The sequence below is a fragment of the Macaca thibetana genome, chromosome 18 (genome assembly GCF_024542745.1).
Source record: "Macaca thibetana thibetana isolate TM-01 chromosome 18, ASM2454274v1, whole genome shotgun sequence".
Lineage (NCBI taxonomy): Eukaryota > Metazoa > Chordata > Mammalia > Primates > Cercopithecidae > Macaca > Macaca thibetana.
The window spans coordinates 46,487,281-46,946,358 of record NC_065595.1 but is presented as its reverse complement, the minus strand read 5'-3'; the positions used below and the strand labels follow the sequence as shown (position 1 = coordinate 46,946,358).

The 459,078-nt window shown below is 35.2% G+C and overlaps 1 protein-coding gene and 1 long non-coding RNA gene across 12 annotated transcripts; one reads left to right on the top strand and one right to left on the bottom strand.

The window, feature by feature from the left end:
* Window positions 1-70,429: 70,429 nt before the first annotated feature.
* NOL4 (nucleolar protein 4) lies at window positions 70,430-457,453 on the bottom strand. 11 transcript variants are annotated; one of them, XM_050767257.1, is made up of 11 exons: window positions 456,897-457,453; window positions 371,552-371,701; window positions 370,534-370,596; window positions 346,311-346,422; window positions 345,310-345,422; window positions 334,976-335,108; window positions 247,601-247,884; window positions 174,994-175,173; window positions 159,316-159,429; window positions 98,373-98,553; window positions 70,430-72,364 (listed from the first exon to the last, which is right to left on the bottom strand). In XM_050767257.1, the coding sequence occupies exons 1-11, from the start codon at window positions 457,158-457,160 to the stop codon at window positions 72,171-72,173; spliced, it is 1,788 nt and encodes a 595-aa protein (XP_050623214.1). In that variant the 5' UTR covers window positions 457,161-457,453; the 3' UTR covers window positions 70,430-72,170. The 11 variants fall into 11 exon arrangements, with proteins under 11 accessions (XP_050623214.1, XP_050623203.1, XP_050623206.1 ...); XM_050767246.1 differs by lacking the exon at window positions 370,534-370,596 and adding an exon at window positions 174,080-174,271; XM_050767249.1 differs by lacking the exons at window positions 370,534-370,596; window positions 456,897-457,453 and adding exons at window positions 174,080-174,271; window positions 455,930-456,598.
* Window positions 252,091-259,023, top strand: LOC126941068 (uncharacterized). The gene is made up of 3 exons (XR_007721080.1): window positions 252,091-252,264; window positions 254,354-254,451; window positions 258,226-259,023. It is a non-coding gene; the product is annotated as an uncharacterized LOC126941068 (long non-coding RNA).
* Window positions 457,454-459,078: the final 1,625 nt, after the last annotated feature.

Genomic DNA, 459,078 nt, shown 5'->3' with positions numbered 1-459,078 from the left:
ATGTTTATTTTTCTCATAGTTGAATATGCTAGTTTATATTAGAGAAATTAATTAGTTGAATATTATCTATCATATAAAACAATACTGTCTTACAGCATGCTAAATGATAAGTGATAGGATTAAACAGTAAGATAGTACATTGATACAGGGTGTTTATTACATTTCTGCTGCCACCCAGTGGCTGCTCCATCTGTTTTATATATATTGCTCATCTAGCTAATTGTCCAGTAAAGTTGCTCACAAAGAGCTCTCTTGTAGGTAGAATCAATTTGCTCTGAAGCAGCAGTGATTTTGCAGGTCTAGGAATGACCAGTTAAAGCGTGTCAAGTCAGAGAGAAATCTTTCCACAGAACAACACTAAGATGTTTTGGGTCCACATGACTAATCTGCTAACGGACATTATTTGTTCCACAGATTCTAGAATCTTTTTCTTGCTATAACAGGGTCCTTCTTAAGCTAATTTTTCATAAGTCCTGTGCAAAGGACAGTTGCCCCACAGTAGCAATCGCTAACACCTGCTTGCCGAATTAGATCCAATCACCTTTAACTCAGAGAAGACAAAAGCTGTGGATGAAGCCAAATTATAATAGTTGGACATCCCTCCGGACCAGCAAGAGAGGACAGCCAGATGCAGTTCATCAGGAGCACAGCCACACAAAGTCTTTCAGGTCTTCTAATTGCTGAGGCAAGGCCTCCAGAGTTTGATTTAAATGAAAATATATAAAACCATGAAGGAAAAATAAGAAAATACATATCTGAACAAGTTCCAATTCTAAGAAATTCTCCAATTTACTAAGATATTTTAGAAAACAAACCACATCTAGAAAACCAAATGAGAAATACAAAGATTAGCTATGTAAGTCAATGTTTGCATACATTTGCAAAAGCCTTGACATAAGAATGAAGAAGTACACACCCAAATATCATCAGTGGTGGTGGCATATGTGTGGGATAGACAGGAAAACTACCTTCCTGCTCCTCTCTAGTTTTTGAATTGTTACAGAGCATACACAACAATAAATATAATGTTTAAAGCCTATGAAATATGTATTGTGAGATAGAAGGAAAAGATAATTAAGCACTGGGCTAGTGGCTCCTTTTTGCATTCCTTTGGGTAGAAGGTAAAATCCCAACGACCTGGAATAGTCTTCAGGCCTCTATAGGGGACAGTTTTCCAAAAGAAGACATGAATTTCAGAAGGGATGAAGATTGAGATTCCTCAACACAAAACAAGACAATTTGAGGCCCAAAGAGCAACCAGGTCAGACAAATGTAAAACAGAGACGTCTTTTGCTTGAAAATACAACTCACAAAGTTGAAGCCAATCTTAAATCAAAATTTTGAAAAGCCACTGTCAAAAAGTAATTTTGGAGCTAAAGAAAATGAATACAAAAGCACTAGCATGAAACAATAGCAAATTTCAAATTCTGATTAAGCCATGGTTGTCTACTATGGTTGTTCTGAATGCAGAAGACTGGAAGACCCTTCAGTAATTGTGAAAATCACACTCATGAATGTTGCCTTATAGGTTATTAATTCTAAACTAGGGAAGCAGGCTTTGGAGGATTTGAAGGTAGGGCAAAGAAAGGTCAGTTATAAAGACTTGGATCTCAGGGTCATTCATTTCTGCAGAGATCTTTCTTTGGGACCAGCCTGTCATTTTAAGGTCATAGGGATAGGCATAATTTTCACTTTTTTGTGAAAAAACACTTTTTGTTTTTCCTTTGGTCACAGGACTCTTACCTTTATGTCACCCTTTTGGTATGGCTTGCTGTGTCAGATTTTGACTTTGGAAGATTGTTACCCTAATGGCAAATTGAGATCTGTCATTTATTTCTATCTCCTTAGAGAATTAGTGCCTTATAAACCTGAAAAGAATAAATTCTTGATTGCACTCTATTAATTTAGAAACATAGTGATTTATATTGTGTTAAGAATGTGTAAAATGACTTGATGCATGTTTGTTCTAATTATGCTTCTGAACTCATTAAAATCAATCAAAATTTTTCTTTGTAGTTTCAAAACAATAACAGTTGATATACATTTCTATTACTGATGAAACTGTAAATATTGAGTAAACAAGACAGGAAATACATTAAGACCCATTAAAGTATTTGTTTCTATGTCTTTATAAGATTAAGTGCCTGCTGACCACTGGTATACAGTAGGCTTCCCCATTCACTTCTCTCTCTTTCACTTTCCCTGCTTCATTTTTCTCTGTAAAATTTTAACCGTTAAATACAAAGCTTGAAGAATGACTTGGACAAATATTAAAACACAGTAATCATTTAAACAGCATAGATACGATACTTTTATATTTTTCAAATCTCAAAGTCAACATAATAAGTGATTGTTTCACTTTTTCTTAAGAAAGAAAAGGAGGAAAGAAGTGTTATTTTCCAATACAAATTATCTTCAAACAGTACTGAAATCCATTTGTAATGTATCCATATTACTATTATTTAATTTATATTGTGATATTCTTAAAAATATTTTTATTTAACTTTGTAAACAAATTCAAGTGTTAGCTCATTAAACTTTTGTATCTTATGTTTCCATTTTTAGTTCTTATTCGGTAATTATATATCTTATACTGTAATCAATTTTGTTAGTCTGGAACAAAGATTCTCAAGTATTAGTGTGCCAATAATTCATACAGATACTTGTCAAAAATGTAGATTCTGGGTATCCGCCATCAGAATTGGTATATCAGAATGGGACCCAAGAATCTACATATGTAATAGGCAACTCAGGTGATTCTGATATATATAGTCTAGAGATTTAAAGTATGTGATTGTCATCTGTCATTACAGTATCCTTACATGTAATATAACTGTAATAATCCCTTAAGAACTTAATATATCCTGGAGAGGAGTGGACAGTGAAAGCCCTATTATGAATGCCTCTAGAGAGGTGACCTTACATTGAGAAGAATAATTTATTCATTTTGTGGGAAAAAGATATGAGCTGGGACTCGGTAAACACATAAAATGAGCTCAGCGTCCAGTATAGCACAAAGGCAAATGCTATTTCTCCTTTCCTTTGCCTTTTTAATTTAGTGTCAGCTCCAGGGTTTCTATTTCTTCCATTTTACCTTTTACATTTATTTGACTGTTTTCCACATAGGCTATTTGAGTAGGGGGATAAAAGCAAGTTTTTGACAAATTAAAATCCACTCCATGAATTTTAATGTACTTACTAATTATACTTTATTAGCCTTTTCACTAAAGAGCATTTCACTTGAAAAGAAAATGTGTCCTGCTGGTTAAAATGAAGGCTTTTTGCTTTAATTTATTTTCTAACTATTTATCAGCCCTTATGCTGAATAAACTAGAGTTATGTAATTATTTATTTCTTCTTGCAAAAACCAGAAGGGTACATTTCTTGAAGGAAATTTCCATCACTGAACAAGTATATATTATTCTAAATATCTTGTAGTGTACTTGTTATATATACGTGAAATCAGATATTACAAATTTAATATGGAGTTAACTTTATTGCATTTCATTCATAGGATTAATCTATTTATATTCTTAATGTTCTTAAAGTAACTTCTGAATTTTCACACAGTTGATCACTAAAGATTTTGGCTAATTGTGTAACACTTGCCTTCATGAATATTTTGCTAATGTACAATTTTACAGTATTAAGTTTCTCTTCTGTAGCTTTCCTAATCATGCTGTGGAAATAAGTACTTATGGTTAGAATTTTAAAAGAGGATACTTCAGATATTGGATAAATAACTACTGCAATGTTAAAATGTGACTGTTGTAAAGTGAACTAATTACATTTTTTACCCTCTAGATTATCAAATAGTAATAAACCATAAAACATTAGATGACAGGTGAGGCCTTTAAGCTTTTGATCCACATCAACCAAAAGACCTTGGACAAAGCTCATGAAAGACACAGTAATATTTTTTTAATGTGGATAATTGAGTTTACTGTGTTCTCTTTTATTTCCTGAGTGTGGATCTTTCAATCATTACAGAAGTGAATTTGACTCATTTTTTTCACTATACATCTTACGTATTCTATGTCCATAATATGGTTCTGTCTGTACCATCCTCCTGAAATATACTGCCTGGGTTTCTCAGATCACCTGAAATTTACTATTTAACATATTTAAATGGATCTGTGATAAGTATAATGTAGCTTCTTTGAAAGAAAGACTGTTTTATTTTTGGTTAACTTCCTATGGTGCTTTGCACAGGTAAAGTTTAAATAATCTGGACTTTACAGTCTGGGATCAGAGGTTCAAGTAAGAGCTCTACCATTAGCAGCTTTGTGATTCTTAAGTCTCTGATTCTTAATTTCCTTGGTTAATTTGCACATACTCCATCTAAAAGTGCAAATAAAATGCTTCCTTATGTTCTAGCTAAAGCTCACTAACATGAGGGAAATTCAAAAATTAAATTTAGCCAAGTCTGGTAACCTCAGTCTGATCCAATAACTGTTACTTTTAAAGTAACACCCATATATATATATATATATATAAACTGTTCTCTCTATATAGTAATATAATCTATATGTAATATATAATATAAACTGGTCTAATAGATATTATATTCTAATATATATTCTAATATATGTTAGAACAGTTTATATTATATATAATACATATTAGAATATAATATCTATTAGACCAGTTTATATTATATGTATCTAATATATATATGATACATATATATTAACACAGTTTTAGATTTAAGTAAAATTGAAGAGATAATACAAAGAGCTCCCATATGTAGTTTTCCCTGTCATTAACAAATTGCATTAGTATGGTATATTTAGTATAATTAATGAAACAATATCGATGCATTATTTTTAATTAAAGTCCCTATTTTATTCAGATTTACTTAGTGTCACCTAATGTCTTTTTCTGTTCCAGGATCCCATCTGGGATATTACATTACTTTAGTAATCATATCTTCATAGGCTCCTGTTGCCTGTGGAGTTTCCAAGACTTTCTAGTTATTGATGACTGTAAGTTTTGAGGAGTACTTTTGAGGTATCTTCTCAGATGCATCTTTATTGGAATTTATCTGATGTCTTTTTCATGATTAGACTGCAGATATGGGGCTTTGGGAGGAAGGGAGATAAAGTGAAATCCTCATCACATCAACATGATTTGTCACTGCTGATACTGACATAGATTACCTGACTGAAGTGGTATTTATTAACAACAGGTTTCTCTACTGCAAAGTTACTCCTTTTTCCCCATTCCATCCTGTACTCTTTGAAAGGAGTATCACTAGACACATTCCACATTAAAGAGTGGGAATGTGCACTCCCTCTCCATAATAGTTTCTTAAGGCCACTGTAACATATTTCCACAAACTTTGTGGTTAAATGACAGAAATATATTTTCTCACAGTTCTGTAGACCAGAAGTCTGGAATTAAGGGGTCAGTGGAATCATGCTCAGAAAGTTCTAGGGAGAATCCATTTTTGTGTCTTCCACCTTCTGGTAGCTTCAGGCATTCCTTGGCTTGTTGCTGCAAAACTCTCTCTGCTGTTTTCAAAAGGCCCCTGTCAGTCTTTCCCTCTTCTTATAAGAACACTTGCTACTGGATTTGGGCCCACTTGGATAACCCAGGATGATTGCATGTTAAGATCCTTAACATCACTGCATCTGCAAAGACCCTTTTTCAAAATAAAGTCAAATTAACAGGTTCCAGGTAGACGTATCTTTTGGAGAGCCACGCTTCAATTCACTATATGTTCCTTGAGAACAGGGTATCTACATAAATTATTTCAAGACAGATTGTTTATCTTCCCCCTCATTTATTGATATATTTATTCAGTAATTCATTTATACCAGTATGGACTCATGGATATTTATCTTGTATTTTAAAGTATAATCCGATACTTCATTTTCTTGCTCAAATTGTTCTGCTTTTGGCCATTGGGATCTCCTTCAGTTAGCTCTTGTGTTTCTTTGGAATATCCACATCAATGTAGAGTGTTTGGGCAATTTTTAATTTCTTTTTTTTTTTTGGTCTTTAAAAAAATTTTTTAACACTTAACTTTCTGTAATAGCAACACAGGATACTCGAGGTTCATAGTGTATAATTCAAAGACTTTCTAGTTATTGATGACTAATTTTTGAGGAGTTACTTTTGAGGTATTTTCACAGATGCATCTTGTTCATCTTGTATAATTTCTGCCCTGGTTTTAAAATCAGCTGTTTATCCAAGGAGCCCTATTATTTTTAATTGGAAAATGGTATTAGAAACCAATGGTATTAGAAATCAACATCTGGGTACTAGATGGGTTTCTTGTTGTTGAGTTGTCCTTACTTCTTGGCCTTTTCAGTTGAGAGAATAAGGCAGTATATGTGGGTCTACTTATCTATGTTTACACACCTATTTATATAAGTAAGCATCTATGTCTCTAGGAAGTTAAACATGAATTCATAATGTCTTCAACTCTGATCCATTACTATATAGAGCTCATCCACCTGTCCTTACCTTGCTTATCTCCAAATTCCCACTCCATAGTGAGAAAGCTTGCTTCCACCATCCACCATCCATTTATTTAATTGTTCAAGATCAGTATAAATGTGTAGCAATATCAGGTCAACCTATACCACAATGGGAAATAATTTGTATCAACTATGGTACAGTACTAACGTGGAGTTCCTCTTGCTTTTAGTTTAATGAATTTCAGCCACTCCCAAAGTTACTGAAGTCAGCACATATTCCCACAACTCCCATCATTGAGATTATTTATAAATTTATATACAGATAGGTTCTCTTGATATGTCTGCATTCCACCCTGCAATCTCCTGGCCTCCTAAACAATTGTTTTTAAATTTGCCTATATTAGTGTTATCTTCTGTGCTGGAAAGTTCTTTGGGTTTTGACAAATACATAATGTCGTGTAACTACCATTATGGTATTATACAGAATAATTTCACTGCTCTAAATATATCCCGTACTTTACCTATTCGACCCTTCCTTCTCTCCCCAAACTCCTGGTGACTGCCAACGTGTTTACTGTCTCCAGAGTCTTTCCTTTTTCCAGATGTTGTATAATTGAAATAATAGAGTATGTAGACTTTCCAGAATGGCTTCTTTCACTTAGCTAGATACAGGGTCATCCATGTCTTCACTTAGCTTTGTAGCTCATTTATTTTTATCATTCAATAATATTCCATTGTTTGGAAGTACTACAGTCTATCAGTTTATCTACTGAAGATCATCTTGGGTGATTCAAGTTTTGGTAATTATGAATAAAGCTGCTATAAACATTCATGTTCAGGTTTTTTTGTAGGCCTAAATTTAAAATCAATTAGGTAAATACCTTGGGGCCTGATTATTGGGTTGTATGGTAAGACTGTGTTTAGCTTTATAAAAACTGCCAAACTGTATTCCAAGACAACTGTGACATTTTGCATTACCACTTGCAGAATGAGAATTCTTGTTGCTCTCCATCCTCACCAGTATTTAGCATAAAGTTGGGCCATTCTAACATTTGTAGTGGTATCTTATTGTTCTTTAAATTTGTAATTCTCTTATGACATTTTCTGTTGAGTATATTTTCCTGTGCTGCTTTGTGATTTGTATATTTCTTTGGCAAGTCCTTTATCTTTGGCCCATTTTTAAATTGAGTTGTTTGTTTTTTTATTGTTGAGGTTTGAAAGTTGTTTGTATATTTTGTAAAAGGTGAAAGATTTCTATTATCTGAAGAGAAACCAGGGTTGTTTGTATATTTTGGATATATATACTTTATCAAATTTGTATTTTGCAAATATTTTCTCCAAAACCATCACCTGTATTTTAATTATCTTGTAGTGCATTTTTACAAGCTAGAAAATTTTGATTTTAATAAAGTTTAGCATTTTTTTACTTTCATGGACTATGTTCCTGATGTTGTATCTGAAAACTTATATGCAAACCAAAGGTCACATAGATTTTCTTTTAAGTTTTTTTCTGGAAGTTTTATACTTTTATATTTTACATTTAGGCTTTGATTAATTTTAAGTTAATTTTTGTGAAAGAAATGGAGTCTATATCTAGTTTATTTTTGTACATGAACATCCAGTTGTTACAGTGCCACTGTCCTTTCTCTATTGACTTTCCTTTGCTCCTTTGTTGAAGACCATTGAAGATATTTGTGTTGGTAAATTTCTGGGCTCTTTATTTTGTTCTATTGATCAATGTGTCTCTTATTTTGCCAATACCATGCTGCCTTGATTGCTGCAATTTTACAGACAGTCTTAAAGTCAGGTCATATCAATCCTGTAATTTTGTTCTTCTTCCTCGGTGTTGTGTTGTTTCTTCAGGTTTTTTGTTTTGTTTTGTATTATTTTTTTGCCTTCCCATATAAACTTTAGAATTAGTTTGTCAATAGCTACAAAATAGTATGCTAAAATATTGACTGGGCTTGCATTGACTCTATAAATGAAGTTAAGAATTGATAACAATATTGAAACTTCTAATCCATGAACATGGGATAGCTCCATTTATGTAGTTTTTTATTTTTTAGAAGTCAGAGTTGTACAGTTATCTGCATATAGATAACGCTCATATTTTCTTAGATTTATACTTAAGTATTTCACTTTTTGTTCCTATTATGAATGATTTTTGTGTTTTTAATTTTTTAATTCTACATTTCAGTTGCTCATTGATGGTATATAAGAAAGCAGTCGGCTTTGTATGGTGACCTTGTATGCTAACTATGATATAGTTGTAGGTTTTTTGTAGAATTTTTTTTTTTTTTTTTTTTTTTTTTTTTTTTTTTTGAGACGGAGTCTTGCTCTGCCGCCCAGGCTGGGGTGCAGTGGCCGGATCTCAGCTCACTGCAAGCTCCGCCTCCCAGGTTTACGCCATTCTCCTGCCTCAGCCTCCTGAGTAGCTGGGACTACAGGCGCCCGCCACCTCACCCGGCTACTTTTTTGTATTTTTTAGTAGAGAGGGGTTTCACCGTGTTAGCCAGGATGGTCTCGATCTCCTGACCTCGTGATCCGCCCGTCTCGGCCTCCCAAAGTGCTGGGATTACAGGCTTGAGCCACCGCGCCCGGCCAGAATTTTCTTTTTAATAAAATTGAGGAAGTTGCCCCTTATTCCTGGTTTTCTTGAGTGTTTGTATTGTGAATATGTACTGGATTTTGTTAAGTGCTTTTTATGTATTAATGTGATTGTATGCTTTTTTTTTTCCTTTAGCCTACTGATATGGTGGATTATATTAATTAATTTTTAAATGTTGAACCAGACTTGTGTACCTGGGATAAATGCCACTTGATCTCTATGCATAGTTCTTTTTACATACTGTTGGATTAAATTTGCCATCATTTTCTTAAGGAACTTCCCATTTATGTTCATGAGAGATATTCATCTATAGTTTTCTTCTAATACTGTATTTATCTGATTTTGGTACTAGAATAATTCTGGGCTCATGAAATGAGAAAGTGTTTCCTCTGCTTTTATTTTCTGACAGATATTGTAGGGAATGGGAATTACTTCTTTAAGTGATTAGTAGAATTTAGCAGTAAAATCATCTGGGGCCTCATAATTTCTCTTTTAGATTCAAGTTCTAGTGGTTCAATTTCAGGTAATAGGAAGTGAGATAGAAAGGACTTTAAACTGAGATTTTATGTTAGCCTGGCTAGGCGTTGGGTTGAGCTTACTGTTTTCTAGAGTTATGGTGACTAGATGCTTAACATTTCCCTAAACTACAGTCCTTATTTTCTTTTTTCTCATGGTCTTTGGGTTTCCCTAAGAACTTTTTAAACACAGCCTGTGCTTCAACTCTAAACCACTGTTTTTATACTACAGCCTTGTTTATGTGGTGGTAAGAAGTCATGGAGAGGAAACATTCTATAATCTTATAATTAAAATCTCATTTTTTCTTGGGCCTGAGTCCCTGGACTATAACTTCTTAAGTGTTTCATAGATTTTTTTTTTCTTCCCCACTGCTTAGGTGAGACAGGAATTAGGTGGGTAGCATTGTTTAATTGTCCTCCTGTTTCCTAGGTAAGATAAGGCTCTGGTAAATTCTTTTCTCCAGGAAATTTGGCATTTATTATGGAGAATTTACTGAGAATATTTCAAAGTAACTACTTTTCTCTTTTCCCACTAGATACATGAAGTGTTTTTTGTTTGTTTGTTTGTTTGTTTGTTTTGGCTATTTTCAGTCATAATCTGGTCCCTCTTTGTACAATTTATGAAACTGTGGGTGCCCCGAAGACTCTGGCCCCCAGGAGTTTCTCACTTTGAAGCTAACCCAACTTCCAGCAGTGTTTAAAAATTACCATTTAAGTATCCCTGTAAGCTTCTGGTTCCAGTCACTTGTGCTTCACATAAGTAGACCTTGACTATGTTTTCCTGTGATGTCAGTCCTCTCATTGATCCAAGAAAATTCATTGATTTTTAGTTTGTTCAGCTTTGTTGCTGTTGTTGTTGTAGGACAGTAATCATGACTTACCGGTTTTTTAGATGTGGGAGCTAAATACAAAAATGCAGTTACATCCTCTTTTAAGTAACTGTCCCCATCTCAGATTTCCCTTCTCTGTCTCCTGTTCTTCTCTAAGATGACATCTGATAATCTGAGAGAAAGGGTACATGTGATCTTATGGTGGAGGTGTAGAAGCTATCCCTTCCATATGTCCCCAGGTTCCTGTTCTGCTCTTTGTCTTATTGGGTCTTTTCAGAGGTGTTGCTGGTTAACACTTGCTCAGCAAGTGTCCACAGCTGAGTCCATGAACTTTTCTCCCCTGGCTCTGATAGTTCCCTCTGCTTATCCAGCCTCACTTTGACCTGCTAAAACTGCAGTCCCCACAGTTATAGCAATGCATCCCATTTAATTTACCTCTGATCATCCTTTGTGTACCTCCTCACCAGGGTAGGGGCCATTCTGAGAGACAGGTCTCTCTCAGAGTCCCAACTAGTCAATAGTACAAAAGCCCCTTTACTTTTAACTCTGCTCTCAACAAATGTTTTCCTTTGGAATTTTAGCTCCAAAGGAAGGGAGGCCATGACAACCTTGTGTCTCCCCCAGCTGTTGAACTTAATTTCCTTCTTCATCTCACTAACCACTCAAGGCCAAGAAGGAAGGACTCCTTGCTCGTCCTCGTTTGCCATGGCTCCACTAAACATCATGGCCTCTTCTTTCCCATCCCCTTCATTTTTCATCCCCTTCCTTTTTCAGAGGCTATGATGGCAAAAACAGTGTGCAGAAACATGACTACATGCAGGGAATAAAATGCATTGATTTAATATTCTCAATGGATTCTCATCTTTACATATACAATATAAAATTGGTATATTAATACTTATCATAAGGGCTTTTCTAAAGATTGGGATAATATATATGTAAACCATGCGGAAAACTGTACTCATTGTACAAATGTGGTATTTTAATATATGATACTGCTAATCACTGTCCTGTAAGCTAACATTAATACTTTAATTCAGAGGGATATACTATGTAGATTTGAATAATAAACTTTTAGCAAGGAAGAAGCTGCCATCTTGAACTATGAAGATTCTTGGCTAATTTAACGATCAAGGAAAAAAAATGGTAGTAAATATGAGAAAATAATTTCAAAAAAATTTAGCTTATTACTCATTATAAAGTTCTTTGTTTTCCCTTAAAACATTAATATGGATGAACATATATGGTTATTTTATTTCTCTCTTGGAGAAGTATGCATTGGGCATCATTGGGGGCATCTCAAAATAAACCTAAGAGGAGAAACAAGAGATCCCAAATAGGAAACCCATAGCAATTTATTCATGATTTGTTTAATTATTCCAAAAGTAATCAAAGAAACAGTATGTTGTTTTGGGAATATTGTGAATTGCCCATCTGGTTCAGCTAAACTACAGAACTAGACTCATTTTTAACACAAACACACAGAACATATTCCTCAAGACCAAATCTGTAATGGATATTTCAGCAAAAATTTACTGTATCTGTCTGACACAGGCCTTGTGGTAGGTTTTGGAGATAAACAATTAATTAACAATGGTTGCTGTGCTCAAATATCCTTTAGTTTCAATGGGAAGATGACATCTAAATGGAAATTTCAAAATAATGTGACAAATGTTATGACGTAGGTAGCTATGAAAGCACAGAGAAGCATCTCTTAGTTCAGATTAGGGATTGAAAGAAGGCTTTTAGAAGAGCCATGCTGAATCTATACCTTGAATATTCATTGAGTAGGACTTATCCAAGCAAAATGAATAACGCTAAATATTTCAAGCAGAGGGGGGGTAGAAGATATATGAGTATGGCATAGACAGGAAATTTTAAGCAATGTATTGTTGCTGGAGCACAGAGTGTGAGTAGGGCATCGTGGCATGGTAGACACTGGAGGAGGTATATCGGGGCAGGTTATAGAGGGCCTCCTGTCCCACAAAAAGTGTTTGGGCTTCGTGCCATAGGTGATAGTGAGCCACTGAGGGAATTTTAGCAGGGCTGATATATGGTTAGTTTTATATTTTGTATAAACAACCCTAATGCCACTGTAGAGAACAAGGAGAACAAGGAAAGCCAGACACAGAGGTATTTGTGAGGAGACTATTGCAGTAGGTCAAGAAAGAGATGTTGAGAATCTGATCCATAAGGGCAGAGATGAAAGAAGATGGATTTTGGAGATGTATAAGAGCAAGAATAAAGAGGATTTGGGAATCCCCTTATGGTGTGTATAGCAGGGAGGGAATAGATAAATGACGGGGTAAAATTAGGATAACCCTAGTTTTCAATGTTGGGTGTATAACAGTACCTATATCTAAGTTAACAAGCAAAGGAAGAGAATACCATTAGGAAAACTCTGTAAAACTCAATTTGTGATATATTGACTTTGATATGCTAGTGAGACATCAAAATTGTAATTGTAGTAGGAAATTAAATAAATGATTCTGAAGCTTTGGGAAAAGATGTGAGCCAAAGATAAATATTAGAGTGTTATAAGCTTATACATGCTACTTCAACGACTGGAATTAAGGAGAGTGTTCAAGGATAGTGTGTAGAGAGAATGAAACAATGGACAGAGGACAGAACTCCAGGATAACCCTATATAATGGGACAAGATGCACAAGTGCATTCAACTGTGACTAAGAAACAATACTTGAGAGAGAAAAAGAGTAAGAGGAAATACAATGAAAGGCAAGCATCAACAGTATCGTGTGCAGCTAAAAGTGCTTATAAAATTCAGGGACTAAGGGATCCTGTGTATTTGAAATCATGGACTTCAGAACTTCCAAGGTATGTTGTGATGCTTAATAAATATGTTAAATAACTAAATGAGTAGAAAAATTAAGTACTGCAGTAATTCAGATTCTTTGAGGAGTCAGAGACCACCACACATGCAGTTAAAAAGAGAATTCGACTGGGCACGATGGCTCACACCTGTAATCCCAGCACTTTGGGAGGCCGAGGCAGGTGGATCACGAGGTCAGGTGTTCAAGACCAGCCTGGCCAATATAGTGAAACCTCGTCTCTACTAAAAATACAAAAATTAGGCAGGTGCAATGGTGCGCATCTGTAATCCCAGCTACTCGGGAGGCTGAGGCAGGAGAATTGCTTGAACCCGGGAGGTGGAGGTTGAAGTGAGCCGAGATCGTGCCACTGCACTCCAGCCTGGGCAATAGAGCAAGACTCCATCTAACAAAAAAAAAAAAAATTAAAACTGAGAAATTGGACACAATAAATACAGACAAAACTCAGAACACTAAGAAAGGTGAGGAGACAAAAAGCAATAAAGAAAGGGTGATGCAGAGTTAGGTTGTGTATTGTTTCTGTTTTGCTGTTTTTTATTTTAGAGTAGAAGAGACTTTCACATATGTGTGAATTGAATTTTCTTCAGCCAGGACAGAGAGACGTTAAAAATATAGGAAAGTGAGGAAAATACTGGAGGAGCAAAGAACTGGAGAAAGTGCCTTCAAATTGTACTGAGAACACTGGACTTTGAAGGGACTAGATTTGAGAAAAAGGAGTTGGGATAAGTGCAAATATGGACAGAATGTTGGGCCACAGTTAAATCAATCAGTTCCCCCACGGTAGGAAAAACATGATTTGCTGAGAGCGAGGGGGTTGGCCATTGAGTGTCTATGTACATTTTTCATAAATCTTGCTATTAAACCATTTAATTAGAAGTGCTACTGAATCAGTGCTTCAGAGCTCTGAGACTTTTTGCTCTCAAAGATACCCCAGATTGAAGCCTTGTATATGAATTGTCAGGCAGAAATATAAAAACAAGCAGTCGCAATATTGACTTTGCTTCCGATTAACAGCCCATAACATTAGAGGGAGGAAGAAAAATAGAATTATTTGGGGAAGCTCTTTGTCCATTGCTCCCTGGGCTGTATTGTATCATCTGTTTACTTTTCCTGGCTCTCCCACTATAGACCGTGTGTTATAGTGGGAAGAACCTGTGCTTTGGAGCCATAGAGACTGGGTTTCCTTTTACTTTTTCCGTTTAGTAGCTGAATGCCCTTGGGTAAATTATATCTCTGAGCCTCAGTATCCTCATTTATAAAATATAATTCATGAACCTACCATAAAGGCTTGGTGTAAGACACAAATGAGGTAACTCTGAACCTAGTGCTTGGAATTCAGCTATCAGTTCCCTTCCCAGACTGAACTTCTAAAAGGCCGGAAAAATCTTAGTCCCTGTTTCCCCAGTTCTTTGCACAGTCCTGGACATGCACACACAAACACACACCCCACATTTAGTAAAGGTTGGTTGATTATTCAAATAAATAAATGAAGAAAGTTCTACAACACATAGTAATTTATAATTAAAAAGAAAATCTTAATGAGAACACAATATATGCTAATATATGCTGATTCACTTGCGAAGCCATTTAGCAGTAGCTTTTCAGACTCCCGACCTCCTCCCATGCCCAGTATGGGAAACTTATACCAAAGGGCCTTTGGCACCTGCCAAAAAATAATTGGCCATTGCCTTCTTTTATGATTTTTGTATATTCTCTGGTAGAGTAGATAGTGTATAATGCAAAGAAGAAAAGCAAAGAAATGCAAAGAAGAAAAGATACAGTATAATGCAAAGAAGAAAAGCAAAACAGGTACAGTATGTCTCTCTAAATAAAAGTTGACTACTGTATTATGTCATTCTTGCATTGCTACAAATCCTTGAGACTGGGTAATTTATAAAGAAAAGATATTTAATTGGCTCATGGTTCTGCAGGCTTTACATGAAGCATGGTGCTGGCACTTACCAGCTTCTGGTGAAGGCTCAGGGAGCTTTCAGTCCTGGTGGAAGGTGAAGTGGGAGCAAGCACCGTCACATAGCGAAAGTAGGAGCAAGTGAGAGTTGGGGCTAGGGAAGGGGCCACATACTTTTAAATGACCAGCTTTCATGAGAACTCACTATTGGCAAGACAGCACCAGGCCATGAGGGATCCGCCCCTGTGATCCAAACACCTCCCATCAGGCCTCAGCTCTAGCATTGGCAATTACAATTCAACAAGAGATTTGGTTGGGGCCAAATATCTAAACTATTTAAACTATACATATGTCTGTCTCTTTTTCTGTGTAATTTTTGTCATCATGAATTTTCCTTCCTGTCCTACAAGATGATGCACAGTTCTCTGCTGGCTTTGTTTTAAAAGTTTCTCAAACCACTGTAAGTTAGGGCTTCCAAAATAAGCTGATTAAAATCTAGCTGTGTTAAAAGCTCCTGTTCATGGATTATCAGAAAACAGATGGGGTAGGAGGCCTTTCACATACAGAGGGATCCCTTTTCATAGCAATAGAAAGCACCAACCCTTGCAGAGAACAAACATTTTATGTATTGGCTTCCTTTTCCATAATCACAGCTGATTTATTTATCCTTTACGCACAGAGAAATCCGGTAGCTATACGGTCACCTGCTGAATGGTCGTTAACTGTGTTTTCCGTGCACAGAATGAGGCTGAACGGGAGAGACCATGGCATTACCTTGTAATGGCCATGTCTGGATCTGCTTCCCAATGTTTGGACACACAAGAGAAATCTGACAAAAACTGAAGTTTTGGGTTCCGATACCCTTTTTCTGCTCCCACTAAAGGAAGCTGGGTGGATTTGGCACCTACATGTAATTTTCCATAGCCCCTGCTCAGTCTGTCGCCTCAGTTTGTAGTTAATTAACCTGTTCATGAAATGTAAATGATAATAGACATTCTGTGTGCAACATAGGTGCTGGTGGAAGAGAGCTGTCAGTGTATAATACTTGCTCAGGAAGCCTCTCTCCCTTCAGGCTTGGCAGGAACATTTGAGCAATATGGGCTTTGGTGGGCAGGAGTGGCCAGCTGAAAACGTAAGGTGTTTTCCCCACCTAATAGGGGACTACTAGTAGGTTATTTAGGATTCCTCCAACCACTCTGTCTTGTGTGGCATCCAAGGGAGCGTTACCACATGGCCTTATTTTAGGAAATTTTCTTTCACTAGGTCATTATGACTCTGTTCTGTACAGGGAGAAAGTTGCTGCATCACTGTTCAAAGAGTTAGGATTTTGTAAGAAAATTTCTTTGAATCTTTTTAAAGATAATACTATGTTAGAAAAAGAGACAAACTGTAATTGATTTGTTTGGTTTTATTTTCTGTAGCTTAATTGGCCAGTACAGTATGAAACTGCGATATGCTGTTTTTTGGTATTTGGAGAACAAAATGACCTCTGTACATAAGAACATCATTTATTTTAAGATGTCTCACTATTTTGCCAGTCATCCCCCTTTTCTGCCTCTGAGACAAAAAGCTTAATGATCCTCTTTGGAATGCACTTATCCCCAAAACTCCTTTTCTTTACATAAGAGTTTTATTTATTTTAAATGTTCCTCTCCATCAACAAAAAATGATTATGCAATATTTCAATTTACTTTCTTTGGTATTGATGTTGACCACCTCAGAAATGTAAAACTGGCATTTCATTCTCCTGGAGTTTTTTTCTTTTTCCATATGATTGCTCTGATTTTTATCTGCAGACATTATATTAGTTGTTAACGACTAATTTTTGTTAATTTGATTTTTTTCTAGTCTCTGTTTTCTTTTCATTGTGATCAATATTTCCAGAATGAGAATGATAGTAGCTAGGAACTGCTGTGTATATACCTACTGTCTAAATGCCTAAATTCTCATTTAATCCTCACAACAACTATAAAGCACAGAATTGCTACTGCGCTTACTTCACACCCTGAAAGATGTTACACGTGGCCACTACACGGCAGAGCTGGGCTTCACAGCCGCACATGGCTAACAAAACCCCTGTCCTTCCCTCTGTGTTTTACTGAAGCGTTTCAAGTGTTTATGATTCTGTATTAAATATTTTTAAAACCAAACACTTTGGCCAAAAATAAAGATTCATCACAGTCATATCTACAATGACAAGTACATTTATATAAATCGCTACTAGGTAGAAAATATAAAAGCTAAACCATGAAATCAAATACAATAGCTTTACTTTTATTCTTGAATGTTAAAAGCTGTCTTTCGTCTACTAAAATCTATATTTCTTAGGAAACATTACTTTAGGAATGTATGAAGATATAACTATAAGAATATTGTCTGTACAAAATATTGAAGAAACCTAAATGGCTATCAGTAGAGGACTGTTGCTTAATACTGGTTTGGCAGTGCAAGAGTATTCTCTATATCAATGAAAAAGAACAAGAACTTATGTATTTTGATTTGGAAAGATGACTGTGAACCAAACGTATTACAGTGCAGTATGTGTTGAATTAATCAATTTTTTGAATAAAAATACATATGTAATTATATGTATATAGGGCTCTGCCTCTATAAGTATAGCAAAATATCCAATGGGGAATCGTATTAAATTGCATTCACCAAAATGTTAACAAGTAACTCTGGAGTCAAATCAGAGAGGCGTAGTGGTAATTTTGCTTTTTAATATAAATAATTAAAAAGGAACAATGAGATTAATGGGTATTTTAATATTTTTGTTTTAAAAATTAACTTTTATTAATTTGTTATCTGACCCTTTTCTTAATAAAGGTATTTCTCTGTGCTTAGACATGGATATTCTCTCTCTGTGGGCCATATATAATCTTCACATATACACCTTGTTCCCATTGAAACAACAAATCACCAGGTTAGAAAAAGTATACTTTCTTCAAAGCAAATGAAAGGCTGTGGATGTTTAAAAATCTAAAAGAACTAAACTTCAGAGGGATGAGTCTTTCTGAGAAACAGCTCAGGGACAGCTGATGTTTTCATACTTGGATCCAATTGTTGTGGGAGGCAGCAGGGCTGGTAGAGAATAGATTCCAAACAGTATTGGCTTGGAGAGAGGCAACCCGGCCACCTTTTAACAAGCCCATGGATTGGAATGCTGCAGGACCCTCAAAAACAAAGACAATTCTTTCTGTGAAGTAATTCTCTTACATAGGAATTTTAGTGAGTAACAGAACCTGAGTGTAGGCTGGGAAAGCAGAAAGAAAACTCAGATTCTCCAAGTCAATGTCTGCAGCCTTGTTATCTGTATTCCTACTGTCTTGAAGTCTCATAGTCCCACAGTCTCATGCTTTCACAGATGGGCAGTTCTGAGGTCCAGCAGTCTTGTGATTTGATCCCAGGGTCCCAGTCTAGGGAGAAGGTAACTTCAAACCATTCAAAGACAGACATGAGTTGAGTCTTACCAAAGTCATAACTGAACTCCCACCCAATTCAACTTCTGATGAGATCAAATATATCAATACTGAGGTGGTATACAAAGGTGGGGCTAAAGAGCAAGGACAGATTTACGAAACTCCCTGTTCTAATTCCAAAGCCCTCCTAGAGGAATCGAAACCACAGCCTCTGTCCGAATCAGCTCAATCATTGATTGAATCAAACCGAACAGCCTCTCACCCTAATTCAGCCTAGTGACCTAACACTGATAGAGGAAAGTGTATTCCTTACTTTTAGAAAGAAACAAATAATACACACATATTTTAGACATAGTATCCAATATACGACAGAAAATAATAAAGAGGGCAAAAAGGCAGGATGACTCATGGTTTAAAAGAAAATCATGCATTAGATACAAATGCACAGATGATGAAGATATAGGAATTATTAAACAAGATCTTTAAAATAGCTATAACACAAATAATAATAAATGTGTTAAAGAATCTACAGAAAAACATGATATAATGAGTGAAAAGATGGAGAGTTTCAGGAAATAAGTTGAAGCCCCAGAAAGGACCAAATGGAAGCCAAGAACTGAAACTGATTAATATAGTTTTTGCAATAACAACATTTAATTGGGGTGGGGGGGTAACACTGGACTGGACAGAGGAAGGATCATTAAAATTGAAAACAAGTTAATAGAAATGATACAAATTGAGAGACAAAGATTGAAAACATAAGAACATAACCATGGTAGGATAACACCAAATAGTTTAATATTCATATAATTGGAATACTAGGCAAAAGGAAAAAAAGAATGAAAAATAAAGCAATACTTGAAAAAATTGGATAACATTTAAATTAATTTAAAAAGAAAACAGTAAATCATGTGTTCAGAATAAATACAAAAAACAACCACCACAAAAACAAACATATCTAGGCACATCGTAATGATACTGCTGAAAAATCAACAATATAGAATTTTAGAATTTTTTTCTGGTGCTAATTCTATCTCAGCAAAAGTTAAAGCAGAAGAGAGAAATCACACAGTAATTTTAACAGGGAAAGTTTCATATTCATAATTATTATTTTTAACAGAGGACCAGAGAAATGAAGGTTGGACTAGGGAGATACAAAAAGAATTATTTTTACTTATCTCACTACATCTAGGGCAGAGAGAGTGGTCAAAAAAGAGACACCCATTCTCAAAGCCCAGCCCCAAACCTTTGTGGATGTGGCCAACTGTGGCTCACTGAATGGTAGAGAAGTCACTGAGATGCTGAACCAGTGGGACCTGATGGAAATCTATCCTCTGTGGTTTTGGGGTATGCTGTTCACAAACAAGTACTTACTATTGAATGTACTGCAAGGCCTCCTATTATTGCCAGGACAGACTGCTGACTGCTGGACACTGGAAAAGCCACATCATGCAGGCATGTAGAGAGAGGAGCACTGTCTTTTCAATACTTTCTATTGCCTAAACTTAACATTGTGTGTGTCAGCTGTAATAAGAAAAATATTAACAGATCCAGCTATGCTATCACAGAGCAGTCAAAGAAAGGTGAGTCTGGAACCAAGAGAGTCAATAAATTGATAAGTGGCGCAGGAGAAAATCGAAGTGAATTCTCATTTTGTATACAAAGTAGGGTACTCCATGACAGTGGACTGTGACAGTTTCCTCCTCTGGTGCCTTCCTCTGCTTGAAAACCCTTTGGTAACTTTAACTGGAGCAAATGGTTTGGAAATGTAAATGCTTGTTCATGCACAAAACTAAATACGTTAATAAACCAGAGAAGAGATAAAATGGAATCATAATAGTGCTGAATTAACTCAAAAATAAGCAGGAAAACAAGAAGTAGGGAATATTATGAATATTATATATAACATTATGCCAAAAAGCTTGACATCTTAAATGTAAATGTAGTCCACAAGTATTTGCATTTAAATGTTTCTGGCATCTTATTCACAGTAGCCATACAATTGATAACAACCTAAATGTCTTTTAACTGATGAATAAATGAACAACTTATGATACATTAACATGGTGAAACACTAGTCAGCAATAAGGATGAATGAATTACTGTACACAGAATCACGTGGATGACTCTCACAAACATTCTTGGACAAAACAGCCTGAAAAAAGTATATATGCTGTATGCTTCCATTTCTATGAATTTGTATAACAGATGAAATTAAATATAGTTTCTGAATTTAGATCAGTGGTTGCCCGCTGGACAAGAAAGGAGAAGTGAGGATTATTGGCGTGAGAGAACTTTCTCTTGTGGAACGAAAATATTGCATATCTTAAGATGGTAGTTATATAAGTATATACATTTGTTGAAATGCATTCAGCTGTATATTTAAAACCCATGCATTTTCTCATAGGTAAATTATACCTCATTGAACCTGACTAAATTTTTAATGCAACAATTATTTAGGCTCTGTTATATATAAGGCAAAAAGCCTTAACATAACATCATTTCATGGAACTTAGAAAAGTTCTTTCTTTTCCATGTAGATGTTGGCCTCCCCTATCAGTTATCTTTAAAAAAATATTTGAAACTGGTTTTGATTTAAGGAAGAGTAATATCTTTACAGAGATTTGTTCTTTTGTTGGTTTTGAAAATACGTAGCCTCAACTATGTTTAAGAGAATTGGCACATGCAGAGATGGACAATAAGCCTCGAGCATTCACTCTCATCCTTCTCAGATATTTCACACAGTAGTCTCTTGAATGTCAATTTATTTTCTTTGTACAGATGAAAACTTTGAAGCTCAGAAGGCTATATAATGTTCTCAGACTCACATACAAAGGCACAAAAACTCTGGGATTCAGGTGTAGTAATGCCCCCCTTTCATTTTTATGAATAACTAGTTTTCCTTGTATGATTCTATTTATATATCTCAAGCACTTGTCCATATATTATATATTTCAGGAACAGAGAGTGTACTCCTGCCCTACTCCTTCAGAAAACTCCCTAGAGTTAGGTATGTTTTAAATCCTACTTTATTGCTGATTATAGATAGATTTAGAGGATAGCAAGAAGCTCTTCAGTTTTTAATATACATAAGATTTTTTAAATGATATCAGCGACAATAACTTGAAAGACACCTCAATTTTCTAATTGTACACAAAACTATTTTAGCCTATTTGTTCTTTATTTTAAAATGTATACTTCCATAGGATAAAATAAAAGGGACATTACATAACACAAATAAAATATTTTAATGCTTATAAGCTCCAAAGACTCCTGAATCTTGATATAATCCAGATCATGATACTGGCATCTTCTTTCAACCTTAAAAAAATGTTTTTCTTGTGATATTGCTGCAGATGTTAAAAGAGAGGATGGAGGAAGAGGAAAAGTTGGAATGATTTTTGCTATTTTCTTAACATGTCATTTATATAATCTATAGATCTTGGCTAAAAGCATCTAATTGTTCTTTGGAAATTTGAGAGCCTGGATTCAATGAGCCACTAGAGATTTCCCCATCAACTTCTTAGTACATTTCTCTCAGTGTGTATATTTTGGTCTTTTAGCGGTGGGTATGACTCAAGAGATAGTCTAAAATGGAAAATTTACATTTTTATCATTTTTCTTCAATTATTAAGTATGAGGCACATAACTTATATGTTACTTTGTTTAAAACATATGAATATATAAGCTTGATATAGAAAATTGATCAGCTGCATCAAGAATGGTATAAAATATAGTTATTAGGTTTAATAACAACTTTGGAGAGTTGTTACATAATTCTTAGAAATGTTAAAGTGGAAAAAGAAATATACTTTGATTTTGCAGAAACACTCTAGCAAATCAATATTAATAAATAATTAACTTATTTCATTGGAAAAATTCCTCAACCTCAGACTAACTCACAATTGCATTATTCTTTTTGATCAAATGGTATAAACAAGCCATAGGCAAAACATTCTGTTGGCTTTAGGATTTGAAACAGATTTTTGATCGTTTGCCTGCAGGCCTATCCAATCTTTGTTCTACTGGGTTAAGAAATCAGTGTGCTTATGATGAAAATGAAAGAACCTAAAACATATTCGAGTACATTTTCACCCATGGTTCACAATATTCCATTTATCTCTCTCCATCTCAAGGCTCAGTTTATACTGTTTGCATGTTTTTCTTTGTTGAAAATATACTTTCTCTCTGATAAACCAAACCCTCTGTTGTATCACTTTTATAAACCAGCCAAGTCGCAAGAAGACTTGTTCTGGGAATTAAACAACACACAAATAAATGCATGCTAAAACCCAGTTGTATTAGCCCGTTCTCACCCTGCTAATAAAGACATACCAAAAACTGGGTAATTTATAAAGCAAAGGAGGTTTAAAGGATTCACAGTTCCATGTTGCTTGGGAGGCCTCACAATTATGGCAGAAGGCGAAGGAGGAGCAAAGGCACATCTTTCATGGTGGCAGGAAAGAGAGCATGTGTAGGGGAACTGCCCTTTATCAAACCATCACATTTCATGAGACTTATTCACTGTCAGGAGAACAGCATGGGAAAACCTGCCCCCATGATTCAATTACCTCCCACTGGGGCCCTCCCACAACATATAGAGATTATGGGAGCTACAATTCAAGATGAGATTTGGGTGGGGACACAGCCAAACCACATCACCAGTTAATTGTCATCTGATGTCATTGAGACTATTACGTCATTTGCTCTATAAAATCACCTTATAATTTGTCTTTCCCCACCTAGAAGTTGTGATATGCTTGTGTGTGTTCCAGTCAAATCCAATGCTTTATCCACTAGGAAGGACTTCTACAGTTTGTAGAAGTTATGAACAAGGGGGAGAATGGTCATGAATGCTCTGGGGCTGTATTTCTCCATTGCCCCTTGCGTCTCCATTTTTCTGGCCTATATTCCCTAAAGCCTGAACTGTGTTTCTTACTGTGCCTAGGAACTGATCCTGCTAAATAAGAACATCATATGTATGTATGTGGAGGGTGAGAAGGACTTTCCAGTGAGAGTCAGAGTTAAATTTGACTTCACTGTTGCTTGGCTGTTATAACTGAGTTTCCTGGTCTCAGTACACAGTAAGGAAATACCCATCCAAGGCCATGAAACACTGAAAATTATATTTTTGAAAAACCCAGCAGTTATATTGTATATAAAAATATTTTGTTTTATCTTCTCATTTTTTCTGTTCATGGAGGCTAAAAGGTTGGGTCTTTGGTCAGTAGTAGAAAGTTTATTTGCTCTAGTCCCATTCTTCATTGCGGGCCTCTAAAAAGGAATCACTGATAACACAGATTACGGGAAGTTAGAGCCAAGTCATCTTTTCTCATTAGCATTCTGAAAAGAAGACAGAGGAGGGAAAGAGAAAGAACTAGAATGAAGTGGCCATAAGAAAAATTTAACTCTTCAAATTTTCATATAAAGGGGCTGAATTCAATGCCCTCAAAAGGCAACTAAGGGGCAGATATTACATATCTGGGGGAAGGATCAATACTGAGGGACTACTGCTCATCTCCTAGGCCACTCGCATTAGGACAAGCTGTCTAAGTTACACGGGGGTCACCTGATTGGCCAATATTAAGGTCAGGATTTTGTTCCAGCAGGTGCAAAACCTGTTGTTTACTTAACAATGTTGGTAGCAGCAGCTGCTGCTGCTTGTGCTGTTTCAAAGCAATTAAAGAGTGTGCTGTTTTTGAGGAGGTTGCCAGGTGCTGGCTGCCCTGTGTGCTGTGACAGGCGGGGTGAAATTTCATGGAAACACCTGCCAGCCTCCAAGACAGACCTGTACTAACTGGCTATTATGTACATAGCATTTAATCTTTTGTGGGTTTAGCTGACAGAGCAGGAAGTATGGCTACACCGTCCTCCACCAAGGATTGAAGTGATACGATATGTAAGCACTTTCTTACTTGCCATTGTTGACAAGCATATTTTGAGTAATAAGAGAATTTTATGGCTTTACATTTATCACCTATGTTTGGAGAACATAGAAACACCTCAAATAGAAAAATAGTGTTATTTAAAGACATGTTAGTTATTAATTATCAATTACCAAACTGATTTATAAAACATTGCTATCAAACAATTTTCTCCCAATGCTGAAAAGCTTCTCACTGTCTTTCCCTTTATTAACAACTTTCTTCTTAGAATAGCTGACTTGGGAAAAATACCTTAATTCTCATACTAGAAATAAAATAAATAAAAAGAATCACCACAGCTTTTGACTTTATTTGTTTTGGGAAATATATATGTGACTTGGGACCTTTAGTTTCCTTTTCACAAGCAATAGAGAAGTCCTTGTGGAAGAAATAGAAACTTAAAAATTTTCTGAAGGTTAGATCACAACTTTCTTTTTGGTACAGTCATCCCAGATGAACTCAGGAGACACATATAGACTTCCTTTTAAAACATACTTGCCAAGCCTTAGCCATCTACCATGAAAATGCTTTACCATCAATTTTAGAATTATAGTAACTCAATGAATTCAAAAAAGAGGCCCAACGATGCTATCTTAAAGCTGTGTCCTATTTTTTTAAAAGTTTTTCACTGAAAATGTGCTTGATATTCTGGTCACAGACAAGGGAGCCATGCAGGGCTAACAGTTTGAAGTATTTGAAATGTATCTTCAACCTACCTACCCTGTATATACCCCTTTCTCCCATTTACTTTCCTCTATTAAAACTGCCCCCCCCCAGAAAGAAGTATAATAATTTATTCATACTAAAGCATCAATCTGTTACCACTCCCTAAAACATTTGCATTTTTCGGAGAAAATAATATATATTAATTCAAGGGTAAATATTTTTTTAAAAAAGAAGCATAATTCCAAAATGCTAAGGAGAGTGCAGAGAAAGGAGATATTTGGGAAGCAAAGGTATTTGTGGTTTGCATGCACATTATTCATAACTGGCCCGTTTGTATCAATCTCCTTGATGAAGTCAATATGTCTTGCCTTGGGAGAGACTGTGTGTTGCATAGAGGAGCAGTAACTTGAATCCCAGTTTGTCCAGTTGCCAGCTGAGTCAAGCTTCTTAAGCCTCCATTCCTTCATCTGTAAAGATAGAGGTAACAATATCAACACCTTCAACAGAAGGCTGTTGAGGGAATTTCAATTAAATGACAGTATATGAAAACATCCAGGATAGTACCTCTTACAAGTAAGGCACTAGAAAAAAACTGTGATATTTTTCCTTTGGTTAAATTCAAATATTTTTGGGCAGACCAAGTTCATTCTAGGACCAACCTTTGTTGGTTCACATTCACTGAGGTGGAAAATGGCCACATCTTGGCATTTATAGTTGTAGGTGACCACACAGAATATGATTTATTACTTTATGTGGAAAAGGCTTTTGTGTGAAACGTCTTTTATGCCCTCCTCCCCATCGTTCAAGGAAATAGTTCATAACCATCTGATTTAATGCTCATGAAACTCAAAGTTAGTTTTATTAACTATATCAAGCTTCATGTAACCTTCAGCTTCCCGTTTCATCAGGCACAAACCTTCGTTACTGTTCACCATTGTATTTAGGTAGCATTTTAAGACTGTCACAAAATAATTCAGAGGTTATTATACCTGAGGAAAAAAATGTGCTACTATTTCCAAGTTTCTGCTAGGGTTCTGCATTGCCTCTATCAAAAAATTGTAAACCATGTTGAGAAGCTGATTTTTTTAATCAGGAAAAGTACCAGGTGGCAAATACACATTTTATATAAAATAGAACTGACCTTTTGCGTTGCTGAACACAGAAAGAGAAGGATAAAAGGATATGGAGTTGAGGAAGATAGAATGCATACGGGAAAAGATAATTCTCTCCTCTCGCAGTCTGATGATATACCCCCTTAGGGGTACTATAAGGAGTTAATGTTATCAATATGGGATGGTTGATGTATGGAAAAAGCAGAACGGTGTTTTTATAAGAAATAACATAGCCAAATAAAAGTCATTTTCTTTGTAGGAGGTCAGAAGGAAAAAGAATAACAAACTAACTACATGGTGAGTAAAAATATTGTAAAGAAAATATAGAACATGTATGTCAAGAAAAATATTTAAAAATGCATTTAGAAGACTCCTACACTATATTCGCCAGTGCTGGGAACAATGGAGAAGTTGTTCCTTGTTTATTTTAGGTTTTAGAAAAACTCAAGGACGTGGGTTTGGCATATGTCTGGTTTTGATGATCATATTACAATTTGAGGGTTTTGCTTTGTTGTTTCATTGGTATCAGCCTCAGGTAAACAAGTATACTGGATGTGAACTGGATAATACAGTATACTTGATGGAAATAGGATATTGGATGGTTTAAAGGTAAGATTAAAAGGGCAGACTTGAGCCAAACGGTCTAGCTTTGATTTGTTTCAATTCCAGCTGTGTGCTCTGAGTGAGTTACTTACTTTTTCTGTTTATAGGTTTTGTCCTTACTAAAATGATATGAAATATTATACCTCCCAGCGTTACTGAAAAGATTAAATAGATAATGCAGGAAAACTCCCTAAAGCCTGGCTCTCAGTAAGTAAACTCTAATTACTATCTATTGCTGATAGCTATTAAGATTAGATTATTACTCATTTGTTTTCTTTTAGTGGGTAATTTTCTTTAAAGAAATGATTTCTTTAAAAATGTAGAACAGTTATTTTCTTTTTTCCCAAGACAGTCTTGCTCTGTCACCCAGGCTGGAGTGCAGTGGCGCGATCTCGGGTCACTGCAACCTCTGCCTCCCGGTTCAAGCCATTTTCCTGCCTCAGTCTCCCAAGTAGCTGGGATTACAAGTGCCCACCACTGCGCCCAACTAATTTTTGTATTTTTAGTAAAGATGGGGTTTCACCATGTTGGCCAGTCTGGTCTCGAACTTCTGACCTCATGATCTGCCCGCCTCAGCCTCCCAAAGTCCTGGGATTACAGGAGTGAGCCACTGTGCCCGGCCTTTCTTTCTTGCTTACTCTCTGAACTCCAAAATCCTGTATTTTTAGATATAAATTTGAAAACTTCATATTGCAAATGTATAATAGTTGTATCATGGTTGTTTTCTCTTCATGTACTAACCAATGAAGATGAAACCTAAATTTATATTTGAATATTAATATCTTAATGTTTGTGAACTTTCCATGTCAGGTAGTCAACAATAAAAAGAAATCAATGTTGAGAAAAGTGATTATAATAGCTAAAAGTCTGATAGTAGTAATGATTAAGAACATGTGTGTATGGGTGAAAAAGAACAGCTAATTAGACTAGATATAGTACATCTTCATAAGGAAATTACTATCCAAGTTATCTCAACTTTTTGATTTGCAGAAGAAAAAATTCAAGATTGTGACAAAAAAACACAGAGTGTGATTTTGTATATGACAGTGAAAACATTTTGCATTGAAATGGGATTGTGGTCTGCTAGAGGCACTATTATATTTTGTTTGTAATATATAGACCCAGGGCTCTGAGTGTTCTTCTAACAGAGTAGCCCACATAATTTATCTGTTGATACATAAGGATGGTCAGTTTATTTTCAGTTTAAATGAAAATTTTCCATTTCCTCTAACAAGTATATTCTGTATACTAAATTAAAAATACAATGTTTGCATGCCCTATGAAGTTTGAGTGTTCTCTTCCCAGGAGATGAACAAGAACTATTTAATGTCTCAAGAAAAACAAACACCAAACTAACTTGCAATTCCCACTGAGTATCTCCCGAAGATTAGTGTTCTGTTTGTAGTATTATGACTAAGACATAGCAAGAGACAGAGCCTTCATAAATTTAAATAGGACCTTTATCCTTTCCATCTTGTGTCTTAGCATGTACATTGCTTACTCTATGATCACTGAATGTAATATAAATATTATAACCTTGCAATCATAAAAATTTGAAATACCAAGGAATTGGAAAATAATATTCTTTCCTACCAAGCTTATAAAATACTTTTGTGACTTATAGTTTGCTTTAATTTTAACAACACTGGATCAAAATTTTAAGACTGTAATTTTATTCTACAAGATGTGAATATTAAACCCTTGTAAAACTTTAAATGTTATGCAATCACTCAAGTGCATAACCAACCATCTAAGAAAATCTCTCTCCTTCTTCTAGAGAAACCCAAAATATGGAATCAAAGCCAAGAGTTTACAACTTTGGATCACAAGGGAAGAGTTAGGAAGCTCCTCTTTAAGATTGTTAACTAATTCCAAAACAAGCCAATCTTTTTCAGACGTCAGATTCCCTCCTTGGTGAATCTTTCTGCATGAGGTTTATTGGGTGATATTTATGATTATACTGGATAAATATACACAGGAAAGAAAATCATGAGACTTTAAAAAGGGTGCTATAATGCTATTACAGAAATTACTTTTTCTAAGAGTTCAGGTTCTTGGGTAGCTGAACCATCATTTTGTCCACCTCTTCTATTTACTGCCCACAGATTCTTTAGTCCTGTCTATATCAACAAGTCAATCAAAATGAATTATAAAGGAGAAGAAGGTGTTCCTCACCTTACTTCAGTGTTGCAGTTTTGGAGCGTTGAGTTTCTTTGTTTCCCTGCTTAGTCCTCTCACTTTCTCCTTTTATCCTTCTTCCTTACTAGCTCCCTCTCCCCAGTTATATACTATTAACATATATAGAGTATAAGCATTTTAGGAGAGAGGAACAATGCCATTTAGTTTTATTGCATAAATAGTAAATACTTCTTGTAAAATAATCAAACAATACAAAAATAGGCAGAGTTGAACCTAATTTAAAAAAATTCTTTCTCCCCCAAACTGTAACTGTCCTCCTAAGAGGTAACGATCACTAAAAGTAAAGTTTGCTATGGAAACTTGTTGTTCTTTATGTATATTATATCCACATATATGCGAACATGCTCGTACCATTCACATGATTGCATGACTTGTTTTTTTTAAATGATACTTTAGTGATCTTTCCAAGTCTATATATATTATTTCACTTTCTTCATTTTGCGAGCTCAATACTATCACAAGGTATGGATATACATTTATTTGACAATATTTAAGGTAAAAGGTATAAAGAATAATGGTTATAAAATCACTGTCCAGTTTAAGAAATAGCATATTACCAACATTTTTGGAACTGTGTAACCCTCCCTGATTCCATCACAGTCCCGCCCTGTCCTCTTCCCTCCTCTATTAACTCCAATCCTGAATATGTAATGTATTATTCCTTTGCATTTCTTTATATTTTCTTTATATTTTTATTACATATTTATGCATCCTTAAACACAATATAATATTGATCTGACAGTTTCTAGCCTTTATATAAATAGTATCAAAATGAGTTTACTTTTTCTCTCAGAAAAATATTTATGATATTTATCATTATTGAGATAGAAAGTTCTAGTTCATTAATTTTTAAATTTACTAACGTAAAATAATTTATTATATAAGTATAACACAGATGTATTTATTCACATTGCTGGTAATGAACATTCATGGATTTTCAGCTTTTAAAACTAAAAATAATATGCTGAGAACTTCCAGTTTCTGTTCCAGCATGTGAAAGGTTTGGAAGTTGTCATTCTCATCTTCACAAAAGAAGATCAAATTGAAGACCCACAACTCTTCTTAGATTCATCAAAGAATTGAGGCCACAAAATCAATCACTGCCACCAAATATGGAATATCATAGCCCATTGGAGCAGAAATTTTGGTGCTGAAACATCCTCAGAAACAAGTATCAGGGTAGAAAAGTTAAACTGTAATTGATGAATTGCTGGAGATTTGATATTGACATATATTGAAAGTTAGAAACTCTAAGAGGGAGCCAGACTTAGTGGGGCGTCCTATGCTTTTGTGACTTTTACCTCCAAAAGCCCTTCCAGATTCTCAAAGTAAAGATTAAACAAATACTCTTGTGTTTATGGCAGGAGAAGGGGAAAATTTGCCATATTAAAATATGCCCAAAGCATTCTGTTCTTAGCAAAATCTTCCCTTGAAAGAAATTATTTTACCAAAGGCAAACTAACAGGATTTTTTTTCAGAGTCTAACTGACCAAGGGTAGGATAAATTCCTAACTCCAACCCCTCTAGACTTTCTGTCTCATATAAGGGGGCACAAAATTGAAAGCACTGGTTAAGGTTACAGACTAGGGGCACAAGTTCATTAAAAGACTGAGACTTAATTTTAACCCTGTAGAATAGTTCTGTGTTCCCTGTGCCTTTCCACCACATCAATAGCACTTCAGTATAATAACAGGAACAACAAGGAAGAACTGTATGTCTCAAACTTTATTTAAGAAGAAGTCTCTAGGGAAAAACCAAAGGCAATAGTGGAGACAGAAACAAGGACACCCATGAGAAATTTTAGCCTTTGACATCACAACTGCAGCAAACAGGAAGTATAGCCTGTTAGCCTGATCATCATAAAACCTAATGCTAAAGACCTATTTACTTGAGTTCATTTTACTCAATACATTATGTCTGGCTATCAATAAGAAAGCAATGTCAATGGAAATTTCAAAAACTAAACTGCAGAGATAAAAAAGAACGAAATAGAACAGAATATCCAAAAACCATGGGACAATTACAAAAAGTGTAAATACGTACAATGAGACTAACAGAAGGAGAAAAAAGAGAGGAAGAAATATTTGAAGCAATTTCTGAAATTTAAAAAAGTAATAGACAGCAAACCACAATCCAGATAGCTCAGAGCACAGAAGGATAAATGCAAAACAAACAAACAAAACCACCTACGAATATCACGTTCAAGCTGCAGAAAAACAATTAAGCCAGGTGCAGTGGAGACTGAGGTGGGCGGACCACTTGAGGCCAGGAATTTGAGACCAGTCTGGGCAACACAGCAGAATCCTGTCTCCACACAAAACAAACAAACAAACAAAACAAATAAACAGAAAATATTAACCTGGTGTGGTGGCATGTTTCTGTAGTCCCAGCTACGAGGGAGGCTGAGATGGGAGCACTACCTGAGCCCAGGGAGGTTGAGGCTGTAGTGACCGATCATCGCACCATTGCACTCTATCCTGGGTGACAAAGTGAGACACTGCCTAAAAAAAAAGAAAAAAAAAAGGACTGAAATATTTAAAGTGCTGAAATTAAAAAAAAAAAAAGAAAAAAAAAACCTACCAACCTATAGGTTATCCCTCAAAACTGAAGAAAGAAGGAATAAAGGATTTTTCAGACAAAAATTTCCCCGGGACTTTATTGCCAGTAAACCTGCCTTGCAAGAAATGTTTAGAAAGAATTTCTTTAGAAAAATAGAAAATGATATCTATAATATATATCATCTCAAATCCGCATAAAGATGGAAAGAATTTAGAGAAGAAATAGAGAAATAGAGTATTATATTTTTCTGATTCTTAGCTGATTTAAAAAGCCAATATTTTGCTCAAAATAATAGCAGTGATGTAGAGCTTATGGAGAAGCGAGATTAATGTCAATGATGTTATAAGATACAGGAAAGGGGATTGGGATGTTACTGTTTGAAGGAGGAGCTGGATTCATTGCAAGTGTATATTGCACACTCAAAGGCAATGACTAAAAATTTTTTTGAATAAATTATTTGGTATGCTAAGATGGGGAAAAATAGAATTACATAAAGTATCAGTTAATATCAGAAAGGGCAGAAAAAAGTAAAAGGCAACAACAACAACAAAAAATCCCACAAGGAACAAAGACAACAAATAGAAAACAATAAAAGCATGATAGATGTAAAACCAACTATATCCATAATCACTTTAAATATCAATGGTTTAAATATGCCAGTGAAAAGACAGAGACTGCCAGAGTGAATAAAGAAGATATAACTATAGGTTTTCTACAAGAAAACCACCTTAAATATAAACTCACAGGTAGATTAAAAGTAAAGTGGGTAGAGAAAGTTATATAATGCTAACACTGAAAGACAGCTGGAGTAACTATATTAATTTCAGATAAAGCAGACATCAGAGCAAGGAAATTTTCAGGGATAAAGAGAGGCATTACATAATGATAAAGTGGTCAGTACTTTAAAAGGCATAACAGTTTTTAATATGTATGTACCTAACAGTACGGTGTCAAAATATATGGGGCAAAAAATGATACAAGTGCAAGGAGAAATAGATCAATCCATTACTATATTTGGAGACCTTATCACCCCTCTATCAGAAATGGACAGATCAATCAGGCAGAAAATCAGTAAGGACATAGTTTAACTGAATAATATTAATTAACTGGATCTAATTGATATCTATAAAATATTTCATCCAGCAACAGAAAAACACCCATTCTTCTCAAGCTCACACATAACATTCGCCAAGATAGACCATATTCTGGTGCATAAAACACATCTTAACATATTTTAAAAACATATATCATATAAAGTATACACTCAGACCATTTGTTAGTCCTTTTTTGTCTTGCTACAACATAATATCTGAGGCTGAGTAATTTATAGGGAAAGGAGGTTTATTTAGCTAATGATTCTGGCCCCTGGCAAGTCCAAGAGGATGACGCCATCATGTGCACAGCTTCGGGTGAATGCCTTGTGCTGTATCACAATTTAGCAGAGAAGCAGAAAGGTGAACAGGTGTGTGCAAAGAGCCAGGGAACAAGGAGGCGGACCTGCTTTATAGCTACCTGTTCTTGTGGGTAGGTCGTCATAAAGTCATAAAACAAGTCCATTCCTGTGAGAACTAATCCAGCTTCAGGAGAGCAAAAACTGACTCACTACCCGGAGCGTGGCATCAATCTATTCATGCAGGACCTAAACACCTCTCACTAGGCTCCACCTGCCAGCATGCCAAGCTCCATGGCACTGTATCTCTAGGGTGACCGAGGAAAAAAAGAGAAGGTACAAATTCACAAATTTCTAATATTCAAAATAAAGGGAGGGGCATCACTACAAATCCCATGAACATTAAAATACTATGAACCACTCTAAGTCCGCAAATTTAATAACTTAGATGAAATAGACCAATTCCTTGAAATATACAATCTACCAAAAGTCACACAAGAAATAATCTCAATAAGTCTGTGTAAATTAAATAAATCAACTCTATACTTAATAACCTTCCAAAACAGAAAGCAACCAGGACCAAATGGATACCCTGGTGAATTCTGTCAAACACTTAGAGAACAAAGTATACCAATTTTCTACATTTTTTTCCAGCTAAAAGCAGAGGGAGTACTTACAACACATTCTATGAGTCCAACATTACCCTAATACCAAAATCAGAAAAAAAAATTACAAAAAGGAAAACTACAAACCAGTATCGTTCATGAACATTGATGCAAAAATGCTCAGCAAAGTAGTAGCAAACCAAATCTAATAATATATAAAAATATTTATACACCATGACCAAGTGGAATTTACTCCAGATATAGAGGGCTAGTCTAACATTTGAAAAAATCGGTTAATGTAATCCACCACATTAATATGCTAAAGAAAAAATATTATAATCATATCAACAGATGCAAAAAATGGACAACATCTAATATCCATTCAATATAAAAATTCTGAGCATATAAAACTGGAAGTAAACACCCTCACTTGACAATGAATACCTACAAAAACCTAAACGTCAGCTGTTTTTGGATGATGGGGTTCATGGTAAGGCAAGTGAAATTTGAGGTGGTTGCATTGCCAAACATCTTTTGCCATTAAAATATCCCAAGGATAAAGCTGATGTAATAGTTTGGGATGTCATAGCAAAAATATCATGAATTGCATAACTTATGAACAACAGAAATTTATTTCTCACAGTTCTGAGAACTGGGACATCCAGATCAAGGCTCCTGCAGATTTTGTGTCTGGTGAGGGCTCATTCCTTATAGACAGTGCCTTTCAGCTGGGTCCTCATACGGTGGAAGTAGTGAAGAAGCTTTCTTAGGTCTGTTATATAAGGGCATTAATCCCATTTATTTGGGCTCCGCCTTCATGATCTAATCACCACCCCTCAAAGACCCCACCTCATAACACCATCACCTTGGGGTCTAGGATTTCATCATGTGAATTTGGAAGAAAGGGGGACAAAGAATCAGACCATAACAGATGATGTTGTGTGGGACACCATGGCAATACATAATACGTTTAGTCACTTTACGTGCAAAGGTCTGGCAAGAGCATATTGGAAAGGAGAGGCAAATTCATGTCTAGAATATATATATTTATTCTCATGAGAAATGCAACCACTGCCAAAAGTGTTGCAAGGCAGGGGGAAATACCCTGATCTCTCTCTCCTTGCATCTCTCCATTTCTTCCTGTGACTGGCACTAGCCAAACCCACATGGAAGTCAGAAAGTAGAGCTACCAGTCTGCACAGAGCAATGCAGAGAAGGGGAACATGGTTCAGGAGGGGTGGAAAACAGAATAATTAAACATGTTCACATTCCTATAGTCTTCTACCTTCATAAAGAATATATGTTGCATTCTGAATCTGTTGATTCAGTTTCTAGTACTATATTGGGACAAATAAAACATTATTTCAAAGAGGAAAAGGGATCAGGCTTCCTGGGTATAAATTGTATGCCAGGCAAACCAAGGGAAAGAAACATGTCTTCCCTGATTGTTGTAGTAAACTGTCAACAAGCGTGTTGCCAACTGGAGCTGGCCATAATAAATACAAATAGATCCTTCATGTAAAGAAGTAGTTATCATGGACCCAATATGGTTATTGATACTTGTTGCCTCTTTCAGAATAACCAAGTGCTAGAAGTCAAGTGATTGCTGTGAATGGAAATGTGTTTTATTCACAATCAAATGAAGTGTGGTAGGCCCAAAGCCAGAGAATATTCTCTGATTAGACTCACTTAATTGCTCTAAATTTAGCTAGTTGAATTTTGTTAAGTATCATCATTTTCAATTTTTGAAATGGAGGCTTTGAGGTTTATCATAAAATCTCAGTTTTATTGCAGAGATATCATAAGGCTCTATAAATATTTTCACCAAAAGCATTCTTTTTTCTTTCAATACACTTAGCATATTGTGGATTCCCAGATTATGTTCTTATCAACAAGTTTCCCTGGCTGACAGAAATATTTGGAACCTTGAGAGGAAGTGGGAAAAGCAGTCACAAGTTGCCAGCAGTTCTTCTCTAGACAGAGGCTTCAACTCCCACTTTGGATAGACTTTTCTTTCTTGTTAAGAAATCCTAGGAATTATCCTTTTAGTTAAAGAAATATAAAACATACATCTATAGACTATGAGGCAGAATATCATTTCTGGCACAAGCATAATACAGTTATACATTTATCTTGGCAATATATCATTTAGTGTTGAACCGACACTGAGGAATAAAATGTTTTTGATGTTTATTAGTCAAGTCCCTATTTTCCATAACTCCTGCAGTCTTCTAAGGTGATTAAAAGCACCAAAAGCTTCATATTTTGAACTAATTTTAGACTTAGATAAAAGTTGGAAAATAGTACAGAATTCCTGTGTATCCTTCTAGCAGTTTTCTCTAATGTTAGTATCTTGTGTAATTATAGCACAGGTATCAAAATTAAGAAATGAACCTTGGTATAATAATGGGTAAGCTACAATCTCATTTGGACCTGGATTTACCAATTTCCTTATGAACATCCTTTTCCTTTTCCACTATCCAATCCAGAATCCAGAATCCAACATTGTGTTTTGTTGTTATGCCTACTTAGTTTTCTCCAATCTGACATTTTCTGAGTCTTTTCTCTATATGTTTGAAGAATATTGGTCTGTTTCTTAATAGAGTATACCTCAATTTGAGTTTGATGTGTTCTGATTATCAGATTGAGGTTACACATTTTTAGGAAGAGTATCACAGAAGTAATGTGACTTTCTCAGTGCCTCGTCACATCACAAGTCATATAAGGTTGATATACGTTATAAATGGTGATAATTAACCTTGGTCACTAGATGAAGGTTATGTCTGTCACATTTCCCACTTCCTAGTTTGCCACAATATCCTTTCTTCTTGAACTTTCAACCTATTATGGGATCTTGCCTATAATAATTACCATTGCTGTGTTACGTTAGTGATTGTCCATTTCTCTTATACTTTTTACATTTATCAACTGGCCTGCTAACGAACATTAATAGAGACTGAATGCTTAGCCATGGGCCATCAAGCTACCATGTGAGCTGAGCTGCCCACATAAACTGGGTATCATATGGTTACCAACCCTTGAAACTGGGCACATATAACAGCATTCTATCATCAAATCAAAGTGGTATATATGTAACTAGGCCAAAGCTGGCCCTGAAGACACATGTACATTAAAGAGTAGCACAAATACCCATGGTCCCCATCTCTGCAATGTGGCATTCTCTCTCCCATCCGGCCCCTATGGCCTCATGGACATTCCCTATGATCAGTTGACAGGTAGAGACAAGACTTGGGCCTTGTTTGTGGATGGTTCTGCATGATATGCAGGCATCACCTGAAGCTGGACAGCTGCAGCACTACAGCCCCTTTTGGGAACATCCCTGCAGGACAGTGGTGAAGGGAAATCCTCCTCATGAGCAGAAATTTGATCAGTGTCCCTGGTTATTCACTTCATTTGGAAAGAGAAATGGCCAGACATGTGACTAAATACTGATTAGTGGGCTGTGATCAATGGTGTGCCTGGATGGTCAGGGACTTGGGAGAAATATGATTAAAAAGTTAGTAACAAAGAACTCTGGGGGAGGGTTGTGTCAATTGACCTCTCTGAATGGGAAAAAAAAACATGAAGATATTTATGTGCCATGTGCAAGTTCAACAAAGGGTGACCTCAGCAAAGGATAATTTTAGTAATCAAGTTGATCAAATAGCCTATTGTGTGGATATTAGGCTTTTTCCCTCAGTAACTTTGCTATGGACCAATGGGCTCTTGAACAAAATAGCCATGATGGCAGGGATGGAGATTATGCATGGGCTCAGCAATATGGACTTCTACTCAACCAGGCTGACCTAGCTATAGCCACTGCTGAGTGCCCAGTCTACCAGCAGCACAGACCAACACTGAGTCCCCAGTATGACACCCTTCCCCAGCCAGCTACAAATCAACAGGTTGATTTCACTGGACTTCTACCATCATGGAAAGGGCAGTGTTTTATCCTTACTGAGATAGATACTTAGTCTGGATTTAGATTAGCCTTTCCTGCATAGTGTTTCTGCCCAAACCACCATTCATGGGACTTACAGAATGCCTTGTCCACCACCATGTTTTTCCCCATAGCATTGCTTCTATCAAGAAACTCACTCCACAGCAAAGGAAGTGTGGCAATGAACCCATGCTCGTGAAATTCACCGGTCTTACTGTGTTCCCCACCATCCTGAAGCAGCTGACTTAATAGAGGGCTGTAATTGCCTTTTGAAGACTGAGTTACAGTGTCAGTTAGGTGGCAATACCTTGCAGGGCTGGTGCAAGGTTCTTAAGAAGACTGTAGATGCTCTGAATCAGTGTCCAATATATGCTCTGAATCAGCATCTAATATATCAGCTTTCTCTGATAGCCAGGCTTCATGGATCCAGGAATTAAGGGGTGGAAATGACAATGGTACCACTCACTATTACCCCAGTGACCCCTAGGACCCACAGAGGGTAGTTAAATTTTTGCTTCCTGTTTCCAGAACTTTATGTTCTGCTGGTTTAAATGCCAGAGGCAAGAATGCCTTCACCAGAAGACACAACAGTGATTCCATTGAGTTGGAAGTTGAGACTGCCACCTGGCCACTTTGGAATCCTCATGCCTTTGAATCAACAGCCAAAGAAGGGAGTTACTGTGCTGGTTGGGATGATTGATCCTGACTACCAAGGAAAAATTGCACTGCTACTCCACAACCGAGATAATAAAAAGTTTGTTTGGAATACAGTGATCCCTTAGGACATCTCTTATTATTACCAGGCCCTGTGATTAAGGTCAATGGAAAAACTACAAAAATCTAATCAGCACTAACAATGGCCCAGACCCTTCAGATATAAAGGTGGTTATATCTGAAGGATCTCCCTACCAGGTAACAAACCAGAACCAGCTGAGCTACTTGCTGAAGATAAGGGAGTAAATAATGGGTAGTAGAAGAAGGTAGTTATAAATACAAGCTCTGGTCATGTGACCAGCTACAGAATTGAGGAGAGTAAATCATCATGAGTATTTCCTACATATTTTGCTACAAATATATATTTGTGTGTATATATTTATATGTACAAAGAGATACCTCTATCTAGTTATAGAGCAAAATCTATATATAGACATATGTATATAGATAGATACAGAGGTAGAGCAAAATATTTTATTTCCTGTTTCCTTATTATGTAACATGTGATGTATGAACTTTATGTTATAATATTTAAATATTGTCAATTTTACATAATAATATTTAAGTTACAGGATATCAAGGATAAGAAAGAGTAAACCACTCAAGGACATTGCTTCCTGTTTGGGGTAGGGTATTAGTGGGTTTTATGTAGTAAGTAGGATAGTCATACAATGCTAGGAGAAATTAGGACCTTGTTTGTGTCTTCATTTGAGGCTAAAGTATGGTTTAAGTAGATGTGTACGGGTGCCAAATTGACAAGGGGTAGACTTGGGGTGGTTATATTAATGTGTTAACTTGACTGGACCATGGGGTGGCCAGATATCTGATCAACATTATTTCTGGATGTGACTGTGAGAGTGTTTCTGAATGAGATTCGTATTTGAGTCCATAGACTGAGTGAAGCCAATTGCCCTCCCCTTATGGTGGGCATCATCCAACCTGTTGAAGGCCTGAATTGAACAACAAGTAGGATAAGGGATAATTTACTCTCTCTCTGTCTGTTTTCAAGCTGAGACATCGCTCTTCTGCACTTGGACTGGAACCTACACAATTGGCTGTCCTGGTTCTCAGCCCTTGGGACCACAAATGACTGGCAGTCCTGGGTGTCCAGCTTGCAGAGGGTAGATGATGCAACTTTTCAGCTTCCGGAATCAAATAAGCCTGTATCCTGTGGAGCTGATGACAGCCTAGGCTCAGTTCCTGAAGTCAGAAACGGAAAAGCTGGGGTATCAGAGATCTCTCTGATTTCTGCTTCCCAATTGAGCTCACAGGGAACAGTCTTGAGCCTTAGAGAAGGTGAAAAGTTTTAATTTTAGGTAAAAATTTTAAAAAATAAACCAAAAAGAGAAAACAAGAAAAGAACTTACAGGACTGTTTCCACCAAGGACATTTGGCATACATTTTGCTACTTCGGATTCTAGTAGACAACAATGCAGCTGGAGTTGATGAGAGGCCCAAACTCTCCCACTGCGTATAGAATGTAATGTGGCTCTGGGACAATAAAGAGTGAAAGAAAGGCAATGCCACACCAGGAACTCTGCATCTTTGGGTCAGCAAACCAGGCACCAAGCATGGACATGATGAGAATGAGAATGAGCACCTCTCTCGTGGACTTTGAAGGCAGCCAGCACAATGTGACTTAAAGTGGACAATGAGGAACTCTCCACCTCATTAAACACATTTGAAACATCCTCAGGCTCCCCTGGGAGTTGTCAGTGTGGTCCTGTAGTGAGGGAGGCATCAGCTTAGTGTCATCCTCATATGACCTCCTTCTCATACCCAGCAGCTGAGGAATCTGGTGAAACCTGGGTTAAACCTGGATAACCTGGGTTACTCTCCACTGCTAGAGACATTGGCTTCTCACTGGAGACCTTGATAGAAATATGTAATGATTAATTTTACATGTCAACTTGACTGAGTGTGTTTGTGAGTATGTTTCCCGAACAGATTAGCATTTGAATCAATAGACTATGTAAAGAAGATCTGCACTCACCAGTGTAGGTCAGCATCGTCCAATCCATTGAAGGCCTGTATAGAACAAAACTTTACCCTTTCTTTCTGAGCTAGGCCATTTGTCTTCTGCTCTCAGACATCGGCACACTTGGTTCTCAAACATTTGACTTGATCTGGGACTTACTTCTGTCTCTCCCCTTCCCCCTCCCCCATCTCACCTTCAGACTTGACTGAATTATACCACTGTTTTTTCTGGTTCTCCAACTTGCAGATGGCAAATCATGGGATTTCTCCACCTCTATAATTCCCATAATAAATTATAACATGAGTCAATTTCCAAAGTAAATTTCTGCACACACACACACACACATACACATAGATGTATGTCCTATTGGTTTTGTTTTTCTGAAAAATACGCCTAATGAAAAATGTGTGTGTGTGTGTGTGTGTGTTTAAATAAATTGTAAAGGCCAGGCTCAGGAATTAATTGAAGAACATTTTGAAAGTTTCTACTTTATATATATAAAAAATTTAAAAACACTCAACTTCCCAATTTATTTACATAAGCCATATCTCAATGACCTTTCATTTTCCGTGGTAGATATGTTTCCATACCTCAGATCTTTACACACAAAGCTTTTTGCTCTTTCTGTAACAGCATAATCTTTCTCTCCAGGATATGATAGTAAAGTTGTTATGAAGGTCATGTGACCTCACACAATTTGCATAGGCCAAGACTAAATATGGCCAAATGTCTTCATTACAATAAGTCAGAAAGTAAAGCTTTCATTAGTCATGTCTTGTGTAATTACAGGGAACAGAGAAATGATTGGCAACATAAATATGAGGCATGAGTGTTTTGTTTTTACTTTTTCAATCTGAACTTATTCCAACGAGAAAGCTATAACAAAAGCCTCAGATTCAAATATTCATGCGTCAGAAAGAAAAGCCCCCTTTCCGGCTGCTTTCCTAATAATGCATGTCAGCAGCAAGTGACTGCAGTTTAGCCTATTCTCCGAGGGCTGCTTTCATAAGCTTATGCTCTGAGTTGATAAGAATCAGCTGTTCGTCTCCTCTTCTGCCATTTTTCCCCTTTCCCCTACCAATATCCAAAGAAAAGAAGTGCAAGTTCCTTATCTGGCTGGATAAACTGAAGGCTCTTATGTTTCACTGGGGAGTACAGTACTGGGGAGGGATACATTGCTCTACTTTACAAAGTTAGTTCATTATAAAAGCCCATTTCAAATGTGTCACACTGGTTCTCATGGATGCCTGTGCCACTAAGGAATATAATTAATTTCAATCAGAAGGATGACACAGAGTAGCAACGATGATTTCCATTCTTTGACTTCCTTTCTGTTATAAAGTAACAACATGGTTCAAGTAACTATGTCTGGGACATTAACAAAGCCAAAATCTTGACTATTAGCAAGATGTAATGTTGAAAGTACTGGTTGCAAGCTCCCTGAAATAATGGAGAAATGACAAAATAGAAAGTTTAATAGAAAAGTATAATTAATGGTAAGAATAGAAGCAGTTTATATTTCTTGACTATTAATCAATGCCAAGGATGTATATTCAGTCTAGAATGTATAGCCCTCAATATCTGAAACTCACCCTACCTTTCACCCTACCTCACCCTACCCTACCACACCCTACCTTATTTCCCAAGAGATTTCCTTCCCCATAGCTAAATCTTCCATGCACAGGGTTCTTGTCAGCCTCGACTACTCATCTTTCCTACACTATTCAATATTTCTGGATGTCTTATATCGATTATGCCTCCTCCTTGCCTTCTTTTTCCTATTTTGTTAAATTTTTTTTTTATATATTAAGAACCATTTTTATGACAGTGAAGTCTTTCCCGTGAATTGCTTTCCCGAGAATTGCTTTCTCTTTCCTGTGTTCACCTATTACAGTTTGTTTATACTTCTAGTTTATTATTTAATATTCTTTTCTTCATATTAGTATTTCTTATTGTGGTAGAAAATGCTTCCCAGTTTCCATACTTACCTTCCTCCTCAGTGTTAAAATTTCTCAATTTTTAGGGGTCCATTTTCTGATTACTATTGCAGCTAGGAACAGCTTTGTGGCTAAGTTTTGTCAAAGGGAAAGAAGTAGAATTGGTGTGTGAAAGATCCAGAAAACGTGCGCCTTTTTCTTAAAAAGGAAGGAAGTGTACCCTCCTTCCCACACCCCCATTTTATTTTCTTTCTGCTGCTCAGGCTGGCACAGGAGTAAACCTACTAGGCTAGGAGAAGGGACCCTGTGATCTTAATTATTGCAGAACTCCCATACTTGTGTTAAACTTCATATACTTAAGAGAAAGTAATACATTTCAGTCTTATTTGATCCTCTGCTCTTTTGGGCTTTGCCATTTGCACTGAAATCTAATCCTAACAATTAAACACTTGTAAAAGCATATCTCTTTCCTGCTAAACTGTGAGACCTGGATGGTAAGTTTTATGACTTCTTTTGCACTTCCTGGCAACTAGCACAGTGCATGGCATACATCAGTTGCCAAAAGAATGTGCTAAAGAAAGGGACTTACAGTCCACACATATTGTACTGGTTATTTACCAAAGACAGTTCAGTTGTTCAGTTGTAAGTACAGCTCTTGGCACTGCATTAGGAGCATTTAGAATGTTTTTTTGTTTGTTTTTGTTTGTTTGTTTGTTTTGTTTTGTTTTTTTGAGACGGAGTCTTTCTCTTATCTCCCAGGCTATAGTGCAATGGCATGATCTCAGCTCACTGCAACCTCCGCCTCCCAGGTTCAAGTGAATCTCCTGCATCAGCCTCCTGAGTAGATGGGATTATAGGTATGTGCCACCACAGCTAACAAATTTTTGTGTTTTTAGTAGAGATGGGGTTTCACCATGTTGGCCAGGCTAGTCTCAAACTCCTGACCTCTGGTGATCCACCTGCCTTGGCCTCCCAAAGTGCTGGGATTACAGGCATGAGCCACTGTGCCCTGCCTTAAAGTCATTTTTAAAGAGATATAATATGTTTATTGAGGTATATGTGTTAGTTTATTTTATCAGTATACATTTGTTATTTTGGGGTGCTATAACAGAGAGAGGGATAGATTAGTAAAGAAACAAGTATGGCTGTACTCTCATGTAGAATGTAGTCTCGTGAGTGAGATTTTTATTAATTTAAAATTCCTGCAGAAAAAATATAAATTATTACTATAATAAGTGCAGTGAAGGTCAAGTATGTGAATCCTATTGGAATGCTGGAGATAGCATTGGCAGGCTTTCAAATCTATCTTGGGAACGAGAACCAAGCTTGGTGTTGGACTGGTTGAGATAAAGAAATGAAAAATACCTAAGATGGCATCTAGTTGCCAGGGTTGTGCAACTGTAATAATGGTGGTACTGTTCACCAGAAAATAAGAATGCTGAAGCTTGAGAAACAAAATTTTGAGTTAGCTCTATATGACGGTAATGGACACTGTGGGGATGAATGAAATAAGAAATAATTTAGGACCTGGTAGTGAATGATTTCATTAAAAACCAGGCCAAAAATGATTACTCTATAAAGGAGAAATAAGGGGAAAGAAGTGGCCAGGGGAATAAGAAGAAAAGACTTCCTAGAGGCCAAATAAAACAAGGGTCCAAAAGCAAGGAGGAAATAGTCACAAGCACCTAACCATTCAGCTGTCAAACAAGATGGAGACTTAAAAGCAATCTATTGGAATTTATATCATAGAAGACGTTTTTATCTTCAGCAATAACCATTTTGGTGAAGACAAGAGAGTGGAAGCCATATTAGAGTAGGTTAATAATTGAACAGAAAACAAGAAAATGGAGCAGAAAAGGAGAAAATGGTGCCTGTAAATATGGATACTTTTTTAAAGTGCTTTGCTCTACAAAGAGTGAGAGAAATAATAAAGTCATGGAAGTGCTGTGGAAATCAATAAAGGTTTTTTCCTTTTTCTCTTTATTTAACATAAGATGGCTTGAGCATGATACAAGGAAGGATTGCATATACAAAAATGGAATGATACAGATAATATAATTTTTCCAAGATAACAGGAGTAGATGAGATCCAAACTATAAGACAGAGGCTTAGATCTTAGTAGAATAGAGGTAATTTTTCCACAGGACGAATGATGATAGGATGTGAGTGGATACGTTTGTTATTAATTGAATCTGGCTACTAATATCTGGAGGTAATTGTGGCATAAATCAGATTAAAATTTATTTTTTTAATGTAAAATATGTTTGAAGATTGCTTACCCTTCTTAACTCATTTCTACCACTCTCCATGTCACCTCAAGGGCCTAGATAGCTTCTGACCCTGAAGCCATCAATTCCATGTTTCAGGCACCAAGAAAGAGGAGGAAAGTGAAGGAAAGAAGGAACAATTATCCAAAATTGATCAGCAACCTTTCAAAAAATGTATAGGGAGTCTTGGCCAATGGCTGCTACCTACATCTCACTGGGCAACTGTAACTCCAGGAAGAGTCTGGTAATTTGCCTCTGTGAATAGAATCATAGCTTTGCTATGAAGGATTGAGGACAAATCAAATGGACACCGGGCAGGCAATTCTTTCACAGTAGTTGCAGATAAGTTGTAGATGATTTCGTTTAGAAACATTTAAGAATATCATACAGCTGTGGTATGGAAACATCTTGAGACAGGAAGAGAGAATATATGAATGGGGGGAGCTGGATTTTTTTTTTTTTAAATTATGAGAAGGTTTAAAAATAGTCATTGTGAAGAATCGGAGAGTGAACTGATGATGGAAATTTCCTTCCTTGTAGTTTTTTGAGTCCCATTTCAGGCCGCCATGAATTTGTTGTGGGGCCAGTCTTTGACTGCATGTAACTTTCCGCACCAGATCTTGCCTTCATTGATCCAACCACAAAGAAATTATATAGATATATTCACCTAGGGCTGGGGCTTTGCCAAATAGCTAAGACAAAAAGACAGATGGATCAGTAAATTATATTATTAAGTTATTGGCAATAATTATTTAAATGATCACTGAAGGAGTTTCAGCTATATAAGCTAAAAAGGAAGAGTATGGAGGTTTAGGAAAATGAAAATGTTAAAGAACTGGAAATTCTTATGAGTTAAAATAATGGCTACAGTTTGATCAGCTGTACAAGAAAGCAATATCAGGTGACTAGAGTAAATAAACCTTCAAACATTGAGTGAAGGGGATTGAGTGAGGGAGAAGGACACTTGAACTTATGATTTTAGTGGTAAAGCACTGAGAGACGATGTCAACAGCCAGGCTGTGACCATGGATTTGGGAAGCTTCGCTGGAGAAGAGACACTTATTGGGCATGAGAGGTTCAAGAACCAGAGTGTCCTGAGCACCAAGAACATTAAGTGGGTAATCATGGTGATGTCAATATCACTGAAGATGATAGAATGTGAGGGTGTAGAGGAAGATGCAAAACTGGGTGTCTTAGTCTAAAATAAATAAGAAAACTGACCAAAAACCTTGATAGGTAACCATAGTGATGAGAGGGGTATGAAAGATCAGAGTGGAGTACTAGAGATCAGAGTGGGAAATTGTGTGTGTGTGTATGTGTTTAATTCTAACCCTAAAGTTCTAAATGTTCTAGAATAAGCAATTACAAACGTCATGCCTAAAAATTTCGTTTTTATTCTAAGCTTATGTGAAATAACTGTCATAGATAAAAACAAGAAGCAAAGATTTCTTGGAAATTATAATTTTTAAATTATGATGGTAATGAGAAGCACTGATTATAATTCTTCTCAGGGTAAGGAGTTGAAAATGAATTACAAAACTGAAGTTCTAATTTCCACTTTTCTCAGGTAGTCCTGTTTAGTCTCAGTTGGTTTGTGAATACAAGTACTGTAGTTCTGCTAATGAAAGTTTCTGTTGTAGTCTTTATAGTACAAGATAAGACTTTAGGACAGAAAAAGATTTGAAGATATTAACAATTTATATCATATTTGTTGCACATATTGTTCATTTATCATTTTTCCTTTTAATTTTTTATACTTTTTGGTGAAGAGAAATTTATAATTTTTACTAAGCCCATCTTTTTTTTTCTCTATCTTCTTCCATAGAGGGCCACATTTCAAAGTGCTTGTTCTGCCTATGCAGATTTCTCAGAGACCCTGTTCCAGCCCAAAGTCTGGTTAGCAGCAGCATGAATTCCCCCGTCATATGTGACCACAGCTGTGTTGGTAGGGATGAGCAGTAGACTAACAGACAACCAAACTTTGGCTGGCTCATGACAGGCTAGGGGAAACATTAGCCCCTTTTTGCCTGGGACAGCCCCATTCACAAATTGAGCATGCTTTTGCTCTCAAAATTGTCCTGGTTTACATGAGAAAATACATCACCCTCTGGATAAGTGTTACCGGCATCAAAAAATATGAGCGAAGTCATATGACCCCCTTTCTAGAAATTCAAAACAGATGTTTTGCAGGTCACTCGCAGGAACTTGAGCTCTTAGGTATGTTGTGTATAGAGGAAGCCCACTAAAGTTATTTGGGATTAGAACTACAAGGAAGCTGGTGCAGAGTAAGAAAAAAACAGCAGATGCACAGCAAGCACTAGGTGAGAATTTGTGTAACTGTTAGAGGGAGAGAGGTAGGACACAAGATTTGAGTGTGGAATTCTCAAGTATGAGAGGACAAATTATATTTCATTTCCTCTTCATGTATATATGTGATAATTTCCACAGTATACTGGAGCTTGCTGCTGCTTCTATATATAGGCTAATTAAATTTTTCCTCTGTATAAAAGTCTTAAGTAGAGAAGGACCCATCCCAATGGCAAATATTTTCTCCTAAAAATTGTATGCTTTGATTCCTCTTTAAGTACCTTTCTTAAATTCTGCAGAATTTGTTTGTTTCATCATGGGAGGAAAGAGTCTGCTTTATTTTTTTGTATATATATTTAACCAATTTTCTCAACCTCATCTATTAAATTATTTCTTAATTTATTTGTGATGAATCTTTGTTATTTGTGGCTATTACATATATTACTATTTCAGAGATTCATATATTTTATCTCATTAATCTATGTGTTGACTTTTTTTTGCCATTGCCACATTATAATTAATGAAAGATTGTGATCTGCATTGATATTTGATAGTGAAAATTTTTATTCCGTTTTTCCCCAACATTTATTTGTTCCTCTCACTTGTTTATTCAGCTGTGGTGACTTTTAAATAATTTTACCAGGTGACCAAAAAAAAAAAAAACTCAAAAAAATTTTTAATCTTAATTGCATTAATACTATAAATTAATTTGGAAGGATTTAACATTTTATAATATTGTCTTCCTCTGCCATAATGTGGCATATTCTTCCATTTGTTCAAGTATTAAAATAATCTCTTAGCAAAGCTGCACAGCCTTCTTCATAAGGGTTCTTTACATTTTCCTCTGAGGTGTTCTAAATGAATTAATGTTTTCTATTGATATCAAATAAATATTTTCCCTTTGTAGTCTTTAGTTCTTTATTGCTTGTATGCACAGAAGTTATTATTAATAATTAATAGTTGAGCCTTTTCCTTGTGCCTGTAGAGTTTACTGAGCTCTCTTTTTAATTCTTAGAGTCTTGGAATTTATTGTCATGGCTTCTCTGACTACAATAATTTATTACGTTTCCAATAATTATGCTTCTTAAGGTTATTTTCTTGTTCTTAGTTCATTGATTAAAACTTAAAACAATAGTAAGTAGTAATACTGAGATGTGGATGGGCATTATTCTCTTGCTGCTGATTTTGAGTTTAGTGCAACATTGCTCAATATGTGTTTTATGGAAGAACAGTCCCACAAGATAATTTGTGAAAATGAAATCTGAGGATTTCATAACTTTGTTAAACACTCTTCACTGTATTGACCCTCCTTGAAATCAGCTGTTTGCCTCCTCTATCTCCTCAAAAATCTTCATTAAAATATATTTTACTAGAAAGTGATTTTGTACTTGAATTCAGAGGGTTTAAACAATTTTTGTGGGGGAGATAGAAAAATGAGCTGATAGTGTACTCAAAGGAAGGGAGGATGAGCTCACAGGGGCAAACCAGGAGGCCCCTGTCACTTAGAGATGACACAACTGATGTTTTTTTTAAAACAGACATCCAAGTTGGAATGAGATGCCATGTTTTAGGAACCCTCAGTCTTTATTAATGATTATTTTACCCAGTTCCTCTTACATGGTTTGTGGCAGAGGGCACATGCAAAGAATGCAGGCATCACAATACATTCCCATAGGTCAACACATTAGGACTAAGATTTGTCTCTCTTTGCAAACCCTACTTTATTTGTTAATATAGCCTACTGGAAATTGAGGGGGATCTGGAATGATGGCTTAAGAATATACACAATGAATATATAATGGTACTGTACCAGTGCCTTTTTAGGTTGCCTATTAATTACCGAGGGATCTGAGCCTTTTCTCACTTCAATTTTTATAGCTTTTTACAACTTTATTTGTCCTTGCCCTCAAATAAGACTTTTAATAACCATTTCCCAGAAATAAAAAAAGTTTTCAGATCATGTAATTAAATGTTTTTTGAGGAAGAATGAAGTGTTTACTGTGGATAAGGAAATATTTTTCTTTTTGTAAATTAAAATATTTGATATTCATTCCATGTTTATTGGAAGAAAAAAGCAAACAGATCCTTCAACAGCTCTAGGAGAACCTGCAGGGGTTTTGTAATTGGGGAGCTTTGCAAGTAATCATCAGTTGATGGCAAGGACTGGAACAAATGATCCTTTGAAATAGATTCCAACTCTAGGATTATGTTTGTCTGTGAAATGATGAGTGTAAACCACATCACAATAATAATCCTTGTTATTTTGCTGGCAATTAATTAATGCTCTTCAAAGAGTGACAGGTACTATAATGACTATGTGACATAAGAAATGGTATCAAAGAATGACAAAGCCATAGTGACATTATTGCTCTTTCAGTGTGGTTCATAGACAATGAGGCAGCTATAAAAATAACTTCATCAGTGATTAAAGGGATAAATGCCATTTGGTTTACTGTAAGTGATTAGTATAATTTTTTCTGCAAATAAGTACACTTGGAACTATATTGATTCATTTATTTGTGTTACTTTATCTTATTTTATAAAAGGCTTTAAAGTAGTTCACAGAGATCCATAGAGTATAGCATGATAAAAATAAATGGAAAATCAAGGAAACAATGAGGTAAAGGGAAACTAAGTTTAAATAAAATGAATTCAGGATAGTGTGATTTAGTGCCCAAAGGCATGACATAAAGTGCTTTCTGGGGAACAATAAAAAGAGGGAAAAATCAATAGGTACACGAGTAATAGGATCCATAATTTATATTAAAAAATCAGTTCCTAAGGGATGCAAAATTATATCTGATACTGTAAACTGATGCCCATACATGCTGATAGAGAGGGCATGTTTTATTGTAAAGACCAAAGAACTAGAATGATATCATTAGAGTAAACATAGTAAAAAATTTCACAGGACTATCCTATGTTTAACTAACCGAAGTCCACATTTAAATACTAATCTCTTTTTGTGCAGTGCAGGTACCTTGTAACAGCATATTCCTGGTTCTCTTCTCTCAATCTTATGACACTCTTAGTATTCATTTCATTTATCCATATGTTGTGATCAATAACCTCATGCATTATTACTGTTATTATTTTAAACAGTTATCTTTTGATCTACTAAGAAATTAAAATATTTGACTTTCATGTATCTCTTCTCCAGTGCTCATCCTTTATTTAACTAGATCCAAGTTTCTGACCTATGCTGTTTTCCTCCTCCTTGAAGAATTACTTTTAACATTTCTTAAAGGGCCAGTCAGCTGGCAATGATTTCTCTCAGTTTTTGTTTTTGTTTTTCTATCTAAAACAGTCTTTATTTATCCTTCGATTTTGAAAGATAGTTTTGCTATACATATAATTATATGTTGGGATTTTTTTTCTGTAAAATCTTTCAATATTTTACTTCCCCTCTTCTTGCTTACATTTTTCTGACAAGTATACTTTATTATTCTTGTTCCCCTATAGATAAGGTTGTATTTTCCTCCTCTGGCTTATTTCAAGATTTTGTCTTTGTCTTTGTGTTTTCTTTTTACATTTTTAATATATATGCCTACCTGTAGTTTAAAAAAAAAAATTAGGCTGGGTGTGGTGGCTCACGCCTGTAATCCCAGCACTTTGGGAGGCCGAGGCAGGTGGATCACGAGGTCAGGAGATTGAGACCATACTGGCTAACACGGTGAAACCCCATCCCTACTAAAAATACCAAAAATTAGCCAGGCATGGTGACAGGTGCCTGTAGTCCCAGCTACTCAGGAGGCTGAGGGAGGAGAATGGAATGAACCCGGGAGGCAGAGCTTGCAGTGAGCCAAGACCGCACCACTGCACTCCAACCTGGGCGACAGAGCGAGACTCCATATAAATATATAAATATAAATATAAATATATATACACACACATATTTACCTCTTTGGTAAATCTGGGTTTTTTTATATGCTTGTATCAAGCTATGTGTATCTATGGTTCGGTTTCTGTCATAAATGTTGGAAAGTCTCAAGTCATTATTAATACAAATACTTTTTCTGCTTCATGTTATTTTTCCTCTCATTCTGATACTCCAATTATATGTATGTTATACCTTTTAAAACTGGTCCACATTTCCTACACTTTTTAAAAAATATTGTTTGTTCTTGTATTTTAGTTTTGGAAAATCATCTCATCTGTCCAATCTTCAAGTTCACTGTTTCTTTCCTCATCTGTGTCCAGTCTACTGATAAGCCTGTCAAAGACTTTTCCATTTTTCTTACAGTTTTTTGACATCTGGCATTAATTTTTATGCTTTTGTAGAGTTTCTACATCTCTGTTTACCTTATGCTTTTAGTCTTTCATATTGTTTTCTTTATCCATTAGAGCTGTTAACATATTGATCACAGTTATTCTAAACTCCCTGTCTGTAATCCCAGCACCTTGGGAGGCTGAGTTGGATGGATCACCTGAGGTCAGGAGTTCGAGACCATCCTGGCCAACATGGCGAAACCCCATCTCTACTAAAAATACAAAGATTAGCCGAATGCAGTGACGTGTGCCTGTAGTCCCAGCTACTTGCGAGTCTGAGGCTGGAGAATCACTTGAATCCAGGGGGTGGAGGTTGCAGTGAGCTGAGATTGCACCACTGCACTCCAGCCTGGGTGACAGAGTGAGACTCCATTTCAGAAAAAAGATAATAATAAACTCCTGTCTGATAGTTTGAACTATCAGACTATCTGATTTGTTCTCTGAGTTTTGTCCTGATGCTTGTTTTGTCTCTTCAGATTGTGTTTTCTCTTAGTGTTTTCCTTGCCTTGTAGTTTTTTGTTGAAAGCCAGACACATTTTGTTGGGTAGTAAGCACTGCCTTACTACATTTGGGTTACTATAACAAAAATGACATAGACTGGGTGGCTTAAAAAACAAAAGTTTACTTCGCACATTTCTGAAGATTGGGAAGTAAGAGATCAAAATGCCAGCTGATTTGATTCCTGGTGAGCGCCCTCTTCTTGATTTGCAGACAGGAACCTTCTTGCCATATCCTCACATGCTGGAGTGTAGTTATCTCACTTGTGTCTCTTTTTATAAGGGTGCTAATCTTATTCAAGAGCACTGCATCCTCATGGCCTAATTACCTCCCAAATGCACCACCTCCAAATACCATCACACTGAGGTTTAGGGCTTCAACATATTAACTCTGGAGGATACAAACATTCAGTCCATAGCATGAACTCAAGTGAATAGGCTTTTAGTGTGAGGATTTATTATTTGTTTAGAAGTTGGATCGCATTTAATGTTTGTTGTAACTGTGGATATCAGAAGCTTAAAACTCCTCTAGTATCTTTGCCTTTTTTTTTTCCTTGATGTGGGGTTTCATAAGTTCTCCTCCATTGAATAACAGTCTATCTGTTGTTTGTTTAGCTGCACTCTACTGTTGTACTGAAACCCTATTGGTAAGTTAGGTGGGAGAGGGGAACATTCTTTAATGTTAAGATTAAATCTTAGTCTTTTAGTGGTCCTTTGTCTCTGGGCTTTAATCTTCACAAAGCTGTATAGTGCCCCTCAACTCTTCTCCAGCTGTATAGTGTCCCCTCAACTCTTTAGTTGAGAGAGGAAGGATAAGGGTGTGAAATGGCAAGAATGTGCCTTCCCCAGTTGAGATAAGTCTCTGGTAAAGATTTTTCTCCTGAGGAGGAAACTGTTGTCATGAAGAACTCCCTGCTTATTTCACAATGGTCACCTTCCTTTTCTTCCTGCCTAAGACATCTGGGGATCTTGCGTGGATCTTCACCATGAGAGCTGAATGGGGCTACTGGAGAGAAAATACCTGAAGGTGGGCCCTCTCCTGAGTGTAACGCCTAAGATTTCTCACTGGTTCAGTCGTCCACATTTAGCTTTCAGAAAATTGTTGAAATTCCCATTTAAGCATTTCTACCAGTTTATGTGAATGGCTTCTGCTCCGGATAAGCAAGTCTTAGTGATGGCTTGTGTTTACCTCTCTCTTCAGGTTACTGGGTAGAAGTTAGCCTTGAGTTCTTTGATGTGTTCAAGGACAGTCGCTGATTTTCAGTTTGTCCAGCTTTTTCTTATTATACGTATGGAGGAGTGACTTCTAAGCTCTTTATACATTGTGGCTGAAACTGGAAGTCCTTGGCCTTGAATTTTATTTGTTTGGGCTTTTTAAAAAATTATTTTAAAACATTTTAACTGACAAAAGTTGTATATATTCAATGTGTACAACATGATGAGTTGATACATGTGTACACTGTGTAATGATTACCACAATCAAATTAATACATTCATTACCACCCATAGTTACCACTGTGTGAGTGTGGGTGTGTGTATCTGTGTAGGTATGTGGTGAGGTCACTTAAAATCTGCTCTCTTATCACATTTCAAGTGAACAACACAGTATTATTAACTTTTTTCTTACAAGTTTCACTTTTTAAATTAATTCTTGCTTTACCTCACTGGCCCTAAGGGGGCACTCCTTCTCTTTGATCACAGGGTCCAGGTATGGAAATAAGACAACTGGTATCCTTCCTTAATGGAGACTACTGGAGCTTTGAAACAAGAGTTTTCAGAAGACTTGAGCATAACACAGGGAAACAGTTATCACAGAAAGATTATGTGGTTTACAGGATACACATTATTTCATTAGAGCTTGGGGTTACCTAAGATGACCTCTTTGCCTAGCTTCTAATCTGCTTCTATGTGGTCCATGTTGTATTTCCCTGTAACCTTCTGGATCCCAGGAGGTCATTAAATGTGTGTGTGTGTGTGTGTGTGTGTGTGTGTGTGTGTGTGTGTGAGAGAGAGAGAGAGAGAGAGAGAGAGAGAGAGAGAGAGTCTTTTCACATGATGTTTTCCCTCAATGAGCAATTCATCCTTTTACCTTGCCTTTTCCCAAGATCTTAAGAGGTTGGACCTCCCAAAAAGGTAACAGTTTATCTTAAAGGAGCAGAAAATTAGGAAGAAATAAACTTTTATGCTTGCTGGGTAGTAGATACCCAGTAAGCATTTGCTTAATCAATGACTAAATGACTCTAAGTCTAGGAATTTGAAGTTGAGGAAAATAGATTCAAAGCAAGAAATGGATTGACTTTGAATGGTTTCTGATAATATCATTCTTTTAGAATACACAAGAAAAACTGGAGAAACAAAGAAAAAAAAGGCTAAGGAAATGGTTGAATGGTTGTTACCATCACTTGCCTTTCCTGAAAAAAGGAATGCAGATACTTTCGGACATTTGGAATTGAGGATTAAACTAAAGCTGTTTTTTTAACATAGTGGCCTAACTTATATGTTTACATCCAGCACCACCACCCTACACACTTTTTGACCTCCTCCAATTTGTCCTCCATTGCTCACTTTGGGTGAATTTTCCAAAATATAAATTTGATTATATAATTTTTGTGCTGAAAATCTCTAAATTCCTTTTACTTAAAATTGATCACATGTATTTATTTGGCATTAAAATCCAATTTATTATTTTGCCTCAATTTTTTTTTTGTTTGTTGTTTTGGTACATCACTAATCATTCTTCCTCAAATAATCTGTCCTTCAATAAAACTTCTTACCATTGTCAACCTAAACAATGCATTGCCTGTAGTGATAGTGTCTGTTTTCCTTGTTGAACTGCTTATATCTCTTAAAACTCAGCTTACTTTCTATGTAAATACTTTCTTGAAGAGTCCCAGACTTTCGAAGTTTCAGTTGTACTGTGCCATAACTATTTTATTACTTAATATTTTATAGTATAAAAATCAATTTATAAACTTTTGGCCAGGCTCGGTGGCTCATGCCTGTAATCTCAACACTTTGGGAGGCCGAGGCGGGCAGATCACTTGCGGTCAGGAGTTCAAGAGCAGGCTGGCCAGAGTGGTGAAACCCCATCTCTACTCAAAATACAAAAAAATTAGCCTAGTATGATGGCATGCACCTGTACTCCCAGCTCCTCAGGAGGCTGAGGCAGGATAATCACTTGAACCTGGGAGGCAGAGGTTGCATTGAGCCAAGATTGCACTGTTGTACTCCTGCCTGGACCACAGAGTGAGACTCCATCTCAAAAAAATAAATACAGGAATAAATAAAAATAAACAAATAAATAAATATGATATTATAAGTTTTTATTGCTTCCAATGGTTTCCCAATTACACAATATAAATAAAACCTAACCTACTGAGTGTTTGTGAGGATTAAGTGAATTGACCTTTAGACCAGTGTTGGATACAAAAGTACACACAGTAATGTTTGCTATGGTCAGGACCATGAGGATCATCACGGTGGTGATGATGATGTAGAGATGCAGACTTGAGGATATTGTTTGATCCATAAATAGTAGAGACACTTGAGGTTTGAGAGGGGAATCCAGGAGACAGGAGACAAAATTTAGTGAAGTTAGGAAGATTAAAAACACACTGTTGATAGTATAGGGAAAGATGAATTAAAACAAACAAACAAACAGGCACATCTGGTTAAAACTTTTAAGTATTTTGTTAGTAATTCTGTGCTGTAACTTCCCCTTGTCCCCATATTCCAAATGAGACTGTGAAGTATGATTACAATTAATCATACTGTAGAGATTACAATTAATCAGGTTGTAGAGATTTCCTCCTGGGTTGTGAGAAGAGGTACTGAGTCCTGCTTCAGTGTGGTGTAGGGAACAAATAACATTTACAAGTGGGGATTGCTGACTTTACATTGCAGACTGCCTCTTCTTCTAACAAATGAGTCCTGCGAGGCGTATCTTCTTTACAGCACTTACCATTCCAGCTTTCACCACTGAAGAGGGAAAAATAACAAGGATGATAAATAAAAATAAAAGTATCAGCCCCAGGACCAACTATACAGACACCTCCCCCACCCCTCAACACAACCACCAACCTTTGGCCAAAGGGACCCAAGGAAAACCTTAAAACTGAGTTCATGGCCATGAGACAGAATGGGAGGCCCAATACATCTTGTCATCGTCTCCCCTCTCCCCCTGACTAACATGAGGTTTTCTTCCCTAAAAGCTAAGCAGAAACCAGCCCTTTTCAAGAGATTCCACTGTGGATATCAACCAACTGCTTGGCTACTGCCCCTTCTTTTGCAGTTTTGGCAAAAGAAACTTGGTAAGAGACTACCAAGAAGAAACTTCTTCTTGATAAGAGACGACCAAGGAAGCAGTAGTTCTGAGCAGTCTTCAGAGGATGCACAGCGAAAACTTTCCTCTTCTGCTTCACTTTTTGACATCAGAGAGCCAAATACTCTACCCTTGGATCATGTGAACTCAGCCGTTTCTTGAACATTGGAACCACATGAGACACGAAGCCCAGTTGTACATTAGCATGTTTCTCCATTCATAAATATTCATGACTCCTTTTATAGATGATTGAATATGTATATTTGCCCACCCCATTCAGCATAAATCCCTGTCCTAGTTGGCTCAACCTCAGCATATCTGTTTCTGGCTTCTGGCCAGCGGCTACACTTCCCAGACTGTCAGAATGGCCACCCTGGGGGCTGCAACACTTTATGAGAATCAAAGCTCTCCTTTCCAAGTGTATGAACCTCACCATTTTTCAGTTGACAAAGAATATTAGAGTTTGTCTCTGAACCACCAAAAGTGAAGCCACTGCCATCCTAAGACTTGATTTTTCTTTTCTTTCCACTCCTAAACACATTTTTACCCTATGGGTATTCCTGACTGGCATTCTGAGCCACATTCGGTTTACTGATAGTCAACAGGGATAATGCATGCTTTTTTGCTTTCTTTCTAAATTGCTAATCCCATTGCCATCCCCACTCAATGTCTCTAATAAAACAGCCTTGTTCCCCCAACTTCTGATGCCTCTTTTATTACAACTCTTTATTAACTTACTTTTTCTGTCTCAGGTGCTTTCCCTTTGAAACTTGGGACACTTCCTTAAGGCTGATCTGAGAAAATAAAAGTAATGCTTTTTGTTATGCAGCCCAAACGTTCCCTCTCCAGCAATTAAGTACTCAAGGCAGAGGCCTTGATGAGTTATCTGCATTTATCTGGAGAAGGCACTCCCCAGGAGGTAAAGCTGGTCTTTGTTCCTCATTTGTGTTTGAGAGCTTAAGTCCTGGAGTTATCTATCTATTTCAACAACTTTTATCCACATTTCTCCCAGGAGGCTTCTAAGAGTCTCCAGCAAACCAGATCAACCTGTTCCGATGAACTTGCACTCTGCACTGATTTCCCTCTTGCACCTTTTTACTAGAATTGGGCTTTGCAGAAGAGAAGCTTGATTTCAAATTATTCCCAGCACAGTGCCAGTAGAGTATAGCTGCTCTCTGCTCCATTCCTTATCCATGTGAGTCTCAGTGAGCATGGAAACCTATCAACATATTTGACATGTTAACAGGTATCTCTTTATATGCATGTATTAAACTGTTAACACCTATATGTCATCCAAGAAGTCTCATAGGAAGACAAGATTTTTTTTTAAATTCTGGATTTTCATGCACATAGAAGATGTATATTCTAAGATGTGCTTTCTGAAATTGATGTGACCTAATTTAGGAGTATTTTATAAAGCAGAAAATTAAGTAATCTGGACTGAAATAATTGACCAAAGAGGACAAGTTCAGTTTAGTCCACCTAATAAATAATTTCATTCTTGTTCATTTCCTTAAAATAGTTCATCAGCTTATATTAATAAAAATGATACGAAACAGAGCAATGATAATAAATAAGTAAATTGAGGGAGAGAGAGAAAGAAGAAGCAGGTGTCTGGAATCAGTTACAGCAGAAGAATTGACATGTAGCTCTGAGCCTTGTGTCAACAGAGTCAGCTGCAGAAACAAATTTGGGTTGCAGCTGACATCTCTCAAAGGCTATGTGCCAGGTCTGGTTCCAAGGGACTTTTTACATATGAACTTCTTTTACTTTCACAATTGCCCTATGAGGCAGGTACTATTGACACCCACATTTTACAGATGAGGAAACTAAGACAAAGGAAGTTAACATAACTAGCTCAAGGTAACATGGTACGAGAGAGCTGGAATCTGAATTCAGGCAATGTGACTCTATAGTCTATGCTATTAACCATAATGGTTCTTCTTGCTATCTAATAAGAGTCCACCAATAGATAAAAGCTTTTCCTTGTCCTGATTCTAAGATAACCTTACTTGGTAGAACCTTGGACTGGGTAATGTAATGGAAACATGGAAATCAAAAATATGATGCTGGTTTTCCAAAAGAAATGATACATTCTTTACATGCAACTTCTTTTGTTACTCCTTTAAAGTTAGAGAGATAGCATTACCCTATAGTTTGGAGGCATAGACACTTTGTTTTGTGATGTTGGAACTTAGCACAGGGTCAGAATTTAAAGGTACTGGAAGATATCTCGGTTACCTGTCTTTTAGACGGTCTTGCTCATATTAGATGTTTTCAGCGAGATTTTGGAAGCGCCTCCTTCAAATCAGTGTATAGTTGGCTTATTTAGCTAATGCTTTAAAAGATGTTGTGCATATTGTTGATTAAATAAAAAATTATATACTGGTAGAGGACAGTATGCTGGTTTATAGGATGGTGTCCTTATCTAGGTAAGCACAGGGTAACGGGATACGGATAGCTTGCTTTATCTTGACATACACGTGAGGTTTGGTAGGATGAGCTGTGAAACTGGAAGGGACAAGGAGGCCAGAAGAAAACATTAAGGTCAGGTGTAACTAATCAGTCTTCTCTACAAAAGAAACTTCGTATCTTATACAATAGGCATTTTTAAAATCAGGGACTTTATATATTTTCTTAGTATCTTTATCATATTAGACATGACATTTACTCTATGAGTTAAACGTTAAAGATATTGCACTAAATATGAGTTAATACAAGTAAATATGAATATATGCTACCTCTAATTTTCAGAAGTTTAATTTTTAGAAGCTTAATTTAGATAGCCTTTCCAATTATATTCTTCAACAGAGTGCCAGATGATAAGAACTGAGGTGGAGAGTTAATTATTAAACAAATCACACTTTAAAATTACTTCTACATAAACAAAAGATTAATTTTGTTTTCAAAATGTGTCCTATATATAGGTTTGCTTTTCTCTTTATTTTACTGGTAGCCATCTTATACTCCACTTGCTTTACTGTTTATTTACTTTGGAAGTAGAAAGGAATGTGGGGCAGGGAAGAGCAGTTGCAACGTGTAATTTACTCCAGCAAAAAGAAACATTTTGTTTCTTGGTAAAAAAGCTTCAGTGCTCTTGCTAGTCCCTGTTTGTCATTACTCTCTCTTCCAGTAGGGGGCAGGATGTAGCAATCTGTGAACTCACACTTCTAAGGGGTTAAATGAGGAGCAGTATCATGTTCTTTTCGAGTTGCTGTTTAAGTGATTAAAAAGCTGTTGTTGTTGTTGTTTTTTTCGTGGTGTATATGATCCTGGTTTATTCCACTGAATCCCCTAAAGAGATATTGTGATAATTTTCAAAATGCTGCATTGCAACAAATCAACACCTACCCCAGTTCTTCTCTAGAGTGCTTCCAAGGATTTCAAAAAAGAATTTTCCATCGTTGGCAAATAAGCAAGACAAATTTTGCTATGCATTACAGTCTCTACTCAGATGTTGTATTTTAAGACAAGAAGACAATATAAACGTTTATTATTAACTAAGGAGCCACAGAGCAAATGCTTGCTGAACAGTGACACTTGTGCCTGGCACACTCCCAGCTCTTGGGCTACAGATGCAAACTGAAGAAAAACTCTGCCTGCAAGGATCCTGCATTCTACTGAGAGGAGAAAAACAATCCACAGAAATGGCCAAATAAATAAAATAATTTCAAGCACTTATAATTACTGGAATAAAAATGAAATAGGGTACACGATGATGGGGCAGCCAGATTATCAGGAAAGAATCTTTAGGGACTGAGAGTCAGTTCCCCAAATTGCATATGGGCTGCTTTCCCATAGCACATTTCTTTAGAGTCATGTTTTTATCTAAGAACAATTTTTCCCATTAAAAGTGTAACATGGTGATTATATCCCTAGCACAGCTCATAAAAGACTCGCAGTCAGAAAACAAACAAAATACTGTTTGAATTCTGGATGTCTGCTTTATTTTTTTATTTTTTTTGAGACAGAGTCTCGCTTTGTCACCCAGGCTGGAGTGCAGTGGCACCATCTTGGCTCACGGCAAGCTCCGCCTCCTGGGTTCACGCCGTTCTCCTGCCTCAGCCTCCGAGTAGATGGGACTACAGGCGCCCGCCACCACGCCCGGCTAATTTTTTTTTTTAATGTATTTTTAGTAGAGACGGGGTTTCACCGTGTTAGCCAGGATGGTCTCCATCTCCTGACCTCGTGATCCTCCCGCCTCGGCCTCCCAAAGTGCTAGGATTACAGGCGTGGGCCACCGCGCCCGGCTCTGGATGTCTGCTTTAAACAGATCCCTTGACCTGTCTAACACTCCTCCCCTGCATTATCATGATCATAACAACTGGGAAGGTTATTGAGAACAGTAAAGATAATGTACAAGGGACCCAAGTAAAGCACCTGGCATACAGTAGTGGTAGAGAGCTATAATCTATAATATAATCCTCTAGACAAACATTTTTCTGTAAAGGACTAGATAATAAATATTTTTGGTTTTGTGGACCATATTGTCTTTCTTGTATCTATGCTGTTATTGCGTGAAAACAACTATAACCAGCATGTAATGAATGAGCATGGTTGTGTTCCAATAAAACTTTATTTACAATAATGGGACGCAGACTAGATTTGGTCCACTGGCCTTAATTTGATGACCCTTGTTCAGAATATATGTATAGTTATGACTATATTGATAAAAGTATAAGTAATTAGAGTATGTTATAATGGAATTCAGCTCCCAAATGTAGCAATAACTGTGTGATAAAAAGCATTTACTGATCTTTTTCAATGTGCCAAAAATATGTCTCTACTCAGTCCAAGAGGTAGGAACACTCCCAACCACCCAGAGTTTTCTGTTATAAACCAGAAGACATTTACTGCCTGGGCCATCCTTTCCTCACAGGGTTGCTGCTAAGGGATAGGGTGGGGTCTCTGGGAAGACAGCTGGGTGATTTATTTGTGAGAAAAGTAGGAGTCATGGATCTAAGAGCTTCTCCGCAAAATAACTTTCTAGGAACATGTCTCAATTCTGGGCTCTCAGGCCATCACTTCATTTTTCCTCAAACATATCCACTTATTGGCCCATCTCTTCGCTTTCTCTGGTCCAGGTTAGAACTTCTAAGGCAATCAAGTTGCCTCAGCATCACCTGGGAGAGCTTAGCTTACTAAGATGAGAGATTGCTGTGCCCTAACTACACTATCATGCCCATCCCCCACCCCCACCTACCTCCTCTCTGATCTCAGATACAGCTGTGATGGCCCTCAGGCGTCTAAACTTTAACACATACCACCCTAGGTCCTCCAGCTGATACTGATAACTACTACTCCAGGATAAAGAATTCTTTGGCATCATGGGATGTAGATTAGCATAAAATGAGGAAGTGAGGGCTGCTTTGGGAGGCGGAGGTTGCACTGAGCTGAGATGGCACCACTGTGTTCCAGCCTGGGTGACAGAGCAAAATTCTGTCTCAAAAGAAAAAAAAAAGTGAGGGATCCTTCTCCTGAATGAGAAGCAAGAATCACCTGCCTTCACCAGGTAATTCTGCCACCATAGACACGTCTCATTGCCTGAACTATTTAGCTGGGCACCCAGAGAAGCACACGGGGGACGTGACAGTGATAAGAGAGGATGAGGAGAAAGAACTAGAAGCCCACAGAAAAAGCCTGTGGCCTGCTGGGCTGTCTTACCTTAATTTGTCCTTGAGACTTGACCCAGCCCATAGTGTCTGGCACAGTGCTAGGCGCTATCTATTAGTTGTGGCTGAAGAGTGGGGGTGTTTTATGCTAGTGAAGAGAGAAAGCTTAACTATTTTCACAACTAAGATATGCTTATACCACACACTTACAGCTGACATTTTGTGAGAAATACTGCTTTAGGATAAAGAATTGTTTAGGATCAGAGAGATATAGAATGGCATTAAAATGGCATAATTTTAGAATTAGAGAATAAACGAGATTTGGCATGTGTATTTATGTTCATGTTGAATTTGTTTTATTTTCTAATCATAAGTTGAAGCTGTATATAAATGTTAGGATTTTTCACTGATAAGCAATAAATTGTTAAGAGGAAGGATAGCCTGGAAGCTAAGTTCATCTGTAATATGAAAACAATGCTACCTCCCTCATAAACATGATAAAGGTGTAAGAAGTTCTACCTGCTAAAACAGCGTAGATACATAGCAGTGCACAAGGAATGCTAACTATTGTAAACCAGTAAGTGTCTGAGACAGGTGTCAATCAATTTAGAGGTTTCTTTTGCCAAGATTGAGGATACACCTGGGAAAAAAGAGATGCAAGTTACGGTGGGATCTGTGGCCTGTGCTCCAAAGAAGGTTTTGAGGACTTCAATATTTAAAGGGGAAAAAGCAGGCAGGAGGAGAAAGAGAAACAAACAGTTAATTATTCATCTATCACTAGCTCAGTAAATCTGCATTTTACGTATGATAAACTAAACATAGAGTAGAGGAAAAAGTCAAATATGCATCTGTCTCGGAGTGGGCTGAGGGATGATTTCTAGCCTTGTCTTTTCCCCATACCTGTGAAAATAAGGTGTGCATTTACACTGCCAGGATGAGGGAGGCTACCTCGGGCGATATGTGGCCTTCTGTCTTGCAGCTCTCTGTGTACGAACAAAACGAGGGCAGAGAGTTTTACATGGCTCCGTTTTGAAGCTGAACTTTTCCTTTTTGCTTGGTGAGTTTAGGGTCCCAAGATAGTGGTGTATGTGTGTGTGTGTATGTGTATACATATATATATATATTTATTTATTTATTTATTTATTTTGAGACAGAGTCTTGCTCTGTCATCAGGCTGGAGGGCAGTGGTGCGATCTTGGCTGACTGCAACCTCTGCCTCCTGGGTCCAGGCGATTCTCCTGCCTCAACCTCCAGAGTAGCTGGGATTACAGGCATATGCCACCACGCCCAGCTAATATTTTTTTATTTTTAGTGCAAATGGGGTTTCACCACGTTGGCCAGGATGGTCTCAATCTCTTGACCTCATGATCCGCCAGCCTTCGTCTCCCAACGTACTGGGATTACAGGCATGAGCCACCGCTCCTGGCCCTGAGATTTTATTTACCTTTCATGCTATTATGGACCAGGGCATCAGACTCTTACCTAGCACTCCTCTCTGGTAATGCAGAAAATGTAGTAAATCCTGCATTATCTCTACTTTTTCAGTTAAAACAGTGAAAAGAGGTAAGTTTTTATTGTCTTTGGTGGGAGCTCCTTATACAAATATGGAATGCATTGGGCGTGTGTTTGAAGAGTAACCAAATCATGGCCTCTATATATGGATGGCAAGAGCTAAAATCACATCTCCACCACTTACTAGTGTGCCACAATGGACAAGTGGTTAAGCTGTAGGTGCCTCAGTTATCTCATGGACAAAAATAATGAGAAAAAAACCCACATGGGATTTAAATGTGAAAGAAAATTTTAGTATTATAGTTTATATTTTTTTCAAATGTTCCTTTCTCCCATTGCTAAATGACCATGTCCAAAATAGTGAGCAGATTGCAAATTAGATCTGGTGCAAATTTTAAAATAAGCCTATGGCTTTGTTGTTTTTGGTGTACCTGGAGTCCCAATAGGGACCTCGTGTAAGCAACTTTTGGAGCATTTATGCATGTCCTCTGCTGCCTAGGAGTGCAAAGTAGGGCTCAAATGCATGTTCCTATCAAATACTGGAATAAGCTCATAAGTCTTTTGCCTTCATTTGGTTATACTGGCCAGTGGAGATAATTGTTCTTATTTTCTAAAATTAAACAATGTATCTGAGAGCTTCAAGTGGAAATGCAAAAAAGAAATAGCACTCTGGGAATCTATTTATTCAGTATGTACAGCAAAACCTTCTGCTTTTATATTTACTGCTTTTATATTTGAGAAAGAGCTTACTCTCATTTTACACATGGACAAACAGATCTAGTTCAGTGGCTGTTGGTATAGGGCCTGGTGCCAAAATACTCACTGGTGACTTACAGATCCTTCATAAACATAGATTTCTTTTCTATCTAATCTCCCACCTCTGACTCCAGAGAAGCATGGGGTTCTGCAAGTTAGAAGCATTTAATATATACTGGTTGAATGACTTTCTTAATGAATTTTTATTATGAAAAAGACAAAAAAAAAATCACAAACACAAAAACAAAACAAAAAACCTACAGGTGAAGGGGGAGAGAAAACCAAAAATTCCTAGGTTTAAAAATCTCCAACATTGTAAGTGTCAAAAAGTGAGTATCAGACATTAGTAGAAAAACATAGATAGCGTATGTTTGTGACATATAAAAGCAATAACTCTTAGAAATGCAATGTGAAACAATAAGGCCCAGATGGAGAAAAAACAGTACCTCCCTGTCTTCACAACAGGTCTCCCTAAGTAGAAAATTAATCAGGACTTGCCATTTTGTGTGTTCTCCGGCAAGAAAAGAAGGGCTAAAGAGTAAAGGTAGGAGGATGGTGGTACCCAGGGAAAATTTTCTACAAAAATAAACAGATCTCAGCTGGGACACCTCCCTTCCTGTCTCATCCTCTTTCTTTTCTCCTCTACTGTGACCCACCTCCCCACCACTCATCAACAACACAGGGGCCAGAATTCATGAGTTCAGCTTGTCTTATTGTATCTTCCTTCTGACAAGGAGGACAACAGGCAAAGCTACAGAGGGGGAAGGGTTAAAGGATTAGGAGAAATATATATTTGGGTCTTACTGCCTCTATCAAAAGCAAAGCTTCTAAGGGTCTACCCAGAGAAGGGGAATTTGGGAATCTGAAGGCTAATTCCCCTTCCGCAAATAAGATCCCACATAGTCCTGCCCAAGTGGAGTGAGTTCTGGACTAACAGCAAAATGGCAGAAGAATATCAGAGACTATAGCCCCAGACTCAGTGCCGGAAACACCTTCCATGCCTCTGCTCTCTGGGCATAGAACTCACATACCCAACACTTCAACTGCTAACCTGAAAAGGAAAGGTGTACATTTCAGACAGGGGGAAAAAGATGTCAAGGAGAGTTTAATCGTACCGCATTAGGACAAACAGTAAATTAAACAGAGCATGCCCCTTAAATATAAACAAAAGTTAAAGAAACAACATGACACGTTATAGGAAGAAAGGAAGGCAGACAGGGGAGAAGAGTTCACAAAAATTCAAAAAAAAGAAACTATACTTAAAGTATCTTCCAATAATACATTTTTTTCTTCAATAAATGCTGTGCTTGCTAAAATAAGCCACAAGAGCAGGGAAACACGTTTTCACCTCATTTGACAACCCTATATTATAATGATGTCACCTTATGGCAAATCTTTAATTGTAAGCATTCTTTCTCAAAGGGTTCCTAAAAACAGAGCAGTCTATTGTTGCACACATTTTCTATCCGCTACAGCAATGCAGGGTGGGTGCCTTATACACTATGCCAGCCCAAGACATAGTGGGGCCCCTCGGAAGACTGGAAGAAGAAAACTATCAGAGTTTCCTTAGTGGTGTAGGAGAAGGACTAGTTTGGCAATGAAGCTGCAACCTCATGATATGGTATTCACGTTGGCTTTTAGTTTAGTTTAGTTTGGTTTTACTAGTGAAATGACAGTTCCTCACGGGTAGTGTTTTCTTTGGAAGATGGGACAAGGTGAAACATTGCATCACTCACAGTGTACGCATCCCATGCAGACAGCAGAGTAGTGCTGGACCTTAGATCAGCAGGAATTCTACGGCGTGCCTCTGCCACTCCTAAAGCAATTATCCTCCTTTTGTTCATTAGTATTCAGCCTAGCTGCAGATACTGCCAACACCAAAGGTCAAATTCAAATTTCTATATATTATCTTAGAATTCAATCGGAAGTTGTACTCCTGACTGGTGCCTCCAATGTCATATTGGTACAGGATTTCTCACAGAAATTTTCCCCCGCCAGACTTAATTGGTGGATCCTTTCCAAAACCACTTATAGGCTAAGAACCTTTTCTCTCTCTCTCTCTCTATATATATATACTTATGAGCAGACTTGGATTGGTTCGCTTTTCTTGAGCCCTCAGGTGGTCGCAGTAATACGTGGCATTTTCTGACTTTTTCTGGCTCCCACCATATAATGCTTATAGCAGAAAGACCCTTCCTTCCTTCCATGTGAGTATGCTGCTCATGCAATCATTTTTGTTTTTTGTTTTCCCTTTTGGGATTTTCACTTTGGGTGATGGAAGGAAGGTTCTATGATGCAGTGTTACTTCGTCTTACTCCAGAAGTTTCTGCTCAGATCCATCATGCAATATTCTACAAAGGGACCAACCCACATTTGCCACTCCACTATTTAAAATATGTCTGTTCCTCTTCATCTTCTACAGGGCATATCTGGCCCCTTTATTCTTCTCCAGGAATCTCTTGTCTTCAAACTCTACCCTCCAGCAACACTAAACTTGAGTGACTGTGCACTTGTTATCCCTTGCCTCCTCTGTACCTCGCATTTTGTTGCTCCTGCAGTTGAAACATTCTTCGTTTGACACATGTTTCTCTCTTCTCCTATTCTCTCAAAGGATGCTCAACATTTGGCCAGGTATTCTCTAATGATCCAGTCTTTATAATGAGCTACACCCTCCCTTCACCCTTCTGCCCCCAAGACCGGGTCTGTGCCCTCCCCTGACCTCTCTGGCACAGTCCTATCATTGCGTGTTGTATTCTTACACTTCATCCTTTTGTATTATACCAACTGTACTTCTGTCCCTCTTTTCCATTAGATATTGACTCTTTGAAGCAGGAATTGTAATTTTTCTGTATCAGAGCACAATGCTCAGCACCTAGTAGGGAAAGAATACACAATGATTAAATGAATGAAAATTAAAATGAGCTAAGAGGTTTGCTTACTCTATGGGTTTGGCTCAGAGCAGATCTCTGAGTCCTTCCACCAGCAAAGGAAATAAGAATAAATAATCTATTGTGGAATTTCTGGCCACTGTATTATCACCTTGATGGAGTGCCTTAAATAAGTAGAAGACATTTCTCATGGGCAGCCCTATCTAATCCACTCCCCAATAAACAGAGAATATTAGAAGTTAAAACTTTCAAGGGAAAAAACTGGTACCATTCCACACTTTTAGTAACAGCATTTGGTCTGTGTGGTCTATGCTTTACTGTATTTTTTCTCTCATAGTATTAAAAGCGGTCCTGAAAATTATCTTTAATTTTCTCTTATTTCAGCCAATAGCCTTGAATGGGGAAAAAAACATAGTAAATGAGATGAAATACAATTTTTAATGTGCAAATAAAAAGGGTTTTAGCAAAGAAATCAAGGGAGAGATTTAATTTTTAAACTCACTTGATCATCCTAAATTCAGTAGATATGTTGTTGCCAAACACTCTCTTTTAAAAGAAATGTCATCTAATTACATCTAACATTAAATATATCTTTTAATTGTTCAGAGTAAATAAAATGCCACTGGTAATTACCACAAGTTTTATGAATGTGGTTGGATTGCTTTCTGAATTTAATTAAGCTTTGGATTCTCATGTACTCTTCTCTCCTAATGAGTTGGAGCCTTCTCAAACATACTTCAGGAAATCTCTTGGGCAGAAACACCTTCTAAGAACCAATGTGGAGGAAAGGGTCCAGAGGTATTTCTGCTTTATTTCCCTTGAAAGTTTTAGTTGCACTTTTATCATATTTGTTTATTACATTTAATTTGAATGAGAGACATTCAAGAAAAATACCATTAAAATAATTACCAAAGATCACACCCTTTATACAAAAGAAGAATTATAGGTGCAGCAGCTAACAATTATTCGTAAATGTTTGTGCTGCTGACTTAAGATATTTTCTACAAGTGAATGGAAAAATGCAACTGGGTACAGAGTGGTTTTTAAAAGAAAAAACGAGAAATTAATTACAGAAGTAAGCAAAATAATAGCTCCCCAGAGACAGTCACATCCTGATTATAGAACCTGTGAATATGTTGTGTTACATGTCAGATTATGGAATTAAGTTTGCAGATGGATTAAGGTTGCTAATTAACAAACCTTAGTAAAAGGAGAGTATGCTGTATTATTCAGGTGAGCCCAGTATACTTATAAGGATCCTTAAATGTTTTTGAAGAGGAAGAAAAGGGCAGAGTTATAGAGAGATTTGAATACATTATGTTCCTGGCTTTGAAGATGAGGGAAGAGGTCCCCAGTCAAGGAATATAAACAGCTTCCAGAAATTGGAGTAGGTAAGGAAATGGATTCTCCCCTAGAGCCTTCACAGAGGAGCAGAGGCCTGCCAACACATTGATTTTAGACCAGTGAAACACCTAACCTACGGTTGGTTATGTAATACATTTGTTGTTTGGGGTTTTGAAGCAACAGTAGAAAACTATTACAAGTACACTCCCATAATGTCACACTACACAATCACTAAAGTAATTTAAGAAGAATGCCTGATTTGGAAAATATGTATGGTATATAATTAGGTTATGATAAAAGACCACATATGGTAAAAAACAAACAGAAAAAAATATGTATATACATTTTAGATAAAATCGGAAAGATACGCTACAAAATGTTTCTCGTAATTCTCTATAGATGCTGACATTTAATTCTTCCTTTATTTTTATTTCTTATCTTTTTCTTGTACTTCCCAAGTTTCTTTTGTAATCAGAAAAAATTAAATGTTGAACATGACTGATGTTAAAACTGGAGATAGGTTACTTTATTAATAGCATTTTACGTCCTTACAGATTTTTTTTTTTTAAGAAAGAAGACAGCTAAAACTAATATAGTAAGTTTCTGTAGATTAGCTTGTGTTCAATTTACTTTACTGAATATCGGCATCCCAAACACACTTCAAAAGATATGATAACGTCTACCTACTTTATTTTTGAATTTTTTTCTATGAACTACATCTTAAAACATGGGCCACATGAAATTAGAAAATATTTTTGCCATAGAAAGTTTAATCTTTGAATGATATTTGTGTTCATGCTGTCAGGGTTAATGACAATAGCAGGATAGCACCTGTATAGTGTCTGGGGCAAAAATCTCAAGTGAATGAATTTTTCTATACGGGTTCAACTGGATAATCCCTTTTACTTTTCCTTACAGAATTCAATACTGGCCCCCATTGATAAAAAGTCACTGCCTTTCTCTTTCATGCTTTGTGTACTTGATTTTCATTAGTGGTGGGTTTTATGGTAGCTTTTAATATTTGTAAAGAACGTATCGCAAAGGAAATTACATCTTCTGTAGGAGAATAAAATTGTGTTTAGTCAAATAATTGGATAAGTCACGTGCATTTTTAAATAAATAAATATGATTAATCTGTACATACAAAACTTCTAAAATTCAGTGTAAAAGCTTGGTTCTAAGCGCAGAATTTAATTATTTAGTACCCGTGAAGGAGCAGATGACAGTGACCAAAAGGGTGGGCTCTGACATCAGGTATGCCTGGGTTCAAAGGACGGCTTCAGCTTTCACTGTCTTTGTGCTTTTGATTACTCATTTCCTCTTTTGGAGATGACTTTGTAGAATGGAGAGTGACTACGCTCATCTCAGGTTATTATGAGAAGTAGAGGAAGCAAAATGCATTTCCTTGGTAAATAGTCCTTAAATGGTGGCTGATACTATATCTTGAAGCCCTTTTCACTGAGTATAGTTATTTGTACTACACAATTTAAGATTCAGTGACTTTGTGCTTGCATGTCTATGGTTATTTCAAGGCACTTTTTAAAAGTATGATAAAATAATACATATGTGGCAAGAAACTGGTGTTGTATGATAAGCTAACTGGCAGAAGTGACAGAGGCTTCCGTTTTATCTCTGTGTTAATGATAGTTTCCTATTTTTTAATCACCTATTTTGAATGAGAGTATGAACCTTCACTCAGTTTCTCCAAAATGCTTTATAAAGAAATGTGATCTCTTTATTCTGCTGTGACAGAGGGTAAAAAAAGGACCAGGCTGTTTTTCAGGTACAAGTAAAGAAAAAAATGGACTTCATTTTGACCATTGTACTCTCCCAGGAATGATGAGAGTCCCAATATGCTCATTCTTTTGAACAAATGTGCGGAACACAGATTTTGGGTATTTTGACCTTGGTGAGTGAATGTGGGAGTCATAACTGAAGATGAAAATGAAATAGAAACAAGAGCACCTTGTTGGAATTTAGCTTCTTTACTCCCTTTGCTTCTTAACCATCAAGAATTTTTGACATATATGCTGAATTCAAGCCTGAGTGTTAATTTGCAAAATAGAAACCCTGTCCAAGCCTTTAAATACTATTATAGCAAAAGGAAAAGTATAAAATATGCACTTAAAACAAGCACGTGTTTCATCCAAGATGTTAAATCAGGAAGAACTAAAAAACAGGTTACTCCTGAAAAAAAAAGTAATAAAGTATACAAAAATATTCTCTAATCATATTTGAATAATCAGATGAAGCAGTCTTGGCTTCCTAATTTCCTTACCCATTCTTGGAATAAATCATTTACTAGAATGAATGTTGAGACCCTGGGGGATATTAGGATATTCTTGAGAAATAAATTTGAAGTGCCAATTTTGTGCTAAATGTAGGTAGAAAATAGCCTTTTAGATTTTAAAAGTAAATGGCTAAAAATTAAGCATTATATCCCTCAGAAAGTTTATAAGGTTTGACAATCATTGTTTTAACACAGAAATCTGTTTATTAAACCAAACAAAACAGAGAAAATTATACCAGCCCTCAATTTTTGAATTTTCATTTAAATAAGCAAACTCTAAATCCACATCTTAAAAGATGTTTGTGCAGCTATGTATTCCCAAAATACTCATATTTCAATAAGATTTTCACATTATATTCACCAACAGTATCACAAAAGTTTTTTTTGTTTGTTTTGTTTTGTTTTTTGTTTACGTAACTGTAAGGAACAGTAATTCTAGAAACACTAGAAGAAAAAAGCATAGCAATGTCCACAGTTACAAGAAAAAGTGCACATTACTCGGTCACAATCACAGTCATTACTTGAAAAACTATATGTAACAAGTAGATAAGAAATACCACTGATGCTTCAAACTCATGGTCAAAAACTGAATGACATAAATTTTACATGAAATAAGGCAAATTCAGGAATGCACAAAGAATTTGTAATCCAACCAAAGCTAAACAACAGAAAAAAGTTGTACAAGAAGCATGAACGAAAGTACTTCTCCCTAAATATTTTAAAAATAGGCTTGCCTCAGTGCACAAAGAAAACACCACTCATGTGTATCCCACACTATAAAATAAGAAACAACGATAAAATACGGGGAATAGGAGGGCACAGTTCATTGTAAGTTGCAGCTGCATCCGCTGAGAGTTCTTTACATTATTTTTAGCTAGAACTGAAAATTATACAAATCATATCAGGAGATGTAATGATCTTTTTGGAAACTATTTCTGAGGGAAATGAAAAGAAAACTACACACAAGAGTGCAAATTTTCAGATTGTCACTTGCAACCTCTTAACATTCAGTCATCTACATCCAGTTGCTGCTAGAGGGATGCCTGGAGACAGCAGCGGCAATCAGGAACGAGCAGCTCTAAGAAACCAAGGTGTGATTTTTTTTCAATGATATGTCTTGTCTTAACATTAAAAAAATTCTGGGATGAAAACTGCTATGATAAAGTTGCAGTGTTGAGTGGGGTTTTTGAGAACAGCATGAGTGCAGAAATGCAGGCTTTTCTTGGAAGTAGTTCCTGATGTGATGATTGAAAGAACGTAGGCAAGGGTTTTTCCAGCATCAAGTGTTATTTTTGTAGAAAGAATTTGGAAAGAGGAGAAGGCAAGGGATGTGGAAAAGGTACTTACAGTAGTTTCTCAAAACAGTTTTCTTTTAGGACCTATGAAAAAGTTACCAAAGTAAAAATGACAAGTTTGAATGAAAAACAAGTTTTCTTTTTATAAAAATTACATATATTTTTTTAAAATACAAGATCCTTTTCATTGTTGTTATATCCTGTAGCAACAAGAAATTTGGCTTTTTTTTTTTTTTTTTTGCCAGGTACTTCAGCTTTCAGTCCAATGAGTCAGTAGCAAATTCCACTAATATTTCAGCTGAATCTTGAACTACTGTTTTATACCACAAGCTTCTTCTGTTTTATCCTTGAATTAAGAACAGATAGCCTTTTATGCCCCTGATATTTATGCTGACACACTAAAACAAAAAGCAATAGGCTGGACATATTAAAGTATCTCAAGTACTTCAGAGGCCAGAGTTCCTTTGAAGCACCTTAACACATCACTTATGGATCAAGGACAATGTGGCATAATGGAAGTATTTCTCTTAAAAGACTGCAGTAAGACCAGAAGTATCTCTGTTGGGAAATCAAAATGTCATTAGTGGAAACTGCAAATTTAGACCTCAGTGAATATGGTGGTTGTCTGTCTCAGTTCTGTTGTAAAATGAGATTTTCCAGTTCATCTGCAGATCGCAATAAAAATGCAGCTGACTCTCGATATCCTGCAACAAGCTGTCTCACGGCATTGATTTCAGTTGGACTCAGCTGGGGTCTGGAGTTTGAGCTGCTGGAGGATCCTGAGCTAGTCGCCAATTGCCTCTTCATGCTGAGATCAGTGGGTCCTAGAAAGAAAATCATCACAAAATTAGACATAAATATTATTTGTTCTAGCATCTTGGATGTGAGCATTCAATAAATTATAGTTGAAGAATTCATGAATTCTTCCACGAGAAGCTAGTGATCTCTTTAATCAAATACATCTACTCTCAGAAAGATTAATGAGCAATGTAATGGTAACTGAGTGGCTTCTCTTTGGACTTCTCTCAGATGCCCGAATCAGCCTCTGGAAATCACCTCTTGCTGCGGAGAGATGGTGAAAACTTTCTTGGAACATGTGTGTTTTGAAAAATTCAATTTTAAATCTGTCTTCCATATGTTGTAGAAGCTTCTCATAGTAGCATAAAATGATGAGAATTACAAACATTTTTCATTTGTTACATTCATTAACAGATAGCTTAGACCCCATCAATTTGCAATTTAAAAAAAACTGTGATGTTAATGACTTTAGAGTACAAACTAGTCAACTTAGAAAAAAGGAAACTAAGGACTAAATGACTTCAGAAATATGTTTAGAGTTTAACAACATTTAAGTGGCACAATAAGGACTTCACTTAGGTATATTATTATTATTATTATTATTCCTTTCAGGCAGATGTTGTTTACCAGGCTGATTAGTATTAAAAGTGTTGACATATTACATTGGAATTTGTTTTAGAAGTGCAATAAGTAAGTGATTACTGCGAACAATACCACAGAGAACCTAGATATTTGGAATACTGACTTAAGTGTTTTTAATGCCGTCTCTGTATTTATTTGCACAAAACACATTCATGTGCCGAAACCTTCTTTTCCTACATATTTAAGCCATCTGGTGGGTATGCTTTTTGACAACATTTTGTAAATTTTTACTTAAAAATTATTTATAAAGGTATTTAAAATCTTTCATTCAGTCATTTGTGTTGGGAAGATACTTCTTTCAATTATTAAGTGTTCACTTTTATAGTTCTTAGCTGACATTATTTACTGTAATTATTAAAATTGCAGTATTAAATTTAAATCCTTGAATAAAACAGTACTAAGCACATAACTAAACATGTGCTCCAAAACTGTAATGATTCTATAACTTGAAAATGTTTTAACAGATTTTTCCAAACCATGTGTAAATTTTCAGATAATGGTATTCATTTCGTGAACTAAAACAAGAGATGTTATTTTATCCTTTTGGTTCTCCTTGAAGCATGATGGAGATAGGTCAAGACCCAACCCCCTCCACTCTCCACCTCCACAAAGGAGATGAGATGTCCCATGAGAGGGAAATAGCTTCACATGGAATTTAATTAGAGCAGAGATGAGACTAGCACACAAGAACTCTGACATCTGAGAGAAATGTATTTCCACTTCTGTAGTGGCCTTTCAAAGTTTTGATTTTTCTAGCAGGACTTAGCTTCCATTTGTTCTGCTATTTACAAAATCATGAGACTGACATGACAACCTGGAAGAGAGATGTGTGATGTCACATTTGCAAACAGAAGTTACTGAACCTGTATTGAGGAAAATCATTAACATCATTGAGTTTATTTGGAAAGTTCTGAGTGGATTAAAAAGGCATAACAGAAGTAGTGGTCTCCAGATGAACCCACTTTAAGTTTTGTTTTTCTTTATATTTAAGAGGCCCAGTACCAGGATAGATCTTTATAACAGATATTGAAAGGGTTTTCCTCTCAGCTGTGTAGTTATCTAGTATCTGGTTGGCTGACTATCATTATTTCATTACAAGGTGTAACATTTTGATGGTTTTTGCTGTCAATCCAAGTTGATTGACATCCTTAACTAGAAATGAGAAACAGTTGAGGCAAGGGCGCCAATTCTTTCTGAAGTGAGGGAGATTGATTTTATTCTACTCGGCAGTTTGTGAATTACACTCTACCACTGGCTCAATGTTCTAAGCTTCCAAACCAAGACCCAGCTTTCACTTTCCTTCAGACCTTTGTTAGCACAGGCATAGTCTAGAGAAAGCTCTGCCATTTAGAGGCTATTCACACCTCCAAGTTATTATTATTCTTTGTCTGGAAGACAGTTGACATCATTATCCTGGCTTCTTTCAGATCTGCAGGATCAGGATAGAGTGCATAAACCAAAACTATAAGTAGTCCTTTAGCTGAGTGTTTATTATTCATGTCTTCACTACTATGGGGTTGGGTGAGGAATCAAGCTAAAATAAAAATATTTGCAAATAAACAAGATATTTCACTAGTGACCAAATAGCCCTCACTGATTTGTCACTACCATTCATTTCTTCCTCATTGAGTGAATCCCATACTTGACTGGTTTGGCTTAATCAACCCCAACAATATGATCTGATTAGAATGCATATCAATTACAAGTAAAAATTCAAATTTTATAAAGATGCTAAATTTAGTGAAGTCTAGGAAAGTATTCTTGGAGACCTGCTTAAATCTCACAAAAGGCTACTGAGAAGCATGGTTCTGGAAAAGCTGGACCAGTTAACAAGAAAATGACCAAGGATAATGACACAAAAGATACTTCAAGAGAAATGATTTTGATATCCAAGGTTAAAGGCAAACACCAAGGCAACTTGCTAGGTCCACATTTATATAAGTGCGCACATTTTTACCAAAGTGATGCAAACCTGCTTTATGATCATTCTGAAAAGATAAATAAGAGATAAAAGGTATTTCATGTTAACATACAATGCTGTTTGAAAAATTAAGCTCCACATATCAAAACCAATTCTTTATTCATTTTTTTGAGGTTTGAGGGATATTTAAGTTACAAATAAATTTCAGTTAAATGAAAATGTGTATTTTCATTTTACTTCTTCATTTTCTTTTTCATTTTCTTTTTCAAATTATGAGCTGAACATTTCTCCCCTATTTATGGTGCATTTTTGGTTGTTGTTTTAAATAGACTTGTTTTTGTGATCATATTTTAGTGTCATTTATCCTTAGGTAGTAGGGCCCCTTAGGACAAAGTTTTGTTTTTAGCAGTGTAAATTCTCTTTGAAAGACTATGGCATACATTTATATTTATCAAAAATTAGACTGAAGGTAAGAATGCAAGGCCCATAAATGCAGGCACCCTTTGTGTCTCATTTACCATATCATTCTATGGAGCTGTGTTGGTGCCTGGCACAAAGGAAGCCTCAATAATAATCAGTGACTAATCAATGTTTGTATAATCAATAAATGAGAAGTGCCAGATTTTTCTACAGCCAGTACTTAAGAAATAGGAAATAAGTGATGTTATTAATAACACTAGTTGTGGTTAAAACAAAACTAGTTAGACATAAAACACAATGGTTTAATGTGACTTACTGAAGTAAAGTAACCTCTAATATATGGAAATATTATTATTACCATAAAAGTCATCTAAAATTGTAAAAATGTAATTGCTTGATTACAGTGATTTCCACATGAATCATTGCTGATAGAGAAAAATAAGTTATTGTCCATTTCCTAATTAATCATGTTTGTTTTGCCACTAAATATTACCACGGGTCCTGAGTTGAATATAAAATCATTCCTAGCTTTATACAACCTTCTTCTACATACCCTTCTTCAGCTAGGACCTCCAATCCCAAGTAATAGACTACGAAATGTCTGGATAACTGGCAATTAATTTAACAATTTTAAATAAGTGAAGAACATTTTAAATTCATTCTTTACTACAGGTGGTGGTGAAATTTTTAAACAAAGAACAAGGTAGTAAATATTTTAGTCATCTCAGGCCAAGAGGCAGAATTGCCGATATTAATAATATGTAGGTACTTACACAAAAAGAGAGAAACCAGATTTTTACAACATTCTCATGGACAAAATTCAAACTATAACAACAATTGAGTCTTTTTTAAAAAATAAGGTTTACTACGGAGGAGAGTAAAATTCTTTTTCTAGGAAGGGGCTTTTTTCTTAATTGAGCTTCACTGTTAATGTTCCCTTTCATCAAAATCAATTGCAAATGTTCATCTGTTAATGAAGATTTGTAGTGATATTTTATGTGTTTCATCTTTGAAAATGTCTTTTTGTGCAGATATGTATTTTCAAATACTTTTATCAGGTCACAACCATATTATTTTAATTGAGCATATTCATCACTTAAAAGTCATTATAGAATTCTATTAGATCCTTCTCCTGATAGTTACCTTTTATTAGGTCAATACATTGCAGATTAATTACTTCCAATTAAAGTTTAAACTGGAAGCTCCTCAACTGAACAGTGAAAAGGAATTTGAAATATGAGAATTTACTTTGCGTTTGCATCAATGTACTAAAATATTGCTGAGTCTGTGGTATGTGCTCAGAAAATATATTCACTGCAAATTTGCATGGGAATGGAGATTTTACTTCTTGTTTTAACTTCCTATAGGACAAGAAGTTTATAAGCAATTTGCTATTACTGTGATTCAAACAGTATTAGCCATCATCAAAATGACTTTACCACAGCATAAGCTTTGCATATAAGTACTGTTTTATCTTGTAATTTCAGATTGAATTCAACAAGAAACATTGCCAATTCTGCAGCAAAAACTAATTTCCAAAACCATTGAGTGTTTACTGATACTGTTTGAGGGCAGTTCTTACTCAGAAAAAATTTAACCTTAGCCCTGATCTGAAAAAAAAATTGTAATAAAATTTTACCAGGAAGCCATCAAACTGCTGTGTGGTAGGACAACTCAGTATATTCAGATTCTATTCTGACAAAATTTCACAGTAATGAACAGGGCTAACTGATGAGAACAAATGAAGTTTAAAGATGATACTACTGTTTTAACCATGAACGAAATACTGAAGTGTTTTCCACAATGCAACTGCTAATGGCTCTTTCAAGGAATAACCATATGCTTTATGTTTTAACAAACTTTGTAAGTATGTCCAAGTAACCCTCTTTGTGCTTCACACCTCTTAGAAAGTTCCACTTCAGATTGTATTGAATTACTTTTTTTGAAACTTTGAAAATATTCTCGCCTATAGGTGTTCCACACTCACTATTCATAGAGGCTGTTTGTCACTTCAAGCTTATCATTGACTCCTCCAGTAAGCAACAACAGGGTAGTATTAGTACCATCTCAAATCAAGAGGCAAGGAAAACTACTGGAAACTACAGTTACCTTGTTTGTTAGCTGACTATTTATATTACCAATATTTCAATTTCCTCAAACTTTCAAGCACTGTTCTTGCCATAATGCTAATAGTCTTGAGAAGGCTTATTTTTCTGGACACAATTCTTTAGCTGTTGCAGTAAAATGTGATTTAATAAACTTGCTATCAGTAAATGAAGTGATTTTCCCTGGTTGGCTAACAAATTTGCCACTTGAAAACTTTGTTTGTAGGCCATTTCATTTCTTATTTTTGTGATCAGATGTTTAATCAAGGTATTCATGATGATATTGTAGTACTTTTGCCAAAGAGAAAAAAATTCAACTATGAAACCTCAGGATCTTAGCTAAGTTAGCTAATATAGATAAAGTATCCATCCAGCACAATGCCTGGTTATAGTAGATATTCCATAAGTGGTAATTTCTTTCTCCAGATGACTGAATATTTATCAGTGGGCTAAAGATATCTAAAATATCACACTAAATATACATTGTTAGATTCAACATGCTAATGAGTTTCATTTATATTCACAAGTGTGATTACACTATAATTTGCCTTTCTAATACTGTTTTTGATGATAGAATTATAGTAGTATTATAAAATGAGCTGGAGTACTCTCTCTTCTTTTATCCCTTTTTCCTTTTAGAATTGTTTGTCTAAAGTGAAGACTACCTAGCCTTTGAAGCCTTGGTAAAAATTTGTAAAACCATCAGAGTCTGAAATTTTTTAATGGGCAGATTTTTATAATACTGATTCAATTTATATAATGGTTACAGGTTCATTTGGAATATCCATTTTTGAATTAATATTGGCCAATTATGCTTTTGTAAAACATGGTCTAATATCTCTAAACTTTCAAGTATAATCGCATAAAAATACTAATTTAATACTTTTTAATCTTTGTTTTTTAAAATTTCTATTATATTTCTTCTGTCTTTATTCATCTTGTCATATTTTTAAAAAATCCCTTTCAAGAATGTTGCTTTTGCCTTTGTTAGTCTTCCCTATTGCTGCTTTGATTTGTATTTAACCAATTTTTCACTTATTCTATTGTCTATGGGTTTTCTCTGTTTTAACTTCTCAGGTTAAATCATTAGTTCATTAACTTTCTATTTTTTCTAATGTGTATGCCAAAATGCTAAATTAGTTGTATTCCATAAATCCAGTTATGTAGCATTTTCATCTTTGATAATTATAAATATTTGTCCACACAATGCTATCTGCATGTTAATGATTCTTTGTTTTTTTCCATTTGCTTAGGTGGTCAACATATGTGAAAGAATATGTATTGTTAGATATCTGGGAGTCAGATTCTAGATATAGCTATTAGATTAAATTTTAATTATTTGTTTCAAATCCAAATGTTTTTCTTTTGTATCTTTTTTTGTTTGCTTTTTGTTTTTCTGAGAGACTTGTGTTAAAACTCCATGGCTATCATTATGACTTTCAATTTCCCCTTGCTATTTTGTTACTTTTTCATTTAATTTTGAGGCTTTGTTATTGGGGTACATGGTTGTATTAGTCCATTCTTACACTGCTATAAATATGTGAGGCCAGGCATGGTGGCTTATGCCTGTAATCCTAGCACTTTGGGAGGCCAAGGTGGATGGATTACTTGCGGTCAGGAGTACAAGATCAGCCTGGCCAACATAGTGAAACCTAGTCTCTACTAAAAATACAAAAATTAGCCTGGCATGGTGGTGGGCACCTGTAATCCCAGCTACTTTGGAGGCTGAGGCAGGAGAATGGCTTGAACCCTGGAGGCAGAGGTTGCAGTGGGCTGAGATCATGCCACTACACTCCAGCTTGGGGGACAGAGCGAGAATCCGTCTCAAAATAAATAAATAAATAAATAAATAAAATGAAAATACATACCCAAGACTAGATAATTTTAAAAAGGAAAGAGGTTTAACTGACTCACAGTTATGCATGGCTGGGGAGGCCTCAGGAAACTTATAATCATGGCAGAAGGAAAGCAGGCATATCTTACAAGGTGGCAGGCGAGAGAGCACATGTGAAGGTGGAACTGTCAAACACTTATAAAACTATCAGATCTTGTGAAAACTCACTACCATAAGAACAGCATAGGGGAAACAAACCCCATGATCCAATTGCCTCCCACCAGGTCCCTTCCAAAACATATGGGGATAATGGGAATTACAATTTGAAAGGAGATTTGGGTGGGGACACAGAGCCAAATCATATTCTGATCCTGCCTCCTCACCAATCTCACATCCTTTTTAAACATTTCAAAACCAATCATGCCTCCCTGACAGTCTCCCTAAAACTTAACTCATTCCAGCATTAACCCAAAAGTCCAAGTGCAAAGTCTCATCTGAGTCAAGGCAGTGCCCTTCTGTCTAGGAGTTTGTGCAAGTTAGTGATTGTGGTTTTTGCCATTACTTTTAATTACTTTTGTACCAACATAATAGTTACTTCCAAGATACAGTGGGGACACAGGCACTGGATAAATGCTTTCATTCCAAATGGGAGAAACTGGCCAAAACAAAAAGGCTACAGGTCCCATACAAGTCTGAAACCCAGTGGGGCAGTCATTAAATCTTAAAGCTCTGAAATGATCTCCTTTGACTCATGTCTAACATCCGGGGCATGCTGATGCACAGGATGGTCTCTCACGACCTTGGGCAGCTCCCTCATGGGCTGGCATTGAGTGACTGAGGCTTTTTCAGATACATGGTGCAATTTTTCAGTGGATCTACCATTCTGTGGTCTGGAGGATGGTGGCCCTCTTCTCGGCAGTGCCCCAGTGGGGACTCCATGTGGGGACTTCAATCCCACATTTCCCTTCCACACAGCCCTAGCAGAGGTTCTCCATGAGGGCTCCATCCCTGCAGCAGACTTCTGCCTGACCATCCAGGTGTTTCCATAAAGCCTCCAAAATCTAGACAGAGGTTCCCAAGCCTCAATTCTTGATTTCTGTACACCAGCAGGTGCATCAACATGTGGAAGTCACAAAGGCTTGGGGATTGCATCCTCTGAAGCAATGACTGAACCTTTACCTTAGCCCCTTTTAGTCACAGCTGGAGCTGGAGTGGCTGGGATGCAGGGCACCAAGTCCTGAGGCTGCAAGCACCAGCAGGGTCCTGGGCTTGGCCCAGGAAACCATTTATTCCTCCTAGACCTTCAGGCCTGTGATGGGAGCAACTGCTGCCAAGATCTCTGACATGCCCTGGAGACATTTTCCCCATTGTATTGGTATTGACATTCTGCTCCTCATCACTTATGCAAATTTCTGTAGGTGGCTTGAATTTCTCCCCAGAAATGGGTTTTTTCTTTTCTATCTCATTGTGAGACTGCAAAATGTTCTAACCTTTATGCTCTGTTTCTCTTTGAAACATAAGTTCTAATTTCAGATCATCTCTCTCAAGTCAAAGTTCCACAGATCTAGGGCAGTGACAAATTGTCACCAACATAGCAAGAGTGACCTTTGCTCCAGTTCCCAAGAAGTACCTCATCTCCACCTGAGACCACCTCAACCTGGACTTCATTGTCCACATTATTATCAGCACTTTGGTCAAAACCACTCAACAAGTCTCCAGGAATTTCCAAACTCTCCTACATCTCCCTGTTTTCCTCTGAGCCCTCCAAATTGTTCCAACCTCTGCCCCTTAACCAGTTCCAATGTTGCTTTCACATTTTCAGGTTATCTATATAGCAGTTCCGCATTGTCTGTGGTGCCAATTTTCTATATTAGTCTATTCTCACACGCTATAAAGAAATACTCTGAGACTGGGTAATTTATAAAGGAAAGAGGTTTAACTGACTCACAATTCTGCATGCCTGGGGAAACCTCAGGAAACTTACAATCACAGCAGAAGTGGAAGCTAACACATCTTATATGGTGGCAAGTGAGAGAGAGTGCATGAAGGAGGAACTGTGAAACACTAATAAAACCATCAGATCTCATGAGAACTCACTCACCTTCATGAGAACAGCATGAGGGAAACCATTCCCATGATTTAATCACCTACCAACATGTCCCTCCCTCGACATGTAGTGATTATGGGGATTACAATTTGAGAAGAGATTTGGGTGGGGAAACAGAGCCAAACCATATCAATAGTACCTAGACAATGGTTACCTTCTGATGAACAGTTACTCTCATTATTAGTTAATAAATATTTAATTCCCCCAAGCTTTTGTATTAAAGTCAATTACAGTGGTTTCTCAATATCCTTGGGGACTTGGGTCCAGGATACCAAAATCCAGGATACTCAAATCCTTTATATTAAATGATGCAGTATTTAGATATAACCTATGTGCATCTTCTGGTATGTTTAAAATCACCTCTCGATTACTTATAATACTGAATATATGCAAATGCTATATAAATATTTGTTATATTATATGTTTTCATTTGTATTATTTTTATGTTTACTTTTGATTTTTTTCCAATTTTTATTTATTTATTTATTTATTATTATTATACTTTAAGTTGTAGGGTACATGTGCATAACGTGCAGGTTTGTTACATATGTATACTTGTGCCTTGTTGGTGTGCTGCACCCATCAACTCGTCATTTACATCAGGTATAACTCCCAATGCAATCCCTCCCCTCTCCCCCCTCCCCATGATAGGCCCCGGTGTGTGATGTTCCCCTTCCTGAGTCCGAGTGATCTCATTGTTCAGTTCCCACCTATGAGTGAGAACATGCGGTGTTTGGTTTTCTGTTCTTATGATAGTTTGCTAAGAATGATGGTTTCCAGCTGCATCCATGTCCCTACAAAGGACACAAACTCATCCTTTTTTATGGCTGCATAGTATTCCATGGTGTATATGTGCCACATTTTCTTAATCCAATCTGTCACTGATGGACATTTGGGTTGATTCCAAGTCTTTGCTATTGTGAATAGTGCTGCAATAAACATACGTGTGCATGTGTCTTTGTAGCAGCATAATTTATAATCCTTTGGGTATATACCCAGTAATGGGATGGCTGGGTCATATGGTACATCTAGTTCTAGATCCTTGAGGAATCGCCATACTGTTTTCCATAATGGTTGAACTAGTTTACAATCCCACCAACAGTGTAAAAGTGTTCCTATTTCTCCACATCCTCTCCAGCACCTGTTTTTTCCTGACTTTTTAATGATCGCCATTCTAACTGGTGTGAGATGGTATCTCATTGTGGTTTTGATTTGCATTTCTCTGATGGCCAGTGATGATGAGCATTTTTTCATGTGTCTGTTGGCTGTATGAATGTCTTCTTTTGAGAAATGTCTGTTCATATCCTTTGCCCACTTTTTGATGGGGTTGTTTGTTTTTTTCTTGTAAATTTGTTTGAGTTCTTTGTAGGTTCTGGATATTAGCCCTTTGTCAGATGAGTAGATTGCAAAAATTTTCTCCCATTCTGTATGTTGCCTGTTCACTCTGATGGTAGTTTCTTTTGCTGTGCAGAAGCTCTTTAGTTTAATGAGATCCCATTTGTCAATTTTGGCTTTTGCTGCTGTTGCTTTTGGTGTTTTAGACATGAAGTCTTTGCCCATGCCTATGTCCTGAATGGTACTACCTAGGTTTTCCTCTAGGATTTTTATGGTATTAGGTCTAACATTTAAGTCTCTAATCCATCTTGAATTAATTTTCGTATAAGGAGTAAGGAAAGGATCCAGTTTCAGCTTTCTACCGAGTCTCTTTTCCAATATTTTTTATCTGCAGTTGGTTCAATCTGGAGATATGGAGCCCACTGACACAGAGAGACAGCTGTAATGTCATATACCCTCATATAAAAATTCTTTCAATACTTCTGCAAGATTGTATTTTATCTGGGTCACTGCTATCAAAAAAGAACTACATTTTATTTATGCATCCACCTGAGAATTTGTCCTTTAACAAATGGTGGATAACAACAGAAGCAAATATGAGATGTAAGTATAAGGTCTTGGAACTCTCCATCTTCAGATAACTTACCCTTTGATTAGAGAAAAGATTGATACTACAGTTTAGTGGTAACTATTTGTCTCTTCTGTAGTCTATGTCAAACCGAAGTCATTTTTAAACCAGTTAGGTGTAACTGTAACCCTAATATGCCTAATATGATTGTACATTCAAATACTTCACTCCTCTTGATGTCATTAAGTTTACACTTCTCTATGTAGTTAACACTGATTAATCAACATTAGGTTACCAATAAATAGTATACTTCTCTACAAAGTAACAAGTTGCTAAGATACATATTGTACACATACTTAAGAAAATACAAAAAGCAAGATATGTTTCAGTGTCAAGGCCAAGTAACTGTTTAAGGCATTATTCAAGGGAGAAAAGATAACCTTATAGATTGTACTCCCCCACCAAAATTATAAGACTTCTTTCTAGCAAAGCTAAGGATCAAACATTGACAGCAATTGCAGGTTAAATTAGATCTCCTTAATAATATATTCCTGGACTGATTTGAGGGCAATTTTGACTGTTTACTTAAAAGGTTAATTTTAGTTGAAGACTGTAAATATCAATCTCCCACACATTTAAAAAATTACTGCAAAACTCAAATCTCTTGGATCTGCTTTTTCTAAATTCTAAATTTTTACACCAATTAAAACATTTTAAAATCTTCTTTTCCCACTGTCTTGATCCATTTGTGTTTTATTTCATTTTTCTGATCTAAATTGACCTTGTTTAAAAAAAGAGAGAAAAATTTCTGTTGAACATCTCAGCACTTTTGTTTGTTATCTAAGGGGGTTTTCTACACAGTCAATTTAAAGAGAAGCAGTTATTTGCCACATTGGCCTTTCTAATCTTTCCTCTACTTTCATTTGCTAATTCCCAGTACTCAGCTATGTAAACTGCCTGAGTTTGCCCAGTAAATGACCTTTCTACTCAAGCTTCAAATTCAGTATTTTGTGGAGACCTAACTGATCCTTTGATAAATCACAGGATAACTTAAAGTGAGAATCAGTGTCCCAGCAGTTTTAAAAATTTGTGAAGGGAAAGACTCCTAGCATGCTTCTGTTTCCAGGCAATTTTTGGCTTCTGGGGAAAGATACAAATACTGCAGGAGAGAGAAGAGTTACTTTTTAACTTAAGCTGAACAAACATACTACATAAGGGCATAATGATTTATTATATCATTTGTTTATGTATATATTTACATACATGTATACATTTTCAAATAACAGGAAGCAATCCCTAAAACCAGAAAGAATAAAGCATCAATTTATTATTCTTCAGAGAGCCCATGAGGTCAAAAATATCACAATTGCTTAGACCATTGGGTTCTCCGGCCACTGCTAAAGAGAAGAGAATCTTATGATTTGCGCTCCCCCACCATTCATAATTTAACTTCATTTCTCCTGTTTCAACAAGCTGACAAATAAACTAGAAAAATAGTATTATTTACAGTTTACTTGTAAATACCAGGGGGTTAATCCTTTGCTTAAATTCACATAGCTTGGAAGTTTCTACATTAGGATTTGAACCGAGATTTTCCACTTGCTAATCTTACTATCTGATAGCTGTGTACTGCATAATTTTTTTCTGTATATTAAATGATATTTCATCAATTGGAGATTAAACTTGTGTTCAAGTTCAAACTCATTAGTAAATTTTTACTATTTTCTTGAGTTATCAGTGCTCTAACAAAGCTGGAACATTTAATTTACATCTTTAAAGAGTCTTCAAATATTTCTGGAAATAGATTGAATAAACACAAATGTACAGATAAATTTTACAACTGACAGTAAAAAATTGCAGCCTATTGATTTTCTGTTCCCTTAAAAGTGAAATAAAATAAATTTGTAAAATAATAAAACTGTAGTATTTCCTCAGGGCACTTTGGAGGTTCTCATCATGTCCCTTGCTTACCACAATACATACTAATCCCTAGAAATTCCTGGGAAGTTAAGACTGTAACATGTCACACACACACACACACACACAATTCCATATATATGATCAGGACTCACTGCAGCCTTGACCTTCAGGACTTGAGTGATCCTCCCACCTCAGCCTCCCGAGTATCTGGGACTACAGGCCACGCTACTACACCTGGGCACCTGGGGTTTTTTTTTTTTTTTTTCTTTCAGAGATGGGGATTTGCTATGTTGCCCAGGCTGGTCTTGAACATCTGGGCTCAAGCAAGCCACCTGCTTCAGTCTCCCAAAGTGCTAGGATTACAGGTGTGAGCCACTGAGCCCAGCCTGATTCAAATGTTAATCTCATACAGACATACCTCACAGACACATCTAGAAAAATGGTTGGTCATTTGTTGGGCATCTTATAGCCCAGTCAAGTTGACACATAAAATTAACCATCACATTTGTATACTCTATTTAGGAGAATTCCCTTACAATATCCCAAAGGGAAGGTATTCTAAATCACATTCAATATTTTGAGATAATTACTAAGACATGTTCACTATAACATAGATGCCTGTTATAACAATACAATATTTAATAGGAGTTGTGTTTTGTTCTGTATGCTTAATGGTCGTATGAAATATTTTAAATTCCTGTATTTCACACACACACACGCATGTGCATTTATCCCAGAGTGATTAAATTTGGTAGTTTATTCCACTCCTTTAAAAACAGGACAACGAAAATCTATAACAGAAACACTGATGCCCCATGAGGTAAGACACATGAATTAATGAAGAATTAGCTCCTCTGGAATTGAGTTTACTAGTAATTAACAATGAAATTGATAGCTGATAAGGATACTATATTAGTATTGTAAAAATCCAATACAACCCTCAGTTTAGTCATTACTATATTGGAAAATATTATTTTAGTAAAAATTTCTTAAGGTGCTGTGAAATAATTTGTCTCACTGTTTTAAAGTACAACATTAAAAAAATGGTCCTCTTTTTGGCAATTTGCTTCTTCCTATCACTATCAATAATCTTACAAATATGTAGGTACCTATGATATGTCATCTGTATTCACATATTTTAAATCCCTCAAATTTTAAAGTAGATAATAATTATAAAAATAATCTTATAGCACATAAGATATTTATATAGAATACTATAAATATAAGTTCATATTTATAAGTTATGTATTTATAGGACAAAGTACACCTGATATGATTTAAGTTTGACCCATTTGTTTTTAAACTTCTCAGAGACTGTTCTGTCTCACTTTTTGTCAAATGAGACTCAGCAAATTTTAATCAACTTACATATTAAGATTAAGTGTTTTATAGACAAGTAATTTTAATATTTGTTGCTTTGGAAGTGGCGATGAAATTGGGGTGGGTAGATCCTGCTACCTCTAGAGTATCCTTTTTGCTCTTAGAGTCTAATAATTTAAGGTAAGGAAGAGAAAAACAGGCTCTAACTTTATAAAAGAATAAATGATGGAAGTCTAGCAAATAGTAGACTATAATTAAGTTGAATCACTAAACTAAACCAAAGGTCAGCAAGCATGGATATTCTGCATATTAAAAAAATCACATTTAATCTACAATCATCCAAAACTACAAACATAAGATTTTTTTTATGTTATGAAACTGTGACTCATATGAAATATAGAGTATTTACACTGAAATAGCTACTTCTTTTATACTATTAGTCAGTAAGCCATGAAGGTAAAATTACAATTTTAAGGAATAGAAAATTTTAAGAATCTGTACTTAGATGTAGACCACGTGTGTCTGCTTTCTCTTAGTGATTTCTTATCTAATATTTACATTGCTTCGTCAAACAACCAGAGGTTTAAAATAAGGCACAATCATTTTCATGAACCTAGACAGCATATTTTCTTGAATATGATGAAAGGCAGGGTTGATGGATTTCCATTAATGTTAATGCCTGTCTCCTTATTTCTCACCTTTGTTATTCAGTTGCTTAGAAAGCAAATTAGTATTTTATTCAAATTTATTTTTAATTAGCATAAATTATATGTATTTATCATGAACAACATGAGGTTTGAAGTACACATACATCGTGGAATGGTTAAATCTAGCTAATTAACAAAAACATTACCTCACCTAGTTATAATTTTGTAGTGAGAACATTTTACATCTACTCACTTAGCAGTTTTCAAAAAGGGCATTATATTAAGTGAAATAAACCAGAAACAGAAAGACAGATGCTATATGATCTCATTCATATGTGGAATCCAAAGAATTTGCTCATATAGTGGAGAGTGGAATGGTGGTTGCCAGAGGCTGGGGTGAGTAGGGAATATTGGGGAGATGTTGGCAAAAGAGTGTAAGTTTACAGTTAGATTAGAGGAATAATCTACTTAAATCATAATCTACTGTATGGCATAGTTAATGCTGATATATTATATTCCTGAAAAAAACAAATTAATATTTTACAAGAAACAGAAGAAATCATGGGAGCAGACCATAGTCGGACAGAGTTTTGTATCGAGAATGGCTTTTAAAGGATGTAAACATGGAGAGCTGAGTATATTATAAATGTACAAAAGGTATGTCTGATTTGAAAAAACACAATGAAAATAAACATAGTATGACCTCTTTTACAATTATGGATAAACTGCTCATAAATATGCTTTCAGGAATAAAATGTAAAAGAAATTATTCTTGTAATATTGTCCCAAAGAACACAAAAGACGTAACAACATATATCACCAGAAATAGGCACCAACAACAACAAAAAAAATCCTAAATTCAGAAGACTGTACAAGCTACTTTTAGATCCATTCAGAACACACAGAGGATTATATTTCCTAATGGATTTAAATTATAAGAAGTAATTTGTTTCTCTCTGTGTCCATTTAGATATTGGCCAGAATGTTCGTCAATTACAGACTTAATTTTGTAATCAGTTTTAATTCTGAATTTTAGTGAGTAGATCAAATAACAACTCAGGAGGCAAAACTTGCACTGTGTGGACCCACATTTAATGTATCTACTTCCACTAGTTCTAGCAATTGTTCGTGGATGAAAAAAGCGTTTTCAGAAAAAGCATTTTTCAGTGAGTTGAGCCAAATGACATTTAAAAATTAACTTGTGCCTTGAAATCACAAAAGAAGATGTTAGCATAATAATTGTCATCATGCTCAAAGGCTGAAGATTTTATGAAGAGGGGAAAACGAAAGCACATTTAGCATGACTACACTATTGGAATGATTCAAGTAGACAGACCCAAGCTCTTTAGTGGAGGTAGGAAATGCTTGGTTCCTATTTCTGGAAGGTCCATCAGTACCCGAGCCCAAGAAAGGGTCATGTGGACAATGGCTAGCTCAATGTCCATATAAAGAGTGAGATTTCTGACTTCCTGAAAAAGCAGAACATTCTGAGTTCCCAGGAGAACCCCTTCCTAAGTGGCAGAGGGCTGGTGAGACCAATGATATTTAACCGGTTTGTTCAGATAGCTCCCCAGAGGATGTGTCAAAGTTCAAAGGAGGCTGTTTAAAGAAAACAACCCAAGTCAACCATAATGAGCCTATGTCACCTGGAAAGACCCTAAACAGTTTACTAGCAGACTCAAGAAGGAAGGTCCCAGGATACTTTTCATTCCTTCCCTTCAGTGAATAGGCACAATAAAAAATTCCCAAGAGGTTCTTAAGAGTATGTAAAGATCCATTTTACTGTACAGTTAGAGAATAGGCTTTTAGGAAGCTGCTGCCAGAAAAGCCTGATCAATGTTGAACTATAAAACCAATTACAAGTGCTGGATAGTTCAGGGAACACACAGGGTCACTCACCTCCCTTTTCAGAGCCTTTCTTGGAGGCTTTCTGCCCTGCAGTAAACCAGTGAAAGATGTGAGGGCTCAGCCAGATAAACTGAAAGATGCTTAATTATATTTGCAGATAATTTTTCACATAATTTTACTTTCAATTTTTCAGCAAATGATTAACATAATTTTAAATCATTAAAATTTACAAATAAGCATCATCTCTCTGAATCTATGTATCTCTATATATGTGTATAAATAATTCACAATCTCAATCAAATTATAGGTCATTATCATACTATTTGTGAAAAATCTGGAAACAAAGAATGAGCTCAGTGTCAAAAATGTGGTCATATTTAAAATAGCTTGAGTTTAAGCTTGCTTTCCTTAAACATCACACAGTTTCAAATTCTGTCACAATTAAATTCTTTTAAAATTTGTTTTGTTTCTAGTTTTTAAGTAATCCCAGCTTATGCCAACGTAGTTTTCAATGCCTACATTATAACTCACATTGGGATTAGTTCTTCTCAGAACCTTAACATGAGTGGATGGTATTTAAAAGCAGGCAGATTGAACTAAAAGCATTACTATTTAAGAATCAGCATTAAGTTTCTATAAGGTTGTTCACTGACCCCATTTATCTCATTGAGGAGTGAATGATATAAGACAAATGATTAAATACAAAGAACCTGATGGAATAAACACAGAAAAGGTATTCTGCAATGACAAAACGACCCAAAGGCCAATACAATAATGTGAATAAGGTGAGAAGAGTTGAGTTTGGAATCAGCCCTGTAAAACTGAAACTTCTGTGATGAATGGGAATGTTTCTCCGTGTTGTTACATCAGTAGCCTCTCACTATTTTGGCTGTTAAAAACTTGAAATGGATCCCGGTGGAGGAACTAAATTTTGAATTTTGTTTAATTTTAATTTCAATAGCCACATATGGATAATGGCTATAATGTTAGATGGCACAGGCCTAAATAAAATTATATTTTAAAGAAAGAGAAAACAATCAATATATGGATACAAATTAATAGAGTTTAAAATAGGAAAATAAGTCAGGTCATCAAGGAAACACAGATGGGAGAGCTTGAGCAAGCTGCACACTGGTGGAAAAAAATCCTAAATATAACACATTGTTTCTTTTATAAACAAAGTTTCACTGTGTGCTGCAGAATGTGCTTTGACAACTCAGGTTTCATTGGACCTTCTTGGAGATAAAATAACTGCATAATTCCAATTATGTTTACTTCAGTTAGATCACAGAGTCACTTTTCTTCATAGTATGTTACCACCACGCAGATCTTCCAATTGTGTAAAGGTCATACAAATTCATCATGGGGGATTGCTTAGCTTCCATGAATGACTTTTAGGCTATACTCTATAAAATTATTATCTACAAAGTTCTACATAATAGACTTTATGTGTTTTTCACATAACGGAAACATCCAGCTGGTCTCCAGGAGCAGGATGACAATGGTTCCCTCCCCATACATCTGCACTACATCTTTGCTTATGGTTAGTGAGCCAGAACAAGTTATTGAGAGTGTAAGCTAAAGGAGAAAAGCACACTTTCCTATGACCCTGCTTACTTATGTAAACATGTCTTTCCTGAACTAGGGGTTTAAGCTAAATAGATTTTGAAGCAGAATTTAGGTATTTCAAGATATTTCTCTGAAATGTTTGATATGAAACATTTCCCTTCTTCCAATATTGTGCTCTTCAGGGTATTAGGATAAAAACAGAACAAACTTTAAGAAGACATCCTTAACTCCAAGTGATTATCTCCATGGTCAATTGGATTTAGTCAAGATCCCTTAAGAGGCATAATATTTTACTGAAGCAATTTCTTTCACTCAGTCATTCATGTATCCATTTATTATGTATTGAACACTCATATAAGGCAGTTACCTACTAACACTTGGTGGTAAGACAGTTTTAAAAATGTCACCTTGCCTGCCCTTGTGCATAGTCTATAGTCTAGAAAGGAGCACATAACAGACAGGTTAAATAATATGAGATATGGTTAGAATATCATGGGAACACATTGGAGGAAAAGTTAGCCAGAAAATTAGCAAGGCAAACAGAAAAGGTATCATAGGGAACACAATAGCTGATATGAGGCAGGTGCAAGGGAGGGTATCTCTGCATGAGATAACCCCAGAGACAGGTAATAGTATGCATGGGGATGAAGAATTCATTTTATCAAATCAAATATTAGATTTATCTGAATGTCTAGATCATGATAGAGAACTGGATATAAAATCTGAAATTTAGGGGAAAGATTGGGGTCATTATGCATATTTGGGAGTATTTTCTAGTCAAAATTGTAAGTGCTATGAGTTCTATCTTGGTCATTGTGCAGAACATGAGTATTAAAGGGAAAAGTACAGGATGTTGAGAGAATCCCAGCATGAAGGGGCATGAGTAGAAAAGAAATTCTAGAAAGGTAGCAAGAGAAAAATTATCCGAGAAGCACAATATACCATGAGAATGAATGTATTTCAAGAATTTATGTATTTCAAAATATTTCTCTAAAATGTTTGATATGAAACATTTCCCTTTTTCCAATATTGTGCTCCTTAGGGTATTAAGAGAAAAAAAGAACACACTTAAAGAAGACATCCTTAACTCCTACTGACTATTCCCATACTCATTTGGATATAGTCAAGATCCTCTTGGGTGGACATTTCAACGTTCTAATCAATAGATTCAGATATGCTTAAGAAATCGAGTCAAATAAAGAACAAAAATCCATCTTTTTTTTGGCAATAAGTGAAGTCACTATAAACTTAGCCAGACCAGTTTCAGCAAAATGGTGGGGAGAAGTTGGTTATAGTGCAATGAAAAGTATAAGGGAGGTAAGAAGTAAAGGCAGTGAATTAATAAAAATGCTCCTTTGAACATTTCAGATGAAAAAATATGTTTCAGAATGCTGGTTTCTGGCACTATCAACATACACAGTCAGTCACACCACTGTAAACCAGTTCTAGTGTGATGGTGAATCTTATGGCCAAGTTTCCTTAGGCTCATAATTAAAGGACCTGAGCCAAGGAATCATTAAAGCCCAAACCCCAAATATTAATGAAGAGCAAGAAAGCTAATGAATGTAAAGAGCTGGGAAAACTAGAAATTGCTATACAAATGTTAGTGATTATGGTCATTATTACTACAATTTGGTCTTGATAGATTTTGGTCTGTATATCAGCCCAGTTTATAACAGAGTTGAAAAGTCTCCCCCCCATGGAGTTTGTAGAGCGGAAACATCAGTAGTTAACTTATGCATTATGCATATAATTTAGACTCAAGAGATCCAGTGAATAACTGCGGTGAACTACAATTGCCCTCTTTAGACAGCTCAATGTGAACTTCCTGATAGAAAGAAAGCAGTCCAAAGTCCTATGTAAATGGTGTGATAATAACAGGAGGATTGGCTGCTTGCTTGCCTCTCATTTCAGTTGGATAATTTGAATAAATTCTTTATACAGATTGTAACTGCTGTCATTTTGATAATACTCCAACTTGAAAATTTGGATTGTTGGGTACAGCCCCTTGCCAGCTCCAAACAAATGGAGGTTGGCTAATGATGGATTTGAAGGGCACCCTGGCATCATTGGTAGACAGAATATTTCCTTGCTATGAAGTCTCCAATCGGGCAAGATTTCCTATTGCTATTAAATAGGAGTTTATAAAACTCTAAAACTGCTGTAGACCCATAAACTGATGAGTGAACTGGAGACTTCTTTTTTCACACATAGAATCTCCAAGTTCAGTTTAATCAATCTCCTTGCCTCCAATCGTTCTGATTTATCTAAGATTAACCCTTCCCTCTTGCCATCCAAGGTACCTAATTATCTCTGTAGCCTTTTTCCTTTTGACATCATTCTATTTTTTTCTAAAGATTCACTTATTAAGCAAATATTATTGAGCACTTACTATATGTCTGACCTTACTTAGAGGGATATAACAGTGAACAAGATGAAGTTTCTGCTTTCAAGGAATGCATATCTATAATGGGAAATTGTCTTGAAAATATATCTCTCAATTCAATGAGATAGGTATTAAGACGCCTGCAGGGGAATGATCAATCTTCCAAAGAGCGGAAGGATGATGAGGTAGAATAGGAAAGTGTTTAATCAGAGTCCTAAAGGATTTTGACATATAGACAAGAAGAGGAAGAATATATCTCTTTTTGTTTTCTTGATGTCATTGATTCTGCCTTATCCAACTTTGCTTCTCTTAAAGTTACAAAGATTTGAACATGAGAACTCCAAAATATTTAAATCAAATTCAAATGCTGCTAAGGTATCCTCTTTTATTCTTCTCCCTACAAATTTGTCTTGAACATGATATAATCTGCATGGATGGTGTTATTTTAATTACGTTTGTTTTAAAGGTTCTAGAAACATCATTTTTCCCTTCAATCTTTGCACTCCTAATTCTACTGCCAACCTGCATCATACTTCACAACTTCTCCAGTGAGTGACTTGAATTCTGATTATTTTCATCTATTTTATAAATTAAATCATATGTAAGGTTATAATTCTACTTGATCTCTTAGAAGTTACTGCTCCCTTCCACATATTTCAGATCTCTACAAATCCTAAAATCAAGAATTCTCAAACTGAGATTAACTGAGATTAACAAGAATTCTCAAACTGAGCTCCCTTCCATATATTTCAGATCTCTACAAATCCTAAAATCAAGAATTCTCAAACTGAGATTAACTGGAGTTGTCATCCATCAGCTATGATGTTGGCATCTAACATAATGCTAATCTTCAGTTATGTCCTTTTTAGCTCTCAAGATTTATGCATAAGTATGTAGTTTCTTTCTCCAGAGCTCCAAAACTGTTACAGGGAATGACTATTTTGATGTCTCAAAGATGAAGAAATGATAGATATGATAATGCCATTTTAAAAAGTTAGACCATTTGGAATTTCCAGAATTTATGAAGAAAGTACCCAAATAAAGGATATTGTGGGCCCTATCAATTTAGCTGCCTTTCTGTGATTAAAACAAGCAAAAACTAAACAAACAAAAGTCAAAGAGCAGGAGACAATATCATTGTTACAGGTAGTATACATTTTGTGGGTGAAGAATACAAAACTGGTATTTAGAGCTGCTTTATAACAAGGGAAACATCACTTCTCTTGCTACCATTACATTGCTAGACTCCTTTCTCAAATGTACACTAGACAAATCTCTTTGGTTTGAGACTAAAGCTGTTGTTTGCCAAGATTAGTGTTTTGATCTTTGTTGCTGTTATTGCTGTTGCTTATTTAAATTCATCTACACTCAGACCAAAGTCATTGCTAAAAGAAATTCACATCATTTTTAATTTTCTGCATGCCATACTGACTAATCTGTGACTTTTGTTTCATTTGAAGTGAACACAGACAGCCTGAAGTGTTTGATGTTATTGGTTGCTGTGTTCTTAAGATATCATCATATAAGAACCAAAGCAGGAAGGTTGCTTGAGCCCAGGAGTTCAAGACCAGCTTGGGCAGCATAGTGAGATCCTGTCTCAAAAAATAATTTAAAAAAATCAAGTTAAAAATTAGGCAGGTATGGCAGTGAGCACTTGTAGTCCCAGCTACTCAGGAGACTGAGGTGGGAGCATTGCAGTTGCACCCCAGCCTAGGTGACAGAGGGAGACCTTGCCTTAAAAAAAAAAAAAAAGAGCCACTGCATGTATTAACTAAACAACTCCAAAATCATTATGCATGACCTTGAGCAAGTCACATAAATTTCCAGCCCTGTTTCTTTCTTTGCGGTCTTTACACAATGAAGTGGTTGCTATCAAATGATTTCTCATGTCCCTTTAGCCTCTGTCATTTTATGATAGGAAAGTTTTGGGGGAGAAACATACAGAAAAAGTAGACCTCAACATAGTACCACAGCATCTATACTCAAACTGTGCATTTATAAAACGTGCTTTTCTAAACACTTATATGGCTGCATACCTGAGATTTATACCAAATTTCCTATGTGGCTTTTAGGCACCACTGAAAAATATAATTGAGGAATGGATACCAATGCTGCGTGATTGTGTGTGTGTGTATGTGTATGTGTGTGCGCGCGCGCGCGTGCTGTCATACATGCTTCAGAGGATAAATTGAGGATACTGTGAGAGTGTATATCTATACCTCATCTAGACTTGGAGTTTTGGATTTAAAGAAAGAGCATGCAATAAATGAGGAGAGAGTGGCGGAGAAGCAGGTGAAAGAAAACTTCAGGTGGGTAGACCTTGAAGCTGGAAGAGCTGGCTCACATTCTTTCCCTAAGAACAATGAAAGCCCATAGAAAGTTTTAGATGGTGAAGTGATGTGATCAGATTGGCCTTTTTAAAAGAATTATTTTGGTTCCTCTATGGAGAATTGGTTGAAGGTCAGGAAGGACTTAGGGAGCCCTGCTCACTGACAATGCATAACAAAACTTTCTTTGGATTTACTATCAATTTTTACCCAGGATATTGGTAGCTGCCCCAAAGTGCTCTCTGTTCTTCTCAAAAAACTCTTTCAAAGTGTTCTCACTTGTGTATTATCCTTTTCCTTATTTGTATACGTTATCTTTCTTACCACTGGTAGCTCTCTGCCTTTAATGACAAAACAATGCTTTCCTCTGGCTTACTAAGTGAAATAAAAGTGCAAAGTGGGTCATGAAATGTTTGTAGTCCTACAGTACCATGTGCTTCGAAAAGTTCCAAGCTTAGGTTAATACTCTACTGTCAATGCCTTAAATTCTTAAGTTTTAAACAAGAGGCTTGATATTTTCATTTTGCATGGAGCCCCCAGAATTATTTAGCTAGATATGAAACATACTTCCAGCATTGTAAACTAAGTGATTTCCTAGAGTATAAACTCAGACTAATAATGCAATTTCTCCCAAAATATAAGCTCACCCAGCCTGATTAAAAATTTTAAATTCAAGTTGGCCGTGGTTTCCAAGCATTTCCAGGAAAAAAAAGATATATTTTGTGTTTTTTAAAAAACAAACAAACAAAAAAAACATCATCAGTTCCTACTGGTACTACCAATTCAAATACAAGATTACGGAGTTTTTGCTTAAATGTACTGATTTTACATCTGTGTCTACTTTGACCCCTGCTGAAAATGCTAGCTTTCACTGACACCCACATAACTAGCAATTTGCTTTTAACCACAATACATAGACAACAGTCCCCAAATAATAATATGATTACTGAAAAATACTTTAAGGTTTAATCACTGGCTTCAATCTTATGGAGTCAAATTATGATTTTTGGAATCACTTGGACAAGTTCCTCTATGTGAGGCTATGCCAACGACTCATTAAACAATTGAGTTTATTTGCATCATTTTTCTTTTAATTTGAAGAATTTTAAAAAACAGTTTAATAATTACATAAATGTATGTTGTTCCAAAGTTAAATATATAAAACAAAGTGTAAAAACCAAACATATTAGGAATATTCTAGCTTTTATTCCTGCCCCTTATACTGTTCTCTCCCCACTCCCACATCTACATAAACTTTTTAAAAAAAGTTATAGTTTATGCATCGAATTGTATAAATCCTTATTCCATGAATGTTGGCATTCTATAAGTACTTTTCACTACCTGAAGATCACTATATAATAGCATATAAAGGTATTTCCTGGATGGGCATGGTGGCTCACACCTGTAAACCCAGCAGTTTGGGAGGCCAAGGTGGGCAGATCACTTCAGCTCGGAGTTCAAGACCAGCCTGGGCAACATGGTAAAAACTTTGTCTCTGCTAAAAAAAAAATAAAAATACATTAGCCCAGCATGGTGGCAGGCACCTGTAAGTCCCATCTACTCCGCAGGCTGAGATGGGAGGATCACTTGAGCCTGGGAGGCAGAGGTAGCAGTGAGCCAAGGGCATATCACTGCACTCCAGCCTGGGCAACAGAGTAAAACTCTGTCCTAAAAATAGAAAAGATAGTTCCTATTACTATTTATACTCTTTTGTTTGGATGAGCTATAATTTAATCAGTAAGCCATATATTGCTGGGCACTTTTATTGGCAACCATTTTCTTTTGCATTTATAAATAACAGTGCAATAAATAGCCTTGAACATGTCTCTTTCTGTAACTTTGTCAGTGTGTCTTTGAAATAGATTCCTAAGAGAGAGATTGCTGGGTCAAATGGTAAATGTGCATTCAATTTTTTCTATTAATATATACTGTCAGATTCCACTCTAACTTTTTGCATTGAGCAAGGCATGATAGTACCTTTTTAACCACAGTCTTGTTAAAAAAATTCTGTTAAGCATTTGGATTTTTGCTAAACTGATGGGTAGAAACTGCATTTCTCTTATTAGGAGTGACTGGGGTTGAACAACTTTATAAATATTTAAAGAACATTTGCATTGTCTTTCTGTGAATTGTGTGTTTATTTTCTAGCATTTTAATCATATGATTTTGGGTATAGTTTTTCCTTTATTTTTAGAAGACCTTCATATATTGACCTGCTAACTCTTTGTGGTAGAGTTAGCTAATACATTTTCCAGTTATCTTTTTACTTTTTTATGGTGTTTTTTGTCATGCAAAAGGGGTCTGTGTGTGTGTGTGTGTGTGTGTGTGTCTGTGTGTGTTTGTAATGAAACTTTCCTCCTGGATTTAAAGTATAGTTAGGAAAGTTTTTCTTGCCACTCAATTATAAGAACATTATCCATGTATTTTTTTTCCTCATACATGCATGGATTTATATTATACAGTTAAATTTCTGACTCCTTTTGACTTCAACCTGGTATATAAGTTCAGAAAATTCCTAAAAATTTACCAACCAAGAGTCAGTACAGGCTGGCTCCAACACAACACTGCTGATAGAGCATGCCATTGACATTGACAGACTGTCTTCTGGAGACCCACGCGTCCTTTGCATGTGTTGTTTCATTTTGTATGTTCTTAGTTATGACTGTGTATGTTTCATGAAGTTGGAAAAGTTCCTGGTGCCTCAAATTTTCCAAGTCAAAAGCCTCTTTGAACATGGAAAGAATATGCATTACAGCATTGGTGGCAGAATGAATCACTATTTAGAAAAAAAGCTTTTGCTATTTCTCTAGTTGAGATTTTTTTTTTTTTTAGTATAAACAGCAATCATGCAATTGTATGAAGTGCTGCCACTTTCAGAGACAGCAACACAAGCGGGACAGACAGTAGAGAGACAATCATTATGTATTAAATGGCCTTGTTTTTATTAATAGCAGATTGGCACTGATTATTCTTATCACAGTCTATCCATTTTCTTCTCTCAAGTTTAAAAAATTTACCACCACCTCCCTTCACCAAAGAAAACAAACAAACAAACAAACAAACACTATCTATGATAAATACTCACCACTACTGGAAGCATCATTCAGATTTAGCAGACCCCCTCCGAGCCCTCTGTAACTATGGTAACTATAGGTCCCATTTCCGTTGATGTACAGCACATCCTGTGAGCCTGGAACAGCTGATGTTGAGTAAGTGGCCTGGGTCGCCTCTGGTTTACACTGTTTGTCAGCTGGAGCAGACTCATCCTGCAAGGACAGACAGCATTCCATTATTTATCACCTCATTGTGCTATTTCACCTTGAACAGGACTACTTTGTTGTCATCTAAATATCTGCATTGAATAAGAAAAAATATATAGTGAATGTTAAGTAAGCACAGATGCCCATTTTTAACATCTTCGCTAAAAACTAAAATAAGGAAAGCAAAATAACAATGTGGGCAGATTGGAGATGCAACAATTGACAGTTTTCAACTGAATATAAAATGACATGAAGAAAGTTACTCACAATAACCAAGAGGTGGAAGCAGCCTAAACATCTATTGACAAATAAATGAATAAAGAAAATATGGTACATACATACAATAGAGTACTATACAGTTTCAAAATGAAAGAAACCCCATCATACTACAGCATGGATGAACTTAAGGACATTGTGCTAAGTGATATAACCACAAAAAAAAACAAATATTGCATGATGCCACTTATGAAGTATCAGAAGTAATCAAAGACAAAGAAACATAAAGTAGAATGAGCGTTTTCAGCACTTGGGGAGGAGCTATTGCAGAGTCTTCTACAGGTATAGAGTTTCCGTCATGAAGGGATGGAGGTGGAGTAGTTCCGGGGCACTACTGCACAGCCATGTGCATTGGCTGACAATATTGTACTGCACACTTGGAAATTGTTGGAAGGGTAAATTTTATGTTAAAGTTGTTTAAAATAACTTGGCTAGGCTTTAAAATTTAAATGAAGAGATATTACAATGGAAAATAAATATTGAATAAAAGTTGGGTTCTTGAAATCTATTTTGCACCCTTTTATCTTCCTTTCTCTCCTTCTCTGTCATCTCTCTCTTCTTCTGTGTATGTGTGTGTGTCTTTCTCTTTTTATCATTTTATGTTTACAGCAAAATTTGAGTGCCGACTCCAAGCTGATTCCATTACATGCATTACAACAGACTGACAAGGACGTGAATTCATCCAAACCTTTCAGTTTTTTATTTGTTTGCTCATTTTTAAGCTATGCTAGTGTTCACAAAATTTTCTTCAGTCCTTCTAATCATGTCAAGTTGTGAGGAAATAAAATGTTCAAATTGCAATAAACTGTATATACTTTCAATAGCAACACAGATTGAATTCCCCTTCAGCTGTGAGTTTATAAGACTTAAAATATATACATATATGAATTCACTTTCTTCTGCATTCTTCATCTTTTTTTTTTTTTACTTTTTGTTGGGAAGTAAAGAATTAATAGAAAGAATTATAAAAAGATTTCTAGTGAGTTCTTCAGAGAGATTTTTGGCACAATCAGAAGTATTTGGCAGCTCTCAAATGTTGAGTATGTGGTTAATGGAACAAGTAACTTTTAAATATATTTTTTGTGGCCCCAAAGGGATGAAAATGAGGAAATATGAAATTAGTTTGCTCTATGGAAACAGCAGTACTGTTATATTGAAAATACTATGACCATTTATATTGTGAAATTATTGCCACGACTGTCAGCATAACACAGTTACGGTTTTACTCTTGTTCATCGAACTGAATCCACTATAACTGACCCATTCAACTCTGACCATTATACTCAGCTGCACACGTGAGACACATAATCTATAGGCTTTCAAATGTTTTCATTTATAGTAAGACTATAAAACAAACAGCAAACTATCTCAAAGTAAATTGAAGTAAAAATAAGGAAAAAAAAAGAAAATTGAAAGGAAAACACAGGACAATATTTTAAAAACTTGAATGTAGATATAAATTTATTTTCCAAGCATTACTTTTTTAATGCAAACATTAATTGACTGAAATTGGTGTATGAACTAGAATGTCTAATTGTAATTTAAACTCTTGTCATTTAAATCATAGAAATCCTAACACCCCTCAAGCACAGGCAACAAAAGCAAAAATGGACAAACAGGATCACATCAAGTTAAAAACCTTCTGCACAGCAAAGGATACAGTCAACAAAGTGAAGTGGCAACCCACAGAATGGGAGAAAATGTCTGCAAACTACCCATCTGACCAGGGCTTAATAACCAGAATATATAAAGAGCTCAAACAACTCTAGGGAAGAAGTCTAATAATCTAATTTAAAAATGAGCAAAAGATTTGAATAGACATTTCCGAAAAGAAGAAATACAGATGGAAAACAGGCATATGAAAAGGTGCTCCACCAACATGGCACATGTATACATATGTAACAAACCTGCACGTTGTGCACATGTACATTAGAACATAAAGTATAATAATAAAGAAAAAGTGCTCAACATCATTGATGAACAGACAAATATAAATCAAAACTACAGTGAGATAACTAAAAACTACAGTCTTACCTCACTTAAAATGACTTATATACAAAAGACAGGCAATAATAAATGCTGGTGAGGGTGTGGGGAAAAGGGAACCCTTGTACACTGTTGGTGGGAATGTAAATTAGTACAACCAATATGAAGAACAGTTTGGAGGTTCCCCAAAAATCTAAAAATTGCACTACCATCTGATCCAACAATCACACTGTGGGCTATCTATCCAAAAGAAAGAAAATCAATATATCAAAGATGTATCTGCACTCCTATGTTTGTTGCAACACTGTTTACAATAGCTTAGATTTGGAAGCAACCTCTGTCCATCAACAGATGAATGAATACAGAAAATGTGGTACATATACACAATGGATTGCTATTTGGCCATAAAAAAGAATGAGATTCAGTCATTTGCAACAACATGGATGAAACTGGAGATAATTATCTTCAGTGATAAACCAGACAGAGAAAGACAAACATTGCATATTCTCACTTATTTGTGGAACCTAAAAATCAAAACAGTTGAACTTATGGACATACAGAGTAGAAGGATAATTACCAGAGGCTAGGAAAGGTAGTGAGGGAATGGTGAGATGGGAGGTGGGGATGGTTAATGGGTAAAAACAAAAATTGAAAGAATAAATGGCTGAATGCGGTGGCTCATGCCTGTAATCCTGGCACTTTGGGAGGCCGAGGTGGGTGGATCACCTGAGGTCAGGAGTTCGAGACCATCCTGGCCAACATGGGAAAACCCCGTCTCTACTAAAAATACAAAAATTAGCCGGGTGTGGTGGTGGGCCCCTATAATCCCAGCTACTCAGGAGGCTGAGGCAGGAGAATCACTTGAACCTAGGAGGCAGAGGTTGCAGTAAGCCAAGATCATGCCACTGCACTTCAGCCTGGGTGACAGAGTGAGACTCCATCTCAATAAATAAACAAACAAACAAATAAATACATAACTATTAACTATTATTTGATAGTGCAACAGGGTGACTATAGTCAATAATAACTTATTTTATACTTTAAAATAACTCAAAGAGTGTAACTGAATTGTTTGTGACTCAAAGGATAAATGCTTGAGGGGACTGTTATTCCATTCTCCACAATATGCTTATTTCACATTGCATGCTTGTACCAAAACGTATTATGTACCTCATCTATCTATCTATCTATCTATCTATCTATCTATCTATCTATCTATCTATCTATCTATCCGTCCGTCTGTCTGTCTGTCTATCTCTACTACGTACCCACAAAAGTTAGAAATAAAAAAGATTTAAAAAAATAAATAAATCACAGAAATCTCTGGAAGAGTAAACTACTTTAGAATAGCATAATCCTAAAAGAAAATGTCTTAAAGAAGGAACCTTGAATCACATTTTGTTGGTATTAGATTTGGTAGTCAGCAAATTGCAGATTATTATTATATTTTAATTCTGAAAGTTATTCTTTGCTGTTAGAAAGTACCGAAGAAGGTGAGTTTTTTTTTTTTTTTAATTATACTTTAAGTTCTAGGGTACATGTGCACAAGGTGCAGGTTTGTTACACAGGAATACATGTGCCATGTTGGTTTGCTGCACCCATCAAGTCCTCATTTACATTAGGTATTTCTCCTAATGCTATCCCTCCCCCAGCCCCCCATGCACCAACAGGCACCGGTGTGTGATGTTCCCTGCCCTGTGTCCACGTGTTCTCATTGTTCAACTCCCACCTATGAGTGAGAATATGTGGTGTTTGGTTTTCTGTGCTTGTGATAGTTTGCTTGGAATGATGGTTTCCAGCTTCATCCATGTCCCTGCAAAAGACATGAACTCATTCTTTTTTATGCCTGCATAGTATTCCATGGTATATGTGTGCCACATATTCTTAATCCAGTCTATCACTGATGGACATTTGGGTTAGTTCCAAGTCTTTGCTATTGTGAATAGTACTGCAATAAACAGGCATGTGCATGTGCCTTTATAGTAGCATGATTTATAATGCTTTGGGTATATACCCAATAATGGGATTGCTGGGTCAAATGGTATTTCTAGTTCTAGATCCTTGAGGAGTCGCTGCACTGTCTTCTACAATGGTTGAACTAATTTACACTCCCCGAAACAGTGTAAAAGCATTCCTATTTATCCATATCCTCTCCAGCATCTACTGTTTCCTGACTTGTTAATGATAACCATTCTAACTGGTGTGAGATGGTATCTCATTGTGGTTTTGATTTGCATTTCTCTGATGGCCAGTGATGGATGATGAGCATTTTTTCATGTGTCTGTTGGCTGTATGAATGTCTTCTTTTGAGAAGTGTCTGTTCATATCCTTCACCCACTTTTTGATGGGGTTGTTTGTTTTTTTTCTTGTAAATTTGTTTAAGTTCTTTGTAGATTCTGGATATTAGCCCTTTATCAGATAGGTAGATTGGAAAGATTTTCCCCCATTCTATAGGTTGCCTGTTCACTCTGATTATAGTTTCTTTTGTTGTGCAGAAGCTCTTTAGTTTCATTAGATGCCATTTGTCTATTTTGGCTTTTGTTGCCATTGCTTTTGGCGTTTTAGTCATGAAGTTTTGCCCATGCCTATGTCCTCAGTGGTATTGCCTAGGTTTTCTTGAGGGTTTTTACAGTGTTAGGTCTTACATTTAAGTCTTTAATCCATCTTAAGTTAATTTTTGTATACAGTGTAAGGAAGGGATCCAGTTTCAACTTTCTACATGTGGCTATACAGTTTTCCCAGCACCATTTATTAAATAGGGCATACTTGCCCCACTGCTTGTTTTTGTCAGGTTTGTCAAAGATCAGATGGTTGTAGATGTGTGGTGTTATTTCTGAGGCCTCTGCTCTGTTTCATTGGTCTATATATCTGTTTTGGTATCAGTACCATGCTGTTTTGGTTACCGTAGCCTTGTAGTATAGTTTGAAGCCAGGTAGCCTGATCCCTCCAGCTTTGTTCTTTTTGTTTAGGATTGTCTTGGCTAAATACCAACAAGACAAAGCAGGAAAGATCTAAAATTGACACCCTAACATCACAATTAAAAGAGCTAGCAAAGCCAGAGCAAACAAATTCAAAAGCTAGCAGACGGCAAGAAATTACTAAGATAAGAGCAGAACTGAAGGAGATAGAGACACAAAAAACCTTCAAAAAATCAATCAATCCAGGAGCTGGTTTTTTGAAAAGATCAACAAAATTGATAGACTGCTAGCAAGACTAATAAAGAATAAAAGAGGGAAGAATCAAATAGATGCAATAGAAAATGATAAAGGGGATATCACCACTGATCCCACAGAAATACAAACTATTATCAGAGAATACTATAAACAACTCTATGCAAATAAACTTGAAAATCTAGATGAAATGGATAAATTCCAGGACACATACACCCTCCCAAGAGTAAACCAGGAAGAAGTTGAATCTCTGAATAGACCAATAAGAGGTTCTGAAATTGAGGTAGTAATTAATAGCCTACCAAACAAAAAAAGTCCAGGACCAGACGGATTCACAGCTGAATTCTACCAGAGGTACAAAGAGGAGCTGGTACCATTCCTTCTGAAACTATTTCAATCAACAGAAAAAGAGGGAAACCTCCCCAACTTATTTTATGAGGCTAGCGTCATCTGATACCAAAGCCTGGTAGAGGCACATCAAAGAAAGAGAATCTTAGGCCAATATCCCTGATGAACATCGATGTGAAAATCCTCAATAAAATACTGCCAAACTGAATCAAGCAGCACATCAAAAAGCTTATCCATCACAATCGAGTCAGCTTCATCCCTGGGATGCAAGGCTGGTTCAAAATATGCATATCAATCAATGTAATCCATCACATGAACAAATCCAACGACATAAACCACATGATTATCTCAATAGATGCAGAAAAGGCCTTTGACAAAATTCAACAGCCCTTCATGCTAAAAACTCTCAATAAACTAGGTATTAATGGAATGTATCTCAAAATAATAAGAGATATTTATGACAAACCCACAGCCAATATTGTACTGAATGGGCAAAAACTGAAAGCATTCCCTTTGAAAATCGGCACAAGACAAGGATGCCCTCTCACCACTCCTATTCAACATAGTTTTGGAAGTTCTGGCCAGGGCAATCAGGCAAAATAAAGAAATAAAGGGTATTAAATTAGGAAAAGAGGAAATCAAATTGTCTCTGTTTGCAGATGACATGATTGTATATTTAGAAAACCCCATCGTCTCAGCCCCAAATCTCCTTAAGCTGATAAGCAACTTCAGCAAAGTCTCAGGATACAAAACCAATGTGCAAACATCACAAGCATTTCTATACACCAATAATATACAAACAGCCAAATCATGAGTGAACTGTCATTCACAATTACTACAAAGAGAATAAAATACCTAGGAATCCAACTTACAAGGGATGTGAAGGACCTCTTCAAGGAGAACTACAACAAACCACTACTCAATGAAATAAAAGAGGACACAAACAAATGGAAGAACATTCCATGCTCATGGATAGGAAGAATCAATATCGTGAAAATGACCATACTGCCCAAGGTAATTTACAGATTCAATGCTATCCCTCCATCAAGCTACCAATGACTTTCTTCACAGATTTGGGGAAAAAAAACTACTTTAAAGTTCATATGGAACCAAAAAAAGGGTGAGTTTTATACTGTGGTTCTTATAAAACACAGTATTGGGCCAGCATCAAATTTACAGCTGATAATGAGAACTTTTTAAAATACATATTTCTATTTGATATATAGGCAAACAATATATGTTTCCTTTTGTACTTATGATGAACTTTTATATTATAGATAGTAAGGGAGTTTAACTTATTAGACATTAAAAATGATATTTCAAGAAATCTGTTGTTGCTGGAAGTGTGTGTGCTAATAAGCAGGTCAGAGGTAAATGATCACATTATTATAGTGCTATGGCAAACAAGAATTACTAATAAAGAAATAGTGGTAGAGAAACATAGGTATCATGAGGGTCTGGAACCCGATGGCATGTTACGATGACAGAGTGCGTGGGTGGAAAGTGGTCAAACCAAAAATTACTACACCTCACACACTGTCCATCAAACTTTCATAAAGGTACAATGAAAAATCTCCCATCTTGGAGAGCTAACCTTCCTGTCTGGAGAAAGAAATTTATATAATATAAAAAATATATATATATATATGATATGATTACTTATATATTCCTCCACTATAATAGGCATGTCATATTTGGGTTTAGCTTAATAAATGAGTAAATCTTGCCAAAAGATTAAGAGATGAACTTGTGATGTTCACATGGATTAATTTTTCTCATGCATACGACTATTTCCTGTAAGCAGTTGATTTCAAGCTGATGTCCATGGAACTATAAGGCTTCTGGGGGAAATGACTCAGTGTCTTCCTGAGTTTATGGGTGAAGGCATATAAATATGTTTTTATGTCCTCTTTAACCAGACTAGCAGCTCTGCTTTATTGTTTTACACTTATAAAATCACCACACATAAAGCATTATGAAAACTACCAAGGTGCAAAGTATTCTTTCTGCAAATACTTGTAGCTATGGAAACTCTGAAAGAAGACACAATCTTGGGGTCCTCGGGAAAAGGTGGCCTCAAACAGTCCCACCATTCCTGTAGTGGAAATAACTTGGGCAACATAAAACTTGAGTTTCTGGTTTTGGAAAAATGGTGGCTCTTCTGAAAAATACAAGTTGACTTCTTTGTATTTGGAAAATAACAATGAAATGTGCTTGCAGAAGAGTTTCTTATTGATGAGTAAAAAGGAGAAAGGGAGAAGGCATCATTGCCACAGTATTTTCTCTTTGACCTTTTGTATGGTAGAATTAATTCAAACTATGCGATATATTTTTTAAAAATTGCCTTCTTTCATTATTAACTGGTATTCCAAACCACAGTAACTGCACTAAGTAGGCAGATAATTTATTCCATTAATAATCAACACTGGCCTTGTAGGGATTCATTTATATTCAGACATGGATTTGCATTATTAGTGTTTTTGGCAGTCCACAATATGTTGAGAAATACAATAAATGAAACTCCCAATAAAATCTGGTCCATAGTGACTTCTGGGCAAAAGTTTAATAAAAAGTTAATTCATATTTTTATCTTGAATGATTATTATTGCTGTTTTTAAAGAAAGGTGTTTAATGACATAAAAATTAAATATCCCTGGAGTCATATTTTCCACTTGAAGAAAAATTTAATAATCATTAGTTCCAGGGCCAGCTGCAGTCACTCATGCCTGTAATCCCAATGCTTGGGAGGCTGAGGTGGAAGATCACTTGAAGCCAGGAGTTTGAGACTGCCCTGGGCAACAAAGCAAGACCCTGTCTCTGCAAAAAATTTTAAAAAGTTGGTTGGTAATGGTGGAATGTGCCTGTAGTCCTAGATACTCAGGAGGCTGAGGTGGAAGGATCACTTGGGTCCAAGAGTCTGATACTATAGTGAGCTATGATTGTGGTACTGCATTCTATCTTGGATGACAGAGTGAGACCATGTCTCTAAAAGTAAATAAATAATAAATAAATAAATGAAATAATCATCATTATGAGTTCCCAAAGTTCTCACAGCTGACAGCTTGCCTCCTGGGTTACCACAAAGATTGTTTTCACAAGAAGATAATATTATAATGCTACAAGGCTTCACATCCAGGCAATGAAACACATTTTATTCACCATAAGGTAAGTTTTTTTCTTTTTCTTCTTTTTTCTTTTTCTTCTTCTTCTTCTTCTCTTCTTCTCTTCTTCTTCTTCTTCTTCTTCCTCTTCCTCTTCTTCTTCTTCTTCTTCTTCTTCCTCTTCTTCTTCCTCTTCCTCTTCCTCTTCCTCTTCTTCTTCTTCTTCTTCTTCTTCTCCTCCTTCTCCTTCTTCTCCTTCTTCCTCTTCCTCTTCCTCTCCTTCTCCTTCTTCTCCCCTTCTTCTTCTTCTCCTTCTTCTCCTCCTCCTCCTCCTTCTTCCTCCTCTTCCTCTTCCTCTTCTTTCTTCCTCTTCCTCTCCTTCTCCTCCTCCTCATCCTCCTCTTCCTTCCTCTTCTTCTTCTCCTTCTCCTTCTTTTTTTTTCTTTCGTTTGAGATGGGGTCTTGTTCTGTCACCCAGGCTGGAGTGCAGTGGCACAATCATAGCTCACTGCAATCGCAGAGTCCTGGGCTCAAGTGATCCTCTTGCCTCAGCCTTGTGAGTAGTTGGGACCACAGGTGCACACTGCCCTACTGGCTAATTTTTTTCTTTTATTAGTTTTTGTAGAGACTGTCTCACGATGTTGCCCAGGTTGGTCTCAAACTCTTGACCTCAAGCTATCGTCCCACCTCAGCCTCCCAAAGTGCTGGAATTATAGGAAGGAGCCACTGCACCTATCCAGAAAATAATTTTATATCCTAGCTTTCATTAGACATATTTCAAATTTTTTATGTCATGAAAACAAAATTGAATCAATGAATGACCACAGACAATACACTAGATAATGCACAGAGTTGTTTTGATTAGATTTATTTGATTAATAATCTATAAGAGATTAAAGAAACACTTATGGTGACTTCTATAGTAAGTCTCTGGGCTTATCAATAAATATATTCTTGATGTGTATCAATATGTGTTTCATATATCCAAAAAAAGGGATTTATAAGAGGATTTGTGAGATTTACAGGTTAAGGGCAAGATTGAGAGTGGTTTAGAAGAGTATAGATGGCCTGCCATTGGCACACTGTTTGAGAAAACATGTTTGTACTCCTTTGTACTCTTGTCCTTAGAAACTGGACACAGACAAAATTTGAGTTTGCTAAACCTGATTTGGTCCCTGAGCCAACACACTGAATTCCTAAGTTACTCCAGATGCCTAAGAAATGCTTTACCTGTATTGCAATATCTTTGATAGACATGTTTTTTATAAAATGAAGTTTGATTGATTCTATTCAACTTTTTGACAATAGGTTTTAATAAAAATTGCATATAAAATGTTTCATTAACTTTTCTAAATCTTCCAAGAATTCCACTGTTTAGACTTTATATTCTCTGCCATCAAATGGATGTTTTTATGTTTTCAGTAACTTTCTCTGCCATTAAAGGCGACCAGAAAAGTTCAATAAAATTACTGCTATATTCAGTAATACATGTACCTTGTTTCTGTTTGCATTTTACCTGATATTCTTATAGCACTTTGAAGTGTACAAGGCATTTTGGCATTGAATTAAATTTTGAGAATATCATGCTATGTGGTCAGGGCAGGTATTAGTGATTTAAGGTAAAGAGCCTTAAATTGAACTTCTAAGAATATTACCACATAAAATAGTAAACACGTGGATAATGAAGGCCTCAATTTGCCTTTACTATCGCTAAGATTTTCTACTGGATTTCTCCTGCCCTTACATGCTCTTTGTAATCTATATGGAAAAGTATTTTTGTTGAAGTTACTGCTGTAAATGTCTCCTTTTCTCCATTAGTACAGATGGGGCAAGGGAGTGCAATTTGTTTCGTGTATAAACTACTGGAAAACAGCTCTACCTTCTAAAAGCTTCTCTTCTTTCATTTGATAGCAAGTGTTCCAGAACTAAGTAAATTGCTGAGTTACCAGGAAAATTCATAAAAATTCTGTGAGAACCAAAGCTCCCATTTAAAATGCTTTTCTGCTAAGAAAAACTGTCTGCACTCAAAGTGAATGTGATTATTATTTGGGATGTTACGAAGTGATTTTTGATGGCAGCAACAAAACACACTCAGATGCAGACATGCATACCCTCACATATACAACAACACACAGGAAATTTCTTTCATGTAGTTAGGAGCATTCTGTATAATGTTCTGTCCTTGCTGACCATACAAATGATTAAGTAAGCAACACAGAATTTTGTTCTTTACAAAGATGCTCCCAAACCCACTGAGACAGATAGTAAGTCAATTCATGTTTTGACTAAATCCAGAGAACCTAATGACAAGCTTTGAAATGACAAATACACCAGATTAAATTTGTTTCTGACTTGAGAAATCAAAGTCACAGCAGGATACCTATTACCAGGATTTTATCAAACTCTTCAAATAACAGGTTATTATTTTAACAAATTCTCTTTGTAGCAATATTTACTTACACATACCCATACTCATATGATTTTATAAACAACAAAGGTTTGATCTCACTTGTATGTGGAGCATACTAAAGTTGAAGTCAGAGAAGTAGAGAGCAGAATTATGGTTACCCAGCCTCTTAGCCAGTGTGGGGAGACATGGAATGGAGGGTTGTTGATCAAAGGGTGCGGAGTTTCAGATAGACAGGAGGAACAGGTTTTGTGCTCTATTGCACAGCAGGATGACTGTAGTCAATAATGATATGTACTTCAGAATAACTCAAAAAGTAAATTTCAAATGTCTCACCATAAAAAATGATAGGTAAGTGAAATGATGGATATGTCAATTAGCTTGATTTAATCATCATACACTTTGTACATATATCAAAACATCACATTGTACCCTATAAATTTTAAAATTATGGTACAGTATGTCAATCAAAATAATATGAATAAATTCTTTTTTTTTTATTATTATTTTTTGTTTTGAGGCAGAGTCTCGCTCTGTCGCCCAGGCTGGAGTGCAGTGGCCGGATCTCAGCTCACTGCAAGCTCCACCTCCCGGGTTTACACCATTCTCCTGCCTCAGCCTCCCGAGTAGCTGGGACTACAGGAGTTCGCCACCGCACCCGGCTAGTTTTTTGTATTTTTTAGTAGACACGGGGTTTCACCGGGTTAGCCAGGATGGTCTCGATCTCCTGACCTCGTGAACCACCCGTCTCGGCCTCCCAAAGTGCTGGGATTACAGGCTTGAGCCACCGCGCCCGGCCGAATAAATTCTTTAAAAATGTATTACTGTGAAAAATGCAAGCTTGAGAATGATTGGCTTAAAGAAAAATACAAAGTAAATACAGTAGTGATAATCCTTAACTAAATATATATGTATACATGACTGACAAGAAGTAACTAAATGCAATGCAAAGTCATCTACTCTAAAACTTTCCTGATCAACACAAAGCTTGTTTATTAAAAGCAAAAATAGAGACTCAGCATTTTTTAAATTGCAGGTTTAAATGTAACACTTCGCCATTTAGTTATTGACCAAAAAACTCCACATTTAAAATGTAAATGTATTTGTATAGGTTGGTAACATTCAATTTGGAGTTTGTTATTATGACCAAATCAAAAATTTTAAATATTTTCTGGAGTTTCAAAAATACAATTACAGATATAAGTTATTTGATCATTGGTTTTATATGCATATCATAGTATTTTTCACCTCAGAAACATCTTTTAATTTTAACAAAGGAAAAAGATGGTGTCTTTGTTTTTTTTTTTTTTTTTTTTTTTTTTTTTTTTTTTTTTTTTTTTTTTTTTTTTGAGACGGAGTCTCGCTCTGTCGCCCAGGCTGGAGTGCAGTGGCCGGCTCTCAGCTCACTGCAAGCTCCGCCTCCCGGGTTCGGGCCATTCTCCTGTCTCAGCCTCCTGAGTAGCTGGGACTACAGGCGCCCGCCACCTCGCCCGGCTAGTTTTTTGTATTTTTTAGTAGAGACGGGGTTTCACCGTGTTAGCCAGGATGGTCTCGATCTCCTGACCTCGTGATCCGCCCGTCTCGGCCTCCCAAAGTGCTGGGATTACAGGCTTGAGCCACCGCGCCCGGCCAAGATGGTGTCTTTAACATTAAGTCACATTACATTTTTGGAACAAGAAAAAAAAATAGCCATCTATGACAAACCCACAACCAATATTATACTAAATGGGAAAAAGCTGGAAGCATTTCTTTTGAAAACTGCTACAAGAATGCCCACTGTCACCACTTCTATTCAACATAGTATTGGAAGTCTTAAACAGAGCAATTAGGCAAGAGAAAAAAAATAAAGGCATCTGATTATGAAGAGAGAAATTCAAACTAACTCTGTTTGCAGATGACATAATTCTATACCTAGAAAACCTCATAGTCTCAGCCCAAAAGCTTGTACAGCTGATAAATAACTTCAGCAAAGTTTCAGGATACAGAATCATCGTACAAAACACTAGCATTCCTATACACCAACAGTCAAACCAAGAACCAAATCAGAAAGGCAAGCCCATTCACAATTGACTCAAAAAGAGTAAAATACCTACGAATACAACTAACTAGTGAGGTGAAAAATCTCTACAACAAGAATTGCAAAACACTTCTCACCAAAATCAGAGAAGGCACAAACAAATGGAAAAGCTTCTCATGCTCATGAATAGGAAGAATCAATATCATTAAAATGGCTCTACTGCCTAAAGCAACTTACAGATTCAATGCTATTCCTATCTAACTACCAATGACATTCTTCACATAACTAGAAAATAAATTATTTAAAAATTCATATGGAAACAAGGTAACCCTAAGAAAAAAGAAAAAAGCTGGAGGCATCTGGTTACTCAACTTCAAACTATACTACAAGGCTACAGTAACCAAAACATTATGACATGGGTACAAAAACAGGCACATAGACCACTGGAGCAAAATAGAGGGCCCCCAAATAAGGCAGCACATCTAGGACCATCTGATCTTCAACAGAGGTGACAAAAACAAGCAACAAGGAAAAGACTTCCTATTCAATAAATGATGCTGGGACAACTGGCTAGTCATATGCAGAAGACTGAAGCTGGATCATTTCCACAAAAATCAACTCAAGATGGATTCAAGATTTAAATGTAAAACCCAAAATTATAAAAGTCCTGGAAGACAACTTAAGCAATATAATCCTGGACGTCGCAACAAGCAAAGATTTCATGACAAAGACACCAAAAGCAATCACAACAAAAGCAAAAACTGACAAATGGGATATAATTAAACTTGAGAGCTTCTCCACTGCAAAAGAAACTATCAACAGAGTAAACAGACAACCTACAGAAAGGGAGAAAATATTTGCCAATTATGCATCTGACAAAAGTCTAATATCCAGCATCTATAAGGAACTTAAAATTTACAAGAGAAAAACAACCCCATTACAAAGTGGGCAAAGGACATGCACAGACACTTCTCAAAAGAAGACATACATGCGGCCAGTAAGCATATGAAAAAAAAAAAAAAGCTCAATATCACTGATCATTAGAGAAACGCAAATCAAAACCACAGTGAGATACCATCTCACATCAGTCAGAATGGCTATTATAAAAAGTCAAAAACAGATGCTGGTGAGGTTGTGGAGAAAAGGGAACACTTACACCTTGGTGGGAGTGTAAATTAGTTCAACCATTGTGGAAAGTAGTATGGTGATTCCTCAAAGAGCTAAAAGCAGAACTACTACTTGACCCAGCAATCCCATTACTGGGTATATACCAAGAGGCGTATCAATCATTCTACCATAAAGTTCATGCACGTGAATGTTCATTGCAGCAGTATTCATGATAGCAAAGACATGGAATCAACTTAAATGCCCATCAATGGAAGCTTGGATAAAGAAAATGTGGTACATATACACTATGGAATATTATGTAGCCATAAAAAAGAATGAGATCATGTCTTTTGTGGGACATGGAGGCAGCTGGAGACTATTATCTTTAGCAAACTAGCACAGGAGCAGAAAGCCAAATACCACATGTTCTCACTTATAAGCGGGAACTAAATGTTAAGAACTTAGGAACACAAAGAAGGAAACAGACACTGGGGTCTACTTGAGCGACAGGGTGGGAGGAGAAAGAGGAGCAGAAAAGATAACTATTGGGTACTGGGCTTACTATCTGAGTGACAAAATTTTATGTACAGCAAACTCCCATGACATGTGTTTGGCTGTGTAACAAACCTTCATATGTACCCCAAAACCTAAAATAAAAATTAAAAAATAATCTATCCTAACCATATCATCAATGTATGTATGTTTCTTTTTTTTCTTTCATTAAAAACACTACATTTAGGACAACTCAAAACATTTTTGAAACCATTCCATTGTTTATAATTGGGCTCTATTTATTTTTGAAAATCTTCTTTTTAAAATAGATTTTTCTTTGAGACAGGATCTCACTCCATCACTCAGGCTGGAGTGCTGTGGTATCATCACAGCTCACTGCAGCCTTGACTTCCTGGGTGATACTCCCACCTCAGCCTCCTGAATAGCTGGGATTACAGATATGCATCACTATACCCAACCAATATCTTTTTTTATTTTGTGTAGAGTCCAGGCCTCCCTATGCTGGCCAGGCTGGTCTCAAATTCCTGAGCTTAAGCAATCCTTCTGCCTTGGACCCACAAAGTGCTACAATTACAGGTCTGATCTGAGTCACTGTGCTCAGCCAAAAATATTTCCTGAATTATTTTTTTCTTAACCCCTTTTGACACAAAATTCTCTTTTGGTAAAATAGTTGCACTGTTTTAGCTGTTGATCACATGGCAGATGTGGTTTCAGTTACTATCTATATATAATAGTCACTCTCAAATTCTTACCCCTAGTCTCAGTTTTCTCCTCTGGGGCCTGTGCCTGAATTGTCTATTATTCAGTTTAAATTTTGATATTAAATTTATTTTCTCTTCCCTCCAGACAGTCCTTGAAAAAATTTTTAATTAAAAAACAAAACAACACCCATTATATCACCAGTATTCCTTGTTCTAGTTAATGCATCATGCCAAGAATTTTTCTTCTCTTAGCACCACTTCTTTCAGTCAAATAATTTCCAAGTCCTGTCAGTGACATGTTGAAAATGACAATTATTGTCATCTGAGAAGCATTTATTGTCAATGCATAACTTCAGAGCTTATCATCTCTCATTTGAATTATTGTGATAACACACCAATTCTGTTTCCTTTTTCATATTCACATCTTCTTAAGTTAATTTTTTATTCACTTATGTTAATTGATCTTTAAAAAGTTTTGTGACTTCTTTTCTTTTCCCGGAGAATAAAACCCAAAGTTCCTTGCATGCAAAGCTCTTCAGAGTTTGAAAACAATCTTGCCAGCCACATTTTCTGTCACCTGCCCTTATGCACTCTATACATCTAGTCAGACTATGACAGTGACAAGTAGGCTCAACATTACTGACTCAGTTTTGCCTGTAACCTCACAACACCCATCCCCACTCCACTGGTGTGCTATCTTTTAGGTTAAATGCTTTTGCTTATCTGTGCATTTAGGCCAAGTTAACCAGGGGAATAATTTCGTTTATTGTTTAAAGCAAAGATAATAATACTCCCTTCCTAAAACTAACCCCTGAGGAGATAAAGAGGGTGTACACACAAGTAACAATGTTGTGCTGAGAATTTGTGGGGGCACTGTGACCTGACCAAAACTGGAAAGGTTTCATGGCCTCCTAAGCCCCTCACTGGTGCCCAGATGTCTGCAGTCATCGGTCACCTCTTAATCTCAACCTTTCTTTTCACCCTGCTCTTAACATAATAGGAGTCTAAAATTTGTACTGACTTAAGATGGTTCTTTAGGATGTTAGTTCGCCATCTTTTCTGTTTGCTGACTTCCTGAAATAAAGTTGTCTACCTTCCTCCAACTCTTTGTCTCTCGATGCATTGGCTGTCATGCAGCAAGCAGAAATAGTTTGGACTCACAATTTGGGGAAGCCTGCAGCCAGGGAAAAGTTGCTCCTGGCCAGCTGGCCCCAGTTAAGGAATTCGTGGGTATGTCCCTATCAGCTGCTGGAGTTTTTTTCCTCCAGGGACCCCCACTAGTTCCCTTGGCAGTACTGGCTGTCTCTACGCATACTGCTGAAACAAGGTATTGAAAAATCTCTATGAGTGAATGGACTCAATTCAGAAGCAGGACAAGTTGCTCTGGTGTGTACAGCTGGCAACTCCCTTTTCCCTCTGGGCTCATTCTTTGAACCAGCCATTTTGTTTTACCTTGGGCTATCCTGTTGGAGAGGGGGAACAGTGTTGGACTTGTATCTGATTTGAGAACCAGTTCATTTGCATTTGTCTTTGTTTTTGTGGGCCCTGGGCTATATGTTTTAAAACATGAGAAAGTTCAAATGCATGCTAGGTTTTCTGGGATTACAGCTGGTACATATTATGGCCCATTTCTGCATACATTTTAAACTGATGGGCAAATTATAGCAAGAAAAATCAGAGATCAAATAGTTAACCTGCAACTACAGAGTTAAGTAGTGTCTTCTAAAACTCTCTATTAGTCCATTTTGCACTGCTATAAAGAAATACCTAAGTCTGGGTAATTTATAAAGAAAAGAGGTGTATTTGGCTAATGATTTTGCATGATTCTGGCTTCTGTAAAGCTTCTGGTGAGGTCTCAGAAAGCTTTCATTCATGGGGGAAGAAGGGGAAGCAGGTGTGTCACATGGTAAGAGAGACAGGAGAAGGTACAAGGCTCTTAAACAACCAGCTCTTGGGTGAACTAATAGACCCAAGAGAACTCATTCATTGTTGTGAGGACAACACTAAGCAATTCATGAGGGATCCGCCCCCACGACACAAACACCTCCCATTAGGCCCCAGCTCCAACACTGGGGATGACAATTCAACATGAGATATGGAGTGGACAAATATCCAAACCATATCACTTTCTATTTCTCTCTTTCCTTACTGCCTGCTTTGAATTTCCCATTATTAAGCTACTAGTGTTGAGATAAAACTCACTTTTTATATAGCACCACTAATTTGAGGTTACTTGGAAGTTGTGTTTTCTTATGCAGTTCAGCAAGTTCTAGCTAAAATGTAAACACTGAAAATTAATTTGAAACTGAAGGAAAAAAAGATAAAACAGGTTTTTTTTAAAAAAATTAAACCGCCATGAAAACTGTTTTACCCTTAAATTTGGTCTACAGCCTTCATCAGATTATCTACTAGGGAAAATAAAGTTTTGGCATATGGACAGGTCCCATTTTTTTCAGGAATAATTTGGATCCAGCTATCTTTTATAGGCCAGCGAAAGTACCAAATGTTAGCTACCAGACCACAGGGTGGCATTTATAGGTCAGTGAGTTTGTGATGGTATCTTATGGCTAGAATTTTAAGGCAAAACCTATTGGATCTTGGCTTGTGTGTGTATGTATCTGTTTAGATGTGTTTATGTGTATGCATGTGCTTTATGTGTTATGTCTAGTGTGCTACCAAATTGGTTTATAAGTAAATGAGTAGTCGTACATTAAATAAGTTCAAATATTTTTCAAGTTCATATGAATTTAGTAATCTTTGGTAGATAAAAATGGTTTCAAATTTATTACTAAAATACAATAGAAATGTCTTTGGAATTTTCACCACACATTTTTGAGTTTATTGATTATTTTATATTTGCATTTGATAGATATTTTAAGATATCAGGGTCATAAGACTATATCAGGTCATAAGACTATAAACCCAACCAAAAACACAATAATCTTTGTTTATGTGATTTTTTTTTTGACAAATATGACTAATACAAGATCGTTTGTTCAATGAAAACTGCTGAATCATCTGAGTTATTGGCAAAATGTTCATGAGTTTAACTTTAAGGTTCTTACTTAGATGAACCCTGATGTTCACAGGCTTTAAAAATGGTTAATAGGGAAATAACTTTAAATGATGACTGGTTTCGTTTAATATCTGAGTTAAGATGTAAGTTAGGTAAACTGTCATAATTGAAAGAATTGAGTACATGCAAATAGGATAAATAATTCTAGGAAACTTTGTGTAATTTAAAATCTTAGAATTACTTTGAATTGAAAAATAGATGCTCATTGGATATCTGAGTCATTTTCAATTAAGAAAGGATTTTGATATGGGGAAACATGTTTATAAAAATTTTGGAGTGTTTTCATCCATAACATACTAATATCTGACAGATTATTCAGGATTTCTTGCTTGCTAGTTTTTCACTATAATTTAAGGTTACTAAAAGTAAGAATTCTAGTTGACATAATAATTCTCTGTATAAAGCGTGTCAAGGTAAGATGTGGGCTTTGAAGAGAGAATAAATTATAAGAAATGTAAAGCTGTGTTACTACTGAGAAAAAATATATTTATGTGATAGGCAGATTATTTAGAAGTTGTTTATGAAATAAGGTAGAAAGGAACCAGTAAGTATAAGAGAGAAGTATGAAGAAGGCTATGAACATGAAGATGTATTTTCACTAGGAAAGTTTAAAAAGAGAATAACTGTGTGTAAGAAAGGATCTTACATGGTAAATTTTGGTCCTAAAGTAAAATGGCTAGTTATTGAGAAAAGAGGGAAGTATAGAACAAATCAGAAAGTCCAAGTATGCTGTAGATGATTTTATAAGTTGTAATAAGGTTTATGAAAAAATAATTTATAAAAATAATTTTGATGTGATTCAGTTAGCTATAATTAAAAGGGAATTATTTATAACAGTTATTCTACAATTGGTCCTCTATGCTAAAATAAGGTTTTCTTAAGGCACTGATTTACTCTTAATAAAATTACAAGAATTGTGATTTTTAATTCTATAACCTGTTTCTTTTTGAAAGTTTTTCAGATTCATATCTCAGAGGTTCAACTTTTGTTGTATCTCACTGCTTTCAGCTTTTTCTCCCATTGAGAAGGCCTAAGATGATAACGCTCCCCTTCAACTTTTTCATCCACTTCTATAACTTTTTTCCTCCAGTTTTAACTGTTGTAGACTAATGTGGAAATGTTTTATATAGAAAAGCAATGTTTTCCTTGAATATAACTTGATTTTGTACTCAGCTTTTCTTGATATGTCTGAATTTTTCCATGTAACCAAAGAACTTCCCATGCAGTCACTAAGAGTCATGTATTTCTATGATATACTAATAACCTGGAACACCTTTTCCTGTGTTTGATTGAATGTGAGTCTTTTTTCCATCAAGTTTGACTTCGAGTCCTGTTTTCCTCAAGTTTGACTTCCAGGTTATCTAAATGAGTTTCCCATAAGGAGAAGCAAACACATTGCAGGTTTTTCTTTGCCTTTTTCGTAACTGACTTAAAAAACAAAGTTTTTATATTTTATCAAAATAATCCCTGTTATATATTTATAGGTTTTTAATTACTTGGGCAAACTGAAATTTAAAAGGCTTAAAGTTTCTATATGTATGTAATTTTCTGTATTGATTTTAAAGCATTTTTTATTACACATTTGGTTAAATGAATAACTCTTATTCTGTTTTGTTCAAATATTGAGTCCTTTAACATCTTTGATAAACAACCTCAAAATAAAATCTTAAACTAAGTCTCAGACCTAGACTTATTAATGGAGACTTATCAAAGCTGTAAAATTAATCACTTAAAGGCTGCAGAATCTTTTTACAACTTCCAGTCAGGTGATAAAAGAGAGTTAATTGACTCACAATTCTGTATGGCTGGGGAGAACTCAGGAAACTTACGATCATGGTGAAAGGTGAATGGAAAGCAAGGCATGTCTGACATGGTGGCAGAAGAGAGTGCACAGGGGGAAACTTCCACTTTTTAAACCATCGGATCTTGTAAGAACTCCCTCACTATAATGAGAACAGCATGGGGGAAACTGCACCCATAATCCAATCACCTCCCACCAGGTCCTTCCCTTGACACATGGGGATTACAATTTGAGATGAAATTTTAGTGGGGACAGAGAGCCAAACCATATCAATACTTATCAGGTGCTGTTAAACAATCATTGCACTGTTAAGTTACAGGGTTTTGACTCCTGGGTACACATATCTCATCTAAAGAAGGCACTCCTGCCATTATCTGACACCAAACTCAAGTTAACAGGCTTCTATTCAAAGAAATTTGGATTAAATAATTTTATCTCTTTCTATATCCATGATGCTAGATAGTTTGAATGTTTAGCTACCTGTGAGCTTCCTTTTCCAGTCATTCTCATAACTATGACCTTTTTGCTTGAAACATTGCTAATACTTTATGTCTTGTTTTATCTTCAGAATTTAAAAACAATTCAATCCCACTAAGGCCAATCCATTTTGCACTGCAAATATGCTGCTGTTAAATTATACAACATCAACCACCCTCCCTCTATGCCCAGGGACCACTGCAGAAGAGAGGGGCACATGAAATTTTAAAGGGCCTGTTTTGAGAGCTAAAATTAGTTCAGATTCTCCAAATCAAAGATGAGTTCACAGATGCCCAAATGGCTGATGGTTCAACACACAAAACTTATAGATAAATTGATTTTATAATCTTGCATTTTGGCTTTTGGTTTTTGGCTGTTATGTTACTTAAAAAAGTTACAATGGTTAATGAGTATCTGCCCAATTCCATTCCCACAGATGCCTAGAATTATTAATTAGCTTTAAGTCATTTGGGTCTAATTTCTTTGCCACAGTAGGATAGCCACACTACCCCAGCAATAATATGGAAAAACAAAAAAGTTTGGCCATTGATGCTGTCTCTGGCATATTTTGACCAAAAAGAGGGTATGTGAATTGAAAAATTAAAATCCTATGTCCCTCACTAATTAAATGGACCTCCCTTGGCCAAGGGAGCCCCAGAAAAAAATCTTAAAAACTTAGTTCCCAGCCATTGGAGGTCAGACATATCATGTTATCCCTCCTCCCTTTTATGGTTTAGAGAAAATAACTCACCAACCTTAATGATCATTAGACTAACAGAACAAACTCTTCATGGCAATAAGATACCAAATCATAAACAGGACATAAAGCCATGCTAAGCAAGTGTTAAGTCTTCACCTGAAGGTAAACATGGACCAGATGTTACCTGTATGTTTTGTAAATATGCCTGTGTTAGGACTGCCTTTATAAATATTCATAGATTCTCCTATAACCTGTTAAATATGTATGTTTAGCCAACCTGATATCATATCCCCATAGGAGTCCCAGTACAACTGATAGTGGGGAAGAAACTTATTGACTTTCTCATTGATGCAGGGGCCACAAATTATGTAGTTAACACCCATCTATCCCTGATTCAAAGAAGACTATGATGGTTACATGAATGTAAAGGGAAGCTGTAACTCATTCCTTCCTGAAATCTTTAAGTTGTCAGCTTGGAGACCATAACTGACAGAAAAATTGAAAAGATAAACCACAGTCTAAAAAGAAACATCAAAATTTTCAAAGAATTAATTTAACTTGGAATAAGGCATTGCCAGTTGCCCTGCTGTAGATTAGAGTAGCTCCCTGAACTCTGCTCAAATTGCATCTCCTTGAAACATTATATGATAGGTCATTGCAAGTTTCAGCTGGAGAACCAACTGATGTTTTAAGAGATTTAGCAATTGCCAAATATGCTAACTGTAGGCACTGTACTAACTTCTGTTCATGACTTTGCTTCTAGCAGGATCATTCATCCCACAGATGTGGTCTCACATCCTTTTTGACCAGGAGGGGTCCTCCTAAAGACTTGGAAAGAGAAAGGACCTGAACACCAACTTGCTGCCCAGTGAATGGGACTGTTAGAGGCGCTGCTACCCACCCACTCATCAGTTAAACTTGATGGATTAAAGCCAAGGGTATATCATACTTGGGTCAGGTCACCCCACCATTCCAGAAACCAGAAAAACAGTGGGCATATGAGCCCTTGAAGGACCTAAAGTTACTCTTTCACAAAAGGATAAATGAAATAAAAATGTAAACCCTATGTGCCTTGCTTGTCCTTTGGGGATTTTCATATGTTTGGCAAGACAACTATTTAGTTAGGATTTCTCAGTCTGTTGCCACTTCCATTAACCCATCCCCCCACTGCTGAATTTGCCATCCTACACCTTGTTCAGTATATGAATTTCGAGTCCTTTTTTCATCAAGTTTGACTTCCAGGTTATCTCAATGAGTTTCCCATAAGGAGAAACAATCACATTGCAGGTTTTTCTTTGCATTTTTCATAATTGGCCTAAAAAACAAAGTTTTTACAAAAAGTTTTTACATTTTATCAAAATAATCCCTGTGTTATATGACGATTCTGATCCTATGACGATTGCTGTGTATAGGGTATATAGGCACAACTATAAGCTATATATCAGGAAGCATGCACCCAGAAGTTCCATGCTTCTTTCTTATTCAGCTTCTCATTAGACACTGCATGCAAAGTAATAGTGGGAACCCACAAGCCTACAAGAGGAATATTTCCTTAGCCAGGTCAAATGGTTTTATTCCACAGTCATCCCTCACCAACCCCATTCAACAAATAGTACCCAGATGGGAGACAACATCCTATTGTTCTCAATTCCACAAGATTTTGGAATGAACCTTTGAGAGTGGGGAAATTGTAGCAGTGAAAATGAGGCCTAGCATGACTAACTCCATTTTGCTCCTAAACTCATCACTCCTTTTGTGGTGATATCTTTTAGGTTAACTGCTTTTGCTTATTTCTACATGTAGGCCAAGCTAACTATGAGAGGAATTTGGTGTATAGTTTAAAGCAAATATGATAACAGTTCCTTACAAAAACTAACCCGGAAGATACAAATAGTGTACCTACACATAACAATGTAGTGTTGAGTATTTGTTGGAGAGTCATGACCTGACCAAGGATGGAGGTGTTTCATGGCCTCCCCAGAACAGACCCATGCTGGCACCCAGTTATCTGTGGTCATGGGTCACCTCTGGATTCCAACCCTTTCTTTTTTCCCCTTCCCTTAACATAAAAACAACCTGAAATGTTTACTGACTTAAGATGGTTAAGACATTAGTCCACCATGTTCTTACTTTGCTAGCTCTCTTAATAAAGTCACTGACCTTGTTCCAAATCTTTGCGGCTCAACTTACTGGCTGTCGTGTGGTGAGCATAAATAGTTTGGATTCAGATACAAGACTTTAAAACCAAACAATTCCTACTAGTGTCATAATCTGGACCATGTGAAATGACCAAAATATGTAGGTTTCTCATAATTAATGGATGTCGTATCCTCTGATAATTTGTCATTTAATTTTTAATGTAATTTGCAAATCTTTAATATACATATCTGTAGAATAACAAATTAATTTTTTTCTTTGAAGTACTTTAGAACTTTTAAAACACTATGGTGTGAAATTGAAAAATGTTATGTAGATAAAGCAGGCTTAGATATGGCTTTCACCAAAAGTAAAGGAGAAAAAAGATGATATTTTTCTTTTCCGCACCCTTAGTGTTCCAAATGAACAGAAAATACTGTTCTTTTTAACTCTCTAATCTATCCCCCAGACACTTTCACACACAAAAAGCAGGCTCTGTTTGTTAGAAATTCTTTTATCTCTTCTCTGGTATATAATTATCTTTATAAAAATGCAATAAAAGCAAATAGTAAAACATATTTTAGGAAAAAATAAAGAATAAAGACTTTCATTGTATATACATTAGTTCTTTAGTTTTCAGATTGCTATAAAAGACCTTGAAAGAGGCCAGGCACGGTGGCTTATGCCTGTAATCCCAGCACTTTGGGAGGCCAAGGCGGGCGGATCACGAGGTCAGGAGATTGAGACCTTCTGGCTAACACGGTGAAACCTCATGTCTACTAAAAATACAAAAAATTAGCCAGGCATTGTGGCGGGCGCCTGTAGTACCAGCTACTCAGGAGGCTGATGTGAACCTGGGAGGTGGAGCTTGCAGTGAGCCAAGATTATGCCACTGCACTCCAGCCAGGGCAACAGAGCGAGACTCTGTCTCAAAAAAGACCTTGAAAGAAATAATAATAAACAGTAAAGAAGGTAATCTTTACCAATATTTATCTTCAGGAGAAGATAAACGAAATCTAAAAAGATCAACACAGTTGTATTTTAACAATAAGGAATTTCTCCCAAAGCAATAATCTAAGGATAATATTTATGTTAGAGTCTATTACCTATAAAAATATTACAGCTATAGTAAAAATTCAGAACAAATATCTTTGTTGTTAAGCTTTTAGAAACACAATGGAGGTACTTTTTTTTAATAGGAGTTAACCGTTAGCTACTACATAATCCTATTAATGTGGTGATGTTGGAAGATCAAGGCTAGCATCTGCATAATGGCTGTCTAGAGGATGATGTTGGGCAGGGTGAAGAGCTGCATTATTTTATCTGCAATTTAATCAAATCTGTGACACATAAAGCAGCTTTATAAAGGGATTTAATTCATGTCTGATACTTAACAATTCTCTTTTGGTAATAAGACTACATATTTATTTTGCCTATATATAATAATATGTATACATTATTGGTCAATGCTAAAATAAACTCATAGGTGTTAAAGCTGTTTTGCCTGTAACATTTTATTTCAAATCAAATAAAAACAATACATGCCACTTTAAAAGACAAATTAAGGAAACAATCTGACTTTCTTTTCATTTGTTATCAACTTTCCCAGAGTGTAAGACAGGACCTACAATTCATGTTAAAATTGTGGTTAGATTTATTGTCACAAATGGTTCTATGGGCATGTCAGGAAAATTCAGTCCTGGTACTTCAAAAGTGTCTTCTCAGATACTATGCATTTTTCACAGAAGTCAATTACACAACATTGGTGTTCTTACTACTGACTTAAGAAAATTGGGCCCAACTAAGAAACAGAACTTTGAAAAATACAATTAATGTCTTACAAAAACCTAGCCATCACAGTAAATTTTCATCTTTTCATATTTCTTTTTGAGCAAGTAGATAAATTTGGACTAATGATGCTATTTCAACACTGACATTAGGATATAATCATAGATGGCTTTGAAATTAGAAACAGGTGTGCCAACATGGTTGGCTAAGCAGAATAAAGAACTATCCCTTCCTAATATCACTACATAATGGATTTCTTTGTAGCAACTTTTGATGAGCATTATGTTCAATCATATAGTAAATATAATTCCATCTGGATTATATATCTTGAAGGAGTCATAAAATTGAGATCTTAATTCCTACTTGTTGAGATTAAAGTTTACAGGTTATTGTAATTTAATTTAAACTTGGTGTAAAGATTGCCCATCTGCTTTGGTATTTCAAGCATATTAATTATGAAATAGTCAAACTAAGGTAATTAGAAAAGCCATCAATATGGTGATGCCTGAGTGATAATGCTCTTATATTAATGTGAAGTTAAATTTTAAGAGGAACATGCATAGATAACATGAAATTATCTAAAGATAAATAATCTAGTGATGGATTTAAAACAAACTGCATAAGCCAGAATATGTGTGGGTGTCATATGGTGTATACATGAGGAAAATACTATGCTTTTTGTTAATATTCCCTTGTTTAATAGTACTGCTTATATTACTTTCAATTTAGCCCTATAAAGTGTTCTGATTTATCATATTGACTATATAACAGGAAGATAAATATCACTGTTGGCATATTTCTTTACACATTAAATATAAAATTTATAATTTTATTTCATTAAGAAAAATTTATTTGTTATTTAAGAAGTTGTTAATTTTAGGTGTTCTCTACTGTAACTTCTCAAAAATATGCACATAGGCATCTATCAATGTTATTTAACACTACTTGAATTTGGAAAGTAGTGGTTTTATCTCCCTTAAGATATTGCAATATATTACTCCACCTCATGGTAAGTTTTGGTAGAAACGTATTTCTAAGCCTCTATTTTCCTTCCATTTTTATTCTCTAGGAGTCTTTTACTTTATCCGCATAATTTCCCTGCAAGATCTCATCTGTTGTTTATGACTTTATCTACCACTTCTTTACCAATGACTTCTAAATCAAAAATTGCAATTAAAAACTTTTCTTAAGTCCACATTTCCAAGTGGCTACTGGACATAACAACATGCATATCCCCAAATTACTTCCTAGGCATTATGTCCAAAACTGTGTACTTTAACTTCTCATGCAATCACTTCTCCAGCCATAATTTGCTGTTTCCTGAATTCCTGATTTTGATTAATGATGCTTTCATCTATCCAGTTTCCTGAGTTAGAGAATCATATTCAACAGTCCCCTTTCTTATTATCTCATGTCCATAACCCAGGACCAAGTCTTATACAGTCTAATTTTGCTTATGAATAAAAACTTAATATTCTGTTGGATGCCTTCTAGCTACTACGCCACACAGTCAGCTGGGTGCTGGGAATATATCAACAGAAAATAAAAAAGATCCCTGCCCTCATGGGATTTCATGCGGAGGAAGGATAGGCAAGAGGAGGGATACAATATATAAGAAATAAAAATTATTTCATGCAGTGATAACTATTAATAATGAAACAAAATTGGGTGATGTAAAGTAATGATTGGGGATGGGTGTTCAAGAGGGAAGGTCTTTCTGAGCAAAACATGTAAGCCAAAAAGCCATCAAAAGAATGATTTTTAAAAGGCAGTCATGTGAAGATATAAGGAAAGTGCATGTGTGTGTGTACATACGTGTGTGTCCACACTGCACAGAAATACATCTTACATTTGCTATGAAACTTTCCTTGTATCCAAAGATTTCTGACTATGCTCTTGAGGATTTGGTTTAATTGTGCCATGTAAGTATTCACATAATTTAGAATAGAACTTCTTTTAACAACATGAAATTACAACACTATTTTTTCTGGCACAATTAATATTCTTAATTTGTCACCCCAAATGCACTCTCTAAAACTGTTTCCTGGGGGTATACCCACTGTGAACTTAAGGAAGTTGGGCTTACTTGCTCTCTGGATGCTAGGGTTTCAGATCAGTGAAACAAACTGACAAGAGTTTAGTGGTTGAGAGATGATAGTGTGTGGCCTATTTATTTCCTGGTATCCTTTCCTGCCATGTTATGGTCAGAGTGTTTCCAGACCAGAATGTTGTGTTTCCCAACAGCAGAAGCTGGATCCTGACAGATCCCTCCCCCAGGGCCTCAGTTCCCTCCCATTGCTCCTCCTAGCTCTCAGTGGTGAGGGTTCCTCTCTCTTGCTAGTCCTGTGTGCTTCACCATCTCATCTTGATTTCCCTAACCCATCCCATGCCTATGTAAATAGTCTCTTTATTAGATACTCTTCAATTACTTATTTTGAATGTTAATTAATATCTCTCTCTTGCTGAGACCCAGGATGATGGTGTTGTTCACCATTGAACCAACTGGTGAGCAATGAGTATACCTTTCCAGATGTTTGTTCCTTCAGTATTAAAACTCATTTTGGGGGGTTTGGTGTGGTTTGCCTAGTATTCCGAGCCACTACTACTAGTTCTTCCCAAATTCTCTAACAAAAGTATACAAACCTCTGGGAATATTTTCCATGTTGTCAAATATATTAGGTGTTACGTCACTTAATATTTCCCTGCAAATCTGCCTCCTGGAGACTTCTTATTCCAATCTGGGAAGACTGTTCTCCAGGCCTGCCACAAAGCGTCATTCTTTAATCTCCTTTACCTTTGGTCTCTCTCTTCTAGGATCTAATTTGGGTGAATAGGAATTTTATTCAGAATTTTACAGGCTGTGTATCCATAACTTTTAGTGTTTGGGACAGTTTTTGCTGGTTGACATCTTTGGCTTTCCGATTCTTTATATGTGTGCCTCCCCCCTACCCTCACCCTCTGCAGTGTTTAAGATTTTGCCTTTATTTCATGTGTTCCAGAACTTTCACAATAATATGACTGCCATGGTCTTTTTTTTTTTTTTTTTTTTTTTTTTTTTTGCATTTACTGTCCTGGTAATTGTATGTGCTCGTTCAGTCTGGTAGTGCACATCCCTCATTTATGAGAAATGTTTTCTCTCTCTTTTTGTTTGGATAATTTCTTTCCCTCTGCTTTTTCTCCTTCTCTAACTCTCATTAGCCAGATGTTTACCCTCCTAAATTGGCCCTCTACAATATATTTTTTACCTTTCTACATTATTTTCTATTTTTGTCTATTTAAAAAGAAAACTCAGAGTGATTTAACAAATGATCTTCCACTTATTTAAAAACATTCTATCATACACAGTATATGTTTTGATATCCCAAGAGTTCTTCTTTGTTTATTGTTCTTTTTCATGCATTTGTTATTTACTTCAAGGATGAAATATGATTTTGCTTTATCTTTCTGAGGATATAAATTATGTTTTGCTTTAAAATTTCCTTTGATTCTATTTCTTGCTTTTGATATTTGAGTGCCAGGACTATAATTTCCCCCCTCTGGCTTCTTCATTTTGAGGGAACAATTCTAGTCTTTTTAGTGGAGGACATAATCAGACTGTCTCCATACTTGTGGCTAAAAACTGAAAAAAGGCCTGCAGCAGAGATGTATAGCTTTCAGTTTGAATAATTTAATTTCTTCTGCTCATTTTTAGCGTATTTTTCCACTGTTATTGTTTCTGGTATTCTGAGTTTAGACCTTTTTGCCTTTATTTCACTACAGAATGAACCCTTCATTTCCTCCTTGGGTAGGAAAAGAATGTCTCCTGGCAATACAGAATTGGGGATGGGTCCTGGCTCTAACAACTTGCTAGATACACTTCAGTCATTTCTCCTATTTTCATAATTGTATAAGTCAATTCTCTATAATACGTAGTGCCTTCAGTTCTTAGACTTTCCAGGGTCAACAGAGATTGAGTGGCTTCTCATTGGCATCACCCTATAGTCAGTTAGGGGGCAGATTCTCATTTTCCAAAAATGAGTTGGAATGTCTCATCCTTTCCTGAGTCCTTCCTCATTCTCAATCTTTTTGTAAATCTAAACTTTATATATTCATTATAGTCATTATAGTAGCATTTTGGAAGGAAGTACAGATAAATGAAAGGATTCAATTTTCCATATCAAAAGGCATACACACTTTAAAACTTTAATATATGAATGAAATTATTGGTAGGACAAATTTTGTAATATAATATAGGTAGAATTGGGATAGGTACCTTAAGTTTTTATTTGTACCTTTTAATTTCAGCTTCTTGATATTTGAAAGGCTTTTAAAATGTGAGATGGTAAACTCCATCTGAAAACTTTGATAGAAAAAGATAATCTAAAATATGCAAACAGAAAGATTGCATTTTTTCTACCATGATGGCAACATAAGTTGTTAAACCTTTTAAAATGAGTTAAAAGTGTTGAGAAATGACAAATGCTAAACTCACCCCATTTTCTTTGTGATGGAACTATTAAAAAGGTGGACCATTGTGGTTTTCTAGAAATAGAACAAATCATTTGACAAAATAAAGAAGTGTGTACTGAAATATAGTATCATTAGGATGGTTCACATCTCATGGAATGACCACATCCAAACACTGACAAATGGATTAATCTAACTAGAAAAAAGGTTTTGCATGGCATGTAATGGGCCTAATCTCTAACCCCTTTGTTACTCAATATTTAAATTAATGAGACAGATAACATATTGGTAGGGTACTGAACAATTGTGTGATAAGAAGAAACAGGGATATGAAGAGGGAAGGGGAAGACTAAACAACATGGAATGTTGATGGAAAGATAATTTGAACAATTTCATTACAGGCTGATATTTCACAAGACGAATTTAATAGGCCTAAAAGTATAGCCTAACACTTAAGTATAAAAGTTTACCTGTGCACACAAAGTGAAGAATAAATGTCCTAACTTTAGCACCCTTAAAAAATAGAGATATAATGAAATAAAACATTTATTAAATGCTTATTGAACACATATAATGAGCAAGATGCTGTAGTTTTGGTGAATAATAGAGAAAGAATACCTGCTTCTAGTGAGCTTTCATGTTAGCAGGGAAAACAGATAATACTTTTACAATTCATTATAATTAATTTTAATCTAACAAAAGAGTTATGATTGCATACAATGGGGACCTAATGCATAGATGAATTAGGCAAAATATATATAATGTCATCTTAGGTCACATGAATAAAAGTATATTATACCTAGTAGAAGACAGTAGTATTTATTGAGCATTTGCTCTGTGTCAGAAACTATGCTGATTGTCATATTACCTTAATCCATACAACATCCCTATGAATCAGACATTATTAAACTCTGATTTCACAGATTGAAAAACAAAGGAACAAAAGGCTGCCGAGTGACTTATTCAGGGTCACACAACTATGAGCACAGAAACTGAAATCTAAACCTGTGAACTTCCACTCCAGAGTTTGAAGACTTCACCACTCTGCTATACTGAGCAAGTCAAAGACTCCTTGGGTACCACACTATGAGACACATAATAAACTAAACCTGCGTGTGTGAAAAAACCAGGTTCCTGGAAGATCTCAAAACTTAATAGCGAACCCACATGAATAGGAGGTTTTCAACTAGTGAAAAGAAGACAAAGGGTAATAGTCATTCATTTATTCTATTATATTTATGTAATGCCCACTTTGTGCTTGGTAATGTCCCAGTGTAGACAATAAACATAGCACAAAATGTCTTCTCTCAGAGGTTTGTCTTCTAGTGCAGAAGTAAACAAACATTTATTTACAAAGTAAATATTTAAAATATGCCTTTTTATAGGACAGTAAATAGCATCAAAAAGAAACAAAAAGCACGAAAGGAGGACATAAAATCTGGGGGAGAACGCTTTGGTATTTTAAATGGGGTGGCCAGGAAAGACCACACTGAAAAGGTGGTTTCTGGGTAAAGAAGGAAGCGAAGGAGCAAGCCACGTGAATGCTGGGGTGGGTATAGCATTCTAAGTGAAAGGAACAAGTGCAAAGGCCCTGAAACAGGATCATAGCCACTGTGCCAAAACCCTACAAGGAAGCCTTTGTGGTAGGAGATTATAGGAGAGGAGGTGAGACAGGTGACACAAGGTCAGTCTAAGTGTAGCCTTCTAGAGCCTAGTAAAAACTCTGGTGCTTTCTCTGAACAGGATGGAAAACCACTGGAAGGTTTCACTCATATAATGACATAAACTGAAATGTTTTAACAAGATTATTCCGGCTGCATATAAAGAATAGACTAAATGAGGGATAAGAGCAAGAGGAAGAGGAGGACTGGATAGGAAGTCATTGTAATAATTCAGATGAGTCATGATGTTGGATTGGAAAAGGACAAAGGGTGGGAACAGCATGGGCAGGTTGAATTCCAGACATATTTTGAAGGTAGTGCCAAAGGATTGATGTGTGATGCGAAAAGAAGGGGGAAGACAATGGTAACCTCAAGGCTTCTGGCCAGGCCAACTGTAAGAATGAAGGACATTAACTGGGTTGGGGTTGATATTGTGAGGCCTGTTTTGTACACATTATGTTTACTCCATTTAACATTCATCAAAGAGTACATGCTGAGGAAGTGGTTGGATACATGGATCTGGAGTTCAGGGAGGAGTCCTGGCTGGGCATATCAGTTTGTGAGTCATCACATTACAGATGGTATTGAAAGTGGTGGGACTACAGGAGAAAAGAGAAGAGGTCTAAAGTCTGGAGCACTCTAAATTTTAGAATTAGAGGACAAGGAGAAACCAGCATAGGCAAGTGAGATGGAGCTGTGAGGAAGTAGGAAAAAAAATTGTATGTTGTTTTAAAAGTAAATTGCAGCATAAATTCTCAAGGAGGACAAAGTAATCAACTGTGACAAATGTCCCTGATAGTGCAAGTAAGACAAGAACTAAGAAACAGATCATTGGATCTAGAAATGTGGAAGTCATCAGTGGACTTTTAAGGAAATAACTTTGGCGATGGGGTGGTAACCTGACTTGGTTCAGGATGAAATCAAAGGAGAGAAATAGGCAATAGTCATTTAAGACGACATTTTTAAGGACTACTGTTGTAAAGGGAAAGAGAAATGCAGAAACTGAGGGAAGGTGTAGATAATATTTTATTTTTTTGCTTTTTGGTTTGTTTGTTTTATTTTGGTTGTGGTGGGAGAAGAATAGTATTACACATGCCGATGGGAAGAATCCAGTGTAAAGGGGAAAAGTGATCCAAGAGGAGACAGAGCAGGGAGAATTGCTGGAATAGACAAGAGGTGATGGGATGCAGTAAATAAGGAGAGAGACTGCTCTGCTAGAGGCATGAAGTGCTCACCCTTAATAAGAGTGGAGAAGGTGAGATATATGGCTTCTAATAATTTATTTAAATATATGAAGAACTGTCTTATGAAAGAGGAGATACATTTATTTTGTGTCGTGAAATAGTGTAGAATATAGCAAAAGGGTGACTATTACAGGACGACAGAAATAAAGAAATTTCAATAAAGGATGTTTGGAACCAGTAAGGCTCTCCTTGAAACGTAGTAAATTCTCTCTCCTGGGAACCAGGTAACAAAGTCAATTCCTCCTCGGTGCTTACCCTGAGTCATGCGCTAGGTTATATGCAATGTATACATGATTTCATTTAGCTTTCACACTTCTGCAAGATAAAATTGATTCCCAAATTGCAAAAGAGGAATCAAAGTCACATGGATTGAGTTTCAACACTATCCAGTACAGAGTAGCACAGCAGTGGGGGAGGCGTCTAAGTGACTCCCAAAGCTATGGTCTGTGTAACAACAGTAAGTGACTGCACTTTGAAGGTTAAGGATGCAGTAGAGTAAGTTTAACTATTTTCAGGGAGAGTGTAAGAGTGATAGAGTAAACATTTTTCAATTTTTTGAAATGTTATGCTTCTATTTTCTGATTGAGGAAAGTTAGTCTCAGTTTCCCGCCTTATTCCAGGCTCTGGAATGACTCTCTCTGTTTCATGAGTTCTAAATAAATGATTAAATTCATCGTGCATATCCCAGATAATGGCCTGTATATGGGAAGCAATGAATACTTATTACATTGAATTGAAGATGACAAGCAGGTAACTCTTCAGCCTCTAGGGCTGCAATTCTGGCCTTTCTCCATCAGGGACCGGCTGCTCATCAGGGAGCAATCTTTATTAGGCGTACTCTGTCAAAGTCATCCGGGAACTCTTTTATAGGTGGCCAGGATAGGTTGAAGGAAAATGGTATCCAAAGCAAATCTTACCCACTCAGTGAACCACAAGTATAAATTAATTTTGTTAGGCAATTAAGAAAGCAAACGGCAAAAATGAAAAAAAAAAAAATGTCTGATGACGTAGTTTTAATATCCATTGCTTACTTATTATAATGTAAAATCTGTGCAAATATTCAAATTAAACAGGTCCTATTTTCATATCTGTTTTGCTAGTAAACAAAAATTTGTATAATAATTGCTAAACATAAAGATTCTTTAGGCATGCCTAGTACTAAATGTATCTATTTTTAGGTATAACTTCAGATGCTTATAGGCAAACATTCAAACTTGTTTTTTAATCTTCTAAAATTTGCTATTTGTCCTAAAGTATAGCTTCAAGTAAAACTTTCAATTAGAGAGGATAGCGTGTTTTTATTCTAAAACAGTCATTAAACTAAAAGCAATCAAAGTGAAAAACAATGGAACTACATAGACTATTTTTAAATTCAGCATTATCTTTACTTGAAAACTTCTCTTTCACGGGATTTGTTCTGTTTGTTTTAACCCAGGCACTATGCAGAAGGCTGGATTTGCTGATAAGCAGGGTTTTTTTTTTCATTTTATTACAACTATCAGAAAGGTGATTAATAATTTTTAATTACCAGGAGCCTAGATTATGCAAATGAACTATAACTTTGTTTCCTCCTCCTTTGCCTTTTGTGAGCTCTTGCAAAAGAAATGATGGGCACAGTTGTGTGTGTAGATCTGTGAACTGTAGGCAAGTATGCTGTACTACTGGTTAGCAGCTTGTCCAGAGCTGCAGTAAAATTTTGAACCCAGTACTACCTCCTCCTTTTATCCTGTTGTGTTTGGATGGATGAAAGGGTACAGTTCTATCTGACCTCAGGAATCCATATAAATGGGGTAATATTTCTATAAAGCTTTTTGAATAGTGTACAATGCTATACAGGTAGGGTATATAAAACAAAATCCAACATGATTATCTTAAACTCTATAGAAGGCTAATTTTAATTAATTAATTAATTAATTAATTAATGTTTTAAGACAGGGTCTCACTGTTGCCCTTGTTGGAGTGCAGTGGTGCAATCGTATTCACTGCAAGCTTGAATTCCTGGGCTTAAAAATCCTTCCTCCTCAGTCTCCCCAGTAGCTGGGCCTACAGGTGCATGCCACTACGCCTAGTTAATTTTTATTTTTTATTTTTTATTTTAATGCTCAGTAGAGATGAGTTCTCGCTATTTTGCCCAGGCTGGTCTCAAACTCCTAGGTTTGTGAAATCCTTCCTTCTCAGCCTCACAAGGTGCTGGGATTATAGGCATGAGCCACTGCATCCAGCCAGAAGGCTAATTTTTAAATAAGAACCTTATTCTGAAATATACACCTTTTGGGGGTTGCTAACTGAAGCTGTCTTTTCCTTACTGGGTTTTCTCACTCCTGCCTCAACTGCTTTAAACACATTTTATGAACTGTGGGTCTTTAGAACACTTAATCCCAGGCATTCTTCATTTTACATGATTTTATTTTATTGTTGTCGTTGTACAAACATCTTATTCTAGTTTAGGGACTCTGGCCCCATTTTAAAATTAAACCTATCTTTGCTATGGCCAAACATGAATAATGTGTTTACCTATTAATATTTTGGGACCCAAAGGCTTATTTCCCCTCAGGACTTGTCAGGAATGACAGACAGCTCAGTTCAAAATGAATACTGATAGACTCATACCAAGAGGGGGAAAAATCTGCTCCATTGTTCCTCTTTCATGTTCTGCACTGAGCAAGGCTGCTGGTTTCAAAGCAGTTCACAGGAATCACACAAAATGTTGAAATTTTAAAAAAGAAGTACCTTAATTCAGTGGTTGGTTAAAGATGAGGTTCATAATTCAGCATGAGTTGGACTTACATTCATACACTCTTACTGGTGTATATTCATATATTTATTCATATGTTATTAATATATTCTTTCTGATATACATGTTATTTATAATAGAGCAAGTATCCTCTCAAGGGCAAAACCACACATTCACCCATGCTAAGATCTAGAGAAGGGAAGTATCAAATTTAAATAGCATTCTTATTCCTACTCTTTTAACATAATTTTCTATATACTAAAGAAACGTGTAAAGGAGGCAGTATCTGTGCATTTGTGCCCATTGGAAGAAGTAAAACATCTAAAGACTACCTTATTTTTCATCCAAATTATTTTTTGAAGAATCAGCAAAGTTTTAATTTTTAACACAAAAATTTTGGCATATATGTTTGGGTGATAAAACACTTGCCTAAAACTAGGTGAATCAAAAATCCTGTCAAACTCAACTTCCTCTACGGACCAACTGAAACTAAAGAGATCTGACTATTGAACAACAGGAAGTTATGAAGACAGTGCTAAATTCAAGAGCATTCAAATGTAACATTTTGCAACAACGTTCAGGCCAAATAAAACACTTTTGCCATTTACTACCCTATAGATAGATAGGTTAATAATATAGATAGATTAGTATCTATTAGTAATCTATATGGAGAGACTACTAATAAATAAATGATTAAATAAAATACCTTTTATTTTTATGTATTTTATTTTTGCAGAATACTGGAGCAGTGTTTTTTAGGACTTGTTGAAGTAAATCATTTATCTCAAATCAAGGGCAGATTGAATTATTTCTGGAAATACTTGTAAGACCTAATGAGCATGTCATCTTTGGGTTGGACCCTGTTGCCATTGCTATAGCACAGCCCCAGGCACTCTTAAGTTCCTTGATATAAAAGCATCCACAGCATTTTTTACACATCTGAGCTTCTAAGAACAAGGGACCCTGATGTGTCACAAAGACAAAGATGCATGCCCTTTCCTCCTCGTGAGTGGAGTGCTCAGGTAAAAACTGAGGGAAGGAATTTGAACCCAGGCAGCCCTGGTGTTTATCCCCTGAGCCTTGTACAGGGCTAGATCTGGGCTGCTGTTGGGCTTGCATTGATGCTAACTTGCATATAACTTTTCAGAAACCTTGCCTTGAGTGGTCACTTCCATAATGCATAAGTCACTGCTGAATATTTTAAGAGCTTTCATATTTAGAGGAAAGCAATAGGGTAAATAAACAAAAGACATGTATAGATTATTTTTAGTTTGACTTTAGAACAGAAGATATAATTTAAGGCTTGTTCAGCACTTTACAGCTATGAATGACAACACTTTTCAAGAAGCAGCTCCTTAGTAACTGGCTTCTTCAACATCATGAAGAAGTGCTTATTTGTAGTGTTATTACAGTGGGCTCCAATTAGAGGATATGTACAGGGTGTGTATGTGTGAATCACTGGGTAACAGCTTTGTCTCTAAGTAGACAAAGCCCTTTTAAATCTACATTGCATTCGCATCTTAAACTGAATAACCATGATTACAACTAAGCAAAATATTTAGGAACAATGATTAAAAGCATTTAAAAATAGATGGTGTGTGTGTGTATGTGTGAAAATGTTTACCTTTTTAACAATAATGACATAATGGACTACATATATTTTCTACATTCATGAAAAAGCAATCATGTACCTATTGGTTCATGTTTCATCTTATTCTTTCTAAATGACAACTCCAATACTTATGCTCTTCACATCTATCATTGATTTTAGATTGCTGTAACTTCTTCATATTTTGATATAAAATTTCATATTGTGTAAGAGTTTCTCTATAGTATGTATGAGGGACATACAGAGAGGGAAGATGAGACAGAGACAGAAGGAGAGAGAGGTCCATTATAGTCTCCGGATGGTAAAATTTGTAAAACTTAAAAATACAGGAAAAATGAATATATTGGCTCTACCTCAAATCTTTAAATAAATAAAACTCTAAAATAATATATAAGTAGTTTTCCCTCCCTTAAAGAGAGTTGATAGTAGTTACATATTTTGCATCTGTAAATACACTTTAAATTATGTGCCTTCAGTATTTCAGCTGGTAAATTCTTTTTAGGTATAGCTAATGAGCATAAAGCCATACATGCATTCTTCAAACAGTGCAATGTAAAAACTGAAGTTAGCGTATGTTATGGATTGAATTTGCCTACATGAAGGAACCAGCACTTGATGATTTGGAAAATGTTTCAGATAGCATGCTCTGAAAACAGGTGTGGCTGGCAACTGTATGCTAAAGAGATTAGGTATGTGATTTATGGGTCCAATCAACCATTTCAGTAGATTCCAGGAAGAGAGATGAGATTATTCAGGAAGCATGTGCAAAGAATCCTCATGTCTAATAGTGTAGATTACCTTGACATGCATAGGAGACTGACAAAGTTTTTGAAAATTTTATACCAGAAAAAATACTGTCAGCCCAGACTGAAAAGGGACAGAGATGGAATTGAATGGAACAAGAATGATTCCAAGGGCAAAGCAATGAGCCCAGAGGTTGAGGCCAGCCAGCTAGACATCATTGGCGAAGAGGTCATAGCCACTGCTGAGGCTGGCCAAGAGGAAGATGCGGCTGGCCAGGTGGGACAGGAAGACACATGGAGTCACAGATGATTATTCTCAGTCCTAGAAAACTAATGGAATTTACCCTGCTGAGTTTTAAACTTGCTTGAGAACTCTGATCCATTGTTTTCCTTCTCTTTTTTCCATTTTGGGATGGAAATGTCCATCCTATGCCTGTCCCACCATTGCCTTTTAGAAGCAGGTAACATGTTTTCTGGGTTTTACAGGTCTATAGATGGAGATAAATTTTGTCCCAGGATGGACCATATCCAGAGTCTTACCCATACTGGATTTAGATGATTTGAGGATAATATTTGGGACTTTCTGAGTTGAGTATTTTTAGAGGAGACTGGACTTATAGTTGATGCTGGATGAATCAAGATTTCTGGGGATGTTGGGATAGGTGAATATATTTTTCAAATTAGAAGGACACGAATTGTGGAGGGTGCAAAGAATATATTACTATGGGTTGAATTGTGTCCCTCCAAAGAGTATGTTGAAGTCCTAATCCCTGATACCTATCAATGTGATCTTAATTGAAAACAGAGACTTTGCAGGTATAATCTAATAAAGATGAGACAATACTGAATTAGGGTGGATGCTAATTCAAAATAACTTGTATTCTTTCAGGAAGAGGAGAAGAGACACAAATGGAAACAGGGATTGGAATTTTGTTGCCAAAAACCAAGGAATACCTGGGCTACCAGAAGCAGCAAAGAAGGATCCTCCATGAGGGGTTTTGAGGGAGCATGGCCCTTCCAATACTTTGATTTTGGACTTTTAACCTCCAGAATTGTGAGAGAGTAAGTTCCTGTTATTTTAAATCACTGAGTTTGTGCTACTTTGTGATGGCAGCCCTAGAAAGCCAGTACAGTCCATTGTAGTGAACACTGGTTTTCACTGGCTTTCCAGCATTCATCCCCTTTCCCCTTTTAGTAACTGTATCTGATCCTCCTACCCTACTCTCATTCCATGTGTTTTACAGAATTTACTCCACCAATGACTCCAAAACTAAATATGTGACCTACACACTTGCCATTTCTCTGGCCTCAGCAATTGCTTCAGGGATGAATATGTAACCCAATCATATGGGGAAGATGGAAGGCTGGAGCCGCTGCAGCTGTGTTGCTACTATGAGAGGATAACCTGTCTGACAATAGAAATAACAAAAATGGAGCAGAACCAAAAGATCTCTGAGAGAAGACCCATAATTATAAGACACTCAATCAACCATATGTAACCTTGGCCCTACTGTTAGAATTTTGAGTCACCCAAGATAATAAATTCCATTTTGCTTACACCATTTTTGACTACATTTTGTAACAGTTTCAAGAGATTCGTACATGTTAAATCTGCCTACTCTTGACACTGCCCTCGTTCAGTTGCTTTCAGCCATCATTGATACCAGATTATTCTCTCCTGGTTTACTTCTAAACTTAAAACTAAAGTTAAGCCTTTGGTCAGGTGTTTCACTGATAACTTCATGAATGAAATAATTTGATTATTATCTACATAAAGTTATTTTTTAGGAAAAATGTTAATCAGATTTCCCATTTCTAAATGTGTACTTATAGTTGCTTTCATTTCTAGTCTTGCAGTCTGCAGGCTGTATTACAGAGACCTCTAGTCACCTGCATCTCAATGGCCTGAAAGAGCAGACAAGTGTCTATAACTCTTTCCTGGGGGAAAAATATACAAGAGCATCTTTTCATATTATATATGGATTTAGATTAGATTGAATATACCCTCAATTTTGTGCTACTGAAACTAATATAGTTTACATTTTGAAATATATTCTTAAAGTTTAGTTTATATATTAACAAACTAATTTTTTAATGTTTACACATTCCTGCATCAAAATTGTGCTTCCAAATCTTTTAGAAAAATTTCCTAATTTTTGATTTGATTCATAACAGAAACAAAATGCACTTTTGATTCTAAATATCAAATTTAATTTATTAGGTATCCAGTGCAATTTATCATATATACATTCTTTTGTAATTATTGAAATTCCGTTTAAAAACTATAGAGTCAACATATTCATTTTCCACAAGCTTTCGGCATAAAAGCCATACTATTCATATTGTATATGTATTTTACATGTCAGCAGCACAATTTTCATACATTCAAGCAATTGAATGACAAAATACAATTTTAAAACTTCTCCTGTAAGTGGAAGTATATATTGATTGAGAAAGAAAGAATAAAACAAAGACTATCCTCATGGATTTGGATATACCAATCTTTTGTATTCCTTTCCTGATATCTATTTCATAATTTCATAAGGTCATGATCTAGAAACTGATTTAGAAATTCCATAAAGTCATTATTTTGAATACATAGATTCTCTGTTGATCATACATATTATTAAAACTTTTATTCTTTTTGTGTTTTCGGCAGAATTATCATAGATTATCTTACATCTTACTCATCACTGAAACAGAATTGTTTTTTGCTATTTTATACATATTAACAGTTTATCTGAGTGTTTAGATATTATGCATTATTAAGGATTGTAACTCATTATAAAAGATTATTTCATAATGATATATATCTTAATGTAGTCATTAAAACTTCAGTTTTGACAAAGCATTTCCACATTTATGCTATGTTTAGGTTACTAAAATAGAGGTAATTTTAAAAACATCAAATAATTACCTCAACAATGTGCCCAAAGTATTATTTACCATATTGACAAATACCTTCTTCTTTATGTGTACATAATGTATTATATGTGTTTACATCTTTTTATACATCACTTCAAATAGTCATCTTTTGTGTGTAATATATATAGAGGTATATGCATATCTTTACAAGCAAAAAGTAAGTAAGAACAAAAATTATTTACTGAGTATAGACAAAGTATATATAGTTTTTTAAAAAGCAACAGCCACTTTACAGAATCTAACCCTTTCTTTTGTCAGCAATACTGTTCAAAATATCTTCTCCCCCTGGAGCATTACTCTAGATACGCGGTATCTACTCTGGTGGATGGTGCAGCTAGTCCTCACGGGGCACATCATTATTGTTACCTATAAGCAGGGACTTCCCAAGAAATGAATACTTAAAAATTAGGTAAGAATCCAATAAAGGAGAAAGATGGCCACTACTAAGAAACCATATACATACTTGTATATTAATGTTCAAATATGTTGCATTTAGGACAGAACTTCCTCCAGTGTCTGCAGTAGCACTTGTATCAAGCTGCTCTATTCAGCCTGCTGCTATGACAACTATCCAGGGGCAAATGTCAGGTCAGCTCCCTGCAGCTGTGTCTTGGTATAATTGCTTTGTCAAAACTAATAGCTGCCTTCTTTTTCTCAGAACAGTGAAAGGCAACAGTAGTCAAAGAACTAAATGCTGAGACATTCTTTATCTGCTCCACTGCCTACACCCTTGGTTCTGACCATATTGTACTTGTGATTTTCCTTATTTGGTGCTAAAACTGTGTTTAATACGCTGTTGGACAATATTTTAAATTATGGCATTAATCCCAGTGAGGACCTCTCTACTGGGCCACCTATTACCATTCTCAGGCACCAGCATTCCTATTGTGTGGTAGGCTTCTCACTCAAAGCCTCTTCCCCTCCCTAAAAGTAAACTTTTTGTGATGCTACAAAAGAAGTTACATACGGATATTTATTACATACCTACCCTCATCCCAGTATGTAAATACACATATTTAGGGCTCACTGTGATAAAAAGGCAATGCTGTTTTATTCCTACAAAGTGATATCACATTGTCAAGTCAAACAATTGTTGAGTGCAAAAGACATCTGGAGGCCATTACAATGTTAGCGGGGAATATAATTAATTACTAAAATATGTAGTGCTGATAGTTGTTGCTGCAGAGAGAACTAGAAAAGGGACTTAATTTTGTGGACTAATAATTTGGTCTAGGAAGTTGTTCTTAGAGCAGGCGCACTTTGAGATGGGTCTACAAATAAACATAGGAGTGAAATTAAACTGAGAAACTGCCTGGATAAAGACACGCTAGTGGAAAGAGCTAGAACAGCTGTGCCACACTCAAACATATCTCAATCCCCCAAGTATCATTTACACAGAAAGAAAACAGGAGCAACAAGGAGTAAACACAAGGAGTAAACACATTTCTTACTTGTGTAAATTTCAGTCATAAATAATAATAGTGACAACGTATACCTGAGTTTTTGAAAAAATTAAATGAGAAATACATGTTAACGCAAATTTAAAATATACGATAACACACAAATATTAGTATGATTATGTATGATGTGCTATGCATACATGTCCTGATTTATTTTACAAATATAGTCAAAATGATACCTTGATAACTGAACAGTGAAGAACTTGGAATTGAAACCTGGATGTGGCTATTTGATAGTTTCAACAAAGTTTGTAAGTAGAATATACATTATCAAATAAATGGTAGTTGATAAAATTAATGTAAAGACCTATAGAAAGAATCTTGTATTTTAAAAAACTAGCTCAAATGTAGGATTCTGTAAAAAGATTTAAAGAAACCCATTTTTAATTGGACAGTTCCCTAGAAAGAAAATTTTCCTCACACATACGGAGGCTCAAAAAATCTTGACAGATTCATTGGACTTCTCAAATTTGCTTGATAGGCAATAATTAATGATATAAAAATGCAATTAAATTAAACTGATGTGACCTTCTGAGTTCTGCAACCAAAGTAATATTCAAATTCTTGCATGCTATGAATGTATGATGACATTAAGAGTTGAAATTTATGAAGCATTCTGATTTTCATTATCCAGAACATTACCCTGAAATCCAAAGGGAGCTAAATATTTTGCACTGTGTTGGTCTTTTTTCTCCTTTTTAAAGGGAAATTCTGTTTCCAGTGACATATGAAAAACACTTTGAAAAAAGAAAGGAAGGAAGGAAACAAGAAAGGAAGGAAAATCTATGCTGAAAGGAGAATTAACTTTTCCAGGCCTGTTTGTTTTATAAAATAAATTTGTTGAACTAAGTGGCCTGTAAAGTTCCCTGTAGCTATAACTTTTTTAATGAGTCTAATATGTCCTGTAATAAATAATTTTATAATTTGAATAATTTGAAAATAAAGGATCCTCTTTTGAAAAGTTGTATGTTATCAATTCTCAAGTATAACAACTTTGTGTACATGCCTACATATGGATTTAAGGCACCTCAGGCTCACTGTGGTGGTTCATGCCTGTAATCCCAGCACTTTGGGAGGCTGAGGTGGGCAGATCACGAGGTCAAGAGATTGAGACCATCCTGGCCAGCATGGTGAAACCCTGTCTGTCCTAATAATACAAAAATTAGCTGGGCGCGGTGACACGCACCTGTAGTCCCAGCTACTTTGGAGGCTGAGGCAAGAGAATCGCTTGAACCTGGGAGGCGGAGGTTGCAGCGAGCCGAGATCATGCCACTGCACTCCAAAATGGCGACAGAGCAAGACTCCGTCTCAAAAAAAAAAAAAAAAAAAAAAAAAAGACATCTCACTACTTTCAATTCTCTACTATATTTGTTATTTAAAGTCCTAAATCAAAGGCTACCTTTTTCCTCTGCCTTCTGAAAACAATCTCTTCCATGCTACATATGTAGCAAAGATAAAGAAATAACCAACATGAAAGACATTGTTAGAGCAAAAGGGTTTACTTCAGTTGCTGGGTTTTTAGATGGAAACAAGATTTTTGTTTGTTTGTTTGTTTGAGACGGAGTCTTGCTCTGTCGCCAGGCTGGAGGCCAGTGGCGTGATCTCGGCTCACTGCAACCTCTGACTCCCAGGTTCAAGCAATTCTCCTGCCTCAGTTTCCCGAGTACCTGGGATTACAGGCACCCACCACCACGCCCAGCTAATTTTTGTATTTTAGTAGAGATGGGATTTCACCATGTTGTCCAAGATGGTCTCAATCTCTTGATCTTGTCGTCCGCCCTCCTCGGCTTCCCAAAGTGCTGGGATTACAAGTGTGAGCCCCGGGCCTGGCCAAGAATTTTTTCCTCCAGAAACTTTTCGTTCACATTGAGCTACAGTATTTTATTACTTAAGTTTATAGTTACAGCTATAATCATTTTATGTACTTCGGCTCTCTGTCCTTTTTCCAGAAGTTAGAACCATGAGTTTTATTAAATGTCACTTACATTTTCATAGAGGAGTTGGGAACAAGAGATTAACCACAAACATGATGAAAAATGTGATTGATCTTGCCACGTTCTGGGAGTTTCCTGAGTGCCAGAATGTACTACTCTGTTTTCTTAGGTAACAAAACCAAGAAAATCTACAATAAACACCTGGAATGTAACTGGAGAAGTGGTTTGATCTTATTGCAGGACTTTCAATTAAACTGAGTTATCTAAAATGCTATTTTGATGATGTATTAAAGGCAAATCATTAAAAGGAACTTAAAAACAATCTGACTTGGGTTTTGGTCCACATTCCTATCATTTTTCTCCTGATGAAGCTCTAGGTAAGGGCTCATAGAAAATAGCTTTGCAAAACTCCTAAAGCAATGAGAGGGCGTCCTCTTTCCTCCTTGTATCTCATTAACAGGGTGTAAATAAGGGCAAGTACAGCCTGTCCTGCAGTCATCTAAGAGTCAGTGGACTGTTGACACTCCCCCAGATTTAAAAATACATTATTGACAAACGAAGAGGAAACTGATACCACAGCAAAGATTGGGTTTCTTCCTGAGGGTGGAAATTTGAGAAATGTATAAGGATTTATCCACTTCAGGAAAGTTGATCTTTTGTCATGAAATGAAGATACACTGATTATATTTTGGAAAGATTTTAACTAAAAATACAAGTTTTAAAAAAGTACAATAATTTTAAATCAGTAATCTCCAGACCTTTAGAAATTCCAGTTATGCAGAAACACTAATTCCCCAAAGTGCTAAGTAACTGAGGTAACAAGTATGCGTTCCTTGAAGCCACAAGTCTTACCATATGGACCACAGGAGACATGTCACACATGACACACTGCTTCCTTTAGGAAGCATAGCCCGATTTCCCAAGCTGTTATATTATCTAACTCCATAATGAATCTGTGACTCTAGTTCAGTTTCTCTAATAGACATATATTGTTGTTTCACAATAACTAATGGGTTTTAAAATGGATAGATTGAGGAGAAAGGACAGGGCAAGGAATGAACAAATTATGAGAAATAAATTATAAAAATGAATCCACATGGCATAAACGAAATAATGTCAGGTCTTCGTTTATCCACTAAGCCTAAAAAATAATTGGTTTAAAAATAACATTAACAAAGATGTTGTCTTCATGGAGATGCCAGTAAACCATATGTTTCCCTGTCTTTGGCACCAAAAATGTATCAACATCGTAGGCTAAATATTTCTGTCTTAATTCAAACCACCTACTTGTATCCTGCTGATTATTTCCTTGAAATTAACAACATCCTGAACCAAAGATGTACCTCAAGTATTTAAAAAATCAAATTTTCTATATAAATGTGGGAGAATGCTTAATGAAGCCAGAAAACCAAACAGTAACGTAGAATGAGTAATGGAAAGAAAAACATCAGAAATTGTGGCTCATTTCCAACTTCTTGAAAAAACCAGGGGTCACTCAGAAGAAATAAAGTTTCTCGGCTTCAGATTCTCCATCCATGAGAGAGGGAAGCCATCTACATTTCTCACAGTACTACTGAGGGATCAATACAATGATATTTGTACTTCACCACTCAGATGTATATTGATATATCATTACATAAATATGTGCACTAAGGAACAATTTCAAACAGAAGTACTCTTATTCTAAATCTTTTTAAAATGCATTGTTTGATGAAAATAATAATGTCTGTTTATGCAGACACCATTAAAAAAGCAGTCTTTAAGATAGGAAGAATAGAAATCTTGGTATGTACTTACATAAGCTAAAATTATAGGACTACGTTAAACTTGAATTCTTAATTAGCTGAGCTAATGTGGCATGGAATAATAGACATTCCCAAATCACTCATGTTTAGCTTAGAAATACCCTGTAACCATAAGATTATTTTGTAGCAGTTAATATTCATAATTGCGTTTTGGCTTATGCTCAGATTTAAATATCATTGCATTTAAATAGAAAACCGGAAACGAGAGGTGGATGGGAAAGTGACTCCCACAGTATCGGGACCTCACCTTTCCCACAGTCTCATCTATACCCCATTGTCTGTTTGCTTCTGAGACTTCCTAAAAATTGGGCATAGTCGTCTTCTTTACCACTCCTCTCTAGCATGTACTTAAGTCTACATAACTTCACAGGGCATAGAAGACCCCTGCACCTTTATGCCGAATCCTCTCTTCTTTGATTTCTTCACAGGAATCTCAAGTTTCCTCCACGAGAAACTGCTGTTTTTGATAGTCAAGGGTCTCTCTCATTTGGAAACACCTCATTTGTCTGGAATACCATCCTCTAGCTTTTCTGTGAATATCTTCATTTATTAAAAGGTCTGCCTTAACAGTGCCTCCTCTAGGAAGCCCTCCCGGATTCTTCAGGCAGAGTTAGCAATGCTTCCCTGGCTATCACAGCAATCTGATTACAGACTTGTAATTTCATTTACCATGCTAATTTCACTTATTTTTAACAGAATGTGAGTTGATTAAGGAAAGCCATTATGTCTTATGCATATTCATCTGCAGTATACAAACACCTGCTCAGTGGTGATATTGTCCGAATTAAGAATGTGATACTACAAAACACTAAACTAACTACAAGTAAATCTGGCACTTAGTACAAATTCTCAGTAAAAGTTATTCTTCCTCACTTGTTTTGTAGCTTCTTTACTGAGTAAAATATCTGCCATATGATGACTGCTTAATATATATTTGCTAAATAAACAAGCTATTTTAGGGCCTATTTAGAGGTATTTTTGTCCTATTAATCATATTCCTTGTTGATACAGATATATTAAATACTTAAGAAAATAACTAGAGCAGTTCAAAAGCCATGGAAAAATTAAAAGTTTGTAACTTCTGTCGTTAAAAACTTATCTTTCAAGAACTCAAATTAGAATTAATTCATATTTAAAATCCAGCCACATTGGTAAGCTAATACTGAAAGAATACAAGTTAGTAAGGCAATTATTTTGCTTAAATATACCGGAAGAATTCAGGTCAAATATTCTTTCACGTAGAGCAACTACAAAATTCCAGCAAAATTATTTTAACTATGTTACTAAATATGATATAATGTGCACAATGAACTCAAGTTTTTAAATTAGAGTGTTAAAAGTCCATTGTAGGCCGGGCGCGGTGGCTCAAGCCTGTAATCCCAGCGCTTTGGGAGGCCGAGACGGGCGGATCACGAGGTCAGGAGATCGAGACCATCCTGGCTAACACAGTGAAACCCCGTCTCTACTAAAAATACAAAAACTTAGCCGGGCGAGGTGGCAGGCACCTGTAGTCCCAGCTACTCGGGAGGCTGAGGCAGGAGAATGGCGTGAACCCGGGAGGCGGAGCTTGCAGTGAGCTGAGATCCGGCCACTGCACTCCAGCCTGGGTGACAGAGCGAGACTCCGTCTCAAAAAAAAAAAAAAAAAAAAAAAAAGTCCATTGTAGATATTTACTAGTGATGTCTATCTGTAAAACATTTATATATATATATATATATGAAATATATATATTTGCATTTCCTTCATTTTTATGTTTATAACATTTCTATGTTTACAAAAATATAGTAGAACATATATTATTTCAATATCTTATTGTTTACAAATGTTATTATAACCATTCCCAGAGTCTGTTCTGGACTCATAAAGGTAAGATGGTAAGTTTTCAGAAATGATAATTTTTGTAATCAAATTTCTCTGTGTTGATTTTCTAATTTGTTCACCACTTTGTGATCACGAATGTAAGGTTATATTTTGATATCCACTTGTGCTAGCTGTTTCCTACATAGGGAAACAGCCATGTTGCTTTGGAAGATTACACCTTACCAAACAGTACCAGGAACTTTAGAGACCATGTGAGTAGATAGATGGTTGAGTGTAAATCCGTCACTGAAACCAAAGAGCAAGTAAGTACACATTCTCCAATGTTGAGTAAACAACAAGTATATTTATAGGTTATTAAAATTGATAAAAGCACACATTTTTAAAGACTCTCCAGCCTGATATTTTTGTGCATTCTATTTGCAGCAAAATGTGGTATCTCTGTTGTGAATATCAAACAGAAATTTAATTTATGATAGCTTTTGAAATTAAAAATAATATAAATGTATATCAGGAGACACTTAAAATAGTTGAATGAAAAATAAAAGATGGAATGGTCCTTCAAGAATAAAACTGGAATTAGAAATCCTATGTGACTCAGTTTTTTAGTGGGGCATGATTATATGGCCATTGATACTTAATTGCGTTATCTTTGCTAATAATTCTCTTAAACCAAAAGCACCACATTAAGTAATTTTTATCTTATGCCACATCATTTTTAATTCTAGGCACTGGCAAATTAAGAAAAAAAGGAAAGGAAGAAAGGAAGGATGGAGGAAAAAATTATTTGACATAACAAATGCAAAGCCTACTGAAAATGTGAGGGTTTTGAGCCTCAAGTTCAGTCTCTTAAAAATGGGAATAACAGAGGCATAAGGATTCACTATCAAGGAATTAATCTGGAAATGTAGGATTCTTATCCCTCTTTTCAAATCTTAAACTACTCTGCCCATAGCAGTGCTTCTCAAAGTCAGTGATACTACCCCCTCAGGAACATTGGGGAACTCTATAGCAGGTGCCACTGACATTAAGTAGGTGGGGTGATGGGGACAAGTTTACTAGAAGCCCTGACATGTTCCAGGCAGTCCCATGTGACCAAGAATTGTATCTGTTCCCATGGGAATTTTTTAAAGTAGTGGTTGAGCACAGTGGCTCATGCCTGTCATCCTAGTACTTTGGGAGGCCGAAGTTGGAGAATCACTTGAGCCCAGGAGTTTGAGATCAACCTGGCCAACACAGCAAGACCCTGTCTCTAAACTGTCTTTTAATTAGCCAGGTGTGATGATGTGTGTTTGTAGTCCTAGTTACTTGGGCGGCTGATTCGGGAGGATTGCTTGTGCCCAAGAGTATGAGGCTACAGTGAGCTATGATCGTGCCACTGTTCTCCAGCCTGGGTGACACAGCAAGAATCTGTTTCTGAATAAAATTAAAAAGAAAAATAATAAAAATGAAAGTTTTGCTAGATATTGGTAAGAAGCCTTTTTAGAATTTTCTGAGCCTAAAACATAACCCTAGTTTGGTATAAATGCAAACTTTTTATGTGTGTATGATATATATATGATTTATATATATATAAAAATATATATATATTTAAATACATATATATATATTTAAAACTGCTTTTACATATACATTGAATTATTAAAGGAATACTACTACCATGCAAATCAAGAAAATACTGCACTATGCTTTGTTTAGAACTTTACCAGCAGTTTCTTACCATCTGGAAAGTTCCTGTCACTGATCACTGTGAGTTGTCACAACATATACATTGTCAGAGGACACTTTAGCTCTTGCATTCACGTTGATTTGCTGTATAGGTGCAAATAGTACCTGATGATTTTATTATATCTTCTAGTGCCATAGTATCCCCACATTTCCACATTGAAATACATATTATTTTATTACATATTACTTTCTTTAATGTATTATTTACATTAATATCAGGACATTATACATATTTTTAATTGTAGCCATATATAACTTATATTAATTATAAATTGCATTTCAGGTCTTAAGGTGGGACATTTCAAGGTAATTTTTGTAAAAATAATGCAATGTTTTTTAGGATTAGGAATTACTGGTTTTGCGTCAAAGATTCCTTAAAATTAAGACAAGCTTTTAATAGGCATATACCTATAAAATAAATTAAAATCCATCTTTTATAGGAAAAAAATAGAAAATAAGAACACACTACCTGTTTATTAAAACCTTTAAAAACCTTGCTGCTGTGTGACCCAGTAATTCTACTTCTCATAATTTATCCTAAAAAATAGGCAAGGCATCATTTTCATATGCAAATTATGATAAATAAGTAAAATTAGCACTTAATATTTTTTAAATGAGGTGGTGAAATTACTAGTAAAATTTCTTATTTATGTGTATTTCATTATTTCTCAATTATAAAAAAGCCTACATGATTGAGAAGAGTATTAAAAATGAAAATGTTTTTAAAGTATGATTTTAAGATCATGAGGATTGGATCAAAATGGGATCCCTATCCTGAGCAATTCTGTGACCTGGAGAAATTTATTCAACTTTTCTGAATCCAAATTTCTATACTTTTATAAAAATTATGGCAATTATAAAAGAAAGGCTTGCAAAACACTTCACATAGTCTCACATTCATAAATGTTTCTACTGCGCTGTTATTGGCATTATTATTAAAGAGGATGTCAAGACCCATTAGAATGAAATGACTTGTAAAATACTTTCTATCCCAGGTAGTTTTAAAGTACACATGTTACACAGGAGATAGAACATAGTCCAAGAACTACCCCTGATGGTCCAGACATACCTCAGAGATACTGCAAGTTCAGTTCTAGACCACTGCAATAAAACAAATATTGGATTCAAGCAAGTAACATGAACTTTTTGTTTTACCACTACATATAAAATTTATGTTTACCCTATACTGTAGTCTATTAAGTGTGCAATATCATTTCTCTAAAACAAAACCGATGTGCTTACCTTAAACAACAACAACATAAAAACATTATTGCTTAAAAATGTTAACAATCATCTGAGTCTCCTTGAGTCAAAATCTCTTTGCTGATGGAGGGTCTTGACTCGATATTGATGGCTGTTGAATGATTAAGGTGGTGGTTGTTGAAGCCTAGCGTGGTTATGACAATTTCTTAAATAAAGACAAGAATGAGGTTTGCCACACTGATAGATGCTCTTTATCATGAAATATTTCTCTAAAGTATACAATAATGTTAGATAGTATTTTGCCTATAGTAGAGCTTCTTTCAAAATGGGATGCAATTCCTGACACTGTTTAATCACCTTAGTTTATACAATATTTTTAAAGCTTTGTTTTTATTCAACAGAATTCACAGCATTTTGACCAGGAGTGGATTCTATCTCATAAACCACTTTTATGCTCAGCTATAGAAAGCAACTTTTCATCCACTGAAGATTTATCATGAGATTGCAGCAATTCAGTCACATCTTCAGGCTCTACTTCTAATTCTACTTCTCTTGCTATCCACCACATCTAAAGTTACCTCCTCTAGTAAAGTCTGGAACTCCTCAAAGTCACCCATGAGAGTTGGAATCAACTTCTTCCAAACTCCTGTTAGTTTTGCTATTTTGACCTCCTCCCATGAATCATGAATATTCTTAATGGCATCTAGAATCACCATTTCAAAAGGTTTTCAATTTACCTTTTCCTAATCCATCAGAGGAATCCCTAGTGATGGCAGCCATAGCCTTGGGAAATTTATTTCTGAAATATAAGACCTGAAAGTATGATTACTCCTTGATCCATAGGTTGCAGAATGGATGTTGGTTAGCAGGCATAAAAACAACATTAATCTCCTTGCACATCTCCATCAGAGCTCTTGGGTGACTAAGTGCATTGTCAACGAGCAGCAGTATTTTGAAAGGAATCTTTTTTTATTTCCTGAGCAGTAGGCCTCAACAGTGGGCTTAAAATATTCAGTTAACCATGCTGTAAACAGATGTGCCATCATCCAGGCCTTGTTGTTTCATTTATAGAACACAGGCAGAGTAGATTTTTGCAAAATTATTAAGGGCCCTAGGATTTTCAGAATGGTAAATGAAAACTGACTTGAACTTAGAGTCATCAGCTGCATTAACCCCTAAAAAGAGAGCAGCTGTCCTTTGAACTGTGAAGCCAGGCATTAAGTTCTTCTCTCTAGCTATAAAATACTAGGTAGCACCTTTTCCCAGTGATTCACTACAATGATGTAGTGATTTCATCTACATTGTAAGTCTTTATTGTTTTAGTGTAGCTACTTTCTTCAATTATCTTAGCTAGATCTTCTGGACAACTTGCTGCATTTTCTACCTCAGCAACTGCTGCTTCCCCTTCCATGTTTACGTTCTGGCAATGGCCACTTTCCTTACATCTCATGAACCAGTCTCTGCGGTAACAGCTTCCAATTTTTCTCCTGCAGCTTCTTCACCTCTCTCACTCTTCATAGAATTGAAGAGAGTTAGGGTCTTGCTCTGGATTAGGCTTTGATTTAAGGGAATGTGGCTGGTTTGATCATCTATAAGACCATGAAAACTTTCTCCATATCAGCAATAAGGCCGTTTTGCTTTCTTATCATTCTTGTGTTCACTGGCGTAGTGTTCACTGGGTCTCACTCTGTTGCCCAGGCTGGAGGCAGTGGCACAGTCATGGCTCACTGCAACCTCAGCCTCCTGGGCTAAAGCAATCCTCTCAACTCAGCCTCCCAAGTAGCTAGAACTACAGATGCACCATGCCTTGCTAATCTTTTAAAAAACTTTTTTGTAGAGATGGGGGTCTCACTATGTTGGCCAGGCTGGTCTGGAACTTCTGGGCTCAAACAATCCTCCCACCTTGGCTTCCCAAACTGCTGGGATTACATGTGTGAGCCACCACACTCAGCTGAGTAGAATTTTAATATTCTCCAAGAATATTAAATCTCCTTCACACTTAGAACTTGGCTGTTTGGTGCAAGCCCATCTCGACTTTTCAACATGTGTTCCTCACTAAGTTTAATCATTCTAGCTTTTGATTTAAAGTCAGATACATGAGACTCTTCTTTTCACTTGAATACTTAGTAGCCATCATAGGATTATCAATTGGTCTAATTTCAATATTACTGTGTTTCAGGGAATCAGAAAGGCTGAAGAGAGAGAGACAGGGGGATGGCTGGTGGGTGGGGTGGTCAAAATACACACATTTATTAAGTTCTTTGTCTTAATTTTGCATGGTTCATGGTGTCCCAAAATAAGTACTATAGCAACATCAAAGATTACTGACCACAGATCACTATAGCAGATATAATCATGATGAAAAATTTGAAATATTGTGAGAGTTACCAAAATGTGACATAGAGACACACAGTAACCACATGCTGTTGGAAAAATGGTGCTGACAGACTTGCTCACGAGATTGTCACAAACCTTCAACGTGTAATAACTGCAATATCTGTGAAGCACAACAAAGTGAAGTTCAATAAAATGAGGAATGCTTGCGCTTCATTTTTCCTATATAGTATATTTTCTTCTGTGAATGAAAGTGTCATGTTGAAGCACATTGAGAAACTCAAAGATAGAGGGATTTCCCCCTAACACATGTATATAAGAGAGAAAAATGCCAGGAGTAAAGTAAAAAGCTGACGATGATTGAGAATAAGTGTGAACTGGCAGGCCATAGAAATAAGTTTCAAGCCATATCTTGTTAATACCACAATGCCTAAATTTAAGAATAAAACTCTATTGAACGGTGTTGTTTTCAGTTAGGTATTTGTTAAAGTTTATAAATGTTATAAAAAGGACACAAAACTGCAGAATTAAATGTGAAAGAAAAGCTGTCTCTCATAAACTATGTCTTATTCATGGTGTGTTAGATAGTTTTTTTTTTTTTTTTAGGTCTGTATTAAAATTGCCCCCACGCTTATGTGGCTACATTTTCAACCTCTGCACCTGGAATTACATTTCTTTAATAATATTCCAACTCATTAGTACCCTAATAGAACAAGGAAAAATCATAAAGAGACACAGATGACAGTGAATTCACCTCTACTAAGGGAAAAGACAGTTGCAAGGAATTACTTAGAATATTTAGAGTTACTAAATATTTTTAGGTCCTGAGCCATTGGGTTCATGCTGGTTAACTAGCAGTGATTTTATTATTATTATTATTTTTTGGTAAGTTAGTGACGTATAAGTTTTCAGTACTTTATTTTTCTTCTTCCTGACCTTTTATTACACCACAGGTAAGTAATATGCCATTTCCCCTTCCCTCCACTGTGTTCTTTTCAACAGAGTCAAAGGTGTCACATCACAACCATTGGTTTCCCCTGTGCTTTGCTACTGCAAAATCTGTCACCCAGCATTCCTGCTTTGTCCTTCTAGGGCAGTAACTGCTGGGCTCCTGCTGGGGAAGCCCTTAACTGGTGGTTTTATATGATCTCTTCTATAGAACTACAAACTAATTTAACTGAAAGCACTAAGGGCAGAAAATATAACAAGGAAACCCTCACATTCTCCAGAAACTTTCTACCTTAATCAGTCATCAAGCCTGTTAATAAAATGTTTGTCATCCCTCAAAACCAGCAAAAATCATACACTGATAGGAGATAAATCACCAACAAATAACTGGTTCTAATCCCTCTTACTTTTTGCCTCTTTGTCTTCAAATGAAATGTAACCAATAACTATAAGATCTTTTTGTTTTTAAGGAAAAAGGAATAATTACTAAATAATAAAGATATAGAGAAAAGAATCCACAAATTTTGAGCTATGTCATAGAATTCTAAATGTGAAATCTCACTGCCCCTTTTGAATTGTCAAAGTGAAGAAGAATTTCCTAGATAACCTAAAAAGCACAGATTTTATGTTAAATAAAGAAAAATGCCATATATATATTCCAAACTGCATTGGGAATGGACTTTGTGAAATCTGATTCCTGATGAAGCAGTAGGCTCCTGTCCTTGCCACTGGCTTGCTTCAGGGCTGAGGCTGCATAATAACAAGCTTCCTCTGAATTTTGGAACAAAATGGACATATGGAATAAAGTATTTAACACATCCATACCACCTTTCATGTTCATAGCTCAAAGAGCTTTATCAAATCCAATTAATTCATCAAGCTTCATAAACTCTGGAAGACATACACAATTACATCTCTACATGTGGCTAACCACTGGCAGCAAGCAGCCAGACAAGTGGCTTAACAGAAAGCCAATTTTGAGTGTTCATGTTTTGAACATTTGTGCGCCTACAGAAAATTGGGGGCACAATGAAGAATCTCTGAGTCACTAGAAAATTCTAAGAATTTTGAGATGGGTTAAGAATGCACACAGGAAGACTGAGCTCCTTGCTAACACGCAAAAGAACTCTGATTCTCTCTAGTTGGGCAAAGGCGGGTTTGATTCAATTAATAGAGGGATCTCTGCCAATTACATGCTTTGGTAGGAAGTAGAATCACTTGGTAGAAGTTTCTGGGTGGCATGGCTAAGGAAATCTATAGAATTTATAGTAAGAAAAAGTAGTTTATATACTTTTGAGATACTAATTATAAACACTAAATTAGTGTTTACAGTGCATAAACAGCTCTCCAGATGAAGTGAAGCACTTTGGGAAGTTTGTAGCCTTTTTTAGGCTGATATCCAAGCAAACTCTAGATTGCTAGTTATGGGAAAGTACAAAATCTTTGTAAATAAAGTAAACCATTTTCCAGAAGAAAACTGCACTGCCAAAACCTTATCAGCAGAGGCACAAATGATACAAGTCCTAAATGTTGTTCTAGGCTATGGGTTTCCCTCCATGAACATAACACATGAAAATGCATTATAGGATTGTGAAAAGATCTCAGGCATCAGTTTTATCTAATATAAATGCATATTCTGGATTTCTTGTGCAGCTGGTGACCTTGCACAAATCATTTCACTTCTCTGGGCCTCAGTTTTCCTACATGTAAATGAGAGTTATAGTATCTTTTCTCATGGGGTTGTTGAGAATGGTAAATGAAACTGTATCTAGGAATTGCCCAATAAGTTTTTAGCAAATCTTAGAGTTTAATTTAAAAAAAAAATGATTTCTTCATTTTTCCCCACAATTCCATAATTTCTTTGAACCCTTCTGGGTTTGAAAATAATATTTTTTTCCCACCAACCGTGTAAAAGCATTGCTATTTCTCCACATCCTTTCCAGCACCTATTGTTTCCTGACTTTTTAATGATTGCCATTCTAACGGTTGTGAGATAATGGTTTTGATTTGCATTTCTCTAATGATCAGTGATGCTGAGCTTTTATTCATATGTTTGTTGGCCGTATTAATGTCTTCTTTTGAGAAGTGTCTGTTCATATCCTTTGCCCACTTTTTGATGTGGTTGTTTTTTTCTTGTAAATTCATTTAAGTTCCTTGTGGATTCTGGATATTAGCCCTCTGTCAGATGGATAGAATGCAAAAATGTTCTCTCATTCTGTAGGTTGCCTGTTCACTCTGACGATAGTTTCTTTTGCTGTGCAGAAGCTCTTTAGTTTAATTAGATGCCATTTGTCTATTTTGGCTTTTGTTGCCATTGTTTTTGGTGTTTTAGTCATGAAGTCTTTGCCCATGCCTATGTCCTGAATGGTACTGCCTAGGTTTTCTTCTAGGCTTTTTATGGTTTTAGGTCTTACGTTTAAGTCTCTAATCCATCTTGAGCAATTTTTGTATAAGGTGTTGTAAGGAAGGGGTCCAGTTTCAGCTTTCTGCATATGGCTAGCCAGTTTTCCCAACACCATTTATTAAACAGGGAATCCTTTCCTCATTGCTTGTTTTTGTCAGGTTTATCAAAGATCAGATAGTTGTTGATGTGTGGTATTATTTCTGAGGCCTCTGCTCTGTTCCATTGGTCTATACATCTGTTTTGGTACCAGTACCATGCTGTTTTGGTTACTGTAGCCTTGTAGTATACTTTGAAGTCAGGTAGCGTGATGCCTCTAGCTTTGTCCTTTTTGCTTAGGATTGTCTTAGCTATAAGGGCTCTTTTTTGGTTCCATATGAAGTTTAACGTAGTTTTCTCTAATTCTGTGAAGAAAGTCAATGGTAGCTTGATGGGGATAACACTGAATCTATAAATTACTTTGGGCAGTATGACCATTTTCATGATATTGATTCTTCCAATCCATGGGCATGGAGTGTTTTTCCATTTGTTTGTGTCCTCTCTTATTTCCTTGAGCAGTGGTTTGTAGTTCTCCTTGAAGAGGTCTTTCACATCCCTTGTAAGTTGTATTCCTATGTATTTTATTCTCTTTATAGCAATTGTGAATGGGAGTTCACTCATGATTTGGATATGTTTGTCTGTTATTGGTGTATAGGAATGCTTGTGATTTTTGCACATTGATTTTATATCCTGAGACTTTGCTAAAGTTGCTTATCAGCTTAAGGAGATTTCCGGCTGAGACGATGGGAGTTTCTGAATATACAATCATGTCATCTGCAAAGAGACAATTTGACTTCTTCTCTTCCTATTTAAATACCCTTTCTTTCTTTCTCTTGCCTGATTGCCCTGGCCAGAACTTCCAATACTGTGTTGCATAAAAGTGGTAAGAGAGGGCATCCTTGTCTTGTGCTGGTTTTCAAAAGGAATATTTCCAGTTTTTGCCCATTCAGAAGGATATGAACAGACACGTCTGAAAAGAAGACATTTACGCAGCCAATAAACATATGAAAAAAAGCTCATCATCACTGGTCATTAGAGAAATGCAAATTAAAACCACAATGAGATACCATCTCATGCCAGTTAGAATGGTGATCATTAAAAAGTCAGGAAACAATGGATGCCGGAGAAGATGTGAAGGAATAGGAATGTTTTCACACTGTTGCTGGGACTGTAAATCAGTTCAACCATTGTGGAAGACAGTGTGGCGATTCCTCAAGGATCTAGAGCTAGAAATACCATTTGACCCAGCAATCCCATTATTGGGTATATACCCAAAGGATTATAAATCATTCTACTATAAAGACACATCCACACGTATGTTTATTGCAGCACTACTCACAATAGCAAAGACTTGGAACCCATCAAATGCCCATCAATTACAGACTGGATAAAGAAAATGTGGCACATATACACCCTGGAATACTATGCAGCCATGTAAAATGATGAGTTCATGTCCTTTGCAGAGACATGGATGAAACTGGAAACCATCATTCTCAGCCAACTAACACAAGAACAGAAAACCAAACATGCGTGCTCTCACTCATAAGTGGGAGTTGAACAATGAGAACACATGGACACAGGAAGGGAATATCACACACCAGGGTCTGTTGGGGAGTGGGGGGCTAGGGGAGGGACAGCCTTAGGAGAAATACCTAATGTAGATGATGGGTTGAGGGGTGCAGCAAACCACCATGGCACATGTATACCCATGTAACCTGCATGTTCTGCACATACATCGCAGAACTTAAAGTACAAAAAAAAAAAAAAAAAGAAAAAGAAAAAAAAAACAGGGGGAAAAAAAGAAAACAGTATTTTTTTTAATGTGGAGATATTATTGGGTATCTTCCATTCCCAGAAACAGAGCCTTGCAATACATATATGAGGACATATAAAAAGGAGACAGTATGGGGAGCAGGGCCAAGGACCACTGGTCCTCATTCATTCTAGGCCCTACTCCTGAGGCAGGAGTAAGAAGTCCCATTTTTAATTATTTTTAGAAGTTTTTCTTCAGTGGATAGAAAGTCTATGAAGTAAATTTGAGCTCAATGTAAAGACCTTCAAAGACAATGATAAATCTCTGACAGTAGGAAAGAGTGTTAGTAAATAGCAGATCTTTAGTACAAGTGTGAGATTTGAGATACTAAAGCAAATAACAAATATATATTTAACAACATATAAACTTATGAAATATATAATGCTTTTATATGAATTGACTTATAAAATCCTCACAATAGCTCTATGAATTGATATCTGTATCTCCCATTTTACAGATTAGGCCCACAGTATTTAAGTGACTGGATCAAATATCACTTGATGACCAACTTTGGGGAATATTGTAGAGTGATATTATAGGTAGTATATAACATGAATAAGTCATTTAATTTTTATAACAACTCCACATATCATTAAAACTATACAGGGATATTCTAGAATGTAGACTAGGTGGGATATATAGCTAGACAACAACCAGGAGAGCCCTTTCAATCCCAGAATTCTACGATCCCAATTTCTAGAGCTAGCATCTGTTCTCAAATGGACTTTGACTTTGAAACTCCAATACCTTAGGTAGTGTCATTAATGCTTCTTTCTAGTTAACTGATATCAATCCAACGACAAAACAGCTAGACATCAAAGTCTTTTCTATACTGAATTTATTGATGCTTGCTATGCACCAGGCAAAATGCTAAGTACATAACATGAATCTGTCATTTAAAGTTCTCATAATGACTTCAAAGGATGGGTACTGTTAGTATTGCTGTCTTTCATATGGAGAAACCAAAGCACACAGAACTGGAATAGCTTGCTGAAGTTTGCACAATTAGAAAAGATAGAGATGAGATTCAAAACCAGATCTCTTTAGTTTCAGAATGCGCTCCCCTAATCACTATGCCAGATGGTATTATACATAGTGTTATAACTCATTGTATAAGATACATTTTATAGATATAACAATAATAAAACTCAACAGAGGGCACATATATATGAATCAATACTGGTGGCATGATTAGCACATTTTAAATTGACTTTTTACATGGTTTTTATCTGAGACTAATACTGTATTTTTCATTTAACTGAAGGCTTCATCTTTTGTGGCATTTAGAATTATTAGCACATGACATTTTAATAATAAACACATCAAATCAAAGCTGGCATCATTCTGAAACACGTTAAAGAATTCTAAGCCTGAAATGAAAAAACTTTTTTGCTTTTTTCTTTGAAGTCCACTAGCTTACTGTAGAATCAAAATTGAACTAACTTATTTTAGTCTTGACTCACCTCATCCTCAATTAGCGATATAAAACATATGATTCATTTGTTGTAAAAATAATTTGCAAATGAAAATGTGGCAAACTTTTATGCAGAATATTTAGTATATCACGTGACAATTTAGATTTTTACTACGGATACTTGAGAAAGGGGGTAGACAGAAAAAAGAGAAAGACATTTCTGGGATAAGAAAGAGAAACAGAAATATAGAGATAACCCAAGGGAAAGACTGAGGGAAACACCAGTGAGCAAAATACAAAAAGTACAAACATCTCCAATACACAGATGCCTTAGAAAAAAGATACTGAAATATGACATGCAATTGGCATAGAATAAATGATTAATTAATGAGAGAGTAAATCTAAGACATGAATTTTCATTATGTATATCCTCATTTTTTGACTTTCTACTCTTTCAAAGTTGTGTGGTACTGTCACCACTCTCGGCATCATGTATTGGCATGCGGTAGTAGACCAGAGGAAATTAAAGAGAGGTTGGTTCATTTTCATTCAAAATGAACACAATCAAGTCACTCTCATAAGTCATGAGGTAAATTTACAAAGGTGTTGGAAATGATCAGTTAGAACCTCTTAATAAGTAATTGATCTTTAAATTGGATACTAAATAGAATTATAACTCATTAGTTTTGCTATTCATTTTTGCCACAGAAACATTTTGTTCTTTGACCTTCATTCATCACAGGAACACACGTTTTCAATTTTAAATTCATATCATAAAGACACAAAAACTAGATATCTGTGTACTTTAAATCCATTCAAGAGCTTTTACTCTTCAACATTAATCAAATTAAATGAACTGCATTTGCTATAGCTGGTGTTCACCAGACCTCAAGATGCCTCAGTACCTGCTGTCTCTCCAGACGCATCCTCTTGGCGGCATTTCTACTCTCACTCTCACAAGCTGAAGCCAAGATACTCTCTGCAACTGCTGAAGTAAGGTGGGAAGGAATAGGTCGAGACTAAAAAAAAACAAAAAAAGAGAAAAGTATGAAAAAAATTATTAACAGTATCATTAACAGGCCAATGCTATTCTCAGAAGAGCTCTCAGGATCATCAACACGTGCAGGAGTATCCATTTATTTCAACTGAACTTATTTCAATAGAAAGAGGAAATGGAAATTGTAAAGATGAAAAATGAAAGCTAGTTAGAGATTAAAGCTATCGTTGCTACACAGATCCATCATTCATTCCCATAGATCCACTGTCACAAGTATCTAGCCTGGGCCATGAAGCTGGAGTTTGAACAGGCAGTGGCAAAACTGCTAACTGGATTTTGCAAATAAAACAAGGTCTTTAATTCTACTATAACATATGACATGCACAAAAAAACGAAACAAAAACAAGTGACAGGGCTGAAACAGAGTTTAAAAAAACCTAATAGACACTCAGACCATGTCAAACAATCTTAATATGAAATATTATGAATATTTACAGTCTAAATTGTGACCCAATTGATGTGATTAAAATGCTTTTAAATATAAATAAAAACTAAAAAGTCAGCCCTACAATGATTTTAATATATTAAAGGTTTAGTGCTTTAGATGTTAGATACGTTTGCCTATGTGTACATACATGTTTTGTTTTACTTATAAAAAATGAGCTGATAATTTCATAGATACATGTTGAAACCCATCTTCTATGTAGCCCATATAGAAAGTAATTAATTCTTCAACTAATTTCATAATTAACTGTAAATTGTTTGCAGCTCTCAATATCATTTGTGATAACCATAACAAATATTATGATTTTCATTCTTTTTTCCATAATTACATGCAAAGTCATCCAACTGAAAGATGAAATACTTAATGATATAGAACAGTTTTTTAAATTAAGATAAGCAAATGATAGATAAGAAATAACAAAACTAAACCAAATGAGGTAGTAAAATAATGTGAAATTGTGAAATTATGAAATAAATATATCTTTTGGGAATATAGCATATATAGTATATGCCACCTTAGGGTTTTCAAACCTCAGACTAAAATATGTGTGAATGCTATTTATTAGAAGCCTGAACTAATTGAGACCTTTTGAATTTTTTTCTAAAGGAATTGAAACATGGCTTTTTTATACATGACTCATTTTACCAACTCTGGTATGTACAGTGTGTCTCAGCAAATTGAACACAGGGCTTACATCTAAAATAACATTCTAGAACAGCTAAACTCAGACCACACCATTTTAACAGACACTCCATAGTTAAATTTGTACAGTGTAGACAGAGACCAGGCTCTGACCTTGGGTGAACTAGGAAGCAATTTCTGCAACTGCCTTAGCAGACTTCCTCACTACTTCCCCTCCAAAGTAGCCTCTGGAGGCAAAAGGTAGGAAAGGCATAGAGTACATTCTTCTCTGCTAACCCCATGGGACATCTCAAATGATGGTTTTACAACTTTGACAATAAAGCAGTAGGATATTTGGAATGTTATTTTTACAAAAAAGAAGAAAAGAGGTCCATTTGTGGCAGGAAAATAATGCAATGTCAGCATTTTGAGAAGGAAATTAGAAAGCCAGGACTGTGCATTTGTAATAGAAAAGAGGGTCAAATGAGGCAAACCTAAAATAAATTGTCATAAAGATGTAAGCATAATTTCAAAACTCACATTGCTTCTTCGTTTCATTCTCTACTTCACTGAGTATAAATAAAATATTGTAGTCCAAAGCCAAATAAATTAAGCTATAAAATCAGTCTCATTAAACAATGGTCACTCCCTGGCTCAAAAATGTAATCCAACTACATGGGAATTAGATACTCACTGATGCCTTTCTTGATTGAGCTAATTTTTGAGGAAAAGGTGTTATAGGAAAAATGGGAATAAGAACATTACATTATCAAAAAATAAAACAAATTATTTGATTGTAGTTAGCACTATTCAAATAGGAGCGAGAGTTTATACCTTTATAAACTATATTATTAGATCATTTGTTTCCATGGATGAAATTAAGGCAATCTAAATAAAATGTCAGCAACCTTCCTTTTCTTAATCCAATTATTGAGAGCCACATGGGATTCAGAAGACATATTTCAGTTCTTCATCACCTCGATTTTTCTCTTTTTTTTTTTTTTGCTAACACCATTAAAAATTAGGAATATATAAAGCTATAGAATTTTAATAAATTATATTGTATCAATAGGCACACAAGTAACTTAAATGCATAAAAGTTTGTTTAATAGGGAGAACATAATTATCCCTTCAATTAAAATTATTTCATAGCATTTTCTTTCAAATTCTTAATAATTTTTAAAAACAACTCTTACTACTCAACTTCTACTAAAGCAGTAAAAGTTGTTATGCCTAGTAATTTATGTAATTTCCTTTACAGAAAAGATGATAGCGAGAATTAGATCTTCCCTAGATGTGTGAAATCAGTTTTCTCAAAAACTAGAGTAATGTCCTGGCTAGATACATTTTAAGGTCATGTGATAACCTAATATTTAAAAATCAACTTCAAGATAAAGCAACCATGTACACACTATCCTATTGAGTGGAAAAAATAAGTAGAATCAAAGATGCATGATTCAATACTTCCCACAGATAAATAGTATAATTTCGAAAATAGATTTGTACTGAGTTTATTGTAGGATCATAAATTAACAACTCTCAATGGCCATAAAAGTCATCCAGTACAAGTTTCTTCTCAACTTTGAAGAACTGAAATGTAGGTAGATTAAGTAATTGCAAAAGGACAAACTGAACTAGATCCAGAACTCAGGTTTCATGGCTCCCAATTTTCAACTCTCACTTTCCTAAATTCTGTTCTATATTTAGTACTTTTACATAATTTGTCATTAATAAAACAAAAAATTATTTTAAAAATCCTTATATACAAACCATTGTTTTCAACTAAAAAAATAAGCAGAACAAAGGTAGCCATTTACATGAATGCATTATAATCATCCTTAACTCAAGCTCTTTGGAGAAAAAGGCAGAATAAATCATGAAATCTGTATTACAATCTAAAAATTATATTTGAAATGTATTTTTGCAGAGAAGGTACTATATCTCAATAATGTATACCTCCAAATAGAAATCTAATACCATCCTAATTTAATTTTTAGATAAATGTTAATAATATCTAACTCCTATTGAGGGCTTAGGACATTCAGCTATTAATACCAAAAGCTGAGATTTATTATCAAATTAAATCTCCTAAACACTCTTTGAGAAAAGTACTTATATTACTCATATTTTAGATAAACTACATTGAAGTTCTGAGAGATTATGCAACTTGCTCACAAGTATGCAGTGATGTATGTGGAAATACCTGAATTCAAATCTAAGTCTGATGATGAATTGTGAGTTATAATCCCTAGTAAACTACTATTCACATTTTACAACAAAGTCCCCAGTGAGTTTAAATAAATCTATAATTCTTAAATACTACACATTCCTGTAAGGGAATTCAATCGCAGCTAACCACACATGGCATTTAGCAAAGAATATATCAGGATCTCCCTAGCATCCTTCACTTAAATGGTTGAAGTTCTTTAATATATTGTCCTATAAATTCTATAAATTACAAAATGTACAATCTTCATTAATAGCACAAAGACAAAAATGTAACTTATCTAAGTTATGTCACAAATTCTTAACTGATTGAATCTGAATTCATATGATTGTAATGTTTATACAGCCAGAAGTGTCAATAATGCTATACATGAACCATAATAAAGCTTAATTTCATGCCCAAAATGAGAATACAGGAGCCAGGCAGAGAAGTTCTTTCCCTCCTGTGAGGTAATCATGCTAAAAATCTCTTTGCTTCTGATATTAATGAGTCAATAATAAATGCCAATACTCTCCAATACACACAGGCTCAAGTGTGCAGCATTTGGTTAAAAGATATTAAAGATGAAAGTTTAAAAAAATTTCTCTATAATTTGGCTTCTATCCACTTAACAACTCAAAAGTACTAATATCAAGACAGTGAGAAGGAAATTAATCAATTTTTCTCCTTATAAAAGGAATTATGTTACAGAGAAATTAAAAACTGTGTTTAGTATGTGCTCTGAGAATCACCTCCTGCTGAACTCTCCTTTCCATCATTACATTTGACAGCTGAGGGCTTATTCTAATGTCATCACAGTATTGTCTTTCTAAAACATAATTAGCAGCATGTTAGGGGATATGGTCATACATTTCACCAGGAATGAGACTGAAAATTCCCTCTTACATTTGTAAAAGTGGCCATAAAACACAAAGCTTCCATGTAATAATTGGGGATAGGAATATTTTGATGCAAAGACCAAATGCAATTAATTCAATAGATAACTTATGAAAATAACACCTCTTCTGGCTGAAGATAGCTCAGTAAATACATATACTATTTGATATCTATCTATCTCTCTATCTTAGAATATTTAAAATAATAGTTAACAATGGATATAATTATACACTTTACATGATCTATACCTGGATTGGGAATATTTATTACATATTTGTATGTACATATTACATACATTACTTCCCTGTATATAACATAATGGTACCTACCCTCATTAATTATCTCTTCATAATTAACTGACATTCTAACTGGGATCTGAGTTGATCTTTCTCTAGCACTGTTCTTATTGTAATAATTATCTATGCTCAAATCAATGGCAGTTGTGTCATTAAACAGATGGCTAAACCGTCACATGGAGATTTTGGAGTTTAAAAAGTCACATTTTAATTGGGGACTTAAGATGTAATTGCTGTTGGCACGATGTAACTGTGTCTTTTCTTATATATGTTGGTAAAATGTACCGTCACATCAACAAACTATTCCATTTTTGTGGGTCTTAAAACTCTACATGAAATAACTTTTAGAGTCCTCTGAACTTCAGCTGTACATTTAGGATGCCACAGGATTTTTGCAATTATTAAAAAGTACAAAGAAATTTAAGAATGTTAGGTTTTGGTGATGGGTTAATGTGGTGATGCTCTCACACTCCACAGTTTAAGTGAAGCTTAATCAAGTTATTAGTTAAGGCCAGACTGGGAGCAACTGTGACATCTACCCAAGGTTGTAAGTAGAATGAGTGCTTTGAAGACAATTAAACAATTCAGCAGTGAGAGTTTAGGTAATGTGCTGAATTAAGATTATTCCTCCTAATCTTGTTACTTTATAAAACACATTATTAAGAATTCTGTAATTTGGATGGTATGCACACATTATCTCCCCCAAGTGGCACATCTATACCTAAAGGCATAATCGTTCAGGTTATATACACATATAAAGTTTCATGTTCTAAGAGATCCCTTCTATTAAGCAGGTGGTTTCATTCTTATACATCAGTGGAATAGAGATAGTTTGCAACTAAGTCATACTGAACTGATTATTCTATCACCAGTTACTTGCTATGTGACCATTTTTGCAATTTAATCTGCATCTCAGTCATTCTGCTAGGTATTATTAATTTTATTCTTTTTTTTTTTTTTTTGAGACGGAGTCTCGCTCTGTCACCCAGGCTGGAATGCAGTGGCCGGATGTCAGCTCACTGCAAGCTCCGCCTCCTGGGTTCACGCCATTCTCCTGCCTCAGTCTCCCGAGTAGCTGGGACTACAGGCGCCCGCCACCTCGCCCGGCTAGTTTTTTGTATTTTTTAGTAGAGACGGGGTTTCACCGTGTTCGCCAGGATGGTCTCGATCTCCTGACCTCGTGATCCGCCCGTCTCGGCCTCCCAAACTGCTGGGATTACAGGCTTGAGCCACCGCGCCCGGCCAATTTTATTCTTATAAATGACAAAACTGAGGTTCAGTCAGAAAATTATAAATAAGGAAAATAATCTCCACATTATGCAGTAGTTTTTAGAAGTCCATGTGAAATGCACATAAAATCACTAGCATATTTTATAAGTACTTTTTAATCTAACAGGAACTGTGCCAGGTTTAGAGATCTGAAGATATCAGTATGGTCTCTGCCATCATATAGCTTACTTGACAAGTTGGTACAATGCCTAGCACATAGGTTATAACTTTATAATGTACACGGAAGTGCATTATTAAAAGTGGATTTAGTAAAGACAACCTTTTGTGAGCAATTCTGAAGCTCTAATATTATATAAACTTAAAATATTTTTCAAAAGCTTGGGTTAAACTCAGCTGGCAGAAAAAAACAAACTGATAAATGAATGCCTAAGGTTTTACTTTTTCCTAATTTCTGTGAATATGCATATGTTTTGCTGCAGAAATACTGATATATTTGTATATGTGATGTCTTTCTAGGCCCCATTATGGGTGTTATGCAACAAACCTGGTATGTACTCTGTGATTGTCCGGAGCTGCACGCCCCGGCCATAGCGAATAATAATTGAGGATTAAACGCCTGAGCTATATTCATTTCCACCCCACACCTTCTCCCTATCTTTGCCTTTTTTCCCCTGTACTAATACCTCATTAAAGATGGCGCTCTCCCTGCTTCTTCTTCACTCACTTTTCCCGTGCCCGGGAAAATTGTTCCTTAGTAGCGCAAGCGCAACATGACGTCCGACCGGAGAAACCGAAACTAACCTGGCCACACCCTCGGCAATGAGATCATTTCCGCCTTAGCCCAACCCCTTCCCTTCCAAGTGTATATAAGGCAGTGCATTACCGCCCTTAAACGAGACTTGATCAGAGCACTGTCTTGTCTCCTTTTCTCGTGTCTCTTGTTCCCCAAATTCCCACCCCCTCCTCCAGGGCCTGCTCTGATTATCCCGCGGGCCGGGATATGTGATGTCCCAAAATTGAAAAGTTCTGAATTCCAAACCATAGATAATCCAAGATTTCAGATAAACTGGTGAATGCAAACTAAAATAGTAGTTCAACTCTCCTTATTTCATTCCACATGGTTTTAATGGAAGTAATAAGGAAAGTTTCTTCCTCAATTAACCCTGGCCACCTGAGTTCATCCTGGGCAATCAGGGCACTCAACTACTTTGTTTCCAATGACTGATCCACGAAGGATAATCCAAATAGGGCCAAGCAAAGTTCTTTCCTGGGAACTGAGACCTGGAGTTGGAGGATTGCTCTTGGGTTGTGGGTTTTAAGAATGGAGGCCTAGAACTGCTGGTGGCAACGTTTCCAAACAGGTAGCAAGAAGTTGTCCAAGATGTAAATCAATACACAAGAGAAGCATAATTAAGAAAAAGGAGAGCAGCAAACCCCTGACATTGGAGCCCGTGGATCCACTATATGTAAATTCTTGAACTTTGTAGTTGTTTGAGAAAATTCTCTTGACTAAAAGGGGTTTGAAAGTGTGTTTTAACAGAAGTGGAATATAAGCCAATTAAAATTTGTCTAGGCTTTGATTAGAAATATTTCATTTATGAATTAATGATCTGTGACTTGGCCTTATTTTTAGAATATTATTGGCCATTAATAATGATCTTTTATGAAAACATGGGGAATTAATAAGTCCTCTAGCTGAAGACTTAGAAACACAGTTTAGTTAATATCAGCTGACACCTCTGATCAAGACACAGGATCAACTAAATTATCAACTGAAATAACATGCTTTCATTTTAACTATACGATCCTTTATTTTAAATATATAAAATATATTTTGTATATCCTATATACACTGTATATATTCTGAAAGTTGAGTGTCATATATACTTATAATTACTGTACATTATGATGTAGTTTTCCTAATTATTTATTTGTGAAACTAAAAGTGTATACCAATTCCATTCATATAATTAATATCACTAGCTATTACCACTAATTGCTAAATAGATTTAAATTTTTTAAATGTATCCTTTCTTGGCCTTTTGGTTAAGATCAAGTGTAAATTTTTTAACATTTTAATAGTTTAAAAATAGTTAAAATTAAACATTATATAACCATTTTCTTTTGTGAAAAAAACTCGCTAAAGATTTAAAATATATTATGCTACATTTTCAGTGAGTAGTAGTTTTTAAAATTAAAATACCAATTGCAAGATACTATGAAACTCGTATCACACAATAAAAATTATCTTATCTCTCAATTAATTTCTACCACAAAGAAGCACATTAGTAAATATCCATCCAGTCACTCAATCTTCCATTCAGTAATTTTAATTCAATTGAACTCAACATGAATTGGGCAACTTTCATGAGCAACTACTTGTATTATATAAGACATTGTGGGTGATACAGAGATGAACAAGTTAAGAAGCATAGTACTCAAGGAACATAATTTCTTCTTGAAGAGCTAAGGCCCATATATAGAGATAACAGCAATATAAGACAAGATAAAACTACAAAAGATGTACCACAAAGTACAATTTGCACATAGAAGAAAGAGAGATTTGAGGCTGCTGTTAGATAGCAGTGAGGATTAAACAGATAAAGACCTAGTTGATTTAGTCCTTCAAGTAGCTCAACAGATTGAGACAGTGCGGGTTTCCCAGGTAAAGGAACTGTGAAATTCAGTTTCAGATTAAATTGCATTTTATCATGTTTCTCACATGCAACAGGTACCATACTAGGCGTACCAGGTACTGTCCTAGGAGTTTTTACATTTGTTATTTCGAGTGCTTTTGGTTTTCATCTTTAGGATAAGAGCTATTATTTCCATTTTTCTTTTCCAGGGTGAGACCACAGCTCGGAGATAGAAAATCCACAAGCAGCAACTGGAAAAGCACAGACAAGAACCAAGGTTCACTGACTATCAAATCCAGGTGTTTTTCTTCAGACGCTCACCAATGCTGCCAATTTTTTTTTTATTATTTCCTTTTGGATTCAGTTTCCTTCTTCTTGGATTATAGAAGCATTCCTCTGGAATCAGTCAGGTTGTATGAGTAGTAGCCTCAGAAATTATCTTAAGTATTTCTTTCCCCCTCACTCTGAAAGTAGAGCTGAGCTGCGCATTGATTTGTGAATTACAAGTAGTTTCTCTTGAAGACTTTTTTTCTTAGTACTTTGAAGAAATTGTTCAGGCTGTTTTCAGTTGTAGATAATGTGTTGTTTCCTTCTGGTACATTTAAGAATTTATTTGCTTTTCTGTGGTTTTATTATAATATCCATAGGTATGAGTTTTTTTTTTTTTTTATGTATACTGTTTAGGACTAATCTACTTATCTGTTATGGTGATTAAGGTCCAATCAATTCTGAAAAATTCTTCATCATTATCTTTTTCAATTTGTCTCTTTATTCTAATTTCTCCTCTGGAATGCCTGTTAAATCTGTCTTTATCATTCTCTTCTCCACCTTAATTTATTTTTCATATTTAACTTCTCTTTTTTTCCCGTGGGTAACTTGCATACTTCTGTGTTCCACTTTACTTTCTCCTTGGCTGAATATTATATTCTACTTAACTCATTTAGTAAAAGGTTTTAATTTCAATGCTTATAATGTCTGTCATGTTTATTCCTGAAAGTTGTATTAGGATATTTCTTAATTCCCCTTTCATAGAGAGGAAAATAGAGGACGAGCCTTTCTTGAGTCCAGCTTTACAAACATTTCTCAGTTTATGTGCCTATCTAGTTACAAACTAAAATGCGTGTATCCTGAACCTGGGTGGACATTCATACCCCGGCCCTAATCTGTCTGGGTCTACATTTACTTTTTCTATCTTTCTAAGTTGTTAACCAATCCAAAGGGCTCACAATTCTTGCTAAGAGTTTCCTATTCATTTCAGGTACCTGGAAATTTCCTTTTCTTTCTTTTGAGCTTAACTGAATATTTTTTAAATTGTTATGTTTTATTCAGGATTTGTATATGTTTGTGGTGGGAAGCTGGGTGGCGTGTGTTTATGCGAAGAGAACATACCCCATGAGGCTCAGGTCGACATCTTGCTTAAAGCAAAAGATGCAGTGATAAGTAGCTTTGAAAAATACATTGGCTATATTCTTTACAACCCAGTTATTCTTCAATTTTAATGCATTTAGTAAAAAATGAGCAAAGGGTACCCATAATCCCTGAGTCATAAAAAATTAGTGAACCAAGAGACAACCCATTGAAAGAAGGAGCAGCAGTCTCAAATGATGAACTACGGTGTGAAAGGAAATAATTTGAACATACTAGAAGAATAGGTAGAAAGGCACCATATTATATGCTATACATATACATACATGATCACATATAATACCCCAGTATCCCTATCCTTTAGAAGAGACTCAGAAACACTACGCTTGTACAGGAATTGAACTAAGCAAGGAATTGAAGCTAGGTCTCTCGGTTTCAAAAGGTCGTATGCTAAAACATTATAGAAAGAAATATGAAATTTGTTCTAAGATGACAGAGTTTCACACTTATCAAAGGCAAAATTGAGGAAGACTGCTCTAGGGGCAAAGGTAGATTTATCATGAAGTCAATAAAGTGAGGCACAGGATGCCTCGACTGGATGAGCCTCTTGAGTGCTGGAGTTCCTGGATGTTGTAAGCATTCTAGATAGGAAGGGAAATCCACTTTAAAATCCGGAAGCATTTATATGTAAGTATGTCTGAAAATTGTCTAACAAGATGTTAGAAGAAAAGTGTTTTAATCTTCAAGATTTCAGTGGTTTCTAAAATTTTTTGTGTATTATAATTTTAAACTGCAAATACACATTCATTTTATCTACCTATTTTTTTGCTCATAATTGTGTACTACTTTTCTTTTCAAAAAGATCTCAAGTCATATAATCTTCAGGTTTTGCAAACCCTATTTCTGCCTCTGCCTAGGCATAGTGTGTGTGAAGATTGTAAGAGGAAAGTAGGGAGTTGAGTTAGAAGGATTATGCAAGAGTATAGATATGAGGTGTGAAAGACTAGAACTAAAATAATAGCACATAAAAGCAGAAACTGTAATATTTATTTGGGAAACAGAGTAAAGGAGGAATAAGCAGAATTCATTAAGTGGTAGGATACAAGACACAAAAGTAGTCAAATCTCATCCTACACTTTTGAGCAATGGTAAAAATAACAATATGGTGCTATTAACAGTAGGCAAGTCAAGAGGAATTTACTGGTGGCTTGATAAGTGAGGTGGAATATCAGTGGAGAAGATAGGTGCTGGAGAATATAAAGAGTTCAGTGTAATATAATTATTGCCCTAGTGTCTGGCTGACATTTGGAAGGAAATACCAAAGATTTGTATATTTTGGGTATTGTGCTTTGAGAATAGGATACTGTACACAAGGGCAGACATTTGCAATTGTGGTTAGGGTGATATACAGTACGCGGCTGAACACAGAACTGTTGGAACTGCCCAAAAGCAGGTAAGAGTAAATAAGGAGGAAGATAAACAGCAAGCTTCAAGAAAATGAGCATACTTTAGTTGAATATGCAATCTTTGAGTTTTGTGCAAAGGTGGTCATGTGATCTTTATAAGAACTAATTGAGTAGAGTCATCCTTTGGTATCTCTGTAGGACTGGCTCTAGCACCTCTGAGGATGCTCAAGTCCATTACATAAAATGGCATAGTATTTGCCTATTACCCAGGCACGCTGTCCCGTACACTTTAAATTATGTCTAGCTTACTTATAAATCTTAATACAATGTAAATGACATGTAAATAGCTGTTATACTGTATTGTCTAAGGAAGGATGACAAGTAAAAAATGTCTATACATGTTCAATACAGGCACAATCCCCTTATTTTTTTGCCATGTATTTTTCAAACAGTTGATTGAATCCACAGTTGTAGACTCTGCAGATCTGTAGAGCTGACTACACAGTGGTGAGAACCACAGTCTGAATAATCTAAATGTGAGGGAGTACTGCAGGATCTGGTGGTGATAGGTATAATCTGCAAGTATAAAATGCTCTTTTGAGAAACCTGACAAAGAAAGATGAACTCAGATTGTAGAAGAAGAATAAGAGATGTAACTTTTTTTTGGTATCTGAGAACTTTTTTTTTTTTTTTTTTTTTGGAGAAAGGGATTAAACGTTCCTCTCATTGAAAAGGGAAAACTGAACATATAAAAGAGTAGGGGTGGTTGATGGAGCAATGTTCTGAAGAAGGCAGAATTATATGGGGGCAGAGATGCAAGGTTTATTTATCCAGGGCAAATAAGAACAAGAGTTTTCCTCTGTAAAGTCACCAGAGAATACGTGAGTGAGAACATTTAGAAAGTTTTGAAATTTTTAATATTGCTTTTTCAGGCTCTTGGAGTGATGACTAAGATCAAGGTATATTCATGCTAATAAAGACTGAGGTGAAAGAGAGATCCAGATTCCTGAAGTGGAAAAGGTAAAAGAACTGTGAATCAACTTAGATATCAGAATTAATAAGGAGGATATTATAGGATGCAATTAAAAATAGATATTATAAATAAAGATCTCAGAGAATGTGAATGTAACCTGGGGGATGGTAAATGACAACTATAAGAAAGAGGGCAAGAGTTAGTACAGAGAGCAAGTGGAAAATTCAAACAAAATGTGTTTGCTAATTAGCATCAATTAAGTTAATTGGTGACAAAGAGAGAGAGACACATAGTTATACTCATGTGGTATGAAGAATTAATAGCTACACAGGTATTATAAAGTTTTTATCAAGATCTTATATGAAAGGCTAGGTATATTTTTGATATAATTTTTAGCGTAAAGAATCACTTAATTCATTTTTACAATATCTCTATTTGTTAAAAAGTTAATAGCAAGTGTCACTGTAGCTATTCCAATACTTATGACATCAGGGAAACTATGTATTGAAAACAACATCTGGTACCTCTCCTGTGAGCTGTGTTAGACAAATAGAAGCAAATGATCGAAAAGTTAAATGCTCTAAAAAAATATATTATTTCCTAAACATGAAAGGCTTGCTTTCTGGTGTTTTCATAATTAGATTATTTATGTATTTGTTTCTCAATGTGTATCTCCTTTTTCCATTAAAAAATATCAAATCCACCAAGGAAAGCTGTCTCCACCAAGATAAATTAAACAGAAAGAAAATGGAGAGTTTGGCTCTGAACTCCCTGGCAGTAAGGCACAAAAGTGAATATATTAAGGTTCATAGACCCGCTGTTGAGAGCAGGTGAAAGCATTCTATTTCCTAAGGAGAAACTATTATTATTATTATTATTATTATTATTATTGCATTAAATTCTAGAAGAAACTTCTGAAATCAAGTTTTCTGTCATGGACATTTAGCAGCCTAGTAAACAATGACCTTGACAATACAAAAACTTGCATGAGATTTATGTCTATGAGGGAAAAGAGTCAGTTGCATAATATTGAAGGCAATTAACTAGGTAATTTTTCGATAGATTGAGATTGTTAAATTTAAATATCTAGGCTATTTGGTTTAACTTGGTACAGTGGCAAAACTTGGGATACAAGAGGAGCAAAGCGCTAAAAGTCTCCTATGTCTTCCCTAAATATTGTCATTTGAGTTTTACAGAAATACATGTATGTGTCTTGGTGAAAAAGTCTCATAATGCAAATTCAAGAAACAAAAAAGAGAAATCATGTCACCTATTGGAGATGATACTCAGTACGGGCCAACCCTACCTTGTTCATAAAGCTGTGCTTTTTATGGCCTTTTCTATCACTGTGAATTTAAGATCAGGACACCTTCTGGAACAATAAATATTCTTCAGAGAAATTGCTGAATTTGAGCATCAAAACCACACAATAGACTCAATAACAACTTGATATATTTATCTACCTATTAATTTAATGGTTACTTAACTCACTGGGTTTTTAAAATCTAATGAAAATGAAGACAGTATTTACTGATCAAACATTAGATTTATTAGACATAAAGAATGGCCTTTTATGTCCAACTCTGGAGATGTTATGATTTGAGATAATTGGTACAGACATACTCTGAAACCTCTCTTCTGTACACCAATTCTACCCGATCACATCTAATTAGATTCACAGATCACAAACACTAACAGCCTAGGCTTTTATGGCACCTTCTCAGATAAGATGAGAAAAAAATGGTTTCACAAAGTTTTGAAACTGTTCACATACATAAGAAATAAGAAAATGGGAAAGGCATACATTGTAAATGTGTGCATTATTTCTAGATGTAACAAGTAGAGCAAAGTGAAATAGAATAAAGTTTAAAAATCATTGATTTCTAATCTCTATCCTGTCAAGTAATCTAATGACAACATAATCTCATCTGTCTATAATGTCTACCTGAATATGAAAACTCTTGGTACCATCCACCAGCACACAAATAAACATATCCAGTACAACAAATCCTTATATTTCACCTAAGCATTTTCATTCTCTGCTCTTTGCTTTCAAAGCCTGCAATTTGTTAACCATTGAGATGAAAACGGTATTCCTTAGGTGGATCCATCTCTTTCCTTTTGATTTAGAGAATGCCATTCTTGCATGCCATCTCAAGCAGTGACTGGTGCTTCAGTTCACAACTTAAATAACCTCATGCCCACTTTAGTAGTGACAGAAAGAAAACAAATATGAATGAGATGCTGGTTCTCACTGGTGTTTACTCATATCACCTTCATTTTCTGTGACATGGTACCACGTGGTTCTGTGAGCACTGGACTCACAAGATATTCCTCATTAAATAAACAAAGGGAATAAATACTTCAGGAAGATGAAAAGGAGAAGGGGAAAAAACAAACGAGCAAACAAAAACCCCTTTGACCTGACATTATGGAAAAAAAATAAAAAAAGACACTAAGATGGAAAAAAAATAGTGTCATGGTTTACATGTGGGATTTTGATGGAGTCTAGGGCTGTGTTTTAATTCAAAACTCACCATCTCAAAACCACTTCTTTTCATCCGCCTGCAGGACTTGAGGTAAGTACGTATACGTTTTCTGGCACGCTCTTGATACTCAGGGAATTGTCGCCTGCATGAGTCAATGATAGCCTGGATCTTTTCTTTGGGCTGCTTAGAGATTGGGACCATTCGGTCCAAGTTTTCATCTACAAACAGCCTGACAAACATCTGTTGGCAAGAGGGAGACAGAGGAGAAGGGTTTGGAGGGCTGCTCTCTTCTGTTCCTAGCTTCCTGTCTTGATTACCGATAGGAAAATACTGTTTTCTGGTTTATGCACTGGAGAACTTTGCAATGGAAAGCCAGAAATTTTAAGCAAACACTCTTTAAAGACTTTCTAAATGGTTGGATTAAAAAATAGAGAGAGAAAGAGAGAAAGGCAGACAGACAGACAAACATACAGAAAAGAATAGACTATCGTGTAGAAAAAAATCAGGAAATAACAGTAGACTGTGACAATTGAGCACCCCATTACATTCTCTATTAATGATGAATACGACTGTTACATTGCTACACTGCACAGTGGACTAATCTCTGAAATCAAACAACTGACTCTTTTGTCATGCATAATTAGGTAAGCTAGGAAAGCAAAAGAAATAACAGATGACAGGCGTACTCTTCCGAGGACTAAGCTGAGGCCCCCTCCATCCACTAGGTAAACATGCATACTCACACAACACAACTCCAGTTTTCAGCTCACATTTGGCTTTAAAATTCTAAACAAAACACAGCAATTCTGGTGTCTGGTTGGCAAAGAGTGTTTCATGTACTTTTTAAATCCTTCTGTAAATTAAACAAACATGTCTCTAAAATATCCACATTTACCAACAAGCAACAACATGAAAGTGAAGTGGTAAAAATTAAACCACACTTGGAGTGTGGCAGGACTCACATTAAAAGCTTTCAGTCGCTCGGCTTCAACGCCGTCTGTCTCATTAACTTTCTCGGAATCGTCATGGTCCTCGTGGTCATCTTCGTCCTCATCTCCCCTGTTTAGTGAGAGGTCCTCAGCTCCTCGGTCCACACTCTCATTTTTGCCAGAGTCATAGCTGGAGTAACTATGTGCAGGAGACTGAAAAGAGAAGGTGAAATAACTGCTTTTAAATTCACTGCACAAGCTTATAAATTTGATGTCTCATCTTTAATTTCAACTGTTTCTCAACAACCTTGTTTATGAGTTGATAACTCTAGAGCTGTTGTGATTTTAGTTTAAATCAAAATTAATTCAAATTAAATTAAAATTTCATTTCCTTGGTCACGTCACACTAGTTACATTGCAATTGCCCGTTAGCTGCATGGAACGTCTCCATCACTGCAGAAACTTTTATTGAACTTAGCTGTTCAAGAGCAATTACTGTTTCCTCTCAATATTCATATTCCAAATAAAAAAGCAATGTGTAATTGATTTTGCAAGAGAATCATTGTGTCACATATTCTTAGAACTTAATATGACCTCAGAGCTTTGTCAGTATTCATATTAGTATTACACTTTATATAATATTGTATTATATCTATCAATATTATACTAACTTTATTTGTATTCTTTAAACAGGTATAGTAACTGAGGGATGTTTAATTAACATCCCCAGCAAGAGCTATACAAAATATTATTAACTATTAGTTGTTAGTTAACATGCTTTGAAATAAATGTATACATTGTCTGTGAGTCTTAACAGGGCATCTCATTTTGGTTTAGAAAATAGGAATCAGGTTTCTTCCTAATCCTCTGTGAAGTTTAGTGTTTCTGGATTCTAACACTATTCAAAAGACAAAATAAATTTAAAGCAAGAACAGTTAAATAATAGTGACACATATTTCCATGTAAAAACCATTAAACATCTGAAAACTTGAAAATGTTTAACTGTTCATTTTCACATGTTAACAGCTGATAGCCTTCTTAGAGCCTCTGCTGTCAGAATACAATGCGTAAGTATATCTACATGTTAATGGGGCTGTTTAAAATAAATAAACTGGCTTTGATCACTTTTCATTTTGGGATTACACCTATTCCAAATATTTTCTCTTGGGACCCTCTAGGATTATTCCAGAGTAAGTTTGGAAGAGTGACCTGGAAATAAAGAAAATCCAAATATATGGTGTGATAACGAGCTTGATTCAGCCATGTACAGCATAACAATAAACTATTTTATATACTCTTTGAGACCATAACATTGACCAATCTTCTTAGAATACTCTAGGTACTTTTGATAAAATACTAAACTAAGATGTAATCAGATTTAAAAAGGAGTATCCTCTATTTTTGTTTCATGATATAAAAGATATTTTGTGAGACATCAAATACAATAAAGCAAATAATGAAGCAAGTGAGAGGTAAAGAGAAGAAGTTAGTACTTAGAACAACTGTATGCCTAGTCAGTTGGTTCCCTTAAGCTTCATAGCAACCTGGTGAGAAAGGATTATCCTCCAGATTCTACAGATAAGGAAACAGCTGCAGAAAGTCTAAACAACCTCCTCTTATCTGAAGAATGAGACTATATAACTACTCTGTGAACCTAGGTCTGCCTAAGAGCTAAGAGTGATCAAATAAGATTTTCTTCTCAATATGAAGTTTTTCTAAGTGTGTGTGTGTGTATGCACATGTGTGTATAATTGAAAGAACATAAAATATGTATTGGTTTATGTACATGTTAATAGTTAAACAAAGTATTTTATAAGTGATTTCCCCTAAAACTGTTACTCCACCTAAACGAATTGGATACATTATTTACATTTTCTTACAGAACAGTAAGCTGCAATTTATAAATCTTGAGTAAGAAGAATTATCACTTGCTGTAAAATTTCCACATATAATAGAATCTATTTAAATAATTGAGTAGTGCTTCATACACAGTTTTACTTATTTGTTTTGCTGGATAAAGTAGAATAAAGATATACTATTGCAATCAAATGTAGATAATTACATTTTTTTTTTTTATTATTATTATTATTATTATTATTATTATTATAATACTTTAAGTTCTTGGGTACATGTGCATAACGTGCAGGTTTGTTACATATGTATACTTGTGCCATGTTGCTGTGCTGCACCCATCAACTCGTCAGCACCCATCAACTCGTCATTTACATCAGGTATAACTCCCAATGCAATCCCTCCCCCCTCCCTTAAATACAAACCATCCATAGAAGGAAATAGTGACAAGCTCTCTTTTTTCAACTTAGGACTAAACATTCTGGAATAAATATATTTATTTTAGGAAAAAAATATATTTAAGAGAATAAACTCTTAATAAACAGCAATAGTATACAACTTTTAAGACCAACATGGTTAGTAGTAATTTCTAAAAACTCCTGCTCCAACTCCAAGTATCTATCTCAAAGTCAATCATTTCTTCCCTCAGCAAACCTTTATTTACATTGAGTGTCACTACACATTTGGTGTTGTGCCAAGATACTCTGCCACAGAGCAATTTTCATTCAACAAATTATTTATGGGCATTTATTATGCATCAGGCACTATTCTAAGCTGTTTAAATATATGACTCATTTACAATGAACTGGTTAAGTGACTTTCCCAATGTCACGTAGCTAGCAAGTGAAAAAGGATCTGAACCCATGCAGTTTAGCTCTGAGTTCATCATCTTAACACTATTCTATGCTGTCTCTATAGGATGACTACTTATGAGGTTATTGTTATAATATCAGTAGAAATCAATTCCTAAGGCACTGTATTTCTTGACACCAACTTTTAAAATAGAAATACCTCTGTGACAAGACCTATTAGACCCATTTCATTATTTAACATCTAACTATGAATTTCCCTGTGCCAATCTGATAGAATACATGCATTTCATATGGGCTGGAGCCTATTTAATAATGTTTTATATTCATGAAGTGTCTTAAAATTTACATGGAGCTTTAATCTCAACATAACTTCACAGAAGAACTAGTATTAATATATTAATATATTTATATTATAAATGATTTCAAATATATACATAACAATAATAAATGATATTAATATACCTGATGGTTAGTTTTATGTGTCAATTTGACAGGATGACACGGTGTCCAGGTATTTGGCTATCCATTATTTCCAGGGGTGTCTGTGAGGATATTTCTGGATGAGATTGGCACTGGAAGTGGTGGAATCACTAAAACAGATGGTTCTTCACAGTGTGTGTATAGCGGGGGTGAGGGGAGGGCATAAGGGCATAATCCAGTGCCTTGAGGGCCTGAATAGAATGCAAAGCAGAGGGAAGAAACATTTGCCTATTCTGCCTGACTGCTGAGCTGAGAGACTTACTGGGAATTCTGAGTCCCCTGGTTCTTAGGGCTTCAAACTTGAACTGAAATCTACCACTGGCTATCCTGGATATTCAGCTTGCAGATAGCAGATGATGGCACTTCTCAGCCTCCATAATCTCATGAGCCAATACTTTATTCTATATATTATATATCTTATTGATTCTGTTTCTCTGGAGAACGCTGAGTAGTAATTATATTATTCACATTATAAATGACTTCATTAAGGCTCAGTTAATTTAACTTGATCAGATAACCTCAGACACTGAGAAAAGTGATAGAGAAGTTAAGTAGAGACCATCCATTCATCACTGGGCTGGTAACACTACACAGGATTTCAGCGTTGGGGGATCATGGGAGTTAGCAAAAGAAATGAAAATGTTGAGTTTCAGAATCTCAGTGGATTGCCAAAGTAGAAGGAGAAAGGCAAGTGTGTAAAGGAAGATGAATGCCAATCCAGACAATTTTCATTAACTTCTATAACTGTGTCCAAGACCAACCATGGGGCCTGTTGTGGTATCTCCTTCTTGTTTGCTGGCCCAGCACCTTTTTTCTTTCAGAAATGGCTCCTTGCTCTCCCAGGTAAAACTGCCAATCCCTTGGGTATCAACCTTCTCTATGCTAGGCATGCATCTTTGCCTCTAGGTGAGATGGCTGGCCTGAGTCTGAAATCAAGCTGAATCCAGCAGAGCTAAGAAGCACAGAGTCGTGATAGCATCATTTGTGCATCTAGGTCTCACTAACACTGAAATTAAGCCCCGGATCCTTAAGTTGTATAATACTATACATCCTCCACCCACCCACATGCTTTTAAATTTTGCTTAAATTTGAGTTTCAGTCACCTGAGATTGAATCTGGAGTGGCACAGCAACCAATCATTAGAAGCCAGATTAACAATATAGATTTCACACATGATCATTCAAATACATAGATGGCCCCAGCCAAATGAATAATACTATCTTTGTAAGCAGCAGCAGATATTCTCAAATCTACCAACAAAGTAAAATGATAGTGAATGACCTTTATGAAAGGAAATTTTAAATTGACAGTGTTTAAAATTGCTCCCATGTCATGGTAACAAACGTGTAGCATGCTTTAAGGATCACACCAACATATTATAACTATATAATCAGTGGAGAAATAATAAAACTAGAACAGATCTCTGACATTAACAGTAAAGTTAATTTTAAAAATCAGCATAATATCTTTACAGTTCACATCATTAACAAGGTGGAATTACCTAATAAAATATATTAAGGAAAATATTCCATAGGTTTGACAAGCCTATCTTTTTAAATCTAAAAAGTAATAAGCATAATATATTTTTGAATGGCAACATGAAATATTTAAAAATGTTACAATACCCTTATTTGAATGCAAATATTCTGGGCTAATTCTTTCAATGCAGGTGTTTGATGGACACAGAACCACTTGAAACAGTGAAAAATGTATAGCCTTATTTACTCAAGTTTTAAAGAACGTGCAATCTTGCAGATCTGAAAATATTCAGGATCTAAATCTCAAGGATGATTGATGTTATTTTGCTTTACAAAACAAACTGAAATTTTCATAACTGAATTCTGCTTTTCAGCTGGATTATCGTTTAGGACCTATCATTTAAGGCCAAATTAAGTTCAATTTCCAGCTTCTACCCTAGTCCACTTCAATCTTTCCCTAAACTGTGAAGCCAAGTTACTTAATTTGACACAGATTTAAACACTACCATTGCTCTCTACTTTCCATATTAATTTGCATTTTTCTTCAAACTAGTCTGAGATAAGAACCAACACATATTCCTCACAGAATCCAAGACATGAGCTTTACAGATTGCCATTCAAGACTGCCTATAATTTCTCTTTTTTCTATAAAACGATTTGGTTTTTATAAATAGCAGAATGTGAGTATTGGAATGGTATCATAGGCTCAGAGAATACAAATTACTATCGGTCTCCAAATAACACATATAAAATATGGCAGCCATTTGCCCCATAAACCTGCCTTGCCTTAATAAGAACTTTGGATGACCATAGCCTAGGAAACCTTCATTTCAGGTGCAATTGTTTTCTTATTTCAAGTATAAATCTAAAAAACTCCAAACCAGCACTAAAAAAAAATCCAAAGTTATTAAAGAACCCCAATTTAGGTCCTATACAAGATGGATACATGCTTATCCTCAAAACGCAGGTGTTGGCTTATGGGGATAAGGGTAGATTTTTGCCTTAGCTATATACTCTGCTTATTCCTCCCATGACAAAATATGGCTCTCCTTAGCAAAGAGCCTTCTGAAAATACATTTGCACTTTCCTTTTCTCAAATTTTCCCATCCCAATAGAACTGCCAGCTTTAGACCTTGAAAATTCTCACTTGGAGGAATCTTAATCTGTTTGCTTATCTGTAGTCAGAGCCTAGAATGGCTCAGATAGCAACACCACAGTGCTTGGTGTTAGACACAGCTGGGATTGGGAGCTGTGTCTGATATTTGCAGCCAGTGGAAACAAGGGAACCTGTGTTTCCTCATTATGTCCTAAATGAGGGAAGAACACATGAATTCAGTGTCAGGCATCCATGCTTTCATGTGCTTTGCATATCTATGTCACAGCACTGATTGTAAGATATTATGTTAATGAGTTTATATTTTCATATTCCATACAGTCTGAGAGTTACTTGAGGGGAGGGTCATATAGGCACCATGTCTCTTCCATCTTTATAATATTGCACAGTGCCAAACACATAGTAGAAATAAAGTAAATGTTTTCTGAGTGAGTGACTGATTACACTTTTGAGTTACACTGAAGATGATTTAACTTTTTAAATTGCAATTTTAAAAACTATCTTATATTTCCTTTAAAAAAATCAGCTATTCATCAGTGAGTTTACAAGCAATGTCAGTATCATTACAAGTGTAACGATGTAGCACTGCGTGCCTTCTAATATGATATGAAATGAAGCACATGGCACTACTCAAGAAGTAAACTCACCATCAGGAAAGAAAGAAAGAGAAAGAAAGAAAGAAAGAAAGAAAGAAAGAAAGAAAGAAAGAAAGAAAGAAAGAAAGAAAGGAAGGAAGGAAGGAAGGAAGGAAGGAAGGAAGGAAGGAAGGAAGGAAGGAAGGAAGGAAGGAAGGAAGGGAAGGAAGGGAGGAAAGGAAGGAAGGAAGGACGGAGAGAGAGAGAAAGAGAGAAAGAAAAGAAAGGGAAGAAAGAAAGGAAAGAAAGAAAAGAAAGGAAAGAAAGAAAAGATAGGACAGAAAAGACAGAAAGACAGAAAAGACAGAAAAGAAAGAAAAAGAAAAGAAAGAAGAGAAGAGAAAAGAGAAGAGAAAGGAAGGGAAGAGAAAAAGACAGGAAGGAAGGAAGGAAGGAATGAAGGAAGGAAGGAAGGAAAAGAAAGAGTGAGAAGCAATTGAACCCAAACTTCAATCTAGAAACAGTGGTTCCCAAAATGCATTGGTTGCCTAGCAGGATCGGCATCTCCTGGAAACCTCCTAGAAATGCAAAGGCTCAGCTCCCTCCCAAGAGCAACTGAATCAGACACTTTGGATGTAGGCCCAGCAATCTGTGTTTTAACATGACTTCCATGAGATTCTGAGGCACAGTCAAGCTTGACAAACATTTGTCTGGAGCTAAATTCCATTTGTGAGAAAAATGGCAGAGAGAGAAGTTAAATCACACCAGAGAAAGCACACAGGCAAATTCAAAATATGAGACATTGGGCAGGGCAATTGACCTTGGTCCTGCAACAATTTACTGATACAGAAATAAGATATATTAAAGGAGATTTAAGAGATATAATCAAACAAAATTTGTAACCTTTGCTTGTATTATGATTCAAAAAACACCCAAAGCAAGAGACATTTTTTGAGAAAAGTGAAAATATTCTATTATAGATGAGGATAATAGATAATAACATGGATTTATTAATTTTTGCTAGATGTAGTACCTTAACATTTGGTTAAGTAAATATTTATGTAAGAAAATATCCACACTTGTTAGAGATACAAGTTGAGATATGAAGAGATGACGTGACAAGAATGCTTGGGATATGCTTTAAAATACTCGAGAAGGTCAGGTTATGTCTATAATCCCAGAACACTGGGAAGTCAAAGTGGGAGGACTGCTTGAGGCTAGGAGTTTAAGACAAGCCTGGGCAACATAGTGAGACCTCCATCCCTAAATAACAAACAAACAAACCCAAAACCAAAAACAATTATACAAGCATGGTGGCATGCACCCATAGAAGTATATTAGGGAGGGTTAGGCAGGAGTATTTCTTGAGCCCACGAATCCCAGGCTGCTGTGAGCTATGATCCTGCCACTGAACTCCAGCCTGGGCAACAAAGCAATACCTCGTGATATGGTTTGGCTGTGTTCCTACTCAAATTTCATCTTGAATTATGGTTCCTATAATCCGCATGTATCATGAGAGAGACCCAGTGGGAGGTAGTTTAACCACAGGGGCGGTTATCCTTATGCTGTTCTTGTGATAGTCAGTGAGTCTTCGCGAGATCTGATGGCTTCATAAGAGGCTTTTACCCTTTTGCTCAGCACTTCTCCTTACTGCTGCCATGTGAAGAAAGATGTGTTTTCTTCCACTTCCATCACGATTGTAAGTTTCCTGAAGCCTCCCCAGCAATGCTGAACTATGAGTCAATTAAACTTCTTTCCTTTATGAATTACCCAGTTTCCAGTATGTCTTTATTAGCAGCATAAGAATGGACTAATACTCCCGGTCTCTTAAGAAAAATTAAAATACTACAGAAAAAAAGTTAAAATGTTAAAAAATATGAGAAAGCCTTAAGCACTGTTCTGTTTAGGTGATGAGTAATACTGGTTCATTGTATTCTCTATTTTAAAATATATTTTATATTTTCAAAATAAAATTTAAGTTTATAAATGTTATGATTGGTTTGATATCCCCTCTGTTTTGACTATTTCTATCATTACATTAATTTATTCAACAACATTGAAGAAGCACTACTTCATGTTTAGAGCATTGTTTTAGGTTCACATGATTGGATGAATCCACATTTTGTAAAGCCTGAAAGTTATAAAATTTAGAGAGGGGGCTGTTTTGAAACATTAGATTAAAAAGTTATTATTTACTTAAGATGAGGAAAATTACCACAAAATACAGAAATTTTTAAAGCTTCTAAATATATAAAATACCTCAAAATAATAACAGCCATCTATGACAGGCCCACAGCAAAAATCATATTGACTAGGAAAAAGCTGGAAGCATTTCCATTAAGAACTGGAACAAGATAAGATTACTCACTCTCATCACTCCAGTTCCACATAGTACTGGAAGTCCTAGCCAGAGCAATCAGACAAGAGAAAGAAATAAAAGCCATCAAAATAGAAAAGGAAGTCAAATCATCTCTCTTTGCAGATGATATTATTCTATATTTTGAAAACCTTAAAGTCTCCAGCAAAGGGATCCTAGAACTGATAAACCACTGCAGTGAAGTTTTATGATACAAAATCAACATATAAAAATCAGTAGCACTTCTATACACCAAGAATGTTCAAGCTAAGAATCAAATCAACAATGCAAACACCAATAATGTTCAAGCTGAGAGCCAAATCAAGAATGCAATCTCATTTACAATAGCCACACAAAAAAATGAAATACTCTAGAATACATATAACCAATGAGGTAAAAGACCTCTACAAAGAGAATACTACTTAAATAAATCAGGGATGACATAAGAAAATGGAAAAATATCCCATGTTCATGGATTGGAAGAATGAATCTCATTAAAATGACCATATTTCCCAAAACAAAATACAGAGTCAATGCTATTCCTATCAACTATCAATGACATTTTTCACAGAATTACATAAATCTATTCTAAAATTAATATGGAATTTTAAAAAGCTCAAATAACCAAAGCAATTCTAAGCAAAAAACAAAGCCAGAGGCATCATACTACCTGACTTCAAACTATACTACAAGGATACAGTAACAAAAGCAGCATGAAACTGGTACAGAAACAGACACGTGGACCAATGGAACAGAATAGAGAGCATAGAAATAATGCTACAACCATCTGATCTTCAACAAAATGACAAACACAAGCAATAGGGAAAAGATATCCTATTCAATAAATGGTACTGGGATAATTGGCTATCCATATGCAGGAGAATGAAACTGGACCCCTATCTATTACCATATACACAAATTAACTCAAGGTGGATTAAATGTAAGATCTCAAACTATAAAAATTCTAGGAGATATTATTGTGGACATCATCTTTGGCAAGTAATTTATCACTAAGTCCTCAAAAGCAATTGTAACAAAAACAAAAATTAACAAGTGGGACCCAAGTAAATGAAAGAGCCTCTGTGTGGCAAAAAAAATTAGCAGAGTAAACAGACAGTCTACACAATAGGAGAAAACGTTCATAAACTATTCATCCAACAAAGTTCTAACATCCAGAGTCTATAAGTAACTTAACAATTCAACCAACAAAAAACAAATAACCCCACTAAAAAGTGGGCAAAGGACATTAATAGACATTTCTCTAAATAAGACTTACAAGTGGCTAACAAACATGAAAAAATGTTCATCATAATTAATTATTAGCGAAATACAAATCAAAACCACAATGAGATACCATCTCACTCAAATCAGAACGGCTATTATTACAAAGTCAAAAAATAAGCTGGGCACAGTGGCTCATGCCTATAATTCTAGCACTTTCGGAGGCTGAGGTGGGCTGATCACGAGCTCAGGAGTTTGAGACCAACCTGGCCAATATGGTGAAACCCTGTCTCTACTAAAAATACAAAAATTAGTTGGGCATGGTGGCGGGCGCCTATAGTCCCAGCTACTTGGGAGGCTGAGGCAGAAGAATCGCTTGAACCCGAAGGCGGAGGTTGCACTGAGCCGAGACTGCGCCACTGCACTCCATCCTGGGTGACAGAGCAAGACTCTGTCTCAAAAAATAAATAAATAAAAAAAAACTAAAAATAAAAAAATTAACGGATCCTGACGAGACAGTAGAGAAAAAAGAATGCTTACACACTGTTGATAGGAATGTAAATTAGTTCAGCCACTGTGGAAAGCAGTTTGGTGATTTCTCAAAGAACTTAAAACAGAACTACCATTTGACCCAGTAATCCCATTGCTGCATACATACCCAAGGGAAACCAAATCATTTTACCAAAAAGACACATGCAATTATATGTTAATCACGGCACCATTCACAATAGCAAAGACATGGAATCAACTTAGGTGCCCATCAAGTGGTGGATTGGATAAAGAAAATATGGTACATATACATCATAGGCTACCACATAACCATAAAATAATGAAATCATGCCACAACATGGATGCAGCTGTAGGCCATTATCCTAAGGGAATTAACACAGAAACAGAGAACCAAATAGTACATGTCCACACTTAGAAGTGGAATATAAACACTGGGTACATACGGATGTAAAGATTTGAACAACAAACTTTGAAGACTACTACAGAGAGGAGGAAGTGGGGTAGCGGTGAAAGGGTTTAAAAACTACTTATTGGGTACTATGCTCACCACCTGTGTGAAGGGATCAGTCATACCCCAAACTTTAGCATCACACAATATACCCATGTAACAAACCTGCACATGTACCCCAGGAATCTAATTTTTAAAAAAACTCTAAGTGCCACAAACGACACAAATGCAAAAATATATGACATTTTCCCATTTTTCTTGGCTGCATGCCCTTTGATTGCTTCTTCATATGACAGTACTTCTGTAATAATGTATTCTGTTGAGAGAATACAAAAATAATTCAGTCTTTATTCTGTCTAATGAAAATGTCTTTTATTCTTGACAGTTTATAATATGTTTTTTACTGTTCAAATTAAATATTGCTGAGATCATGCAAACTGTTAGATTGTTTTTAGTTTGGGGAACCTTTAATCAAGTTCCTTTCATGTCTGAACCATGAGATTTCAGGACATGTTAAGTTTCCCTGGGCAGTGACTGATGCCTTCATTAAAGCAGCATTTATGAGTTTTATGTTTTCTTCATTGATATGAATTTTTTTGTCAAATCCAACATGCAACTTAAATCTTCTCCCAATATGATAATATAATTCATTCCTCTTCATTAATTCTATTATTTCTTCCTCCTAAAGAAAAATTACCTTCAACATGGACTGAAGTTTATTGCAACTCACTTCTCATTACCAGAAAAATATTCTTTTTATTTCACTTTTCATCTTTATATTTTTCATATTACATTATCACTTTAGCTGAATGTGCTCTCAATCTTGTATTAAATAAATAGAAAGACAACAAAATGATGTAGCCTTCTTCATATATTTCCAAATTAGGAGTCTGTAATTTCTCACTTGCTTTTTCCAAAAGGTCAAAATTGAAATTGCAGATTAAATGTCATATTCCACTGTGTGAAGGGCACACAAGATATCTTTTTATTATTACTTAACAACTGCATGTGAATCTGCAATTATTCATTTGTATAACCATTCATTTGTATATAGTAACTGGTTTACTCATTTACCATTTTGTATATGCTTTTCCATTATTTACATTAATTCTTCTTAAACAATTTTGGACAAATAAGTCACATTTGACATTGCATTTTGACATTTTTCCAGTGCTTGTCCAAAAAAAGATCAAATTTAACAATTACTTTGAAGATTCCCATGAAATTGTCATTTGAAAATAAATCCTTTTATCATAACCTGTCAACAAAAATCTCTTCCACTCAATAATTTTTAAACCTCAGCTACTTTTTTACGCACTTCAAAATGATAGTGAACATTATTTTAGGACTTGTTTTTCAAGATATTGTCTGGGTAGGGCAGTGTTATTTTCATTTTGTCATGCTTTGAAATCGCCCAAAGGACTTGTTAAAACCCAAGTTACTGGACTCATTCAGTGGTCTGGAGTGGGGCCCAAGAATTTTGATTTCTAGCAAGAGCCGAAGTGATGCAGCTCCTGAAAGTCTGAGGAACACGCTTTGAGTTCTTAGTGTTTTTGTTTGATTTCCATGTAGTTCAAATAAGTATAGCCATTATGAGGTCCATGGAATCTTCATGATATTTAAGAGTTCTCAATATATTTACCCATTCTAAAAACCCAGGTATGTAATATTTGTCTTGTTGAAAATATTGTAGTTTGCAACAAAACAGTATATATGACCTTTGGTTTTTAAATAAACTGGTCAGCATCTCTTGTCAGTTTGACAATTTATTTTTATCTTTCCCATAAAATATGTTCGAAAAAATTGTTTATTAATGTTTTGTTGAATCTTTGACATACTGACATTTTTAAGCTTAGGCCAGTCTTTCATTTTTTTGGCTTCATCTGAGATACTTTCTGCTATGTATGAATTGTAGAATGACCAATGATTCTGAAGAAATACACAAAATTAATAAAAAATTAGGGCCTATAATTTAAATAATAAGGCCTATACTTTAAAAATTAAAAGTTTTAAACTGTAGGATCACATTTTCTTCATAACTTATACAGATCACATTATCCTCATAACTTATACAGAGTGTTAGATAAATCTATATATGGAACTTTTGTTACTGGAAAACTTATTTATTCATGCCATTTTTGTCTATGTGTGTGTTTCAGTAGTAACTTTCCATATTATTTCTTTCAGAACTTCCAGGCCTCATCTGGACAATTATATATTTGATACAATATGCTGAGAGAAATTCGGTAAGTGAGACGCATACAATGTGTGAAGAGTATTAGGTGTTCTCAGGCCTGCTATGAGTTTAAGTCATACAAACACAAGAATTCAGATAAAGCCTTTTGTGTGGGATTCCAGTAAAAGAAGGAAAAGGTGGTGTGCTTATTCAATATTTCTTCAAAGGACAGATCTTTTAATTTTAACTAGGTGTCGGTGAGATACAAATCCTACATTTTGTATTTTACATGTATAATAACTGGAAGAATGTGAAGGAATATTTTTCATTCCAAACTACAGCTGAAAACAGTTCAGTCTTTGTTTCTCCTGCTTCCATTTCCCTTATACTTTCATACCAGGAATAACAGCACATGTTCACACCAGAATCTGTAATCCTAAATGCCTGTATGGCATAATGCAGTTATGTTTGTTGGTTGAATTATTTCTGGAAGTTAATCCTACATTGGGACAATTAGAAACAACTCAAATGCATACAGAAGTGACAGTGAACCTTCTCTTCCTCCATTGTTTTGTAGAAAGCGTTCTATATATGATAATTTTGCAGTTGGATCTATCCTTTACAAGATGGAATAATGATGAAATGAGAAGAATAAAAGGACATTATTTAGAGATCCTAGACTTGAAACTGTTTACAATAACAATGAAATTTTGAGGTGATGTATTTTTGTAGAGGGGTCGTATTTTCAGTTTATTCTTGTGAACTGCATTTTACAAAGGAAGCATTTCTAATTTTTAGAACCGTAAGTGATGTTGGGAGACATAAGAGAAAATATACAGTTCAAGGGGTAATTACTAGCGCTCAGTCTTGAAGTATTTCCATCAGGTAACTTCTGCAAAGTAAACCGGTGCACTGTTTCTGCCTGCAAAGGTTCCAAGCCTGATTCTCCCCACCTTCCAGAGATTATATAAATATTTTTTTTCTGCTGTAATCAGCCTGTTGTCTACAGCTAAAATTTCTGAATCCTACAAACATTAGACTCTTTGATGAGTAAATTAACATTTGAACCAAAAATACTTTTTTAAGGCTGGGCACAGTGGTTCACACCTGTAATCCCAGCATTTTGGGAGGCCGAGACATTGGATCACCTGAGGTCAGAAGTTCAAAATCAGCCTGGCCAACAGGGTGAAACCCCATCTCTACTAAAAAGTACAAAAATTAGCCGGGCGTGGTGGGCATCTGTAATCCTGGCTGCTCAGGAGGTTGAAGCAGGAGAATGGCTTGAACCCGGGAGGTGGAGATTGCAGTGAGCTGAGATCATGCCATTGCACTTCAGCATGGGTGATATAGCGAGACTCTCTCTCAAAAAACAAAAAAATTAAACAAAAAGTAAGTCCAAAAATTAAATCATTTATGGTATGCTGCATTTTTAAAAACTAAAGGTAAATATATAAAAATGCCTGCAACTCAACAATAAAAAAACAAATAACCTGATTAAAAAATGAGCAAAGGATTTAAATCAACATTTTTCTAAAGATGACCAAGAAACATATGACAAGATGCTTAGCCTTACTAATTATCAGAAAAATGCACATCGAAATTACAAAATGCTACCACCTCACACCCATTAGGATGGCAACTATATATGTATTTTTATAAAAGTGTTGAGGATGTTGTGGAAAAGTTGGAACCCTCGTGCACTGTTGGTGGAATTGTAAAATCATGCAACTAACATAGAAAACAGTAAGGCACTTCCTCAAAAAATTAAAGATAGGACTACCATATTTTCCAGCAATCTCACTTCCGGATACATACAGGCATATATTGGAGATATTGAAGGTTAGGATTTCAACCACTGCAATAAAGTGAATATCATAATAAAATGACTTACACAAATATTTTCGTTTCCCAGTGCATACAAAAGCTCTTTACAGTATAGTGTAGTCTATTAAGTGGGCAATAGCATTAGTTCTAAATAAGCAATGCACATATCTTAATTTAAAAATATTTTATTTCTATAAAATGCCAACAATCATTGGAGCCTTCAGTAAGTCATAAACTTTTTGCTGGAAGAAGGTCTTGCCCCCATGTTGATGGGTGCTGACTGATCAGCATGGTGGTTGCTGAAGCATAGGGTGGCTGTGACAATTTCTTGAAATAACACAACAATGAAGTTGGTCATATTCATTGACTCTTCCTTTCATTAAAGATTTCTCTGTAACATGTGAGGTTGTTTGATACAGAGTAGAACTTCTTTCAAAATAAGAGTCAATCCTCTCAAACTCTGCTTAATCAATTAAGCTTATGTAATATTCTAAATCTCTTTTTGTTTGTTTGTTTCAACAATGCTCACAGGATCTTTACCAGGAGTAGATTCTATCTTGAGAAACTATTTTCTTTGATTATCCATAAGAAACAACTCCTTATCTGTTCAAGTTTTACCATAAGATTGCAGCAATTCAGTCACATCTTCAGGCTCCAGTTCTGATTCTACTTCTCTTGCTATTTCCACACATCTACAATGACTTCCTCTACTGAAGGCTTGAATCTCGAAGTCATCCATGAGGGTTGGAATCAACTTCTTCCAAACTCCTGTTAATTTTGGTATTTTGATCTTCTCCCATGAATCACAAGTGTTTATTATGGTATATGGAATACTGTATTCTTTCCAGAAGGTTTTCAATTTACCTTTTTCTGATCGATCAGAACAATTAGTAGGTATGGCAGCTATAGCCTTGGGAACTGTATTCCTGAAATATAAGACTTGAAAGTCAACATTACTCCCTGATCTGTCAGCTGCAAAATGGACGTTGGTTAGCAGGCCTAAAAACATCATCAATCTTCTTGTGTATCTCCATCAGAGCTCTTGGGTGACCAAGCGCACTATTCGGGAGCAGTAATATTTTGAAAGGAATCTTTTATTCTGACCAGTAAGTCTCAATATTGGGCTCAAAATATTTAGCAAACCATGCTGCACACAGATGGGCTGTCATCTAGGCTTTGTTGTTCCATTTATAGAGCACAGGCAGTGTAGATTTAGCAAGTTCTTAAGGGTCGTAGGATTTTCAAAATGATAAATAAGCATTGGGTTCCACTTAAAGCCACCAGCTACATTAGCCCCTAACAAGACAGTCAGCTTTGAAGCTTTGAAGCCAGGCATTAGCTTTCCCTCTCTGACTATAAATGTCCTAGATGGCTTCTTCTTACTAATAAAAGACTATGTAGTCTACATTGAAAATCCGTTGTTTAGTATAGCCACCATCAACAATAATACTAATTCAATATTCTGGATAACTTGCTGCAGTTTCTACATCAGCACTCGTTGCTTCACCTTACATGTTTATGTTCTGGTGATGGCCTCTTTCCTTAAACCTTCTGAACCAACCTCTACTAGCTTCCAACTTTTCTCCTGCAGCTTTCTGACCTCTCCTAGCATTCACAGAATTCAAGAAATGTAGGGATTTACACTGGATTAAGCTTTGGCTTAAGGCAATATTGTGGCTGGTTTGATCTTCTATCCAGACTATTAAAACCTTCTCCATATCAGCAATAAAGCTGTTTTGCTTCCTTATTACTCATGTGCTCACTGGAGGAGCACTTTCAATTTTCTTCAGAAGGCTCAAGGAGAGGGAGAGAGATGGGAGAACACCCAGTCATTGGAGCAGTCAGAATACACACAACTTTTATTTATTTCATCATCTTACACGGGAGAAGTTCGTGGTGGTCAAAAACAATTACAATATTAACGTCGAAGATCACTGATCATAGATCACAGTAACAGATATAATAATAATGAAAAAGTTTATAATATTGCAAGAATTGCCAACATGCAACACAGAGACACAAAGTGAGCACATGCTGTGGGAAGAATGGTGCCAGTAGACTTGCTTGACACAGAGTTTCCCCTAAACTTAAATTTGCAAAAAAACAAAACAAAACAAAACAAAAAACTCACTATCTGTGAAGCACAATAATGCAAAGCACAATCAAACAAGGTGTGCCTGTATCCAAAAGAATTGAAAGCAGGATCTCAAAAAATATTTGCATACCCATATCCATGGCTTTACTATTCACAGTATCCAAGTGGTGAAAGCAATTCAACTAACCATGGATGGATGAATGAATAAATAAAATGTGGTATATACATACAATGGGATACTATGCAGCCTTAAAAATGAGGAATCCTATCACACACTGCAACATGGATGAATCTTGAGTTCATTACACTATGTTAAATAAGACCCTCACAAAAAAGCAAATACTGTATAATTTCACTTACATGAGGTATCTAGACCAGTCAAACTCATAGATATAAAAAGTAGAATGATAGTTACCAGTGGCTGGGAGAAGGAAGCAAAGGAGAATTCTTGTTTAATGGGTATAGTGTTTCCATTCTGCAAGAAGAAAAGGTTCTGAAGATCTGCTGCACAACATTGTGAATGTACTTAACTGTACACTTACAAATGGTTAAGATGCTAAAATTATTAGACTTTTTTATAACACCATAAAAACAGAAAAAAAATATTTTCATTAAAAAATTACCATTTGTACAAGGAATAAATCTAATAATAAGGTAAGGAATATCTTCTTGTTTTCCTTAACTCGGATTAACTCTCATGTATTTGTTTTCACAAGACTGAGTTCACTATTCACAATACTATGGGGTCGTTAAAAGGCCAGGCACAGTGGCTCATGCCTGTAATCCCAGCACTTTGGGAGGCAAAGGTGGACAGATCACAAGGTCAGGAGTTTGAGACCAGCCTTGGGCAACACAGTGAAACACCCCCTCTACTAAAAATACAAAAAAATTAGCTGGGCATGGTGGCAGGTACCTGTAATCCCAGCTACTCAGGAGGCTGAGGCAGGAGAATTGCTTGAACCTAGGAGGTGGAGGTTGCAGTGAGCCCAGATGGTGCCACTGAACTCCAGCCCGGGTGTCAAAAAAAAAAAAAAAAAAAAAAAGCAATTGGTGAAGAAATTAATAGACATGTAAATAAAATGCCCTCATGCCAAGCATCTCTCCCTTTTCTCTCGGTTAATGGTGGTCCTTTGCAGAACGCACTGTTGGACACAAGTTCTGAATAATAAGGCAGACATTGAGAACACAGCTGTCATGGATTTTTGCTGAACACAAAACTTTTTATTCTGATGAATGTAATTTGATTTATTAATGACAGGAAATTATCTTATGAGAAAGAGTTTTTGAGGATGGAGGGCTTTAGAGACAGGTAGTGCAATCATACAGAGAGATTAAACACTGAACAGATAACAATCTTAGACATTAAAAACACATTTCAAGGCAGAAGAGAAGAGAAGAGAAGAGAAATACAGGTCAGGGGCTGGGGAGGGGCTAAGCCATCTTTATAAAATGGGTTTAGAACAACTGATCTTTGTGACTGTCTCACAGCACACAAGCCTGGTGTGCTATATGGTTATTGAAGGTTTTCTATCCGAGAAAAATTGCTCCATCATTCTGCAGATTTCATTTAGGAATACAAGGCACATGTCAAAAGAAATGCATTTTATTTGAAGTTATTACATACTTCCATGTAAAAGAATTTCTTGAGAGAGTTTAACATATATTTTAACCAATTTTAGTTAAAAATGTCAATCCTAGATTTAACTCTTCTTTCAGAGTTACAAACACAATTATTAAAGTTATTACCTATCATTCTGAAGTAGAAGTCCCAAAATGGCAAACTTCATTTTCTGATACCTCAGTTTAGTTTCCACAATTAAAATAGTAGAAGGTAAAAATAGACATCAGATCTCAGGATGCCTATTGTGAATATCATTTAGATTTTGGGAAAGTACTTTGACGTTTGATGATGAAAAAAATATTATGCATACTGTTAATGAATTTCCATAAGTCTGATTTTACTATACTGTTATCTCATATTTATAGAACTGTATTTTTCTCCTTTTAGAGTTAAGTTTGAGTTAGAGGTGAGCCTTGAAGGTGATTTGAACTCCCAGTGATTAATTTCATCACCACCAATTCAAATGATTATAATATTGTATTGATTTCAAGGCACTATTAATATTTTTATTCAAAAGGAAGTAATTTCATATAAATATTTATTTCACCAGCCTAGGTTTTAGACATTAAAAGACAATTTCTGCTTAACAATGGAATTGCGAAGCCTGGCATCTATTTTCGCACTACTCTTAGGTTGCATATAGAATAGTTTTGTTTCATTTGTCTTATTTTAAAAATAACTCTAGTAGTAAATGATAGCAACATCATCATTGTCATTAATAATAATAATAATATATACAATAATGATAATTTGGTCTTATAGTGTGTTTTTATATTCCAGAACTGTACTTAGTACTTTACACATATTAGAGTTCATTCTCACAAAGATCCCATGAGGTAAATACTGTTACATTCATTTTAGCAGTGAGAAAAATGAGAATGAATAGTGGAGCTCCAATTTAAACTCTACAGCCTAGTGATATTTGGCTGTGTACCCACCCAAATCTCATCTTGAATTGTAGCTCCCATAATCCCCACGTGTCATGGAGGGACCCAATGGGTGGCAATTGAACCATGGGGGAGAGTTTTTCCCAAGGTTATCTCATGATAGTGAATTAGTCTCATGAGATCTGATGGTTTTATACAGGACAGTTCCCCTGCATATGTTCTCTTGACAGTGCCATGTAAGATGTGACTTTGCTCCTCCTTCTCCTTCCACCATGATTGTGAGGCCTCCTCAGCCACATGGAACTGTGAGTACATTAAAACTCTTTTTCTTTATAAATTACCCAGTCTAGGGTATTTCTTCATAGCAGTATGAAAATGGACTCATACATCTGGCTTCAATGCCTACCCATCCATACCTACTATGTTATCGAATACAAGGTTTAACTCATACAATACCTGGTTTGATATTTATTATGTTGACACTATGTGACATACAAATATATTCTTAAATTAAATTATACGTTCATATATATATTGGTCAATATAATGCTAGCTGCTGTAGCAGACAAAATCCCCCCAATCTCAGTGACTAAACACAATCTAGTTATCATTCTCATGAAGTTTAACATGTTTTCCCTGACTGGCAAAAGACTTCACATGTGGTAACCTAGGCTCCTTCCCACTGTCGAAGTTTAGGCCTTGGAGACCTTTGTATCCAGCCAGTAGAGAAGGAAAGGAGGATCATGCATGGAAAGTTGCTGTGAGCTGGTGCTGGAACTGCATTTTCTCTCCATGCATTTTCCATTGCCCAGAAGTCAGTCACATGGGCAAGGAAAATTTGGAAATGCTGTTTAACTGCGTGCTCAGGAAGAAGAGAAAATTGGGTTGGTGACCAGTTGGCTGGTATCTGCCAAATTGGTCTTTACTCATCTCTGTTAAATATTCTATTTATATTTTCTTATTCCAAAATTAATATTTATTGAAAGATGTATCTCTACCTTTTCTAGAAATTTCATATGCATATATCAAAGTGACTGATACCAGTACATACCAGTACAGACAAAGAGTCTTTCAAAGGTAGAGTAGGATAGGAAAAATGGCCAAATTCTGGCCAAAGGAGAGACCTTGGGTGTCAAGAGAAAGAGCTAGTCAGTGTAGTATTCCATCAGTCAGGTATCTACTGATGATACTTTTTCTCTTCCATAAGAAGGATTTATCGTCTAAGTTACTACTTTCTTATCTGTCCCAGTTACAAGAAATTAAGCTTCCTTGAGAACTTAAGAAATTCCTTGAGGAATTATAACTGCATGAGTTACTGATACAAAGCAAGCACCCAAGATATTCTGAGTTTGTTAATTAAGTATTAATTTAGATGTATAAAGTCATCCCTCAGTACCAGGGGAGATTGGTTCCAGGACTCCTGCTGATACCAAAGTCTGTGAATACTCAAGTCCCTTATATAAATGGCATAGTATTTGCATATTACCTATGTACATCTTCCTCTGAACTTTAAATCATCTCTAGTACTTATAATATCTAATATAATATAAATGCTATTTAAATAGTTATTGTATTTTTGTTTTTATCACTTTTATTGTTATATTGCTAATTTTAAGTTGTTTTTAAAAATATTTTTATTCGAGGTTAATTGAATCCATTGATGCAGAACACGTAAATAGGGAGGTTCAAATGTAGGGATAGAGTAAGTGCTTAATAAATCCTGGTGTATAATTGTTTGGGCAATATTGATGTTTAACTGTGGAGTGAAAAAGAGATCTGAACTATAAATTTAAATTAAATAAAAGCTAATAGAAACATAGACTATTTTACTTTTACATTTACTCTTGAAGGCAGGTTGTGAGAATGGTTGATTGTAGAGTATTGCTTTTTAATATAAAATAGATGAATGGTTAGATTATAGAGGTAAAACCTTAGAAGGAAGATTCAAATAGACATTATCACATGCTTGTTCCTAAGGACCAGGACAAAATATAAACAAGGTCACCCTCACATTCAGAAGGATGAGAGGACAAAAAGAAGACAACGATAACTAAAAAATGATAATATTCTTTACAGTTATTTTATCAAAATTTGAGATTTATTTATGCTTAAGCAACATGCCAGATACAATATTATACTTTAAAATTATAAATTAAATTTTCTGACTATATTTAATCTATTTATAAAATGTCCTAACCATATTATCTTATTCTACTTCTAGTTAAGTGCAAAATAATATACTAGTTAGTAAAGACACATCTTAAATTATGACATTAAAAATACTGTAACAGATCCACAATCCTTTATTTAGAGCTCTCGGTACCATAAATGTTGAGGAACTGAGAATTTGCTTTTTGTATTTAGAAATAGCACATGGAGTATAAATATGTGGTTTGAAATACTCCAAAAGCATTCTATAAACTATATTGATATTTCGCCAGAAAATTATGTGAGTATTTACACTAAAATGGATAAAGACCATAAATAACTTTCATTTTGGCTAGCTTTTGCCAAAAAATGAGTTTGCCACAAACTTACGCAAAAGTTTTAATTTCTCAGAGCCATTTGAATTTAAGAATTATGGAAAAAGAACTGTCAGCTCATAACACCATAAATTATTCAGTGTTTAAATTAGATATTGTTTCTAACCTGCCTGACAAGAAAGCAATTTTAATGAATTACAATTATTTAATTGCCACAAAATTTTCAAACTATTATTTTATAGTATATTCAACACCAGTGTTTTTGGTGGTTTCCACTCCAACATAAAAGCTTAGTTGTTGCCATTCCATCCTAACAACTAAAAAGCTAAACAGTTGAAAATAAACAATTATTGGATTTGTCAGAGAAATGAGGTTCTAGGGCAGATTGCTATTCAAAAAATCAGACAGACAAACAGGTAGATAGAGACAAACACAGCTCACTAAAGCAGAAACCCACATCCATGGGAACCAATATTGGAGAAGGAAAACCTAAATTGTAACTGACAAATGTCTGGAATCTCAGTGTGGTGGACAAGCCTGAAAAGGAAAAACTCCAAGGAAACTTAGAACTTAATCATAGAGTTGTCCTCACAAGTCGTGAGCTTTACCTCCAGGAATTTCTACCAAGGTTTTAACAGTCAGTACCAAACAAAAATCCCCTTAAGCTTACAGCAAAAGGAGGGGAAGAGTAAACATTTTGAAACATGCCAGAACATCCTGTTTTTTCCTGTTATTAAGAGAAATTTTTTTACCAGAGCCTAAATCGCTGTGGTTTTATTAGAGTCCAATTGAGTTGGAGGAAGAAAATTACCCAACTCTTGCCTGCTCTAGCCACCCTGTACCACCAAGAAGAGTGGAAAGACAATAAAAGAGAAAAACTGAGAAGCATTTGTGAAAGTCACAGTCTAATGTCCAGGTTTACTAAAAGACTAAGACCTAATCAAAGGGCTATAGAATGCTTGCCCTCCCATGCAACATCTTACAAATATATTAGTAAAGACCTGTTTAATCTCATTTCCTTTTACCAAGAACATCATGTGTTCCTTCTAACAAAAATTTACAAAGCATGCTAAAAGGCCAAAAGCATAGCATGAAGAGACAGAAAAAGCATCAGAACCAGGTGCAAGTATGGCAGCCATGTTGAAATTATCATGCAATGAATTTAAAATAATCATGATTAATATGCTGAGGAATCTAATAGAAAAACTAGACAACATACAATAACAGATGTATAATGTAAGCATGGAGACAGAAATTCTGGGATAGAAATTTTGAGAAAAATAAAAAAATGCTAGCGATAAAAAATATTGTAACAGATACTAAGAATGCCTTTGATAGATGGGGGTGCCAAGATGGCTGAATAGGAACAGCTCCAGCCTCCAGCTCCCAGTGTGAGTGACACAGAAGATGGGTGATTTCTGCATTTCCAACTGAGGCACCATGTTCGTCTCACTGGGGCATGTAGGACAATCAGTGCAGGACAGTAGGTGCAGCCCAAGGAGCGAGAGCTGAAGCAGGGCCAGGCATCGCCTCACTTGGGAAGCACAAGGGGGAAGGAAATTCCTTTTCTCAGCCAAGGGAAACCGTGACACACAACATCTGGAAAATTGGGTCACTCTCACCCTAATACTGCACTTTACTAAGGATCTTAGCAAATGGCACACCAGGAGATTATATCCCATGCCTGGCTCGGAGGGTCCCACACCCACGGAGCCTCCCTCGTTGCTAGCACAGCAGTCTGAAATCTAACTGCAAGGCGGCAGAGAGGCTGGGGGAGGGGCACCCACCATTGCTGAGGCTTAAGTAGGTAAACAAAGTGGCCAGGAAGCTCGAACTGGGTGGAGCCCACCACAGCTCAAGGAGGCCTGCCTGCCTCTATAGACTCTACCTCTGGGGACAGGGCATAGCTAAACAAAAAGCAGCAGAAACCTCTGCAGATGTAAATGTCCCTGTCTGACAGCTTTGAACAGAGTAGTGATTCTCCCAGCATGGAGGTTGAAATCTGAGAACGGACAGAATGCCTGCTCAAGTGGGTCCCTGATCCCCAAGTAGCCTAACCGGGAGAGCCTAATTGGGAGTAGCCTAACTGGAGTGGACCTCAAGCAAACTCCAACAGACCTGCAGCTGAGGGTCCTGACTGTTAGAAGGAAAACTAACAAACAGAAAGGACATCCACACTAAAACCCCATCTGTACGCCACCATCATCAAAGACCAAAGGTAGATAAAACCACAAAGATGGTGAAAAGCAGTGTAGAAAAGCTCAAAATTCAAAAAATCAGAGTGCCTCTCCCCCTCCAAAGGAACACAGCTCCTCTCCAGCAATGGAACAAAGCTGGACAGAGAATGACTTTGACAAGTTGAGAAAAGAAGGCTTCAGTCGATCAAACTTCTCAGGGCTAAAGAAGGAACTACGAACCCAGTGCAAAGAAAATAAAAACCTTGAAAAAAGATTTGACGAATACAGAGAAGTCCATAAATGACCTGATAGAGATGAAAACCATGACACGAGAACTACGTGACAAATGCACAAGCTTCAGTAACTGACTCTATCAACTGGAAGAAAGGGTATCAGAGATTGAACATCAAATGAATGAAATGAAGCGAGAAGAGAAATTTAGAGAAAAAAAAACAGTAAAAAGAAATGAACAAAGCCTCAAAGAAATTATGTGAAAAGACCACATCTACATCTGATTGGTGTACCTGAAAGTGACAGGAAGAATGGAACCAAGCTGGAAAACACTCTGCAGGATATTATCCAGGAGAACTTCCCCAACCTAGCAAGGCAGGTCAACATTCAAATTCAGGAAATACAGAACACCACAAAGAGACTCCTCGAGAAGAGCAACTCCAAGACACATAATTGTCAGATTCACCAAAGTTGAAATGAAGGAAAAAATGTTAAGGACAACCAGAGAGAAAGGTTGCGTTACCCACAAAGGGAACCCCATCAGACTAACAGCAGATGTCTTGGCAGAAACTCTACAAGCCAGAAGAGAGTGGGGGCCAATATTCAACATTCTTAAAGAAAAGAATTTTCTACCCAGAATTTCATATCCAGCCAAACTAAGTTTCATAAGTGAAGGAGAAATAAAATCCTTTACAGATAAGCAAATGCTGAGAGATTTTGTCACCACTAGGCCTGCACTACAAGAGCTCCTGAAGGAAGCACTAAACATGGAAAGGAACAACCAGAAGTAGCCATTGCAAAAACATGCCAAAATGTGAAGACCATCGATGCCAGGAAGAAACTGCATCAACTAACAAGCAAAATAGCCAGCTAACATCATAATAATAGCATCAAGTTCACACATAACAATATTAACCTTAAATGTAAATGGGCTAAATGCTTCAATTAAAAGACACAGACTGGCAAATTGGATAAAGAGTCAAGACCCATCAGTTTCAGGTGACCCATCTCATGTGCAGCGACACACATAGGCTCAAAATAAAGGGATGGAGGAAGATCTACCAAGCAAATGGAAAACAAAAAAGGCAGGGGTTGCAATCCTAGTCTCTGATAAAACAGACTTGAAACAAGCAAGGATCAAAAGAGACAAAGTAGGACATTACATAATGGTAAAGGGATCAATTCAACCAGAAGAGTTAACTATACCCAATACAGGAGCACCCAGACTCATAAAGCAAGTCCTTAGAGACTTACAAAGAGACTTAGACTCCCAAAAAATAATAATGGGAGACTTTAACACCCCACTGTCAACATAAGACAGATCAATGAGACAGAAAGTTAACAAGGATATCCAGAAATTGAACTCAACTCTGCACCAAGCGGACCTAATAGACATCGACAGAACTCTCCACCCCAAATCAACAGAATACACATTCTTCTCAGCACCACATTGCACTTATTCCAAAATTGACCACATAGTTGGAAGCAAAGCACTCCTTAGCAAATGTAAAAGAACAGAAATTATAACAAACTATCTCTCAGACCACAGTGCAATCAAACTAGTACTTAGGACTAAGAAACTTAATCAAAACTGCTCAACTACATGGAAACTGAACAACCTGCTCCTGAATGACTACTGGGTACATAATGAAATGAAAGCATAAATAAAGATGTTCTTTGAAACCAATGAGAACAAAGATACAACACACCAGAATCTCTGGGACATATTTAAAGCAGTGTGTAGAGGGAAATTTATAGCACTAAATACTCATAAGAGAAAGCAGGAAAGATCTAAAATTGACACCCTAACATGGCAATTAAAATAAATAGAGAAGCAAGAGCAAACACATTCAAAAGCTAGCAGAAGGCAAGAAATAACTAAGATCAGAGCAGAACTGAAGGAGACAGAGACAGAAAAAAACCCTTCAAAAAAAAAATAAATAAATGAATCCAGAAGCTGGTTTTCTGAAAAGATCAACAAAATTGATAGACCGCTAGCAAGACTCATAAAGAAGAAAAGAGAGGAAAAGAGAGAAGAATCAAATAGATGCAATAGAAAATGATAAAGGGGATATCACTACTGACCCCACAGAAATATAAACTACCATCAGAGAATACTATAAACACCTCTACGCAAATAAACTAGAAAACCTAGAAGAAATGGACAAATTCCTGGGCAAATACACTCTCCCAAGACTAAACCAGGAAGAAGTTGAATCCCTGAATAGACCAATAGTAGGCTCTGAAATTGAGGCAATAATTAATAGCCTACCAACCAAAAAAAGTCCAGGACCAGACAGATTCACAGCTGAATTCTACCAGAGGTATAAGGAGAAACTGGTACCATTCCTTCTGAAACTATTTCAATCAATAGAAAAAGAGGGAATCCTCCCTAACTTGTTTTATGAGGCCAACATCATTGTGATACCAAAGCCTGGCAGAGACACAACAAAAAAAAGAGAATTTTAGACCAATATGAACATCGATGCAAAAATCCTCAATAAAATACTGGCAAACCGAATCCAGCAGCACATCAAAAAGCTTATCCACCATGATCAAGCGGGCTTCATCCCTGGGATGCAAGGCTGGTTCAACATATGCAAATCAATAAACGTATTCCAGCATATAAACAGAACTACAGACAAAAACCACATGATTATCTCAATAGATGCAGAAAAGGCCTTTGACAAAATCCAACAGCCCTTTACGCTAAAAACGCTCAATAAATTTGGTATTGATGGAACGTATCTCAAAATAATAAGAGCTATTTATGACAAACCCACAACCAATATCATACTGAACAGGCAAAAACTGGAAGCACTCTCCTTAAAAACTGGCACAAGACAGGGATGCCCTCTCTCACCACTCCTATTCAACATAGTGTTGGAAGTTCTGGCCAGGGCAATCAGGCAAGAGAAAGAAATAAAGGATATTCAATTAGGAAAAGAAGAAGTCAAATTGTCCCTGTTTGCAGATGACATGATTGTATATTTAGAAAACCCATCGTCTCAGCCCAAAATCTCCTCAAGCTGATAAGCAAATTCAGCAAGGTGTGAGGATACAAAGTTAATGTGCAAAAATCACAAGCATTCTTATACACCAATAACAGACAAACAGAGCACCAAATCATGAATGAACTCCCATTCAAAATTCCTTCAAAGAGAATAAAATATCTAGGAATCCAACTTACAAGGGATGTGAAGGACCTCTTTAAGGAGAACTACAAACCACTGCTTAATGAAATAAAAGAGGACACAAACAGATGGAAGAACATTCCATGCTCATGGATAGGAAGAATCAATATCGTGAAAATGGCCATACTACCCAAGGTAATTTATAGATTCAATGCCATCCCCATTAAGCTACCAATGACTTTCTTCACAGAATTGGAAAAAACTCCTTTAAAGTTCATATGGAACCAAAACAGAACCCGCATTGCCAAGACAATCCTAAGCCAAAAGAATAAAGCTGGAGGCATCATGCTACCTGACTTCAAACTATACTACAAGGCTACAGTAACCAAAACAGCATGGTACTGGTGCCAAAACAGTGATATAGAACAACGGAACAGAACAGAGCCCTCAGAAATAATACCTCACATCTACAACCGTCTGATCTTTGACAAATCTGACAAAAACAAGAAATGGGGAAAGGATTCCCTATTGAATAAATGGTGCTGGGAAAATTGGCTAACCATAAGTAGAAAGCTGAAACTGGATCCCTTCCTTACTCCTTAAACAAAAATTAATTCAAGATGGATTAGAGACTTAAATGTTAGACCTAAAACCATAAAAAGCCTAGAAGAAAACCTAGGGTAATACCATCTGGGACATAGGCATGGGCAAGGACTTCATGTCTGAAACACCAAAAGCAATGGCAACAAAAGCCAAAATTGACAAATGGGATCTAATTAAACTAAAGAGATTCTGCACAGCAAAAGAAACTACCATCAGAGTGAACAGGCAACCTACAGAATGGGAGAAAATGTTTGCAATCTACTCATCTGACAAAGGGCTAATATCCAGAACCTACAAAGAACTCAAACAAATTTACGAGAAAAAAACAAACAACCCCATCAAAAAGTGGGCAAAGGATATGAACAGACACTTCTCAAAAGAAGACATTCATACAGCCAACAGACACATGAAAAAATGCTCATCATCACTGGCCATCAGAGAAATGCAAATCAAAACCACAATGAGACACCATCTCACACCAGTTAGAATGGCAATCATTAAAAAGTCAGGAAACAACAGGTGCTGGAGAGGATGTGGAGAAACAGGAACACTTTTACCCTGTTGGTGGGACTGTTAACTAGTTCAACCATTGTGGAAGACAGTGTGGCAATTCCTCAAGGATCTAGAACTAGTACCATTTGACCCAGCCATCCCATTACTGGGTATATACTTATAGCATGTGCTATAAAGACACATGCATACGTATGTTTATTGCAGCACTATTCACAAAAGCAAAGACTTGGAACCAACCCAAATGTCCATCAATGACAGACTGGATTAAGAAAATGTGGCACATATACACCATGGAATACTATGCAGATATAAAAAAGGATGGGTTTGTGTCCTATGTAGGGACTTGGATGCAGCTGGAAACCACCATTCTGAGCAAACTGTAACAAGAACAGAAAACTAAACACCGCATGTTCTCACTCATAGGTGGGAATTGAACAATGAGATCACCAGGACACAGTAAGGGGAGCATCACACACCGGGGCCTGTTGTGGGGTGGGGGTATGGAGGAGGGATAGCATTAGGAGATATACCCAATGTAAATGACGAGTTGATGGGTGCAGCACACCAACATGGCACAGGTATACATATGTAACAAACCTGCACATTGTGCACATGTACCCTAGAACATAAAGTATAATAAAAAAAGAAAAAAAAAAAAAGAATGCCTTTGATACACTCGTTAGTAGACTGGACATGGCTGTGGAAAGAATTTCTGAGCCTGAGGATACGCCAATAGAAACTTTCAAAACTGAAAAGCAAAGAGAAAAATTCTGAATAAACAGAACAGAATATGTAAGAACTGTGGGATAACCACTAAAGGTATGAAATATACATAATAAAAATAGGGAAAAAAGAGAAAAAACAGAATTAATATTTGAAGTAATAATGACTGAATTAAAAAAAAAATTTAGTGTCAAACACCACACCACAATCCAAGAAATTCAGAAAACACAAAACAAGAAAAATGTGGACAACTACACCTAGCCTTATTATAGCCAAACTACAGAAAATTAATGATAAAGAAAAATCCTGAAAGAAGCCAGAAAATACAACAATTTAACTAGACAGGAGGAAAGATAAAAATTACATCTGGCTTCTCAGAAACGAGGCAAACAAAAAGAGTGGAGTGAAATATTTAGTGTTGATTTAAAAAGCCCCAGCTAACTAGAATTGTGTATCTTGAAAAATAATCACTCAAAATGAAGAAGGAATACTTTCTGAGACTAAGAAAAAAAAAAAGAGAATTTATTACCAGGACACCTGGCTTGCAGGAAATGTTGAAAGAAGTTCTTCAGAATGAGGGAAATAATATAGGTTAATGATCTGGACTTATTTTTTTCAAACAGCATTAGAGAAAGCGTAAGTGCAGGTCAAATAAAAATATTTTTTCTTATTCTTAATTATCTTACAGATGAAATTGTGTTTTAATAATAATAGCAACATTCATACAATAACTATAGTCTATATATAAATGAAATGTGTGATAACAAGAACATAAGAGAAGTGAGGGAAGAATTAGGAGTATTTCATTATAAGGTACTTGTACTACTCATGAATGTATATAGTCTTATTTGAAGGTGGTCTTGAGTTCACTGTGAATGTCTATTGAAAACTCTAGAGCAAGCACTAGAAAGAGTAAAAATAAAAATGTAATTGATATAAAAAAGGAGAGAACATGGAACCACATAAAATAATTCAATTAAAATTGCAAACAGCAAAAAAAGAGGGCAAGACAAAAACAGGAACAAAAAACAAAGGTAATGAATAGAAAACAGTAAAAAACATAGTAGACATTACTCAAACAATATTAATAATCCCTCTGAATGTCAATGGTCTAAATATACCAATGAAAGAACAGAGATAGTCAGAGTGGATCAAAAACCAAGATCCAACCATATGTTGTTTACAAGAAGCCCAATTCAAATATAAAGACTCATGTAATTTAAAAATAAATGAATGAATAAAGATACACCATGATAATACTAATCAAGAGTGCTGGAGTAGCTATACTAATTTCAGATGGAGCAGACTTCAAAGCCAGAAGATTTATCAGGGATAAATAAGGATATTACTTAACGATAAATGGGTCAGTTCTCCATGAAGACAGAACAATCCTTACTGTGTATGCTCCTAACAACAGAGCATCAAAATATGTGAGGCAAACACTGATAGAACCACAGGGAGAAATAGATGAGTCTGTTATTATAGTTTGAGACTTCAACACTATTAGAAATGGACATATCCAACAGGCAGAAAATCAGTAAGGACACAATTTAACCCAACAGAACTCTCAATCAGCTGGATATGCATCTATAGACTACTTTATCCAAAAACAGCAGAATATACGTATTTTTAAGTTCCCAGGGAACATTTGACAGGACAGATTGCATTCTAAGCCACATAACATACCTTAACATATTTAAAAGCATAGAAACATACAATTTAGGCTCTCAGACTACAATGTAATTAAACTAGAAATCAGTAACAGAAAAATAGCTGAAAAATTCCCAAATAATCAGCCATTAAACAACACATTTCTAAATTACACATGGGCCAAAGAAGAAATCTCTGGAGCGATCAAAATATTTTGAACCAAATAAAAATAAAAATATAATTGTCTTAGTCAATGTTCTGTTGCTATAACAGAATACCACACTGTATATAAAGAAAAGAGATATATTTGGCTCACAGTTCTGAAAGCTGAGAAGTCAACAAGCATGGTGCCAGCATCTGGCTATAGTCATCCCATGGCAAAAGGGTGGAAGGCAGAAGAGAGGGTGGCAGGCAGAGGGAAAATGGTGGCCAAAGTTGCTGTTACAACAAACCCAGTCTTGAGATAACTAACCTACTTCTGAAAATGATGGCAAAAGTTGCTGTCAGAATAAACCCAGTCTTGAGATAACTAACCCACTCCCAAGATGATAACATTAAATGAGTTAATGTTACAGATTCTAATCAATTAAATCTCAACATAAATGTTGGAGGAGACATTCAACCCAGAGCAACAACTTATTAAAATTACTGGGATGCAGTGAAATTAGTGCTTAGAGAGAAATTTATAGCATTGAATGTATATATTAGAAAAGAGTATCGAAAATTAATAATCTAAGCTTCCACCTTAGGAAACTGGAAAAAGAAGACCAAATTAAATCCAAACAGTTTTAAAAAAATTAAAGCAGAAATCAATGATATTGAAATAGTAAATCAGTACAGAAAACCGATAAAACCATAACCTGTTTCTTCAAAAAGATCAGTAAAATTGGCAAGCCTCTCACTAAGCTAATTAAGAAAAAAAGAGAAAAGACACAAATTACTAATATCAAAAAGAAAGGCCATCACTATGCACCCCATAAGCATCAAAAGGATAATAAAGGAACACGAACAACTATAAGCAACTCTATGCCCACAATCTCAATAACCGTGATGAAATGAAAAAATTTCTTAAAACACACAATCTGCCAAAACTCCAATAAGAAGAAATAATCTGAATAGGCCTATATTTATTAGAGAGATTAAGTATATAACAACCTTTCAAAACAGAAAGCACCAGCCCAACATGGGTTCATTGGTGAATTCTATCACATATTTAAGGAGGAAAGTATACCAATTCTCAACACTCTCTTCCAGAAGATGGGTATGGTGGGAATACTTTCTAACTCATACTATGAGGAATTATGGTAATTCCAAACATAAAGACATTACAAGAAAACTATAAACCAATATCTCTTATGAATAAAGTTTTAAAAATCCTTAAAAAGCTTTAGCAAATTGAGTCCAATGATGTATAAAAAGAATTATACACAATGTCAAGTAGAATTTACAACAGAAATGAAAGGATGGTTCAACACTCAAAAATCAATTAAGGTAATCCATCCCATGAACAGATCAATCACATAAGCAGAAAAATCAAATGATCCCACTAATAGATACAGAACAAACATTTGAAGAAATCTAATATCCATTCATAATCCACACTCTCAGTAAGCTTTTAAAAATAGGGACCAACTTCCACAACTTGATTAAAAAAAAAAAACCTATAAAAACCATACAACAAAAGAAATCATACTTAATTGTGGGAAAACAGAAGCTTTTCTACTAAAATTAGAAATAAGGCAAAGATGTACACTCTTACAATTTCTTCTTTTTATTTGAGAGACGAAGTCTCGCTCTGTCGCCCAAGCTAGAGTGCAATGGCAGGATCTCAGCTCACGGTAACTTCTGCCTCCTGGGTTCAAGGGATTCTCCCACCACAGCCTCCTGAGTAGCTGGGACTACAAGTGCCTGCCACCATGCCTGGCTAAGGTATTTTTAGTACAGATGGGGTTTCACCATGTTGTCCAGGCTGGTCTTGAACTCCTGACCTCAAGTGATCTGTCCGCATTGGCCTGCCAAAATGTTGGGATTACAGGTGTGAGCCACCATGTCTGGCCTCACAATTTCTTTTCAATATTGTACTAGAAGTTCTAGCTAATGCAGTAACACAAAAACATGAATTAAAAATATAGAGAAAAAGAAAACTGTCTTTGTTGGCAGATGATATAATTTTTTTACATGGAAAATCTGAAAGAATTGACAAAAAACCTCCTGGACTGAATAAATGAGTATAGCATGGTTGCAGAATATGAGTTGAAAACACAAAAGTCATTAGTTTTTCTATATGGCAGCAATTGATAGGCAAAATATGAAATTAACATTCCAAAATAAAATATTATATGTGGGAAAACTACAACATTCTGATGAAAAAAATCCAAGCAGCAAATAAATAGAGAGCTATTCTATTTTAACTGAAAAGAACATTCAATATTGTCAACAAGTCAGTTCTTACCAATTTGATCTACAGAGTCAATGCAATCCAAACAAAAATACAAACTCATTTTGTGGATAAATTGATTCTACAGTTTATATGGAGATGCAAAAGATCCAGAACAGCCAACTCAATATTGAAGGGGAAGAATAAAGTTGGAACTAGCACTACTTGATATCATTATTTACTCTAAAGCTACAGTGATAAAGGCAGTGTCGTACTGGAGAAAGAATAGTCAAATAGGTAATTAAAATGGATTTAGAACTTAGAAACAGAGTCACATAAGTATAGTCAGAACTAATCATTAGTCTTTTCAGCATACAGTGCTGGAACACCTGGACATGTACATGCAGAAAAAAAAATGAATTCAGGGACAGACTTTATACCCTTCACAAACATTACCTCAAAATGGGCCACAGACCTAATTGTAAAACATAAAACTATAAAACTCCTGGAATACAACATAGGAAAAACTCTAGATGACTTCAGTCATGGCAATGACTTTTTACATGCAACACCAAAGGCATGATCCATGACAGAAATAATTGATAAGCTGAACTTCTGTTCTCTGAAAGACATTGTCAACAGAATGGGAAGACAGAACATAGAGGAAGAAAATATTTGCAAAAGACATGTCTAAAAAAGGCTGTTACTAAAAATATACAAGTAACTCTTAAAACTCAACAATAGGAAAATGAATACCGTAAATTAAAAATGGGCAAAAGACCTGAACAGGCAGCTTATCAAGAGAGATAGATAGCAAAGAAACTTATGAAAAGACGTTTGTCTTCTGTCTTTAGGGTATTTCAAATTAAAAGAACAATGAGATACCACTATACACATCTATTAGAATAATGAAAATCCAAAATACTGACAACATCAAATACTGATGAGGATGTGGAACAACAGGAACTCTCATTCATTGCTGGTGGTAACACAAAATAGTACAGCCACTTTGGTGTATAGTTTGAAAGTTTCTTACAAAGCTAAACATTCTTGTGCCATGTAATCCAGCCATCATATCCCTTCATATTTATCCTAATGGGTTAAAAACTTATGACCACATAAAAACCTGTACATGAATGTTTATATAGCAGCCTTCTTTACAATTGTACAATTGTCAAAACTTTGTAGCAGCCAAGATGTCCTTCAGCTGGTGGATGTGTAAATAAACTGTGATATATCCAGACAATGGAATATTTAGCACTAAAAATAATTAATGAGTTATAAAGTCATAAAAAGACATGGGGGAATTTTTTTTTTTTTAGACAGAGTTTCACTCTTGTTCCCCAGGCAGGGGTGTAATGGTGCGATCTTGGCTCACTGCAATCTCCGCTTCCCGGGTTCAAGTTATTCTCCTGCCTCCCAAGTAGCTGGGATTACAGGCATGTGCCACCACACCTGGCTAATTTTTTATATTTAGTAGAGATGGGGTTTCACCATGTTAGGTCAGGCTGGTCTCGAACTCCTGACCTCAGATGATCCACCCACCTCTGTCTCCCAAAGTGTTGGGATTACAGGTGTGTGCCACTGTGCCCAGCCCAAGAATCTTAAATGCATATTACTAAGTGAAATAACACAATCTTAAAAGCTACATACTGTATGATTCCAATTAAATGACATTCTGAAAAAGACAAAACTATGGAGACAGTAAAAAGCTCAGTGGTTGCCAAGGGTTAGGGGGAGGAAGAGATAAATGGGCAGAGCACAAAGGATTTTAAGATACTGAAACTATTTTATATGATACTATAATGGTAGATACGTGTCATTACACACTTGTCAAAAGCCATAGAATATACACTACTGAGCATGAACCCTAATGTGAACTATGGACTTGAAGTGATGATGATATGTCATTGTAGGTTCACTGATTGTAACAAATGTACCATTCTGGTGAGGGATGTTGATAGTAGAAGAGGTGTATGTGCGTGTGGAGATAGGAGGTAGATGGGAGGTATACATAGGTGGCATAAACACACACATGCACACACACACATAGATACACACACATATATATATACATATATATGAAACCAAATATAAATATTAGGTATATGTATGTGTATGTATAAACATATATAAATAGGGGTGCATACACATATATATACATATATATACACATAAACACATATATGCACACATATGTATATACACATATACATGCATATATGTAAACATGCATGCATATATATATATATATATATATAAACATTGTTGCTTTCAAACCACTCACTGGATCTTTGACTTTCTTTTTCACTTTTCACTCACTTTTTAAAAATATTCTTTAACATGAAGTTAAACCAAAAGCTTAGTTGCCCTTTCTCATTCGTTAGATTGAATCATATAAACTTGTCATGTGAGTCAAAAAAAGTCAAATACAGGCAATTTTAAGTAGTACTAATTAATAATTAACAATAGAAAAAATAGTAAAAATCGAATGCCTAATTTACAAAATAATACATTAAAGATGATGTATTTCTTTGCTTGCACATAATTTAAGACAGACTAAAGAAATCATTTGGGTCTCAAACAAGATACAGCCTGTGAAAAAATATTTTCCAGGGTCATAGGAAATTGAGTCCTCATACCTTGCATATGAGAGGGTTCAAAAAATGTTTTCCTGATTAGGGCAATATCTGGCCAATGACAAAGAAACTAAGGAGACATTATTTCTTTACCAACAAATGAAATCTCAATACATTCATAATACACAACAAATTATGAAGAAATAGAATGCAGAATGAGTATTGATCTAATTTTCACTCTTATCTTACCCTAGGGTCAAATATACAGTGAAATATACCTCAGGATAGACACCATATACATCAGACTTACATAGAAATATCCCTCTAGGTTGGCCCATGAGAATTTGCAAGCTTCCCAATATGATAATACTTGATACGTTTTGAATCTGTGTCCCCACCCAAATCTTATGTTCAATTACAATCCCCAGAGTTGGAGGTGGGGCCTGGTGGGAGGTGATTGGATCATGGGGGTGGTTTCTCATGGTTTAATACCATTCCCCTTTGGTGCTGTCATCACCATAGTGAGTTCTCATGAGCTCTGGTTGTTTGGAAGTGTGTGGTACCTCCCCTCCTCTCTCTCTTGCTCCTGCTCTGGCCATGTAAGATTCCGGCTCCCTCTTTGCCTTTCAGCCATGTGTAAAAGCTCCCTGAGGCCTCTCCAGAAGCACATGCTGTCCAGCCTGACTCAATTAAAGCTCTTTTCTTAGATTAACCCAGTCTCAGGTAATTCCTTATAGCAGTACAAGAATAGACTAATACACTAGTCAATTTTATCAGTTGAAATAAAACAATACAAAACAACAATAACACAAAACCTAGTGAATTCTACTTTTTTTTAACTCTGGAAAAGGGTAATACAGTCTTTCAAGATTTTACAAATTGTTAGCATTTGTACAAGGGCTATCTTTAACTTAAGCAATCACATTCCCCTTCCCCATTTTGTTGTCTGTGTGACTTGGGACGATTTATTTTACCTAAGTCTGAGATCCTTCAATAAAAACAGAATAATAATAGTACCTACCTCACAGGATTATAATGAGGAATAAATGAGGAAGTGTTTCAGAACAAAAACTGATCAAAAATTATTTCCCGAAGAGAAAAATGCTATAATGCATCAAATGAGTAACATTAACTATTTTAACAATTAGCTTTAAAATTTTCTTGAAAATTTAAAGAAGCAACTCTAAATGTTTACCACAGTTGTAAAATCTCACACAAGGTTATTTGAGGGTAATGTTTTTGATGCCTGAGGAATTCAGGAATCTAAAAGTGTTTGCTGAGGCAGCACATATCCTCTGACCAATGGGGAAATAAAACCTTGATAGGCACATAATTGTGAGTTTCTAAATATCTTAATTTCCAATATTTTGATTACATAAAATATTATCAAGTATTTCACATTTTGTTTGTATTTTTCAATCCTATATAAATTTATTTTATGTGATCTATTGAGAGGATGAAACTTTCAGGACCATCACTTTTGCTTACCAATGATTTATTACTCATGGTTAGACCTGATCCTCAAAAATCACCTTTCAGTCACTCCAGTTTGTTTTTCCTCTAGGCTAATAATAAAAGAGCCTGTCTTGTCTTCCTCAATATTTTCTATTATAGTAAAACACACTAACTGTCACAACAGTGGGTGAAATGAAGTGCTATCAAAATTTTTAGTTTTGCAGCAAATGCTGTACATTCAGCAGATTATTGGATAAAATTTTATTCATAATCTATCTTTGTTCTATGTTTGGAAAGGCACGAAATATACAGAAGTAGATTTTAAATGAATGCAAAGTTCTGACTTCCTTAATCTCTCTAAATCTATTGCCTCATCCTAGACTTGAGCCGAGAGCAATCAAAGAGCCAATGGTTATCACCTACTTATATTTTACAGACGAAGAAATTGGATATAGATATGTAGATGAATAAATAATCACTAGAAATGGTCATAAACTTTTCATCAAATAAACCTCTTGGCTTTATAGAATAAGCCATTTATGAAAATAAAATGATTTGACTTCATTCTTTAGCCAAAGTAAAATAAAATAAATCAAGGAAGAAAAACAAGTGTGCCGGATATGAACTTCCTAATTGCGTAAATCAACAAGTACTTTATAAGGCAAACCATGCTATATTCTCTTATATTTATCAATTTGAAAGTAATATTTGTTAAAAACCGTAATTGTAGCAATTCAATATATTGGTTTGAAATCTAGAATTGCTCTTTTAATTACTTTTTGGACAAAAGCAAATAATATTGTTTTAGTTTACAACTCAGAGGAACCGTAAACCAAAGTACAATGTAAAGGTGTCAATTTACATGAAACAGAATAGTCCAGACAGAATAGTCCAAGCTAAATAAATAACTAAATATGCCCTTGAACTTTTTTATAAAAACACTAATGGGCACATAATTGTGAGTTTGGACTCACAATGGGCAGAAGGCATGTATAGTGTGGATACACTGGACAAAGGGAGGATTCACAACTCAGGCAGGACTGAGAGGATCAGCACAAAATTTCATCACACTGCTGAGGACAAAGCACAGTTTAAAACTCATCAATTGTTTATTTCTGAAATTTTGCATTCAATATTTTTGGGCCATGGTTAACCCCAGATAACTGAAACCATGGAAAGCCAAACCAAAGATCAGGGGACTACTGTAGAGCCACTGGAAAGAATTACCCGTCAGAATGCAAAATGATACAGACACTTTGACAATCAGTTGGGCATTTAAAAAAATGCAACATATGTTTATACAATCAAAAAAATCCCACACTTATTTACCCAAAAGAAATGAAAACGTATGTTCACACAAAAACCTGTTTGTAAATGTTTACAGCCACTGTATTCATAATTGCCAAAAAACTGGAGAAAGCACAAATGTGCTTCAGCTGGTAAATAAATTGTGGTAGATCCATGTATTGGGATACTAATCGGTAGGTACTGTGTGACTCAATTGATCTGACTTTCTGAAGAAGGCAGAAATATAGAGACAAAAATCAGGTTAGTGACTGTCAGTGGGCAGGGACTGGGGCAGGCATGTACTCCAGAATGGAAAGTGGGAATCTGGGGGGATAATTTTTGGGCCAGTCAATCTTCTCTATATCTTGATTTGTTGGTAGTTATACAACTATATATGTTTGTTAAAACTCACAGTACCTTACACTAAAAATGGTGAATTTTGTTGTATATAAAGTATACCATAAAAGCCAGACTGAAAAATAACACTAGGGTCTCCTATTTGCTTTGGGGGTAGGGGCTGAAATAACCATGATCATGATTGGAGCTTGGAAAGTAAATCATACAGCAATTGGAAAGTGACCCTGAAAGCCTCAGAAGAAGCATGCCATAGACGAATGACACTTGATCACCAGAATGACTGGAAAGCATTCACTAGGGCTTCTAGGAATGGCATGGGGAGGAGAACAGCAGAAGAAAACAATTCACTCCCTAAGTAGGGGCTCAGAACTGTTACGGTTTGGGCAATAATGAGGCAAAGCCTGCTTTTGTGGTCTTACACTGGAAAATAATATAATTATCCCATATTTGATCCTTTGCAGCATATAATGTGTGTTTGGATTTAGAATCTGTGATAATCCTCATTCTAACAGCAACGACAACTGCAGGAAAGAATCAGTGTTCTCATTTTTATAAACGAGTTATATGAGACGAAGAAAGGTTAAATAATTAACCCAATGTGACAAAGGTATTAGATCCAGGATTCATTCCTAGGCCTCCTGAATCTAAACACTGTTCTTTTTCCAGTATACTGTTGATCTCCTATGGACTAGCAGCCACCTAGAGGGAAGGGCATAGCAGTAGGTAGGCACCAGTGGGCAGGCTGAATTGAGGAAACTTGGAGCCATCCTGATGTCCCAATGCATACTGAAGCCAGATGATTTCCACTTGTATCAGTGGAGCTTGGTGAAGTGGAAGTACCCTCCCCACTTCACATACTCTACCCTACCAGTTTCCTAACCAAAGAAGAAAACCAAGAACCAAGAAGAAACTCTTCATTTCCTGCCATTTTCCTGGAGGAGGTCAAACACAGGGGGAAATGCTCACTTAAGCATATGAAATCTTGGGTTTCCAGGTTAGAAAACAAGGTCCAAATGTTTTTAATGAAATACAAAATTCTTATGCATGCCATAAGGTTGTTTTTGAAAAAGAAAAATACTGCCATAGGGCAAGGTGTGATTGATTTTACCCTTTTGGAGGAAATTAAAACCTTAGCCATGGAAGTAAAATGCATACTGTCAATATTATTCCTCCACCTTCCCCACCCCAAGCAGCTATCACTAGACCTCCCTACTTCTATACATGCAAGTGGCCATAAAACCAAAGGTGGAGATTTCAGTTTCAGAGGATGCTAGAAATGTGAAATGTTCAACCATAAGAAGATATTTGAGGTTTGATCATTTATTTTGGGAAAGATTACTCATCCCAGGAAATGATCCAAACTATGAAACTCTGTCCAGGTAAGAAAATGTAGGAGAGGTGGGGCAGCCCCTCTTTCACAGTTACTCTCCTCATGGGCATGAGATTCTTTGTAGACTATTCAAACACAAAAAGCATTCACCCACTGATTACTACAGATTTGGAGGCAGTGAGGCTCAACCCAGTACAGATGATGTAGATTACGACACAGCTGAAGAGTGAGTAAAATTGATCATCTGGATGCAGACACTTGTTTACCAACCGCCCCCCGTCCCTACCCCCGGCCAAGATAGCTAGATATACATCCTCCAGGGAAGGAAAAGAAGACACCTACACCACATGGTATATACACTGTATATATTGGAATTCTGTCAAAGACAAAAAAAAAAGGCTTTGAAAACCCCCATATTTTACCTTCTTCTTTCTCTGTGGGCAATGGAACCAAGTACAATTTGGAAACTTTTACCAAAGTTATTTAAAACAGAGGTTTAAAATTATTGGCAAGACTGGGCGCACTGGCTCACACCTATAATCACTGCATTTTGGGAAGCCAACTGGAGGACTGTTTGAACCCAGGACTTTGAGACTGGCATGGGCAAGATGATAAAGCCCATTTCTACAAAAAGCTAGCCAGGCATGGTGGTGCACACCTGTAGTCTGGGGTATTTGGGAGGCTGAGGTGGGGAGGATCAACTGAGCCCAGGAAGTCAAGGCTGCAGTGAGCCATGCTCACACCATTGCACTCCAGCCTAGGTGACAGAGTGAGACCCCATCTCCACACACACACACACACACACACACACACACACACACGTACACACAAATCATTGGCAAGTCATCCTGAATGAAGGCCTAAAACACAGGCTGGTTAGTGATATTAGAGGGATATGCTGCCTTTCACCATTGCATCTTATTAAGTTGAATGGTGGCATTTGTTAATAATTATGAACCAGCTGAGTAAAAAAATAAGAAAAATTTATAGCATACATGTTTTTATACAAGACAATGAAGATAGCTTGCTAGAAACCAAGCCAAGAGATGACTTTTACTACAGCATCTATTGAACAGTTATTGTATGGCATTAGAAAAAGAAAGATTCAATTTTGTAAACAGTGAGTAGCCCAATGAAGATCTACTAGGATATTTGCTTCATCTTTTTATAATATTTATTTTCTGTAGAGACAGAGGGAAAATGACATTCTCATGCTCAGCACATTTCAAAGATCAAAGCCAAATATTTATAGAGCACGAAGCAAATTTTTAAGGAATTACTAGGGCAGTATCACACTTCATCATTCATAATAAAAGAGTTGATGTAGTAAAGCTATTAGAATAGTTCCTGGCATATTAAAGCACTGTGTAAATGTTTGACAAAATAAAAGGTATTACCATACCTGTGTTACAGTTTCCTTACTGTTACTTCATTATAGCTGTGACACGATTATTATGTCCTATATAGCATGTGCAATGTTCATTAAGCACTGTATAATTCCTTTAGTCTTATCTCCCACTCATTATCACTTATCAAAATATAAATGAGTTGATTATTTTGTTTACCAAATATTTATTGAGTACCTGTTGTGTACTAGGCACTGTTCTAGAGGCTGAGGTGTAGTGGCAGACTAAAACACAAGATCCTATTCTCGTGGAAAACTATCTTGTACTAGGGAGGGAAGATAATCAAAAACAAGTAACCAAGATAATTTTAGACTTCAAAATGTATGATGAAAAATCAAATAAGGTACTGTAATTGTGACAGGAAGATAAAGAAGTTATCAGTTTTAGTGACAGCAAAACAACTTCACAAAATAATCTCTCTTAGAAAATGGAAATAAGCTATATTTTTTGTGTCTCACATCAGATTATAACTGGTCACTGCCCAAAATGTACACACTTCACTCACTCTTTGAAACATCCTATTATGCTGTATATCTTTCACATGTTACCTCTTCTGACTCCCAGATCTTCCAGCTGTACCCTCTGAAACCACCCCCCTTCCATAGCAGACACATCTCTTTGTCCCCTTAATTTCTGTAGAACAGAACATGCTTCCTGTTTCTCCTTGCCATATGTTGAACCTGGCCTTCCCTGAGTTCCTGCCTTACTTGTGCATTTTGTCAATTTATACTGCATGGTTGTCCAAATCCTACAAATCACCAAGGTCTAGACATTGGGCTGCTATACTCTTAGACCTACACTGCCCATTACAGCCATTTATTCTTCTACAGTTACGTGAAAATAACTCTTCCTTTGAAATCTGTGTTATCCAATTAAACAGCCCCTGCTCCCTCCTCTTTATCATTTGCCTATTGTCCACTTCCCAGAATTTAAAGAAGTATTTATCACCTAGCCCACAGTCTTTCTTTCCATCCTAAATGACATCCCTGTCCTGAGTGAGTTCGATGTCCTTAAAGTTGATGTATTCATACAAATATCTAGTCTAATAATTCCACAGACTCCTCAATTCAAATGACATTCATTTTCATGCCATTTCAGCCATACAGACTTAAGCTCATATCCTAGATCTTGTTATCATAATGAATGCTTTTTTAAAAAATACAAAATCCCAATTCTCAATTCTCTAATTAAAACTCTATTTACAAACTTTCAATATCTTATACCCACTATGCCTATTACCATAAAGGTGTCCAATCCTTTGGCTCAAATTTCTCCCAATTTACCAGTCTCTGCTCACTTTGATTTTCTTCTCATTCAACTTAAATATTTAATTATATCCTTAAGTATCCCCTCACCAATATCCACAACTAGCTTACCCCTCCACCTCTAGCCAACTCAAATATGGAAAACATCTACTCTCTATCAGTCTGACTCTACCACTCACTGATCTTGCCACAGAGTTTGGGAAACTTACCTATTATACTGCTCAACATTTCTTGGATCTCTCATGTAAAAATCCACCTGAGTGAAACTTTATTTATAAATGAATGCATATTTTTATTTTAAATTGCACATTGCTTCAAAATATAATGGTAGAAATAATAAAAATTAACTAAATGTTTTTATTTCTACTCTTTAAGATCTACTCTGTTGCCAGCCACTAAATTATCTTGTATACTTGGTTTCTCTGGGATACCACAATTAATTCTAATTTATTATTTTTATAGTGAAACCACTACACAGCATTTTTTTTTTTTTTTTTTTTTTTTTTTTTTTTTTTTTTACAATTGTGGTGTTGGTGAGTGCTATTCTATGTGTGCTGACAGAGGTGAGATAGGCAGGGGAATTATAGGGGAATTATAAATGGATCAATGCATCAGAACTACCATTAGCTAATTACTCTAGCTCTGTGGCTCTCATATAATAGCAGCTAGCCACATGTATCGATTTAAATTTAAATTAGGTAAAATTAAGTAAAATTAAAAATTTTGCTCTTGAGTCATACTAACCATATTTCCCATGCTCAACAGCCACATGCCGCCAGTGGTGGTCATACCAGACAGTACAGAGAATTTCTGTCATTTGCAAACCTTTCTATTGAACAGTGTTGCTCCAGCTAAACTGAATTCTATACTAAACATGGATAGGTTATCAATGGGAGGCATAAAATGAGACAAAATGAAGTCCTAGGTTTTTGTACTTTTGATATATCTGCAAACAAAATTAATATTTTTGTAAAATTAGTAGTGTCATCTCTAATTGTAACAAGGCAAATTCTTTAAGCATGTATCTGTAAGCTTTTTATGGAAAATACTTGACATTACAGATTCAAAGGTTAATTCTCCCATCAGCATGTGCACAGATCTTCTTTAAACGTTAACAGGAGAATGTTAATGACAGATACTCCAGTACAACATGAGAATAGTTTTTATACTTTGGAAATCTATTTTCTCTCCATTCTGATCTACTTAACCTGAAATTTTGCTCAGCATTTGCATAACTAAGTTTTGATTTATAAAATTAAATAAATTCACGTTTTAATGTTTCAACTCTAAATCTATTTTTCTTTTGTAGTCTAAATTCAAAATGGTGTGAAATAAACTGATACACTTCCTTAAAAATGTATTGAACAGTTAACAATTCTGGGTGTCTTTTTAAATTACTTAATTTCACTTCTCAAGAGTTGACAGGCCAGATCAACTCTGTTATGACAGCATGAGGAGCTCTGTAGACCCACACCTCAGCAAAATTGGTGAAAATTATAAAACATATAACAGGCCGGGTGTGGTGGCTGACGCCTGTAATCCCAGCACTTTGGGAGGCCAAGGCAGGCAGATCATGAGGTCAGGAGATCAAGACCATTCTGGTAAACACGATGAAACTCCGTCTCTACTTAAAAAATACAAAAAATTAGCCAGGCGTGGTGGCGGGCACCTGTAGTCCCAGCTACACGGGAGGCTGAGGCAGGAGAATGGCGTGAACCCAGAAGGTGGAGCTTGCGGTGAGCGGAGATGCACCACTGCACTTCAGCCTGGGCCACAGAGCGAGACTCCGTCTCAAAAAAACCCAAACAAACAAACAAACAAACAAAAATACAACAAACAAAAAGTCTCTGGAAGTTGTCCTAAGGGCATAGAGTAAATGAGGAAACATCTATTCAAAAATATCTGCTAAAATTTAGTAATAACAGTGAGAGCCTGTGGTATTTGAACCAAGATCACTCTCACAACAACTCCCTTCCAGCTGAGACAGGAACTTCACTCCAGCCTGAGGTAGCAAAAATTCAAAGCCACTGGTAAAAGGGCTATCTACCCAGGAGGGGCAAGATGTCAGCATTTCTCATCTGGCATTCAGTTCTTGTTGCTAAAGCCAAGTTCTAGGTAAATATAGTCAAACTGAGAGCACACCTCTTTCAATCAGGCTCCACTCACAGAATGGAAGCTTCACCTACACTAGAGCTCAGTTCCTAACGTAGAGGTGTCAGTTAGAGAGAAGTACATCATTGTCCTCACTCCCAGCTCCGGAGACTTTGCCTGGGAGGAGAAGGAGACCATAATGTAGCACTTAATCTCTTACTAAAGAAACTAAATTAATTTGCAACAGAGCAAAGAGAAGTTTTAGGCTAAGGGAACTTCTAAAAACTAAATAGAAGTTTTAGTGGAAAGCAACTGGAAGGAGGTTGGTAGATTAAAAATATAGACTAAACTATAGGGCAGGTAGTCTGCAGGAGAGAACAAGGAAAGAGACAATTATGAGGTGCCTTCCTGGGGACACACCAAGTCTCAAACACTGACCTTGGTAACTATTCCTTCAAAAGCACCTGAATTTTATTGCCTGTACAGCACTTATTGTCTGTACAGCATTAGTCTGTACAGCAAATTATACTCCAGTGCATTGTTGAAAACAAGAGAAATATCAGCCAGTAATTAGTGGCAACTAATAGCTGGGTGTGATTAGAGAAAGAAATAGTCTAAGAGAGCTTAACAAAACCACTGTCATCCAGGGTAAGTGTGGGCATACCCAAAGCTCCACTTCCTTGAGAAGCAACATTAGACCCTTAACATGATGTAGTTCAAAGAGGAAAATACACTTCACTAAAATAATCAAGACAGTCACTAATCAAATAAACAAGCAAATAACAATAACAAACCCTGTGTTGGGGGTTAGGAGGTGGTAAGTAACTGGAGTATTTAAAATGGGAAGTTTCCCACAACAACAACAAAACCCTAATATATGCAAAGGAACAGGAAAGTATGGCCTGCATACTGGAAATAAAGAAGCAACAGAAACTGTATGAGTGACCAGATGTTAGATTTAACAGAATAAGATGTCAACGTAGCCATTATAAATATGTTGGAAAAACAAAAAGAAGCAATGATTAAAGATGTAAAAGAAGATATGATGAGAATTTCATATCAATAAATAGAAATCATAAAAAGAATCAAATGGAAATTCTGGAGTTGAAAAGTTTAGTTATTGTAATAAAAAATCTACTAGAAGGGATTAACAGTAGATTTGACTTGATAGAAAGAGGAAACAAGAAAACACAAAATACAACTATATGCTTTTTAAAAGTGAAACACTTATATTTGAAGATACAAATATATCGAAAGTAAAAGAATTGAAGAAGATATATAATGAAAATAGAAACTATAAAAAGTTGAGTGGCTACATTAACATAAGACAAAATAGACTTTAAAACAAAAAACTGCTACTAGAGATAAAAGGAGACACCTTACAATGACAAAGTCTATCAGGAAGATATGGCAATTATAAACTATATGAACCTAATAATACAGTATTATACCAATATACAGGAAAAAACAACATCAATGAAAGATGAATAGACATTTAAATAATAATAGCTAATAGTTGAAGACTTAAATACTCCATTTCCTGTAATGGATGGAATAACTAGGCAGAAGAAGAACAGCAAAAACCAGAAGACCTAAAAACAACATTATACTCCAGCTAGACCTAATGGACATTGATAGAATACTCTATCCAACAACAGCAATATATTATGTATACTTTTCAATTGCATGTGGATCATTCTGCAGGTTAGACAATATTCTAGGACACAAAGCCAATCTTCATGAATACAAATTTATTGAAATAGTATAAAATGTGTTCTGACTTCAACAAAAAATTAAATTAGAAATCACAAACTCACAAATATGTAGAAATTAAGCAATACATTCACAAATAACCAACTGGTCAATAAAGAAATCAGAAGCTAAGTTAGAAAACACTTTTAAGTAAATGAAAATGATGACACAACATACCCAATCTTGTGAGATGCAACTAAAGCAGTGCTTAGTGGGAAATTTCTAGCTGTAAACACTTATATTAAAAAAGAATAAAGATCTCAAATAAATAACTGAAAATTCCAGCTTAACACACAGGAAAACGAAGGACAAACAAAACACAGTACAAGCAAAAGAAAGAAAATAATAAAGATTTGAGTGGAAATTAATGAAATAGAGAATAAGAAAGAATAGGCAAAAATGAATAAAATCAAAAGCGGGTTCTTTGAAAAGGTCAACAAAAAGACAAAACTTTAGTAGATCAACAATGAAAAGAAAGAAAAATTACGTTCCAAATGTAAATGAAACAGGGGCCATTGCTACTGAACTAACAGAAATAAAAAAGACTACAAAGAATACCATGAACAATTAAATGCCAATAAATTAGTACCTTAGATGACATGGAAAAATTCCTAGAAATACACAAACTACTGAAATGGTCTTAAGCATAAGCAATCAGGGTAGACATATAAGTGTAGGCATTGAGCTAGTAGTCAAAAACTATTATAAAGAAAAGCTAAGTCCCAAATTGCTTCACTTTTGAATTCTACCAAACATTTAAAAATGGATGACTATCAATTCTTCAAACTCTTCTAAGACATAGAAGAGGAGGGAACAGTTGCCAACTGCATCTATGAGTTGAATATTACTTTGATACCAAAACCAACTACAGACATCACAAAGAAAACTAAAGACTGCTATTTTTATAAATATGGATACAAACATCCTCAACAAAATATTAGCAAACCAAGTCCAGAAGCACATGAATATAATTGTACCTATTATATGACCTACTAAGATTTATTCAAGATTAGATTGGATTAATATCTAAAAAACTGTTAATCATATCAACAGAATAAAAATATTGTCTCAACAGACACACAAAAAGCATTTGACAAAATCCAACATCATTTCACGAGAAAAACTTAACAAACTAGAAATCAAAGGGAACTTAATGAATCTCAGAGAAACGTCTACCAAAACCCTTCCTTTCCTTTCTTCTATCTGGTCATGTCAAAGTATTTTCTAACTTATATTTTGATTTATTCATTGACTGATTGGTTATTTATGAATGTATTGTTTAATTTCTACATACTTGTGAGTTTGCAAATATCGTTTTTTATTGATTTCTAATTTAATTTTTATTGGAGTCAGAACACATTTTGTACTATTTCAATAAATTTGTATTCATGAAGATTGGCTTTATGTCCTAGAATATGGTCTAACTTGGAGAATGATCCATAGCAATTGAAAAGAATACATATATATTGCTGTTGTTGGATGGAGTAGTCTATCAGTGTCTATTAGGTCTAGCTGGAGTATAATGTTGTTTAAGTCTTCTTTTGTTGTTGTTCTTCTGGCTAGTTATTTTAACCATTCCAGGAAGTAGGATATTGAAGTCTTGAAATATTATCTACTTCAGCTAGTATCATACTCAATGTTGAAAGAGTGGATGAATTCAGCAAAGATCAGAATGAAGACAAGGATGTACGTTCTCACTATTTCTATTTAAAATTGTCCTGGAGATTCTAGCCAAAGAAGTTAGATAAGAAGGAGATAGGGCCATTTAGAATGGAAAAAAAAAAAAAAAAGAAGGAAAATCATCTTTATTCACAGATGACAAAATCTCATATATAGAAATTCTTAAGCAATCTCCTAAAACTCTACTAGAAATAATTATAGAAAGTTGAAAATGGAAGAATACAAGATTCATATACAAAATCAATAGTATTTTTGTACATTTGTAATGAACAACGCAAAAATGAATTTGTATTTATTCGTTTTTAGTCCAAGATTTTTTTAAAATTTATTTTAGAATCAGGAATTACATATGGAGGTTTGTTACAAAGGCAATATTGCATGATGCTAAGGTTTAAAGTATGAATGACTCCATCATCAAGGTAGAGAGCATAGTATCCAGTAGGTAGTACTTCAACACTTTCCCTCTCCTATCTGGTAGTTCCCAGGATCTGTTGCTCTCATCTTTATTTCCATGTGTACCTAAAGCTTAGTGTCCACTTATAAGTGAGAACATGTGGTATTTGGTCTTCTGGTATCGTATTAGTTTGCTTAGAATAATGGCTTCCAGCTGCAGCTATGTGGCTAGAAAGAAAATGATTTCATTCTTCTTTTATAGCTGCATAGGATTCCATGGTGTATATGTACAACATTTTCTTTATCCAGTCCACTGTTGATAGGCACCTGGTTTGATTCCATGTCTTTGCTATTGCAAATAGCACTGTGATGAACATACAGGTACATATGTCTTTTTGGTAGAATAATATATGTTCCTATGGGTATATACCCAGAAATGGGATTACTGGGTCAAATGGTAGTTCAACTCTTAGTTTAAGCTCCTCACACGTTCTGGATATTGAACTTCTGTCAGAGGCATAATTTGCAAATATATTTTTTTCCAATTCTGTAGGTTTTCTGTTGATAATTTATTTTGTTGTGCATAAGCTCTTTAGTTTAATTAGGTTCCACTTGTCAATTTTTCTGTTGCAATTATTTTTGAGGACTTACTCATTAATTTTTTGCCAAAGCAGATGTCCAGACGGGTATTTCCTAGGTTTTCTTGGAGAAATTTAATAGTTTGAGGTCTTTAATCCATCTTGGATTCATTTTTCTGATATGGTGAAAGGTAGGTTTCCAGTTTTATTGTTTTGCACATCAACAGTCAATTATCCCAGCAGCATTTATTGAATAGGTTGTCTGTTCCCTATTGCTTATTTTCATTCACTTTGTCAAAGATGGTTGTAGGTGTGTGGCTTTATTTCTAGATTCTCTATTCTTTTTGATTGGTTCGTATGTCTGTTTTTGTACAAATACCATGCTGTTTTGGTTACTGTGGCTTTGAAGTATAGTTTGAAGTGGGGTAATGTGATGCCTCTGGCTTTGTTCTTTTTGCATAGGATGGCTTTGACTTTTCTGGTTATAAAAGAACAAAGCCACAAGCATCACATTACTTCATATCAAACTATACTTCAAAGTGTATGAAGTATATATACTTTATATGTATAAATAATAAGTATATATACTTTATATAAATACATATACACATATACTTTATATATAAAGATATACAGATATATTTATATATAAGTATATATACTCTATATACTTAATATGTATACTCCATATATATAAATCCCACAAAATGAAAACATATATTCACATAAAAATTTGTATATGAATTTCATAGCAGCATTATTCATAATAACCAAAAAGTAAAAACAACCCAAATGTTCATCAATTGATAAATAGATAAGCAAAATTTGGTATTGTATGCCCATATGATGAAATATTATTGTCCATTGGGCTGAATAATGAAGGAATGAAATACTGACACATACTACAAAATGGGCAGATCTTAAAAATAGTAGTCTATGTTAAAGAAACCAGTCATAAAGACAACATCATATATGATTCCCTATGTGAAATGTCTAGAACAGAAAAATCTACACAGCCAGAGGTAGTTTAGTGGTTGCTTAGAGATGAGTAAGATGGGAAGAAAGAGAGTCATAGTTAAGAGGTATAAGGTTTCTTTGTGAGGTGATGGTAATCTAAAATTCACCATAGTGATGCTTGCATGTATCTGCGAGTATACTAAAAACCACTGAAATGTACACTTTAAATTGGTGAATTGTATAGTATATGAATCTTTACCAATAATGCTACTAAAAAAGAAGGAATTGATGGAATAGGTTAGCCAATTCCCTTTCAGTATAAACCATAGATTTGCTTACCTCTTTTTTATCTATATGAAATCACTCTTTTTCCCCACGAATGCTCCCCAGTATTATATACCTTTTGAGGTCAGGAGTAACAGATGAAGGAGAAAATGTGGTTAATAGAAGAAGAACATAGTGGTGGGCAGAAAAAGAAAGGCCCAGGCCTTTCTTATATTTATGCTATCTATTACATGAGTTGTAGAGAAAAAGTTTGCAAAATTATGAATAAACTGACTTAAAAAAGAGAAAGTATTTGAGGAAACAAAGATATATGCACATAGATGGTATAATTTTGGACAACACCTTTTACATATATGAAAATTAAAAGTTAATGTTTCACTAATGAGGTACAGGTTCAATATGTCCACATGACAAGTGTTCACTCAATGTTTGCTTGGTTGTCAATTAAATGAATGAATGACCAGGAGATGTGCTACGGAGGATCTGTAGGGAAAAGACTTCCATGAGTTTAGTACATAGATGACCCCTGAAATGTATTTATTTTCCTCCTCACTCTTCTTCCCCTTCCACATGCTACAGTTACATTTTTCATCACCATGTACTTGTAGTTGCTGAGTAGAATGTAAAAAAAGAAATGTGGAGAGAGAAGACAATGACAGTTTTCTTGAAATGCCTGCTAACAGTCCTTCAGAAATCTTAAAGTAGATTTTGTACAGTGGATTTTTGAGCTAAAGAGACCACCGACTGCAACTCCCTCATTTTTATGATGTCTAAATTCAGAGAAGTAGGTGTTTTGTCTCTCAACATTTTTTTGATACAGATAATGCTGAGTTTTTTTGTTTTGTTGTGTTTTTTGTTTGTTTGTTTTTAGACAGAGTCTGCTCCATTGCCCATGCTGGAGTGCAGTGGCACAATCATAGTTTATAGGCTGTGGCCTCTAACTCCTAGGCTGACTCAATCAATCCTCCTACCTTTGCCTCTTGAGTAGCTGGGACTATAGGTGTGTTCCATCACACCTGGCTAGATAATGCTAATGTTTTCTTTTGTAATATCTATATATTCACAATAATTGTTACATTGCTATTTTGAATATAACACGCTAAGAAATATTATAAAAATATGTTATTTTCCAAGGCAATTCTGAATGTACATATAATGTGCTTATTGACTAGTATCTTTATGAGCTTATTTTTATAGGTAAATTTTTATTGGTAATTTCCTTTACAGAGTTGGGATTGGAGTACCTGTGTGAGCTGCGACCAGATGTTTCAGAGGAAGGTGATGCTGATAATTTTGAGCTGTACAGCATTATCTCAGGAATGGCAAAGGTGTTCCCCTATGCCATGCTCATGAGACAACATTTTTCTCCCCCGCCCGAGATGGAGTCTTCCTCTGTGGCCCAGGCTGGAGTGCAGTGGTGCAATCTCAGTTTACTGCAACCTCCACCTCAAAGGTTCAAGCAATTCTCCTGTCTCAGCCTCCTGAGTAGCTGCAACTACAAGCGTGTACCACTATGCCTGGCTAATTGTTGAATATTTTTTAGTAGAGATGGGGTTTCACCATGTTGGGCTGGCTGGTCTTGAACTCCTGACCTCGTAAATCCACCAGCCTCAGCCTCCCAAAGTGCTGGGATTACAGGCATGAGCCACCACGCCCAGCCTGACAACTTTTAATTGAAAATTTTTGCTTCTGAACCAGAACGTAATATATCAGCAGCATAGGAAGCCACTACCAAGTATTTGCAACTAAGACAAAAGATGAAAACTATTATTTGTAATTTCTAAGATGGAGGATATTTAATTATCATTCTGACGGGGAACATATCTCATCCAAGAAATCCAGGTTAGGTAGATAACAAATAGTCTTGTAGACTTGACCAATTGTTTGGCATTTATCCTGAGTGTCCATGAGGAGTGTAATTTCTAAGAGATAATGTGGCCCATACAGTCAACCTGCCCAGGAGCTGGCCAATTGCAGGCCTATAAAACACAACCTTCTCTTTGCAATTATTATAGATTGATTCAATGTCAGAATTTGCTTAAGTGTTATACTATACCACGATTCAACACTCTGTTAGGTATTCAGGATTCAACTATGAATTAAAAAAAAACTGTATTTGCCCTCAATTTATTTCATTCTAATTATCATAAAGTAAGGACATATAAGCCTATGTAGTTTTTATACTATTCTTTTCCTCCTATAGTTAATTCTTTATTTTCTACTAAACTGGCAAAGTTCTTGCTGAACATATCAGTCAGTTTCAGTCTTGATAAGAAAGAATAGGAAGAGATTTGCAACTGTAATTGGATCAAGATCTCAATGTCCACATCATATTTTTGAGATCTGGTGATGTTCTCCCAAATTAAATCAAAGAATCCCAAAAGGTTAAAACTCTGGACAGTGTAAGCACTTGATAATGTCTGTTCCATCTCAAGAGAACAAAAATATCCATATTATTAATTATGGGCAAAGGTTATCTAAAATACCTCAGTGCCTGGAAACTTCTCTGCAGACAACATAAAATGCTAATTTCTATTTTCTCTACTCAGGAATACTGATAATGCTGTTATAACAAAGGAGTTATTAACATTCAACAATATGACTTTGAGAGAGATGGTGATTTCATACTGAATTATTTTCTAAAGGAATTATAAATGTGATTAGAGAAAATATAACAAAATAAAATGTTAACAGTTTAAACTCTGAAATGGTAGGTCCTCACAGAAAAACAAGAAAGTAAATCTTAAGGAATATGTTCCTATATTTTAGAAATTAGGACAATATATCTTAATGTACATCAACAATCTCACATAAGAGTGATTGTAATTCAGTTATTCCTAGTAACTATAAGATAGATGGTTCAGAAAGCATAATCATTTTTAGTATAGTAGGGTACAATTCAATACAACTTGTCTTTACGTGAATTCTTCCTAAATAGACTGAGAAGATTAGCATGCATTCCAAAGCACTAATTTTTTAGTGCTGCAAATAATGCAAACTACATTTCCTAATCTCGGACTGTAGATTTGTTCTACTAGGCAATTCCAAACTACATAATTGTCCTTACCTTTTATTCTTCCCATACCTACAGCATTAGCTAAGAACAATATTCCCTTTGTTATCTTTCAGGTAGTCTGATTTAGTAAACATCTGCTAGAAATTGTGCTAAATATTAATGTCTTAAAGACTTCATAGCCCTGACACAGTCTAAGTAATGGATAGAAGCATACCAGGTTCAACATGATGTGTGTGTGTGTGTGTGTGATGGCAAGGGCAGGGTAGAGGGGTGGGGCAGGATAAGGAAAGCAGACACAATGAACTTTCTAGGTAGAAGAAAAACTTGTTCAATGATGACATTTCATTTTTTTATTATTATTTTTATTTTTAGGCCTGTCAAGTGAAGCAATGGGAATGGACAAAGAATAAATAAATCTATAACTGTGTGTGATCAGTTAATTGTAAACACCACTGCACTCAGACCAGCCAAAGACAATAGTCCCTAAAGACTGGAACTTAGGTTTCACCATAGAGAGTGTTAAGTGCTAATACTGAAATTAATCATAATATTATACTTAGGTACTGAAGTGGGAAGAATAGAGGGGACTGTGAAGGCATGGACTAGGAGAGGCAATTATCTTCAAACTGGGTTTCACAGCAGCTTGGGACCAGTGCCATCCACACAGAAACCTACCTTAGTGATGTTGGAACCGAACTGTCGATTCCCTCCTGGGCAGGGGTCGCCGCGAAGGATTACCGACATGAGATTCACAGCAGAGAGTTATTTATTACTAGCGCGCTAGGGTCCCAAGCTTTAAGTTGGCCCTGGGACCCCGAGTGCTTGTTACAGGTTGTTTATATAGGCAAACACAAGTTCAAACACAGCTTAAGGCGCAAAATTCAAACAAAGCTTTAGGCGCGTGGTAATTGGGTCTAGCTATGGCCTGAGCAAGGTGTCTTGTTCTAATTGGTTAGAGCAGGACCTTATGAGGTTTTTTTCTTGGAGTTGCTGATTCCGGGAACTTCGAGGCAGGGTGGGACCCCCGGAATTGGCAGGGTGGGACCCCATGAGGTTGTTTCCCGGAATCGACAAGGTGGGACCCTATCAGGGTGGGACCCTATCGAGGCAGGGTGGGACCCTATCCAGAGCCACCTGGTGTTAATTTTTTCTATATGAGGCCTAGTTTCTAAATTTTATGAGGCCTAGTTTTAGTGACTTGTAGTACCACTCATGCCAGAAACAAAGTCAACAAAATGCCTTGCCTAGATTATTTCAAAGGCATTTTAAATTGTCTCCTTGACTCCACCTTGGCTCATCCAGTTCTCAACAGGTTTAAAACTAAAATCTTATCATCACTACTCATAGTAGTGACAATGGTCAAATTTATAAGTATAATTTACAAGGACGTTTGAAATGTGGCCCTCTTTACTTTTTCATACTCATTTTTTTTTCCAGTAGCCCTCCCATTCTCCAAGCTCCTGCTGCTCTGATGTTGTTTCGGTTCCTTAAACATGCCATGCTTAGGCTTGTCTCCAAGTTTTGTTTCCACCCGGGGCTAGATCTTTAGCATAGAATGCAAACCTTCTTTCTTATCTAGCACCTACTCATTCTTTTGTTTCCTAATGAGATATTGTATCTTCTGGAGAAAAGGTCCTGACTCCCAAGACCCAAACCAGTATCTTTTCCTGCACTTTGACCATACCATGTCTTCTTGTTCCACCTCCAATGTCTTGCTAATGAACAGCACAACCCAACCAGATGAGAACCTCTGAGAAAAAGGAACCACCTCTATCTTCTTCACTCTGGTATTTCTAGGCAGCAACACAGCACTTGGCTCACAGGAGAGCCTTAATAAATATTTATTAAATGATAAAATGTAAACACTTTGTATCAAAAATGTACTATTCAACAAAAATCTCCAATCTAAATGTTAAATAAGAATTTGCAATACTCATAACAATTAAGTCCCCATTTACTTTCTCATTCATGAAAAAAGGCACCACATGATGACTTTGAATCATTGTGGATTCATGAAGGTTCCATTAAGGGCTCATGTTTTAACTCCACTAAAATTGAAGTCTGAAGTGAGCATGATTTATATTTAAGATAAAAACCTGGGGTCATTTATTCCTGACGTAGGCATTCTTTAATTCTTTATATGAAACTTGTATGAGTAAACATTATCCCCATTTTTCATTTTTCAAAAAGAGGAGTGCCAGGAAAACCGGTTCAAGATCATTCTCTGTGTCCTTGTATAATAATTGTTTTGCAGGAGGTGCAGACATTATTTTACATTTTGTTTTTGTTACTTAACCATTTAGTTCAAAAATCTACCCTTTCTGTGAACTTCTTAAGAACAAACATTAAAGTATATGATTATCTTCTGGATTTTATTGATAGTTCCCAGTGTTCTGAAATTATTTTCATGTAAATATGCTGTCCAGTGAGTATCTTTATTATTGTATGTGTTTTATTATAATTATCTATGTAGTTGTCTCACTCAATAGATTGGGTTTTTACAGGGTAGCGACCGCATTTTGTTCATCTTTCCATCCTCAGTGCCCAGCATGATATGTGGCACACAGTACATCCTGAATAAATATTTGTTCAAAACGTGAAGTTTACCTTACCACTTTTGCAAATCTAACACTTTGATTATATTAAACACCTTAAGGAATTAGAAGAGCGTATTATTTAGCTTTCTAAAAATGCATATGCAACCACATATTTCCTGCTGCTGAAAATCTTTTTCTTATTAATTTTCCCTATAAGATAAAGTATAAGCCCTTCAGTATGCATATGAGACCCTCTTATTCTGACCTCTGCCTTATCTCCTCTCATTACTGCCTCACCTTTAGTCTGAGGATGCCCTAGTGCCCATCATTCTCATATACACTTCACACTCTCCTGTTATTCAGCAAGACTGTTTGGTTATCATTTGCTTCACTTACTGCCTCATAAACTAAAAATAAAATTCTAAGACCCTCAACTAACTAATAGATCCTCCCCCTGGCCAAGGGCATTCCAAAGTTAGCCTGAAACCTAGTTCAGGACTTGAAGGGAAGTGGAGGGTCAGACATGCCTCATTATACCCTCCTCCCTTTGGAATTCAGGCACAGCTGACCAGCGTTAACATCAAAATACAGATTATTTAAGTCTGAAAAGAGACATTTATAATCTAGTCTCTTTGAAGTCTGTTACCTAGAGGCTTCATCTGTATAATAAAATACTTCCTCTCTACAATCCCTTATCTTAACTCAGACACTACTTTTTATTGATTCCAGGTCTTCAGATAACTCTTTCAATCAATTGCCAATCAGAAAATCTTTGAATCCACTTATGACCGGGAAACCACTCCTCTCCTCTTCCAGTTATCCCAGCTTTACAGGCCAAACCAGTGTCCATGTTACATGTATTGATTGATGTCTTATGGCTTCCTAAAATGTATAAAACCAAGCTGCAGCCTGACCACTTTGGGCGCAAGTTCTCAGGTTTTCCCAAGGCTGTGCCATAGGCCATTGGTTACTCATATATGGCTCAAAATAAATCTTTTCAAATATTTTGCAGACTTTGATTCTTTTTGTCAACAGCATCATTTCATTGATTTATAGTTATAACACACATAATGACAGTGCCTTTTAATTTTGTCTTGGGACAACAGTAAACATTTTAAAGACTTTTGTTTTGTTTTGTTTTCATTTGATTTTCATCATAGTTACCATATCCTTAACATTTTACTCAGGGCTTAGCACATAATAAAGAGCAAACCTATGTTGATGATTACATAATTGATTTTTTGCAATAAAGATCATTCCCTAACGTTATGGGTGAATAAATTGAGTTAAAGAGAGATTAACTGTCTAAACCCACACACCCTAGTCAAATTCAAATTGCTTTATTCATTTTTCTGGCTGGAAACTATCTTTCTTTTAAAACCAAGGCAAGGTGACATTTTCAGGAAAATCTTCCCAGACCACCTCAAACTCACATCCCTATTCCTCCTCTCAATAAAATGAATCTTCCTCTTACATTCATGACTTACTTTCAATATTACTTTATTGCACTTATCAGACTGTCATGTTGTAGCAAGTTTAATGTCTCCTTGTTTTTCTTGACGACTTGGGAGTGCGAACCTATGCTTTTTCCATTTCTGCATTTTCAGGGCTTATTTCCTATTTGGTGCTCAAACTGCTAAATTCAACTGAAAAGCTAATGTTGAGATATCATGTTAAAATATCTACTTTATCTTGTATTTTGTTTTAATCATACAGATTCTATAACCAAAATAATTTAAAAACTAATATAAATGCAATGAATCCTTATACAACATGTTTTTTTTCTTTTTCTGAAGAAAACATATATTGATTCATGCCTCAGTGCTTTGAGATTTGTCCTCCAGGGACATGCAATTCAATGGCCCATTTTGCTTTTCCATCTACTCTATCTTTCTCTGCATCCTTCAAAATGATCCTTGCAATCTTTTCATGTACTTTGGGACTGGATATGCTGGATTCTTCCTGTTTTCTGGCTCTCTGCTTCATCTTGATCCTTCATCACTGTTTTCTCTTCTTTCATACATAACAGAAAGGCTCAGATCTTCTGACTGGCAACTTCCCTTATGGCATCCTGGTGACACTCTTCAGGTGGCCTCTATTTCTTTCTTTTCCAGGCCCATCCTCACTGTTGAGCTCACATTGCCAGCTATCAGCCAAAATTAATGATCCTCTAGCACTTGAAACTCCGTAAGCTCGAAACTGAGGCTGGCAATGCTCCTGCCCTGACAATGGCTCCAGGGCACAACGCCTGTCCCCTGGAGGATGATCTCCACCTTCTGTCTCTCGCATCCTCAAACCATTCAATGTAGTGCTGAGATGGCCTCCTGGCCAAGGCTGACACTCATTGCATCACTGTAATGCTTACATACTTTGATGATTCCCCATACTCAGGGATAAAAATCAAATAGCTTGCCAGGCCTAACCCTCTGGAAAGTGTCTCTCTTGACTTGCCTTCATGCAGCCCTCAGTCCTTCTGAACTCCATGGTTAATTTCTCCCAGATAACCTTGCTGCCTTCCTGCTTCTATGACTATTCTCTTCTTTCTTTTTACTTCCTCAAATTTGTCTCATGAAAGCGATGCTTATAATTTGGGCCCATACAACATGCCTTCTTCCTTGAAGTCTTCACTTGTGTTTTCACAGAATATTTTTTGCACATAAAAACTGACTTTTTAAAAACTTTTTTAAAATTTTAGTTAATTCAATAACTGGTATTGCTCTTTCAGAAACAATTGTATAGCTCTCAGTCTTTAGTAGGGCACCATACTTATATAGAAACTGATGACTATTTGATAACTTGTACAATCCTGACCCAAAGATTGTTCCAAATAATACTAAATGTATTAAATTATTTCAGCATTCTAAGACATCTCTAAAGAGAAAATGTAATGGTTAATTTTATGTGTCAACTTGCTTAGGCTAAGGGATGCCCAGATAGCTGGTAAAACATTATTTCTGAGAGTGTCTGCAAGGGTGTTTCTGGAAGAGATCAGTATTTCAATTGGTAAACAGAGTAAAACAGCTCACCCTCACCAGTGTGGCTGGGGCATTAACCAATCTGCTGAGTACCCAGTCTACTAGCAGCAGACACCAATACTGAGCCCTAGATATGGCATCATCCCCTGGGGTAACCAGCCAGCTATCTGGTGACAGACTGATTCAATTAGACCTCTTCCATTACGGAAGGAACAATGTTTTGTCTTTACTGGAACAGAGACTTACTCTAGATATGAATTTTCCCTTCTTGCACACAACACTTCTGCCAAGCTACCATCCATGAACTTACAGAATGCATTATCTACCTAGGATTTCATATAGCAATGCTTCTAATCAAGGGACTTACTGTACAGTAAAATAATTGTGGCAATAGGCCTATCCTGATAGAATTCATTGGTCTTACTATGTTCCCTACCATCCTGAAACAGTTCATTAATAGAATGGTGGAATGGTCTTTGGAAGACTCAGTTACAGTGCCAGCTAGGTGTGAATAATACCTTGAAGGGCTGGGGCAAGGTTCTTCAGAGGCTACATATGCTTCAAATCAGCAATTAATGTATGATGCTGTGTCTTTGATAGCCAGGATTCACGAGTCCAGGAATCAAGGAGTAAAAATGGAGTGGCATCACTTATTACCACCAACGACAGACTAGAAAAAGTTTTGCTTCCTGTTGCCATAACTTTATGCTCTCCTGGTCTACAGGTCTTAGTTCCAGGGAGATAAATGCTTCCACCAGGAGACACAACAATGATTCCATTAAGCTGGAAGTCAAAACTACCACCCAGCCACTTTGAGCCTCTCATGACTCTGAATCAATAGGATAAGAAGGGAATTGCTATGCTGGCTGGGGTTATTGGTCCAGGCTACCATGAAGACATTTGAGTACTACTTCACAGTGGGAATGAGGAAGGGTATGTTTGGAATACAGGAGATCCATTAGGGCATTACTTAGTGTTACCAGGTCCTGTGATATAAGGTCAATTAAAAATTACAATAACCCAATCCAAAAAAGCCTACTAATAACCCATACTCTTTGAGAAAAAAGACTGGGTTTAATCTAAAATTAAGAACCATGACTAGCTGAGGAGCTTGCTGAAGGAAAATGGAATACAGAATGGGTAATAGAAGAAGGTATAAATACCAGCCATCAATACAAGACTACATACTGGCTATAAGAAAATAATTGTCAGGAGAGTTTCCCCCCTAATTTGTTATGAAACATTTTTATGTGTATATATTCATATATTAAGCAAATATCTTTGTTTTCTTTCCTGTCTTATTCCCTTCACAAATAACTATGTATTGACTTTATATTAGGGTATTTAAGTATTGTTAATTTTATATCATAGTATTTAAACTACTGCATATCAGAAGAATGAACATCCCACATGGATTTCACCTCTTCTTATGGGTAAGGCATTAGTTTGTTTTCTGTTATATGTAATATAGTTGTATCATGTTAGGCAGAATTATCTCCTTGTTATTTTCTTTATTTGGAGATTAAGTATGGTTTAAGAAGATGCACATGGGTGCCGAGTTACTAAGCAGGGGACTTGTGATGGTTAATTTTCTGTGTCAACTAGACTGCACTATGGAGTGTTGAGATAGCTGGTAAACATTATTTCTGGGTATGTCTGTGAAGATGTTTCTGGAAGAGATTAGGATTTGAATTGGTAAACTGGGCAAAGAAGAATGTGACCTTCACCAATGTGAGTGGGCATCATCCAATCTGTTGAGGGCCCAAATAGAACAAAGAGGTGGAGAAAGGACAAGTACACTCCATTTTTGAGCTGCAACATTCATCTTCTCTTGCCCTCAGACACTAGCACTCTTGGGTTTGGGATCTTCTAGCTCAGATTTGGACATACACCATTGGCTCCCATGGTTATCAGACCTTCAGGCTTACACTGGACCTATACCAGGGCTTTCCTGGGCCCCAGCTGGCTGACAGCAGATCATCAAATTTCTTAGCCTCCACAGTTGTGTGAGCCAATCCTTCAAAATATATAACTTTCTTTATATCTATCTATCTATCTATCTATCTATCTATCTATCTATCCATCCATCCATCCTATTGGTTCTATTTGTCTGGAGAATCCTGAATAATACAGAAGACTAACACCAGTGATAATATCTTAGTTAATGAAAAATGTAAAAACAAACATTACAGGTTAATTTTGACTTTAAAATATTTGTCTCATAAACGAAAATGTAATTGATAAAAAATACTTAATTATTTTACATGAAGTTTGCACATTGTGATTTGAGAATCGCAGTGCAAAGCTCACAAGGCCTCAAATATCTCCTTTATCAGCCCACTATGATGCAATCCTCCTTAATCACCATAATGGAAATTTATTTCATTTGATTCACTGTTTTTGGTGAAATATTCAAAAGGGAAAATATGCATGAGAGAGGTAAAATTGCTTACACATTGCCTGAAAGAGAAAAGACTCATATTCCAAATTAAGGCTAAAGTCAGCTGCATAGCTGGGAGTTCAGGGAAGCCAAATGGCAATGAGAAGAAATTACCAGAATGAAAAAGTGTATGGGATAAGATCAATACAACATATTCCCATGTCACTGCATTTTGTTTAACAAACATTTGACAGGGAACAAGCTTCACGCATGCAAATCACTTTAGTGTGTGACCTTACAACCCAAAACCCTGCCATCTTGCACTCATGGATCTTCCCCTCTAGAAGTTCAGAAAATATATATATATATATTTTTTTTCTAGTTGAGGTAGTGATCAGGAGAGGAGGTATGAAGAAAGTAACAGTTTAATTGGATAGATTCCAATGGGGTCAGGAAAGATATTAACGAGCAGAGATAAGACATCCTGGAATCTATTTTATGAGTGCATGTTACTCACCGAAACAGGATCAAGAAAGCCTATAAAATGCCTCTGGGAATGTGTATATTCCAGATTTCTGGATAATAAGTGTAACTAAAAGGAAATAAGGAAGAAGGGACAAAAGAAGAAAAGAAAACTAGTTTTTACTAGCTTAAATAAATCATTGTGCTTCTTCAAGTTGCCAATCTCAGTGAGAATTTTTTAGGCTATTAAAAACAGGTATTAAACTTCCAAATGAATATTAACGAATGGAAGACATTTTTGCAAGGTTCAGCTAGACCTTAACTTCTAGAGCCAATAACAACCACTGCAACAACTTCATTTATTGTAAAAAATGCACACCATCTTATTTAATCTTGATAATTGCCTATAGGTTAAGATTATCACCATTTTATTGATGAACTGTCCAGGCTCAAAAGATAGAGACTTGTTCAAAGTCACAGAGCTGATAAGTGTGCTTCCTGATCAGGAAATAATTATGAACCACAAACTAGTAGCTGGGGGGTCTCAGAATCAGATCAAGTTTGCAGCTGCTCATTTCTCAGGGACTACACCATGATCGCTTAACATTGTAGTGGTTAAAAGGTGGGTTAAATTATTTGGAATTTAAATCCAAATTTTAGAAATTCTTAGTATAATCATATATACAACTTCTTTGAATCTTGTTTTTCAATCTGTAAAAATGAGAAAACTAACAGAGCCTAATTCCATTGGATCACAGTGAGAATTACATAAGTTAGTTATTAGAATAATCCTGGCACGTAGTATACAAGTACTCAATATATACTATCTTTCACTTTTCCTTGGGACCGAGTTTACGACTTGGCTATTTTTTTTTTAACCTTGTCATCTGAATTATCCTCTTGACCCCAGCTAACTCTAAGTTCGCCATTTTAAAAGTATTAAAAAGCACACCATATTTTTGTACCCATTAACCATCTACACTTCCCCCCTCTCCCCATTGCTCTTCTCACCCTCTGGTAACCATCATTCTATATTCTATCTCCATGATTTCAAACGTTTTCATTTTTGGCTTCTACATATGAGTGAAAACATGCAAAATTTGTCTTTATGTGCTTGGCTTATTTCACTTAACACAGTGTCCTTCAGTTCCATCCATGTTGTTACAAATGACAGGATTTCATTATTTTTATGGCTGAATAATATTCCATTGTGTATACATAATACATTTTTAATCCACTGATAGACACTTAGGTTGATTCCAGATCTTAGCAGTTGTGAATAGTGCTGCAATAAATATGAGTGTACAGATAGCTCTTTGATATACCAATTTCCTTTAGAAATATACCTATAACATACAATTTATAAAAATACAATTTATAACTAACCAGATTATTTATAAATGCATGGCAGTGGGGTTGCTGAATTATAGGCTAGCTCTATTTTTAGTTTTTTTGAGCAACCTCCATATTGTTCTCCATAGTGGTTGTATTAATTTACTTTACCACCAATAGTATATGAGGGTTCTCTTTTCTCCATATCCTTGCCAGTATTCATTATTGCCTGTCTGTTGGAGAAAAGCCATTTTAACTGGGGTGAGATCACATCTCGTAGTAGATTTGATTTGCATTTATTTGATGATAAATGAGGTTGAGCTTTTTTTCATATACCTGTTAGCCATTTATACCTCTTCATTTGGGAGATGTCTATTCAGACCTTTTGCCTATTGTTTAAAGTGTATTATTATATTTTTTCTATCAAATCGCTTGAATTTCTTGTATATTTTGGTTATTAATCCCTTGTCAGATGGGTAGTTTGCAAAAAATATAGTTAGAAGAATGAATATTAAGAATGAATATTAATGAATGAAGATTAAGATCTAGTACCTTATAGCACAACAGGGCGGCTACAGTCAACAATATTTTATTATATATTTTAAAATAACTCAAATAGTGAAATTGGAATATTACTAACACAAATAAATAAATGTTTGAGGTGATGGATACTCCAATTATACTGATGTGATTATTACACATCATATGCATGTATGAGACCATCACATATACCTCATGAATATATATGCCTATTATGTACCCATAATTAACATTTTTTAATAAAAAATAAAATACATACTAATAAGAAGGCTACAGATAATTATTTTATGGTGCATAATGTAAGGCTCATCTAATAATGAAAATGTAAACTAGCATATTGAAACAAATTAGAATATGTAACTCTATGAGTCTAGTATTAATTTTTCTTCTTTTATTCTTTCTCCAAATTTGGGTCAATATTGAATATTTTAAGAAGTCCTGGTAATAGCAATTATCTTGAGACATATATAAATCACTTCTGAGTATTTAAAATACAGTTCTTTGTCTTAGAGATTCTCCACTATTCTCAAGACATCTACAGACTGGAATGATGTTTTAAGCATTTGACCTTATTCTTAATGCTAGAACTCAAGAGGAAAAAGATAAGCACACACACACATAAGCAAAGAAACAAAAAACAAAAAACAGAAAACCCACAAACAAATAAACAAAAATTAAACACAAAAATATACAAAATAGACAATTTCTTTTTGAGGTATTGATGAACCATCAAATAAAGATAAGGATAATGACGGGTCAATTTTGTTTTGTATTTTGGTCAAAAATACAATTTATAACTAACCAGATTATTTATGAATACATGGCATCAGTGGCTGGAGGGCTAGTTACGACTTTGTACTGACCCATATGAACTATTATATGCCTAAAAGAAATTCAAAATGCACATTTCACTGAACGTGCAGAATTAAAATCAACTTCACCTTGCACATTTCAAGGCATAAATTATAGAAGCCCCTCACCTTCTTCATTTTCCTGAGATATAAAATGTGAAATGAACCAACACGGACTGGAACATGCATAGTAGGCAGAGGCACTTGTAATTAATGGCCCTGTTCTTCATCTTCCTGTAATAACATGTAGAGAATATGAGCATATGCAATGGCAAACATGGTAGCATAATGACTCAAAAGGACACTGATTTGGGTGTTAGGTCATTTTGGGTGGGTCTCAATTTCTTCATCTGTAAAATGAAGTGGTTCTTGATTTTAAAACTGTATTATTCTATAATACAGTTGATTTTACAATCCCTAGTAATGTGGGTATTTATTCATAAAAACCTTGTAGACATTTAAATTTAGATTGCAATATGGCATATACTACAAAGCTATTAACCTTATTATATCCTTCTTGTGCATCATTTTATTTTCTAAAAACTACTAAGAACATAAGAAAAAAAATGTATCCAGTAATGAGCAGAACTGAAGAATATGTGATCTTTAAGTATGGAATATACTATTTATATGCGTGTTTATATGCAAAATACATAGGTTTATATATGTATATAATATGAAGATGCTATTTTAAATTGTTATTTAATAAAATACAAGCTCAAAATTTACCCTAGAGCTGTTAAAAGAACCACTTTCATTCAATTACACATTCATTTACATTTATGAACCAAAGCAATAAATGGATACTTTGAAGACATACTTAGTTTTATGATAGAGGCATCTGTTACATTCTTTTCATGGTATAAAGTAACTCAAATATCAAAAGCAAAATATTTGAAATAAGAAAATAAGAAATGCTACTGCAAGCATTTGCTATTTATCAAAAAGCTATCCACTGATTGTATTAGATACTATTCCTTTCTGTACAGCTTGCCTGTCATAGTCACCATGTGATGCACAGAGATGACTGGTCTCACACAGCATCAGCAGGTGTGGGTGTAGTGAAAATTACATGGGCTGCAGAGGCAGGTAACCTGGGTTAAATACCAGGTTTTATCACTTACCTGATTGTATTAATTATGTCACTGGAATTACTTACATGGCACTAGATTTTATTTCCTTTTGTTTAAATAAAGCTAATAACTGTATTTGCTCTTCTTACATTGGGTTGCTTTGAGTTATGAATAAGAAAGCATTATGGCCGGGCGCGGTGGCTCAATCCTGTAATCCCAGCACTTCGGGAGGCCGAGATGGGCGGATCACGAGGTCAGGAGATCGAGACCATCCTGGCTAACACGGTGAAACCCCGTCTCTACTAAGAAATACAAAAAATAGCCGGGCGAGGTGGCAGCGCCTGTAGTCCCAGCTACTCGGGAGGCTGAGGCCGGAGAATGGCGTGAACCCGGGAGGCGGAGCTTGCAGTGAGCTGAGATCCGGCCACTGCACTCCAGCCTGGGCTACAGAGCGAGACTCCGTCTCAAAAAAAAAAAAAAAAAAAAAAAAAAAAAAAAAGAAAGCATTATACAATATTCATAATTACTACAGTTGATACAGTATCCCAATATCAAAATTGATACATCCTTTATCCTGTGGCTAAAGTTTCTTTTATACTCTCCACCACCTATCTAATCAAACACCCAATTCTGTTCATTTAACTTTCTATATATTTCTTAAATTTAAGCCCTCCTCTCCATTCCAACTACCACCTTACTAAGGCAAGTCTTATTCTCTGTTAGCAGACTTCTCCCTTCTTATGCCATCTAAAGCCATCTTGTAAAACAGATGCCAGAATTTTTCTACCCCAAAAAACAATCCGAACACACTATTTTCCTATCCTATACCCTTAAGTGATTCCTTGTCAACTAAAGAGTAAAATCCAAGCTTCAAAAGGGTATTCAAAATCTTCCCTAATCTGGCACTCTAGTCTCCAGACTTAACTCATCACTTCCATCCTCAGCATTTCTAGTCCTTACCTTAATGCTCTGTTCATCAATGTTCGTCTGTTTGGAATTCCCTATTGCTAAGTGGCCATCTCCTATTTAACCAATAAGAATTAACTCAGGAACTTTCCAAGGCATAGTTAGTAAGCCTAGAGGAGACTCTCACACACAAATCAATTTCCGTATTATAATATACTCATTTATATGTCTGCTTTTTCTGGCCAAAATGTGAATTCTTAATGATAGAGACTTTTTTTTTCCTTTGTCCTTCTAGCACTCAGGAGAGTGTCTCACACATATTAAGCACATTTCCTATTGTTGTTTCTACCCTGAATAAGAACACACACTGTTGTTTCTACTCTAAACAACACCTGGGCCAAATAAATGTATAACACCTAAAAGCCAGACATTAAAAATCATTAAATTGAAACAATAATGAGAAGGAATATCCATATAACAAAGACAAAGATATTACAGAAGTCAATTCATCACTCTTAGTTTGTAAAAGGCAATTTCATTACACTTGATTTTTTTAAAGAGATATTTTGAAGCACGTGTTGCTTCCATTAATCATATTTAAATGAAATTAAATATTGCAAATATTAATGTTAGTTACCATTAATATTTTATAAACTAACTGAATGGTAGTATCAATTTTGGTAAAAAATTAAAGATTAATTGAAAAAAGTTACATGAAACACACTGGACAAAATAAAATATTACTAAATAAAGTGAAGATTTAGGGGTCTTGGGAACCGAGCTAAAATCCAAATATGCAGTAACCACAGTTGCACATAAACTGTTCAACAATAATCACTTGCCTACTGCAGTCCTTATTGGAAACATTCTTTGGGGAAATTGCTTCGGAATATTTAACCATATAAAGTAAAATGCAGCTGGGTTATAAACATTAAAAGATAAATAGAAAACAAAAAATTAAAAAGCCAATAATACAGTTTTTTAAAGTATTCACTGCCATTAGGATTCCAGTTGTATTTCTACTCTCATTGATTAATAATTTAAAACATCTATACCTAGATTGGTGTTTGGCCTTTCATTTTCTATATAGCTAATCCCTTAACACTTCCTCATGGGTCTCATTTTCCAAGCTCTTTATCATCATTTCAATTCTCTTTGGAGCTCTAATGTTATTAGTTGTCCTTTTAAAATGCGGCCAACAGCAAGTAGAAAATAAATATCACCTAACTTCATTCAGTGCAATATATTTAGTCCTTAGATTAGTTAATGTGATTCCCTGCTAGTCTAGTGAGTGAATTTGCATAATAATAAGTAATCAGTAAATGACATAGTCCAACTCAACTATTCGTTTTAAGCACTTGTATTCACTGTTCAATTTTTCAATGCTTTATAATCATTTTTGTTTGATTTTATTCACAGTAAAATTGTGAAACAGGTCAACATTAAACTCACTGGAATCTAAGCTTTTCACATATTCTATATAATTAAGCTTTTATAGCCCTCAAAGGAAGAAGAAATGTATAGTAGTGTCACTTCAAAAGGTCACACAGAAGTGATGGAACGATCCTGAGGACTACAAAAGATTGCACAGATTGAACAGAACTTTATTATGAAGTTCACTTCATAGCCTTGGGGTAAAGCAAGTATTGATCCAGATGCATGAACCCTAGAGCACTCTACATTTGGATTAAGATTGCAGGAAGAATCTCTAAAGAGAAATTCCAGACACACTCTCCTTCGCAATTCAAATGATTCCACTTTCCTATCTCAGCCTCTATAACTGTCTTCAATCAAATTGCCCACTAATTATGTTAGTGTTTCTTCTGCCATGTGTTTTGAATCCACCTCTGAGCACTAACTCTCCTAAGCAATGTTCAGGTTCAGGCCTACGTCACTTCATCTAAGGATTGCTTAGTTTAATAATTTATATCAATGTTGAAACGCTCCATATTTTGCCTTCTAAAACATCCCCTTCTTATCCAGTTGCTTTCATTTTCTCCTTGAGTATTTGTTTCTCTACAAATTCCTTTTATATCACTTGTTCCTAATGGGTTGATATTCTGCAAGATGACATATTTCGACTCTCTCCTCATTCTATGCTCTCCCAAGGTGATCTTATCAACCACCACAGCTTCAAGCACCACTTTTGTTCTGAAATCTTTAAAACGTCTCTCTCTCCATCCTGTACCTTTCTTCAGAGCTGACACATGTCCCCTGAATGCCTATTAAATATGTCCAATGGACACTGCAGGTGCGTCATACACTTTACATGTGAAAACCTGCTTCTTCAAATGTTTCTCATTCTGGATCTTAGTAAATGGATTCATCATCCACTTAGGCAAGAAAGCCAAAAATCTTGGAGTCATTCTAGAATGTTCCTCTATACTTTGCTTTCCACATTCAATAAACCTTTGTATATTTCCTCAAAGTATTGAGAAACATCTATGGACAAGATAGTAAGCCAGGTGTGAGGCATACTGCAGCGGACAAGGTAAACATCATTTTTATATTCACAGAATGTTCACACTAATGGGATATAGAAAGGTAAATATAATACTCATATTGCAGGCTATGTGAATGGCACGCCCAGGAGTTTGGCAATATATGAATACAACCTATGGAGGTTAGATAGTTAGTCCTGCAAATACAATGTCAAAAGAACAAAAATAACATGTTCAGTAATTTTTTGTACTACATATCTGCTTTTCCTTCTCATTGTCAGTTATTTGATTCCAACTGTCAGTATTTTCCTCTTGGACTGCCACAATAGCTCTCTAACCAGCATTCTCTCATTACTTTTTTCTATTCCCTATCCTATTCATTCACCAAAACATTGCCAGAATATTTTTTATAAAATGTCAAGCTGACCATGAGCTTTCTAAAATTCTAAGCTGACCACTAAGCTCTTTCTATTAGACAATCCAAAGTCCTTAAAATGGCCTACATTTATTGGTGGAGCCACTTGATACTTCATCACTTCACACATGTTCTCTGCTGCAGCCATGCTAAGCTCCTTGCAAATACCCATGCCAGGTATGCTCGCTCACAGCTCTGTCCGTTAAAACATGCTTACCCCTCTCCCATACATAATCAGAATAACTCCTACTTGCCATTCCACACTCACCTCTGACATCAATCTCTCTTTAGAGTTTTCCTTAAGAATCATTATAGTCTCTTGGCACCCTTCCTCTGTTCTTTCATTTCACCCTCCTGACCATATGTCCCTCATCACTTACAGAATGAGACTGTAACCACAAGTTTGTCCCCCCGCTAGACTATGAGCTTTTAAACAGCAGGAATCTTGCTCTTCTCGTTTACATATTTTTGCTTCTTACAACAGTGACTTGCGTGTAGGAATCCTTTAGTAAATATTTAGAGAACAAATTAATTGGTGGCAACTAGTTTATCCTGCATAAGGATGTCATGTTCTTCCTCAATGCCACGAGGAAGTGATAAAATCATACTGAGGTCAGAATGGACAATGATTCCCTAGCCTGAGAATAAGTCATCTTCCCTATCTGCATTCCAGGCCCTTCACAGTGTCTAGCAAGAGACCCTTTCTGAAAGAAATAAAATGGTAATCTTGTATTTCCTTCAAAGTTCAAGGCTCAGTTCCTCTAGGAGGTCTATTTTGACTATTACTTGAAATAGTATTTTCTTACTTAAACTCTTACTGTTTTAATATGAGGATAAGTATTGCCTGTGCTTGTTCTAAGAAACTTTTCTATGTATATGTATCCTCTTTCTCAAAATTATGTATCAAGAGCCTTGTGAATAAAGACTTTTATTTCTGTGAGTTGTCTCTGCTACCTACTCCATTGCTGCAAGTATGCCAAGTATTTTTAATTGCATAAATTTAAGATGTACAACACGATGTTTTGATATACCTGTCCATAGTTAAATGATTACTCCAGGTAAGCAACTTAACACAGCCATCACTTCCATGTGGTAAGAACATCTAAAATGTACTTTCAGCAAATTTTCAATAGATGATACGATATTATTAACTCTAGTTCTCCTGCTGTTTATTATATCTCTAGATGTATTTGTCCTTCATAGGTGATAAGTATTTACTATGTTAAATTTGAAGAAAATAATAAAAACAATCTCTCTTGATTCTTTTCCCAATGTGCTCCGAATCAAAACTTCCCTCACAAATTTAACTATTTTCTATCTTCATCTTATTTGATTTCTCGACATTGTCCATGAGAGCTGCCTACACTCTCCTTGAAAGGTGGACTTTGCTTAGCTTTCATACATTACACCTTTCTGATTTTTCTTCTGCATCTTTGGCTATTCCTCAGTTGGCTGTGGGAAGTATTCTTCATTTACTAAACCATAATATATTAAGTGCATCAGGGGTACCTTCTTCTCCTCTAGGCTTGTTTATCATCTTAACCCTCACGAGCAGCCCAAACCATCTGTGCTTCTCAACTCCATTGTAATAGAGGCAGAAAGGTCACTTCATTCTGTTTAATATGTGCAATAATATGTTTTAATAAGCATCGTTCTCAGAGTAATACTGAATAAGGGAATAAGAAAAAGAAGAGCAAACCATCCAATAATTTTAGAAAAAAATTTAATAGACACATAGCATAGAAAGGACATTTCACGATTATTTAAACTTCATAAAGATAGGTTTATGTGGAGGGCAGGGAAACTTAGGAGTTATTTTGTTCTGTAAAATGTAACACAGTGCACAGTGAATCAGATCATGTTAGCAAATATAAAATCATTTGCGTGTATGTAATTTAGCTTTAAACCACTGAGGAAGATATTTGAACATTTGCCACAGAAAAAGTTGTAGCAGCCTCCCTCAGGCAGGAGTGCTTAAGTGTCTGCTAATGTCTGGTGACTTGCTTAAAAGAGGATAAAACAACACACCCCCAGGCAAGCAAGAAGATTTAAATAGAACCAATTTAGGAAGCATAGTGCCTTAGCAAATTCAGAAATTAATCCAGATTAAGACATTTTGCTTTAAGGATCTATGTCAAAAAACAAGTTCTACAACTCTGACTTAGAGGTAAGGGCTGGGGAAGGCACTCAAAAGGTATTTTCCGTAAAAACCCTCATGTGTTCCAAAGTACACCTTCAAAAATCATAGAGCAAAGTCACCAGCATGTGTTATCTCAAACTAGCAGAAGTTTAAGCTTAATTTTAAAAAAAGTCAGCTGGGAATGGGAGAGGATTGTAATTTATTCTAATATTAATATAAAGAATCTAAACATTTAGGTATGTCTGAAATATGTTTTTGTCTTTTGTATGATATAACTTATGATAAATCATTTCTTAAAATAATTATTTAACCCACAAACATCATCCAGAAGTCTCACACTTAACAGTTTTTTAGTGTCCACAAAGAAAATTGCTGATCAAAGTCCCCAGGTCTCTAAAGCAAACTGAAGAATTTAATTGAAACTTTATGTACACCTATCCATCTAGGAGAAACTAGATAGTGATCCTTTTATAGTAAAAAATTGTGTACTGAGACTGAAACTGTCACATCTGAGCTGAACAAATTCCCAGAGAGATTCATACAAATAGATTATATATATGAGAAACATTAACTCAAGTGATTCTCCATATCAAAAAACACCCACAGCTTTGAGACATGATTCATTTTGCTCACTATTATTCCTGAAATCATACGTTATAAACACACAATATGCTTGGTCATAAGTTTCTTGGTATCCTCTTATTGGATTTGTTTATAATATTTTTATTAACAATAACGTTTATCTCCTATATGCATAGGTATTTTCTGTGACCTTCATGACCGACTCAAAAATTCTGGAAATTGTAATGTGACCATACCTTGCTTCCATTTTCTCTCGCCTCTCGTTCCATCTTGAGGTCAGAAATTAGAAGATTCTTATATTTGTTTTTCCCATTACTGTTGTGATCATCTATTCTGTATTCCGAAGTTAGCTGCGCAGAGAGGGGACTGTCACTCAGGTTCAGTGGCTGTTCATCTTGCTCCAGCCCAGTTTTGCCATCACTGTTGGAGTCTCCCATCTCCCTGCTGTGTGTTCCCCCTGAAGCAATTGAACTCTGCCCCAGAGTCTCATTGCCATTAAAGCTCTCTGCAGCAGAATCATCTGTTGGAAAGGAAAAGTTATATTTTGATTTTAATTAATATTCTATTCAGATTCTACTTCAACTAGCATTTATTGAGCTCCCATTATGTGAATGGCATTTTACATATAATATGTAATTCATCCTCAGCAATAAGCTTGTAAACAGTTATTGTTATTTTTAATCTAGTAGGCACATGATAAGGTTTGAATGTTTTGTCCTCTCTAAATCTCACATTAAAATGTGACCTCCAGTGTCCATAGTGGGGTCTAGCGGCAGGTGTTTGGGTCATGAGGGTGAATTTTTCATGAATGGCTTTGTGCCATTACCATGGTAATGAGTGAGTTCTTGCTCTGGGAGTTCATAGGAAAGATAGTTGTTTAAAAGAGCTAGCACCTCTTCTCTCTCTCTCTTGCTCCCTCTGTCACCATGAGACAAACTGGCTCCCCTTCATCTTCCTCCATGACTGTAAGCTTCCAGAAGCCATCACCAGAAGTAGATGCCGGCACTATGCTTCATGTACAGACTGCAGAGCTGTAAGCCAAATAATCCTTTTTTCTTTATAAATTACCCAGTCTCAGGTATTCCTTTATAGCAATGCAAATGGGCTAACACAGCACATTTAGGCACAAGAAGTGAAATAAAATAATAAGAAGAAAACAGAATTGAGAGAACAATTTAATCTCAAATGCAATCTCAAAGGAAAAAAAAAAACAAAGAGAATTAAATAACTACCAATTATTTTGCAAATAGCTTTAGTTTTTCCAGAGAGAATATCTAGATTTGGTAAACATTCTCTGATAAAAAGCATCATTTATCCTACTCGTGAGAATGTGCATCAGTAAAAGCTGAATGAGTGTTTAATATGCATCTAAAGCATTAAAAGTGCTCATAAACTTTGTTCCACTCATTACACTTCTGGGAGTTTAACACCTAAGAAGTTTAATCAGTGTGTGTATCTTTTTGTAGGTAAACATTCATACCAGTGTTGTTCATAATGGCAAAAAATTAGAAATGACCTAAATTACCACAAATAGATTATTTAAATAAATGTTGAAATTGTTAGAATACTATGTAATTATTAAATATTCTATTTTAAGATATGGGGATGTGAGTCATGAAGTACTAAATAGAAAAATCTAGCTACAAAAGAGTGTGATTGGTATGATCCCAATTTCGTAAAAAGAAAACACATAGACAAAGATTACATGAAATAACATTCTATTTTTCTTAATTAATTTTATCTTATATAACAATTTGCTACTGATTTTCAAAAATTATGATGGAAAAGGTATTAATATGTTTCCTTTAGTTAAAAGCTATTAGTGAAATCATATAAATATGGGTGAGCAAAAGAAATATTATTCAATACTTGTGATTTTTAATTTTCTGAATATTATCAAGTATGCTTTTTGGAGGGGTGTAATGAAATAGTTAATGCTTTCTGATCAATTACATTCATGGGAATTATATTAAATTCTGAAAGAGTAATATAACTCACAGGTTCACTCATTTATTCACTAACATTTGTTAAGTGTTTACTCTGACCAATATGGGGTTAAGTTTTTGGCCTGTAGAGACTCCCCCTTCAACAAGTTCACAGATAATTAAGAGAGACAGAAAAACAAACATGCTATTAAAATGCAGAGCAAGAAGGCTGTGGTCTAATACAAGGGATAAAGACATCATAGAAGGCTTCCTAAAGAAGGGGATATGAGTTGAATTCCAAAAGGTAAGTGAGCCTTAACCAGGTGGAGAAGTTGGGGAAGAGCATTCTCTATAGAGGGATCAGCACATGCAAAGTCACAGAGGTCAGCATATGCAGGGCAAGTGAGAAGTAAGAGTAGTCTGGAGTGCAAGAAAAGAGAAAGAGAAAAGATAAACCTAGAAAGGAAAAAAGAGCATACCAAGAAAAGCATTTTGTTTATCAAAGAACTTGGATTTTATTCTGAGAGCAAATAACAGTTTTAATTTATTGTGAGAAGTGACATGGAAAAAGTTATATTTCAAGTAGACTATTCTGACTCTGATGAGGAGAATGGTATGAAGGGGCAAAATGGAAGTTGGGGAGACCAATTAAGAGATGTAGAAGTCGTCTAAGTTGGCATCTTTAAAAGCTCAAACTTCTGAAGCAGTGGCGGTGCAGAAAAAGAGACAACTAGAAAAATTGTGAGAACAGAACTGGTATGACTAGTAGTAATGGAGTTGGCAAGAGTCTAGGACGAAGCCACGTCTGTAGTAAAAAATTTAAAAAACAGGCTGGGCACGGTGGCTCATGCCTGTAATCCCAGCACTTTGGGAAGCCAAGGTGGGTGAATCACCTGATGTCAGGAGTTCAAGACCAGACTGGCTAACATGGTGAAATCCCTGTCTCTACTAAAAAATTCACCGGGCATGGTGGCATGTGTCTGTAATCTCAGCTACTCGGGAGGCTGAGGCAGGAGAATTGCTTGAACCTGGGAGGCAGAGGTTGCAGTGAGCTGAGATCACGCCATTACCCTCCAGCCTGGGCAACAAGAGCGATACTGCATCTCAAATAAAATAAAATAAAATAAAATAAAATAAAATAAAATAAAATAAAATAAAATAAACAAAGCCCATTAGGTTTAATTCATAATGAAATAATATTTTTTCATTACAAATTACGCCTGGACTGAATTATTATTTCACACCCAGCCTGAAATAATATTTTTAAACAGTTTTCTAAGACTATCCTGTGAAAAATGTTAAAATATGTTCAAATGGCAAAATTCTATTAAATTACTCTTTTTATGTACCCATCAAACAAAGAATTGTTGTGGAAAGAAAAAATACATAGGAAAATTTGGGAAACTGGCCATAAATAATATGACATTTTTTATTACATGGTACTTTCCGTAGGTATTAATCCAAGGATTCAAAATATTATTTTAACATGAAATGTTTAGGGTTTTTGAAATGCAGAATTAAGGGGATGACTTATATAAGTAATTCAGATAGATGTGTGCATGTTCTTTTTACGCCAATTCAAACTCTTATGCTAAATTATGAAGATAATTTTTGATTACTTTATTATTTCCCATGAAAGTCCAAAGAAGAGCACAATGAATATATTCAACTGCAATTTTTATTTCATGAAAAAAGTGATTTAACATTTGTATTCTAGAAACCTTTAAAAAATATAGTAACATTTAATGTATGAAAGCTTTGTCAATACGTCATTAGGTTAAATAACCCTAAGTATATATTACATTTTAAAATAAAATCTACATTAGCATAAGACAAATCCAATATCTATCTTGGTTAAAAATTAAACATCCTACATCTCTTTCTTCAATCTGAAATCATTATGTATATCTAATAAATGGTATATCATTCGTTTATTTTTCAGGTAAGGTAAACATTATTATTTGTCAGGAAAGGCTTTAATAAGTGCCATGTTCTTGTTTCAATAAAAAATATAAAAATAAGGTAGAAAATATTTTTAGATGGAGTAGTTCACTCCAGATGTTACCAAGGTAACTAAATTTAACAGCATTACATATTTCATTCCTGAGTAAATCAGTATGTTTTAAGAAAAACAAATACATGATTTACTCATTTGTATCAAATATACATACTCACATATTTTGTAATTTAAATGGTAAAAAACAATAATGTCTCATAACACTGTCCTATAAATCCAAATTTAAAACAAAGTTTTGATGTCTTTATTTAAAAAATACTATATAGAACAGTAAGCAGATATTAAACTGAGTATAAATTAAGAATTTTATATTGTTGAGTTTCATGTAATCATGTTAACGGTTTTTATTCTCTTTCCCTCTCTCCCTAAAAGATACTTTTTAAGAATTTAAAATCGCAGACCTCAGACTCCTGTAACCAATACACATCAGGTCACCACTTTAAAGGGGTAATCTGCTTCCTTACCTAACATAGTTTGCTCCATCCTGAGTAGCTGCTACACAGAGGGTGCAGTATTAAGATCTGTGGGTATGGCCTTCAGGTTCACTGGGCCAGGGTGATGGTTCTTCTCTCAAGGTTTCAGCGTGGGTACCATAGCATTTGAACCAAAGACTCTGCATTTGAGTCCCAAGGAAAACAGCACCTGGAGCTTTGGAAAATAAGGGTGCCCAAGGTACCTAGCAACAGAGGAGAATGTGGAATGTGATGACAAGGAAGTGTGGAATCTAGTGACATCAGGAGGGCAGTTGGATGTCAGGAGTTAATTTGTTCTGTGGCTACTTTTGATGGGATGGATTTAGCGTTGTGAAGAATTCTTGTGCTATCTCTGCGAGCACAGATGAGGCTCCTTCTTGTCTAGAAGGTCTAGTAACACAGTAAATGGCAGACTATTCATTTTATCGTTTCTCTTTTGCTACTCCCCATTCCCTCCATGAATTAGCAGAGACCCTAGAAATACTGTAAGTTATCCCGCCAGCATTTTGTAGAAAAGTGGTTTCATCAGCGTCACATTCAACAATTAGCTCTCTCTGTGTGAAGAGAATTGACCTAAAACATTATGTGTATTGTATATGTGTATGCGTGTGTGTATTTAAGTGTGTGTGTATATATGTAATCTCCCAAAGTACCTGACCTACTTTCTTATTTAGTTACTTTCAGTAGCTTAGCATCATGGCCTTTAGGCCAAGTGCCTTAGGCAAAATGAACAGGAAAAAAATTTATATATATATATAAAATCCTCATTTTAACATTAGTACCTGGAAGTTTAGTCCTAAAATTCAGGTCAGAGGCTCACAGGGTCCAAAAAGATTTTATTGTTTTCCCCAAATGTACCACAATTTTCCTCCTCTAGTCCTTTGATGCCCCCTTAGAAAACTTCTCTTTCATATCTTACCATAAAACTAAGTATTAAGTCCAAAATATAGATGTAAATAGCCTTGCTGAAAGGATTAGTACTTTCATATCCAAAAAGGTAGAAAAAAATTTAAAAATTCCTTTGAAATCTAATTGCAAAATAGTTTAAGTGCGACTCTCCTTTACCCCTTGTGGTCTCTGCTCTATGTCTTCTCCCAGCAAGGGGTTAAAAAAAAAAATAATAATAATAAATAAGCTTATCTATCACTAGGCCATACCTTACATCTTACACCATAACTCCCTCTATCTGCAACACAAAGCAGGTAATGTAGGCTGAATGAATCCTTTGCAGCACTTTCCAGTCCAGTTTTTGCCTGGAGTCTGACTCTGTGATTCATTTCTGGCTTAAGCTCCTTTGTCATCTAGAAATTCCTCATTTTCCTTCCTTAAAACCTGCTTATGACCTTTTCATTCTTTGAATTTATGTTTTACCTATCCTCTACAACACAGTTTTTAACACTTAATGACATAGCCCTGCTCTCTGTTTTGTTTTTGTTATCTCACATGCAAAAACCTCAGTTCCTGACCACAAAGTCCTGTACCTTCAGTCTCAACACCACAAAAACCTGCAGAAAGATAAATAATCAAAATTGCAAATTGCAATTTTTATTTTATTTGCAAAATATAATTTGGATTATATACTATTTAGTAATGTTATCTTAAACATGTGCAAAAGAATAATGGGACATTTTGAAGTCAGAACATTCATACTTAAGTCTATTGATGTAAACAAATGCATATGTATATACATATTATGTGTATATGTAGGTATATATATATATATATGACTACTACTAAAAGATTACAGGACATTTGTTTTAATATGATAAAACTGATTTTATTGGAAGCAAGAAAATAACACATGTTTCAGCCTTCTACTAAATTGTCCAGAAGGGGGACACTTACTCTTGTTTGACAGCTCCTAATCCATCCTTTGTCATGGAAGAATGGGATCTACTTGAAGGAGGTTATTACAGTGAAGGCACAGAGATAAGCTGGATGTCTCAAAGCATATAACTAAATTTCAGTGCAATAATTAAATAATAAAACGAATTCTTACCTATCAATGAGGAGTTAATTTATATTGTTTATATTATGCTGTTTACAATATTTAACCAAACATTTATGTGCACAAGATACTTTTCTTGGCACCGTTGAGTCCAAAGAGACTCCATATAAAAATTGTTCTTATCTAAGATTAGACCATAAAAATTACAATGCAAGGTAGAAAATACTATCTGTTCCATGAGAGTTTCATATCAAGCATCATGAATAAAAAGGTTTCTCAGAGAAAGAAGAGTCACCTATTATTGCTGGGGATGAAAAGTGTATCAGGGAAGGTCTTTTACAGGAGGTGGAATTTGAAGAAGATGAGATATATGTAGATGTATAATGGGGATGGTGAAGGTTATCCCAGTTTATGAGAGGGCATAAGAAAAAGCATCAGAGGCAGAAAAAAGCTGGAAGAGGACAGGGAATTTAGCATGTTGTACATTTCAAAACAAAGAATTGCATATGTGTGTGTGTGTGTGTGTGTGTCTATATACGTGTGTGTATATATATGTATATGTGTGTGTATATATGTGTATGTATATGTATATATATATGAGACAGGATCTCACTCTTTTCACCCAGGCTGCAGTGCAGTGATGAGATCACAGCTCACTGTAGCCTCAACTTCCTGGGCTCAAGTGATCCTCCTACCTCAGATCCCCAAGTAACTGGGACTACAGGTATGTGCCACCATGCCTTGATATTTTTTTATTTTTATTTTTTTATTTTTTGTAGAGAGGGGATCTCACTATGTTGCCCAAGCTGGTCTTGAACTCCTGAGTTCAAGCAACCCTCCTGCCTCATCCTTCCAAAGTCCTGGTATTACAGGCATTAGCAATCCACTGTGTCTGAACAAAATTGCATATTTTAGAGTAGTGGATATTTTATTGCGTACCCTTTTTTTCGGGAACACTTATAAAATCATTCATTATTCTCCTGGAAGGGGGTGGGGTGCTAGTAAAAACCCATTGATTATGTGAGTGTAGTCTGAGGAAGCTTATTTATCTCTGTTCCTACCTCTAAGCTACTATCAACTGACCCATAACAAAATTTTCTCCCAATTCCAAGATAACACATTTTTAAAACTGGCTATTATGCAATAACTTGTAAATGGCTTCTTAATTGTCTAAACAAATTGCAAAATACAGTCATGCATTGCTTAACAAGAGGGATACATTCTGAAAAATACATTGTTAGGCAATTTCACCATTGTGTGAACATGATAGAGTGTATTTACACAAACCTAGATGGCATAACCTACTATACATTTAGGCTATGTGGTATAGCCTATTATTCTAGACTACAAATCTGTACAGGATGTTATTGTACCGAGTGCTGTAGGCAAAGATAACACAGTGGTATTTGTGTAAATAAACATGTGTAAACATAGAAAAGGTACAGCAAAATATATAACATAATCTTATGAAATCACTGTTGTATGTGAGATCTGCTATTGAATGAAACATTATTATGGGATACATGACTGTACTATTTTCATGCTTACCCATTAGCTTGTTCAGGATTTCACAGAACTAGCTATTTTATATAAAATGATATCCAGAAGTGTATTTTGATATTTTTATGTGTTGGAAAATATCAGATTTATTTTGTTGACAAAGTCACAGTTATTGCAAATACCACTGTGTTATATTTCTTATAGTCATAATAGAAAAAAAGTTAAAATTTCATTTAGAAGTAAGTGAAAAAATATATACATAGATTTTTTTCCTCCCAACTCACAGCTCAGATCTACTTATGGAATCCAGGTAAGTTTCCTGAACTAGATGCTATGCTACTTTTTTCACTTATCTTAAATAGTACCATAATATTATCATAATTCACAGGTTTCAGATCCCTAAGTCCAACACTGATACGGTAGGTTTCAGTGGGGTCTGTGTAGTCCTTCTTCTCACCTTACAACACTTTGTCATTTTGTGACATTTAGAATATATTTACCAGCTAGAATGTACATTTTCACAAGGTAGGTATTTTACATCTTTTGTTTCTTTGTGTTTCCCTATGGAATTCAACCTAGTGTTTTATTACACAAAGTTAACACTATAGACACAGATGATAAAGATATAAATAAGGCAAACAGTGCCACAGATAATATAATGCATTAATGCAGGTGTGTGTGAAATCCATGTATTAGTCACATACTCATGAGGCTATTTACTGCTACCACTTAAAACCAAAACAATACGTGAGATTTTTGATGTTCTGTCTCATACAGCAAGCAGTATATATAATGAGAAAATCTCCTGTTAGATTTAAAGTGAATCTAAGACAATCATTTTATAGCATGTCAGTGTTTTCAAAGAGAGCTGCCTGCTAACCACTGGAAAGAAATGCCCCAGAAAACCCATCAAATGGGCAATAGAAGCAAGAAACAATGCCATATATTATTATAGAGTCGTTCTACTAGAAAATGATTTGGCAATTTATAAGGAAATGCCTTAGAGATGTATCATTACTTATCCCCAACCACTAACTAAATTATGGAAACAAATGTCCCAGATTGGGGTAAATCATTTTGGAAAGAAATGTTCTAATTGAAGCTAAAATCAATATGATCCAAAAGGGGGTTGCCCTAAATTGGTGTTTAGCAAAAAGCAAATCAAAAGGGTTTCTTCTTGCCGATAACAAATCAGAAAATATTTTATTTTGAAAGCAATGAAAATCTTGGAAAATAAAAAGACCCATCTGTAACAAGTTTATGTTTGAAACAGTGTCTTGGAGCTGGGCAGGACCTGGGCTAGCTTCCAATTTGCCCTTGTAAGAAGCACTTTGGTGGTGGCTATCCACCTTACAGAACCCTACCACCCCCATCCCATGACTTGTTCTTGATACACAATGATAAGTTACCAGAAACTATACTTCTCTTCTGTCAGTTGACCATTGGGATGGCCTGTTTTGGATATTGATTCTCTCACTTATTTCACCAAGTCAGCTGTTGTTTTGCCTAATGCATTTTTCGGAGTCTCTGTCCAACCAGATCAGAATTTACTCTCACCTTTATGCTCATGTCCCAGGATAATCTGACTTCTCTGGTTCTGTATCACAATGTAGTTCACAGGGTCTTTGGAAACCATATCCTAATATACATCCCCATAATTCTACATAAGGATAAAACCATGCTCAGAGGAGCAAAAATGGTTGAGTCTTGTCTACTTTGGTAAGATATATAACGATAAAACATATAAGATAACTAAAATACAGGGCCCTGTCTCCTCAGTGAGCAGGAAACTATTGTTTTAAAATGTATATACATACCACATCCACAGTGAAGGTTAAACTCCTAAAACTTGACCTCTCTACTACTTAGAAGACACATTACATAGTAGGCGTCATCTGGTTTAGATTGCAGTGAAAATGGCTTTTCCATTTGGACTTCATGATGACAGAATAGACCAGCTGGAACTCTAGGTATCTATATGTGTGAAGCCTGAGGTGATTTTCAAAGAAAGAAATTGTATCAGTACAAATAAAGTTTTAGTGTAAGGCCCCGCAGTCTTCAATGGGTGACTGCCTTTTGGGAATGTCTGCTGTCTCTTTATACACTTGGGCATCATGAACTGAGTACCACCTTAATTAAATTAAGACATGTTCATTAAATTTAGACATGCTCAGTAGCTCTTTTTCATCAAGTGGAAGTGTGACATGGAGGAATGGGTCTTCTGAGGCTCCCATGGTATATGAATAGGATGATCAAAACCCACAAAACAACAGTTCCTTCTTTAATCTCTGTCTACTAATTCAAAAGAAATTTTTAATGAAAAATTGGTTGAAAATAAGAAAGATCAGCCTTGTTTAAATGATAATGTGAAAATCTGCAGTGGTACAGTTGTTTACACAGATAGACCCAAATGAAGAAGGAAATATGGGTAAGACTTTGAGTAGTAAGTCTTTTTGTATACTCTCCTTAGGACAAATACAGTGTCAGGTTATCACATTCTGTCTTTGGCAGTGGCCAAATGGCACAGAGGCTGAAAGAGCCAGGCTAGATGATTTTTAGACAGAAGTGGAAGCATGATATTGATAAATCTTTTATAAAAGGTCAAGGGCTTGAAAATGTTCATGCCATGTCCATGTCCATCAGAAAACCACTACAGTAGAAGGTGATCCTAATAAGTGTGATTTTTCCTGTGGATACGAAGCATCCTACCTGCTGGACCCAGGTTTGCTCAGTGGGATTATGAATGGAGTGGCAGTCAGAGCAGTAGCAAAGCATGGGTGCTTCATCGGCCATGTTAATCTGAGTACTCAGTTGTCCAACAGAGTGTTCAATCTTAACATTTTGATAAAGTACATAATTTTGAGAAGATTGCTAACTTCACTGTAGTAGATCAATTGTATTGGATCCCTTTAATTCTGTATGGGCTAGCTACTTGTTTTTAGTGGAACAGATGTTTATTTTTTACTTACTCCTGCATTTCTTGCCCATTCTTCCTCAGACATCATTTTTGACCTCAGAATGTTTTATATACTACAGTTTTTCTGATACTACATTACATTAAATCAAGGAAATCACATCACAGTAGAAGCATTGAAGCAACTATATGATTTTCCTTGGAGTTATTGCTGTTATCTCTTTCATCACTGGCAGACTGGTGACCTTATAAAATGATGGAATGAACTGTTAAAAACTCAACTTCAATGCCACCGAGAGATAGTACTTGAGTCTGAGGGGCTGCCTTTTAGGATGTGATGTGTGCTTTAAGTCAGCTACTGATACTTGGGGCTACTTATTTCTTAGCTACAACAGCAGGCTGGAAACAAGGTGCTCTAGAGATGGAAGCAAAACTTCTCATAACTCTTCTTTACAACTGCAGGTTCTGCTCACCTGCAGAAAGGACACTTGCAACAAGTGGAATAGAAACTGAACATTTTACACCATGCAGGCCACTAAAGGAATCAATTTTTTAAAAGGAGGGCCATGCGTTGGTTGAGGTCATTAATCATGACTACCAAAGGAATGAAAGATGGCCAAAAAACAAAATCGTTTGGGAGGTCGATACTCAGGGAGTATCTAAAGTATTTTTCATTATATTCTGCAAGATGGAAAATATTATCAAGGCAATTCTCGTAGGCAGAGACAAGAAGATCACATTCCCTGACACGCCATTGCATCTGGACTATTTCCCGAGTAGTTTTATTGCTGCTAAAGAAGTAAAAACATGGAATTTGTAGTTGAGGTTTTTAGTCAAGCTATGGCTTGCAAACAAGATGCAGAGAAAAGGAGTGCAATGTTTATCTGGATTTCTCGCTTGCTGTCAAGTATCTGAATCTTAAATAAACATATTCCTCATTTCCTTAAGTTTTATCTCCATCGTTGTACATAGCATGTGGTGGTAGTAAATAAATATATGAATTAGTCCATTAATTGTATAATTTCAATTGTTACAGAACAATGAACATCACTTTGTGATTTCAACTCAGAAAAGTGAGTCTTTTCAACACGATACCTGGGTGCAGTTGCTGACCATGGCTCAGATTTAGTTCTATTGGGGAAATAATAGGATTTATGTAGTTTATGCAAAGAAGGTGCTTAAGTATTTGGTGGAAGTATATTTGGACATATGAGAACGTTGTGTGATGGTGTGATATGTGTGTATGTGTTAGCCAATGATACCATGTACTAAGCACTCACTAGGATGGCAACCTAGTGCCTACATTCTCCCCCTAATTCACAAGTAGAGGCCAGTGTAGGCATGATATCTTGCTGCCTTGGAAGAATTTGGAGCCGTGAGACAGATGAAATGGATGTCATTGGAACTAAGTATTTTTATGTTAAACACTAGAGAGAACTAAAACTACTCTCACTGAGGTTCCCATCATTTTTCTAGTTCCTAACTTTCCAGATTTGGGGTAATCAACTCTTTTGTGAATTTTGAGATATTCCAGTCCTTCTTCAATAGATAATCATTTTTGCACCATTTTTGCTTAATTTAGCCAGTTTTTTAAAAAAAACCTTGAAAAAGCAACCTTAAGAAATACATAAAATTTGTTTTGCTTTTGAGAAAGCCAAAAACTAAGGAGTGATGTCAGAAAGAAGGTGGAATAGGAAGCCTTGGACCCTCCTTCCCCCAATGGATGCCCTGACTCAACACAAATACACGTCATTCTCTTCATGAAAATTCCAGAAATTAGTTGAGAGGCTCCTACATCCTGGGTGAGGGCAAAGCCAGCCACACAGAAATGAGTAAAAATATGTGAGAAAAATGAAGAACAGAAATGTTACGTGGCTTGACTGTGTTCAGTTAAAATTATAACTTTTATGTTAAAGGACTTCAAATTATGTAATAAAGTATAGCCATATAAATAGGGAATGCTAAGCCTAAAAAGAATACTTTCAGGGACTATGGGGAGGGATAGAATTGAATCAAATATTTGACGGTTTTAATATGTTTGTATTACCTGTCAGGAACATAGAAAATTAAAGATTTAAAGATTAAAGATTTAAAGATTAAAGATTATACACAATCAGTCTTTTGTACAGTATATCAGAAAACATTGATGAAATTATCAAAAGATCAAATAAGTGTCTCTATCTCTGGAGGCATTTAAGGATGAAATCTAATCTACTGGAGGGTAATTTCCAGTTCTTATTCCTTTATTGATTTTTGATTAGCATATTTTAAATATTCAATAACTATTTGTTAGAATAGACCATCGCAGTAGTTCACAGCTGCACTGCTAGTATCTCTTTAGAAAATAGACTGTGGGGCTTCTTATGCTTATGTGTGTTCCTGAATTAACTGTATGTATTACTGAACTGGGGACTATGATAGGAAGAATTCCAAAAATGCCCTCCAACCCAAGATTCTACACCCTAATTTCTAGAAGCTGTACATATGCGGAGGTATCACTCCTGTGATTGTTATGTCATGTGGTACAATTGATGTTGGTAGAGAGATTACCCGGGTGGGCTGATTAAATCACATGAGCTCTTAAAAGCACAGAGCTTCCTCAGTTAGTAGCAGAAGAGAAAGTCAGAGAGGTTCACAGCACACAGGTTTTTCAAGATGAAAGAAGCCACATAAAGAATGCAGGCAGTCTTCAAGGACTTCATCGATCCTCCATTGATAGCCAGCAAAAAGCAGAGACTGTGGTCCTACAACCACAAGGAACTAAACTCTGCCAACTACCTGGGTAAGCTCGTAAGTGAATTCTCTCCCAAAGTCCCCAAATTAGAGCCGAGGCAGGCTGACACCTTGATTTTGGCTTTGTGATACCTGAGGATAGAATCCAGTCAAACTTGCCTGGACTTCCGACCTATAGACCTATGAGGTATGTGGGGAATTTTTTATACTGTCAAGTTTGTAGTATAGAAAGCAACATAAAATGAATACAGCACAAACATGAAGAATTTTCTAGGTATGTTAGGATACATAATACTATTTAAAATTATTCAAGTATCTTTCAAATAATAGATGTGTATCAGTAGTTTTCAAACTTTAATTGCTTCAGAATTTCCTAAGGGAGATGATTAAAAATAAGTATCTGTAGGATCTATGTGGGCACTAAAACCTCTAACATAATAAAGTCTAGAAATCTTGGTTTAATTTATTTCGGTTGAAGTCAGGGAATCTAGAAGCATTTCTCATATAAATGCTTAGGAGCCACATGTGAGAAATTAATGTCTGTGATATCCAACAATTAGTCAGTGGAATATGAAATTAAAGGAGGCAACTGTGGATAGCAACAGAACTAAAAATGACTAACAGCCCTCAATTCTGGGTTCAGTAAGGCTGAATCTGAGGATATATTAATCTCATTTTATAAAAATCTGGGAAAATTTCAGGAAAAGAAGCCAAAGGTCAAATATTTTTTCCATTTATTAAAACTAATAAACTAAAACACTTACTGCCAGAATGGCCCCATTTTTTAAAAAAGATTCATGAAAGGATATGATCTTTCCCAAAGAATTAAAGATAAATGTGTAACTAAGGAGCTAAAAATCTTATTTGGGGAAAAAGGATAAACTTAATTACCTTGGTTAACAAACTCCTGGAAGAAAACGTCTTTACCTGGGTCAAGTGTATGTTTGGAAAATCACGAATCTTTACTCCCCTTACAGAGTAGAGCTGCCTATCACATAAGCGTTCACACGTGCTGAAGTCACTGTCAGCTTTGCTCACACAGCAGGTAAAGAGTATCACCCTGGGAAGAATTGTCAAAACCATCAAAGTGTGTCCTCTGGGTCCTGCATGTTCTCCTTCCCCTCTTGATTGCTAATTCTCTAGCTATTTGTGTGCACACCAGCTCTCTGTATGTCATTTTACTGAGTAATGGATTGACAGATTGATTGATGGATTATCCTTTATCTGAAATTCCCTCACAGAAAAATGTTACTTCCACTAGGCACTTGTAATTTAAACCTTTTATGTCTAATTGTGGAATGAAAGGCTTTTTCCCTTGGTATTTTCAGCCATTAGCAAGCAGGTAAAGTGTATTGTGTTTTAGGAGTGTGTGTGGAGAGAGAAACCCTGTGATCATCTTAGACCTATTAAGTACTCATGTTTTTAAAGAAACTTAGAGGTGAATGATTAGAATGTATACTCATTTAGGTATTCTCCTAAACTCTCCTACCCCTGCCCTTCAACAGTTCTTCTCCCTATGGTAATGGGTGAGCCAGGACTACTCAGTGATGAATCTGAATTTCTTATTGTCAATATTCTGAGACAGCAAGAAGCCTGAGCTACAAACCTCTTCTTGGATTTACAGAACAAATACATCCTAAAATAATTATTCTGTAAGGATTCACAATACATGCTCCCTTATCTATCACAATGGTCATTGGCTGGTTTGTTCTCAGATCTGTTCTCCTTCTATTGCAAATTGTATTTCCTAGGCTTTCTTGCCTAGTGCCTTATGACTGGGTTTAGACAATGAGAGACACTGGCAGAGATGAATAATAGGACAAAAAGAGAATAACCCTCCTCCCTCCCCATGCACACACCTTCTCTGGTTCAGGCAGTATCTCCATCTCCAGCATGGAAAGTATATCCTCTATGCCCTAGTTCCTGCTAAGAAGCCTCTTTTGCGAATCTGATTCCCACGTAGGAGCTCTGGGCTTGAGCTCCAGTAATATCTAGTAATATCTTCCCTGGCCCTTCCACTGCTAACTATGGGAGCCGCCTCTTTCTGTTATCAATTTCTGAGTTGCTTCACGAACCCCTGCTTGGCTTTTTAGCTCTTCAAACACCACTGTGAGTGCCTAGTGTTAAATTTTCCTAATGGATGTCATGGAATGGGCTCCATTTTCCAGGTTAGATCTCAATCCCAACTGATACAATTTCCTTTCCTTTGGCCTCAAGACTTTTTCTAAAAACTTTGATATTATTATAGATGATACTTTATAATTTTTAATAATATAAATTCATTATTTAATATACAAGATAATTTCACCCAGCTCCCTTTACTGTTTCTTTCTCTTGCACTGAAATTAATTGCTGTCAGTAATAGTGGCATTAAGAAAGTTATCGACATCTTAAAGAATGAAAAATCAATAAAAGTTTTGGTGACAAACATAGTATTAGAAACTGGTTTCCTAATTCCAAAATAAACTTCCATCTAAATTCTACTGGTATATCTCAGCAGGAAACACATGTTTGGGTATTGTGAAAAGAGCCTGAAAAAGACAGATGCTATGTTATGTTGGGGAAGAAAATGAATTAACTTTACATTTATGATGAATTAATGGCAACACTAGAACTTAATGACATGTGTAGCATTCCACATTCTTTCCTCTATGTTATATTGTCTCTCAATGAAGGCAGGCTTTAGAAAGAGTTGGATTATAGAAATAGTAGAATATAAAGAAAGTAAACTCAGGAGCAAAGAACAGAGAGGAGGATAGAGAGGAGAAAGATGATGAAAGGTGATAATGATGGTGGCTTGGAACAAGCTCAATAGTAGGGAGCTCTCATGTGGGCTGGAGAACAGGTATTTGGTAAAGGGTTCTGGGGTCAGGAATCATGGGATTAGCAAGAAATATCCTGGGAATTATCAAACATTAAGTGATAATTGTTGGGGGTTGATGTGTGGAAGTACCGGAGAAGGAGAAATAAACCTCTAAGGAGAACATCTCTTCCTCTGAGGAGCAAATCAACTAAATTACAAACAGGTGGAGGACAGAGGCTAGGCTTTTCTTCATTGCTGTGTGCCTTGAAGCCAGCATTATGCTTTGTGTATAGTAGATATTCAGCAAATGCCTAAAGCTATAAATCAATGACTCGAAACCACCTTTATTCTATTTGCTAAACTCATGATTTTCACAGCCCAAAACTTTTATATTGTATAATTTTTTCATGCATGTAAGTCATATTTTCCCAAATGGTCATAGGTAGTGAGGACCTTACTCTAATACTTCTTTGCATAAAGCAGAAGCAGTATATACAGCAAGTCACCAAATGAAAATAGAATTTAAAAAATCAATGAAAGAAGGGAAAACATCCGGCCACTGCACTCCAGCCTGGGCGACACAGCGAGACTCCGTCTCAAAAAAAAAAAAAAAAAAAAAAAGAAGGGAAAACATTGTGTTTTTGTGGATATTTTAGTTATAGTAAGAGGATAGCCAAGAAGTAATGTCAGACTGATTTGAGGAAAAAACACAACTAAGAATAGAAAGGATTCCCAGATAATGAGTATCCTTTTCATAGTAGTGGTATATATACTCATTTTCATGTAAACTGTTTCTGTCATAATAAAACATTGAATTCTCATCAAATCAAAATTTAAAAATCTGTCTTTGTTGACCATTAAGAAAAACTAATCTGTTACTGTACTAACTGTGTCAATTTAAACTCTTTGAATAATGCCAAATTAAGAGCTCTTACAATGTGATTACTGCTAATTAATGAAGAGCTGGTTATAGTACCTCCCCTCAACCCCATTCCATGTTTTATGCTGCTGCACCAATGTCACATAAGCATGGCCATCTATAAAATCTTTCCTTGGATAAAGCACAGTAGATTCTATTCGGAAAATCCCTCTTTCTTTACTTAAGCCAAAGAGAGAACATTTACTGAGCTTTCAAGCACGTGATTCAGAGTGTTCACTGTTGATGGCACATTTCCAGGATTCTTCCCCAGTGGTTATCCATGCAACTAAACTAAACAGAACAATGACTTACATTGAATATACCATTTGATTGTATACATCTCATTTCTATGCTCCCTTCTAGTACAAATTAACATGCCAACATCCTACTGCATTGATAGCCACACAACTACTCCAGGCTGAAACTGCCAAGGCAGGCACCTGACCGAAGGGCCATCAAACAAGTCAAACACATAGCCAATGCAGCCAAACCAGAAACATGAATTAGGCCAAAGAATTTCATCTCTTGGAATTTGAACTAACATTTTCTTCTCAAGGTGTGGGCCAATGACCACATCAAAACGACCAGTGAATTTAGAAATACAGAATCAGAGACTTTACCCCAGAACTACTAAATCAGAATCTGCATTTTAACCAGACTCCCAGAAGATTCATTTGCATGGTAAAATTTGAAAAGCTGAAACTACTAACATGGAATATTCCAATTTGATGAGTATTCTATTCTCTCATTGATTACCAAAGAGTATATGTCTATATCTCTTTTCCTTTGTCCCTTCCTCCTCCCCTTCCTTTCTTCCATACTTCTATTGAGGAATTTACTTAGAATCTCTTGAGCCAAATTCATCAGAGAAAGCCAAAGCAGGGAGACATGTAGAAACATAAAAGATAAGGGAATTGTGTGGGGTCTACCTTACACAGTCTTGGTGTACAGTTATTCTTTCAGTATAATTATTAATCATGCCCTCCTTTGGCTCTCAAATATATCTTGGTTTGGACAATAAACTATATAATGTCTCAGTATGAAACTCAGTGAGGTTTCTTTATGGCCTAGCTGTTCTGCACATTCTAGTCTTGGGTCCTTAAATCACTGTCTCCCTTATTGGGACACATCATTCTTACAAAAATTGACACACTTGTGCCCTAATTATTTGAAGTAGCTCACACACATAAAAATTTTACTATTTAATTAGTAGATACTATGTGCCATTAAAGAGTAATTAAAAATTATATTTTGGTACTAATTTATCAATCCTCAAAGCAAGCCCAGGTTATCTAATGTCACAGGGGCATATCCTGGGCTTCTGACTGAATGGCTTTCTCCAGATGGTCTATGTGCCAAAGCACACTTAACACTCAGGGGCAGGTGACTCCATAATCTGTGGCATTTTCTCTCAACCGTGTGCCTTTCCAGGCTATGAGCTTATGTCTCCCAACTCTGTGGTGATACTGCAAATACCTGCCATGGGAGGAAACCATGACATACATGAACATCTCTGAGGGCGTAGAAAGTTTCTGTTTATTGGATACTATGCTCTATATCTCTAGTTTTCTGATGAAATGTTTAGATGTTTTATAGTGTGGATCGAGCATTATTCTCTAGATAATACAAAGTCAAGAGGTGAGATTTTTTAAATTCTATTCAAATAATTTTTCCTTAAAGTACTATTTTATATAACCAATACAATATAATAACCAATTTTCAATAATAAATACAGTGACAAAAACTAAAATAAACTAATAAATTAAACTGGGAAAAAGTTCCACAACTTTTCACACACAAATCACTTCGACTATTACTTACAAATGTTATTAAGTAATGTGAAATATACTATAATTCAGTGATTCTATGCTTCAGAAAATAAACTGTTTCTTCATTTATATAATGAGTCCTATCTTAAAGTCAAAGTAAAGTACTGATCTAAATAAAATTCCATTTTGATTATATTTTTGGGCTTTTAGAAAAATGAGCAGTGCCAATTATATTTGATATTCTAAATAATTTTCAAAAGCCATGTTAACATCTACTCATTTTTAAAGAATACATGCAAGGAAATTGCATCCTAAGACACAGCAAAACTAGGTTAAATATTCAAAGAATCATGAATTCAAATTCTCTTATTTCTTTTGCTTATTTTTTCTTCTAGGGGTATGGAGAGGAAAATATAGTGGGACAAAAGGCCTAATCTTCGCCACATATCTAGGGCTCAAGAGATTCTAAGTAAATTCCTCAATAGAAGGATGGAAGAAAGGAAGGAAAGGAGGAAGGGACAAAGGAAAAGGGATATAGGAATATACTCTTTGGTAGTCAAAGAGAGAATATTATACTCTTCAAACATGGGAATATTGAAATAGCTTTGTATTTGTTGATTGAAGACACATTTATTAATGGATACAAAATTACAGCTAGATAAGAGAAATAAGTTCCAGTTTTCTATACCACTCTAGGATGACTGCAGTTAATAATAATAATATATAGTTTCAAATAGCTAGAAAGAGCATATTGAATGTTCTCAACACCAAGAAATAATTAATGCTTTAGATAACGGATATACCAATTAATTTGATCTATTCTACATATACTATATATGGAAAAACATCACTGTGTACCTCATAAGTGTGATTATTGTCAATTAAAAGTAAAATTTTAAAATATGATTATTTACTCAATTGCTTAAATTGACAGTTTGTCAGATATAAAAATCAAAATATGTAAAAAATATGAAAGATTAAGGTTGACAATAGGGAGAACAAGTCATGCTGGGGGGAGGGAGGGAGAGGAGAGATGAATGGGTAGAGAGGTGGCAGGATAGGGGATCACAAGGGGGTGGAATGGATGAGAAAATAAAAGGGAAGGGGTGGAGAGAGGAGAAGAGTAGTTCAGGAAGGGCACTTATCTCAGTTTGAATAGCAAAATCACCGGGGAGTTGTTATTTGATTAATATCTGGGTGTCTCCAAGGACTCAAGCTCTGAGAGAGCAGGCTAGGTCTGTTTTTGTTCTCTGTTGTATCTAGCGCCTACTGCAGTGCTTCTCAAACTCTCCGTGATGAAGAGTCCAGTCTTGTGTTTCTAATTTATCATGGATAAGCAGTTTGTAAAACAAAACAAAACAAAAGCAACAACTTTGAGCATGAAATGTAAAGAAAAGACATGCAAAATCCAAGCCCATTTATTATTAGATTCAACAGATATATCATTGCTTGTTTCCAAGTCCCATACATATCTTGTCATGGATAAGTAACTGAGTTTTGAGGACCAGCAATAATCCACTAACTTCTTGTTGATTTGGTAGACCCTCATAAAAAATTTGTAGACGAGCTTCAAGATGGTTGCCTAGAGGCATTTCATACTTGCCTCCTTCACTAAGAAGAACCAAGATAGTGAGTAGATATTTTATACTATCCAAGAGAAAACGCTAAAATTCAATATGAAAGTGACAGCAACTACCTAAAGGAGAAGGAAGAAAGGCATCTGCTCACCTGAAATCAACTGGGTACCGGATGCCAAGAGAGACTCCTCAATACAAGGAAAGAGTAAGTGAGAAACCTTCAACAGTCCACACTTCCACCATGGATTGTGGCAATCCGAGCCACAGGAAAGCCCCTTGACTCTTCATAGGTCCTGAAACCAACAAAGGGAGCTGCTGGGAGACCTTACAATGGCACTGCCCCAGAGAGAGGGCTCACACTGGGTCCCAAAATCACCCAGAGATCTAAGGGGCTCCAACAAGCTGCCATTTTAGAGCGCCAGTGGCAACACACTGCACTCTTCCGCTTTCCAGTGGTGCTGCAGCTGAGGTGCTCGACAAGCCCTGGCTCTTGCCTCTGGGACTTAGGTGTGAGCAACCACCAAACATCACTGCGTCTAAGGGGAAAGCACAAAGAAAGTGCAAGCAAGAAGCCAGCTACGACAGCAGGTCTTAGGTATGAAATCTACTAAAGCTTAGGTGCAAGTGGTGTGCACATTCCCTAACCACCAGGCTAGGCTGTTGCCATTGAAGGTAGCACCACCCTATCCAGTGGCAAGGCTGCAGCATAACCACTGCTGCCCACAACCTAAGCATTATGATGGTGGCCTGGGGATCACCCCACCCCTGCCTACCATGCTGACACTCATACACACCATCAGGAGGCCAGAAGATGAGCTCACCTGGCCCAGTGTTGCCCAACTTTTCCCATCCCAGAGCACAGAGTCTGGAGGCAAAGAGATTGCTTAGCCCAGTCCACCACCAATGCACATGAACACTCCTCCTGGGGCTTGAGGTTGTGACTACCCACCCTGCTACCACCACAGCTGGCATCTACCTGCACATAGCACCTGTGAGTGTTGAGAGTGGCTCACTTAGCTCATCACAGTCCCACTGCCAATATAAGCACTCACCATGTGGGACCCAAATAGTTGTCCTATTACCTTCACCCATGCCATGCTAGCTGCCCAGGGACCTGAGAACCCACCCACCTGGCCCACTGCTATCTACCAGAATTGGAGTAAGCCACCTGGAGGCTCAAGAATCGGTTCACCTGAACCAAATAACACCAGGGTGCACCACTCTGGGACCCAAGGATAGGCATCTCAGCCCATTGCTGTCACCATGGGGCCTAAAGACTGGCCTTCCTGGCATTCTAGCCCACAGAAAAATTTCATCACAGCCTCCAATAGCAATCGCACCCTAAGCAACTAGGAAAATCACAGATACTACTGATGATGTTTACAGCCAAAGAAGTTTTACAAAGACTACACTACTGCACACATCTAAAATCCAAGCCAAAGTGCCCTACTCAACCAACACCATAGGTACATATTCAGGAAAAAGCCCTCCCTGATGAAAGCAAATTCAGAAATTTGGAAGAAATGACTATATAGTAGATGCAGAGATACCAACGTAAGGGCACAGGAAACACGCAAAAGGAAAAACGTATGACACGTTTAAAGGGACATAATATTTTTCCAGCAATAGATCCCAATCAGAAAGAAATTCATGAAATCCCAGAATAAGAAATTAAATTATTGCTTCTAAAGAACCTCAGTGAGTTACAACAGAAATCTGAAAAACAATACAAAGAAATCAGAAAAAACAATTCAGGACATGAATGAAAATTTAACAGATAGATATTACTTTAAAATACCAGAAGTTTTAGAACTGAATAATTATTTGAATAAAATAAAAAATACATTTGAAAGCTTCAGCAATAAACTAGATCAAGCAGAAGAAAAAAATCCCAGAACTTGAAGACAGGTCTTTTGAAATAACCTTGTCAGAAAAAAAAAGAGAATAAAAAGAATGAGCAAAGTTTTTGTGACATATGATAAACCCATAAAACAATCAAGTATTAAAATTATGGGAGTCCCACAAGGCAAAGAGAAAATTAAAGCATTCAATAACTTATTAAATAGAATAATAAATGAAAACTCCCCAATTTAGGAATAGATTTAGACATTCAGATAGAGGAGGTTCTGAGATCCCCAAACAGATAAAATGCAACAAGATCTTCATGGCACATTATAATCAAACTATCTTAAGTCAAAGATAAATGGAGAATTCTAAACACAGCAAGAGAAAAGCATGTGGTCACCTATAAAGGAACACTCCATTAGACTAATGGATTTCTCAGCAGAAATCTTATGGGCCAGGAGAGAATAGGATGACATATTCAAAGTATTAAAAAGAAAAAAAAATCACAAAGAATACTATACGCAGCAAAATTATCCCTCATAAATGAAGGAGAAATAAAATTTTTCCCAGACAATTGAAAGCAAAGGAAATTCATTAGCACTAGACTCTCCCTACAAGAAATGCTCAAAGCAGTCCCCAACCCAGCAGTGAAAGGACAGCATTTACCATCATGAAAACACATAGTAACTAATAATCACTGGTAAAGCAAAGACACAAATGAGGAAAAAGTAAGGGAACAAAGAATATACTAAACCAGAAAATAACAGTATGACAGAAACAAAATCTCACACATCAGTAACAAGCTTGAATGTAAATGAATTAAATTCTCATCCTAAAAGACATAGACTTGTGGAGTGAATTTTTAAAATAATCCAACTACAAACTGCCCACAAAAAATAAACTTTACCTGTAAAGACTCATTATGGAATGAAAGTGCAGGGATGTAAAAAGATATTCCACACAAGAAAACTAAAAGTAAAGCCAGACACGGTGGCTCAGGCCTGTAATCCCAGCACTTTGGGAGGCCAAGCCGGGTGGATCACTTGAGGCCAGGAGCTCGAGACCAGCCTGTACAACACAGCAAAACCCTTTCTCTACTAAAAATACAAAAATCAGCTGGGCATAGTGGTGCACACCTGTAGTCCCAGCTACTCAGGAGGCTGGGGCATGAGAATCACTTGAATTTCAGGAAGTGGAGGTCGTGGTGAGCAGAGATTATGCCACTGTACTCCAGCCTGTGCCACAGAGTAAGACCCTGCTGCCCCCCTAAAAGAAAGCAACAACAAACAGTCCCAAAGTGAGCAGGAATAGCTATATTTACATCACATAAAATGTACTTAAAGTCAAAAACACTAAAAAGGAAAAAAAAAAAGGACAAAGAAGGTCATTATATAATGATAAAAGGATAAAACAGCTAAAGGATATAAACATTCTAAATATATATGCACCTGACACTGGAGCACCCAGATTCATTAAAGCAAATATTACTAGATCTAAAGACGTCTAAATATGGCAATAGATTCTAAAGCAAGAATAGCGGGAGACTTAAACACCCTACTGTAAGCATTACACCGATCATCTAGACAGATCTACAAAGAAACATTAAACTGCACATTAGACCAAGGAAACCTAACAGACATTTAATATAACATTTTATTCAATAACTGCGGAATACGCCCTATTCTCATCGACACATAGAATATTCTCCAGGACCTACTATATGTTAGGCCACAAAGCAAGTCTAAAAATATTTGAAAGATTAAAAATTATATCAAGTATTTCTCAGACCACAATGGAATAAAGCTAAAAATCAACACCAAGTTAAACTTTGGAAACTCATAAATACTTGTAAATTAAACAGTATGCTCCTGAACGACCACTGGGTTATGAAGAAATTAAGTTGGAAATTTAAAAATTTTTCGAAACAAATGAAAATAGGAACATATTATACCAAAACTCATGGTATATAGCAAAAGTAGTACTAAGAGGGAATATTATAGCAATAAATGCCTACATTTAAAAAGTAGAAAGATTTCAAATAAACAATCTAATGACGATCCCCAAGGGACTGGAAAAGCAAGAATAAACTAAACCCAAAAATAGCAAAAGGAAAAAAAATAATGTTTAGAGCAGAACTAAATGAAATAGAGACTAACAAACAATATAAAAAACAGTAAAACCAAAAGTTAGTTCTTAAAAAATAACCAAAACTAATAAATTATTAGACTAACCAAGAAGAGAAGATAGAAGACTCAAGTTTAAAAAAAATCAGAAATGAAAATGGAGACATTACAACTGATACCACAGAGATACAAAAGATCATCAGACATTATTATGAACAACTATACACTAACAAATCGAAAACCTTATAGGAAATGGATAATTTTCTGGAAACATACATCCTACTAAAATTGAATCAGAAACAAATAGATAACCTGAACAGACCAGTAATGAGTAGTGGGACTGAATCAGTAATGAAAATCTTCCAACAAAGCAAAGACCAGGACCAGATAAATTCACTGATGAATTCTACCAAAGATATAAAGAAGAAATAATACTAATCCTCAAGCTATTCCAAAACAATCAAAGAGAAGGAAATTCTCCCTAACTCATTCTATAAGGCCAATATTACCCTGATACCAAAACCAGACAAGAATTTGACAAGTAGTGAAACTACAGGCCAATATTTATGATTAACAGAGATACAAAAATCCCCAGCAAAATACTAATTAACAGAATGTAACAGCACATCAAAAAGATAATAAACCATGAGCAGGTGAGATTTATATTAGGGACGCAAGGGTGGGTTCATGTACCAAATCAATAAAAAGAAAATGCATCACATCAATAGAATGAAGGGAAAAAAACAAAAGATGTAGAAAAGGCATTTGATAAAATTCAACCTCACTTCATAGTAAAAGCTCTCAACAAATTAAGCACAGAAGGACCATACCTCAACATAAAAATAGTTGTATACAACAAACCCTCAGTTAACATCATACTGAATGGGAAAGGTTGAAAGCTTTTTCCTTAAGATATGAAACAAGACAAGGATGCTCACTTTCATCATTCCTATTCAACGTATTTCTGGAAGTTCTAGCCAAGGCAATCAGGCAATAGCAATAAATAAATGGCATCAGCCTGGCACAGTGTCTCATGTCTGTAACCCCAGCACTTTGGGAAGCTGAGGTGGGTGGATCACTTGAGGTTAGGAGTTCAAGACTAGCCTGGCTAATATGGTGAATCCCCGTCTCTACTAAAAATACAAAAATTAGCCGGGTGTGGTGGCAAACACCTGTAATCCCAGCTACTCAGGATTACAGAAGGATGAGGCAGGAGAATTGCTTGAACCCGAGAGGTGGAGGTTGCAGTTAGCCAAGATTGTGCCACTGTACTCCTGCCTGGGCAACAGAGTGAGACTCGATCTTAAAAAATAAATAAATAAATAGCATCAAAATTGCAAAAACAAAGAAAGTAAAATTGTCTCTCTTTGCACATTACATCTTATATCTAGCAAAACCAAAGATTCTACCAAAAAACTATTATATCTAATAACCAAATTTAGTAAAGCTTCAGAGTAAAAAATGAACATACCAAAATCAGTAGCATTTCTGTACGTCATAGTGAAATAGCTGAAAATGAAATCAAGAAGGCAATTCCACTTACCATAGCTACAAAATATCCCAAGAAATAAACTTAATCAAGGAAGTGAAAGGTCTCTACAAGAAAAACTGCAAAACACTGATTAAAATAACACAGGAGGACACAAATAGAAATATATCTATGCTCATGAAAAGGAAGAATTAATACTGTTAAGTGACCATACTACTCAAAGCAACATACAGATTCAACACAATCCCTATCAAAATACCAATGTCATTTTTCACAGAAATAAAAAAACTTAAAGTTCATATAGAACCAAAAATGAGAAGAATAGCCAAAGTAATCCTGAGTAAAAAGAACAAAGCTGGAGGTATCATACTATGTGACTTCAAATTATATTACAAAGCAATAGTAACCAATACAGCATGGTGTTGTTATTAAAATAAACACATAGACTAATGGAACAGAGTAGGGAACCCCAAAATAAATCCTCATATTTACACCCAGCTAATTTTGACAAAGACACCAAGAATATATACTAGGGAAAGACACCCTCTTCAATACATGTACAGGGAAATTTAAATACTCATATGCAGAAGAATGAAACTGGATCCATCTCACTATGTATAAAAATCAACTCAAGATGGATTAAAGACTTAAACTTACCCCAAATTATAAAACTACTAAAAGAAAACTACTATAAGGAAAACATTTCAGGACTGGTCTAGGCAAATATTTCACAGCTAAGACTTCAATAGCATAGAAACTAAAACAAAAAGACAAATAATATTATATTAAACTAAAAAGCGCTACACAGTAAAGGAAATAAACTACAAAGCGAAGAAACAACCTGTTAAATGGGAAAGAATACGTGCAAACTGTTCATCCAACAGGGGACTAATACCCAAAATACACAAAGAACTCTAACAACTCAACAATATAAAACCAAATAATGTCTTAAAAATTTGGCAAAGGACATAAACAGACAATTCCCACAAGAAGACATACAAATGGTTAACAGGTATATGAAAAAATGCTCAACATCAGTAATGATCAGGGAACTGCAGATCAAAACCACAATGAGAGATCATCTTGGCCCAGTCAGAATGGCTATCACAGAAAATAAAATGTAAGAGATGTTGGCAAGGATGTGGAGAAAAGCAAACACTTATACGCTGTTGGTGTGAATGTAAATTAGTACAAGCACTATGAAAAACAGCATGGAGATTTCTCAAAAAACTAAAAATAGAACTACCATATGATCCAGCAATCCTACTACTCGATGTCCATCCAAAGGAAATCAGTATATCAAAAGGATACCTACACTAGCGTGTTTATTGTGCAAAAATATGGAATAAGTTTAAGTGTCCATCAGTAAACAAATGAAAGAAAATATGGTACATATACATAATAGAATATGATTTGGCCATAACAAAGATTGAAATCATGTCATTTGCAGTGACATGGGTGGAACTGGAGGTCATTATGTTAAGTCAAAGAACCCAGGTATAATAAGATAAATACCACATGTTCTCACTCATATATAGGAGCTAAAAAATTTGATATCATGGTGATAGAGAATAGAATGATAGATACCAGAGGTGGGTAAGTGTGTTAGAATGAGTAGGGGAAATGAAGAGAGGTAGATGAATGGGTATAAACTTACAGTTTAGATAGAAAAATAAGTTCTAAGGTTTGATAACAGGCTAAAGTGACTATGATTAGCAACAGTGTACTGTATATTTCAAAATAGCTAGAACAGAGAACTTGAAATGTTACCCTTTTCAAGGTGATGAAATGATAAATAGTCAAGGTGATGGGTGCCCCCAAATAAGCAGGTTTGATCATTACACATTCTATGCATGTAAAAAATACTTACATGTATCACATAAGTATGTAAAGTATTATGTATCATAAAAGAAACAAAATGTAAAATATATAAACAACATACAAATCAGAACATTAAAATCACAGCTATATAATATAGTTATATCATGTCTTATTCTGGAATTTGATCAATTTTGGATATTCTTTTCCCTCATCTTATTGTCACACAATAACAAGGTAGAGAATATGTCACCTAATTTTAAGCGGCTACGCTGGGGACAAAAGACAGGTTTATTACTAAGGGTTCCATATTGAGTAGCATAATAGAATGAGACACTGGTTGTCAAAAGACAACCAGATCACTGCTTTTGCTCATAGGTCTGGGTGGTTTTTTTTTTCCCCTGCAAATTCCACATGCAGCATTAATTAGCAAGCTGAAAGCACTTTCATTTTCACTTTTGGCTAGCAGACTTCAATGAATCTCTAATTTACACATTTCAGCTCTGCAGACATTTGCAGAGCAATATTTTAAGAGCAAGTCTTTATTTGGCTTAGCCTCCATTTCTGTATAAAGTTAAGATGTGCATTTACTTGTCATTTCAGCAAATCCTTGCCACAATTAATGAATGGTTCCAAAAAAATAAGTGTGTGGTCAATCCCATTCCACTTTTCTTTAGCCTGTAAATTGTTAGTTCTTTTGTAGTAACAGCTGAACACAATGAAAACATCAGCAAAACATTGGCAAAATGTTCTTTCCAACAACTGATTCAAAATCATGATAAAAATGAAAAACATATACAGACGGTTCCTGACTTACAATGGTTCAACTTAGCAATTTTTTGACTTTATGATGGTGTGAAAGCAAGACACATTCAGTTGAAACCGTACTTTGAGCGCCCATACAACCATTCTGTTTTTCACTTTCAGCTCAGCATTCAATAAATTACATGAGATACTCAACATTTTATTATAAACAGGCTTTGTGTTAGATAATTCCATCTAACTGTAGGCTAATGTAAGTATTCTGAGCATGTTTAGGGTAGGCTAGGCTGAGATATGGTGTTAAGTACCTTGGGCATATCAAACCCATTTTGATTTAGAATATTTTCAATTTACAATAGGTTTGTTGAGATGCAATCCCATTGAAAGTTGAGAAGAATCTGTGTCCAAAATTTTGGTGACTATATTTTTAAATAAAAACTATTGATTGATCTATTTATCTCTCTTGTTTGGAAAGGTACGTGCCAAACTGTTAATGGAGATTATTGCTGGGGGCACAGTAGATTGGGAGTGAATAACAGGGGATCCTTCCTTTTTCTTTATACATTTTGGTACTTTTTGGAATTTTTTCATGACTATATACTTCACGTGAATATGTAATATTTTATTAATCTTATATTGGTGATAGAAGCTATTTTGAGGATAAAGCTATTTTGAGGTGATTGAAGCCATTTTCCTGAGGAAAAATGCTTCAATGATGAATATGTATTTTTAAAATAAATGTATATTTATTAATATACTTTATTAATCCATTGAACTTTGAAATAAAACAACATGCAAGGCAGGAGTTCTTAGCCCATTAGTACATGGGTGAGCAAACCACTGTGGAAGGGTGAGTCTGAGATACGAACAGAGATAGTGTGTTAAACCAAACTCTGTGTACTTTCCACTTTCCTATGCTGCAGAGCAATGAAAAATGAGTCAATTGTATCATTTAATGGAATCTCCTTGTGTTTCTAACTTAGGTATCACGGAAGATAAACAACGAAAAGAACCATGTGAGATGGATAAACAGCAAAAAGAACCATGTGAGATATGCTCTGGTGACAATGATACAGCCCAGAATTCAGGGCAATCCCATGTGAAAATTGTTCATATAAATTTGGTAAGAAATATATTTTGTACTCGTGTCCTTTTATTGTAAAATTAGTAAAAGATCTATTTGTTCTCTAAAATATTAGAAATGGGTGCAGAGAACATTTAGGTTGGCAACGAACACTCCAGATAATTTTGTCTGATAATCAAAACTATTCTAGGATGAAAAAACATAATGAAAAAATATGCCAGATTATAAATCAAGTTTTCTATTGCAGGTCCAATAACACATATTTTGCTTTCAATTACTATTTCCTCTGAACCCAAATATTTAAAATAAGAGTTACAAATAATGTTAGTCCCAGCATTGTTACTTTTCTTGAGATGATAAAAACTATGACATAAATTTTAAGATAGGATGAGCCACTAAGAAAATCAAGTCTTGAGGTCAAAAAGAAGCAAGGCTAAAGTAAAAGGTTAAAATTCTCAGCTTAAGAGAAGAATTTGGGAACAATGCTGTGAGAAGTTGTAACAAAAATTAAGTGAAAAAAATCACATTCTTGGGCCTTTTCCCCCCATTCCCTACTGTGAAGAATGGCAGACAGAGGAAAGAACTAAAGGCAAAGAAAATCCTTAATATTCTCTATGTGGCAGGTGTTAAAGGAAGCACATGTCTCTTTCCTGATATGGGAAATAGTTATCCATGGGGACCTTATTAGCTACAGTGAAAAAAAAAAAAAAACACTTCGTTATCACCCTTACATTTCTTACATGCTTAAAGCAATTTCTAAGAAGTGGATTCACATTTGCAGCATTCTTTAATAAAGTCGTGGCCTCTGGGATTTTCTAAATTTCTAAACTTCTTTCAAAGCATTAGAAAAGCATTATAGAATTTCGGTTTTTTTCTTCCTTTTTAAGTTTTAACCTTTTCATAGTTGGAGTGACCGATATTAGACAAAGTTGGAAGTTACAGACAGTATCAATCAAAGTTAATTTCTTATTCTACTTTTAAAATACACCCTGGGTTTGTTCTACAAATCATATTTAGCCATATTGTAATGTTGATTATTGTTCTTAGTATTTATTATATAGGGCTACAGTTTATAATGCTATAGATAGATTTTACTAAAGGTATGGGATATAATTTATTCTATAACAAAATAATAATCTTTAAACAGTTTTCTGTTGCATGAAGTTATGCATGTGATTTACAAAAATACAGGTTCAGGCAGCAATATAAAATTATACATAGGCATGAAGTCAGGAGCAAAAATGAAGACTTTTTCTATAAATACAAAGTTTTGAATATACTTTAGTAAATTCTGATGTTTAGGCTCAGATATTGATCTCATTGACTCTTTTTAAGAGCTGACTATACACTTTGCCTTTTCCTTACTCTAATTTTCATACACGTCTCTGCAACCCATTCCATCAAATCTTTGAATAAGGCTACATACACAAAAAGGCAAGTTCCCTAGCCAGTAATGATGGCTCACTCTCCCAGATGAAAAACTCTGAAGACATCCCTCCCACCAAACCCCTTTCTATCTGCAAGTAAAGAATTAAACTATGCCAGGAAACATGATGGTATTTTCTAAAGTTGAGAGGAATATGTTCACGATTCCTATCCCAATTATGAATCCTAGTGGATTCACATGAATGATCAAATGTTGAAAAGTTGTCTGTTGATCTTTAATCATATTCCAAAATTTTAAGTAAAGGGTAGGAGAGGTAGAATGTATATTCGTAGACTAAATGCTTCTGAAACACCAATCAAAGATGGAAGAAAGGCAAGAAAAAGAAATGTGACCAGTAATTGAAACTGAAACTGGAGATAAGTGATAGTGAGTGGATGCTTTCAGTTATTAAGCATCCAGTGCAGCAAGTTCCATTATATTAGTTATTTCCTTTAATTCCCCAAACAATTCCATGAACTAGTTATCTCCATATTACAAATAAGAGAAATCTCATGTGCTAAAGTCTTCCCAGACTATCATTGCCAACTTGTCCTCACATTCTCCTTTCTGCCAGCACTATATCTTGCACTAATCTTCATCATGACATTTTTCACACTAGGGAAATAGGTCGAATCACACTGTGGTTGAGACCATGAGTTCTGCAGCCAGAAAAACATATAATCAGAACTCAGTCCTGTCATTCACAACCTGTGTGGTTTGCATGTAATTTCTCTGAGCCTTAATTTCCTTATAGGGAGAACAGGGGCAGCTGTAGGATTTACACTACAGTACACGAGTTACAAATAAATGAGTTCATGTCTAAAGAGTAGCTAGCCCAGTACCTCGTCCACATCAAGGAAGGTAGTATGATCTTTGAAGGGAGAGAAAGCCTCTGATTTTCTTCATGTACTTACAGTGTGCTTTGGCAAAAGCAGGTCCATAGTAGGGGTTTATTAAATGCTCATTGAATGAATGACAAATAAACGAATTAATGTATGTATGCAAATATGTATGTATGCATGTATAGATGGACGAATGGATAATCTTTTGCATCCTATGATAGTAGTTTCCCTATTAAAGCTCCAATCATCTTTATAATTTTCCTCTTCCTAGAATAGGATGAGGTTTTGTGAGATAACAGACTATGACCAATAATCTGCTTATTTTTACAGAGATCAAAGCTATACATAGGTACCCAAGAAAAAACAATAAAAACAATTTTTTCTTTACCTTTTCTTGTAGGATACAAGAATGACTCTCTACAATGCATCTTAAGAAATGACAATGTGAGGTGCAGAATGAGCTGGAATCAGCCTCTGTTTATTAGTTATATAACTTTTAAAATATTCCTCAATCTTTCTTAGTATCAGTTTCCTCACTCATAAATCTGGGACATAATAGTAATTGTATGTATCTTACAGTGTTGTGACAGTTCAATGAGATAATGTAAATTAAAGGGTGCATAGTGTAAGGGTTAAAGGATAAGTTTTCTTTGAAGCAGGGAGGCAGTTGCCTCTTCATCGTACCCTCTTCAGTGTGTTTTCCTCTTTAGTGTGTCTTCTCAAAAACATATAGGCCTGAATAAAAGGCCCAAACTTTTGACTTTCCAATTCAAGACTGAGGACTTCTGACCATTAAAACTATAAATGTATACCTCCAGAATTAGCTTAGGGGTCTCTCTCATGGGATAAATAAAAAAAGTTGCATCCATATCTATCAAGAAGATAGAGAAGTTGTGACTGCTCATTCTTCTCACTTTACTGTGTATGTGTATGAAATTCTGTTCAGACTTCATAGTCACTTTTATGTCACTTAATATACTCCATAAAATATTGTGTTATCTCTCTTTCTTTTAAATAGGTACAGAGGGATCTTTTGTTAGAATTGTTTTATTTCTCTATCAATTAAAAATTATAAAGTATCAAACAACTGTTAATTGTTGAGGTTGTTATTGTAATTATTATAATTATGATCATTTCAGGACCACAATGATATAAAATTATAGCAATTATCTATATGAAAAGAAAATAAAATACTTTTATCTTTAACTAATTGGATAATTACTACAAAATGCTTTTCCCAAAACTCAGCTGGATATATACATTTTTCCTTTGCCTCAAATTTATTTTTACTGTATATCAATGCCAAAAGCAAAAGTATAAAAGTTCCCAAATTAAAAGTTATTAAATTTTAGAACTGTCAGACTCCAGTAATAAAAGACAATTTTTTTTGTTATACTAGGAGTTTGTATACTTTAAATGAAAAATACATGACAAGTTTTTAAATACTCTAAATGCTATATACCAGCATTAAAGAGGAAACAACATATATATATACCAGCATTAAAGAGGAAACAACATATAGAGTAGTCCAACGAATGCTAAAGATGCTTTGAAATTTTATGCAATAATGTAATCTAAAACAGACATTTGTAAATGATCTACATTATGCGTAAGTTAGCTATTATAATTAAACGCAATATATGCTTTTAAAGACTTAAAGATCAAACTTAAAATGTCTGAAATCAAATTCATTCCTGCCTCCCATTACCACCACTACCCTCTTCAAAAACTCCCTCTTTGTATTGACTTTCCTATGTCTATAATGGCACCCATGCATTTTCAGTCTTGAAGGTTCTTTCTTTAATGCTACCCAGTCGTGGGTCAAGTCTATCTTCTGTGCTTACTTTACCACACTGCCCACTACAAAATAATACAATTCTCTATTTGTCATGCTCACCAGACTGTTTTTATGAAATCTTGAACATCAGCATTTTGCTCTGTCCTTCTTATCATCTATCCTTTCATCTGTTATTTGGATGAAACCAAATGAATCACCTTTTATTTTGTATTAAATTTTTTTTGAGACAGTCTCATTCTGTTGACCAGGCTGATCTTGAACTCCTGGCCTCAAGTGATCCTTCTGCAACAGACTCCCAAAGTGCTGGGCTAACAGGCATGAGTCACTGCTTGCCATGAACCTAGCCTGCCAAATAAATCTTGGTTGAATAAATTAATAAATGAAATTCCATAGATTATATGCCTATTATTTCTTTTCCATTTATTTTCTACTTTTAATTTCCAGTATTTCTATGTTAGTTTAGGTTCTTAGTCCTAACCGCCTTCCCCAACTATTATCCTTACTCAACATTTAAAGAATAAATACATCTTAACAGAGCACTGCTTCTACTTTTCATTCCTGGACCCCCATCTGCCCTCAAAAGTATCTATCATCAAAAGAACATATCCCAGTCTGACATTCTTTTCTTTCTACAACCTAATTTCAACAATTGCTCTGGCTACCTTCCCCACACACCACGTTATCAATTCGCTTACATGCAACTTTAAGAAAACAAATAAATTTAGCATCTTACATAATTTTCCTGAGACATATGAAGTCAAACTTACAGCATATGGAGAAAAAATTTTCATGGCAGCATAAATCCCAAAATTTAAGAAAGAAAGGAGAAACTGTTGCTATTTAACCGTTCTCTAAAGTGGCCCTTCTAGTTTAACAATGTATCACAGTATTGAATCAAATATGGTCAAATCAAACATTAATTTGATTTTTAAAAGCTAACACAAAACGTGTTCATATTACAGTATTACCTCTTGTGCTGAATAATATTTTTTTCAATACATTTTAAAATACACACATCAACCATCAATCACAATGGGCAGTTTTAGAAACTATCCTTAGTTTATTTAACAGACCATTATACCATTATGAAAATATATATTAATGCTTTATGTGTTGGCTTGTTGAGTGTTCCCCAGCAGAGGTTTCTGTTGTAAATTTCCTGCCCATTCCTTCCTCTTGCCCTTTTCTGTACTCTGGTTTCCCATGCAAAAATTCAGACCATTTCCATATCACCTACCAATCCCAGAGCTTTCAGAAGACTTTGGTGACCTGAAGATTTTTACTCTTAAAATGACTCCTGGACTTTCCAAATGCGATTCCAAACTCTGAGACCAGTTCGGAATAGATGAACTTCTTTCCCAGATTCCTGAAGCATTGCCTTTCAAGAGAGAATCTGACTATGGAGGATGACCTGGTCCTCCAAGCAATACCTTAGGAGAGCAGGAAGGGCCAAACCAAAATTTGCCTAAGAGAGATTACAAGTCCCTGCCAGTCTTCAGTTGACTAGCCATTTGTGTCTAGGTCAGCCACCACTGTATTTTCAAAAGACATAAGCACAGATGTCTTATGTCTTAGAATTCTCCATTCTAAGAATGGAGAAACATAAAATGGAGAAACATAAAAAGAATTCTAAGAAACATAAAATTTTATTTTAACTGGTTAGCAATACTTATTGAAAATCTTTGGTTAAGGTAATAAATTGGCTAAGTCCCTGACCGTTTTTAAAATTTATTATTATCATATATATATATATATATACACACACACACACTTTACTCTGTTATCTCAATAAATGGTGCCAATTTTTTTCTTAGCTATTCTTTTTCTTTACTAGTCCTATTTTGTTAATTCTGCTCCCTGCATCATGCAGCGACCCTCTAAGTTTCACTCTTCCTGAAATAAAGTCATTGGTTTCTCTCCTTTCTACCTAAAGTCTATGAAGGGAGATACACTACTTTTGTTTGTTCTCTGGGGAGGACAAAAGGAACACAATTACCTCTTTCCTTTTGTAATTTTTAAAGGTCCTGTCCTGAACTACTAACAGAAATCACCAAAAAGAGGTTGTTGGAATAATTTATGATCATTCATTGAGAGGGACTCCCTGACTTCCTGCTTTGTCTCCATTTTCTTAAGAGTACCAGGTTCTGCATAGTTACAACCTAAATGCTATTAAGCAAAGTATGACCCTTCTGGTTTTGTGTGTACTTCCTAACATATGAAGATAATAATTTCATCTAACATTTTAATATACCTGCTCAACTCTAGGACCTATGGTCTCTTCTAGCATTAAGTTTCAGGGAAAAGAAGTGCATGTGTTATCTGTGCTCTGTTTTTGCAGCAACACCCAAGTCTCTCTATTCTGAGAAATTAAAACAGCACACTTCAATTGGCAATTAAATATTTTTATGATAATAGCTATATTTAGCATAGATTATAATGTTATTTGTAGTGTGTAGTACATTACTAGCAGGATTTTACACAGGGGAAAAAAATCCCAGTTTCTAAATATATGTTACCAACATGTAGACATGATGGAAACAATTAAAAAACATCATGTATCATGGAAGTAGCCTGATACAATTTTCATCATGAATTATTTTAAATACAAAATAAATACATTCAGGGGAATACACACTGATAGTCATAAACACAAGGGTTATATATTAATATAATATGTAAAATCTACATAGTTTGGAAAAATTCTTTTCAATTTTGTATGTGGATTAAAGTGTCTTTTGAGGTAATTAAGTTTTTGAAAGACTAGATATCTCCACAATAGATACTAATATCAAATTTTTAAAATCCATAACAAGGTTCCTAGCTTCTAAGCTAAAAATCATATGCCTCATAAAAATTGTGGAAGGAATTGTGTAAGTACAAACCAAAGGCGAAAAGAAAATAAACAAACCCATATAGACATAGACATTCCCCCAGAACAAAATCCATTTGAGGCAATCAACCAAAAATCCTGAAAGGTATACACATTGCACATGCCTTATGCTGAAAAGTTGAGTACCAGCACCAGACAGAATAGCTACATTAATTGCTCTTTCCTCAAAAATGCCTTTTCATCATATTATAATGAACTAAAAAACCACACCACTTGCATACTTCTAAATGGATTTTTAAAATATGTATGCATAATTGAAAAAGGACATTTACAAACCTAAAATGATATTTCATCACTTTTGGTGTTGAAGAAATACAACTTGCTTACACATACAGATTTTTCTGTGAATATTTTTTCTCTCTCTTTATGGAATTTTAGGTTTAAATGCACAACAATCTAGGGTAAATACATTAAATGCCAAAAGCATATAATACATTCTTTTTGCTTATCTGATTTTACCATGCTCCTGAGATTTTAGATGGATATTTCAAAAGTACCTAAAATTTTTCCTCAAGTTTCTGATCTGGTCAAACCTTATAACAACTGAACTAGGAAAACATTGGCATTTATCAGTCTCCTCCTGTCATTCTACTGCTTCATGGGACAGTCTTTAACAAGACTTAGACAAACCTCATTCATCAATATGCTACTCTGGAGGAGCTGACACTTACTGTGAATTCTGCTCTTCAACTTAAATACCAATGTCTGTGGCAGGCCAATTCTATCATTGCAGATCCAGCATCCCTCAGGCGAGGTCCAACCTTTCTCTCGAAGTGCACCCAGGGATTAGTCTGACTTCCCCTAAATTCTCTCCTCTGCACAGTAAGAGCTAATCTTTCCTGTATGAAGCAGGAGATGGTGTTGCTATGACAACGGAGCACATTCTAGCAGTGGGACTACTGAGATGAGCCTTCAAAGACTCAGGGAAACATGCACTCAGTCTTCCTCCGGGGCTATGGGCTCCTTCCTTGAGGATTTAATCTCCCAACAAGTTTTCTGTCAGACTGGGTTGTTGATTATCTGTGCATTTTGCTACAGGGAGATCACTGGTTAAGAACATGGCTGGAAGATCACAGTTATTTAATAAAAGTGCCATTTTCAGTTTTAATAATTTTTCAGTTTGAATACTCAGTCTTTGTTAAAACACTACCCCCATTTAAATTAAAAGCATTTTGCTTACTTTTAGATTTTTAAAAATGATTATAATGAGTTGAGAATGGCACTGTCAAGGAGAAGCTTTACCTTTTTTTTTGTTTGTATATCATCACCATTGTATCAACTTGAAGGTTACATACAGACACACACACACACACACACACACACACATCCATTTTCTCTCTCTAGCGTCAACGTCTGGAGCCTTGAGGTTTCAGGGTGGGGGAGGGGTATGCTAACAAAAGCAAATCCTGCAGCCACATTTTGCATACATATCTTAGCCACAGAATAACCACAATAAGTGCTAATCATTTAGAAAAATAATTACAAGTGGAATTTAAGTGCCTGTGCCACAGCAGAAGCGATCTAGTATCAAGCCATAACGTAGGAGGGCAGATTTCATATGTTATTTTCAAACATGACAGTTAAATTTTTTGGAAAATAATGAACACATACATTAATATATACATATTAAACAGTTGATAGCACACTGTAATCGTTCTGACTGTTTTGAACATTGAACATTCATTTTTCTTCAGAAACATTGCTGCGATTCAAACGACTACATCCTTTTCATTGGAAGGAAAGATACAGGGCAGGAAAAGTTTTCCCCCGCAGCAGAGGTTCAGTTTACTCAATCACCCTGAGTCAGGTGCTCACCCAGGGAGTCATCTGACCTGTCCTCTTTACTCCTTAATTTCCCTGTAATCTTTTCTATTTCTCAACCTTTCATGTGAGGAGCATGCATACCACCCTTCCCCCACTGACTGCAATTATTCTCCTTTGTGGCTGAAGCAATAGAATCTATATCATCTACATCTATGCTTTCAAGTGCTGAGAGCGAACAGGACTTTATGGATGTCGCTGTCACTCAGAGGTGTGAGGATCTATATGATAGTTAGATTCAATGCCACATTGGCCTTCTAGAAAATCATAGGGCTATCTTTAGTTACTTCTTGATTGTCATCCTAATGAGTTTGAAAAGCTTTACGATATTAACTAGAATCTCATTATTGCACATAATGCATGTATTTACATTTAGTAGTTCATTTAAAAGACACGGGGCATTTTAAAACTTATTTTGATTTGTATTTTTTATTTCCATCATAGTAAAAAATGCAGTTAAATTTTTGCTAATGTGTGCCTTGGAATATATCTCCAGGATACATATGTACCCACTTCACAATATATGCAGATAATTTTTCCCCTTATGATCCTCTTTTCAGAGCTTGCCCTGAAGATGCATTCTCATAATTCAAAAAGTTATAGCACCTGTTTTCATTACGTTCATTATTATCTAATTAGTAAAGGGTTTTCTTTCTTTGAAAAAAAAATTCACTCTTATATTCAGGGAAACTGGATAAATGCCAACACATGTAAACAACACATGGTTTACTTTCAAAATCAATCAACCAGAATTATTTATTTCTAAATAATTTCTTAGTTAAAAATGTGTTGAAATAATTTACTGCTATAATAGATAATGTTTACTATCTGCTATTCCTTTAGGACTGACTACCTGGACATCAATCATATTATATATTGTCTAGCTTCCCCAAGAAGACAATATTGTTTGTAGAAAAAATTATTTAAGTAGTTATGGTGAGTGTGCCACAACTTAGATTTGGATGTTAAAAGTGAGTTATAAACAACTAAGGTTATACAAATTCCAGAAATCACTACTGCAAGAAATTTAATAGTTTTTAAAATTTTTTCTCATGTATTATTTTTATGAGCCCTAATTTTTCAACATAATATTCAGTAGATCTGGTAAATTGCAATAATATGTTTGTCTTAGGGGAAATAGGAAAAGTGAGAATAGGAAAAACAGCTCTTTTCACAAAACAGGTTTTAAATATAAACCCCAAGACAGTTCTGAGTAAAAAGACTGAAATATTGGAGCCTATGGTAAGGGGAGCAAATGGGAAGTTGAGAACAATTTTTTTCTAAAATGCTGCCTTTCATGGAAAGGCTTGAATATGGCCTCTAGGCTTTGTCTAGACACTGAACACAAACTCTAATGACAAACTGCATTACTAATCTCTCTCTGTTTCAGTTTTCTCACCATCAGAATGGACATAATAATAGCACCTTTATGAGAATTCAAGGAGTAAATATGTATAAATTTCTCATAATAATGCCTGACATATTGAAAATACTATGTAAATGTTAGGTGTCATTTAGGACCTTGAAGACAGGGATTAAATATTATTCAGCTTTGTCTCCCCTGTTCTTAATACAAAGACTGCTATTAGGTATATACTTAATAAATGAAAGGTATTTTTCATAAAATCTATATGATTGTAATATTTAAGAAAGCAAAGTGAATAGACAATACTTTAGAATTCTAAATGTATCAGAAGAAAAATATAAATCTTTCTACATAATTATTATTGGTATATAAAATTCAATAAATTAATATGTATTCAAGTAATCAATGAAGTACATTTTAAATATATCATGTTCTTTTATGCTCATTATATTTTAAAAATTATTTGCTAAACGATAAATGAATATGTATTCAAGTAATCAATGAAGTATATTTTAAATATATCATGTTCTTTTATGCTCATTATATTTTAAAAATTATTTGCTAAACGATAAGTAAACAACATAAGTAGGATTATCTTTGACTGGGAATAACAATAACATATCCTTTAGTTTTATAACAGAATGAGTGATCACTTATTAGAAAATTGATTTAGCATCTGCTTTAGTAGATATTGTAGTAGGTGCTGGGATACAAAGACTTAGACCACTATGCCTGTCTTCACTGAGTGCACAGTTTAATGCGGGAAGCATACACTCACTCAGCATAGTCTGTGTGCCAGGCACTGCTCTGGGTGCTGGAGATATGACAGTGAACCAAACAGAGAGAAGTGTCTACTATAAGGAAGTTTCTCCCTGCTTGTGTGTGTGTGTGTGTATGTGTGTGTGTGTGAGTGTGTGTATGTTTTCAGGGAGGGGAAATGAATATATTTTAAGTATAAGTGCTTCAGAGGAAAATAAATTCAAATTTTGGAAAAAGAAAGGCAGTAGAAATAGGTATAAAATTTTATTTTAAACAGATACATTTAATGCAAATTGATAAGGGCCATAAAAGAGCCACAAAGAAAGCACCATGCAATTAGGAAAAAGAGTGGCTAACACTCTCCTAAGGAATATGGGAAGGTTTCATAGAGGGAGTAGTCAAAATCTAATGAGGATTAAATATGTAAAAAGGTTCTTACCTATATATTAACCAGTATTTACTCACACCATCTATATAATTTAATATCTAATAAAACAAAGTCAATACATAATATCTAAGGATACTAAAGTATCAGGAGAGAAATAGAAATTAGTCTAATAACCAATCCATTACAGGTTTACAATGTTCAAAAATATTCCTTTAGTTAAAAAACATGTTATTCCAGCAAATGGAGTAATACATGGCCGATCTATAAAAGTAAAAGTAAATTGCTCTTACTTTTGACACCATTGTCTTTTTCTTTCCTAAGATAAAAAACAACTAAAGAAGCATAATTATAACTCACTTTATTTGTACAGCAAAATAAATTCCAGCTGGCTTAAACATTTAAATCTTTTTTAAAAGCTGTACAAGTACTGAAAGAAGTTAAGGAAAATGTTTTAAACACAAACATAGAGGAAAACAAACTTTGGCGTATCTGTCAGATAAATAATTGGCTGTTTGGTCCAGAAATCTACAAATCTATTTCCACACTTTTAAATTATTTGTTAAACAATCATTTATTCAGCAGCAGTCATGTGCAAAGTATTAGGAATGGAAAGAAAAATAAGATAGTATTTAATTTCTGGAAGCTTATGGTCTAGTATTATAGTACAGATGGACAAAAACATAAGATTTTACCATTCAAAGTGCTAATTATTTTTATAAAATTATACACAGAATGCTATGACAGAATCTAGGAGAGAACTTTTTCCTGGTATAGGGAGGTAGGCGTATGAATCTAACAAGCATGTAGATACAATCATAATGGAATAGACTGGAGCAGTCCAATGTTCCCACTGAGAATAACCAGAATAGCTAATTTTGAAATATAGATGATTAAAATCTATTTAAAGGCATCAGACAGCTAAGAGGTAACTAGGACTTGAGAGCCCAAGATCCCTGAGGGAAGGACATCAGAAAATGTGAACCAACATTCTGTAAGCAGCTTTTTCCCTCAGGGAAAACACCAGTTTTGGTGTGAAAAGAGAGACGAAGAATATGAACATACATTGCTAATAGGTAGATAACTTTTGGAACTCTTAAAATACTGAAGAAAAAATGGATTTCAGATTGAAGATGGTAGCAATGATGTAAATAGTCAAGATTGCAGAGAGAAGGTAGTAGCAGAGAAGTGAGACCACCATTCTATGGATTTGCCTTTAAGGCTTTGCATATTCTTAAATTGCCAAGAGCAAAAGACAAATGAGACAAGCAGAAAAGTGTTGGAAAAAAAAATACAGTAGTGTGTGCTGTACTCTCAGTTCTAAACTAAAAAGCCAAAGGCCATTAGGAAGGAAGAGCTTTTATGAGGCATCCTGGCTCTCAGTTGGGACCACCAGTAGGTTAGACCCTATGAGTGGAAGGAAATATATGGAGATAAGAACTAAAACCCGGCATCAAGTCAGTTCAATACTTAATTTAATTCAAATGATCTGTGCCCCCTTATCTGCTGGAAGATGGGAAACTCCAGATAACATTCCTAAGACCCTCTCTATTATCACTCTACTATTTTTTGTACAAATGTCCCAACTTAAGAAACATATTTAAGAAAATAATGCTAGGAATACACAGGAAACAGATAAATGGTAATATCAGTTCTATGCTGATAAATGTTTAATAACCAGTTTCCAAAAAAAGGGTACAATATTATAATTTTACTGATATAAAAGATTTTTAACATGGTTTATGAATTATAAAATATTCAATACTCTTATTATAAATTTCATATATCCAATTGATTCTCTCAGAATACTCTCATTGATTTTTACCAAACTATTATATTTGTAGGCAATGACAAGATAACTGCAATTGATGATCAAGCATGCTTCAACATGGATGTGGGTTCATTTTTTCATTTACTCACGTTTATGAATAAGATGAAAGTGAATGTTAAAGGTGAATACTGGAAATTCACATACTTGTCAGTCATGCAAGCAAATTCTTTTGTAATTATTTGTAATTACAAAATATTTGTAATTTTATTTATTTGTAAATGCTAGATAGTTGGTATAATTTCAATCATTTTAAATATGTTAAGACTTGCTTTGTAGCCTAACATGAGGTCTATTCTGAAGAATGTTCCATGTGCACTTGAGAAGAATGACTGGAGTGTTCTTTATATGTATGTTAGGTCCAATTAGCTTACAGAATTGCTCAAATCCTCTATTTCCTTATTCATTTTTTGTTTGGTGGTTGTTCTACCCATTATTAAAAGTGGGGTATTGAAGTCTCCTACTATTATTGTGCTGCTGTATGTTCCTTCCTTCAATTCTGCCAATGTTTGCTTCATCTATTGGGAACTCTGATATTGGGTGCATGAATATTTATAAAATATTATATATTTTCTTGGTGAACTGGCCCTTTTATAATTATGTGATATTTTGTTCTCTGTCTCTTCTAACAATTTTTATTTTAAAGTCTCCTTTTTTGATGTTAGTATAGCACTCTTTTTTAGTTATCACTTGCATAGAATATGTTTTTAATCTTTGTGACTCTCAGCCTATGTGTGTCCTTAACATCTAATATGTTAGTCTCCTATAGACAGCATTTAGTTTGATCCTAATTTTTTAAATCCATTCAGCAAATTGTATCTTTTGATTAGGGAGTTTAATCCATTTATATTTAAAGTAATTACTGATTTAGGGAAGGAGATACTATTGCCATTTTGTTAATTGTTTCTGTATGTCTTATAACTCTATTACTTCTCCTTTCCTCTCTTATTGCTTTACTTTTGTCTTTTGTTGACTTTTTGTAATGGCATGCTTTGATTTTCTTTTCATTTCCTTTTGTGTACATTGTTACTGTTGCAATTAGATAAAACATTACGGTTATAACAAAACATTCTGTATAATATATGTTATATATTATATTAATATATTCTATATTGCATATTTCCATATTATATATATTTTATATATAACATATTAAACAAATTATAACATTTTATTTTAAACTACTAACAACTTACTCTACTCTTTATTGTCCCCACTTTTATGTTATTGATGTCGCAAAGTACATCATTATGTGTTTTATATCCATTAACATATATTTATATTTGTTTTTATGTTTTTGTCATTTAAATTTTATATAAGAATTAAAAGTAAATTTGTGCACCAAAATTATAATAATACAGGTTACTATATTTGGTCATGTATTTTTCTTTACTGAAGTTTGTATTTTCACCTAGCATTCTTTGAAGGACTCACTTTAGCATTTCTTGTCAAGTAGATCTAATAGAATGAACTTCCTCAGATTTGTCTGATAAAATCTTAAATTCCTGTCCATTTTTGAATTATTTTGTTGGCTGTAGTATTCTTGGTTGATAGCATTTTTTGCTCTCAACACTTTGAATAATATTATCACACTTCCTTTGGCCTATAAGGTTTCTGCTGATAAATTCTCTGATAATCTTATAAAGGCTACAATGTACATGATGAGTCTCTTTTCTCTTGCTGCTTTCATAACTCTCTTTGACTTTCAACAGTTTGATTGTAATGGGTGTTGGTGGAGTCTCTATGGATTCATCCTGATGGTAGTTGGTTGAGTTTCTTGAACATGTATATCCATTTCTTTCCTCAGATTTGGGAAGTTTTTTTGTCATTATTTCTTCAAATAAACTCTCTGCCCCTTTTTCTCTCTATCTCTTTACTCCTTCTTGAATTCCCATAATTTGTATATTGGTCTGATTGATGTTGCCCCGTAAGTCCCTTAAGTATTGTTCACTTTTCTTCATTCCTTCTTTTTTTTTATCTGCTGTCCCAACCATTTCAAATGTCCCATCTTTAAGTTCACTGATTTTTTTTCATCTGCCTGATCAAGTTTGCTATTAAGTCTCTCTAAATATAATTTTTCAAGTCAGCAATTCAGTTATATTTTTCAGCTCCTGAATTTCTATATGATTCTTTCCTATAGTTTTCACTGATACTCTCAATTTGTTCATACATTATTTTTAGGATTTTCTTTAGTCATCTTTCTATGTTCTTTTTTGAGCTCACTGACCATATTTAAAATAGTTGTTTTTAATTATTTGTCAGAAAGTTCAGTGATCTGTCTTTCTTTAGGGTCTATATCCAAGGTTTTGTTTTGTATATTCATCAAGCCACATTTCTTTGTTTCTTTGCATATCTTGTGATATTTCTTGATATTTGAGATTTGGGCATTTGTGAAGACATTCACCTGCCCAAGCCATTATGTACTGGATGTGTGCAGAGAATGGCCTTCATCAGTGAGCCTAGCTATATGTTTGGGAGACTCTCAAAACGTTTCTGAGGATGTTTCTCCTCTGGGCTTGTGTATGTGTCTTTACTTCTCTCAAATTCCCTAAGCAGCTTGCCCTTTTTTTCTCAGGAGCTCATAATCTCCTGCTTCTTCTAGCATCTGCCTGTAGAACTACAGAATCTCTGCAGCTCTGAGGCTCCAACATGCCAAACCTCTTGCCTCTTTTTTCAGTGGTTTCCAAACTCTGCTACTGTTCCCATCAGTGCTATGAGACAGAAACCAATACTTTGGGAAGCCCCTAGACAAACCAGAATATCTGACTCACAATCCACTCTCTTGTTGCTATTGTAAAAGAGGAGCCCTTGTATGGAATGTTTCCTCCAGTGTGCACTATGCTACTCCGACTCAAGAAAAGGACATGGGCATGCAAAATTCTCTGAACTTTACTAGGATCTTTTTTTGGTTTTGCATTGGTCTGGGTGCTGCTACTTCTTAACTGGACAATACAGTTCTTAAAAAGGGATTCTGGTCCGTATATTGTTAACTCAGTGTCTTCAAGGGGGGAATTAGGGCCTGGGGCCTCTTGGTTTGCCATCTTGCCAATATCACTTTCTGTTAGTTTAATTTTAACCAAAATGCTGAGAAATACTTAAAGTTGATAGTTGGTTACTGAAAAGTAACATTGAACAAGGCTTTAGTGGAATGCAATACAACCCTTGACTTAGGAAAATGTGTTTCTTCTCTAGCTTAAGGCATAGGGGTAAGTCCTGGAGTACTTAATGAACCCTAACATGTCCCTCTTCTAAAGGTTTAGAAACAGGGCAATTCTAATACTAATCATCACCTTAAAGCAGGGATTTCAGTTAAGCATCACCTTAAGGCAGGGGTTTTACACTGTTTGGAGTTCCTGAGAATCTAACGAAATCTACCCCTCCCCCCACCATGTACTTATATTTACATATATCCTCTCTTCCTCCAAAATTCACATGTGTGCACATGTACACTCACGAGCACACATAATTTGGCACATGATTTATTCACCTGGTGCTCAGATAAAGAATACTGCTATATTGAAAAAACTATGTGACTTCTGTTTATATTGGGCTTCTAAGGTTAAGCCTAGATAAAACTAAACTGTCCTTTGTCTTGTATACATGCCCCTGTCCTGACCTAGTCAAGGTCTCAATCAAATCTGTGTTCTAGAATGAGAGTAGAACTGAATTTCAGGAGTGTGGGTAAATGGCCTATCAGTGGCATCTGCTCTTGCCCTGAAAGATCTGTGATCTATCTTCATTAATAATAATAGTAATATGTAACAGTATCTATTGACAATATTATTTGCTAGGCAATTTGTTAAATACAAATTAGAATATGATTACATGCACTGGACGGTCAAGGAACACTTCCTGAAGGAAGCTGCACTTGAAAGTTTTTTGAGGGTAAGATACATCTTATACATCTCAGCTCTAGTTGCACATTGCTATGAAAATAGCAAGTGAATATAAAATACTGCTCATAAAATTAATGTTAATTATTACACAGTTTAAGTTACTAATAGCTTTGCCTACTTTAAGCTTCTGTGATTATTCTGCACTTCATGGATTTTAAAAATGCAGAGCATGATTTCAGGAATTGTAAATGACTTTTTTGCTTATTGATTTCAGCTATTGATAATTTGCCAGTTATTTTTTTCTCATAAATGTCATTCCTCCCATTCTCTTCATTGTATACTAAACTCTGGCCATAATGATGCTATGCTATATCCAGCTCCTCACTTTAACAGGCCTGCTCACATATCCAGGTCTATACTGTGCTCTTCCTCCACTGGCCTATTGTTCCTTATTTCTAACTCTTTGTTTTTGCCTCTGCTTTGTCCTGCTAGGTGAGGCCTTTATCTTTCTAAAAATTTCTCCTGCTGGCTTTCATGTCTTGAGAAAACTTTACTGGTAAAACCCTCACAGACATTTACCATCTGGGTGTAATGAGACTCCTATGTGCCTACATCTAGCAAGCACTTGTCATATTCCATTGTAATTATCATTAATTTTGCAATCTTCATAGCAAAACTGTGAACTTCATGAATGTAAAATTGTATCTCACAAATAGAAATTGTATCCACAGTTTCTAACCCAGTGCCTGCCCTGTGAGAGACCCTAAAAAATATAAATATAAATATTGCAATAATAAATGAATTATTAAATGGATCTACCACATTAGGAAAAAAGGAAACTAAAACAAATTGTGTGTTTAACTTACAATTTCTAGTTTTTTTTTCAAATCCTTTTCCACAGTCTCTGCCTTCTATATGTATTTTCTTTTGACCTAGAAAGCCATCAAATTGATTATTCTTTCTTCAGCATCTATCTTTCTCATAAATTCTCTGGACTCCGCAAAACAGGGTCATTGTAAAATGCAAATCTTATTCTTTATTGGCTTCCTATCCACTTCTGGTTGAAATTCAAACCTTTATCATGACAAAAAATGTTTAAAATCACATGTGTATATATATACATATATATATAGAGAGAGAGAGAAAGACAGACAGACATATATATATATACACACACACATGCTTAGTTTATATGTGCCAGATACTTGATATAATTTAGTCCTCAGATCAACTGTGACAGTATTGTCTTCATTTTATAAAATACCTCTGATTCAAAGCTTTGTCCTATGTAGCCTTCTTAGAATTTACTGAAAGGATTTATACCTCACTCTCATATTAAATAACTGGAAGTTCTCTGGACACACCACACTCTCCTCTGATACCATGTCCTGTGTATGTCTCATGCCGTCTCTCTTCCTGGCATATCCTGTTCCTCACTGACTAGTTAATTCTGATTTTTTTTTCTTAAAGTTTAGCTCAGCATCCTTTTGTTCTTGGAAGCCTCACCTGAATGCACCCAGACTGATAGATTATCTTCTTCAGGGTTTCCACAGTACCTTGTGTATATTGTAAACACTGTCGCTTGGGATCACTAGCTTCCAAAAATAGCTTCAAATAATCTGCGCAACCCGTAACTTTCTCCTTATGAAATAACCTCCCTGAATCTGGAGTGGTCTGGTCTGGGACTCCCTTTAACCAGTAGAATATAGAGGGAATGACCCTGTGTAAGTTCTGGAACTAACTCTTGGGAAGGTCTGTCAAGTTCTTTAGCACTCTGTGTACCACTGAGCCACCAAGTAAATGTCTCACTACCTGCTGGAGAAATCATATGCAGAGACCATGTAGGGAGAGGTCACATGGAGAGGAAGAGGCTCTGACACCTGGACAGAAACAGACCCAAATGGTCTAGTATCCCAAATTCATTGCTGAGATGAGTCTTCCAGCCTTCTCCCACCAAAGCTTTGGTCATTGAATGAGCCACTTCTGACAGTCCAGGCAAGTCAAGTTCTCAGAGGACTGCAGCTCCTGCCAACACTGGGAGAAGCAGAAGCATCACCAGCTAAGCTGTGTCAACTCACAGAATCACAAGAGATAATAAAGTGGTTACTGCTTTAAAGGGCTATGCTTTTGGATGGTTATTTCTAAGTAGCAATAAGTGATTATAATATCCTGTCCCCCAGTCTCTGAACAGCTTGAGAGTGAATCTGCACTATATCCACCCCTATACTCACAACCCCTGGAACAGCACTTTTCTACCAACTGGTCATCAGTGAATATCTACTGATTGAATTAATAAATTTAATTATTCTCCATTTGAATATGTAAACACAGGATTGTATTTACGCTTTCAATTTTGAACTAGTTTTTAATTATATCGCTTTACATAGTTGGGAACTTCAATCATTTCTGAATCAACGGCTTAACTTACTTACATGTCCCAACCACATGGCCTAACTTCCCCATAATTACTTTATTTTTCCATTGCATTTATTTCTTATTAAAATCCTGTATGTTACTAATGGATGGTGTTTATTTTCTGTCTTCCCCACACCCTTCTTCCCATTATTAAAATACAAACTTCAGGAGGACAAATAAAGGGTTGCTTTGCTTGATCTTGTTTTGTTTTTTATCCTGTTTGGTTCATTGATTTCTCCCAACTACCTAGAATAGCGTCTAGTAACAGTGGATGCTCAATACTTGTTCTTTGAATTAATTCATTCATTTTAGGAGGAAATGGACAAATCTGTGAGACAACACTGTGAAGAAAACCAGGACTTAGAGAAAGTTCACGTGTGGTGCCTAAGAAGGACTACATAACCTGAGGCAAGAAATTTCATTCCTCTATGTTTTGGCAACTACTGCAGAAGGAAAATGTGGGTGAAAAAGATAATCCATATGAAATTCCCTGACCTCTTAAAAATAAAAGTGCTATGTAAATGCACAAAGACATCATTCCTGCCTTGCTGCTTGATGTAGTGCAAGTCACAAAGGTATTTCTGAGACATTCAGTATTTTTTCTTCAGAAAACAGAACTTCAAAATTACTTAGAGAAATGTCTGAGGCTGACATGCCCTAAGAGTGTGAGTTTTATAGAAAAAGAAACCCTAAGGTTTATATAAAACAAAACAGCCTTATGTTATCATGTAGCACTCACTTAAATGTTATAAGATATAAAAGTATAAGAGAGAACACAGTTAAAATCTAGGTTTATATACATGTATTTGGCTTAGTTATCAGCTCATAATAGATACTTGACAGATATTTGCTGAATTCGTGTTGAATGACTAAATTCTTCTTAATGACACTCTTCCACATAAGAAAAATACAATGAGGTGTTATTGACAATATTCAAATCCTGTAGACCTAATTACATAGGGGAAAGAAGATCACTGTTAATCTATTAATCTATTATAATGCTCATTACTCTGATTATAAGTTGAGACAGTTTCAGAGCCCTTCGGAAAAATATTATGTACACAAAATGACCGTATGGGATGGTGGCCAGGGCTTTTCAAATATTACCTAAAAGGTCAACCAGTAGTCAGGCTAAACACCTTCTTTCAAGGCACATATACAACATAGCTTGAATGACATTACTGTGTTGATTATAAAGTTGGCTCAGGAAGGACGATCTTGTTGTTTTCATTAATTCCACACTGGTACAGTAATAACTCCTATATGGTGGAGTAGAAACTCCTAAGAACCACGAATACATGGAAGACAATAAAATATAATCAGTTTATTATAATATATACTATTTATTTTAATATTAACATTTTTATTCACAATATTATAAATTAATTGAGATAAAGGGATCATGTCTTAAATACCTATTGTATTTCTTTTAATATTTAGAATGATTGAACAGTCAGTAGGCAGTTAACACTATTTATCACAGTTACTACACTCCTCTAGTCATATTACCAGAAACTACCTCTTTCTTCAATTACCAAAGGAAATAACTGTATATTATTCAGAATGATATGTACCAAGAGAGATGTTAAGCCTACCAAGACAGGAAAAAATATATAGCAGGAGCACAGATAAAAGTGAGATAATGATAAGACTTGGCAAGCTAAGGGAAATGGTCAAAGGAAAAAGATGAAGACTCGAACTAAGAAATGCCCAATGAGAACACACCGTATTTGGTATTCTGTTCACCTACGTAACAAATCTGCACATTCTGCACATGTACCACTGAACTTTAAAAAATGTTTTTAAGAAAGATGCCAAATATCAAAGTTTGTGCTGTTAATAATTAACAGAAATACTCAAAGGAACAAAAGAAGAAAAGGGGCTGTAGATATTTGGTAAAAGAGAGATAATAAGAGATACTAGTTTTATACTTCAGATAACCAGAAATTTAGTACTGAACAATGCTAGATCTCATTTAGCACTGAATAATTAGATATCAAATATCTGAGCTTCACCTAAGGGACAGGGAGGGGAAGTTCCAAACCTCTTCTGAAATTTATAAATTAGCTAAAGAAGTATAGCATGACCCTTTCTTCATAAGTGTATAATATGCAGCAGCAATAATGCCTTCCATTTCCCATTCCATTCCCCATTTGAATTTTCAAAATTTCTAAGAAACAAATCTAATCTGGTTTGTATGCAGAATGTGTTGAAGAAGAGGTTATACGACTTTTAAAAATAGAATAATATATTCAATTTTACTCAAATGTCCAACTTTTGTATATCAAAATAAAAATAGGCAAGTATATGGAAAATATGTCTATAGCTATTGTCACAGAAGAAAGCCACTTGGACTTTTATACTAGCAGATAGAAAGCCATGGTGCATATTCATATAAGAAACTACCTATATACAGAATAAAATGTTTTGAATATTTGAAGTCAATGCAAATCCCAAACCAAAAAGATTGCAAATATACAGAACTGATTAGACATTTTCAAATTTGTCATATATAATGGCATTAATCATTCAATCAACTTTACATCACAGAATTACAGGAGAATTTACCTATGAACGCTATATTGTCTTTTCTATTAGCATTGAACGCTTGCTTCTGAATAGGTAGAGAAGAGTGATTTACCTTTGATATTTTTTACATCTCACTCATTCCTCAATCACTCATTGTTGGGTGAGGTACAGATGAAAGAAGAAAAACTGAACTCAAATGAAGTAAATGGAGAAGAGAAACCATAGCTCTCTCTTGACTTGATCCAACACGAGTGATCAGACTATGGGAAATAAAGCTGAATGGACAGCAGCCCTGAAAGCAGCAGCAGCAATGTAGAAGCACTGAGCCAAAGGCCTCAATACAAGTACTCCCTTATAGGAATATGTGTTGGGCAAATATCTTGCTTTTCCAAAATAAATTAGGTGGAATTAAGTCTGTATCATCCCATTACTTAATACCCACTAATTATCTGATTTTCCCCTTCCATTTGCGCTCCATCTTACCCCTAAAATACATGTTTAAGGGACTATAATTAATCAAAATTATTTAATAAAAATTTTGAAATCTCTGACAATAGAAATTGCAATGTAGAAGAATAAATATTCAGTATTAAAATGAAGTACATGAGGCTTTCACTCTTGTACTTAAAATATGTTATTGGACACAAGTCCGCACTTCAAATCTGAGCTTTCCTATCTGTTAAATGAACATAACCAACCCTCTGTTGATCTTAAAGAATTTTTGTTAGGACCAAATAAAATAATGTTGGTACATTCTCTTTATAAATCATTTTGTGAAACAAAAATATAAACAAACACTATTGCTTCCAGATATTATGTGCTGCTTTATTGTTATATGATAATAATAAATATATAAACTATATCAGTAGTATATCACTGAATATTACATTAAAGATAGATTATTTTCTCTCAAGGTGATATTATATTGCTTAAAAGGAACACATCCTAGGAGTTCTACAAAAGTGCTTTTATTATGATTACACTACTCCAGAGAAAACAATTAATTCTATTTATGCCATTGGAAGCTGACATTTATTTTTCCTTGCCACACACTGACTGGTATAATTGAGTGGTTCTTGTGTTTAGAAATAATTAACAATTATGAGACACAAAGACCATCGTATGAAATCAAATATAACCTACAGAATACAATCGGCACATTGTCGCTTATGAAACACAAAGCATTTTGACTCGTTTATCGGTGCAAGGTGAGCATTACTGAAAGATAGAATGAGTCCAAGGAAAGTGAAGCAGGGACCACAGGACTAAACAATCTATCCTTAGCCAAGTTTTCTTATTTGCTGAAATTTAATGAAGCAGGTCAAGGAACAAAGAAAAATGAAAGCTACAACAAACGATTGTCATCAATTACCCTACGCAAATAATACTGCAGTTGTACTCATTGTATTGTCTGAGACTGTATATAGCCTCAGAGCACATGTCCTTTTCCTCCTCCACATTTACTACAACATTATAAAAACCTTGGGCCCCGTACCCGCCATTCAGAAGTTCGTCTGAAATAGTATCAGATAAATTGCAGAATCTACATCTAATCATTAAAAAGGGGAACGGTTCTTTAAGGATCACATACTACAGTAGTTTATCCTGATAGATGACCATGCACTCCAAGTTATGAAATGTCAATTTATGCTTGTAGACTATTATTGTTATGAAAACTACCTTTGAAATTCTAAAATGATAAACATATATGTAGTAGTTAATAGTAGTACCCTCTGTGACACATAATTCAGTTGTATTGTTACAGCAATATAAGTCAATATAACAGCAATATACCCAAAGATCTGTGGTTTGTCTTTATGTATCATTAATATCCCCAAAATTGATGAAGTTGACTTAAGTCTTCCAAATCTTACAAGTATGTTCTATATTTTCTATCCAAAGGGGCTTACTGTGATTACTGTAATGCATAAAAATTTCAAAAACCATGAGTTTTATTCCCTGTGGTATTTTTTCACACACACACACACACACACACACACACACACACCTACCTCATATGTATCTTGATTTTACGCCAAAAGAGAAAAATATACAATATTTACTTGTATAATCTATAGAAAAAATCTATAGAAAGTTTTGTGGTTTTATTAAACCAATTCAATAAAAACAGGCAGTCAACTTGAATAAAAAGGGTTATTTAGATAATGATATCGCTACATCCTTTAGCAGAGAAAGGAGCTTAGTCTTATTTAGAAACTAGCATAGAAATCTAGCCCAGAAATGATAGCAAATGCTTGAAAGAGAACACACACATATAATTTAGTTTGTTCTCTCAAGTATCCCCAGTCATCTCATAAACTCATTTGATTATGTAACTTTGACACTTAATATTTATTAATTTTCTCTGGAGGTTAAAATGTTAAAGTAACTAAGAACCAAGAAGAGCTTATTAATCCTCACATAAACTGATTTCCATTACCCTTTCGGTTAAATGCATCCTCCCTACATGCCTATTGAAGTTAAAATGATGTCACAGTGCATTCTAAAATTTAGAGACCAAAAGAGAGAAATATTAAGTATTGTAAAAGTAACTACCCAATAATTTCATGTAAAGCAATGTTTCGTTTTTTGAGGCTAAAATGCAGAATTTTTTAAATCAATTGTGCTACTAGTAAGGATTCTGGCATGCAAATGAGTCCCACCCCACACAAAACATTTTTTAATGGATTTCTCTGCCATTATATTACAAAATGCACAGAAATTGTAGTGAAGCTTCATTTTATTATTATATGTCTACTCACTAGTACATAGTACAATAACTTTTAAAACTTTGAATAATCTATTAACTACATAGTCTCATTACAGGCACATAACAACTTTTGATAAGAGATTAAGTGCTAAGTAATTGATTTCTAAGAATTTTCAGAACACTTGTTTCTTTGGTTCAGCTGAGGACTTCAGCTGAATATTAGAGGAGATTTTTACCTATAATAAAAAGGAAGTTGAAATTTCAAATCTTTGCCATTAAATAGCATATAGTTATTACACTTTAAGAGGTTTTAAATATCTATACAGCTTTTCAAAACATAACCCTTACGAGTTTGACTTGGGAATTGCTAATCTCAAAAAATATAAGCATGTTCACAGGATCGATTTCAGGTATATATTCTAACAACAAAAATAATAGTTTAAATTAGCTTTGGGAATTTATATGCAGTGATTCAAAGTAATTTCTGTGTAAATTTTAAAAAATAATATGTATAAATAATTTAGAAGGCAAACTTGAAGTATCATTTTCTTTTCTGCAAAGTTATATTGTAAAACAGTCATTCTTTATTACATATGATTCATTCACTTGAGAATTATCAAACAACTCTCAAGAGATGTTATCATTCTATTACATTAAAATAGAAAGTTTCTTATTTCCATTCTTAAATTGTGAGCAGCTACTCTTAATTTTTCTGTGTGTCCAATTATTTAAGAGTCTTCACAACTGCTTAAAATATTACTGTAATATACCCTTAAATTTGCTATGAAGAGAAAATATTTTTGGAGCTCTGTTACAAACAATATTGAACTATTTACATATAATTGAATGTTTAAACTTTATTTACACTATACACCCCAACCTTTCAAAGGAGCATGTAGTGGCTAGTAGAAAGCTTGCATGTCAAATCAGTACTAAAGTATTCCAAAATTCTCTATGAAACAAAATATTTTAATTTATTATATTTGAAAAGTTTCTTATTTACAAAGCTTTTTTTCCTAAAAAAAAAAAAAAAGCAAAAAAAAAAAAAAAAAAAAAAAAAAAACTGAAGTACAAGTGTATGTTCCTTTCTTAACATTTAACCTTTGTTCAAGAAAATTGTGTTTGCTTTTTCTATTCTATCTGTAACAATAATGCTAAAACCCTCTATATAATTAATGAAAAAGAATAATCAGAAAGCAGTCAGGGGTTACTATAAAACAAAGAAGCCTCTTCATCTTTAGACTCAAGTTGGTAATACAACTCAACAGCCAAGTAATAAGAGGGAATCCTCTCTAACTCATTTTATGAGGCCAACATCATCCTCATACCAAAGCCTGATAGAAATGCAACAAAAAAAAGAGAATTTTAGACCAATATCCCTGATGAACATTGATGCAAAAGTCCTCAATAAAACACTGGCAAACCAAATCCAGCAGCACATCAAAAAGCGTATCCACCATGATCAAGTGAGCTTCATCCCTGGGATGCAAGGCTGGTTCAACATACGCAAATCAATAAATATAATCCAGCATATAAACAGAACCAAAGACAAAAACCACATGATTATCTCAATAGATGCAGAAAAGGCCTTTGACAAAATTCAACAGCCCTTCATGCTAAAAATGCTCAATAAATTCAGTATGGATGGAACGTATCTCAAAATAATAAGAGCTATTTATGACAAACCCACAGCCAATATCATACCGAATGGGCAAAAACTGGAAGCATTCCCTTTGAAAACTGGCACAAGACAGAGATGCCCTCTCTCACCACTCCTATTCAACATAGTGTTGGAAGTTCTGGCTAGGGCAATCAGGCAAGAGAAAGAAATCAAGGGTATTCAGTTAGGAAAAGAAGAAGTCAAATTGTCCCTGTTTGCAGATGACATGATTGTATATTAAGAAAACCCCACTGTCTCAGCCCAAAATCTCCTTAAACTGATAAGCAACTTCAGCAAAGTCTCAGGATACAAAATTAATGTGCAAAAATCACAAGTATTCTTATACACCAGTAACAGACAAACAGAGAGTCAAATCAAGAATGAACTCCCATTCACAATAGCTTCAAACAGAATAAAATACCTAGGAATCCAACCTACAAGGGATGTGAAGGACCTCTTCAAGGAGAACTACAAACCACTGCTCAGTGAAATCAAAGAGGACACAAACAAATGGAAGAACATACCATGCTCATGGATAGGAAGAATCAATATCGTGAAAATGGCCATACTGCCTGAGGTAATTTATAGATTCAATGCCATCCCCATTAAGCTACCAATGACTTTCTTCACAGAATTGGAAAAAACTGCTTTAATGTTCATATGGAACCAAAAAAGACCCCGCATTGCCAAGACAATCCTAAGCCAAAAGAACAAAGCTGGAGGCATCATGCTACCTGACTTCAAACTATACTACAAGGCTACAGTAACCAAAACAGCATGGTACTGGTACCAAAACAGAGATATAGACCAAAGGAACAGAACAGAGCCCTCAGAAATAATACCACACATCTACAGCTATCTGATCTTTGACAAACCTGACAAAAACAAGAAATGGGGAAAGGATTCCCTATTTAATAAATGGTGCTGAGAAAATTGGCTAGCCATAAGTAGAAAGCTGAAACTGGATCCTTTCCTTCCTCCTTATATGAAAATTAATTCAAGATGGATGAGAGACTTAAATGTTAGACCTAAAACCATAAAAAGCCTAGAAGAAAACCTAGGTAATACCATTTAGGACATAGGCATGGGCAAGGACTTCATGTCTAAAACACCAAAAGCAACGGCCACAAAAGCCAAAATTGACAAATGGGATCTAATTAAACTAAGGAGCATCTGCACAGCAAAAGAAACTACCATCAGAGTGAACAGGCAACCTACAGGATGGGAGAAAATTTTTGCAATCTACTCATCTGACAAAGGGCTAATATCCAGAACCTATAAAGAACTCAATCAAATGTACAAGAAAAAAAAACACAACCCTATCAAAAAGTGGGCAAAGAATATGAACAGACACTTCTCAAAAGAAGACATTCATACAGCCAACAGACACATGAAAAAATGCTCATCATCACTGGCCATCAGAGAAATGCAAATCAAAACCACAATGAGATACCATCTCACACCAGTTAGAATGGCAATCATTAAAAAATCAGGAAACAACAGGTGCTGGAGAGGATATGGAGAAATAGGAACACTTTTACACTGTTGGTGGGACTGTAAACTAGTTCAACCATTGTGGAAGACAGTGTGGTGATTTCTCAAGGATCTAGAATTAGAAATACCATTTGACCCAGCCATCCCATTACTGGAGATATACCCAAAGGATTATAAGTCATGCTGCTATAAAAACACATGTATACATATGTTTGTCGTGGCACTATTCACAATAGCAAAGACTTGGAATCAACCCAAATGTCCATCAGTGACAGACTGGATTAAGAAAATGTGGCACATATACACCATGGAATACTATGCAGCCATAAAAAAGGATGAGTTCGTGTCCTTTGTAGGGACATGGATGCAGCTGAAAACCATCATTCTCAGCCAACTATCGCAAGAACAGAAAACCAAATACTGCATGTTCTCACTCATAGGTGGGAATCGAACAATGAGATCACTTGGACACAGGAAGGGGAACATCACACACCGAGTCCTATTGTGGGGAGGGGGTAGGCGGTAGGGATAGCATTAGGAGATATACCTAATGTAAATGACGAGTTAATGGGAGTAGCACACCAACATGGCACATGTATACATATGTAACAAACCTGCACGTTGTGCACATGTACCCTAGAACTTAAAGTATTAAAAAAAAAAAAAAAAGAAACAGCCACTAATGTATTAACACATTTTGAAATACCTTTATATGTCAGGCATAATTCTATGGATAAAGCATAAAGAAAATAGAAAATATATTTTTTCATCCTACTTATATTCCAATGGGAGAAGAAGAAAATAAACAAAATACTAAAGTAAGTTATACAGATAGAAGAAAAGATGTGTTATAGAGAAAATTAAGTGGAGGCGGTGTACAGCGTTTGCAATTTAAAGAAAGTGGTCATAGAAGATTTCACATGGAATATTTGGGCAAACTCTTGAAAAAGGCAATGGGGCAAGAAATGTAGTAGATAAAATAATTTTAGGCAGAAGTACCAATGATCAAAAAGAACTCTGAAGTCAGTGTATTCCTGGCATGTTTGAGGAGCAGCAGGGAGGCTGTTGTAGCTATGCCATTTACAGGACTTTAAATTTTACACTAAGAGATGAGAAACCCTGAAAGGGCTTTGAGTAAAAGAGCCATGTGATCTGACTCCAGTCTTAAAAGAATCATCAGGCTAAGAATCTACTGTAGGATAGGAAAAAATACAAGAGTAGAAGCAAGGAGATCAGGTATGAGCCTACTTTAATAAACCAGGCAGATGATGGGATGGTTTGGACTAGGGTAGAGACTTGAAGGTGGAGAAAAGTGCTCAGATTCTAGGTATGTTATGAAAGCAGAAGGAACAAACATAAGAGTTTTCTGATGGACAGAATGATATGTACTCAAGAAAAAAGGGAGTTATAAATCCAAGTGTTTTGGTCTGAGCATCTGGGAGGATGGAGTTGCCTTTGAGATGGAAAGGATTGCAGGTGGAGTAGGTTTTACTTTATTGTATTTATTTATTTAGTGAAATAGATAAGCTCAGTTTGGGATGTATTTTTTTATTGTTTTGTGTCTGAATGGCACTGTCAAATAGACCGCTGGGTATATAAGCCTGGTTGCAGGGGGTGGGTCTGGTTTGGAGATATTAACATGAGTCATCAGTGCATAGGCAGTAAAGATGTGTCTAGGCAATATCATCAAGAGAGTGATTGCATATAACAAACAGGAAAACTATCCAAAGATGAAGCCACAAGGCACTGCAAAGTAAAGAAATGGGAGAAATGAGAAAAAAATTAAGAAAGAAAATGAGAAAGAAAAGCCAGTGAGGTGGGAGGAAAATTAGGAGGTGAGCAAAGAGCCTCTTAGGCTTCCATACATGAAGTGGGCATTACTGTGCATGAATAATGGACAAGCAGACCTGCTAGAGAGGGAGAGGCTTTGCAGAGCTGGGGGAATCAGCCAAGACTAGGTGACAGTTTGGTGTGGCAGAATGGTTAAAAAATGGAAAATAGTCCCAAATATAAACACAAATATCTTAGTGTGTCAACTAATTCTCCTTCATCCCTAAATTGCAACCTGAAAACAGCAGCAGTGAAGGAGGGCCAATGCAAGGAGAATTGCTTATTTCTCTTTTTTTTTTTTTTTTTTTTTTTGAGACAGAGTCTCACTCTGTTGCCAGGCTGGAGTGCAGTGGCATGAGCTCGGCTCACTGCAACCTCTAACTCCCTGGTTCAAGCGATTCTCCTGCCTCAGCCTCCTGAGTAGCTGGGATTACAGGCATGTGCCTCCATGCCCAGCTAATTTTTGCATGTTTAGTAGAGATAGGGTTTCACCATCTTGGCCAGGATGGTCTCGATCTCCTGACCTCGTGATCCGCTCGCCTTAGCCTCCCAAAGTGTTGGGATTACACGCGTCAGCCACCGCTCCTGGCCGAGAATTGCTTATTTCTAAGCATCCTCACAGTAACTGTAGTCCAAAACCTTTTCCAGTTTAAACTAAATAGTGAATAAGCATATCCGGAATTGCAATACAACTTCCTCTCAGTTCAAGTACTGACTAGATTTAAAAAGCTGTGTCGGGGAGATTAGAGGTTTGGCAAATCAAAGATGAACTCAATATTATTAAAACTATGGTGAAAGAAAAGGGATTTATTATCTGGGAAATAAATAAAAACTATAAAATATTATTATTTAATTATTATTTTATAGCAATACTCAGAATACAATAAAGCTCTAAAAGATACATGAAGGAAAAATGTATCCATAATAAAGGTAAAGCAAAATAAACAGAATAAGACCCATGGATAACTCAGTTATTGAAATTAACATGTCTGGGCTTTAAAATAACCATTACTGATGTGTGAAACAATTTACAGCAAAGGATGGATATAGTAGATTAAATAATAGGATATTTAGTTAGAAAATTAGAAACTCTAAGAAAACACCAAATGGAAATTATGGAGTTGGAAAAAAAAGTGTCTGAAATTAAAATTCATTGGATCACTTTTACAAAAGATTGAACATGGGGAAAGAATGAGTAAGTGGATTTAAAATCAAGTGAAAAGAAATTATCTAAACTAAAATATGAGAAAAAAGATTGTAAAACCAAGCAGAAAACAGATGGTCAGTGACCTGTGACATAAACTTCAAAAATATGCATACAACTATGTAATTAGAATCTCAAAGGAGGAGATGAGAGAAAATAAGACTGAAAATTTCTAGAAAGAAAACTGAAAAATTAACAAAACTAACGAAAAATATCAACCCATAGATCTACAAAGGTCAACAAACACTAAGCAGAATTTATTTTTAAATGCAGTTAGGCATATCATATGCAAACTGATGAAAACCAAAGAGAAAATAAAATTTTAAAAGAAGAGAGACAAAATGAACATGACTGAGAGACTAAATATACAAATGGATAGCGCCATTTCAATTACAAAATGGAGTTTCAATCTACAATCTGCAGCAATCAGTCCAGAAGACCAACCCATTATCCACAGTAACCAGCTCAGGAAGCCAGCTTACTTTCCACATCAGACTTGTATGAAGTCAGACCACTATCTCTAGCAACCATTTCACAAAATCAAACAAAAACATCTGAAATAATTGGTCCCAAATGACTAAGACTTGATTAATAACAGACAGCTCTCCTAATTTTAGTCCTTCCTCCAACTTAGGACCAACCAGAGAAAGTCCTATGTATCCCTAACTAATCATGTAAGATACCCCAGTTCTAGGTAGCCCACCTCCAGCTTCCCTATGCCAACAGTATTCAATTACAGTGTACCTGCAGCCTTCCCTTTTTTAACACTATAGTTTCACCACGTCTCTACCTGCCTTTCAGTCTCTGCCAAATGAAAACATGATGGTGGCTGACTCCCTTGTTATACCAAATCCTGACTAAATAGACTTTGCCTCTTCTCATCTGGTTGATCTTCATTTATTTCCACATAATATAGAGAGGAACAACAATAAGAATGACGGCTGACTGCACATAAACAATTTAAGCCAGAACATAAAGGAACACAATCTTCAAAGTACTCGGAAAACATATTCACAGTGTAGAGTTATACAGTCAGTGAAAACATCCTTTAAAAGTGAGTGTAAAATAAAGACATATCCCATAAACAGTGGCTGACATAATTTGTCACTAGTAGAAGCTGCACTGTAAGACATGATAAGGTAGATTTTTCAGTATGAAGAAAAATGATTTCAGAAAGAAACATAGCTTAAAAGAAAGCTGAAAGAAATAATAAATACATAGGAATATAAAAGATTCTTTATGCTTCTTACTCTCTGTAAAAGGCTGTTATAAGCAAAAATAACAATATAAACATGAATTTTATAATTTATGAAGAAGTGTAATACATGAAATCAGTAACACAAAGAACAAAGGAAACAACTGGAAATATATGATTTTAAAATACTTACATTAAAATAAAATGGTGTGGTCAGTGGGTACAAAGGTACAGTTAGGAGAAATAAGTCCTGGTGTTCTATAGCATAGCAAGGGTGACAATAGTAAACAATAGTGTATATTTCAAGGTAACCAAAAGAGAAGCTTCTGAGTGTTCTCACTACAAAGAAATGATAAATGTTTTAGACAATGGATATGCCAAAAACCATAACTTGATCATTACTCAATGTATACATGTATCAAAATTTATATTGTACCCAATAAATACATACAAAGATTATGTGTTAATTTAAAACAAAATAGTGAACAAAGCTATCTTAGTAAACAAAAAGTAAAATAATACGGTGAAGTATGAATTCAAAACATACTATAATACAGATATATATTGAAATTCCCAGACAACCACTAAAAGAAATAGTTTAAAATACTCCTATTAAAAGGCAGAGATTGTCAGGCTGAAGATATACACAAATAGACACACACACACACACACACACGCACACGATCCCTGACTTACGATGGTTCAGTTCATAACGTTTTAACTTTGCAGAGGTATGAAAGTGAGGCAGATTCAGTAGAAATCATACTTTGAGTATCTATAAAACTATTCTGTTTTTAACTTTCAGTAGATTATTCAATAAATTACATGAGATATTCAACACTTTATTATAAAATATGCCTTGCATTAGATGATTTTGACCAGCCGTGGACTAATATAAGTGAATGTAAGTGTTCTGAGCACTTTTAAGCTAGACTAAGTTAAACTATGATGTTCGTTAGGTTAGGTGTATTAAATGCATTTTTCACTTACAATATTTTCAATTTATGACGGGTTTACTGAGATGTAACACATCATAAGTCAAGGAGCATCTATATATGTATATTAGGCACTTAAGGGGGTAAGATGTACCTAACTATATGATAACCTACACAGCTATATTTTAAATATTACAAAACAGTTTAAAGATAAAATGAAAGGGGCCGAGTGCGGTGGCTCATGCCTATAATCCCAGGACTTTGGGAGGCCGAGGCAGGTGGATCACCTGAAGTCAGCAGTTTGAGATGAGCCTGACCAACATGGTGAAGCCACATCTCTACTAAAAATATAAAAATTAGCTGGGTATGGTGGTGGGCACCTGCAATCCCAGCTACTCAAGAGGCTGAGGCAGGAGATTCGCTTGAACTTGTGAGGCAGAGGTTGCAGTGAGCTGAGACTGCACCATTGCACTCCAGCCTAGGTGACACAGCGAGATTCCATCTCGAAAAACAAACAAACAAACAAACAAACACACAAAGATAAAATGACAGACAAAGGCACACTATTCAAACCCTAACCATAAAAAGATTGTTGTGGCTATATTCGCATCAGACAAAGCAGATTTCAAGACAAAATGTACCAGAGATATTCAGGGACATCCCATAAAGACCAATGGGTCAATTTAATAGGAAAACATAATTTTAAATGTGTATGCTAGTAATAACAGAACTTCAGTATACATGAAGCAAAAATTGAGAGAATTAAAGAGAAGTAGATAAATGCACAATCATAGTTTGAGATTTTAACATGTCTTTATGGGAAATTAATAGACCAAGTAGATGAAAAAAAGAAAAAGACTATATATTTGAATGACACTATCAGTCAAGTTGACTTAGTTTGCATTAACAGAATACCACACAAAACAACTGTGTAATACCTCTTATTTTCATGTGCACATGAACATGTACCAAGTCAGGTCATATGCTGGACCATAGAGGAAGTTACAAAAAATTTTAAACTACTTAAATGCCTTTGTCTGTCATTTTATTTTTAACCTGTTTTATATATATATAGAAGACAATATTAAATATTTAAAAAACAAATATTTGGAAATTGAACACCAACTTCTAAATAATCTATTGGTTAAGTAAGAAATCACAAAAAAAATGTAAAATATTTTTGTTTAAATTAATATGAAAACAAAATGTATCAAAACATGTGTAAGGAAGTTAAAGTTGTGCTTAGAAAGAAATATAGAGTTTTATATGCCTGTATTAGCTATGAGGAGTTTAAAATTAAATAGCCAGAGACAAAAAAATTAAATGCAAACTAACAGAATGAAGTAAATCATAAGTTAATAAGTATGAAGTCAATTAAATATAAAACATACAAAATATAGAGAAAGCACAATATGGCTAGAAGTTCACTTGTGATAATATTAATAAAATTAATAACCCCTTGAAATAACCAATCAGGAAAATAATAAAAAGAAAAATACATGAATTACCAACATCAGGAATGAAAGGTGATATGACTACACACTCTACAGAAATTCACAGGATAATAAAGTGTTATTCTGAACACTTTAAGCCAATAAATTCAGCAAATTAGATAAAATAGAGAAGTGACAGTCGTCTTTTGGTCTCTGTGGGGGAATTGGTACTCCCATGGATATCCCGAAATCCATAGATGTTTCAATCTCTTACATAAAATGATGTAGTATTTGCATATAACCTATGCACATCTCCAGTATACTTTAAATCATCTCTAGCTTACTTAAAATGCCTAATACAATGCAAATGCTGTATGAATAGTTGTTATATTATATTGTTTAGGGAATAATGACACAGAAAATGAGTCTGTACATGTTCAGTACAGAGACAACCATTTCTTTCTTAATAAATATTTTCCATCTGTAGTTGGTTGAATCCATGGAATATGGAACCTATGAATGAAGAGGCCTGAATAATTTTAAAACACACTTGTGACAAAAGGGAACAGTAAATATAAATAGCATTGTATATATTAAGTAGTGAAGCTACAAAATAATAGGACATAGTAAAGGAATCAAATAAAAAACTAGGCATTTGTTTCTTTCAGAAGAGAAAAAAACAATAGAAAAACTTTTATAGGAAAGAAGACATAGTCATCTATGGCCAATATTTACATAGCCAAAGCAATGTAAAATTAAATAATGTCTAACTAAGAAATGTAGTATGACTAAATTGGGAGGATAGGGGAGAAAGAATGGGTGAGTGCTATAAAAAGCCAAGATATAATGTCTAACTAAGGAAAAAAATCAAGAAATAGCAAAAACAAGAAGTTACTTATAAATACATTTGAAAATAAGAGGAAACAGCTAAAATATTTCAAGTAATTACTTTTGTAGAATAAGAAAAGGGGAGAATAGTCAAAGAATTGTATTTTTTAATATTTATATTTTTGGAATATTTTGGTAATATTTAAAGTTATAAATCTCAAATAATTGGATTTTTCAATATTCATATTTTTAATATTACATATTAATATCTGAAATTATAAATTATTTATATGCATTAACTTTATTAAAACTTAAATTAACAATGATATAAGCTTATTATAGAATTTTTGAAAAATATAAAAAGTCTAAAGAAAAGAAAAATCATATTTAATATATTTTAGAGATAACACTCTTCATATTGTTGTGGTATTATATATAATATTGTGTAATAAACACAAACAAAAAAAATACATACCCTAAGAAATCTGCAAGTTTTTATATTGTTTTACTTAACTGATAACATTTTGAATTGTCAGTTTTTATAGTAGCCATTTTTTATGCTTATCTAATTTTATAAGCAATATTTCACAAATCATGAAACTAATGCAAGCATAAAGAATAATAAAAATGTGTTTTATAATGGGGAAGAGGAATAAGTTTCATAGCCCAAGGAAGACGATATTTCACGGGTACCAAGAAGTAAGGGAATATTAGGGCACAGTGTAATAAACAGATAGATACTTTTTCGGACTTTTCTCTTCTGGTTATCAAACAATTTTAATAAAAATGGTTCTTAAGAGAATAAAGTAATATTTCTATTATTGTTCCAATACAAAACAGTTTTAATTTTCTATACTTCCTCTCATATATAGGGTTTTAATGGTTTAGCTTATATTATATAACTGGCTTTTATACTCATTAAATCATTAAGACTTTAGTGTCTTTTGTCTGACTTGTTTATTGCAATAGCCCTGGCAATAAACAAATGTCTAGCTCACAGTAAATACTTAATAATTAAGAAATGGCTGAACTATTTTAAAACTCAGTATATTAACAACTGTCTCCTCAATCATATTTATGAAATTTTTGAAATGCTTCCAGGAGTGAAAAACTTCTTCATACATTATACAGGTTGAGTATCCCTTATTTGAAATGCTTGGGACAACAATTGTTTCAAATTTCACATTTTTTTTTCATATTTTGGAATATTTGCAAATATATAATGAATTATCTTGGGGGTGGAACCCAAGTCCAAACACGAAATACACTTACGTTTTATATATACATTGTACACAGAGCCTGAAGGTAACTTTACCCCACATTCTAAATAATTTTTTGCATGAAACTTTTATGTACATTGAACAATTTTATTAACCTTTGTGGGCATGTGTGAGAGAATCTAGGTGTGTGTAGAAAATATATATTGCCACTGAATAGAGCCAAGGATCTTTTTTCCCCTGAGAATACTGAATAAATTGTGTGTTGGGTGCATGCATTTTGACTGTGATTTGTCACATGAGGTCAGGTTTGGAATTTTCTACTTGTGGCATCATGTTGGCACTCAAAAATTTCAGATTTTTGAGCATTTTGGGTTTCAGATTTTTGGATTAGGAATGTTCAACCTGTATCATGTTTATCACAGTTGAAGAAAGGTGGGGAGAGACTATACTCCAAGTAAATCTTACTACAAGTCATGACATTAGAGACATAGTCAAGGTGAGGCCAAATTATGAAAAGTCAAAACATACTCTCTTTCAGTGTTCTTCCTTCTCCAATTTGAAAAGTTCTCACATGGATAACTGTTAAAGCCGGAAGATGAGTACATTCATATATTCTAGTACTTTCTCTGAATGCATTTGAAATTTTGCATATGAATTGTATGTGAAATATATGTATTTCCATAAAAGCAGAAAACGACCTCTAAGTTCCTGCAGAGCCTTCCCAGTTATGAATTGGTCATTTCATTTTAGGTGTTCATTTATAATTGCAAAGGCTTTATTTTTTTTGAGGGGGGAGTATAAAATTTTTATAAGAGAGAAAATATAAGAAGTTTCAGATCCCCAAGTTAAGATGGTAAAAATTTAAATACTATCATAGGTGAATGAGAGACACTTTAATAGAGGATAGCCAATAACATAGAGTATATCTGTGAGTAAATTACAGAAGGGCTGGCTATTTACAAAAGGTGTTTCCTCTGGTCAGATGAATTATGAAAAAGTTCCCTCTCCCCTACACAAATGCAGCTTCCCACTAGCAAAGTTGGCTTGGCAAAACAGAACATGACCTAGAATGAGCCTCCACTTTCTCCATGGTTAGCAGCTTTGTAGTGTGCACAAACTTTATCACTGTATTACACCCATACACAGTGGCCAGGAGGAACCATTTCTGAGATCCTCCAAATCCCTCACATTTGCAGTAACCTATTCTACTTACTCCAGAGTTCATCCTGGATAGTGTAAAATATGATTATCTAACAATATATGACAAAAAATACTGCCCATTAACTGGACTGAGCAAAAGTTACCCTTAGACTTGAGAGAATGATGGAAATAATATTCCTATTAAGCTTTGAAAGCTGGCACTGTTCAAATTACTGCAGTTGCAGGAGACCTTCAGATTGGAGGGTGTTTCTTAGTGGTTCAAATGTCACCTGAGCCCCACTCCAAGAAGAGAAGTCACTTGAATAATTTTTACTGAGCTCCCCTATGCAGCTGAGTTCAAAGATGGGCTCCTTAATTCCTTCACACAGATTTGAGTCACTACCTTCTTTTATGTAAAAGAATGCACAATGGTAAATCATATTGAATAGCAAAGTAACAGTTAATACTTCCAGAATTCTTAGACACAAATTTGCTACAAAATTGTTGCTAGTAACATTTATTTCTAATAAAGTAGAAAGCATCTCTTTTAAGCAACATGACTGATAAACATGAGTCTTTAAATGATGAACTCTCTGCTTATATTTGATCTGCACACACATCTACAAACTCCCAGGGGTGCATTCACAAGTTAGCATGAAAATGTCTAACACCAGGCAGGAAATTCTGGCCTTAGAAAGAAACGGGGCTAGGCATGGTGGTTCACACCTATAATCCCAGCACTTTGGAAGGCTGAAGTGGGCGGATCACTTGGGTCCAGGAGTTTGAGACTAGCCTGGGCAACACGGTGAAAACTGGTCTCTACAAAAAATACAAAACAAATAGCTGGGCATGATGGCATACCCCTGTGGGCCCAGCTACCTGGGAGGCTGAGGTGGAAGGATCATCTGAACCCCGGTGGTTGAGGCTGCAGTGAGCCGTGATCATGCTACTGCACTCCAGCCTGGGCGACAGAATGAGACTGTCTCAAAAAACAAAACAAAACAATACAAAATGAATCAAATGGAACTCACATTGTCTACTGAATTAAAATCAAGACAAACATTTCTTTTTTAATAATGTGTTCATATGTCTATATATACACACACACACATATATATACACACACACAATCTCACACACACATACAAAAATGTGTATACATCCACACATATGCATGTATATATATGTATACATATTTAAAGTACTTAATTCCCACAAAGCACTTAAAGATTAACTTTAAATATAAGTCATGATACAGCATTTAAACACGACATGCAAGGACAACAAAATAAACTAAAACCAACCAGAGATCCTAATTTTAAGTGGAATTAAAGTCTACAGAATAAAAAATACACAAAACACAGAGGAGAAAATTAACTTTCATTCATATGAAATAATTAATTTAAAATATTTGTAGAAAGGAAATGTATTGACAGAAATTTGATATCAGTGGACCTCTAGTGGTTATTAGAGTAATTGATAATTTTACTACTCTCCATTATTACTTTCTCTGACCTAAAACAGTTTTCAAATGTGCCAAAATGTTATCTCCCATGGCAATACCACAGACAGTAACCTACTCATCCATGTATTTGGAAAACAAAGCAAAACAATTAAACTAACTTAATAAGCCAACCACAAACTAACAAATAAAATAATTTTTACACCTAAAAAAAGTCCTTATACATGTCTTAATTTTAGAAATTCACTTTTCTCATCATAAAATTTCCATGAACTGAAAGAGAAATCCAATGCATATCTATATGTTATTTTCTCCCATTTTTAGATAATTGAAATATGTTGGCATTTTCTTGATGTCAAGATGTTTTAATCAAAATTTAAATATGTGAGCTATAAATAAATACTTATATTTATCTTTACATTAGAATGAAGTGAATGCTAGTTTCAGAGAATGGTAGTAATAACCCTATCAACATTGGTCAGATCATAGAAATTTGTTTTAGGGAGACATAAATTGTGTCTGAAGTGAATTCCCTTCTTTTAAATTTAAGTAATTGTTATTGAAGGATGACTTTTCACCTTTATTAGTAAAGACAATTGTCAAAAGGTAAAGGATGTCTTTAAGCAATGCCATTCCTGATGTGAAACTAGATGTCATGGGCATAAAATTTACCCCCATAGGATAATGATGGACAACCTCAACGCCATCACTTCAACAGATTGATTGCTTCTCACAAGTAACAATACATTTTGTTCCTACAAATCATCAAATCATTTCAAAAGGGGAAGTATAGGAGAAGATAAAACATTTAATAATTCATGTTCAAGATAACTTACTGGTGTATCTATAATGACAAGCCAATATGAAAGCAATAATTCAATAATTACTTATATGGGAACAAAATACCATATCCAGCAAACACAGTTTTAAAATGTTTTGCTCTAGAGAAGGAATTTTAAAATGCCTAGTGACCACTTATAAAAGAACATAGGTACATAATAAACATAATATCCAATTTACTACAAGGTATTGAAAAAGGAGGGACATTTATCAGGATGATAAATTTAAGGTAGTTGTGAAGCTCTAGATATGGTATCTGGCCTCTGCCCCAAACCTAAGGTTAGTGGTTATCACTAACACTTGCACTTCAGGTAGGACTGGCATTAATTCGCATGGTCATCAACTTAATTGTACAAAAATAGAAGACATTTTTTCTTTTCAATTGAATCTACTTTATTTGCCCCACTTCTGGTCAGGGAGGGAAACCTGGGCCAAATGAAGCTTGCTTCGCCAAGTAAAACTCAGTTTAGCCCACTAAAACTCAGTATCTTCTGTCAGGATTCTACCACCACCACTCCTTTCTCTCTAGGAACCTAAATAACAATATTTTGTGAGTCTTGGGAAGTGTGGGTTGGCAGAAAAAGGAGGCCAGTGTATTCTGCCCTAATTATCCCCAAGGAACAGTAACTTTCACATCATATGTCTATCATTGTTAAATCTGCTGCTGATGACCATGAACTTTTCGAGGCTTCCAGGTGACAGATTCAGGACTTCTGTGTCCCAATTAAGGAGATTCTCTCAGTTCACCAAACCTCCCAGCTGCTTCTCCTTGCCACTCCATCCTGGGCTGGAGTGTATATCTGTGAAATTTTCCTTTAGTGTAAGTACCTAAATACCTCATGCCATTGTCACTGAACCCTTCAGGTGCCATGTTGGACAAATGAGGCTAGCAGTCTTCCTGACTACACCTTGAGTAATGAGACACACACTTGCTCTGATCTTGTGCCTTCAAGGATATACCAACTACCCTGCCACAGGGACCACATCCACTATACTCTTCCCAGTGAGCATTGCATCTTATCTCTCCAAATTGGTCTTTCTCACACACATATGATTGAATGATTAACTTCTTTTGAAGAAAAAAAAAGTTCTTATGTAATTACGCATTCTTGTCCCTTCTATAATTTATTCATTCAGACTTTCAGGTTTTTGCTCCTATTTAAAGCCAAGTTTTTATAATTCTATTCTTTGCCTGCGTCTTGCAAGTAAAAGTCATGGTTTTAAAGATATATATATCTATACTATTAATTTTTAAATATCTACTTAAGCACTCAAAAGTAAAGCAATTGATTGTTGCTTCTTTCTATACCAGACTTAGCCTAAGAGCTGTTTATTGGGAAAACCCTGAATTCTGCTTAAGGGAGATGTGGTAAGCAGAAGTAAAAGGCATTGAAAAACCAAGCATACATAATGCCAAAATATTGCCCTGTTGTACCACAACAATTTACAAGCCTTGAGGCCTTGACACATTCTATTGCTTCTGCCTTATGTGTTCCTGTGCCTTTTGTCACCTGTGAAGTGTCATTCATACTCTGGATCTCTGTCCCTTACACTGAGAAGCATTTGCAACTCCTCCATCCTCAAGTCAAACTGTAGCCACTGCTAGACTCTCTCATAAGACTCCTCTTCAAGTTTGTAGTTATACATATAGTCCTATAGTTATCTAATGGCCTCACACCAGCAACCACATTACATATCAGCTGCAAGAGTGTGGGCCTCTTCTATTTTGCACACTGCTGAATCTCCAGCCCTGCATATAGTTCTGGCACATAATAGGTGGTCAATAACATTCTGGTGTAAATGACTTTATCACCTAATAAGTTCCTATGGATTCCAATGTTAATAAGGCATATATTGCTCCTAATTGAAATGAAGGGTTCATAGGCTAACATGTAAAGCGGCATGCACCAGGGCACACAGATTATGTCACAGAACTGGGATCTAAACTTTGATACTGCGAAGGCTGGGCCACTGCTCTGTCCATTGTACTACATCCTTGTCCATCATATTCATCCTTTTTTAAGAGATGGGCTCTTGCTACATTGCCCAGTCTGGCCACAAACATCATCTTTAATAACAGTTTAGGATGTGCTTTATAAAGAAGTCTTAGAAAACACATATTTAACTGGGTAAAGCATCATTGTTAGTGACAAAAAGAAGCACGGTTTAACGGAAAGAAAATAAAATGTAAGGTTTAGCTTTGAAATGGGAATAATGTGTGATATAAGATACTATTTTGATTGTTAAACTACACTATAGTCATTATTGTAATAGTACCTCAATTGGTTAAAAAAAAACAGTTTTCAAAGGAAAAAGCCAAAGTATCTAGTCTATCTGGAACTTATTTATAAAATTTTCATACCCAGAATAACATTCTGCAGTCTTCTTTTTAAGAAATTAGAAGATGGCCCTTTATCTATTGATGCAAATGCAGAAGCTGGCCTATTTGCAGACTGGCTGGCTGATAAGCCTTATAAAACATATAGAGCTATAAAGCGTTCACAATCGTTAGACAGAAAATATGCCTAAGTGGTAACTGAGTCTATTATTAACTTCTCAATTTACTAAACATAAGTTCTCAGGACCACAATATCTCTTAAGCACTTTTAATGAATTTTATTGGTCTAGTTTCTTTTTTTCCACAAATGCAAGTAACTTCAATTAATAATACTAAGACTTCTTTTGAAGTTTGGTATTTCATTTTGAAAAGTTTGCTCACATTTGTGTAGGACTGAATATACTTGATAAGTCTACTTAACTATAATCTGGATAATTTCCATGTTATACATTTTAATATCTTTTAAAATGTTTTAATTGGATTGAAATGACTATTACTGTTATGTATGTTATTTTAAGACATGTGACTTGTATAAATTGATAGCTGAAAATAGCCTATTTTTCTGGATGCTTTATGTAGGAAAATGGTACTCTTCATCAAAAACATATATTTTATTGTATGTCACACAAAGCAAGGCTGAATAGTTATAAAACAAAAAGCTTATAAGATAAGGTACATCTCTATTGACATGAGTGGATGGTCATGAATGAAGAGTGTTTTTCTTTTCCTTCCATCATAGCTTGGTCTTATTATTTAGAATAAAGCCCAGTAAAATGAAATGAGAAGATACGAAATAATAAATGCAGCCAAAGAGGGCAGCCACATTTTCCTATTGTCCTTTCCAGACAAAGGAGAATTGGAGGGAATGAATGAAACTGTCAAAAGTCAATTACATATTTAACAGATATACGAAAATATTAATTTTAAACACAGGGCAATTATTGTCAAGAGAGATTATTGAACAAACAGAATTTAGGTTTGCTGCTCCTGTTTTAGAGAGCTAGGCTGAACCAATAAATTTCAATGGTTACAAATAATATTTTAATTTCTTTATAAAAATGCAAAGAGGATACATGCATGATAATAGGAAGTTATGGGAAAACATCTGTAAGTGGTTATTATAGACAGATTATAAAAGCACAAGCTGTATAAAAATGTTAGCTATATTACTAATTTTCTGTTTAGAAAATAGGAACATAATGGAATGGTTGAGCCTGAAAGCATAAAACAATAGATGTGAACAAGCATAAGCTATAGGATATAATAAATGCAATGGTTACACAGATGGACTTGTGGCAACTTAGAAACTCATGCTTAAAGCCATGGGCATCAGAACCAGAAGACTGTGTTCCAATCCTGTTTTTACTACTTAGTAGTTGTGGTGATGACAGGCTAGTAAATTAGCCTCAGTTTCCTCTTGTATACAAAAAAAAGAAAAAAGAAAAAGTCTACCTCAAATGGCTCTAATGTTAGACCTAAAACCATAAAAAGCCTAGAAGAAAACCTAGGTAATACCATTCACGACATAGGCATGGGCAAGGACTTCATGTCTAAAACACCAAAAGCAATGGCAACAAAAGCCAAAATTGACAAATGGGATCTAATTAAACTAAAGAGCATCTGCACAGAAAAAGAAACTACCATCAGAGTGAACAGACAACCTACAGAATGGGAGAAAATTTTTGCAATCTACTCATCTGACAAAGGGCTAATATCCAGAACCTACAAAGAACTCAAACAAATTTACGAGAAAAAAACAAACAACCCCATCAAAAAGTGGGTGAAGGATATGAACAGACACTTCTCAAAAGAAGACATTCATACAGCCAACAGACACATGAAAAAATGCTCATCATTACTGGCCATCAGAGAAATGCAAATCAAAACCACAATGAGACACCATCTCACACCAGTTAGAATGGCAATCATTAAAAAGTCAGGAAACAACAGATGCTGGAGAGGATGTGGAGAAATAGGAACACTTTTACACTGTTGGTGGGATTGTAAACTGGTTCAACCATTGTGGAAAACAGTATGGTGATTCCTCAAGGATCTAGAACTAGAAATACCATATGACCCAGCCATCACATTACTGGGTATATACCCAAAGGATTATAAATCATGCCGCTATAAAGACACATGCACACGCATGTTTATTGCAGCACTATTCACAATAGCAAAGACTTGGAACCAACCCAAATGTCAATCAGTGACAGACTGGATTAAGAAAATGTGGCACATATACACCATGGAATACTATGCAGCCATAAAAAAGGATGAGTTCGTGTCCTTTGTAGGGACATGGATGCAGCTGGAAACCATCATTCTCAGCAAACTATCACAAGAACAGAAAACCAAACACCGCATGTTCTCACTCATAGGTGGGAATTGAACAATGAGATCACTTGGACTCGGGAAGGGGAACATCACACACCGGGGCCCATTATGGGGAGGGGGGATGGGGGAGGGATGGCACTGGGAGTTATACCTGATGTAAATGATGAGTTGATGGGTGCTGACAAGTTGATGGGCGCAGCACACCAACATGGCACAAGTATACATATGTAACAAACATGCACGTTGTGCACATGTACCCTAGAACTTAAAGTATAATAATAAAAAAAATGTTAAAAAAAACTTTAAAAAGCTAATTCATCAAACAGTGCTTAGCATTCAGTACAGTCAAGAAATTTTAGTTCTCGTCATCATCTGTCCTTTGAGTTAAAAATAATTTGATTTTATATGGTTGAATTGGATGAGAGTTTATATGGATTTTATTGACTCTAAAATAGAATTCTGCACACAATATTTTAGATAAACAAACTACTGGTTCTGCTGGCATTCTTTAAGACAGTAGGCATGTCCTCACAGAGACCGCTTTAGAACCCCGCATCAGCATTCAGTGCACTAAACTCCACTGTCCCTATACTGATAACCTGATTTTTCTTGATTGCTTTATCACAGATTTGAATAAAGACAGAGCTATGCAGTGATGAGTTGCACCTTTTATTCTGTATGGCACCAGGATTAATTCTCCACGACATTGTTACACCATAACAATAATGACATGTTAGAGAAATAACCCCATACAGAGAGATGGGCTGATTGATGATATTTCACTGCCAGAAACCCTCAAAATTTCTAAAATGTATATGAACATTTAAGGTTGCCAAAGACATAGCAATGCAGTGGTTGAAGGAAATCCCAAGAAATACTCCAGTACCTCAAAACATCAGGAAATATTTTATGAAAAGTGACTGAGGGAAATTAAAAATTATTGTTGAAACAGCTAAAGCTTGCACACTCTCTCTGTCTCTGTCTTTACATATACACATACCCACACATACCCACACATGTACATTCAAAATGGATCAGGGATAACGGTCCTTATGAATGAGATTCTTCACAGAGGAAAAAGAAGGATGTGATAATTTAACAATATGTTGGCAATATTCGTGAGCTTTCATGTTGACTACAGTTTCTTGAAAATGGCATGACAGATTGGGAGGAAAAGGGAAAAAAACTCTGAATGACTCCTGCAGTCAGGATGGGAGGGAGAAACTAGAAGAGTGGAAAGTCTGTTCTTTCAGGAATCACCTTGGTTTTCTAAGGAAGGGCCAGCGGGGAGAAAAATGGTGGTATTTCCATTGCTCTTTAATTCCTTTCTCTAGTTTAAGAAAGCACTAAATCAGTTTAGAGATGTACAGAAAATGAGACGAGATAAAATGTTAGGAACAAGAAAGAGAACCCTAACAGGGTGAACACACAGATGGTTCTGGAACTATAATAAAGTTTAGAGAGAGATTATCTAAAGCTTCTCATTTACAAATATAGAAAAGGTTGCCCAAAGTTGTTAATAATACTTAAATAATGTTGCAGAACTAGTTACTGGCCAAGCTAGTGTCATTATTTATGATTGAGAGGTCCTTCATGCTGTCTTCTTAATGAATTCACCTTAACATACCAAAGTTACTAATTATTTTATTGCTTCCTAGTAGATTTTGGATGTCGATAAGGAAGAATTCATAGGCTTCAGGAACCCCAAAGTAAGATATAAAAAGGACAGAATATTCATCCATGGACATTGTTGTTGTTTCTTTCTGTTTGTTTTTCTTTTAGCAGTCAGGCCCTTCTTCCTTAGGGCTCCTGCGGTTTGTTGGGGGTTCACTCTAGACCCTATTCACCTGGGCCCCTCTTGCCCCTGGAGGTATCACCAGTGGAGGCTGCAGACCAGCAAAGATGGCAGCCGGCTTCTTCCTCTGGGAGTTCTGTCCCAGAGGGGCACCGACCTGATGCCAGCTGGAACGCTCCCGTATGAGGTGTCTGGAGAGTCTTGTTGGGAGGTCTCACACAGTCATGAGGAACTGGATCAGAGACCCACTTAAATAGTCAGTCTGGCTGCTCCCTGGTGGAGTGGGTGTGCTGTGCTGGGTGGAATCCCCCTGCTCTGGGCTGCCCCGACTCTGCAGAGCCAGCGACAGGAAAGACTAGGACTGCTGATCCAAGATACAGTGGCCACCCTTCCTCCTAGGGGCTCCTCTTAGGGATATCAGAGTTCTCTCCATAAATCCCTGGCTGGTGATGCTGAAATTGTTGCAGGGAGGCCCCGCCCATCAAGGAGAAGGAAAGCAACTGCCTATATAATATTTGGCAAGAATAACTGAGTCTAAGGGTTGAGTGCATTTGACTATAGAAGTAAGCAGATGGGGAAGAAGTTTCAAAACACTTTCAATTCAAAAAGTATTTAGGTTTCATTGTATTTTAAATACTGTGTGTGGCTCCAAAGGGAGTATGCAAGGACACATTAGATATACTTTGCTTTTTATTCCCAAATCACTCCCAATCAAGTGGAGAAATGAGACTGATAAGAAAATAATTACTGTAAATTTATAATAATTATAATGAGATAGCCTTTCAACCCCTTTCTTCAATACTTTCCAACTGTTCTTTCTTTATGTCACCCACAATCTAAGATCCCTGTAAACCCAGTAAATAAAGATTTTCATGGTCAATTTACCCCTACGCGGTAGTTGATTTATCTGTCTGCACAGCTGCCATGCAACACGAGCTTCAAAGCCCTATTAAACACTGAAATTGCTTTTGCCTAAAGGCTAAAGCTGTTTTTAAAAGAAGTAATAGCTAGCTGACCCAAATTAGTACAAGAAAGTTATAAAGAAACGCAGCATGGTGTTCAGTTTATGGTAAGTGTTTATTAAGGCTAGTAAGGTGATAGTAAAAACAAAAACAGACGAAAAAGACAGTTGTTCAAGACTTTCAGGTTGGAAATGCAGGTGATCTGATTCTATAATATAACTGGACATATAAATTGATAGGTTCAAAATTTATTTCAATAAATTCAGAAAGGATATGTATTGTCTAACATCTCTCCAGTGTTATGAGGCTTCTTAATTGTATTTATGCATTAACAGGCAGACAGAAATCCATATTTAAGGTTTAAAGGGTCTAGCATCTGCTATTTGGTCCTAACAGAACTTTGGTATCTCCTGGAGGTGCTGAAACTGATCGAACTTTGTATCCACATGAACATTCCTGGACTGGCAAACACTGTCATGAAGACAGTGACGAAACCAAAAGAGCAATATCTCAAAAGAAAGAACTCACCCAGCAGTAAAATTTCAAATTAATCTGATGTCTTTCACTGATCAGATTAGACTCTCCAAGGCAAGCGTGGAACCAAGCCAATTTCCCCTAGTTTCACAGAGGATCAGAACCGAGCTAAGATGGGACTGGTCTCTGGGGTGTGGCAAGTTTGAGCCTGAAATCAGTAAGCCAATTCTCTAAACAAGCACTCGTTTATATGAAAAAACACTTACATAATATGAGTAAAATATTGAAAGGCAGAATTGTCACTAAGAAAGGTAGAGCAAACTCCCAAATAAGTGGTCTTAAATGTAAAAAGAAAATAATATTCCCTATATACACATTTTACATAAATACGCAACTAAACATCATTTTTCATACTTTTATATGTAAGTCAAATTACATATAATTTTTCTTATATATATATGTAAGTCAAATTACATATAATTTTTCTCAGCTTTTCTTCTACTTTTGGAAACAGAACTACTGCTTAAAAGCAATTTCAGGCCGGGCGCGGTGGCTCAAGCCTGTAATCCCAGCACTTTGGGAGGCCGAGACGGGCGGATCACAAGGTCAGGAGATCGAGACCAGCCTGGCTAATACGGTGAAACCCCGTCTCTACTAAAAAATACAAAAAACTAGCCGGGTGAGGTGGTGGGCGCCTGTAGTCCCAGCTACTCGGGAGGCGGAGGCAGGAGAATGGCGTAGACCCGGGAGGCGGAGCTTGCAGTGAGCTGAGATGCGGCCACTGCACTCCAGCCTGGGTGACAGAGCGAGACTCCGACTCAAAAAAAAAAAAAAAAAAAAAAAAGCAATTTCAAATGATTAAATACTTACACATGAACACACACATACACACAAATAACAATATTACAAATGGATTTAACAATCAAAATTTCTTCCAATTCATAGTAACATTCCTTCAAATTACTTGTTTTCTTTATATTACTTATCAAGGTAGTCTATACTTCTGCAAATTATTATACAATTATTTGTAGAGTAACTGCCATAAAGGAGAGCTTTCTAAAAGCTTCATCAGCTTAACTAATTCAATTCAGAATATTTAAACAAATTCATCATGTGAATTATTTTTAATAAGGCATTAAAACAACTTGAATTAAGAAAAAACAGCAGCACTGGATCATTTTTAGGTATTTTAAGTCCAGAAGTGTATGCAAATTAAAAAGTGAGAGCAAAAACACCGTTAGGAACGAATTCAATTTTCAAGTCAAATATTTTATTACATTTGTGTAAAAGAATCAACATCCTTTTAACAATTTTTGCTCTATCCCAAGTTTCCTAAGCAATTGTAAACACTGAAAGAAAACAAACCTGCACAAGAAAGAAAATGACTTACACAAGACAACATAATCTCTCCAGGGAATCTGGTGCTCAGCCTGAAAAACATGTTAATAGCTTTTCTAATTAAAATTCACCATCACAAAAAAAGTTAACCACTGAATTTAATTTCCTATTCAGTATAATGTTTTACAACACTTTTATTAAAAACATGTTTTATTAGATTTTCCATTGAAATTAAATGGTGAACAGTACACAGTTCTCGCTTTTACTGCTGGTTTATATGCTTTAATAATTACATAAAACTATCTTATTCAGCCAAATTAAATGCAATTTTAGCCACAAGCCTATTTTCACTAAAACTTTATTCACATATAAACTGGGCAGTAAAAAATGCATTGCAAAAGAGTATTTCATGTGTGTTTGTGTGTGTGTTCTAAAGTCCAGTGTATGCAATGTTCATATACATAAGTTTGAAAACAGACTGTAAAATTTCTTAGAGTAGGAGTATTTTCTAAAGTTATAAAATAACTGTCATATATGGCAATTGTCATAACTAAGAAAACAGAGCAACTTGAAACATATACAAACACATACTTATACTAGGAATGAACTTACATGCTATTCCTCACTCAAAAAGTAACTCAGAAGTTATTGGTAACAACATTTGAGCATAAAGTGCACCAATGTGACTTAATCCCCTTTAGACCTACTGCCATTTTGACACTCCAGAACAGTTGGGTAGAATAGTAAAGAATATCTTCACAAGCATAGTGTGGAAAATTGGTTCCCATACTTATATCTCACACAATTGTCTTAGTCATCCCATCTGAGATGGGTCCCATGAATTGGCATTTTTAAAATAAATTCCCAATGTCGGAGTTTCAGGAGGCTAGTTTAGCACATAATCTGAATTAGGATATTAGAAAAAGTGAAACTCCAACAATCATATCTGTTTATGTACTTATTTATCTCACAATCAGATTGCTATTTTTGTTAACTTACTCCCTTATATGTTTCCACTGAAAAGAGGACTGTGATAATTTACGAGTGTACAAGTCAAGATATACACAATGTACATATGTGAGCATCATTGCTGTCTGAAACAGAAATGCATCTCAATTTCAAAAACACTTTGTTTCCATATCTTTCATATTCTAGTTTAAGCTGTTTTAGAGCTTGAACCATTAATTTAAATCAAGGAAGTGTGGCAATTTCATATGATTCAATCTAATATGCAATGGTCATGCTTGTAAATCCATTGTCCAACTTATGCTAGAATTTAATATGTATTAGTTGAGTGAATAATGAAATATTGGACCTCACACCATTTACCCTTGTCCTAAGTATACCCAAGGATCCAAGTGAGTTACCTTTTAGAATTCTATCTTTGAATGGTACATTTGCCTTTTTTTTTTTTTTTTTTGGCTACCTAGCCTCTGACTATGCTTAGCTATTTTTGGTGAATTCTATTAATATATCATATATGTCTTAGTGGGAGACAAAGATTTTTACTATGGAAGCCAAAAGTCTCAAAGGACCATGGGAAAATATTTAATATAGAAATATTTTAAATGGATTTTTTAATAGCCCAACTTTAGAATTCAGCATTCTAGGGAGGCTGAGGCAGGAGAATCGCTTGAACCCGGGAGGCGGAGGTTGCAGTGAGCTGAGATCATGCCACTACACTCCAGCCGAGGTGACAGAGCAAGACTCTGTCTAAAAATAAATAAATAAATAAATACATTTTTAAAAAGATTCCAGTGTTCTATGGATTATTATTTGGGAATATTGCCCCAGATTAGTATGTTATCTTGCAAAATATCACGCAACCCTGAAGGCAGGAGTCTAACTCTAGATTTTAGAGGTGGATATTTGTTCTTGTCATTTCTATAGTCTAGCCCTTGAAGGACTAAGTAGACATCAGTAAGATTCAATTTTTGCCCAAAGATATTCAAAGCAAGATATCTAAGATAATTTTCTAAGGTTTGGAAACTGTCTTCTAATATTTTGACCCTGAGAACCACAATGATTTGATAGAAAATGTGACTTTATTCAAAGGCAAGCAATTCAAATCATTAGAATGCAGAATGTTAGCCTTTCCTTTAATTTACCTAAATATATTTATAACATTATTTCACATAATTTTAATTATTATTTAATTTGAAACTAATTACCTATTCTTCAGAGTGAAGTAAGACCTAAAGGTCTTCAAAGTTTATTATAATTAACCACAATGTGTAAGATAAATAAATGTGTATGTATATATATACACACATATATATTTATGCTATACTTTCATATTTGTATGCAAGTTAGCCCTAAATTTCAATTCAATTTTTTTCCTGCTTAGCAAACACAGGCTGACCAATTGAAGCATATCAAAACATTTTTATAATATAAATAATATGAGAAAAGGAGATTTTCTCCAATTCTGGCAAATGAAATATTTATTTCTAAATACTAATAGAATTATCAAGTACATCTTTGAATGGAAAAATTTCCTTGAAAATAAATATATATATTTTTAAACCTGTCATTAGTAGAAGTAAATATTGATGAACTAGCCCTTTAACAGAACTGTTGGCCAGGCAATGTGGCTCACGCTGATAATCTCGACGCTTTAAGAGGCTGAGGTGGGAGGATCACTTGAGCCCAAGAGTTTGAGACAAGCCTGAGCAACATAGCAATACCCCATCTCTACAAAAACAATTTAAGAATTAGCCAGCCATGCATACAGTGAGCTGTGATCGTGTCACTGCACTCCAGTCTGGGTGAAAGTGATATTATCCAGGGGAGAGAGAGAAAGAGAGAGAGAGAGAAAGAAAGGGAGAACCTCTTAATTTCCAAGTCCTTCTCCCTCTTTTATTGTGTCTAGATATTACCACATCCCATTGCTTGGCATACAGACATTGCTTACACTGCTTGTTAAACACTTCAATATATAAACAATACACTGATCCAACAATGAAGTACTAAACACTGCAGGAAAAAAAAAAAAACTGTGTTAAAAAATGTCTGTTACTCCACTGAGTCAACTGACCTGATAATCAAGGGACATTGACCGTGCTCTCCGAAAAGCAATTTATTCTGTGATGTTATGACCGAAATCATAGAAAATAAGGTTTAAAAAGAAACGCATACTTTTTAAAACTATAATCCCTTACATTTATAGCTGATTAAGCTGACATACAGAGAATTTAAGGGTATGCCTCAACATTCCTTTGTATTCCTATTATCTTTTTCAAAAATGCAAATATATATAAATTGTTGCAATTGAAAAATACATAAATATATTGGTAATATCTAATAATCTTTCTAATTATTTGTGCTTAAAAAAAGAATAATTACTCCCTTACAAAATATCAATAGTTTACATTAAAGTGTTAACTCAGAAAAGTGATTAAAACGGTTCTGAGAAAAGTATCCTTCTATAAAATGAAGAGAAACGTTTATTTTGAACTGAAACTTTAAGTCTGTTTCTAAATCTGACACTTTTCTTTTGCCACATATCTTTTCAAAAATAAACACAGACAAGGAATGAACATCAGCTGTTTTAGAAGGTACAAATTCATAATAAACTAAGTAATTGATTTAGGAAAGGGAATAATTTTTTGAGCTAATCCATGCTGCCATAAATGTCTAGGATCTGAGATTCAAACACAGAAGCTCAAGTGACAAAATTTCTGTTTCTAATCCATTTAAATGGATGGCAGAACAAGAACGCTTACAATTTGCTGAATATTTGAAGGATGCCTTTAGCTGTTAGGCCTCGAGATGCTTTTTGAAATTCTGTGAACCGAGCCATTGCATAGCAAAGCTTCCTTCATAATAAGCTCCTTATATTCCACAACACCTTCAAGGTGTTGTGCTTTTACTCATGCTTTCATGAGTAAAGCAGATGTATATATAACCTTTAAATGATTTAAACTTAAAAACATTATTTTAAGTCTGTAAAAAAAAAAATTTAAATAGCTCAACATAGTTTCCTCAAAACCAAAAATGAGAGTAAAATGCTGTTTATGCAAATATTCAGTTTCTATGCATTTTTTGCCTTTATGTTTTTATTGAGTTAGGGAAATATTATAAACCTAAAAAAGGCAAAAGAAGCAGAATACTATATATTAATCCTGAAGCATTCTTCTCATTACAAATTCTTCATTCCGGTTTGTGTCTTCTTGACCTTTATCTAATTGTCTAGCCTGGGGAAAAATATTTTTCTTCTTTTTCTCTTTTTCTGAGTGTATATATATCTCTCTATATAGATACATATTTCCAAAACAATGCACATTGGATAGTCTTCTTTCCCTTTGTTTTTAATGAATACCTTTCAAATTTTCTACAACCATAGTGAAATAAAAATTGTGAAAAAAATAACTTATTTTACTCTTCATTTTATATGGTGCCCAATAAGGACATTTTAATGCCTACCTGTTATAATTATTAGAAAGGATTCATAAAAATCATAATGTCCTACTTCAATTTCTCTAAATAAAATCTTAAGTTAATCACTTAATGTTAAAAAAAAACAACATTTTTAATTTAACTTAAAAAAATTTGTATTGTTTAGATTTTCAAAATATTAAACAGGGATTTCAGTCAACTGTTAAAATAGGAATTTCTCCTATAGTTTTTCCAGACTTCAGACACATTCAACCAATGGGTGCAGAGAACGGAGTTTAACTGCCAGTCAAAATAAAATAATGATCTATATCTACACTGTCTGACACAGTAGCCACCAGCCACGTGTAGCTATTTAAATTTGAATTAAAATTAAATTACAATAGCTTCTCAGTCACACTAGCCATATTTCAAGTACTCAATAGCCACAATGTGGAGAGTGACTATCATTTTGGACAGTGTAACTAAAGAACTATTCTGAGATTGCAGAAAGTCCACTGGATACTGATTCCTAGACTTTTCTTCAGCCCCTACTTCTCAACATTTCTCTCCACTGTGTCTCCTCAATCCCCATCATACTGGATTCTTGCACAGACCCTTATTCTCTACCTATACCATTTGTTTTCAACTTAGAGTAATTTTGTCCCACAAGGGATATTTGCAACATCGGAAGACATTTTTATTTGTCACAGTTGGGAGAAGGGGAACTACGAACATGCAGCAGGTAGAGGCCAGCAATCTGCTAAACATTATGCAATGCAGAGGACATCCCTCTCCAACAAAGAGTTGTGTGTCAATAGTGGCAACACTGAATTTGATACATATTCCTTAAAATTATGTGTTATATGAGGTAGGTCCCATGCCTTTTTTTTTTCTCACTGTGATACGCACACACACACAAACACACACACTCACCCCTAATATAGGAGGCTCTAAAAGAAAGGTAATGTTAGACAAATAAATCAAGATACAGAAGAGCATAAATGACATAATTCTAGGTATTTGATGACAAAATTTTCTGAGTATGTATATGGTTGTGTATTTGTAAACAGGAAAAAAAGAAATTTTACAGAAGGTTGTCAATATGGATTACTTAGGAGAGTACCATTGTCAGAAGGAAGGACAGAAGAAGATAAATATGTAAAACTTATGTTACAAAATATAATCATTCTGAAAAGTTATATTTTAATCATTTAAATGATACAGCATATAAGAACTATCTCAAATGAAGCCAATGAAAGGAAATCTGTAAGCAAGTGAAGACTCATTACTTGATATGGTATTTTCATTCTAGAACAGAAACAGCTAATAAGTGAGAAAAATAATGCAGTTTCATACAGTGATAAATCCTCTGAAGAATGTTAACAATTAGGAAATAGGTAAGGGGAGATATTCCTGACCTCAGGAAAGATGTCAGGGCTTGGAGAAATAAATTTGGGATTCATCTAGGTACAGATGGTGTGGAAAGCGACATGATTAGATGTGGTGTCCTAGGGAGTGAGAATAAGGAAGAGAGAGTTGAAGCCTTCACTCTGGCATCTATGGAATAGAACATGGAAAAGGAGCCCACAGAGATGAATGACACAGAAATCACACCAGAAAAAAAAAAAAAATAGGGAGTGTTGTCCTTAAACATTAGTGTTGAAGGAGATGAGGACTAAGGGTTGACCAATGAATTAAGCAAGAAGAAGCCTGCTGGTGATGTTCACAAGAACAAGTGAAGTCGGTGGCAAGGATGAAAGCCTACTTGAGATGAGCCAAAAAGGGTAGGGTGGAAATAATGGGACAACTCTTTCAGAGTTTCACTATAAAGTCTTTTGCAGGGGTGGTGCAGAGAAATAGGGCAATGAATGAAGAGGTGCAATGGGATATGATATGATTAAATGTTTCTGTCCCATCCAAAATTGATGTTGAAACTTAATCCCCAACATAGCAGTATTAAGAGGTATGGCCTTTAGGATGTGTCAGTCTCATCTCATGAATAGGATTAGGTGCCCTTACAAAATGGCTTGAGAGGCCAGCCACAGTGGCTCATGCCTGTAATCCCAGCACTCTGGGAGGCCGAGACAGGCAGATCACTTGAGGTCAGGAGTTCAAAACCAGACTGGTCAACATGGTGAAACCCCATCTCTACTAAAAATACAAACAAAAAATAAATTAGCTGGGCATGGTGGTGTGTGCCTATAGTCCCCGCTACTCGGGAGGCAGAGGCAAGAGAATTGCTTGAACCTGGGAGACAGAGGTTGCAGTGAGCCAAGATCACACCACTGCACTCCAGCCTGGGCAACAGAGCAAGAATCCATCTCAAAAATAAAATAATAAAATAAAATAAAATAAAATAAAAGGGCTTGACAGAGGAGTTTAACCCTCTTTGGATCCTGCCAGCATGAGAGGATATGGTGTTCCTTCCCTTGGGAGGATTCAGCAATAATGCACTATCATGGGAGAACAAGCTCTTCCAGACACTGAACCTACTAGCACCTAGATCTTGGACTCCCAGATCTTGGACTCCAGAACTGTGAGAGATAAATTTCTGTTCTTTATAAATGATCCAGTCTCAGGTATATGGTTATAGCAGCACAAACGGAAAAAGACAAAATCAATGGAGGCATTTTAAAGAAGATATTTATCAAATTATGTTTGTATGTAGATTCTAATAATCTAGCAGAGTGAGGAAAACCTCTAATGCAGGAGAAAGAGGAGGGATCATTGCAAGAGAAAACTCAGCAGGAAATGTAAGAAAAAAGTATCTGATATGTAAGGCAAGGAAGGGTTAGGCCTAGGTTAGAAAAGGAACAACTAGGTAGGTGATTACCCTTGAAACATTCATCAATATATCATGAGAAAGTGCTTTTCCCTAAGAGTACATAATATTTGGAGTTATTCCACTGCATTTGATTAAAATCAATATAGATTTATATCACAGCAGCTGGCCATAGCCAAAGACCCGCAGCTTGCAGTTTCAGTCAAGTAAACAATTTCCATGATGATAGACATCCTCTACATTCTCTATACATCCTCTACATTATCTATATTCCTTAAAATTAGGGACTAAGATGGTTAGGAGATACCTAAGTTAAATGCATAAGCAAATTAATGGAGTGATGCACATTACTAAGAATATTTCAGTTATTCTATGATCTTGGTGCTATACAACGGCCATTGAAAAATACAAAATCTGAGGAATGCCTACTCATGTTTTAGAAGAAAAGAGAAAATTTATATCTAAATCAGAAAAACTTCATTCGTATAATATTTCCAAATAAATGGCTTTTCTACTACAATAGCTATTTTAGCACATAGCAAGTAAGATACAATCTTAAAGTCACTGATAATCAATGCATTCCTCATTTTCTTATAACTCAAGCTAACAAGGACACCACCATCTTTTAAGATTCATCTGAAATGAGAAAAAGAAAAGCCCCTCTGTTCTTGGACGTTTTTTATGCTTCAAACTAGGGATTTCTTATGCCTTACCAACACAAACAGAACACAAATAGCAGCTAGAAATATAGCAATCTTTTGCAACCAGTTTGTAATAGCAACTGTCAGAGAAAGCAAAGGTTTTTTTCAGTATCTATAAATGTAAGTACAAAATTCTTCAATCAAAAAGTTCATATAAACTTGTTAAATATAGAAATAATAAACAAATTTTGAATATAATTGGCCAATTTCTCTTTTTGTCCACAATTACCGAAATAAGTCAAATTTACTTGTATGCATAATTTTATATTTACAAAGAGAAAAATCTACAAAGGTAGTTTTGAAAGATCTCCAAAAATTTTAGGCCTACAATGTTAGCATGACATCTACTTTCTCTATGTATCTAGCTTTCTTCCTATCAAGAACAACAGGCTGATTCCGAAATCTTTAATGAACCCAGGAATAAGAGATCATGAGCTTTCTTTCCTTAACAGCTGAATAAAGTAGTTCAAAATCACAGCAAAATATTGTCTTACTCAGCACTACTGCTCTGGTAAAATTTCCTTTAATATCTAGTGATTCTTAGTTGAAACTTGTCTTTTACATAAAAGAAAAACATCCAAGTTAATCTTTTGATCACATTTAAATGCTTGATTTAGTCAGAAGGATGACAGCCCAAGATTTCAAAGCTAGAAAATATTATCACAGAAACCAAACTGTATTGATATAACACATACTTTAAGTTCAAGGAGCAAAACGTGAATTAGCTTGAATTTTATAACCAATATCTGCTTATAAATCAGTCTAACACCTTGGTTTTGAACAAAGTTTTGAATTACAAAATAGTGAAGTGGATGACACAACCTAAATAATAGAGAAAAGTTCCCATAGAAACACGCAGATTTTTAAAAATTGACACAAGAATTAAGAGGTAGTTGTTTCCATGCATTCTGACTCGTTTTTTGGGGGTTGTTTTGCTTATTTAGTCAAACTGAAAGGCTTACCATCTTGCTGGCCATGAAGATTCTGGGGACTTTGCATTCTTTCTTCAAGATTGGAGCTAAGATCAGAGTTCACAGCTGACATCCGTGTTGAATCACTCATGTCAAATTCATCACTTTCTATTGAACTTTCATCCTGAAAATAGTTTTAAAATATCATCAAGCATTTAAAAATATAATACATTTAAATAATAACCATTTTATCTACAAGGTCAATTGAAGTTTAACCAGTAAATGTTTACAGAATTCAGAAAAGTATGTTACAAACTAATGGATTTTTAAAATAACAAACAATGGAATAATTTCTCCCTTCAAGGAATTTCAAGACTTGTGAAATAATATGTCTTTATGTACGCCAATATTTTAAAGGTAAAAATATATACTTAGAGACAGTGTAGTTTAGGAATTAACCTGAATAAAGAAAGAATGATTTTATAGTAAATACTTTCTAAAAGAGTTAATCATAAAATGTAACATAAAGAGAAATACAAGTTTTGATTAAAAACTAAATGACCGAAAAATGTTGTAAGCAGAAATATTAGAATGCAGAAAGGGCTTTATAAAAATGTTTCATTGGCAAACATGATAGATTCTAATATAGCAAACTTATACATTAGGTTCAAAGTCCACATGTAATGGAGAGCAAGGTAATCTTAGTACACCCTTTCTTTCTTTGCAAGCAAATATAAATTGCACGGCAACCACAAAAAGGAGTTCTAGGTAAAATTGTGAATGAAACATGTATTAAAAGTCAGTTCATAAAATGGAATTACCAAAAGGCCACTTTGCTGAATGGCCAATTTATCAAATCTTTCCAAATGTTAAACCAAATCTAGGATATATTATTGCGGTCATTTTACTGAAGCAAACTTCATTTGGAGAACTGATTTTTGGACAAATGGTGTACTTATAAAGGCTGGAAGGCCCAGGAAACCTGTGCAAAATGTAAATGTTTAATCAAAATCTCTAGCTTTGACTTTAATTTGTAAATGTTTGATCTGAATGTTTAACACTAATGTAATAATCAGCAGTAGTAGTGCTATTTATGTTGCACACGTTATTTATGTTTCATTACAACCATGAATTAGCTACAAATTTGCAAACAATTTATAGATGAAGAAATTGAGGCATAGAGAAGTTAAATCATTTTCCCTGCTATTATATACTAGAACCAGTAGTCATATGAAGTCATCCAGACTCGAGGAAACAGCATCTTTGAATAGGAAGAATTACCTTGGTTTCATAAATGACATCTTGGCATTAGCAAAGAAGTTTCTATTATTAACGAACAAGACCATCCTGGTAGACTAATAAATTGGCATTCTGATTCTTAAGTCAGGCTCAGTGGTTTTGGCTGTGTTGTCTTTCCTTTAGCAAAGACTGGGTCATGCTTGGGCACACTGAGTAGCACTAGCTCTTCATTAAGTCCGTAAGGAAATGCCACTGTGTTAGATCTCTGGACAATCAGCCACATAGACTTCTCTTAGTTACATGCCCTCTCTCAATTCATTACGTTTACTCCAATTCTAAATTCTAGTGTGTGTGTGTGAGTGTGTGTGTGTTTGCGTGTGTGTGTATGCAAACATAAGAGACTTCAATGTGGACTGACATTATCAGTAATAACAATGTGGACTTGTTACTAGTGTCGATCATATACAAATACATACATATATACACACATTGATAGATGATACAGGTATCTATTACATACACTATATATACTTTCTGTGATGTCATAGTATTTTAGAGGATATTCTCAGAAGCCAGACTTCCTAGATTCAGGTCCATATTCTGCCAGTTATTAGATATGCTAGCTTAAGCAAGTTACCTTACTGTGCCTCAGTTTCTTTATCTATACAATAGAAATAAAAATTGTGCCAATCTCACAGAGTCATATGAGGAGTGAGGGAATGTACTATATTTAAAGTATCTAGAACAATGTCAGGTACATGATAAGCACAATAAAACTGTTTAATATTACTATATGGAATATACAATAAATTCTACAGAATATAATATTATGCACACTTATTACAGTATATGAACATATACAACAAAATATAGCACATTTCAATATAATGTAAAGGCAAACAAAATGTGTTACTAAAGTAGCTGTGTGTTTACATAAACACATAAACAGTCTTTATAAGTATTTGTTATAAAGGTCACAAAAAGCTAACTATAAGTAAGCTCGTAAAATATCATTTATATGGCGTATAAATATGTAAAATGTATACATATATGAGGATATGTATGTGTTGTGTATTTATGTTTAAAGAAGAGCTAAATATAAAGATTCAGGTCACAGACCCTGTTCTATGAAATGATTGTAAAAACAGCCACAGCATATTATGGAAAATCAATATATTTTTTTACTACCACTAAAATGTATGCTGACACTCTTGCCGGCATACATTTTAATAAATTCAGATGAGAGATTAAAATGTTTATGTAACCAAATGTATACTTATGTATTTTTGTAATTAAAAAAAACACCATGTTAAATTATTTATCATCATAAGTGGCTTAATGATTGAAAATATTTTAAATATTTTCTTCCACTATTACATATGAAATATAATTCATTTTCACAATTACATTCCTTATTAGAATCCAATTGTTACACATTTGCAAAAAGCTTTAATGAGAATAAGTGCATGTATTCATTCTGTATATTCTATTCTAATTAATAATTGATTAAATTATTGTTTTTAATAAAAGCTAGCAGAGGTATATGAAATATAAGCTTGTGCTTTTTTACCAACATAGAGATAATACTAATTATACTAGGAAGAAACTATTGAAAGTTTCTAAGATTAAGCAATCAGAAAACTTGACTGATGTGTTATTAAGTATTTTATTTATGATTATCTTTAGACCATTCATCTAATTTCTTTTCTCTATGAAATTCTATTTTGTTTGACAATCAGAAAAAACTCTCCACATCATACTGTGTGAGCTTATTTCTTACATGAGTAAAATCTCATGATAATGAAAGTCATGACCAGAGACCATAATAATTCTGCCTCCTTGAAACTTAATGTTTTAATATTAGAACAATTTAACTGTAACAAATAATTTTCTTTTCAGTCTTTTCCCTTTTAAACATGGCACTTATTTACTTTTCAAAAGCTTTGTTATTGAGCTTTTATTTCTATCTTCAGAAGTTGTTTGAAATGGAGACCGCTAATCTGCTCCATATTTCATTTTAGTTTCCAAGTTCCAGATATTACCTGTAAAGGGTCTCTACCATGTACCTTCTGATTTTCCCTGCTATTGTCCTGCCTGATTAGTTCAAAATTGTATTTTTCCATTTCCTAAACTGTGTAATGATAGTCTCTCAGTTAACTTATCCACATCCAATTTCTCTACACCAGTCCTGCCTATTAACTATTGCCAAATTAAGCTTCCCATTTCTGAACATGTCACTTCTCTGCTGATAAATTTGTAGCCCTATCCATTGTTTGTCAAAAAATGTGTATGCTATTCAGTCAAACATTTACAGTTTCCCCTAAGACTGTTTAGAAACCACTCCCACCAATCTTCTCTTTCTGTTGATTTTTTAAAACTTATCGTCTGCTCAAATCAAATTAAAGCTTATATTATCAGCATCTCTATGAAATTCATCATCTCAAACCTTAGTGTGCATGAGTGTAGATTCTGTTAAAAATTCATATCCCCTGGTCCCACATATCAGACCTAGAATTAGCATCTTTGGGGTGGTGTCCTGCTACATGTAGTTCAATGAGCTATTTAATGTTGGCTATCAGCCCAGTCCAGTGCTGTTCAAGAAAACATTGTGCAATGATGGAATTGCTCTATAATATTCTCTATTCAATAAGGTAAATACTAGTTGTATGTGGCTATTGAACATTTGAAATGTGGTAAGTGTGACTTAAGACCTGAATTTTTAGTTTTAGTTAATTTTAATTGATGTTCAGTTAAACTTAAACATTCACATGTGACTAATGACTACCATCTTGGGCAGTGCGTATCTGACAATCCTTTGTTGTGAGATCTTGAAAATATATTCAGTCATTCACTACTAGCAAACAGTAAACATTTTAATAGATAAATTGTTTCATATATCACATTCCATAGGATGAATTTCTAGTCAAGTAATATAAATATATTTGAAAAGTGTAATAATTATCATCAAATGATCCCCCAGAAAGTTTGCTCCAGTTTAAACCCTCACCAATCATTCATAAGAAGGTCAAATGATCTCATATTGGATACAGTATTTTGTAAAATCTTTACAAAATGTGGTAAGCCTCAAATAACAAGTTAATTCACTAAAATTGTATTTTGGTTAATATAAGAGGTTGAGGTTTTTTTAATGGTTATTGACCATGCAGTGGATAATTTCCAAAGATGGCTACTATGGATCCCTTCCCCTCCCCACTGCCCCTTACATGGGCGCCACTCCTCAGATCAAGGAACCGTATTTCTCGCTCCTCCCCTTGAAACTAGGCTGATTTTGTTATTTGCTTTGGTCAGTAGAAATGTGGCAGAAGTGATGTTGTGTCAGTCCCAGAACAACAGGGAGCTCCCACTTCCTGTCTCTTGGAAACCAGCTGCCATAGAATAAAGCTGTCAGATAAGAAGTCTGACTACCCTGAGACCAGCACACTGTGAGGAAGCATAAGCCAGCCACAGGGACAGTGAGAAGTCACGTGAAGGAGCATAAAGATGCATCAAGGAGCCAGGTACTTAAGTGAGGTTTTCTTGGACTATCCAGCCAGGTCCAGCTACCAGCTGAATGTCACTGAGTAAATGATCCTAGCTTATGCCAGGAGTAACAAAATAAATCACCCAGAGGTTCTTGGCTAACTGCTTAACCCATAGAATAATGGGTATTAATAAATCATTGTTGTATTAAGTCACTAAGTTTTAGGGGTGGTACCTAGCAAAAGAAAACTGAAAACCATCTAATTTTTTCCCCTTTGAGCTACAACATAGCATTCTATTTACATTAATTTGTTGCTTAAAAAAGCAAACAGTTAATACTAACTTTAAGTGGATGTGTTGCAGAGTAGGAAGACTTTGGGCTCCAAAGTTATTTAAACCTAGGTTCAAATACCTAATCTTCTCTCTACCAGTTTAATCATTAGGGTAAGTTTTATCAGCTAAAAACCTTGGTGCCCCATCTGCAAAATGGAGGTGGAACAACATGTCAGTGGTTCTAAGTAGTAAATTATTTATGGCCAGTTTCCTAAATTTTCCTGTGTATTTTTCCTTTCCACATCAATTCCTTCTTTGATGGGTACATAAAAAGAGTAATTTAATAGAATTTTGCCATTTGAACATGTTTCGACATTTTTCACAAGACAGTCTGAGCAAACTGTTTAAAAATATTATTTCAGGTTGGGCACGGTGGCTCGCGCCTGTAATCCCAGCACTTTGTGAGGCTGAGGCAGGTGGATCACCTAAGTTCAGGAGTTTGAGACCAGCCTGGCCAACATGGTGAAACCCCATCTCTACTAAAAATATAAAAATTAGCCTGGCATGGTGGTGGGCACCTGTAATCCTAGCTACTCAGGAGGCTGAGGCAGGAGAATCGCTTGAACCCGGGAGGCAGAGGTTGCAGTGAGCCAAGATCGTGCCACTGCACTCCAGCGTGGGCAACAGAGTGAGACTTTGTCTCAAAAAAAACAAAAACAAAAACAAAAACAAAAACAAACAAACAACTACACATGCTTCGGTCCCTGGTTATTTCAGTATCTCTGGAAACATCCTGACCTGTCACTTCCATGAACTCTTCCCTAATGATCTTGTCCTCTACCTTTCTTCAGTCATTTTGCTCTCATAATCATGTTGTATGCATTTCATTACCAGCAACTGCACATCCTCCAAAATCTTGATTTCAAGCATCCCATTCTCTACAACATCTCAAATTTTCCCTATCACTTGCTCTAGTATTGCATGTATTCTAGTATTCTGATGAAATTTCTATCCCACTGATATTTATCACCCCTTGATTCTAACCCTCTAACCCTTTGGCACTAACCTCCCTGCTCTCGGCCCACCTCTCTCATGACCTCACTCATCTTCTTATGTGGCTAGAATTCCAAGGCTTGTCATTTTAATCATACCCTCCTATACCACTTCTATTATTTTGACAAGACCCAAAATATGAGTTATTCTGTTTTTTGCCTTATTCTGTTCTACCCATGCCCCTGTATAGCTGGATATAGAGATGAACAATTATTTAAATGACCTCACTTGAAACTCAAGAGAGGTCCATTTTCCTGGTTAATTCACTCCTCACTGTCTACTTTTCACATTCTCTCCTCAAACTTTCAACACCTCAAACACCCTCACTCTTGCTTTTTTTTGTTAACTGATGAATTAGGAGCAAACAGAAGAACAATTCCATAATCTCCACGACTATTTCCATTCGCCTACCTCTATCTGATCCCTCCTGTCTGTGCTCCATTCTAAAGCCAACTTCTCCAATTTTGTACAAGAAATCCTACCTATTAATGCCAAGGACATTGCTTCATCAATTCTCCTTCCTCTTTCCTAAATCACTATTTTCCTCTGCTACATGAATCCCATCAACATGTAATATGCTATAATTTCTTTGATTTTATAAAAAAAATAATTAAAAACTCCTGTTCCCATGCTCCCTCTGGCTCCTACCTCTTTCCCCTGCTCCCCTTCATAGCAAACTCTTCAGTGATTTTGCTGCTGTCATCCTGAGCACCTCATAAAAACTGCTCTTGTCAAGAACACCATTGACTTCCACCAGGCTAAATACAAATTTAATTTTCAAACTTCAGTATAATTGACTTTTCACTTGCTTTGACATAATGCATTACTGTAGACATACTGAAAAACCTTTTTTTCCAGTTTTATTCTAGTTCACAAACTCTCCTGCTTTTTCTAATACCCTGGGTGCTCTTCCTCAGTATCCCCTGTTGATTCCTCCTCATCTGCCAGATGTTATAACATTGGAATTTCCCAAATCAACGTTATTGGGCTTTGTTTGTTCAATCTACACTCACTACCTTGGTAGTACCTTCAGGCACATGGCTTCACACACTATCTGCCCATGGATGATGCTTGGCCTTATGTCTAGCTTAATTCTTTGTTCTTAATCACACATGCCAACTGTCTAATTGACAAATCTACTTAAATCTCTAATAAACCTCTTAAATCTACTTGAATTTCTAATGAAGAGCTCACAATTGAACTTCCAATATCATACCTCAAATGTTTTCTACCCCCAGTTTTTCTTACACTAGTTAATACCAATTCTACCCTACTTGCTCAGATTAAAAACCTTGGAGACATTACTACTCTTGACTTTCACACTTCTCATCGAATCTGTCAGTAAAACTTAAAATCTATCATAATTTCTCCTCTTTCCACTACCTAAACCACTATGTCTTTGATTCAAGCCACTATTATCTTCTTTCCTGAAACATTCTTCAGAAGCTTTTGTTAAATCCAACTAAAATGTATACTCATAAGATGACCATTGAAAACCCTTAGCATCAGCTTCTTCTAGAAGCATGTAGCAAAGGAAACTCATGCCAGCAGGGCAGCATCAGGTGTTTCACTTCCATGGAAACCCTTGAAGGGGTCATGTAGCAATTCACATAGTTAATTAGACATATTTTCTTTAGCTCTTCCTGTGATATAGCTCAGGTAAAAGAAAACAGTAATCATACTGGGTAGGTTGGAAACTTGGCAGAGAAGCCCCATGCCCCAAAAGAGACAAAATATCTTATCACAGCACAGTTAATACCTTAAGGTCCCCACAAAGGACATGCCAATTACAAAAATTATTCAACTCAAGGAAATCAAAAGATTCTCACCAGATATTTGTCTTCTGATACAGTTTAACAATTGGAATCATTTTTGCCACAGCAATGTTGCCTAGTAACACAGTTATCATTTCAATGTTAGCAGTTTTGCGGGACAGCAAACTCCAAAAGTTATTCAAAGGCCAATTTCTCATGCAGGAAGGAAGAGAGCTTTGTTAACTCTTTACCCACACTGATTTCTGTAATAACCTTCTACTGGTGTCTGTGCATCCAGTTTTTTTTCTTTCCTCTTCAGTCTATTCTCAGCCCACATGATTAAGTTAAAATATGGATCAGATCACATGACTTCTCTGCTCAAAAAAAAAATATGGCTCCCCATATTACTCAGAGTAAAATTTAAAAGTTCTTAAAATGTAAGACTCTATATAACTTGACTTTCCACTATCTCTTTAAACTCCTCTCCTATTTTCCTCTTCCTTGAGCATTCTGTTGCAACCATGCTGACTATCTTGCTGTTCCTACAGCTACTAGATATGCACCTGCCTCAGGAACTTTTCACTGTATCCCTCTGCTACATGCACACATTTCCTTCCCTTCTACTCAAATAACACATTTTAATAAAGCCTTTTAAACTTGTGATTCTCTAGTTCTACAGGGAGTCCCATGTCTGGCCTTCTTTATTTCTCTTAACAGCATTTAGCATCTTCTTATATACCTATGGCCATTATTTTCTTTATTATCTGTTTACCTCCACAAAAGACAAAGATTTTTCTCAATTTATTCACTGTTTTTCTTCAGGAGGGTCAAATACATAGAAAGTACTGAATAAATAGTGGTTGAACTTATTGGATTAATGCTTATTCAAATTTAAATATAATTTGTCAGACAGGAATATTTCACTTAAATTCCATTTTAATGTGACTTCCTTTACTTAACCTCTTTTTCATTTTTCAATAAACACAACGTTCTAAAAATTTTGCAAATAATTCTAACTAGTCATTTATCTAAATATTTTAAGGCAGCATGACATCCAATTTAGTATTTTCAAAATATAAGGATAAGAGTTATTTTTCTAATCCAATTATAAATTTTAAAGGATCTATTTCTTTTGTGTAAAATACTTATGATTTTTTAGAAGCCAGAAGGGATCAGCATATGTGGGTGCATTGTTGGCAGAAAGTGAATAATCTTACATTTTGGCCTAGAAATAAACATATCAACATCTAAATGAGCTTCCTACAAATAATCTGACAGCTCTAACTAGTTAATGAGACATTTAAAAATTTTTTTCAACTATATAATGAATTGTGAAGATAGTTTTTTTAATCGTTCTCAGGGATGGAAGGATATTAGTATTTTCTTAATTGTCATTGATGTCTTTAACCCAATGATTTTATTACTATTTATTCAATTATTTATATGTAGCCATGTGGCAATATAAAATCCAATATTGCCACTGCACTAATATGAATTTTTGTAAGGAGCATACCCTGAGTAACGACTATTGAGATCAAAGAATTTTATAAATAGAGCTTTGAGGTTAAACCTGCTTAAATACAGAGGAAAACTAAAAACTTGATTTGAGTTTTATGAATAAAGTAAGTTCAACAAAGTAATTTTAAAAGAATGCAATCATAGCTTAGCAAGTAATTCTGTGTTTGACAAATAAACATTTAACCTCATTTCCTGTTTTAGAGAAATTTCAAGGAGATCATTTATTAGCCTGAGGACCTGGACCTGTTCCTAATACAAATAACCCAAATGCATCTATTGAGTATTAACTAGCCAAGAAGGATGTACTAAGCACCTACTGTATATCTGCTATTGTTCTTTATTTTGGAGAATATAAACCATACATACATAACTTAGTCCCTGCTTTGACATAGCTTCAACCGAAATGGCTAGCTAACTAGAATCCTACAGAGTATTTAAGAAATATGTTTTTAGTGTCTATACATGCAGCATGTTGCTAAATTTTCACCATACAATTTAAATAGGATAACTGAAAACATCAAAACACTTCTAATTAAGAATGACCACAGACTGTCTCTAGGAAATGCACAGAAGTAAATAAATAACATATAGAATAGCAGTTAACTAAAAAATCACTTTAAAATTTACATAAGGTTTGAATGGTGGAGAAATGATAATACTTGAAATACCCATTAAATCTGCTTTTCTGATTGCCATGCAAAATAGCCTTACTACTTAAATTTCCTTAGAATCGCAATTATTTCAGATTTTTTTTGTGAACTTACCCCCTCTGAACTTTGTAGCACTTTACCAAGGCCAGCTCAATTATGGTCTACTAAGGAAAATGTAGCTTTCTTGGGAACAAACAAATTCCCACATAACACTAAGACAGTGGTGTTAAGACAGGGGCTCTGTATTGTGGACTAGGAGTTTCTGCTCGCTTTCTCCATCTGTGCAACCGTGGTAAGATTCATTCATTAAAAAATAAATTACTATCTTCAAAATGCCATCATGTTTAATATGATAGTCGTGGTTATCAAGCTTCATTCCAATTTGTAAGTGATGCAAATGTAGATGTTTTTATTTTACCTCATCTTGCTGTGAGTTTAGCAGCTGCAGTTTCATGTGCTTCATGTAGGCCATGGTAATTGGCATGTTGTAGTCAATCATGCTGGTCACCAAAGTGGGAGGTTTTCCGTTATCTGTAATAAAACATTTTTAATGGGTAATGAAAGTGACACTGCATTCTACCTGTAATTTGAAAATGATCTATTTCTCCAAATTGAAACAGGATTTTAGATACCAAGTGTCTTAAAGCATGGTATTATTATAGTTGGATGGTAGAAAAAATAACTAGTAAGGTTCTACAAAGGTGTATTGACACTGTTTAATAGTACTAATTAATTATTTCTAAGTGCAAGGGAACTTTTAAACATCCTGAGTAACAATAAATAAACCTAATGTGGTGACTAACACAATTATTTGTGTTTTTCTTCTCTGCTTTACTTTCTATATGTATTTTTTGAATGCCGAAGGAAATTTGCTCAATTTTTTGCTTTTGGCCATTCCATTTAACCTTCAAGACATAGGAATGAGCCAGCAAAAATGTATCTCTGAGACTGATAGAATCTCTGAGAGAAAGTCGTATTTAGCTAAATAATTTTCTATAATTTTAATGAGAACTAAAGCCAAATCATAATTTTTATATAAAACTTTTTAGTAAAGAAACTCCACATTATTCATAATTTTTAGAAATAAGGAATCGGTAGACTTCAAAAGACATTGATAGAAACCAATTTCCTTGCTGAATATATCTAAAATACCATGAAATACATATAATAAGTGAAAATTAAAACATTATTACAGGGAAAAATGTTATTTGCCACAGCTGAAACTGTCTTTCTTCTAACAATGGGCACTGAATTACTTTGTAAGTGGATATTCAAAATTCACTGCCTCCTACTTGAATAAATGAGATGATCTGACTTGTTGAACTGTTTCAGTCTACCACGTTTTTATAAAAATGTGAGATATAAATTGCCATTATGAATAAAATTGCTTTAAATCTCACTATTTGACACTGCAACTACCTTTATGATCTGTTCCATCTGGGTTTAAATGCATTCTTTTCTGGCACTCTGAGCAGCTCATTAGAAATCGTGTCACCGCTTCTCTTGGTAGGAAGGCATAGCTCTCTGAAATCTGAAATGATTCACAAAATATAGGTGTTATTATATAAGCTGACTGAGCATGATTTAACAGAAATGATCATTGTATTTCCAAATAAGACACGTTATTCCATAATGGCAGGAAGCACAATGAAAGCATGCATTGCATACCATGCATCATTTCAAGAAATATCTATCAAACTTGATTAGATGACTTTTAATAAGAGCCAGTAAGGCCATGTGGAGATAAAAATCAACCACATCTCGATGAGCATCTGTTTATATTTTTGCATTTCTTTTAGGTAAAATAATCACAGTGTACAGATATCCTAATGAATTTTCCTTATTATGAAACATTGCCAACATTGTTTTTAAAGTTACTGCTAGCACAATCAAATTTGTATCCAATTTTATATACATTTTTTTGTAATTTAGCCCCAAGTAGGAGCAATAAACTTTGGATTTTGCACAATGAACATTTCTTCATTGTTGCTTTTCAAAATATTTTAGGTGAGAATAAAAAATAAATTCAAACAGAACTCATGTATATATTTACTGCAGTGAATCATCCCTTCCACAGAAAATGACACACCTGGAAATGCATTTAGGCCACATGTTTCATTTATTTTATGTCGATTTTTAATAATATATGTCCATAATAGCTCACACTGAGCGAGCCTTTTCTGTGGCCTATATAGAGCTTTGTTTTCAGAACCAAGATCTAGAATCAAGTTAGAAATCTATACTACCATTACAGTAATTTTATAAATATTAACTTTTCAAAAACCAAGTTCTCCCATCAAAGCAAATAACTCCTTAAGCGAAACTGATAGATAGTTGAATATCTTTAAATAAAACCTGACAGTGACTCAGACAGTGCTACTAAGAAGTCTGATGCAGGGCTTCAGTTTTCCACCATAGCACTAACATGTTACATGAAATATAAGAAAAGCAATAGGAATAAATGAGTTGCAAATAAGACATAAATGCCACAGATGATTTCTGAGGTGCATCTATAGCCCTTACAAACACTGATGTATTTTAAATTAGTAAAAATGAGGGAAAATGTGTAACAAATGTATAATTGAGTGTAAACAGGTGCTAGTTCTCTTGGTGGTGATGGAGTCAACTTTTGCTTATCCATGCTATAGGAGCATAGACTTGAGGAAACCCCATATACTGAGATCGAAAATTGTAAATCTCATTTTCTCTTAATTTAATATTAAAATCAGTTTGTACCACATAGCCTAATCCTATTGACTTTAAGGGAAAAGAAGTGATAAGAATACTGAAGAGGAGAAACAAGCTTACAATTAAAATCTGCCATTGATAATCCACATTCAGGTCATTAAAATTCAATACTCCTAGGGGTTGAAATGCAGAACTCTTATTTTTAAATATAATATTGACAGACTAAGATATCCAGACTTCAAAAAATACTGCTTCAGACTATGCAGTTATTGCGTGAGGATAATGATCAGAACAATTCTAAACTATTTTGTGAAAAATTTTATATTATTTAATAAGAATGTATATACAATTTACATTCTCATTCATTTTCTCTTTTTCTATAAACGCATATAGCATATATGAATTTAAATTCTATTTTTCTGTTTTTACAGAGGGAATAAATACTTTTAGCTGATTTATTTCATTAGAGATCATTATTTTCTGGCTCCCTGAAGAAATACTTTATACTAATTCAGAAGAAAAAAAAAGTCTATAATGCATGCTTCATCCTTATGTTTTATATTTTAAATCACATCGAGTTATAGTCCATTAGAACTAATGGGTCTGACCAGTAAATTTATTATCAAATAGGATTTCAGGCAAAGGCTCCATTGGTTTTTCTAGATTTCTATTAAACCATTTATCTACTTTATAAAAGAGAAACATTTCATCGAAAGATAGATAGGTAAGTGATGGAGTTGGAGAGAGACTTGATTGGCTTCCACAGCCCTGATACTTTCTGAAAGTTTCTCTTTTCCCCATGCCAATGAAGCACTTGTGTAGAAATCCCTTCTGGATAGATTTATCATTGACCTGAATCAATCCTATGACTTGTCTAGCAGCATTTAACCCCAAATCAAATTTTCTTGAAATTATTAATAATCATATCACATTAGTTTTATAGCTTTCCTCTGAAAAATACTACATGTAACGGTCAAAAATAGGTTTGTGCTCATGTATACATGTATGCATGAAATAACACAAAGCCCACTTTGTATCTTAGAAAATATTTTTAAGCAAATATTGTATCATATTATTCTTTCTGCTGTGGCTCTAACATAGTACTTGCCATGTCACTATATATTACAAAAGATAAAAGCACTTATTTGGGAATAATTTTCTTGGTGTTTAGAATTCACGTTATAGGGACACCTGCCATGGCATTCCACTTCCCTTGAATCTTTTCTTCCCCACCTCATATTCACTGGGACCCACAGACTACAGAGTCCTCCTATGCACAGAGAAGAAAGATCCTCCAAGCAGGCTTTTCACATCTCATACTCATTTCTGAAAAAATATTTCTCCTGCAATGCAGGTGAAGAGGAAAAAAAAAAAAAAACAACTTTTACCCTATTCAGAATCTTTTCTCCCAGGCCTACTTGAAATTAAGAGTCCTGGAATTCTCAGGAGTCACCAAGATGGTGAAATAGAAGTTTCTAGCATTTGTTCCCTCACAGAAACATGAACTTGAATAACCATCCATGCACAAAAATACCTTCACAACAACTAAGGAATCCAAGTAAGTGATTACAGCACCTGAGTGGAGCACAGAAATAAGAAAAGACTCAACGAAGAAGGCAGAAAAGACGGTTTCACATTATGTTTGTCAACTCTCCCTCAAACTCATGCAGCACAACTTAGAGAAAGAAGTTCTCCACATGGTTGAAGGAGAATGAAGTAAGCACTCAACTTCACCTTCACTTTGGGCCCTAGCAACAGGCCCACCATTACACTCCAGGCACCAAGTATTTGAGGCAGTTGAAGTTAAGTTGTTAATAGCTTAAAATAGTTTGTTATAACTATAAGGTAGTTTATGTAAGTCCTATGGTAACCACAAATAAAAAAAATCTGTAAGTAGATATGCAAAAGATGAAGAAAAAGTAATTAAAACATACAACTACACAAACATCATCAAATCACAAAGGAAGAGACCAAGAAAGGAAGAAATTGAAAAATATTCATGCAGCAATTAGTAAAATGGCAATAGTAACTCCTTATCTATCAATAGTTACTTTAAACATAAATGGATCAAATTCTCCAATCAAAAGTCAGAGTGGCTGAATGAATTTCAAAAAGAAAAACAAGAACTAACTACATGTTGCCTACAAAAGTATCACATTAGCTATACGTGGACACATAGGCTGAAAGTGAAAGGATAGAAAAATATATTCCATGCAAATGGTAACCAAAAGGGATCAGGGATGGTTATATTTACATCAAACATAATAGAGTGCTTGTTAACAATTGTCACAAGAGGCAATGAAGGTCATTATATAATGATAAAGAAGTCAATTCATCAAGAAGATATAACAACGGTAAATATATATGTACCCCAAAACAGAGCACCTAAATATATAAAGCCAATGTTAATAGAACTGAAAGGATAAACAAACAGCAACATGTTAACAGCAGAGAACTTCAATATATCGCTTTCAATAGTAAAAGATAGTCCAGACAGAAAATGAATAAGGAAATAGCAGACTTGAACAACAATAGAAACTGAATGAACCTAATGAACATATACAAAACTTACCATCCAACAGCAGCAGAAGACATATACTACTCACGTGAACCGGGAAGAATCTTCATGATAGATCATATGTTAGGCCACAAAACAAGTCCTAACAAATTTTTAAAAACTGAAATCATATGAAATATCCTTACAGAGCACACTGGTATGAAACTAGAAATCAATAATAGAAGAAAAATAGAAAAAAATTACAAATATGTGAAAATAAAAAACTCACTCCTGAGCAAAGAAAAAATCAAACGGGAAATCCAGAAATATCTTAAGCACAACAAACTGGAAACAAACATATCAGAACTTATAGAATACAGCAAAAGCAGTTCAAACAGGGAAGTGTATAGCAATAAATGTCACATTAAGGAAAAAGAGTCAGGTGTGGTGGCTCATGCCTGTAATCCCAGCTACTTCGGTAGCTGAAGAGGAAGGATCATTTGAGGCTAGGAATTTGAAACAAGACTGGGTAACATAGCGAGATTCTGCCTGTAAAAAAAAAATTATAAAAAGTAAAAAAAAAAAAAAAAATTTTGTCAGGCATGGTGGCATGCACCTGTAGTCCTGGCTACTCAGGAGGCTGAGGTGGGAGGATAGCTTGAACCTAGGAGTTCCAGACTGCGGTGAGCTATGATCATGCTGCTGCATTCCAGCATGAGTGACAGAGGGAAAGACTGTTTCCTCTTTCTAAAAACAATAATAATATTAATTAATTTTTAAAAGAGGAGAAAAAGATCTCAAATAACCTAGCTTTATACCTCAAAGAACTAGAAAAGGAAGAACAAATTACAGTCCAAGTTAACAGATAGAAGGAAATAATAAGGATCAGAACAGAAATAAATAAGGCAGAGACTAGAAACACAAAAAAGATCAATGAAACCAAGTTATTTGTTTTTTGAAAAGATATACAAAATTCACAAAACTTTACCTAGACCAAGGAATAGAGAGGAATCAAATAAATAAAATTATAAGTAAATGAAGAGATATTGTAAATGATATCAGAGAAATACAAAGAATCATAAGAAACTACTATGAACAATTATATATGCCAACAAATCTGATAACACAAAAGAAATGCATAAATTCCTAGTAATGTGTAGCACACCAAGACTGAATCATAAAAAGCAGGACATATGAACAGATCAATAGTGAGTAGGGGATCAAATCAGTAATCAAAAACCTCCCAATAAAGAAAGTCCCAGGACCTGAAGGCTTCACTGGTAAATTCTACCAAACATTCCAAGAAGAATTAACAATAACCCTTCTCAAACTCCTTCCATTCCCACCCCCTGCCCCCCAAAAAAGAAATTACTGGTTAGGAGGGAACACTTCCAAGTTCATGCCAGCATTACCGTGACACCAAAGCCAGATAAGGACGCTACAAAAAAAGTTTACAGCAAATTTCTCTGATGAACATAGATGAAAAACTCAACAAAAACTAGCAAACAAAATTTAAAAGCACATTAAAAGGATTATACCCTATAGTCAAGTGGGTTTTATCCCTAGGATGCAAGGACATTTCAACATACACAAATCAATAAATGAGATTCACCACATTAGCAGATTGAAGGATAAAAAATAATATAATCATCTCAATAGATTCAGAAAAAGAATGTGACAAAATTCAACATCTATTCATGATTAAAACTCTTAACAAATATGTATAGAAGAAATGTACGTCAATATAATAAAAGCCATATGCAATAAGCCCACATCTAATGTCATACTCAGTGGTGAGAAAATGAAAACTTTTCTTTTAAAATCAAGAATAAGACAAGGATGCCCACTCTTGTCACTTTTATTCAACATGGTACTAGAAGTCCTAGTCATAGTAATAAAAGGTTAGAAAAAGATAAGCCATCTAAACTTGAAAAAATAAATAAAATTTTCTTTGTTTACAATTGAAATGATCTAATAGGCAGAAAATCCTACTAAAGACCCCACCAAAACAATGTTAGAACTAATACACAAATCCGGTAAAGTTGCAGGATAAAAAAATCAAGATACAAAATCAGCTGTATGTTTATACATAACAATGAACTATATAAAAAAGAGTAAGAAGACAACATCATTTAAAATAGCATCAAAAATAAAATAAAATAGAAACATAATTCAGCCAAGATGATAAAAAATCTATACAAAGATCTATACAATGAAAGCTATAAAAAAGAAAGAATAATCTCTAACAAATACACCAAGAACACACAAAGAGAAGGGATAATCTCTTTTACAAATGGTATTTGGAAACTGGATATCCAAATGTGGAATAAATAAATTGGCCTTTGTATCACACCTTATACAAAAATAAACTCAAAAGGGATTAAAGACTTAAATGTATGTGTATGTGTATATAGATACATACATATACACGTATATATATACGTGTATATATGTAGAAGTGTGTGTGTATATATATATTTATATATATAGGATTATATAAACTAAAAATCTTCCTTACAGTAAACAATGAATAGACAACCCATGGAATGGAAGGAATTATTTGCAAACCATACATAATAAAGGGTCAACATCCAAAATATATAAAGAACTCAAAAAATTTAATAGCAATACAACAAATAACTTGATTTAAAAATGGGCTGCTATGTTTAAACGTCTGTGTCTTCTTAAACTTTTTCATTGAAACTTAATCCCCAGTGCAATAGTGTTGGGATGTGAGGCCTTTGGGAGGCTACACTCTCATAGATGGGATTAGTGCCCTTATAGAAGAGGTCTAAGGGGGCCTGCTTGTCTCTTTGGCCCTTCCACCAAGAAAGAAGTCACCATCTACATGGAACGGTTCCTTATCAGGCGCTAAATATACTGGTACCTTGCTTTTGGGCTTCCTAGGTTCCATAACTATGGGTAATAAGTTTCTATTACTTTTCAATTATCCAGTCTAGATTATTTCATTATAGCAGCCCAAACAGATGAAGACATAGGCAAAAGACATGAATGGGCATTTCCCAAAAGAAGACCTACAAATGGCTAACAGGTATATGAAAAAATGTCGAACATCATTAGCCATCAGAGAAATAAAATTCAAAACCACAATGTGATATCACCTCACACCTGTTAGGATCACTGTTATAAAAAAGTCAAAGATAAAAAGTATTGGCAAGGATGTGAAGAAAAGGGAAGTCTTGTATACTACTGGTGAAAATGTAAATCAACCCATCCATTAGAGAAAACAATATGGTGGTTCCCCTAGAAATTGAAAATAGAACTGCCAAGTGATCCAGCAATTCCATTTCTGGGAACACATCCAAAGGAAATGAAATCATTATCTCCAAGAGATATCTGCACTCCTCTGTTCATTGCAGCCTTATTCACAATAGCCAGGATATGGGGACAACTAGGCCAGGTACAGTGGCTCACACCTGTAATCCCAGCGCTTCGGGAGGCTGAGACAGGTGGATCACCAGAGGTCAGGAGTTCGAGACCAGCCTGGCCAACATGGTGAAATCCCATCTCTGCTAAAATTATGAAAATTGGCCAGGTGTGGTGGCAGGTACCTGTAATCCCAGCTACTTGGGAGGATGAGACAGGAGAATCACTTGAACCCGGGAGGCAGAGTTTGAAGTGAGCCAAGATTGTGCCACTGCCCTCTAGCCTGGGCAACAGAGCAAGACTGTCTCAAAAAAAAATAATAATAAGATATGGGGACAATATAAGTGTCCACTGATGAATGAATAAAGAAAATATGACATAAAATGTATCAATATTTAATTTTATATGTGTATATATACATATATATTTCATGTTATTACACACATATAATGAAATAATATTCAGCACTGAAAAAAGAGGAAATCCTGTCATTCTCAACAACATGTATGAACCTGGGGAATATTATGGTAAGTGAAATAAACCTGACATAGAAAGACAAGCATAATCTCACCTGTATGTGGAAATTGAAAAAGTCAAACTCATAGAAGCTGAGAGTAGAATATATTGGTGGTTCCAGTGGCTGGAGGGTGAGGAAAATGAGGAGATGTTGGTCAAAGGGTACAAAGTTTCAGTTATGTAGTATGAATAAGTTCTAGAGATCAAATGTATAGCATAGTGACTGCAGATAATTCTGTATTGTATAATTAAAATTCATTAATAGAGCAAATCACAAGTGTTACCACATGTACCCACAAATGGTTACTATATGTGGTGATGGATATGCTAATTAGCTTGATTGTAATTAGCTTGATTGCAGTAATAATTTCATAATGTAGATGTATATGAAAACATGTTGTACACCTAACATATATACAATCTATTTTTTGAGACAGGATCTCTTTCTATTGCCCAGGCTGGATTGGAGTGCTGAAATCACAGCTCACTATAGCCTCAAAGTCCTGGGTTCAAGTGATGGATCCTCCTGCCTTAGCCTCCCAATTAGCTAGGACTACAGGTGCGGACCACTACACCCAGCTTTTTTTTTTTTTTTTTTTTGGTGGAGACAGGGTCTCATCATGTTGCCCAGTCTACTCTTCAACTCCTGGCCTCCAGCAATCATCCCATCTTGGTGTCCCACAGCTCTGGGACTACAGGCACGAGCAACTGCACCTGGCTACAATTTTCATTTACCAAGCATGCCTCAATAAAGCTAGCAAAAAAGAAAATATCCTAGACAACCTTCATTACTGCAGTTCTCAGTGTGGTGACTCACACCTGTAATCCCAACAATTTGACACGCTGAGGCTGGAGGATCACTTGAGGCTAGGAGTTCGTGACAACCCAGCCAACATAGATCCTATCACTATGTAAAATTTTAAAAATTAGTTGTACATGGTAATGTGTGTCTGTAGTCTTAGCTAGTCAAGAAGGCTGAAGAAGGAGGCTCACTTGAGCCCATGACTTTGATGTTGCAGGGAGCTATTATTATGCTACTGCACACCAGCCTGTGTGTCAGAGTGAGACAATGCCTCTTAAAAAAAAAAAAAAATTAAAAGTGTCCTGTCCTTGGAAAATTCTTAAATTATGATATATTTGAATAATTACATTTCATAATTAAACTTTTGTGATGAAATACTGCCATTTGATTCTGTGTGCATCCTTATTTAACCTAATTCAGAGATAGCATTGAAAGCCTATGCACCAATCCTCTTCTAACTTGAGACCTATGCTAAGTACCTCTATGACCCTTACCCTAATGAAAGGCCTGTTCTCATTTGCTGGGAATGAATGTTTGAAATGTTAAATCAACTTTAAATAGATATTCATAAATGGTGATAACACTCAGGGACAGGTCCCTCAAGGCAGCCCATTTATCGAAGTCCTAATATCTTTCTTGCAATATGTAATAGCAGTTGCAAATAAAACCTAGAAGGAACAGAAATTTAAAAATATTTTGATTCAGATACTAAAAACACTATTCTACTATATTACAATTAACTATGTAAAATGCTATAATCGTTCATAAACGTCATAAATGTCTTAGACCCAGTTTTCCAATGTGACTACTCTGTTTCCAGATGGAAACTGGATTTTGAATATACAGAGGTACAGAACATTTTCTAGAATATTGGTGATAACAATATTTCACTTGAAAATGTATTCTTAAAAACATTTTTATATTTCAGAAAGACAAAGAGTATTTCCTTAGAATTTGTTTATGAACACAGAAACACTGTCCCTTGATAGTGATAAGATGCAAACTTTAAAGAATGGATATTAGCCTTGATCCATCTTAACTAAGCACTAAAAAAATCACAACTTCCATCTGACAATTCACATATTAAATATATAGCTCACAACAGAAATGAACATGCAAAGGATGAACTAGAAAATGGCCATATTGAACTTTATAAACTAATGACCTAACATTATTTATCAAGTAAATAATTATGGGTAATATATTTCTTACAAATGTTGTTTTCTATGAATCTAGACTTGTTTTCTTATGCTTATATAATGTTATACTTTTCACTGTGGTTTTACTACCATTATTTTAGCAAATGGTTAAAACAGATTTTCCAATAACTTTTTGATAAATTGGTTGACTGCTATAAAGAGACGAAATGAATTGTCATTGTTACACAGCACAGGGCAAAGTAAAATGCTGGAAGTCAAACATGGATTTCCTAAATACTGGTCTATTTCTGTAAATTTAATGGACGATGAGTGGCTTATCCAACAGACAAGACAAATGCTAAGGGCCCAGGGAAAGCAAACAAACAAACAAAAATTTCAAGAAACCCAACGTACCAAAATGTCATCACAGAAAAAATCAGTGCTTGTTAAACTATCTTCAACGTGAGTCATGGGAAAGATTTGTTACTATTATTATCTTTTACCTTGAATTCAGAGAGAAGGAAGGAAGAAACTAGCCAGGCAAATAGAGCAAAGAGTCCTCAGCAGAATTTCTGCTCTAAAAGAGCAGCCTGGAAGATCAGGCTGCAGACATAGATAAGGAAGCAAGTTCCAGCACAAAGAGGGAGCCTCCTGTGTAATTAGCAAGTTTCACATGCATACAGTGGGTCCCAGTAAGCACTGTGGGCCCTAGTGAGCACATTCCTTTCCACATCCTTTTTTGGATAAGGCAGCTAGAAGCTTGCATGAAGCTGGTGCCTGCAGCTGCACCAATAGAAAGAACTACCTTGGGCCAGTCACATCAACCATGGCCAGGCACATCACCTAAGCTGGAGTGGAGTAGCATAGTAATAGTTCCCTGCAACCTCAAAGTCATGGGCTCAAGCAAGCCTCCTGCCTCAGCCTCCTTGACTAGCTGGGACTACAGGTACACTCTACCATGCACAACTAATTTTTAAAATTTTGCCTACCTGCCTCCCACTTAGCACATGCACAGTGGGGGAAAAGATAAGCAACATGGACTAACTTAGGCTAAGGACCTGCCAAAAAGGTTGGGGTGAGGACTGCCAGAGAGTCACACCCTATGCAAATGACAAACCTAGTCCTAATAGGATTTTTTACGCCCTATGTAGATGAAATACTCCCTCCCCACTAACTTGCTTATAAAAACCCTTGCATTTCCCTGAAGAACGGCAACCCTTTTCCTGGGACTCCTCTCTGCAGCAGAGAGCTGTTCTCTTTCTTTTGCCTATTAAATTTCTGCTCTAACCTCACCCTTGGTATGTCCATGTTCTTGATTTCCTCGGCAGTGAGACAAAGAATTTCAGTGTCACCCCAGACAATGAGGCCATTTCAGAATTATCTATGGTTGTGGAGTGGGGGAATTGTGGCACAAGGTAAATTTTTCATAACTTACCACTTCTGAAGGCCTTAATTCATTTGTGTATTGGGGAACATTGATAGTGTTTTCAGTGGAAGTATTACAGTCTAAGTCCAGTAGGACTGGAATTCATCGGTAATACAGAAAATAATAGATTAAATTATTTCCATAAATTAGAAGTAGAAATGACCTCTACCATCCAAAAAGTATAGTAATACTTCCATATAAAAGTAATTTAACCACAGCATCTTTTGATGGACTGACCAATAAAATCAGCCTCTGGAGCAATAACAGCACAACATTAGTGATCCAGTGACAAACTTATCCACCTGTAAAAAGCTCAATGATCAAGTTCTATAAAGGGCATGGTTTCCTATCTTCCATCTGTAGGTTATAAAAAAAAATGACAGGCAAACTCTTTGGGAATACCTTACTGAAAATCTCATGGACAAATATACTTGTCTACTTGCCAATGTCCTGCCTTTCTGAAGAAAAAAAATGGTACTTTAAAAAGTCCTACAACTATAAGGCCAAATACTGGTCATTCCTGAGTATCACTAGCCTTCACCTTAACACAATGCAGTTAAGGTAAACATACAAGTTATCAAAAAATCTGAAATTTTAAAAGCAACCACAAGCAAACTAATTTGCAAAACTCATCTTGTAAATTCAATAATGTATAATACTAAAGTTTTCTTACATTTTCCTTTTTAGTATCAGAGTCTTCAGAAATAAATTACCTTTCCAACTTGGATCTGAAGTAACAAAGTTAGAAAAATTGAAGGAAGTTAATTAATCAAAAAAATTTAATAAGAAATTGTTGTTTTGCTCTATTTTTTCAGACTATGTTTCGTAAGTATGTAAGTTTATCTCCTTAACTAAGCCATAAAATAGTTCAAATTAAGAGAAAAAAAAACAGAAAATAATTTTAAAACATGGGGAATCTGACCATGTCTTCTTTTCTCAGTCCCAAGTATCCTTCCTCTCTAATTACAACAATGTTTCCTTTCTAAGGTATTCAATAAAAAGGGTTTCTAACTATTCAGTTTGTATTATACATACACCTGCAAACCTCCGGTTCTTGAAATGGTAGAGAATTTGCAATCCTTAAAATTAAGATTCCCATTAATTACATGACAATTATTTGTTTTGGCTGCATTACATGGAAGAAAATGTCACCAAGCAATCTATTGTCACCAAGCAATCTGATTGTTTTCCATTAATTGAGTACTTAGTAAATGGATTATGCTGAATCAGAACTTTACATGAGTTTCATCATTTAATCCTCACAACAATCCCACGAATAGATTACCATGATCACTGTCATGATCTCTGTGTAACAGATGAGAGAGCTAAGCTTCAGAGAGGTTGTGTATTTTGTCAACTATGTACAAGAGATAGGACTCACCTGCTATTGCGGTTTCAAAGTCTATCACTTTAACCACTGTTTTATAGCCACTCCTAGTTATCAGTATTGAAAAAAGATAGAGACTGTTTCCTCCATAAAGAGCTGGGATATTAACCTCACAGCATAGGTTAATTATTCCAAAATGTTTATAATGCCCCCTGGTGTGAAGTTCTTTATAAGTGTAAAATGCTCTAACCAGTTTGTGGTGACCTTTCTGAATACAAGGGTCAGTCAAGCACTCTGTACCTTGTCTCAGGTTACAAAGTTCCACAAGAACAAGTCAGACTATGGAGCAACAACACAGAGCTCTGCCTTGAAAAAAATTAACAGGCCATCTGTTCCATTCCAGCAAAACTGATGACTAAAATGACGGCTTTGTGACAATGCTGTAATATTTTAGCAGCCAGTCAGCAAATGCGTTGGACTTCCACTTTTAATGAAATTTATGAGAGGAATGTAAATAACTGCCTCTCCCTAAAGGAATAAGACATCTAATTGTAAGAAGAAATTCACCAGCAGAGAAGCCATTCTTGGTCTAAGATTTGAAGCTAATGTGCAAGCTGAAATAAAGCCATCACATAACATTGGCAAATCACGAGTAGAAACAATCATTTTATAAAGCAAACAAACAAAAATAAGCTAATCAAAAGATTTATCAACCAAAATTATACAATTTTAACCTAAATTCACTTGTGTAATTAAAAAAATGATTAGTGTTCCTAAATATCAGTAATTTGAAAATGTAACTGGGTGCTTTGGTATATTGTGCTCCTTTTCAGACACAGAGCTTTTGAGCAAACAATACCTAATATAATCACACAAATTCTTAAAATCACCTTTCTCCACCTTTTGTTTTTAAAATGAATTTAGAGAACAGAATAATGCCTTTATTTACTAGAATAAATATATGAACACCATAGTTTTTGCCAAATATCGAACTGTATATTTCTAAAAGAATTTGCCCTTGAGGTCAAACTTCTGACATTTTCTCTTATGAATATCCTGGGGATCATGGATAAAGAATAAACTAGAAATAATCTCCTAGTGAAATTTGTTTATCTTACTATATTTGAGAAAATTTGTATCACAAACCCTCTGCAATATATATAACTGGATAATTAAGGTATAGAAAATTTATTTGTAAAACATAAGATTAAAATTAAATTGAACAGATCCTACAAATCCAAATTAAAAACCCATATGTCCTGATTCATAAACATATAGAACACCGAACTCCAGCAAGGCCTCTATCTGAGGAAAAGAAATCTAGGCTCTATGCGTATCTCCAATTCAAGGAACAGCTCTCTGTCTTTTTCTGTTTTATATATTGAATGCCTTTGCATTTAGGACTTTAAAAAGTATGCAACCACTGTCACATTTGAGCCCAAGTGGAATATAATGTGATGACTTACATTAGCTATGACTTTGATAATTTTCTAGATGTGTTACAAAATTGAAATGCTCAGACACTAATTTTCTTTTCTATTAAAATAAATTTTTTAACCCACTTGTCCATGAAAAAGGATTAACAGTGTACATCATTGTACTACTGCAGAGGAAATAATTAATTTGCAGAGATATGTAAGGAAACAGTCTTGCAAAGATAAAGACATTTTTTCAACTACATATTTATTTATCCAGCAAATAACTATTGAATGCATAGGCACCATAATTACCACTAAATACTACCCAATATGGTTCTACAGCACTAATGTGACTGGACATATCAAATTCTTGGAATTATCTATTGGTAATTGTTTGATTAGTTTCAAAGCAACTCTGAAAAAGGCTTTAATCAGGACTCAACAAGAAAATTCACAGATAAAAAGTTCTTGTCTAGCAACAATGAGTTAGACAAAAGACAGACATACTGGCCTGCCTAAACAAATTTGTAATCACTGTATCTCTCAAAATTTTTTGCTTGGGAACACTAACTACTCATCTATCTATAGACAGAGTATCTATCTGACCTTTCAACATCTGTTAAAGACCAAAAGAATTCCTGTGCCTAAATGATGTTTCCAATAGCAAAACCAGGAAACTGCCAGATTTGCACAACCACCCCTAAATCCCCATGCTCCCTGGTGGAGGATTATCATGTTTTCTTTGAGTTCCTATCAATCCTGCAGTACTGTTTGTTTTGCTATGACTCTGGGAGTATTAGCATTACTCTAATGCACATTTGTAGAAAAGCACTGCCCACATTTTCTTTTTCTCCCTTCTTCTCTGATCATGTTTTCCCTCAGTCTTCACACCCATTCATCTACCCTTGCCTTTTTTACCTAGTTGAGATGGCTGATCTAGTCCAGTCAGGAGGATCTGGGTTGATTTTTAAATAGGATTAAGTTTGCTAGATAAAATATAAGACACCTAATTCAGTTTTAGTTCTAGATAAACATACAATATTGGAGCCAAACATATTAAAACTATTGTTTATCTGAAATTCAAATATAACTGGTCATCCTGTGGGTGTTAAATCTAGCAACCTTGAAGAGTATATATATCTAATATGAATGAAAATACTGGTTTGAGTCTGAAGGTAATTTTAACTTTGGAAAAAATTGTTATGTCAGGAAAATCTAAGGCTATGCCAAGAGCAGAAGTGATAGGGTAGGTGGCAGTGATTACTGGGGAGTCTGCAGGCAGCTTGAAATCATAGTGCCCATCTAAAGCAAGGCTTTCCAGCATTCTATATCAACAGCACAGGTATACATACATTTCACATCACAAGCTAGCACATATCCACACTCATAAAATCAAACTGATCATTTCTATTCTCTTCTCTACTTCATTTTTTAAAAGTGATCACAGCCCAATAAATTAACTTGATGAGTCACAAGTGGATTATGGTATCTAATGGAAAAAAAAAAACCCAAAAAAACAAAAAACAAAAAACACCAGTCTAAAGCAGAGGAATGCACTCTGTTCATCCAAAGTTATTTTGTAGTGCTAAGAATTTGATGAGTATGTGGTCAAATTTAAAATAAAAGTAGGCAAATCTGAAGAAGGTATAAAGCAGGCAGGAGTATTTTTAGATAGTTCAAGTCAGTTTTTCAGACAGATAAAAACAATTTGGAGATTTGAGGCAAATGCATTCAACACAGAGCAAAAGAAATGAAAAGTGAATGTGGTACAGAGGTAGGAAGTGAGTATTCTCCAAAGATAGGGAAATGGTACAAGTGCTAGACAGGCAAAAACAGCTTAAAAGAAGGCAAAGCATTTCACTATATGATATAAAGAAACTAGAGGAGGAAAACATATACAGGTAGCAGCATTCTAGGGCACCATCAGATGAATTTGGTATTACATCAGTATACATTAGTAGACTGAAGTGTAATCAAGCAGAAAATAGAATGTGGTTTATGTTAAATTATAATTAATTTTCGTTGGAAACTTGTTTTGCTTTACTGATTATATTTCAAATTCAGATATATTGATATTCACGAAAGAGCTTTATTTTATTATTTTAGCCTTTTATAATGATTAACATATTTAATCTGGAACCTTATTTACAATAATTAAAATAGCCATCCACTGAGTAAATGAAACCATTTCAAAAAAGAAATAGTCAAACTGGAGATGTATCCCTAAACTTGTGGGTGCTATTTTTCTGTCACTTCTTTTTATTTTATTTTATTTTACTTTTATTTTTTTAGAGACAGAGACTCACTCTGGCACTCAGGCTGCAGTGCAATGGCATGATCATGGCTCACTGCAGCCTCAAACTCCTGGGCAGGTGATCACCCACCTCAGCCTCCTGAGCATCTAGGACTAGAGGCATGCTCCACCATGCTCAGCTAATTTTTTTTATTTTTATTTTTTGTAGAGATAGCATCCAGCTATGTGGCTCAGGCTGGTCTCAAACTCCTGGTCTCAAGCAATTCTCCCATCTTAGCCTCTGAAAGCACTGAGATCACAGGCATGCACCACCACATTCGGCTATGTTATTTCTCATGATTGAATATTTGGCTGCTAAGGAAAAGATTGTCAAAACAGAGAATTCTTATATTAGATGAAAAAATAAGCAGATGGGCAATGAAAAATATCTTTTTCACACAGGTTCACTAATAGTAAAATAAAGAGAATTCCTAAATATTGCATTAAATAAGATAACTCAGCAAAGTCATTGTTTATAGAATTACTTGTGACATGAAGAATTACATTAATATACACAATTACTTACATGGGAGTGTGGAAAACCTCTTCCTGTCTTGATTTTTCCTGAAGAGTATGTGTAATATGATACATTTATATTTCCTTTGGGCCCTAGGGGAGAACCACAAAGAATGCCACTTTTCTGGTCTAGAGTTCATCGGCATGTTCACACCCTCCTAGGCTGCTATTGCAACTCCCTTGTTAAAGTTTACCTTTCTTACACACTGCTGGTCAGTGGGGAGCCAGCAATTCTTTTTGAATGCATATCCAAGAATACAGTTGCTGTAGCCGCTCAAAGCAGGCAATCATTAGCCACATTAGGGAGACAGAGAAAGATGGCGAAGATTTCACTTCATTCTGTTAGGGACTCCAGTAATTTGCATATCCTTCATGTATTTATGCAGGCAAAGTGCAGAATCTGTGAGATGATGACAGTGCACTCTGGATGCAGAATTAGTTGTCTGAATTATTGAATTGCTCGATAACTGGCAAATAAGAAACATATTTTTCAAAGGTACCAAGTAGAGAACTGGCTATGTGGTTTCTTTTATAAAATGTCTCTCAACTGGGAGTGTTTACCGTTCTCACTAGGTGATTTTACAAATAGAGAACAAGAAGGCGTTTTGGTTATCACAGTATCTGGGGGTTGGTGATGCTGAAAATTAACATATTATGGGATATTAAAAGGCCTGGAGTACTTGGGACAATGCTATTTGTCTGCCCCTAAGGCCTATATAGCCCAATTGAGAGACAACGCTTTAGACTATATCAATGATTAGACACTAATGAATATATCTGACCAAATATACCATGTCTATGTGTTATCTATTGATGAGAAAAAGCACAGAAAGATAGAAATTTCCTGTTCCAAATTCCAAATTCTCAAAAGAAGCAACTAGGTTACCGACTCAGTTTCTTTCGGAATTCACCCGTAACCAAGAAACTCAAATAGAGCTGAGGAAAGTGTTCACTGTGAGAGGACATTCCCAGGAAATTGAGGGTGGGGGGAGAATAGGGAGAAGAAGAGATAAATGGATAAAAATAGGTAAAAGCTGGCTCTTATCATAAGACAACTAAGTCTGCTGCTCATAAAGCTAGTGAATAATATTCTCAAATTTATGAGAAAATCATGAATGAAGACATGGGTGGGTGTTATCCATAGGTCACTAAGGAGCATAGTAGACAAAAAAAAGAAGTTAGCTTTTGATTACCTGGTTAATAGGGGGGAAAAGCAATTTAGAACATCTGTTACCCCCAAAACCACTCCATATTAAAAGAAAAAACCCATCTTTCTAGTCACCACATTTTTGTAATATCTATAATTTTTGAAGTTCGAAGCAATTATTATATTAAAACTTTACCTATATTATTTATGGCCCTAAAAACAACCTTACAAAATAATAACATGCCAACATCACACATGCAGAACTTACACTATGGGATTTAAACTCAAGTCTAGCTGGCATCAAAGCTGGCCCATTCTCTCTCCACAATCTCATGCCAGTCTCCTATGTCTTACATCTCCTTGCCATTATCTTCTATGCAAATTCATTACCTATATAGTAATTTATACAGGCACATACATGCAGACACTTTAAGAAATTTGGTCATTTTAATTTTTTTTACACTATCAGACTAGCAAGGAAAACAAACCTCTTGATCTGAGTGAGAATCACCCACTAGGAGGCATTAACCAGCTACTTTTTAAAGCCGCATTGGCTCCTTTTCACCACTAGGGAGCACTAAAGTAGTAATTTACTAGGCTGTCATAAAGAGCTAATGAAGTTTCTCCAAAAGGTAAATTATATTTCAAAGAATATTCACTGGGATATTATAATTTAATATAAAAATTATTGATGATGTGGTGTATGACATTAGCTGATGATAAACTTCTTTGGATAAGCTCATCATTTTTTTTGTCTCCACTACCAAGAAGACAGCTTCTGAATCTTAAAGATTTGCAGTATTACTCTGGCCACTGCAATGAGCAACTACACCCATATGAGATATAATTCAATTTTAATAAATGACAATAAGCTATTCTTTTGTTTTAGGATTGCTAGTTGATAAATTTAATTATCATGACGATTTATTTTTAACTGTTTCCTTCTGAGATGTTGTACACATTTGACAGTAATCTGAATAATATTCAGTAGCTGTAGTTAATATTTAGAAATCACTTGTGTAAAATCTATATATGTTTGTGTGGATATAGGGTGTGTGTGTATGTGTGTAACTAATAAATAAACCAATGTGAAAAGTAATGTGTTTATATTCTACCTCAAATGTGAGGTAGTATATCTATCTATATATCTATCTATATATATATTGTTCTCTATATACATGAGAATATATATAGAGAGATAGAGCTACATCTTTGTATATTTATATCTCTATAGATACATAGAGATATATCTACATATGTATATATAGATATGTATCTATATATCTAATAGACATATATGTATATATAGAGAAAAAGAGACAGATGGATACATATGTCTATATAGATACAAACAGATATAGAAAGATATAGATCAATTTATCTATAGATAGCTATAGATATATCTAGATATTTTACATTTATATAGAGAGATATAAATCAAAATAACCTAACAAAATTATCTGTAAAATACCTACATTTGAGTGCTATTTTATACTGCTAAACTCTCTAAGGTAAACTAGCTATAAAATACAATTCTAGATCACAGATCTATTGTGTAACAGTGTAAATTATTAATGAGTTCAATATTGGACAAAGTCTACCAAAAATTTGGACTTGGAATACTTCATTTTAAGTTTTTTCTATCTCTGTTAGACATTCAGAACAGCAGCTTATTTAAGGTACTCTAGTTTGTAATAATAAAATGCGGAAAAAACAATGGATCTGCATTAAAAAGGCAGGAACCTATATTTGTCTGTTGTGTTATTTTGCCTTAATTTTATTTCTACATTAAAGAATTTGGCTACAGAAATGAAATTAAGTTCTGAGCCTGATAGAGATTTTCTTCGCCCCTTTGCTTCAAAGACAACCTATACTTGCGCTTAGATCTGTGGCAAGAAAGGGAAAAATTCAAAAGAGTAAAAAGAAGTGAAAGAGACTCAAACACACAGTATTTTTATATTCTATGAGTGAATCATGTCTAGAGAGCATTTTTTTCTGAGAAATGTATGTAATTCTCAGTTTTTCATTTAATAACATTAATTTATTTCGAAATATACTCTAACATTTTTAAATATTTTGAATAAATATAGTTCCCCTTTTTTGGAAAATAAAGATTTTTCTATGGAGTTTGCTGAGACTTCTTCCTCATCTTGATGACATGGTTCTTAACTTTTAACTGGCAAACACATACCAAACGCTATTAGGTGTGATGCCACATTAGGACTCATATAAAAATCAGGGCTGGGTGCGATGGCTCATGCCTGTAATCCCAGCACTTTGGGAGGCCAAGGCAGGCAGATCACCTGAGGTCAGGAGTTTGAGACCAGCCTGACCAACATGGTAAAACCCCGTCTCTACTAAAAATACAAAAAAAAAAAAAAAAAAATTAACCATGCATGGTGGTGAATGCCTGTAATTCCAACAATTTGGGAAGCTGAGGCAGAAGAATCACTTGAACCTGGGAGGCGGAGGTTGCAGTGAGCTGAGATCATGCTATTTCACTCCAGTGTGGGCAACAAGAGTAAAACTCTGTCTCAAAAAATAAAAATAAAAAAAATCAGGCAGGTCCTGTTCTAAATGGGAGGTCAACAGATTGCTCTATGCCAATGACTCACATTTTCTTTCTATCTTACTCCTGACTTGAGTTAAATTTAGCTACAGATGAGAGACAGAAGCATGTATGTTAAATGATCATATAAAGTATCAATGACTGCTAGCAACTTAAGTGATTCTCCACCTTCTCTTGCCTAATGATATTTGAATTTTATATAAAGATACAGGGGTCAACGGTTTAACCCAAATAGATTGAGTTCTAATTGTAAAACTTGAGGCACTATGACACAGAAGAAAAATGTGCTTGGGACCAAAGCCTTCTTGGCATGAATCACAAATGTATATAGATAAACCCCTATTTTAACACTGTTAAGATCTGCAAACTCTACAAACTCTGTTTTAGACTATAGAATTACATCATATATGTGAGTGAATTGTGGCCTATGCACAAAGAGGTTAAATGTATTGTTCAGAATTCTTGAATTTGACTTTAGTGCTATTTTTCCACACCAAGATGGCTGCAAATTTGGTTCATTAGTCCCATTATAAGTTGACAAAAATTCTGAGAATTTTTGCGTGACAAACTAGCAGAAACTGGTGCAAGTTAGAATATTCTATTTAGCAATAGAGACAGTGAACCAATAGATATTCACTAAAAGAACTAGGCAAAAAATAATGCTAACTAGAGTTTTAAGGTTACGTGTCCTAGATATGACAGAATAAAGATTTTCTTTGTTAATCTTCAGAGTAAGGCTGTAGAGATTCCACACGAATATGTTACTATTCTACAGCATATCTCTGGAAAGGAATATTCCATTCATATTAAAAGCATTTTTTTTTTAAAAAAGAGCCAATTTTATTTTTTCCACAAAATTAATTTGAAATTAGTTTAACAGATTTAATCTTTGGGAAAAGCAAATGAAATAACTGAAACTCTCACAAATTTCATCTGGTAGGACAGCTCCTAAACACAAGAACTCTGGCCTTTCCTCATGCTTTCTTATAAACCCAAACTGTGGACTTTCAGGGATAGTGACACCTACAGGAAGCACCAAAAAAATGCCTGCAAGAAAAGTTATTATTATTCCTGTCTACCAACACAGAGGCATCAGAGCGGGCCTAGGAAATTAGATCCGTAATTGTAATTAGGGTAAATGATAGAGCTATGCTAATTTTGCTGCCTGTTCTTCTACATGAAACATGAGTAGTGATTGGACAAAGAAGGAGAGAAATAACACCAATCACAAGTTTACTATATGCCAAGCACTTTACACACAGTAACTCATTCATTTTAGCACACAATGTGTATCATTATCCACCATATAAAGAAAAAGAGTAAATAATTTGCCAAAAGTGGTACAGATACGAAATGAGTGTTAGATTTGAAATTTGAAACTGCGTTAGTCTGGCTTCCAGCCTATTTCCTTTTAGCTATAGCATATGTTCTCCACTCCTGACTTGAATGTAATTATTGGCAGTTATATATATGAGTAATACATGTAAGTTTACAATATCACACTGTGAGTTGTGTGTGTGTGTATGTGTTTATGCACAGATATATGCAGACTGTTTTCTCTATTGATAACACTGACTTTCCCTCTTAGTTCCTGGATTTCTACCAGTTAGTCTTATTTTACATGTATCAAGAAAGAGCTCTGAAACTTAACCCTTTGATTAGTCCCTAATTTAAGAAATGTGTCTGAACTCGCTTACCCTGTGATATAATACAATTGATAAAAGAAAACCAGAAAACAGTGATGTATTCACAGAAGATGAAGTTTTGGCAGAATTTGAGAAGAGTTACAAACTAGAAGACAAAACAGGATCTCAAGTTATTTTTATAATGTCACATCATTAATTTTGAAGTGACTTTCCAAATTGCTAACCACATCTGCATTCAGATTCTATTTTTTAGTAAAAGGATATATTTTAAGTTCAAACATGAGTGATATTGAATGGTCCTACCTCTTCTCCATTTTGTTCATGTAGATAACCAAGAGTAGACTATAGACAAATATATTGAAAGAAACACATTCAATGTACCAGTAAGTTAATACATACACAGATACAAATGTAGAAAAGAGACCTAAGAGTCACTATAATTCAATAACGACTGAAAAAATAATCATGATAGCCTTTACATATTCCTCAAATGTGTCATTTTGTGTGGGATTTTCAAGAGCTCATGAGAAATAATATATATACCCTCCAATTTTAGCTAAAGTCAAATCAGATTGCAATACAGTTTAAGTTTTATAAATGCCTAGATATTTCAAGGAATGATATACTGCAGATAGAAAAACCAAATGCATTCAAAAGTTAATCCAATATTAAAGGACCACCATTTCCTGCAGAATGAAAACATAGAAAGATTTGCAAAAAGGCAAAGTAAATAAAATGACCACTAGATCTATTGATAATATTGTTAAGACAATATGATACACTTTAATATGATTAGTTGTATAAGTATGGTTTCTTGGCCATGTAGGAAAAAGGAGAAAAAGAAGGTCAATAAACATAATCATTATGCATGCTCTATAAGCTAATGTTTAAGAATTAGAAAGAACTCCTAAACTTAATGGGAACCATTATAATTGCAATAGTTATCTAGCTAATCCTACCTATGACTAGCCAAATTCAGCATTAGTATTAAGAATTAAAGTCTGGCCCAACAGTCTATGGCCTTAATAGCACTAAACCATTCTATTTCAAATTACATTTTAGTTTTATGCCCCATTAATTGAACACTTTCATCACATTTTAACATTAGACTTAAATTCATTGTAGAGTCGTATGCACAGTTTCACTGGCACTGCAAGCAGTTCTATATTTTGTTTCTTTCCTACAATGAATTATTACTGCATAAAAAGGAAATGTTTCCCAATTAGAATTCTACTTAGAGAGATCAGAGGGAAAAAGTTTAGGCCAAAAAGAACCTTCACGTATTAGGAAAAGGTGACAACACTTTAGATGTGCAAATAAAAACTTGGGAAAAGAGAGGATATTCAAATAAGACATTCTCAAGAGGGATTAGATGAGGTTTCAGATTCTGGATATACTTTCAAAGGTTGTATCCCTACCCCAAAATGTAGAAAATGTCTTCCAAATATTAATTCAAAATTGTGTATACTGGAAACATGTTTATCAATTTATTGCAAGTGTTTAGCATGCATAATGGCAATGGATCAGATTCTCTACATTTCATTTAAGAAAACACGGGGCAAGAGATTTGGATTTAAATTACTGACTCATTTTGCATTTTGATTAAAGGTCTATAATAAATGCATTTCAAAGATTAAATTATTTTAAATTGCTTTTGGCACCTAAACAGATTTGACTTCCACACTGCTATTGACAATGAAACCACTTGATTTTTTCTTGTTATTTTGGTTTTTGTTTTTATTCATTTAATACAACTGAAATTATGCATCCCTAGCAAAGTCCTTTTACAAAGTCCTATCGAGTTCAGGTAGCTATTTCATGAAAATGCATTATTATAAGATTACACAGTTAGTGATATTAGTAGATCAATATACATTTCTTTTTTTCCTATTACTGTCCAGAGGAATAACCCTGGCTTAGGAGACAGGCAAAATGAGTATGTTCAGTAATGTTAGTCTATATAAAAATATCTCAAGAAGCTAGGCCATTATCATTAGTCATGATAAGAATGTCTCCTGGAATGTGTAAGTCAAAAGAAAGTTTATGTGGCAGATTTATGTAAGGAAACTTACAATAGTGCCTGCCCACAAACCATGCAATTTGGAAACAGCCAAGAAACAAAACCATAGAGAAGGAGGGATAAATACAACATGTATTAGGGGTTATTATGCAACTACAAAGATTCAATATGACCCTGGCAATATAGCAAAAAATAGTTATGAAAAAGAAGCTATTTCTTATGCTCAGTAGCTAATTTTCAAACATAGGTACCTGTATTTGAAACTTTGAGCATTTCACACATTTTTCTGTATCTGAAAAAAAAATGGATCCAGACTGATATTGTATATCAATATAGCTGAAAACAGTTAATATAAAGGTAGCCAAAAGCAAAATTCAATAAGAATTCTCAAAAAGGATATTATTCTCATTGCTGACAAAGTAATTCGGATGTACATTTCGCTCATATAGGAGAAGAATAATTTACTGTTCAATTTTCCTAGACAGGATGAAATATCTATAGTAATATGATTTTATAAAGTTTTTAAATAAAAAGCTAGATTAAAGTGTCTAGATCAAACTGTAGGTATAATTAGAAACTTTAGAAATAATATATTACTCCATTTTGACAAAATATATTTCGATATCTAACAGTTAATTAAATCTGCTTTTTGCAAAATTTATGACAAAAACATCATATACTTCCATTTTTAAACTTTCAAGGGCATTCGATCTATTAAAATAACACATATCTTTTAATAGTCTATCGTAGAAAATTAAGAAATACATACCCTTCAGGATAAATATATTGAATATAAGGTGACATAAGAAAATTACACAAAATGTTCTTACTCATTTTATTATTACTATGAACTAGAAAATACCTAAACATATTAATATGATTTGATGGAAAATAAATGTTGATAGTGGTGGTAGTATAAAAGTTCTTATGTTCCAGTCCACAATTCTTATGCTATGACTCACTGAATATATAATATTCATAATATAATATATAATATATGTTCCCATTTGTGGGTATTTGATTGGGACTACCACATATTACACATTTTTAAAAGCAACAACATGAAAATTCTAGAGACAGTTTTAAATTATATGAATAGATTAGTGAACATACAGCCAAAATAATTATAGTTTAAATGTTGGGCAAGACCATCATATGGCCTAATTTATGTTGAAGATAGAATATTTATAATTATCAAAACCATTTAAACAAGGATACGTAATATCAAGTCTCAAAATGCATGCTCTTTTTTTTTCTTTTTTAACTTACTGCTTTGTAAGTTCTCTTTTGTCCAGCATGTTTCCGAATTTGTTCTCCATTTGGCCCCGTTTCCACATGCATCGAATAAATAATGTCAAAGAAATCTTCAACCACAGCTACCCGTCGTAAAGACAGCTTCTCATCTACCCCTACGCCATCCTGAAAACAAAACAACAACAAAAACACATAAGATTAATAAACCAATTTGCATTTAATAAATAAATTGATTAAAACAAAATGTTTTTATAACCTCAACAAAATCGTCTATATAGGAAATATCAAAAATTCATGAATGAATATTTCACTATTTTATGCATTGCTTACATACAGAACTTGAAGAAACATGAGAGAAGACATTTGGCATAGTTAATATTGAATAAATCATGCTTACCCACAAATTCCATCTTTTAAGTTTTTATAATGACTTATTTGTTGCCATCAGTACAACTTTCTTAAATTATGTTAAAATATATTTTAAGGCCCAGTAATTTTTTATTGTAATAATTAAATTCTAGACATGTATTAATTCACCCAAACAATATTGAGTTGCTGGGTGCTGGAAGCTGTAATTTGAGAAATGAAAAAATGATACAGAGTTATCCTAGGTTATTGTATAACGTAGGAAAGAAAACATATTTACTATGCTATCAGTATTGGTCTAAAGAACTATATGTGGTCAAGGTTAAAAACATGAGCGCTACAAATTATCTGTGTGAAATTTAGATCTTCTACTTGGAAGCAGCATATTTTGTGCAAATCACTTAAACTTCTCTAAATTTCAGTTTTTCTCTCCTGTAAAACAAAGAGCCCACTACACAGAACTGTTGTAAGAATTAAATGAAATGATACATTTAAAGGATGTAATCCAATCTTTGCCATATAATGAATGCTCAGTAAATGGTGGCTCTTGTCATTTTCAGGACCATGATAAAAAGTATGCAAAGTACTATAGGAATTAAGAGAAAATATCACCTTCTGTTGAAGTAGATTCCAGGAAGAAGTATAATTTAACATAGGTTGGAGTTGGAACCAGGCAAAAGCCATTTTGCTGAGAAGTACAACAAAGAACAAAGAGTTTTCATGGATAATAGAGAGGAATTAAAACAAATAGAAAAATAGAATGAAATAATAAAGTTAATCTTACATGGCTGCAACATGAAAGGGCTTCCTGCTTGCAAACACACACACACATACACACATACACTCACACATACACACACTTCTTATTTGGACCCTGTGATATAATTTGAAGTAGTATAACATAACCATTATCCCCAGCATACAGCACAAGAGAATGATTAATCTGAGCAAAATCATTATGCAGTGAAATGGCAAGAGTTTATTGGAACAGTAACCCCAGTAGACTGAGCTCACTGCATAACCAAAAGTAAGTCACTTGGTGCTTTTTGTTAGTTTGTTGTTATTTATTTATTTTTTTTTCTGACTTAAGGTAGGCCTTGTAAGTAGTGGTAGCTGAAGCAACATATTCAAACAACTATAAATAGGAAATCACATGTTAGGTCAAACAGCTAAAAACACAATTTCATATGCCTCCTCCTGACCTATTCCCTATACCTGAGAGAATAACCACCTTTCCTAGGCTGAAAACTCAAATTCTAACTCTATCCACTAGTAAAACCACCCATAAAACTTTCTCTTCTTTGTTCCTAGTCATAAAATTTATAGTCTCCAGCAAATGAACTGAGAGGGTTCCTTTGCTGGAAAACCAAAAATTGTATAATCTTTTACACTTAGTCTGTATTTATTGTTTATGGCAATAAATATATATTTGCCCTTTAATTCATTCACATGTTCACTGATTTACCTAGCTAAACCCTCAATTGTGAGTGATGTGGGGATCACAGCCTATTAACTCATTTTATCAGTAAGTATTCAACAAGGCCCAGATATTACTAAACCCTCTGCTAGTAGCTGGACTTATCAAGATGTGTAAGACAGATAATCGAGCATTTATGAAGCTTACAGTTTAATGCAGAAAATAGGCATTAAAGAAATGATTGCTAGAGTAGCATATTAATTTTTTATGGATTCTCTAACAAGTTACTAAAAAGTGAGTGGTTTTCAAAAAGAGAACTTTATTTTCTCATAATCCTGGAGGTCGGAAGTCCAAAATCAAAATGTCCACAGAGCTATACTCTTTCTGGAAGCTCTAGGAGAGAATCCATTCTTTGCTTCTTCCAGCTTCTGGTGCTTGACAGCATTTCATGGCTTGAGGTTGCATTATATTACAATTGTCTCTTCTGTGTATCCCTCCTCTGTGTTTTTCTCTCTGGTAAGGACCCTTATGATGAGATTTAGAGCCTAATCAGATAATCCAAAGAAATCTTCTCAAGATGCTTAATAATATCTACAAAGGTCCTTATAGCAAACAAGATAATGTTTACAAGTGTCAAGAATTAGGACTTTGTATCTTAGGGTGGCCATTATTCAACCAACTACAAATGGGTATGAGTTAGAGCACAGGAGATACAAATTGTGCCATAGGAGCATATATTTGACATGTTTCACAATCACTTATTAACAGTCAACATTGTCTCAAGAAATTGGAAGTTCAGTGTTTGTCAAGATAATATTAAAATCACATTATTTAGGGAGGAAAATGGTCTATTATCTTTCTGTCATGTGGACCTGTTTACTCTCAACTATGAGTTAAGCACAATACACACCTGCACTCTATAAGTAAAAATCAAAAATGCCTTCAGAGGTTAGGTCTACTATATAAATCAGCCAAATATCATGGGTTAGACAGTAAGGTGTAATTAAGTCATTTGGAAACTGGAAGAAATATATTTAATGAGCTTAGAATTCAACAAACCCAAAGTTGGAAAATTGCAAAAAAAAAAAAAAAAAAAAAAGAAAAGAAAAGTAAATAGACACAGTACAGTAGAAATTAAAACCAAAGACAAAAATCTTGAAAGCACCAGGAGATAAAAGACCCATCACATATAAGTTAACCCCAAATACAATTAACTTCTCCAAAGAAACAAAGGAGGTCAGAATGCAACGGGATGACATATTCAAATTGCTAAATGTAAAAAACTGTCAACCAGGAATCTTATAGCCAGAGAAACCTATCTTTCAAAAATTAAGGTGATGGCCGGGTGCAGTGACTCACACATGTAATCCCAGCAATCTGGGAGGCAGAGACGAGCAGATCACCTGAGGTCAGGAGTTCGAGACCAGCCTGGCCAACATGGAGAAACTCCATCTGTACTAAAAATACAAAATTAGCTGGGTGTAGTGATGCATGCCTGTAATCCCACCTACTTGGGAGGCTGAGGCAGGAGAATTGCTTGAACCCTGGAGGCGGAGGTTATGGTGAGCCAAGATCACACCATTGCACTCTAGCTTGGGCAACAAGAGCAAAATTCTGTCTAAAAAAAAAAAAGAAAAGAGAAAAGAAAAGTGTAATACACCATCCCGGATAAACAAAACTGAGAGAATTCAATGCTAGTAGACATAACATACAATAATGCTAAAGGAATTTCTTCGGGCTGAAGGTAAATGACATCAGACAGTAATTCAAATTCACATGAAAATATCCAGAGCACCAGTAACACACTTGACAATAACAGAGAAAAGGGGCAGAAACAAAGGTGTATTGGAGTTTGGAGTAAGGAAATGATACCTTATGGTGATGCAGATCCACACAGAGAGAGAAAGAGAACCAAAAAGGTCAAATAAGAAAGTTGGCCAGGCTCGGTGGCTCAGGCCTGTAATTCGAGCACTTTGGGAGGCTGAGGCGGGCGGATCACGAGGTCAGGAGTTCAAGACCAGCCTGGCCAATATGGTGAAACCCCGTCTCTACTAAAAAATACAAAAGTTACCTGGGCATGGTGGCATGCACCTGTAGTCCCAGCTACTCAAGAGGCTGAGGCAGGAGAATCGCTTGAACCTGGGAGGCGGAGCTTGCAGTGAGCTGAGATCATACCATTGCACTCCAGTCTGAGCCACAGAGTGACACTTCATCTCAAAAAAAAAAAAAATATATATATATATATACTTTTCTACTTTCTTCCCTCAGCTTCTTTAAAAGACATAAGATTACAAACAGCAATAGTTATGAAAATATATTGTTGTATTTCAACATATATAGATGTTTTACTTGTGTGTCAGTTTTATGACTTATCAACCATATAAAAAAATATGTATCAGTCATAGAACAAAAAAGTGGGGAAAAAATAGAGCTATATAAAATTAAAATTTCTTTACTTGGTTGTAACCAAAATACTATATATCTGAAGTAGATTCTGATAATTTCAAATGTATATTGTATGCTCCAGAGCAACCACTAAAATATAATTTTAAAATACAATTAAAAAACAAAGAGACTCATTTCATAGTAATAAAAGGTTCAATTCACCAGACAGACAAAACAACAATCAACATATATGGACCCAATAAGAGACTCCAAGTGACATACACACACAGACACACACACACAGACACACACACACACACACACACACACACATTGATGAAGCAAAAACTAACAGGATTAAAGGGAGAAATAGACAATTCAACAATAATAGCTGGAAACTTAAAAGCTCACCTTCAAAAGTAGAACAATTAGGCAGAAGATATATAAGGAAATAGAAGACTTAAACAATACTTAAAAGTTTTAAAAAACTAATAGACATACATAGAACACTCTACAAAACAGTAACACACTTTTCATGAGAGATCTCATGCTATCATAAAACAAGCCTCAATAAATTTAAGGGATTGAAAATATATTTTACATGTTTTATGACCAAAATGGAATTAAATTAGAAATTAGTGACACAAGGATATTTGGGAAAACTACAAATATAAAGAAATTAAACAACATACTTCTGAAAACTAATTGGTCAGAGAAATCCAAAGGAAAGCTAGAAATACTTTGAGATGAATGAAACCAAGGACACAACACGCTCAAATCAGTGCTAAATGCCTATATTAAAAAACAAGAAAAATTTCAAATCAGACTTATGTTTTCACCTTAGTAACCAGAAAAAGAGCAAACTAAAATCAAGTAGAAGGGAGAAAATGTGTAAAAAACTGAGGAGAAGCAAATGAAATGGAGAGTAGAAAACAATGGACAAAATCAGCAAAACCAAAAAGCAATATGTGAAAACAACTTTTTAAATGACAAAGTTTAAGCTCTTCTTATATAAAAATGTAAAAAGAGGAGGGAAGGGAAAACTCAAATTACTAAAATTAGGAATAAAAGAAGGATCATTATTGACCTTACAAAAATTTTAAAAAAAATCACACAAAATAATAAACATGTGTATGTCAACAGATTACAATAAGTAATATAAAATTAACAATTCCTAGAAAGACTTAAATTACTGATAATGGCTGACAAAAAAATATATAGGCCTATCACAAGTATAAAGACAAAATTAGTAACTAAAAAAGCTTTTCACACACAGAAAAAGCCCAGGCCCAGATGGCTTCACTGAACCAAATATTCAAAGAATCAATGGAATTCATCACAAACTCTTTTAAAGCAATAGGTGACAAAACACTTCCCAAATTATCCAATGAGGTCAGTATTATCTTGATACCAAAGATACCAAATGTATCACAGGATAAAAAAGATATACAAAACAATATATTTTATGAATATAGAGACAAAAATCCTCAATAAAATACTAGCAAATCAAATCCAACCACATTTACAAGTTATTATATACCACAATCAAGTAGGATTATTCCAGAAATGCAAGGTTAGTTTAATACAATGAAAGGAATTAATGCAATATATCATATTAATACAATAAAGGACACAAGCATATTATTGTTTCCATAGATGCAGGAAAAAAAATCATTTGACAAAAGCCAACATACTTCCCTGACAAAAATTCTAAGTAAATTAGGAATAGAAAGGAATTTCCTCAACTTCATAAGGAACATCTACAAAAACCTCCCATAACTAACATCTTATTTAATTGTGAGAGACTGAATGCTTTCCTCCTAAAAATAAAAGCCACTCAAGTATGTGTGCTCTAGCCACATCTATTTAACATCACACTGTGAATCTAGCCAGGAAAATTAATCAGGCAAAAGACAGAAAATACAACAAATTGGAAAGGAAGAAGTAAAAATATCTTTGTAGATGCTTTGTGTGTCACAAATGACATGATCCCATATATAGAAAATTCTAAGGAATCCATTAAAAAACTGTTAGAACTAATAAATGAGTTCAAGTCAATATTAAAAATCAATTGTAGTTTTTATTAGCAATGAACAATCTGAAAATGAAAAAGGAAAATAATTGCTTTTATGAAGGTTTCAAAACACTAAAATATTTAGGAATAAATTTAGATATAAAGTTTAAAAAGTGTAAGATATACACTGAACATTATAAAACATTGCTGAAAATATTTCAAATGAGCTAAATAAACTGAAATACACCTTACATTTATAGAGTAGAAGACAATATTGTTAAGATGGCAGTACTTCAAACATTATTTTTCAGGATCATTGCAATCACTACCAAAATTCCAAATAGCTTTTCATGAAAATTGACAAGTTGGCCTTAAAATTTATATGTAAATTCAAAGAAACGAGATTAGACAAAATAGCCATTAAAAAAAAGAAATTTGGAGTTCACACACTTCTTAATTTCAAAGTTTACCACACTAAAGTCTTTATTAGATAGTGTGGCATTGGCATGTGAATTGATATATAGATCAGTGGAATAAAATTGAGACTTCAGAAATAAAGCCTTCCATTTATTCAATTCATCTTCAAAAGACATGTCAAAACAATGCAGTAGGAAAAGAATTTAACAAATAATTCCAGGACAACTATATATCCAAATGAAAATGAATAGTCAGGTCCCAACCTCAACACATACATAAAAATTACATTAAATTAAATGATCAATGTAAATGTAAGAGCTAAAACTAAAAATTTGTACAAGGTTACCTAGAAATAAATGTTTGTAACCTTGGGTAAGGCAAAGTCCTCATAACCACCAAAATTAAAAGCAACAAAAGGAAAAATTATAGATTGAACTACATAAATATTTAAAATGTTTATACGATGCAAATAATAGCATCAAAAAGTGAAATGACATCTCATACAAATGGAAGAAAATATTTGGAAATCATATATCTAATAAAGGACTTACATCCATAATATATGAAAACACAACTCAATAATAGAAAGTCAAATAACCCAATTTAAAAACTGCTAAAGAATCTGAACACACATTTCTCCAAAAAGATGTTTAAATGATAAACAAACACAAGAAAAAATGCTCAATATAATTCGTGATTAGATAAATGCAAATCAAAATAACAATGAAACACTACTTCACATGCACTAGGATTGCTATATTAAAAAATAGCAAGTATTGGCAAGGATCTGGAAAAATTGGAATCCTCATACATTGCTGGTGGGAATGCAAAATAATGCAGTTGCTTTGAAAACAGATTCGTAGTAACAAAAAGTTAAACACAGACTTACCAGATGACTTGGTAAGCCAAAATCATGTATATATGAAATACACACACACACACACACACACACACACACACACACAAACACACACATTCAAAAGGAGTAAGTTCACCCAAAGTATATTATACATAAATATTAATAGCAGCATATTTGTAATATCCAAAAAGTGGGAACTCAAATGTCCCTGAACTGAAAAATGTATAAGGAAAATGTGGCATAACCATACAAAGGACTATCTTTCTACCATAAAAAGAAATGAAGTACTGATTCACCCATGGATAAACCTTGAAGACATTAAGTTTCATGAAAGAGGCCAGACATAAAAGACCACATATTGTATGATTTGATTTATATGAAATGTAGAAAATAGGCAAATGTATGTAGATAGAAATGGGGCCAGATGCAGTGGCTCATGCCTGTAATCCCAGTGCTTTGGGAGGCTGGGGAAGGTGGATCTCTTAAGCCCAAGAGTTTGAGACATAGTGAGACCCTCATCGCTACAAAAATATAAATAAATTGGCCGGGCATGGTGACACATGCCTGTAGTCCCAGCAGCTCAGGAGGCTGAGGTTGTAGGATCACTTGAGCCCATGAGGTTGAGATTGCAGTGAGTCACGATTGTGCCCATGCATTTCAGCCTTGGCAACAGAGTGAGAAACTATCTCAAAACAATAAAAATAAAAATAATGAAATTAGTTTATTGTTTATTTAGAACTGGGGAGGAGAAAAAAATAAGGACTGGCTGTTAATAGCTACAAAGTATCTTTTAGGAGGGACAAAATGTTCTAAAATTAGACGATGGTGGTTGTACAACCCTTTGAACATACTAAAATTATTGAATTATACACTTTAATATGATTAATTTTATAATATGTGAGTTCTATCTCAATAAAGCTAAATAGTTGCTAAATAGTTGCTAATGGTTTTGGATTTTGAGTTCAAGGATGCAAAAAATAAAATGAGGAGGGGAGGGGAGGGGAGGGAAGGGGAGGGAAGGGAAGGAAAGGGAAGGGAAGGGAAGGAAAGGGAAGAAACCAAGTGGAGGAGCTCATGCAATCCAAATTCAAACAATCCGCAATGTAGAGTCAAGTGCAGAGTGAAAACAGAAGTGGCTCAACCAATACTGTAGTGGTGATTATGAGAGTGTTCTGGTAAATATTTAAGAACTGTCTCTTAAAAACATATATAATATATAAGGTTATAAACAGTACTGACATAAAAGATGTGTAACATAATTCATAAATGATAAAATATATAATATTTATTACTATAAATTTCATATAGGTGACCAATTCTCACAGAATACTTTCATTGATTTTTGCTGAACCCTTGTATATCCAGCCAACCTATGGTTTTGACTGAACTATTATATGGCAAATAAAATTCCGTATGAATCTTCAAATACTTTTCCCAATATTTTTTGTAATTGATACGGTATGTGATTTACTGTTAAATTATTTCTCACTGTTATACAAATTTTGTTCATTAAACTGAAACTTCTGGCCTGGCAAGGTGGCTCAAGCTTGTAACCCTAGCACTTTGGGAGGCCAAGGCGGGTGGATCAATTGAGGTCAGCAGTTTGAGACCAGCCTGGCCAACATGGAAGGCCCCGTTTCTGCTAAAGATACAAAAATTAGCCAGGTGTGGTGGCACACACCTGTAATCCCAGCTACTCAGGAGGCTGAAGCAGGAGAATCACTTGAACCTGGGGAGTGGAGGTTGCAGTGAGCCAAGCTGCACCACTTCACTCCAGCTTGGGCAAAAGAGCAAAACTCCATCTCAAAAAAAAAAATAAAAATAAAAACCTGAAACTTCTTTCAGCTTTACTAAGACAATGGACAAAATCATAAATCTGTCCTGACTTATGTCATTTGCTAATTTATATGTTGTATAAATACTTCTACCATTGTTTCTTTCAAGTTACCAGTGTGAAATCACCAAACGTGAACTTGAAAACAGAATCACAATAATCCTCCATTATATGGTATTTGCACCATAATGATACTATAAACTAGATGCACCACCTCAAGAGTATAGACAATATTACACTATATAAAAATAATTATTCATGATAAGTTTTGAGCATATATTCCCTTTTAATATTAATTACTTAATAAGTTTATATCATTCAACCTTTGGTAATTGCTGGGTTTCATAAATGGATTGCAAAATTTCCAAAAAGTTACCTGTTAGCTCTCATGAGTTAGTACAATCCAGCTCTGGGATATCAACATTTTTATGTCATTCAAGATGAGTAAATGACAGATTCACTGAATTCAGCAAATATTTTATAGAATAGTCACTGTGGTCAACCATTGACATAAAAAGCTCCAAAGAACAAGAACTCAAAAAACTAACTGATCTAATGTGACACTTCAGGGTGCTATAAAAAACATAGCTACTATTGAAAAAGCTTTACATTAAAGCTAATTTGATAGCAAAACTAACCAAATTTGTAAATTGAGTTAGTGATAGCAAGTCTGTGCTCAACAAAATGATTGCTTTATTTAATGTTTTGTTGTATTATATTAACACACCAAAATGATTGAAGGAAAGAAAAGGTAGGCTAAAAACGAGTTACCCCTTACTTAACTTTATGCTTTCTCACTAATTGCCATTTGGTAAGATAATATACATACACATAAAAATGTAAGGCAATTATATGAAGTTGACAAATGAGAGACACACATGCTTAGAGATACTAACTTTTTTATTATGATAAAATCAAAGTGTCATTTATGTTAAAAGGCTGACATGCAGTTCTCCATGATTCTTCTCCTTGTAGGATCTACTTGGAATATACTTTTTCTGAGTTTCAAATTAAACGTCTTTTTAAATTCTGAACTTTCACCAGTATGACGAAAACAGACGGAAAGAACTGATGCAGAAATAATCATTATGGAGTAGATCACTGTCCTGAACTTCTTCCTAACTCCCATTCTCCACAGGCCATTGTATCTGCTTTGGAGGTAATTTGGCAAGATATTGACAGACAAGAACACTGTTATAATGCTCAATTATACTAGTCAGATTGAAACAGGATAGTTTGCTGCATTTTCCAATTAATTAAAAATAATATTTGAAAGTCATAATTTTGATATATCAAACATCTACTGAAAGGTTTTTATGGAAATTGTAATAGAGAATTCAAACTAAGGTCAATATAGCGCACATTTTACCTTCTAGGACTCAATGAATGAAAATAGTTGTTACCTTTTCTAGTCAAAGTGTTATCAATCAGATATTCTAATGGGCAAAATCATCATTATAAAGTAGCTCGTGTAATAGCAATTTTAGTAAAATATTTACAAATAAAAGTATGATTTAAACTTTATACTTTATAAACAACAAATAAAAGAATGACATAATATAAAAGAGGAGATAATAAAATAAATATAAATTTCTAGCAATCAATTTTCAAGAGTCCTAAACTGAAGAATTTATAGAGATCATCTGTAAATAATCTAATTTTCACAAATAGTATGTTTATAACTCTAATTAAGAATTTTTAATAGGCAATATTCCTTGACATCTTCTCATGTATTTGAGTTACTATTTTTAAAAAGGAAAAGAAAAATATAAGAATTTTAAATGAACATTATCTCGGGGAAAAGAAACAACAGTACAAAGTAACAGTAGCATAAAAGAAAAATTCATTTTTAACTTAAAATACTTCAACCAAAAAATTTGTTTCTGTGAAAAGCAAACATATACAAAAATTATTAATTTTATACCAGCAATTCATTTGGAAAAGCAGATAAAATTTACATCTGCTCTTTCCAAAATTAATGATTTACCCAAGAAAATAACACTGAATTTCAAGTTTTTATTTCTTCAGTGAGATTATATATAATTATTTATATAAAATACTCACAATTGTTTACATAGAATATTCATCTTCTTTCTAGCACAAAAAGTCCATGTTACCAGGAGGCCAATCCCCATGTGAAAAGAAGACTAGAAAAACACCGCTTGGTCATATGTGCAGATGCTGGCTAAGTGGCTTTACTTGTTGGATATTGTCTTACAAGGGACTTTCCATCGCATCCCTTACACATGCTGTTACTTCCCTTAAAATATAAGTAATTTTCAATTTTGAGGTACTGACTAGCCATTTATTCAGGCTGCATGTTTCTCAGCTTTGTCATTATTTCACTGCTCTAGCACCTATTAAACAGTTTATATAGTAGCTTTTGGTGTTTTAGTCATGAAGTCTTTGCCTATGCCTATGTCCTGAATGGTATTGCCTAGGTTTTCTTCTAGGGTTTTCATGTTTTTAGGTTTTATGTCTAAGTCTTTAATCCATCTTGAGTTAATTTTTATGTAAGGTATAAGGAAGGGGTCCAGTTCCGGTTTTCTGCAAATGGCTAGCCAGTTTTCCCAACACCGTTTATTAAATAGGGAATTCTTTCCCCATTGCTTGTTTTTATCAGGTTTGTCAAAGATCAGATGGTTGTAGATGTATGGCATTATTTCTGAGGCCTCTGTTCTGTTCCATTGGTCTACATATCTGTTTTGGTAGCAGTACCATGCTGCTTTGGTTACTGTAGACTTGTAGTATAGTTTGAAGTCACGTAGCATGATGCCTCCAGCTTTGTTCTTTTTGTTTATAATTGTCTTGGCTATATGGTTCCTTATAAAATTTAAGGTAGTTTTTCTTTTCTAATTCTGTGAAGAAAGTCAAATGGTAGCTTGACGGGGATAGCACTGAATCTATAAATTACCTTGGGCAGTATGGCCATTTTCACGATATTGATTCTTCCTACCCATGAGCATGGAACGTTTTCCATTTATTTGTGTCCTCTCTTATTTCCTTGAGCAGTTGTTTCTAGTTCTCCTTGAAGAGGTCCTTCACATCCCTTGTAAGTTGTATTCCGAGGTATTTTATTCTCTTTGTAGCAATTATGATGCGAGTTCACTCATGATTTGGCTCTTTGTTTGTCTGTTATTTGTGTATAGGAATGCTTGTGATTTTTGCACATTGATTTTGTATCCTGAGACTTTGCTCAAGTTGCTTATCAGCTTAAGGAGATCTTGGGCTGAGACGATGGGGTTTTCTAAATATACAATCATGTCATCTGCAAACATAGACAATTTGACTTTCTCTCTTCCTATTTGAATACCCTTTATTTCTTTTTCTTGTGTGATTGCCCTGGGCAGAACTTCCAACACTATGTTGAATAGGAGTGGTGAGAGAGGGCATCCTTGTCTTGTGCCAGTTTTGAAAGGGAATGCTTCCATTTTTTGCCCATTCAGTATGATATTGGTCATAGGTTTGTCATAAACAGCTCTTATTATTTTGAGATACATTCCATCAGTACCTAGTTTATTGAGAGGTTTTAGCATGAAGGGGTGCTAAATTTTATTGAAGGCCTTTTCTCCCTCTATTGAGATAATCATGTGTTTGTTGTTATTGGTTCTCTTTATGTGATGGATTACGTTTATTTATTAGGTTATTTATGTGATGGATTATGTTTATGCCAGGCTTTGGTATCAGGATGATGCCGGCCTCATAAAATGAGTTAAGGAAGATTTTCTCTTTTTTCTATTGTTTGGAATAGTTTCAAAAGGAATGGTACTAGCTCCTCTTTGTACCTCTGGCAGAATTTAGCTGTGAATCCATCTGGTCCTGGGCTTTTTTTGGTTGTTAGGCTATTAATTACTGCCTCAATTTCAGAACTTGTTATTGATCTACTCAGGGATTCGACTTCTTCCTGGTTTAGTTTTGGGAGGGTGTATGTATCCAGGAATTTATGCATTTCTTCTATATTTTCTAGCTTATTTACATAGAGGTGTTTATAGTATTCTCTGATGGTAGTTTGTATTTCTGTGGGATCACTGGTGATATCCCCTTTATCTTTTTTTATTGCGTCTGTTTGATTCTTCTCTCTTTTCTTCTTCATTAGTCTGGCTAGTGATCTATTTTGTTGATCTTAAAAAAAAAAACTAGCTCCTAGATTCATTTATTGTTTTGAAGGCTTTTTCGTGTCTCTATCTCCTTCAGTTCTGCTCTGATCTTAGTTATCTCTTGTCTTCTGCTAGCTTTTGAATTTATTTGCTCTTCCTTCTCTAGCTCTTTTAATTGTGATAATTGGGTGCCAATTTTAGCTCTTTACAGCTTTCTCCTGTGGGCATTTAGTGCTATAAATTTTCCTCTAAACACTGCCTTAGCTGTGTCCCAGAGATTCTCGTATGTTGTGTTTTTGTTCTCATTGTTTTCAAAGTACTTATTTATTTCTGCTTTAATTTTGTTATTTACCCAGTTGTCATTCAGTAGCAGGTTGTTCAGTTTCCATGTAGTTGTACCATTTTGAGTGAGTTTCTTAATCCTGAGTTCTAATTTGATTGCACTGTGGTCTGAGAGACTGTTATGATTTCCGCTCTTTTGCATTTGCTATGGAGTGTTTTACTTCCAATTATGTGGTCAGTTTTAGAATAAGTGAGATGTGGTGCTGAGAAGAATATATTCTGTTGATTTGGGGTGGAGCGTTCTGTAGATGTCTATTAGGTCTCCTTGGTCTAGAGCTGAGTCCAATCCTGAATATCCTTGTTAATTTTCTGTCTCATTGATCTGTCTAATATTGACAGTGGGGTGTTAAAGTCTCCAACTATTATTTGTAGGAGTCTAAGTCTCTTTGTAGGTCTCTAAGGATTTGCTTTATAAATCTCGGTGTTCTGGTATTAGGTGCATATATATTTAGGTTAGCTGTTCTTGGGAAATATATACAAACTATTTTTTCCTTGAAAATTGAATTATTTAATATAAATATAGGGTTCATCTGAAGATTTAATCATTTGAGCTATCTTTTTTAGTCATCATTGTGGCTAATTCAGTGTTTGACTGCAATTGAGAAGTACAATTACATCTTCTTGCATTTTCCCTTAACTAATAGGCATAATCATTGTGTTATAGAGTAGTAAATTCCTTTTTATCCCTTTGGGGGTAGGATGCAGAGCTAAGCAAATAAAAATTAGGTAGAGAGATGCTAATGTTCATAGTAATTTTAATGATTAAAAATAGGTCAAAATATTTCTGTTGTCCATAGCCAACAATCTATAATGCATGAGTATACTGGAAAGAAATGCTAAAAGAGTAAAAATCTTTAAAGCCTTCAGAGATAAGAGTCAATCTTGTGAATAATAATCCGAGAAAATAAAAGGACTTTTATATTGGGAAAATTCTGGGAGTAGTAAGTTTGTTGGGGTACATGTGGCCACCAAGTAAGAATTTTTAACCTAAATACAAGGCAAGGAATTAAAACCTAGAAAGAAAGATTATTCTTTCACTACTAAATTAATGAGAATAGCTATGATAGTGTTTCAATCGGAAGTAAACATGAAGATTTAGCAAGTAAGATCTGTGAGAGAGATATCAAAACTTTGTTATCATCATACCCTGTGTTTTTATTGCTGAATGATATCCCATTGCATGGTGGTGCCATAATTTGTCTTTCCATTCTCCAGCTGATGACCATCTAGGTTGATTCCAGTGTGCCACCCTTTGGAGAAAGCTACTATTTTAACTTGTCTGTTCACTATATGACACTCTACACAATGAACTCATTAAGAGAAAACGCTTAGTGATCATTATTTTTAAAACGTAATACCTAGAATTGCCCCTGGTATATACTACATAATCAGCAAATGTTCAATTGAAGTAGAATTTATACCTCTATAACCTGGTTTATTTGCAGAATCTCCTTGCCGAAAGTTAGTTCATGCTGTAGGTACTGGGAGGTGATACCACATTATGCCCCTTTGAGGCAGACTATCATATTCCTCTATTTACTACCTAAGTTGCCTTGGGAAATTTTCTTACACTTCCTTGGGCCTTGGTTTTCTCATCTAAATATGAAGATAATTATATAATATATCTCCTTAATTTAGGATTAATTGAATTTTGCCCAGAATTTAATAAGTACTCAACAAATGTTAGTTATTACTTTATTACTGATAATGTGTTTCCTTCAAATATCTGACTAAGCCTATTACATGAAGAAAATGTTGAGAATAGTGCCCTCAAAAAGTGTGGAAGGAAATTTAAAGGCACCAAGAATAGCCAACAAAATATTAAAGGAGAAGAATAAAGTCATAGGACTGACACTACTCAACTTCAAGGCTTACTATAAAGCTGTGGTAATCAAGACAGTATGTATTGGCAACAGAACAAACGAGGATCAGTGGAATAGAATAGAGAGCCCAGAAATAGACCTACATAAATATACTCAACTGATCTTTGACAAAGGAGCAACAGCAATACAATGGAGAAAAGATGGTTTTAACAAATGTAGCTGGAACAGCTGGATATGCACGTGTGGAAAAAAGGAGTCTAGACATTGTTCAAAAAGATAACTGAAAATGAATCCTAGACTAAATGTTAAATACAAAAAAATATATACAACTTTTATCCTAGAAGATAAAACAGAAGAAAATCTACATGACTTGGGCATGGATACGACCACTTTTTAGATACAACATCAAAGGCATGATCCATGAATGAAAGAATTGATAAGCTAGACTTCGTTATGATTCAAAACTTCTGGTCATGAAAGACATAGTCAAGAGAAGGAGAAGACAAGCAACAGACTGGAAGAAGGCAAGCCACAGACTGGAATAAAAGCTGATAAAGGACTGTTATTTGAAATATACAAATAACTCATGAAATTCAACAATAGGAAAACAAACTGATATTAAAATGTACAAAAGATCTGAACAGACACCTCACCAAAGAAGATGCTCTACATCACATGTCACTCAGAAAACGCAAATTAAAACAATGAGATACCACTACATAGCTATTAGAATGACCAAAATTCAAAACACTAACACCACCAAAAGCTGGTGAGGATATGGAGCAAAAAAAAACATTAATTGTTCATAGGAATGTAAAACTTCATAGCACTCTGGAATAAAGTTTGGCACTTGCTGATAAAACTAAACAAACTCTTATCATATGACCCACCAAACCTATCCCTTTGTATTTACCCAAAGAGACTGAAAACTTAAGTCTACAAAAAAAACCTCCACACAGATGTTTATAGCAGCTTTATTTATAATTGCCAAAATTTGGAAGCAAACAAATGTCCTTCAGTAGATGAGTGAATATACTCTGGTGCACCCAGACAATGAAATATTACTTAGCACTAAAAAAAAATGAACTATCAAGCCATGAAAATACATGAAAGAATCTTAAATGTATATTATCGAGTGATAGAAGCCAATCTGAAAGGGCTAAACACTATATGGTTCCAAATATCTGACCTTCTGGAAAAAGGCAAAACTAAGGAGACAGTAGAAAGATCAGTGGTTGCCAGGGCTTATGAGAAGGGAGGGATGAATAGACAAAGCACAAAATATTTTTAGGGCAGTGAAACTATTCTGTATGACATGATATTGGTAGATAATGTCATTATACATTTTTTTCCAAACTCATAGAATGTACAAAACTGAGATTTAACCCTAATGTAAACTTTGGATTTTAATAATATGCCAATGTAGTTTCATTGATTGTAACCAATGTACCACTTTGGTGCAAGATGTTGATAGTGGGGGTGCTTATGAGCTTGGGAGGGCAGGGGATACCTGGAAACTCTGTACTTTTGCTCAGTATTGCTGTGAACCTGAAGTCTATTTAAAATGAGAGGGGGAAAAGCATATACTCTTTGGGGGAGTGAAAGCCTTGCTTTCCTGTGTGGCAGCAGAGGAAAGTTATTCTAGTGGATTGACGACCAGCTCGAGGAAGTTTTTGTAAACTATGCTTGATCAATTTTAAAATGAAAAATTCACATTAAATTAGAATATAATAATGAAATATTTTTATCCCTTTTCAGTGTATGTATCACTAACTTTTTTCAAAACAATTAATACTGAAAAATAAAAATCTGCCAAGGATAAGAAATGAAACATTAACTTATTTCAATATTCTTTTTAAAAAGAAAGAAACCTTCCATTATAAAATAACTAGAAAGAATGACTAACAAGCATAGTTTAAAATGCAGAGTTGACAGAGTCAGGTAAATTTCTAGGGTCATGTGAGCAATGAGCCACAAGACTTGAAACAGAAATGTTCATGTAAAAAAAGGACTCTTAAAAAAATGTCCATATGCAGTGAATGAATGAGCTACTAGGAAATCTGCCCGTTTGTAAATAGACATGACAAGGTGATGTGTCTTAGGTTTATTTGGTTCTTGGTTTGAAAAGAAAATAGTCTAATCTTTTGGGAAAACAATGGAGGAAAATTAATAGAGCCATGAGACCTCAGATTTAAGAAACACAGTGAATCGCACATGGGATAATTTTGTTTGTAAAAATTCACTCTTGCATACATTACTATGTATAAAACTGCAGATAACCACAAACTGATTATATTTAAAAAAAAAAAAAAAAAAAACAGCCAGGAAGATGAGACGGACCATCCTTATGGAACAGCAGTTTGTCGGACAGCAAACCTCTCAATAGTCACCAAGTGAGAAGGCAATACAATAATAGCTTTACAACTCTGAGGGCAAATGCTGATAAATGTAGATTTATATAATCAGATAAATTATCATGCAAGAAAGAGGGTTTTCTTCTGGCAAACACACCAAAAACATTTACCACCCTTATGAAGGGACTTAAAGGAAGTACCTCAGACAAAAGAAAATTGCTAGAAGATAATTGAAAGGGAATGCTAAAAATAGAAGTGCAATTTATTTGTAATACCTTAGAGACTTTCAGCAATTTTTCCCCAAATCACATTGTAATAGATAAGTCATATACTTAAGTAGTCAATAGTCAGGCATTATCATTACCAATTTTTAAGAAGAAAGAGAAGCATGGGACAGTTAAAATAAATTTGCCAAAATTAAGAGTTTTGCTCTTATATCTAGGAAACAACAGGGTTGTTTCCAGTTGTTTCTACTAAAAGCAATGCTGCTATAAATATTTTGCTTATATTTTTCATATACTCATATACTCATTTCTTTTCAATACATCACTAGGAGCAGAATTACTTGGTCATAAGGTATATTTATATTAACATTACACTACTTCCAATATTTATAAAATAATAACAAATCTCTAGAAGGCTCGAATCATGAAACAAGATGAACTTGTCTCTTAAATGTCCTTAATTCATATCCTCTTCCAATGTAAATTGAGTTTCTTTGTTGTGCTATTGCTCAGTTCCATATCAACTATTTATATTAAAACTATTAGGTGAAAATAATATTTGTTGAATGCTTAATATGTACTCCAGACTGCTACATACTTTACATGTATTAACTCCTTTAGTGTTCATAATAATCATCTATTATTCCCATTTCACAGGTAAGGAAGCTGATAAATAAATGAATACATTCCCTATGGTCAGATATCTAAGAAACGGAAAGCACTGCAAGATATAAATCAGTGAATATGGCACTGCCTGGAGATCATTTCAGTAGGTCAGGCCATCTCTGGAAAGAGTGATTAGCCAAATCAATGCACAGAGGCACATATGAATTGCAACGTGTATAACAAACTGTGTTAAGACAGAGACTATATTGTAATAAAGGAACTTCAAAACACTGTAGCTTAAATAAGACAGAAGTTAATTTCTCTCTCATCTAACAGTCCAGTGATCCACAGCCAGCATGGTAGCTCTGCCATCTAGAACATGTGGCTGCCAAGGTTTCCCAGATATTGTTATTTCCCAGCCAGAAGTAAAAGTGAAAGTAATGTAGAGGAAGTAAGTCAGATCCATCACTTCTGGTATGAATCACTGGCCCACACTTAATCATACAGCCATATCTAGAGCTGAGGCAGGCTAGAAAACATAGTCAGAAGATTGGCCAAAAGGAGGCAGACATGTGTCCAGCTAACATTCAGAGGATTTCATATACTAAAAGGACAAAAACAATGAATATGAAGAACAATTCATTTACTAGTCAAATCTGTTGAAAACATAAGACACGTGCAAAGATGTAAGGGGAAACAGCTAGAAAACAGGTTAAATCAACAGGCAGAGGCTGAAGAGAGTAACCTAATACAGTAGTTAATGACAAGTCTTTAAAAAATAATTGAAATATAACTAAGACAAAATTCACAAAATGTAAGTGTAAAGTTTAATGAATTTACACATTAAACACATCCACATACAGATCACCAAGTTCCAGATATAGAAGAGTAGCAGCACCCCCACAAGCTCCTTTTAACTGCTTTCTAATCACTCATCTTGCTTACCTCCCCAGAGACAGCTATGACCTTAGCTTTTCAACATAGATTCGTGTTGCCTATTTTGTTGTGTCATTATGTTTGTGGGATTTATACATGCTGTAGTGTGTAGCAGTACTTTTTTTATTGTTGCATAGTATTCCATAGTAAAATATGCCATAACTTGTTTAACAATTTTTTTCAGGAAAAACATTAGAGTCACTTATGGTTTTTAACTATTAGAGATAATATGCTATAATGGTTTCATTTGTGTTTTTTTGAGCACCTATCACTCATGTCATATAGAATTGCTATATACATATATGTACATATGTGTATATGTATATGTGTGTGTGTGTGTGTGTATATATATATGTTCAACTTTTGTAAAACATGCTAAATAGTTTTTCCCAAGTGGGTGTATTAACTAAATATCTCTCTAGCAGTACCAACATTCTGATTGCTCAACATTCTCACAAACACTTGGGAATGTCAATCTCTTTCATTGTCGTCATTTTGATTAGTGTGGATAGTGGTTTTAATTTTAATTTCTCTGATGACTACTGAGGTTGTGAATCCTTTCTTAGATTTATTAGTCATTTGGACACCCTCTTTTGTTGAATATCTCTCTTCGTCACTTGTCCAATATTTTATTGGCGGGTCTGCCTTTTTATAATAGCTCTCTATAAAGTCTGAATATGAATCTCTTGCCAATTTGTAACTTTCTTCTCAGTGAAGAGCTTTTGAATTTTTGAATGAAAGGATGACAAGAGCAGCTCCATATTTTGAGAAAATAAATCTGCCACAAATAAGTGAAAGCTGATCGGAGAGATGTTAAAAATGTAATATACATATATATTTGAAAAATATGATAATCTAATTTAGACAGAGGAAAACAACAATGAAAAGAAAGGAAAATGTTAAAAGATAAATTTTATAAAGAATCACTGAGTTATTCAACAAACCAGAGAAGCCTTGATAACTGAGATACAGACCATTCATGAAGGACAGTAATAACTTGATAAAACAAGGCAGTCAATATTGTCTAAGTTGGGAATGCAGGAAAACTTAAATTTGGAATTACTGTCATGCATTGCTTAATGATGGTGATATATTCTGAGAAATGCATTGTTAGGTGATTTCTTTATCATGCAAACATCACAGAGTGTTCTTGCACAAACACAGATGGTATAGCCTACTACACACCTAGGCTGCATGGTATATTGCTTCTAGGTTACAAACCTGTACAGCATGTTACTGTACTGAATATTGTAGGTAATTTTAATACAGTGGGTATTTATATATTTAAATCTAGAAAAGGTACAGTAAAATATAGTATTATCATCTTATGAGACCATCATCATATACACCACCCATCCTTGACCAAAACATTATTATGCAGGACATGATTGTACTAAGGAGTGTTTCCTATTGAATTAGCAAGACATAAAGAAAATCACCAAGTAGTAGCAAATCTCAACTTTTTCAGCTTAAAGGTATTCTATCATTCTTGTCATGATTAAAAACTTCATATCCATTTTCTTTCTAATCACTCTAACAAGAAGAAACGATTTAATGCAGGCTCAAAGAAAGCAAGATTAAGAAATCAGAAAGGAACAGAAAAAGGTTTCCTATAGAAGGGTTTCCCCAAGAAGGAAGATCTGAGGAGCAACTATCTTGGATGTCGGTCAGAATATTTCCCATTCCCTTCCATGCTAGCCATGATGCCCTTCCTCTTCTGATTCTCAGTCTTACTAACAAGTTTCAAGGAAAGGCTGCAGAACTTCCCCTGCATTATCTTACATCCTCTATCATTTTTCATTAGCAGCAACATCATCATCTAAAATTTACTGAGCACTTGCAATATACTGTGTATTATATGCATTATTTAATCCCCATAATATCATGTAAATAATTATGTATTATTCCTATTTTATAGCTGGAGAAAATGAAACAGAAAGGTCAAGCAGTTTGTCCAAGTGACACTGCTAGTAAGTCATGGAGCATGGCTACGAACCAAGGCAGCTTAACTCTGGAGCCTACTTTCTTAACTATTGTTCTCTACCTTCTCCTTGTCAGGTAACATGTAGATATCATTCAGTTAAGGTTCTAAAAGTATAAGAATCATAAAAATTAGGATGTATCAGTAAAGACTTGGGATGTGGAAAGCCCCATACGGCATGGAGTGCTCAAAGGACAGAAATGAGACTGACACACAATAGTGAGTGATAAAGACAAAAGACCACTGAAAATACCTCAGGTCTATTCACTTGTCTCCCTCTCTACTTCCGTACCACTGTCATCGCTGATCCGGAACACTTCCATTGTCTTTAATCTCCTCTCCACTTCCAAACTGTCACCATTCCAATTCATTCTCCACCGTACAGCCTAATGATCATCTATAATTATGAAATAGTTCAGCCACTCTGAATAAAAAATTCAATGGCTTCCCGCTGCACATAGTATAAAATCCAAATTCCTCATCATGGCCCACAGAGTCATGCAAAATCTGTCCCCTGCCTCCTTCCCACACTCACTACACCCCACTGTCCCCTTCTCATCATGTATATTGACTTTTATGTCATTTTCTTGAATACAGGAGGCCCTTCCCCATTGCAGGATCTTTGTGACTGCTATTCTCTCTACCTGACCTGTTTTTTTCTCCAGCAACTTACATGTTTGGATTCTTCTCATTCTTCATTCTGGTTTAACACATAAAACTTTTTTGGGATCATCCTGTCTAGAGTGCTCCTCTCAGCTCTTCTTTATCATATAGCACCTGCTTTATTTCTGTAGAATTTACCAAAAGCTGAAATTATATGACCTGGTAATAAATATATTAATCTTTCTTTTCTACTAGAATAAAGCTTCATGACACTGTCTGGCATATGGTAGATGCCAGTAAGAAAATTTCATTAAATATTGGCTCAATAAATGGTCCTCATGCATCTGATCTTGTATAATTAAGGGCATGGGGTCATTAACTGAGATATGAAATACAATAAGAAAATCAAATTTTGGATAGGAAAATGGTTCAGTGAGGCACAGGTTGAATTTGAGATGCCTGCAGGTAAGATCTATAGAATTGTCCATGAAGTAGTTCAGAAAAAGGGGTCTAGAGCTCAGAGAAGTTTGCACAAGTTAACACAGATTTAGAAGACAAGAGAATAAGATGCCAGATAAAACAATTGATGTGGACGAAAAGGCCCCGGAAAATCTGCAGAATGAAAAAAAAAAAAAAATCAGATCAAACTACAGTATTGAAAAAGGAAAAGAAAAAAGTAAAAAGACTGAGAAGGGATCTTCAAATAGGTGAGAGAGCACAAGACGACGGGAAGAGATTTTCAAGGAAAACGAGAGGTTAGATCAACAGGGTCAAATTCTTATAGGAGGTTAAGTAGGATGACAAATGAAAGGGACCATTCGATTTGGTATTTAGGAAGCCTGGTGACCTTTGGGAGAGGTAGGAACAGGGTAGATTAGGACACTGAAGATAAACATGGTTCGAATTCATAGCTTTACCCAGGGCTTGCACTATATCAAAATCTCTTTTAATGGCTTTGAAAACACTATGACACAGAAAGTGTGACAAAATGAAATTATTAAGTATCCCACCTATCAGCTTTAAAAAAAAGAAATAGTTATCTTGCATTGTTGGGATTTTCTAAAGAGGTAGTATCAAAGTCGGCTGAAAAGGCTTGTCTATTCAAACTTGCAGAACTATGTAAGGAAACTCATGATTATCAGTAGAAAAAGCTACCAGGGTGCTTTCAGAGAATGAAAGCTTTACCATATATACACTCAACAGAAAAGAAATTTGAGAGCAAGGGGTTGTGACCAACAGCAGTTCACAGAGCCTGCCAGGGTATGGCTGGCAATTCAAGATCACAGATGCCTCCATTTGCTCTAATCAGGGAGAGTCCTTTTTACTAAGTGCATTTATGTCGGTAGTCAGTAGAGATGCATCTATGCACTAAATCTCGCACCTGAGCTGAGTGTAAGTAGTCAAGTATTTAATTTACCCCCCACCCTCGAGTTCAAAGACAGAGCCATGTTGAAATAAATCCCCTTGCAAAGTCAAAAACTGACCTCAAACACAGATGGATTAGAGCCCAGAAAAGAGATTTTAGCACTGGCATATAGAACTGGAAGTGAGATGGGGAAAGAAGGGGCTTCTAAACAGCTTGTTCTTTACGTACTATGTACCCAAATATTCTGATATATAATTGTTCTACTCATTTGTCAAAAAGTGTTTATTTCAGGGGTGCTTAGCAGCAAGAGAACATTCCTATAAAATATCTATATATCCTGCTAATGAAAACTAGGTATTCTACATATCTGCTGTAATAGAAGAAGCACACTACTTTTAAAATATATTTCTTCTGATAATTAAATAGGGCCCATGATAGTGTTTTGTAGAATTAAACCGGCTGCCTGCTAACAGAAGAGGCGTGGCAGACGGTATAAAAGGAAGCGTTTTTCCATCCTCTAGACCATTTACTCTGGAAGATGCTGAGATACAAAATGTAGAATGGAAAGCCAAATAAAGAAAGGCATGGTAATGGAACAAGGACAAATGTTGGACGTCTGCCCTCTCACTTCCTGTTTGTGGGAGACAAGCGGTGGCAGCTGCTGGGTTAGAGTCCCTGGAAGAGATGATGGGGCAAAAGAGAGCTCGGGTTGCTGTTTCTACTTCAGCAGCGGCGGCTAGAGCAGCGGGTACAGGTGAGGTTGCCCTGGCGGTGTCCATAGCAACGCTGGAGGGGGTGGCAGGGAGAAAGGCGCCCTCCACCCTGCCAGCCTCCTCGCCTCCCCCGACCTGCAGGCGCGCTGGGCGCTCTGGGCGCCGCGCTCCGCGAGGGGGAGTAGTGCTCCAACCTGCGACCCTCCGCCTCAGACATCACAGTTGCCGCGGCAACGGCCGGAGGAGGAAAGCCAAGGCTTTTCTCCCGCTGACGTCCCCCGCCCCCAGTACCAGAGTGCTGGAACCTGGATGAGATCCGCGTCCGCTCCACCCGAGCATGAGCTTGGGTCTCTCGGAGGAGCAGGAGACGCCGGCTCGAAGCCGCGGGCCTGACCCTGATCCGCGGATGCCGCCTCCGCCGCCTTCTCCTCCCCTGGGTGGTGGGGGATAGGGCCTGAGAAGCACAGTCACTGCCGAGTTTGAGCACGTGACCTTCCAAGAGCCTGAGAGTCCCCTAGAGAGCGGGCCCCACCCCAATCCATCCCGCCTCGCTGGAGGGGTTCCTCTGGCTTTCGTCCTTCTCTTCTGATTCCCTATGTCCCAACCCGAGCAACAGCAGCACACTCTCCCCAGTCCCTTCACTCCCACCTAGAGTTATCTTGGAGGACTAGAACGCCGGATCCGTTCTCCCTTTTCTCTACCCTTCCCGGGCGTCTGGGGAGCACAGGAAGGGTCAGAGGCCTTCAGAGAAGGTGGCCCGCTCAGACAAGACCAGGGAGAACCCAGGACCCGACCCCGCTCGCTGTAGGCCTCTCAGCTGGAGAGGGGTGCGGGGCCGGGGAGTGGGGTGGGGTGGAGTTGTCAGGTGGCCATATCCAGTCATCCCTGGCATGGTAAACTAAGTGCCCAGTAGGGGCACCCGTAATGGACTTCAAAATTGCATACAGTAACAGATTTTGCTCAGAGCCCAACTGAATCCTGTTTTTATTTACTGGAGCAAAACAAACCCAGGTGGAGAAGGGTGGTTCTTCCGGCAGCTAAGTCAACGGGGACTCTTGCCTCGCTTTCCAATACATCAAAAGGAGGAAATTCTTGCAAGAAACCCTATCGTTTAGCTGTGGACAAAGAAAAAGGCAAAGAAACAACTTTTCAATTCCATACGGATTGAAAAAATGAAAAATTTTTAGGGCAGTTTTTCTAAAGTACACAAAATGGATCTATCCTCTTCTTGAATAATATTTAATATTTTATTGTTGTAACCAGGGCTTTTCATGAAAAGAGATTTTATTGTGATATTTTAATGTCATTCTCAAAATTTTAAAATTAAAAAATATTGTAAGTAATAAATGTGTTTCTGATTGTATATTATATACTTGATTTTCCAGGGATTAATGGAGATGCTTGTGAATCTATGTATCATTGAATGGTTGTTGGCTAACTAGCACCTATGGTAAAGATAACCTTTAACTGGAGAAAATGCATAAGGAAATGAAAAGCATTTGCCAAATGGAATTAAATGTAATATTTTGTTGAAGAAATTTTTAAATGAGTTCTTATATATGTGGTCATTTAAATACTAAAACAAATAATCTTTAATTAGAGTTTTAAAATTTTTTAATTGGCACAATAATTGTAGATCTTTATGGGACTCAGTGTGATATTTTATACATGTGTACAATGTGTAATGATCAAATTGGGGTAATGAGCAAATTCATCACCTCATACATTTATTATTTCTTTGTTCTGGGAACAGTCAAGATCCTCTCCTCTAGCTATTTATAAATATACAATACATTTCACCCTGCAATACGATAAAACATTAGAAGTTATTCCTTTTATATAGGCATAATTTTGTGTCCATTAACCAACCTCTCCCTATCTTCTCTCCACTTCACCCTTTCATCCTGTAATAACCACTCTTCTACTCTCTACTTCTATGAGATAAACTTTCGTAGCTTCCACATATGAGTGAGAATATGTGGTATTTATCTTTTTGTGCATGGCTTATTTCACTTAACACAATGTCCTTCAGGCACAGCAATATCGTGAATGACAGGATTTCATTCCTTTTTATGGCTGACTAGCATTCCATTGTGTATATATACCATATTTTCTTTATCCATCTGTTGATCGACACTTAGGTTGATGTCATATCTTGGTTATTGTGCATAGTACTCCAATAAACATGGGAGTGCAAATGTCTCCTTGACATTCGGATTTTCTTTCCTTTGATATATACCCAGTAGTGGGACTGCCATTCTATTTCTAGTTTTATGAATACCCTCCATACTATTTTCTATAATGGCTATACTAATTTTACATTCCCACCAACCTTGTATAATACATCAAAAGGAGGACAATTTTGCAAGAAATAAACACTATTGTGTTTATTCCCCCTTCTCCACAACCTCTCCAGTATTTGTTTTTGTCTTTTTGATAATAGCCATTCTAACTGGGATGAGATGATATCTCCTCTAGGTTCTGATTTGCATTTCCTTGACGATGAATGATGTTGAGCCTTTTTTTGCATATACTTGTTGGCCATTTGTACGTCTTTTTTCAGGGGTGTCTATTCAGATCATTTGCCCATTTTTAAATCAGATTATTTCTTTTTATGCTGTTGAGTTGTTTGAGTTCCTTGTATATTTGCAATATTAATTCCTTGTCAAATGTGAATTAGAGTTTTGAGATTAGATATATGCCTTAAAATACCAACTAAAGTGTTACCTGATTGTTAATTTAGATATGTTCTGGTGTCTTTGCACTGAAATATTCAACTTTATAAGGCAGTCATTTCCATAGATTATTTTTCTAAGGAATTTCCCTTCAAATGTTATTCAGTATATAGGAGATTAGTAAAGGTAATATTTATTTAATTTTTAATTTAATCATCCTCCAAACTTCTAAACTATCTGCCAAACTATTTCTATGCTGGCAGAAATCTACTATCTCCCCAAACATATTACCCATACCTCAAGTGCCAAATTTGCTCATTTTTGCCCACGCTAAATGCAAATGTATATTTCAACTGAGAGACAGGTCTGTGTATAAATTAAAGACTGTGTATAAACCAGTGTTTAAAACCTCAGTTTATGTCCTTAGTATCTCACAGCAGATAGGAAAGAATCAGAACACCCATGTTCCAGAGTGTAGATGTTTAATTGAATGGGAAAGTAAGTAGAAAAGCTTTTAGTCTTCTGGACTGCTTCTTCTGCCATTTGAAAAAGGTTAGCCTAGCTCACCACCCTTTGTGTATTTCACATAGCATTAGAAACCTCAGTGGGTATGGCATGCTTTCCAGCTGGGTCTCAATGTTTGCATATTCAAGTACTGCTCTATTTCTGTCAATGCACAATATACAGTAGGACAGTAAATTATAGAGAGTAACACAGATCTTCTTATGAAAGCTTTTAAAATGAATAATTATCTTATTTGATATTAGTGAACACTAGAATTAAGGAGACTAGAAAAAGAGAAGAGATGATTTTAAAGAATCTAGAAACAGATATCATACCCCAAATATGTAATTAATAGTAGACATCTCTACATAATCAAACCAGAGGTGATTCTTTTCCTTTCTTCTGCTTTTTTTCTTTTACTTTTAAAGAGATATATAATAAGCAGATATTATTGAATAATAATAATATATTTTTTAAATTGATACATGTTTAGGTTTTTAAAAGTATGACATACATTTCTTTATTTTAATAGATTATTACTAACAACACTATTTTTTTCAATATTTAAGAATCTTTAAGTTGTAACTGTGTACTAGAAAAAAGCCAATAGAATAAAAATTTACAAAATATGTCTTTCCAAAAGTTGGGAAATTTTCAGATTCTTAAAAACAATTACAGGGCCAGAGAAACTTTAATCTCTAGCTTAGTCAATAAACAATATTATATTACAAGAAACTGTAATATTTACATATTCATTAACATTTTGATAAGATTTTCAAATTTTAAAAGCATCATAAGCTGACAGTTTTTATCCACTGATGTTTCAGAATATAACCACATTATAGTTTATCTGAGCCAGTGGATACCGAGGAATTTATAAGTTGGAGTCAAAGTATTTGATGAAAAGGCATTAATAAAACAATAAAAGAACAGCATAAAAATAGCCAACTTGTAATTCCCTCTCAAGAAGGTATGCCACTTTAAACAATGGATCTTGTATCTGGAAATGAAGTAAGTAAATAGACTTTGTCTAGAAGAGGGAAAAGGAGAACTGAAAGATATTCGTGTTTTACAGAAAGTAGATAATGTGAAAATTTGTCTACCTCCATTTCCCCAAAGTCCCATTATCAAAGATCTATCATTTGAACTGGAGCCGGCGGTAAATGTCCATAAATGCAGTCATGTCACTACCACAGTACAAAAATATTAACTAAAGCTCATTCATTTATAACAATCAAGCTGTAACTTTAACAAATATGGAGTAATTTACATGCAGTTGACCTTTTGTGTCTGCAAGTTCTGCATCTGCCAATTCAACCAACCACGGAATGAATAATATTTGGGAAATAATACAAAATAAAAACATAATAGTAAAAAAATACAAATAAAAACTATAGTATAACAACTATTTAAAAAATCTTTACATCATATTAGGTATTATAAGTAATCTAGGGATGATTTTAAAGTATACAAAAGGACGTGCATAGGTTATATGCAAATAGTAGACCATTTTATATCAGGAAATTGAGCATCACAGGTAGGTCCCGGACCCAATCCCTAATGGGTACCAATGGAAGACTGTATAATGTTCAGTTTACCTTTAAAATAAGTCATTTTTGATTTCTTATACCTCCTACATATCCAGTTACTAAGTGTTAATTGTTAAACACTTCTCTAATCTGCTGATAATTGCTTGTATCTCTTGCTTGGATTACTTATTCAATTTACTACTTGTTCCATATTTTGGGCCCTTCATTCTTCTCTTGGGGGCCTAAAGTATCTTTCTAAAATGAAAAATATGAGACTGTTTCTTCAAATAATTAGAGAGAGAGAGAGAGAGAGAGGTTTGTATGTGTGTATCTGGGAGAGGAAACAACCACATTTTAAATGTATTGTTCAGCTCACATATACGTATGTGAAATCTTCAAGGACCCCAAAATTTAAATTTAAATAAATGCTAAAATGAAACCAGACTAGTGAGCTATGATGGAAAACTACAGCTGAGACCTATCCGAGGTCAATTCCCTGTACCAGGAACCATAGTATCTGAGGATTGGATTCTAGTAAAGTTGGGTAAATGTAGCTGTTTTATAAGTACAAGGAATTCGAGAGAAAAGAATAATATAAAAATGACTGAATTTTGGACATATTTTCACATCCAGATTTCACTGCACTAAATCTCTTTTTAATGTTATCTAAGCTTCTATTGAAACAATTGAGTTCCTGCATTTTACATTTTTTTCTGTTTTATTTTATAAATCTGTCTAGTCACTTTAATATCATTTTTTCCTTCTGATTCAAGGAGATAATGAAAGAATTTTCTACAAGTGACAAAATCATGAATTCAGAAATGCAGGAAAAATTTCATATATCAAGTAGAATAATTATTTTAAAATCTACACCTAGAACATTGCAGTGAACCTGTAGAATACCAAAGAAAGATAAAAATTTTAAGACTATTAAGCAAGAGACTGATCCTCTACTACAAAAAGACAGTAAGACTGCACATTTCTCAACAGGAGGTGAAATGGAATACAGAAAATAAAATTATGTATGTATATATTTAAATGTTTAAAAAGTTAAAATAAGAGATAGAAATAATTTTTTTAGCTGCAAAATTAAGAAATGTAATCATCCACAGAATTTAACTAAAGGAACTTCTAAAGCAATAGTTTGGGGGGGGGAAGGTCTGTAGAGTAAAAGCCCCACAGACTAGGAAAAGAAAGTAGGGGGAAGAAAAATGAAAAAACTAGTGAATTGGAAGATGAGTCTGAAAACAAGTGGATCTAGTAAGGATAACTGATATTTATATTATTTATAATATATATTTTAAAATAAATATAAAAGAAGAAGAAGGCTATTGTCCATGTTCTGGAGTTCAAAAGAAAAAAATTAAACCCTTGATAACAAAGATTTAAATTCATTACAATATTGTAGAAGTCAAAGGATTAGCAGAAATGTTCAGACATAGTAATAAGTTTGTATTTTCAAATTTAAATGGAAATTTCTAAGATAATTCTAATTTATAAATTCCAAACCAGTCAAGGGGGGAAGGTGATTAAAAAATAATTTTACACATAAAAGTAGTGGACAAGGAAACATTAAAAAATAAACAAGATAAACAGAAATGACAAGAATACAAAGAATGAGATGTTAGAAATATACAAATACAATATCTTATAAAAATTAAGGCAAAACAAAACACATTTTCAGACATACAAAGCTAAAATAACTACTACCAGATCTGTATTATAATATCAATATCCTTTAGGCAAAATGTCTTTCAAGCAGAATAAAATGATGCCAGTTGGAAATATAGATCTATAGAAAGGGAAGAAGAGGACCAGAAATAGTAACCACATGGATAAATATATGATTTTTTATCATTATTTTATATAAATCACATTAAATATAATTGATATCTGAACAAAAATGACAATGTGTAATGAGATTTATCACATATGTATAGGAGAAATATATAACAACAATAGTATAAACCAAGAAGAAGGAAATAGAAGTATTCTAAGCCCCTTATATCATGTAAGTGGCATAATTCTTGAAGGTAGACTTAAATAAGGTGAATAAGTATACTGTAAACCCTAAAGTAACCACTGGTATTTAACTAATTTTTAACATGCAGGAAAAAGAAGGTGAAAGAAACAAATAACAGATTGGGCAAACGGGGAAAAAAAAACACAACATGATGACGTAAACCTAACCACATTAAATGTAAATGTTCTAATGAACATCCAATTGAAAGTCAGACATCAGACTACAAAGGCAAGCCCCAAATATATGCCACTTACAGAAAATGTACTTTATATTTAAAGTCACAAATAGTTAATGAATAAAGGGATAGAAAAATATGTACCATGCCAATACTGCAAGGGCTAGGTTATCAGTGGAATACAAGGTTGGTTTAACATTTAGAAAATCAGTTGTCATCCACTGTATTAACAAACTAAAACTAAGAAATATGTTCATCTCAGTAACACACACAAAAAAATTGACAAAATCCAACATCCATTTCTAATAAAAACTCTCAGGAAAGTAGGAATTGAATGGAACTTCCTTATCAGGATAAAGGACAAAATTTTACTATATTTTGTATTTAATATACATTAATACACAATTATTTTTCCATTTTTAATCAATTCTCTCTCTTGCTGTTTAGACTTTGTATATACTGTTCTGTTTCTTCCATTTAACTGTTATCTCTGACATTCTACAGATCCTTTTTGAAAACTCTATTGAGAATAATAAGCATATTTTTCATTAAATATCTCAAGGATAAGCGTATAAACTTGCACTGTCCAACTAGTAGTCAGTAGCAACATGTGGGTATTGAGCCCTTGAAATGTGAGTAGTCTGAATTGAGACAGGCTGTTGTCTCGCTCTTGTCGTCCAGGCTGAAGTGCAATGGCGTGATCTCAGGTCACTACAACCTCTGCCTCCTGAGTATAAGCGATTCTCCTGCCTCAGCCTCCCGAGTAGCTGGGATTACAGACACCTGCCACCATACCTAGCTAATTTTTGTATTTTATTTTATTTTTATTTTTTTAGTAGAGATGGGGGTTTCACCATGTTGGCTAGGCTGGTCTCGAACTCCTGACCTCAGGTGATCTGCCCGCCTCAGCCTCCCAAAGTGCTGGGATTACAGGTGTGAGCCACCATGCCCAGGTTATAATTCTCTAAAAAAAAAAAAAAAAAAAAAAAAAAAAAAAAAGTAAAATATCTCCCTTCATAATTGTTTTAAACTGATTACATGTTGAAATTGTAAAAATATTGAATATATTGGGTTAAATGAAATATATTGTTAAACTTATTTTTACATGTTTTTATTTTTAAATGACTACTAGAAAGTTTAAAATTACATTTATGGCTTACATTGTATTTCTATTGGATAGTGCTGGTCTAGCCATTTTTAATAGACTGAAAATTCTCCTTAAGAAATTCTAATCATACCTAAAAATGATCCTCAAATCTTGCAAATGGTCTTCAAAAACAGGATATAAATATACATACTATGGCTAAGAACTATGCTTCAAGCTTATTATAATTTCCCCCTATAATAGATCAAGATGTTGAGCAGCCTAAATGAACAGTAAATATATAATAAGTGTATATTTATGCACAGTTCTACCAGCAAACATCCAGTTTGCTATAAATAAAATATAATTTTTTATAATTAAGCTAAAATTGATCAGCATTTTCAGCAGATAGAATATGACTTTGAGGGAATAAATATTTGAAGCTTTCTTTTAATTCATAGAATAAATGGTTAGCCTCTCATTTTCTTGTCCACATAAGAAAAATTTAATTATAACTGTAGTATATCAGATGTTACATTTATTATTATTAGCTCAATTCAGGTTTATTGGTTCTTCAGGTAATCATACAACACATTTTCTTGGTTTATGTTATGAAATGTGATGTAGATTTAGATTTTCTCAGCCTTCCATCACTCTTAAGATCTCAACCCCCCTTTTGTTGTTTTTTGTTTTGTTGTTTTCATCAAAGGCTACCATTAAGGAAAGAAGGTAGTACACTTTGTATACCATTTGGTAGGCTTGACTGGTTCAAGAAATAATACAAATGGAAAAGTTTCATCCTAGAATAGGGAATACATTTGTAATTAATTTGCTCTTATGAGCCACCATATCACCTATCTCATTTATCTCCCTAAAATTTAAAGTAGCAATCCAAGATATTGTAGAGTTTCCAGGATATTCACTTTGTACCCTCCTTCAAGAAACAGTAGCCAAATACCTGGCTGACCATAGTCTTATTTGTTAAAAGTCCAATTAGGTTAACAGAGAAAACCAAAGCAGAGGAAACTTGGGCCTAGTGTGAAGGTAAAGTCAACATTCTTCTAGTAATCCTTGCTCTTACTTCATTTCTTCCTCTTCTACAAATAAAGAAATGATAATTGGATAGATATTTGAATGTAGTCACTGAGGAAAGTCAGAAACTTTGAATCTGAGCCATATATTCTGACCATGACTTTTATCAAGTAGTATTCTAAGTCACTACTTTTATCAAGCAGCATTAAATTAAGACTCTTACAACTACATTCAAGCCTTAATCAGAATTATACTCTCTGTCCCAAATAGTAATCAAGTTCTTAAACATTACTAACTATTGACTAATTTGGTGCAAACCTCCAATACGATACCCAGCAATGAAGCCTTGCCTGTACAAAAGAACGAGAGCTTTTGTACAAAAGGAAAGACTTCAAAATGGGAACTTGACTTAAATTGTAGTTCCGGAGGCACAGAACAGAAGAAAGCTATGAAGAAGAGAAGTCCTGGTTTTATGATCTTTGATAAGGTATTCTAACATAAACATAAAAGCTTTAAGATCAAAAACTAAAATATTCATAATTATTTTTTCTATATCATTTGCCAGCATTATTTAAAGCAAATGAACTAAATATTTTTGGATAACTATATCAAAGTGTTTATTGAAATTAATCTTTTGACTAATATAACTGAATCATCCAGCTTTAAATGCTGACTAAAGTAAAAAATCAACTTATACTTCCAAGTAAAATAAAATTTTTTTATTTTTATTCCATTGGGCATGTGCATGTGTGTATATACATATACTTATTTTCTTTATCCATTCATGTGCCAATAGGCACTTAGGTTTTTCTTCCATATCTTGGCTATTGTGAATAAAGCTGCAATGAATATGAGAGTGCATATATCTCTTCAAGATACTGATTTCATTTCTTTTGAATTTATACCCAGAAGTTGAATTGCTGGACTATATGGTAGTTCCCTTTTTAATTTTTTGAGGAAACTCTATATTGTTTTCCATAATGACTACATGAATTCACATTCTCACCAACAGTATACCAAGGTTCCCTTTTCTCCATATCAACACTTGTTTCTCTTGCCGTTTTGATAGCCATCTTAACAGGTATGAAGTGATACCTTATTGTGGTCCGAATCAGCATTTCCCCAATGATTAGTGATGTTGATGAACTTTTCATATACCTGTTGGCCATATTTATATCTTATTTGGAAAAATATCTGTTCTGGTTTTTGCCCATTTTAAATTGCATTGTTTAGATTTTTTGCTGTTGAGTATCTCGTATTTTTTATATTAACCCTTTATAATATAGATTATATGAAAATATTTTCTCTCATTCCATAGGTTGTCTTTCAATGTTGTTGTATTTTTTCCTTTGCTCTGCAAACAGCTATTCAGTTTGATATAGCCTGGCTTGTTTGTTTTTGCTTTTTTTTGCCTGTGTTTTTATGACGCAGCAATAAAAAGAAGGAAATCCTGCCATTTGCAACAACATGGATGAACCCAAAGGACATTATGCTAAGTAAAATAAGCCAGATGCAAAAAGACAAATACTGCATGGTTTTACTAATATATGGAGTGTTTTAAAGATTAAGCTCATAGAAGCAGAGTAGAACAGTGGTTTCCAGCAGCTGGAGGACGCGAGAAATAAAAAGATTTTGGTCAAACATATAATCTTTCAGTAATAAAATAAATAAGTTCTGTAGATATAATGTCTAGCAAGGTGGTTATAGTTAATAATACTTTATTATTTGATATTTGATGAGAGGGCAGGTTTTAAATGTCCCTCCCATATGCACACGTACATAAAAATGTTATCTATGAATATGACAGATACGTTAATTTGACTATACATTTGTACCATCACACAATGTATATGTGTATATCAGATCATCATGTTGTATACCTTGTATATATAAAATGTTTGTTAATTAATTAAATAAAATAGTGTTTTAAAGTTATTTGATATGAAGATAAAGAAGTGAGGAAAAAAATCAGTTTCCCTCTGTATCCACCAAATAAATGCTGAAAGAATATTTTTAAAGTATCTGTTTAAGTGGTGCCAAGTTACCAACCTGCTGTGGGACTCCACATATCTTGATGTGTCTCAGCCTATGACAGAGTGTTATATGAATTATTGAAAGGCAAATCTTTGCCATGCTCACAGATATTACAGATGTACGAATTTTAAATCTTGGCAGTGCCATGTGTTTTATGAATGCATTTTTACTCAGGAAAAGGATCCTCTGAACATGAGTGATATGTTCACCTTTTTTAATGTGAATGATATAATATCTATTTTAACTTCAACCGTAATCATTATTCACTACTTTCTCATTTAGGAGCCTCCAATTAATGCCAATTGATGATTCTTATTATTTCAATTGAAGTTTAAAAATCTCTTGTGAAACATGACCTAATGGAGTGAATCAGAGCCAGAGCAGCTGAACAGTACAATACCATGTAACAATAAGGGAAGTGGATGATGATTGGCAAACTGTCTTGCATCATTCAATAAGTAGTGTCCTACCAATTTGCTTGCTGCTTTAGAGGGTCTGAAACCAAAGTGTCAGGCTAAAATTGTACTGTTCAAAGAAGGAAGCTTAAACTGGGGCACAGAAGTAAAATCAGTGAAAATGGCAGAGAAAGAACCTCTGAAAATTTGCTCTTCATAAAACAATTTAAAAACTGGCAAACATTGTCAAAATCAACTTTTCCAAAACTCTAGAAATCTATCAAAGTTTCACAACAATCCAGTAAGCAATTGTCAAAAAGAAATAAAAAAGCTAAATGTTGGTGAAAACAAAAATCTGAAAATTTGGGGTGTTTTAGCTTCCTCTAGATTCATCTCCTGCCCTCTATGTCTGAGTAGCCTTGAAAAGTTATGGCCCACATTTTTTTCCTTTTTTTAATTATACTTTAAGTTCTGGGGTACATGTGCAGAATGTGCAGTCTTATTACATAGGTATATAGATGTCATGGTGGTTTGCTGCACCAATCAACCTGTCACCTACATTAGGTATTTCTCCTGATGCTATCCCTCTGCTAGCCCCCCACCTCCCGAAAGGCCCTGGTGTGTGATGTTCCCCTCCCTGTGTCCATGTGTTCTCATTGTTCAACTCCTGCTTATGAGTGAGAACATGCGGTGTTTGATTTTCTGTTCTTGTGCTAGCTTGCTGAGAATGATGGTTTCCAGCTTCATCCATGTCCCTGCAAAGGACAAGAATTCATCATTTTTTATAGCTGCATAGTATTCCATGGTGTATATGTGCCACATTTTCTTTATACAGTATGTCATTGATGGACATTTGGGTTGGTTCCAAGTTTTTGCTATTGTGAATCAGTGTGGCAATTCCTCAAGGATCTAGAACTAGAAATACCATTTGACCCAGCAATCCCATTACTGGGTATATACCCAAAGGATTATAAATCATTCTACTATAAAGACACATGAACACATATGTTTATTGCGGCACTATTCACAATGGCCCACATTCCTATACAGACTGGTAGCCACCAGAGAAAGGAGAAAGGAACTGGGGCTTTTTCAATGCCTCAATCCTAAAGAATTATCACATTATTTTACATGCCTAGTGCTTCCATGGAAGACACCACTTAACAGGCTGCCTCTTGTTGACCTGACTTGGATTTCACCCAGTGTGAAAAATCTTCTCCTCAGCACTCACGTAAAAAACAATTACAGGAAAATGTTTTATTTTTGCAGCTGCCTAAAGCAGTGGATAACAGTTGAATCAAATAGTGAACTAAACAAAAAGCTTAAAGGAAAAACTAGAGAATGAAACATCCAAAGATTCTTGAAACTCTCTAGCATATTCCCTAGGAATCCAGATGACAACACCTGTACAGAGATATCTACATGCTCAGAAAAAATCTAAGACTGGGCTAAGGTTTCACCTCTGACTGAACTTAAGGTACTTTACAAGCAAGAGGTAAAGGTTAGGAAAAAGCTATCAACGTTAGGTGAATGTCAAATATTTGTGCTAATGTACACTACAGACCCCACTGGCAGAGGCTGGAGAATTTATTGGTTCCAAGCATTAAAGGAAATCACTGTTCTATTATTAGATCACTATGCTGAGAAATGACTTCAGTTGCTACACATGACAAAGAATACAGACTTTAAAAATTAAATTTAGAAAATTTACTAAACAATTAACAACTATAACTACAATAAGCAGCAACAGCAAATCCTGGGGAGGGGCAAGAATCTCATTCTAGAGATCCCATACATTATTTAAAATATCAATTTTCATTAAAATGAATGACACAAAGGAACAAGAAAGTATGTTACACAAGTAGAAACAGAAGCAATCAACAGGAAATGTCTTAGAGGACACTAGTTTATTGGATTTACTGGACAAAGACTTTAAATCAGCCAATTTCAGTATGTTCAAAGAGCTAAAGAAGAATATAAGAACATTGTCACACTAGCTGGAGAATATTAATAAGAAGATAGAAATTATTTTAAAAAATAAAGGACCAAGTGGAAATCCTGGATTTGAAAAGCAGAATCAATGAAATTAAAAATTTAGTAGAGTGTCTTAGTAGCATATTTGAGCATGAAGAAGGAACTATCAATGAGAATGAAGTCAAGTGATATTGTTATCTGAGGAACAAAAACAAGAATAACAAAGAAAAGTGAACAGAAACTTAGAGGCCTGTAATATATCATCAATCAGTCCTAGGAAACAAGAGAGAAAGGAGCAGAAATAATATGTGAAATAATAATAGAAGAAAAACTTCCCAAATTTGATGAACATTAATTTACACATCCAGAAAACACAATGAACTCCCCATAGGTCAAACTCAAAGAGGTCCACACGTGGTGCTATGGACTGAATTGTGTCCCCTTCAATGTCCATATGTTGAAACCCTAACCAAATATAATGGTATTTGGAAATGGGGCTTTGGGAGGCAATTAGAGCTAGATGAGATCCTAAGAATGGACTTTCATAATAGGACTGGTACCCTTATATGAAGAAATACTGAGAGCATGAGCTCTCTCTCTCTCTCTACCATGAAAGTTGCAGAGAGAAAGTGTTCATCTACAAGCCAGGAAGAGAGCTCTCTCTAGGAGCTGACAATACTGTCACCTTGATCTTAGACTTGGGTTTCCAGAACTATGAGAAAATTAACTTCTGTTTGTTAAGCCACCAAGTGTATGGTATTTTGTTATGGCGGCCAAAATTACTAAGCTACCTACATACATCGCCAAACTGTCAGTAGCCAAAGACAAATAAAAATTACTGAAAGCAACAAGAGAGAAGTAACTCATCATATAAAAAGGATCCTTTATAAGATAGAGTTGATTTCTTTATAAGATAGAGTTGATTTCTTTATAAGATACAGTTGATTTCTTTTTTTAAAAAAAATACAGGAATGGTCATAGTTATTTAAAATATCCCCAAACTGGAAACAATCCAAACCTGGCATACTAGCAGGCAATAAAAAGATATAACCTATTGATTCATGTAACATGGATGAGTGAAAATAAGTCAAAAAAGAGTGCATTGATGATTCCATTTATATAACATTCTAGAAAATTGCAAACTACTATATAGCATAGTGACAGAAAGCAGATTAGTGCTGCCTAAAGATAGGGATAGATGGGTCATGGAGAGGCAGGAGGAATGGATTACAAAGAGACATTAGGAAATTTGGGAGAGTAATGGATATGTTCATTATCCTGACTGCTTTACATGTGCATCCATATGTCAAAATGTATCCAGTTGTACACATGAAATATGTATAATTTATTGTATGTCAATCGTACCTAAATAAATTTGTTAAAACTTCAAATAATAAACTTAAAACAAATCTGGCTGACATGAAAACTGAGACAGGCTGAGTGTGAGTCCCCTTTTTGCTGAATATGGAAACTAGAAAATACACATTTAATTAGCACAGGTGTGTTCAGGCTAGGCTGACTATTAGGTTTTTGGCAGGATGTTTTCAAGAAGATTGAGTTAATTTCTAATAAGAAATTAGGGAGGCCAAAGCAATGGCCATACGTCATGGAGGCCAGAATGTACGTAGTGAAAGCACTAAAGAAAAAAAACCTGTCAACTAGAATTCTATATCCAGAAAACCTATTCTTCAAAAATAAGGATAAATTAGTTCCCAGATAAACAAAAACTCAAAGAATTTGTCACTAGCATACTTGAACTAAAAGAAATGATGAAGGAATTTTTCAGCTTGAAATGAAAGAAAACTAGAAAGTAATTTGAATCCGCAAGAAGAAATAAAGACCTCTGGTAATGGTAACTACACAGATAAATATATGACGGGAGAGTTAAAGATAAATAATGTATTTTTTGTTTGTACCTCTTTTTTCCTACCTAACTTAAAAGACAACTGCATAATGCAATCATTATAACCTTGTGTTGATGGACAATGTATAGAGATATAATCTGTGGCAGTAACAGCATAAGGACTAGTTGAGACTATTTAGGAGCACAAGTTTTATATACTATTGATATTATGTTGGTATAAATGTTAACTAGATTGTTATAGATTAAGATATTAATGGTAATCCCCACAACAACCACTAAGAAAATAACTCAAAATTATATTGTTAGAAAAGCAAGATGGGAATTAAAATGGTAAACAAAAAAAATAACTACTTAATACAAAGGAACACAGTAAAGAAGGAATTGTGGGGAAGAAAAACAGACATAGACACAGAAAACAGTGAAATAGAAGCAGGTTATTTTGTAACAGTAATGATATTAATTTTAATGGACTAAACACAACAATTAACATGCAGATATCGACAGAATGGATTAAAAGTTATCCAAAAATATGCATACAATGGATATATTTGATATTCTGGCACAAAAATGTTGAAAGTAAAAGGATGAAAACCCACATACGCTGCAAAGGGAAACCAAAAGAGAAGTGGAGAGGCTATAAAAATATCAGATCAAATATACTTTAAGGCAAAAGTAGTAGTACTATAGAGAAAAAAAGATAGTTTTTCATGATAAAGGTGTCAAGCCATCAAGAACGTATGACAATTTTCAACATATATATACTTAACAACAGAGCCACAAGATACAAGAAATAAAAACTGACAGAATGGAGGGGTGAAATAGTTCAGAAATAATAGTTGGAGACTTAAATAACCCAATTTCAAAAATGGATAGAATAACTAAACAGAAGACCAGAAAAGAAATAGAGAAGTTGACATTGTGATAAACCAACCTATTTGGACAACTACAGAATACTTCATCCAACAATAGCTAAAATACATAGTTTTCTCTATTGTACATGTAGCATTCTCTATGATAAGTGACATTTTAGACTATAGAACAAGTCTCAAAATATTAAAAATGACTTAAATCATACAAGGTATGTTTTATGACCACAATATAATGAAATTAGACTTCAACAACATAAATAAATTTGGAAAACTTACAAACGTGGAAATTAACGGGTTCTCAAAACTAATGAATCAAAGAAGTCATAAAGGTAATTAGAAAATACTCTGAGATGAATAAAAATAAAAACATATCAAAACTTACAGGATGCAGTAAAAGAACTGCTTTGAGTAAAATCTGACTGTAAAGGCCTGCATTTAAAAAAGAAATATCTCAAAAACAAACAAAAAATAGTCTTCCACCTTAATAAACTAGAAAACAAAATCACACTAAACTTAAGCAGAAGGAAGGAAATAATAGTGATTATAGTAGAAATAAATGAAATAAATACTAGAAAAAATTAGAGAATAATCAATAAGACCAAAAGTTGGTTGGTTCGTGGTAAAGATCAGCAAAACTGATACAACTTTAGCCAGAATAAATTATTTTTAAAGAAAGAAAATACTCAAATTACTAAAAGAATGAAAAAAATGTACATTACTGGCCGGGCACGGTGGCTCATGCTGGTAATCCCAGAACTTTGGGAGGCCGAGGCGGGCGGATCACGAGCTCAGGAGATCGAGACCATCCTGGCTAACGCGGTGAAACCCCGTCTCTACTAAAACTACAAAAAATTAGCTCGGTGTGGTGGCCGGAGCCTGTAGTCCCAGCTACTCGGGAGGCTGAGGCAGGAGCGGGAGGCGGTGCTTGCAGCGAGCCGAATCGCGCCACTGCACTCCAACCTGGGCAACAGAGGGAGACTCCGTCTCAAAAAAAAAAAAAAAAAAAAGTACATTACTACCAACCTGCATTTTTAAAAAAGATTATAACGTGATACTACAAACAGCTGTTTACCAAAAAAAAAAAAAGATTAATATGTTTAATAATGAACAAATTCAAAGAAAGGCACAAACTAACAAAACTAATTGCTATGGCCTAAATGTTTGTGTTCCCCAAAACTCATATATTGAAACCGAATCACCATTGTGATGGTGTTAGGATGGGGGGTATCTTTTGCCATATGAGTACACGGCAAGAAGACACTCTCTGTGCACCAGAAAGCAGGCTCCCATCAGAAATTAAATCTTCCAGTGCTTTGATCCAGGATTTCCCAGCCTTCAGAACTGTAAGATATATATTTCATTTGTTTATACACTACCCAGTTTATGGTATTTTGTTTTAGCACCCCAAATGGCGTAAGGCAATCACTCAAGAAAAAGTAAAAAAAAAAAAAAAGGACAAACCTATTATGATTAAACAGATTGAAAAAAAAAACTTTCTACAAAGAAAGCCCAAGACCACATGGCTTCACTGGTTAATTTTATCAAATATTTTAAAAAGAATTAATATCTTCTCTTGACATAGTCTTCCAAAAATTAGAAGAGGGAGAGGAAACACCTACCAATGAATTCTATAAGGCAAGTATTAGCCTTATCCCAAAATCATGCAATGATTTCACAGGAAAAAAAAATTACAGAACAATGTCCTTTATTAGTATAGACCCAAACATCTTCAAAAAATATTAGCATACGAAATCTGGCAACATATACAAAAGCATATGCTACCACCATATGAAATGTATCTCATATGGATAAATGCAAAGCTGACTGAACAGATAAAAATTAGCAATGTAATATCTCATAAAATAAAGTAAAAACACATGATTATCTAAAGAAATGCAGAAAAAGTATTTGGGAAAAATCCAACATGCTTCCATGACAAAAAAGCTCAACAAACTGGGGACTTAAAGCAACGTCCTCCACTTGATTAAGGGGATCTACAAAAAACCAACAAGTAACATTAAGCAGAATATCCCCCTAGATCAGGAAGGAGACAAGAGTGTATGCTTCTGTCACTCCTATTCAACACTATAGTGGAGATTCTAGCTAAGACAATTAGGCAAGAAAAATAAAACCATCCATGTTGAAAAAAGAGGAAGTATATAACTATATTTGCATGGCATGATCTTGTACAGAGGAAATCCTAAGGAATCTACTGAAACACTAATAGAATTAATAAATGTCAATATTTTTAAGTGTTTCATTTTATATACTAGCAATGAAAAATCTGAAATGAAACTAAGACAGCAATCCATTTTATACCATTAAAAATAAAATATGCAAAAATAAATGTAACAAAATAAATGACTTGTACACTGTAAATTTTCAAAACATTATTGAAATAAATTAAGATTAAAATAATGAAAATATATTCCAAGTCTGTAGGTTGTAAGACAATATTTTTGTGATGGCAATACTCTATAAATTATCTACAGATTCAACAAAATCCCTCTCAAAATTCCAAATGTCTTTTTTTGGAAGGAGGCCAAAAATTGGCAGGCTGATTCTAAATTTCATATGGAAATGCAATGAATCCAGAAAAGCTCACACAATCTGAAAAGAATAAAGTTGGAGAACTCATGCTATCAAATTTCAAAATTTATTGCAAAGATACAATAATCAAAGCAGCATGGTATTGGAACAAAGGCATGTAGATCAATGGAATGTAATTTAGCATCCAAAAATAAACACATATAGTTATGTAAAATAATTTTTGACAAGGGTGCCAAGACAATTCACTCAGGTAAATAATAGTCTTGTCCACAAATGGTGCTGTGACTACTAGATAGGCACATATTAAAAATGAATTTGAATACCTATGTCATATATCCACAAATCAACTCAAAATGGATCAACCACCTAAATGCAAGCGCTAAAGCTATAACAATCTTAGAAAAAAACAGAAGTACACATCTTTATGACCTTGTTTTAAGTAAGAGTTTATAAAATATGACATATATAGTATAAGCAGCCAAAGAAAAAACAGATAAGTGAGACTTCATCAAAATTAAAAACTTTTGCATATCAAAGAACACTATCAAAGAAGTCACAAGCCAACCCACAGAGGGGAAGAAAATATTTGCTCATTATATATTTGAGATTCTAGATTACATAAAGAACTCTTGCAGCTCAACACTGAAAAAAAAATTGAAGTGGGCTAAGTGTTTGAATAAACATTTCTCCAAAGACAATACAAACATCCAATAAACACATGAAATTATGCATAACATCATTAGTCATTAGGGAAATGCAAATCAAAACCACAATGAGATGCTACTTCACATCCATTAGGTTGGCTATAATGAAAAGACAAAAAGAAAATAACAAATGTTAGCATGTTAGAATGTGGAGAAATGGGAACCTCATACGTTGCTCTGGGGATTTAAATGGTACCGCTACCTTGAAAAGAGTTTGGCAGTTCTCCAAAAAGTTAAGCATAAACTTACCATATGACCCAACAATTCCACTCCTGGGTTTATATCCAAGAAAACAAAAAAATATATATCAGCACAAAAACTTATACACAAATGTTCATAGCAGCATTATTTGTAATAGCTGAAAAATGGAAACAACTCAAACATCTATCAACTAATAAATGGATTAACAAAATTTGGCATATCTGTATAATGGAATATTCATCCATAAAAAGAATGACATACTGATGCACACTATAACATGTCTGAAACTTGAGAACATGCTAAATGAAAGAAACCAGATATGAAGTTCCCATATTGTATCAATACCTTTATATAAAATATTCAGAATAAGCAAATCCCATTAAGATAGAAAGTTGAATAGTTGTTAGGTGCTGGAAGGACAGGAAAATAAGGAGTGAATGCTAGCAGGTGTGAATGATTTTTTTCTGGAATGATGAAAATATTCTACAACTATATAGTGGTGATGGTTGCACAGCCTTGTGAATATATTTAAAACCAATAAAATATACACTTTAAAACAGTTAATTTTAAGCAATGTAAATTACATTAATAAAACTCAATATATTGATACATTTGTGAATAGTTTCATATCTTCACTGATTTATTATAAACTGAATGCAGGAGGAATACAGCCTGAAAAGATATGCTCCAAAATGTTTATAGCGAGTAACTTTGGGTAGTGAGAATAAGGATTTTTTTTAAAAAAAATTAAACTTCTTCTTTCATTTAAAAAAAAATTGCATTAACTCTATAATCCAAAATTAGTTAAATGAATTTAGTGGATAAATTAAAAATAGATAAAATTAAAATGGCTAATAGAAATTATTAGACATTCATTTACCAAAAAGCACATGAAATTTGACCCATTCTTCACACTTTGTTAACTCAAAATGAACTACAGAGTAAATTTAAAACATAAAACTACAGAATATTTTAGTATTAAACATAGAATAATATCTGTTTAACCATGGTTTAAGCAAAGCATCCTTCAGTGTGACACAAAAATATGATTTGTGGAAGAAAAATTAATAAATTGTATATTAGCAAAGAAACTTCTGCTCTGTGAAACACACAATTTTAAAAATGTGAAAATAAGTCACAGAGTAGAAGGAAATATTTGCAAATCACATTTCTGACAAAGGACCTGTATTTAGAACATAAAAATAATTCTCAAAATTCAATAATAAACAAGCAAACCAATTTCATAAGTGGGCAAAGATCTGAACAAACACTTCACCAAATAAAATACGTATATGCAAATAAGCATAGGAAAAGGTGTTCAATAGCCCTATTCATGAGAAAATGCAAATTAAAACTTCAAGATATTACTACACACTATTATAATGGAGGTATAAAAACCCTGACAATGTCAAATGCCAGTGAAGAGTAGAGCAACTGACACACTATCCAATGCTAGTGTGAATGTAAACTGGGTACCATCACTTTTGAAAACAGCTTGGCAATTTGTTATAAAGTTAAACAAGAAAATGAAAACTTACATTCACATAAAAATTTGTATGCAATTGTAGCAGCTCTATTCATAATTGCCAGAAATGGAAATCAGTCAGATGTCCATCAATAAGTAAATGGGTAAATTGTGATATATCCCTACAAAGAAATAATATTTAGCAAGTAAAATGAACAAACTATTGATTCACATACCATCTCCACTGTCTTTGGCTAAATGCCAGACTCAGAAGTCTATATGTTCCACAATTCCACTCATACAACTTTCTAGAAAAGGCAAAATAGAGACAAGAGAACCCACCAGTGGTTAGAGGAGCTGTATACAAAAAGGAAGAATGAGGGAATTTCAGAGACAATGGAACTGTTCCATGTTATGGTTGTGGTGGTAGATGTATAATTCTAAGCATTTGTCAAAACCCATAGAACTGTATATAACAAAGAGAATTTTATTCTATGTAAATAAATATGTAAATAAAATAGAAATAAAAATGTATAGAGATAAAAACAAAAATGCAACTGATAGGACATGAAATGAATGAAATAAAATTAACTATGCAAATGAACCCCATCCCAAAGCATATATTGACACATACACTTACACTCACACACACTCAGAGCTTAAAATTGATTTTTATCTAAACATTGAACAAAATAGCCCTGCAAAGTAAGTTCAAAGCTTCAGCCAAATTGAAACTGCAAACAGGCTCAGTGCTAATTCTGAGTATGTACTGGATTTACCTAAATAAGAAAATTATTTATATCATTGTTACCATAATACCATAATAACCGCATATTATGTCATGTAATATAATATTTTATATATAATAGCATGATACAGTTATGTTTCTAAGAAGGATGAGTCAATTTCAAAGGTAGTAATATAATGGGATATGGAAAAGCAACATGAAAAAGAGTCAAAGAGCATTTCCAAGGGATAACTAATAAGTTGTTGCCATTACTTTGACATTCTTCCACAACATTAGGAAGACCTACAGCAAAGAAAAAAACATGGAGTTGGAAAGTGGGAGGGGTTGTGACAGAAAAGAAGTCAAGGAAGGGACTGAGTTCTGTGTTGATACTAGTTTGATGACAAAGGAAGATCCACAAGGGACACAGTGAACAGCAAGAATTCTGAGAAGGTGGGGGTTCAGATCCAAAGGTGATATGGAAATAAAAGCTCCTTATGAATTCACAAAACATTAGGGGATAGCATTTGACTTTTCAAATTTCAGAATGGAGGCTGAAACCAATCTCATTTGGATGTGACAGGAAGGGCACTTCCAGCTGACATGTGGGAGCAATCAAACTGTCTACTCTCAAACAACTTATGAAAATAAACCACTTAAAAATAGGGTTTATATAAAGTAAGTGGTGAAGAAGACATACAAGTAACAAATGGGTGAAACTGAAATTTGGGTAACCAGAAGTTGGAATTCAGGGGCAGTCAGCAGAAACCTGTGGAGGCTAAATAGGACCTCAGATTAGGGACTCAAAATTTTCTTACCTGTCATCTTATCCTCGCACTACACTTACACTCTATCTTGTCCCTAGTTAAGGCTTTCAGTTACTTCCTCCTCTCTCATGGTTCCATTTATCAGTATTCTGTAAGCTTCACTTGCTTCATTACACTAGATTTCCATGATCAACCACTAAAGCAATGTTGATGTTCTAATCTGAAAACTGTCAAGAATTGTGAAGGAGCTGAGATTGTGCCCTACTTGTAAGCTAATAATTTAGCCTGCTACAGTTTCACGGATTCTGGCAGAACACACAGGACTTCTAATCAGAAATAAAAGACCATGGATTACTTCTAGCAATAGCAATAGCCAAAGGATCGGGATTTTCATACTTCTCCGCACCCCACTTCTCACAAAGCAACAGGAAGAAGGTCAGATGACATCTGCACACATCATGAGGTGGTGTTACAGGAAAGAAACTCTGAGCTTAGGGAACCTGAATTTTTTACAATGGGCAGATAATTTGCAAAAAGGCTTATTTTTTTTTCAAGGTAAAATTCAGAGAGAAAATTTGAACAATTATACAAAGGGAAGAATTTCCAAGCCACCATACAATTTCACAAAGGGGAATAAAGACAAGCTTTTCAGCTCTTGTCAGACCCAACTCTACTCTTTTCAATTGTGTTCCATGAAAATCTCTTGTTTCTCATTAAGTTCCATTCAGGCCCCAAGTTATTTTGCACTTTCTTTCACTTTATAGAGTGCATGAGCTTTGCCCCTTTCATTTCAAGAATAAGGCTTAAATACAATATTACTTTCTAAGAACATTATCAATCTACCCAAATCATGACTTATCTCCTACTTCACCAAGGAGATAAGAATAATTGTCATGAAGCCCTTTTACTTTATATCAAAAGACCCATAATATCTAGAACATACATGCAATAGCAATTTTTCTTCATGCTGTGTGCCTAATATGACAGCTCATAGTCCTCTGATACAGGAATTTTTTTCTTACTTCATTTTAGTGATTAGGTTTAAAACTAGGCTTTATAACTTCTGGAGAAGTCATCAAGCTTGTTGTGGTAATGGTATCTTTCGTTCTGAAATACATCACTTTGCTCTTGAAATCTTTTTGGTGTTTGGTGACAAAAATGATCCATTTAATAATAAAATGTATTATTTAGCTCAGTTCTGAACTATCAAAATATGAATGTTTTCCATGTTTGGGTATCTCCACTTTCTCCATAATCCATTCTGCTCACTTCTACCATATTGATTTGAAGATCATGTTCTATTTTGCTACTGTCCAACATAAGAAAACAAAACAAAACAAAAAAAACCAACAAACAACAACAACAACAAAAACTGATGGCCAATTAAATAAAGTTTAAATTTCTTATTTTAAAGTTCTAGGAACTTGTGTAATTACTAAAGCATAAAGTAATACAATTTAGAACTAGGAATCAGGTGACAAATATCCATAATTAATTGTGTTATCCTACCTGTAAGCCTCCTTCCTTATGTGTGTAAAATGAGGAGTGAACACATCAAACATTCTAGCTGTAAAATTACACAAGTCTACTTTCTAAATCTTAGCTTCCATTATCCACCAATTGCTCTCTGCTTTTTGGTCCAATGAAACTTGTGCCATTCCACAGAAAAGCATTTTGAGAGTGCTATACCTGCCAAATTTTTTGCCACTGCCATTTATCTCATATGCAATTTTTAACTCTTACCCATAATAAAATATTAGCCTTATATCATGGTTAAATCTTTCGTAAAATTTTCCTTAACCAGAACCAATAAACTGCCTTTTATAAATTCCCGAACACATGGATTTTATTTTTGTTGGCACTCTGCAAAATCTCTTCATATTGTAGCTTTAAAAAAAAAAAAAACAAAAAAAACCCAAAAACTTTATTTTTAGTGAAGTTATAAGTTCACAGCAAAACTGGATAGCAGGTTCACAGCAAAACTGGATAGAAAGTAAAGAGATTTCCCATATATGCTGTATCCTAACATATGCATAGCCTCCCCTACTTTCAATATCCTGCACCAGAGTGGTACTTTTGTCACAATTGATTAATCTCCCTTGGCAATCATTATCACCCAGAGTGAACTTATAGTTTACATTGGGGTTTACTCTTGGTGTTCTCAATTTTATAGGTTGTGACAAATAACATGTATCCACCATTGTAATATAATACAGAATTGTTTTATTGCCCTAAAATTCCCCTGTGCCCTGCCTATTCATCCCTCCCTCCTGCTTACACTGATACTTTTTCTGTTTCTATATTTTGCCTTTTCCAGAGTGTCAGATAATTGGAATCATACATCATGTAACCTTTTCAGCTTAGATTTTTTCACTTAGTAATATGCATTTAAGGTTCTCCTTGTCTTTTCATAGTTTGATAGTCCACTTCTTTTTAATGCTAAAATATTTCATTGTCTGGCTATACCAGTTTATTTAGCCAATCACCTAATGAAGAACTTGTTATTTTTAGGTTTTAAAAATTATTTAAAAATTTTTTGCGGGTTTTATGTAGACCTATGTTTTCAACTCCCTTGTGTAAATACCAAAGAGTTTGATTGCAGGATTGTGTGTTAAGAATATTTTTAGTTTTATTTAAAAAACCATGAAGCTGTCTTCCAAAGTGGCTGTACTATTTTGCATTTCCACCACCATTGATGAGAGTTCTATTGCTCCACATCCTCACCAATATTTGGTACTGTCAGAGATTTGGATTTTCACCATTCTAATCAGTAGGTAGTGGTATCTCACTGTGCTTTAATATGCATGCAATGTCCTAATTACACATGATGTCAAGTACTGTAGTTATTTTTGTAGATACTATATCTCCACGTTAATTACAGGTGTTTTAAGAGTATGAAAAGTCATTCATCTTTTTGTCATTAACTGGATACAGTATAATGTCTCATATACACTTGCCACTCAAATAATTGTTGAATATATGCTAGGGCTGGAGTAAAAAAAAATGAAAGAATTGAAGGAGATATGCCTCAGTTCAGTCTCAGAGGTGTCTAAGATATAATGCCAGAGTTAGCTATTGCTTAAATTTTTAGTAATTTCACATATTGATAAATGTATATATTGCAGATATTCCTCAACTTATAGTGGGGCTATATCCCAATAAACCCATTGTAAGTTGAAAATACTGTAGCAGACAATACAGTATTTAACACAGTACACCTAACGTACTAAGCACCATAGCTTGGCCCAGCCTACGTTAAATCTGCTCAGAACACTTATATTAGCCTACAGTTGTGCAAAATCATCTGATAGAATCCTATTTTATAATAAAATATGAATACCTAAAGTAATGTATTGAATACTGTACCAAGAGTGAAAACTAGAATGACCCTCTGTCACTGCCCACCACCCCAAGAGAGTATTATATCACATAAAACTAAACCAGGAAAAGATCAATTCAAAATCTGAAGTAAGTTTCTACTGAATGTGTATAATTTTCTCAACATTGTATAGTTCAAAAGCCATAGTCAAACCATCGTAAGTCCATCATAATTTGAGGACTATCTGTATTTAGACCCAAATGAATATTCTTACCTATACAAAATTAACATATGAACCCAAGGTACCTGACCTCAAGGTTTTATAATAATATTGATACTTTTTAAAAAAATAGACTCGGGGAGATTAAAGGTAAAATGAGCTATATTTCCACTATATTAACTTCTATCAAAGACTTCCAAGAACCTTGAATAATGGCAATGTCTTAGTCTGTTCTCTGTTTCTGTAAGAGAATACCTGAGACCAGATAATTTATAAAGCAAAGAGGTTTATTTGGCTTGTGGTTGTGGAAGCTGGAAAGTCCAAGATCAGGTGGCAGCATCTGGCCAGCGCTGGATTAGGGCCTTGTGCTGCATCATAAAATGGCACAAAAGTGGAAGGGCAAGTGAATGCATGCAAAAGAGGCAAAACATGAGGGGCAGTCTCAGTTTATATTAATAACCACCTGATCTCATAGTAACTCTTGCAGTCCAGAAAGAGTGATACTTCCTTAAGCCAAGCAAGTGCTCTACCACTTGAGCTAATTCCCCTAGTTCAACCATTATGGAAAACAGTATGGCGATTCCTCAAGGATCTAGAACTAGATGTACCATATGACCCAGCCATCCCATTACTGGGTATATACCCAAAGGATTATAAATCATGCTGCTATAAAGGCACATGCACACATATGTTTATTGCGGCACTATTCACAATAGCAAAGACTTGGAATCAACCCAAATGTCCGTCAGTGACAGACTGGATTAAGAAAATGTGGCACATATACACCATGGAATACTATGCAGCCATAAAAAAGGATGAGTTTGTGTCCTTTGTAGGAACATGGATGCAGCTGGAAACCATCATTCTTAGCAAACTATCACAAGAACAGAAAACCAAACACCGCATGTTCTCACTCATAGGTGGGAACTGAACAATGAGATCACTTGGACTCGGGAAGGGGAACATCACACACCGGGGCCTATCATGGGGAGGGGGAAGGGGGGAGGGATTGCATTGGGAGTTATACCTGATGTAAATGACGAGTTGATGGGTGCTGACGAGTTGATGGGTGCAGCACAGCAACATGGCACAAGTATACATCTGTAACAAACCTGCACGTTATGCACATGTACCCTAGAACTTAAAGTATAATAATAATAAAAAAAAAAAGAGTGATACTTGCTCACTCCCTAAGAATTCACCAGTTCCACAAGAGCAGCATTAATACCTCTTAATGACCCAATCCAACTTAAAGGCCCCTCCTCTGAACACTGCCACACTGGGGACCAAATTTCTAACACACGAATTCTCATGAATACACTCAAAACGTAGCAAGCAGTTTGACTTTCAAAGTTAATTTATTCAGCAAAAATTGATTGGGTGTTTACTATATAAAAGGCCCTATTCTAGAACAAGAAATGTATTAGTGAGCAAAATCAAAGAATCCCTATTAATGAAAAAGTTAATTTTTACCAAGTTATACATATAAGCTTATTCCATTATATGTAATAGTACATTTTAAGACTATATTCCACATAGTATATTTTAAATTAATGTATTCTAGTTTAGAAACAATTCAATCTGAAAAAATAATACTAAGCCATTTTAAACTGAGTTCAAAATATTTACTTTATTTTGATTCCTCATTTGCAAAATAAATACATATTTTTTAATTCCCATAAGGCTGAGTTATTTGAATCCAAAGGAGTCATATTGGCAGTGCCCTATGGACTTGGAGATTCATTTTAAACATCTATTTTGCAGGTTGCTATGACATCATGAGGTTTCCATCTAAACTTCATACTGGACCATTGTTCTGTTTTAAAGTTACAATTCCAATAGTAGAGAAAGTTATATATATGCATATATATATATATATATATATAAAGCTTGTTATATATAACGTATTATTTTATATATATTACTTATTTTATACCTACATATACATACACACACATGTGCGCACATATATATGTATTAGATATATTGCATATAGAGAGTATCCAAATGAATTTCAACATCTCTGTTTTGGCAGGAATTCAGATTTATAAACAGCAAGCTTCCATCTGGAATTATGGTCTATATAAAGTGGCAAAACAGATTGATTGATATTCATTTACCATAATTACAAGAGCTGAGAATGCTTAGCTCTTGATAAGTATGGCTAGAGGCCATCTGTAACAGATCGCATGCAAATAAAAGCTTGGAATATAAATCAAAATGGTCTCTTAAAATGTAATGCAACTGGACAAATGGTGTATATGATTGTATATATCTCCCAAATACTCCTCTATAAATAATTGTCAAATAATAACAATATATTCAGTAACATTTTATTATGTTTATATATTCAAAATTTATATGAATAAATGTGCTGTCCTTTATATATGAAGGTAGAATCCCAGTCACCAAAAATAAAATGTGTGCTTTGAATTACTAGTAGGATTTATCTGTTTATAGTGAGTCCTAGTCTCTGATATCCTTGTAATTTATATTCATAAACTGAGTGGAACAGGTCAAGGGAAGAGTCCAAAGACATTTTTAATATGTAAAAATAGCAAATGAAATGTTAGGTTTTGATTACTTAGAATTTAATTAATATTTAAACATACACATAACTATATTTTAACAATAATTTTAAAATTATGCATTTCATTACAGTTGTATATTTATTTCACACTCCAAAAAGTACAATAATGTTATTCAGATCAGAACATGATAGAAATAATTTTATATTCCAAAACATGTCAACAGTATTTTATACATAGGTTTCTGGCATAACTATGCAAAACTATTTCACTTATTACAAAAATATTCTAACACAGCCAAAGAATCTCATCAGGGCAAAGAGTTATAAGTACCCCACGTTACTTAAAAAATAAAGATATTGCTTAAAAATCACTGAATATGCGAATAAACTTTAGTTTGAAATTGTAGAACAGAAAGCAGAAAGATCCTATGTTTTACTGTGTTTTCTTAAAAATACGACTACATGATTACACAATTTCAGGTCGTGGGCATGTGATAAAACAAGAAAATTCCACACGTATTTGATTGTATCCCCCCCAATTCTACTAACTTCCTAATTTTAAAATGTATTATCAGTTGAAAATACTATTAAGTTTCACTCTTTTCATTTCCATCGTTCTAAATTTTTCAGAAATTGATTTACACTATACCATATAAAATACATACATATATAATATAATGATATTGTACTATATAACACAATAATTGATCACTTGTCAGTTAATATGATTTTACTATAATTAACATAATATCCAACTTGAAAATTCTTATACACTTAAAATTTCATATACAAAAAATTCCAGAGGCAGTGCTTTTCCATTTGGTTCTGAGTCAAAAAGGTATCATCATGACCCATGTTAGCAGTTCCCAATTTTACCCTTTGTCATCCATGTCATGGTAATTCTATCTCTCTGTTGTTTGCAATATGACTTCAGAAGTCTCCAGCTTCATGTTTATGCACTGCCATGTCAATCAAAGACTGTTTTATTCTGTTAATCTCTTTATTTATGGAGAAATAACTTTCCTGAAAGCCTTACAAAAGACTTTCCCTTAGCTCTTGTTTTATAGATGGGGTTTATAGTCCAAATCTCTAGCTTCCAGGGAAGCTGGAAAAGCAAGTCTGTAGCACATTCAAACTTTACAATAGGAAGCCAGCTATGCCAGCAGAGAAGGGCCAAGAGAGGAATACAGGTTGGTGATATTAGCTACAAGTCTGTCACATCTCTATATTTGTCTAATTTACCCTACAGTGTTAAAAATTCCTCTACCTACCAACCTATTCTCCCCCTACACACACATATACTCATTCAAATATGCACATGTGCATGTTCCTCCTGCAATTATTAGCTTATGTAAAGGAGATACTGTTTGTTGTAATGTGCTAAGATATTAGATGTACATCTCTCCACTATGTCAGGATTGTATATTAAAGCTCTGAAATTTTGGCAAGATTTTCAGCTAAAAGGATTAAGAAGCCTTTATTGATATCTGCAAAAACAAAGACCTGTCACAAGTTTACAGCTCTTTGAGATTTACTGCTTCTTTAGTAAAATAAATCATTGATGAAAGACATCATTGATGACACAAATAAATGAAATCCTATGTTCATGATTTGAGAGAATATTGTTAAAATATCCATAGTACCCAAAGCAATCTACAGATTCAATGTAATCCCTAATAAAATTCCAATGACACTTTCACATAAATAGAAAAAAATTCCTAAAATTTGTATGATACCACAAAAGATGCAAAATAGCCAAAGCGATCTTGAGCAAAACCAAATCTGGAGTCCTCACACTATCTGACTTCAAAACACACTACAAAGTTGTAGTAATCAAAACAGTATGGTACTGGTAATAAAAACAGACACACAGACCAATAGAGCAGAACAGATAACCCAAAAGTAAATTCACACATTTAAAGCCAATTGATTTTTAATAAAGGTGCCAAGAACGCATAATGGAGAAGGGACATTTTCTTCAGTAAATGGTATTGGGACAACTTGATATCCACATGCAGAAGAATAAAAGTAGGCCCATATCTCACACTGCTGTTGCTTAAATGTGTCTTCCAAAGCTCATACGTTAGAAACTTAATCCCCAATGCAACAGTGTTGAGGTGGGGCTTTTCAGAGGTAACTAGGTCATGAAGGCTCTCCCCTCATGAGTAGATTAATGATATTATCATGGGAGTGGGTTACTTATCACAAAGTGAATTGTTATAAGAAGCAAGTTAGGCGCCCCCTTGCTCTCTTGCTTTTTCATGCTCTCTTGCACTTCCACCTTTCACCATGAAATGATGCAACAAGAGGGCCTTCACCAAATTCAGGCTCCTTGACCTTAGATTTCCTAACCTCCAGAACTGTAAGAAATAAATTTCTATTCTTTATAAATTACCCAGTCTTTGGTATTCCATTATAGCAACACAAAATAGAGTAAGGCACATACCATATACAAAAATTAACACCAAATTATTAAAGACTGACACGTAAGACCTAATACTATAAAACTGCAAGAGAAAAACATAAGGAAAAGTTTTATGACATTAGTCTAGACAATGATTTTTTGATATATGCCCAAAACACAGGAAACAAAAGCAGAAATAGACAGATGGAATTGTACCTAACTGAAAAGATTCTGCACAGCCAAGGAAACAATTGACAGAGTGAAGAAAGAATCTATGGAATGAGAGAAAATATTTGCAAACCATGCACATATTAAAGGGGTTAATATCCAAAATATATAAAGAACTCAACTCAATAGTAGAAAAATCATGAGCAAAGGATTTGAACAGACATTTTTCAAAGCAGACATATAAACAGCCAATATGAATATCAGGATAATGCTCAAAATCGCTAATCATCAGATGAAAGCAATTTTAAACCACAATGATACGTCATCCCATACCTATTATACTGGCTATTATTTTTAAAATATAAAAGGCATTTGAGAAGATGTGAAGGAAAAAAAAAACCTTTGCACACTGTTGGTAGGGATGTAAATTCATATAGCTATTATAAAAAATATGGAGAATCCTCAAAAAATCAAAAATAGAACTACCATATGATCCAGCCATCCTACTACTGGGTATATATTCCAAGGAAATGAAATCATAATGTTGAAAAAATATCTATACTCTCATGTTCATTGCAATCTTATTCACACTAGCCAAGATATAGAATCAACCAGTGCCCATCAACAGATGAATGGATAAAGAAAATGTGGTATGTATACACAACCAAATACGTGCAGTACTAATAAAGAAGGAAATTGTGTCACTTGCAAAAACATGGATGAAGCTGGAGGACATAAGTGCAATAAGCCAGGTAAAGAAAGATAAATTCTTCATGATCTCATTTATATGTGAACTTTATAAAAGTTGAACAAACAGAAGTAGAGAGTAGAATGGTGGTTACCAGGGGCTAGGGTGGGGGATAGGGATTGGGGAATGTTGTTTAAAGGATACAAAATTTCCCTTAGGAGGAATAAGTTAAAAATATACAATGTACGATTTGGTGAGTACAGTTAAAAAAGGTATTACATTCTTGAAAATTGCTAAGATAGTACGTTTTTAGTATTCTCATTACAAAAAGTATGTGAAGCAATGCATATGTTAATTAGCTCAATTTAGTCATCCCACAATCTATACATATTTCAAAACATGTTTTATAAGATAAATATATACAATTTTTATTTTCCAATTGTTAAATAGATACTATATTTTAAAAGAAACTAAGAAAAGAAGGAAAGAAAGATAAGGAAAAAGGGAGGGAGGGAGGGAGTGAGGGAAGGAGGGAAGGAAGGAAGGAAGGAGAAAAGAATGAAGAAAAGCAGCAAATTTTTGTTGGGATTTATTAAATTACTTTGTAAGTAAGCTGGGAAAAAATGTATCTTTGTTCAAAATTTAAATATGTTTACACATTTTGTTTCACTTTATTCATTTTTCAAGAGCTACTATGTTAGCTCTGTCATCCTCATTAGTTTTTGGATAATAAAGTTATAAATAATTTTTGTATGTAATTAATATAAAAACTGCCTACCTAGGCTGGGCGCAGTGGCTCACGCCTGTAATCCCAGCACTTTGGGAGGCCAAGGTGGGCGGATCATCTGAGGTTGGGAGTTTGAGACCAGCCTGACCAACATGGATAAACCTCATCTCTACTAAAAATACAAAATTAGCCAGGCGTAGTGGTACATGCCTGTAATCTCAGCTGCTCAGGAGGCTAGGGCAGGAGAATCGTCGGAACCCGAGAGGCAGAGGTTGGGGTGAGCCGAGATCACGCCATTGCACTCCAGCCTGGGCAACAACAGCAAAACTCCATCTCAAAAAGAAAAGAAAAGAAAAGAAAAGAAAAGAAAAGAAAAGAAAAGAAAAGAAAAGAAAAGAGAAAAACTACCTACCTAAATGTGAATATGTGAATATCTTTTTAAAAGCTAGTTAACATACAGATATTTTACTTACTCCAACCCACTTAATTCAAATTAATAAAAAGCTTACAGTAAAAAAGAATTTTTAAATTACCAAAATCTTGTAATTACAGCCTTGTGTTAAATCAATTACAATTAAAATTTTAAAGATACTTTATCAGAAATTACTGATACAGTTTTCAAGAAATGCTAAGGCATCACTGTAACATTTTTCTTAAATCTTCATTTTATGGATATTACTATTGACAATTGGCATCATGTTTCGTTCTAAATTCTTTCTCAAAATTAAAATTAATAAAAATAATCTAAATATGGGTCTCAAATAACAAAATATTTATCAATGTAGAAATTGATGTAGGTAAGAAAAAACAAAATTTGCAAATCTTGATGATTTTATTAGTACAAAATACTGAAGAGGCCAAACCCAGTTTGTTTTTATTTAATGTATGTTTAATAGATTATTACCTTTTCAAATAATACTGCTGTGTTTTCCTTTAAGTTTCAAGGTTTGTAATGCAAATGTTAGTTTTCAAAAAAAAAATGCTATTTAAATTTAATAAAGCTTTGTACCAGTGTGTGCCAAATAAGCTTCTTGTGGCCAATGTATTATGGCCAATTATGCCAATTTTATGACTAGTTATATGCATTTTATTTTCCATTGCAATGACGAAGATACCTGAAAGTTAGAAAAAATGTCACCTTGCCTGGGATTCTCCACTAGCATTGCTTCAGTAAGGTAAAATATCATGACATTAGCATTAACGTATAGGTGGAACAATCTTCTATTTTTTAAAAATCTCTCCCAGTAGATAAAGAATTCATTTTTCTGTTCTTCAGGGTAACCTTTATCTAACTTTCTTACTTTAACAATTTAGGTAACTGTAGAAGGTCACACAGGAAATAGCTGTACTCATGAATACCCAAGAAATGAATAAATCTCATTTTCTGACCAAAAAAAGAATGATTATATATACCTGCTGCTTCTTCTTATGTTTGAAGAAAATGTGTTAATTGCAAAATATCAGATTCCCTTCAGGAATGTCTATGCTGAAAACATTGTTTCCCTCATATTTCTCCAGGACACAAATAAACATTTCTACCATTGTGTCAAGTTCAACAAGAGGAGCTGTCTGCTTAAATGTGTGCACATACTTACCCTCATAGAAATACTAAGGACAGTCAACTAGCTTACAAAGATTCTATCATCTTGTTTTACTCAAACTAAGGAAGGTGACTGCTGACAACATTATATGACATCTTAGAAAACTGCTGATCAGAGCCACTTGAGACTGATCACACACATTCACAATCTTTTCAACTGCGCAGAGTCAGAATCACAAAGTGGTTTAGATCACAACATAATTCAGTAAATAATAAAGTAAATGGCCTGTCCTCTAAGTGAAGTTGACATTACTGAGCTATTGTCAGTAGAACATGAATTTTGATTAGATGTTCACAGCAGGGATTTGGGGGCCCTCCAGCAAACATTTCTGAGAGGGTTTATTCACACTTTGTTAACTGCAAAACATATGTATTTGCAGCAAACTTCCATGCAACGGAAAGATTACTTGGCATTTACAGAAACCAGCAGAAAGGGACTTTTCCCTTAGAATAGTTTAACTTATTTTCCATTAACTTTTGTCTTTCTCCATATTATAATTCCTTAATCTACACTTAAAGGTTCAAGAAACTAAATAATATTCAACAAATAAGTATTTTCTATAAATTCAATGAGTGTAGTTTTATTAGATACGGTATACAAACTATTTTATAACTCCTTATATATTTCTGATAACAGTCTTTAAGAAGGCTTGGTAAATTAATAAGCAGATACTTTAGAACTTTTGAAATACATTCCTGTTGCTTTTGCCGTCTCTTTGATATCAAACAATAGGTATAGCGAAGGTTTTGAGTTCTTCTGTTTTCTTTTAAGAGTAGAAAGTATAATGATGAATTTATGAAGATCCATTACTCTCTTTTATACAAAATTATTTGCACATGAGAAAAACTACAAAAGCGTGCTAACTCATATAGAAATTACAATATATAACATGGGAATTAAGCAGGTTTTAGTGATATTCAATATTCTATTCCATTTCATTACAATTTTACAATTAAGAAAATAGAAAACCGAAAGCTATGATCTTTATCCTTTTTCTATTAAAAGCATCCTTTCAAATCAATAATAGATTTTCTTTAAATGGCATTTCAGTGTTGAATAAATCAACAGGTAAAATCTAATCCAATTTCTTAATTTTATAGTTCATCAAGGAGAGGTCAAAAAGAGAGGCAAATGAGTATTTGCCTTGTCTACAGTAAACACAGGTGTACAGGCTGATAATACCATGAAAGAACAAAGCCATATGTTTTATACTCAACATTTATTATATGCTTGCTTTGTGCCAGAAGCTAAGGAATAGTGGAAGAAAATTTAAACTCTGCCTGTTCCGGTGGAGTTTATCTCATGGAAATTACAGGATTTAATCAAATAATCACATCAGCACATGTATTATCATAAAGGGACATAAACACTAAGAAGAAATACTATGGTGACACGCTGTAAAAAGCATCACTTGAGATGAGACCCGAAGGATGTACAGGAGTTAACTCCGTGGATAGGGTGGCGGAAGGTAGTTTGAATTCCTGGCACAGGGAACAACACGGGAAAAGGCCTCGGTAGGGAAGAAGCATCATTAACTTAAGGACATGAACAAAGATAGATCAATAGATCTATCAGATACCTAATGTGAAAAGAGAAGAAATGGGTTGATAAAAATGAAAAGAGCTTCGGAGATTTATGGGACAATATCCAAATTTCTATCATGTGGGTTGTTAAAGGCCCAGAAGGAAGGCAAGTAGAAAAATATTTGAAGAAGTAGTGGGCAAAAATCCACATTTAGTGAAAGACATAAATTTAAACAAAATTTACAAGAGTCAAGACACCAAATCACAAGGAGAATACAGTGAAACCTAGTCATGTCACAGTGAAACTTGAACATCAAAGAAAAAGTCAATCTTCAAAGCACCTAGAGAATAAACAACACATTGCATACAGAATAAAAATAACTTGAACTTTTGTGGATTTCTCATCAGAAAGTATACAAACCCACAGTCCTGAAAGGGTTTATTAGTTTCTACTTTTTTATTATATACTTATTTTGGATTGCCTTTATTTTCTCCTTTTCTGACTGCTTAAATCATATGGGATATCTCATTGATTTCCAATCCTCCTCACCCCCTATAAAGAGAAACACTAAAAGTGACAAACGCCAATTTGGCTGCCTCATAAAAATTTTGACATAAATATTTTCCTTATATCCTTCAAAATATTTTCGAATTTCCCTTTTGACTTTTCTTTGGTAGATGAATTATTTTTCAGTGTGCTTTTAAAACTTTCAATTACATTTTCAAATAACAATTCACTTATAATTTTTAATTTAAATTAAGAATCCATCTTAGAAATGTATTGATACTTGTTTTATAGCATAATGTATATGCAACTTAAAAAAATTATTTGCATATTTTTGGGAATAATGTGGATGCTGTCATTGCTAGGTATAGGTAAAATATCTGTACATTTGACCAAGCTTCTTTACTGTTAGATTAAATCTTGTACTTTTTTTAGTAAAGGGCAGTCAAACCAGACAAGAATTGAATGAAAATACGTGACAAACTTTCCACTATTGTAGTGTTTTTTGCCAATTTTTCATTGTAATTCTGCCAAATTTTGCTTTATATATGACAAAAATCATACTACTTGGGCATACAAGCTCAAGTTCAAGTTCAGTTGTGATTTCTCTGTTGGAAACCTAGGGGCCTGTGTTAATTGTTTCATTCCAAAGAGAATTTGCAAAAGCTTCTGCCAGTCACCCTCAAGTGCTACCCTCTCTTATTCACTAATATTAATTTCCTAACTTTGAATCTTCATGATTGCATTGCTATTGCATATGGGAACAACAAATCAACATAAGTGAGGGACCTATGGTTATGAATTATCAGAGGAAATGTTCCTTCTTTTTCAGAGCAAAGCCTGAGACAGAAAAGTTTTGTTTTTGTTTTTGTTTTGTTTTGTTATATCCTAGTCCAACCTCTACTGAGAACAAAATCCTTAGATGGCTTCAGCTCTATGAAGGGCTTTAGTTCAAACTTATGTGGTACCAGGGCCACATCTGCTGGACAATGGACAGCTGTTAAAGTGCTAGCCTCCAACCTAATTAGCATTTTAAGTAGATGAAATCTGGCTAAAATGGGACAGTAGCCTCAAATAAAAAGAGGAGCAAAAATGATCTAAACTGCTTTAAAAGGTAACATAAGCAGGTTTATCTGTCCCCCCACACACACACAAATATACACACATAAGTAAACAAACAATTAAAGTGCTCCTTAAGGGAAAGAATCTCAACTTTTCTCTGAATCTACAGCATTAAATGTAGTTTTTAACTTCACTCTATCCCAGCCCAAACCATAAAAGCCAAGTAAAACTTGTGCATAACACCAGAAGATGAACACTTCAATGTTTTGTAAACCTATCATTCTATTACGACATAAGTGTAGAAATCAGGGGCACAGTTCATTGCTGGAGGTGGAGAACCAAAGATTGAATATTCTGAAACATTTCTTAATTATGGCATAAGGTTAGAAAAAAACAGTGACATCAGCGAATTCTAGGAGGTAGGAAGAGGGATATCTACAATCAGAAAGCACCAATTATTTAATTGTTCGTTTACAAATATTGTTTCACATCAAACTCTACAGTTCAGAAGAAGACAGACAGGCTTGCTGGATAAGCACAGGGTAAGTAATAGCTGCTGTCAACCCAAGTCCTGTAACTGAATACCAACAAGAGCAGCAGCATCTTAAGCTGGGATGTATACATAATTCCTTTTATATAATAACTACTTTGTTCTCCAGTTTTCATTTTAGTAATTGTTGTGTTGTTTTTCAGACCCTGGCACCATCTACAGAGTATCATCACAGAAGTAAGCAAACTAAGAGTTGACAGAGAAATAAACATGTTACTTTTTATTGGAGGAGAAAACTACTATTATGAGGAAGAGCTCATTAGAAAATTCATTTTCAGCCATCGCTCTCAGCAGTTTATAAACTGGACCATGAGCCCTGTTGACATGGTAACACTTCATTGGCTGTTCTTCTGTAATTAATATATCCTGATAAACCAAACAAAATGTGTCTCATAAAGAGATGAAATTGTCTCAGTACTGGTGCCAGATCATGACGTAGTCCTATTTGAGAAGAAATAATTTAAAAAATAAAATGAAATTTTTATTAAGTTAAACTTACTCAATTTAAAAATCTCGACTCTAAATCTTTCCTAGTTGTCATTATTAGGTTAACTTCCTCTTTGATATAATGTTGGTATGATGGACGACAGTTTATTCTTTAATGCTCTTATATCCTCATATGGCAAAACAAAAATTTGGCAAATTAGTTTGGTCTCCTGTTTAACTTTTACAAATTTTACTAGTCCATAAAACTAAAAAAGTCCCAAATGAACCACTCTGAAAAATAATACATTAATATATTACATACAATATCTCTCAATCCATGTAGGACATACACTTGAGTCATGTCACTGTGGTACCAAAAGTCAGCTGCCAATATAAGAAAGTTGATCTGTTCAGAGGAAAAAAATAAGAAATGTATTGTTGGAATGAACTAACTGGCTAATTCAGTAACAACATTCAACGGAAGAGTTCCACGTGGCAAGAGTTCCATAAGAAAGATAAATTTTTTCCCTGAATGTTTCTAACCAATAAGAGTTCCTTAGAGTTGATAAGAAATTTCAAACTGAGGATCAACTTCGATTTAAAAAAAGAGGCTCATTTTTGTCTTAAATTGAACAAATTAATATAATAATATGCTCCTATGCTTCTGTATATAGGGTTGATGTTTTGTATGGTAAGATAGAGACTGTGAGAGACACACAAAGAAAAAGAGAGGGAGAAAGAAGAGAGGGAGGCAGAAAGAGTGAGAGAGAGCGAGAGAGGGTGACAGAGGAAGAGAAAGGGGAAAATGATATTCTGTTGGTTTTTTACATTATCATTTCCAAAAACACATTTATTCTACCTTGGAAATTACTTGTATAGCATTTACTATATGCTGGGCATTTTCTAAGTATTTTAAAATATTAACTCATTTAATCTTCACAAAAATCTCATGAAATAAGTACCATCTTCAGTGTGTAGATAAATAATCTGAGGCACAGAGGCATTAAGTAACTTGCCAAAAGTCCCACAGCCAACACATGACAGAGCTGGAAATCAAACTCAGGCAGCTGCATGCCTTTCGAGTTCATGTTCTTAACCGCTACTCTCAATGTCAATGGAAATTAATGGTAGGAATTATATATCCCAACAGATACAAAAGTAACACACTCACTCTAAAGATTACACAAAGATAGTTATATAAATACTACGAATAACTCCTAATTATTTGATACTTTTCCTCTGCATCCTTTCTCCGTTAGCATAAAATATTGAGGTTTTTTTTCATGGTTTCTTTCACAACTTTACTTCTAAGCCCACCTGGGTGAATACTGGGCCACATTCAATACATTCCTAAGTTCCACAGTTTTCATACGACAGTTCTCAGTTCCATAACAACCACTTGAAATTTTTCAAAATATTCTAGGGTCAGAATTACATTTTTCAAATATCTGTAAATTTTCTATTTCAACCTATAATTTATATACATATCAGTTTCATTAATATAAATTTTATATTCAGTGCTATGAGAATACCAATATTCTGTTACTAATGGTCTAGTAAAGAAATATACTACCTCTTCTTTCATCTAGATCTATGTTTATTCTATATGGGAAATGTTCTACTTACCTAGATTTGTGTAAATATTTTTTATTATCAGCAAATATATTTGATTACTTTATTTTGGATCATTAAAAATGTTAAACAATCTCATTAAATTGTATTTGTCCTGAATCTGGTAACCAGTTAGAGTTTTAGTGCCAACAAAGTTTACTTCAATTTGTATTGACCTAAAAAAAAGTCAGTCCAAACCCCACTTTTACTCTAATTTAATTATTATATTAAGTGTTTATTAAGCACTTACTCTGAGTTAGATACCATGCAGCGTTCTAAGGATACTAAGATGATTAAGGTAAGTATTGCTGCTGTTAAGGGCTTATGTTTGAAAGACAAATTTTAGCATATCCCTGTTAGTCCATTAGACTGAAATTGTTAAGTAATAAATTGTACGTCTACATGATTTACTGTAATCTATCCTTTTCACATCAATATTTTAATCTGAGAGTTAAAAACTGAATCCTTTCTTTCACTGCTTATAAACATTAACATTGAAAATACTTATTTCTACAGCTTCCATTTTATGAAGATACCCACCTGGCTGAATGATTTAGACCTGTCGATTTTTCTAACTTTGACTAAAATGGAGAGCACTAGTAAGAAACTTTTCAAAGAAAGTTAAACACAACTTATAAGGTAAAGGTATTGATGGTGGATATGACTAAACTCAGTAAACATCCATACATTTTCTAAAATGAAAATTGAGAAAATATTAAAATGATACCTCTACATAGGTCATATTTGTGTTAGTGACAGTTATCTTCAAATCCACTGAATAATTGCTCATAAAGAGAAAGTGTGACTTTCATGATGTTGTTATTGGTATAAATTGTTATCACCATTACATTTTTAAAAAGGCTAGGATAGGGAAACTGTACCACACATATGTAGCTGGTAGGAAAGTAAATGGTACAGACACTCTGGTAAACAATTTAACAAACTAAACATACAATTATCCCACACCACAGCAACTGCACTCTTGGGCATTTAATGGAGAGAAATGAAAAGGTGTGCTCACACAAAATCCTGTACACAAATATTTATAATGGCCTTATGTGTAATAGCCCAACGCTGAAATCAGACCAGCTATCCTTCAACAGATTAATGATGATAAAATAGTGATAAATACATACTGTAAAATACTGCTCAGTAACAAAAAGGAAACAAACTATTGAAACAAATGACAACTTGGATAAATCTCCAGGGAATTATACTAAGTGAAAGAAACAAGCCAATCCCCAAAGGTTATGCGCTATATAGGTCCATTTTGAAATCAGGGATTTTAGAAATGCAGTACAGATCAGTGGTTAGGAATGGGGGTCATGGCAGGATGAAGGAACAGCAAAGAGATGGATGCGATTATAAAAGTGCAGACTGAGGGTTCCTTATGGTATTAGAACTGTTCCATATCTTGAGTGTCGTGGTGGATACACAAACCCATACACAATGAAACTGTATGGAAATTAATATGCAGACACACACACATAAGTAAAGCTGGGAAAATTTTTAAAAAGATTGGTAGATTATATCAATACAATTATTTTGGCTGTGATAATATTATATTATAGCTTTGAAAATTGTTACCATTGGTGGGAAGTGGGGTAAGTGTAATGTTTCTTACAATTGCATGTGAATCTACACTTATTTCAACAAAAAATTCAGTTCAAAAAAGTGGGATTGGAGAGTTGGAACAGCCCCTCGATCTCTCTCTCCCTCTCTCTATCACACACACACACACACACACACACACACACACACACACACAGAGACACACACGGCCCTTTCTGCCGAGAAAGCAGCATATTTATCAGCACTAGAGCAGCCCCAGCAAGTGGTCTTGAGAATGAAAGCGAAATATTAAAGATGGCAAGCAGAAAAGTAGAAGTCTTGGTCCCTTATGACCCAGGGACTCCACTACACCATCTCTACCCTAACTACTTTTGACTTTATTTTGAATGAGAAAAAAATATATGCTTTTATTTCTATTTTAAAAATTAATAGGATGTGACAAGTGCTGATAAGACAGTGTAGACAGTGTACACCTCTCCTCATTATTTCCTGCCTCACCTGAAGCCACCCTGTAGAGTGTTGAATCATTAAAAATTCAACTTGTTCCAAAAATGGTGCTCAACAAACTATAGTATGTGCATATAAAATACACATATATAACACCTTATTATTCTGCAATAACATACATGGTATTTCTCCCATGATCTGATTATTACGTATAGTCTTTGCAATTGGAGGAAAGTCTGTGCTCTTTGACCCCTTATCACAAATAATCTCAGGCGATTAGTTCTTGTAGTCTGCAATATGTATTGTTTAATTCACTAGTCCCCAAAGCAATCTTTCCAGTAATACTATCATATTTGTCTTATGTCATTCCTTTTAATTTCAATATTCTGAGGTTCTCTAATCCTTGGATTTTTATAATTTTGAATATGCTGCACTTTAAGGCTAGGGTAACAAAACATTCCATTTAAATGAAAAGACTTTTAAAAATGTGTTTTGGTCAAAATTTATCCTAAATAGTGGGTAGGAAAAAAGAATGAGTGAAGAAAATTAAGTCCCTACTCTGACTTTAGCCAGCTGGGTTCTAATTCAGTGCCATGGGCACAAGCCTCCCTTCAAGCATATTATTTTTCTGAATTGTTTCATAGATAAATGAATAAACCCTAAGACATCTTTCCATTATCTTTAGTCAGAGATGGTACTTCAGAACACCTAAGTTTATACCAATTATAAAAGAAAAAGGTGACAATACTGAGTAAAAAAGGAAGAGGTGAGAATAATGGGGAAAAAAGGGAACAAGAGTTAAATTCTTAGTTGTCAGAAACTGGCACATGCATCACATCACATGTATTGTTAAATGTACTCATTTAATCATCACAATAACCACGCAAAGTAGATACTATTTACTGTCCCCATTTCACATATATTGAGAAAAGTGTTGAAGTGTGAACCGATTTCTGTCATTTGCATTTCTATCTGTATCCTAGTCCTTTCTCTAAACCAGACTGTTAAAGCATTCCATCCTTACTGCCCTGGATTAAGGTTGTTATGGAAACAGATTTTTCGAAAAATGTTTAAGTCCTGGATTTTAAATTTCAAAAGTTTACTTGGATTTACAGAACCCTAAGCTTTCAAGCTTCAGAAACTTAAAGTCTGGAAAACTCATCATATATTATTTATGCCATAAACAATAGACCTGAAGGAATGTTGATTAAATAATAAACAGCTTCCACACTTTCAATGACATAACAATTCTCTCAGTGGATAAAGAGATATGAAAAGAAAATGTAGCCTATATATTCATGAGTTCCCAAGAAGTAGCTCTGCTTTCTACGCCTCCCCATTGTGTAAGAATTCTAGGAAACTAAACCCAAATAGTTTTGGAAAATTACGAAATTCCAAATGTATCAGCGGGTGGCATGTCTTTTATAGTTTTCTCCACCCAAAGTTGTTTCTGAGCAGTAGAATAGAGATAATTGAATGCCAGTGCATGTTAGTATAAGACAGTCTCACAGGCTCTGGGAAATTAGGTGAGTTCATCCCATGAACTCTTGGGATGCTGCAGAAAGAAAGACACAAAAATATTTAAGAGGGTCCTAAACTTGCATATTCCCTGTGTTCAGAAGCAAGTGAATCACATTGCCAATCTACATGACAGAAGCAAATTTATGGGAAAATGTGTATATAAGCAGTTGCCAAGGTGATTAGCAGATAACCAAGACCCTATCGCCTCCTCAGTCTGGGAATATGCCTCTATATGGACCATCCTTGAACTTTAAAACCCCAGGCAAAGGTATACCTCAAAGTTACCAAGGAATTAACTAAATTAATTCAACAGGAATTAACTAAAATTAAGTTTCTGCTTTCACTGAGTTCCATTTATTCTTATTTTTCTTATTTCTTAGGTGAAAGCTTAAATTACTAAGAAGTTTTATCTTTAATATTAGCATTTATTGCCATAAATTTTGCTCAAAGCCTTGCTTAAGGTGCATCCCACACATTTTGATATGCTACATTATCATTTTATTCACGTCAAAATACTGTCTAATTTATCTTAGAATTTCTTCTTTCACCCATGGATTATTTGGATGAATGTTATTTAATCTTTAAATACTTGGGGAATTTCCAGACAACTTTCTCTTACAGATTTGTAGTTTAAACCCTTTCTGGTCAGGAAGCATCCTTTGTATGTAGCATAAAGCCATATATATCACAATATCACATCTACACAGAGATTTAAAGTCCCAACATACAATGTTGTATTTTTTCAGCAGTCATACATATTTTAAATAATATATAGAATGAAAGTAATCTACTGATAATTTCTTTTGGTCTTTTTACATTACTGAAGCTCCAGATATCCTTGTAATATCATTTCTATTCATACTGAAGAACTTCCTTCAGCATTTATTTTAGAATACGCCTGCTGGAAATTAATTCATGGTTTTTCTTCATCTGAGAAAATCTTATATCACCTTTTTTCCAAAAAATGCTTCACTAGATACACAATTATTTTCTTTCAGCATTTTAAAGATTTTTGTCTTGTGGGCTTCATGGTTTCTGATGAGAAGTCTGCAGTAATTTCAATTACTGTTTGCCTACAAATAATGTGTAATTTTCCGCTGGCTTCTTTCAAGATGGTTTTCTTTCATTAGTTTCAATTATGATGTGTTTGAGAATAATTTTTCTTTGAGTTTATCTTGTTTGGGTTCCACCAAGCATTTTGAATTGGCCTGCGAACAAATTTGGAAAACATTCAGCCATTATTTTTCTAATTTTTTTTAATCTACCAATTCCTTTCTTTTCTCCTTCTATGATTCCACTGGTACAAATATTAGATCTTCTGATACTATATTACAGATCCCTGAGTCTGCTTTTTAAAATATTTTTTCTACTCTGTTTTTCAGCAAGGATAATTTCTATTGATCTACCTTTAAATTCATTGACTCTTCCATCTACCATCTCCATTCTAGTTTTGAGCCCACCTACTGAATTTTTATCACATATTTTCTAATTCAAATATTGACATTTGATTCTTTTGACAGTTTCTGTGCTGAAAAAGTCTATCTTTTCATTTATTTCAACAGTGTTTGCATTTTCAATATAGAGCATGATTATGTTAGCTGCCTTTAAATCCTTTATAATTCCAACATCTGGCCCAACTCATTGTTGACATCTATTGATTTTTTTCTCTCTTAAGATTTGTTCCCTTTTCATTGTTCTTTATATGCCAAATAATTTCAGATGTAACCTGAACATTTTGAATACTATGTTGTGAAACTCTTAATCTTGTTAAAATCCTCTGAAAAAAATATTATATTTGGATAGCATGCAGTAAATCCCATTAAACTGACACCAAAAATTCTGTCTTGTCTTCTCAGTTAGTGATTCCAATGTCAGTTCAGTTTTTAAATTTTGATATGTTTCTTTGGTTCTACCCTGCATCCATGCAACTCAGAGTTAGCCTTGGATTTTTGCAGTGGTTTATATCATATTTTAGTTCTCAAAGACTTTGCCGTGGTGCTTTGCATATATTCTGTACATTCTTAGCTTGACAATGAACACAGTTAATACAAAGATTTAGGGGATCTTCTCTTTGGAATTTCCCTCACACTCTCTAATTCCCAACAGATTACTTTTTTTCTGATGTTTCTGGCCTGAAAACATTGTTACCTCTTAAAGTTTTAGTTATGTGCACTGTTGCACCATTCCATGGGATTGAGGCCATCTCCAGGAAAATGTAGCCCTGAAAAAGAGAATCTCACACGCACTCTTTTGCCACAGGGACCAAGGGAACTTCTGTTTTCTGTTCTTCTGGCTAGAGACAGGTTTCCATTCAGGTTTTTAGGCCCCTCTCTGCTGGCACTGCCACCATCACATCAGCAGTGCAGCTCCATGAGCAGGGTTGCCCTCACGCTAGGCTATTAGTGAAAATAGGAGGAAAAAAATAGACATGGTGATCCCTTCACATTCTGCAGGTGTCAAGGAACTCTATTCCTGGTCCTCTGGACAGAAAGAGCTTTTACTCAGAATTAGTATTATCTGCTCTCATTGTGCAGTTTCATGACTGAGGCTGCCCTTAGATTAAATCCAGCAGATGAAGGGGGGCAGGGCAAAGGAAACTCACCCCTTGTGCTGTCTACTTGCAGTTGACATCTATCCTCATTTTCCCTGCTATTGTTTGTTTTTCAGAGTCCTCAGGGAGTTATGTTGTATATTCCTCCCAGAGTTTTTAGTGTTATCAGTGGAAGGGATGGTTCATAGTGAGCTTAGCCAGCACTGGAACCCTATGGTAGTTTTCTCGGAACAAAAACTCATGAGCCCCACCCTGACCCAGAATGTCCATTTTAGCAAGATCCTCAGGTGACTGGTAGGCATGGTAATAGATGAGATGTCCTCAGCTAGATGACAAGAAAAAGATTCAAAAAAAACTCTCAGAATTTTACTAACAAGATGCACGGAAAGTCCTCCAAGGTTCAAAATATCAGTTGTGATACACAGACACATATACATTTTTAAATGAAAACGGTAATTATTGGCTGAGTGTAGTGGCTCACACCTGTAATCCTAGCACTTTGGGAGGCCCAGGTGGGTGGATCACCTAAGGTCAGGAGTTCTAGACCAGCCTGGCCAAAAGGTGAAACCCCGTCTCTACTAAAATTACAAAAAAACCCAAAAACCAAAAAAAAACCAAACAAACAAACAAAAAACCGATACAGGCATGGTGGTTCTTGCCTGTAGCCTGAACTGCTCGGGAGGCTGAGGCAGGAGAATCACTTGAACCCAGGAGGCGGAGGTTGCAGTAAGCCGAGATCGCACCACTGCACTCTTAGCCTGGGCAACAGAGCAAGACTCCATCTCGAAAAAATGAAAAGAAAACTGTAATTATCGTAATTCACTAGGAAAGGGGATTTAAAGCAAGAAATAGGCCAGGTGCGATGGCTCATGCCTATAATCCTAGCACTTTGGGAGGCAGAGTCAGATGGATTGCCTGAAGTCAGGAGTTCAAGACCAGCTTTGCCAACATGTTGAAACCCCCATCTCTATTAAATATACAAAAATTAGCCAGGCATGGTGGTGGGTGCCTGTAATCCCAGCTACTCTGGAGGCTGAGGCAGAAGAATTGTTTGAACCTGGGATCTGAGATCACACCACTGTACTACAGCCTGGGCGGCCAAGAGAGACTCTGTCTTTAAAAAAAAAAAAAAAAAAAACAGAAAATAAGTAAAATCACACATATATGGAAATGATGAATAAAATTATAATACATATACCTGATTATTTGTAAAGGCATAAAAATAATTATCATTATGTAGCAACATTGAGAAATGTTGATGGTAATAATTTTAATAAAAAATAGCAGAATTTAAAGTTGTATTTTAAACCATAACTAAAATATGCTAGGTATCATATTTTTTAAAATAATCCATTCATTAGGCATGATGAATGGCAAGAGAACTGGAATGCATGAACAGGATGGCAAGAGAACTGAAATCCAAGATAAAATGGTTATAGAAAAGGGAAAATTCTAAGGGAGTCAGGTTATAGTGGACTCCCTAACATCCATTTGCCCTCCTCTTCTCAACAGCCACAGTGATTATTTGTGGAGGTTTCATTTGTGTATATAGACTGATTAAAATATAGACTCTGAACTCAATCAAAACTCACAAGAAATCGAAGTAGTATAAAACCTAAGATTACTTAATTTATATTGAGAAATATAACTGTTAAATAGTCCCATCATTGGCAACAGTTCAACCTGTGAATTCTCTCTGGTCAAGGCGGTTAGAAACGCAAATAATTACAACGAGTTAAATATGGATTTAAAGAGGTTAAAATAATGGCAAGTATTTAAGGGCCCTCAGGCTCTTATGGATGTAAACATTTTCCTCAATAATAGGGATAACCCTTCAGGAAACACTAAGTTCCTCAGTTATCAAGACAATATATTATTCTGTGGGCACATCCAATATTTATATCTTTAGTTCATAGTTCTATGGCTGACCAAAAACTTATTAACACTTTCTATGTTAATTCAAAAAGCTCTTGTTATCAATTGTGAAGCTGTTCGGTCATAAGAAGTTAAAGTTGGAAGGCTAAAAGATCATATGCTTCTTAATATTACATTTCCATTGAACATATACAAATGTATAATTATTTGCTAAATTTTTGTGATAGGACAAAGATCTTTAAGTATGAGTCATTAAGCATGATAAGCATTGCAAGTGTATAACCCTTCCAAGAAACATTGTCTGTAATTTCCAGTTTCAATTACTTTAAAGTAGAATGGGAAATTAGTAATTACTTGTAAAGCAATCTAAGTAGTACAGAATTTGAAGTTCTTTTTTTCATAGGTCTTTTTAGTAACTCACCCTTATTTTGAGTCTTTGTAATGCACTGAATTGAAATTTTGCACTCATTTTCTCAGTTTATGATATATTTAAATCACATAATTATAAGTGAAACTGGCAAAAGAGGGTATAGGAAAAACATAACCAATGGTATGCCTGCAACTCTATTGTATGTGCACAAAGTGCAAATAACTGCAGAGCAGATCACTATGAGTGAGCCTGTCCATGCCCTGCGTATCAGTCATGATGTTATATGGAAGAAAGAGAAAGTTAGTGTTAGTTCACCAGTGAAGCTCTATTAAAAGAGCTTTCATTAAGTTTTCAAGCACGTTACAGTCTGGTCCTACAGTGTTATAGCCATTCTGTCACTTTACAGTGACTTTGGATATCATTGTATTGATTAACTATGTTGATTACATTTCAATTTTAGAGAATGACCTATTTTATTTGAAAATACTAGGGGGCACATTATTATTATACTCCATGCATTTACAATAAAGTAATGCAAATTAGCTAAAGGATACTTACTCATAACACCTAATTTTTACATTAGAGCACCATTTACAGTGGAACAGACATAAGAATTGTTTATAGAAGGACAGAGAAAGTTTAAGAAAAAGTTTTTTCTTGTTGTAGTAGAAAAGCATGCCCCCTCTGCTATCTTATCATGAATTTGTAGAAAAATCCTCCTTTATGGTGGAGGTTGCAGTGAGCCGAGATCACAGACTGCACTCCAGGCTGAGTGACAGAGTAGACTCTGTCAAAAAAACAAAAAAAGGAAAAAAAGAAAGAAAAGAAAAGAAAAGAAAAGAAATGAAAAATCCTCCTTTAACAGGTAGTTCAAGGTAAATGTCATCTTACCTCTGTTCAAATTACTGCTAATTATGAATTACATATTATAAATTAGTAAGAACAAACAAACAAACTAATTGTGATGGTAGCTTTTACAGAGAAAAATGAGCAATAACATAGCAAAAATTCTTTCTTGGCCTCAGGTAAACAACAATGAGCATGTAAACAGAGAGTGCTTAGAGAACAATGACCCACATCTGATATTCAAACAAACCTTTGATATTAGATTTGAAAAATCTCATCTAATTAGGTCAATTGGGTAGAGCATGGCACTACTATGACCAGGCTAGGCCTTAGATCCCCATATGTGCCACTTAGCTTTACCCCATGGCCCTAGATTAAAACCCTAAAACCCTTCAGCCATCTGGCAACTGTAGTTACATCCAGTGAGAACCAATAAGGTTATTCCTTATTCTCAAATTAGTCTTTCAACTTCTTAAATTTATTCTCTGAATTTTTCTCAAACTTCCAATTTTCTAACAGCTCCAAAATACTTCAAAAACTTGTAACTCATAACTATCACAAAAGAATATTTGATTAAAATTAGAAAGAGTGGAACATAAGAGGCTATTGAAAAACCTCAGATAGAAAGGAAGAAAATCAAAATAAACTCAACGTAGAGAGGGGAGACTAATTTACAATTTCCTCCAGTATGTTGACAAAAGAAAAAGACTTGCCAATTGCTGCTACTTTTTATATTCTATCCCCCAAATGTTAGGCAGATCTTCTTCAAAATGTGTAATATTTAAGTAAGGTAAAAAAAGAAAATTATAGAATGGTTATTTCTAATAAATGAGAACAAATATTATATTTTGTTATATTTCTTTTTATGTAAGTTTTCAAAAATCCTTTAAGGCAAATTAATTATAATTATGAGAACAACAATTTCCTTTGATAGGTCTACTTCTCTTTCTCCATCCTACTGCTAAAACAGTAAGCTACCTTGTATTCTACTCAAGAGATGAATGGAATATAATGAAATAATGTTTAAAAATAAAAACATTTAGAGAAGAATCAAAGTAACTTTTATATGCACATATATTCCTAATGAGTCATCACTAAATATGTCAAATGATCTGTGACAGAGTACATCTTTTACTAAATTATAGACCATCACATCAAAAACTATATAAATGGCAATACATAAGGTATTAGAGGAAAAGAACATTTAAGCTATTTCCAGCTGTATCTTAAACCACAAATAATCTTGGTCAAATACACTTGTTAAAAATTGACCTGTTAATTACACGCATGTTTTTGGTAAATTTTACATTAAAGAACTATGTATCAGTTCCATTTTACCGTGTAATAAATTACCACAAATTGCATGGTTTACAACTTCTTAAACATTATCTCATTTTCTGTGGGTCAGAAGACTGGCATGTTTTAACTGGGTCCTCTGCTCAGGTTCTCATAAAGCTGAAATCAAGGTGTCAGCCAACTGCATTCTCATTTGCAAGCTCCACTAGGGAAAATCCACCTCCAAGTTCCCTTAGGCTGTTGGCAGAATTCATTCCCTTGTGGTTGTAGGACTACAGTTCCCATTATTGTGCTTGTTGTTGGCCAAGTGTGCTCTCAGCATGGAGAGACCACTCTCAGCTCTTAACCACAAGCCCCCGTTGCATTTCAGCAAGAACAAGTACATTTTAGGTTCCAAACCACCCTGACTTCCTCTTCTTGGACTAGCCAGGAAAATACCCCCTGCTTTTAAAAGGCTAATGTGATTAAATCAGATCCACATGAAAGGTCCCGCTTTCTTAAAGTCGGCCTTACCATATAACATAATAATTACGGAAGTTATGGGGCTCGTCATGTTCTCAGATGCTGCCCACACTCAAAGGAGAAGGGATTATACAAGGGTGGGGGTCATCTGAGACTCATCCTGGGATTCTGACTACCACAATGTACAAAACACTGAAGAACCCTTCATGGTAGATAGAGGCATATGGTTATTGCCAGGGTATGTATATGTTCCCCAAAGTTCCTTTGTTGAAAACTTAATCACCAATGCAACAGTGTTGAGAAGTAGAACCTTCAAGAGGTGATTAGGTCATGAGGGCTCTGTTCTTATTTACTTATTTATTTTATTTTATTTTATTTTATTTCTTTTGAGACAAGAGTCTTACTCTGGAGTGCAGTGGTGCAATCTCGGTTCACTGCAACCTCCGCCTCCTGCGTTCAAGCGATTGTCCTACCTCAGCCTCCTGAGTAGCTGGGACTACAGGCACACATCACCACGCCCAGCTAATTTTTGTATTTTTAGTACAGATGGTGTTTCACCACATTGGCCAGGATGATCTCGATCTCTTGACCTTGTGATCTGCCTGCCTCGGCCTCCTAAAGTGCTGGGATTACAGGCGTGAGCCACCGCGCCTGGCCTCTGTTCTTATGAATGAATTAATGTCATGATCTCTGGATTGAGTTCCTAATAAAAGAATACGTTTGGACTCCTTCCCTTCTCTCTCGCAAGAGGGCTCCCTTCTATTTTCTGACACGGGACGAGGCAGCAAGAAGGCTTTTGCCAGATGTCGGCCCCTTCACCTTGGGCTTCCCAGCCTCTAGAACTGTAAGAAATAAATCTTCATTCTTTATAAATTATCCATTCTGTTATAACAACACAAAATGGACAAAGACAGGCATAACATCAAAGGAGTATAAGCAAGAAAAAATGGGGCAAAATTTAGAATATTGCATTCAAGCATGAACTTCATGTTTTGAGAAGCATTTGAAACAGACATTTTACTTTTAAAGGTCCATGTTTAAATAAGTATTCCATATAGAATTCTCCACTTGAATTTTTAGAAGGATTTCTCCAATGGGAAATCTTTGTAGTTGTGTACGTACTAATAACTAAGAGGTTAAGAATTATTCCTCCTCAGTTTCCCCCTACATATAAAAATATTTTATTACAAGATGACAGAAAGTATTTCAGTTGAGTGTAAAGTTTTAACTTCAATGTTCTCTGAGAGGCAATATGGTATTATAGATTAGAATAAAGTATTCAAATTGGTATGTGTACACTCAGGCAGTGCCTAAGATAACCTATTGAGGTAAAGAAGGAAATGTTAAAACTTGGATTTTTATGTATTTTAGTATCAACCCAGTATATTTGTATTTTTAAATATAGTTTATAATGGGTTAAGTATTGGTGCAGTGTTATGAATATGTAGTTTATGAAAGTGTACATAGTGGGGAAATTTCTTTTAGCAATTGAGTTACATTATCTTAAGAATTTGGAAACCAGCAATTTAAAGTAAGGGTTTTAGAATCCAATTGAAATGGTTTCTTGTCCCAAGCTGTGTGATTTTTAGAAATTCACCTTAATGTAAACCATAATCTTCACATGAGTATAATAAAAAGTGTTAATACCATAGGACTATTGTGAAGATTAAAGGGACTTTTTGTTTCAAATTATTAGCCCAATCATTAACCTATAATAAGAACTTGATAAATGTAAGGCATCAATATAATGTTCATATTAATTGCATTACATGCAACACTTGCAATTGCCTAAAGAAAGTAGTCTGCCCATGAAAGAGCTTGAGAGCAGGAAAAAAATCAGCTGTTTTTTTGCGTTAAAGAGTGCCTGCCCTTGTATGCTGTTGGTAGGACTGTAAAATGGTCAAACTGCTATAAAAATAGTAGGGTAGATCCTCAAAAAATTAGAACTACCATATGATCCAGTAAACCTGCTTCTGTGTACATATCCAAAAAAATTGAAAGTAGGGTTTTGAGGTCGTATTTGCCCACTCGTGCTCATAGCAGCACTACTCACAATAATAGAAGTACAAGCAACCCAAATGGCCATCAACAAATGAATGTACAAACAAAATGGCATATACCTACAATGGAATATTATTCAGCCTTTAAAAGGAGGGAAATCCTGTCACATATAATTATAACATGGATGAATCTTAAAGACTTTATGCTAGTAAAATGAGTCAGTGATAAAAAGACAAATTCTGTATGATTCCACTTATATGAGGCATCTAAAGTAGTTCAATTCATATAATCAGAAACTAAAATGGCACTTTACCAGGTGATGGAGAGAAAGGAAAAAGGGGAATTCTTGTATAATATAGAATTTCTCTTATGCAAGATGAAAAAGCTCTGGATATCTGTTTCAAGACAATGTGAATATACTTAACACTATTTAAGTCTACAATGTAAAATGATTAATATGGTAACTTTTATGTTGTGTGTTTTTTACCACAATTAAAACACATAGATGGATGGATGGACAGTTGGACAGATAGATATATATATGTAGATAAAACTAAAAAGCTCTTGTGTGGTGGTAAATAAGAAGTTGTTGTATAATGTCCCATTATGTGGTGTCAGACTGGGAAGTGATTTTTATTTATTCCATTAATACTGAGCATCAAAATGCATCACCCATTATGCCAGGTACTGGAGATTAAATTTTTCTTCAAAATAGCTTTGGGGAAATTTAACAAATTATCAAGCAATAAGCATATTTTATAATATGGTGAGAATCTGGTGGCTTCAAGAGGTATTAGCTTGGTAGAATCAATCAACAGTTGAACATTGACTATGAGAGGGAGAAATCAAGGCTGCCATACAAATTTCACCTTGTATGGGTAAGTAAAGTTGTACTGCTATCCATGGAGAGAGGGGAATAAGAAAAAGATGTGTCAGCTGGGAGGACCCTGGATGGGAAAATGGAAAGAAGAAAAATGTGTTTCTGGACATACTTAATTTGAGATACTTTGGGATATCTTGGTGGAAACACCTGATAGAAAATCCAAAATACAGCTGATCCTTGAACAACCTGGGGTTAGGTGTACTGACACCCTCTGCAGCTGAAAACCTGCATATAATTTTGACTCCCCTAAAACTTAACTACTAATAGTCTACTGTTGACTGCAAGCCTTAGCAAAAAGACAGTCTATTAAGCCATGAATAGACTAGTACCTGCATAGGTTTTTAAGCATTCTTGGCGTATATTTTTCTTAGATTTTTTTATATTTCTAGATTATGCAGTTTATCTGAGTTTTTTTTCAAATTGTTATAAATTTCCAAAAATTTTCCAAATACTTATTGAAAAAAATCCACATATAAGTGGACCCATGCAATCCTGATCTGTGTTGTTCAAGATTCAACTGTACAGATTTGGACTTCAGAAGATACACATTATGTCACCAGAACACAGGCCTAACTGAAGCCATAAACAGGCACACAGTTATCCAGGACAAAATATAGAGTTAGACAAGAAATTCAAATATATCTTAGCAAAATAATTTAATTTCAAGAATAAAGAAGTAAACAATTCATGAAATTTGGGAAAATCAATTTGCCTTAGAATTTTACAGAGCACACACAGTATCTATAATGTTATGAGAGAAAAAGTAAAATAAAGAATCTGCATCTGGTTAGTTGTCCTTCAAGGATAAAGGTAAAAGACAAATACTCTCAATTGTATATGAAATTCAAAGAATAGAGTGCACGGACCTTCTTCAGGAAAAAAATGATAAACTGTAATGAGAGCCAATCAAATAAAGGAATTCAGAGGTAAAGGAAACCAGATAACAAAAACGAAAATAAACAATTAAATAGGAAAATAATGTTTAAAACTAAATTATTTAACATTAATATCAACAACACTGACAACAAACATAATTATAATATAATGAATATAATAAATTATAATATATAAGTATAATATAATAAGTGAAATGAAATGTAAACCAGGATCTAAGAAACAAGGAGGTAGAAAGAAGTGAAAATATGCTTGTTTCTCATTTATCATTAGAGAAAGTCAATAATATTGTATAAAATGGAAATTTATAATTGGTAAAATAAGTGTACCTCAACATCCTAAAGGTTTTCTTAATCTTTTCCATTAACTTCAGGAATAAATATCTTTGAGAAGAAACATATATCTATTGGTGATTCATTAAATTTTATGTATTTCTTCTTTTGTCACACTGACAATCTTATATTTTCTTATTCTTTCTTAAATTAGCATATCATCATCATCCTAGTTTTAGAAAATTATTTCTGCCTGTCCATATACAACTATCAGTCATTGTATCGACTCTTCTTTTGGCATATATGTTTAGAGAGGAATCTAGAATGATGTTCATAATTAGTTTATGGCCGTTACATTTTGATGGGACATTTGGTATGACTTTTTCTTTATTTCTTTCCTTTTCATTTAACTTTGTTAAGTTGAGACAGTATCACTTTTATAGTAACAGTCATTTTTTCTTCCAAAAATGAAGTAGAATAAATCTTAATAAAACATGTGTACATAAATACATACAAGTATACCTTGTATTTCTTTTCTTTTTTTTTTTTTAATTGAGAGTCTCAACTCTGTTGCCCAGGCTGGAGTGCAGTGGCGCCATCTCGGCTCACTGCAACCTCTGCCTCCCGGGTTCAAGCAATTCTCCTGCCTCAGCTAATTTCTTTTGTATTTTAGTAGAGATGGGGTTTCACTGGGGAATCTTCCCGTCTCGGCTTCCCAAAATGCTAGGATTACAGCTGTGAGCCACTCACTGCGCTTGACCTTGTATTTTAGCTCCATGTTGCAGTGTGATTTTGAGTTCATAAAATATACCTAATTATAATTACATTGTGATTTTCATGTTCTATTAATCATATTTTAAACAACCTTTTTTTTTTAGCATTTACTATGTGCCCAGCATATGCTGCATATACCACATGCTTGTGTGTGTGTGTGTATGTGTATATATGTGTGTATATGTATATATAGTATATGTTAGTATATATTATATACACTACTAATTATGCAAAACTACTTAGACTAGTATTAATACTGACATTTTATAAAGAGGAAACTGCATCTTTAGTTAAACTTTAGCCGACCCAGAACTCCAGTAAATGTCAGAGCCAGGATTTAAATTGTGCTCTAAAATCTATACTCTATGCACTAAGCCATGTTTCTTGTCATCTATGCTATCCACAAAGTTTGTTTTATCTTGTTATCTAAAGATTGTAAAAATGAATATAACCTAAAACATAGTAGATTCACATTCATCTTTCCCAGTTAGACCAAAACAAAAAGCAAAAAAACAAAAAAGAAAGAGTGAAAGTCTTAGCAAATACAACAGCTATTAGGAAAAGGTCTTTATAGACTTGACATAAGATTCAAGTCCTTGAAAGTTCTCCTTCCATATGCCTGGATTTTCTTCTTCATCTTTCCTCCGTTTTATGCAATGAGTCTAGAGAGTAAACCGTGGGGAGTAGGATCCCAGCAGACTAAGGAAGATTACAGAAGAAATATATACGAGTGCCACATCTCGCCCCATCTCCCTATTGTGGCTACTAACAGGACAAGGAAGAACCAATGGAAAAATCAAAAACTGGTATCTCAAGAAATAAGAGTGGGATAGTCTTCGTACTCTAACAGGGTCATATTTCCTCTTTATATTCAGAGGAAATATCCTGCCCCTTAATACTCAAGCCAGAGTGGCCTTTACTAATGGTCCCTACTGTTCCCTGAGAGCTGACCTGTGCTGGGGACTTGTCATAGATGATTTATTCTTCACAACTCTACAAAGAATCACTAAGTCAGCTAATAAACCACATTGCTGATATTCATCCTTGGGGTCTATTTGACCCCCAAATCCTATGCTACAGGATCTCCCAAAGTACTTTAATGAAAAGAAAAATGCATTGGCTATCAACAGCAACGTCCACTGTAGAAGCAAAAATGTGTTTCCATCTCAGTTACTACTATGATGATTTGTCTTTGTGTCACAGATACAAAGTATCATGATAAATAACTGGGTCTGTAGCAGATTCCAGATCAAGGCCTAATATAGATGCCTTAGGCATAAAGTTAGGCCGGGTGGAAAGGTACACAGGACTCCTCTTGGGGTATTATTTCTTTCACTCTGATGTCGCATAAAGGATTTATGACCAAAACCACAGTCAGAAAAATAACAAAAACAGTTACTGTTTATGAGTCAGTCCATGAATATTCATTACAATCACTGTACAGTAATCAATTAGTAGTATGCACAGCAAGAACAATATGAAATCTGAGGCTACAGATTGCAGAACTGAATAAATCATCATTTGTAAATGACACAACTAAAGATAACACATTTTCCTTTTTGGATGAAAATTCATTTTATGACCTGTGTTAGAATAAATATCAGAAAGAAATATATATAACAAGGGCATAATTTAGACCTTTGTGTCTGTTCCTACAAATATAGGTCAAGAAAAGTATTACATCTTTTGATTATACAGTTTCAGTATTCATATTCATTACTTTCTTTGCTTGATATTGAAAGACAAAAACATAAGCTTACCAAATTCCTAATGTTTTGTACAATGCACTGGACTTTTTAAAAAGAGCGTTTAATAAATTTTCTGCTTTTCTAAGTTTACCATTCACAATATCAAATGGCATGATGCGTTCTGGTAGTTTAAATTGCAAGTGTGATGTTTCCACTAATTGTTGCCAGAAAACATTAATCAGGATCAAAAGCTTCTAAAAACAAACTAAACTAGAACTATCAAATATGTAAAACAGAGTTACCACAGTTAAGTGAATTTAAAACTACCGCTGCTTAAAAGTTGGATGTAATCAATGTCAACCATTTGCTATATCGCTTTCAGAACTGTTTTAAGTCATTCATCATTTCATTCTTCTAAATTTCTGACACTTTTAATGAAAGAATGTATAAAAATAACAGTGGTACTATCTAAAAAGCAGATGGGTTGCTCAACAAACTGCATATGCGCGTGCGTGTGCAGTGCAGGCGGGCGCGCAAAAGCACAGGTCCAACACAGGACCTAAAATGGCTGAGTTGCTGGATGTTGTTGCTTGGTGACCAAACAGTATCTCCTCCATCCAAAAGCAGTCTAAACATCAGTGACAGATATGTCCCCTCAGGTTTAGACATGACCAGGACAAATATTAAAGGGCATATTTATCCTTTTCAGTAGTCAATATTTGTATTTTAAGTCAGTTGTAACTTGCTCGATTTTATCATCAGTTAAGTTTAGGCTTTAGGGGGAAAGTAGTTGGAAAGCTACATCTCTTCTTTTGGGAAAATAAGAGTAGAACCAAGCTTCTTTAACTATGAGACTTAAAGACAGTCTTGTTTCAATTAAGTCTATGTGGTGTGTCTACTCTGTTCTAACATAACCTCCCAGGTGCCATCAGTCTCTCTTTCTTTCATTAAACAAAGTAGATAATTAGCCTCAGCCTGTCCTCTCCCCTTTTCTCTTTCCCTTTTCGCCGTAGTAATGATGTCTAATTATCAGCAGCAGTGGATTACTGCAACATCAGGAGCAAAGCATCTCTTACTGACAGCAAAGCCAGCCGCGAACCCTCAAACCTCAAGCAGCTAAGAATCATTCTTAGTCTACACGAAAATACTATTCAAATACAGTATTTTATTTTGATCAATATATGCCTCGGAATTAAGAGAAAATATATTTTTGTCCTCTTGGTGACTGTACTTCTACCATCGGAAAGAAAAATCAACATATCGTTAAGGAAGGAATAATTTGAGATGTGGGGAAACACATGATAAAAGGGGATCCTTTATTTTTTAACTCCATTGAAATCATGATTGGCTGTCTCTCAGAGAAGGAGGAGCCTATAATTCTATGCCACGAGCGGTATAAAAATTTTATAAAGAGCAATAGACGAGTTCATAAATTAAAAACCTCTTCAATATTTCAAAACAGGCTTGAATAAAACACAGAGCTCTTAAATACTACATTGAAACCATTATCTAAGAATCACCTGATGAATTATATTCACTCCCATAAATATATGGAATCTTTACTGAATAGAGAAACACGTGTTACTTTATTATTATCCCTGGAGTTGTCACTCTATGCTAGATGTCTTAGCAGTAATTCTTTAGCAATTCTGCATAAATTTTTGACTCAAAATAGTGGTATATTCATGCGTGAATGCTAGTTTGAATAACTGGCATTTATGATGATCTTAGTGTCTCTGGAATTGTTCTGAATTTATGTTATTTAAAATAATCTTTTAAAGGACACTTATGTTAACACATATAGTGGGTGTAGTCAAATCCATATGAGTATAAACTCATTGTACCAATACCCAAGTGAAGCTATCTGACAGTTAAATAGAGGGACCTAAGTTTAACATAAAAGAAATGAAAAATAAACTTCCCAACTAACAGTGTTCCTTTAAAACATATATGATATTATGAAATAAGACCTTAAGTAAAGATATCTTAAATGATTTTATCCATTCAGTTAGCTCAGTATTGTCCAAAGGAAAATGCATGTTTATGTTTTGAATTCTTGATATTATTCCCGATACAAATTAATCAAAGCACTTCATTCTGTATACCAGATTTCTGGCTCATCCAGATGTAAATAAACCACAGTTCTAATTCATGCCAATCTAGTCCTCATTATTTAGGAAAGCCAGACAATAATCTCACCATTGTCTTTAGTAGTGACACATGTTAAAGGAGAAGACACATTTACAGGTCCATCTCTTAGAAATCTCCCAACAACAGGACATTGTTAAAAAACAACCACCACCACAGAACTTTTATGTGTGTTTCCATTTCACCTTTATTTTCGGTTCCCAATTTCTATATAAATTCTAAAATAAATATACATCCTTCAAACAAGTATTTCTAATTAATCTCAGGAAACCGTAAACTGATTTCCAAACCTAAAAGAGCCTTCCAAATAATGCTTCAAAAAATAACTTTTCATGCACATATTTTCAGTTTAATATAATATACCTCCATTAGAGATAGAATAGCTTTCAAAGCGTCTCCTTTCTAGCATCCTCCAGGAATACTGCACCGGGAAACAGTTGCCAGTACAGGAAGGTGAAAAGGAGGAAATGCTCAAGAAACCCCAAAGCGAGGCAAAAATACAAAGGATGCCAGATAGCCTCCCCCATCCCTACTCCAGGCGAGTACCCACCGTGGCATGATGCAGAAAGGTCTCATGCATCAGATCTGCCATCCTACTTGTAGCCCACAGTTCCCATCTTCTTGTGAAGGAAATCAACGCTGCTGCGGCTCCCCAGCCCCACCGGCTTCTGCAGCGTGAGGCTGAGATGCACTGGGCTCTCAATGCCAGTGCCTCACGGCGCCTGGGCTAGAGCTTTGTGGCCATGAGACTAGAGCCAACCCAGAAAGAGGAACAAATACACACACCATTCGATAGCGCCTAAACCCATCTCTCTTTGTTGTTCATCTTCTAGCTGCGGCTTTATTTGTAGAAGAGGGAAGTGAGGAAGGGAATGGGGGGCGGGGAGGAGGAATTCTCAGGACCTTATCTACAATCTCAACAGTCGCGGCAGCGATCTCTGGGAGTGATCGAGGCATTCGGGCTGCCCCGTGCCTCCTGGGCGGCGATCTAACGATAAAACCTGACGGTGTCCTGGGGAAAACCCCACATCCACCGCTAGCGCCACATTCGGGCTTTATGCCAATAAGGAGACACTGTAGACTATCGATCAGACTTGTCTGTTCTCAGAGCGTGCGGCCGGGCTTCCAGCCTGGCCTTTATGCGCGGTGGCGGCGGTGGGACACGCGCCAGGCGCCCAGAGAAGGACATGGGACAATGGCCCAGCCCGGGGACGCTAGACGCCGCCCGACCCGGGGAAGGAAGCTCCAGCAGCCGGTCCGGGAGCCCGAGGTGGGGAGGCAGGCCAGCTCTGGAGGTGCGCTGCCGCTTTAAAATAAAAGGACCACAAAGACTCCACAGTGGGGAAAACGCGCCTGGCTAATGCGAGTGGGGACGACTTGGGGAGGGGGTTGAGGAAGGTAGGGGGCACACGAGCCAACGGCGGCTCACGGCTCCCCCTCTCTCCCGCCTCTCTCCTTCCTCCCTCCCCGCCGGGTTGCTCCGGCAGACAAATAACAGAGGAAGGCGAGTCACTCACCGTGGTCTTGACAGGCACGTAGAGCACTTGCTTGGCGCCGCCGCCTCCCCCGCGGACCTCGTCCGGCTGGCCCAGCTGGAAGCCCTTCGATTTGACCCAGAATTTAAATTTGGCGTTGTCCGTGGAGCTCGACTCGGAGCCATTGAGGAGCTGGACGATCCGCTCGTATTTTTTACGGGTCACCGTCTTGGTCTTGCCTGAGTCCCCGTAAGTCCTGAGGCACCAGTCCTGGAACTGGCGGTACATGTCGCGCTCGCTCTCCATGTTCCCCGCGCCCGGCCGCCGGCCGGATGCTCCCAGCGCACTTCGCACCTGTTCACCCTGGGCTCATGTAAAATGCAGCCCTGGCCACGTTGCAGGGATGCGAGGTCCCGGCCGCCGCGGGAGCCTGCTTTGGGTGGGGGAAGGGATGGGGAGAGGGGAGGAGGGTCCGGTTGGGCACCAGCAATCAATGCCCTGTGCTACCAAGTCTGGTCCATTCGTAATTGCAACGGCTGTCTCGGACGCTTTTTCTGTTCCCTTAGCGATCGGTCTCTTTAATATTGTGTGACCAGGACCATCCCAACAGCATTCTGGCCCAGAGAAGCTGGGTTTTGAATAATTAAAATCCCACTTCTTGGTTTATTAAAAATCCCAATATTGAATTGGGGTGGTCCCTAGACGCCTCGCCCCCGGGCTGCGTCCGGGGCTGGGCAGGTGGAGCGCAGCGCCGCCTCCCCGCGCGCGCCCCAGAAGCTTCCCCAGCCACTGGCCCCGTGTTCCAGGAGTGAGGGCTGCGCTTCTCCTGAAAGCAGCCGCCTGCGAGCCCGAAGGGCACACGGGTCCCGGATCTCTCCTTCCTCCTGGGTCCTGCTTTGACCTTCCCCACGACGGGTGTTAAGGGACTAGAAAGAGAGAAAGTTCTTACCTGTCATGTTTTTAAACATATCAAAATCTGTTTTACAGAATTATTTTATGAAGATATTTTAAAAAACGGTTTAAAATCTCATTTCTTCAGATGCATTTGGAATAAATTCCAGCCCTGTATGTAGATTCTACGAGTTAAGTCCCAGAAATTAGCAAAGCATTGATGGAGATTTGGCCATAGTTCTACAGGATAGATTGTAGTGCCCCAAACAGATATCCGTTCCAGGGGGATGTGGGTAACGGAAGGCAGGCCGCTGGTGGCGGGTCTCCCGGATAATGATGGGACCCCCAGACAGGACTCCTCTGGTTTCTGCTGAACAAGACATAGAAGTAAGTTTAGGATGCAGATGCTTGAAACCCTTTGCAGGAAATTAAAATATATAGAGAAAGATCATTTTCCCCTTGCTTGGTCACAGTTTGCAGTTCACACGGGAGGTTTCAGTTGCCTATTTTCCCCCTGCCACGTCATGGACACCCCCTCCACTGCTCTGAGTAGCCAAATATGAGTTCCTCTGGACTATTTTTCCAAGCAGATGAAGTCAGCAGTTGCTCCATTCAGGACTTCCATCCATTTGTTTCCAGAGCTGGAAATAGGGGAGTTCCCATCCTCCTCGCGCGGCGGCTGCGGCCGCTCCTCTTTATTCTACTCTCAGTCGAGGCCCGCGCCCGTCCCAGGGAGCGGCTCTGCCAGGAAAACGGCCCGACTAGTGCCCGGCGCCTGGGCTGCGCCCGAGCCCACCTTCTTTCCTCGTCGTCGTCTCCCAGACTGAAACCCGGAAAGGGAACGCGGGATGTTTGCGCCCACTGCGCTGTAGCTGGTCCTGGCACTTGCAAAATGGTCAGTGGCTCCTGCTCGGCCAGGATGAGTGTGTGCGTGTGTGTGAGCAAGGGAGCGAGGGTGTGCGGTGTGCAGGGGGTGCGCTGTGTGTGCGCGCGTCTCCGGGAAGGTCTCGCGGCGGCTGGAGCCGGGACTGACAGCCCGGGCGGAGCGCAGGCAGCACCACACACTAAACCTCTCGCCTCTCCCCTCACCCCCACCCCTCCCACTCCCCTCTCCTCCCCCCACCCTCCCCGGCCCCTTCCAAGCTCTCTGATTGGCCAATGGGACAAAAGTTTCTGTGGAGACGGCTGGGCGCTGACGTCACGGGCAGAATTGTCCCATTTAGGGATCCCGGGGGCAGTGCGCATGCTGCAGGCTGCAGGTTAGAGGCAGGAGGAGGTAGCAGCGGGCCCGACGGCAGCCAGGTGGCGGAAAGGAGCACGCAGCATCCAGGTG

Excerpts from the sequence above, each read along its gene's own strand:
- NOL4 (XM_050767246.1), bottom strand. The coding sequence starts at position 457,160 with ATGGAGAGCGAGCGCGACATGTACCGCCAGTTCCAGGACTGGTGCCTC. Across the intron at positions 346,423-371,551 it reads AAAAGAGAACTTACAAAGCA|ATTTCAGAGAGCTATGCCTT; the intron begins GTAAGTTAAAAA and ends GAATCATTTCAG. Across the intron at positions 174,272-174,993 it reads AGCGACTGAAAGCTTTTAAT|ATGTTTGTCAGGCTGTTTGT; the intron begins GTGAGTCCTGCC and ends TCTTGCCAACAG.